This window comes from Sturnus vulgaris, chromosome 1, assembly GCF_052056855.1.
Source record: "Sturnus vulgaris isolate bStuVul1 chromosome 1, bStuVul1.hap1, whole genome shotgun sequence".
Classification (NCBI taxonomy): domain Eukaryota; kingdom Metazoa; phylum Chordata; class Aves; order Passeriformes; family Sturnidae; genus Sturnus; species Sturnus vulgaris.
Window position 1 is genome coordinate 30877720 of NC_142243.1, and position 487587 is coordinate 31365306.

General features: G+C 38.6%; 4 protein-coding genes and 1 long non-coding RNA gene across 11 annotated transcripts; 2 read left to right on the forward strand and 3 right to left on the reverse strand.

The window, feature by feature from the left end:
* Positions 1 to 26187: 26187 nt before the first annotated feature.
* On the reverse strand, positions 26188 to 28964 carry SP8 (Sp8 transcription factor). The gene is made up of 2 exons (XM_014893723.2): positions 28768 to 28964; positions 26188 to 27666 (listed from the first exon to the last, which is right to left on the reverse strand). The coding sequence occupies exons 1-2, from the start codon at positions 28786 to 28788 to the stop codon at positions 26188 to 26190; spliced, it is 1500 nt and encodes a 499-aa protein (XP_014749209.1). The 5' UTR covers positions 28789 to 28964.
* A 220619-nt stretch (positions 28965 to 249583) lies between these two features.
* LOC106864735 (uncharacterized) lies at positions 249584 to 277286 on the reverse strand. 6 transcript variants are annotated; one of them, XR_015802964.1, is made up of 5 exons: positions 276968 to 277286; positions 264836 to 264997; positions 258481 to 258604; positions 252283 to 253063; positions 249584 to 250641 (listed from the first exon to the last, which is right to left on the reverse strand). It is a non-coding gene; the product is annotated as an uncharacterized LOC106864735 (long non-coding RNA). The 6 variants fall into 6 exon arrangements; XR_015802962.1 differs by having other exon boundaries at positions 252781 to 253063; positions 276968 to 277280; XR_015802969.1 differs by lacking the exon at positions 249584 to 250641 and adding an exon at positions 250674 to 251529.
* SP4 (Sp4 transcription factor) lies at positions 276582 to 304794 on the forward strand. The gene is made up of 6 exons (XM_014894362.2): positions 276582 to 276833; positions 277508 to 277608; positions 278106 to 279654; positions 299414 to 299642; positions 299877 to 300076; positions 301162 to 304794. Exons 1-6 carry the CDS (start codon positions 276827 to 276829, stop codon positions 301407 to 301409), a joined length of 2334 nt encoding a protein of 777 aa, XP_014749848.1. The 5' UTR covers positions 276582 to 276826; the 3' UTR covers positions 301410 to 304794.
* A 6974-nt stretch (positions 304795 to 311768) lies between these two features.
* On the forward strand, positions 311769 to 449876 carry DNAH11 (dynein axonemal heavy chain 11). Its single transcript, XM_088162916.1, has 42 exons — positions 311769 to 311816; positions 317733 to 317914; positions 320361 to 320556; positions 325616 to 325830; positions 326383 to 326530; positions 335734 to 335817; positions 337374 to 337487; positions 337765 to 337876; positions 339456 to 339544; positions 346813 to 347379; positions 348389 to 350293; positions 350976 to 352245; positions 352489 to 352547; positions 353218 to 355247; positions 362143 to 362335; positions 364925 to 365306; positions 365629 to 365773; positions 370894 to 371017; positions 371775 to 371914; positions 384864 to 384968; positions 385077 to 385356; positions 386221 to 386318; positions 388272 to 388412; positions 389940 to 390006; positions 390779 to 390992; positions 393490 to 393591; positions 396729 to 396819; positions 397209 to 397352; positions 404321 to 404484; positions 408734 to 408861; positions 416083 to 416290; positions 418253 to 418393; positions 419117 to 419171; positions 425304 to 425442; positions 425987 to 426257; positions 427760 to 427890; positions 431273 to 431403; positions 433261 to 434811; positions 437038 to 437152; positions 437940 to 438009; positions 438952 to 439073; positions 443336 to 449876. The coding sequence occupies exons 22-24, from the start codon at positions 386253 to 386255 to the stop codon at positions 389982 to 389984; spliced, it is 252 nt and encodes an 83-aa protein (XP_088019042.1). The 5' UTR covers positions 311769 to 311816; positions 317733 to 317914; positions 320361 to 320556; positions 325616 to 325830; positions 326383 to 326530; positions 335734 to 335817; positions 337374 to 337487; positions 337765 to 337876; positions 339456 to 339544; positions 346813 to 347379; positions 348389 to 350293; positions 350976 to 352245; positions 352489 to 352547; positions 353218 to 355247; positions 362143 to 362335; positions 364925 to 365306; positions 365629 to 365773; positions 370894 to 371017; positions 371775 to 371914; positions 384864 to 384968; positions 385077 to 385356; positions 386221 to 386252; the 3' UTR covers positions 389985 to 390006; positions 390779 to 390992; positions 393490 to 393591; positions 396729 to 396819; positions 397209 to 397352; positions 404321 to 404484; positions 408734 to 408861; positions 416083 to 416290; positions 418253 to 418393; positions 419117 to 419171; positions 425304 to 425442; positions 425987 to 426257; positions 427760 to 427890; positions 431273 to 431403; positions 433261 to 434811; positions 437038 to 437152; positions 437940 to 438009; positions 438952 to 439073; positions 443336 to 449876.
* Positions 441271 to 474582, reverse strand: CDCA7L (cell division cycle associated 7 like). 2 transcript variants are annotated; one of them, XM_088162909.1, is made up of 10 exons: positions 474544 to 474582; positions 452747 to 452893; positions 449410 to 449541; positions 448588 to 448947; positions 446798 to 446872; positions 445826 to 446008; positions 444312 to 444446; positions 443355 to 443504; positions 442567 to 442703; positions 441271 to 442229 (listed from the first exon to the last, which is right to left on the reverse strand). In XM_088162909.1, the coding sequence occupies exons 1-10, from the start codon at positions 474565 to 474567 to the stop codon at positions 442196 to 442198; spliced, it is 1377 nt and encodes a 458-aa protein (XP_088019035.1). In that variant the 5' UTR covers positions 474568 to 474582; the 3' UTR covers positions 441271 to 442195. The 2 variants fall into 2 exon arrangements, with proteins under 2 accessions (XP_088019035.1, XP_088019028.1); XM_088162902.1 differs by lacking the exon at positions 474544 to 474582 and adding an exon at positions 459584 to 459664.
* Between the last annotated feature and the right edge of the window lie 13005 nt (positions 474583 to 487587).

Below are 487587 nucleotides of genomic sequence, written 5' to 3' on the forward strand. Positions count from 1 at the left end.
AAAATTGGAACTTAATTTAAGCACTGTAGTTAAAGAAACAAACAAACAAAAAAACCTTCTATAAATACACTGGCAACAGAAGGAGGGCTAAGGAGCAGCTCAATCCTTTGCTGCATGCAGAAGGTAGCATAGCATCCAGGGACAAGGAAAAGGCTGAGGCACTTAATGACTTCTTTGCCTCAGTCTTTAATACCAAAACCAGTTGTTCTCAGGCTACCCAGCTCCTAGAGCTGGAAGTTAGTGATGGGGAATGAAACCTGCATAATCCAGGAAGAAAGGATTATGCTTGTTCTTCCAATTAGACATCCACAAGTGTATGGGTCCAGATGGGATGCGAGAGTAATGAGGGAGCTGGCAAAAAAGCTTGTCATTCCATTTTCAATCATTTACCAACAGTGCTGGTAAACAGGAGAAGTGCCAGCTGACTGGAAATTAGCAAATGTAGTGTCCTTCTGTAAGAGAGATCAGAAGGATGATCCAGGGAGCTACAGGCCTGTCAGGCTGATCTGGGTACCAAGGAAGGTCATGGAGCAGGTCATCTGAGTGCCATCACACAACATGTGCAGGACAGCCAGGGAATCAGGCCCAGTCAGCACCAATTTACAAAGGCAGGTTCTTTTGACCAACCTGATCTCCTTCTATGATGGGGTGACCCACTCAGCAGATGAGGGAAAGACTGCAGATGTTGCCTGTCTGGACTTTGGTGAAGCCTTTGACACCAAGTCCCACAGCATTATCCTGGAAAAACTGGCTGCTCGTGGCTTAGATGGGTATAGTCTTTGCTGGGTGAAAAACTGGCTGGCCAGGCTCAGAGAGTGGTGGTGAATGGAGCTAAACACAGCTGGTGGCCAGCCACTCTTGGTGCTCCCCAGGTCTCAGTGTTGGGGTCAGTCCTGTTTAATATCTGTATGGATGGTTTGGCTGAGGGGTCAGCCACAGTCAGTTCACAAACATCAAGTTAGGTGGGAGAATTAATCTACTGGGGGGTAGGAAAGCTCTGCAGGGAGATCTTTGATGGGCTGAGCACAACTGCATGACTTTCAATAAGAAGTTGTTCGGGGTCCTGCACTCAGATCACAACCACCCCCAGGTGGCACTGCAGGCTGCGGGAAGAGTGGTTTGAGAGATGCTCAACAGGAAGCAGCTTCAGGATGCTGACTGACAGCTGGCTGGATTTAAGCCAAAAATGTGTCCAGGTGGCCAAGAAGGCCAATGTATGCTGGCTTGTATCAGCAATAGTGTGACCAGCAGGACCAGGGCAGTGACTGCCACCCTGTACACAGCACTGGTGAGGCCACACCTCAAATCCTGAGCTCAATTTTGGGCACTGCACTACAAGAAAGACATTGAGGTGCTGGAGTGTCCAGAGAAGGGCAGTGGAGCTGGGGAAGGGTCTGGAGCACAAGTCTTACAAGAAGTGGCTGAAATCAGGTGTTGCTTGATCTGGAGAAGAGGAGGCCTTGTTGATCTCAGATGTGACAGTACAACCTTTTAAATTTGCCACAGCCATGATCCCAGTATATTTGCACATCCAAAAGGCAAGACACACCTGAAATTGATCTAAAACCACATAGTGTGTCAAGCACACAAATAAATTGAGGCTGGAGAAAAAGATTTAAATGTAGATTTGAATGTTTTTTGGGAAAATATGAAAAGCACATTGCTAAGAATTTCAAGTTAAATTGAAACCACCTAAAATAATTTCCTCAGCTTGTCAGTGTTTATTTATTCCCTCTTCAGGCATCCCTTCTGTCCCCTTACCACTTTGCATTTTGTAGTAATTAGTAAAATATGTAGAAAGATAATTATTTTAAGCTGAAAAATTAAAAGTCTACACATTCTCTACATTTTTATCCAAAGCCTTGCAGTGGATGACACATTTTTGGATCCTGTCTGATTCTGGTGTCAAACTGCTGGCAGTAAAATGTATTTACTCTTGTTGTGTCTAATCATATATGCTAGTAATATCTGGGAAGATACTGGCAGTGTAGGTGAGACATCTGAAGGGCAGATGATCCAAAAATTTAAATAGCTTCTCAAGAGGAAGAGTGTCTGGAAAAGAAGTTTGCCATATTAGAAATGGTTAAGTGCTAAATAAAAACGTATCTTGTTCCAGACAGATATGTATATTGGTGTGATATGACCACCCAGAGCCAGGGAAGAGAATTGAATCAGTGGACAGAGCACAGCACAATGCAAGAGAGAGGCTACTGGTGTGCAGGAATGTGGTTTTGGTAGCAGATTATTAAAACGAAAGCTTATGAAATCAACTTTTCGTTCTCATTTGTCCTCTGGTGTTGACAACGTTGTTTTAAAAGGAGAATTAGGCTAAGCAATAATTTTGTTCCTCCTTTTTGCCACCAAAGGATGTGGCAGCCTTTCCAAGCCCCGTGCCAGCACCAGTGACCCTGAGCCTCGGGCACTTCACCATCTGCCACATTGGGCCAGTATCATAGAGGACCTCTCATCAGCACTGACCAAGGCAATCCAGTGACAAAAGTATTTTAATCTGGACTATTCTTTGGAAACAAAAATTCTGAAAAAATGATGGTTTATATGGCACTTGAATCTGTTTACACTTTGCCTGTGTCTTTTACTATCTTTCCACTTGCATATCAAGCTTTAAAATGTCCTCATAACAACTTAGGTTTTCAGATGGTAAAAAACTGTGGGAAGGATCAATATATCAGAAAATAGGGCTGTCATTCAGAGAGATCTAGATAGGTTGAAGAAATGGACTGACAGAGGCCTCACAAGGATGCCATAATTGGGGCAAAAGTAATGCCATGTAGCAGGAGAGTTTGGGAGCTGACTGGCTGGGGGTCAGCTATGCAGAGAAGGACCTGAGAGATCCTGGTGGATAGTAAATTGATTAGAAGACTAACCACATGCTGGGCATCAATTACAATACTGCACCAGCTGAAGAAAATCAATACAACACTTAGAAGGTCACTCCTTTGTGCAATGTTCAGTTTTGGGGTGTCCATCAAGAGTTAAACATAATCATAGAATCATAAAATTATAGAATGGTTTGGGGTAGAAGGAACCTTAAAGATAATCTAGTTCCAACTGCCCTGCTATGGGCAGGGATGTCTTCCAGAAGACCAGCTTTCTCAGAGCCTCATCCAGCCTGGCCTTGAAGACTGCCAGGGATGGGGCATCCATCACTTCTCTGGACAACCTGAACCAGTGCCTCACCACTGTCACAGCAAAGAGTTTCTTCCTACCATCTAATCTAAACCTGTACTCAGTTTGAAGCCATTATCCCATGTCCTATCACTACAGTCCCCAACCAAGAGTTTCTCTTCAGTTTCCCTGTAGGACCCTTCAGACACTGGAGATCTGAGATCTCTACACAACCTTCTCATATCCAGTCTGTAAAGCCCCAACTTTCTCAGCCCGTCTTCCTATCACCTTCATGGCCATCCTCTGGACTTGCTCCAACAGCTCCCTCTGCTTCTCATGTTGGGGCAACAGAACTGTATGCAATATGTTATGTTAAGCGTGTTCCAGGAAAATGATAAAATGTGCAAAAGCAGCATTCTAAAGCATAAATCTGACCTCTGTAGGGTGGTTTCTAAGACAGACATTCAAACTGCATTACATATAGGCCTCACAAACAGCACAGCATCCCGTGGTTGTTGGGAGGCAGAGTTCAGGCAACAGGTTGATTTGGCAGATATTTTGAATGAGCTTCACATAGCACAAAGCATACATGGAGAACAGCTATAGAGTAATGTTGCTTTCTTCTGTAGGAGGACAGCAGTATGTAATATCTCTAATATATTTAGGCCATTTAAGCCTACACACTGCCGACTTCCATAAATATCAGAGGCAAGCTTAGCTCTTTGATAAACTTACCTTTCTGTATGTTATTTGAAAAAGCAAAATAATCCCCTTGTCTCCTACAGCTTCGAAAACAAAAGCGACACAACGGAGCAAAGTAATTTTTAAAATTTCTGTTTTCTGAATTCTCTTTGAAGTCAGATTTTAGCAATGTAATTTCATGTTTCCTTTTTAAAAACATAGATGTGTTTTCCGTCAAAATATATTATTATGTCAAAATGTGTCGGTTTTCATTAAACTACAGGATATAAAAAATAAGTGGAAATAAGATAATTTCTTGGACTATAGAAGACTATAGACTTCTTTGCCTCATTTGAAGGATTTAGAGAGTAAAAATAAGTTTATTATTTATTTCTAGTCTTATCTGCTCATATATATTTTGGTGGAAGGGCTTGGTTTTGTTCTGTATGCAGTCTAAAAATTCAATTTATTCTGAAACGTTGATCACTAATCCAAAACAATGTATTTCTGCTGATCTATTTTAGAGCTTAGTGTCTCAAAGCCAATGCCTTGGTGCCTTCTTCCTTCATGTGGGGTTAATGCAGAAACAGGTGGTCTCTGTTGTTTCAGATGCTGCCAAGAGGCAGAATCTACAGAAAAGTTGTCTGAGCGAGAAATAAATACTTGATACACAGTCATAAACCATGCAGGAGAGCTCCTTTTATTTACTGTTTTTGCATTACTGTGAGACACCCTGCTTACTTCTCTACTTCCCTTTCTATCTATTTCCTCAAAGTAATTGCATTACAACTGATAATTTTTTTTAAGTAATACTGTGTTTTTCTCCCATTCCTGAAAACATCTGGTTTTCCCATCAATTATTTTACTATAGAAAATCACATTAAATAAAGTCCGCTCCAAGATCTGCTGTCAGGCAAGATTAAAAAAGAAAAAAAACCACAGTTTTCTAGACATGTCATGAACTTTGTTATTAAGAATCTGGTGATGAAGAAATGGTAATTTTCAAGAATTTTTTTTTGTGTGATGTAAAAATTTCTTCATGTCACAGAAATCAGCAACATAAAGCAGAAATGGCCTAGTGAAAAATGACTGCAACTGTTGTCTTCAATAGCCAGAAGGTGTGACCTTTTTCACAGTTGGTTTATAATCTCTAAAAATTAAGCTCAGATCAAACATGAGACTTAACTGAAGTAGGTGTTTTAACAGTTTTTAAAACACTTCCATACAGTGCAGTACAGTATACAGACAGTATTCATGCTGCAGTTTTGTTGGTGACAAGAACATCTGATAATATTACATTGTATTAAAAGATAGCAGAGTTGCCATGTCCTGGAACAATTTGGTGGCTGGTGTAATTATAGTATTGCATCTTATGTGACTGTTTTCAAATTGTTTAGTTTGGGAAGGACATCACACGTTCCCCTACATAAATGGTCGAGTTTGCCATTATTTTCCATGCAAACTCTGCGCAAATTCTTTTCCTGTAAGGGTTAAGAATACAGCTTCAGACCTAAAATTAAAGACTGATTATAGTAGAATGAAACTGAAGAACAGCTAAAAGGGTTACTCAGAATAGTTAGTCACCATTACACCCACATCAGCATTTCAGGGATATTGCAGAAATCTTTTGGTGAATGTGATAGTTCAGCACATCCGAGTATGACGGAGCTACCTAAAAACATATGTCTACAATAGATTCTTAATCCAGCATGAGCATTTTAAGACAAATGACTACATTAAATTATTAGTTTTCAGAACATAAGTAACACATAAGCATTGTTAATCACGTCTCAAAGGGCACATTTGATGGTAGTTTAGAGCTCTGTGGCATTTCTTTTGTGTATCTATCTCACTCATGTATCCTCATTCTGGAAGGGTTGTCCCTTCAAGTTGACATTGGACATCTGTTGACACCTGTGGATAAGGGAAAAGCACTTCTCTTCTGTTGCACTGTAGAAGACTGCAATTCTCTGTACTGATGATTTTATTGACTTATCTAACTAGTGCCACAGCTGTGCAAAATCTACTGTGCAGTCTCAAGGGCTTTACAGGGAGGGTGATTGCTACTGTTACTTATTACTAACATAGTGAAGTTTAATATCATAATCTGTAAGAAAACAGGTTTTATTTTTCCTTATCCATCTTAAAAATTACTACCAGCAAGTTGCAGATTAAGAGGGGGAAAACTGTTCTTTCATTCTGCTTCACTATGGCTCCATAAATGCCAATTAAGCTCTCCCTGTTTGCATGACATCAGACAGATAAACTGCCACCATGCCAGTGTGGGTCCAGTTTTACTGAGGAATAATTCCAGTTGATATAAGTGGAAATGAAATGCTGCTTTCATGCTCTGTGTCAGAGAGGATGATGAAGACCTAATAAAGGGTGGTTCGACTTCAGCAACTGCCATGGTTTTGGATTTTGGAGACTTCTTTTGCCCTCTTGGATTCATATCCTTTCATCCTTATAAGTGCTCCACTTCACCAGGGATATATATCCACGACTGTTCTTACATTTCCTATTGCTGATATCTTACATAGAAGATGATGTTATCGTGCCAGATTTGCTTGGCAGACACATAGACAGCTGTTTTACAATGTCTACCCTTCCCTGCCTTCTCTAAGGAAGAGCAAAAAAACACCAGTGATTTTTCTCCCAGGAAAGCCCTCAAAAAGCATAAATCTTCAGGTTTTGTATAAAAATGTACAGAGCTCCTTAGCAACGTACAAGAAAAGGGAAAAGATAAAGAGAGCAAGATGAATTTGATCCGGTGTGGGTACTCCAGGTGGAAACACTTATTTCTGCCCTTGCCACAGTGGAAGTACAGAATGGGTAACAACTGATCCTCAAGTTTCTTATGTCACCCCATTGTCACTCCACAGCCGTGTCTGGTTATTACTTTGTCTCCTTGTTCACATTCAGCTAATATTCATGCTAATGTTCAGCTAATACACTGCAGGGCAAATGCTGGGGCTTGGTGCAAGTTCCATGTTTACTTCTGTTTGAAAATCATTTTTCTGAGTTTGTTTGTTCTTCCCTTCTGGTTTTTAAATGCTTATGTTTCAAAATACTAGTACACTAGTATAGTTTCTACTTTATTGCAATTTTATGTTTTTAAGGTTGCCACATATCTAATTTTTCTTACACAACTAGGCAATATTTCCCAAATTGGTAATTCTTTACTCCCTTTTCACCCCTTTACCGATGTCCTTGAATGGAGAGAAATTACAGACATCCTCATAAAAGAAAACCAAAGCCCAAGATGTTGTTATGAACTGCTGAAACTAAGTGCTCAGGAATTTTTTGAAACCACTGTAGACCTTGTTGAAGCCTGTTAACAGCCATTTTCATACAAGTACATATTACACTGCCTCCTTTCACAGCAATATTCTTTTAGTTCATCCAGACACATCCACTCTCCAGTGACATTCCAATAGTTCAAATGAGTCATGCGTACAAATCATACTTTAAAAACTCCTTTTCTTTATTTTTTTTTTCCCCAGAATACATAGGGGTGGATTTCTGGGTAATTTGGGTTTTTTGTTTGAACTAAGACAGGTATTTAAATCTTAAAAATATGTTTTAACTGATACATGCCAAAAGCCTTTAAAATCCAGTAAAAGACAGGCAATCACCAGCTTGCATAGCATGAAGAAGCTGTAGAAGATGATTTTAGTAGTTCATAACTTGAGAGTCATTTCTCTGGCTCAAGAATTTCTGATCTTTTTATAAGCAGATGACAGAGATCAAGGTGTGTGTGGCTGGCCCAACTCTAACACGAGAATGATTTTCTTGGGTGGATACCCCCATTCTAGTTAAGACACTTAAGCCCTAAATTCACATAGAGAAGCACTTTATTCATAGTTTCTGATGACACATGGGCCTATGTGCACTTCTTTTACTTCATATTTCACAAGAGAGTCTAAACAAAAAAAAAATCCTGTGACTTTCAGTGACATAGGTTGAGATGGGTTGTTAGCCCTGAGAATATATTTAGAAGCATATTGGATACAAAAAATAATTCTAATGAAACTTCTGTTATTGGTCTAAAGTTACTCTATTAGTACATATGTAGCATAAAAAACCACAACTGTTTCTCCAGTATACATCTAAGCTGAAAAACAGGAGAATGAGATATCACTACCAGATTCTAGTCCTGCTTCTGAAGAAAAGATAGAATAACTCTCAGTAGATATTTACTCATACTTTAACCTGCACTTTTAACAACTTTACTGCACAGTTTAGACTTAGGTTTTCTGTGAGGGAAAAGATTTGCAGGTATTCCTCTAAGAGATTTTTGCTTCACAAAATTCGGGCCTGGGTCACAGAGTCATGCTGCTCAAAGCTGGGCTGAGGTTTGCAGGATGAATGATCATGACAGAATATGGCATGAAAAAAACATCCTTGTAACACAACTGCAGGTAGTTGTCTCTTAAACTTGTTTGTTGTGTGTGTATGTATAACCTAAACCTGATGAAAGTATGCATGTATCTGCTACTCCCCCAGGAGAAATATTTAATTTAGCAGTGTTTCTTGAGATGTCTGGGCCTGTCTAAATAGGAAAATTTACCAACTTAAGTATTCTGTTGTAATTCCCTATGGGGATGGAAGGAATAAGTGTATCTATGAAGACAGTTGTAGCTCTGGCAGTAAATTTCTCTGGGTAGACAAACCCTTCAGGTTTTGTCCATAACTTGAAAATTCAGACCTGATATTCATAAGACATAATTGATGAAGTTGCAACACAGACAACACAGCTGCTTAACCTTAGGGAGAAAAGAAAGGAGGCCTGTTTGTTACTTGACAATATAGCCCAGCATATAATATACTATCATAATCTAATTTGGTGTTGTTTTGTGCCCTCTCAATGTTCTCCAGATCTCCATTTTTTGGATTAGACATTGACTATTCGAATCAAACTCAACTGATTTGGGTCATGAGACTCAGCTTCATGCAGCTGAAGAGCCTGTGCTTTTCCCATCCCTGTGGTGGAAGGGTCAATAAAGTAACAGGTTTTTCCAGCAGTGGGTTATCAAGTGTGAGATTCATTACACTGGGATATACCTGAATTATACCTAATTATACCTAAATGTGTGCAACCTGTCCAGTGAAGCAGACCTACAAAAGCACACTCTTTCCTTAGCTACTCAGTGACAGACATTACACAGAGATGCTTTCCAGACTCATAGAAATAGATCCTATCCATCTTAACTTGCACGAATTTGCATATCCAGAGCTGCCTTCAGAGGCTTCCAAACCCTTTTCTCTTTTTGCCAGACCATGCAGACACATTATACCTTCTCTTATTTTTCCTCAGATGGTGGAACAAACTCCTGCCTGTGCCCAGAACAGAAGGACCTGCATTGCCATCACTTACCATCACCAGCACCAAGCACAGTTACTCTTCTAGTTGTTACCAATGAAAAAATAAAAATAACTCACCAGCAGTAATGGCAAGACATGAAGCATATTTTAATTTAGCAAATGCACAAACATTGCCATAAAACATCAGTAGCTTGAGGTCTTCTTTAGAAATGAGCTGTCAGAAGGGGAAGGGGAAGGGGAAAAAAAAAGAGCACTTAGTATCAAAAGGACGTTGTCTGACCTGCTGGATTTACAGGATGTTTTCCATAGTACATAGGTCCTATTTAGGACTGGGAGTCTTTCAACCTGAACAGTATTCTTGCCTTCAGAGAATAAATACACACTTTTTACATTGAGCTGAATATGAATGTGACTGCAGACAATATTTCACCTTTTCACTCAAGTGCTTACTCCCTCTTTTCCTCTTCCATAAAATATGCAACTGAGCAGACTCCCTTGGAACTAACAGTGACAGATATAATTAACTAGCTGCATAATCTTAAATTGTTGTTCTAGTTTTTATGTTAATTTTTCTAAGAGAGGTTTAAATCATTAAACCGAACTCTTGATGCTAAGGACTGTAGTGATGGACCTGATTTGGAAGCACAAATCAAACAAATTAAAATCTGTTAAATAGTTTTTTCTGGTTTCAGACAGCATCTCAGCTCAGTTCAAATTTAATTTATTTTTAGTGTTTCAACTATTTTCAGTCCCAATTTAAACTGCTACAGGTGGGTTTAGAGATTTGTGTTTTATCCCTGGACACCCCTAATGTTTGTGTCCCATGCTTCAGTTTATCTTTGTGTAAATCTATATTACTGCCAACTACTTCAAACTTTAAAGTACCTTAAGAACAAAGGGTACAGAAATCCTAATAAGGAGAAAATATGATAAAAAGTATTTGTTATGATAGTGACATTTTACAGAGAAACTTAAGGATTGTGACAAATCTTCATTCGCTGCCACAATCTCTTTTTTCTTGATCTGTATTTTCTATTACACATTCTTAGATAAATTATAAGTTAATTGACAATGTGGTTAGCATACATTGTGGTAATATGAAGTGAGTGTAGGTGCACAACCTCAAGACTACATTGAGCTTCTTTGAAGGACAATTGGAAAGGAAAAGAATTTTTTACTGGTTTTATCAGTCAATTTTCAGCACATAACAACATTAAAGTTTCACAGTTCCCTTATGAGTTTTCTTCTGCTTATTTCCTGGAAGAAATATCTGTTCTTTGATTCTGATGAAGTATCCTGCAGAGCTAAATGCCCAGAATAGGTAATCTAAACTCATAATAGAAAACTGTTTACTCTCGTAGAGATGCTCACAATGCCACAGCTGCCAAGCATATACCAAAATATCAAGAAGTGTTAATAAAATGTGTGTCCTTGGCAAACTGGAAAAATCATCTGAAAAATAGACTGTATAAGTGCTTGAGTTTCAATCTCTTGTGATGTTGAATCCTTCAGTGTGCCCAGTTCTATAAAGATCATTACTACAATTATTTGGAAAATGGTAGAGTTTTTGGTTTGCATGTATTGTGTGACCCATGGAATTATTGAAGTTACATGGAGAAGGAAATGGGAGTGGTAAATACTTTATTATTAATCTGTCATATTATGACTCAGTCATAATTAAGAAATTAGAAATGCATTTTCAGATTTGTTGAAAAGATCTTTAAAAATGTTGTGGCTAAATAATCTGTACATCTTCTTAAGGTAGAATAATCTTAGCCGAAATATGTAAGTATGGATACCTGAGGCACTTCTAAATGTCCTATGCCAGACACAGCCCACTTCTGAGTTTATGGTAGACTTACCTTCTAAAAACATATACTGAACCATAACTAATTCACACTGTGGTGTACAAAGCCTAGAATAAACACAGCTCAATCTCACTTAAAGGATTTATTAGACTTGCAGGTGGAGTATCTAAAGCAGACCTTCAACTTTCTCAGATACATGTAGGTATCCAGTGCTGACAATTCCTAACCATCAGCAACCTCTCCTTGTTGAAAGGACTGCTTTGCCCTGATATCTAACCTAAATCATCTTTCTGCTCATCATCGTTTTCTGCCGATTATTTTCCAGCTGGCACACACCCTTCATGAAGTCTTTTGCCCAAAGCCAGGTTGCCTACGCTAGCTAAGGCATTTGCAGTGCTGAGCAGAGCAGAAGGATTATTTGCCATGCTTTGTAACCTGTGTTCCTGCCTAGTGCATGTCAGGAGGGTGTTTTGCAACAGCATGACATTGCTGCAACTGGTGACTCCCTGCTGAGTTTAGTTCCTAGAACTTGTTCTTATTGAATATTGCCCTATTTTTTCAGACAATTTATCCAGTTAGTCAAGGTAATTTTGAATTCTAATCCTGTCCTCCGGCATCTAGTCTTTCTCAACTTGACATTTTCTGGAAATTTAATAAGCATGCTCTTCTTCCCATCTAGGTCATTAATGAAAATATTGAATATAACATCGCCAGGGCAAACTCTTGCAGAATTCCATTTATGCATCTGTTTTGCATGAGGAATTCATGGCAGAGCAATCAGTAAAAGTTAGTAGGCAGATGCATTTAACAGTTACAATTATCTCTTCTATGTCAGCACACTTTGACTTGAATGCAAACAATTCAGATTCAAGCTGTACAGTTTAAAAATCCAAATATGATTGCATCTGTTCCCATCTGAGCAGTGTTTCACAAGGGACCCATTTCAAAGCTCATTATAGCTAATGAATGGCTCCTATAAATTTCAGTGGGCCATGAATCAGGGTTGAAAAAAAGCTAAACATGATCCTTCACTGACACTGAAATAAAGTTTTGCAGAAGTCAGCATTTGATTTTTTTTAAATTTATTTTGATTAATTAAATTAATGAGTCAGCAAAACTGGTCAAAAATTGATTTTTCTCAAATTTTGTATTTTCACCAAATGATCAAGGAATAAATTAAACACATTTCAAATTTATTGTGCAAACATCTAAGATAAATGATAACCCACTCAAACCTAATTATCCAAAAAAATATATCTCAGCATGAGCTGATGGTAGGCCTCACTGGAACAGATCTGTGAGTTCAGAGTCAGCCTCTTCTACCTTTCACAGAGTTTGAAAGGTTAAATACAGATTAGAGTTTCCTATAGCCTCTGGCAGTCAAATAATTTTGCAGTTTTGTAGCTGATGGCTTATCTACATAGATTCAGAGATAGCAAACTCATTGTGGAGGACTGCTGTGATTACCCTCAAATTATGTACTAGGGAGTCCCTTAAACTAATTTCTGACTAGACTGCATTTTATTTCCTTTAAAAAAATAAAAGTGATTAAATAGTTAACAGTAGCAAGAATTCTACTGTAGACTTTGCTGATGATTCCAGAAAGTGGTTATTTTAATTCCAATGACTAGTTATCATCACAGTTAAAATTTTGCAGCCTGGAGTCTAAACTTGGCTCATTTCAGCTGAGTTCACACACAGTAACACTTGAAGGATCACAAGAGCCTTTCCCTTTTATATTTCTGTTTTCCATACAATTACTTCAGGTGTAACCCTTAATTCTCCTCTTTCACTAGATAAAAGTAAGTGTCCTTACAGTCTTTTTTATCCAGTCCCCAGTTGTGGATCTTCACTAAATACTCCTTATATTTCCCTGCATCATCCTTCAGTCTGGTTTCACCAGAAATATTTCACCAGATTCTAGTGCTATCACTAAATTACAAGCTGAGGAAATCACACAAGCTGTGTATCTTGAACAAGACAGGGTTTTTCAAATAGCTTAATTTCCAATTAAGGCAGTGAGACCCTGGAACATTTTGCCCAGATATGTTTTGGGTGCCCCATCCCTGGAGGTGTTCAAGGCCAGGTTGGAAGCATCTTTGCAGTACCTGGTCTAGTGAGATGTGCCCTTGCCAGAGGCAGGGAGTTGGAGCTAGAAGATCCTTAATGTCCATAGCAACACAAACCATTCTATGGTTCTGTGAATTAACACTAGATATCTGCAGCATTCAAATTCAAGTCCTCTGCCCTTACACACTGGAGGCAGTCATCACCACGGTTTCTCATCTCTACTGTTTGGACTATCTTTACAGATTTTTTCAGCTGTCCTTTTCTTTCCTGCCATGTTCCAGCATGCATTTCTGTACCTAACTTTCCACACTGCCCTCTATATGTGCACTGCTCTTGCATTTAATGGTGAAGACCTGTTGCTTTCTATTTGTGTGAACTTGTTCAAACCAGGGTAGCAGCCAGAGAGCAGTCGCTGATGAGTGTAGGACAGCCCACCAGACACTCTGGGCAGGAGACTGTCCTATAAAAAGGTGGAGTGACAAAACAAACTGCAAACCAGACTGTTCTTTCGGGGGGAAATGGGAGGGAGGATAGAATAGAGGAAAAGGAAGACTAGTGAGAGACAGGCTAGAGTCATATCTTCAAATAGACAGATTGTGTTTGTTAAATATAAGCTTATAATATTTCCCCTTTGTATTTTTTACATCAAAACTTATTCATATTTCATCTTACTGTATTTTTTTTTTTTTTTACTGTAAGAGAGTTATCTTTCTGTGAATTTCAATTACCTGCATTGTCCTCTTCAGGGTGCCTTATGTGTCAGGTCTTTGTTCATCCATCACTTTGCTGTGGGAAGTGTTCCTCTTCTATGGGTGCAAACTAACAACGTCAGAAGAGTTTTGCTGCTGTTTTGTTTGCATAATGCTGAATATTTTCCTTGTGTGACATAGTTTAGTAATTTGGTGGTCTAGCTGGAAATATCTGATTTGTAGTTTCAAATCTGGAAAATCTTAAGCCAGGTAACAGCTGTGAACCTCCATCTGGGACAGCCACTTATGTACCCTGCACTGAGATACTGCTGCTCACCTGGGCCCTCCGCCCTCTTGTCCTGCTCACTTGTTTTGACTTGTTTCAGGTGCTTTAGGAAACAAATTGTGAATATGCCTATAGGGAAGGTGGTTTTTTTTGCAAATCCTCAAGTAGACACTTGCTGTGATAGTGTTACTTCCCCATGAGCTTTGCCAGAGAGTCTAGCCTATCATCCTATGAAAACATACTATTTATCTTTCAGCAGACAGGACAAGTATTGACCTGAGCACACAGCACAAGACCTGCAATGCTCACTGAAATTTTCATGCTAATGCTAAATCTAATTAGCAATTAGTAAAAAGGGCATTTTTTGCATCAAAAAATATAGGGAGGAAAAAATCAATATATTCTTAAAGACTTCACTTGTGATTTATAGCTAGCTGCTTCAGCATCCGTTTTTTAGGTTTACTTTCAGGAAGAAAAATTTGGCACTTTTTTGTGGAAAGCGCTGTGAAAATGTGAAAATCTTCTCAAAATGATTTTGCAAATAAAGCAAAGTATGTCTTCTCATAAAAATTGCCAGGTTCATAACTTGATGAAGACCAAATTTGCCTAATTTAGATTTTATTTTCACTACAACACAGTGTGAAACAATCAATTGCAGTCAAAAGCCATCATTCCATGATACTTTTTCAGCTAAACCAGCTGAGATTTGATAGTTGTGATTCAGCCTAGGAAAGGACGGCTTCCCAAGGCAACCATGTGGAAGTGAAAATTGCCTCTGACAGAATTGTATTACAGACGTTTTTGATGTTTATGCAACATGCATGTCTGACTGAGACTTCTCTCCCTCCCTCATCATGTCACATATTTGGCTAAGAAAAGTATTTTATGCCTCGAGGCACAACTGCAGTTCCTGTTTTTGTGCCCAGCATCATGGCCCTCGTGAGAGCAAGCATGGTCATCCACCAGCACCCCTTCCTCCTGCAGGTTTAACCAAACCTCTGACCAGATTCATTCTGAAGGTCCTAGCTCCCTGTGTTGGTAGAGTTCCATAGACAGGTGGTTTTATATGCTTAGATATATAACTTTCCAGTTGAATTTTGAAAGAAGCCTGTGTATCCCAATAGTTCATTGGAACTGCAGTATACTTATGCACATCTCCACTTCTCTTCCACATAAATGTGTACTTCACGCTGCTGCATTAAGTCTTCCAGTCTTGGAAGAAGGATCAGAGCTGTTCCTTACAAAGTGGGAAACTGTTTCTTTTCACCAGTCCTGAATCTATCCTAAATGTACAGCTTTCCACAGCTACTCTAGTCCTATGATACAGAATGTCATCACAATGGAGGTTTTATACTCCCAGCTTCACACAGGGAGGAATGAAACTGGTTCTGGTGGCAGTGCAATATGTGAGGTGCCTTCACATTAGATAAAAGTGAAATCTTAGGTACTTATCCTCAGAGAAAATCGCTGACTTAACTTTACTAAACAAAAATATTCCAGAATTTTTCCACATACAAAAACAAGTTTTAAGGCAGTACCTCTTAAGAAAAGTAATCCGCAACTCAGTAACTTTAGTTTGCAAGACTTTTTGTACCAGATTCTGAATTGAATGGTCTTTTGTTAATTAATTTATTTATTAGTCTGAGTTAAGTGTGCTACAATTCCCTCCTGAATTTCCCTTATTACAACAATCCGTCCCACAGCCACTCTTACACAGATGAGCTTTACATAATGGGAAAGGTACTTGTCAAATATAAATACAACGTCAAGAAGCAGGCAGTCTCTAGTCGTACTAGGGACATATTCTTGTAAGAGTCAAAAAATGCAAAGGTTATTCTGAGTTTATTAAATACTGTTTGTCAGTGTGCACATGTGGAAATAAATTCATCTATAGTTTGAAGTGATTTCTTATGGAAGTAATTCTCATACAATCAAACCACCAGTCTGCCTCTGTACCTCTCCTCACTGGAACTCTTGTATCTGTTGGCTGGTTTGAGGTGCAATTAGCTTACTAAAAATGAAGAAAATGAGCATCTAAGTAGTGGAGCTTATTCCTGTATCCCAATTAAAGAGGAGGCCAACCTCATGCCTTGTTCCTATCTCTCCAGCCTGGCAGCTTTTGTTATTGCTCCCATTTCAGAGGAAGCTTTTACATCAGCATTTACATCTCTGTTGAGATAGAGATCTGTTTCTTCTTTGGCATGAATACAAGAGAAACCACACATCATTTGATCTCTGGAGCAAATGCTTAGTTTTGTCAGTGTGCATTTGGCAGTTAGACAGTGCCTGGGGACAAATGACTGAAATTCTGCTCACTTCTCAGCTTGGGCACCTCTGTTCTGACTACTTGGAAGTCCTGCCTTGCTGGGTCCCAGGCCAGTGGTGAGTCACAGGAAAGCGAGGCACATTGCTGTGGCCTTCCTCTCATCATCCATTAAAAGCAGTTTCCCGTACATCCTGTGGGGAGCTAAATCCTGGTAGTGTACAGAGGAAATCCTCTAAGAGTCTGAACAGGGTCAAGCTCATAAGGGATGAGCAGGATAAGACACCAAAGTGGCCGTACAGAGCCTGAGGGCATGTAGGGACATCCATAGCGAGGCATGTAGGAACCTGTAAGGTGCTTGCAGGTAAGCACTGTAAGGTGCTTGCAGGGTTTGGCGGCAGCCAAGTGCTCATGTTTTATTTCCTGTTCCTTTTCTCTTCACTGGGTTTCATTTTGCCACCCCCCTCCTTTTTTTTTTTTTTTTCCAGGAAGGAGAAAAACTTTTCCTACTTTCTCTACTGGTACTGTACTCTCTGGAAATGTAGATTATGCCTCAGAAAATGGAAATAATAACCTAGCGAAACCCATGCCATCAGGGGAAGACCACAATAAGATCAACCTTGAAACCCACCCATAACCAAGATTCTTCCTTGTCCCATGTGCTTGCGTCCTAAAGCACATCATCACCACATCATCACGAAGGCACAGCCTGATGTGTTACTGACTCTTCAGCTCAGTCTTCACCCAGGCAAAGCCCCAGTAAAAACAGTGTTTCATGAGAATGAAAATTTGTCGAACACAGACTAAACAGAGATTTTATCAGAGAAGTTATTGCAGTTGGGCTAGAAATCACAGCTGACAAAAAATAACATAAGGGAAGGATAGCAGGTTTAGTGAGATCATGATGACTATTACAAACAGGGGAGGAGTGGCTAAGTTATGTGCCAAAAATGTATCTAGTTGATGCAGGTATTCCCTTCTGATCTCTTCTGTGCCTGAAGAAGCACCATAAATTATATGAAAGTATTTTTAACAGAACTTTCTTGAATTAAGCCTGACTTCAGAAGTGCATTTTCATCTGCTATCAAATGGCAAAATCCGCACATGTAGTTTTAAATTTATTGCAGCAGATGAAATGTGTGTTTGGCCCACAATCAGTAAGTACAATTCACCAACTCTTTTACAAAAGGCTGAAATCTTTTCATTCATATTTAGCTGTTGAATGTCTCTCTCTCACTGCTTTACATGAAAAGAAGTGACGATGTGCATATTTTCTTGAGGTTTTGGGTTTCTTTTAAAACTTCTGTTAATTCTTACATGAGCATTTTGATAGCAGGTCAGCAATTTTATTACGAAACAAACATGTCCTTCTGCCTCCAAATGAAAAAATCAAAACAAAATAGATAAATACTACCAGATTAAAAGACTTGTTAATTAGGACCATTAACTATAGGGTTTTTTTTCATGGCTTTCATCTTTTATTACATTTTGATTAAAAGATATTGAAAGTAAGTAGTCTAACCTGTAAAATTTGTATTATCTGTAGAACTCAACACAGCTTCTCCTATTGTCCACAATCGTTCCACGTAGTGTTACTGACAGCAGGAAATCATTGCCTGCTGTATATTTAAGATCAAAAAATACTGCATCAAGAGGAGGAAAATCTTTTGTTCTGTGTATGTATATTTCAACTTGGATGTATATGTAATAGATTTTTTTTACAGTCCCTCTCTGACATGCCATGATGCTGAATGTGAAGTACCTTGGAATATTTACCTCACAATAGACTAGAGGATATGGGTGTGGAAACTTAGCACCTTAGAATTCCATCATCTTTCTTACCTGACGCATACAGTAAGAAAAACTTAATGTCTGCCACAGCAAGTGAAAATTAGCAGGACCTGACCTGAATGATAGCTAGGTTGTGATTTAATGTCTATAAAACATTATGAACTCTTACATGCTGTATTTTGTAACTGAACTCATGTTTGGGTACTCAGTAGCTCTCCAGAACAGAAACAGGATCCACAGAATGACTTTGACATCAATTAATCTTTCCTCATTTAGGAGCAGAAATGACCATAATGACCTTTATGCAGGCCAGACTGAATTTTTGGGTTTCTGTGTCATGAAGGGAGAAGGACTAGGCAGAACTAAAGACAAATATATTGCACTTATATTTTTAAGACTACCCTTGATGAGAGCAATTTTTTCAGGATCCAAGTCTTTCAGAATTCACAGAGTTATGAGAGCTCTTTTTAAATAAAGATATGCTGCTTGCATGTGTTTTCAATTTATTCATTCATTCATTCATTCATTCATTCATTCTTCTAAATATTCTGTAGTTGGCAAAAGGGGACATAAATTTAGTCTGCAGCTGTTCCCACAGGCTGTTGTGTTTAATTGAAAGTAGAAGTGATCCAGTGTCAAAGTGAGCATTAAAAGAGAAGTCTGGAAATCTTGGGCTTGCATGAGACTGATAAACCCCCTGGATGATGAGCCAGGGCTGTGTCACTGTACATGTGAGTGACACCAGCGCTCTGGAGGGAAGGAGTCCTGCCTCTGCACCCCTCTAAAAAGTGAGACCTGTGTTTGTCCTCACAGAGAAGATGGCTGTACAGAGCTAGCAGTGTGCCACTGCATTCAGCACAATTGAAAACTCTGTTTGGCAAGTGTTTTCTCCGTTGGGCTTTGTCCTTTCATATGTATATGGATAAGCAAATTAAACCCATTCTTAGTGTGGTAATGGCTGGACTATGCAAAGCAAAGCAAACACATAGAGCAGACAGTGATGCTGGCTCTTACTGACGTTTCAGGTACCAACTTATTACCAGATAGGGATTTCCTCCTTGGGACAGCCTGTTTGCATTGCCCACCTAAACTTCACATCAAATGTAGTACCCTTTGCTGTTCAGCAGTTCCACTTTATACGTTATTTATTTATCTGGAGAAACAAAAATCACTACTGGCAAATAATTGTGGCTTGCCTCCTTTACCCTGACAAAAGAGAGGTTCACAGGACTCACTTGGCAACTCTGAGAAGGCAGTTGAGTGAAGTGTGGTGGTAATGTCTTTGAAATAGGAAAGATTTGCAAGGATAGGCAGCATCCTCACAACAGGTTGATTGCTTTAATGGAGAGGAAAATCTTCATACCTGTTGCCAGGCATCCATGTCTGATCTTCGAGTATGAGCATGAAAACACCTAAAAACAAAAACCTCACACAAACAAACAAACAAACAAAAAACAAACAAACAAAAAACAAAAAAAAAGCCCCAAACCTCTGAAAAGGAAGAAGAGGAGAGAAGGCGACTAAGGAGTTGAAACTTTCGAGAGCTGAGTAAGAAGAGACAGCTGTGCAAAGTGTTAAAACTTCTTCCTCCGAGTAGTTAAAAATCTCACCGTCTGCTCCTTGCAATCGGAGGCAGGGAAGCAGGCGGCGACAGTTCTGAAACACTTTATTTGCAGCCTGAAGGGGTTTTCTTTGCCAGTGGCCTTTTTTGGAGAGGACACCTTTGCCCGCTGTGCCCATTCCGCTGCATTGTCACCGGAGCCGCCGCCAGTGCCTCCCGCGGGGCTGCCGGCTGTCCCCTTAGCCCTTCCCAAACTGGCTGCCAGCAGGGTTGTAAGAATTTAGTAACACCCTGCATATTTTGAAAAAAAAAAAAAAAAGTTTTCTAAAACTGAACCCGGGAGCAGCGTTAATTAACTGTGGAGCAATTTTAATTGTCGGGAACACACTTTGTGCCTTTCACACGCGCAAGTCGGTGAAGAGAACACCTGAGCTAACCTGCGAAAATATAGGAAAGTACTTTGGAGCGTCTCCTTGGGACAGAGTTTTCTGCAATAAATTCCAGGAAGAAAAAAAAAAGGCGTCTCCGAGCTAGCGTTAAACGGCATGAATGAGTTTAGCAACTCAGCTAAAAGCCCTTGTCACCCTGTCACCTCCCCCTTCCAGCAGCTTTCAAAGAATTCGGGGATGAAACATCTAAAATAAATCCCTAGTCCTTCCCTAGTGGCTGCTTCCGCATTTCCAGCGTCTCTTCATCAGAGACAAGGAGATCGGCGGGGATCCCCGGCCATCCCATTTCCAGCCGCCGTGCGAATGCTCGGCAGAGTCTGGGGGCCTGCAGGCACCTTCTCCATCTCACCTATTTCCAGGCGATTTCACGGAGATTCATTCTCCCATAAAGGCGCGGAGCTGCTCATCTGCCCGCAGAAACGAATTCTGGACCATTTGCTCTGCAGAAAAATAAGCCCACCGTCCTAAGGAGTGTCGCGTCGTGTCCCTTGGGGGAAAGCAGGGCACTTCGTGCAGAGGGAGAGAATTGGCTGTGATTTGGAGTAAAACACCCTGAGGCTGAAGGAGGTGCCGGCGCCCGGTGCCAGGACGCGTGGGACGCTGGCAGGGCCGGTCAGCCCCGCTCCTCCCCGCCGGCACCGCACGGGTCAGCCACTGCCAGAGCTCTGCCAGAGCTCCCCTCGGCCCGGCCCAGCCCAGCAGCCCCGCCGGGGCCACTCGGTCCCCTCGGGGGTCCCGCTGCCGACGGGGCGCACACGCCGGGTGGCGCTGCGAGCCCGCCGCAGCTCCGGCCGCTCTCCCGGTGCGCCAAGGTGTCCGTGTCCGCGTCGGGGCAGGAACGGGAGCAATGGAGGGCAGCTAATCGCTCTCGGAAGAAGCACCGGTGCGGCGACAGGGAGAAAGTCCGGGCGAGGTGCAGAGCCTTCTGCTCAGCAGCAACTGGGATGTGCGAGCGGCCGGCTTTATTGCCAGCGGAAGGAGAGCTGGGGAGGCGTGGGAGACACTGAGTGCACGGGCACACGCATGCACATCCTCCTGTCTCAAGGGATGAGGACAGGAGTAAAGCAAAGTATGTTGCCGCCAGCAGCAGCAGCAGCAGCAGCAGTAATAATAATAATAATAATAATAATAATAATAATAATAATAATAATAATAATAATAATAATAATAATAATAATAAAGTATTCTTTTCCTTGTCTCCGCAAAAAGAATTTACAGGGCTTTACATCGTCCCAGAAGCAAAAGCTGCTTCAAAGAAGCTGCCCAGCCACCTCTTTCCATAACAAGGGATGAGCACTCATAAGCCTTCTTTCTGCGTCCCTGACCCACAGGGCAGCCCCGAGGCTCCAGCCGAGAGCAGGGGCTGTTCCCAGCATCGCCTCCCTGGGGACATCAGCTTTGCGAAAGCGTCGGGGCTTCCTATCTGCTTTTTGCACTTTGCAGAGCAGTATCGCTCAGCCTGAAAAGCAGAATTCTCCGATTGCCAAGACCAAGATTACTCCATAAGAGACTGGTCCATTATTCAGCTACTCTCCGGGCCTTGCAGGCAATAAAAATATGCTTCTTGGAAAATTGTGCACTTCTCAAGAAGTAATACAGGATCCCAGTTTGTTTCGAAATCCACAAGTGTAAAACGGAATTACTCTGTATTTAGAGTGCCCCACTAAAGCTCCTATGCACTTGCCATTATCCCTTATTTCCCTAATCTCTCATTTTTTTTTTAAGTAATTCCGAGTGGCAGTTAGAAAACCATAGAACAGGAAACACAGTAATTGTCCTAAATAGCACAGTTTTTCTCAATACACACCTTCCTGATGCGTAACAATTTCTCTGTACACTTTAACAAAAGACAGCCAGTTTGCTTAAACATAACAAGAAGTGAAAAATAGATGTTCTACTTTTTAAAGCAGATATTGCAAAATCTGCTTTCCTCCATGGGATTGTTGAGGAATTTTTAATATATCTTTATGATTTTAAAAAGAAGTGTAATGGAGTGAGCTGAGAAAGCAGATCCTGATTTATTCTAAGAAGCAAAAGTTATTCTGATATAGGGAAAGAGTTTTGTCCTTTTATATTAAATCTGGCGAGAGCATGAGCAACTGCACACCTAATTTGCTCACACCTTTTCCTTCTTTGCAAAGCTAAACCAGAGGTCTCTTCACGGAATGTAATTGAAATGCAGCAGGTTTTGGCAAGTGCATACTTACTTTCAGCCACTTGTACTGAAAGATTTGTTGGACTGCATCAAATATCCTTACTCCATCACCTTTACAGCTGTGAACGTGTTGATGGCTGGATTAGCCATCACATCCACAAATAAAGCATTTGAGATTTCAATTCTTGTTTTCTGCTTTCACATTCCTGGACAGGAATCGAGGTGAAGTCGACACCTTTTGATTCCTTTTTAGTCTCGTCAGGCACAGGCCGAGGGTAGCAGGAAAGGCACTACCAGCAGGCAGAAATGAAGTGGTGTTTTAAATCGCTTCAGCTCCACACATCTCCCATCACTGCTCTATTGAAAATTTAAACTGGAAAATGACAATAAAAAGCCGGAATAATGGGTAAAGCAGGACACAAAATTCGATAGACATTGCTACGAGCTTGAAGGGAAGCGACTTAAAAGGTCAGAGAGCAAACGGGAATGGCCACAATCATCTGAAGGCAGTTGGAAGGTAAGTTGATGGACACCGGTTTGACCTGCAGGTCAGCAAACTAGTTTAACTCTACCTTGATCTGCACAACGCAGAGACAAGTTCCCGGCTCCTATCAAGCAACTCAATGCCCTTATCTGGAAGGGTTTAGTAAAAGTAAATCCACTACAAAAAGGAGCTATTCAGCCTTCAAGTGCTGGGTTTTGCTGGTAAAAGAAAGGAAAAATATGTGTGTTCTCACACAGCCCAGATCCAAACTGGCAGCTCCCAAACAGCAGCAGCACACACTCCTTCCTAGGCAAAGGATGAGTTTTGCTGCTGGCTCTATCCCACTGCCAGACATTCCCGAGATGGAGCAACCGGTGCCCTAAAGAAACCATCAAGCTCCAGGACAATAGCATTTTGATAGCGCTCGCTTTTCAGGTGGATATCAGGTGGAGAAGCAGTATTAGAAGTTATTCTCTGCTCCATTACCCTTTTTACTAGGTGCTCAGACCATTTCATCAGGACCAAAATTTCCAAGCAACATAACCACTGCCTCTCACTCCCACTGGAGAAATCAGGTGCTGCTATACCACTCCATTTACATGGCATTAAAAACAAAACAAACAAAAATGATCAGAGCAAACTGTTGCTTTGTTTCAGCAGCAAACTTTGCAGGCCTCTCCTGGTTGTTTGTAATGAAGAAAAATCCGAATGCAGCTCAGAAAAAGTCAACCAGAGCAGCTATTGTTTCTAGTGGCTGTTAAAAGTCCTATCTAACCCCTACACCATGCCAGGTAGAGGACCAAAATCTTGAATGCATCTGGAGTTGACTGGTCTCTGCATTTTTGCCCTGTGGTTTAATACCTGTTGTTTAAGGTACTACTAACAACCATGTGTTTTACATGTGTGCACAAAAGATCATTCTGCTATGCAGATTACATGCTTTAGCCTGGATTTTTCAGTACTCCAACAGTGAACATCACCTCCCTAGGTAACACAAGAGGCCAGATTTCCAAACAGAAACAACACGACCTCCATAGGCTTCTCCACCCCCATCCTGCCACCCCCTAAAGAAGGTGGTAAAAGAAAGTGTTAGGAGTTTGGGGGGGTTTGGTTTCGGTTTCGGTTTGGTGTTTTGGGGGTTTTTGCCAAAACGCTAAGCAAATGCCAAAGGCACAATTGTGTTTTTATTGATGTCTGGGGAGAGCTTGTGGGAAAGATTTAAAGGACACAACAAGAATGGCAGCGCTGGACCGGCTGGCTGACAGCACCCCGCAGCCCCTGAAATTGCCCAGATTCCCGGTCCTGTGGGGAAAACGCCCCCGAACAAGAAGGGAGTTTTCACAAACAACCGCGAAGTTTCCCAGCCCTGAGACCTGAAGAAGTTAGTGCTCGCTATGGCAATTAGCATCGCTCCCAGCCACAACCACCTTACCTCAAAACAAAAGTGGAGGACCACTTTTTATTTCGTCTTTTAAAGCAATAATGACCCTCAGCATTTCAATATTAAATCTCCTTTCACAATGGATCTGGCGTGATGTGAAAAATAATTCCAAGGAGGAGATATATGCAAAACAGCTTCTCAAACATACTCGGATTTGTGAGAGGCACTGTATTATTAGTCTGATAAAAATATATTTTTTAAAAAAGAGCTAATGTCTTTCATTTAGTTTCCTCTGATAGTACATCTTCAAAAGCATAAAACAGAACAACTCACCCATTTTAAACCCTCAAAGCTGCTCTCAATAGGTGCTAAAATTTACATTCAATGTATGTTCAGTTTTCTCTGAAACTCTAGAGAGCAACTTATGCCATATGAGTTCAAAGTAAATCATTGATTGCAATGATGGACTTGCAAAGAAGAAAAACAACTGGCTAACCTAAGGTAGAATGTTTTTCTGGAGTTTATTAATACCATTTAAAATATTACAGATAAAAATCAATTACATTTCATGCATTTAAAATGCAAATCTAAAATGTTCCAGCGAAGGGCTTTTCATTTCAATGTGAAATATCCAAATTATTTCAACATTACAATGAGACAATTAGTTTGCAGCATTGCAAACCGCTAATGTAGTGTCAGGAGTGTTTATTAACATTTATCAATATTATTTTCAGGAAATACACATAGGCCAACATTAGTTCAGTTTCACTTGGACAGTTTATTTAATACATGGGTCGTGGCAAACCCACTTTATGAAATATAGGAGAACTCTCACCGTAACTATACCTGAACTGCCAGCAAATGCAAATAAGTACATGCTCCATTAAATTAAATGTCATTCAACATTTATCAAATATTGTTTGCTTAATTACAGTTGTATGCCTAGCTAAATTAATATTCAAGCAAAACCTATATCCTGAAGTGTGATTTGATGCACACTTCAAGAAAGGAGTCCAGAAAAAAAAAATGCAGTGAACCAGGACTGCAACAAGAATGTTTTCTCGTGACAGGAAAAGAAATAAAAATTTCAAAGAAAAAAAAAAAGCTCAAGTGTACTTCAATATATTTTCAAATATTTACTGGAAGAAATTTACAAGAAAAATACTATACAAAATCGTCTCCTGGACAACTGCACCTCACACCGATACATTGGTGGAGTTTTATTTAATTGTTAGCTAATCTAGAACGATTCCCCAGTGGTACAAACCTATAGGTTCAGACGCATTTTACAAATATTTAATTTTCCTATTACCCCCCGGCCTCCCTTTTTTGGCATTGGAAATACATCTTCGCTTGAAACCCACGGTGCTTCTTCATTTGTCTGAAGTTAAAAGAAAAAAAATATACGGCTTTCAACCTAATTATATTCAATGTATTTCGCGATTCCTGCTCGAACGAGAATTATACAAATGTGCTGGCAAATGCAGTGAAATTTGGACTCGAGGAGGTAAACGATTAGTTAAAATTGGAAAAAAAAAATAAAGGGGGGAGGGAGGTAAACACACTCCCGCTCCGGTCCCGGGGAGCAGATGGGCTCTGAGCAGGTGCCGGGATGAGAGCAGGTCCGAGTGTCAGCTCGGCGCTGTGCGGGGCTCGGAGCGCGGCTGGAGGCGCTGCCGTCGGAGGAGCAGCCGGGGGCAGCCCAGCTCGCCCGCCCCGCCGGGGCTGCACCGCCGCCAGTGCCGGAGGCAGGGAGCACGGGCCCGTTTCCAGCAGCAAAGCGAGAGGGGACGTGGGTGTTTTTTCCACTCTAAAAGCAACACGAGGCGGGGGTCTCAAGGCGACGGGGGAAGGAGGCCGCCCCATGGGGGGTCGCGGCTCTCCGCCCTTGCCGAGCCGCTCCCCTGCCCCCGTGGCGGGGGTTGAGCGGCCCGGCCGCACCGCCAGCCCCGTGCGGGGCTCCGGGAGGGCAGCGGAGCGGCCGCGGGGATGAGCGCTGTTCTTGCGGAGCCGTGCCAGCTACTTACGTGTCCGCGTCCCCGCCGCAGGGCTGCGCGCTCGGAGGGGCGCAGGAGGGCGGCGGGACTGGGGGGCGCGGCGGCCCCGCGCCTCCGCCCGTCACTCCAGGCCGTTGCGGTGCCCGGGCTCGGGGGGCGGCAGCAGCTCCGGGGAGTGGCAGGGCGGACTGCCGGCCGCGCTGTGCTCGCTGTCGGTGTCGCTGCCCTTCTTGCCGCCGGGGCCGGGACCGCCGCCGGGGCCGCCGCCGCCGGGACCCCCGGCTCCTCCGGGGCCGCTGTGGGTCTTGACGTGCTTGCTGAGGTGGTCGCTGCGCATGAAACGCTTGTTGCAGACGGGGCAGGCGAAGCGCTTCTCGCCCGTGTGGGTCCGCAGGTGCCGCTGCAGCTCGTCGGAGCGGGTGAAGCGCTTGCCGCAGAAGAGCCAGTTGCAGACGAAGGGTCGCTCGCCCGTGTGCCAGCGCAGGTGCGCCTTCAGGTGCGAGGTTTTGCCGTACACCTTGCCGCAGCCGGGGATGTGGCAGCTGTGCAGCCCCTTGCGGCGCAGGCTGGCCCCCGCCGGCCCCAGCCGCTCGGCCTCCTGGCAGTTGGGGCAGTCGCAGGTGGCGCGCCCCGAGTAGCGGCGGGCGGAGGAGCGCGGCGAAGCGGCCAGCGGCGCGGCGGGGCCACCGCCCAGCATGGAGCCCCCGGCGCCGGCCAGCGGCGAGGGGGCCGAGTCCGGGTAGGAGCCGGGCAGCACCGGCTTAAATCCGTCCATGAGATGCTGCCCGGCGGGGCTGAGGAGGTGCGAGGAGGCGCCGCTGCTGAAGGCCGAGTGGCCCAGGCCCGAATAATCCGAGTTGTAGCCGCCCAGTGGCGAGTGGAGCGAGGTCTGGAGTCCGCCGGCCGCCGGGTGCAGCGAGCCGGGCAGCGCGGCCGCGCCGTTGGGGCTCTGCACGTCGATCCAGCCGGCGCCCACGTCCCACCAGCTGGAGGCGCCCGCTGAGCCTACCTCGCCGGCACCGAGCCCCGGGTGCGAGGGCTTGAACCAGGACTCGTAGGGGTGCGCCATGCCCACCCGCGGGTAGATGCCCTGCAGCCCCTCCACCGACGTGTGCACCTTGGAGATGAAGACGGGCTGGTGCGCCGCCGCCTCCTGTCCTGCCGCCCCGCCGCCGCCGCCTCCGCCGCCGCCGCCGCCACCGGCGCTGCCCGGCGCCTGGAAGACGGAGTAGTCGTTGGCGAAGGGCGAGCTGGCGGCCGCCGCGCTGCTGGAGGTGAGGGAGAAGGCGCTGGATCCCGGCGAGCCGCCGCAGCTGAACGAGTCCGAGACGAGGGCGGCCGCCGCCGCCGCCGCCGCTGCCGCCGCCGCCGAGGAGCCGTTCCGCGCCGCTCCCGCCACGCCGAAGCCCGGGAGGCCGGAGCCCACGGCGCCGCAGCTGCCCGCCGAAGCTGAGGAGGAGGAGCGTTTCCAGGGGTGGAAGCCTTTGCCGAAGGAGGACGTGCTGTCCGAAAGGGCGGACGGCGAAGGGCTGGGGCTGCCGATCTTGTTGCAGGTCGCGGCGAGCATGGCCAGCGGCGTGGAGCCTACCCGCGGTTCCTCCTGCGGGCACAGAGGGAAGAGGGCCGTCCCGCCAGCGTCAGGGATGGAGCGGCCCCGCGCCGCCGCCCCGCGCCCCGCGTTCCGCGCCCGGCACCGCTCCGCCGCCCGGCCCCGCTCCGCTCCGCTCCGGCCCCGGGCGCAAAGTTTCGGCACTCCCGCGGGAGGATGCCCTCGCTGGGGCCGGCACCGCGGTTCTGCTTCCAAACGCCTTCCGGGGCTTTTTTTTTTCACCATCCAACTCCCCTCCCCCGAAGGAGCTCAGGAAGGGTTAAAAAAGGGGGAGAAAAAAAGAGAAGGAAAAAAAGTTGCGTCTGTTACCGTAGCTTTAAAGATGCCCCCGGCACGGCGGCAGCTACGCTTCAGCCTGCTCCCTGTCCCCGGGACGTGGCCGGTCCCCGTCCCTCAGGCTAGTAAGGCTGTTTACTTAAATATAGAATCGCAGGACTATCAAATTACTACTTTTTTTGTTGTTGTTGTTTTTTGGGTTTTTTTAAGCGTCCTTTAAATCAGCCTAATTTACGTAGCAACGATAATGGAATACATATATAAATTTAACACATGTAAATATATATGCATACACGAGTTGAACGTACCTGCTAGACACGGTGGGTTGTGTTATGTTAAAGGGAAATAAAAAGCCACAATCTGTTGCAAATTTTTTTAAAAATTGCACACACAAAAAAAAACACCGATAGGTGCTGGGTTTGGGATTTTTTTTTTGTTTGTTGTTTTTTTTTCTTCCAGCAGTCACATGTAAAGAAGAAAAGCCACTTCTTCGGGGGCACAGGAACAGCACAGCCCAGGCGCTGTAGGTTGTTTCTACAAATGCCCTTAAAACCTTTTCTTGCTCACTGAAAAGTGACTCTGCCCCCTTTTCCCCCTCTCACTCTTTCTTTTCTCCTAAATTCACTTGTACTTAAGCTAAAAAAAAAAAAAAAAAAAAAAAAAAAAAAAAAAAAAAAAAGAAAAAGAAAAAAAAAACCCAGGCTGAATAGAGGAGACTGATAGCCCCGGTCAAGACAGGGGTTATTTTAACCCCCTCCAATCGACAATAAAAAGAAACCAATTAAACCAGCAAGAGAAAAAAATCCTTAGACTCACCCCTAGAAGTGAAGTTGCCATCACACAAAAGTGCCCTCCTCTCAGAGGATCTTTTTTATATTGATAAATCAGAGGCAGTGTTTTTTTTAGAGGTGTGCAATACAATGATCAGTTCCGCCCATTCCACCACAATTGTAGCTCCCTCGCCGGCTTTGAAGTGCCGCTGAGCCACCGCCAGCCAATCCCCGCCACCGCCGCCTCGCTCGCCGACGTGACTGCGTGAAGTCGAGCCCGGCCGTCGAGCCCCGCCGGCGCTGATGACCTCACGCACTCACGTCGGCGAGCGGCGCGAGCTGCGGTCCCGGTCCGCAGGGACCGCTCACCCCGGGCCGGGTTACTTCGTCCCGGCCACCCCTTGCCATCACCCTCCCCTTGTGCGTGATTTGACAACAGTTGGTTTTGGGGTTTTTTCCCGCGGGGCGGTTTATATTTGAATTTTTATATTATCATCATCATCTCAGTCTTACTATGGTTGTCGGCACGGACTGGCGAGAGCGGTAGCATCCCGTTTCTTGGCTAGCCCCCCCCCCCTTCCCCCCATCCCAGTCTCTTCTGGTCAGCCCTTCTCCCGCTGTCCCGACGAGTGGGGGGGGAACAGTTTAGGCCACTGCTCCCTGTCGTTCCCTCCCTTCTCGCCCTCGCCGACCGCGGTTTCAGGCGTGATTCTTGGTGGTGGGGTTGCACAAGCGGAGTCCACCCGGGCGGCACCGGCACAATCAGGGGCTGCCTTCCCGCCGCCCGTCCCCCTCGAAGGTGAGCGCTTCGCTCCCCTCGGCTCCTCGCCCGGCCCTGGGAGGCTGCGGGGAAGGGCAAAGCCCGCTCCCCCTGTTCCTGGGGGACCCCTCTCGGCCCGGCCCTGCTCGCCAAGGTGCTCTCACCCCGAGGGTTTTCCACGGCTTTGCTTAGCTTCCCCGGGGGATGTTTTTCCTCTTTCTCTCGGCTTCGGTTTTGACCCGTTTCCATGTCCTGGGGATATTGACTGTACATCATATCTATTGATCAAGGGGGTAATGTACATTATCATACTTTGAAGTAAGAGTGAAGTAAATTAATGAACTGCTTTCTTTCTCTGAAAGCTGACGCTTACCATAAATGTCGCGTTTCTCTCTGCGAGCTGCTCTGAATGATCTTAGCCTGTTGAGAAGGCGTGACAGGCCAGCCCAGAAGGAGGAAGGGGTGGGGGAAGGAGGGAACTCCGTTTAACAAATAAAAAAGAATTAACTTCATTGCTTTGGTCTCATTCTATAATGATATTCATTTTACAGACCTAACGCACACTTGTTTCAATTTCGGGTTTAATTTAATCAATACTATCACCCGCAAAGAGGGGAAGAACATTTCCCCGAGATACTCTCTTGTATGAATGCTTATTAACTTTTTATCTCCACTTTCTTTATCTGCTGGAGATGGGGAGGAACTATTAAGACATAGATCAGAAAGCGTAGGAGCAAAACAAGCATCGTGAGCACTACATTTTAGAGGAACACAAAATCGCATTTTGTGGTGTGCCAGGCTAGGTAAAAAGATCGACACGCATTCCTTTCAGCCCCACAAAGTCTGAGAGACTTTGCCATACACCGGGGAAGTAGAAGCCTTCAGTGATATATCTCTTTTTAGGACAGCCTCGCCGGGTGGGTCTTCCATTCGCATCCGTATTTTGTCTGCACTTGTCTGCCCAGAGGAAACGTGTCCTTTTTTGATCTTTTCGTGTTTGTTTGTTCCGATGCTTGCCCTGACTCTTTTGATTTGGGGTCGAAAATCTTTAATTTTCAGTGCGCTTTTCCTTTAAAAGTACCGTGTGGGAAATTATGAAAAAGTCGTTGTAAAAATAGTCGTGGGAGTCTTTACGAGGGAACTCAACTGAGAGGGAGGAATAAAAAAAGGCAAATACATCAGAACAGAAATCACAAAACTCCTGCTAGTGGGCATCCTCCTGCTACTCTGATAATTTCCCCGAAATTGGAAAAGCAGCAGCTTCTGAACTTTGAGAGCGGTGAGCTGATATTTTCTGAATTCGCCACGGAAACATCTGTAACCTTCCTCTTTTGTATACATTGCCTGCTGGGCAAAGGATTTAAGCAAGCTTACAATTTTGTTTGCATTTGCCTTATTGACCACTGCACTTAAGGGTGCAGTACATCAACATAATATGCAGGTGGGGGCGGGGGGGGGGGGGGAGCCAGCAAAGAGAGGTTTTCCAGAAATTAATTAAAACTTTTTTTTCCCCCCCATTTGAAGTTTAATGTACGGGAGGAGATAAATGTTCGTGCCGTTTCTTGAAAACCTGTGGGATCCACTCTCAATAAAGCTAAAATCTATTAGCATTCTGTATGCATCTGCAGCATAAATTTCATTTGAATTTCAAATTTAATAAACCAGGAGGTTTTTAATCATCCCTGGTTTTATTTGTTTGATATTAACATGCTTATTGACCGGGTCTGTTGACCAGTTTGATCATTACAGGACAGCAAAAAGTTAATTAAAACGACCACAGCTCCTTAATCATATCATCTGTCTCATCCATGTCGCTCCCTTTATTACAGTCTATGATGGATAGTCTCCCAGATTAATTTCTCTGTTTCTTCGATTTGGACAACAGCTTTTGGGACCTAATTTACATCCTGGGAACAACTTGCTCAAGTCTACCTAACATCTTGAGTCTACAATGTAGATTAGCAATCTCGGAACTTTAGCCACAAAGATAGCTGTCGCTAACCTTTCGGGAAGGGGGGTGGATTTTCTTGGAGCAAACCCCAGTTCTCCGCGCTGCGACCGGCAAGCGGACAGAGATGGATAGACTCTTGTACCAGAGGTCCTCGCCTGTCTACAGACAGCGCTACCGGGGTGTAGAGGGGGGATTTCTCTTTGAGGAAACAGAGGTCTGTGCTATTTGAAAAGGCGTAGCTGGAAAGATTACACTGCAGGCTGACCACGCCGTGTGCTGGATGTCCGTGTTAGCGAGGGAAAGCGTTTCACGCCACCCTTGGGCCAATTTAGGGACACACGGGTGGGAGCCAGACTCTCCGGTCGCCTTACTGGCGGTGCGGCTCCGCTCCGCCGTCTGTCAAGCGTCCAGCGAGGAGGAAGCCTCGCTCCACAGCGTCCAGCAGCTCCCAGCTCCGCTCCCGTGGTCACGGGGGAAAGCCTCTAGGCGGGGGCCTTGTCCTCGCCGTCCCTGGGCTCAGTGCTCTGGAAAACACTGCGTTGCCCCCGTGTTTGCCCCACCGTCCCATACCTGCTGCCCTGGGTATGTGGGGGCCAGGTAGTGTCCCCTTCGCCCGACACCTTCACCTAGAATCTGTCACCTGGGAGATTGACGGAGGGGTGACAGACAACTCTCCAGGCTCACGAGAGTTCGGCTTGTTCGGGGAGCGGAGAAAGGGGAATGGGACGTAAACGAGACAAAACGGCCACCAGTCAGAAAGGACCGTGCTGGCGGTCACTGAGCAAAGAGGGTGGTTAATGTCTTTCTTTAACCTCTACCTGCACCTCTGCATTGCTGTGCTTTACCTGGAACGTTTTTCTCACTGCCTCACTGGGCACTTTCGTTGACACCGGGCACCGGGTGCAGCGCGGCGGGAGCGGACGGTGCGTGTGCGCCGGTGCCTCCACCTACTGCTATGTGGGCTTTTTCTTCCGTCTGTGTAAACGTGTCCCAGGTACCCGCCAACCCCGCCGAGGTTCCCGTCCCGCTGCCCGCAAAGCGTTTCCCAGCCTTGAGCGGCCTGACTGCTCCACTGCGCAGACGGGGAGGCGCCCGGCAGAGACCGGACTTCGGAGACGGAGAGGGTTTGGAGTCGCCCAGAGCGACTTTGGAGATAGAGAGGGTACACGCCGACCTGGCTGCAGCCGGCGGAGGGGATTCACTATTCACTTCAATGTCTTTCGTCGTTTGTTTATTTATTTATTTATTTTATTTTAATTTTGTCTGGATCTGTGGGAAAAAAAAAAAAAAAAAAAAAAAAAAAAAAAAAAAAAAAAAAAAAAAAAAAAAAAGGCAGCTAGCTGAGTCTCCGAAAGGTCCCTGTAATTAAATTAGCCCGGGAAAACACCGTGCACATGCTGTTGTGTGCATGCCTGGGGAGGGAGAGGAAGAGGCAGCTTCACACCCACTCTGTTTACATCGCCGGTGCGCGCCTAGATCCGCATCCGCATCTCCTCCTTCTTCTCCCCGTTTTTTCCCCTGCCCTCTCCCCTCCACCACCCCCACCCCCCGCTCTCCCGGTACGTTATCGCTGTGCACGCTCCGGCTCCTGGGCGGTCATGTAAGTACCGGGAGGCGCCGGCGGGGAGAGCGAGCGCCCGGGCTGAGCGCGCCGGCACCGGGCGGGGCAGAGCGCGGAGCTCCCGCCGCCGGTCCTTCGGTCCTGCCTGTTTAAGCTGTTTTCTGTTTTTTTCCTATTATATATCACCTTCTCCCAGGCACCACTTACAGTTAAAAACTACTAAATTCTTCTCCTCAGCGGTATTGATTTCTTTTCATTCTGCTCCGTTAGGAGAGGAGGTAATGCTTCCAGATTACCCCGCGTCTCCTCCAGACGGTTGACAATTGCAATCGCAGTTTCGGGAAGATAAATGTTACTTTGGGAATTGTGCTTAATTACAAATAATCTGGGAGCTGCTCTGGGTCCGATGGTTTAACCACACGTGTTCAAATCATAGTACAAGCTTTTCAAGAAGATGCCAAGATATAGTAAACGTTTGGAAAATCGGTGTGTAAGACAAGACGTTCCCATTAAATATGCTGCCTGAAGCTGGGTCACGCCCCGAAATACATGCTATTTATATATAAACATACAAATACATAAATATATATACACATGGCCGCCTGAGGATATGTGCGACTATATAGACGTGTGTGACAGACATTCGCATATGCAAATCCTAAAACACCCAAAATCGTAGCCTGCAGAGAACACAGAAGAGAAGGAAAGCTTTCTAAGCATGTATGTATGTATGTATGTGTGTATTTCTTTGTTCTCCCAACTGCACAGAAGTGTCAATTTAGAATAAAAAAATTAAACATTTTTGCTTGCTGCAGTTTGTGGAGTGGAGAATTCCTGGTCTTAATGGAAAGATGTACCTTCGAAGCACCGTGCCAGGAAGGTTTTGCCCTCGTCCGTTCACGCTCTCAGCGTGCACCACAGCCGTCTCCTGAATGCAGAACTCCTACGATTTGACTTGAGAGACCCTAATATTGATATATTTACTGTTCCTCTTACAATGTAGCTGCCACCTTTCCCTGTCGTTATTTGCCTATATGGCAGAGCAATTAGGTCACCCCCTCGCTCCCTCCCCCCTTCCCCCCCCAGCAGCCTTATTAACTTCGGAGGAGGGGGGCAGACGAGCAGCGGGAGGGAGGCAAGGTGGTGAACAGGTTATTCTCTTAACCCGACCTGGCTGCAGGAGCGAGATGAGCAACACTGAACAGATGTCCCCATTTAAGCCATTCTTTTCCCACATGCCTGCTGGATGCTGCCAGGGCGCAGGAAGCTTGCTGCAGACCTGGCCCATTCCCGGCCATTATGGCCAAGTTATTCTGGACCAGTGAGCACGAACAAAATGGGCTTCAGATCGCGTGCTTGAGAATAATTCGACTCCGAGCCCTGGAAGAGCCCCCTCCCCCCATTTTTTTAAGTGTTGGGGGGTGGACAGGGACGTGTCTCAGCTCTGATCGTAGCAGAAGAACTTCTCAAAAGCCCCTTCCCCCTCCCTCTCTTCGGCAAATATGGTATAATTTACAGAGCAACTTAATAATCCGAGGGCCACCGCAAAAGCCCTTTACGTTGTAAACCGCTTCTAATTACCTGCCAGAGCAATTAGCTGACTATCACGAAGAAATTAGATCGCTCAATGTAGCATAAATAATGCGAATAATTTTGTAAGGAGAATGGAAAGCGAGACCTGGTGTTTCTTTATAAGGAAATAACACCTCGTACTGTACGAACCCTACATGAACACATATTAATGTCTAGGCATGCACGGAAATGAATCCGAACATGAACCCTCTGGCTTAGATTCAGCACTTTCTTCATTTACATATGCGGGGTGAAAGTCGGCTTCCAGGCGTTTAGATACAGAGCTCTTCCAGATCACAGTAATTAACACATAGAGACTTCAATAGGAAAACCTGTTTTCCAGATGATTTTTACAATGCAGCTTTATGTCTCATTTGGCAGTTTAAATAGCTGGAGTTGTTTTCTGGCTGCATCTCCACTATCATCTGTTGAGCATATTTTGCCTAGAATATTGACCAAAACTTCCGAACTCATTTTTTTTAAAACATAGATGACTAATATACTGGACATGCCTAGAGTTTTCGAGAGGGCTTTTTTTTTTTCCCCTCATATGGTTAGTTCATCGAGAAAATTTTATTAATCGCCTTAGAAGTTTATGCTATTTAGCAACTATTATTTTCTTCTTTCTGCATTTCACCTTGAAGGATCGCAAGCCTTTATTCTCACAGCTTTAATTTTTTGATCTCAAGAGGAAAACGCTTTTTTCCCAGTTTGAAATTTACAGGTATTAGACAGTTTGCAGGGAATTAAATATGCGTGTATAACAATTAGGTTTCTAAATTTAAATATTGGCGAAATATTTGTTCACGCTGCTAGATCTACAGCTGCGGAATTGAGGAAGGAGTTTGTGCCCACCAACGGCAGGAGCGTCGTGTAATGAAAGTGCTTTTACAGATGAATTCAGCTAAAGTGGATTGAATTTGTTTCTGTTGTGTTTCCCCCTGTACCCCGCCCCCGTACTGAGAAAAGCGCTAGTCATAAAGCTAGACGTGAGGGTGCCTGACCGTAGAGAGCATCATCCCAACCCAAACTACAGCTGCTCACTGCTGAGAGGCACTCCGAGATTTAGTGTAACTCGTTAGGAGTGCTCCGGGCTAAGGATAAACACAACTACTAGGGTTTATCTTTGATAAATAGGAGCAGCAGCGTATACTGTGATTTTTAAAATGCGTCTTCGATGGGGGACAAAAGCCGAGTGTATGACCAAATCTTTCATAACTTTTCAGAGAGTCTCTTTCCTCACGCTCGGACACTAACGCAGCCCATATGAAGTGACTCGTCAGACACCCTTGTCTCCAAGTTGTATCCGGAAAGTTGGAATTTTCGCTGAACACGGTTTCTAAGCTTCTCCAGATCTGAAGGGGACAGCTCAGCTGTTCTGTAGCCCCCACGTAGCACACTCGGAATTGTACAGCATGTTTAACGATTCTTGCTCGTCGGCTAATTAGAGAGGGCTTTGAAGCTCCATTACCGGCAACAAAATTATTGCGGTCAGTTTAGGCCAAATTCTGCGGTCCTTAATGGAGCGAAACTCCCATTGAAGTCAATGGGACAGAAGTCAATGGGCGTTGTGCTCTATTAAGGAACACAGAATGTGTCCCTTTGTGATTTAGAGATTAAAAATCGGTATCGGTAAAACGTGCGTTTAAGACAGTCACACTCCCGAGGCAGGATCTCACCCGCGCCCCTGGGAGGGCCCGAATCCTTTCCACCGGGCGGGCTGAGCTCCGCGGCTCCCCAGGGACGATGCCGAGGGCAGGATCGGTGCCGGGGGTTATTAATCATCAACCGGGGCCAGACAAAAGAGCTTTTCCGGCGATTCTGAAAGGACCAAAACTTCGATCTCCCGGGGGCTTCAGCCCCCCGGGGCAGGCGGGACTGTCAGTGCTGTGAGAGGAATTCGGTCCATCCCGTGGCCCCGGCGCTCCGCTGTCCCCTGGCGCGGAGGGGGCGTCCCGGGCGCGTCCCCTCCCTCCCCCTCCGCGGCGCTCTGTCCCTCCGCCCGCCGTGGCTGATGATGTCCCCAGTCACCGAGCGAAGAGGTTCGTTTCCCGAGCGAGGCTTTGGATGCCGAGAGTCCTGTGTGAGGACACAGGGAGCGGCCCCGTCAGAGCCCGCAAGCAGCGCATACAGCCTTTGGACGCCAGCACAGCAGGGCTTGGGAAGTCCCGGTCCTAACCCTGACCACCCACCCGCTGCTATCGACGTGATCTGACAGCTAAACTCTGAGCTCGGGTTTAAGGTGCGGCTTTGGGCTAACCCTTGATCTCTGAAATGGAGTTTGGTTGTGCATTATTAAAAATTTCCTTATTATAAGGGCGAAATAGCACTGGACAAGCGGAAAAGCCCGTTTTACAAAACTGATGGAAATTCTGCAGGTCACTGAAATATGACTATAGTTCAATATCCTTGCTCTTTGAGACAGAAGAAGGATGGGACATAGAGATCTTCCTTTCTTCTTGCTATTGCCCTAGTGGAAAGTAAAAGCTTTCAGGAAAACTTCACAGCGTTTTTCTCAGAAAGCAGAGGGGCACACACAGCTGATCCTCTAGGAAGCTGTGCACAATTAAGACTCATTTTCTTTCTGCTGGAACAATTAATTGTACAAATGAAAGGTCAGGCATGTGCTTTTCCCATGTTTATCAACCACAATAATGAGCCCCTTCTATTTTTTCCCCCCAGTGCATTATATTGCAATAAAGCGCTACTGCAATGCCGTCTCTCTGGGTAAACATCTTCAGAGGCGATGCGGCGGAGGCGAGCGGTACGTATATTTAAGAAGAAAGCAATATCCGAGGCGAACGCAGATACGAGAAGCGAAGGCTTCCCTAGCCCCGCTGTTCCCGCATACCGGCGACAGAAAGGCACCCTTTTCCCTGGAGCGCTCCCGGGGTGCCGCCAGCCGGGGCTGGCTGAGCTCGGAAGGAGAGTCCTACCTGCCGGTGCTCCTCCCGGCTTGGGTTACTTTTGTAGAGTATGGGACGGATCCTGCCCTACTTCTCCGAGGATCCAAATCACTTTGGCAAATTCTTCTCGTTTGCCTCCACATCATAAATCCACCCCTGAAGAGACAGGCTGGCAACACCTCCTTATCCAGGACAGGTTTCTCTTTCCATCACATGATTCTTCTCCTCACATCCTCAAGAATACACCAACACACGATTCTTCTCCTCACATCTTCAAGAATACACCAAGTACCTGCCAATTCTAAAAACTTGAAGGGGCTCCACTTTTTCATGCCAGCTTAGTACTGTGTGGATTCATTGACTACATATAGTAGCAACCTTTGGAACACAAGTATGATATTCTATATTTTCACCAGCAGGTTCACTTATTTTTCCTATTACTTGGGGAACAGGCAAGTCACCCACTGGGACTGTGCTTGGGGGAACACAACTAGAGTTGGCAAGGTGCTTTTCTCCCAGCTGGTACGTTATCCTACATGCCATGACATCTACCCCGTGCAACATTCTCCTTAACCTCAATCTGCCCACGCTCACAGTGGATAAGTTTTTCACCCCTGACACGTGTGAGATGATGGAGGAGAATAACACTACTGAAACGTCTAACATGTTGTATTGCATCTGTCCAGGTGACCAGCTCTTCTTTGATTTTTTTGTCATGTTGGCCTAAGATACCAGGAAGGTTTCTCAGAAGGGCCAGTCTGCATTAAGACCCAAAACACGTGTCTGTTTCTCTTTGGGTAGGAATCATTGCCCTATTTCTTAACATTTGTAAGGAGGTGCACTGTGTATACCTGAAACTCGTGGACAGGCAAGTTTGGTTTAAACCAGCAGGAGGCTCTGAATGCCTTAAGCTGGCATTTGGATTCAACATCACTACCATAACCAACCCAAGAAAAACATCCATCTGGAAAGGGAAGAGCTCTGCTGGACAAGATGCAGCCTGGCCTCTTGAAACAGCCGAAGTAGTGACAGCACTGCATTCCGTGAGACCGAGTCCAAAGAGAACTGCAGACAGATATTTTAGATGTGGTGGATGTAGAGCAGTGATGTCTGCATCAAGCCAACATCATTGCTCCTGGGGTGTGTAGCTAATTGTCTAGCAACTGCTCTGTATCAGAGCTGTATGGTAAAAGGCCAGAATGATTTCTGGTAGAAAAACTCATTGCTCTTCTGAAAGGATGCTCTTTTCTTGTGCAAATGTAAAATTGTTCTTCAAACACTGAGCAGACTCAGACCAAGTTTACTGCAGTGACCTGTTTCATAGCGGGAAGGAATAAGTGGTAACGATTCAAGTACTGCCTTTTCCCACTGTGGGATAGAGGGTTGTTCCCAAGCTGGAAACAGCACTGAGATAAACACTTGGGCCACGCCGAGACGGCCGGGCCAAAGCGTGGAGAAACACCCCTACCCCTGTCGGAGAGATTCCTGAGATCAGGCGGGGAGCCTGGGCTTCCCTGACAGACCGCAGCCGTGACCTGCGCGACCCGCAGACCCCTCTCCCAAATCACAGTGACGCACACAGACCCCTGCACCTGTATGTAAAGTTCTGACCCGCCAATGCGCCTAGAGAGAGCACAGCCGTGTCCGCCACAACCTGCTGCCTTGGCCCCCCGGGAGGGCAGCCCGAGCCCGCGGGCACAGCCCCGGCGCGCTGCCCCGAGCTCTCGCACGCTGCCTCCCCCTCAATCAGCGCCGCCCCGCTGACAGCCTGGGAGGGCGCCGCACAAAAGGCGCGGCCCTCCCCGGCCGGCCCCCGCCCGCCCCCCGCCCCAGCCCTCCGCCCGCTCCCGCCCCGCTCCGCCCCCGCCGCAGGAGCGGCGCCCGCACAGGCGGCCGCGCTCGGGGCCGCGCTCCGGGCAGGGCTCGGGGCCGCGCTCGGGGCCGCGCTCGGGGCCGCGCTCCGGGCAGGGCTCGGGGCCGCGCTCGGGGCCGCCGCCTGCAAACCCATACCTGGCTTTCCCAAAGCGACTCCAAAGCGGAGCTTGTACAGGTGGATTGCAGTAAAGCACACGCCTCCCCGTGCTCGGGTCTGGCCGCGGAGGGTTCAGTAGGATGATAGCTAATTAGAAGGAATTTGCGGTTTTAGTAACTATTAGTAGTGACACCTTCTCTGTGTGCAATCTGACCATAGTTTGTATGCGGACTCTATTTTTCAGACACTGCAATTCAAAATTGACTTTTATGGCGTAAACTACTTTTTTCCTTAGATGCTCTTAGCTAATGAAAAATTGAATAGTACCATAAGGAACGACCCTTTAAATATCAGTTTGTGTCATGCTATATTAAAAGTAGATAAAAGAGATATCGAGTACTAAATTGATTTTCTGAAATGGTTGAAGTCCATTCGTTGGTAATTAGAAATCTGTTTACACCAAAAAATTCTCTCATAGGCAGCAAGTTTAAAGTAATATTTTATTAGGATGCAGTTTTATACATGATAGCAGTAAGCATTAATTAGATCTTGCACAAATTTCAGGATGGCTTCAAGTACGAATTTAGGAACCTGCTATGTTCAGTCGTACAAACATTTTTCATTCCATGGGGAAAAGTGACATTAAGTCTATGCTGCATTTTTGTGGAATTACTGTTTCCACAGAATCATTCAACAGACATCATGTTAGTAGTTATTAATTTATTCATCTACTTTCGCTATGCTAGGAATACTGCCTTCAACTGTTAAAGAAGCAGCTGGCTTTTTTATACAAATAAACTGGGCTCTGAGACTGTCAATCTTCTTTGTTTGACAGAGAGGAGTTCCTGCCTGCACTGAAAGAATAGCTCAACATCTGTCATCCCATTCTCTGTGATGGCCCAAAATCAGGAAGACTACAGCTGTCCTCTTCCTTTCAGACACTTCTGGGAGAGAGAGGTAGGAGGACTGTGTATTTGGTCAGCGTGTTCATCATGCATTAAGCAAGTCTCTAGAAGCCCTTGCATGCAATTGTATTGTTCTTCCACTGCTTGAACAGAATTTGCAGTGCAGAAGGTCCTTGGAATTTTGATCCTACTATGAGTTTTTGGGGTTTTGTTGGCTTTAATTTAGTTTGTGTTTGCTAATAAAACAAATTTTAATTGTTATTAAAGTTTTAGCAATAATTTATACCTAGGCATGTGGCCCACAGGCTTGTAAATTGCAGATCTATACATGAGCATAAAGCAGAAAATATTCTTTCAGGTTAGGAATTACACTACAGTGCTGAGTGATGGAGGAAGATGAAAATGAGAGATGTAATTTAGCTTATTTCTTGCAAGCTCAAAAGTGGCATCTTTTGAAATAACTCTGTATGAAGCAGAGGAGAGAGGGAAGGGGTGGAGGAGGAAGAGAAGGGGATAGAAGAGGCTGGGAAGAATGTGTTATCATGTAAAAGAAATCTCATTATCTCTGGTTTAATATCCAGCAAATTCATCAAAAGCAAAGAGAAACAAATGAACAAAAATATCAAACAAACAAACAAATAGAAAAAACCCAACCCTCAAACTCAGAATAGAAATGAAAGTAATTTTTTAATTAATTGTAATGTCCTCTTCCAAACTAGACAAACTAGTAGTCAATAGTGAAATGTTCATTACATTTCTTGTTATCACAAGAGCTACTGTGATGAACCTCAGAGTCCCATCCAGCAGCAATTGAGTGAAACATACACCTCTGTGACCTACGATTCCAGCTTCACAGTCCTAAGTTTTGGAGAAAGCATGAAGTGCAAAATGCACAGAGGGATTTAGGCACTGTGAAATTCAGCTCTGCTGTCCAGAGAAATCCAGCCTCTGAAGTTAGCCTGTTAGGCTGCCTGCCTTGTGCCTGCAGACACTTAGGCAGTGGTTACATGGAGCTTTTGATTTGGATTACACCCATGCTGCCACTGAGAGAATGGATCAGCAGCTCAGTCACTCTGTTACCTGCTGCTTAGATTCTTAGAGCTCTAACCTCTGTTTATCTGCTCATCTTAAAAGAATGCAGAAACAAAGCCATTTCTTAGTAAGTCTGGTATTGATTAATTTAATATTTTCTAAATAAAAATAAATTAATTGCATTTTCCATAGAAATACCAGTATAATACCAGTATATTTACCTACAGGTAAATACCCAAGGTATTTACCCATATCAAGTCCTAGAATGAGGCTTTATTAGACTGTATCAGATTATACTTAAGGAAGATTTTAATGTGTCATCACCAATTGCAAACATGGTACCATGTTTGCATAAAAAGACAAAAAAAAGTTTATTATTATTATTATTTACAGATAGAAGAACCATCTTGGTTCCATAGCTGGACCAATCCAGAAAAAAAATCCCACAGAAACAGGAAAATCTCCTGCACTATGGAAGAGAATCATGAACAATGAGATCCTACTTTCCCTCCAGTCTTTCTGGTTCAGGAACTAAAATTACACCTTCCATTTCCTCTGTTTTTTTTCATGTACATACCAAATTTGTCTCTGCCCTATGTGGAGTGACATACTTATCTTCATCTAGGCCCCCAGATTTTTGGAGATAGAATTTGATTTGGTGCCTCCTCAGGTCTCTGTTTCCGTAGTGTTTCCATAGAATAGTGTTTCCATAGAATCTTAGAGCAGGAGTGAAGATTTTAGTCCAAGAGACAATAACTTAAAGGAAGGAAAGGGACTTGCTAGACTGCCCAGAGGTGAATATCTTCCTGCATGTGTCTGCTGGGGGAAACAGCACATAACTGAATTCATTGTTTGCCTTCTCTCATTGCTCTGAAAAGACAGTCCTGTCAGCTGTCTTATTTAGAAAATAAACTAAGCCAATCCTGGCCTGAAAATTCCATTTTCCAATAGAAATATTACAGTAAGTTTTCTCCTGATCACTGTGTATATGAGTTTTCCTGTGCTTTGTAACAGAAGGCAAACAAACCATCACCAATTCTGCATGGCCTTCTCATGAGACGATAGAGATTAAATATTTTGCATTTTCCTTCTGGTTTATGAGTTTGGGGTGTACACTCATTTTATGCCTTTTTGTGTGAAACAACACAGAATAGAATTTGATTTTGTTGTGTGCATTTTTAGTGAGAACTATGAATTTTGCTACAGTATTTTCTTCTGGTGTCTACAGCTTGGAAAAAACCACCAAAAATAGTGACACAATAAAGTTGCAAGAGTTATAAGCATTGTAAACTAGCCTTGGGACTGTTTTGACCGAGTCCCGCCTCCAAATCTTTTCGAGGAAGCAGATCCTGAAAGTTAATAAGCTTTGGAAGATTTTAATGAGTACATGGACACTGAAGCAACTCAGAGCATTTGCCCTTGTCTTATGAAAAGGAATCACACTTTAACTCCTTATTACTTATGACATGCAGTTTGTGCTTTGGATTGGTAGCCTTCAAAGCTATGTTATCATGGTTTGTTAAATTATGTGAAATAGGTAGACAAAAATTTGCAGCTATTAATGACCTGTTCAATACTGTCACTGTCAGCTTCAAGAAAATCACTCTTGAAGTAAGGAGCAACACTGCCATTTATTACATCAGAATCTGATAAAATAACATTCACATTCTCACATGACAGAATAAAAAATAACATAACAAAGAAAATGCTTCTTAATGTGATTAACCTGATCTGCATACAAGTCAACAGCATTCAAATATCTGACACTTGGATGGTTGTGTGCATCCATTTCTGGCTTGGATTGCAGAGTGGGTTCTGAGACCCTTTAGCATCCATACTATCCCACTGCCATGAGCTGTCCTCTTGCTGTCTCTGTGATCCCAGTGAGAGTCTAACACACTGAGGACTGTTACACTCACCCACTGGAATTGCTCCAACCCTAATCAAGTCTATTTTATTCTGTGCTAAAATGCAGACAGGAGTTGATTTTAGGAACTGATTCATTCTCTTCCCCCCTGTCTTTGCTTTATGAAGCAATTTTGCTGCCGTGGTGAGATTCCTCTCTCTCAGATGAAGAAGATGCTATTACCTCCAAGTTTAAGACTGCATTTGTGTGTGGGTTTTTTTGTTTGTTTGTTTGTTTTTAACCACATAATTTATCTAATAATTAAATTATGGTCTGAACCGTGTGAAAATAGATCTCTTACAAAAAGAGGAGCCTTTGATTCCAAAGATTATTTGGGGGTCTAGACCTTTTAAGGAAAAGAAAAGCAAAAGTGGAGTGCCAACTGTATTGTTAATCCCGAACTCTACAAAGAGAGTTTCTACATGAAATAGTGAACAGGCAGGGACCACCTTTAGGGACATGTGTCATGGGTGGTTGCACAGGTCACCACGACGCAGGGTCGCTATTCACACAAAGTGAGAATGTTGCAGTGTCATGCCTGTGCTGCTGATTCAGCTCCTTATCAGCTCCTGGCTTGGAGCTTTGATAGCTGATGTGACAAACCATAAATAATGGAAGGTCAAACTGAGCAATGTTGTTCACTCTGACCTTCTAATACTTCTGGCTTATTAGATCAGTCATTAGTGTTTCAACAGGCTGCTGAGAAACAGAGTACAGTGGCTATAGCTGCCAAATCCTTCCCTATTCACAGACAGCCTCTCTGTGTAGGTATTAAATGCATCCCAGGGAAAAAGTCATATGTTCCTTGAAAGGAAATCAATTTACAAAATAGGGTGAAAATAACAGAATAGCCAAATAGAGAATATAGCCATGTATAAAGAGAATATATCAGCAAAAAAACCTATTACCACCCCTAGAAACCCCTCCAAACAATGACCAAAAAAAGACCTCAATAGTTATCAGCACAAATCCCTTTTTTTTTTTAACCATAGGGATATGAGTAATAGTGTAAGAAAAGAATGCAATGAAGACAGTCAGAATCTGACAAGTAATAAATATACTGTCATTGTCCAACCCCTGCCTCCTCCAAAGTTCTGAAGTTGAGGAAGCTCAATAGTTTCCATTTTAAGACACTGTATTTATCCTTCTTATAATGTTGTGAATTTTTCCATTAAAACTGTGAAATTTTCCATACCAGTGGCCTGCCAAATTTTAAAACTTTAAAATAGGGAAAGATCATTCAAAATTTGAAATATAATAATTTCCAAAATTAATTTTAGAAGCAAGCATATTTTAGCTAATTTTAAGAATTATTTTACAATTATTTTCTTGAATACATCTAAAAAAGGAAGATGTAGGACCATAAGTGCTATACTAGAAGGAGAAAGACACACTATTAGCACAAACTCTTGTCAAGATTTGCCTCAAGATTTTATGGCTGCAAAGCAAACAGCTGTCAAATCTACAGGCAGGATGCCATGTACACTCCTGCCATGGGTTTATATGGAGCTCCATGACCACCACTGCTGTTGCCCGTATGTTATCTTGCCTTATAGGAGGTGATGTTGTGAATCACAAGCTGACAGCCATGCCAAAGAGCCACCCTGAGCAGCAGTGCTGCCCTACACAGCAAAAATCCTGTTTCGTTTTAAAAAGAAAGGGTTAAAAAACATGTATACTAAAAATTAGTATAAAAAAAATCTGAAGATTGTACATTCAACTGAGAGATTAGAAATGGACAGAATTAAGCTTTCCCTACCAGCCTTAAGTGTCCTCTTTCATTCTGTGCATCAATCTTAAAATGAACAGTCTTTTTGGTTTTCCTTTTTCTCTACAGCATTCACACTTCGTCAGGCACAGGGGCTTCCTGGGGTGCTGTAACATAAAAGGCTGTCATCTGCTCGAGTATCATGAAAAATTGAGAAGCTGCCATGAAAGAACCCAGAGCAGGGAGACAACAAGCTCTCATGTAAAGACAGTCCTACGTTATGATGGATAAAAGGATTCTCCTGGAACCACAGCTCCAGAAGTGAACGCTCATCTATCCTGATTTTGTCCCTTTTGTAGACTCAGATTCCTCATGTGATTCAAGTGAAAGTTTTATATGTGGAATGCACTTGTGTATTCCTTATTTCCTGAGCACACAACTTCATACACTCAGGACTGATTCACAGAAGTGCTGAGTACTCACATATGCTGCTGAAATCAATGGGACTTATGCTTTAGACATATAGAATACCATAAAAATGCCAAGCATTTTGGAAAATCTAACTATAAGCACATCATATTGAGGACCCCAACCTAGTAGACATTTTAATCGATCTTGGCCGTAACGGCTCAGCACTTCAGTTCCCCATCTATAAAGTGAGTCTATAGTACAGTCTCACTTCTCAGGTTTAAAGGTAAATTAATTAGAATTTGGGAAGCACTCAGAAACCCTAGTAGAGAATGCTACAGAAACACGCCTAAAGATATTAATAATTCAGTATTCTGCACGGGGTTTGAATGATGTGCAGTAAGGAAGGCATGGAGCTACATATTGAGTGATAAGAATAAAAAGAATATTGAACAGCTGCTCACTCCGAGAGCATCGTCCATCCTATGAACTGAATGATGTATGTGTCTCTGCAGTTAAAGACTTATTATCATGCATATGTGCAACGAGCTCAAATTAAAGTTGCAAAAGCAAGCTTAATTCTGATTTTTCTGAAGTTGAGGGGGCTTAATTTTGCAATACAAACATACTTTCAATGTAAATATTTTGTGCGACTATCTCTGTATTTTCGTGTTTTCCTCCTGAAGATATGAAAAGTTTCCTGTGTCAGTGAACCCAGTGACCACTTACATAAAGCATCCATGTGTCCTGGGTCACTCTGGGAACAAATGTATTGATTTTCTGGGGATCAACACCAGAGGCAGGTTTGGCTCAAACCATCTTCTTTGTCTGATTGTGTAGTTTTTTAGTGGCTACTGGGTAGAATGAGGCATAAAATGTGTTCAGGGACAGAGTAGCAGGCTTATCTTTTGGCTTTATTTTGTGTCAGGTTTTTTTGGTGTTTAATGTAGCATTGGGAGAATTGCATAAACTTCTATCTCAGAGATTAAGTTATTGCCAAAGCAAAAATTCCTATATTTACATATAAATATCCCCATTCAGCATGACTGAATAGCTTTCTCATTTGTAATGAAGTAGCAACATCCACGACAATCAAATTCTAAGACAGAGATGTTAGATTAAACTGACTGTACGTATCTTTGGATGTAAACCCAATCTTTCAGAAATTCTATCTGATACAAATGAATAATCCTTACTAAACACCTTCTGAATTATGACCAGATTTCTAGGTAAGATTACTTGATCTCAGCTGAAGACCTATGTAATACAGAAAAAGGACTGCTGGCTCCTTCTGTCTCATTTAAGGATGTAAGTCTATTTTTAGTATGTCATCTAAGTTTAGTTCAAAGGTTTGGATTTTCCTAGTGACCTGGAGCAGTCAGTGCACATTGTGACCTTCTGTTATCTGTGACCAGACCACAATCTAGTCATTTTAAACCCGTCATCTACTTTACACTCTGAGTTCTGGAAAGAACAAGAGTGATATTTTAAATTTTTGTTTCACTGGTCATGTCATGACAACTAAAAAATATCTGCTTCTCCTCTTTCTTTATTCTCACTTTACCCCAGATTTTGTAACAAATATATTGGGTTCCCAACTAGATGTAGTCCTGTTCCACATTATATTTTGTTGTTATGCTAACTCAAAGACTATTTCAGAGAAAACCATCATCCCTTGTCAAGAGAGGATTTAAAATATTAAATCATATTACTTTAAGCAAGCTCTTAATTTTGCTTGCACTTCTATATGCTTTTCTGGACATAGATACATTTCTGAAGAGAAAGCAGTATTGTTTGTTTACACAACTCTCTTTTCTCCCTTTTACTTTTTTTTTTTTTTTCCCAGAAACATAACTTATTATATACTCCAAGATTAAAAGCATTCTAAACCATATCAGGTGCGAGAAATAGCTATCTTGTTGATTTTCGGAAAGTCTACAATGCTCCATCTAATGTATTCAATGAATTATTTATTTCTTAAAGAGATACAATAAATCTTTACCTACTGTATTTGATTATTTTCATAGCAGGAATAATAAGTAATATGATTTGAGTGTGATTGGAACCAGGTACCAGGAGGGGGGAAGGGAGGTCAATTTAGACTATTTACCAAGCACATTGAAAGACAGTGCATCTGTAAAGACACTGGACATTGTTACCCACTTAAAATTTCCAGGGGAAGAAGATGTATTTCCATTGAAAATAAAGAGCAGTAATTACTCAAATACTGATATTTTAAAGGAGCAGCTTAGGTGCAAAAGCACAATGGTGATGTTCAGTGCCATTGTTCTCCGTCACATTGGAGTGAATCCGAGTAATTCCATTGATTTCAGTGGACTTTCATTGGGCTAACTGAGAATAGAATCTGACTCCATGTTAGCTGGGGGTGGGGAAAGTGACAAGAATATAAATAACTCCAGATAAGTATTTGAATTACAAATACTCTGCAACATAGTTTCTATCTGTTAAGACTGGTCATTTACCAAATCATGAAAGTTCTGGATACATTCTCTCCCATTCAGTTCTTGCACTTTAATAAAAGAGAAAAAAATTAAAGCACTGCTCAGTGGGCAGCTGTTTTTAATGCTGCTATTATATACTGTTGATGTCACGCTCTGAAACATCCATCAGAGGATCTCTAGACTACCTCTGAAGTGTGGTGTCCCTTTCAGACCCTGAATCAACCAAAAGTTACAGCTTAGTCTAACTTTTTCTTGACAGGTAGTGAGAGGAGTTGGTGAATCCCCTGTCCCACTGCTGTGTGTCGGCACAGTGACATACAGCTGAACAAACAGTTAGAAGCATGAACACCAAGCCTTTAAAATTCAATGTTTTCCAAGATATTCAAAGAAATCATGCAGAATATTTATGTGCATTATATAGGAATTTCAGGGATTAACAATTTCTTGCCTTGCCATGTTTTGCCTTATCTTGCCTTCCCTTCCAGTGTCTCTCCCCCCACAGACACTGCATTTTTCTCTAACTTTTATTGATGAAACGGAGACCCTAGTTCAAGCACAGCACAAGATTTTAATATAATGCCTTACTCCTACTGCCTTCTTCTGCAGGTATATTTCACATAGAATATCTGCAGTGGGATCTTGCTCTAGTTCTAGCTAGAATTAGCAGCAAAGCACAAACTGGTACCAGCTCTCTCTATATTTACCTGTATCCATAATCCATAATCCATTCATCTCTGAGGCCTCTTCACAGGTATGTTCAGACTTACACTCAGACTTTAAATCACCTTGAGGTCTGATTATTTCAGATCATTGGTGCTATATAAACGTATATGAATAAGATTTTAGTCATTAAAATATCTGACCTTCAGAGTATGCTGTTAAACAGCAAACAGACTGACTTAGGTAATTTTGCCTTATATACTTTTCTATTTACATCTCTCTTCTGTGAAAAGCTATTCTAAACATCTGTTTGCAAAAATATCTTAGTAATTTGTATCCCTTGACTGGATTGCAGATTCTGTTTTCAATTTTAGGAATATTTTGCTTTAATATTTGTGTTAGTCAATGACTTTCGGCTGGTAATAAGAGTGCTGGCATGCTAAATAGATGAATTCTTGTTTCACTTTTTTTCTTTAAAACATGTTGAGCTTTCTCCTCTCTTATACATTAGAAATTGGAGTAACTATCTAGTTAATACTTGTTCTGCTGATACTCTGGAAAGCTTTTCTTTAACAGCATGAATGAACTCAGCATAAACGTAGTTCTAAATTTTGGCTGACATAGCTCAATAAATCAAAACCTTCATATCCCAGTCATGCACTCAGTTTCATTAAGTACATAAGAGTAAAGCTAGCGAGAGCATTAATGTGGCAAAAAATTGGCATTTCTACCTGTTGGAAATTCCCCACAGATAGACCTAAATAGGTACAGATACCATGGAACCATCTTATTTCAGGTATGTGCATTCAGGTGGCAGGACATGCCCGATGTGGTGGGAAGGGGGAGTTTCCCACTATGGGATCTCTTGCAAATGTTTGAGGTTATTTCATATTTAGAAACATCTGGATGCAAATGTCTTCCAGCAGCTCCCTCAATGTTCCCACCAGTCCCCTCAGAGTAAAGAACTGGTGTCTATGGAGACCCCATAGGAAGGGCAAAAGGGTCAATGGAAACTGCCACTTTCCTACCCAGGTAGGCAGAGGGTTATAGACCACAGTAGGCAGCCTTTTACAAGATGCATTTGAAAGAAAATGGGGCAAGATAATCCAGGGATTTTGAATTTATAATCTTAGCCAAATAAATTGGAAGACTTGGACAAAGCCAAAGATCACAAAATCTGTCCCAAAAAAAAGCCCTTACCTCTGCGAAAGGAAACATGTTCATATTAGCCTTACAGTGGTCACAGCCAGCATTTATTGTAGTTCCTTAGATTTATCATGGGATATAGAATATATTTGCTGTTTGAAAAAGAAAATGGAAAAGCTCCCTTTTATTTAAAGGTTCCCTTTTCAGAGGATGTACAGCTTAACTGCAAGGCTCTTATTTTTATTAAACTGGAGTACACAGGGCATCATGACGAAATGAACTTTCCAAGTTTTCTTGTTCATTGCTCATTCTTTTGGCCTGATTCTCCATCTTGATTTGTCAGATGGTATAGGTCAGGGAACAGGGGTCTTACTTTTTCAATAAGTGTAAAATCTAACAGCATTAGTTACGCCATAGTTTTGTAGCCAACAGTATTTTCTAATGGCACCAAGGAAATGTTTTCCAACTTAACATCAGGTGATTGAGCTTGAAAGTATCTGTTAAATCAGCCTTCAAGCTTCATGCTGTTCTTTTTAAATTAAAACTTTCACATATTTATTCCTGGCTTTACTGTACTGTGATGGGATGTTAAATTGCCAGTAAAAAGATTTCTTTAGTAATAATTAAAAGCAACTCTTTCTAAGTCAGCTTCATATGCATTTTTCTATTAGTTTTAGTTATGTTTTTGATTTTAGAGAGGTACCTAGATTTGGTTATCACTAATAAGTAGTAATTGCTTGTCAGTGTTGCTACAAGAATGTTGCATCCCATTAAGTTATTAACGTTTTAAAGGGATGATGGAAAATTGGAGCAGGTTCAGTAGAAAGCTGCAGGAATGATTGGAGACTTGGAAAGTGCTCTTTACACTGGCAGGCCAAAGAATTTTTATCTATTTATATTATTTTAAAAATAAAGGTAAAGAAACAACCTGACTGTAGTCTATAACCCTCTGCATAGCAAGATATTAGCTGAGGTAAGAACATTCTTTTAAAAAAACAAAACAAAAGGCCACATATAATGTGATTTCATGGCAAAAATCAAAGTCAGCAGTTTTCAAACAGGAAATTTCTGAGGAGGGAGAACAATTAACTAGTGGGAAATCTTGACAAAGGATGCAGTCAATTTTATACACATTAAATCAAACCTGCATGTTTTTCTGAAGGAACATTACAGCTTTATCACAAGCTGTGGCTTGAGGCAGAAATGGTTGGGAGAACTCCTGTAGTGTGTGTTATGCAAGAAGACAGAGCACAGAATTGTAACTGTCTTGGCTGGGAATGTGTGAATCATGTTCTAGTGCAGTACGAGGCATTCTTTCATCAGAGTCTCTCAATTTATATTAAGTGCTGTCCAGGTCATTACAATCATTTAAACAGAGTATCAAGTCTCCAGGTAGTCACAGACTGCCCTTTTGTTTCAGCATATAGAGTACAGAATCACATTTTTCTTGGTGGGAGGGGTAAATTTTAAACTAGGCTCATGGAGGAGCTATGGGAAAAAGAAAAAGCCTAGGAAATCAAAATTGCTTTGTTCACATTTACACTGCCAATGCCCTTCTGTTTCTTTGGTGTGTTAAGTTCACCTCTTTGCCAGTGGGTAGCTCAGTGCACTTTCTGAGCACATAATGGGTTTGTGACTGCCCAGGGTTTTCCAGGCTCTCTTTAGCTACAGTCCATTTTGTGATGAAGATATTGAAAAAGTGCTTAATTAATTGACATCAATTGCCACTGTTACCTCATAGTTGTAACACTGTAAAAAACAATTCTCTCCTACCCTAGGCTGGGAGTTAGCTGTATGTATGGCTGGTGATTTAATATGGTTCAAAAGCAATGTGAGCTGGGATTCAGCCTGTTCATATTCTGCTTGAATTAGAACAAGTGCCTGACAACTTGTTCATATTCCAGGCACCAGCCCTGTAAACTATTTCCAGTGCTACCTTACTCTGTAGTTTTGCTCTGCCTTTAACTGGAAGCAGGATGTTTTTTCTATTTTTTACTTTTCCTCCTTAGTGAAGAATTTTTACATTTCTACCTGCAAATGAAGCATTTTGCACAAATGGGAATTCTCCAAGACAGCATTTTAGCCTGACAGTAACGATCCTTTTCTGAAGGTTTGGAAACGTTACCTTTACCTACCTTCACAGATGCAGTTTTTTAATATAAGCTGTGAAATCATATGCTTATGTTGACCCTGCTCACCCTATTCCTGTTTTTCCTTTCCATCTCTGATCTTAGCTTGTGAATCCTCATAGAATCATTCCCCTTGTCTGGTTTGCTTCCTACCCATTCCCTATTTTTTGTATTTTTTGTGCATTGCTGCTAAATGTCCCACATCAGTCAACACCAGGGAATTTTAGCTGGTCCTATTGCAAACAGTTTGCTACCAGTACTCTTAGCAGTGCTTTTCACTGGTACCAAAGCAATCTGGGAAAGTGTAGAATGTTTTAGGTTTTTTTTTTCCTTATTAGGATTATTCAGGTTTTGTAGAAAAAACAACACACAGAAAAAAAATTGCAAAAGTAACTGATGATGTCTAAGCACAGGCATTTGTAGTTTGGTTGTTCCTGTCATTTAGTCCATAACTATAATGAAGACTTTTGAGAATTAAAAATGACAAATTTCTCGGTCATTTGTGATCCAGTTTTGTTCTCTCATTGTCATCAGTGCAACAAATGAAAAGATCTTTTAAATGAAGGTAGTGAAAAACGAGTTCTTTGTAGAGCTCTATTAGAAGAGATTGCCTAGGAAAGGCACTGAATCTGTATTTGTCTTACTTTTTGTCCCCTTTGACTGCCTGGACTAGTAACCTTCAGACTGAGTGGATCTAGTCCACTCAGTAACTCTAGTAATTCTTTCTTCTATGGTGCCTCTGAGGCAGAGAGGTTGCACTCAGAAAGCAACAGGCATTGCTTTTAGAGAAAAAAAGCACCCAAAGGTGCCTGTAGAAACCACTGAAATTGAAGAACAAAGCCTTTCCCCACCTTTGCTAATCCTTTAGCCTCTACATAATGCCTTTGCTAAAGAAGCATGTAATGCCCACTGTCTGATGCATAATGAGCTAACTTAAGGAGACATTGTTAAGCCCTTCTTTGGATTATTGTCTTTTGTTGTCTTGTTTCCCAAACATAAGGTTATTTGAAGCTCTCAATATGTTGACTAATATGTTGTTAATTATTTTATTTTTAAAAAACCTTTGTCTTGGTGTGCTTCTAAGGATCATGCAAGCTTTTACATATTTCCATACTTTCAGAATATTTTATGCAAATGGTTGTTAAAAATGAAAATTCTAATTTCAAATGAAGAAAATTCATGACATGCATCTTGTGTTGCAGTTTAATCACTGTATACCCAGGAAAGTATTGACAGTTGTCCCGTGGAAGCTATTAAAGTTCCTGTCCAAGGTTAAATGAAATTGCAGTTTATCAGAGCAGCATTGAGAAAATAAGGGAATCTGTTCATGGCTCTTGATTAATGCCAAGCATGATCAACACAAGGGGGTTCATTAAGCTATACATCATGTGGGTAATTTAACATGTCATTGTGCCTGCTGTCTGCTTTAACTCTCTGCATAACCCAGTGTTCTGAACTTGTACCTGAAGGGTTGTCTCCCAGATTTTGTTATGCTTGGGTTGGCTTGGCATTTGCATTTATACCAATCCCTTTTTTATGACCATTCTGGTTTTTGTATAACATTTACAATTTATACTGGGAATGCTTCCTTCATTGTCTAGATTTTCCTTGACTTTTTAGATATTTCTTTGTTTTGGGAAGTTGGTTTTAAACAGGGCAGTCAGAATTAAAGGAATTAGGTCCTAACCCACAGAGAGAACAATCTCTTCAATTCCCAGTGAAGAACTGCATCTCCATACAAGATCAAGCCTGACAGCTTTTTCACACAACTGATAACTCTGAAGGATGGAGTGGACAAGACTTTTCCAAACAGCTACAGAAATCTTCTGATTTCAGGCATTCACCCTCCTTGGGATTTCAACCAGTGACATTTGTTGGGAAGGCAGCATAGCACTGTGCAAGGAATCCAGGAAGGTTTTAGACCATTGAGATGAATTTTCTAGTACAAATGCAGATAGGATTTGATCAGCCTGATTCCTTGATATAATGGAATGACTGGTTGTGTGAACAAGGGAGGACTGGTGGATATAAAATTAGACTTTAGGAAGGTTTTCATGCCATCTCTTCCGTATAAGAGACTGCTAAATGCATTAGTTTTTGTCTTGGCTATTGGACCCATAGGCATTTATCAATTACTTCATGTTTATAAACAACTGACAATAAAAAGACCACCATGATGTTGGAAGGGGACTGATTCAGTTCCATGTGTTCATCATCAACAACAGTGATATAACAGAAAGTGCTCTTAGCAAATTAGGAGGATTAGTTAACATGCTAAGCAGGACACTCAGTCCAGAGGGGCCTTTACAAATTTAGGGATGGAGCCAACATAAAATCTGTTAAATTCAGCAAGAGGTGCAGAGTCCTGAGTAACCTCATGCATCAGTTCAGGTGAGGAGAGCCAGTGTGGCTGAAGAGGACCCTGAACAGGGGTTGAGTGTGAGCCCTCACTAGACAACTCTAGAGACAACTCTATTGTGCTCACTGCAAATAAAACAAATCTGCTACTGAGCCATACTGCATACTGAGGCCAGTAGATTAAGGGAAGTTATTATCCCATTATGCTTGTTACTGAGGAAGCTGTACTGAGAATATCTGTATCCTTGGGTTCTCCAGTTCTGAAAGTGGAGAGGGGCCAGAAGAGGATTATGAAGGTCAGGGGCTTAGATCATTTGCCTTTCAAGGAGAGGTTGAGGAAGCTGGTCTTTAATCTGGAAAAGTAGAGGCAAAGGAAAAATATGATACCATCCTTACACTGCTTGCAGATTTGTAGAAATGATGGAATCAAGCTCAATTTTGACAGCTGATAAAAAAAAAAAAAAAAGATGCAAGGGCCTACTGATACCCCACTATGCTGTAACAAAAATTTCAAGAATATTCAGTTGTGCATCTGAATGCATGCTGTGCTCAAGACCATATTGGGACAGAAATGGTGAAGAATGCACAGTTCTTCTTCCCACTTTTCCTCCCTATAGTCAACCTTAGGCCCATATTCTCCAATCTCTGTGGGACAGAAATCTGAATTAAAAGAAGGAAAGGCAGCCACAGCATCTGGGCAATAAGTGGCCAGGATTGTGGGTCACGTACTAAAACTCAAAGGGCTGAGGTTTTAGTACTCTTTGATATACTCAGAAAGCCTCCAACAGTGCTAGAGCTGCTGAGGTACAGTGATGGTATAACATGCAGTGCCTGACCAAATAACCCTGTAACTTACCTCCTCACTGATACCAGTAGTATCGTGATTTAAAGGACAGTATGGACCAGCTATTACCATTTTGAAATTCACCTTGTTCCCAATGAATTTAGAAAATATCTACTGCACATTTATATTAGACGATGATCTTCAGTACATATTTATTTGCTGTACCATTGCTTGCATTAGGTATGGGAATCTATTCAAGGCAAAGGATGCTGCATTTATTTTTCCAAGTGTAACACAGATATCAAATAGAAGAATCAAAGGATCAAGTGATTTACAGGAGATGCATCTACAAATTCAAATAGCACAATTTAGGTTATGTATTATGTTTTATTTGAGCAACTGAAGTGATTTTCCATTCTCTTCATATTTACTTGTTTTCATGTGGTTCTGGGATTAGCTGAGATTCTTGTATCTAGAAAGGACTGACTGTGCTAGAACATTCAAAGCGTTGTCATTTTAATGAGGAGTTTATCTTAGCAATGAATTTATTTTGCAGAAATTGTATTTGCTGCCTACATCTGAAAATAATTAACTGTCTATTTTCGTATAGGGATTGAGAACTGAATATAAGTAAATAGATATTACAGTCTAAAGTCAGATTACAAAGGTACACTGGTTGTAGTAAGTAACACAGAATGGTTGTTTAATATAATTGTATATGTAGTTAATGTATTAATGTTTCTAGCAAGTTTGCCTTTAGTTATAACTATTGTGCCTCTTGCTACAGTATGAATCCTTTTACTCTGAAACCCAAAATAGTTTTCAAGTATTAATAGTTCCATATTGGAATAGTTTTAAAAAGATAGTGTATTGTTTTCTGCTACCATTAATTACCAAAGGTTTATTTACAAGACGATAATTAATTATACTTCTGGGATGCTCAAGAGTCTAACATAAATCAAAGCAGACTTGATAAGAAGCGATGAAAGTCTCACATAATTAAACAGGGCACTAGAGACCAATTGTTTATAGAATTATTTGCTTGGGCTAATTGACACTAATTATTTAATCTGATTTTCTTCTTCCCAGTAATGCTTCCACCAATTCTCTGTTCTCGGCTGATGGCACAAGCATATTTCACTTTATCAAGGTGTTCTCACTGTATCAATACAAAGGTTTCTCAGCCACTACCTTCACTAGAACTATTTTTGTAGCAATGCAAGAGGGAAGTATGGAAACTGATGATCATTAAGTTTTGGTAATAATTTCCTAACTACACAAGGTATTGAAGTGCTGCAAATGTTAAGCAAGGCAATGATAAAAGTTGATGATAAAAGTTAATTCTGCAGTAGAAACAGCCTTAGGAACACAAACATAAAGCATATTTGCAAGCCAACTGATAGTACAGCTTACTTGCTACAGCTCCCTAGCTACTATAAAAATTCTAATAACAAATTTATTTCTAGGTAAGATCAGTAACATTTCCCTGAAGATACATTATCTCATATTTTATAAATATCAACATGTGTTACAAGAAAATGTTCATGGAATTTTTAAATTTCTTGCCAGAAACTGAATTCAAGGCCTAGTGATGTTATTGAATCTCTGGTGCTATTTTATTAAATCATCCCTCATGTGCTGGAGCAGAGCATCAGCATTTCATGAAATTTTGCCATGTCCTTATAACCATGTAGAAATAGCAGCAAAACACAGAGATAACCAAATTAAACAGGCTGATCCTAATATATTATTGCATTCCATCTGGACATACCATTTAATTTAGACTTTAGTGTTACTTGGTTAGTAACATACTTGGAAAATATTGATGTGTATTTTTAACCTGCCTCCTTAAGGAAATGAGGCTAATGTGATACTTCTACCAGGATGCCCAGAGGCTCCCTTTACCAAAGTTTTAACTCACTGATCAATTTGAAATGGATGTAACAATGAAAGATGGCTCAATTATATGAATTTCCAGTGAAATTCATGAAAATAGGTGTTTGTGTAGTGGAAAAAAGATATGTATTAGAATCCCCACAGAGAAAATGACTGTAGTATAAATTCTATTATTAAACAACAGAGAATCCATGTGGGATACAGCCTATGACTCATTACAGAGCTAACATTTCTTTTGTGGTAGTGAAGTACACAAAGGTTTTGGTCAACAGTTTGCAAGTGTCTGATTCCAAGTAGATGCGTCCTTTTCTTCTCCTTAATGCTTGAAGTTAAACACTGGTGAGAATTTTCAGCATGTAGCAGAGTAATGCTCTAAGCTAAAGGGTGACCGAGGTACACACACAGCCCTTTCAACTGCAGCACTTCCAATTCACATGCAGCTTGAAAACTGCTTTTCTTCTGTCTCTGGAGCTACACATCTACCTTTTCCCCCCATCAAAATTTTAAATATTTTTTCTATTTGATATTTATTTATTTTAATATTTAGTATTTATATAATATTTAACTTAATAGCTTATAAAATTGTGAGTATGATCCAGTCCTCAAGAGCTCGTGTCCTGCTCTGTTCCTACACGTTGCAGAGCCAGAATTAGTTTTGCATTCTAACACTAGTAATTCAGATATCTTGATTATGATTGCTACAATTATTATTCTGGCAGGACAGATAACGTGCTCCTCCAAGGAACTCTGCATTTTGTATCTCCAAATTACTTTTCAGGCTCTACTTCTGATTATAGCAGGGGTTTCAACAAGTGATAGCAGGTCAGGGTTGTGAAATAATGCGTTCAATAGTTCAGTAAGTGACTCAGGGAATATCAGTTGCTAGTTGCTGCTGGAAGTAACTGCACAAGTCATGGATTATCCAGGGCATGGGTACTAGAAACAATATGCCACTTTGCTACGTTTTGACTAGGTCATTACAAATATCTATTGTTAATTGGTTTTTATTAAATTACTTCATAACCAAAATAATAACTTATCATTTGGTTTTCCCATCGAGACGTATGTGCAAGAACCCACATTCCACAAAATCTCTGCTCCAGGTTACCATTGTGATTTTTAATTTAAATTTATAAGTACCTTAGGATTCTTGGATAAAAAAAAGCTCTAGTGTATAAAGCTGTATTCATGGAAATATGAACAATAAACAAGAAGTTTTTAGGAAAAGTTATAAGTAGTGAATAGTGCTATAATAAGGAAGGCATGAAAACTGGCTATTTTCTTACATCATCTCAGAAGAAACCTGTTAAAGTTATTTTTAACAGAAGCCTTAAATGAAAAATATGCTGCATGAGATAGAAATGCTGGTAATTGATCAAGACAAAAGAGACCCTTCATGTCTCCCCAATGAGAGCTAAATATCTGTGCGTCTGTATGTCTGTACATAGATTCATAGATTTAGTGAATTTGCTTCTCACAGTAAGCTATAAGAATGCAACAGAAATAATTATTTTTTAAGTCCTTTTTTATCTTGGTGCTGGTTTTAAACTAACTTAAAACAATTTCATTTGAGTTTGTATGCATCTTGTAAGGGAGATATAATCAGTCTGTTATAAATTTACTTTGAATAGGCAAGGTAAAAGATGGTTTAGTGTTGGAATCTAATTATCAGTGTATAAATGGATCTTGTATAGAGAGGCAATAGAACAGTATGGTTTTGAGAATAGCTCAGAGCTGTGCTTCAAAATTGAGAGAAAGCTATTGCATTTTAAATAATTGCTGCTTTTTTAAGTGGAGAAACTGAAATTGTGAGGAAAAAGTATAAGAAGATGAAAACTCTAATACGAAAATATGCGTATGCAAGCATCTGAAAGTGAAAGAAGAGTTTAGGACTAAAATGTAAAACAGGATTATCAGAGAACATGTCTCTATATTTTATTATTTCAGTTATTAATATAATATAGAGAAAGGAGATTTTAGACGGTTTTCCAAAATAATCAGGCAAACTCATATTTAGGCATTTAAAACATGTCAGGACTTTTTGAAAGTACTGTGTCATCATTAGTCTAATTCTAAGACAAAGCACTGTATATATTCCCAGATTCAAGGGAATTCAAGGGATTTGAGGTGTTGTCTTTCATCTCCATCCCCCTAACTGGCTGGGGTGCATCTTTTCCATGCCCAGCACACACAGCTGCAGCTGGAGAACAGCTCAGCCTTCCAGGGACTGCTGTGTGTCCTGGGGGAGGCACAGAACAGACACAGCTTGCTCCAAGCCTGAGCAGAGACACATGTGCCCCACTCACCTCCTTTCTAAGGCTCATGAGGGAGGGATCTGTATGGACAGGTATTTATATTAGCTGAGGGTGGGTCCCACAAATACTGGAACTCAGTAGGAAGACACAGAATATTTAGTGTGAACATTATGTAAATGTTTGTAACCACACAGTCATTGTATTTCATCTAGAGCACAAGGTATTAATTTTGTTTCCAACATCTGGAAATAAATAACAAGGCTTTGCCCAGCCTAGGTATTTTATAGGTTTAAAAACCAGGTTCACCTGGGTTCAAACTTCTGTGTGTCCATAGGTAGGTTCAACAATGTGATTTAGACTTTGTTCAAAGCTGCTGTGGCAGCCAGCAAAGCTGGAATTGGACAGTGCAGCCAAGTTTTTCCTAGGAGCAATCCAACAAATTAGATACACCAAAAACAACCCGTAGGCTTAGGGGTTGCAAGGGGACTAAATTCACTGGTAACTGTTGTGTGTTTGCCAGTTCAATGGGAACATCAGGCTCAGAGCCTTTATTGGGTTCTTCCCATAACTGAAAGATCAAGTTCAGAGGTTTTTAAATTAAATGAGAATTTTCCTAGGCCCGAAACTCATCTGCTTATACCATCTCTAAAAAACCTGTATGAATTTCTCACTGACCATAACATACCTCACTGCATTGTCTTTGAAAAGCAACTGTTTTTTTGTGAACTTTTATGGTCTCTCATTTGCTTGTCTATTTGTCTTCCTGCATTAAAACAGGTTTCTGTTTTTGTTTTTGTTTTTTTTAAGGCAGTAGTTTTGTCAGAAAGGTGCAAGAACAAAAATCTGCTACTGAAAGGAGATGGGAATCTTGCTGTGTTTATTGCCATTGAAAAGGATGTTCACCATTCCCATCTTCCCTTCTTCCCATCTTCCCTTCTTTGTAGATAAGTTCAAATTATCCACAAAATAAAAATCATATCCCCTCAAATACCAGTCTTAGTACTCATGACTCACTGACTCCAGTATCTGATAGACTGATAACATTTTGTCAGCAATTTGTACTTCCTACAGCCATGGAGTTTTCTGTTCAAATATACCACTTCTGGTACATATAAAACGAAATATATTTTGTGGGGACTTTTTCAGTTCAATAAAAACTGTGATGAAGCAGTTACCAGACATTTTTTTGTGCTGATGTCAATAGGAATTTGTATTCTGTGTATATTTTTTGAAGAACAACCTACTGCTATATGCCGAGCTGCCACAACTATACCTCAGGATCAAGGATACAAGAGAACAATTTCTTTTTCCTCTCTTACATTGAGCCTGGTAATCAATGGGAAGCAAAGCAGAATCAATATTAATTGATCAGTTAGGTTTTTAAATAATTGGTATTCACTCCATTCACTAGACAAAATAACAACTGGCTTTTAGGGTTTGCCCCTTTCCAGCTCTTTTATCCAAGTTCGTGCAGTGGCTGCTGTGATGCAGGAGATGCCCCCAGGACACGGAGCACAGCCTCCACGGACATCCCTGGTGCTGCAGACAGAGCTCAGGCAGGTGAAATGGGGCAGTGCAGCACCAGAGAGTGTTTTCAGAGTTCTCTGCTCCTTGCAGGGCCGTGGCCAGGCTCACCTTCCTTTGATTTGCTCCTAGTAATTCCAGCACTGCAATGAAGCCAGCCTGGCAGCAGCACCAGGCCTGCCATGAGTGCAGGGGCCAAATACACCAGCAGTGACACTCTAGGCTATGTCATGCAATCTACATTTTTGTAGAATCCTTTGGAGCATACGAAAGGTTAAATGACAGCACCCATGACAGCAGTGAGATTATAACAGCAGAATATGGTTTATTGGTGTAAAAACGCGGAACAAATAGTGCTGGATGTACACATACATGTTCTGCAAGGAGCAGAGGAGGCATTGGTGGCCTTTTATACTCTATAAACCTATCTTCAGGCTTCTGGAGTTGGATTTGGACACAGGTACATCTGCCTGTAATCTATAATCCTCTCTCTGCCTATAATCCCTACAGAGACGTTCATTCAGCATTGAATTGGGTAAAATTACTGGTACACTTTTTCAAATATCTCCTTTTAGATGACCTTCAATCCCTCAGCTAATCAGGGTGAATTTGGATCTTCTGAGACTCAACCCTTTGGTTGTCAGTGCTGCATGCTTTCCATAGATATGTCTGTTTGGTTTCCCCTGGTCTTATGTGACAGACAGCCGTGATTTCTAAACTGATCTTCATAAGATCTTTCTAGCATCTGCTTCTTCATCTCTCACTCTTTCCAATTCCCAGCTCTGAGACAGTTAGAAAACCTCTGCTCTACAGAAGTGGTGTGACAAGCACATCACAGATTGTGTGGTGCTCAAGTTGATCAGTGTCTCTGATCTATTACTGGCAACATGAAGCTTTGGGGATTCTTCATGCCACTGCCTCTTAGCACACAGAAGAGTAGCTATGGAGGGCCTGAAGTCTGCCACTCTACTCAGCTCTGCTGTAAAGCTCAAATGGTTACTGGCTGCCTGCCTATTTACCCAAGACAGTGCAAAAACATAACTGAGACATGTAATATTGGTAAGAAAGCATTTCAGAACTTGTGTTGTGGAAAGTGGTTTTTAACTGGCTATTTGATACCTTGGCTGAATTTATGTTGTTTGGTATTTGCAGTGTGTCATTTTTTTATTCTGTAAATATGGCTCAAGCATTTTGATCACCTGTCCTAAGTGCTTAATCAAACTCTATTATCCTGCTAACCATAAACTAGCCAACAAAAAGTTACTGCCTCAAAATGTTACTACCTATGGGCCAGCCTTAAATAAGGCAAGTAATGGCCTTTCTCTTGGATGTGAAAGAAACCTCTCTTTCCTGGAACCAAAATATTTTTATACTTTGCTATTAAGTTTCATTGAAGCTTTGTCTACTTTTATGTAAAGTATACTGATTTATTAGAAAGCTCACTCCACAGTAAACTGATAATTGGATGCTGTTGAAAGAATGAGTTTCATTGATCTAGTCAATGACCACAGACATTACTGAAGTAAACCTCTTAACAGTGCTGGGGCGTATTTTGGCCACAATCAATTTTTGTGAATCTTCCCTTGTAGTATTTTGTTTTATTTGACACTATCTGCATTGATCTAAACCCAGAGCACATTTAATGTGTAAAATTTATCTTGACAGAAAGTTTCATTACTTTTCAGTCAACACAAACTTCTCATTCTTTATTATAGATTAAAAATCTGCTGTGACAATCTGTGCAAGTAACCTGTAGATACCTGTTGCATCAGTATGCATGTGCCACAGACAGAAAAAAGATTGTAGTTGGAGAGCTGGGGTTCAAATAAATGAGACATTGTATTTGCTGATGTTGAACAGAATTCTTTTTAATATCTGGTATGAGGAAGATGCCAAATATAAAGATTCATTCCTCTACTTGCTGCTGTTGTTCTAACTGTTGATTTTTTTAACAGAGCCTGATTTTCCCTCTCCTCACAGCACATTCATGGCTCAACACAAATGCAGCCATTTTAGTGTTAAACTCCATGAACACATCTCTTGCCTTTGAGTGAACCCAAAGGCAAGAGATGATTCACAGAAAGACAGGAACATCAGAAAATCCTTTCTGACATTTTTGAAGGTGTTTGAGTGCAAACTAAATAATTATAATTTAATTTTAAACTAGAACATCATTAATACTAATGTTTATAAAACAAGACAAACCTGTGTACTTCAGATGAGATGGTAAGTTACTATCACCTTCAGGGATGTTTGCCCTCAGTGTGGAAGCATCTGTTTGTAGTCAAGCTCTTAAGATTCTGTGTAAACACTATTTGAAATATTGTAATGACAAACTAGATATGCTTTCTGAGTTCCTTGATTTTCTTTATGTTACATAATTCAGTAAGTGAATTAATAAGAAGTAGTAAGTGGTGAATAAGGCTTAGTCATATCCTGATAGAGATTAAGTTCAGTTTTTTAACTGGGTGCACACTACCTAGTTTGTGTTTGTTTCACTTCGGTGGTAGCTGCTTCTCATCTTGTGACTCTGGGCTGGTGAAAAAACATGGGCTTTTTTTGTAAATAGTTTCATTTGCATGAAGTTCATTCCTGGAAAGAATCAATTGTCTTTAGGATTTATAAAGCTCTCTTTTTTATAAAATGCAAATTCAGGAATATTTTTTTATTAGACTGCCAGTGCTGTATTTTTCTATTTTTAAAATACCAGAGAGATGAAAAATTTCTGGCTTAGAAGTTCCAAGATTAAGGTATGTGCCTTATTATCTAAAGACAGTAACTCAGAGACATGAGAAGTTTTAAATGTCTTTCCTAGGTAGTCTGAATTACAATTATTTCTGGAGAGAATTGCTGCCATCTTGTTCTTGCTGATTTATGGGCTGACTCTGAAGGTGAACATCAGGCTGGCATGAGTTGTTTTGGTTTTTTTTTAAACCAAACTCAGTTGTTCAAAAAACCTAAAGCTTTGTAAATGGAGGCCTGAACATTGCAATGCACGTGAGAATTACTTTGACTGATGCTGAAAATCTGTATGAGAACCTGCATTATGTGTCTGGGAGGTTTCAGAGCAGGGGAAGTCTAGCCCTCCCTGACGAACAACAGTGCTTTGCATATGCAGGATCACTCTGAACCTCTTTGGGGCCTTTCTGGGACTCATTTGTCCGAGCAGAGCAGTTAGAGTTGCTGACTCTCAATTCCTAACCCTGCCTACATTGGCACAAAATGAGACCTATTTAATTCTCCATGGTTGGCAGTAGCGAAAGAAAATTTCTGAGAAAACCTAAAATATTTATAGGATTTAAAGTTCTTTTTCTGTGTAAAGGACAACTGAAAGAGAGCAGAATAAAGCAGTGCTCTAACTTTCTTACACTCCAAAAGCAAAATTAATGAGAAAGGTCATTGAGTGGACGGAAAGGAGATAGTCAAAGGAGGTACAAGTACCCATTCACTGGGAGTGGACTTAGCAGGAGATTTGACAGTGGAGAAGTTAATTTCCCTGGTGACTTAAGTGAGATAATAGTTTTATCTTTTTAAGAAAACGAAGGGTAAATGATCTGGTTCAATAATTCTCACTAACTACATTTAGATAAGCATTTTTTGTGTTTATTAAATTGTTTATTTGTTATAATACTACTAGTCATCTAATGCAGATAAGAATTTAGGTGGAAGTCAACGAATGTCCCTTTAAGCAGCTGGCTCATTTCAGGCACTGAGAATAAATTAAATGATAAAGCACACTCTCTTGTTTGATTAGACGATCAAACTTGGTTATTGTGGAAATGTTTCAAATTGTAGGAAGCAGCTTTCATTCTCTGTGTAAAGAGATAGACAGGTATGTGCAGTGAATGGTCTAACATTTCATTGCACTGTTGTGTTATCTATAAGGAAAGGGGCCGCTGAAAAGGCACATGTTTCACAAGCAAGACTGTACATGGTTTATAATGAAAGATACACAATTCATTTGTGGGAAAGAATACTAGATAGAATAGCTACAGTTATATAGGGCAACAATTTATCTTACTGCAGCAAGATATCTGAAATTTCACGCAGTAAAAATGGGAGATTTTTCCACTCTACTTTTGAATTCTGTATAGAATAAGTATCTGTTCATTATCTTGTATCTGTATGCACACACAGTGAACTCTGATGCCTGACTGTCAGAGAGGAAGAGATTAGTCTGTGTCTGTTTAACAGTGAAGTCCTCTAAGTGCTTTTATGCTCTTAAAAGCTCAATCTGCCCTTGTATATACAATCTGCAGTGTGGTATATCATCAAAAGAAAAGCTACTGAGTTTGTGCATGCATGTGTAGTAATTGATTTTTTCCAAGGTACTTGCCTGGGTGCAGTATTGCATATTTTGAGGGTAAGATCAAATCACAGTGTTGAGGAATAAGCCCCTGGAAATATGGTAGTGAAAACAGCAGCACAGTTGGCAATCAGATTTGGAATGCAGACATCTTAAATCAGTGCCCTTTGTGGGAAATCAAGATACATTTCAGTGATAGTAAGGTCTGGGAAAACAATTGTGCCAGGAAACAAAAAGTCCTGGGTGTCTTTTTGTCTTAACTGTATGATAGCTCTCAGAGTGAGCCCCTCACCTCACCAGAGAGAGGGTTTCTTAGGGCCTTGCCAGAATCTGATTGCTCACTGCATCTCTGTCAGGATTACCCACTGTGATACATCTACTAGGACCCATAATTTCAAACAGTGAAAATACTCCATTAAGATTTGACAGATTAGGAAAATGCAAACATTTGCATTGAGCAGATGACATATGAGAAGAATCTGAGAGAGCTGCATTTCTGCAGCCCGGAAAAGAGATGACTAAAGAGAGATCAATTTTCTGTCTTCATCTCTGTTATGGAAAAGATGAAGCCAGACTCTTTTTGCAGGTGCACAGCAGAACAAGAGGCAGTGGACCCAATTTGAAACAAGGAAAATTCCTCTGAAGAAAAGTTATTCTTTCTAGGGAGGATGATTTAACACTGGAAAGGCTGCCCTGTGCAATCTCCATCCTTTGAGGTATGAAAAACTCAGCTGGACAAGACCCTAGGAAAGCAAACCTAGCTTTGAAGTTAGCCCTGCTTTAAGCAGTGTTTGAATCCAATGGCTTTCTATGTCCCTTCTAACATAAAGTGCACTATCATTTAAAAAAAAAAAAAAAAGAAGAAGAAAAAATAAAAAGCAAATGTAGAACTCTGCTTCTCTGCTTGGGCAGTTGAATGTTCCCTGAAAACAGGGATACATTGACATCAACAATGTTTGCTCTTTGAGGAAGGAATTCACTTTTCAATTCTGTTTGGAGAGGATCAGTAGCAGTGGGATTTCTATCCTTGGCTAGTACTTTCCTAAGCTACAGCAATTGTTGTTTAAGCCCAGCTGGAAATTAAGCACCCTGCAGCTGCTCGCTCAAATCCCCAACTCTTTCCCCCCAAACCAGGTGGAATGGGGAGGAGAATCAAAGTAAAATATATAGGTTGAGATGAAAACCTTTAATAATTGAAAATGAAATAAAATACAGTAATAATGGTAAATGATAATAATAATAACGGATATACAATACAATTGATCACCACCTGCTGACTTTTTTAACCCAGATCAGCCCCTGCTCTTCCTCCTTAGTCCCCTCACTTTATGCACAGAGCATGGTGCCACATGATCTGGAATATTCCTCTGGTCAGTTTGGATCACTTGCCTCACCTGTGTCTCCTCCCAACCTCCCGTGTATCCCCAACTTCCTTTCCAGCGTGGCAGTATGAAAAGCAGGGCCTTGGCTCTGTGCAAGCCCTGCTCAGCAATGACCCAAAAATCTCTGTATTATCAACACTGTTCAAAACATAGTCCCATACTAGCCACCATGGAGAAAATTAATTCTACCCCAGACAAAGCCAGCTCATTATACAAATATCAGAAAAGAAGGCTAGCTACATAAGAAGAAAAAAATAATGAGGGTAAAGTGTAGCAAACATCTAAACTGTAGGAAATCTGATAATAAGAATGGAGATTCTACCAAAGCCATGCCCTTAGGTGGAGAAGGAAGTAAACTGACAAATCAAAAGATTGTGCTTTTTCAGACACAGGGCAAATCATGTGATGAGTCTGTGACTGTCTTGGATGGAGAACGGATGTGCTGACTGGACTGTGACAGGCAGTCTGGATGTCTAGTGATGTGCTTTGACATCTTCTTTGTGATCTTGGTAGTGTAGATGGCTTTGATCAAAGCATATGGCCCTCCCATGTATCATCAAAAGCAGTGGGATTGTCCCAGTTAAAATTTGGTTACTCTTGGAGTAAGGGAATGCTTGCTATGGAAACACAGCCAAGTGTTATCCATCTCACTACCAAACAAGTATCCCTGCCTGAGGAGAAGTGACAGATGGCTTACCATGCGTAACCCTGGAATTCACAACCTGCTTTATGTGGATCTCCTGTCTATTGCTTTCTTGTCTCCCTCATTTCCATTTCCATTCCCACTCCCATCATTCCTTGGGCTTTTGCCATCACCCTCCCACTCTCTCTCCATTCCTGTGTTGTTGCCTCTCTCCCACAGCTCTGCTTCTGCTCTGTCCCTGCACTTTTCTCGTAGACACAAACTGAGCTGCAGGTCTGACCTGCTGGATGTCTGCCAGCACGAGGCAGTAGGGAAAGCCACTGCGGTGCTGCTCTTCTTTATCCACGCTCTCATTAGTGTTACATAGCTCAGCTCCTGGAAAGTGCTCTTATAACTTGTTACGGTTTGATACGTGAACATGTTTCACCTCAAATCTTTTTAATTATTTTGTTTAAGTGACAAGGGAGACAGAATGTGTAAAGTGCTTACTTTGTTTCCACTGGACTATGGCAAGTTTCACTCCTTTCCTCAGCTGTGATTAATTTCGTTTGTTGCAATGCAAAGCTTAACTGGGTGTATGTGCAAGTTAGAGTGCTGGTGTACATTTCAGAGGAGAAATCAGGATTGGATACATACAGAATCCTCCCGAATCTAAATCCAAATGTTAAATTTTTCAAAGTTCATTAAAACTTGCTCAATTCTTGCATTATTTAGTTGTGGTGGATGTCAGAAGTGCTGAAGATGAAATGCCAGATAAACGAATTGTGTCACTTCTGGAGGGATAGGAAGGAGGAAGTCCAATCTCTCCCTGTGTTCTTGAACCTTCCCACCTAAGAGATATAGGTCACAAAGGTCACATAAAATTGAAACCATATTTGTCTAAACTGGATTTCTTGAGAGCAAATCACATTCAAATAGCACAATTCCCTGTTGGAGTGCTTTACACCTGTTTTCTTTAATCACTTCAGTACTGTCATTGTTGCTTCTGCTTGCTTGTGAATGTCCTGGGCAGGTTGGTGTGTGTGTGTTTCTGGACCAGCACTTTTCAACGGGTGCTGGCAGCAATGTTGCCACTCGGTTCAGTGGTAAATGTGAAATTCAGAGGGGGCTGTGGCCTGCTGCCATCTGAAGGTGTAAAGACAAGGGGTGTTGTTTCGTGCAGAGGCTGAGACTGTAAAATCAGTTTGGGAGAAAGTGCAGTTCCACTTTTACTTTCTGCTCCCATTGTGACACACAGTGAGCAGAAACCTTTGGTCTTTTGAAAGCATCCTGATTGTCTTTCTCCCTAAATGGTCCTGCAAGGAAATAGAAACAGATTGACTCTATTACAGTCTGGGAGATCTGTGCAGGTTTCCCTTAAACTGTTAGAAATTTCAATTTTATGAACTGAAGACATGCTCTGTTTGAAGACTTCAGGGTGTGAGAACATTTGAAAAATTAGCTGCCAATAATAAAATTTAAAAGTAAGGTTTGAACCAAAGCACTGCACTATTTTTTTGCTTTAAATAAAAGCAGATGATGCTCAAAACTTGCCCAATATGTGGTAAGTTTTGTATGTACCTTCCAGTCAGATATTTTACCAATAGTAAATGGTAAAAACATTAACAGAATTGCAAATAGAAAAGGTTGCTAATGATTTAAAGATACGTATGATTGCAATACAAATGGGGAGGGTGAAGGGTAAAAACCCCTCATTGTTTATGTTGCTCTAGTTCCCAAGATTTCTACATTTTTTTTGTATGAGGTCTGCAGATCAGGGATAAGTGCTCAAGATGTGTAAAAATTCTTAACAATTTAAATCAGGATAAACCCCAATCTTAATAAAATGAAGCCAATCTTAAGACAAACAAAGAAACAAAAATCCAAACAACCCTGACATAAGTAATTAGTTTTAATTTCGGCTATTTATTACTTATCTTCTCAAGGAAAACTCGATTTTGTTTAATAGATGAAGTGGAAACCTGTTGCTAAATAGAGAGAAAAGTTCTTAGAGTATTTGAGGTGTTGAGATAGTTTGCTTGGCTAATTATAAGGATGAATTAGAGATTTAGGAATCATCCCTGGAGAAAAGTTTATGCTAACATTTCAGAGAAGATATATTTTGGGGGAAAAATTCTTTTAGCTTTGCTGTGTGAAAAGATCTACTGATTCAGTTGGACTATCCATAAGAGAAAGACTCAAGAAGCTGAGTAAGACTTCCTAAATTACTTGAAACAACTTCTTTAAGTGTTTATGTAAAGTGGGATGGAGAAGGTCAGCCTGGGGCTAGAAGAAAGGAGGAAGCATTAAAAGGAAATTCTACTGAAGAATTAGATGAGAAGGAGCATTCTAAAGGAAAGAATTAAATAACATTTCATCGTGTGCTAATGCGGTAGAAGGCACCACTATCTGAATGCTTTTTGCTGGAAAAGCAAAATTTTGTTTTTAGGAAGATCACAGTTTCTGGTCAGTCACTGGCAACGCAAGATATAGCAATGCAGAAAGCAGTGATAAAAAGAATATTGTATCCAGTTTGGATAAATTGTTCCAGGTGAAATTTAATTCAAGTGATGCATACTCTGGCAGCCAGGTGCCATGAAGCAGGGTCAGGCTATCAAGGTTCTGGGCTCTCCAGGGAGAAGCAGGAGCTGAGATCATTAGCAAACTTTCAGGAACAATTTGTGGAAAATTTCTTCTTGATAATAAAAAGCCAGAGTTGTGCAACAGGTATTTTGGAAAAAGCCATATTTCAGGTTATGTGTTTGCAGCAAGAATTGGGGATTAGAAGCATTTAGTGCCACTATAGGGAAAGACATCTATACCAGATCTTGTAAAGTCACTAGCCACTGTTTGCTAAAGAAAAAGATACAAATTGTGACTGTGTTTTTGTGGTTTTCTGAAAATAAATTATGATTTACTTTACATTTTCAGTACTTGGCCCTAATACTTGTCATATGTAACACTGCCATAATAATGGGCTTCCCAGGCCATTCTTGTCTGCAACTTGGTCAGAGTGAACTGGCAAGAACTTTTAGTGTATGTAGACAAAGAAACTACATGTTTATTTCTCAGAAAATATTTTATTATGAGCAGCTTCCTTGTAAAGTAATTTTTGCATGTCATTTTAACTTCGAAACATCTTCATATTTGCCATCAGTTTTAAAATTGAAATAGTTCTAGTTTTAGATACTCTGTCAGAAAGCAACAAGTTCTTGTGGTTAAAAAAAATTTAAAAATCTTTCCTGACTCAAAGTTTGGAAGAATATAAATGTCAATTAAACTTTATACAGATATATTTAAGCAATAATAAAGGTAAGAATTTCAGCAGTAATTCTATTTAACTTATTAGTAGATGAATTCTTGCACAGCTTATTGAAAGTGATTCTATACCAGGAACCGTTTTTTGAAACATACTGCATAAAAATAATCCTCCTATTTGAACAGTAGGAAGGATTCATCTCCAGAAATGTTTGCCAGGACTGTGCATGTGTTGGAATTTGTCACAGAAGAGATCAATAAGTGGGCACTGCTTGAAAAGTAAATCACCTGGGGAGAGCCAGGGAATTGTCATTGTAGTGGAAGTATCTCAGTAGAAAGAGGTATCTGTCCCTGTTCATTAGAAAGGAAAATGAAGAGGGACGGAGGGAATGAGGAGGGTGGATTGACTAATATAAAGAATAACTGTGGGGGGTTAACTCTTCCTGTTTGTGCTGTCAGAACTCGTGCTTTGAGTTAATTGATGTCTTTGGGGACCCCAGAAGGAGGCAACAAATTGTCTCCTCGTTGTACCAAATTCACTGACTTGACAAAGTGGTCTGCTCAAATGCAGAGGCAGAACATTAAATGGATCTAAAAAAAGGTATCTGCATTTGTAGCAAATGCTCTGCATTAGAATTTGAGGAAATGTAGAGAGCAGTGAAAGGTAAAAATTGCTCATATTATTCCAAGGAATTATGTATGAATACAGCAAAGAAAAACAGAATAAATCCAGCCAATAAACAACCACTGAGATCCCCTACTCAAAGCCTATTTAAAAACAACAGGGCTCATTCCATTAATTTCAGTGGACTTGCACTGGGGAACTTTATTGATGGGAGGGGGAAGACCTCTTATATATCATGAATGAAGGCTTTCCATTCTGGGCAGTATTCAAGAAACTCACCAAATTTACTTTTTATCTTGTGACTCTATTTTGTTATCATTAAGGAAAGACAGAACAGCATATAAAGGTGGAAAGGAATGGAAATAACAACTGTGAAATCTAGTGGAGTTTAACTTATTGAAAGTAGCAGGGATTATCAATTTTATCTGGATTTTCAGAGAATTTAATTTTAAAAATGTTTGTTATTCATAACTTCTTTGGAGTTTGTGTGTGTGAAACTGCACATGCAGTAAAACATTTTATGACTGCTGGGCAATAAAATTCCACTAGTTCTATACAAATGTAGTGTTTGGTGAAATACAGCCTGTGGAGAGCAGGAAATCCCAAAGACATGCAACTTTACAGCCGTAGAACTGGCATAACAAAGGCTAATAAATGGAACTAATTCTCAGAGTCTCGAGACATTGTCCAAAATGGGAGTTTGATTTCTGAAACTGAACAACGTCACAGAAAGAATACTGCTCTTCAGCAGTAACTTTGTTAACCATGACTCTGCCCTTGTGTTTCCTACATTCTTTTTACTCTCCAGCTTCTTCAACATGCGAGACAAGACTCTGATTGACAACAGCTTTATTCACTGCACAGCCCCTGGAGAAGGTTCACCCTGCAAGTTTCATTCACACTCTGCATGATGAGAAAAGAGGAGTTTACTGTAATGTGATTATACTTAAATGCCTCCAAGATGTTTATGGAAAATAATGCTTTAAGATGATTTATGATTACTGAAGCCCATGGTCCAGCAGGTCTCTTGCAGCTCCTTCAAATCTTTAAGCCTACATCATAGTTCAGGAACGCTATGCTGTCTACTGTGCTACGTTTTGAGCATTTATTTTTTAGAATCTTGTTATGGAAGCATATCAACAACAAACAGTGCTTGTGTCTGCAACAAGAATTCCACATGGACACTCATTTTTGAATTCTATTTTGTTGAGCACTTAATGAACAGCTAGCTATGCTCTGCCTTAATGATTTTGTCATTAGTTAAGAATTTCTAATGAGAGTAGAAGGAGTACTTATTTCATTTTATATTTGACAACCTGAAGCCTTTCAGAGAATCAGGTAAAAAAGTGTTTTCTGGAAAATAGAGAGCAAATTCAGCAATCTTTTTTTCTCTTTCCTCACACACCTCCAGAGTAAAAGAAGCAGATATCCTGTGTGGGTTTTGTGCTACTGACACAGCCTGAGAATAAAGCTTTTGCATGAATTAATTTTGTAGAAGTCATTACAAAAGAAAGTGTCTGTGTATAGACTACTGGAGACAAGGACTTTATCTGAGCACTGCTGATATCTCTGCTGATAAACTCATATTGCATTTCTTGCTACCACTTTCTTTTAAGAGTCATAATAGACCTGTACAATCACTATGGAATAAAAGTATCAGATAACCAGTTCTTAAATCTCTCCCTAATTGACCAAATACATTTCAGTACTAGCTTAATTAGTTGTCTGTCCGAAGAGAATCAAATATCTATTCAAAGCCTCAAGCAGTTAAAATAGATCTAGAGGTTGGCAAACAGCAAATGCACATTCACAGAAGGTGGTGTGAGGTGTTGCCTGCTTTAAGTTTGCCTTTTCCAAACATTGGTACCCTCTGGCAAGCAGCAGCTATGTCTTCTCCCTTTCTATTGTGATCAGTCCCATATTTTATGTAAAGACAGGTATTACTGTGGTCTTTGTTCTATCAGTTCAGAAACCACTAACTAATATTTGCTTCACTGTTCAACATTTGGTGGCTTGCTCAGGGATGAGTACAGTGATAGAAGAAGAAAGACAGTGAATGGCTTCTTGGGAGAAGCAAAGTTGATTTAAAATGAGCTAAATCTGTTTTTGGTGGATTATACCTGGCATGGTGGAGAAATGAATAAGGCATGAGGCTCTGGTTCCAGAAGTTCCACAAAATAAAACTGACACCATGGTAAGGTGCAAGGGAAATGATTCTAGGTCATGTCTTTTGTTTGCCTCCCTGCACTGCTGTCAGAGGATGCTTGACTGTGGGGCTTGTCCCAACTTGTGGGCATTCTCACAAGCTTTCCCTCAAAACAAATGGCTCAACAAGGAAGCAGGAAATAAAGAAGATAAGCAAAAAGAAAATATATGTCTTTACCCTTTCAATGATAAGCCACGTTGTCCTGAAAGTTTACTTTGCAGCCCTGATTACTAATTGTATCTGTCTGAATGGTTGGCTGTGGGTCCATTATGCATTCTCTGCTTAATATTCTTCTGGATGTCTTTGTGAAACGATTATCCTGTAGCATTCAAGTGTGTTTCTTTCCAGCAGTGCATTAAGTAACATGACTGACGCCTGTCACATATTTGTTCTCTACTCTCTGAAAACATACCTATGCCTTGCTCTATAAACTCCCTTCAATCAAACAACTCGTATCAAAGTTATTGTAAAAGGGAATTCATCTCTCCTACACAAGGATATACTGATTATTAATGCAACCAGCAATGATAGTGTTTTAATATCTGGAGGCTGCTTGACCTGTGAGCAATTGTTGGCCTTGCTGAAGATGATGGGTGGGCTAGCTTTTAGAATGAGTGGAAATACCAAGCTATTTTGTGAAGTAAACTGTTTTAAGCAGGAGAAGCTTATTTATGTATGAGGTTCACACCAGTCACAGAAGTGCATGAGCTGCAATAGAGGAACCTCCTCTCAGGCAAGTTTACTGTTGCTCCCTACACTTAACATGGAGTGTGCACCATACAAAATTGTGATTTTTGAGACAGTCACTCTACACTTTATCTTCTTCTCTGGAACAGTGAGAAGGCTGTTGATTGGACTGATGGAACATGCAGGTGCTATGAATTTTATTCCTGGAGGTTTGCATAGAATTGAAATAGAAACCCAAGATAAGGTGAAGAAACACGAATGGTGTTACCATGTGAAGAAACAGGGTTCTGAGAAGGGAAACCGACTCAGAAAATGAAACTACAGGGGTGGTGAGGAAGAGTTTGCCTATTAGACAACAAAATACTTATGATGAAGCAGCTGAATGTGCCTCGGCTCAAGCTGAGCAGTAATGTTGTTAAATGGCAACAAATACCAGCCACCAGTTCTATTTGTTCATCACCCAGCTAACTCATCTTCTGGGCTACAAAAAAGAGTAGAAGTTCATAAGTTATTTAATACCTCTCTGGCAACCCTGTCATTCTATCCAAGTATCAGTATATTTTGCATGACTATGTGTCATGTCAAGGTCTCCAGTCTGTTGAGCTCCTCATTTTGTCCTTACTTTCACAGAAACATATCTAAGAATCAAGACATGCAACCAGCTGAAAAAGGTCTTACTGTTTTCTTATTTCAGCTTGTTTCCAACCACTTGTTTTCCATCCAGCCCCTGCCAACTGATATATATCATGACTAATGAGCTAAAAAGACACGTTTATGAACTTGAAGACTCCTATAATAAAAAATCAGTGGGATGAAAGGAATAGGCCACACCTCTGTCAGGTGAAATTCCAGCCTTTAATTCTGTGTAACTCCTTGATATATCAGGGATGGGTCTGAATTATCTTTTTGGGTGGGACTGTCCAGGAGACTGGATAGCATTTCTGAGCCTACCTGACAACAAGGGACAGTTCACTTTGGCAATAAAATGTGTAAGCACAAGAAATAACAAGAACTCTCTCTCAGACAAAAATATTGTTTGGTGAGTCTGTCTCTGAGAAGAATAATTTGTTAGCAAACTTGCTTACTGTGTTTTTAAATTTTAAAATTAGATTAATATTAAGCTAATGAAATATACATGCTCCTTGGACCTGAGGAAAAGCACTAAAGATGACTTAAAGGATAGTGTTTGATATAATTTAACGTAATCATTGCAATTCTTAAAAAAAAAAAAAAAAAAGAAAATTAAAAGGAACACAAACCCCCCACACCCCAGCATCCTAAATAGGAGGGAGAAATTTGTTGTGGGGATTTTTTTTTGTATACACACTGGTGACATGGCTGCAGGATGGTTTTAACAGGCCTTTCCCAGTGGTGGCCTCCAACTGGCAAACAACAATAGTTAGATACCTGTCTTCAGTGTGCTAGAGCCCTGTTTTAAAATCTCTACTTGCTCCCACCAGAAAAAAAGAGAGCAGATTTTTCTCTTCACAGCCTTAGAACTGTTGCAGCAGTTAAAGGAAAATATATTTCCTAGGAAGAGTGCTCTGTGGGCTGAAAGGTGAGGTACAGAATCTACTGCAGCCCCTAGCTCTGACTTTACACAGAGAGACCCACTGGGACACCTTCTCTCTGCTGTGACAAGCCACAGCCCAAGTCCTGGGCACTTTCAGCAACTTTGTGCTCAGCCTACTGCAAAAAGGGCAAGAACACCAGGATTTGCAGGAACTGTGGTACTTGTGCCCTGCATGTTCCCTTGCAGTTCAAAGCATGAATGAAATACTCTGCTTCTCTGACACAATTATTCATGGAACTACCTCAGGGGTGTGACAATCCTGTAGCACTTGAAAGTGGCCTGTGCATACAGGCTGTGTTTTGGGTCACAGATTTTATCACAGTACACCTAGTAGGCAGATTGTAGCTAAGACATTTATCCCTTTGAGGCACAGAATATGTCTTGTCTGCTGAGTGTGATACTGAGGTCCCTGTGACCTACAACCAGTCACCCATTAAATCTAATTTCTATTATATTAAACCAGGCCCTGAATATTGACTCAGTGCTAAAAAAATTTTCTCAAGTATTTTTATTCCTTAGTAATTGTTTGACTGTTGAAAAGTCTGATTCAAAATGATATAGACATCTTGCAGGATCTGCCCACAGGAATCTGATTAAATTCAACATCACTATGTGCATAGTCCTTCTTCTAAGACCTAGCAGGGTTCACCATAAGCTTAACTTTAGGCATAAAGCAGCTCTTGCCCCAAAGGGGCAAATTCTAAGTGAAATCCCTGCTGATTAACTAAGGACACAAAACATATAGATGAATATAAGTAGAGAAATCAAATGGACACCTACTGTAAAAACCGGCTGTTTGCATGATAAATAGTTCAATATATGAATAGCAGTAATTGCAGACTAATAGGCCTATCATAAGACTTTCAAAAAGGAGGAGATATTCTAACTCTAGCTCTACAAAAATAAAATAAATGCTATTAAGGAGAATTCTAATCTTGAAAAATTATTTAGACTGGAGAAAGAAAAAAAGCTTTTGGGTGAATTTTGGCTTCTTTGTAACTAAAAAATAATGCTGTATTCTGTAGCAGTACAGAAGTATTTATCAAGTAGATCATAGTCCCTGGAATTGCTAACCACTTCCAGTTGCCATTGATTTCAGTGGGCGTGCAGAATATTCAGAAGAAAAAATTGATTTAATATCTTTTAAAAACAAAATATGTCCTGGGGACGCTTTTCTGTTGTGCTTAGCCCAGTGATGCAGAAACATAACCAAGACCTGGCTATGATGTGCGAGAAGAATAAAATCATGTGGCTGGTTGGCAGTGCCTGTAGGGATTGAAAATCCAGCTTGTTAGCTTGCTCTAAAGGTCTATATGAAGAATTCTTGTTCTAGTTCTGTGACTGGAAAGATAAATTGTTTTTAAAACACCATCCATATTTTAAAAGCAACTCAGAGAGTACAGATATTGTATTGTATATATAATATATAATATATAATATATAATATATAATATATAATATATAATATATAATATATAATATATAATATATAATATATAATATAACATGTATTTCTATATATTTTTATATATAATTATATATTATATATAGATAGATATATTGTTCCAGTGTGTGTCTCTTAACAGTTACTGTAATTTTCATGCCAGCAAAAAACACATATTAATTACTCTTGAAACTAGTGATCTCACAGCTTTAATATCACTTTAAATGCTTCATAAATAGTAAGTACTGAAGTTTTTATAGAACTTCACATGAAAACAGGCTTTCAGTTGTTAATATGCATTTAAATGGACTCCTAATTCTGCATCAAAGCTTGGCCTGCTGGAGGGTGGGAATGCCAAGGGAACAATGGCAAACTTCAGAAGTCAAGAGAATGGAGATGGTGTCATGACTCAGCTGTTCAGCCAATTAGTACCATTTAAAAAAATAAAATCAGCATATGTCCCACCCCAAGCTTCCTAAAAATTCCATGTACTGTTGGAAGAGCAAATAAACAGAGCCACTTCTGTCGTAAACAAAGCACATAAAAGGACGAGGGGGAAGTTGACTTGCAAAAACAGAGAAAATTAAGTCAGTAAATGAACTCTTGCCTAAGAGCTGGAGGTTCTGATCAAGAGCATGAAGATCTCCCACTGAAATATTTACCAGTCTTGTGCCAGAAAATAAGGCTTTAACTGTGTTCTAAAAATAATTGTCATGAGGTTGAGATCTCCAAAATTAGTTAGTAAGTTTAAGTTGCTTAGAATCAAAATTCCTTATAATGTTTTGATTTCAGTAGAATGCAGAACATATTACAGCTGTGAATTAATGTTTGCTTTGTATTATATTTTGCATTAACCATTGACACATTTTAGAAATAATTGGGTAAAAATTGTCTATGTATGCAGAATTAGATGATTTTATAGTAAGCTGTAAGCTAAGAAAATATTGTCCCTTCCACATTTTAAAAGCTATGCTTGTGTTTACTCTTTCTGAAGTGCTCAAAGCTGAGCTGCAGAGGCAGATGGGAATTCCTAGGACAGTGGGGACTGCCAAGGGTGGTCTCCAATAGAGGAAAATATGCATCAGAGCATAGGGCTCGTATCTCTTTTCACCCTTACTGCCTGGCATAGTACAGCATGCTCTTGAGTGTAAGTAAATTGCATGAATAGTCAAAAGCATTCCTTAAAGTACAGACTGGCTGGCAGAAACCGTGCAAGAAAAGTTTACCCATTACAGCAGCTGCTTGCCAGTGTGTTAGAAAATCTTTCTGGGTAAATCTCATTTGCAGCTTTTGAGCCTTAAAAAATTAGTTCACTTTTTTCAGAATTTAAAAATAAGATACATCTATCAGACTTGGTTAATGGTTATCTAACTTACCCAGTTGATCCAGAATTTTTATTTCTTCTATATGTCTATGGATGAAAGTATCCTGCATATACTACTGGATGTTTCTCCATCATTCTCATTAGAAAAAATGCAATTTAAGAAAATCATCAAGCTTTTTAAAAGTAATTCTCCTTATCTGGTGTGCTTGGGCAAATAATGCACATTTTCTATTGATCAACTGGTACTTTAGAGTACCAGACAATTTCTTACTATTTTACTGACATTCAAGTTTCTTTATTCCTCAGATTTCTTGTTTATGTCTGTAATTTCTTTCACAGATTTATTGTGCTAAGGTTTTCTCCCTTTCATTAGAGTCACTTAGGCTGTTAAAGGGACACAAATTAAAGTAAAAATGTGAAGCTGATGAATATTGTTGCCAGGCATTACCCTTAATATTACTGTATATGAAAGTGGGGAGATGCGGTGAATAGGATACAGAGGTACTTCGAACTCGTTCAACTACTGTGCAAGACTTCAAGGGTGAAATAGTTGTAGCTTACAGCTGTTAATTTTTGTTCCTTTGCAAAGCTTTATGCACAAGCACACACTGTGGCCTTGGAGCACTGTAATTGCAGATCTATTGACAGTATTTTAAAAACCTCAAGGTTATTCATGCTGGTTTGCTCACCTGCAGTAAGTTCCAGAGTCTTGGAACAAACGGAGCTAAAGTATTAATCAAAGCAGGGTTTTGTATATGTGAAGCATTTAAATTCTCGGGAATAGCTCATTCAATAAGTCTTTCCAACCAGAGATTTTATTTACTGTGTGACTGGGATCTAAGCACCCAGGACAGAAGAGTGGCTTTGTAAGCAACACGATCTTCCTGCAGTCTACAGATTTCTGCTGGGCTGGTGAGGGGTTACAGTGATTCTGCAGTGTGAAAGTAGCAGCAAACTTAGCTTTAACATCACACTGGGTTTACACAGATTTAAGTCCTTTTGTTAGTTCATCCGTTGTGTGTTTCATGGTGGTGTTGTCACTGTGTTCCTACACCATAATTTGATTGAGCAGTGCTACTTTATCATAGAAGAAACTGTAAGGTTCAGCGATCCACTGCACCACCACTTCCATTTTCTCATTACAAAAATTGACCTTCTAGCTGTGGTTTGAAAGGGCTCAGACCACTGTCATTCAGGCTTCAAGACTGGTGAGCAGTAATAATAGTATAGGAAGTAGGAGCAATAGTTAAAGCAGCCTGGCATTGTGCTCCCTTCCTGGAATCCATTTTGAATTTCACAGTACAGGCAGCGGGTGTCCTTTGCTGCCTCCAGCATGCATTGTGTTTTCCTGTAATCCCCTACTTGTCATTAAATCATTTAAATGTATTAAGGCAACACACTGCAGGAACATTTTGCCGTGTTCCTTTTGCTTTGTGGGTGATTTTCCTCAACCTGCTTCAACAGCCCAGAAATAGCACAGCACTGTTTAAAAAAAAAAATAATAAAAATTTGATGGTACTTGTTTAAAACAAACTGACCTACTGAATCCCAAGCATGTTATACACGATGCTGCAAGACACTCCTGCATGTGAGTGCCTAAATTTGCAGACAAGAATATGGACCCTGCTACAAAAGGTCCAGCACCTCAGTAACCTTGGCCATGGATTTAAGCGAGTAACTTTGCATTCTCCAGTCTGGAAATTCTTCCTTCTGTCCTTTGCAAATGCACTTGGTAGACCGTGGATATGACTGCTGTGTTCTTGGGCCATACATGGCACCTCACTGAGTTTGCTCCCTTATATTTTACATTTTCCACTAAAGCGCTTCTGCAAGATTAGGGGAATGCGTACCCTGTCCACTGCAATACAGCTTTGGATCAAGTTTGGATTTTCTACACAGTATAACAGGTGCAGAGGCAACCCTGCAGATTGTAAAAGAAGGAGTTTGGTCAGAGTTTGGGTAACAAAAATCAAGGCCTTTCCACAGAATAATATATAAAATATTATTTGAGCAACTAGTGTCATTTCAATGGAAGCAGCTTTCCTTTTCCCTTTCCTTTTCCCTTTCCCTTTCCCTTTCCCTTTCCCTTTCCCTTTCCCTTTCCCTTTCCCCTTCATCTTCCCTCACTAACCCTTTAGCCATAACCCCCATAGCTAGCAGAAAATACAGCAGATATTTTTTTCATACACACTGAATGTGTTCCTGTTCATATATGCCAAATAGGAAAGCAAAATAAGTTTGGATGTTGTCATTTGTGTTAAGCCATTGGGGTTTTTTAAAAAACCTCTTTTTTTTTTTTTTTTTCCTTAAAATTACTTAATAATGCACAATGGTTAATAACAAACCAATTTTGCCATAGTATTTGTTTGGGCAAGCTTTTTACTGAAACCTCTGATTAAATACTGTAAAATATTGTACTGAAAATACTACATCAAATGTTCAATAAAATCAGAAACTATTATTTATTCATTTTTGTTCTATTTGGGGTTTGATGGGTTTCATTATATCTGAGACAACATGTTCATTGATGTTTTTCTAAAAATATTACTTTTACTGTATGAATCTTTTCTGCACATTATTGAAGTCCTACAGGGACAAACACCATACTAATACAGATGGATTCAAAACACGGCTCTGGTTCTACCAACTTTGGTGTTTCTATGACTTTAGGACCCAAACCTAGTTCAGATTTCAGTAAATTATTTCAGTAAATTATTTCTGTCTTACAATACAGCAAAACAAAGCAAACCACATCCAAAGCATTCAATAATTTTGTACTGGAAAGTCGCAGTGTCTGTCTGTAGACTCTGGGGTTGAGTCTGGTCACCAAACTGTAAAGTCTTCATTTTCTCAGCAGGATAGTAGCACTGTTTAAATATAGGAACTGTAAATTGAATTTAGGATGACATGAGTTCTCAGAAAACCCTTTCTGTTCAGGAAATATTTGCTAATTTTGTATTTATGATGAATTTAAGTGTGTGCTCCCATCGTTTCCCAAATGGAGACCCTTGCTGCGAGTCAAATGCGAGTTCTTGAAATATGGGAGGCTTGTAATAATTTCAATAAATTTTCAGATGTCTAAAATAATCCTAAACCTGTAACAAGACATGCCGTAGCACATAAAAATCTGCTTTTTCTAGGAAAATTTAAACAATGTGCTTAGTCTTTTACCCATTTATTTAAACTGTCACATGTCTTGCAGTGTGACTATAATCTAGCAGTTGTTATATATTCACATGTTTTAGACCACATCTTATCACTTCTGTCCCTTCCCAAGACAGAGGCCCCTGGCTGTGGGCCTTCAGCCACAGTGCTGGAAAGCTTGATAGGTTTTTTTTTTTAAACAAGATTTCTGTGAGGCAGCCTTAGGTGCAGCATAGAGCCACCTGAACTAGCTGTGTGTTCTTAAGGCTGGATTAGAATCTACTATTTTGCTTACGCTATAAAAAATAAAATTAATTGTATTCTTTAGAAAGGAGGTGGTAAATGTATCATGTAAGTGGATCAAGAATATAATTTTTCAAAACATGGAGTTATTTGAATATAAGTAATTAATTTTTAGTATCACTTAAGATGAACTACTGAAATCCTGCTGCATATTTGCAAAAGTAGAATAGATAATATTTGTTAAATGAAACTGATTGAAGAGGAAAAGAATATGATTTCCTGAAGATGAACCTGATAACATAGTCATCTTTTTGTAAGTTCTTTTACCTCTGGGATTATTAAAATTATCTCCAGAATTTAGAGAAAGAACTGATGAACAGAAGATGTCATACATTTCAACTTGATTAAATATTCACCCGGAACCCTTATCAGACACTAGTATTTCTTATTTATAGTTTTGTTGTTTGCCAGATTCAGATACTTAAAATCTGAAGTCAATCCTTCAAAACTTCGATAAAGTTAAAAAATATGAAAGAGCTTAGGTATGTTGAACTTGCTCTCTGGTTTAGAAGTTCATAGTTTGCAGTCTAATAATGTTTTCAAATTTTCTCCACAAATAAAAGTAGTAAAAATTACTTTCTGCTAGGAAAGCTTGTTTTCTTGAGAAATCATTTGGGTTTGAGAGCTGAAGTTTAAAGAATTGCTAGAGAAACTCGAGAGAGAAATACTTTTGGTGGAATTACTGTTATTCTGTTTAGAAATGTTGTCATCCAGGCAAGGAACAACACTAATTCTTTGTGATTATTTTACTGAGTCGTCATCTAAAACAGTCTGCAGTTGATGTAGTTGTTGAGAAACATTTGTGCAAATTGCTTGATGAATTCAGACTAATAAAGCACAAGATTTTCCTAATGTGTTGCTCTATAGTTAGTGGGTATTTGCAGTCTTTAAAGACAGCACTGTCACTTTTTCCATTGAAGGTTGCTCGGCTTAAAATACTCCTGACAGGAGCAACACTGGCAGAATTTGCAATTTGCCACTCGACAAGGTTGTCAGCATCAAAGGCCTTGTCTTGGGGCCTGACATGAATGTAAGAATATTATCCAGTAAGAACTGTGAACTTTGTTGAACTGATCTATCTCCATTATGTCTTGTTGAATCCCAAACTTGGCATGTTGTCTACTGAGAAAAGCAGCTAGCTTTTGCATGACTGACTGCATGTAGCATTTATCCACTTCTCCTGTCTTCACTGTGGGCTGATATATCAACAAACGAATAAAGAAGTAACAAAAAAAAACGGAAAAAAACACAATGGTCACTCTGATTAAAGAGTCCTTAATTAATTCATAGGTCTTGTGCTTTTCCTGCACCTACAACAAATGCTCGACTGGAACAGACTCAATATTTTATCTTCAGTTGAAAGTTTATGGAAGTCATCAGGAAGTCATCTACGGGTTTTATTGGGATTTATTGATCCTCTTCTAATAATTGTTAAGGAATCTGGAAACAGTGGGGCAAAATCAGAGTCTCATGATATATTCATAGCCAGATGTGAATCTGTGTGAGAAATCTTTTCTTGCTATTACTTCTCTTTATGTTGCCTGTTTCATCTGCTCCCCTTCAGGATAGCTACCAAAGAGTCACATTGAAGCTGAGAGTCTCTCCCTCTGATGATTTTGCAAACAAGAGGAAGAACATTTGAAAATGTCAACACCATTCACACCTACAAGTCAGGCTGACTGCTGACTGGTTGTTACAATTCCATGGAAGTCAGTGATGCTGAATGTAATTGCTTGAGGCCTGAATTTGGCTCACTTTGATATTGAGGTATTTTTTCCCCTTCCCTGAGAAATTTGTAATTTTCTCCCACCTGTAAGAAGGCTCCATTATACTTTACTCTGGAGAACTGTCTGAGTCCATGGCAAATACAGTAAGCAACAAATGTGTTCCCATTTCACTACAAAGAACATATGAACTCTTTGTACCCAACACTTTACTCCCTGGCTTTAAGAAAACATTGTTTCATGTTCTAACTCTAATCAGCCTTTTCTGCCCGCTCAGAGAACAGAGAAGTTCATTGTTATATGCTGCTGTCATTTGTTCCATCTCCTTGCTCTTCCTGACTTCAATATCTTTGTGGTATTTAGTGAAAGTAATTTCAGTTAGAAATCTTCTGCCCTTTCAGTAAGTGCAAGTATAGCACTTCATCAATGGCCAAAGAATTCCAAGCTATCTGGGATGTATCAGGACAGTTGATAAAACCTCACAGAGCAACCTATGATAGTACATCCCATCATAAATAAAAAAAACCCAGAAAGGGCCTTTGTCAGTGTTTATCTGTAGCGCTTTTATTCTTTGCCCTTGATTTCCTCTTCAGAAAATTGATGCAACCTTAAATTGAAGCAGGAGGCTTGACAGGTGATGGTTAGTGTGATAACTGCTCAGATTTCATCAGCCAGTGTTTTTCTGGTGGTGCAATTGTAGGAACTTTCAGCTAGATTACCTGTCATCCACTACATCAGATAAAAGAGGGAGAGTTGAAAGATGCGGTTTTGCCACTGTACCTTATAGGAAATGAAAAGTGTGGGTGAGGTAACAGTAGCTGAAAAGAAGTACAATTATTTTCTAATCAGGCTATTCCATCAAGAATGTCACTGTTGAAATTTGCAATCATTGGGCAGAATCCATTGTTAAATTTGCATTGTTAAATTCAAAGGGGGGAAAATCCAAAAAGACATAGTCATTCCTACTGTAGGTATTATCTCAAGCACCACTTTTGACTATGCATTTAATTCTTCTCTATATGAAAAGCAAGGTACAATCTATATTTAGACAGAAGAAAATGTTCCTATTTTGAGTATATGTCTATATTCTTATTTCATTCTACTTATTCTGATGCTAGGTTGTTGGTTGTTTTTTTTTCCCAAACTTCTGATAGCTCAATTGCTTTGCAAAAATCTTACTTATTTTGTGTTCATCCAGACTATATTTTTATTTAGCAACTAATGCACGTTACCACTACCTAATATTAAAAGTATATAGTTTTGTCAGTACATCTGTACCGTGAAAAAAATTGGACTGTTTTTTGACCACCTGAGACCACTGGATTTATAAAGGTGACCTGAGTTTAAATAAATTTAATTGCACTTAGTAAATTTGATATTTTAAATTTTCTATACTGACTTAATTCTGTGCATTAGCAATTACTTTCCAGTGCTGAATCTCCTAAATACAGAGCAACTTAAATATATTTTGTATTATCTATGTTCTGATTTATCTTACTTATTCTCCATAATCTATTCTTCTAGGTAGCTGAGGTCTGTTGTGAGTTTTATTTAAAATTATTACATATGCAAACTGTAAAAAAGAATAAAATAAAACATAACCACCAGTTTGTTAAATACCACTATTCCCAATACTGCAGTTGAAAGTCTGTCAGTAATTCTATTATAAATGTTTATTTTTCTGAGGATTATGCAGCTCAGCTATGAAAATTCTCTCTCGGGTGAGACTTGGCAGCTGAAAGTTCATCATGTGACTGCAGCAATTTGTTGCTATTGTTTTACCAAATATTCTCAATTTGTTAGAGATTTGTTGTCAAAGTTATAAGCAGAAAGCAATTTTGGAAAATGCAGATGACTAAATCTACAGTCTTGTAATATTTTGTTTGTGCCCTTGTTAATAATAATTTCACATATTAAAATGATTCTGAGAGAGTTGTATTTTTATTTCTCCCCCCCTTGGATAGCCAAGGAAACTAAAAGATCAAATCAATTGGAAAAAGCCATTGTTGGGAAGAAGTGGTGTTTTCTCTTAGGTTCTTTATCACTATTTCATCCTCCAAATTGTTTCTGTAAAGGAATGTTCACCCAATGTGCCATTGCTCATAGTAGAAACTGCTAAAATATTATTATTTTTTTTTTAAAAAAAGGTATTTTTTTACATATGCAGACTTGAAATATACACATTTGCACTTTGGGTGTGATGAAGTGCCACAGTGTCTTTTAATGCAGTGGTGAAGGAACTTCCTGAGAACTGTGGTTATCTCTGGCCATTGCAGAAAGCTTCCCATGCAATCCCTTTTCAGGCACATCCAGTTCAAAGGGGTGCTTTGTGTACACACGAGGAATTCTTTCTTGAAAAGTAATTGCAGCTCTCGGATCTCAGAGTAGGCAGTCAGCTGAACATAAGCTTGCACTGTAAAAAAATTATAATAGAAAATGGGAAGGACTTGCAGAAAAGATGAAAAAGATTAAAAGTGTGGAAAGTTTGCTTGGGAGAGACAAAGGAGATTCACAGAGCCAAGTCTGTCAATTGAGGAAAAAGTTGTCAGTTAGTCACTTGTAGGTTTCCATACAAAGAAGAGATTTTAATAACAGGATGTTATAAACAACATTGTAACAACTTGTTATAGAGATTTTGTCTTTCTTTTCTAAAAAAATTGTGGTGAGATATGTGATTTTGGAACATAAAAAATTGATTTATTGCCCTTCATTTTAAAAAAAGGCAAAAAATAGAGCTAAAACCAGACAAGATGTAGTCCACAATTCTTCTCTGTTTGCAGAGTGCTTCTGTACATAAAAGTTTTTTTTATAAATTTCTGCTGGCTTTTACTCCTTGAGGTAGTAGAGGCAGCAGTTGGGTCCATGTTTTTCTCACCTGTATGTAGAAGGTGAGATCTTTCATTTTCCATACACATCCTTAATATTGTTTAGACCAGATGTAGTCATGATCCAGAACTTCAGGTACAGCAGGTGTCAGACCAGACAGGAAAACCTATTTTCCCTATACTTCACAGTAATCTTCTGTTAATTTGAAAAAATAACAGATTGTCATTGTTTTATCTACTGGTCATCTGTATATCAAATCAGCACATCCCGATCTTTTGACTCAATATAAAAATGTCATCAATATAAGAATATTTGCCTAATTTTTCTTTTCAATTAAATCTATTTTCAGCTACTTGGAAATGTAAGGGGGAAATCAAAAAGGGATATAAATAATACAGGGACCTTGCTGCTCTGCAATAAGCACAGTTTCCAGAAGAATTTAAGTTCTAGAACTGAGAGTAATGTTGTCTCAGAGAAGGCAGTTTAGGTGAGACTGGATCTCAGAAGTATTTGAAGACACATTTGAAGTATTTTTGAGAGATAAAGTATCCAAATCTGAATTAGTCAAAAACTCCACTTAAAAAACAGTCCAAGAAGACTGCAGCTTCCAATTCATGTTCCAACAAATTCAGCCACTGGAAAGGACTGCTCATTTACTCCATGTTCTATTTGTATATAATTATTATTAATAATAATGATGCTTATAATAACAATGATGATGAGCAGTGTAAGAGAAATACATCAAAGATACAGTACAGCTGTAGTAGCACATCCCAGTTTTGGCAAGCTTCTTATTCAGGTGTCTAACTGAGTGCAGTGCAAGACCAAAAAGGCAAAAAGATGGCAGAGGGAGAAAAGCTGCTGGAGATAAAGTTGTTTAAGTTCATGGAGAGGGACAGTGGCTGACCTAAGTGTTTGACTCACAGTCTGTCACTGATCACATCCAGACATTGCACCTTCCTGTTGATAAAATACCTGCTGATTAAGCAAGATATATAGCATATAATTGATTAAAATTAATTAATTCAGAATGGTTTCTTTTCTTGTGACAGATTTTAAGTGAGATGCATGGTATAAAAAGAGAGATTTACACTGACAATATAAAACAACCTTTCATGAACAGAAGCAGCTAGGAAAAGGATAGCACACAATGAGTAGCTTGCAGGGATGCAAATAAAGCATTACTGTGCTGAGTAGCAGCATAGCAGACTTTTGGTGAAAGAACAGACTGGAATGACTCCTGTTTTGCATCATTGCAGTGCAGCAGTATGTACTTATACATGCCATTAATTTATACAAGCTTTTTGGCCCCCAAAAAGCCAAATGTTAGAATAAGCTATCTACTCACCCTGTCCATAAATTGAAAAGTGGCTGAAATGATTACACTTGATCTGCAGCCATATTCCACTGAAAGTCTATTGGCTTGCAAAGGCTGTCAGAGCACATTAACCACAGAGCTCTCTCCCAAGCTGGATATACTTAGCTGCCATTTTTGTGCCTCATATTTTTACTAGTTTGGTCTTAAAATAAAGTGTCATTAGGTAGAGAGTTGAGTAGCTGCATATTTTAACACTGATACTGAGGAAAAAAAATCAAACAACTGCAAACTCATTGTCTGCTGTATTGGGGGCAATTCAGGAGGAGTGAAGGGATAGCACAACATTTGCACTTTCATATAAAGCATTAGAGTCTAAAACGTAAAGTCTAGTTTTATGTTTTCTATCCTGAAAATATTTATATCTGGTGATTTCTGCAAAATTTTTGAACCAGAATATTGACTGGGCAATTTTTTTTGTACTGCATTAAAATGCAGGGTTGGATATGCTCAGTGGGAAAAAACCCAAATGTACTTGGTCAGTGTTTGAAGCAAGTGTGTCACTTCAGGCATTTAGAAAATAACAAACAAATTGGCAAAAGAAAGCATGGGACATCCCATAAAGTTTTTGGTTTAAAAATGGTTGCTGGTTGTTAGCTTCTTGTCAATATTTTACTTGATCTTGTCTTTCACTGATAATACTAATGTGATGTTCTCAGTCATATATTGATTGCTCTCCTCTACACATTGTTATATATAAAAAGTTACTCAGATGTTCCAAATTTCACAGAGAGCCTACAAGATCAAAGCTAAAGACTGAGACATCTGAATGGGCACAGAATCGGATATTGTCCTTTGGATAAATGCTGATGAATTTCAAGAACTTGACACCAACTGTTTTTAATGCAATAGACTGACTTCCCCAAACTGAGGTAAAATCTGTTTTAAAATGTTGGGTTACAACTGTAATATTTTTGAAATTTTGTATTTTAAGCTTTCTCTATTTTAATTACTGCAAAAATATTTTCACTGAAGTCTAGGAATCTCTGCAACTAGTGTATGGCTCAAATGGATTATTTTCTGTTTTTTTTAACAGCCAAGTCTTCATGAGTCATTTCCAAACAATCATGGACATGTATATTTTCTACACAAAAAATTGTCTTTTGTGTGTGGTTGACTGTCTTTTGTATGTGGTCATGGAAAAATTGCCACTCTCTCCACATGAGCACACCAGTATGGTTAGAAAAGCAGTACAGCACAGGAGTATGACCCTACCATATATTCATACTGAGAGAAGCAAACAGCTTTCACTTTTCTAGAACTCAGCTTTATATATAATGCTTTTGGTACTTCTAATTGTGGCCTAATTGGAGTTTGTGCCAGTAAGGTTGACATCTAAGTTTGGAGCCTTGATTAAAAATAGTTGAGGTGTGACCCTAAGCTGGTCCAATTGCTCCGTACATGAGGCTGATTCCATTTGTGGAAGAAAGAACATTGCCCTGTAGTTCAGTATAGGACATATATGTTTCCCATGCAGTTTGGAAACTTCTTTTACAATACTTTCCTACAATAATTTCCTTGTTATTAGAAATTTCATCAGTTACTAGGAAGACAGATACACAATTTTCAAAATTCTGCTCAGGGTTGTGCAACATTGGCTTGATAAACGACCACTCGAATAGTTTGTCAAATTTTTGTTTTTGCTAGCAGAGCTGTGTTTGTTTTGAGAAGTGAGAGAATTTTGCTACATAGCACTGTTAATTCTTGAGCTACTTTTTACAATTTTATTTTATTATGAAGTTGGTAGATTAGAATTCAAATGGTTTTATTTTAGGATTCTGAGTCTGTACAGATTCTACAAAGAAATGGCAGAGTATAGATAAGTAGTCAATGTTAACCATATGCATGTGTTTGTGTTCACAGTAATAATTTTAGCTAAAGAGTTTATGCAGTCATTGAGCAGGCATATGAGCTCTCCTGCGTGTTCACTGCCATTCTAGACTCTTAGATATCCTTTGCAAAAAACTTTATAATTCCTAAACCAGCGTTTGACAAGATGAGCTGTAACAGACTTGAAGATTTAACAGGGTTGCACATAAAAAATCCCTTAATTGGCCCTTATCCTATATGTTCCATTTACAGAGGAATGTCTTAGAGGCTGGACATGGAAAAATTGCCACTCTCTTCACAGAGGCACACCAATGTTGTTAGAAAAGCAGTATAGCACATGCCTACAGCCCTGCCACACATTTGTACTGAGAGGAGCAAACAGCTTTCACTTTTCCAGGTCTCCTCTGGCTCCCAGGGTGTCTCTGTCCCCACCAACTCCTCAGTGATTCTGTAGTGGGTGTGAGGCCAGCTTGGGTATCTCTGTACCCAGGCAGTAGGAACCCTAAATATAAGATGAGAAACAACAGATGGCTACAAACAGATGGGGGAACCTAAGTAACAATTAGATGCTATTGATCAGTATGACGACAGTTCTCACAACACAGTGATATTCTAGGGTTTTGTCCAATCTGCTTTAAATGTGGTTCAAACGTTCACTGCTTCTTTTAAGCTTCTATTCCAGTGGTGAATTTGCTGGGCTGATGGAAAGCATGATGGAAAGAAGAGCTAGATGTATTTTGGTCTTATCCTGATCACTGGAAGGAGTGCACCACATATTTTTACATCCTGGAATGGATTCACACAGGGTCCATTCATGGCTTCAGTGAAAGAGGGTATACGTGAGGCTGGCAAAAATGAACTGCAAAATGGGTGCTGCTGAGGAGTGGATCAGATATTACCATAAAATCAAATATGTTGTTGACTTGTATCTTGCTGGTACCTTTGCCATCCTTTAGTGGAAGTGAATGTACATATGTTTTTGTCCCTGAAACATAGTCTTCTCTGTGTCCAAATGATTTTATTGCTGCTCCATAGTTCATACCTCCCCATCACATGAATATTTTTCTGGTAACATAGTGCCTATAACATTATAAGGCCTCAGCTTGTTGTCCATTTCTAAGTTCTGGAAAGTTGGGGGGTTTTTAGTTGTTTTTTTTTTGTGTTTGATTTTTGTTTTCGTTGTTTTGGTTTTTGGTTTTGGTGGGTTTTTTTAGTTTGTTGTTTGTTTGTTTGTTTGTTTGTGGGGTTTTTTTTTGTTTTACACTTTTGGGGTTTTTTTTTTGTTTGTTTGTTTTTTGTTTTTAAAGTGCTCAAAAGTTTCTAATGAGTCAAGGGGACAATAAGAGCCACCTCCCCTGACTGCCTGCAGTTAGAAAAGAGAATCCATTATGTTCCTATTATTGTTGTGATAAAGGCCAAGTATTTCTTGAAAGGGATGTTACTATTCACAATCAGCTGTAGGATACTGCAGTGGCTGGCAGGCCTGGGCCAGGGTGATAATTCCTCCCTTATGTCCATCAGCAATGAAGAAAAGGCTGACTCCTGACTTCCCATGCTCTGAAGCTGTTGCATGGGCAGCATGAAATACGCTGTTGGGATATTTTTGGTTGTTTTTTTTTCTCTTCAGCCATTTTGCATTGCCAATTAGTGTCTGACTCTGTCATTGAATATTCATGCTTTGGATTGTTTTTCAACAAATGCATTGGGAATTGTGTCTTTCCAGTCCAAACCTCATTTTGTTACAGTATTTCTGCCTATGCTTTTAATCTCTCAGGGTGCCTTTGTATTATTTGTCTTTGTTCTTACTGGTATATTCAGCTCCTCCTAAATTACCATTGTTAGCTCATTATGATAGTGAATTCATTAAGATCATTACTTCTTTCAGATTATTACTGAAGATGTTAAGAAAGACAAAACTATTCTCTCTCCATGGGTAAACCTCCCACAACACCTCTCATCAATGCAATGCACTGCACTGCCTTTTCCTTGCAACTTCTTTCCAACCCACCAAATCCTCTTCTTCAGGATTATACTAATCCATTTTCAAACTCAAAGGTTGTGAGATGCAGCTTCAAGGCTATAACAAAATCCACATAGATTGCCTGCATTCTTTTTTCCCATTGCCAACAGCTTCATCCAATAAACATATATGTGTTAGTTTGAAGCTGAGGGGATTCCTTAAGAGTTAAACATATATATGTAGGATTAAAATCTTAGTCCTCTTTTCAAGTTCATTTATTTTATTTTTAAAGGACATCCAACGTCCAATAAATCCAGGATAAGATGCTCTCAATAAACCAAAGCCAAAGATTTCACATCCTTTCAATAGCTGGTAATTTTTATAACATTTCTCACTGTTGATCATTATTTTACTTAGGTTAGCCTTTTATTGGTCAGATCACTCTTCTCTGCACCAGTTTGGTGTTTTTGGTTCCTTATCCTGTAGATATCATTAAAACCCAAAACCACCAGCTCTTTATTAATAAGAAAATTCTCATTATAACAAAGGACATGTAGTGTCTTTTGGATGATTTAAAAGTTTCAGAATTTCACAAGTAATTTATTTCAAGCTCTTTATTGTTATTATTATTTATAAAAGGGTTTCCCTTTTTTTATTTTATATAGTGACTTTCCTTTTAAAAAAAATATTAACAATAGTCTTACTGAATCATCATTCATTTGGAGTTACTAATTTTGTATCCATGTTAATTTCTGTCTCTGTTTATGTTTGTGAAAGCTCTTAAAATTGTGCTTGATTCTTTGGATATTTCCTCTTCTCTAAATGTCTTAATCAATCCCAGTATTTTGCACAATCAATATCTGCGGCTTAGTTAAGGTTGCTTTTGTCTTTGACTCTTAGAAGTTCTTAACATCTCTTTTTTTTCAGCAACTTTCCTTATAAAATCCTTATAAATTATGTTTTTGGGGAGTTGTTTTGTTTGGTTTTTGTTCGGTTTTTTGTGGTTTTTTTGTTTTATTTTTTAAACAGAGAACTTGATACCTTTGGCCAAATTCTTTGCCCCAATTTCTGATTCTCCCAAAATACAGCCAGATTTACAGAGCAATGATGGTAAGAATGGCATCATTCTAACTTTGGACTTGACGACCCAGGAAAGCATGATCCTTTTCCTCAATCTTTTCTCTAAAGAACCAGACTCTGTTGTCTGTTGTTCATTTGTATTCTAACTCCATCTAGTCTGTAACACTTCTTAAAGTTTAGGTTGCAAGTGGAGCCCAGATTCATGAGAACAGGCTTCAGATTTTGTTTTTTATGAGGTGTTAAATGACAACAGTGCTGAGTTTTACACAGATATAGCCACGGGCATCTTAGCCAGGCTTGACACCTTTGGTATCTTACGACCTTCAAACCCAAGTGACTTCACTGGGAACTGCATTCGTGCAGTGTTTAGATGCCGTTATCACAAGCACAGTGAGTTCTTCCAGTTCTGTGCTCTATCTGATACTGCCAGAATTTACAGATTATGCAACATTTGTCCAAACTTTCCTAGCAGTCTATAAAATGTTGCCTCACTTGATTTTTCTCATGGTTAAAAAAATGTCAAAAAACTGTAAAGACCAGGACGTTAAAAGAAACAGTGTTAGTCAGATGATGTTATTGTCCTAAATTTAGACACAAAATGCAAGACCCTTAGCTTTCAGTAAACTGACTTAGAATCTCTCATTTACCTCGGGATCTGGTCTGTGAAATTCACATGCAAGAATAAAAATCTCATATATCCTTTCCTTGGTCTCCAAAGTAATGGTCTGTATGAAATCCACATAACCTGTGGATACTTTACATCTGACTTTTCTATCATGTGATTTATTTCTTATGAAGAGAAGAGAGACCATTCCCATCATTTTAGCACAGCATATTTTATATTTATGATTTTCTTGCAAATAAAATAAACTTGCAATACAGCTAAAAGATATTTCAGCTTTATTCCCTATTCAGAGGGTAAACTTGTATATTTTGTTATTGATGTAACTTGAAGGATACATGTTAAGCCTTTTGTTTAAAGTACATTTAGAATTAAACAGGCCACATTTGAAGAAATTTATCTAAATAGATTTTGGAAAGAGAAAGGAGTCTGTTCATTTTAATATACCTTCAGAAATATTTTACTTCTTGATGATGACAGCAGCTCTTACTGACAACTATTAATACATTATAAACACCCCATCAGAGTTATATAAAAACATGTCAGTTTTAAAGAGAACATCTTTGACAGCAAATTTTCTGATTGTGAAACAGCTGTGCCTCCAGTACAATGCATTAAGTAGTTTATTCCTTTTAGATAGTTAAATTGTGCATGAAATGTTGCTGGCGCAAGGGCTCCAAATCTGGCCTGATTAGCGAACATCTGTTACATTGGAAAAATTCATGTCTACCCTAATTAGCTGTCAGGCTGATGTACATCAGCCCTGATGGTGAGGGATCCTGTGCTGTTTAAGTCAAACAGGTTTCTCTCCTATCCCATCACCTGCCCTTTCAAATCTTTTCCTCTGGTGTGTTGCTGTAATTAGAGATTGTTGGAAATACAATAGAGCAGGTTATGGTCAGTTATAGTCCCATCTGTGCAATTTTTTTATTCCCACAAAACTTACAAACTGACATAAAGGAGTCCTAGTAGTCAGGCTGAGCTCTATGTATTTTTCTAATCCTAATCCACTCACTAAATATGGAGACGTTTCATTCTGCTAAAGCAAACACTTTGGGGTGACTGAAAGAAAATTAATAATAGGCTGACAAATTTATCTTTTTGAAAAATTATCATTTCCTAAATAAGGGTATTTTGGGTTGAGTATGAAATGTGGCAAAGGATTGAAGAAATCTCATTAAAACAGTGTTCCCTGCTATTGATATTCCAGTATCTGTTTGCTGGAACAAGTATGGACACCATACATCTCATGTAATGTAAATGCAGGCATATATTTAAAATTCCATATAGATGGACATCCCTAAGTTTGGGGTTCCAAGAATTTTTATTATATTTGTAAGGGTTTGTTAATTTGTTTTTAGTGATGCTTTATTATGTATAGATACAGAGATCTTATTACTATTAATGGTAGAAATATTCATTAAGGGTACTAAGTTTCTTTATTTTATACAGCAGTCCTAATACATAGATATCACCTAAATACAAAAAAGCAATTCCTCAGATGGATACATTTTTGTGACTCTATTAAAGAAGGTCCACAGGCTTAACATTGATTAAGAACCTAGTGCTATTCAATGAAAATAAATTGTGTTTTCATTACTGACTTTTCCCTGTGTCCCAACAGCAAGGATTAAAGCCAAGCTGAGAAACTCATATTTGTTAAATTAATTTCTTTGGCTTTTTCAGTTCACAATTTCTAAAACCTAGTTCAATCCTCAGTTGAAGATCGTGGTTTTCTTCATCTCCAGATGTTTTTAGGCATGAAAAACCAAAGTATTAAAATGTGCAATAGATTGATTAGTGGCAGAGTAATTAATTCTCATTTGTTTAATTTCAGATTAAGATGAACTCTTTTTGTGAATTTTTAGATTGTTACCTGACTAGCAAGTGGTCAAAAGGATCATTTTAAAATATTTTAAAAGAAATTATCTTCTTTATTATGTAGCCAAGGGATTGAAAAGTGAAAATTCAGAGTTGCATAATTTTTAATCTGCCATCCCTGTGGGGCAGAAATGTGTCATCACCTCTCACTCCGGTATCCTCTGGAAAGAAAAGAAATATCTCATTGTGGCTTTGCACCAAAAGAATTGGTGTGGAGCCCTTTGGCTTGATTCCTTAGTAGTACTAAGGAACTATCTATCTACTATCTACTCTTGTCTCTCCCTTCTTGCTTTGTCTCAGAGCCCCAGAGGAGACCAGATAGAATTATTATAATTATGAATGGAGGGCTGTAAAAGATGTGAGAACCACCTCTGTACTTCAGTTTATGTCAGTTTAAAATGGGCTCCGGGGATTTTTGTTTCATGTGTTGCTTCAACTATTGCCACAGTGGAATCTTACTGATCTTTAAATTATTACAGAACACTGACATTCACATTAAATGGTGTCTATAAGAACAGTTATTAAAGGAAGTTTCTAAGCATAACTGAGATGCAGTTAAAGTTGGTTGTAAGTGTTTCAACTTTTGAATTTGTAGCTAAAGAAAGAGCAGTTGCTCTGCAAAACTTGCAGTGAAAAATCCATCTCCAGCCATGGATATATATGTATGGATCTATGTATGTATATACGTGCACATGTATGTTTGAGGTGGTCAGTATTGCTGTCCTGTTGAAGCATTAAAAAAGAACACACTGTCATTCAAAAGGAGCAATCCAACTGATAAGTGTGATGTACGTTAGAAAGGCAGACAAATAAATATGAGAATGTTTGATAATATTCATGTGAACAAGTGCCAGCCAGCCAGAAGTGGTAAAGCAGCAGATGAAACAGGAATTAAGGTGCAATTTATGTTCAGGTAATAACTACAGTTAGAATTTCTCTCCTAGTAGCATTCTTTTAGCTGTAAATGACACTTTATTGCCCTTAGTGTAACAGATTTGGCAATGAGGTGAGTGGAACATTCACAAATTTTTTGAAGTTAGGATGCTGAGGTACATGAAAGATAAGGAATAGTGCAAAAAGGAAAGTGCTGAGATTGATTGTCCTATGCCGAGTTACTGTCACATTGTGTGCATGGGATTAAGCCAGTAAAGGAGAATATTGTAAAAGGTAAACAAATAAGAAATTAAAAGATTGAGAGCTGAAATGAATGTAGAGGAGTCTCACCCCAAAGTAGCAAAATATTAAAATTAAACTGCTTTAGAACTGCAATTGTATCTGTAGCCTTGATGAGAGATTGGCACTGAGGGAAGCCTGTTAAAAGAAGATTCAGCTTAAAGGCATTTGGAATAGCACTAGAACCCTTTGAGTAGTTGAGATACATATTTATTCTGTTGTCCTTATCTGTTACTTATTTGTCTGTAGAAATCAATGGGTTTGCATGCATTTCTGACTGCAGTACTTAATGTGCTTTCTTTTGGTCAAAATATTACTCAAATTGTAGTCAAAAAACTAGCAGATGTCTGCTGGGACGTTTGAAACACATCAAAGGAAAAGTAGGTATCTCTCACATTGCTTACCTAACGTTTGCACTCGTGTTACATTTAACCAAGTGTCTAATGCCATTCAGAACTGCACAGGGCACTCCTCTTCCTTTTGATAGAGACAACAAAAGATTGGTGACCATTGTTCACTGGAGGTGGTGCACCCTTGAAGATGCTGTGGAATGCTTTCTTATCAATTTTATAGTGCTATCAATCCTTATCAACTGTGTGGTGTTGTTCAAGACCAGTCATTTAAATGAATATAAACTGTATAGTCAATGGATCTACTGCAGCTCAGGATGAAGCATGGCAGTGGTCCCTTCACTGGAACAGCAATGCCCAGGTTAGTTCATAGGATCAGCCATTCCTGACTGCATGCATGATGTAAAAAACATGACTCCTGGAGCTAACAACACTTGACCCATCAGCATTTGTTGAATCCTAGGGAAAAAAAAAAGGGTTAAAGTGTTCAGATTCTCTGAATCTTGCTAATTTTCAGAATGACAAGGTCCTGGATGTCTGAACTTCCACTGACCTGACTATATTTTGAATTAGACCATAAATGGGTCTCTTAAAGTTTTGAGATAAAAAATCTGACAAAGGAGATGCACTTTTTTCAGGATGTGGTGTCACAGAAAAAGTTGTTACTCTCCTGTGTGATCTCAGATAGAAAACTGCTGTTTTATTTGGTTCTGCAGCCTGCTAAAAAAAGAATAAATCATTAAATATACACCATAAGTCAATTCGCCCTCACAAATTGACAAATTTATATCTGTCTTTAACATGGGAGCCATTACATGGGATATCAATTACTCCAAACATCATCTTTCACATTTGTTTGGCTTTCATTGACAGAGATGTGTAAAGGTATTCTGTGCTCTGCACCAAAACCTGAGGGAATACCTACACTTACCTTTTGGGGCACCCTCCCCTAAATATAAACCAAGCCCTAATCACAAATGCATCATCTCATGCAGAAAACACGTTCTGATATAAATCTTGAGTATAATTTGCATTGAAAAATAATGGATCGATATTTGAGTTTTATCAGTTTGGATCCAATTCCCTGATACATAAAGTTTTTTAGAACATCAAAACAAGTAAAGAGCACTGTCAAGTTCAAAACAGTTTTGCTGGAGGAAGAGTTGAAAAAAAAACCCTAAATATAACTTTTGGGTTGACATAATCCAGGTTAAATCTGAAAAAGAAAAATACTTACTTTTGTAAAACGAAAGGCTATTTTATCACTCAGAGAATGTCACATCAATTGTAAAGCCATCAGCCTCAAGGCTTGTTGGTGATTGCTTCATATTTACTGTTAGTCCAGCAACGGAGATGGTACTTTTACAGTCTTTGGACAGACTAGTGAGTGTGACATTTAAAGTGTTGATTTTTGCAGCACTTATGTTAATTGTTGTAATTTTCCTGATGAACCACCATTCTGGTTCCCTGATGCAGCCAAGATAGTTTTACATTTTCTATGCAGGCCTCTTTGCCATTTGGTCTGTGTAGTGTCAGCTTCGAGTGCTACTGAAAGCAGACAAAATTGCAAGCAAATTGCATCAGATTGCCAACATTGTGAAAAGGTAAATTGCTTGCAAATCTATTTAAACCACTGCCCTATTTTCATCAGCTTCAGTACTTGGTATTCATGATTGCTTAATTGGCGACCTTTCCTATTGTGTAGTGCTTTATGGTGTAATGGAAAGCGATCTTTACCAAACCAATTACCCTTTTTTTCTCAGCACTACATTATTGCTGTGATTGCAACTGCCAGTCCTTTGTAAATGAACTTTCTGATTTCAATGATGTTTTTAAAATGTAAGATAGAAAAAAGTGGCATTCATATTGTGTGATGTTCTATTTTGAAGCCTTTTTGTAGTCACCATTGTCTGGGAAAATGGACTGAAGGGTTACACAGTACCTACAAATATCCATGTAACTATTATTAATATTATCATAATGTCTCCCTTTGTACAGCAGCTCAATTAGGAAAGGATAGGAGAAATATTTTGTCACCCTGTCAAGTGCACAGGAAGTGCTTTTGATGCCTCTTTTTTGACACATACATTATCTTCACTAATAATATGAGATTCCTTTTTAAGACATGGAAATAAATATACAAAATCTTAGCTGCTATGATAATTCGAATCACCATAACTTTACAAAATGTATTTTTAAAGAGTCCTAGCTTTTTCAGACATTTAGGCATAAAATAGTTTGAAATATTGTGGAGAGAATAAATAAAGGTAAATGTTACCTTTTCCTTCCACTAGAACAGGGATTGCAGCTATTTCTCTAGTAAATACAGAGACAGTGAAAGAACACATTTCACAAGGTGCATATTATCTACTTTGGTTTTGGTTTCAGCAATAATAGGATGCAAATGTTTGAACGTATTCCTGCACTGACAAAAAAATTGGATTCTACAAAAATGACCATCCTCATTTATTTTTATAATACAGGATAAAGAAAATACAGAATTCCATGAGCTTACTTTGTGTATTTATTTATGTGATTTAGGAAATTATATCGTTACTCGTAAGTGGCGACACGGAATGGGCTCTACAAGTAATTTAGTCATTCCCTAATATGGTACTGTAAGTGCAAATGGATGCATCGTTGTACCCCCTACAGTTAAGAATTCTGTTGCAATGACAAAAAATTGAAAGGATTTCTTTTACTCTTTGTTCTTTATTCTTTTGCCAATTAAAAAAAAAAATTTCTGGTCAAGGTTTCTGATGATTTTAGTATTTTTGTTGTGGTTCAATGATTTATTTACAGCTAGCTCTTCAGGAAAGGAAGTCTTTCCCCAATTGCGTAGTCTTTTTTTTATTTGTAAGAAAAAAAGGTCCCTGAAATCTACTGTATGGCAGCGTGATTCTATTTCAAAGCAGTGAAAAACTTTATTTTCTCTACTTGAGAAAATGTCAGAAGTCACATGTTTGAGTTTGTGTTTTATATCTACAGCCTGTAAGCTGCATGAAATACTATTGATTTCAAGTATGTCATTGCATGTATGAACACAGTGTGTGTGCACATGCACAGATATTCTCCCAGCTCTAATTTAGTTATTGTTTTTGTGGGAAGAGAGAGAGGAAGGTATCCATATCCCCAGCTTTGAAGAGGGTAAGAATGTAGCAATGCAATTACCCCAATATAAAATTAAGGGTTTTTTTGTTTTGTTTTTTTAATCAGAAAAGCTTAGATGGGGGAAATGACTGAAAGAGAGAAATCCAGGAATAAAATTTTTGGAACTTCTTCCCATATATGTGTTTATAGAACACACAAATTGTCAAGCAGAGCTATTTATCCCTCAATTTACTGTGTGAGCATCATATGGAAGCCCTAAGTGCCAATAGCAGGGATGATGTCTTCACCTCAGAATGGAGTTTTGTTCTTCAGAAAGCAACTCCATAACGTGGCAGCAATGAATAAGTGGACATTCAAACCTGGTATTACTGATGCACAGAAGCAAATCAGTAGCTGAAGAAGGCTGGCATTGATGGAGCCCAAAGGTGAGGAGGGACTTTCAACTTGGCACAGTGAGAAGAGTGGAGCTGCAAAGGGGGGTCATGGCTTTGTGATGGGGCAGTGTAGGTTCAGTAAAGCAGCAAAATAACAAGAGTGGTGGCTAATTCAGTCGAAAGCACAGTGAGGAATGTGTTGAATGGTTTTGAGAGTTATAAAGGGCATATAAAAAATGACAGAAAATTCAAGGGGCTTGTTGTAGACATTTTGCATTGATTACAAAACACTATCTGTGTGGCTGAAAGTGTTTTATGATGCAAAATGAACTTTATGTCCATATCATAAAATGGAAAATTCCAGATAGTGTAAAGTAGACGAAGAGAAACAAGGAAGTACTGTGTTATGTCGTCCACAGTTCTCTGTTAGTTCTTTATTGAAAGTGTTCTTTAAGGTTTAGTTGTTGCTTTGATATCAGAGTTGGCTCTTTGCCTTCAGTGATATAAATGGGATGTTAACATAGTCACTGCAAGTTCATATTGTGAGCACTGTGGTCCTGAAAAATATTTGAAATTACTAATTTTAAATTAATTCAACTACGAGGAACCACTGCCCTGCTGCACCAGTATGTTGGAGAATTTTTAATCCTATAGACAAATATTTCTGTTTACTTAGTCTCCTTTATTGTATATAAATATCATAAAATAATTGTGAAATTAGGGGACAGAATTTTGCTTCTGGTTTGAAAGCTACAGAAATCCATGATGCTTGCAAAGTAAAAGCATATAAAGGCATTCAGAGAGGAATACATACCAATATCTCTTAAGCCATTCTTTGGTGGAATGTCATTAAGCCTTGATGAGCCTATAAATAAAGGCCTGATTAAAATAATAAATTTTTAAAGTACCTCTGTAGTGTGTGTATGTATATAATATGTATGTCCTGCTTTTCAGGTTACCTGACAATGAGCGGGAATTTGGCAGCATGGGCTCTATGATGAATGTTTCTAAGCTGACTTTAGCAGGAACATGTCTGGAAGTATCCCTGTCCTCAGTCATTCACCACTCAGAGAGGTAAGTTGGCACACCATTGAAGTTTGAACTGTGAGTGGGTGACAAGAGTCAAACAACACCTGCATTCAGAATTTTTCTTGCGTCTAAATAATGGCATTAGAACAAAATTCTTCACTGTGAAGGTGGTGAGGCAGTGGAACAGGTTGCCCCAAGAAGCTGTGAATGTCCCACTTCGGGAAGTTTCAAGAACATGTTGGTGGGGCTCTGAGCAACCTGGTCTTGTGAAAGGTGTCCCCTCCTTAGTAGGGGTGGGGTGGAGTTCTCTGGTCTTTAAGAGCCCTTCCAACCCAAACCAAAGCTATGATTCTATGATTATTGTATTCAGAGTAAGATTGTACCCCAAGATGGCAGAGAGTATCTATATGCTATTTTTTATACATGAATATGGGGTTTTTTTACATGGATATGTATTTACCACTTATTTCATGCAAATGGAAGCTTCTTCTAAATTTTGTTGATACAGTCTGGAGGGACTTTATTTCCTAAGAAAAGCTTAATTTTCAAAAAGACAACCACTCCATAAATTCTGTCATGCCATCAGCAACTGGGTAAAACTTTGGTTAATCAAAAACTTGGGGACTATTGGGAAGTCTATTCAAGTGTAGGTTAGAGGCTGATGATAAGCATAGAGACATTGCTTTGTATGTCTCTTTAAGTTTGCAAAGGTCTTTGATATCCCTGGGACTAAAATGGATATGTGGATATAAGATATCATTTGTATTAATTTACAATTCACACAGCAATATGTAATCTCTCCTGATCTTTATCAGTATGACACGACAGCAAACTCTACCACAAAATTTCCACATGTTTTTCTAAATGAAGAGGGTGTTTCTCTGTGACAATATTTGGTTTTATTCCCTCACATTTATGCCCTAGACTAAATTATAGTATTTTGTTTGCAATTTTTTTGTCATATCATGTTAGCCTAATATACCACTAATACCATTTTAATACAGAAATTTTAGTATTTCTACTCATTGGATGATACAGTAAGTTATCACATTAGCCTGCTATGACTTCTTCTTGTGGTATCTGTTACTACTCTGTAATTACATTCCTACCTTAAGTCTGATAGGTGCCACCATTACCCACACTTCTGCATTTGAGACTCTTCATAAACTCTATGTTACAAAGTTCTACAGGTGAAGAGATAACATTGATCTAGTCAACAATATTTAGTAGTGCATTTGCAGGTATCTGTGAGTTCAGCCTGCTATGGTACAACAGCTACACCTGAAAATTGAAGTTTTGTTTTCTAACTTAGAAAATAAGACAAAAGAAAAATATTATTATTGCAAAGCAAACAAATAAACAAAAAACCCAACCAAAACAGTGCTTACACAGAGTATCTGGAGTTTCTGCAGCAAATGAAAGAGGAAACCTTTCTCAAAAGCAGCATTAAAAACTCCTTTGTTTCACTACAGTTTATTTTTTCCTGTAATGTTCTATTCACCTATTCAAATAGATTTATAAAACCTTCAAAAGAAAGGGAAAGGCAAGGAAAATTCCCTGTATTGGTGCTGACAACTCAGTGCCTGCAGCTTCTCTGCAAGATGCTGTCTGGTGACATTCCCTTCTGTGGAAGGAAGCAGGAGAATTTTACTGTCCTGGACCAGGCAGCCTCTCATGCTCATTATGACCAAACTGATGGAAGCAATTGTTTCTCACCGCTTCTTTTTTTTCCCTTTTTACCTTACCTAAGGTAGAATTTTACTTCTTGGCTTAACCAGAATGGTAAGAGACCTGGTGTAGTAAATAGATGAAATGATGAACTGTGCAGTTGTCTGGACAAATCATGTACTTTGATTCTTTGACCTGAATTATTTCCCATCCCTGTGAGGCCAGATTTGCCTCAGATTTGCAACAGTGTCTTAGATTCACAGTATTGGAATACCGACTCATTCCAGTCTTGCAGTTATAGCAGTGAGAGTCAAGGAAGCAAATTTAATACCTAAATATATTGTGTTTTGCTCAGAAATAGAATCAGGTATATTTTAGAAATGCTTTAACAGTACAAGGTTGTCCTTAACAAGCCATCTTGAAACTAATTCTTACTCCTTTGTACATAGACTTCTGCAGGTGTCTTTTTGGGGTTGGCCTGCTTAAAGCAGCCACAGCCTGAGAGCTGATTCTAAGAGGTTTCCAATTAGATGTTGCTGCTGTTTGGGCCCCCCTCCCTCCCCTTTCCATTCCATCTAGGACTCCATTCCTGCTTGCATTCCCTTCCACCATGTCCTTACTGAGACACCACAGTTGTAATCCAAGGTCAGAAGCCAGCTGATTTTTTCTCCTGCTTTCAAATTTCCAAGAGTGGCATATTCCTATGTGTGATTTCTCCCAGGTTTAGTTTTCAAACTAGCTGATTTGCAGCCATTTCCCAAATATTTTCTTAAGGTTCCTCCCCTGTAAGATGTGACTGTATGCCTTTGAACCTCTTCACTAGCTGAGTAGGAAAGATGTATCTTTGATCAAAATAAAGTTGCAATAGCACATCCAGATGTGCACAGTTTAGCACAGTTGGAAGAAGACTGGAAGAAAATCTACCCATCTGAGTAAGACCTGAAATATCTATATGTTTTGGTCCTTGGTAACATTTTTTGAAAGGTGCTATCTGTACTCCAGATTCTTGTGTTATTGATTGTTCTTCAGGTTCTGTGCATAAATGAACAGATTGATGAACAGATTATGGCTGTTAGGTGAGCAGATTTACAAAGTTTCGGGAAACCAATAAATTAATTTTTGATTCTCTGCCTTTCTTACTTACTGGCCATAGTACTTTCCCTTTTGCTGCAGGGTGGGTCTACAGGAAAAAAATGTGGAAATTTCTCTTTGATGATGCAAACCACCACGGTCACTCCACCAGTGTCCCCAGTTACAAGAATATCTGTTCCTTGGAGTGGTATTCTGCAACGTCATAAATATTCTTTCAGTAAAGTCTTCTGACCTTATAGCACTCTTTGGGGAGCTGCCACAGGTTCTATCAATGCACATGTTTACCCTTGTAAAGGGGAAGTATCAAAGTATCATATAAGCTGGAGCAACCATGCTGGATAAAGCTTCCCAGCCTTTTCAGTGCATAAATTAGACATGGTAATGAAATGTCTCCTGTTGCATGAAAGTTTTTATTTCAAAATCATAAAACGCTGTGATTAACTTGACATCCACTGATTCCTCGAACTCCTGGAAGTTTGCTATTATTGTTTTTATGATTCAGTTTTAGTAGTGCTAAATTCATTGCCCATATTCAGGTTGTAAGTATTTTGCTCAGATTTATGGACTAAATATTCATGCTGATACACAGTTAGTTCAGTTAGTTTGCAGCCTACTACAGGTGAGTGGGCAACTTTGTCATGGCTCACAGCTTCAGAGGAGCAGGTCCAGGTCAGAGTAGATGAGTCTGACGGGACATATTCCCCTCCAAAATTTATCAGGAAATGTCTCTTCCTACCATTAATGCATATTAACATTTATACTACTAAGTGTTTAACCATAATAATTTCATTTTCTTAACCCACCTTCAGCATCTCTCTTCATAAGAGAGAGCTAAGGGTTTGTAGAGTATTAAATATCTTTATACAGAACTCTCAATTATTCATGAAGCTTGTAATGCACTTTAATTTCTTTGTGTTGCTGCATTGTGGTTTTATAGATTGACTGTAATTTTGCCTACACACGTCCTCAGGATTTCAGAAGCTGAGTTTCATTATTTCAATGAATTTTCATTAAATATATCTTGGTCACTTAAACTACATTTCAGCAACGGGATTATAAGAGGTCAACAGATGAAAGTATACATTTTTTAAACATGGTGTAATTTCCTTTTGATTATTTTCCTGGCTTTAGAATTGCTAAGGAGTGCACATGTTCCTTTATTTCTGGACCAAAAAAAAAATGAAGGAACAAGAATTCCTAGAATTTAATGGAAATTCTAGTGCAAATCTACATGATGTACTTAGCAAACAATCCCAGCAGTAGTGGTGATTAGCGCCCTGGTCTTAAAGTCTGGTGGTTTGAGGTCTCTTCCCCCTTGTTGAGTAGTTGCTGCAGGGCATGGCGAGCTCCTGACGAGCTGTGACCTTTCATGAAAGTACAACAGGCTTCATGGGAAACTACTCCAGTGCTTGTGTCTCTGACCTTGTGCTTTGGGGATGCTGTGATTTCTCCAGAATGAGCAAATACTGAGATACTTTTCAGAATTTTCTATATTTTGGTCTGGTTGATGTGGTGTATCTCGTGTGATGTGTTCTACAGCTAGTTCAGGTATGGAATAGGATATGAGTGATGCTGCACGTACTGCAACTCAGCCAGAAATATTCATTTTTTTTGCAGGTGGCAGGTGAAATTCACTGGAATATTAAGGAAAAGTTTTGATGAATAGCCACACATTCGCTCCACCTAAGGTCTGTTGTTGCATTTGAACTGTAAACAGAAATGACAGTGGTTTGCATGGCAGAACACCCAGGAGAGCACAGCAACAGCAATGCCACCTGTTACTCATATTGTGAATGGTGAAAAGACAAAAAGGGTTCCACCTGGTATGAGAAGATATGATCTTTTTCTTCCTTTACTAGTGAAGATTATGTGTACATTGAAAGGTAAACATTTCCATTGTGTGCTTTACATGCTGTAGCAGCAACTATTATTTCCCTCAGGACCTTGTCATATTTAGCAGTATTTAAATTTTATGAAATATTGAATTGCATTACATCTTTGTTATTCCTTCCTTGAGTACCATCGGTTTACAAAAAATGGTGAGATGTATTACCATGCGAGAAATTTTGGAAGATTCATAGAAGTTATAGTTTATTCTTGACCAAGTTGTATAGCATATATACTTTCCCAATAACACATTTCTTTAAATGCTAAGGTAAAAACTTTTTACTTTGGGAAATTAGGTCAGCTTGAAAAATATTTAAAAAAAATTAAAGAAAGTAGAAACAATTATCAAATATTATATCTGTAAAGGGAGAAGGGTACAGTAGGTTTTCTGCTTTGCTACTTAAGTATAGCTTTAAAACTTCATGAAGAATGTAATCTGCTGCTTAGGAGTATGTCACTAGAAATGCAAATCATTGTAAATTTTATAACTAGCTGTGAAAGTGAATCTTTCAGCAACAGATGAAATTTTTATAAGTTTCCTTTGCTGTCCCAGGTTGTACCTATGAATCTTAGATACAGGGATTTAAAAGATCCTGTGAGACTGGAATTCACTGAATACGTTTCCCTCACCTGACTCAAGCTGTAAGAGCACTGCATCACCAGAGAGCTCTGCTTCTTGTGTGTCTGCCAAGACAGACCTCTTGTCATTCCTATTGCACAGGCTGTGGGCTGAATAACTGCCTTTAGCAAGGGATGAGTTGGTCTAGAAGGCCAAAAATAAAGTTGGGATGAATCGCTTTCCTGAATCCAACATTCCTCTCTACAGGTTGCTGAAGGAGGTCAGCTAGATAATTTTTAGAGCTCAAAAGTTAAGCAATGAACTGTCTGTTGACATGCTAGCAAGTCCAAAGTAGAGCCAGAGGGAAGAAGTGAGCCCTGAGACTTGTGCTCTGGAAAATTTATAGTATCTTTAAATAGACCAGATTTTCTATGCTTTCATACTCAACATTGTCTGAGATTAGTCTCCTTGAAAAGATTTCAGATTAGTTTGGCAGAAGCAGACACATCCTAGATTGTTAGTTGCATTTGAAATGTTTAAGCTCAACCCAGACTTTGTTGGCAGAGTTATTCAGTAATTATTTTTCTGTACTAAAAACAGGCCCTTGGTTTTGGTCAGAGCTTGTGATCTCTTGGAAGACCAAGTTAGTTCAGTGTCCATTTCTACAAGGTAATCTGCTGGTCATGTCAAATGTCCATGTTGGTGTCTGTGAACACAGAGCTGAAAAAAATTATTTAATTTAGAACTTGTCTCTATCCTCATTCTGGGAGAAAATACTGATTTCTTTTCAAGCTTATGCTGAGAGCAGCCAGGTGCCCAGGTAGTCTAACACTACCCCATAAGAGCGGATAACCAGAGGCTAAAAGAGGCAGAGACAGTATCAGAGAAAAAGACACCTGCAGGGAAAATAAGTGCAATATCCCTCACAAGATGATATCTTTCTAATTTCTTGAGGGTTGTTCCCACTGTGTCAGACAATCACAAATGAAGAGAAAAGAGAAAATGTAAAATAAATCAGTGTTCGTCATACTGGTTTTTGAAACTGAAGTAATTTATTGTAGTACTTGAGGGCAAATCATACTGAGGTGTCATAAATAAACCATGTAACATTTGATTTTCTACATGTTGTCATATTTCTACATATCAGAATTTCGATTGCAAGTTGGCTTTCATTTAATCTTGCTAACAATTTTGTATCAGTTCTGTTTCTTAAACCTTGTTTCAAGTAAAAAAATTACCTGCTTTTACTTCCACTAGCATGAAGAATTAGGACATGGGGAAACAGCAGAATCCTCTGCTGCAACGAGTGTTTGTAAACCTTTGGCTACAGCTGTTCTGCTTGCACAAATAAGAAGAGTTTCTATTTTTTTTTGCTTATTAGTTTTTAGCCAAGTGAAATGTGAGCAGGACCCTTAATGAGCTAGGGTGTAATAAGAGCTGTTCAAAGTATTAAAATTGTAGGCTGTGACTTGGGCTTGTTCCAAAGAGAGGAGTGTTTTGTGCTAGACTGTCCAGCATCCCAGTTAATACCATTAATACTAAGTGGTTGAACCTTGTGATATGCTGAACTTCCCAAAAAGCAAAGGGAACACAGGATTCTGATATACATTGAAAATATGTAACATCTAAAGGGAACTGTCTTCCCCTCCACCCTGTATTTTGTCAGATGATCGAAAATTAAAAAGAAAACAACAAAGACCCAAAAAAATATGCTGGTTTTGGGGCATTTGCTAAACATTTTAGTTCTTGGTCCCTCAATGCTTCTTACAGGTACTGAAGTGACCAATAAATCACTGCCTGAAGGAGATGACAGACTTAAATTTAGAAAAACCTGCTGATCCTCAATCCTCCTCAGATACATCCTGTTTCTTCCTTAACTCTGGTCTTAATACTTTCCTTCAAGTGAAATGCAGCAAATATTTCCTAAAACAGGTCTCCTTTGAGCCCAGAAGGGACTGCCTGGTCTTGAGGCCTGTAGTGCAGAAGAGACCTCTCTTCCTTTAGTCTAAAAAGTCAGCTGGGAGGCAATCCCAAGGTTCATTACAAGATGAATTGTAGTGCAGGAATAAGTTACCTTAGCCAACTACTGCCTAAACATCCCAGCCTGTGTCTTTTCTGTAATTATTGCATTTAATCCAGCCAGTTACTTGCACAAAAGAGCTTCCGGATACAGCAATTTCCAGGGAGAGTTGTTTGGGAATGTAGAGGCCCATCATTTAGCTCTGATATTGTTGGGTTGTCAGAATTGATCATAGCTCTTGACGGAACACCTCTAGGTTTTTTTATGGAGTGCATCAGTGTGACATTTCACATTGTTTAAGTAGGAGTGATCTGTTAGTTTATATTTTATCTAAAACTGCAGAGCAGATGACCTCCCTCAGGGTCTAAATACATGAATCCTATGTGCATGTTATAATTAATAGTAGAGCTAGGAGAGAAATTCATAACAAGGGGCCGAAGAGCTGGGCAGAACAACTTGTCAAAAAGAAGGAAATTCCACTACAGATTAGCTTATTTTTAAGCATGTCAAGCTCTACATACAAACATGATATATTGCTTCCTTGTAATGTCTGTTTAGGCCCAGATGCTCGAGGCAGTGTCAGGGAGTGCTGTAAATTTTGTCTGAGTCAGGGCAATTCTGATTGATCTCTGAGTGTAAAATCGATAAGAAGACACTGTCATTTTCTTAAAGGATGAGCCAGAAAAGGAAAATAAATTAAGACTCCACTGAATGTCTATCTCCAGTGCTCATTAATTCAGTGTGGTCTGTACTTTGTTAATGTTATGTCCACAGCTTTAATCTTCCAGGTGCTCTTCCTGCAGATAGTCGACAGCAGCCCTTTATTATGTTATGTATATTTCATCCACACGTGGTGGAAATAAAATGTCTGCCCTCTTCTTTCCCCTAGGTCCTGATTAATCCATTTTATTATTTTTCAGAAATACATCACTTGGGTACTGATTAACTTAAAAATGGAAAGCCATTGTCTTTCTTGCATGTCCTTCATCAGAACTAACACACCGGCTGCTCATTTGTCTTGGGTTGTTACAGCAAATAACGACTACCAGGCATTTCCCCTTATGCAATATACTTCAGGAAGATTAATTTACTTCTGCTCTTTTTCTCTGCTTCTTTTTTGTCTACTAAGACTTTTTTGACATGTTTTGAACTCCCTCCCAGCTCCCACTCTCCTGCTTCCTCTTAAACCTTTTACAGCCTGCACTGGAGCAGCAGCGTTAAAACTGACCATTACAATCTTCAATTGAAGTCACCCAGTGCTGCTGCAGACGTGGCTCCATTCTGGGCTGGCTTGCCTTGCTCTGCACTGGTGAGTATAAGCTCAGGGGGTTGTCCCTAAAGAATAAAAACACATTGTCACTTTAGTCCGACAACCTTCTCATGCACAAGAAGTCATCTTGAAGTTAATAGGTCTGCTAAGTGGAGTATAGGCTGCTCTCAGGAGTATAGCTTGAGATGCTGTTACACTAAAATATAAAATTATTTTTATCACTAAGCAGTCATTTCCCTTTCTTCATATCTACTGTCATTGTAGAAATAGCTTCTAAACATAAATAACAGGTCATTTTATTCTTCGGTTTCTACTTCAGAATGTTAATATCAGGGCCCAAACAACTGTCACAAACAGTGACTATCAGTGATCAAGTTAAAAAAAATCCATGTAAATACTTTTTGGCAAGAAAAATCATGTTTTCCGTATTCCACCCCCCAGCTATTCCTAATAACTAAAATGCTATTTACTTACAACTTCATTATATACCTCTAGAGTATGTTGATTGGGAAAACAGAGGTAGTTGAAAAAGACCTCTTGACTTCAACAGCCATTTAATGCATATTCATGAAGCATCTTATTCCTAGTCCTTTAAAAAGTACAGTACATGCCAATTAATTAATTTTCATGGAGAGGCCCTTGGTGAGACTAGACTTTGTACCTGTTTCCTAGTTGAGCAGGCTTCACCTGAGCTAAAGGAGTGGTTGCAGTGATCTCATTAGGCAGATTGTAACATTTTATCTGAAAATCATCCTTCAGGGCTTTTCCCCTGTATTCACTGAATTTTGAATTTCAGAGAAGCTCAGAAAATCTTTTAAATATTGCATCCACTGTATCTAGAGCTGAGAGTATTCAGTTAAACTCTAAAATGCTATGTTCTTCTACGTTTATCCTTGAAAAGGGCATAAGTCAACTCCTAGGTATTCTCCTGGTTATATGTAAAAAAAAATTTTGCTTTGAGAATAACCCACCAGGGGTAGCAACACCTCAGAAGAGGCTGAGCTTTTGTCCAAATCTACTGCTCTTACCGCAAGGCTATGGCCAATAACATCCAAAGCATGAAAATCACTTCCCTGGCACAAACTATCAAAATGTCTTTTGTAGTATTTAGGTTAAATTGTGGATTGTATCATCCTTGTGTATTAGGAGACAACCAGATGCCTGATTTGCAGTTGACATGCATGGCCTGATCTCCAGGTTCCTGGGAAGTTTTGATTCTGTGATGTTACTAGAGATACTGACTTTGCTATATCTTAGAAAACAGGCAAAGGTGAGGTCATGGCCAAAAACCCTTCAGGGCAGAGACAGGATATGTGGTATTCTGCTGCATCTTCCAAGCCACCACCCATCAAGGTAATCTGGATTTTTAAACAGAAAATGCTGTAAACTTCCTTCAGACAATCACATTCCACATTAGGAGAAAAATTATGATGAACTAAATGCAGAGAGTAGCCCAGATACAGAATTGCCTCCGGGTTAGATAAACACTGATCTGATTGTTGTCTGAATTACAAATCTGTAAACCCTCTGACAGCCAGCTATTTGCAAAGGCAATAAGCATTTGTGATAGGAAGGATTTCATAGTGTTTATGCTGCCTAACCACATATCTAGATCAGCTGAATTTGGGAGTCAAGTTGGAAAATCTCCATCAAAATGGAATTGCTCAAACTAAACATTATTGAGCAAGTGTATTTTTCAAACACATTTTGAATGGGACAGAAATGCAGCAATAAGTTTATAAACTGTATCATAGTAGACATTTTTATACTGTCCTTGAAAAATGCACCTATAGTTGAGTGGATGGAATGGATTTAACAGTAATATATAATATAAATACATGTAGTAAATATATAAAGCTATGTATATAATGCACGTACCAAATGACAGTACATGTATATTTCAGATTGCCTGCTCTCCAGAGCTTCTGCTATGTGTATACTTCCAACAGTCAGACAATCAAACCTGTGCAAATTTATTTACCCACAGCAGGTTCAGAGTGTAGGATTTGACATCCTTTAACCAAGTTTCAAAAACCATGCCTGTATGTAGTTGAAGGACTTAGCATGAATTTTTGCGGCCTTATTTTGCTAGGGAGGATCTGTTCTAACTTTAGATCTAAAAAGATTTGAAACAGAAAAAAATCTATAAATTTTTTATGGAGAAAAAAACCTACCACAAATAACCACACTTATGCTACAAGAAAAAACAAAAGTCACCTTATCTAAATTAAAATTGTTCTGGCTTTATTATTTGAATTAGCATTCCCACTGATTTTGGTGGATGAAGGTAATAATTCCTGTTCTATTCTTCCATCATATGACTTAGATAAATAAACAGTAACTGATCCAAAAGCTGATACTGGAATGCTGAATGTGGCAAGTAGGGTGATAGTAACGTAGGCTTTCAGTCAAGACACTTAACCAATCTAGATTACTTCTGGGAATAGTAAGACGTTTATTAAAAATAAAATAAAAATGATGGCTAGCTGTTTTTCGATAAAAATTCTTGACAGGGTTAACTACATCCTTAAATACAAAAGAAGAGATGTTTTTACAGCTACACCAAGCATTTGTTTATGAGACCCTTAACTTTTTCTTCAGTCAGACTTCCATTGACTCCATGAAAACAGAAAATGAAGTTGGATCAAGCTAATTTAAGCACTACAAATGCAGGTTAGATGCACAGAGTGCATTGGTATGGATCTGTTTATAAACGGATAATAATTTAAGAGACCTAATGTGCTTAACATACAGCCATGTCTGTGGTTGCTTAAAGGTTTAGGATTTTTGTCAGTGCAGTCATGCCCTGGTGTTTTGAGCACAATTATTTAGATAGGGATCGCACTTGATTTTGAAAATAGAGTGGTATTGTACAACTTTAAAATGAGATATTAGTTATTGATAGAACGTAACACATTTCTTGAGGTTTTGTTTAACCATGTTTAGATTTCTATCAAATAGATTTGGGATCGGTATCTGAAAAGGAAGATGGCATACAAGTTGCTCTGGGATGGGGGAACAGACATCCAAAAGGAGAGCTACAAGAAATGGATAAGCAAACCATTTTAAACATTGGCAAAAGCTTAAAGAGAAATAAGAGAATTGGGAATGAACATTAAAATAGTAAGGTGAGTTTAGGAAAATCTGAACTTTGACACGGTTCATTCAACTGGGTCTGTCATATTGGTCTATGAGATTTATTGTCGCTGTTAAAAATCTGCATAGAAAGGGTTTGTGTATTTTAAGGTAGTATTAATAGTCTGCCTTGTTAGTGTACTGAAAAATCTAACATTTCTCAATCTAATTTTATACTTTGGTTATTAAACATCTGAGAATAAATTTTCAAAGCTGTGAAATTTATCCCCAGCTGTTCTCTGAACACTAGCGAAAATTTGTGTACCAATCCAAACATTTCATAACACTCAGCATATAGGTGTAAGGACTCACTGCTCTTTCTGAGTAGTAATTCATTGCTTCTTACAATGAATTCATGCCTTTTACATATAAATGTCTGCCAATTTATAAAAGGCTGGGTGCTATTGAAACCAACAGGTTAGTTTCCTTTGACTTCAGTGGGGGGCAGGATTGATCTGAGAATGTAACCAGATTGATGTTCTTTATGATTGTGCATACTGAGGAATATTAATGAGAACATGTTTTACAGTATGTGTGCTGCATGTGCTTCCCACCCCAAGAAACCTCAGAACTGCTGTGTGGTTATATATCTATGGTGTGGCTAGAACCTATATCCTTTTGGATATGAATAGCAGCATTAAATCAATGTATGTGTTTATACTGTATCATGAATCTCCTTTTCTACTAGAATATTTGCAACAGCAGCAGATGACTTGAATTTGTGAATTCAAAAGCAATGCTTGCTACAACAGTGGCTGCTATTGTGAGGGACTTGGTTTAGTGGCTTAGTGAAGGCATCATAACATCCTTGCCACCTTTGCAGGTTTATCTTAAACAACTTGCTTTCATTTTAGACTCTCCTTGGCAAACAGTTGAGTCCCTAGTCTACAGCAAATTTCACCTGCAATTTATCATTCAAATCAAGGTACCAAAAGAGAAAAAATGCTTCTTTGTAAATCAGCAGTATTAATATTTTACATGTTTCAATCACTTGTTCCTTCATATGGTACCCTTTTGAGATAGCACCTTTTTCTATAACGTTGTCAAAATGAATTGTAGTCATGCTTCATAATACAGGTGTTAAATATTCACTTCACATTTGCTGAGATAGCAACCACTGGAATTTTTCCATCTCTTCTGGGAATCCCAACATTTGAAAGCACAGCTGTTGCTTCAAGTACTTTTTCTGTCAGTCCTTAATAAAAATAGAAAATCACTAAGAAAAAGACAACGCTGAAAGAAAGTATGTAAGTTCCAGAATGTAAAGAGTCTTACAAAAAGTCTGGAGAGGAAGTTTTCACAAGGGCAGCATGCTGCAGTAGGGCAAGAGGGAATGGCCTAAAGCTGACAGAGAGTCAGTTTAGATTAAAAATTTCTTACACAGGGTGTGTTGAAGCACACAGGTTGCCCAGAGAAGTCGTGGATGCCTCATCCTTGGAGATGTTCAAGACCAGGTTGGATGGGGCTCTGAGTAACCTGGTCTAGTGAAACATATACCTGCCTGTGGCAGGGGGGTTGGAGCTGGAGGGTCTTTAAAGTCCCTTCCAAACCAAACCAGCCTCTGATTCTATGAAAATAAAAACAACTGGGTGGGGGAATAAATTCCTCTGTCAAGCACACTTCTTGAAGGGTGTATTATGTTATGGAGGAAAGGGACATGGGAGATTATTTTTACTCAGGCTGTTTCCTTGTTGCCTGGACCCTTTTCTGTGCATTATTGGTTGCTGCCAGAATGCTTGTCTGACATGTGCTTTCCAAAACATCTGACTCTTTCTCTGTTTTATGAAATACATGAAAAAGAGAGAGCAGCTGCACTGCTCTCCTTCAAATACATCTTCACAATCACTTTCTGATACTCATCTACTCTCTTGCCATCACTTAGGCACCCAACACTACTTCACCTAGAAACCATCAGGAGACCCTTATTAATCAACCAAGCCCAGAGAGGATTCTTATGTAATTTAATGATTGCAAGTCCATCTATGAAATATCCAAACAGGGATAAAAATGTGTTACTGAGAGATTTCATTGCCCTGTCCTCATTTTATCGCTTCTGTAATTTGTCTTGATGTTGCTGTTGGAGTCCTGAAAGATTTGTCTAGAAAATCTAGGCACTATAAAAACATATTGAAACCCTGCCAATGTCTTCTTTGACCCATGCATTCTGCTCTTCCTTGCTGACAGGAGCTCTTTTTTTCTAAGACTAGTGGCCTGAAATGGTGTCTGGAAATTAGCTCTTATCCTTCTTTCCACTCATGCACAAACCCAGAATTCTCCATCTTTGTAAAGCAGGACAGTAACCACAGGAGCAATCCTGCAACCCGCCTTCTTTCTCAGTTAGAGCTGCCTGTCCAAGAGACCACACAATGTGTGACACACTGCAGAGCCATTGCTGGGAGTATCAGGTCCTGTTTCACCCCTACCACAGCAAGGGCCCATTCATACTCCAGAAGCAGGACCTCTGTGGAGCTAGCACCATGCCATTTCTCATCTGACTGTTCAAGATGTCTGCCTTTGCAGGTACAGGAAAAGATTTTAGGTAGTAAAATGTTTAAATATATTAAAAGGCAAGAAAATCAGAAATGCATGCTTTAAGTGAGCTTAAACTAAATATCTTTTGAAAAAGCCTTTTCTATGACGCAGTAATAAAAATAAGCAGGGAAGAAATGGCATACCTGAAATATAATCAGTGACCCTTATGTCCTGTGGGGTTTTCATTACTTGTCTAGCTCCCACCTCACAGAAGTCATGTTCCTACACATCATCATTGCTAATTACATCTAGCCTTTTTTGGCATTCTGTACTCCATTAGAAAATATATTTTTAATTCTTCCACAGTCTACACAAAATTTATATTTTTTTCACATATTTTACTTTTTTGCTTTTATGACTAGAAAAACCTCTGTTCTATGCAGAATAATTGTTCTCTGGTTCCAAGAAACCGCCCTACATTTGCCTTTAAAGAAATCTTTAGATTCTCCATTTCCTACCTTCCTCCTGACTTATTTAGGCTGTATGTGATATCAGTGCAACTAAGATGCTTAATTTCCAGTTGATTTCAAATGCACATGGTAGTACAAATAAGTATTTTTGGCAAAAGGAGTGTGCCTTTTGTGACTTGTAAAGCCATTGCAGGACCCCTCCACACTTTGGAGAAATGAAGTCTTTCATCATAACTGAGGTACCCAAGCGACTTCACAGCAACTGCAGTTTTACATTGGTGCTCAATATGTGAGCAAACAGACTTCTCTGGTTGCTGCATTTATCAGTCTGGCTCCCACAGTCCTATTCCTACAGGCTAGTCCTACCTCTATAACATAATCCTGCCCCATGCTGGCAAAAAATAATATAAAACCTAGACCTACAATACTTTTATGTGATCAGAATCTTTTAATCAGGTCAAGGTGTATAATAAATCTCGCACATATCTAGAGCATTACTTCACCTTTGCCTTCTGTAGCATTGGCTCATGCATAATAGAGCACTGTGAAGAAATCTGGTAATGGTGGCCATTAAGTTAAGCCTGCTTCTTTTGATTGAAAAAGTCTTGATAGAACAGAGAGACCTAGAATCCACCTCATTTATGTATTTTGATTTATTTTGTTATTGGGAAATTACAAAAGTCTAAGAAGAATAAAGCTTCTCTTTAGCATGCTTACAGCCTTGTCCTGTGGACCATTTGCCTATTTTTGAGCTGGTGTGCTAGGTGTGTATTTCTAGCTCTGAAAGGTATTAGAAGTCACCTCAGGCACCTTTTAGCCTGCTCAGTTACATTCCTAGCAAGAAAGAGAGCTATTCTCATGGCAGATGTGATCCCATTTAACCCTTGCATGGGATAATAATGAAATTCGCTGTCTTTACCATTAATTTATGTTCTCCGTTTTTCCCAAGGTGTCTTTTCTGAAGTACTATTCAGAGAAGCTGGTGCTTTCAGCAAACTCACCTCAGGGATAGCTGCTGGGCATCATTCCATTACCATGATGACACTGGTGATTGTACTGCCTAGAAGCATGACCATATAGAAACTTATTGCAGCAATGTATGTAATGAAAACGTTTCATCCTCCCATGGGCTCTTCAACTGAAGGTGTCTGAAGCTATTCTTATCAGTTGAAAACATCTCTAACAAATTCATAGTTTGATTTGCAAGGTGAATGCGTCCTTGTAAATTCATTAAATTTTTGGTAGAGCTCTAGCTTCCAAGAAAACTGAGAAATCCTGTGCCTCAAGCACTTAAAGCAGCTGCAATATAAGGACAATTTAGGCACCTATATGAAAAAGATTTCCAGAAACCCTAGGACTCTCACAGAATCTGTAGAAGGAGATCTGTATACCTTAAATTACCTCGGTGCTCATCTCTTCTCTAAGCCTGTTTGTAACCCAATTATTTTGCTTCCTTTTCCAGTCCAAGCAGTAATGGTTCTTCTCTCCTGTTTTGCATTTCTCTTTCCTTTTTTCACCCCTCAATATTGACTGTCTTATCCTTGTCTCCTCAAAGAGTTCAGAAAGTATTTTGACTATCAGTTGGCTGCTTGGGCAGTTTCATTGCTGCAGGAAATGAATTTGAGCTGGCTGGGATCTAGGACTTGCTTCCCATGAATGTGCTCTAACCACTACAAAGCATGGCATTTGCTTGTGTCAACCACGTTGTCTTTTCCACGGCGATTACCTGGATGTCAGGAGGGCAGGGGACTGGTCCCTTGCTCCACTGTGCAACATTGCCTCTCAACAAGCGCAGCCTAGCCCCTCGATCTGTAGGAAAAGTAGATTTTTTTGCTAGTTGCCTGAGGTTGTGGTCTGTGCAGTGTTGTGGCATCTCATAGGTGCCCTCTTAAGAAACTGAGGCTCTGAAATATGTCTTGTGTTTTCTGCTCTGGCACGGAGCATTTTGAAGTGAAGAATAGTCAAGAGTCACCACATGTAAGTCTACATGTGAACCTGGCTCTAAGAGCTGGATGAAAGGCATCCTTTATCCAGAAGACTAATTTTTCCCTTTTCTATTTGAATACAAGGACTGATAATAACAATGCACCCCTTAACAAGGTTTGATATTTTCAAATGTCATCTCTTCTGGTTTCATGTGCACTTGTTGATTGTTCTATCATCTTAATTAAAAGTGTAACTCTTATAATGAACTTATTTTCAGCCTGCTCCTCTGAGTGGTGCATTGTATTAAAGGACAGGCAATTCAGAAAGCAGTTAGCTGTGGATCAACAGTGACACAGAGCACTTGTGTAGTCGCTGGGGGTCAGTCAGTACATTTCTTTCACACTGGTGAGAGTCAATCACTTTTGTTTTCCAGATTAATTATGTGGCCTTTCATTAAAAAAACAGGCACTCTGGTTTCTTGCCATTTTCATTTCACTTGTGTCTTTGCCTGGGTGAATTTTACACCAAGGCCTTCTCTATGTTGTGCTTTTCCTCTTTTGGCAGTGGAAGGGGTGGAAGTGGAAAGGGTTCAAATAATCTAAAAACCTAAGGGGGTGTAAAGGAGGCTCGTTCTTAATTTCTGCGTATCTATAAAGTAAGATAATATAAACTCCTCTTGCAGAGGTGAATATTTCACCCTGCTAATGTTATTGTCTCCTTTCTCTTCATGTTCTATAGTTTCCTGTAAAAGCTGAAGCAGTGACTATATTCAACACCTGCGTCTTTAACAGCCACTGCAGTATAATTACCTTTCTTGAATATTCTATAGAATTGTCAAACAGCAATTTTCTTTTTCAAGACAAGCTTTTGAATAATGCCGTTTACATACAGAGCTTAACTTCTCTTATGTTGAAAATCTAATTATAAGTATCCAAAATTTACTGCGTGTTTGCTGTTTTATAATTCAGTCTACATAAAATTGCTAAAACACATCACCTTTAACATTTATTCTGGAGCTGAATCAGCACAGTCTTTATTGGACACTTTTTCAGTCTTAAATGTAATTGATTCTGTAACAATATTTTTTTATTTTTCTTATTGTGTTTATCTTAAATTTCCATATAGAGGTACAGAGCAAGAGAAGGGGCTACTGGTAGAGATACCTAATGTTCTTTCACTCAGTGAATATTTATTTTGTATTGGAAGAAGAATATCTCAGCATTTCACTGCGAGAATCTAGGAAAAACACTCCAGCATGCTTTATTCTGTTTGGTTTATTATTCACTGGATATTTAATGCTGATGTTGATTGATTAGATCAGCCTCAGATAATTAGCCAGGAAATCTTAGAGCAAATCGTGGCTCGAATTGTGCAGCGTACCATCATCCTAGTCAGGCTACTTTTGCAGTCTCTGTGATACAAACATCAATTGGCAACCATCTCGACTGTCTCAAGCAGCACAACTTCAGTATTCTGTTAGGAAGGTGACATTAGAATAGAAAATTAACATAACATTGTATTATTTCCTACTGGTGGAAGCTATAAATTAATGTTATGAAATGTTATGAGCGTATCTGCAAAACTACCTCTTACAAAAATTAAAGAGTATCGTTGTAATCTTCCAATTGTCACTCTGGGAATTCCTGTGTTGTCACACATTATTTTCAGTGTATGGTAAGCTACATTTTCCTTCTCAGCCACTCTTCCGGATTTCAGCTTTCATTTCCAATTTCTGTCCAAGGTTTCTGTAAATCTTTTGTGTCCTTTTTCTAAACACGTCTTATTCTTAAAAAAAGAATCCCTCAGCTATTCACTCTGCAGCCTACAGAGAAACCTTCTTCAGCTTTTCTTTTCAAATACCATAATCTATGAATGCATATAATAAGCGAGGTGAAAAATAATTTTAAAGACTATTACACATTCTGCTGATATCAGTGTAATATGAGACAATTGCTCTGTTTATTATTCTTTTTTACTTTCTGCAGGGAAGTGTAGAAATAAACCTTTAATATTTTAGTCCTATTAGTTTCATTCGTTTGGTTTGGTTTAAAGATCTTAAGTATGCCAACATCATCACAAATTCTTAAGGCTTTTGAACATATCCCTTCATGTTGCATAGGATGATGTCCGGTTTAACTCTTCCCTGCCTCTTACAGGAATGAAAAAATTCTGTGTAGGGAAGAATACAAATGTGTGACAATACCACGCTTCTGTTAAAACATAAATCTAAGGTTCGCTACTGGGAATAAATTACATCAAATGAGTCAAATTTTACAGCAACTTTCTGAAACGGATTCTTTGAAGTGATCCATTTTGAGTAAAATCTGTATATGTGCTGGCAGTAAAAATATATATATTTGGAATCCATTTCTTAGGAGAACACTAGATTTTAAAACAAGTTCAAAACAAAGAAGTAACACTGTTTTCCTCAGCAACAGCTTAAATTTTTATGTAGTTTACCTCATAAGATCTTTCATGGATTAAAGAGTAAGAACAAGTTTTCTCCATTACAAAATTCTCATTTAATCCTTATCCACACTTAGTTTATCAAATTAAATTGGACAAGATTGATGCAGGGGCTTTTTAAGCCGGACATCATGTGTAAAATCGCTAGACAACAGATTTTAAAGGGTGCCCACCATGACTTGTCACATCATCTTTCCTCAGCCTCAGCTGCCCTTGCATAGTCTTATGCAGGGTCAGGATTCTTCTTGGTGTTACACTATGGACCACTGCAGAGAAACAGAGCTGCGACACAGTCTCCAGCAGAGTTACTTATTACATCCTCAGCCCCCTTCACCTGCCCCAGCCATTCAAAATAACATCACACCATAAAATATTCATGAACAGCCCAGTGCTCCGTCGAGGGCCTCGCTTCTGCAGGTGGCTGTTACATCAGTAATTGCCCGATACTTCCCTCCACAGCGTAAAATTGTTTTCATTATGTGTCATGCACACAGAGCCAAGCAAATCCCTCTTGAGTGGTTTCCCAAGGGCTGGAGGGAGGTGGTACTTAACTTAAACAGGCGCTTTTGGCTTAGATAAAAAAAAAAAAAGAGAAAGAAAAAGCCAGTGAAAGCTCATCATTAACTCTACTTCTAACTGCAACAAAAAGCAGAAGCTCATGCAAAACTCTCATAAAGATTATCCTAAATGTCTCAGTTACTAGGAAGAGCTTTAGTGGCTTTAGCTGTTCTTATGATACTTAAAGCTGCTTCAGCCAGAGAAGAGAATAACTTTCCACCTGACTGAAGTTCCCATGGTTTGCAGTGCAAGGCGATAAGCAGGTTTCAGCAATAAACTCCTGCATTGTGAGACAATAATGCACAGTCAGGTCCCCCCATTTTGATTCAAGGGTGTCTTTTTCTTTCCCCCCTGTGGTGGACTAATCACAGCTCCACTTTGTTTAATTGCAGCAAAGAGAGAAATGTGTTTAAGAAGTCATTCTGGCCCTCTTTAAATGAATGCTCAAGTTCTTCAAAGACAACAAACAGGATGCATAATAAATAAGATTTAATTTTCAGATCAAAATAGGCAGAGTTAAAGATTTTATTGACTGATGTGGGAGAGAGAGATGCTTCTGAAAAGGGGGAGGAAAAAAAAAGGAAGCAACAAGTGGGATTAAAGTCTTGGGTTTTATGCAGCACAAGCTGGTTTTGCATGGTGGGAGGATCAGTACAGGAATAAAATCTTTCCAGAATTAGTGGTCGGTAGCCTGCCGGGCACTTTGCTTCTGATAAAAATGCTTGTAAAACTATGTCAACCCCTTGATAATTGACACAGATGCACCCACTATGGTTTTCAAGCTAAGACCTAGAAAACCTTGGGCACGATGTATTGTAAATTATGGTTCGGGGTCATGAACTCCAGAGTGGTTCTTGGGGGGGAGAGGGTGGGACAGAAAAGTGTTTATCAATCAAAAGTTTTCTTTCTGAGTCTGACATGACTAAGCTACAGCCCAAGTGATTGGGAGAGAAAACCTCTTAATTCATTATTTTTAAACCCAGGTTGTTCTTTTTTTGTTGTCCTTCCATTCTGAGATTATGATCGCTCCTTAAAGGCAGGCATATACCAGTGGAAATTTAGTGAATTTCTCCAGTTCTCTTATTTTTCAAGAAAAAAAAATAAAAATCACAATTTATTGAATATGCTCTGTGAAACATATAGGTAAGCCATTTTAAATTTGCTTGAAGATACTTACTAAGGTCTCATATAGGAAGGAACACACACTACCAAATTTGATATATGCCAGTTAATAGTTATATCATCTATCTATACTCCATAATTTGTGGAATTAGTCTTTCAGACTGATTGTGAATTCTATCAGAAGACAAACTGACATATTTTTCCTTAACTTCTAGTGGTAAACTACTATGGCCATGGTTTGGTACTCTTTCATTGCTAAAATTCACAATTGCTGGTGACCATGATCTGTGAGGTCTCATAATTTTGAGCAGAAACTCAGTGTGCATGAAATGACCCTCAGGAGCATCTGCTGTGGGCTTTTTTCCCCCCTGTGTTAAATCGGATATGTGAGGTTATCTGGCATACTGAAAAGCTATGCTCAGAAAGAATTTTTTTTTTTTATAATGAATGATGGAGTTCTTTTTGCTTCTGGCAACTATAGGCCTTTTCTGAATACAGCAAATGACTGTTTCAAAATGAAAACCACTATGTGTTTGAATGTAGTATTATGCCTAGTTGCTTTTTGAGTGAAAGGCGGCTTTAAAAAGTTAGGTATATCATTGCCAAAAAGGGCTACATAGTATTGTCAGCATTTTGAGAAGGAATAGGTCCTTTTTTTCCTGAAACTCCATTCTGGACAGCTGTTAGTGACTTACCAAACTTTTCATATGGATATGTATGTTAATGACAGGCAATGAACTGGAGATGAAGAGACCCAAACACAGACCGATCTCTTCAGTGCACATCAAAAGCCTTTACAAAAGGAGCAGTAAAAGAGGCAGTGATGGTGGAGCCTTCACTTTTGTACACTGAATTAGTTCTGCAAGCAATGAAACTGATCTTTTCTCCTTGCCAGAAAAGTCTGGTGATTTTTGTGAGTGCTCATTAGCACAAGAGGCATTTGTGAAGATAATTGACTGACGCTGATACTGCTGGCTGTCACAACAGTGCCAGCAGTGTATGTGCGTTTTTAATAGTTGTATTTTTCTCCCTTTCTTAGATATAATGCTTTCTGAAAGATACTGGCTCTCTAAAGCTCTACAAGCCCATGGAAAGCAGGGAGTTTAAAGAACTCTTGCTCAGGGAATCTTTCTGCCTGCCCTGCTATCTCTCTGCTTGCAGGGTACACGGGATGGGTAAAGGGGGCTATGGGGGCAGAGATGACATGAATGTGGACAGCTAAGAGTCCCATAGCCTTCCCATATGGGGAAATATTTGAGCCTCACCTTATAAGAAAGTGTGCTGGCCAAAATAAAGGCAGAAAAATTAAACAAGCCAGATTCACGATCGGGAGGGAACAACTCATACAATGTTGGAGTTTAAGCAGACAAAGAGGAGGGAGAAGCAGGTTGGTTTTTTGAGTGTGTGCTTAGCTTTGTGCAGAGCAGCCCAACCACAGAACCCAGCCATGCACACGCACAATCAGCCTGCTGAAAAACACACATCTCGTGTGCATCCTCAGATGCATTCCAGAAATCTCCAATTTCAGAATTTTTCTGAGCCTGAGACTCTTTTTCACAGAGATTTTTCAGCAGAGGTAAATTGTTGAATGACTGCTAACATCTCTCAGCTTCCGCAGTACAACTTCATGGCATTAAGACAGTGTAAACAGAAACTGAATTTGGCCTGTTACTTCGTGTGTGTTCAGCATGAATTATGATCAGCAGTGCAAGCACATATTTTTATTTGGTGTTCCTGATGACAAAAAAACAAACTAAAGAAACGAACAAAAACAAACAAACAACCTCCCCTCCCCCCAAAAAAAACCTTACAACAGCAACAACAACAAAACAAAACCCAAGGAAAAAAAAGTTAAAAAAAAAAAAGAAAAAAGATTTTTCTGGTCTGGTAATTCAGTTACTAGAAGGTTCAGAAGTGAGGAAATTAACCCACTGAAGTGGTGTTTTCAGATTCTAAAACATTTTGAAAGGAGCACTTGAATTTTTCAAACCGTCCTTGTTAAGCATTTTGAAAATATAAACTTCCTGGGCTTTATTTGAAATATTAGCTGCTTTAATACTTTAAATCCCAATGTCCCCACATGAAAAGTCAAAATCAAAGTAAATTGTTTTGGGTTTCTTAATGTAGAGCATTGCATCCCAATGCACTTTAAGTCTTTATAATATTTTTTGAACATTTGAATATTTGTGGCTTTCTGTTTATGATGGGAAACTTGTTTGAAATCCAAAATTCTCACAGGACAGGACAATTGCTGTCCACAGTTAGAAATAGCTCCCTGGAGTTTATTGATGTCAGAAGAAACTAAAAATAAAAAGGCAGTTACTAGAAGTGCATTACTTTTAGCATAAAACTCTGTGTTAATGCTTAGCACAAACCAGAAAATTAAAGCTCTGATTTATGAGAAAATTAGATCCCCTGTTTGTCATCTTGAATTTCTATTCAATTTGATTTTCTAAATGCATTTCTCGTTAATATTTCACTAGAATACAAAATCTGAATATTTTGGAGTAAAGATTTGAAGAGTAAAGCAGCTGATCAAGAAGTTTTTAAAAAGGAATTTCAACAGTGAGCTCATGACCGGAAATAAATGTTACATAATACTGTCACCATTTTAGCAAGTAAGATTATGCTACAAAAGACTGTAATCTATATATTCATTAAAGTCTATCAAGAACATGAGTGAGTGTGTGTGTGTGTGTGTGTGTGTGTGTGTGTGTGGAGTACCCTCTGTGGTTTGACATATGGTTTTATTGACACGTTAGGGAATGCTGTGTTGCTTATGAGCAGAAAGAACTATGTAGTTCTTTTTTAGATAGTACCTAATGCACCTGCATCTCTTGATCTGTTGTCCAAAATATATTGGTTTATTTGACACTAACATTATGAAGGATATTTAAGGCATCTCTGAGGTCGGTTAGTCTCTAGTTACAACTTCAGTGCTCAGAAATGAAAATTAGAGCTTATTTTAAACCTTCCCTAAGGAATGTGAGCTACTTATTTCATAGCCAGCAATGGTAAAAACTGCAATTTTATCTCCGGAGCTTCTCCAAGCAGGAGCTGCTTATTGATGGGGAGATTTCTTATTGTGCTGTTTGAAAACATCTGACTGTAAACCTATGTTAGTACCAGCTTCACGAATATCCACCACATTATTATCAGTCTCCTGAGGATGTCAGGTTGTGAAGAGTTGCATGCATGGATTTGAAAGATGGCTCTCTAAAAGTGACAAATAGCAAAAAGTATGCAGAGATATTAGGTAAGATTGTTAAGGATGAGGGTGTCAGTGCAGTAGTTTGAGATCCATAGTAAATTCAAATGATGTCTCTATAGCGGGCATGTGGGTATTTCCTTTTAAGAAGAGATTTAAATAAGATTTTTGGTTATTTTTTAGAAGCATTTTAAAAGAAATAACAACAAGTGCAACAAGTGGGCATAGAGCACATCCACATTCTCGAAACTGATGTAATAGATGAGGGTTGAATTTCTGCTCAAGAGATGAAGTTAATAATGCACGTCACAGAAATTTTATCTGTGATATTAGCTTAGTCTTTAGACATATTTTATAGTACATTTCAACAACATTTTATGTCATCAAACAATACTCTGGAGGCAAAAGTTTCTAGATCTGGGCACTACTCAAAGGATACTTTACCAGGAGCTGTGTCTTGCTAGAAATTTTTAAGTAAAACACAGATACCAGTACAGTAGTCTGTGAAAAAAATCCTCCTGATTTTCTATTTATTATGTTTAAACATGCAAAAGACAAATGAAATAACAGACTTCCTGATAGAAAGCAGCATAGAGACAATTTTGGGTTTTATGCAATTCTTTTTAAACAGTCTATTTTCTTCAGCATCGAGTGACATTTAATGTCATCTTTTTAAGCCTCATGACTGAAAATCCATTAACATCCTCTGTTAAAATAAAAAAGGCACGGAAGCACAATTTGAGTTCACATTTCTCCTGAAAATTTGACATGTCAGCATTTCATAAAACATTATTTTCTTGAATTGTTATATTTAAGGAAATGTTATGCTGCAAATAGCAGTCAGTAAAACAGAGCTGGGGAAGGAATGGCAGGATTTGTAAGAAGTCAGTCAATTCAATAACTACAGGAATATCCCTGTTGAAAAAGTAGCCAAGGCTTTCCTCCTCTTTTTGTTTCTATCTGAGGAATCACAGTCAGGGAGTTTGCTGACACTGTAATTACAACATCCTGAAGTGACCAACCCTTCCACCCCTCCTCATAACACTGCCACCTCAACAACCCAGGCAGAAGTTAGGCAGACTTTAATTTCCATGACTCCTCCCTCATTTCTAGCCCATGTATTGATCATCCTAAGCTGTCATTGATCTGGTGGCAGCACACATCACTGTAATTTTTATTTGCCCTTTATTTGATGACAGTTCATGCATCTCTAGTACTTTCTTCAATGTGTTAGCTTCCAATATCCATTGATGATCTTGGCATAGCTTCTAAGGAAAGCTCTCACCCATCCCATAACCATGCTCTCATACAGCACTGCAGCACACAGCTGGGAAAATACCCATCACCCAAAATGTTCATTCGAGGTGTGCCTGAGTGACCCTTGTTCTTTTGAGCAGTGAGCTGGACAGTCACCTTTTTCCTCCCTTCCCACTCTTGCTGCAGAACAGTGACAGTAACCTGGGTTGTAATCCAAACACTTTTCAGGCATGAGGTGAAATATCAGGGGGAGGCAGCTGCAGGCAGACCTCAGGAGGGTGAGGAGTCAGGTAGCAAATAGCTGGGTGCCCACCTGCTGCATAGTAACAACTTCCTCTGCAAAGAGTTGAATTTTGGAGTACAGAAGGAAATAAAAATCAAAGCCCGAGCCTCTGAGGCATGCAGTCATTTGAATCTGGAATTATGTAGTTGCGGAAATCCATACCTCAGAGCTGGAAGTCCAGGTTAATTGCAGATTGATATGTGTTACATGCTAAAAGTCTAAGATTCTGACATAGAGATTTTCCTTGGGATATTCCATAATTGCATTCCAGATCATATAATTTTCATTAAATATATAGCATAAAATATTGGTAAGTAATTTCAAAGATATGTCTTTATTACATTATTTGAATAAATTACCACAGCAATATTCTGTGCTATTTACCACATGTGAAGTGAAGATAACATGAGCACTATTTTGGTAAGTATCATTACCTTACTGGGTATTTCTGGACTAATGCTCCTCCCTCTTAGGGTTGTGACATATTGGCATTGAGGACCTGGAAGCGGGACACTTGCTCTGAAAGTGAAGTGTTCTGAGACACATTCCCTGTGTGAGATACTATAGCCACAGGTGGAACAGGTGGTCCATCACCTTTTTTTGAATACTGATGAAACGAACTCCAGCTTCTTAGACAGGAAGTTAATTCTGTGATAAAATATCCATTATGAGAATGAAAAAACAAGTTTTATCTCTGGAAATACTTTTTGGTATTTGGGTGGCAGCTTTATATCAGATTTGTTGTTAATGGGTCAGCTCAAGACAGTTATTTGGCAGTCAGAATCACCAATACTGGAAAGTAGAGTCAATTTTTTTTTCTTAACAGGGTGACAGATCTTCTAGTCTTCTTTTTATATTCTACATGGGGACAACCCTAGACCATCTGAAACATGATCTATGTTACAAATGACATTTGCCCTTAAAGAGAAATTTTGGGGCTCAGTAAGACAGCCTATTTAACCAAGATGAGATACAGGACACACATTAGACATTGAAAGACCATGGGAGAAGTTGATGCAGGAAGATTATAGACACATAGCAGGGATCTGAGTGTGGCCTAGTTGAGGAACTTAGTTTATTTCAAACAGCATAAAAAATTTCTTCTATGGCTCCAAAGTATCCCCTAAAAGTCTTCATATAAACATAGACACTGTCTCACTTCACCTAATGAATGAATACGATAAGAAAAATGTTTGAGTAGGAATAGCCACAAGTAGATGACTCCTCGTGCAAGATTGGTTTTCTGTATATTCCAGCAAGTCTTGGTGAAAGCTGTGTTTGGAGGCCTGTAACTACCACCAGATCTCCTTAATGTGCAACACATTCTGTGTTTTTACTATTTTCAAAACTAGCCAAGAGGCCTGTGTTTGTTTCAATTAATGTCTTTCTTTTCATGAAATATTTCACAAATACCATTTATTGCTGTGTGCTTGATTCTTTGCAGGGTTTCAAGACTATGATTTAATATCTTAGATTGTCTAAACAAAGCCCTACTTAAAATTTGCTCAGGTTTGCTGAGAAACCCAGAAACCCTGTAATTATAGGGAGAATTTGAAGGAGAAAGCAGTTTCATTAACACCAGAAACTACTGTTTATGCCCATGAACTGTGTAAAACTGCAGTTTCAGAAATCCTGCTGAAATAATCCTTCAGTGTACTCAGTAAGCCAAAATGCTAAAGAATCAGTACTTCCATGTGACCTCAAGGACTGGACCCTTTGCTTTTACATGTGATTTTGTCCAACCCCATATTAGTTGATTTACAGGGCCTGAAGTACAGCTGAAGCACCACACCCTCCTCATTGCTGTCGTCTCCTCCAGCAAAGGAGCATAGATGTCAGAGCTCCTGCTGGTGCCATGAGGTGTCAGTGGGGGTTCAACCTGTAGATGTTGATGGGCTGTGCATGGCCTTCAGTTTGTATTTGTCTAAGCTATGGTTTTCCTTCTATTAGGGATATAAACTTATCTATCTAACTACAAACGTACCCTCTTTGGCACTGGCCTTTCTTCTTGCCAAGTGCAGTAATTAAGGATATGCTTTGTCTACTATGCTGTGTGGGGTTCTTACAGTGCCTTTGAAGGGTGCCAAACTGACAGTCGTGGGGCTTTGGTCCTCTCTTAACCCACAGAGCCATTTCAGCCATTTGGGTTCTGAGTAAGCATTATTTGCACATATTTAACTTCAATGAGACCAGTATCCCTGCGTGGCAGCTAATGTTAGGGAGAAACAATGAGCTGAATTCTCTGCTGTTTGTTTATTTGTGTTTGTGTTTATATTGAAGACGAGGAAAGTGCAACTTCATTAAATTAAATTAAATTTTGTAACAATCAAATGATTTAGGTAATAAAAGGGGGCAAAGAAAGAAAATGTTCCATTTTAATAGCTATAACCTGTAAGCAGTGCTTTTCTTGCCGCTGCTGTTGTAGGGACTAGTAATTGCAGCCGTCTAGACACAGGAACAGATGCAAAGTAGAGCTTTATTATATCAGACATTTGCCCTGCTACGATACAGTCTAATTGCCCAGAAAATATATTTCTACATGAATTATTTCTAATTTGATTTGAACTAGACCAACTGTTGTATTTTGCTGAACTTTATCAGATGATAAAATGGAGCACTACGTTTCAAAACACTTTCTCTTATCAATCTTTTTAAAGAAAAAGATTGAAACTTAAAATGGCATGTGGTTCTCTAGCAAATAAAATAGTTTTCTTTCTTGCTAGTTGCATTTTTGTGATTTCATTCACCTGCGTGGTTCAAAAAGAAAAGCAACATTAACACTAATTTGTGATTTAGGATGTTATGTCATTGCATAAATATATTTTAAAGTGCAAGTTTAAATTCTGATTAGTGATGATGTCATTGTGAGAGATGACATCGTGAGAACTTCAGTTTGGTTATCTGAAAATGTTGATAATTTTTTAGAAATGGGTTTTTCCCTCTAAATTTATTATTTTTTTCTTTTTGAGACTATTAGTACAAAATCCTGAATTTTCTAATAAAATCTAATAAACCTGATATTTCAAGACAATCTGGATCATCAGTCTACTGAAAATGGATAATCAATGTGAAATAAAGAAAAATGTTTGGATTCTCAGGTCCAGGGTTTAAAAAATATTAGATTTTGTTGCTATGCATTTCTGTTCATCTGCAGCTGGTACATATATATTTGTCCTATTTCTTTTCACATTTTAAGAACTATTTAGGAAATGCAGGGGAATCTCTCAACGGCTTTTGCATAAAATGATAATAGCAACTTGCTTCCTCCTTCTTCCCATCCCCCCAAAATAGAGCATACTACTGAAATTATTTAAATTGACTGAGCCTTTTAAGCAAGTAAACACATTTTAACTAGTTTTTTTTCCCAATCCTTCCTTTCATGCCTACTATAGAAATTAGCCTTCACTCTTCCTTCACTTACACATGGATACACACACTTGCATGGACACAAGAAAAATTTCTTTTCTCCTGTCAGCATTCCTACCCAACAATAGTTAGATTAGTGGAAATGAGGGCCTCCGCAGAGAAAGGACATTCAGCCACAGAAGGCTCCCTGCAGGAACAGCTGGTAGGGGTTAATGGCTGCTGAACCTCACAGCCAGGGCCTATTCTCTATTGTGTGTTCAACTCCTGGGAAGGAGGGAGACTTGTGACAGCTTCTGGGGTGCATGGGATCAGAGGTACAGCAGCTAGGTCAGAGAGGTAGTGTTCGGGGGGAAAAGGCTAGCCGGGAATTGCAATAAAAATGAACTCTGCGGCGGGGACAGCCGAGCCTTGAAATCTGCAAAAATTGGGCGCAAATTGCCACGGGGAAACAGTAAAGGATTATTCAGTAACGTGGCTTCTAACCTTTTAACAACTGCGATATGAATTAAAAGAACAATTGGAGGGAGATGGGGGATGAATAATTCATATCTGAAAGTGGATGAAATCCAAGTCCGAGCTAAACATGCGCGGCTAATGTATGTTATTTACGTTTGTACTCTAACCCCTCGGAGTCCAGCTCTCCGGATGGCGGAACCCAGCACTCCAGGCAGGAGGGATCGCTCCGTGTTCAGCACGCTCGGGTTTAAATAGAGAGTGATTAATAAGTGCATGTTTCCCCTCGATGTAGGTGTGTTTGGCACGGCACCGCGGCTGGCGTGTGGAAGGAGCCCTCGTCCCCCCGTGGCAGGGGATGCGCTGGAAGGCAGGGTCTGCTTTGGGGCTGCGCTCCTCTGCTGCCTGTGCCCTGTGCCCTGTGCCCTGTGCCCTGTGCCCTGTGCCCTGTGCCGGGCACACACCGGGAAAAAAAAAAATTCCGGCTCTCAAAAAAAGTCGGGAGGAAACGCCTTGATGGGTTGAAACAATCACCTCTGGGAAAACGCTAGGACCTTTCTGTCACCCCTGCCCCTCCTCGCTTTGGGATAGTTTGGCAGGATGCTGTGGTTTTAAAGGGACCTTAGAGGGAGCTGTATTTCCCTTCTGACAGAGGATTCCTCTCCTATCTGAAAAGTCTCAAAATTAAACAAAGTAGCATAATATTGCAAAAAACATATTAGATTGACCAATTCTATGCGAAAACCTCCTCTCCTTTCACCTACTATGGCAGCATCCTTTCTATTTTTTTTTTTTTTCTGCTCTTTTGGTATGGGAATTGCTTTCACTCAATTACATTAAATATTGGGAGTTGCTAGGTATGTTGCAAGCTATAGCTTAAGTAAAAGAATAGCAAGTTTGCTGGTGGTGCAGCTGTTTTGCTCTAAATTTACTAATTCCCTGTTCCCATTATGCTTCTAGACAAGATATGCAGGTCTTGGGAGACATCAGCACATATTTTATCCAGTGCAGTTTGGGTGAAAAAGTTCAGCTGTAATTATCATTCCTTAGTTTTGTTTGTTTAATCTCAAATTTTTCAAGCCACGTAAATCATTTTGCCTTATGGTTGGTTGTTTTTTTGTTTTTTTTTCTTCTCTACGTGAGTTTATTTGAAGGGGAAAAAAAGAGCAAGGGAAAAACACCATTCCATTGAAATCCTCACCTGCAGCAGAAGCATGAAAGATACTGTCAGTGAGCTCCCAGTGAGTCCTTTGTAAGCAATACAGATGCAATACACTCATTAAAGTTCTTTTATTTGGATTGTAATGGCTCAATGGAAGCGTATGAGCCAGAGCCTGAGGGCTTTTAAGAATATTTAAGATGCACTCAAGTGTGTCATGCCTTAGTACACCTTGACACAGTGTTGCAGACCCCAGAATGAGGATTGACAAGTACAGGTAGAAACAACAACAGAGACATAACAGAACAATAACAGAAATGCCTCCCTGAAGTACCGACACTGACAGCTTGATAGAATAAGCAAAAATATCACCAAAATGACTTGCAGGCAGGAATAAATGAGGCTTCCAAACACTCATGAGCGACCGCTCAGAACATTTATTGTGCTTTACATTGTGGTACTGAAACACTGAATGTGAGTGACTTCCTCAGAGGCAGGCAGCAGAGCAGAGCACCTGCCACCACAACCCTTAGTCATGCTTTCTGCTGGGCTCGGCAGGTGTCCCTCGAACACAAAACCCCTTCTCTGCACATTCTGTGTGTCCTCTGCCCAAATGAAGGCCCTGAGTCAACAAACAGCTCTGTGCACGAACAGATTTCACCATGTACCTAAGTGTCTTTTTTTTTGACTCCCAAAGGTCAATATCAACATTTAGAGAATGTGCTCATCTTCACGCTAAAGGTCGTCACTTGGACTGGTGGAAACACAGGTCTGCACTGAAATGTCCATGCTCTGGATGCCTGAATTCTTTGAAAACAGTGAGGATGGACAATAAATTTGGAAACAAAAATAGGTAAATAGGTTCACTTGGGCTAAGACTTCTGAATGCATGATTTCAGTTCATAGACAATTTTTCACACTGAGTATAAACATCCAAAAGCAAGACTGGCTTGACATAGATACAACTTAGAATACGAGTTAGCAGGTGTGTTTCTAGTAAGTTGCATTCAAATTCCCATTTGTTTTATTCAAGAAGAAAGTAAGAATAAGGGAGTTTGTTGACCTCTTGGCTATTCATATTGTCAGCATAGAGACGAAAGGGGTATGAAATTAAGAACTCAGGCGGGAATTATTGTGATGACAGACTCTCGCACTAAGGGTTTGGTACATTTGGTAAACTCTTAATCTCCTTGAAGTGCAGCAACTGATTCCAATAATTTGTTGACACATTTTTTAAGATATAGATAAATCAGTTTTATGAAAAAAAAATAAGAGAAGATGCTGTTTACAAAACTATGATGCTATTTCTAAAGCTGCCAGTTCAAACATTATGTGTGATATGCTCTGCAGGATGTGCTATTGAAAGGGTTAAGCTTTTCTGACTTTCAGATACAATGAAATTATGACAGGAAGAAAATTGTGCCATTTTAGCATGAAAATGCTTGTACAAATACTGTCGTTCCTTCCTTCTTACTTTCTTTATAATGCCTCAACGATAGCTAAGATGACAGACATTTGACAGGTATCTGTAAGCATACAACCCAGGCAGCTCATTAAAGTTTTTCTTTCTATGCATCAGCTTTCACAAAGGCAAAAACCCATTAGCATTGACTATTTTGCAGATTAGAAGAATTAAGGGCTTCAAACGTTGGCTTATACCAAGCAATGTCATTTGTGAAGTGATGTTTGCTTTATTATTTCCCTTTCTCTCCCTCTGAAACCAGACTGACATGACTTTAGCTCAACGTAGGGCGTAATGTGCAAACCAAAGGACTGGCTCACCGATGAAAAGAAACACATTCCCTTTTATACATGACTGGAATGGCAAAAAGGGGAGACTTTACATGTACTATTTAGGCTCATTAGAGTACTGATTATGATAGTTCTCCGGTGTAATCTTTAATCGACTTTGACACTAGATTTGCCCCGTTACAAATCCTGTCATGCAAATTAAGTCATTTGTGTTGTTTGATATGGAAAGATCTGCTATGAAATGAAAGATTAGTTCACAGATGAGGCACCAGAGACTGCTGCCCTTGTGCACCATGCAACTGATTACAAGGATGAGAGCATCCATTTTTATACTGCTGTTAACATTTAGGAAAGAAGATTAAATTATCGTAGTTTATTTCCTTCTTCCTGCATGCAGTTATTTTAAATAAGATTTCATAATCCTTATTTTAATGGTATGCAAAACTGGCAAAGCTGGTTAAATGCAATACCACCATTTTAAAAAGGGGAACATATTTTTGGAGGCAATGTGGATGCATTGGGCATTTTTTTGAATGCCCTTGAATGAGATCCTGGACTTCGTTCCTTTTTTTTTTATTAGTAATCAGATGGCAGAGATTTTACCGCCATGTACAAACTAGCAATGAAAAATTACTGTAAATTTTCATGTGCTGAAGACCTACCCTTTTGGCTCACAATGTATAGGATGCATTTTAATATTGCTGTTTTATTTTCTATGGGGTGTTCATGTCTTTCATTAATCATGTGGGCTTGATAGGAAAGGTCTGCTTAAAGAATAAGGGTTTTTCCTACCTAGAAACATAGATTAAGAAGAAAATGTTTCACCTAGGTCCGCTAAATATACATTTCAGTAAAATTTGTATTGCTGATGAATGAGCTGTTTTAAGATTTTAGGATCTCTCATGCCTAAGCCACAGTGATGGCTGGCCTTGATTCTGGTAGTCAATCCCTTCCTGTTCCTCTTGAACCAGAGTGTTTGAACTGCTTGAGGAATTTGAGGTGCTTAGTTACTCTTGACACTTCCCTCTTAAAAAAAAAAAAAAATAAAAATTACATTTTAAGCAGATCACCTAATTTCTCTGAGAGGGTGGGAACCATGGGTATCTGGATAAGTTCAGACTGATATAGCCAGAATCTAAACAGACCAAAATAGATAGCAAAATGTTCATCATTTTCCATTTTCATTAAGCATTGTCAGCAAAGAAACAGCTGTGCAATATTTTTGTATGCTGCTCTAGCTGTATGGGATGGACACACAGAACGTGCCTAATGTCATGACTAGGGATGGAACCCAAGAGATTAGTAAGTACCAATGCTACATATTTTTTAAGGCAATGGATTATTATCCTCTTGTCCTAACCATTCTTTCTGCTTCTCATTTATAATCTATTTACTTTGTCCTTTTTAAAACTGTATGTTAAAAGAAATTACCACTACATTTGGTCACTGTGTTTTGGCATAACACATGAATATTTCATATAATCTGAGTGTCCCCTTATTGTTTGGATGAGCATGAAAGTTGCCTGAAATTGTCTTAAATGAAGAGGGCACTGGAATGATCCTTGGAAAGTTTATTTCAATTTTAGGTAACTCAAAGGAATTTTAACCTTTATTTTCCACTTGAATATTTCATGATTCTGTGAGATCATTTATTTACAGATCAGTAGTGCTAAATATTTCTGAGTTACTGAAAAAAACTCTAAATATAAACCAATCATTTTTAGAAACCTTAAGAAAGAACCTATAATACACAGTTGAGAAAACATAGGTGTTACAAATTTCAGACCACCAATGACTTAAATAAACTATCAAATATTTAAATTCATCATTTTATGAATGAAATACCTGAAACTTATCAAAGATACATTTATTTTAATATGGTATGTTGAAATTTACAGGATGTCTTCATCCCCTTAGTGTCAGGTGACAGTTTTGAAGCCTGTAAAAAGTAAATAAGAAGAATTCATCTGAAAATCCTAGTTTTGGAATAATTTTTTTTCTCTTCATGTCAATGAAATAATAATAAAAAGGCCATTAAAAGGCTAGTTTTTTAACATGTTATATTTTTTAAAAAAGAAATCTCTAAGTTTTAACATATAAACTGTGACTGTAGAGCTTAAAAGTAAGGATTTCTAACCATTACATAATTTGGTTAACATTAGATAAGTGCAAACATGTGCTGTATTATTGCTGTGAAATTTTTCTATTGGCATAAAATAGGTTTGGACATGCTTTCATTAAGATGCATACTACAAGTGTACATGCTTTCCCAAAACAATCCTTGCAATTCAAAGGCATTAGGTGCCCATCAACGTATTTTAAGTATTGGATCTCTCTTAGACCTATTTCAGAGTAATGTGTTGTCTTCTATTAGACAAAATACCACAGCACCTACAGAAAGAATTCAAATATGTCATATACTCCTTCCCATGCTCATTTGCTCTCGCTGCTTGATGCTTCCTGCATTACAGTAATGGAGTGCAAAAAATGTAATAAGAAAATGTGTACTTTAATTAGCCAAGTCATGCTATGCAGAAACTGATATAAATCACTTCTCTTTATTTGCATGTATGAGTTGTGTGAAGTGAAATATTAAGTTTATTGAAGTGTCTTAAGGTGCTTTTATAGTATGTGTAAATACAGGCCCGGTCAGAAGAAACCTTGCAACACTAAAATATTCAACTATTGCACTGGTTGTATGGATATAAAAATTAAGGAGAAGACTACTAGCATGCAAGAATTTTTTAAACCCCAAGGTAGAAATCAGAGTACATTAGTTAGATGTATTAAATCGTGTAGTAATTCTCTGAGAAAAATGCTGGAATCTCTATCAATTAAGTCTATTTAGAAACAGTTTGGTTTAAATGGATTTCCCAGGTAGTGGAATAGGTTAGGTAATTTCCTAATTTTTTCTCCCCCTCTGTGAGTGTTACAAGTCTATTAATGGCATCCTAGGAATTACAGCTCACTTTTTTTCAAATTTATTCAGACTCTAAAGGACCAAATGATTTTCAAAGGCATCAAAATTGCATAGATGCTTAATTCCTTTAGTCTTGAGATAAGCTTTTGTGACTGTAAAATGTCTTTTTCTTGTTTATGCATGTTTGGATGTGTGAGCATATGTGTCCAGGACACCACTAACCCTGTGTGTGGGCAGGGAACCAGGCTGTATAATTCTCAAGAGATGTTCTGCTGTGTTGGTGTAAGAGCTCATATGCATGTTTTCAGTTCGACCCATTCCATACAAGCTGCCATACCCAGTGCACCAAACCTAACTCAGTTAATGATAGCAATACTTGTCTGCCATCATGGAGGTGTCTTGCCTGACCCATCCTGTGATTGTACCTGCATTACTCTTGGTGACTCTTGGCTTTCCTCAAAATTCCGTGTCCTCCTCTTAAACAGTCGTTCTCCATGTTGTTTTCCCCATCAAATAAAAACTTCAAGTAATATGCTCTCTCTTGAAACCTGAACGATTTCTTAAAACTTATTTCTTAAATGATGCTCAACTGATGAGCTGTTCTGGTATGAAAGTTACTCTAATGCTATTCCATTTTCTTCCTCTATCTCTCATCATTTCTAGCAACACAAACTGAGATGCTTGGATTTCAGTCACAATCACAGTTACAGTGTGAATTCTGTTTTGTGTTCTGTCTCTGGTTTTACTGGCCAGTTTCTAACTTGTACTTGTGCAGAATAAAAGGCCATGAATGCATGCTTGTTCTGCAACTGGTATCTAAATTGCAAGGGTTGTCTTATTATGTCAGAAAAAGAAGAATGCTGGTATAAAGAACAGAACAAGGGGAGCACATGGCTGTCTACTTGTCTTCTAACTTTTTTCACCCTCTGTCTCCGTAATGCAATTAGGAATCTGTATTTTTAAGGTGCTGTGAGTGTAACTGGTGTAATGCATTTGGAATTAGGAAAAAGTTTTTGTATTGTGGCAAAATCGGCAGGAATATGTGACTATTTTTTCCATCACACAGCCTTATAAAGGCACCACAGGAGTACTTAGTAAAGGTTAGGCAGTTTAAAACTCAGTAATTAATGGGAATGATCTATGTGTTTCAAATCACAACCACTGTCTGCTGTGAATAAGTAGACAATAGTTCATCTCCCAGAAAAAAAACAACATAGAGACCTATGATTTTGCTATTCAAGTATTATCTGCAGGGAATAATGTAAACACGTTGAAGCCATAGGTCTTGACTTACCAATCTCTCCATCTGCTTCCCTTTTCCCTTTATTCTACACATTTCCATAAATAGGGAGTTTTTCACATAAGCCCTGTAGCATTGCCACTGAGACCACTTCAAAAATGTTTGGTATATTAACCAGTATAATGCCAGCCTTCTGCCAGTCTCAGAAACCCATACATTGAGATAAAACATAGTGAGCCTCTGGCCAAAGTTTGAAGTAAACTTTCACATTAAGTACTCAGGAGTGAAATACTGACTCTATAAATATTCAGCTCAGTAGGAATTAAAAAACTGAAAGGGAAAAATTGCCTTTTCACTGACTTGTCAACCCTTGTCAATTAGTGGGAACAGACAGAAAACACACAAAATATTTTGTATCTCCCTGATTGTGTCTTCTATAATTAAAGGTCCTCCATGCATTTATAATGTAAAGAATATATAATAAAAAAAAATAAGAACTCTAGCTTTGTGTACACAAATATAAATGATAGTCTAAATAACATGGAAATTTTGACTTAAAAATTCAGAAAATTATGTTCTACCCCAAAGAAGGTCCTTAAAATTAGCAGGTCTAAGATTAAAATAAAATATCAAAACATTAGATTCCCAAATATGAAGTATTTTAAAACATCTAAAGACTATTATAATTGCAGGCTATCAAGGTGGAAGTGTGCCCCTGAATCAACAATGATTCCTTGAATTAATAAAACACAAGAAATATATTTAGCTATTGAAACATCTGTGTGACTCCCATTACCAGAGGTGCATGCCCAAAGTACAGCAAAGTGAACTCTGCTGTATATATACATATATCTTAGAGAGCAGAAATGGTACAAAAATTTAAAAAAAAAAAGTAAAACAGGATATACTGAAATGCTATGGAAAATTATGGCCCATGAGGGGTTTAGAAACCCCAGGCACAATGATATTTCAGTGCTTCTCTGGTCAATATGAGATATTTTGCTCACTGTGGCAGGAGGCAGGCTTATTCCCAGCTGGAGCCACCTTCCACCTTCTCTTCGTGTGTAACACTGCAGGGCTTTGTGCATCCATAGCCATCATTCACTTCAAAAGACACTTACGTGGCTTCTGTGTGAGGCAATTCAAGAGGTGCCTGTTCTATGAGTTACTGAAACCACTTGATTTAAGACAAGAATTTTACACCTAAGTATAACAGATAATAAATATTTAGGGCAGAGGTGACATCTTTTATTTAGAGTTACATTTTGTGTAAATGAAAGAAATGAAGCATAGAGCAGCAGGTCTTACTCCTGGAAAATCAACAAAGAGAATCAGTGAAGTGGGTTATCATCTAAGATGATAATCTTTGACCATCTGGGAGCTGAGCTGGTGAGCTGGCTTCATTAGGACTGGACCTGAAAAGCAGAATGGTTTTGTTTAGGATCTGCCCCTTAAAGAAAACTGTTGGGGCAGGTTCAGCTCTAGTGATTTGAATGTGAACAATACTTGCAAACTCATGGCAACCTAGATTAGACATTCCTGTTCAGGCCCACTGCTGTCCACGCTGAGATTGGAAGTCAGTATTCTGATGGCTTAGATATAGGTTTGATGAGGATCAGAGACAAATGGCACCACAGGATTAGACAGATGCTCAAATCAACCAGTAAGCAAGGGCTGTATTTAGAATCTTGTGCCCCATGGCAAGGGAAAGGCAGCAGACAAAGCCAAAGGTGTTGAAAAGAGAAAGTGCATGTACAGCCACAAAACAGAAATATGCAAATATATGTGCTTGATACTTAAGCAGAAATACAACGGTCTAAAAGTATGAGTGATAACATTGTTGAAATCTTAATGAAATATTTGAATGGATGTGATGTCTGCTGATGACTCAAGCTAAGATTTCTTATGGGATGAACACAGAGTCTCTCATATAGTGTTGAAAGTCTAAGCCTGAAATGATTTGTGCACAATATAGATGTGGGACTGTACACAACATAGACTGTGAGAACCACAGCAGAACAAATCAAGGGTATTATGTTGTACACTGCTTAATTGTCATAAAACGAGGAGCTCAATTCCCACTAATATCAAGGTCTGTTTTCTCTTTTCTAGGCCATTCATTAGATGATCTTGTCTTTTGCATATGAAATATTTTCTTTGACTATATAGTGACTTCTAAATGTGTAATTCCAATGCTGAAATATCAGAACTTTTGAGTGATTAGTGGTGTGCTCATAAAACTTTAATCAGCCCTCCATTTAATTATGCCACCTTGTTCAAAAACGCTTTTTGCCATTCTGAAAAATTTCTGATGCCCAGTGTATGGAAAATGAATTATTTCAGTTATGATGTCAAGAAAGCAATTTATTACCAAGTAGAAATTTCTTATTTGTATTTCTTATTTGTACTTAAGTTCTTGAAGACACTTTGCAGTGATTACTTTTTCATGTATAATTAGGCATAGCAATTGAAATATTTTTAGTATCACACTGTTCACTCCTTTAACTATGAATATGCTCACCTATAGATAATGTTACACTTTTCTTATATATGGTGAACAAATAACTATGGGTAAACAAACAATGATATGCCTAAACACTTTTTAATAACAAATATTAACATTCTCTTTAGGAACTGTGGAATCACTTATATTGTGGTTTCCAACTCTGTCTCTGGTATGGAAAGTAGGTAAAAGTGAAATGGTGGTAGATAACATAATCAAACTCCCTGATACCATGTGGAGCAGGAGACAGAGCAGTGTTTGAGGGCAAGACAGCATTCACACCCTAACAAACACGACAAAAACTCATGTCTGGCTTACCAGCCTGCAAACAGTTCACCTTGAATAAGGATGAGACAGAACTTTCCTGCTGTCAATTTGTGTTGCCTTTTTGTCACCTCTGTCCTCATTGGAGAATTCAAGGTTTTATTCTCATGATGTTTACTTAGGAGGCAATAGTGCTCTTTTCAATTGCAATGTTATCTTTACGTCAGGAATCTTAGAAATGCTGAACCAATAGCTACTTTTATCACTGCAGACAATTATTGAAAATATGTATTTTATGTAAAAGCATAATTTTCTGTAGGATTACGATTTTTGCACGTTGTAAGCAATACAGGAAAAAAAATCTTTGCAAGTAACATATTTGCACTATACATTATATATATACACCATGAAAGACAACTTGAGAGGAGGGTTTAATAAGGTAAATACCTAATACACAGAGCTGATGTGTGTGGACATTATAAAGAGAAGAGATTAATTAAAGTTTGAACAGGGAATGTATCTTTACAAGTCACTCCTTTCCTGCAAGTACAGTGTTTTGAGAACTGCTGCTAAGTCTCCAAGGAAACCAATGCTATTTGTGACTCTGTTTAGTGGTGGAAAACTAATTTTTACCTTCTCTTCTAAGACTGACAAGTCATGACAGCTCTTAGAAGTCTGCAAATCGATTATTAGTCAAGCCTTGCTGTATTTTTAGTTACCTTTTTGTGTACTTAGACTGAATCACTGAACTACACTACAGACCAGAGGTGAAAAAGTCAGTCATGATCTGAAAAAATGGTACAAATCCTAATTTTTGCAACAAAGCTTATAGCATAATGGTATCATATTAAAAAATTGTACCTCCTGTTTAAGTCATTTACCAGTATCCTGCACGATAATTTTTTTAACAGATTTTCTTGCAAGGCTGCTTATAGATATGTACAAGTGCACACCTCGAGGATGGACCGAGGACCTATCAGATTGCTGCTATCAGGCAGAATCTTACCCTCACTGCCAACCTGGAATAAACAAAAATCTTTCTTCTTAAATCAGATGCTGACAGCAAGAACCAGAACATTAGCAAGATATTTTAAGTATGTCATTTAGTGGATTGCTATGTCTTCTTTCTTTTCCCATGTTTTTCTGACAGCAAAAGGAAGATGTTGACATCCCTGAGTTTTGAAAGGCAGTTTGTTGTTTTCCCACATGACAGCAGATGTGAGGTCAGAGCACGAAATGTCTATAACCCAAAGCTAACCCACCTTGTCTCATCTTGACTCCAGCATCAGCTTAGGGCTGCTGTCCATGGAGCTGTACGAGAAAATCCCACAAGGAAACCTCCACAGAATATCCCCTCAGCATCTGAGGAGAGGAACTGTCTATCACAAGTAGTGTCCTTGTGTTCCATGGCATAGAATGGGCTTTTGCTCCATCAATTTTTAGGGGATTTTTCAGAAAAGGGAAAAACTTTACCATTTTCAAGTGTAATTCAGAGATGGAAAAGAGGACTTGCTATGTAGTGTTCAGGAGAGGCAGGGATGTGTAAGAGCAGTGACTAAACAATTAACATGTGGGTTTAACAGGAGACACTCATGAACACGATGAAAAAGCCATGACAGAGGATGATAGGGATTCTGATTTGGTCAGCTAGGCACATCTGTTGTAAACTGCATAAAATTGGAAGACAGATGTGAAGAAGAGGGAAGTGAGACGCTACAGGGCTATTGAGAAAAGAAACATTAAAAGAGATGGAGACATGGGAAGCTGTTAAGGATAAACTGCCTTCTAACTCCCTTCTGTATAACCTGAGCACAGAAAAATTATTTCTTTTCTTTCTTTCTTTCTTTCTTTCTTTCTTTCTTTCTTTCTTTCTTTCTTTCTTTCTTTCTTTCTTTCTTTCTTTCTTTCTTTCTTTCTTTCTTTCTTTCTTTCTTTCTTTCTCTTTCTTTCTTTCTTTCTTTCTTTCTTTCTTTCTTTCTTTCTTTCTTTCTTTCTTTCTTTCTTTCTTTCTTTCTTTCTTTCTTTCTTTCTTTCTTTCTTTCTTTCTTTCTTTCCCTTCCTTCCTTCCTTCCTTCCTTCCTTCCTTCCTTCCTTCCTTCCTTCCTTCCTTCCTTCCTTCCTTCCTTCCTTCCTTCCTTCCTTCCTTCCTTCCTTCCTTCCTTCCTTCCTTCCTTCCTTCCTTCCTTCCTTCCTTCCTTCCTTCCTTCCTTCCTTCCTTCTTTCTATTACAACCTTTGGATTATATATTTGAGACTGTGGTAATTTAGTCTTTCTCAATCCTGGCAAATGCATAAAGTGATATTCCTTGTGAGTTATTTTTTCATTTTTTTATGTAAGTGGGAAATCTAAAGTATATATTCTAGCCTGGTCAGATATTCATAATAATATCCCATAAAAACCTTTCAAATACAAAAATAAAACTTCACTTTTATCCAATTTGCTGTTTTCATCAATGACAATTACTTTAAATTTTTTCACAAATGTGCTCATGTTGCGTTCCAAAATCGTTAAAATCCAAATGTGTTTCAGTATACTTGAGTTTCTAAGACTTGCAGTTCTGATGATAAAATACTGGGAAAAAAAATAAGGCATACTTAAATCTCCAGAGCATCAAAGAACAATGAGAGATCTGCTGTCTACTCAAGGTTTGACTCATCTCTCTTCTGGTTTGCTCTTTCTCACTGTTCACACCACTCCCTCTGGACACTTTTTAAACAGTGTTTTAATCATTGAGTCCAGAAGACAAACATTGTTGATTTGAAAACTGATGACAGAAATCTGGACCTGGCATGACCTCATCCACTAGGTTTTGAAATAATCAAATGCCAGGTGAGTTTCTGAGTCAGGTGTTATGAAGGGGTCTGTGCTAGAGGGAAGTGACTCCATGAGTCTGTTTGAATGTTCAGATCACTGTCACTACGAGCCCCTGAGGACAGGCACCTTTTCTGCTGATGCTTTCTTTGGCAACAAAATGCCTCCTCTGGCTGAGCTCTTAGAAAAATAAGCCCTTGGGTGAGGTTCCAGGGATGCCTGAGTCTACCAAAGCGTTGTGTTCCAAGTGGGATAGGATTCCCTGGCCTAGCAATATATAGGATACAGATGATCCTCAGAAGCTGTACTGAATGATATGTAGGCAGATTTATATACTCGACTACATAAAGACATGAAAGAAATGACATCCAAAGTCTCAATAAAACCAGTGGCAAATGTTAGGTTTTTTCCCCCCACATCATACCTAGAAATCTAGGTCTTAGCTCTGAGATGTTTACTCAATAATTTTAGTTCCTAATTATGCTGGGGTTATGCCAGCCATAAATTCAGCCTGTCGACTTTAGTGTAAGTGCTTTTGTGAATATAGCCAGTAGCACTAGATGTTCCTCACGACACTGCTATCCACAGAGGTATTTCCACCACAAAAGATGCCAGAATACCTTGTTAAGACATTTAGTTCTGCCTCTCTGTTTCCTCCCTGTCTTAGTGTGTCCATCAATGCCAGTGCAATGCAGTGTAGACTGAAGTGTCAGAAGCAATGCAGCAATCTGTTCTTCCGTGGATGTTGACAAAAAATCCTCCTTAGTGCCTTAACCTTGTGACAATAAAGAAGTTGCAATTGAGTAGCCTTTCTGTCCTTTTTAATTCTTATTTATTTTTATTTAAAATATTTTTCTAGTATTTGCTTCAACAAAATATTTTGGTCACTTGAAAGAAGTAGCAATGAACAGGGAAAATGGTGAAGGTAGCCTTTCTAATATTCTGGGAAGAATAAAGCATTGCTTCTTGTTAGTCATTACTGACCTTGAATCTGATACAACCTTCTCAGACTTGTTAGGTGATGAGGAATCTTCTAGTCTGCAAGCTTCTGGAAAGCCATTTCTGGATTCTGAATGCCTTAACATGAATTACCCTCTGAGAGCACGTTTGTCCTAACAGGCCAAAGAATGCAGTGTCAAGAAGTTAAAAAATAAAATCAGGTTGATGTAATGTCTCCACTCATTAAGGTACACACACATTGGTTGTTATAAAAATTTGTTCTCTAAATTTTAAGCTCTGTAGGAGAAAGAAAAACAAAGAAGAATCTAATTACTTTTCTGTTTATGTCTGCTTCCAATACCTTTCTGAAATGATGGCTTTTTTTCAAAACCATAATAAAAAAAATCCAAATTAATATCTTGAATTATTTTTCAAAATAATATTCTTTGCCTTTATAACTCCCTTCTAACCCTAAGATTTCTCACCCTTCTGATTCACCCTGACCTGATGTGAATCACTGCATGGTTATATCTGTAAAGCTGTTTCAGAGCACAGAGCTGCAGTCTTGCTACATAACACTGAAGCAGATCTTGCTGGAAGTGTTCTCAAACATTGCTGCTTTGTAGATCCATAGGTACAGTTCCAGTGTGGTTGGGGAAGAATATTATTTAGAAATATTGTTTCTGCAGCCAGGTAGATCTTTTTGTCCTGTGAATACCTCTCTTTGGAAGCTGCAAACTCCACTACTTATCCATTTATCAGGCCCTTAACCCCTTCTAGGGGACAGACCTCTAGCTGCTTTCACATCCTTCTCATTGTGAGCCCCCGACTCCCAGTGTGCTGCTGTAAAACATCCTTGTTTTCACTTGCCTGACATCCCCTTAGGTATATTAGGAGGTATTCCCCTCCTTCCTCCCACGTCTCAACAATCATCAACTACTGAGGCATTCAGCATACCTTTTTGTGACTATTTTCTTCCTACATTTCATTCAGATATAGCCAGAAAGATCACAAGCAGAAAGCTTGTAAAGTGATTAAACTCATTTTCTTCGTTTGCTGTGGCGCCAGCTTTCCAGGTCCTTTATAGAAACTCGCTCAGTCATGCGGCAGGGTGAGCCTGAGATTCCTGGTGCACATCGTTATGCTCCCATAAATTATCTCATATGTACCTGAGCCAGGGCTTGAACCAGACACTGAGAGGAGAGGGGTTTTTTTTCCTTCTGCTCTTTACTTTTCTTTGCTGTCTTGCATCGCTTTTCTTTTGCCTGTAGAATGGAGAACAAATTCATTTTTCAAACAGTTGGTTCTGTTCAGTTTCACTGTCTTTGAAAGGTAATCTCCACTTTTCAGACAAAATTATCTTAAATAAAATTCGTGTGGTAGCCTAATCTCATAAAGAGAAGGAAAGATATGTTTTCCAGGTTTAATTATTAATTACATTAATCACAGTGTATTTTAATAAAAATTACAGTGGCTATACAAGGTAGTATTTACTTCTGATGAGCTTATGCCTGTGTGGGTGTACGATTTATTAGTAACTGTCAATGGAACTGATCACTGAAACTGAAGAAATTCTTTGGATAAATTTTCTACTGATATATTTAGTACTCAAGTTTTAAACTGCATTCTTTGATTAATTTGTCATGCAATCTGGCTGAAAATCTTAACGAAATTTCTGTTGCAAGAATTAATAATAATATATGGCAATGTTACACAATTTGTAAAAAACATACACAGTAGTAGATAAACATCCAGCTATTTCTGGATTTTCTAAAAAAAAATCAAACAAAAAACCCAAAACCAATTAAACCCTCACTTTCCAGACAAAAACCAAAAAGAGGGGAAAAAAAAAAAAGAAATTTTGAACACTAGGCTATTTTCACATATTCCAGTTTTCAATTTTCCAAAAACAAATTGCCCATCTTTCAGGGAAAACAGACATTTCCCAGGAATTTTGGAGTCCACAGTTTTGCTCCAACTTAACTTTTGGGTTATTTTAGTTTCTAAACATTTTCAATCCATATTTTTTTAAATAATATTTTAAAAGCTTTTCTACATAAATAAGACAAATGGCCAAAGGAGAATAAAGTGACTACAGTAATTCTAATGCTCTTGCAAGTTCACCAGCATTACTATGAGCAGGTTCAAAACTGTCTGTACCTTACATAAGTAAATAGCTCCCTATTATCCATGGAGATTAAAATACATCAAGGTGAGCTCAGCTCCTTGGGGAGGGTGAAGTGGACATGGCCTTATAGCTTCAATATGGATATGGGATCTGCTAACACTCCTGGAAACACACTTGCAGATATTTCAGGCCACAGTTGCTGCAGAGAAGTGAGTTGGATAAACTGAGGGACACTGATGAAGGATGTGCTGTTCTCACTGACATGGGGGAGGGCAGAATACCTGATCTGAGAAACAGATCTGAACCCAGAATGAATATGGTCCATTTGTAAAAACAATAAATTGAGCTCAATAGTTTCACAAACTGCACGTGCAGTAGCATGACAGCAAAGGGTTGATGGCCTACAATGCTTTGTCAGAAGATTTTCCTCTCAGAATTGTCAGAGTTGTTGCCTGTAGAGAAATAAGTGCCCTCTAGGACATGGTTCAAGTACAGGAGTAGTTTAGTCTGTCTTGCATCAGAGGACAGAGGAATTTATCAAGAAAATCACAAAGGTTTTTATGGCTGACTGAAAAATCCTAGAATTGAAGGTGGAAAGTTGATGTTTTGACTCATGCAAAAAAGAAAGGAGATGTTTTTGCTGTATTTTAGAGCTGTGAGGTGAGTTTTCTTTCATATAAACCAACATTAGTCATATATTTCTGAAAACAACATGCCTCGCTGTCATTTTAGCCTGGGATTATCCATGTGTCCTGGAGACAGGCAGACACCTGGGAGACAATTTCAGTGAGCAGAACATTCTCTAGTTGCAGGAGGTATTTATTACGCCAAATCATTGTTTCTCACTTCATTTCACATAATCATAACTTCTGTGGCATTTCCTTCTTTGACCTTCAGTATAGATCAGAGGACACAGCTGAAATCAAACACGCTGTTTACGTGGGATTGGCCCCTTCCAATTAAAGGATTTTTTTTTTTTGGTTGCATATTTCTCCACTCTTTTTTGCTTCAGTATTTTGGTATTACCATTGCTTAAGTTTCAGTGTCCAGTTTAGCCCTGTAGGTTTCCTGCATAGAATACATTCCTCTTTCACAGATGTTAAGAGAAAATCCTCTACAAATGTGGAAGAGACTGCAGTAACAATCTCTCACAGGTGCATGGCAGATATTTTATTTCACTTAGGCAGCAAATAAAAAAAGCAGCCAAGTATTGCAATGCTCAAATTATAAAATAAAATTTTAAAAAAGTCAAAATTGGCTGCATCCTTTGTCTAAAAATAGGAAAAACAATGTTTTGTTTCTACAGAAACAAAAGCTTAGAGAAGTATGTTTCATTAATATTTTTTTCTGTCATTCACTCTTCTCATACAATTTTTAGCCTCCTGTCTCTTACAATCATCATTATTCTTATTTTTCTGACATAATTTCTTTTTTCCAAAATCCCAAATGATCAGCTCTGACTGCAAAGAGTTCATTTGCCTGTTTTCATATCCTAGGTAAGGGCTTGCTTGCTTTTTCTGGGAAAGATGCTTGTGATATTTTATAGCTTGTTCAGGACTCAATAATTAAAGTGAGTCTTTAGGCTTAAACCAAATACCACAGCATATATGCTCTAGACAGAAGTTATACTTCATTCCCACTGTGGAGTAAAATTAAGCCAGATCCTGACCTTGAGCCTGTAGTTTGTAAGGAGCTTTAAATGCTGAGCTTGTGCACATTTAACCCCACTGTAACTGTTGTAGGGTCACAGGGAGGTGACAGATGCTATCAGACACTTCCTACTGTAGATGATTAATTATGAAGAGAGATCTTTGCATAGACTATGTTTGAAAATTTCAGCTGAGGTTCCTGGCAGAGCTACAGAAGCATCTTTGTTGATTCAAGCCAGCTAGTGCCTGTTGTGTTTATCACAGATTTCCTTACGGAAGATAACCATCCAGGCTGATAAAAGCAATGAAATTGCAGTACAACACAACACTGGAAATTTGGATCACAAATAAACAAATATTGCCATCAATATTCCTGGCATTATATAGCTGCTATTAATATCAGGCTTACATATTGTAATTTTGTTTCTTAAACCACACAGATAGAGCTTAGATGTATGGATTTATTATCACATTTGGCATATATTATTTATAGCATAAGAAAGGTGAAACATCTTGCAGCATGCATGTAAAGATTAGGATTTATTGTCCAGGAATCCTTGAACAATTTTATCAAAAGCCCATTTCTAGGTGGTGTTTTTCTGCAATAAATCATACAGCAGAAATCTATCAGTGGTCACCAGTAAGAGATAAATGAGAGCAGAGGAAAGAGGGTCATCAGAGAATTTTTTTCTGTATCATGACCTGTCATTGGCAGAAATCCATTTATTATCACACACAACTGATTTTTTTCTCTCATTCACTGGGTTTACTGTTCTGGGCACTGTTATAAAAAAAAATTAAAAACTTTGCAGAATGTAAGCTTTCAGGAATCATGAAAAAAGAGTTAACTTACAGACCACAGATGCAAAGACTAACACTACTTTTATTCCCTCGCCTCGCCTCCTTCCTCCCTCCTGCACTACACCTCTTTTTTTCTCCTTTCTCCACCCTCTGCATAAGAATAAACTCTTGAGGTTTTCATTTATGGAGAGAGGAGAGGAGAGGAGAGGAGAGGAGAGGAGAGGAGAGGAGAGGAGAGGAGAGGAGAGGAGAGGAGAGGAGAGGAGAGGAGAGGAGAGGAGAGGAGAGGAGAGGAGAGGAGAGGAGAGGAGAGGAGAGGAGAGGAGAGGAGAGGAGAGGAGAGGAGAGGAGAGGAGAGGAGAGGAGAGGAGAGGAGAGGAGAGGAGAGGAGAGGAGAGGAGAGGAGAGGAGAGGAGAGGAGAGGAGAGGAGAGGAGAGGAGAGGAGAGGAGAGGAGAGGAGAGGAGAGGAGAGGAGAGGAGAGGAGCATAAACCCGATGTCATGGCAGTACATAGAGAATCTCTAGATAGAAGCAACTCAGTCAGTTGGTATGTGCAGGAAGGAGGCAAAATGTGTATTTCCCCAGAAGAAGTGGGGAATCTCTTCTTGAGCTGCATTAACCTCAATTGTACTTCTCTAAGAACTTTTCTAAGTTCATTAATAAAATGAAACTACATTTTTTCTTTAAGTAAGAAGGAAGAGGGGGGAAGAGCAATAAGGAGGAGGGCTGAAGTGTGACCTTTTTTTGCAAGCTGAGATTAATCGAGGTAGGAAGGAGCAATACCATCTCACATATCTCAGTGAATATCACCACCTAGATTTCTATAAGATCCTCAAGAATGATCCACTCATGCTCCAGGCAGCTGATTTGGGTTTTGTTTAGGTAATGGAGCCTTCACCAAGGGCAAAATTATGCTCATAGCAGTCAGGTTTGTGGAAAACTAGAGAAGAGTGCATGGTGAAATTTTTATAATACAGCAGCAAAAGTTTTAAAACTGTTTGACAACTGGAGAGATTTATGCATACTTCCTTTGTACTAATGTATCACTGGGGCACACACGAGATACCTAGATTATGCTCCTTTTGGAAAGCCTTGGTTATTCCTGCTTTATTAATTCAGAATTTTATCACAGTGCAAGAGTTTTATTTGATTCTTCATGTCTCTGATATATTTATCCTTTGGACATATGCCAGAAGCATTTTATTTTTCCTGAGCTAGGTAAAGAAGCAGAAATGCAGGGTCTACATAGTCCTTTGAAAAGAAATGAAATAGTAAACCTATGGCCACTCATTTGTGAACTTCAACTGCTTCTTGTGAACAGAAACAAGGGTAGGACTGTGTAAGATGAGAACAGCTATGTAAGTTTATGTCACTGCTGGGAAGACCTAGATGTAATTGAGTCACTAAACTATGATCTCTCCTTCCCAATACTCGAGTGCTAGCTCTACACCACAGGCAATGAGGTGCCATCCTTGTGCAACACAAATCTCTTTGCCAGAATCATCTGTGTGCTGCCACAAAGCAAAGCTCTTTCTTCTGCTAATTAATCCACACTTTAAATATTTTTATTTCTTTCTTATGACTGAAATACTAGTTACTGAAGTAATTTGCCAAATGACCAGTAACTAGCATAATTGTTCTTCAATAATCTTATCACAAGAAAATACAAGATCTGATTGGAATGTATGGTTTATTAGGTTAATACTGTGTATTTAATTAATTATTAATATATTATATAAAATAATTATTAATTCGATAAACTGTTGCTATCTAATATTTATATATTATCATTTCCTTAATTTAAAGGATGGTCTTGATGATCAAAGGCTGCACTCAATAATCTCAGAGGTCTTTTCCAACCTAATTGAGTCTGATTCTATAATTTATGGGGAGAAAAAAGAGGAAAGGTTTGAAGTGAGCAATTCAGATTGCTGACAGGAATGATATTTAAAAGTCAGTAAAAAAAAATCTTTATATCTGTTCTAGCTAGTACAGAGATGCTACAAGTTTCAAATAAGTTTTAGCTGTAAATATATTTTACATCAAGTACACGCAAACCTTGTTTGTATGAAAATTACTCATTTGCTCTGTGTGATTAGTTATAATTCCACATGAAGGCTTGATTTTAACAAGTAGTTAAAGTGCCAGTTTTGGATCTTCGTGGATTAAATTTTATTAATTTTTTTTAATCTTTCAAACTCTTCTTCACATACTATAAGTTTAGATAATTTTCCTTGTTGCTAGCATAAGTCTTTTATGAAGACATTTCTTCACTCAAAGTAGGGAAACTGTGACCCAAATTCAGTAAAAAAAAAGTTTTAAAGTATTAAGATACTACAAGAATCTAAATAAAATATTAAGATATCACTTGACTTAATTGTTTACTTTAAACATACAAGGTAAACCTCTTCAGAATTCTGTTAAAAATTAAGTTGTACTTAAGAAAAGTTTTAAAAGTTCCCTTTTTTAGCTATAAGATCATTACCACTCTTTTTATTTGGCTGACATAATTTTCAACTAACTGGAAAATTTTATTCCTTGGAATCATGACAGGTACAGATATCAAAAATTTATGGCTACCACATTAAATGAATGGCTCAGCGTGGTAACTCACATTTCAACTTTATTGTAAGCTCAACTAAATAGCTTAACCTACATGCAAAGGAAGCTTCTCTAAATGGCTATTAATATTTTTAAGCCATTAATATGGTCAATATTGCACATAGCATATTAGGATATAATTTTACGCCTATGAACCAAGAAAAAAATAAAGATAGGCTACAGGGCAAATCACAAATTTTTAAGTTAAGACTTGAATTGATCATAAATCTATCAATTTCTTCTTCACTAAACAGCAAAATAAGCAGTAGTTTACACTCTGCAGTCTAGGTCTTTTGGGAAAAGACAGTTTGTATCTTTCTTTTTAGTATTTTGGTTGAAACCTTTAATTATAACCAATTGAATCTCCTTAAAGATTAGGGGGCCCACATAGACAGACTGTGCATACCCACTCATTATGTAGAGCTCAACCAGAGATTAATGTGGGTGAATATTCTATGATATCATGCACTTTTACCTATTATCAGAATTTAAGATATATGCCACATAACCTTTAATTTTAATATTCATGCTGGTTTTAAGTATCTTTTACTTATAAATGCTACAATGAAATCTTCCCTTAAGGCAATTTTTTTTCCACTGTCTGAAAGTTGGATGCAGCAGCACTGGGGATTTTATTAATGAGGGGAAAAAAGTGTCTGTGATTATAGGAGAGTCACAGGAATTATAGGAATTGCAAAACAATTGCATGAAACCAGTTTAGCAGGGCCTTACAGAAACCCCACTGTGGATGTCCCTGACAGTGGAGCAGGGATACTCTCGATGGGTTTTGGATGTATTCACCAAAATGTGGATCGCACTTTGATATCAAACCAAACACCATCTGCACTGAAATGGTGAGACCTTTTTGCCTGCTCTGTGTTGGACATGGACAAGCAGCAGAAGAGTGGAAATGAAGAGAGAAGGCGAATTAGAAGCAGAGATTTCATATAATGGCACAGGAAGTGGCCTCAGCTATCCCACCATTGTCTGTCTGGAGCTCGCACAGGGAGAGAAGGAATAAAAAGGTGCTTCATGCAGAGCAAATACTCCGTGTTCTTGCTGTGTGACAGGGATGAGATGGCAGAGGACTTTTCCCTCCGTTTGTGTAGGCAGACTGTGGTAAAAGCAGGTTCCTGGCCTTAGTCTAGCATAACACTTTTGCCTTTCCTTTACATTTTATCCTCTGAGCCTGATTGCACTCACTTTGTAAATAATTTTGGCAGACAGAAAAGGCAGAAGTAAGCACATCTGTGTTTTGGAGTTCAATAGTACTAGGTTGATAAAAGTCAGCCAAGTCAAAGAAATTCCTTGGCCTCTTGTCTATCACAGCCACAGAAATTTGCTCAGAGGAAAGATGCCTCATATATCATCCCAGTACAGCTCTGTTGGATCAGCTTTGCTCAGCCTCCTTCACATGTGCAGGATTTTGTAGTCCTTATTCCCCCTTATGACGTGAGTGCTTAAAACATCTGCAAGATTTCCACAAGTGAGGTGTGAATGTAGTCCAGGAGATTTAGGGCTCATGCGAAAGATTTAAAAATTAGTTGTGAACTAGAAAACTGTTTGCCCTTCAGATATCTGGGACTCATATACGAATCCTCTGCAGCAAAACAACTTGATGTACATGGGAATTGGAACACCGAGCAGCAAGTCCAAGGAAGTCTGTGGGGCTTCAGTCCCTTTCCTTTCTGCATCCATAGCATCTCAAACTGGAGAATTACTTTGTCTTTTGCTATTCACAAGCACCAAATTCTCCTGGGAAATTGTAGGGCCCAACAGCTAAATTATTGTTGTCCCTTCAGTGTCTATTGCTGAGACACCATGAGCAAGTTAGGAAGGATGCACGATGTCCAATTCACTTTGTTTTTCAAGTAGGCTTACAAAAGTGTTTAGGTCAGCGCATTTTTAATGGGAGAATAAAGGTGGAAATGTGAGTTTTAGCAACAAAAGTGTGAGATATGTAAATTATTTTGAATTTTAAGTTTTATTTTTCTTTAAAAATGAAAGGTAACTGGAACAGACAAAATACAGCAGTGAAGATCAGAATCTACTCTGGAAAGCTTAATACAATTTAGTCATTCCCTATAGCAGCATTAAAAAATAAAAATAAAAATAAAAATAATAATAAAAATAATTTAAAAATTAAAAAAAAAAAAAGGGAAGGAAATTTTCCAAGTCAAATTCCTCACAACACCCAATGTTCTAAATTTCTTATATTTTACTGTGAAGGGTTCCCCAGTTCTCTTGGCATTTCAGCAATAACTTAGTGGGGCAGATCTTTAAACATATCTCTTGAAATAGCCCACAAGGCTTCCAGTTAGAATTTTCTATAGTGAAGGGTAAAAAAAACCCCTTTGTTAAAAATGTATCAAGGAATCTTTAGGAAAAATGGTGATGGGATTGTGATTTTTATATGTGATCTTATGAAAGATAAAACGATAAATTTCCTAATAACCCAGACCTACATAAGAGGGCACTAAACTCAGTCCCCTCTAACCCACACTGGAAGCACTAATGCAGAATGATTTATAATATGAAAAAAATATTTTTTGCAGCTTTTACTGTTACAGTGCAAGAGATCAGAATACATATGCATGGTTAATCTATTCCTCAAAACTTCCTGCCTCTGAGTTCCAGAACAACACAACAGCGGTGTCTCATGTTTCCAGCATTTAGGGATCTAATTGGGATATTGTTCTGTACTTGCTGTTAGACAGTGTAGTGACAAGATGAATCTCAGCCAACACTGGCAGCCAGCCAGTGCATACCTTGCACAAACAAAGTGCAGGGCAATTAAAGTGTAAGTGCCAAAGGAGTGCTGCTGAGAGAGAGCACAAAAATAGCCATCCAAGAAAGCACTTGGAAAATACATTTCTTTGGCTTATTGGAGGACTGCTGTTCCATCCATTTATTTCTTTCCCTTGATGTCTTCCCCTGAAGGGAATCTGTTTTCCCCTCTTCAGTATTTTTACTCTTTAGAGAAGTTTGGGAAAGCCTCGGTGAGAAGGGGATTTTTTTCTAGCAGGGCAGGGGAGACAGGATTTCTATTTTGTGAATTGAGGCAAGAGGATATTAGGCAGGAAAGAGCTTTGGGAAGCATGTTATGAAATGGAGCTTTATACAAAGTACATGGATTGGGTGTGCTATGCACACATTATGTGCTGCAGAAATATGGAGCAATCATTCTGTACACAGCTATATATAAATATTGAAACAAGGCCTGCAATTCCACTCATCAAAATAAAAGCCCTTAAGGAGTCAGATGTTCCCCTCACTCCCTGCTATGTGAACAGGTCTGCATTACTAAAGTGAATTCACAGTCACTTTATTAGAAATTTGTGCAACCTGTGTTGAACATCTAGTATCCTAAATATTCTACAATGATTCCAACAGGGCATTTTGTGACGTTCAATGACAAAACCTAACAGAGGTGAAACATTTATTACTTGGAAGCCTGGTTGTTAATAGATGGGTACACTACACTGTAGGAGACGGAAGGGGAGAGCAGTCTGGGGGATTAGATAAAGGAGATAAAGGATACATAAATGTACAAACATAATTTTCATCCTCATTCCCAAACAAAGCAGCTGATCAAAATATGCATTTTTCTTTTCCTTCAAATCTGCTCCAGTGTTCTTGTGCAGCAGGTGTGTACTTGTAAAGACCAAAACAATGGGCTTTACTGAATTTCTGCCTACCCCGGATAGTCTTGTTGGTGGTTTTTTTTCTCTCAGAATGTATTTCTCTAATGAAGATTTTATGTCTACAAGATGATTTTCATTTCCCCTGTAGTTATATAGAGTACTTTTTTTCAATATTTTTGTTGTTTGTTTTTATTGTGTCTAGCAGCAGCAGCAGGAGTGACAGAAATTAACTCCTAAGCATATTGGCAGCTATGGATGTATTTATTAATCTGACCTTCTCTAAATACGACATCCAAATTCTTCCCTAAAATGTGTTTCTTTACATCATGTCTGTGTCAGATCAGAAGCAGCAGATACATGCGTTCTAACTTAAATTTGTTTTGAAAAACGGGTATTTATTCTGCGGGAAGAAAAGGTTATTTTGCAGAGGTCAGACTTTTATGATTTTCTTTTTATGGAGCGAGCCTTTGGGATATTATAATGGTATGTCAGCTAAGCACCTAGATGGCTCTACAAGGTCAAACAGAGTTACAACAGGCATATTTTATGTATGTATCTTGCAAGTGTTGTCCCAGTACACTCCAACCCCACCAATAAACCATTTTATTGCTTTACAATAACACAGCTTTGTGCTTCACAGGATTTTTTTTCCCCCTTTGAATCAATGCTAAATTCATACAAATGTCAATAACAGAAATTTGCCAAGTTCTTCCTGGGGTCACTTAATGACATTGTTAGGATTCTTAATGCAGCTACTAGGTGAAAGAGCTTCCACTACTGCATAAAGAATGAGTTGTTCTACTCCTGCCACAGCCTCAGCTGATTTACAACCACTTTGCGTTTGATGTTGGACAGGATAATTTCATCAGTCTCCAGCCCTTGTGATCATGTCCCAAAATGACTAGTCAGGTGAAGCCCTAGCCAAAGATTGCTTGTCACCTGTAGGAAGTAGCTGTCTGCTATGAGTAGTCTTTACTCATAAATGTAATCATCAGTTAGCTATTCATTGAGCTATACTTCATGGTCTAGATGTAGTAGTGAGGATAATATACCAACACCTCACAGGGAAAATGCTTTGAAACAACAGATGTGTCCATTAAAAAACTTGGGGTTTTACAGCGGGACAACATCTTAAATGGAAGTAGCTGGCTTCCAAGTTCATCTCCAAAGGTTTCTTCAGAATGTCTGTCAAAACCTCTCCCTCTCCCTGAGTGATTCACTGAAGCAAATGGCCTGTAGTTAAAAACAATGATTTCCTAAAAGTCCAACACTAGCCTCGTCGGGGTGATTTAAGGCAGCCAGAGCAGGGTAGGTATAAATATTTGGTGCACTATTGTCTTGAAAAAATATGGGATGTGGTGATAGAGATATCTGAGAGAACAGTATGCTAATCCAGCCACATCTCTGAGGTTAAATTCTTATTTATTTTGGTTAGATTCCTTGAAATTGTGGAGGATGTGCATATTTCTACTACAAGCGATGCATTTCCATCATCTCCAGACATATAATTTGGCATGAAGTAACTAACACTCATCCATTTTTTGCTATTCAGCTGGGCTTAACCTGAGGCATTTGTTCTATTTTAAATAAATAAAAATCTTGTTTCAGAAGAAGTGAAGCTAGTAAGAATTCTGCAAAAGCATTATAAAATTGCCCAAGAGAAAAGCAGTGCTGTTATTAGGCCAATGCTGCTGTAAATGATAAATTAAAAAGGCAACATGAAGAGGCTGAAAAGTGGTGACAGCTACAATGAGTACATTTTCTCTTTTCTCAGTGTGAGATCACAGTGCAGGAATATATGAACTTTGAATCCCTTTGTGAAATTTGTGCTCATTTTAGCTGTCACTGCTGCAGGTGATGAACACTCCCAACCTGTTGTTTCTCCTCTGTGCTTTTAAAAATGCAAGGGATAAGTTCTAGTAACAAAGGAGTAGGTATTCTGACAAATATGGTCACATAGCTAATGGGGAGATCTGGATAAAAACTTCAATCTATTTTGGAATTTATCCAGAGGCTTGTGAGATTAAGGTCAGACAGTTATTTAATTTCTAAAATTGTAGCTGGAAAAAAAGCATAACATTTGATATGTTTTAGTTATATGTGTTTTGCTGGGATACTTCCAAGGTCTGAATGCACACCATTTTTCCCCCTCAGGTTTGTTCCTCAAGGTCTGTTCTCTCTATTGATTTCACGAAAAAACTTATAGATCTAGTACCTGAAAAAAAAATTCTGAATTTAAACTACAGGTTCAAACAACTCAAAGTGCAGAAGGAAATGGACTGAGACTTCTAGTTTATCTTATTAAGAAGAAGGAGGTCTTTTGCAAATTTTGCATCTATAACTATATCTAACTTTGGATTTTGGAATCAGAGAATGTGCAGATGACATATGGTGTGAGATAAGATTTTTATTTAATTTTTTCTTTTCTTGAATAAGGAAGGAAAGAAATAAAAACATGCACAAAAGAACAATTCAACTTTTGTTCCACAGATTAATTTTTCAAACAGTATTCTGTTAGTACAGCTCTTTATGTTAAAAATTTTAACATCTCTCAAAAGTACCTGTATTTTGGAAATGTATATAGGGAAAGATTGTCTACTCGTTAAAATTCTCTTTATTTTATCTTTTGCACTCTGAATTTTACTCCCATTGCTTGACATTTCTATATTTTCTCTCAAGCCTGGAAGTCCCTGTGATTGGTATCATCATTTAACACACCTTAACATTTCTTAGAGAAAAGCTCTTTCTTACCGTGGCTGACTTTTAGACCCTCCATGCTGATGAACACACAACAGAGACTTACTGTGCAGGAATAAATGGGGTTTTTTTTTCATATTCTCTTGGCTTAAAAATGAAAATAAGATGCTATGCATGTTTTAATTACTAAGGGAATATTTCCTGTCTTGTGAGTTTGCATTGCTGTGGTCAGAACAGGGACAAGTTCTAATATCCAAAGGCAGAAATCCTTTTCAAAGAGGTAGCTTGCAGTAGACACCCAATGACTGATTCTTCCCTGAGTACTATAGCACTACTAGGCACATGGTAATAAAGGTGTTATATTTAATAATACTTTTCCATGTATGACAAAAGAAAGAGCCTTTGGCAATTGAACAGCACTTTCTAGCACCCAGTGTCATTTGTCTCCTGTAAGTTGTGTGCACGTACTGATCTGCAGCATGAATATTCTGTGTTTGCCCTTGCAAAGCATTGATTGACACAAGCCATACACAAGTATCAACACCTTTCCTTTACAGAGGCAGGGGAAATGATCCAAAAATGAGACAGCCAAGGCTTACAGAAATGTGACATCTTTACTTCTCTAAAGTAGGTAAAAGTAAAAATTGCTTAAGTTTAAAAAAAACACAACAAACACTGAACCCCCAGGTAACCTATAACTTTCTTTCACTATATCTTGAAATAACACGACTGTTATTGTATTGGCAGTGATGACTGCCACTGCCTTTGCAAGCACTGTTGTGGCTCTGTGACCATGGAAAGTGGCTGTTTGCCAATAGGGAGTCTCCAGAAAGGTGCTGTCATGCTGCAACAAGCATTGCTGGGACAGAATGGCTTTCTAGGGGAAGTTGTAACACCCAGTGTTATAACAGGGAGCAACACTGGTGTATGTTCAACAACCTCCACAAGCACTGGAGCTGAATCTTTTCCAGGAGCAGCACTGAAGGGTTAGGGCATCACTGCATCACTGGTGCAACTGAAAAGCCCCCTTCCCTTCCCACACATGGATTAACTTGCATTTACATTTAAGACAATGTACAGTTACAACTGTGGTTTTGGGTTTTTTTCCTGTGGTATTTCTTTTAAAAGTTTGTTTCTTTTCTAATTCTGGTATAAGCTATTTTATCTGCAATTCTTTCCCCTTTTTTCATTCTCTTCTTCACTCTCAGTGAAAAATTATGACGGCACAGACAACAATGTCCATCTTTCCAGGCTTTCACATGTGATTCCAGATGACTTCCTTTGATGTTTCAGACATTTTCTCTTAGATTCATAGTATCAGTGTAAGACAAAGAGCTAATTCTACCTCGAATCCGGAACTTCCAACTTGGCAGTACTACTTTGCTTTATCTTGTGATTTTTTTCTGGGTCCAGGAGCTAGTTTATTTTTTTAAAAAATATTGATTTAGATAATCCCAGGTGAAAGACAGGCATTATGTAAATAATATTATTTCTCTGACTATTCCAAATATCAGACAAAAAAAACTAGAAAAGAACAAAACATAGAGGAAGAGACACAAGTGGCCACCATAAAGAGCTTAAATGAACTAAGAAAAAACACTATTTGCATATATCATGAATCAGTACTGACTTAATTATTTTTTAAAATTAATGCTAAGGTAAATGTCATGTAATGTAATAATGTAATGTACAGTAGCCAGGACACTTTCCTTTCATTATCAAAATCTTTCTAAGGGAAACTCTTACTTTTCTTTACTCTCAAATCACAGTGTGGTTTCCCTGCAGAAAAAATGTTGAGAAAAAGAGAATGTTTCTAATTCTAAACCTTGCAGCGGTAATAAAACATCATCAGCAGACTTAAGAAATAAGAGATTTTGTATTCCTAATTTTTAAACACTAAAAAGATAGATATATTAGTAAAATTAGTAACCCTAGCCTCAGTTTATAGGTATCTATGAAGAGGAACTATAAATCAATATATGGTGATTCACCACATCCTAAAATAGTCCAGATGAGTCATATTTTGGAGGTGTGCACTGCTTTTGATGACTGTAGCAATAATGTAACATATTTAGCTCAGTCACAGCACCTGCCTTTGACACGATCAGGTGAGTGTGGCTGAATTCCGTCTTTTTGTGCCTGCTCCCTCCACTTCTTCCACATTTCCTGAGTGGACATGGAGAGAAGTGGATGTGGAGCTGAGCTCTCCTACATCAGCCTGTGTGCTACATCTACAAGTCTCAGATTCTGTTATAATACTTCTAGCAGATGAGCAAAAGGCAATGTCTTGTGTCATGTCAAAGGAGAATGTGCTCAATTCTTATCCATGACTTATGGCTCATAACCTCCCATTCGGTCAGTTTGTGAGCTTAAAACACATTTTATCACTGAGATTTTGAGGTGGCCTGAGTTATTTCAAATGCTGTTAGTATGCAAAGAAATCAACTTGTTTTGAATGTTTGGAATGATGTTTAAACTGAAAAAATATGACTGAAATGAAAAATTAGTCCCTTAATGTGTGATATTATACAGCTGATTAAAACACATTGAAAACATTGAAAAAAATAGTGGTATTAGTTTCTGCAGTGCGAATGTGTGTTTTTGCAGTAAAACCTGCCTAAGAATTTTTACTACTTCTTACAAAGAAAAAAGAAAAGAAAAAGAAAGACTTTAAAATTAGCTTACTGTATGTTTGCCTTGGCCTCTTCAGCAGCAGTACAATAAAGCAAGTGTTGGGTTCTGCATAATTTTTCTTTTTTTTAATTTCCAAGCTGCATGCAGTGCCAACCTTTTTTGGCTTGCTTTGAGCAACATAGGGTGTTCTATATAATAAAAAGTTAAAAATGCAAACCAAAAAGCTTTAAAATTAACACACTAACTTATGATGTAAAAACAGATTTGTGCATGATATTCATCTGTTTTGCATCAGTGGGACAACATGTGCCTCCATTAGGATGTGACTTCAGCACTTATTAACATGCTCTGATTTGAACCTGTACAAATGCCAGCCTTGAATGCCAGCTAATATCACTGAGATTGTTATTAAGATTTTTTCCAGGGCTGTGAAGGAGGTAAAAAAGCTGGACATAATGTGCTTTCTTGTCCAGGGAAGGCAAAAATGGGGGAAAAGTGGAGAGTCAGTCAGTTGCAGTGGACCAAAGTTGCATGCATCAAACAAAGACAATTACAACGCAACCCTTAAGACCAGATTTTATATTGGCAGATGAATGAACTTTTCTGAAAAGTTGTCTCTGAGCATAAGTGTTGAATGAATCATTTTTTCCCAGGAAACAAAACACTATCATTGCAGAAACTGCTTCCCAGCCCTCATAATACTGCGATTATAAGCAATTTTCATAGCCATTGACCTTACATTGTATTTCAGGGTGTAAAGACAGTAATTTTTAAGTATTCCTTCTGTGGAAATGTCATTACCCTGTCCCCGTCTCGATTTTGCTTTCTCCTCAAATTTCCATCACACCACCAGTATGAGCAGCTGTCCATGCTTTGTGTCTAGAGGAGGAACAGACAAGGTCAGGAGCAGGTTCTTCTCCAGACACCTTCCACTCGAGTAGGGAGAGCAGCACTGGTTGTGCTGCTTGGTGCTCCTGTGGGAAGCACTGGCAGTCAGCAGGCACCTCCACTTCCTTCCTAAAACACTTAAGGAGCCCTAGGTGGTGACTTCAAAGACTGCTTATTCACTGCTCAGAGGAATGGATATTTTGTAATACGAAATGAATCGAATTTCAAAGCCTGCAAAGGTCAAAAGCAGCCTCTGGCCAAACAAGAGGAAGAAGCCGATGGGAATTACACCTCTTCATGAGAGGCCACTTGAACACAAACAACCCTTGTGAAGTTGCATATGCAAAGAGTTAAACCACAAACCTCCACAGAGTCTGATGGATGAGAAGTGATCACTCATCCCTAGGACAGGCAGAGACCAGAAAGGCTGGGCCGATGCAGTTTCACTTTGCCTGCTTTTATTCTTTCAGGTTTGGTACTAACCTCTCTTGAGATGGGACTGTGAGCATCCATTTTCATCGCTGCATATGCCAGGTCAGACTCTGCAGGTGTGAAAAGCCCTGTGGTGACAGTACTCACTCTCCTTAAATAAATTCAGGAGATGGTGAGTCTGGGAGAGCTAACACAAGAACTTGTCACAGTTCGGAAGCCTCCCCCTCCTTTGCAAAATTAGTCTCTTTGAATTACAGCTAATACTAATTCTGTTTTCTGTATGGAACGGTACAGACCTATGTGATTTTCCAAAGGAATTGATTAAAAAGTGCCCTGCTGTCACTGGTTTAAGCTCTTGCCACCCTGAGTGGAATTCAATGGGTAAGAATAAGGACAATCATGCAAATATTCAGAATAAAGTGTTAAAGCAAGGCATTATGTTGGCTGTCTTACTAAAGACAAACATAGCACTAATGTGTATCCTATTGTATTCCTGACCTAATAATCAGATTTCTAGCCATTGCACATATTTCAGGGAAAAATCTTCTTTGATGACTTTTTCTGTTTTATGCGGCTTTTTGTATCTTGCTACCAGATGAAAAAAAACACTAAAACAAATAACAGCAAGCAAGCAAACAACCCTCAAACAAAACAAAAGAAAAAATAAACATCACAAGATGTGAGTACAGGCTTCAGAAGAGCGACAAAATGGACTCATAAAAATGTTCTTATGTATGTTGTCTGGAGTGAAAGGTGTGAATTTTAAAGCCTACTAACTTACAGTTTATCCAATATTTGATGCCTTTTGATTATGTAGTTCTTTGTCTTTAGATGCAGACTTCCCAGTTGTGGTAAGAACTACTAGATCCAGGGCCAATAAGCTTGTTTGGTGATTGGGAAGAATGAACTGGTGTCCCCGTTTTTCTGAGCACTGTAGTTCTGAAGCTGTGGGCCACAGAAGAAGACATCTCTTTCTCTGAGGTTGCTGCTGTTTGGTGGCAGGTGTTCAGGGCTCTGCCTGCAAGGAATGGAGCAGGAAGGGCAAATGCCAAGTCCTCCATCTGAGATGGACTAATCTCTTGTCTAATCCAGGCTGAGGTCTACCTTCCTGGGGAGGTTTACCAACTAGAAGATGTTGGTAAACTATGGGCTGAACATGAGCCAGGGTGTCTTATGTCATTAAGGAAGGTCAGGGTCTATTAAAAGAAGAAACGTCAGTAGATTATATTCTCCCTTTACTTTGCACTGTTTGACCATATGTACAGACCTGCATCGAGATTTGGGCCCCCACTACTCCTAAAACATGAATAACCTGCAGCAAGTTCAGTGGGGTGCCCCAAGACAGGCATGGCTGAAGCACTTGCCCAGTGAGAAGAGGCTGAGGGAGCTGGGCTTATTTGTCCAGGGAAGTGATGGCCCCAGGGGACCTGCCAGTGCCTATGGGGGGGCTACTGAATAGACAGCCATGCTCCTCATAGTCATGTGTGCTGAGAGGATGAGGGGGAATAAACTGAAAAAAACAGACATTCGGACTTTACATAAAGAACACTTTCACTGTGAGAGCTCTTCAGCAGTGGGTGAAGAGGGGGTTTGTAACCACATCCTTGGAGATTTCCAAGACCAGACTGTGTAAACCCCAAAGCAGGTATTCAAGCTTGACCCACATTGAGCAGAAGGTTGGCTGAGAGGCAACCTGCTATCCCTTTCATCCCTTGTCGTTCTGTGAGCATGTGATTTTTACTCAGCAGTGGACCTGCTTGATGGTGGAGTAATTTCAGTGGTCAGTAAAAGCAGCATACTCACTTCCTGGCTAAAACATCATCTGAAAACTTCTACACACAAAAGACTGACATCAAAACAGTGTTGAGGAATGGCTTACTGATCAGGGTCATGGGTCTTTGGAAGCATTGTTCGAACAATCCCCCTGTTGATCAGAATAAGACAGGCTGTACATCATTTTGCAAGTGTTGCAATGTGTTTTGATGTTACAAGGACACTGTAATCTTGTCATCCTGCTCTATGTAACTTTAGAGAAGTTTCTCATGATAACAAGGAAGAACCCTGGCAAGAAGATGCAGCAAGGCAGAAATCTCTATGCAACCAATCAAAATGTGACAGCTGTACCTGTTGCATATAAAAAGCCATTGTAACAGAGAATAAACGGAGCTTGCTTTATCAATCATATTGATTGTCTGCGTGCCTCCCCTCGCCGTCGCTCACGCCACCCTGTAAAACAGAATTTTAAAATATGAGATATGTAAATACTGAGGAAAAAAGTCATCATGTAGCTTGAAATTAGTTTGATGAAGAAAGCACTCATCTTCACTTGAAGACAGTGGGCAAGAGAGAGAACAACTGTCATCTGGATCAGGTTAAACAGAGGCAGAGTTGTTGCCCTGGCCCATGTCATGACCTCCTTTGTGAGCAGCATCAGCACCACCACGTTTGATCTGCCACCACATGGTGCCTGCAAAGAGAAGGGAGAAGCAGCACTTTGTGGCTGCCACCTGCAAATGCCTCATTATTGGCAGGTACTTTGCAATGGAGTACTAGGAGAGGATAATTGCTGGAGATAGAATTGGCAAGAGCAGTGTATGGGAGACACATTCAATTGCACATGAGTGTGGTAGGTGAACTATAAAAGAAGCAGCCCTGCCATTATCTGTTGAACAGCCGGCAACTCTGGGTCTTCCATTTTGTTTACAGCAGAAGGGACAAAAGGCTGGTAGTGTCAGCAGCAAATAGCCTGGGGACTGTGTGCCTTGCAAAGGTGTGATGGATGCCTCTGTGAGCCATAGCTCAAACTTTGGTGACAATAACAGTGAGGCATTGCAAGTTTATTTGCAAGATTAAGTCTAAATGTTGTCCCCAGAGTGCAGTATAAAAACTAATTAATTTTTTTATTCTTTATCATTGAGATCAACATTCATCCATAGGAATTTGCATTTCTATATGACCCTTGTGTAAGCCAGCTTGCATGGGAGGGGGACCAATTTTGAGATTCATCAGTAGTGCTGTCCATCCTACTCAAATATTCCATTTATACTAAATATTTCACAAGCAAGTACAGTTCTGCAGCCAGCCTTAGGAGGAAAACAAGTACTTATATGAGAAACACAATTACTACTTTTCATTACACAATATTTTACTATGCATTTGCATCTTACAGCTCCTCTGCCATATGGATTACTCAATATCTAGTTCATACAGTGAGTTTACACTGCAGTCTTCCACCTATTGAGAGCATTGGCTGGGCTTTTCAACCAGGTATTTTAACAGACTTCGGCTTCAAGTCGTATGCAGCTTTACACCTCAGCACTTCTTTGGTTTCCAGCAGGTTTATTCATTGGTTTGAGCACTCAGAATTATTACTTGAGAATGTTATTAGGTGAGCAGAGGTGAAAACAACTGTAGAGTGAAGACATAAGCCCCCAGGACATGAAAGTAAGAAAGAGGTTGAAAAAGTATTTTAGTGGAGAAAAATATCTTACCATGCCATCAAATCTGAAATTCAGAGCCTCCCGATACAAAAATTTTGCTGGACAAATCTCCTTTCAATCTCCACGTTCTTGTGTTAGCACTGAGAAATATTCCTTGTAGAAGAATGTTGTAGAAGGGAAATGTGCTACCCCCTGGTTTGCCTTCTCACACAAGGAATGCCTGATATGGAGCTGGGAGTGTACAGGCCACAGGTGTGTGAGATGGGAATGTGCTGGAACCACGGTGGGAGCAGAAGGAACTGGGAGAGAAAGTGCCCTGCAGTTGTTGGACTTAAGCAGGAGGCTGCAGTCATGCAGGAACATTTCCTCCATTCCAACTCATCCTGCATTGGTCTCTGGAAAATCGAGTCCTTACCTAAAAAGTCCACTTCTAATACTGTTAGTTCTTTTGGGTCACTGTAGCCTCAGGTGGTCCAATTACCTATCAAGCCAGCAACTTATTCCTGGAAAGAGCAAACTTGTCTTCATCCCTTCAACACACCGCACTGAGGGAAAATCTCTTTAAAAATTACATGTAACCTCCTATACTAGCCAAATCCACAGACATTTCACAGAGGTATGCAGAAACTCACTACTCCTGACCCACCAGTTTTTGTGGGCATTTTCTACTGACTACATATTTTCTGGCTAAAATTTGCTTTGGATACAGAGATTCTTTCAGTGGAAGTCAGAAATGTCTATGGGTCTTCCTGTGTAAAGACTGAGGGAAAAGTCAGCCTAAACGGAGCTTCCAAAGCTAACAGCTTTCCTTATTAACTCTTATTATCCAACATGCTGCATTTTATAGGGGGAAAAGAATCTAAAAGATGGGAGAGAGAGAGAGCAAAACTGAGACAAACAAAAAAAAAAATCACACTTTGAAATCCATTCCTTTGGCAGCTGTCCCTTTCTCATTTTGGCAGACAGAGAATTGCTGGCAGGACTAGTGAGGGAAGGGTAAAAGACAAATGGTTCATGATGAGTCCTTTAACTAAGCTGATATTTCAACACAGCACTTGCCAGCATTTTTCTTTGGCATACGCTTTATAGAACGTACATGACAACCACTTCAGCATTGTTAATATATTGGCATTACCTGGTTTATTATTCATCTCCCTCTGAATCAGACCCCAGACTTTCAGGAGACTATCACATGACAGAAGTCTTTTTTTTTTTTCCTAGCATTTATTTCCCTGGGTGCAAAAATGAAACTAAAACAATGAGACCGTGATTTACAAAATCCAACAAGTTAGCTTTGAAAAATTAGTGTATTAATTATCAGGATATTATCCTTTATAATACTGATAATGTTAACACCACCTTTCAATAATAAGATTTATCAAACAGCTCCACTGTTTGGGTGAATCAGTCCAGTAAGACAAAAATAAGTAAGATCAAAAATTCTTAAGTAAAATAAAAATATGAACTAGGAGGTAATTTTGAAGGTTCTATAATTTTTTTTGTCCTGGAAAAAAAGCCTCCAGGTTTCAGGAGAAAAAATGAATAGATAAGGATGTACTGATGAAAACAAAATATTTCAAATTCTACAAGGAAAACAAAACAAAACAAAAACAAACAACAAAAGCCCAAACTAACCTGCAAGCTGAATTAATTTTCATTACCTTTAATTGCAACATTTTCGTTGACTTGAATGAGTCCAACACTACACACTAGATATATGGCAATTCATTAAACCAATAAATTTAAAATAAAAAAAATTGCTTCAACAAATTAAAGAAGAGATTGGAACATCATATGGGGGGGGGGGTTGTTCATTAATTCATCCATTCATTCATTAATTTCTTCTTTGTTTTTTCCTTCATTTTTTTGCTAGATACTTAGCTCATTATCTTTTAGCAAATTTCATTTTGTGTTCCTAACGTTCCCACAGGTTGCATTCCACCACATCTATGTCTTTTGCAGAAGACACTGCATTTTCAAAGGGCCAGCCTATGAGGACTTACCAATCACAAAAAGTTATGTCTGCATGATGAGGTGTGTATGACCACAGCGGATGGTCAGGAAGACTTTGTCTGACATTTCTTAATTAAACTGTTGATATTCAATTGTATAAATTCCTTATAAATGCATCTTTCTCCAGTACAGCACAATACTGTAAAAATCACTGGTGAGGTAGCAACTGAAGGAAATGCAGTGAGACACACGCAATGCAGTGTACAATTTTCTGGCGAGAGAGCTCAATTAGTTCTTCTCCTTTCTACCAGCCTACTTTCATTTCCTATCCCTCCTAATAGAAGACTAAAACTAAAGAAAAAACATTACAAACTTTATCTTCTGAAATACTGATAATGACTTCAGGCTTTACAGCAGGAAATTTCAGGAGTCTTGTAAAAAAGAGACCAAAAAAAACGGTTTGGATATTTTTTCCTTATTTGAATTGACTCTAATATTAGGATTTATTAATAGAGGGAAACTGAAATGTGAGTACCTAAAAAGGCAATATGGATTAGCTCAACAAGCTATGGAGACCATGAATAACAAACCATATATTTTTCCTGCCGTGACAGGGCACTGCATAAAAACACTAGGGGATGGATGCAAACAATGTGCTGGTGAGAGTGACAATAAAACAGAAATGACAGAATAAAGAGAGAATGATGAATGTATTAACACTGGTAAGAGAGTTAGATAAAAGATCACAGAGAATAGCAGAAAATTCACTCTAAGCAGATCTTGAATAGTCTAACAGGAAATAGTACTGTTGTTAGATGTGGATTTGATAGAGAATGTGGTGACAACAGAGAGTGAAGAAATCTTTGAGTTTATATGGAGAGATTTATATTTATGCCTCTGGATATACATTTATAGATATTTATACTAAATATATATTTTGATATCCCTGTAATAAATTTCTATAACCAAATGATAAACTGTATTTATTGTAGTTAACACCCTTTGCCTGCCTTACCTGTGCTGCGTTCTTTTTTTCTTTTCAGCTGGTGATTTCTCTAAGCAACTCAGAACTGCTGTCAGAATTGTTGAAACCTGACAGAATTTTTTTTCTTCTTTTCTTCCCAAACACCTCCAGAGATGGGGAATTCTCCTCCTCTGCTGCATTCTGCTTTGAAGCACCTGTCTTGAATTATCCCATTTTGTATTAGTTTAGATTTAAAGGTCCAATTTCTCTTATCTATTAAAGATGAGAAAAGCAGGGGAATTGAGGCTGTTATTATAAGAAAAACTGGCATTAATATAATAGACAGATTTCTTGAAAATGTTATTCCTAAACAGTTAAAATAAAGATGTTAGTCTATAAAAGAAAGTTACAAAACCAACCATTTTTTTTAAGTCTTGATTTTAATTTCAAAAGATCCATAAATCTATTAAAGTTACATATTTTTGGCTAATGGCTACTTGCTTGGGATTAGTCTTTAAAACTGTTGCTTTTCAACAGTTGAACTAGAAAGAAGATGAAAAACCAATCGGCTTTAGTAGGTTTTATATTAGGTCCTTAGATGTAAATAGTTGAACATAATTTTATTTTATTGCTTGTTAGCACTCTCATGGTTTCACGCTTTATGGTCGCTCAATGACTGGTTCTTTTAAAAACCTTTCTCTTTATGTCATTATTTTCTATAAAGTAATATTAGAGATGTAGAGATCCCTGATTGCCTTTTTCAAAATGTGTGTCATGTACTTGGGGCATTTGTTTGATATTGAATGGAACACAGCAGCACTACCTAGGAATCGAGGAGAAGAACTGAAAGACACCAATTTCTTCTGATGCTTTAAGTAGCTTATAGACAGATTACTAAAAGAGAAAGAAAAAAATTACCACACTGAACCCCACAGCACATGCCCACGCACAAATTAGGCAAAATTTACTGTGACAGTTTCAGTATTGCCAAATGTTGTTCAGGGTTGCAGACTTATGTTTTCCTTCACACACAGGATTTTTCATATGATGGGTCAGAATTTCATCATTCAGTGGCATCTTTTTGTCAGCAGTGATTCAGTAGACAAACAAGACTTGATGAGTCGCCAGTGAGGGATATCACATTTACACAAAATCACAATTGAAACCATCACTCTGAGACAGATTAAAACCTGTAAGGCTAAGCATAAGCAAAAGGAGGTTGAAAACCTCCAGAATTTGTGTATTAGAGTTTGAATGGAAGTTTTAGAAGACTAGTCAGAAAGGATTACTCTAGAGAAGAAAATGTTTGTCTTGGAGACTTTTTTACTGACCTGTGATATGCTTTTGGTTTGAAAGACATGTTAAACAAAGAGAGCTCCAGGCTTTCAAAACTCTCACAGCTCTATAAATAACTCCACATAAAATGTACAGTATGTATAAACAGCATGACAAAGATTTTTTGACAGTATTTTCTCTACAGTAAAAGTAAAGTCAAAACATCCCATTGATGGCAGCTATTTTGAAGAATTCCTAAGAATAGGAGTGCTTATGAGCTGGCAAACTCTCCGTGAGTGAGAGTGAGTATAAACAATGAACTTTTATGAGGTTGTAGCCGTTCCATCAAGATCCAAATGCAGCTTGGATGGACCTTAGCCAAGAAGTGACTGCTCAGCATTTAGTAAAGCTCAGCTAAGGGAACCACAGAAAGAACCAAACTGTTCCAGCAGTAAAACTATCTGCCAGCAACATTTTTGAGAGTTCACCATCTGGGTCCTGCAGCCATCAATCAGACTCAATGTGTCACCCCAGCTGTCCTTCAAGGCTCCTCATAGTCAAGGTAGAGCAGTTGTGAGAAAATAAAACACAAAAATTGAGAGAGCACAGCTGTTGAAAGCTCGAGTAAGTCAGCAGGCAAATAACTCCCAAGTATTAAATAGCAAACAATTGCTTCTCTAAATCTAAAGATTGACCACTTGCATGTCTGAAATTGCCTGTTTTCTGTACTATGCACTGATATTTTATTTGACTATTCTGTTTTAGTGGATTTGGGGCTGTTTCATAAATGCACCCATAAATCTCTTTTACTTTTGTGGGAAATTAATCCACAAAGCCCAGGTCTAAAGTTTATTTTCTCTAGGTTAACGTGTGAGGGCTCTATTCATTGGCTTTTACTGTGACCTGTACTTGCCAAAATTAGACACTAATATTGGACATTTTGACTGGAGACAAAACTGAAAAACTCTGACATTGTGAATCTCCCACCTGCCAAGAATTAGGGCCTTTAAAACACGTGTGCATGTTGGAAAGATTCCCTTGGAAATGGAAATAAGTAAAGTAGCAGCTTGTACAGGAACTGAGGTTGTAAAGTAGAGATGTAGTAGGAATTTCAGAAGAAGCACTAGAACAGGTAAGACCAGTAATTAAATTAGAAATTCAATACCTATGACCAAAAAAAAAAGGCGGGGGGGAAAGGCAAAACCAGCGAGAGAAGCAGCTGATGGTTGAAAAAGCAAATCTGATATTCCAAATGGATTCAAGCACAGACAATCAGAGATAAAAGCCAGAGATATAAGCAGGGCTGTGAAAATTCAGGGAGAAAAGAAGTTGTTTAATTTAGTAAACCTGAGAAACAAGAGAAAAATTTCAGTGACCGAAGTGAGAAGTTGAACAGACAAGGAAATAAATAGATTTCTACTGCTTTTTAAAAATAGAGTGATAGGGAAATAAGTGGACTTTCTGTCTAAATATGGTTGATTGCTTTTTCTATCTATGTTACATTGAAAAATACCTCCAAAATTTCTTTCACACTTTTAGGATGTTTCAAATGCCTGTATAGTGAAGACAGTTTAATTTGTTTCTAGGTTTTCTTTTTTTATTTGACTTCACTTTATGAATGGTTTTAATAAAAAGATATGTGCTGGCATCCAAGGCTTGTTCTAGTATACAATTTAGATGCAATCACCTCCATATAATGGCTTTACTTAATATCCATCTATAAAAGTCTGGGTCTGGAGCAGGTAGAGTGTTCTGTAGAAATAAAAATAAAATTATGAGCAATGGGGAGAGGGGGTTGGTTTTTTTTTTTTTTCTTTTTTAGTGTTTAGAAAGATTTATTGTATTACAGTTAGTCAATACTCAATTTTTACAAAGCTGAGCTGCAGATGGTAAAAGTGTGCATAATACTAGAAATTTCTCTATTTCAGGTTTTTTGAACAAATGTTTCTGTTTCAGGTTTTTAAAGTGAATAATAATCACATAATCACTGAATCATTTGGCTTGGAAAGACCTCATGGTATCATCTACTCTTACTCTGGTACACAAGACTGTGCCATTTTTGTGTCATTCCACATATTCATTTTCTAATGTGTCATTCCACATATTGCAAAACAAACTTAGGGATGCTCAGATGCTTCAGAAGATCTAGACTGAGGAGGAGAATGAGAAATGGCAAAAGAGAAGTGTAGAAGAGGAGGATGAAAAGAGCAGATGTCTCATAGCCTGTCATAGGATTTCCATTGCAAACTTTCACAAAACCTTCAGAGGCCCGGGCACACTGAGGACATAATCTTGTATCTCGTGCCAAATGTGATTCTTATAGGTGAGATTTCTTGGCATTCATCTGAATTTTCAAGGAGGAGCTAATAAGAACACAGGAAGTTACGATTTTAATGACGTTTTTGGTAAAATGCAGTAAACCAACTGAAGTGCATATGGCTTTAAAACAATTACCAGGCCTCTGTTTAAAATACACTTCCAAAAGAATTATCATCATTCAAACTCGCCGGAAAAAGGATGTACTGCAAAAACACACATGACATTTCAAGCAGATTGGCTACTTTCATGAAGCTGTGATTTAATCTGTCATCACTGTTAACTGGTGTCTCACCTAGATATTTACTAGAGAGCAGAGGGATTCAATATCATTTAAAAGACAGTTCAGAACAGCAATAACTTTTGCACACACATCATTTAGCATCAGCCAAGAGCGTTTGTAATGTCCTTCCTACATCTGTGTAGTTTTTAGAATAAAAGTGGAAAATGCTTTTGGCAAAAACAAGTAATAAAAAACCTCCTTTGCTATATAGCAATAAACAGAAAAGGACTTTACATGAGGATGCATACCAACTACTGCTTTTCAACCAAGTAGCAGAGCTTTTGCCCTCTACAAATCTTGCATGACTTGTATTTTGATATCACAAATATTGACATCCTGATCAAAGTAATTGGACTATATTCTGCCCGGTTGTGGCTGTTATCAGAGACCAAGGCCTGCTTTTCATTGATTCCTGCTGATTTCATGCCAATATGAAGGCATGACAGAAATAATGACAATGCAGCGTATTTTTATTTTGAAAAGAACAATCTGTCCACTCTTGTTCCCTCTAGGCTGAAATAGCAACCAGTACGTCCAAATAGAGAGGAGAAGATGGCACCAAATGAGTTTACGTGTTAAATGGCATTTTATTTTGTCAGATTCCTCCATAAGTCATTAACTATTGTATTCTCTCTCACAGATAATAGCCGGTCCCTGCAAAGAAATTACATACCTATTCTCTGCAGGAAAATGAAGGCTGAGTTAGACACATATTCAAAAGTTGCATGAAATATTTAATTTTCATATTTTATATATATATATATATATATATATACACAGAACTGTGTATTTGTCCTACACATTAATACAGAAGTTAGAAGAATTACTGTAGTTAAATCCCAAATCAGATGTAATTCTTTTAAATACTACTCTTCCCTTTTAATTCTTTAAAATACTACTCTTTCCTTTTAATTTAATTAAATACAAGCTTTATCACTCCCCTATGAGTCAAGATAATTAAAGAAAGACCCATATTTGTCAGTGAATCTCAGAAATGTTCTAATGAGTGGATAAGAATCATTTGTAATTAACATGCTAATTGCTTGTATGCAAATGGCCTGTTGTTCAAGAGGTTTAAAAACTGCTTGAAAACAGTTTGTTTGCCTTCCCTCTTAAGCAGACTAAACATTCCCACTTGCAGTCTTATTTACATTATTAATTTGCTTAGCAAATATTTTTTTAATAGCTAGTGCCAATAGAAGGAGTGGAAGCCTTGTTTGGAGAGCTCTTGTGAAGAGTGCTATTTTCTCCAGTTCAAGCAGATGAGCAGACTGAAATGTGAGGTTTTCAGGCACATAATAGACCCTTGGCTTATCAAAGCCTCTTATCTGATTGGAAAAAAAATCAAAGGTAAACTTCACAGCTCATGGAATTAAAAGACAAATGAGATGTCATAATTATCAAAGTGGCTAATTTAGAAAATTAAGCCATTCACATAGGTGACATAATTGCTTGTCACAATCACTCTTTTTCTCATTAGCCCTCTCTTCAGAACCTACCATACAGTGGAACATTCTTTAGTCTTGGAAAATATTGCCTATACTGTAATCCCTTAATAGCATAGCCCCTGAAATTAGTGCAAAAATATACTTAATAGCTTCATTGATGTGATATATTTGTGTGATTCTCTGTTTGATTGTGTCTCACACTGTAAATTCTGGTATTTGAATTTTGAGTATTTTATTGGGTTTTTTCTATCTTCTTTTAAAATGATACAATTTAAAATTAATAATCTAATTATGATGGAGGACTTAATACGCCAACATGCCATACGGAAATGCTTTCGACAGGATTATGTTTCCATCTCATAAGGCAGCTTTAACAAATAAGTATTATGAGGTATTTACCCATTGTGGCCAGAGATTAAATTGTCCTCCTAAATTGTGGATGTATAGGAAAAAATATCCTCTATGGAGTAATGCATCTTTCTAACATTTTATGTTGCTCTCAGTCAGTTTAAAATAATACTCAAAATAATATTCTTTATAAGAAAGTAATTTTCAGGAAGTAGGTGCACTTCCCTGACAATCATATTGTTTATGAGTCAGCAAGTACAGAAATTATTAATGACAATTTCTAAGAAAGGAAATGAGTCTGGTTTGCTATGCGAGTTTCAAGGCATGACATTGTAAATGGGCAAGGTTAAACATTTTGGATTAAAAACATGACTGTGAGATTGATTAGGGTCCTACAGTCTTGTAAAGTTGGTAGAACATAGCTGACATGACTTATAGTTTGCTGAATTCAGAGAGATTACATTGATGTCATTCATTTGAAGAGATAGTTCATCCTGGATGCATACAGTGAAGCTGTCATCTGTGCATTTCACAAATATTCATGTGACTAACATGTTTTGATTAGACTAACACTGAACCACACCATTGAACGGGTCATGTGCCTGAAGCACTGTGACAAAGTCAAAGTGTGCGTTAAAAAACACGGAACAAAAACTGGAAATAAAATAAAGCCAAAAACCCAGCCTAATCTTGTAAAGCTTTCTGTGTGCCACTCCTTTGAATATTTGGCATACTTGACATATGGAGTACTGAAACTCGTATCTTATAGCAAGCAATTAGGCTTCTGACTGTAATAAAAGAACGTTAATATATCATTAGCTCAATTATAAACAGTATTGACTTTGGTCTGTATGAACAGACTCCTATAGAGTTTGCATGAATGTGCTTATTTAGAAATAAGGTCCATCCTGCACTTTATTCTCCACCCATGGCTGGGCAGGATTGCAACCCAGTATTCCCAGAAGGGAATTTGCTTCAGCTGTCAGTTCCTCAAAAATTAATAGAAAGCAAGAACTTCTATTTCCAAGAAAAAGACCTTCTTCAATGGACTGTGGTAGTCTTCAGAATATCTTGTTTTAGAAAAATATGTTAGGACTGATGCTTCTGGATTTATTGAGCCTGACAACACTCCAGTTATGCATCCTTGGCTCATTGCAGGGGTAGTCACTCCATTTCAGCCCTCCTGCCCAAAAGGCAGAGGAGGTGTTTCAGTCCCATATCTTCCGCAAAAAATTGTTGACGCCAATTCTTTTCCCCAATCTTCTCTGCAGTTTCCTACCTTCTCACTAGGATTGTTTCTTCCTGAGTACTTCAGTTTGTTCACAACAAAGAAGGCAAGCATTTTAACCAACATTTTAACTACATTGCCACTGTTCATATGCAAAAAGAGCTATTTACAGGTCCATACAAAAGTAGCAAAAAACATTTGCACATAAAAACATTTGGTTTCATTTCCTCTCCACTATAGAAAGGCTCTGACTTTCCCACCCTTTTTTCATCCCGCATCCTTTTGATCCCCATGGTCTCATCTCCTCCCTAACTTTAGGTCCTCTTTTCGTGTCCAGGGCACTCCCTCTTTAGTTTAGACACCTTGGCCTAGAGAACGAAGTGACCGCTCTGATTTTAAACAGCTCTATTTAAAGTACTTTTTCTTCTGCTTTTCTGCTTTACTTTGTTGGTTGCATCCAGCTGACAGACCAGCTCTGCTCTCAATCCCAAGGGCAGGCAGGACATGTAAAATCTCATGTTGGTTAATATCCACAGCTATCTCTGAACCATGACTTGCTCAGTCTTTTGTCATGCTCATTGTTTTCCAAGGCACTTATCCCACGTTAACAACTTTTTCTCTGTCCTCTGGCTGCTTCTGGTTAATATATGTGAGAGGTGACACAGACCCTGCCAGAAACTTTTAACATTCATAGTTATTGTTAAATGAAAGGTTCATAAAGACAAATTTTGTAAGTTATGCGTAAATTTCCTGACTGTCTCAGGGCAGAATAAATATTAAGAACCTGCTGTTTTTCTAGAAGACATTTTATTGCAATAAATATTTTCCATAAATATCAGTCTGGTTTGAGGGAGAAAGAAAGGAGGCTGAAGATATAAGGCTGTTCTGTTATTCTCCCATCACCTGTCATGAGGAGGGTCAGGTTCTGATCTCATTTATTGTGTTGGAAACTTCTGACACAATTTCCTTGGAGCAGCTCAGCCTCTACTGATTTAACAGATTGTGTACACTGGTCAGCTATTTTAGGTTTGAAAATATCAACACTGACCTTCAGAAGTGTCACAATGGACAGGAACAAAATGGTGATATGACAGACACAACTGGCAGTCAGCCACCCTAGGAAGCAAAAAACATCTAAACATGAATGAATAGCATTCAGTATTGGGAACAAGCTTTCTTGTTCAGCTTAAAAAGAAAACTGACTTGGAAAATCTGCAAATGTCTTACAAAGCAATCAGGCCTAAATAATCAGTAACAGCACCCTTTGTGATTTGGTGGCTTGTCTTGATCCCATTCCCATAATAATTTTGGATCAAAAAATTTCATTTAGATGGCACTGAAGTTGTGATTTCGGTAGAAAATTGATATTACCATCGTAAGGGTGCATGTAAACTGAAGATTAAATAAGTAAATTGTTATATATCTGTCTTTTCAGGGTAACAGCATACATGTGTTTTACAGGGAACACAGAATTATCACCTAAAAAAACAAAAACTAATGTAAAACAGCTGCAAATGGTGACTGATGATCACTATGCTAATACTAATAGTATTGTTCCCAAATATGCATTACTGTCTCTCAGAGGCCATGTTTAATGCTAAATAGCTCCCAGTTTATTAACACGTCAATTCTGGAACTCATCCTGTGAGAGAGCTGACTTTAAGAACTAGACTACCTCCATGTGTACCTGTAAGATAGTTTATATGGTGACAATATCAAAACAAAAGAATAAGTTGTCTCATGCCAGCTGTTGAGGAAAAAAATGTATTAATCTGTATGTGTTAATCTGTCTGACTTGGCTAACCCATACTTGCAATTCTATATTCCATGCTAAATGAGTCATGCCCAATATTTCTTGCAATAGTTTTGAAATAGAGCTGCCTAGAACTGAAAGCAAACCTTTCTCCCTTTTCCTTTCTTTGCTGAACTTCCCTATCAAAATATTTAGGGTGTTTGAAAGTTATGCCAAACACCTGACTCAGCAGCTGGCCTTTCAGAGCTCTCTCTGCTACCTTCTCCCTTCTCTTAATAAGTATTTTTAAAATACTGAGCCAAGTCCACTGCCATTTATTGTAGCATATATCTGAACTAACTTTACAATGCATTGCACTGGTTTGCTGTCCTTTGAATTACTGAAATTATTGAACATAAGCATAGCAACAGTATTTGGAGGGAATGATTACTCAGCCCCACAGCTGTCAATTTTATTAAAAAATATGACAAAAATATATTCCATTAAATTTTTGCTTGTAATCTCCTAAAAAAAAATCACAAAATAGGAATGAAAGATGGACTTAAATGAGCAGTGGAAGCAAAGGTGGAAAACAGAGGGTCTGTGGAATCCATTTAATGGAATTGAAGGCTTGTGCATGCTGAGGTACAGCTCATTAGTGTTGTGCTTGCTATGACTGAAATGGTCCTAAGGCTGGACAGAATTTGGAGGTCATTCATATTTCTCGAGAGACTGGAGCTTCAGGTAACGCTGAGGAACTCAAACGTCAGGTATTTCCCCATGAAGGGACATACCAAACAGTGGGGAGTGGTGATTAGAGCTTTATCTCTAAGTCAATCAAAGGAAACAAGGGAGAGATTTTAGCACAGACTGTTGCAGTAGCACAGGGAGTAAAGGTTTTAAACAAAGAGACTATCAATTTAAATTAAATTAGAAGAATTTATGTTATGATGAAGGTGGTAGAATATTGGAACTGATTGGCCAGAGTGGAGGTGGATGCCACATCTCTGAAAACATTCATCAGGTTGGATGGAGCTCTGAGCAATCTGATCTAATTGAAGATGTCCCTGCTCATTGCATTGGATTAGATGACCTTTGACCCTTCCAACCCAAACTGTTCTCTGGTTCTGTGATAATCAAAGTACTGAGGAGGAGAAGCTGGAGAGCCACATAGCTCTTAAAAGGTTGTAAGTGCATAAGGAAGCTGGAAGAAACAGAGGCGACATCTGGCAGGAGGACTGCTATATATTTGAACTGCTCTGCTGTTTTTCAGCTTTTTACCAGTCAATTGCTCAGGATATTTTGACTTTCCTTACTAAATAAATTTTCTTTGCATACAATTTTTATACCATTTTTCATTATGGGTAAAGTACAACACTCGTGCTAAAATGGTTCAGACTAGTAACAATCAAATTTCCCACAGGCTGCTGATCTAGATCTCCTGGCTTTTGATATTCTATTCTCTGTTGGCAAAATGTCTCAAACATCTCAGCAGTCAGCAAGAGTCTGGAAGCAGGTGTCGATTTTCACCTCTTCTAGTGTCAGAAATTATCGTCTAGATGGCATGTTGTCTATAGAGCTGAAGTTAAATCAAACGGAGAGTTGGCATTTTTCTCTTCCACTAGACCTGCAGCAAGACAAGGTCAGTTGGAGGAATACTTACACCACTCACACCAATTCTAGCTGAGAAAGCTTGGCTTCACAGACAGAACTGCTCAAACACCCAAAAAGTAAAAAGTAGCTATGGTTCGTAGTACTGTGGTTAAGGAAGGGAGGGAGGCAGGGAGGGAGGCTGGCTGAGTGCTCAGTGAGACAGACATGTGAAGTGTCTGTGGAGACACTGAAGCAGCTGATAAGCTAACTGAAAGTACAGTACCTCCTCTTCATCATTTCCCAGAGTCCAGAAGAGGGCACTGGACGAATTTCCTGATGAATAAGACAGCTTTTGGAACAGTGCAGAAATGTGTCCTTGGCACTGCATAAATGAGACGGACATGTCTTCTGTGTAAATACTGTTCTCCAGCCTTTATTTTGACATTTACTCCAGTTTAATCAACTAGGTTTTAAACACATTTGCTTTGATTAAAACTGGGATTGGCCTTGCAATAAAGATGGTCTCTCCAGTGGCTCATTTTGGAAACCCCCTGAACAGTGATCAGATATATTTATGATGCCCTTTAGCTGCATGTTTGATTTCCTTGACATAAAAAGAGGGGGAGGGAAAAAAAAAAGGAAAAGCTGCTGACTCTTTAAAGGTTTCTGGGGCTGTTTTTGCTGGCCTGCAGCCACGCATTCTCTTACATGGTGGATCAAAGATCCCAACACTGTAAGAGTCAGTCAGTACAACACAGGCACTACTTAAACATATTGCTCAAAACATAACATTCATTTTTGTTTCTTTAAAAGGTCACATTCTGAAAACAGTTCATCTTATTACTTAAGTGAAACAGTAATTTTATATTCTCTGACAGGTTGCATGTTTTTCCTGAGGGAAAAAAAGCAAGCTTTGATAGCATCCTAACCATTAGCTAATAAAATAGTTACGTATGTTATGTGTTATTAACTGTCTTTGTTGTAGTTACACAAATATATTTTTTAAATTCCCTTGTTCATTTTCAATGCTATGGTGTGGAAAGCTGGAGACAACAAAGAGTTAAATCATAGTCTATGCTTGGGTCCTTTTTTAGAAGGAAAAGGTAGTTGTTTTGATGTAGGTCTCTTAGCAACTAGAAATTTAGCTCTTTGTTTATTATAAAATACTTCAATTTTGAAGGAAAGAATTTACATTTCTCATTTAGTTGCTCTCCTTGTCTTCTCCATCTGCCTTGATGTAGTCTAAAACAAAATAAAAAAAGTTGTTTCCAAATATGAGTTGCAATATTCTTGGATGACAAGAAAATCTTACTTACTTACTATTCAGAGAGGGTAGTTTAAAGGAACACTGCCTCCAATGTCTAGCATTTTCCAAAAAAACACAAAACCCAAAAAACATAGGTTTTGTTGCTAAATAAATTTTACAATTTTGTAGTGATTTAGCTTTACTATAACATACTATTTAAAAGGATGATTGACAACAATGATAAAAGCAAAGCACTGTAGTGCACGGAATTATGCAGTTAAGACAATAAACTAAATATTTTCTTTTCCACCTTCAAACAGGTTAGAGTACTGGCATATTTAAACAATTGATGGAATCTTGTCCTAAATGGAATCCTGTGTCAGAGATAAAGTATCATCTTGATGCTGTAAAGACTGCTTTTGTGCTTGAATGTAGTGTTTTGATAGAAAATTAATATTTAATTTTGCATGAAAAGATCCACATATCAATTGAACAATAAAACCGAGAATGTAAGTTATATTTCCATTAAGCTGAGATGACCTAACAGTTTTTCCAGCTGGAGAAAGAAAATGAATGTGTGAATGAAGGTAGTTTATGAAAAAACCCCACCAAATATGAAGCCAAAATTTCACAGTCTTCATCAGTGTTTTCTGAGGACCCAGACAGGACATGGGGGTCTTAACTGAAGATGGGGACAGGAGCTGTACTCTGGAAATAACCAGTCCCAAATACACTCAGATGGTGGGGAAACTGAGGAAAGGAAGATCATGTGCAGGTATTCATTACCTTGTCTGCTATACAGTTGTCATTTATACAGAGAAGGGTGTCTGGGTACCTGCTTCAAGGGCCTTAAGTGGCAAAACTTATCTCAGGTAGATCTATTCACTTTGTGATTGGGGCCAAAGAAAAGCAGCCTGCTGCAGCCTCACTGAGAGGAGGATAGTTCAATCAGAAATAGAGGTGGTGAGGGCCATGTCTTAATTTTATAATCTACCTTTTCCTAAGTTGACAAAATGGAAGGAAAATTCCAGCTGACTGTATGGCATTTTTTTGAATTAGCAAGTCAAATATTTGTATACAATGTAACTTGGGGGTTTGCATCTTAATACTGAAAACATTATAATCTAGGCTTGATAAATTAATGATAAAAATAAAAATATGCAGCTGCCCCTGGTCATGTGTAAATTTATGGTGTCTGCATGCCTGATCATGTAAACATTTACCTGTGTGACTACAGTTAGTCCCAGTGGTCCATTAATTTCATGCCCTTGGAGAAGAAAAATTGACACAAGTAGAGTTTTAGGAACTGGGTGTAGTGTTGATGCTCACACTGACCTGCTATTGTTCAGAAATGTTAGGGCACAAAGATGGTCAGTGGGCTGAAGCACCTTTCTTATGAGGAAAGGCTGAGACAGCTGGGGTTGTACAGCACAGAGAAGAGCTCCAAGGAGGTCTTATAGCACCTTCCAGTACCTTAGGAGGGCTTATGTAAGAAGGAGGAAAGAGGGACTTTGTATATGGGCAGGTAGTGACAGGACAAGAGGCAATGATTTTAAACTGAAAGACGGTAAGATTAGATTAGTTGCAAGGAAGAAATTGTTTACTCAGAGGATGTTGAAGTACTGGAAATGTTGCATAGAGACGTGGTGGATTCCCATCCCTGGAAGTATTCAAGGCCAGGTTGGATGGGGCTCTGAGCAACCTGATCATGTACAAGGTGGTTTTGCCAATGAGCTGGTACTGGATAATTTTTGGATTGATTTCCAACCCAAAACATTCTATGGTTCTATGATTGCTTCTAAACATAAGCCAATAAGAATAATAATTCATGGACATATTACTGGAGTTTTTATTATTACAGTATCTGCTCTTTTTTATTGAAGAGTATTATGACTATGTTGTTGGATTTTTCCATTAATGAACACTTTTAATTGGTTTAAGACCTTCTTGGGATTAGAAAAGGAACACTTAGTTGTAATAGCACTTCTGAAATTTTCATATTACCTTTCTAGAAAACTTATTTCATAAGATTAAAACCAAATTGAAATTGGTTGAAGTATTTGAAGAATTGCACAATATTACAGAAATCAACAGATGCCATAATGACAGCTGCATGCTGCATTTCTCTCAACATACATTTACAGAGTGAGCTTGTGGAGATGCATTTCTTCCATTTTGGCATTCATTCACTCATTTGCATGAAAAATCAAGGCCTTCCAGAGTTTCCATCTTCCTTACCTTTTTTTTTTTTTTTTTTTTTTTTTTTTTGTGTGTATTAGTGATAATGGCTCTGAGTTTTATTCCTGAAAGAAGAAACATCTAATGGTAGCTTATTTTCTGAATGATATACTTTAATGAGATCAGGACACTATGAGTTGAGTTTGAAGGGTACAGGAAAGGCTGAAATTCCTAATAAAAAGGGAAAATCAAAAGAGGATTTCTCTTATGTAATGCTATTTTCTGCTCCAGTTGAAAGATTGTTTGTGGAATGTGGCAATACTCAGGTGATGTCTCCAAGTTTGAAAAGTCATCTTCAGGCTGTCAACACACAAGTGTAGTTGTGTGTATAGCCATTGATTTCCTTTGCAATGGAATCCAACATTTTATATTTCATAAGGATTAGTCTTCCCCAAGACAAGAAAGCAAAATCTGGTTTTCCCAATTGTTTGGTTTAGGAATGGTACTCTGCAATTTCATGATCCCACTGAGACTCTCCAAACCAACTTCCACTCTCTAGAGCTCCCATTTTCCATCCTCCTGCAGTGGGCTGGGTAGGTAAAGATCACAGGCTGACATAAGAATAATTTACTGCAAACAGCAATGAGATAAGAGAAGAAACAGTAATAGCCACAATATTAATAAGAATACATACAAAAGAGAGAGGCATTCACATGCATCTAGGCTTCTGTTACTGAAACATGATTTGAGCATCTTAGCATGGAGAAAAACAGTCTGGGAAACCTCACTCCAAATAGCACTGTGTTGGACTGCATTTAGAATTAATTAATTAGAAATTTGAAAGCCCAAAGCACTCTTACAATGCTAAATTTCATATAATGACTCTTTCTGATGGCTAAGCATGTATTGATTTTGGGGATTTCCTAGGTCAAAATGGATTCTCAGAGTTCTAATCCTTCACCTAAATCATGGAAATTTAGCTAATACTATAAAAATAGGAGATTCAGGTTGACTTTGGGTGCAGCATCAGCATGCTATTGCTTCCTCAGGAGAAAAACTAGAAAATACAACTGTCATATTTGTAAAGCTCCTTTCTTCTTGCTAATAGACTAAATTACTAGAGCTACGTGGTTGAAACCTGGGACATCTCTGTACCTTCCTATGTATTTGTTGGTTAATTTTACAAGGAAACACATTCAGTGTCTGATTAACTGGTCGTTAATCATTGATAAGTGTGAAACTCATTCTTCCAGTAGTGCATTACCTTCCCTATTTCATGTGTGATAATAATATTCTAAAACCTGAGACAGCTAAAGTATAGACAATTTGTACATGTCCGTTTAAGTGGAGATACACATGCTAAAGATGAGCCTGTTGTTTATATGGAAGAACTAGCAATGAGTTATGGCTCCTAAGAAACAGAATGTCATGTTTCTTTCTCCAAAGAATGGGATTGGCACAGACTTTTGTACTAAGGCAACCTATTTCTCATGAAATGAAAATGGATAATTTACAGCATTCCTAATCACACAGAAAATGCCTTGTGTGAAATGCCCCGTATGTGTTAAGAGATTATGGATTTGATAGTGTCAATCTATGAACAGGCACAAATAATATAGTGATGGTTCAAGGGCTTTACACAGAGAGAAATTTTTTTAAAAAGCACAAATGCTGTAAGATAAAACCTTGCTATGTGTCCAATTTGGAGTGAATAGAGTTTTACATGAAAGAAGCTTGAAAAGGTTTTCATTTAGAAATTTATGAAAGGTTTCAAGAAAAGACTAAGACATATTTTAGTACTACTGTACTAAATTGAAGTTGAAATTTAAGAAAAAATATGGAATTATGTTCTTTTAATTTTGATTTGCCTTTCTAAGTGGCAGGCTTCCTCTTACATGGAGGAAAGATTTCCCAGCATTTGATTCTGAGTGAACAAGATTTAATACTCAGTATAAAGACTGTGAGAATTTCTGACTATTTCTAGTTCAACAGCCACACTTCACTAATTTCAACAGAGATTTTTATTTTTGCCTGATCAATTTGTAACCTCTATGAAACCAGGAATGGGAAATATTTCATTCAGGCAAAAATAGATGTAGACACAAGCTCACACAAGACACAAGATCTCCCAAAGAAACCATGCCAGTTCTAAGCCCAACATATTTCTGACATTATGATAAATTCTGAAGTTATTCAGTTGTAGCCAGAATTTCCAAATTAATAAGAAATATTTTCTTCAAACCACCCACAGTGGTTTTATACACAGCCCTACTCACTGCAGGTACATTTCATAGCACAAGCAAGAATGGGTAGATTTGAAGACTATTTATGCTTTAAAAAATCTCAGTGAGTGCATTTGATTCATTTCATGAAGCCTTTTGTTTTACTGCCCTCCAGCTCAGAAAACAGCTGTGAAGCCAGTCAGCTGTGAATGGGTTAGCTATTAGCAAAAGCCTTCTAAAGGTAAGCATTAATATTGTACATAGTAATATTGGTACAAACATTGAGTAGAAAAGGAAGGAGAAGGGAAATAAATTAACTGACATCAAGATCAACTGGTTTTGATCTTGATGAGTTTATGAAATGAATTACAATTCTTCATTTGCAAGATTGTTTAAGATCAATCTTTTTGGACATAATTACCATGTGATTAATATGAATAAACTAACTAGAAAAACAGACATGATAATTTCTTTTCATTCTATTACATGGATGATCATTGTTTCAATGTCAAACAAAATTAAGCTTTAGCCTTAAAAAACTACATAGCAATCTTGGAATTCATTTAGGATGATAATTTTATGGGATTTGTTTGGCTGATGGTTCATTTTAAACAATGTCATGTGCATCTTTAATATCTTCTGAAAACCTTGATGACAAATATCGACACTAGGCTGTGCTTTAATACTGTCAGATTTTTAATTTCAGAAAGTGTAAACATTGCCAAGTTTTGAAGGTCTGAACCAAGGATACTGACATAATTTTCAAAGGCATGGGTAATACCTCAGCACCTCCCTTCAACATAAAACCCAGAGGTCTGACACAAGCAAACCTCTCTATAATCCCTGCATAATATTTCTGTCCCACATCCTTCCTGATTATTTGTGAATCCACACAGCAAGTTGTGTTTTGCATATGAGGTTCAGGTGATGTATTTTATTGCTGATACTGTTTCACCTGTATTTAGTTCCAGTGACATGGAAAACACTGCAGCCAATTGTCCTTATTACAGTCCCTGTGTATTTCTCCCCAGTGCACTTGCACAGGGGAAAGATGTGAGCATGGAGTGTACTTAACTGCCAGGCTGAATGGCTCTGTAATGTAGCTTCAGCATGGCATAAATTAAGCTGTCATTTTTTTGGCAGCAAGTGCAGAGAGGCGATTTTCCTGTACTGTAACATTTGAAACAACAATTTTCTGGCTCCAGTAGTAACTGACAGTTCTGTGTGATACATGCTCAACATTTGTGCTTCAGGGGCTGCAGCTGGAAAAAACCTTTGGGGTAAGGTATTGTCTTTATTAGCAAATCAAGCTTGCAGTCACAGAGCACTAATATTTCCTAACTCTTTTCAAGTACCTTGTCGCACCCAAAAATATTGTACTTAAAATTTACTAGATTCCATCGAGGTATTTAACTGTGTTGCTTATATGCAAAAAGGTATTTTTGATAATTACTTCAGACCTATTTTCATTAGGAAAATTGCTTACCCAGAAGGAGCTGGCCACCGGCATTTTATTGGCAACCTGTACCAAGATGTCGGCTTGAAGGACAGCCAGGTTTGGAAATTATCTTGAAATGCTTGGCCAGATTCAGGCTGGTGAGGAAGAAGGGAAGCATCCCTTTTCCAGCTTGTCACTGCCACAGGCTCTGAACATGCCCTGCCACAAACAGTGAGGGAAGCCTCGTTTTGCTGGCAAGGTGTAAGGGTATACAGAGTCATTTCACAGAGATGAGAGAGACCAGGAAATTGTCACCTGCATTAGTGAGAAGTTGCTGTATTGAAAGTATGAATTTTGCAGTGCTGTTTCAGAAGGGTGGTCACTTTTGACATCATTTTATAAAGGTTCCAGAGACACATTCTTCTTTTCTGGTACAATGGTGAAATCAAGAGAATGCATTAGTTGCATAAGTCAAGGTAGGAATCAGCTCAGCATAGTACACGTCACTTATTGCTAAAAAATATTTGCAGCGCTCCTTAAGCATTCGGATATTTTGACACCTGTGTATTCCTTCACTGCTTCCAAACTGATTTATGGTTGTGGCTGCTGGCAGGGGTTCTGGCAGCCCCTGGAGCAGACTTCACTACATATTGCCACTCACTCATTGCTGTCCATCTTCAATATTTGAGCCATGAAACTCATACTTTTAAGTCATTTCTTCAACGTCTAAGTTCATGCTGGTGTTGATTTTGAGATCTGGCTCTTTAAAGCACTACCAAATCTAGAGATAAAAACTGCATAAAAATCCACATTTTCTTTGTGCCTCCTGTTCCCACATTGTTTCCACACTTCAGTGAGTTTCTCAAAACTACAAGATTTGAATGGCCAGTTTCCACAGTAAATCAGCGTTCTAGTGATGCTTTGGAAAAGATGAGCCTCAGCACCTCTATGCACAGGAGTATTTGATCTTTGCTTGTTTGGGTCGAAAGAGGAGGAAAAAGGAGAAAATATGTTTCAAAACATTAATCAATGAGCTCAATTTATGGGAAAGAGAAGTTACCTCCACTGATTTTTAGGTAAGATCTAAATACACTGCCACCTTGTCATGCTTGCTGTAGTTCACTTTTGTGTTTGTGTTGTTTAAGATGTAGCAATATGAATTGGTACCTGACTTTTATTGTAGAGACACTCGGTTTTATTGACATAATTAAAAGTCTGTAAGTTCTTTCACTACAGAGCCAGATTTTAGAAGTTTAAAACTCAGCCATAGAAATAATTTTGGTAAAGGCTTTGCAGTCACATTGCTTTAAAAATCCTATGTTTTCCTTTGTTCCCCAAAACCCAAATTTTGCTTTATCAGATGTATTCTATATCCAGTAAATCATGTGAGTGGTACAAAACTGAGCAGGGAGCACCTCTACCTCCTGGAGCCTGGAGAAGGCTCAGGCTGCTTAAACTTACAAAAGGCTTAATGAATCAAGGCAGCATGATGCGCCCACTAGTGTTCCCTTTTTCATGTATGGACAGTTTGTTTTCTTTTAGGAGATAATCTGATTTGGGATCTTTGGTCCTCTAAATTATGATAAATTCTGATTCTGTCTATGAATGGTTATATATTCTGTGCCTTAAATGATGAAAAACATATTTTTCCATCAAGGTGTAAGACCTACCAGAGCACTTCCAAATTTGAGGTTCTGGAATGAGCTGCACAAATAAGAATAATAGAATTCCAAGATTAACTGGGTTTTAGGTTGATCAAATAGTCTTGAACTGGAATAAATTTAATGCGTGAGAGGTGCTTTACTCTAAATGCACTGAGGGAATAGCCAAGCATGTACATTCTATGCATTCATACATATAAATACCTCTTCCAAAAGAAAAGTATGGATGATGCCCTCAGAAATAAAATCAACATGGGAACTTAGACTCCAGCAATATAAGCTTTGTATTCCAATGCGTTAACTCCAGCTTTACTTAAACTTATTTCACTAATTAATATTTGTTCTTGCCTCTGAAATATGAACAAAATCTGTGTGTCCAGTCTAGAATATCAGATATGAAGCTGCTGTTTTTATGGGAAGTTTTAATATAAATCTGTTTAATGCACAATCTTTTATATCATTAAATAGATAGACCTTTTTATAGCTCTGATTCTCAGGAATAATATTTCCCAAATTCCTGTTGTGCATCAATTTCATTATTCCATTTTCTTTTAACTGGTATCTCTAACCTGGGAGTCAGTGTGTGTTGGTTTAAGCTGAATTGCCAAGTATCTGCTATTTTCCTCCATATGATCAGCACTGCTGGGCTCTAGTATTACCATGCTTTGTCAATGTTAATGTCATGGCAAATGACGAAGATGCCCTTTGGCAGGAAACACTGCTAGCCCTTAATAATAAACAATTTTTGCACCTCAAATGGCTTCTATACATAAGCAAGTTTAGTCAATCCCTGAACAGAACCTGTACCTTCTCATTACAGGGCAGCAGTAGTGAGAAAGCAATTCACCAAGCTGTAGGGTTTGCAATCACCCATATTTTCTGCTATGAGTAAATAACCTCAATTGATTTAATCATAAAAGAATAACAGGAAAACTACATTGATTTCCAAATCCCTAATGTGAACATCAGAATATATTGACTAAGTAGCATGTAAAAAGGTTTTATCCATTTGTATGAACTGAAGAAATATCAATATTTGATCATTACTCTAACAAAAAAATACGACAATTTGCAGTCATCTCAAAATGGACTGAAGTTGCATTATGCAGTGCTATGGTTCAGTCTACAGGGTAAAAGTGATAATGCTCCATTGTATTCACATGCCAAGGAGAGAAAAAATCCATATTTCAGGCAAATGCACCTCCTATTTATTGTTATAGACTACTTATATAACCCTATAGAACTGGTAAATAATATAGAATTGTTTTTATTAAAGAAACCAGGTAGCAATAGGAGATGTTAGTCCTATAAATGTGCTCACCACAACAAATGATCAGTGCTACTCAAACCAGGCTATGTCAAAATAGCAAAATAAGAATGTAACTGTTTTTTAAAAAATATGATGCTTTCCTTGTAGAGATACCAAAAATATTTTGGCTCATATAATAACCTTAAATTGATCTTAATTAGCAGTGAAAATCTAAGGATCAAAATTTGCTTAAAAGTTCTAATAAAGTGATATTGCCTTGACAAAGCTAACTAATCCATTTGATTTGTTCTGTTGGCTTTTCTTTGGTTTGGTTTTATTTTTACATCTATGCTGGATGTCAGGGTTGTAGTGCTCTTTAGTGCAGGTAGTCACCTGGAAATGAGAGCAAAAAGAGCTCTGTGGCCAGCCAGTTCTTTGCAAACAACTGCTAGAGAAGGAAAAATCCTAAACTGCACAGACTGTGACGCCCTGTCCCATTGAAATTTTCTTCAAAATCAAAGACGAGTTTCACATGGACTGAAAATCAATTTAGCACCAGCTTTTTTACTGGAAGATCTAGTGGGCACAGCTATATCAGTGAGCTGGCAAAGGACCTCTTTGGTGGAAATTTGCTTTATATCTACAGGAATCATTAGTGACACTAATGATGAATGTGCCACTAATGATTTCTCCCTTGGTGGAAGTGGGGTTGAAGTCACACACGAGGGCACCACGCAGAGGAACCTCCCTGTGGGGCAGAGCCAGTGTCCTCCAGCAGCAAGCACTGTACACAGGCACAGGGCACGCCTGGGACCCGTGCCCAAAGCAAACTTCATTGCCACTAGAACTACGAGACAGTCACAACAGACTCGAGGTGGCCTGTAGCAAATCAAACTCCTTCCCTATCTGCACTTCACCAGTTATTAGTGTAGGCATTCCTACATCCCGTCCCCATGATCAATTACAGCTTCACCAGGGAATTCTGATGATCACTTAAGAGCCCAAGAAGATTCAGGTATAGCTAGAGCAAGCAAAAAGACATAACAGCTCACAAAATAGACAGTAGAGGCTATTTCTTGAGGACACAAAATAGCCAGTAGAAGTCATTCCAAACCCCAAAGTTTCTGTCCTTTAGGAGCCATCAGAGAACGTGCTCCTCTACTAACACAATGAGCAGCTTGTTCTGCAAGACAAAATCTGATGAAAATAGACAAATTTCAGGAGCAGGTTGACAATGCAGCTAATCTAAGATGAAAACCCCTTGGAAGAAGTTTGTGAAATAGGAAAAAAGCAAATGGGGAAGAGTCATTCAGCCTATTTGGCACATCAAATCAAAAACAGAGAGGTAAGAAGAGAAACTGAGAAATGAAGTAAACAAAGTCCTGTGAAGTGGCTGAATATGTACATGAGTTGAAACATCTGGAAAAATTGCAAGTTCAGTTAGAACTCAGATTTGAAGCCCTCGAAGTCACAGGAAAGATTATAATTATTTTCATTGACTTTGAATTCATTTTTAAAACCTCTGCTCAACAGAAAAAGCATTGCTGCATTAATTAGGAACTTCAGGATCTAACATGGTTGGTACCTTTTAGCTGGACCATTGAAAGTACTGGTCATATGCTCTGTCACTTGTGAAACAGCATGGCTTTTCACAGAGATGTGCAGATTGTCAGGACTCTATAAACTTTTTCAAGTATAAGGCTATAGGTCTATTCATGAACAGGAGAAGGTTTTTTATCATGGTTCTGTTAGGACAAAAAATTATCATTACTTCAGTCAGCAATATTCAAACCACAGTTTTGTTTGTGATGTGGGTGCATATGCAGTGGGGCTAGAAAAAGGTCAATTGATTACACTTCAATAGTGAGATACTTTCAATGCACTAGACACTTAAGGGGCTGTGAAAACAAGAAATCTCTGTTATTCTGTCTAGGTAAGAAAAAAAATCTTGTTTTGGTGCTGCTTAATATTCCACACGTAGTTAATCTAGACCAATACATAGTTATTATATTAATTTTTGATGGCAAAATAGTAGCTTGAAAGAAACACTGTATATGCTAACCTGTCATCTTTAGATATAGTAACTAAATGGAGTATATAATTGATGGTTGATACGCATTGAAAGTTAAATAATAATAACCTTAATAATTCTTTGTCGTTTGGCTATATAGATCTTAGCAAGCCAAAGTCTTTGCTGCTTTAACTAATTGCTTGAGAGGAGCCATTCATGCCACATCCAGTTTTGGTTCTTCATCCCTGAAATTCATCTCAGTTTGGAGCAGAGTTTTATGATGGGCAAGTCATGACAATTCTCCATTAGTGATTTGAAAAGTAACAGCTTTCTATGTTAATTTCTCTGTGACATCAAATATATCTTTGTTTATTATGGGTTAAGATGGCTACATGCTCAATTGCATGTAGAAAGCAAAGATTACAGAATTTAATTGCTACAGATGGTATAAATTTCATCTCTCATTTAAATATTTTGTTTTAAAAGGATAATAAACCCAGATTTCTGAAAAGTACAGAATGAAGGAAACTTTTCAATCTCCAATAGTGAAACTAAAAAGTTGTATATTGGAGCTACTTTCTGAGTTCTCTCTAGTAAATCAAGTGGCAGAGACGGAAAATTTAGAATGCAAAAGACCGCTGACCAATTATTTCTTGTCTTGAAAGCAGGCCTCTCCAGAAGAGCAGCAAAGTGCTTTTTCCAGCTGGGATCCACACTGGGATGAGGTGCAAAAATTACAGATAAATGTGGTGCAGTTAACAGGTCTGTTATATTTTGGGAACCGCAGTAACTATAGTATACCCTTAACATAATTGTGCAGTTGAACAATTTGGAGATGGCTGTGCAGTTACTTACTCTCCATATGTCCTAATGTACTTCTGCCTGGAAGTACAGTAGTTTCTCTGCATGCATCACTGCAGAGGAGCACTAGTCCAGCTGAAATCACTTAGACAGGGTGATTTCAGAGGGAGGCATGGCAGACAGTTTTCACAGCCAACATATGGATTGAACATTGGGCCCACAAGAGCAAATCAGGGATGTTTCCATGGTCAATGCCATAGTGAGAAGGAATGCCATTTCAGATGCCCCGTGACAAAAAACATGAAGTCACGCTGTAGATTAATTATCCACTGAAGGGGAAAATGCTCTCCATTGAAGCAGAAATATTTTTTTCTTTTTAAATCCCTTGCAAAGAAACCCGGAATAAATAAATAAAAAAAATCTGATGTAATTTCTGACCTCCACCACTAAACTACCTCTGATTTAATATTATAGTCTTACCTGAGAAAAAATGAAGCATTGAGAAAGAATTTATCATGTCCCTGTTTTAACTGGTCCATTATACACTGTATCAATTGGTATGTTATCACATATGAACTTTTGGAACTTGTGTTTTTGTAGCTCAGTTCCTAATCTATTGAATATTAAGTAACAGATACTCTGGAGTTCTTTGAGATTTGTATATTAAAAATTCTTGGCAATGAAGTTTGATTGATCCATTACCAGATCCAAATTAAAATTCTTGGAAGAAAAGTCCCTACTTAGGTAAATTTAGGTGTTACAAAGCTATTATACTTTTTGTTAGATAAGAGTAATAAAGCATGCTAAAAGACTCTTACACTAATTTCCATGTTTGCTGCACTGTTTTAGTACTGTCATAAACCTGTTATAGCTTTAACAGAAATACAATCTGCTGCAGCATATTTTATTTCAAGCGTTAAAATAGAAAAGGCAAAGCAGGAAGAACAGGGTAAGTTTCAGGGTTTTTTTCTCATTAGATATTCTGAAATACCTGATCATTAATGCATTTCACTTTTCTTTTTTCTTTTTTTTTCCCCAGAAACTGTTTTGGCAGCTGGAACATCTCACATTTATTCTTGGACCCTGGCTGTGGGAGCTAGAGAGAGCAGCAGACTGCCGACAGGACTCATTGCTGTGTCTGAGCCAGTCTTTCCCACATCCTGATGTTCAGCTTTTTCCAAGTGAGAATTTGCTTTTTAATTAACAGGCAAACAAACAAAGAAGGGGGCTGTTTGTTCTAGGACAAGGAGTGCCTGTTTGTCAGCATCCTAGAACAGCTGGTGCAGGGTGGAGAAGAAAGAATTCAATATGGAATTGAGTTTGTTTGCAGATACTGATCTCGTGGTGAGAACCTCGGCAGAGCCTGTGGTCTGGCCTGGGGGAGCCTTTGGATTACAGGCTTTGGGCAGCATTTCCCACAGTGACATGGAAACTGCGAGGTCTCCAGTGGACTCTGCCCAACAGGGCAGGACACTTTCCTTCTGCCCTGCTGAAGGGGGGCATCTTCCCTGGTGAAGTGGGCCCAGCAGGTTCTGCTCTACAGCAGCGATTTGCATTCCAGCTTGGGAGCAGCAGAGCTTCTAGGAAGACTGTCAGCAGACATAATTCTGCACGTGGTTACAGATCCACACAAGACCTGCAGCACTGAAGCAATGTGGAGCCCCCCCACCCCACCCCAGGGACTGCAATATGCAAAAAGATGAACAAAACAGTGGAGTTAAATTACCTCTCTCATCAGCTGACAACAGAGATGTGCCGATAGCAGAAATCTTCCCAGGATCATTACACTGCCTTATACTGTGTCAGCGGAGAATTGTGGGTTTCATCCAATTCAGAACTTCAGTATTCTGTGCTCTATCAGCGAAAAATTCACTCTAGAACCTCCACCTTCAATTTAGGATTTTTCCTCTGAGGTGTAGCTCAAACTCTCTTTTGGAAAGAGTAATTTATGTGAAGTAAAACACCAGTTTACCTGAAGAAACACACCATGTCTTAATTATATTTGAACATGACTCACTATGCACAAATTTGAAACAGTTAAACTGACCAACAGTTATCTTCAGTATTCATTCCTCAGTGCAATCTTGTGCTTCTGCTGTCTCTCTGAGAACATTATATTGTCCAGAGACCTGGGGTGTAATTTTCACCAAATTTGTTTAAAGCTTCTGTAGTTTGCACACATGTGATAAATGGGCCATGTGTTCTACAGGAGCATGTCGTCTCTGAAGCAGCACATCACCAACCCGATCCAGTGACAAAACACCCGCTAAGAATGCACCAGTTCAAACTGGAAAGGACTATACAGGGTTTTTCTCAGCTCTGACCCCCTCTCACCTCCATCACAGCCATGTCAGCAGAGGTGATGCAATGTAACCTCGAGGTTTAAAATTTTAAACACAGTGTCACACTTACATTTATAGTGTTACATATTAAGTGCTAAAGCTAAAGCACTCACATTGCCATAAAAACTGTTAGCCTAGAATAAATGCTCCCACAAGTCAAATAAACGAAACCAATAGAAAATATCTCGCCTTTAGGATAACTGCATCTGCATTACTAGTCTTGATATAAAACTTCCAAACAAATTGTTTATGTTGGCACAATGTCCTACACCTTATTTTTCTTGAATTCATGACTTTGAGGGCAGGATGCTCTTTGGAAAACTGCAATGCACTGGGAAAAAAAGGCAAGCTCAAAACAGGGGAGTGGAGACAAATAAACAAAAAATATGTGTGTTTCTTCCATAAGTGGTAGCAGTCCGGAGAATCAATCTTCAGCAGACTTATTATTAGCTGGTACACTGTTGAATAGAATCCCGTTATGCAAGCCATTTCAATGACACTTTAAGTGAAAAACCAAAAAAGAGTGAAGAAATCCTCCTTTCACAAGGCTTCTAGGGGCAGATTTTCAGTTTACTAGTCATAATCATATGTAACTGTAAATTTAAGAAAATTCATACAGATAATCTTCCTTTGGGAAGAAAAAATGCTGGTCTGAGTAAAAGCAATTTCAAAATGTTTTCCCTCACTTTGCTTCTAACCTTCATTCTATCCTGTTATAGGGAATGCAACGCAAAATCTTGTCTAGCAGCATTATTTATTTTAAAATAATGTAGATCAAATAGGATCTCTTTAATTTGAGAGACAAGTGACAGGATCCCTTGTTGCTTACTTGATGTGTGCTGCTTTTCCTTCTACCTGCTGTTTTCACTGGTTGTAAAAATTCATTCACAGCAGGGAATCCATTGGCCTTACCTGTCTTTAATTTATGCGGCATTTCAAATTGTGCCATCATTGCAGGTGTGGTCAGGCTTTGTTGAGGCTTCTTAAAAAAAAAAAAAATTAAAAATTCTGATCTACCTGCTTGAGTCTGTCAAGAGCCCATTTGTATGCATGCAGCTAATGTGCTAGAAATAAAAGCCACAACCTGTCAAATAAACTCCTGCACCTGTATGAAGCAGTTAAATTGTTCCATCTACCATTATTCTCAGAGATCAAAGGGCCCTCACTGTGAGGGGCTCTGAAGAAATAAAGAAAATGATAGACCTACTTGTCCTTGAGCTAAAAAAGAAGGGGTGGGGGAAAGAAAGAAAAGTGGACCAGTTCAACTACCTGAAGGAGCTTTTGTTTGGCATGGGCACAACATGAACGCATTCTTTCACATTAAGACCCAAGAGGAAGAAATTCATTCACCCTTATTATAGTGACGTAGCTCTGGCATTGATGTGTTTTTAACCTTGAATAATTGTTGTCTCTAAAGCTCCAAACAAGTTTTATCCTGTCCACAGGTCAGTTTTGTTACAAAGGCCAATTAGTGGTGCTACCTTAGCCTGCAGCAAAAAGCCAAGTAATGGTGGGGCATGCCCCATCCAGAGGTGATGAATAGCCTGTAGAGCTATAATTTGAGAAGGGGGGGGGGGGGGGACTTTGAAGCATTTACCTTACATGGAACTCCATTGTCACTGCAGGCTGTTTGATCTTTAAATAATTTACTTAATGATCTCACCATGGGAGCAATTGGCAGAGCAAGATTAGGTTGTAAGGGCCTAATGGACATGGGAAAACTTAAAATTACTAGAAGAGAGGTATGTACAGAACAGATTTTTTTTTTTCTGTGTGGATTCATGATTTATAAGGGGGGTAAGCTATAAATTATAGTATTTGCTTGATGTGTTCTGGCAGAGGAAACAGGAAGAAAATCTGTGTTTGGTGAATGTTTCAGGGAGTTTTAATCCTTATTCTTTTAATCTTTGTGGTTTTGTTTTTCTTCTCCTGGAAAAAAAAGGCAACCCAGGGAAATTATTGTTTTATAATAGGTTAATAGGTCAGCAATAAAAACCTTTGGCCACTGTGAATAGGCTGTTGTTAAAAGGTCATGGTTAGCATAATATTTCATTTTTGATAAATAAAGGGTTGGAAAGTCTGGGTCCAGAGCTTGTGAATGGGAAAAGTGTAGCATGACCCCTTTTATGCAGTAAATATTGTAAAATATGAATTATTAACTTATTTTGTGATCACACTTGAAAAGTATGTACCATTTTGTGGATACAGGATTTAGGATATTCTACAGTATCCTGAAAATAAAGCATTAGTCACCAAAAGACCCCCTTTAATTACTTGCAGATAACAATTGTTCATTCTTGTGATATTACACTCATTTACGCACAGAATACTAAAAATGCAAAAGGAAAGTTAATTAGACATATGGAAGAACTGTAGAAATTTTAATATTGATAACTGTTTGATCATTTAATATCTGCCTTTGTAGACGGACAGCTTTATGTGAAACTAAAAAATAGCCCTATGAAGTGTACTTGCCTATTATATGCAATTTTTTTATTTTAAGTAATCAAGAGTAAGGATTTAAAATGTCTGCATAAATACAGCTAAAATATCTATATAAATGCAACTAAAAAGGGCAACAATCTAATCTGAATTGTACATATTGGTATATTTTTGAAAACTTCTTATAAGAGGAGCAGTTCCTGACCCCGAGTAGTCAGGAAGCAAATGACAGTGTCTCTTATTGGCTGGGATTTCTGTGTGACTTTACTACTAAAGCTGATCTCACATCCTTTGGGAAAATTTGAATCTTCATTTCTTCAAAGTTCCTGCATTTTTAAGTGTTCTTTCTCTCTCTTTCCCCTTCCAAGCCATACACTGAAAATAGAGAGAATTATGGCTCAGTAAATTTCACTGGACTATATGGAAAAAAGATTACCTGTGAGGAGGGTTGAAAATAGAAAAAAAAACCATCACCCTGCAGTTTAACAAAAATATTTCACAAAAGCATAATTGTCTGCAATATGTTCTGCAATAGAAGAGGTCTACTGGGACAGAGTTAGAGTGTTTAAAGCTGTTGTTTGACACAGTTCACTGACAAGTGCTTTCACTGAAGATCTAAGCTCTGCTCTTACCAGTGTTTGATTAAAATTGGAATCTTTGTGGCAGCAACACTGGAAGCATGTTATTGAAAAAATGTTAAAAGCTCAAGATGTCAAATGCCAATGACAACTGTGCAAGTTCCTGTCCATCTGCTTCTAGCATGAGAGCTTTGACCTCATGGACTTCTTGTAGGTTGTCTTATAGGTTGATCCTTCTTTTTTGTTGAATTTTGGATGAAGAACAGTCTGATAAAGAGTTTGATGCTGTTGAGAACACCTTGATGACAATAAAAGTATAGGAACTAGTAGAGGTCCTGAAAGAGGTCTGTCATTATTGTCCTGTCTCCAAACTTGACACATTCCAGGTGGGTTTGGAAGAAAAGAAAGAAACATCAGAATTGGTACCACAGCTGTGTAAGTGAGAAAATACTCCTGATTACTTAAAAAATAATGACTTTACAGCATTGGTGGAAATGTAGTGTAGACTGTTAACTTCGTTCATTTACATTCAAAAAGTTTTTTTCATTGCAGACACAGATGGTAATATAAACATGTGAGTTTTACAGTCCCCTCTTCTATTTAATTCATTGCCTATTTGATAAAAGATACACCTCAACCTAGGGGCAAAACCTCAGGGGATATTTAGTTTGGATATCAGAAAAATGTTTTGCCTGCAGAGGGTGTTTGGGCACCAGAGCCAGGTCCCCAGGGAAGTGGTCACTGCACCAACCTGACAGAGTCCAAGTAGTGTTTGGTCAACACACTCAGGTACCTGGTGTGACTCTTGGGGTGTCCTGTGCAGGGACCAGAGCTGGACTTGATGATCATTGTAGGTCCCTTTCAACTCAGATTGTGCTATAATTCCATAAAAAATAAAGCCATAATTAAAAAATATTTAGAAATAATATTTAATGGTTAGTATTGTTCTAAAACTGAATTTATGTGTTTATCAAGTACAATCATGTATTTTTAGACTTTTTACATACATTTCTAACATATTTCAATTATGTATGGTGTTATGTTCCACTCTCCCTAGTACACTACCAAACTTCTTCTTGCCAAATAGACTAAATAAATATTAAATAATTAAGAATTTTTTTGAGCAGTAATGGGTAGGTGAACTGAATCGAAACCAATGTGAGGGAGAAAAAAGGATCTGTAACTTAAAAAAGGTAATAGTTTAAGAAATAATATTCCTACCTCATATGAGGGCATGAGACTGGTTATCATTTATATTGGCAGAAAGTGATAAAGATATTACCATTTAGTGCTTTACACATAAACATAAAGCCATAGATATAAACCCAATATGTTCTTGCATTACCAGAAATAAAAGCAGAAAGAGGATAAATGGGAGAGAGCAAATGGGTACCATGCCCAAAGCACAAACACTGAACAAGAGTGAGTGAAGGGAGTAGAGGAAGATGGAGGCCAGCTGCTGTGTTTGGAAGAGGGAGAAGGCTGCACACAGCAAAGCAAATATGATATCCAGCCCTCAATGCTGGCACAGTTCACCTGCAGATTAATACCTTGGAAACAGCTGCAGCAAACAGAAATCTGCTCCAAACAGACTCTTTGTGTTGCCTGACTAATAAAACATAAGAGCTGCTTGGGAAGAGCTGATACCTTCCAGCAGAGTGCACCATAGAATTGCCCATGAAGTGTCCCAGCTCGGGGGAGATATCCAAAAACATGGTACATCAGGAAACGTGTGCATCTAAAGTTCTCTGTGCTTCACTGGCAACATGACTGATTTCTGGTGGTAAATCTCTCCCTGAAATCTTCCCTGAAAAAGGCAGAAAAGGCTGGTAAGCCTGGTTTAAACAGCCCCTCAGATGTCTCTCTTCCATGTTAGTCTGTCATCCTTCCATCTGGTTGTTTCAGTTACTTTATGACAGTAATGGAGAGGGAAAAAAAGATTAAAAGGATGAGAAGCAAAAAGATTCTTTTCAAAAACATGCTTTTTACCTGTTCATTCACTGACATACCAAGAATTTCCAATTAATATGTGTAGAGATTGTTGTTTTTTTCGTCCAAGAAGAAATATTGAATGTACTGATATTATCTACCTACAGATATAAAATATAAAATATAAAATAAATACAAAATATAAAATATAAAATATAAAATATAAAATATATAAAATATAAAATATAAAATATAAAATATAAAATATAAAATATAAAATATAAAATATAAAATATAAAATATAAAATATAAAATATAAAATATAAAATATAAAATATAAAATATAAAATATAAAATATAAAATATAAAATATAGATACACATCCTGGAATGTACAAATGAAAGACTGGAGGATTACAATATAAGGGAACTCTGGGTAAACACAAACACTTGTTGATACAAGACTGGGACACAAACTTAGACATGCATAAACTGATAGGCTCTCTTTGAAGAAAGTAGGAGTTTTGCAGACTTATGTAGCTGCCAAGCTTTGTATAACAGTGGGTGAAATTTTATTCAGTTGAGCTAATGAAATGTTTGCCTATGTGCAAAAAATGTATTCATGGCAACTTTAAAAAGCTGTGTGGCTTTAGCAATAATGAGAGGCATCACCAGACATTCTTCATGACGGATATCCTCTGGATTTGGAAAAAAGGCAGTCTGGTAAGCTTAACAAACACTAACAAACCATGACAGCATACCTGAGGTGGAAGATTTCCTCCAGGGGAAAAAAGGGTAGATCAGACTCAATAGATCAGCCAACATTTGGCCTCTTCACTGAATCTGCCAATTAGTGCAGAGCATTATGGCATGTTTGTGTTGTGGCAGCTAGAGAAAGAGACCTGCCAAACTCATTCTATACAGAACCCCAAACATCCATTAGATGCAAGATGCTTTTCATCCTGATGAGTTGGCTTCAGTTCAAACTAGTGGCCAACTGATGAGAAAGTTCATTAACTCTGAAGCATTCAGTCCCTCAGGAGGTGTAAACTAAAAAGTGGGGTCCTACAGATATACACAACATAACAAAAATGATGTTAAAATATTGAAATTACAAAGCCAAACACTTTAATGGTTGGGAATGGGGGAATTAAATTCACTCCTCAAATTTTCATGTTGTCTGCTTTTCCACATGCACTGATGCAGTCTTTAATTACAGTCTGTCATTTCTATTTTTCCCCATGTGTATTGGAAGGCCACAAATCCTCAGTAACAACCTCTTCCATTGAATGTGATAAGTGAATGAGATGTTGCTCTTTCTCATTCAAGATCCATGCTCTTTCATTGCTGCATATCTGGTCTATGATATCAGTCCAAGAGACACTGTTTGAAAGCTGAAGATGTGAAGAAGTGTGACTCCACTAAAACTAGCTACATTTACTGAAGACAATCACACAGAGAAAAAGAAACACCATGATGTTTTCTCCTTCCCTTCACATCTTCTAGCTGTATATTATCAGATACTTAGGAGCACTTGCCTAAGTCCACTTGCTTTTCAACTGTGTTTCTCCGGAGCTGTATGCCCACTTATTTTGCAGTACAGCTGTTAGATGGGTTCCAGAAAATACAGGGAAACCAGAATCCTGAAATCCATATCTTTTGGAAATCCTTCTCTTTAACTGCTGTGTGTCAGTAGTCAAGAGTCTAAAACTCAGGGATGTTGTCTTCTTGCACACAGACTCTAGTGGTGATTGAAAAATCTCTGAAGTTAATGCCATAGCCAGCAGAGTTAAAACAGTAAGGGTAAAAACTTGTGGAAATTAATTCCTTGGGACACACAGAGGTATAGAAATAAACATTTGGCTAATCTGGAAAAAAACTTGGGTTGTGCAAAAATTTATCATTTATATTTACATTTTTTCTTCACCTTAGAAGTGCATTTGTGTGATCACAGGTGTGCATATAGAGGGATGTGCAGGAGTACAATGTAGAGAAAGACAGGCCTATGTAAAGGTAACACAACTCTTGGAAATTCATGGCACCTGTGCTGTTTCTTCTTAAAATGTCAGAAGTAACATGGCATATGTGGAATTATCCATCCATAGCTGCTATGTGTAATGTAGCAACAAGAAAAGTTTGTAAATAAACCAATCTTTACAGACAGCAAATTCTGTGATTTTGTGCCTAGCCTCTGCCTTGTCTCTGCTTTGCCTTATCTAAGGTTTGAATAAAGCATCACAGAGCTAGCACAATCTCTTTGGTCAAGACATGCTACCCAGCCTTAATGAACTGGTCCTTTAAGGGCATAGGCAGCATTGCAGACAGCATCCATGCATTCAACCGACAGGAAAGGACAGAAGAAAAGGAGATGGAAATGAAAACAAGAGGAGCAGATCATCAATACTTGGTCGTAACAGGCTACCCTGTAGCTCCTATCCCAGGTTAAGCTCACCCACCAGATCACTCTTCTGCCTGAGGCAATGTAAACTGTGGGTGCATTTCTAAACTCCTACACATAACTGAAATACAGATTTGACTGCTCCCTTCATAAACCTTCTCTGCCATGCAAATATATAATTCCCTGATCTTTGGGCTCTCTTCATCTCTATTTTCATATGTATATATTTTATGCCTTATCAGTGAACTATATTTTCATGTTATTTGACCAAACACAAAGTACCTGAAAGTCACCAGACACGACAGCTTTGTCTGTAAGCTTTAAGTGATATTTTTAGAATTTGTAAAAGAAAGCTAAAATTTCTTAGAAATCAAAGACAAATATCTCTTTCTGTTGCAAAGGTTTAGTAAAACATAAGGATTTTACCAAGTGTGAAATACAATGGTTTTAAATTCAGGCTTATTTATGTTTTCCAATTGTCTGCAAGGTAGTTAGTAATTTCCAGAGTTAAGTTCCCAAAATTATATTTTTTAAAATTAAAAATAAATTCTAAAGATGATGATCATCTGTTTTATTCTTTGTATCCTGATCCAATTTAAGTCCATATGAATGTAATTTTGTTCAGCTCAGCATTTTTTATATCTTCCTGTCTTTTTCTTGTCTCTAGAAATGCCACACGATGATTTTTTGCCTTATATCTTGTCCAGTGTAAGAGAAAGTTTCTGAAATGTGACCAGTTTTGCATCACATTCAATGACTGTTTAAACTAAATTTTTATCCTGACTTAACAAGTGTCACAGTGTGGGATGTACCCTCTTGTGGGCAAAGAGAATTTTACAGTCATCCCTGTCTTGTGTAGATTCCAGCTTGGTTTCATTTGGTCTCTCTTCATTATAAAAACATCACACCAATATTGAGGACTTAGGACAGCATTTTCAAACTGGTTTCTAAAACTGCTCCCATTGAGCCACATTGAAGGAATCCATATAAGATCTGAAGAACCGTAATGCAGTGCAAGAGCTTATGGATCTTGTAGGTTCCTGGCCAAAAGCTTTTAGAGAGTTCTTTGATGGGATAGCATAATAAGTATTTTATATATGAAATAGTATAGTATAGTATAGTATAGTATAGTATAGTATAGTATAGTATAGTATAGTATAGTATAGTATAGTATAGTAAAGGGTGTTTTGCTGGGCATTAGCCAGAGAGATGAAGCTACTGAGGGATCTTCAGCTTCCCTGATAGTCCTGTCTTCCAACTGCAATGCCCAGCTTGGGCTCTAGCTCCACATCCCATCATGTCCACATCCCACCATTGCACAGAGCTCCCATCTCACTGTGTGGAGCCTCCACCCCTTTTCATGGAGCCCTGATCCCACAGGTAGTACTGAGCAGGAAGGTGCTTTTTGTCCTGTGATCCAGCACTGCAAGATGCTCCCCTGTCCCTCAGTGGGTGAGAGGTGATGCTGTTCCCATGTAGGTCCTACTGGGTCTCTCCCATCACCTGGACAGTGAGAGGATAGGCAAGTCCTCCTGTATCATACCTGTTAGTGGAGATATCTGCCTTGACCTACAGAATCTTCAATTGTTCTGCATCATGCCCCAACGTATACTTACTGTAAGATACATTGTATTGAAAAGCAATTTGCATTTTTCATTCTTCTACATTACAAAAAGAGGTAGTTTGAACATAGATAGTTAAGCATGTTTTCCAAATTCTAATAATCTGCTTCCCTAGATTAAATCATGCAGTTAATACTGTTTCCATAAATCTTCTTTAATTTATGCTGCAACTGCTTAAAATTTTATTTTTAAGCTGCTAAATTTCATGATCTTAAACGAGTCATCTCTCCTTCATTGAAGGTACCTTTAAAAATATGAAAATATTTAGATTCATTTCACAATATTTGTTATGAATCTAAGAAAAATAGATATGGACTGTTAATCAAATTTGATTAAACACAGCTATATATTTTTTCATTAATTTAAATTTATGCTGACATTATCCTGGTTGAAACATCAGACTAAATAAAAACAACTCCAGTGTAAGATTTTAATGAATTTGAGATAAGTATAAATATGGTCTGTATTTTTCAGCTCCTTCTTTATTATAAATGTTTTCAGCTGACCTAGCTAAAATCTCACAGAAGCCCAAAATCACAGAGTAAATGAGGCTGGAAGGCACATCTGGGGATTGTCTAGTCCAATACCCTGCTCAGAGTAGGGTCATCCAACGAACATTACTCAGGATCTTGCTCAGTTGGGTTTTAAATATCACATTTGAAGGACAAAAAAAGCACAACCACTCTGGAAGTTTCAGTGTTCAACCACACTAGCAGTAAAAATTTTTTATCTTGTGATTAAGTCTAATATTAATTAATTTTACTTGTAAACAATGGGAATAAAACCTTAACATCACTTTTAGAAAGTGTTGACAATACCCTAATATTAATGTGTTAGGAAATACATGCAGTTAAATAATGCACACTTGTTCAAAATTATAAAGTAAGAAACTTTGTGAAAAATCAGACTATGAAGATCTTTGATTGGGCTCTTAATATCAAAGCCTTTTTCTTGCATAAATACTTATTTCTTGTTTGTAATACACAAAAAAGTTAATTTGCTTCACAGGAGCTCTGAGATAAATTCAGTCATTTGTGATGCAGTCAAATATTGCAGTGAGGAGCACAACAAAAGGAGAAAAACAAGAGAGTATTAACAGTTTGGTATTCAAAACAAGGAATACAATAAACATGTCATAAGGCCACATGCTGAATAGAGATGAAATTTAATGCTGAATAGAGATGAAATGTAATACTGAATAGTGCTTTGTTAAGTAAGCATTGTCCATCCTGTGTCTTGAAAGAGACAGAAGGTTGGTGACAGATACAGTGTATGATCATATAATTAATGATTGGTTTTTTTAGCAGAGATATTAAAATGATCCAAATAAGGATTCCACGGGAACTGCCTAACTTCAATTGTTTAAGTTTATGGTCTTAACATATAGACAATTATTTATTCTGTGTACATTAGCACATTTAGGTATAACATCATTCTCAAAAAGACTGCCATTAATAAAAAAACCCCACAACAGGATCATGTTAATAAACCCTAATCTCTCTATGTGTCTGTGATTTTTAGGAAATGTTAGGTTTAGAGGCGTTTTATTTTCTGCTCTACATTGTGAATCTGATGTCATTTAAATACATAAGAGCCCTATTGTTCTGTCATTTATGCCCCGTGCACTTCTGCTTTTAGCATGATTAAACAAAAGAGACACATACCAAAGCTTTCTCGTTTGAATAATGCAACATCAATATTTTACATCTTGGGCTGCATTTCAATTTTTTCTTTAGCAAGGTGAACACTTGAAAAGGAAGCAACCATTGCTTGCAAAAGTGTCAATTAAGTTACATTCTCTTCCAAAAGAGATTTGTGTCTCAAAAAATACACATTATTGAGTAGTTGTCATTCTGTTGTAAACCAGTTCTCCAACTGATGGGTTTTTATTCTCCAGTAGCATAAGGAAAGCAATAATGTATTTACATGGCAGTCCCATTCTTAACATTTCCAGTATGTTTATTCAATGGATAGATTATTCTTTCACCTGCAGTAAGGAAAAGCAACACTTATGATAGATGCACCTGAGCAGACCTAGTGCACTGCACAACATAAAGAATGGAGGGGCTCAGACCCATCTTGTGCAAATCACAGATGTTCATGTTAAGGTTAGATTCAGCTGTGGAGGTTTTAATTTTGGTTCTTCAGTCTAGAGGAGTTAACACACTTTAGATCTTCAATAACAGGACCATTTGGGTACCTTCTCTTGGGATTGGCTCCTCTGTTTGTAGAAGTGGTGTTATTGTAAAGGTCCATCCTACAGTCGTTTCACTAGGTGACCAAGCCCTACTCTTTAGCAGGAGATATCTTCTTCTGAGGTGCACACAGCCCCACTGTGCCCTGTTACTAGCCTTTGGAGGAGCTGCTTCCATGAATTTGTCTGGCTTTCCCCAAAGAAGGCATCTCCATCTGAGTCAGTAGCAGCAGCTTCACCATTTCCATGAGGTGCACCCTTGATTATCATAATGGCTTCTCTGCCCCCAGACATAGTGTTGAGAGCTGCATATTTCTGTTTTGTATTGCAATTATTGCATTGTTATATTCAAATTATTGGGTTTGTGGATATTTACCAGTAAGCCAAAAGGGAGTTTTAGGGACATCAAACATGCAGAGATATACTTCCTAAATACTGGCCCAAACTCGAGCATGCAAGGAGACACAATTGTTTCCTTTTGAGAAAATCCATTAATTCCCACCAGATACATAATTTTATGCACACATAACAGTAGCTGACAAGACAAGCCCTATAATATAACAACATTCTGCCACTGTTTTGCCTCAAAAGCCTGCAAACCCACAGATTAAGGTTCTCACACATTAAGTGACTTCTCACATTTTTGTAGTTTGACTTGAAAATAAGTATTTGCTTTGTTAAGTTTCCCCTTCATCAGCATAACATTTTTATATGACAATTTTATAGTTCTTTAGCAGAATAATGAAATAATGCTTGCTCTATATGTTCATTTCTTCAAATAATTTCTTCAAATTCCTTTAGTACTTTTTGCAGAAAGTTCCTTGTGTTTTCTAATACTGTCTGAAAAGTACAGGCTATGACAAGCCACCTGAGTGATAAGTTGGTGCTTGTTTGTCAAAGCTGAAAAACAATAAAACAAAAGCTGTAAAATGCCAATATAGTTTATACGGACAAAAACTGGATAAGATCTAACTTTGTAATAAGCAATTTAGTCCATTTCATTAATAACATGGTATTTGCAATGACTCATTCCTACCTCTGTCATAAAGCAGCTAAAATGTTGGAACTGAGCAGGCTCATTATGCAGTATCTAATATTTCATACTTAGCATCCAATCTTAAATTTTGGTTTTGTTATTCAGGCACACTTGTTCTTTGTGCTGGAGATGATAAAACTGATTTCTGATTTATATATATATACATATATATATATGTGTGTGTGTGTGTGAATAAATATAAACCAGCTCTCATTTACTTCAGCAGAGTTCACTTTTACAAGAATCCATGGGCATAACTTAGTGAAAAGTGCAAAGAATCTAAAAGAAAAAGAAATTACACTGCAAGTTTTACACATTCAAAGCATTTCAGTTTATCTCAGGACCATCCAGCTGGTTCTGTAGGGTTATAAAATACATATGATAACTTCTTAGGTTCATGGGATACCATCAAGACCCATGAAATTCTGAAATTCCCTTTCATTGTCCACGGTCAGCACTCTTTTATTTTTGCCCTCTCACCTCTTTCTTATTGTGTGCAGTTAACAGTAAAACAGAAACACAGCATATATGTAACTATAACTTGTCAAACATGGCTGTCTCTTACTGCCTAGCTGTCACAAGGCATTATCTTGATAAATATGTATATATACTAGAGACTATACTTTATTGCAGTTGGTTCTATTGTCAGTCTTTCGAATTACAGAGCCAGGAATCCTTGAAGTTAAATGTCCAGTCTTTTGAAACATAGAATAAAAGATGTTTAAATACTTTTCCTTTTATTGAAGTGTTTTAGCACCTCTCATATTACTCAGAGAAATGAATTGCCTGGGAATGAGGTTAATGCTTTACAAAAACCTGCTTTTAAGAACCCTATAAGAGGGGTCAAAGACCAGGAAATGCTCTCACTATAATTCTCATTTTCAGCTGAATTGGCCATGGCAACTGCACTAAGAATGCAAGTTTGAATTTCATTATGTTCCAGAAACCTGTAACTTTGCATTAGAATGATTCATGCAATAACAGAAGGGAATTGCGAGCATTTTTGATGCAGCATACATTAATTTATAATTTAATAAATTAGTATTTTAAGTTAAGTAGCTACTTTCAAGTACAACAAAAAAACGTTCATTTGATAGCTACTAAATGCATCCCTTTGCATTTTACCTGTAAAATTCTCTGTGTTAGGTGACAGGTTAAATGTATTTTATACACTATACACAGGGAGCCAACATGTGTCTTTGTAATACCACAGCAGCCATAGCAATTTTAGCAGCTTTCTTATTATTTTAAGCCATTCCCATTGTCTTCTGAAGAACATAAGTAGAAGTTGAAATCTTAAGGCAACCAAACTCAATAAGCTCTCATTAAGAACAAAATATTGTATTGTTGCTTAACAAGTGACCAACATGATAATGTCTTTTTCCTTAATTATGTCTTTGTAGATCCAATAGTAAGTAATTTCGCAAACAAAACTTTCGTTAATTGAAATAGAAGTTTCCCTGAATGATGTTGCAGTACTGGCCTTTTAGGTATTTCCTTTTGTTTAACTATAACAATTCTCTAAATCAGCAAGTATTTTTTTATTATGAGAGTTTTCAAGAATACACTTGATTTTTTGAGAAATGCAAGGATACACCTGTAGTTAACATTGTTGCCTTACAAGCAGCTTAAGGAACTCACTGCAAAGCAGTAAGGCGATGCTCAGGAGTGGGAGGATAAGAATAAGAAGATATCTTACAATTTGGGAAGCAAAATTATGTAGTTCTGCAATGCTTGAAATGTTGATACTTCTCAAGCACGTCGGTAGTATTGCTAGTATTATGGGTGGATCCATGTGCATAGCTACTTTCAGCAAAATTGTAGTTTACCATACCTTACAAGTTTCTAAGTACACTGCAGGGAATTTCAAAGGCTGAGTTTTTATCCCAAGAAAGCTGTGAAATCACTGCCGCACAGCTGCTCCTCTGCCTGCAAGCTTGGAATAGCCTTCCACTTTTTCCAGCTCAGTGTGATGATCAGAAGACTTCCTCCTGCTGGAATACACCCAGGTTTTTGCAGCTGGTCTGCAGCAACCTATTATCTCAGCCAGACAAATGACAGTGAGAGAAACAGAACTTAATATCACCTGGAAATTCTGCAAACAAATTATGTGTTTGCAGAGGTTAACTGGGATTTGTAGCAGTCGTATTGTGTAAGCAGTAGAAAGCAGCTTGGGCTGGATCTGCAGAGGTCAGATGGGATGTAGAGATATACCAAACCATGATCTCCATCCCACATGACCAGGAGTGATTTTAGTCTCCAGCCATATCACCACAAGTTTTACTGAGAACATATATCCTATTAATACTTGTGCCCTCTAATATTCTGTTCCCAGACTAATGTTATACCAACTGTTTGCATGGATAGAGCTGGAGAAAAATGTGATTGATTTCCCTGTCAAAGGTGGTCTCTATCAGGGACACACCAGGTAGAAGTGGCAAATTTGGCTGGGTCTGACACTCCTGGCCAAATGCACTCTGTTAGGTCCCCATTATTCCTTGGAGATGTGGGCCCCGAACAATTCCTGATGCTAAGGTAGCAAAAATGGCCCATTTAAATCAGGGATATGCAGCCTGTTTTCCTGGTGAGAGTCAGTGAGATTTATAGGCAAAAGTCAGATCAGACAGTATCCTTTATCTCCTAGGTACACATCACATACACTACGATAATAATAAAGAGCCAACCTTGCTGCTCCTTTTTGAATTTGTTACAACATCCTGGAGTACATGATTAGAGCCACTGAACCGTGTCCAAAAGCAGCTACAGGTAAAGAGAAGCATGGATCGTGTGAGAAATACTTCCTTTCAGGGAGTCTAGTTTATACAGTTTGTGGCTGTTTAGCAGAAACTCTGTCTAGGGAATCAAGTGGTCTGAAACCAACCTTCTCTCTCCCCAAGGGGCATTTATGCAGTCCAAGAGATGTTTTCTTGGGAGAGATGATTTCATGCTAGATGTTCTTCAGAAGAGCCTTGCTTCACTGGAACAGGCTTCTGCTGTGGCACAACACTTTCTCTCTTGTGCTCAAGGTACACTGGCAGCAGCATTTATTTGTTAACCTCTGAGGCCATTAGCCTAATGGCCAATGCAGGGCAAAACTTATTTGTATAGAGAATAGTGCCGGGTACAGAGAATTAGCTAAACTTTCTATGTGGTCTGATAACACTGAAAATGAGTTAGAGATTTTGAATGGTATTTTTATTAGGATAAATTAAGGCTATAAATATCAATATTATTTAGAATTATATTAACACAGCATACAAATTCTTAGGGATTTGTAGAAAAAGGACAAAATTGTTCTCATTTATGGAAAAACATTCAACTCCTCTGCTTTCAATTTCTCATTGTGATGATTTTGCACAAGATCAAACAATATCTTTCTTCAGATTTTTCTTACAGACTATTATTTGGAAACAGAACAGAAAGAGAAGTAATAACACTGATGTTAGTGCTTTTCTCTTATACCTGATCTCTGCAAAAGTCAGAAAGGACGATAAAGAATTATGAATGTACATGTAACATTGAGAGGCTCCAAGCATGGTCACTTAGCAGTTTTCATGGAAATTCTAGGCAGATGTATCTAGTGGATTTCTGATTTGCAGCCATTCTCTGCTCTTGTTGTGTTTGATGAAAGCTGGGGAAAAAAATAGCTGAAAAATCAAAGGCAGAAAGATATTCTGTAAAGTGGCAATATCTAAAAGCCTGGCGTTGTAAATGTTCTGTTTGGAGCGTCCTTTGAAGTGGCATGGAATGCACAGGATACCTGCCTATTCATTTAGCCACTGATAAGGTCCTAATTAGCACAGCACTCAGAACCTCCCAAATAGTGAAGTATAGAAGTAACTATGGCTTTTACTTCCTTCCTTTGTGGCTGTAAGTGGAACAGCTTTTAGGGGTTTTGCTTTTTTACCAATATGTGTGTTTGGTGTACTTGTAAATACCTCACTAAGAGAAAAAAAAAAAATAGATCAACAGTCACAGAAGGAAAACCTGTTTTTATTGCTGGGAAGTCATGGATTCAGCACTCGTCTGAGTCATGCATGGGAATTTCTGTGGGTTTAGGCCAAGCTTCACTTACAAACTCTGGCCTGCAGACTAACACTCTCTTCAGTTCCGTGCAACACAGCAGGCAGAGTAATGATTGCTTCTCTGTCCAGGACTGGGCCATCAGACCCTTAAATCCTAAAGTTTATTCCAATGGAAATATTCCAGTGCACGGATGTGCCTCCTGAAAGCAGAACTGCAGGATCAGGCCCTTCAATTTTAAAAAATGACATTTAATATGGACAGACAAAGGCACTGGAGAAGAACACAGTGACTCTCTGTATACCTGGAGGAGGGATAGTAGAACAAAACAAGCTTTTCTTTAACCACAACAGCAATCTTCTAACAGCAGCACCCACTCAAAAGCATAGAACTCAGAGGTTGATAATCATCTTTCAGTTCAGGTTATTGCATGCAATTTTTCACATTCATTCAGTTTTCTTCATACAGCTCTTAGTAAAGTAACTCCTTTAACAATAAAAGCTTTTATGGCAGCCCATTACACAGGAGAACTAACCACTCCTAGTTTTTTTATTGGCTTCTTGGAATATTTATAGCAGTCTTTGTTCTCTTTGCAAGCTTATGCATTTGGGTGTGTACGAAGATTTTTTTTTTTTTTTACTTTGGCAATTGGTTTTGACAGCGAAGTACATATATTTCTACATCTGTAAGGCTTTAAAGTTTTATATTTGTTTTCCTTTATATATTATTATTGGCATCAAAGCCAACATTTCGTCTGCTTCTTGCAGTTTAACACTTGTACTGTAGAATTTTCAAGTTGCCACCATGCTACTTCTTCTTGAAAAACTGGTTACACTCTGCACACAAAGAAATTATGAAATTTGACTCCATACTAACAAATCAAATAATTAGCTTGGTGTCTAAAGAGACAGATTAAATTTCTACCTCAGTAATTTGAGAGAAAAACCTCACGTTAAAACAATAGATTGGCATTCTTGAAGATATCACCTCAGCAGTAACTCCAACTGCCCCATGATTTATTTCTGCATACCATTTTGGACTCATCATGATCCCACAACTTTTGATAAAGCTTACACAGAACAAAAAATGGTCCCAAATAGAATCTGGCTTTGAATATCTCTATCCCGGTTTTCAAAGTTTTTAATTCAATTTTATCTTCTTTTTTTTCACAAACAACAATATTTTATTGTTTACATCATCTTCATGAAAATCACATTGAATATTGTAATCAATGGAGGAATTCAAGATATATATATATATATTACATATATATATATATGGCTATTCTTTCTTTTCCAATATAATGAAAGAAGAAATTGTACTAACCAGACTCATGGAACTGTTGAAATTAGAAGGAGAATTATTTTCTCATCTGTCACGTCCAGTTCAGAAAATAATCATTGTACTAAAAACAAAAGCAATGCAGATAATAAATAGTAATATTAATCATCTAGTAAATACCTTCTTGAATTTATTCTGCACATATTTATGGAATAGATAATAAACAATAGAATGGATCCCTTTCTTTTTGATCCTTAAATTATTAAATAAATTATTGTTGAAGAAAAATAAAGATTCAAATTCCTGATGTGAAGTGACGTTTTTATAGTGTTCTTAATAAACAAAAGAATGTTATAATAAACACATTTTCTATTGTATCTTTCACAAAGACTTATTTCCCTGGAGCTTTGCTGTTGCTGGAATGCTACTAGGTAGACGGGATCTTAATTTTCATAATATTATCTTTTTAGCTTGTTATTGGATTATCACTGGCCTATTTCAGCTACAAGCAAGTCACAGCTCCAGTGGAAAGCTTTTTGTCTCTGTGTTGAAACATGTCTCTTAGGCTTCAACCAAACCTGGTCATCACAAGACAGTGGCTACCCCTGAGCTGTAAGAAAGGGTGCAGAGTGGAAGAAACTTTGGTGATGTAAGTCAAATCTGTGGTGATCTACCTCATCACATCAGGTTTTGCTTGAAAACTACTGTTGGGTTTTCCTGGGATATTTTTTCTCTTATTTTCTATTTACAGATATCTTTGTACACAAACAATGGGACAGGATTCTGGAGCAGCTGACTTGAAGCTTTATTCCATCACAATCATCAGTCTCATTTTACAGAACCAAGCAAGGCAGATGGAAAGGCTTCAGCTGCTAGCACAGCAGACGAAGTTCTCTTTGTTACAAAGTCCTTTAACAACTTTCTAGCCAATAGCATAAGCTATTGACTAACGCTGACAAGCATTTGCTCAGGCCAATTAATAAAGCTTCAGGTACATCTTGCTTAGAACAATGCTTGCTGGTAATAGCTTAAAACAATGGATAAAGCTTCATTATTAAGCTTACATATTTCTACCATCTTGCTTAACATATTGTCCTGAGGCCTATCTCTACACAGCTCACAGACCTATCGTTTCTTGTGTTGGCATCTTCAGCATTCTTGCATTTCTCCATCCTGTGATTTGCTTACACACAGCTTTTCTGAGACTTTTTTACCTTTTCTATTTCCCACGAACCACTACTGGCTTTTGTCTTCAAGACCATTGGAGTACCTGACACGCCACATCTGTTTCACCACGTCTAAATGGAGAGAAAAAGTGCAATGTGGGAAAAAAAGCCCTGAAAACTCCGTGGGAACTTCTATAGGCATGAATCTCATCCCTGCCCTGCTCCAGTGAACATGGGAGACCACACACCATTGTACAGAGAGGTGACAGACCTCACTGACAGCAATCTGCCACTTAGGTGTGACAGGAGCCTGGCACAGAGACACCCTGTGTGTGAGGAGCCAGCACCCATGTGAGCACATAGGAGAGGCATCTGCAAGACGCAGCTGATACTGGGGAAAGCTGAGAGTATGGCAAGTTGTTTCTTCTCTGCATAGAATACCATGCCAGGTCCTCAGTCCTATGGTTTAAGGTCTTTAACCAGTCAGACTCCAGCTGTGCTTGTTCAGGAAAAATGTAGCTCAGAGCGCAGAGATGAAACCAACAGGACAAAATGTTGCAAGTTACAGCGTGACTTTTGGGGAAAATGAAACACTGGAGACTTACCACCGTGCCTGAGAGGGGGAGTGATAGTGAAAAACAAAATGAAAAATAAAGAAATGTCTTATTCAGGTTTTCCTATTAGCAGAAGTCTGTGATAATGACCTTTGTGAAGGACTCCCAGGGACTCTATGAAGTGCCTCAGCATCACTCATTTTATGATGCAGTTTATGCAGAAAGTATCTGTATCCTATGATAATAATAGTTGTAAAGAATAGCTGTGATGCCCACGCCAGACAGCAGATCAGACAAATTGGCTTTGGAAGGAATAATCAGCGTCCCTTAACTCAACACATCTTTCAGCAGTCTGAAAGAAGCATATAAACAAAACCTTAGCTTGGATATCAGTATACAGATTAACTAGAGGCATTTTCATTCTGCCATTGCACTAAGCTTTATGTATTCAGCCAAACAATTCTAAAAGGATTGTAACTCCTCCTTGTTTGAATTCAAATTCGTAGAAATTCAAACTGCTAATGCAGGGTAAGATTCAATAAGCTTTGCAAACTGCTTAAAATTATACTATAAATATTATTTAGACATATTTGTAGGCTTATGCATGATAAGTCTATGAAAACAATAGCAAAACACTATTTTATTCCTTCAAACATTTTTAATTTTCATCATGCCATTACATTTTTTCAATTGAAGTGAAACATAGAGGCATGTTAAAAGAAAGCATAATTGGGCTTGTTTGAAATTATTCCTCTGAGACTTGAAAGAACGAAAAGTCAAAAAATGCATTAGAAATCAGAGTTAGAAAGAAGTCAGGGAATGTATAACCTTTCAAGATTTTTAAAATGTAAGGCATAAATAATGTTTGTTTCTTGGTAAATAGCAATCATATGCATAAAATGAGAATGAGCTGTAGAAAGAAATAAATCAGAGAAAGTCTGTGCAACTGAAATCCTAGGAACTTTAATGTTGTGGAACACTGTTGGACTGCTTCAGTTTTGCAAGTGCTTTATCTCAGCTGAAAGGTGAAATTAGCAGCTTTCTCAAAACCCTGGGAAGCTATTGTGTCAATGCTACACACTGGAGACCACTGTTTGATGCCAGTGCCACTAGTTTAGACGAGCACTGCAATCAGGAGCATTAGAAGTGAGTTGGTGAATTGCGTTGCATGAAGCAATGGAGCTGCTTACAGACAAAAGAGCTGAATGGGTTTTATACAAGTCTGTAAGAATATAATGAAGTCAAACATACCAAGCACGCAGCCGAATTCAGCAACGTTAAAGTAACCAACCTAGAAAAGAAGTTGACGAGAGAGGTGAGATGAGGGGAGGACACCTGAATAAAAGAAATTGTTAATAAAATGAATTATAAATTCAGACATGGCTAGACCACTCCCTGAAATTTTAATGCTCTGAGGAATGATGCATTGAACTTGTCTCTCAGAAGATACTTCTCATAGTTTTCTGCACTTTAAGAAGTCACATAGCTTGGGCACTTTAGTTTGAGGAGGACATTACTTCATTCTACCTGCAATTTACTCAGTAAATTTCTCTTTCTTTCTTTCTTTCTTTCTTTCTTTCTTTCTTTCTTTCTTTCTTTCTTTCTTTCTTTCTTTCTTTCTTTCTTTCTTTCTTTCTTTCTTTCTTTCTTTCTTTCTTTCTTTCTTTCTTTCTTTCTTTCTTTCTTTCTTTCTTTCTTTCTTTCTTTCTTTCTTTCTTTCTTTCTTTCTTTCTTTCTTTCTTTCTTTCTTTCTTTCTTTCTTTCTTTCCTCTCTCTCCCTTCCTTCCTTCCTTCCTTCCTTCCTTCCTTCCTTCCTTCCTTCCTTCCTTCCTTCCTTCCTTCCTTCCTTCCTTCCTTCCTTCCTTCCTTCCTTCCTTCCTTCCTTCCTTCCTTCCTTCCTTCCTTCCTTCCTGTCAGCAAAGCATATTTAGAAAATTTATAACTTTGAACCAACCTGTGGTCTTTGTTTCATTCGTGTCAGGCTAAAAGAGCTACTCACAGGTATTTGGGTTTTTTTTTTCATATAACCTATAACTTCGTTTGTTTGTTTGTTTCATGGATGCAGAAAAACTGAAAATATTCTGTGAAAAAAAAAGATTAAAAACTTGAATATATTTACTCATGTGTGAAAGCATAGAGGTATCATATTCTGAAGATCATTATCAGAAATGATGTGAAATAAAACAATCTTTCTGTTAGGTGATGAGGTTTATGAGAATATCCTTAGACAATTCATTAGTTTTAAACTGACATGAAAATCAATTAATTTTAATAGGGAATAACAGATTATGTGGTTAATAATTCATCTAATTTCACGAGGCAAAGTGAATTAGACAATGCAATGTAAATCTAATAGCAGTTGTAACCACATAATTTGACTGTTTGTCAAGAGCAAAGCATAGTGAAATGATTGAGAATTACACAGAGTGAAAAACATTAATTGTGTGTAAACTGAGTGACAGTTTCTTGTAACCCTGAAAGCCTGTGAGTTCAGTGTAATTATTTCTATTAGGTCTTTCTCTAAAATTGTTCTGTATCATTAATTATGTATTCATATTAAGCAGGCAAATTAATAAATAATACAAAATAACTTTTCCATGAATTTTTTTCAATTCAGAGATGCTATGCAATTGACAGAGATTTTATAGACTGAAACTACATGAAAATTGTTTTATAGTCTGCATTAATTAATCAATAATGGCCCTGAGAGCTGGCATTTCTCCTGTTAATGACCAGCTGAAAGAGTTGAGGACCCGACGTGGAGCAGGGGGCCCTTAACCCATGCGGTCATTCACGCTGGAGAAATGCCCGACCCCCAGGTCACTCTTGCTGTTAATCGAAGCCATAATAATTGTTATGGTTATTTTTCCATGCACACAGAGCAGTCACGTGCTTTGCATCTGAGTGGCATTTATTTCAGGTTGAGGGAAAAAAACAAAACGGGAAAGAACAAGCATGGGGCCTTGACAAGCAAAATGGCAGCTTGGGGCGGCTGTGGCGACAGACGGAGCGCGGAGCACGGGCAGGGAGACCACGGCCATCCCAGCTGATGTCTCAGGACACACGACTGTGTTGAAGCACAGATGTTATGTAAAGAGGTTGTCCTTTTGTATGTTTGAAAATATACATGTTGAAATACATGTTGCCATGGATACGGGTCTGCCTTTGGAGCAATAGTCTCTTTCACTTGGTAGTGACACTGCAGTAACCTATGGAATCGAGGAACATCGCACCTCCCCGTGTTAATATGAGACAAAAATGTAAAAAACACTTCGGAAACACTCAAAGTGCTTTTCTTTTTGCAACAAAATACAAAGGAATTGAGGCCAGGTTAAAGGAGGCTTTAGCAAACTGGTCTAGTGGAAGGAAGGTATCCCTGCCTATGGCAGGAGGGATGGGACAAGATAATCTTTAAGGTCCCTTCCAACCCAAACCATTCTATGATCCTATGAATCATAACTTCGAGGGTGCTTTTTCTTATTTATAATCTGAAGAAAAAGTCTTGTTAGTGTAATTTAAGCCAGAAGATGTGGTGTGGCCTATAGCACATGGGTTCCCATCCCTCTCTCCTTTACCAGCATTTGGGATTTGAGGTACACAGGCCAGCACTGGACATGAAGAAGCTGACAGGGCAGGGTGTGAAAATCCACCAGCCATCTACGCCAAAGGGATGGAAGACACCAATTCTCCACACATTCTACCAAAAGCAGAAAAAAAGTTACCTCCCAGTTGAAGAGTAAAGAGCAGTTTTGGCACACTGAACAGAAAGATGGAAGAAGCAGGTTGTGGACATCCTCCTGAAGCTGCAGATCTGGATAGAAGAGAACAGTATTCACATTCTGGGCTGAAAGGACTTCTAGCAGTCCTAGTCACCATATTTTGTGAGTCCTTTCCTCTACACCCACTTTTGTCATCCAAGCAACACTGCCTACTGCGTGTGAAGGAAAGAGACATTTACACTGTAGTTGGGTCTTGGAGACACGCAGTCATAAAATCTTATTTTTATTACCTTGAATTAAGGTGAAGAAAGAAAACCTGAAGTTCCCAGCCTTCTCCTTGTTCTTTCAGATTTGGAGAAAGGAGAGGAGAAAAAAGTGGAGCTTCCTTGGCTGCACATTTACTGCTCCACAGTATGCTCTTTTTGGGGGTCCCAACTCTATCAGTTATGCAGGAGGAAGCACAACAGAAAAGTCAAAATAGGAAAGAGATAGATATATAGGCTGAGCAAAGAAGAAAAGACAAACAGATATCACAAAAAGAAAACAGATCATCCCAAACTGGATAATGCACTGGTCTTCTCCAGAACACCTGACTGTTTTCCATCCATCTGCCAGAGAGCCTAAAGGAACTAATTGCTTCTGAACTTCATTCAAGCCTCATCAGCGTGTGTATGAGATAAGGTGCAGTTTCTTGTAGGTTACTGCTTTAAACAGTGCATGTAAATGCAGTAACCTAAGGCTGGTCAGAGAATTTCCACGAGAGCTGTAATGAAGTCTAAGTTTCACCAAAACTTTTGGATGTGGTTGTTAAAAAGTAGCTTGATATTCCTGGTGCACTCATTACCTCCAATATCCTTACCAACTGGCAGTTTTGGTCCCTTCACTCTATGACCACAACCATGAAGACTTTCAGATTTTGTAGGACCTTCAGCACAAAAAACCTTTTCTGGCTGATCACACTTCTGTCAGCTTCTAGTCTTAATCCACTCCATGCCAGGAATAAAGCATCCTGGTTGATACAAAGAACAAATTTTCTATTTCTATAACTAGGAATTCTGGGAGATTTCAATAAAAAATAACATTGGCAAAAAAACCACAGAAATATGTGTTATTTTAAAAGTTTCTCTGTCTAATCACTCCTACTGTTTTTGAAATTAAATGCTGTTTATTAATCTGTCGTGTAATGCAATGAGCCAACCAAAAATACAACTATGCCTGGCACTCTCTCAGAAACAATTTTTCTTAGCTAACTGAGTGCACCTAAGCAATTTAACTGTTAAGTGCTTGTCATTTGCATGCTTAAAGCATGATTTCCCACATCTGTTAATAAAAACAAATTTGCTAAAAAGAAAACTGTTAATATTTAGGCTAACAGTGTTAAAAGCAGACATAGAAAATATGAAAAATAGAAATACTTTACATTTTAAGAAGCCATAAATTCAAGCCCAAATATTTTCATTTAAACGGCAAAAAAATTGGTAATTAGTGTAATGATTCAGTCTTTGCAACTCTTATGCCTTTAATTGTTCTAAAACCTGGTACTAGAGTATACACAGAAAATCTGAGCAAATTGTCTGAAAGTCCTCAAGGAATTTTTAAAAAAATGCTTAAATGAATCTTTCACTATTGGCACAAAACAAATGCTCAGATGTATTCACAGTGATGCGCCCAATTAAGTTTAGAAGAATTGCATGAGTTCAGTTTCAGCAGGTTCCTATTGATTCTCCTAGTTAATAAACAGTTAAAGGATGAAGTGAGTTTTTAAAAAATATAAGTGCTTTAAAGGTGCTAGAGAGGAAAAGCATAGTACTAAGTGGTCATGTGGCTAGTGCCATTCATCTTGGTAGTGACTATCTGTCAAAAGTGGCAAGAGCCCTGTTAACAGCCATGACCTGTGCTGTAATGAAGGGAGAGTGCACAGCAAAGTGTCCATTATCAGGCAGTTGGGAGCAGTAAATTGGTGCAGTTTGCCTCAATCTTGCAGCAAGTTGAGATGTAAGATAGGTGGGGATCAGCAAGCAGCAATTTTATCCTATGATCATTTTTGTCAGATCGCATCAGAGTAGGAACTTACTCAGATTCATTATTTCAATTAAATAAGTTTCCTCATTAAGTGACCACTGCCAGGAACGTTTTCTGTGGTCCTGTATTTATAATTGCGTAAACACACCTGCTAACATTTGGACAGGGAGCAGTGATGGAGAAGCAGCAAGGTAAACGACACATTAAGATGATGGTCAGGTACAATCAAACAAATCTTGCACCTCTCAATGGGGCTAACAGCTTGCAATAAAATAGGCAACCTCTGTTACCTATACACTAACCTAAGGCGCTTACATCCAATTCTAACTATTAAAATTCATTTCAGACTCTTTGCAAAACAACAAAACACTCAAGTAAAATTCCACCTCCGTTCAATCCCATGCAAATGAATTGATGCTATTACCACTTCCCTGGGGAATAAGCTCAAAACTCCGGGTGACGCCCAATGTCTGCTCTTGGGTGCATGGGGATGAAGAATTCTGGATGAACTCTTAAACTATCAGGCAGACTTAACCCTTAGGGACCCTCCAGTAGACTAGACAGCAAACAGAAGACAAATGTACCACCACTCATGCACTGCTTTGCAGCAGCAAAAGCCTTTCAGATCAGCCCATCTGCTTTCCAGACAGCGATGGTTAGGGATGTATTTCCCTAATCACATGTTGTCCCTATTCCTACCTCATAACCTAAATGAGGAATACTAAAACTTCTGTAATTCTTTAATTCCTGTAATTCTGTACAGCCCTTCATTATACGTCTCTGCCAAATTCTTCCCCTATTGTGAGAGACGTGTGCTTTCCCTGGCAGCTCCCAGCCACACAAGTAGTTGGGATGATGGGCAGAGAGGTAAAGCTCGTGTCCAAACAGCATTATATGGCAAATGGTCACAGCTTTACCTTGTTCCCAAAGACCCCACAGCAGCACCTTCACCATGTGAGTCAGTGCTATAAAACTGAATAGCAAATGTGGGGTTTTTTCTTTCCTTAGGTGTATTAAATCAACAAATGGATGCCTTTTTCACTCTTAGTCTCTATATCAGCAGTGCAACATCTGACTCTAAAAGAAGGACTAAGTTTCTGTCATATGTTAATAGAGACCAACAAGAAAAAAAATAAAAAAGCTTTTGCAACCTTTAAGTTGCACTTTTGCCTTGCCTACCTCAGCAGGTTTTTAAATTGGATAAGGGACCAGGGAAAATGTGTCTCGGCTCTCCTTTGTTGACAGTTTTGTATTTTTCATTTCAGTGCCAGAGGAAGATTTCAGAACTGGGAAGAAGGGGAATATTTTGGCCCTTAGAAGTTTTCACCAGCAAGTGAGCTGTGAGGACCAGCTACAAGGATGGGCAAGCTGCAGCCACCTGAGCTGGTAAATGCAGGCATGAGTTTGGGTAATGGTAACAAATTGAGATGATGGCAGTAGATTAAAAATGTACTGCTGAGATAGAGGTTGGGGTATATTGTAGAATGTGGATCTCTCTCACAGCCCTGAAATGTCCCTCCCAGTTCACCTCTGTACTCAGGGCACAAGTTAAAAACACTGCTGATAGCCTTAATACAAATAGAAGATCTATAGTAATGAATTCAGAAGAGGCTTACTAACAGTTCTCTGGATATTTTGATAGATTTTAGAATACCTGATAGGAACAGGGTCTGTTTATCCATTTCAGACCTTTGCTTCAAGTTAAGGGAAAAAGAATATTTAAAAAAAGAACAAAACCAGAACCCAACAAAACAAGGATGGTCAGTGACAGTGCTGAACTATCCCAGGGCACAATACAGATAACAGCAGGATGAAAAAAATAGACTGAAATGCAGTTCTAATCTGTCCAAAAGTAGAGTGAAAATTAATTTCCCTTCACATATTACCACAAGCATAACTATGCACTGAACTGATGTTGATGCTGGGATCCCCACCTGCAGGCACTCTGAGATTGCTTCTTCATTTTTACTTTGCTGTAAAACTGTCAGCATTTCTTACACAACTTACATGTGCTGATTATTAGGGCTACCCAAGCAATACCCAGGATTTTTATGTCATAAGTATTTGGGTTGTATAAGACCTGCAGAAGAGGAGTTTTTGCTTGTAAAGTGGGGCTGGTCTTTCTCACAGGTTGCAGTGTACTACCAGAAACACAGAGCTAGAGGCACAGTGTTGAAACACAAGTGATGAAATCACCACTGTTCATAGAGCAGGAAAATATTCATTTTGGAGGGGCTGGAACCATCTGTTACTACCTGTATAATGGCACTTCTTACAACTTGGCAGCTAAAAACAGGCTGTAAAGGGGGAGTAGAAGCTGCAACTTTCTCTCCGTGTCTTTGCAGGGTGGTGAGAAATGAAGGGAAATAAAATTGTCCAAATTAGTTGATACACAGGCAAAACTGTAATTTTTGAGGGGGGGATTGTTTACCTTAAAAGCTGTGTAAATCAGCTTGAAACTGAATTAAACAGGTGGCTGACCACCTGTACATAATGATTAACTGTGCTTACACAATAATTTATGTGAAAATACTGTCAAACCCTGATAACATCACATCTGCTGCTACTGTACTATTGTGCAGAATGTTTGTATTTATTATTTCTTTGAAAATAGGTGTTGCCGATCTTTCTTCCCTGTGTTTTGCCTTGAGGTAAAGTGTCTGCACCAGAAAGTTTACTATTCTTCCTACAGTTATACATTTTGAAGTATCATCTTGGAGCATATTTGGCCATTTGAACAAAAATTCTGTAATTTTAACTGAAAAGTACCTGAATTAGTCTGATAAACCATTACATTTTTAGCATTAAAATTGTTAATGAACACCTTGCTACTTATTAGATATTTAAAATTGCTGCTCTGAATATGTTTAGACATGCTGGAGTTTTCTTTACCTTTGAGAATATAATAAACAAAATGCCTTGGTCTTTATTCAAATTCTAATTTATGCAAGTAGACTCTTACCCTTGCCAGACATTATTTAAATGAGGAGTACCTTTAGGTCTGTGAATTTACACTGTCAGAAGCAAAATCAGAATGTGACTACATGGCCTGTGTTCCCATTGAAGGAAGTTAAATCTGCATATGAAAGTACAGTGTTAACCCAACACAACACAACATAAAAATGAATTTTGGCTGTGCCATTACCACACCATTCATCCATCCAACACTCAAGTGAATGGCTATGAAAGAGCTCCAGAGTCTATGCAGGTTTACAAAGGAGAAGGTAAAATTCATATCAGTTTGTTATACATAGAGCTGAAGACAAATGATTTAGGACTTGTTTCATGAGTTTTTATCCAGCCTTCTTTTGAAAAAGCTTCAGGTTCCCTCAGTGAGATGTGGCAGTTCCCAGCTTATTGTCACTTCAGCCATTCACTGGCAGGATCCAGTTGTATCCAATCTCCATCACAGTGGGAGAATTCAAGCTTGGTGATGTTCTTATATCGAACACTTGGGTTCCTGCACAACTGGGGGTATTATAAAATGCTTGGGAATGGAAAATCAGATTAAATGGATTAGAAAAAATAGTAACAACCATATTTAAAAAAAAAATGTTAATATTATTCTGCTTATATCAGAGAAGCATGTTCAATTCATTGTACATTTACATGTCTGAAGGAAATCAGTAATACAGGAGTTTTCAAATTCTTTGTTAGTTAAAATAAATTCAAACCCTGAAGGTACATACAAAACTGCTTTTACTTATTTCATGTCTTCATTGTAAAAAAAGTCTCCAATTGCAGCCACATTTCTCTTCCTAGAAAAATATAAAAGAAAGTAATAAAGTTCTTCTGCTATATCATAACGTATTATGTCATTTTCCTAAATTCGTCCTAGTAATTAATATTAGAATGCCAACAGACAGATTCTTATCTGCCTGTACCCCTGGAGAGACCTCTCAGGGCAATGATAAAAGGAAATTTAAGGTTTATGAGAATGCTGATTGCAAACTCTAAGTTATCAGAACTTAGGTCCAGGATTCCCCTTGACACCAGAACTCACAAAAAGAGGACCCATATGTACCACTTCAGCAGGAGCAGTACACTGCTCACAGAGCTGCCTGTGTGCTGCTGTGCCTGTCCTGTTATCCCCAGCTCCTGTTTCTATGTTGCTGGTTCTCTGCATTCACAGTAGAACAAATAGCATAACTATCAGTTAGGAGAGCTTCAAACACCAATTGCAGTGGCAACATTTCTAGTACGATTAAAATTCTAGCCTAACTCACATTTGATTTGGGGAGTCACTACTTCTTAACAGGATAAATGGAAGAATCCATTGAAAAAATACATAACATGTATTTTCTGTCTCCAGCTGAGTCTATATAGTCAGTTGGCCTCTAGACCCTTGGATTTTATATCTATCCCATCACTTTCCAAGCTATAATTCACTCCTTGTCTTTCAGCACTATGCTAACATGAACAGGCTTTTTTTTTTACCACACAAAATCCTCTGACAAATACATTTGATGACTCATAATTGTTCTGCTTTGTTTCTTGCAGGGATGCCAAGAGCATTATGTCCGTTGCACAGGAGTTGACTGAATTTATTAGCACTTACCATTAATATTAACCATATATTTTCATTTAAAAAAAATATCACCACCACCATTTTGAAGGATTTCTTTTTTATAAAAATATAGAACAGATGTAAATCTAAAATAATCCACTCAAACAAGTGTTCAGAAAAAGACTAGAGGAAGAGGCCTATCATCCTTAATAAAACACTGGTTTGAAAGCTATGTTTACCAAAAATCACAGCTCTGTCCCTTCTCTTTTTGGATGCCTCCACCTGTTTAAATTTTGGAGCAAAGATTCCCTGAGCATGGATTGCTTCAGTCTCTTCTGAGGTAATTTCTTTCTGTTACACAAAAGGTAGAAAAGGTCCTGCTACCCTGGCACTCCATTGTAGTTTCTACTTCACGCACATTGGATGAATTTTCCTCTTTCCTATTTAAAGAAGAGGTTAATGTCTGGAGCACCCAGCACACGTGTCATACTCCCTGCTCTCCCATAGAGACCCCCTTTTTCTCTTGAAACTAGCACGGCAAATCATTAATGGGCTGCAACACAAAAAGTACAGAAAAATAAATGTGCTGGTAGTGTAGCAGCTCTGCTTGGCTTGAAAAATATCCCCTTCTTTAAACCTCCCCAACTCTAGTACACTGTCCTTTACAAAAAAAGTTCTTGCTATTTTCTCTGTATCTGTGTTGTTATTGTCCCACTTGATGTCAGACATCGTGCCAACAGGGAATATTGGCAATTCTGTTTTTCAGTAATATAGATATATATGTTATTGCTTTTTAACACAAAGAAGTAATTACAGTGCTTGTTTTGGTAATGTAACTAATAACAAACACTCATAATTAGCATACAGTCACTCAATATTTAAAATTAGGTATTGAATGATGTTAAAATATAATAGCACTTTTTTCTGGCTCTTCATATATAAAAATTTTGGGACTATTGGCCTCACAAGCCTCTTGAACCAAAGACATTAGTCTTTAAGTTTTTTGTTACTGTGTTCTGGTAAGCAGTGGATTTATTAAATCAGTGAGAAACTGAAAAATGTTGCAATATACTGGTTAGGACAGACATAAAATCCTTGAATCTATGACTCTTTATATTTTGATCAAGTTCTGCATTTCCAAAAATATTTTAAATTTAGTTTTTCTGTATGGAATAGGTCTTGGTGTTGCATGGTGAAGCTGACAGACTGGAGAACAACATTGCCATAAAGTGGTTTGTTTCTGGTACACTTACCAGGGTCACCCAGTTAGTTATTCTACATTTTGTGTCTGTTATTTCTGATTTGGATCCCACTGCCCAAGGCTATACTGAGGAGCAAGGACATGGTCCTGAGGATCTTTCCCATTACTGTATACTTTATTTACAATAAATGGTTGTATGCATGCTGAATACATCCACTTCATACTATCTTCAGTCACCCTAAACAGGAGTTTATTGTCCCACACTCCTTTGATGTGAATATTAGACTTGAGTTAATGCCACTTGAATCTGCCAGCATTGCCAACAAGACATACCTTAAAAGAAAATATTTGATGCAGACATCATGCCTCCCTTTATAAATGCCTCCTTTACATCCTCAAACCAATGTTATTTTCTACATGACCTTTTAAGCAGAAGTTCTGTCCTTTGTGTGCAAGGTAGGACTGATTCTTGCAACCACATTTGCTCTAAGAAGAAACACCTCATTTGTGCTTTTCTTCCTCCTTTGTTAGAGATAGGACAATAAATCAGCAACACACGTTTCTCACCTATACTTTTTGGCATCTTTAACATGGGAATTCAAACAGGTAGTGATCACCCTTGTCTTTTGTATGGGAAAGAATATTTGTCCAGCTAATTATTGGCTACAGGGGAGATTGTCTTCAAAAAGTTAGACTGTTTTGTGAAAAAGACTGGAAATCATTGCTTTATGACAGTGTAGCCACAAAACATGCTTTAGCTATTTGAAAGACTAGCAAATGTCTACAGGAGGTTGCTCACTAATGCAATAACATCTTTAAGTGTTAAGAGTCTGCTTTGTTATCTCATAATTTTACCTCCTAAGGAGGTTTTAATTGTGTTAGAGATATCAAGGTCCCATACTTTCAGAAGATGAGTTTTTAAAACATTTCTTTGGAGGCTGGCTTCAGCCTTTCCATTTTGAAGACCAAGCTCCTGGAGAGGTCTTCATTGGGCTTTTGTTTAAAAAATGCATGGCTCTGGATTATTGAGACAGGTCTGCCCAATGCAAGGATGTGTGGTGCACAGATCCCCATGAAAGCACTGGCCAGGCTGCCTCAACCCCTGAAGGCTGTTTGTGGAGACCTGTGCTTAGAGTTGATGGGTTCTGTTGCAGGCAGGTTTTAGTAAATCAAGGGATCACAGACAAGTCAAGCAGGCCATTGCTGTATTGAGAGTTACTCTGCTGCCTACTCTGCTTATGCCAGAGACCAAAAAAAAGCAAGTTGTCTGATGCTTCTGAGAAAGACATCAAAGATGTGCCTCATCCTTGTAGCCTCCCTCACTCCTGCCATGCCTTTGCTCCTCCAGCAGCAACAGCAGGTTCCCATGCAGGTCTCCCATAATTCAGAGCTCTCCTCTTCCCAGGCCAGGAGCAGTCTGGCTCCCAGCCCCTGGCTGCAGGTTTTGGTGAAATGATCTGAGCCAACCTTTCCAGAGTGAATATCTCCACACAGTGTAACTCTGAGCTGTGTACATGGCACACATCTGTCTGAAAGAAGCTTTACAGTGCAATGCAGAGACGTGCCCTCAAAGACACAAAGAGTTAATGCAGTGTAATTTTCTGAATAAAACTAAAGGCAGTGCATCATCTTTTTTATAAGCTGTGGCAGGCTGTGTGACACCATGTAATTTTTGAGGAATTTTATACTTTGCAAGAAAACAACAATAGCCTGTGTCTTTTTAAGACTGTTTTTTTCCTGCCAAAAGCACCCATTTGCTTTGTTCTGATTGCAGTATAAATATTGTGGTGAAGGCATTTAATGATTGCTACAAAGATTCTTTTATTTTACCTTGCAAATGGACGTTTCAGAAGCCTACCAGGCATATTCATCTCAAGTGAATGAAAAATACTATGCACTGTAGATTTGCTGAAGTAGACCTTATAGGAATAAATGCAACAGTAAGACATTAGTCAGCATTAACACAGGCAAAGTATCCCAAACCTTTCTGCAGCCTATTTGGTAGATCAGTAACTGTGTGGCACAGATAGACAAAGGTAGGGACTCTTAGTGTCATCATTCTACCAATGAGAGAGAGTATGAGCAGCTCAAGCCCAGCTCTCCCTTGCTGGCTGGCTGCATGTGTGGAGAACCACAGGCAACATCACTGAGTCTGATACAGGAGAGACACCTGCCTTGCAGACACTCATGAAAGGGATCCCTCCAAAAAAATCCCATATCTGCTTGGAAGTACGATCCCCCTTTGACATCCCAGGTGGAATAATGTGCTTGCACATTGCACTTGCACATGTAAAATTAGGCCCAATATGATAAAAAGACAAAGTCAGGGCTGAAATGCACAGTGATTGACCAAAACCAGCTTCCCTTCAGGTTTCCTCTTGCAAATGTAGCATAACTCAGTCCCTGCTGCTTAGGTCAAGAAAGTTGAAACAAATTACCTTTTTAGTAAGTCAGTTTTCCTTATTTGGTTTAAATAAGAAAACTGATCCCAGGTGTAGGGTCCCCTTCAGCAGTGAGAGGACTAGGAGTAATATCTGGTGTTGATTTATGTGGGAGGAGGTGTTGACCTTAGTCTGAGCAATGAATGGGTTTGAGAGCCATTATCCTGTGCTCTGATGGGTTTGGAGGCAGAAGTTTATTGCTGCTGAGCTGGCTGCTCCCAGTGAACTGGAGGTCTCTGAGAACTTCAGCCTGCTTTTCCCAGCCAGGAGAATTATGGAAACCTGCTGGCACCTCTAGCTTCATCTCCCTGCCCAATGCAGGAGCTCACAGACGTAGAAAGCAGCTGTCATACAGGAGGCTGGAGAACAATGTTCACCACCAATGGATTCCAGGCAGTTATGAAACAACCTGAAACTGGTCATCAGTCCCAGAGCTGGCTCAGTCCCAGGTCCAGGGGCTATGGCCTGACAGCTCCTTTAGGCCAAATGCTGCAGCTTATTCTCTAGCCATGGTTTCTCCACATGCTAGGAATGACTTGTTTGAAGATTCACTCCATGACCACCTCCCCCTTTGAAGGACCACCACAGTCCTGTTGTTCTGTAGCCCTTGCATAACCTTCCTATGACGGGAGAACATCTTACTCTGGTTTATTTTCAGCTCATCATCTCATTAATCATTCTGAATTATTCTCTTATCAAATCTATTTATTTTTTTCACTACTGTCTCAGAAGCATAAACCTATTTTCTGTCTCTGTGTAACTGATTTAAATGCTTGCTTTTCTGAAGCACCATACACCAATTTAGTGGAATCCTTGACTACCGAATCTGCTAGTTATTGTTATTGCTATATTGTACTTAACTAGATTTTTAAACTATTTTCTTATTGATGGCTATTTCAACCCATTCTTTCACATCTATAAAAGAGGCAGTCCTTGCTTGTTATAGTAGTAATGTAAGATGTTTCATAATTTTGAAGAACAAGACAAGAAAGCACATTGCAATATACGCTCAGATTTTGAAATTGCAGAATATAAAAATTGAAGTCTCATGAACCTTAAAATTACTAACAGAAAGACTGCTTGGTTTTTAATGTCGTATTTTTCAAGCTGATATTGAAAGGGCAGTAAGCAGAAGGCATAGCCAGTGCTAGACACTTGGGAGCAATGTGTAAGTGTACACAAAGCTGCTTTGATGGTTAAACAGAGATATATGTTGCATGCGATTTAAAAAAAATCTGAAATAGATTAAACATGTGATTTCCTTACATTTTGGTGGCACTGAGTCATGTCTATAGATCCCAATGGATACCTAATAACATCTGTAAACATCTAAAGACATTTGGACAGCTATGATGGAGGAGTCTTGCTATATAGCAACCGAGAACTTTCAAGCCCCTGCTCACCCTTTGCTGGGAGATACCAAAAGGCTGAATTAATAATGGAGAGTTTGAAATGACATAGAAAGGAAAATAAGGAATATAATAAAGATGAAGAATTCACGCTTGTGTATATGTATATCTTGTAGATATGTATATCTATGCACACACATATTCAGACCTAAAGTCGGGGCAGTATTTAAGTTTGTATGAAACTAGAATAGGAACAGGAGGTGTTTTATCTGACTTCATGCTTGACTGCCAGAATTATTATAAATGAACCCTCAGGAGCTCACAGCTGAAAGGATGATCCATTTGCTAAGTGCCATGTTATCTCTGCTAAGAGGTGTAAATGAATATGAAATTCACTTCTGCATGACTCCTGAAAATGACAAAGCATTTCTTATCCAACCATGGAATAAGAAAGATGATCCAGAGTTACTAATGGTACTGATGTGTAATCTTGTCTGACATTCCTCCTACAAGCATTTATGAGTAATTTGCTGAAGAGAGGACATATGACTAACAGGGGTCAGTTAGTCATTGAGTTTGGCTGAATTTCATATTTGGATTCTGTGAAAGTCTGATCTCTGACTATCTTTGAAACATTTAAATATAAAGCAATTCCCAATGGCAACATACAGGAAGAACCAGCTCTTGTTGATCACATTTATTTTCTAGTGTGCATAAACACTGCTTCAGCCCAGCCCCAAAATGAATTTGTTTTCAAAACTTCTTTCAAACTTGTTCTATAGTTTTGATTTTGGTTTTTTTTTTGGGGGGGTAGGGAGGTGGGGAACGTAGGGGGAATAATGACTGATGGGGCACTTGACCATCCATTTCCTTTTCTCCTTTTTAAATTCCATATTAATTATCAGAGAGAAAAAAAAAAAAAGAAAAAGCACATTTCCCTCTTGGTCTCTTAAATGCACAAAGATTAAATAGATACTAAGTATTTTTCAAAAACAAATCCCCAGAATAAATGGCATCTGAAACACTGTGCTATCTCTAAGCTTTCTCACCCACTGGGGTGACAGCTGAAGTGGTGGAAAAAGTAGGAAGACTACCTACAAGGACTTTAACTCCATTCCCATTCTGATTCTTTGCAGCAGCTCAAAGAGGAGATGCAAGAAATCATTGTAACATAAATGGACTTAATTCGTTCCCTCTTAGAGTTAATAGAGATAGTTCCAGTGAGCTGTACCCACAATGAGGAGTGTGGGGACAAGAAGAGTGGCTACTCAAAGTGAAGTGGTTGGTGCAGGAGATGTGAAGATCTCCTTTTTTATAGTTCAGGGTTTTTTCCACTTCTGACGTGCTCTAGTCTGATGCTGTGGTCTGCATGCTCTCTCCAAAGGCATTTGCTGTGGGCAGACGAGCAAGTAAAGGCTCACTAATGAAGACAGCAAGGAAATCTGCTATGGAAGCACAAACCCAAGCTGAAGTGGGGCTTGACTGCACAGCCTTGCAAAGTTCTCATGTTTATTACCCCAATTCTGAGAACTTTTATAGAGGGTGGCATTTGAAACACTAGGATTTTTTCTTTGTTGGTCTTGCATACCCTGGGACCCGAAACTTAAACACTGATATTAGATGTCTGAAGTCTCTTCTGGAGGTATGTAAACTTAAATGGGGGGTTTTTGTGTTAGTTTTGTTTTTGTTCTTAAGATTTGGGTTGGGGTTTAAGTTTTTGGTTTTTTAAATTCGTTTCAGTGTAAATTAAGGCATGTTCTTCTCAGACAGAGACCATATTGGAAGTGCTTAATGGGAATTATCTCCCATTACTTTTTGCATGGTACTTAAATGGGTAATTACTGTGGGTTCATAATGAACATTGGTTGACAGCACTGCTTTTCAAGTGCTACTCACAGCATCCATTAAAAAAGTCCATTTCTTTCAGATTATCTGCTTCCCTATTCTCAACTGGTTGCAGGGAGTCAGCAGGATGTGTTCAGATCTCCTCCAATAGAGATGGATGGCTGGATATATTTATGTTGACACACTCTGAAGACAGGAGTTACAACAGTGTTGAAGTGTAGAATGGAAGTGTTTTAGGTAGCCTTAAAGTCTTTAAACAGCTTTTTAAATAACCCTAGAATAATCTCACACCCCTATTAGAAATGAGCTTTTCTAGAAAGTATGGGAAATTTTAGGAAATGTGCTAGATGGGATCTCTGAGATAGAGAGAATCTATTGAGTAGCCTGATATTGTAAAGCAGCTGAGGGGAAGGTCATGGAAACCTGCTACCCTTATGCTCAGAACTGCTGTTTTTTCTTCCTAAAAGAGCCTGTTGGAGCTGCCTCTGCTCTGAGCAGGAGATTGGCCCAGATGATCTTCAGAGACCTCTTCCAGCATCAACTACTTCATGATTCTCTCACAGTTCCACCATTTTTCTCCATTTCACTCACTGGCTTTATAATTTTGAAATAAAATGTGATAAAGATCTAACAACATTTCATTTGGGGTTTTTTTTAAGTTAAAAACACCATGCAACACTTCTCAGTGATGTGCTGAGGCTATAGAGTTTGGCTCTTGAAAGTCACACACACAGAAAGAATTCATCTTCCTGTTGAAATATGTGTGCTTATGAATGCAAAGCAACACACAAATGTTGCAGTGCCAAGACATCCTTCCTAATCTGCCAAGATCTGAGATCTGAGACATGCTTCTACTGATATGGATGAGGAGACCAGATGCTAAAGCAGGCAGGAGAAATAGAGGCTTTGCTTATATATGTCACCATCCTGAACTCAGCATCATGTGGTTGAGTCAAAAGGAAGCGAGAAAGCATTAAGACTGCTAAAGGATATCCATGAAATAGAGAATGTAGTGTACATTCAGGTATTAGCTTGGTTTCTTCAAAGAATATTTTATTTAGTATTTTCCTTTTGGTTTAGAGAGCATTCAAAATTTAAATTGTGCATAGAAGTAAGGTATGCAAAAAGACTTTTTTTGGTCTACATTTTATTACTTCATAATCTGATTTAAATCTACTATAACTTATTAATATCTGTTACATCCTATATGTTATTGACAATTTGTACAATCTAATTGATGCATTTCTCAATGATAAAAAACTTCTGAGATACCATTTACATGATGTGGTAGCTCATTCTCTGGATAAGTCTGCGTTCTAGTCTGAATCATCTTTTTTATTATTATCAATATTTTAATTATTGTTACAATAAAAACTATACATACTTGGAAGAAAAATGAATCCTTTCAACTAATGAGGAGAAACTAAGTAAATCAGAAATTAAGTAAAAATACGTGACAATGTTGTATTCATGTTCCTTCCATTTATTTGAAAGAAAGTCCCTTTTGTGTTGATCCTGAGGTTTACAACCAACATAATTAAGTGTTTCATTAACATGGGACTATCCCACTATAGTAAACACTACCCTGGTAGGACATTTTTGCAGGGTTAATCAGTTCTCTGGTATTAATTCTAATTCTATTTCTTCTTTCATACCAGTTATTGTATGCTTTCACTTATTTATCTATTTCAGAGTATTAAGAGAAAATACAATTTTTGGATTTCATTATCTGCCTCTGTCTCAACTATATGTTTGTTTGGTTTTTTTTAAATTGGCAGCAGTACCTCTGCCATGTTTTTCAAAATACATAGTCTAACTAATTATTGTTGCATCTTACTTTTTGTAAGCATGAAGCAAAAGGAGAGATACCTAATGCCCCTCTGCTCCTTTTTGCTATATCACTACATAACAGTAGAAAACACATGGAGAAGGAGTATGTGGATCACTGCTGTGTTCTTTGAATCTTTTTGAGACCGACAAAATACTTCACATTTTTTCATGTTAGAGAACTTTGAGTGAAATAAAATTAATTTTATCATCAAAAGAATAAGACACCAAAAAAAACCCCTAAAAAACCCAAAACCAACAGAAATTTCACCTGGAGCATTTGCAAGGCAATGACTAGATTGAGCTCCATGTGATGAAGCTACAAATGGCCCTTGGTCAAACTGAGAGCTGAGCTGCATTACTCAGGATCCACCTCTCCTTCCACATAAGAAACTCCACAGAAATTCAAGACTAAATTAAATAACTGTACCTGTGTCTCAATCAAATGAGTTTTCAAAGCTCTTGCTCTCTCACTTAAGAGGTGACAGTTGCTAGACATGGTAAAACATGTCTATTGCAACAACAAGGCACTCAAAATTAATTTGCCTCTTAGGAGGTTGTTGCCTAAACAAATTCAGACAAGATAATTCAGCAAGATTATGAGGCATGAATTTTTGTGCTTCTAGCAAATGAAGACCCCAAACTCCAGAAACAGAGAACACAGAGTGAAAGGTACACTTGTTCAGGTTAGGAAACTGCATTCAGGGCTTGCTTGCCCGTAACCTTTCTGAAAAACTCCCCCATGGGCACCTTTGGCTGCACTCCCTGAAGCATGATGTCACCCTACAAAGTAGTCATTGTGACAGATCTACAACCCGAGAAGTTGTAAATCAAATATTGGCAGGTTTTTTCTAAAGTAAGATCTTATTTCCTCAGCCTTTCTGTATTCAAAAATAAAATGTCTTTCATACTGGAATTTAAAAGATACTGTGAGTTCTAAGAAGCAATCTTGAACCTCAGTATGCTCCGTCTAAATATTACGTATTTGCTGTCTCACTAATTAATATACTATAAATATTGGGATTCTTCTTCTACTTAGTATATAACACATTTTTACTAATGAGAATCATAGTTATTAAAGAACAGTAGACCACTGTTCTAGCTGCAGTTTGCAGTGCAGTGAGTTAAAAAATAAAGAACAGCTTCAATCTTAAATTTCATAGATGGTTCTGTGGAAGTCAATTAAAATCTTGCCATTGATTTCCAATGGTGAGAGTGTTCCACAATACATGTTTGGACTGTAAAAGAAATCAATATTATTTTGAGACATTCACTGGCTGAATTCTGTTTATTTTTAGTTCCCTTGATTCCTTCATGTAGACCAAGAGAAATTCATTCAGAGGACTTTGTGGACCGATAGCTTAATGAATATGATTTAAACATGAGGCAACAGCCTAAATCATATGACACTGCTTTCAGTTTTCAAAGTTCCCTTTTATTATCAAGGTGGGGTTTAACACAGCAAAATGAAAAATTGACACACAAGTCGAGGAATATCAAACAAGATAAAACACACATCCCAAATATTTTGTTGTTAACGATCTGGTTTTATGTGAGCACATAGCGTATAGATATGCTTTTCATAAATCTGCCCTCTCCATCATTTGAAAATGAGCAAAAGTGAGTAATTTTGAAAGAATTTTTCAAGAAATTGTAGCAGAGAAAATCAGCTTGCAAGCTGAGCCCTTGCCTGCCCGGTTTTTGCCTAGAATCATTTTCTCCAACAAAGTAAATCATCCCTGAAAATATAAGTTTAAAGGATACATCGAAATCATGTATCTGTATCTGCACTTTACCAAGTTGCTGTGAAATGGAGCTTGCATTTTGACTTTAGTGTTCTAATATTCTGATTTACAATGTACTTTAAAAAAGCATAACAATTTTATGCTTATTTTCAATTAAAGGTGATTATTTAGTTCACAATATCTTTGCAGCAAGAAAGTTGGTTAAACTAATATGTGGCATTTGACAGGATTGCTTCAGCTGCTGGATATTAATATGTATATATGGGCTACAGTTTAATAAAATTAAAAGGAGAGCATTTGTAAAATTTAAAGATATTAATTTTACAGCTTTTCTTTTAAGTTATTGAAAAGCAGCTTGGCTCTTTTCACATTTTATAAAGTAGAAAATTGTTTATCAGTATTAAATGCAGTGTAATGTACTCTACATAGTGACATACAGAATAGGCAGCTCTGTATTGCATGTTAGATAATATTGTTCTTTCATAATTTATCTACAAGGTATCTACAATTTTCCTCAGAGGGAATATACACAACATGGTCATGAGATCCATACACTCCATCTGAGATGTTAAGGGAGTTACCTCACCAGACAGATCACACGCTCTTGTTTCTCTGCAAAAATTAGGTGGTACCTTAATTAATCCTGAATTGCAGCAGAATTCCATGTGAGCACTTAAAACACTCAGAAGGCTACAGAATGAGTTAATTATGATCAGTGTTATTACAGTGAATACCAAATGAATTAATAATGCTGGCACACTTAAAATGAAGTGTTAGCCAGGACTGCGGCAGAACGCGTAAGGTTAAACATTATGTGATGAAAGGCATTACGTGCTCAGCGGGAAGAAGCAAACTCGGTCCCTGCAGCTCCACATCTCAAGCACATTGCCTGCCAGCATCACACACACTTCATATTTGAAGAAGTCAAATGCACATTTTCCAGCAGGAGCAAGTGTTCAGCAATGCCAGCACAGTTTAAATTTCCAGAGGGAGAAAACACACCCAGTAGAGAAGCAGCATTTTGTAACAGCACTCTGAAGATCTTCTTCTCCAATAGACAGACGTTTTCTAGCTGTGTATAACATTAAAAGAGTTCATTTAAAAGAAGCTGAGCACAGAAGGAACACCTGAATCTCCTGGAGCACACTGCTGCTCTGAGTTGTGCTGTCACTTAGCAGATACTGTGTACTCTAGCTGAAATGAAACTGTGAAATACCATGACCTTACTGTACCTAATAAATTATTGCTTCATAACCCTCTGAAGGTAACCTGCCTTGAAGTCTTCATCAAATTTTTGTTTAGATATAATATATTGCAACAATTCATACCTACTATACATTTGAAAGGTGTGAAAGCATAAATGGATTTAATCAGATGTAATTATTTTTATGCCTAGTACTAAAAAATATGCAGAAATGAATTTATGGTAATTTGGCAGCCAGTGGGAATTGTGTTTATAAATGTTGAAACAGCTGTTGGCAAATGTAAGTGTTAAAGCAAGGAAAACAGCTTTTAACTTCTACGCGTCAGGTTTGCGATAAAGGAATCCTCGTTCCTTGCGAGAGCTGGGCTCTGATTTGATGCACGCTTCCAGCTGCTGCCCTCAATTCATTCCACACCCAAAGGCACAGAAAAGATATAAGAATTTGCTCTCTAAACTTTGACTAGTTCTTCACTGGCTCTCCTGCTGTCTGTTACTACAAGCACGTGTTACTCAGTAATTCCCGGGGGGGTAACTACGGGAGGAATGGATAACACGAGGACTTACTGCACTTCTCTCTGCTTTAACTTTTGGCATCTTCTCTCTAGCTGGAGATCCCTCTACTGCCCCACCCTCACACATAGATCACATGCTTGAAGGTTTGTTAACAGGAAATATGCACCTACTTAAAGCTGTGTCAGTGCTTAACTCCTGTGTTCTCCAGGGTGGGCTCCTGGCATTGCTTTCTCTATTTTAGTTTTAGGGTTTTAAGCAGAAAGAGTCCATTTTATAGAAATACATGCGTGCTACCATAATGTATGATGGTTCTGCATGCAGTACTCCTGGTAAATTCTCATAGCTTGGCTTCTGTATAAAAATCTCAGCTAAAGTAATTTCTGAAGTTTTACATGAGTCATTGATACTCATTTTGTTCTATATCTTTATTGCTTTATTTCCATGAATTCTAGCAGACAGGCTAAAAATACCTAGTTTACTCTAACAAAATTCCCCTTCAGGTTTTAATTCTAAATGCAATTATTTTATTTGAAAATAAGCGAACAACAGAACTAAAGTGGTCAGTAAAGCTGACATCACAAGGTAGGCTGGTGTCAGGACAGTAACCTATTTATGAACTGGAAGAAATGTCCTGTACAAACAGCAGTGGGGACTGACCTGTCAACACTTATGATATTCAAAGTCATAATTTTTAAACAAATAGCAAGGGTAAAACACATCATTACTGCATTTCTGGATAAGTACACTTCTGACTCAGAATATGTTACAACTTTTACACATTATTTCCAATTTTGAAGATGTAACTAAGGCTGTGTACGTCACAGCCTTAATCCTAGTATCTGACTTTATCAAATGATGGGGTTCTCTTTCATTCCTGTACTCTATGTTATTGTGGAAATCAGTAGCATTTCCAATAAATTATAGATTGACCAGTACTAAACACTCTTTGAAAACCACACTCAGTCATCTCCTACTGAACCCTTTTAAGCTTCTATTAGGCTCCTTCGAAAACCATAGAGTGCCCTCTGTTGACCAAAACATATTCCTTTAACATATTAAATATTTAATATAGAAAATGTTAGTTTCATCTTTTCCAATGATTCACCTTAAAAAATGCTAATTTTGAAAAGTGAATGTATTCCCTTAAAGACTGCTTTTAGAATGCAGAAGTATAAAAAAAAAAACATACCAAACCAAAACTACAACTGACTGCATTACTAAATATTTACACATAATAGTAATGATTCGAAAAATACATACCTGGCAATGCTAGCTGAGAGCAATTTCTGTCCCTGTGTAGGCACAGGTGTGCACATGTCTGTTCATTGGTGTCTACAGTCCTGAACATGCACATTTCTATTCATACAATGAAAAAAATAGACTTTGTAAAAACTCAGAGCAAACACAGATACTGCACGACAGAGCACACAGTGAGCAACAGAAAATGTGTGGTAAACGGTGATTGCTTAATCCCACCATTTTCTCCCAAAAAGCAAAACAGCTGAGGGCAGATTTCAGCTCCCATGTTGTCTCCATATGACACAGAAAAATTGATGGCTTGGCTTGCTGGTGACTCTTCGAAAATAATTTCCAGCAAGCCTTGATAAAACAGTAAATTTTATTTGCAATTTCTGAGCAGGAATTTATAGGAGGATAAGAATAGTTCTATTTTTTCCCATCATTTTTCCTTTCTCATCTGTTGGTCGAGTGAAAGCATTGTAATACTTAGGACTATTTCACATGTTAATTGATTGAGGATGTCAACACTGAAAGTGATTGACTTGCCTTAAATTATCTTCTAAAATAATATATAAAATAACATCTGATATACTTTATTGGAATGTTGATAAAAGACTCACACGTCATGATGAACATTGAGATAAATATTAGTTTATATTTAATCAAACCAGTTAATGAAATAGTTCCATCTATCCTATGTCATTGTACAGATAATGATTCATTTTTGGAAGTGATTGTTCTGTGGTATTTTGTAATAAAGGAAGAAGAATTTCTATTATTTTGTGTCCATTTGAATGTGTAGGGGCAAAAAAAAAACCTGTTGTGTAGTTTGATTTTTTTTTTACTGCGTAAGGACTTTGGTTCCAGCTGTTGAAGAAATGGATCCTAATGCTGAATGTCTGTGTATTCAGAAATATGGTGGCAATTACAAAAACACATGGTCAATTCACCTGTTGAGTCACATTAAATCACTAGTAAATATAGTAAATTTGCATTTACTTCCTAATGTAAAATATACAGACTTAACCAGATGTCTAGAAATTAAAGAGGAAACATACAGAAACATAGTCTTTCACTGATCTTGGCTCTTTCTTGCACTGTCTTTTCCTGCAAATTTAATTTTTTCCCTAATCTATAAATAGATCATATATTCATGAAATCAAGGTTTTAATAAGTTGGGAATATGGCAAATTTTTTTGAAGTATATTCATAGTTATACTTTTTGCATAATATCTTCATTTTGTTAGGTTCACAGATTAAATTGATTTGTGAAATGAAACATGTCAAATACATTTTTTGTGGAGATGAAAAAAAGAGAGTAAATGTCAAAAGGAAAACACAAGAGTATTTTGGAAATTTTGCAATATATTTAACTAAATTTACAAAATAAAGTTTAGTAGCAAGCAGAAAGAAGAAAAAAAATTAAACAAGAGTAACTAGACTAATAGTAGTCCTTGCATTTTTTAAAGGAAATTCTCACAGTCACGAAAAATAATGTAGTGTATTACAGCCAAACTGGAAGGAAGTAAAACGCTTTGGAGTGTGTGCATTTAAAATAATCTTTCTCGGGCTCATGCGAACAGCTTTTACAAATTCACCCCGAAATGCTGGGATTAGTGAGCGGAGATCTCTTCCCGTGCCGAATATTCCCATGACAACGCGCGATCCTCGCCCTGCGCGCTTCCCGCCCCTCCCAGCGCCACACGGGGGCGCTCTGCTTTTGTCTGTCCCGCGCTCCGGCTCCGCCGCAGCTCCGGGATGCGCCGTCCTACCGGGAACGCTTTTCCCACCCTTTTTTCACCTCATTTCAAAGATTGTATATTTTACCGCTTTATTTAACGGGGTGATGAAATGATGGAGCCAAAAATCCTTGGTGTGTCACTACATTTCTACCTCCCTATTGCCATTGCACTACTCGTGTGCTCACAAACTGTTTTGTTCTTTTGAGTATATGGGATACACCCAAAATCATCACTGAAGAGATTTGTTTTATGGACTGTTGGAATCCAACAGTGTTTAACATATTGTGTTGCATATTTTTTAATATATTATATTATATTAAACATACATTCAATATATTAAATATTGTGTTTAATAGACAACCAAGTCTGAACAAGAAAATCTGTCTGTCGAGTTTCAATCCTGACTCTGAGTAAAGGCAGAAGAAAAAAGAAGCCAACCACTAACAGCCGTTGTGGCTGTTTGTGCAGCCACAAACAAGGGACAAATCGAATTCCTGGGCAGAATTAAAGAGAAGCAGAACTCACTCTCTTGAGTCACCCCAGAAGTGGGTGCAGGGTAGCACCTGAGAAGAGGGACTACACAGAAGGAACATACTGTGGGTGTGAACACACCTCCATGAAATCTGTTTTTCTATCAGGCTGTGCCTTGAATGCAACGTATTATACAGCCAGCAGATAGTTGTAAGTTGTACTCCTTGTACCTGACCCTGAAATATCTACTCTATTCGTCGCTTTAAATGTGATACACAGCTGCATGAACATAGACTTTTTTCCAATATGTATTTTCTAGTGGAATAAATAATACTTTCCTCTATACACAATAAGTAAGAAACATTTTTTTTAAAGTTTACAAGTATATTTATAACTAGACACAGAAGACTACCTTGTTTTTTTCAGTACCCTAGGCCATATATAGCTTTAGACCACACAAGGCTAATCTTCTAAGTAGATTTCCAAGTAAGCTTTCCAAGAAGAAAGCTGTCCAGGAAAGGCACGGGACAATCCTTTTTGTGCCCATGCACCACTCCTTTATAGAAGCACAGGGTGCTTTTCCTTGACAGCTGCATCACAGCAAGAGGAGGGATGCTGATGTTTAACAGCCTTTTAGACTTGTGACAGTCAATCTCCATCTGGAAGGCCATTCTCTGCATGTCCTCATTAGCAAACAACAAGCAAGCTTGGTCCTTTATCTGGGCCTTTATCAGGCCCATACAGGATGTTGGTATACAGTGACATACAGAAAGATGGACAAATAGTTGTGGATTGTCTGTGGCATGTTTTGGAAATTAACCACCTTTCCACATGCAAGTTTTAGTCTCCTTTCTTTATTTCCCTGACCTTGACCACAGAAAACACAAAAACTGGAGGGAAGTTTGATTTCCTTCACAGCAATGCTCATCCCCTGCACTCTTTGAACAAAGAGGAATTTCCCCTGCTCTACTACCACTGCATGTTTTTGTATAATGGTGCATTCTTTGATAAAATTATCAGGAAAGGGCACACTCTCAGCAGCAGCTACTGCATTGGTGGCAACTGCTAGAAGTGTGCTGAATTAGACGGGCCAATCTGTTATTGTCACAGATAAATCTTTTCTCTTGTTTGAAACTGGGAAAACACACAGTTGAAAATTGCTCCTGGCTCTAAGTAATGAAAACACAATATATTCTCTTCATGCTGAATCCATCATAAGGTAAAAGTATACTAAGTCTCAAGTCAAATGACTTCCCAATTAGCCAGCCAGGTTTGTATCCATGAAAAATGCAAATTATAGATGAGTGATGAGATCTTGTATGTGTTACTATTTTGCAGTCTCAGACTTTTTAGCTGGAACAGTAGTAATAAATAATGTTTCTGAGTGCTCATGCTGTGAAATTGCTTGCTGTTGTGAATACATCTCTTCACTACCTGCAGGTGCAGCAGTGAAAGTACAGGCACCGTTAATCACCCTCAAAGCAATGAAAGGGGAAAAAGGAAAGATCCTTCCTGGTAATGTCTTTCATGTAAATCCAATGAATCTAGATAATACGTTATCTTCAGGAACTCAGCAGTGCACCTGGTTAGAGGATGGATTTGTCAGATATCCTTTCCTCTGCTCTAATCCCTTCCCTCTCCTCCTGCCTCTTAGAAAAGTCCTTATTTCATGCAGGAAAGAGCTCTGACCACTTTAGCGTGAGCAGGCAAAGATGTTCTCACACAGTTACCTATGAAAGGACCAGCTCTGCAAGTTCTAGACAGCCCTTCCCTGCAGGCAGATGCTGTTGGTGGTCACTACCTGCCTCATCAGTAACTCCTTTCCTCAAGGGTGCTGAAATGGCATCTTTGAAATGCCAGGCAGCTTGCTCTCCCCTTCAAGGTGAGGGCATCATGCAGAAGTTAGAGTTAATATAATTTATGATGCAAGTATTTCTTGTGTGGCACATAAAATATTTCAAATACATCTCATGTATTACAGAGAACAGTTTTACATTAAAAATTTCCATCTTTAATCCCTTCTGATGATGATCTCTGACTGTCCAGCTAATTTTATGCCATTGTTTAACCCATGCTCTCCTACCTTCTGCCTACTTTCAAAGGTGTCAAATGGAACGTTGTACTATGTCAGAATAATGGGGGCAAAGATTGGGGTTTGTCAGAACAAGTCTGGCATTTTTTGTGAAAGGACAATACAACTTATAAAATGTCTGAGAGTGGCAATCTGAACATTTCCCTCTCTATTTTCCAGTTTTGCAAGGAAAACTTGTGTATTCTTTGCACAACTGAGGAAACTGCCTGAAAAACACAGGGCAGTTGGTAAAATGCACATTTAAGTTGAAACAGATGTTGGTCCTTCGGGGCTTCACATGTTCTACGTGGTAGCTTTTTTCCATAGTTTCCCTAGCTGTAATACAGGAGTGAAAATATTATGATCTTAACACATTGGTCTGATAAGTTTTATTTCACTCAGCCTTGCAAAGTGCTTTAAAAACCTAGCTAATGTCAGCAAAATACAGGATAGGCTTTTTGTCCTCTCTCTTTCATTTTTATTGTGCCTGGAAATCATAATGTTGTAAAAAAAATTATATTCATGTTTTCTTTGAAAATAAAGAAAGGGATGGAATATTTTACAATTAAGATCATTCCCATTTTTGAAATTCACCAGCAATTGATCCTCACACACAGAAAAAAAAAATCGTGTGATGTATCTATGACAGTTACACAAAGAAAAATAATTTAATTTATCTTGCACATAGTTATTGTTCTCCATTTGAAACACTTCTGTCATCTGTATGTGATAACATCTGCTGTCTGTGTATATTGTGATAAAAGAAAAATTAAACTAGAACATCTACATTTCTATTACCTCAAGAACTGATTTTTTCATCTTTTCCATTAAAAAGAACTTAGCTAAAGGATTAGGTAGCTCCATCTAAACATTTGTTGCTGCAGTAGCACAAGTTCTGCTGTGCACTGCATGCTCTTTACTTTTTTATTTTTCAAGTAGCACCACGATAGTGCTACCTAGATTACGTACTTGAGGTGCACTTTTTTGGCAAACTGCAGAACTGAAATATTAGCATCACTTTTGGGCATTCATAAACATCTAGAGAATTCCTAAAATTTTAAAAATACACTGAACATTAGAAGTGTTTGAAACTAGAAGTGGGATTGGCATGAAATATTTGTAAGGAAGCATGAAGCTACTAACAGGTTGCTGTTATCCCAAAAGCAGAAACATCAAATCTTACAAAAAATAATGAAATTCAGTTATTGATGGTTCAGTTCAAAAGAAATCCAAGCTTATTGAATTAGGAGGTATGAGATCGAAGCACCCAAGTGGCTTGGGGTCTGCTCTACTGTAGCTTATAGAGGAAGATTTTCATAGCCTGGAAAAGTTTTCTGCTGCCATTTCTGCCAGATCACATCTATATTGTTATATTAAGGCTACACTTCATTAAAAATAGTCTCTTGACCACATCCACTCTACTTTCAAAGGTGTTTTTTTAGGAGGTATGTGGCCAGCAACACTAAGTTACTGAGGAAAGCAAAGTTGGAAAGAGGTTAAAAGCTATTTTAGAAGTATTTCTTTGGCTAATTTTAAAAATGTCTGAAGAAAAGTAAAAGATTTCAGTGATTTATTTCAACAAAACTGTTTCCACACTTAGATAAACCATTTGGAAGCAAGAGAAATAAGACAAGAAATCTAAAGATATTGCCAAAATTCTGTTCTAAAGATGTGAAGAAACGAAAAGGAAAAAATGATGTCTTCTGTCAGACGATTTTTTTAAACATTAATTACAAGTTTCACCACCATGAAGAACTTCAGGAGATTTAGCTCATTACCTACGCTTCAAAGGTACCAAAAGTTTTAGGAGGACATGTAAAAGAGAGGGTTCTGCCAGTTTTATCAGGAAGAGGTGGAGGCTGAAAAGATGTGTGTTGTAGATGTGACTGTGCTCCCTTTGATACATAAATCAAAGCCTTTTACTCTGATCTTTCAGAATTTCTCTTCTTGGCATGCAGGTAAGGAAATACCAGTGGCAGAGAGAGCAGGGGAAGAAGGAATACAAGGAAAGGCTGGTAATTATCAGCCAAACTCCCTCTTTCCTCAGAGGCTGTGCATAGGGCACTTGGGTGTATCATTAGAGGAAAAGCAAAGCCCTACAAAGGGCTGTCTTCAGAAAGGAGGATGACCTTACCTTTCCATCATCATGTATGTAGCTGTATAAGCAGAGAATGATGGTGGGAAACAGCTGACAGTAGGGTTTATATTCCTTCAGGTGGCTGCCGTCTGTATCTCACCTAGTGCCTCAATACTGCTGCTGAGGAGGCAAGTCTCAGTCAATGTTTGAATAAATTTTATTTTTAAGAATTATTTTAATTCATCTTGCTTAAGGCCTGTCTGGATGGCAAGGTTAAGAAGAAACACGTAGGGCTTGGTTTTTCAACTGAAATCTATAGTCTGCTTGTAGCAGCTCTCATTTGTCTTTGATATTATTTTTTCACCACATTCAAAATATATTTCTTGGAACTAGGTCATGCTGAACTTTGAAATATCAGTGAGGCTATATCAAAATTTTATCAAATGCAAGACACAAACCTTCCCTGATCACTCTCTAAACTGACCCAAAATCAGATGGCTGTGGTGAAGTAGTGTTGAATCAAAATGAATACAGCCTGTTGCTCTTCCCCACACGGGGTACGACTGCAGGATGTTATGTTTAGACTCTGCATGCTGTGAATGAAGTGCCATAGTCAGTCTCATTATTTAAAGGTTATCTGCAGTTTGTGAGTGGCAGCTGGATTAGATGATCATTGAAGGTCCCTTCCAGTTGGAACATTTCTCTTCTCTTCTCTTCTCTTCTCTTCTCTTCTCTTCTCTTCTCTTCTCTTCTCTTCTCTTCTCTTCTCTTCTCTTCTCTTCTCTCTCAGTAGATTACCCAGAACGTACATCACAGAACACATTCTCCTCTATCTTTAGATCAATCATTTCTAAGATAGGGATCTTCTTCGGAATCACTGTTAACTCTTCAAATGTATAAAATCATGAAAAAACATTACATTTCCAGAAACTGATGATGAAAATTCAGGCGTATAGTAGAACCAGTAACTAAATGAACTGCAGTTCTTAATAAGGAAATTTCATTTCACTGAAATACCTGTCAACGTTTTTTCCATCATTTAAAACATACGTTCAGTGCCTATGAAAGGTTAAGCATGGTGGATTCTTATGTCTTCTAAGTTCTTGCTTTCTGGAGAGAAATAGATTCAAAATATCTGGATGGGAGAAATATACAGGAAGCAAAACATGTGAACTAATCATGACACAGAGCAAAATTTGCTATCCAGATGCTGAAAAAAAGATACATCCTTTTGCATCTTGAAAATTGAAACATTAACTCATCAACCACTTATTGGAAATACAAATAAAGAAGTCTGAGTCTTTAACTGTCTAGAATCAACCTCTTCAGTTCATATTTTTCTCCGTTTAAGTTTAGACCATATATTTCAGCATCAATAAACTGATTCATATAAAAATCACTCACATCACAGTATTGCTCATATTTGCTGTCAAGAACTTGAAAAACTCCTGCTTGAGCAACTGCTCTCCTTCTATGACAAGGGGATTCACTTAGTGGATGAGGGGAAGGTTGTAAATGTGCCTACCTGGACTTCAGTAACAGCTTTGCCAATATTTCCCATGTTATTCTGCTGGAGATACTACTGCTCATACAAAGAATTCCAGGGGATTCAAATGAGGTTTTACAGTTTTAAAATCTACCACAGCTTTCTTTCTAGAATCAAAGATTTGAATTGCAATCTGTGTAAGGCATAAAATGCTTAATACCTGCTCTGTTCTCTTTTTTAAATAATTTTTTAAGGCACCTCATAAATTTATTGCAGTCTTATGGCATACCGTTCAGATCGATTTATGGGACACAGCTCAGATTTCTTATAGCTGAATTACCGAGTACAAACTAGGTACACCATCCCATTAAAAATGAATTTGCTATGGGAACTGCACATTGAAAGTTAAATAATGGCTTGATTTTCAAGCTGAAACTGAAATATTTCCTTTTCTGCCAACTAATCCAAAACAGTCTATGAATAATTGCATTACCTTTGCTTTCAAAATGTTGTTTATTTTCACTGAAGGTCATAGTCTTTGGGGAAAAATTTCAGAATAATGAGCATTACTTTACATACTCTGACCTGTAGTGTCACCACTGTCACACCTGTGCACTGAAGGGTATGTTTATTTTGGCAAAAGAAATTAGTTATGCTGAAGGGTATTTTACAGATATTTTCATTTTATTTTAAGGGAAATTTTGCGTATGTATACGTACACATAAATAGCTTCAATTCTTATGAACTGCAAAATCATTTACGAGTTCCAGATCAACAAAATCTGGAAGAAAGAAAGTTCTTAATCCCAGAAAGCATGTCATTACAAGTTAATTCACATTTCGTAGGAAGTAATATTTAAGCTAATGTCCTAAAGAGCAAGCAAAAAAAAAAAGTTTGAAGTTCTCCTTTTTAATCCTTTCTTCCACCAAACTGATCATAACAGAATGTATGATGTTAGAAGAATGATTCAGGGTAGTTATTTCTTAATGTTCCCATTCTACACTCTCTAAAGACAACAGTGAAAATACAGGGTCTCAGCTTGAGCTACAGACAAACTCATTTTCATTTCTAAAATTTTCGGAATGTTAATTTTATTATGTTCTTAGGATTGAAGAGAAGATTCATTTTGAAAAGAAGTCCTCTATAAAATCTTCCATCAGATGGTTTGGAAACCTTGCCTAACATAACAGAAGTGATGAAATAAGAAACCGTCAGATTTTTATGTATAATGGCTCCTAAAAGAAATTAAAATTAAAGAGGAAAAAAAGAGAGAAAAGGGGAAAAATAAAGGAAAAAAAACAGGGGAAAGAAAGGATGAAAATAAGAAGAAAAGAGAAAAGGAAAAAAATTAAAAACATTTTAAAAGAGAATGAGAAAGAGAGTAAAAGTAAATAATTTCTTCTCCTTGTCATTTGCAGTTTTATTTGCTTGGGAAGCCATTTCAACTTGTAAGCAAGTTATGACAGTAACTAAGAATTTGAACTATGCTGCTAGGTGAGATGAGCAGTTTACTCAGGTCAGCTGAGTTAAATCTTGCCCAGCATACTTATTCATCATGAAATCTCTGGTGAGCTGAAAAGGTCTTTAGAGTCTCCATCTAGAACCTCATTCTGTTCATGGTCATGAAGGCTTGGGAGACCAGAGGAAATCGTTATGTGATTATACATAAACACACAGGGAGTATATGCTTAATTTTGGATTTCCCTGGTAGACTGCCTCATCTATGCTGTTTCTTAAGCACAGAGGTTCATTTATCCACGTGTGACCTGCAGTCCCCTCCCATTTCCTCCTCCCTACACCATTGTCAAGTACACAGTGCCCACTGACAGCACACAAAGTGAACCAGGTGCTGACTGAATGAATAAAAAGAAGTTGCCTTCCCAGCTGGGCACAATAGAACTGAACTAAAACAGTGCCTTACCCATAACCAGGTGAGTGGCATCTTTACCCTCGCTGTGTACTGCTGACCTTTGGAGGAAGTGCTTGTGTGTCACAGAAGTACTGATTTAATCCCATTTTTCCTCCATCTGGCATACACCCATGGAAGATTTAAGTTAACTGTTCAAGAATATCCTTTGTGCAGGGAGTAATCAGCATATTATATGCAGAAAGAACAATTAATTGATGTGGGGTTTGTAAGAATAACAGTGAAAAAACGCAGAATCTGAATTACCTGATCAATATATGGCTCCTTCATCCAGGTTTTCCTTACTGTTGGTGTAGAGTGGGACCATTCAGCTGTGCATTTGGAAAGCATGATGGAATACCCCATGTTTATGGCAAATGATCTGCAGTCCCTTTGCCAGGCACTGTATCGCCAGAAAGAAATTCACTCCAAACTTCCTAATGCAGGGCATGGAATAGAATTTGTGCTAGGCAACCTACATGTTATGTTGAAAGGAGACCATAAGAGCAAAGGTCAAAAGCTGAGATATTTTTGTGATAAAAGACTAAGACCAAGGCAGCCACTAGAAAATAAACTGCATAAAGAGACACATCATTATCTACAAATTTTACAATATACAAAAGAACATTTATAAAATATGCAAGTGTGATGTGATGCAGAGTACTGAGTGCTTCTAACACATTGATTTATTATATAATTTGACAATAGTTTCCCAGTAATGGATCCTAACTGTTAGTAATGATTTTAGAATTCAGTTGGAGTGAAAATAGGACTTTGTCTCTTTATTCTCTTATGAGTTACACACTGTGTTAGAAGTGATCACCTGTTGTGGTATTCTGCAATTGGCCAGTGGCACAGCAAGTTCTATACAAAGAAGGCACAGACCAGAGTTATTTCATACTCTCCAGCTTTCCAGCTGTGTTCACAAGTCTTACATTTATGTGTACATATTCTTTTTAGGGGTACCAATTGTTTGATGTTTATTTCCTGAGCAATTAATGAAGTAAATGCACAGAAAAAAAAGGCTTTATCCAGCACGTTTATAATTTATGACAGTTTAGGTTACTTTAAAAATATTGCCCCACATTTTATCTAGTTAAAAGCTACTTCACACAGACAGAAATTGCAAATGAGTCTTTCATAATGCTTAACAACCGGCATCTGAATCATCTACTCAGTGAACGGGGTGCAGTCCTTAGGAAATTTGGGGCTCTCAGGCTCAGGTGTACTGAAGGCACTGTCCAAGTCGTTAGCCTCAAGCAAGCGATGTTGGATAATCAGAGACAAAGGTCAAGAACCAGTTTCTGTGCAAACAGAGGATTAGTTCTGTTTTCTCAAATTCTATCTCCAAATCTTGCATAAATGCTGAGGAGGAAATCATGGAATCATTAAGTCCAGCCATTAATCCATCATGGCCAATCCAACATTGCCAAGCCTGACATTAACTTGAACCTCTGAACACCTCATATACACATTTTTTAAAAACCTTCAGGGGCAGTCACTTCACCAGTTCCCTGGGCAGTCTGTTCCACTGCTTGGCAGCCTTTTCAGTGAAGAATTTTTTCCTAATATCCAGTTTAAACCTACCTTGGTGCAAATCCTCTTCTCTGGTCTCTTGTTACATGGGAGAAGACATTGAGTCCTGCCTGGCTACAACCTCCTCCCACACAGTTGTAGAGAGCAGTAAGGTGTCCCCTAAGTGTCCTTTGCTCCAGGCTAAAAACTCCCAGCTCCCTCAGCTGCCCCTCATTACACTTTTGCTCCAGACGCTTCCCCAGTCTCCATTGCCCTTCTCTGGACTCATTCTAGCACCTCAATGTCTTTTTTGAAGTGAGGGGCCCAAAACTGAACACGAGATTAAAGTGTGGTCTCACCAGTGCCAAACACAGGGGGTCAATCACTGCTCTGGTCCTGCTGACCACACCATTGCTGATACAGGCCAGACTAGCATTGGCCTTCTTGATCACATGGACACACTGCGATCTCATATTGCTCAAAGAACTACTGGTGGGGGAGAAGAGATTATAATGTTATTGGGAAAACTAGATTCCAAGTTCAAAGCTCCTTGGAATAGCATTTTTTTTTTTTTCCAATGCTAGAAAGGGCTTTCAGACATTTAAATTTGTCTTTCTACCATTGTTGTCATAAGCCTAGAAGAAGCTGGAGAATTCACCTGGTATACACAAAAAAAGGTAGTAAGATCTATAAAAAAGTAGATAGATATAGATATAGATATAGATATAGATATAGATATTAGATATAGATATAGATATAGATATAGATATAGATAATTAGATATAGATATATAGATGTATTCACCCCAAAACTCAGTTTCACCTTCTATTTTCCATCATCAACCTATAACATTCATACTTTTTAAGTATTCCTTACCATGAAAACATAGATCAACTTAAGCAAAGTTGATGGGAGTAGAGACCAGCAGAAGAGGAGATGGGGCACAGTATACTGGACACAGAATTTTATCCAGAAAACGAGAAAAGATATTGCCTTTGGGAACTAACATGACACATAACCAAGTTACAATATAAAGAGAGCATCTCATCCACTCACTTTCTTTCCTGGCATCATTTTAGTAGCTATTTTCTCAAATAAGTCCAACTCTTTTTTTGCATGTTTCTGCTCATTTCAGAGCAGAAACCAATGATTTCTCTGCAACTCAATTTTACATCTACAATCACCAGTCACATGAGAAAGAGCTCGTCTGCCTTGAGATATGCCAGGTATTAGTTCTTCTAGTTATATTATTTTGTTGAATAAAGAAGAAATACAGTAAAAGTCATATGATGTGCAGGGGTGAACATTAGTGCATTATGCCCAAATCTCTGCTCATTTCCTCAGTCCAAAAGAGAGGGTGACCTTCTTTTCTTTGTTAAATAATCCAATTGCATTTTGAACTCCCATTTCACACATTTGCAGAGCAGATCCACTGCTTTGTCTGTCCTCATTTGTTTCAGTTTCTTTAGCTAGTTTTCCTTATATGCAATTCATATCTCATAAAGCATTTTTTTTTTGTGCAGAGAGAATCCGTTCCCAAGTGCTAATGTACACCCGACTAGAAATGAGCCATATGCTCCCCTAAATTACTAATTCTGCTTATTAATGAGAAAAGCAGAAACAGTGTTGAGGACCCTGGGTGAAAGCCTCTTACTTATTGCTATGGTCTCTTTAGAAGTCAGAGCAATGGTTTTGTTGCACCATCCTGACCCAGTCAGGAGCGCGGCCGAGCCTTCGGTCCAGGACCCTGGAGAGTGCTTCCCCCATCCCTGCGGGACCGCCCGCTACTCCCAGGGCTTTGGGGGAAATGATTCCAAGGTAACACGTCCTTTCAGAGGAGGGGGAAAGTGTATGGGTTCGGCTACCCGTCCTGCTAAGGAGAGACAAGGCAGATAAGTATGCTGGTGATTTATGTGAGAAATTTCCCTCAGGGAATGTTTTCTTTGTTCACCAAATGCCACACTTCCTGCCTGTTCTTTGCCTGCAATGGGAAAACAGCTTGTTTAAAGAGATTTTTTATTGAGAGTCCTTAATTTTTTTTAAAGTTGTATCCTGCAATAAGACTTTTAAATCTTTTGATAGCACAGAGATGTCTCTGAGTCCTTCCTTCCTCCTTTTGAGGACTGCATAGAGACACTACCTGTTATTTACCTTTGCCTGCATTGTTTACATCCCTCAATCACAACTTTCTTGTGACAGCGATAACAACGGCACACATGGGCAGAGTTTTACAGAAAGTACAATGTGCTTTTACCTGGCAGCTACACTGGAGAACGCTCCTCTCCAAGGATTGTTTGCAGCACCCTGCAGATCACAGGGTGAAAACCTTTAAGTAGCAGTAGAGTTTGAGTATAATTGTCTCTGAAGATGGACTCTAGATCTTGTTTTGGTTTTGGAATTTCATTCCCCAAACGATTTTCCTGATAAGGATTTTACTAAAAATCTCATCATTGGAACGGCTTGATAGAATCCTAAAAACAGATCACTGAGTGGATGTTAGCATACGTATTTGGAAGTATGTGCTCAGTTTAAAATTAAAAAATATAATTTAGATCACTTTTCATCTCACAGTTCCACTGTGATGATCACATGGGAGAACTGAAGTGTCTCCTGCTTTTTAATGACTTAGGAGAATAAACTATGCAGAGAAAAGAATGCACAATGGGATTACTTTTAATACTTAATCAGAAAACAAACCCACAATATTCCTTAACAGAGGTGTTATTCCTCACAACACAAAGTGTAGAAATTGCTTTAGGCATTCTCATAAAAGCAATTTCATTTATAAAGAGAAACACAAGGTAAGGAGGAAATGTTCAAGAGCTGATGTTTTCTCTTATTTAACTGACAAGTTTCTTGATTACTTGGCTGGCTTTTTATTTCATATCTGTCAGAAAATTTATATTCCAGCAGGTAAGATTCCTGAACAAAAAGAGCTCTGAGCAGAATGTTTGTTTACTAATTAGGCATCAAATTGCTGACTACTTATTGTTGCATACACCAATACATTGCACATGAAAACACATATATTATACATATCAATAAGCATGTGGGTGGAGAATCAGATGATCACCTTACATCAGTTCCAGCAATCCTTTTTGGTGACTCTGTCTGTGAGAGTGCACACATCCATACATAAAACCTCCTTGTCAATGAAGGATAGGACATGACAAGCATTTAGTTACAGGTTATTACTGATTTGAAAGAGTAGGTGTAAAATGGGGCTGTAAGAACAGCTGCAGAAAAGATTTTTTATTTTTGTAGAGAGAAAAGAGAATGCTTCATAGTACTAGAAAACAACAGATTTGAAAAAAGTCCAAAAGAATATCTGAAATTCCAGATCCTTTTCTAAGACCTTGAGCAAAAACCTCTTTGTTGTTGCTGGCATTAAAGACATGCTATACAGCTTGAGTAAACCTAATGCTTCTATTCAAGACTGTCTCAAAGGAATGAAGCCAACTAAAAGATTAGATGGAATCTGAGTTTTAGACCAGAGATTCATTTGTAACAGGATTCCCTTTAATAGCAAATGCTATTTAATATTATTGATGTGGGCGTTACGGTCCCCAGAAGCATGTCATCTCCTTGAAGAGCTCTGTAATTCCTTTAGTAAGATGACTGTACAGAAGTCTCCTTCCCTTTTGATAAATGACCCAGAGGGCATTTACTGAGTTCAAAGAAAAGGCATATTTTTTTCCTTGCAAAGGCAATCTATATAGGAGAGAGAACACAAAGAATTTCATTTTTTTCCCCCTCCTATAGACACTTTATTTAATATGTATATTCATGAATAATGTTTCTTTTTCTAAACTGTTGACTCATCTTTACTTAGGTGCATATTATCATATAGCATCCTGAACAAATGATGGCATTACCTTATATGTTATATAGGCTTATCCCAAGCAACATTATTGAGTCAACTGCCCAAGAGAACAAAAGTAATTACATAATAAAAGATACAAACAATATGGGTGTTGACTTGCAGGTAAAAATAACTGTACAAGTTAATACAACAGTGCATGAAACTCAGTACAGCCATTTTTGGTGAATCGGTGATTTTAGCCCCAAGAAAAACACAGGACTGCACCCTTGAAAATAAGAATCCGTGATTTATTTCTTTTTCTTGATTCCTGAATATTGGTTAAATCTCTGATACCTTCCGATGTCCTGCTTTCCACGGGAATAAAGCTGATTTTCTTCCTAGTAACTGGTACAGTGCTGTGTTTTTGATTTAGCATGAGAATAATGTTGATAATACAGATGTTTAGCTGTTTCTGGATTTAGCGTGAGAGTAATGTCGACACATGGATGTTTAGCTGTTTCTCAGCAGTGCTCATATTTTTTCAAACTTTTCAGTTTCCAGTGCTCTCCTGAGAGGAGGTGCAAAAGAAGCTGGGAGGGAACACAGCCAGGACAGCTGGACCAAACTGGCTGAAGGAATATTCCACACCATGCCCAGGATATAAACTGGGCTGGAGCTGGGCTGGAGCTGGGTCTAATGAATGCTTAGGGCTGGGTTGGGAAGCAAGTGGTGAGCAATTGTCTTGTGCATCACTTCTCTTCCTTGAGTTTTATTCCTGTCTCTCTTTTTGTTGTCTTCTGATCACAAAAAAATTAATTTTGTATTTTATTTCATTTCAAATATCACACTGTTTTAAAACTTTTATTTAATTCAAAATTTTAAAATAATTTTAAATTAATGAAAAGTCTATTGTGATTATGTCTTTTTTAAAGGAAATATAATTTTTTTCCCTTAGTTATAATCCCCCCATATCTAGAGTTTTACAGCAAATTTAACGTTGTGTGGCAAGAACTGCAGTATGTGTAAATCCACTTACTTTTTATTAATGCTATCCTGTGACACATTCATCATAGATGCACACAGAGTTTGAATGGAATTAATTAAATGTAAAGATACAAAATTTCTATATACAATTCAAGAACAGTAGTCAGATTCAGATTATTAATCTTATATTTCAGGTTTTCGTGTTGAAATTTCCATAGTTCTCATTCCAGATTTACGCCAGAGATTAATTGCAAAAAGGCAGCGTAAGTAATTTTCAGTTACTTATTAATATATTTTGTTTCTTATCCTCATCATAAATACTCAACATATGTAACTCGTGAAGGTACACAGCCAGTAAATTTTCCTGTTTTAACGCAAACTGCATTAAAACTCTTTCAGTATACCTTTCTTTTACAGGCAAATTAATAAGACTTTTTACTACAAGATTGTCCTATAGTGCAAGAAGGACTAAAGCCACTTCAGGAAAGAAGATACTATTTCAAAATGTCATATTTGCCATTTTTGCTAAATACTACAGATTATATTAACTTCATGTTACAATTTACCATTCATCTGCTTTAAGAGGGACAATTCTCAGCTGAGAGATCTCGACTGCCACTGTGGTTGTGTCAGATTTAATGGAAACTTGTAGTGATCATCACCATCCTGGGGTAAGATTTGAAGGGAACAAAACACAAATCACTGCATTTTGCTATAAACTCTGAAACCTGGCTGGGTTTTGAATCAGATCCCATGTAATTTAAGGTAGGAAAATATCTCAATTACTTTTAAAAAGTAGGTTCTAAACAAACAACCAAGCAAAAAAGCCACAGGAGTCTCAGTTGCTAAAAGGAGTCTTGACACTCAGGTCCTGATCTGTGCTTAGGCACGTTGTGAAATGGATCAGCATGTTCCTAGTGTAGAATTTCCTGGAGTAAAATAATCACCTTCTAGAAGTGTTAAATTAGTCTGTACAAGTCTATAGCAGCACTTTCCCTAATGCATTCAGAAACATCAAGTACTAAAGACCAGAGAGCCGTACACTTTACGTAGTTACTTATCACCTGTCTATCCATAGGTGGAGACATAGATCTTCCAGGGATCCCTAGGGCTGTGGTGCTGTAACTCGTTTTTGTAAGGCAGAGGTGACACGTACTCTCAGTGAAGCTCATCCTCTCCCCTGCTGCTCCTTTCCCTGAAGCAATGACTGATCAGGTAAAATGGGTAGCATTGACCAACTCCCTGCTTCTTCACAGAACTCACTGCACAGGCTGGTAAGGAAAGTGCTGGTGCTCAGACATGTCTATCATTGTCCTGGTCCTGTTTCCCATCCACTCTGTGAATTTTCTAGAAAAGAAAAAGGTAATAGATTTTTATCATATCCCTTTCATATCTTCTTCATCTTTTCAAGCCTTTCTATGTTTTCCTCAGCCTTGATTCATGCTCCTACCCCTTTTCTGCAGTCCCACACAGTCAGGGGTTCACAGCTCACCCTGACATCAACAAAGTATTTTATCAGCAAGATAATGATATTTACTTCAATATTGGAAGCAAATTCTTTAATAACAAATTAAGCAGTAAGAATAGAATTAAAGATGCATGCTGAAGACACGGAAAGATTTAGATTACTAAAGTGAAGCTAAGGCATGTGGGCTGTTAATGAGTGATATGACCCCTAAGACTGTGTGGGACAGTTGTTGGAAAGAACTGTCATTCTCTCCTGCTACAGCCTGGAGGAAGCCAGCTCATTCTCTTGCCTTCAGAGCTTGATAATGACTGCTAGGTTGCAGAAAAAGCAAAGAGCTTGGGATTCAATGAGGAAACCAATAGTTTATATTTCCCCAGTTTTACAGTCAAATGTAGACTCTTTGATCTAGGCTAGTGGAAGATAGTAGCCCTTTGAAGAAGACATTAGAAATTTATAAAGTATCTCAGAGATATGATGTCAAATAACAGATAGCATTTATGCAGCAATTGTAAAACAAATAATCTTTCATTTTCTCACAAGATTCCTATAGAAATTAACCCCATTGCTACTAAATTTTTAAAGCACATTAGAGTAGCATGTGTACTTCCTTGTACATCTATTTTTTCACATTAGTCAAATATGTAGGATAAATATCACATAGTAAATACTAGCAAAAAAAGACTTAAGTAATCTTTTAGTCTTATGTATCTTGTTTCTTATATTCATCATAAATACTTCAATCCTTTAGCTTTATATACAGTTGTGCTCTGCTAAGATTAGCACAGACATGAAGCTTATAAAAATCATCATCTTTATAATTAATTTTAGCCAAGCTTGCTCTATTAGGAATAAAATAATGAAGGTAACTGTTAAAAAGGAAATGGTTAAAAGACAAATCATTCTTTCTCTAACTAGAATAAATGGAATATTTTTGTATTTTGAAGGGTAAAAAGTGAGATGAAACCGAGTGAAATTTATACAAAGGTGTCTGTGATGGACTGTCAGCTATAACACAGCATGCAAACCAAGACAATTAATTCTAATAATTTTAGAATAAAATTCTTGCAACGTTTATGCTGCTAATACAGGTGAAAAATACAGAACATGACAAGATTGCTTCTGCAGAAGCAACAAATATATGCAGTAATGTTGTCCATAATTTTTCATGTGTACATCACCTATTTGTGACATATAGTTTTCCAGGTGGCATCCATGTTAAAATATACATTTTTGAAGACCAAATGTTTTGTGATTTTCCATGATCTCTTTAGCTCCTTTCTCAGCTGAGACAATGCTGTTGCAAAATTTGTTTGGGAAGGAGTTGTTTTTATCTGTGGCCTCATTGTGCCTGTGACCATGGACATTCCAAAGAGTTTCTGATACTCTATGCTACCAAATGATTAAAGAAGAATAATGTATTGTTTACCTGTCTTCAACATATTTCCTCGTCTGCCTAGACTTTCCTGCAGAAGACACTTGTTTTATTTCTCTGAAATAGATGGGAATATTCGGGCACATCCTTCCAAGGGAATGCTGTCCTGGTTCTAGGTACTTAAAGTGGTAGGTTTAGGTTTTCTTTCACAGAAACATAGAATCACATAATGGGAAAGGTTGGAAGAGCTCATCCTAGAGCAGCGTGCATCCAGCTCATCCTAGAGCACACTGCACAGAACTGCATCCAGACAGCTCTTGAATATCTCCAGTGAGGGAGACTCCACATCCCCTCTGGGCAACCTGTTCCAGTGTGGGGTCACTCTCACAGTAAAGAAGTTCTTCCTCATGTTCAGGTGGAATTTCCTGAGCAGCAGTTTCTGCCCATTGCCTCTTGTCCTGTTGCTGGGCACTGAGAACAGCCTGGCTCCATCCTCTTGGCACCCTCCCTTCAGATACTGGCAGACATTCGTGAGGGTCCCTCTCAGTCATCTCTTCTCGAGGCTGAACAAGCCCAGCTCCCTCAGTCTTTCCTCATAAGAGAGATGCTCCAGTTCCTTAATGATCCTTGTGGCCCTCTGCTGGACCTGCTCCAGGAGCTCCATGTGTCTCTTGTGCTGAAAAGCCCAGAGCTGGGTACATTACTACAGATGCAGCCTCACCAGGGCCAAGGAGAAGGGCAGGATCACCTCTCTCAACCTGCTGAAAATCCTCTTTCTGGTGCTCTCCAGGATTTCTTCAGCCTTCTGGGCCACAAGGGCACACTGCTGTCCTTACAGTAGTAACAAATACAGAGCTGTGGCTAAGGAAAGGCCGGATAGACCACCTTGCTGGAGGAAAGCTGGAGAGCCCAAGGGCAGACTGTGCTTACTAGGAGTCCTGTGATGCATTTGCATCAATGTGAGTCTTGCAGAGCCACATCACTACATGCCTCATTCTCTCCTGACCACTTCCTCGTCTTTCAGCCTCTGCCACTTCCATCTCCTCACTCAAGACTACAATTACAACAAATGACTATGGCTTCTGATGCTGCTTTGCATTTGGCCTGCCCAGTATAGACAGGTTATTAAAGGAAGCTACAAGAAAGCTGTACACGCCTACTGACTCTGAACAGGTTTTCACTTATGCAGCAAATCAGAGCCTATCCCAACACCCAGGCTGTGATCAGAACTAGTTTAAGCCTAGGCTACTTTGGAGACTATATTCTAGCTTGAAAAAACAGGGAAGCACTAAAAAAATTAAGAATTATTCTAAGTAAAAAGTCTTCATATGTGCCTTATGTAAAGAGTAAAATCTGAAACTAAGCACTGCTCAAGTTTGTGGGTTTTTTAACATGGTTAGCTCAATCTCTCTGTGATTAGATGTTGCTTTTATAGCCACTGAAGAAGTAACTGAAAGTGTTTTTGATATTCTCTAGAAGCATTTGCCACATAAAACTAAAAAATAATGTTTCCAGAAAACATTGGTAAGTTGGTATCTGTCTTTAGAGAATAATCTTTCGTGTTGTTTGCAATCTGATATACTTGTAACTTTCCTTTTCTTCATAATAATTATTCTTTTTTCCACTTGAGTAAGCCAACAGAAAGATCCGAGGTTTGAGCTTGTCATTCCCCCTTCATTCACTATTTCTTTCAACCAGGCATACAGAAAAAAAGCTCTTGTTCAATGCCAAAGTACTGGATCCTATCTTTTCAGCACTGAAAAGAAAAACCACTGACTTTTCTTTTTAAAAGCCACACTTGTCATTCCTCCTGTTCAAGCCTAATCACAGGTATTTAAGGTGTGACAGCCACAAGTGACATTGCTTACAGTCTCTTGAAACATGCACTTCTTAGCTTTAGTATCCTTTCAAAAAACTGTTACTTGTTACTTTCATGTAAAAGAGAAACCTGCTCATTTTTCAACAACATTTCATTAATGCAAAGTATTTTTGGATCTGAATGAGATATCTATTTATAAACGCAGCCCCTTCTTGTGCCTTCTGCTCAGTTGGCAGGGAAGCTAGCTGGAAGGGGCCAAGGGGCTGACCAGAGCAGCTCACCTTTCCACATCCCATTGTGCAAGGGTCCAGACAGACACATGAGACTCAGATGACCAGCTGTTCTAAACTGGTGATTTGTCTCATTTCTTTTCTACTTCAATTGGAATGGATATACAAAGATCAACCAGCCCAACTGCCTGACCACTTCAGGGCTGACCAAAACTTAGAGTATATCATTAACAGCATTGTTCAAATGCCTCCTAAACACTGATGGGGATGGGTGATCCACCATGATCTACCACCTCCCTCAGAGGGAATAGAATAGAATAGAATAGAATAGAATAGAATAGAATAGAATAGAATAGAATAGAATAGAATAGGTTTGTATTGGAAGGGACCTAAAGGATCATCTAATTCCAACCACTCTGCCAAGGGCAGAGACACTTTTCACCTGATCAGATTGCTCAGAGCTCCATCCAACCTGGCCTTAAACACTTCCAAAGATGGGGCCTCCTTAACTATTCTGGGCAACATATTCCTGTGTTTCATCACCCTTATAGGAAGGAATTTTTTTCTCATTTGTAATTTAACCTACTCTCTTTCAGTTTGAATCCATTCTCCCTTGTCCTGTCATTACATGTTTTAGTAAATAGTCCCTCTCCATTTCTCGAAGCTGTAATTAGGTCACTGTGAAACCTCTTTTCCAGGCTGAAAGAGAACTTTGGCTCTGCTTTAATTGTTTTCATGCCTTCACTGATGTATACCTGACATTTATCACTGCCTGAAGTTATGACCACCTTATTCTGAGCAGTGATGAGAGGCTAGTTTGAGAGGAGATGAAGGAGCTGCAGTTTCTAGCATATGGGTTGGAAGGAACAAGCCATGTCATTCTATGTGGAATGGAAGCTAAAGACACTGAAAAATATCTATGCCTTCTTACAATTTCAATTTCCCAGTTGCTTTGAACACCAGCTATGTAATGATCTCAATATTATCCAAGGGACTAGGGATACAATCTGTTCTTTCAACCCTACCCTCAGTAGGTAGTGAGACTGCTGGGAGAAGACTTGCTTAGTCTTCAAAACTTTGTTAGGCTGCTGTGAAGAGCTGATGCTGTTAGTGTGTACATTAACAGAATCTTAGAGAGCTAAAAATCACTTCTGTTAGGAAAAGTGGGACAGTCTCATTAAAAAAAAAAAAATATAGAAAAAGGGCAATGCTTGTTGTAAAAAATTCTTCAGAGTATCTCCTCTAAATCATTTCAGAATAAAGCTGATCAAACAACTTCTGAAACTTCTTGGCTAATTCAGTACATATTAAAAGCCATATCAACACAATGCCTTCATGATTATTTAATCATGGTCGTTATTCCACTAGGAGTTACTCAGAGGCTATAGTCCCTCTAGAGGTTTCCCTATCTGTCTTCACAATAATTGACCTAGTAAAAAAAAAAAATTCATTTTTCACTAAATGAACTTGAAGTTACATTAAGCAGGGTGAGCTGATAAAACCACTCCTCACCACAGAAAAGGGAAAAACACTCCTTGTGTTTCCCCCTCTCTCTGTCACCTAGCACCTGCTCCCACCATGTAGGTAGCACCAGGCACCTCTTTGTCACCTGTTCAGCTCAGTGACACAGCACACGAGCACAGGAAAAGAGAACATTCTCTATGAGCAGTGAGCTTCTTGAGCAGTGAGCTCATTTGGCTTGAGGAGGGGGCTGATGGATATCAGAGCAGGCAGAGTAGGAGAAAGGGCTCTGTGGGAGCCAACAGTTCTTGCAACGAGGCACTGTGAGAACAGGAGGAGCAAAACCTGCCCTTCTTGAGGGACAGTGAAATGTTAGAAAAGGTGATTAGGGAGATACATCCCAGAAAATTTTACCCTCTGTTTCTTTCTCAAATGTGTCAGTGTTCACTTGTGTGAGTCTTATCAGGAATGCTGCTCAGAGGAAGGAAGGAAGATGATGAAAGATGGTTATTTGCAAAATCACTGGAACAGTATTAACCTGGAAAACATAAAAATAAAACACTCACCACACAATTACAACATTTTTTCCTTTTTTATAGTTTTTCCTTTTTAAAAATATATTTCTGCTTTCTGACAATTTTCATGTATTTAATAATTTTGTTCTTTCAAGATAACCCAATAATATGTCTTTAATTCTAGCATTTAAAACTAGTTTCCATTATTAAATCAAATACTCTTAACATCCTGAAGAGAATAATTTATTATTATAACACATATAAATAGCGCATTTATATAGATTATAGAAAAAAATATTCTTATCAGAAAATGCATTTCTCATGGAACTGGTAAAATAACAACACTTGAATACTCATTTTTCAATATACAATGCATTATATAAAATCTGTTTTATTAATAAAATGTCATAATAAAAATTAAAACAAAATTAGAGGTTGAAAACCACATTATAGAAATATAAAAAGTTTATAGTTAAAGTTAAACCATTATTCTGGAAAGTAAGACTAGTCACACAACGCCATGCACAGACCCTAAGTCCAGTTCTGTTACCAATGATACCTAAAACTCTCAGAACAAAGCAGGTCATAATAAAGTATATTCTGTCTATGTCACCTGTTCAGAATTCACCTTTTTTCTTCCTTTAGGCTGGTCTCCTATATCAAGCATAGGAGATTAGAGATCCTCATGAATTTCTTTCATGTCAGGGCAAACTCCTTTGGAAAACGTTTGTTCCTCTTTTTTTTTTTTTTTTTTAATTAGCTTTCTTAGCCATAAAAATTGCATTCAGGTCCGCTATAAATATCTAAACCAAACTTACTTCATATAAAGTAGAGGTACAAAATTTAGACCCATGGTTATACTCATAAATAATCTTAAACACTGAGAACTATTTTAACATCAATACACCAAAGCAAGCCCATAACACAAATATAGCATTTTATTTCTTCACATTTAAAACATAACCTTAAAATGGATTATTTTGTAATTTTTTCCATGCTATACATTCCGAGTGCACAGGCTGTCAGTACACTGCCTTTCTAAGTAACAACATCTTGTTCTAGAGCAATGCTAGTTTAATCTATGGAGTACTTCCTTTATTTTTCCAGTGGAATAACTATTCTCTACTGACTTCAATCCCTTAGGGCTTCAGTATAACCCAGTATTCCTTAATTTAAGCTTGTTTTTCATGTCATCGATAATGTTGTTTTTTTTCCCCAAAACATTACAGCTTTCATTTCCCTTGCCCAAAAAAGCCATCATGTGCATCAGCAGCTATTTTATATCCTTTCTGCCCTCTGGTGACCTACATTCAAAACTTCCCTTAGAAGAAAATCTTTCTTCACACTGAACAAAGTACTCTAAACCCAGCTTTAAAGAACTCGTTATTGCAATCTTAGTGAGACAGCAAAGTCCAGTAATATGGAAGATGTAAGTTCAGTGGTTGTTCCACAAAAGGTTTTCTTAGCACTCTAGGCAAGTCATGCAGTTGGATCCATGACCTTAAATAACCTTTTTGAGTACATACAGACTTTAACACTTCTGTGCTTTGATATTGCAGCTGTAGTGGGAGAAATAAAACTCCCTGTTTTGACCTGAGTGTTGTAAACATAAGAAGGTAAAAATTAGAGGGCTCTTACACACCCTGGAATAAACATATAGTGATAAGATCCTCTCTATGAGCCTTGCACAAAACTCATAGATGACAGATTCAAGCAATTTTTCAGAATGTGTGTATACCGGAATGCGCTTTTTTTTTACAAACAACAGGAAGATCTTTATTCAATTCAATGGTGCAAAATGGGAACTGCACAAAAAGAGGTGCTACAGAAAAAATACACTCTTGTATTATTAATTAAGAAATAGAAGTAATAATTAAATTAAATAGAAAAATGAATACTACCACAATCAGTGCACTCTGTACTATTAAATTATTAAATACCATAAATAGCTCAAGCTTTCCATAGTGTTCCAATTAAGTTTTAACTGCATATTACTCTATTATCAGTGATCTACCTGCAACAAAGAGAGGCTTGAAGAGCATTACTTTCCAGTTTTTGGCTTCATTAATAACTGTAGCAACACTGTTTACCAGAGTTTATAGAACCTTATTGATCAGTATTTTCACTGTCATTGGTTGCAAGACAGACTATTCATCTTCGAGGGATGGTTCCACAGCTCTAGGCAGCTGACTCAACACCCCTCCACAGCTGATGCATACACTGCTCCCTGCCCTTCCCACCCTTCCTGACCACTCACTCCTGATGCTTGCACCATGCCAGCTCCACAGCTTATGAGGTCTTTTTGGGAACCACTTTTAGTCAGCAGTGGGTCATGTCAATTCACACCAAAGCCTGTTATAACTAGAATACGGAAGGATGGGTGCTTGAGGAGACAGAAACATGTGGATCAGAAAGAAAGGGAGCAAGGGCATGGGAAGTAAGGCTTTCTTGGCCACTGAGATCATTTACAGTCAATAATGACTCTTGCCTTTAATGTGTTCCTTCATTAACCATAAATATAGGCTAAAAAGGTCAGCAGGCAGAGCCGGTTCATTCATACTAAAGTATTAATACTTTCATACATACATATATACTTTCAGTGCTTCTTTTCTGGAGTGCATTTAGTATCTGCTGAAGGGTCACATCCCAGACACATTCTTCAGATGTTTGGGTCTTCTGATGAAATTAGAAGATCAGACACTTGGGCTAACACCAACAAGTCTTCCCAAACTATGGTACAGCCACACAGCTATTTGCATAAGCATCCTCTCCTCAGAAGCCAAAAAGCAGAATTGGCAAAAACTGTCATTGACTTGTGACTGGGAGATACTGGGATGGTCAAGAACCATTTGTTGGTGGCTTTTTTTGGAAAACAAGTAAAAAATGCCTGCAATAAATAATAATGTAAAAAAATAATAACAATAATTTTAAAAAGAGCTGACATACTTTAGACCTGAAATTCTTTAAGAATATGAAATATCCAGCCAAGGAGCTCCTCCAAATTATAGAATACTGTGAGACTAGTAAACCCAGTGAAATGATAATGCCTGATATCACTCAGTTCAGCTTTTGGCTTAAGAGAAATGACTAGAAGCAAGGCCACAGAGGATACTAGACCAACATGTCCAACATGCCATGGTAGCTCTCCAGAAAGTGTAACTGTATTGCACCAATTAAAGCAGCATTAGCTTCTCTTTGTAAATATCTGCATCGGCAGCATGATAGACAGGGGATCAGCTTCCACAAATATTTTGAGAATGGTAACTGTTTCGTCCTTTCTGCTTATTTTTAGGGTCATTCACATATTCTATGAAACTTTAATTTAGCTTTAAAATCGCTATGAGGCCACCACATGTCCCAGTGCTGCTCATATACCACGTCTCATGCTGAGTCTTTGTGAGACATTCCTCATTCTGGGCTTATTTGTTCACTAGGTATAACTTAAGCTAACTCTGCCCCATGTATCTTAAGGTCAGACTAGTTTCTCCTGTTTGCATTTCCTACTTAGGTTTTCCCTCCTGATACATCAGTCAACTTGTCCCTGTACACAGGTTGAAGCTGAAAACCACTGTGGATAACCAGAGTCTGGGCTTGAAACCTGAGCTGAAGTAACAGCTATAAGGTGTTCATGTGGGTCATGCTGCCAGCAAAGGCAGCTCAGGAGTCCAAACAGCATGTCTCTCTTTCCAGCTATGATACAAGCACAGTCTCACAGCAAGGCTGAGCCTCTTACAAAGGAGAGAAAGAAGAAGAGGCCTCGTGAAAGCAAAGGGAATAGGTGTAGAGATGTTCTGCTAACCTCACAGTGAAGAAATAGTGTCACACATCTTGTAGCTGATCTCCACTGCTGCTGAAAGATGCCATTCTAGTCTGTGCCTGGCCTCATCTTCTCACCCTCCCTCTGTGCTGCTTCATCACCACAGGCAGCTGAAATAGCTTAGTTGAGAAAATATATTTTGTGTGACTGTTTTTTCCAGTTATGTTAAGTGAGTTTCTCTGAGTTGCTGCATGGCCACACTGATACAACCACAGGGAGATCAATGGTGATGCACACCTGGGCAAGAAGAAGAATCATTCTTTTTAGAAGAGTACCTTCTGAAATTGGCTAAAGGCAGTTGTGAAGCCACACAGCTGCATATGAACCTGGCACAAGTAAGAGCATTGCTGTGAATCAGCAAGTAAAATTAAGGCCAAGCCCAGAAGACTTCAATTAGTTAGTGAAGCACTACATTTGCTAATGACTTGTGCTGCAATGACCAGTGAGATCAGCATAGGCCACCATGATTTGAAAGATCGTGGCTTTTCTGAGACAGGCATTGTCAAGAACAAGCAAACTCAGAGAAAGCACAGATGTTAAATGTTTCTGAAGTTTCTGTAACTAAAAATGGGAGATTACAAGGTCTGTCAAAACAGAGAAAATAAAAATCCACAATATGGGTTAGAAAATAAAGAATCCACATTATTCTCTGATACAGAATAGCAGAAGGGATCAAACTGGCATAAGTTCCAGTGTGCCAGTTTTCTGCTTCTAAAGCAGAACCTGCTTTGCTGTGCCAGCTATCTCAGTTTTACACAGAGACCACAGGAACTTTGCACAAAGTATTTACTTATCACATGAAACAGGTGTCAAGTTTGACTTTGGTTATCCCAGTTGCTCTCCTTCTCACTCTCTGTTTGAACCAGGAAAAATAGCTAGTGTCAGCATAGGGATGTGGACCACGGAATTCTACTTAGAATAAAATTTGTTGCCAAACTGACAAAAAGGTTTAGCTGCTTACAGCCAAACATTTCACCTGCATCACTGTGTGGTTTCAGCAGCCACTGTCTGGCTGTTCTCTGCTCCTTCCTCTCCCTAGAGGTTGAATGCATACATTCCCAAGGAGGGAGACTTAATGGTATCCAAGGAATTTGGCACTCTATTCATGCACTTTAGTCATCTCAGCTAAGCACCAGAGCAGAGCTTACTCTAGAGCTGTGAGGTGTCCTGCTGAAGCTTCAGGACAGATGTCACTTCAGTGAGAATATCTTCCATTTTTTAATATGCAAAATATACACATAAAACCAGAAAGTTTCTCTCTTTCTCTCTCTCTCTCTCCCTCTCTCTCTTAACTATGTTTTAATTATTATTTTTTCAGGTAAGTTACGAGAGAAACAATTTCCATATTATATTTTATGTTGACCTTTCATCATTTTTTTTGCAAGTTTAATGTTTCATTGTAGGGGGGGGAAAAACAAACAACAAAACTCAAAAGATATCTTTCACTATCTGGCAACTGAATTTAGCAGCCTTCATACATTTGTCATTGCCAGTACGTATTTCATCAGGAAACCACATGAGATAAATTAGATTTCCTGTTCAGCTTAGAGAGCAGCAGAAGGCATCTAGCCAGTGCAGAGTTGTTATTCACTGTTACAAGAGACATAACTCTGACATTAGGACTCTCTAGTAGTTCATCTGAAGACTAACATGAATGGGCTGCATGATGTCAGATTGGTTCTGTCCACTTCTGTGAGCTGCTTATTTCAATGTACAATAAATTCACTGTCTAGGAAAGCTGTCATTCATGCCAGGCAACTGTGCCTGTGCTCTAAAACATAAATTTAAATATATAGCTATAAATTAAGGTGTTCTTCTAAGGCAGATGGAGAACTGTTCATGGCCACATTCTTCTGCTAAGAAGAAAAACTTGAACCCTGCAATTTCTTAGCAACGGCTTCTTTGAGCACCACGTAATTCCAAGCAGCATCCAAAAGCAACTTCCTTTTTTTTCCTCACATAACAACTGAAACTTGATGAAAAGAGAAGAATTTTGTTATGATTTATAATATGACTTTTAACTCTTTGTGAGTCTTGGCAATATACATGAAGCTCTTTACAAAAAAGAAATCACTTGTATTTCCGTCATAATTTAACTCAAAAACAAGGTAAAAAGGAAACCACTTAAGTGGTTAAGTATGACCAATGTAAAATGGCATATTTTCTTCACAGTTTTTCTGATATTTTTTTCCTTATAAGAGAAGAAAGAAGAGATTCCAGTAACCACTTCTCACAAACAATAGCATCAAACACCTGTATTTACAAAGCCAACACTAACCTTCAGAGAGGTTTAAATTTCACTAATAAATCAGTTACAATTGAAAGGTTACAACTATTTGGTGGAAGAGGGTGGTTTATGTTTTTTGTTGGATTTCTTATTGTTATCTGACGTGCCATCTGTGGTAGAAGAGCTATTCAGTTGTGTGATACAGCTCACCTGCACATCCACAAAGATGCTCAGAGAGACAGTGGGAGGATGGGGAACCCAAATTATACCGTCAGGCCACCCTCAGACCCATCACAGAAGCCATCAGACCACTGAGGACCAATCTCCACAAGTCCAGAGGAGTGCAGGGAAGGCAGAGTAGCAGGCAGAGACCTGGAATCATACAATCAAAGAATCATTTACATTGGAAAAAAAGCCTGTAAATGATTGAGTCCAATTGTTAATCCAGCACTGACAAGTCCACCATTAAACTGTCCCTGAGTGTCACATCTATACATCTTTTAAATATCTCCACAGATAGTGATCCACTACTTTCCTGGGCAGCCTGTTTAAAGGCTTGGCAACCCTTTCAGCAAAGAAATTTTTCTTCATATTCAATCTAAACCTTCCCTGGTGCAATTTGAGGCCTTTTCATGATGTCCTATCCCAGGTTAGCTGGGAAAAGAGGCTGAACTCCACCTGGCTACAGCCTCCTCTCAGGCAGTTGTAGAGAGCAGTAAGGTTCCTCTTGAACCACGAAGATTTTCCCCAGGATAAACCCCAGTTCCCTCATAGGACACGCACTCCAGACCTTTCTCCAGTTCTGTTGTCCTTCTCTGGACACTCTCCAGCACCTCAATGTCTTTCTTGTAGTGAGGAGCAGTGTATTTCAATATTTCTATATCTCACTACCTCTATTCTTTCTTTGTTCACGTTTTAATTCTTTCACCACCGACTTATTCCAGACGAGCAATTTGGAAACCAGTAATTTAATATAATGTAGTTTGGATAGAGAAAACTAGTAAGTATCTAACTAGCTTCTTCTAATAAGCTTCAGTAATACTTAGAAGGAAAAATCTCTTAAAGCTAGGAAGACTACTAATAAACTAGTTACACAACTTTCCTTCTGAAAAGTTATTTTACTTTATTTTCTGTCTTGCAAGTTTTGTCTTTATTAAAATGTATACTTAATTTTCCCCTTTTGAAGCAAGTGTCAAATATTAATATTGAGAACAGAGACATGATTTTTATGTTCACATTGTATCTAAATATTTACTTCAGATATTTTCTGTGAAGTGGTCCTAGAATTAAAACATTTATAACACTACATTGCCATCACTGTTTTCAAGAATTCTTGAACAACGGGTAGTCTAAATAGAGGAGAATAAAATATCATCTTCAGAAAGGAAAAATCAGCAGTCAACATTATTTCAACATCAAGAACAATACTCTAATAAATTATTAAATTGACACTTTTAAAGCACCTGGAGGGTCAGTGAAAAAGAAACAGGCAGGAAAGATTTGTTGCAAAAAAAGCCTGATAAGCTGCTGTGTTTTCTTTAACAGATTATCTGGCTCATAGCAAAAAAAAAAGCAGTAGAAGAGATGTGCATTGACTTATGGGAATCTTTGGGCACTATCTCACTTGACATTCTCATTAACAGGGCACTGAAACATTTTGTTCTGGGCTAGCTTGCTGCACACAATAGGTGCATAATTGCTTGTAGAAAATACTCCTGCACTTATTTATATTTTGTTTTCAAATAAAAAGGATATATAACATAGAATTCTGTTAGGGTCTGACCAAAATTTGATCCAACGCAAAGTCTTCACTTATGACTTGGTTGATGGAATGGAGAACACACTCAAAAAATGCCAAAGAAAAGGGGTGCAAGGGAGCTGAAGGATTAGAATTCAAAATTACTTTGATAAATGGGAGAAGTGGTCTGTAATCAATAAGACGAAACTCAGTAAATATAAGGACCAAGTACTAGGGTAGGAAAAAATCAAATGCATAAATACAAAATTGAGAATACTAACAGCACTGTAGAAAGACACCTGGCTGTTACAATAAACCACATATTGAATAGAATCAATGATACCATCCTGATGGAAAAACAGAACTCGTCCTGGGACATTCTAATAGATATGTCATATGTAAGGCAGGATTAGGAATTGTTTTTCTTAACTCACCTTTCAGAAGCCCCTGTTTGGGGTAGTTGAATACAATAGTACGAAAAGAAGAGTACTTTTAAAAATGGTTTAAAATATGGAAATTTATTGAAAAAGGGAGAGGTAATATTTGCTATAAAAAATAAAGGCTGATGGCAGGTGTGGAGGTGATATCTCAACCTTCCAATATGTTGCAAATCCTGAAAAGCAGAGATCCCACTTTGTGATTGTGCTTCTTGACACTGAAGACATGACAGAACCTTGCTGGCTTTAATTGCAGCTGGAAAGGTTTAGGATAAAACAGGAAAACCTTCTGACTCTAAGGATAGCTACAGACAGAAATAGGTCACCAAAAGCTGTGGTATAATCTCCACCATTCAACTTTCTAAGAACAGGTTAGAAAAATACTAATCAGAGTTTCTCTATTCCTTTGAGGGAGCGGCAAACAGTGGATCCTGCTGGATTTTCATTCCTGTTACTTTTGTTACACTCTCAAAGAAACAGAAAGTTATAACTTAAATTAGCTATTTTTTTAGTACTAAATGTTTTCATGACAGTTTCTGACAGTGACTTGTCTTTCAGAATTCATGCCCTGGTGGTCTGCTCATTTCAAACAGTAGCATCTGCAGAGGTTAGATCTCTTGCTGACTTTGATCCATTCTCTCAAGGCAGCTTAATTCATCTCTTGATGCCTGCAGGTCTTTGATTCCAAATATTTATCTTCTTTCGGATTTATTTCTGACCACTTGAATTTTACATTTCCTCGCAGAACCTCTCTGACACATTCATCAGCTACAGAGTTCAGATGACATTGTTCTTGATGCTTCCCCCTGGCGTCATGGGGGCTGCTTTTAACTCTTCATAGGCTTATTTATTACTCAAACTATCTAATGCAGCGTGTTTGTTCTTTTAATCATTGTACTATAATGTAGTTAAATATTTACCAAGCTGATTTTAAGGATTTTACTTTCTAAAATACTTTGCCTTAGATTTCATGTTTTTATGCCATTCTGCAGTTAAGATCACTACACTAATCTTCACTATCTTGCAGCTACTGTGACAGAGAGAGTCAGTTGTAATTACTTCTTAAATCAGATCTCATTTGTTACTTAGGACTAAATCTCTTGGGCACCAGCAAAGCCACCGTCTTAAAGCAGTCCTTTGTGGTAACAAGAATTTGCTACTCTTAGCTATATCCTTCAGTGGTATTTGAGCCATTAATCCTGGGTACTTGAAATTATCTATTACTACAAGTTTACTTCTATCTGGACCCTTGTTAGAGCACTTCTCTCACAAGAGTTATTCTTCTACAATAAAATGCACTTCGGAGCTAGGTAAAAATTGAGTCTATGGTTCATGTTATTGCTTCCCTCTCCTCAGAAATTTCATGAAAGTAAAACTCTATCCTATTGAAGAGTCAATATTAGAAAATATATTTGAGACCACAGAATGTGCTTATTCCATCTGTTTTCTTTTCTATTAGAGTTCAAGGAGGAAAAAATCTACCTCCCATTCTCCCCTCCATCTGCTGTACATGAAGACTTGAATTTCCAGGTACATTCATTGATTTTCTCAAACAAGAACCAGCATTGTAACTGGCATGCCCCTCATGAAGATTTCATCTACATTTATTAATACAAGACCTATGTAGAACTAGGTCACTGGTATCAAGTACAAAATTTGGATTACAAATTGCAAGTAACATAGGCATAGAGTATCCCGTTTATGGCTATATGTATTACAGGCATGTTAACTAGTATCCTGGCTGAGCATCATCCCACTTTCCCATCCTCTGGTACTTTGTAAACTGCCAGCCTGATTTCACTGCAATAAATAGCTGAGAGAGATCATGAGTCCACAATCTGGAGTCAATGATCTTGATAGGTCCCTTCTAACTCAGCCTATTCTGTGGTTCTGTCTTTGAACCGTTTAAGTTGAACAACTTTAAAAAACTCATATAAAATGCCCTGGACCTATCACCACACCTGACATCACAGTGTCTCCATTTTTGGAAGATGAGCTGATCAAAAAGCATGTATGTGGGCAGGGCAGCAGTGCTTTCGGTGGCAGCACAGATGCAGGCAGACTTCCAGAGCCAGAAGCGTTTCCTGCACACAACGGGCCACAAATATGAGACTGCAAAGTTGGTTACATCAGACACGACTTTCTGTGTAGTCATATATTGTCAATGATGACAAGGACAGGATACTTTTGAGCATCACATCTGGCTCTATGAGAAGAGTTCTGCAAATGCAGGTGGGGCAGCTCGGCAGCAAAGAGATTTCTAGAATGAGAAGTACAGTATTCATGATAATAAGTTCAATGCTTTTTTTGGTGAGAAGACTCAACACACTTAGTATGTAAGCATGTTGTTAAGCAAGTGGAGGAAATAACTAGTCATGCAGAGACCCAAAGCACAGCTCCCTTATCTCAGTGCCCTGGCAGCATTTTGAGACTGGAAAATCAACAGCAAGCAAGGAAATTAAATTATTTAGGATATTAAATAATGTATTATAATTAACATAATTATTTAGGAAATTAAAACAACCATTTTGATAGGAAGTGGTAGTATACTTGGATATATCCTCAGCTGCATCAGGGTTAGTGATGGGGAAAGAATTCTTTCTGTTATCCTGGCTGCTGATAAGATAGAGTTAATTTTTTTTTCCTAGCAGCTGGTACTGTGAGGTTTGCATTTAGTATGAGAATAATGTTGATAACACACTGCTGTTTTAGGTGCTGCTGAGAAATAATTACTCTAAATTAAGGGCTTTCCAGTCCCCCAAGCTTTGCTAGTGAGCAGGTACACAAGAAGTCAGAAAGGAGCACAGCCAGGACAGCTGACCCAAACTAGACAAAGGGATATTCCATACCACAGAATACCACGCCCAGTACAATAAACGGGTGGAGTTGACAGGAGGAGACAATTGCTGCTCAGGGTTGGACTGAATGTTGATCAACAGGTAGTAAGCAATTGTACTGTGCATAATTTGTCTTTCTTGGGTTTTATTTTTATTTCTCTCTCTCTTTGTTGTCAACCTTTATTATTATTATATTGTATTGCATTATGTTATGTTTGTTATGTTATGTTATGTTAATTATATTATAATTTGATTGATGTTTAGCATTTTATGTTTTATTTTAATTATTAAACTGTTCTTATGCAAACCTGTAATTCTCTCCTCCCCACCAGGACCAGGGGGCAGTGATGAGTAGCTCTATGTTACTTAGGTGCTGGCTGGGGTCAAACCACCACATCCACGAGTTCAGATCTCAGTGGCTCTAGACCAAAAGGAAGGAGTCACTGTGTTGCAAGCTTTTGTGACTAACCATGGAAGACAAATCCAGGGTTAGGTGATACATGGAGGTGCACTGTATCTGAGTGTCCCACAGCACTCTCCTGACCATGATGACACAAGAAGATGATGATCCTTCAAGCTCCCAGCACACTGAGACCAACAGACTGACCCATCAGAGCCACTGGGGACTGTGCCTGCACCCTGGCAATCAAGCTCATGAGCTCATCCATTGGCATTAAGACCTTTTCAGTGACTGATTTAATTACTTCCATGTGGTTGCTGGCTGTGTGGCTTGTCCACCTCAAAAAAATTTTTTATTTTCTGTCAAACTTTATTCTACTCATAGCTTTCCTGATTTTTGCTTTTTTTTTATTTTTTTTTTTTTTTTACATATTTAATAGTATCTATCTCTTAATCAGAAGGAACTATATCTCAAGGTTTTTCCTTCCCTACTTAATCTAACACTGATGATGGTAGGGCATGTCACATACTAAGCCAAAGGGGCTCTCTGGCTTGGGAGAAATAAGAAGGCAATATGTCTGCAGAGAATTACACCTGACAGAAGATTGGGACAGGAGGAGAGAAGCCAAAAATACTTCATACCAATGACAAATATAATCAAGTAACTCCTTGAGCTCAAATATACTTCAGGCAAGACTTGATTTTAGTTTTCAAACTTGTGATAGATTGGGCATAGAAAACTGTACAGAAGAGCATTATCTCTCCCTTGAGGTGGATCATCTCTATGCAGGATGACATGATTCTGGGTGTTGGAAAAAACACATTTTTGACCTAGTAGGGGAACCTCATTGGTAAATGTCCTGAAGTCAGTTTCCACACTGTGTCCGTGGATATGCTGAAGTCCTGGATTGCAGCTGTCACCTGTTACTGTGACAAGAAATAAAGTCTGATGTTTTGAGTAATGTGAGGTAGATTTCACTTTCCCTTCCTAAGCTAAAAGCTCACCTTCGCAATGTCTGATACAATGTCATACAGTAGACAGAGCTGATACAGTAGCAGGGTGTGGAGTGCATGGGCCCTGTCTAGAGCCTCATAAATCCTGTTCAGAATAAGTGATTCAGTGCCTGAGACATACCTGCTTTCTCATAGTAACTGCAACACAGTAATGACATGAGAAGATCCTAGGAGAACATCAGGTGACTGAGAAGCAGGTGCAATGGAATGCAGTACAAGAAAGGGAAGCTTTGTGTTTCAGACCTGGAGAAGTTAGGACTATGGCAATCAAAACTGAAGCATTCATTTATAACACTGGTCTTCCTGAAGGCAGGATTCTTAATCCAGTTCTGTGCTGTCTGAGGTTCCCCAGGATGATGCATTTGCAAAGAGTGGATACTACAGAAGAAATCATTGCTTGAGTTCTTATGGTGCTGTCAATAGATGTTTTCCACAGAATCCAAGTAGGTCAAATACCTCTTGCTTGGTTCACTCGGGATCATGTGGAGCAATGCCGAAGGGGCTTGCTTGCCAAGTACATGATTTCCACTGTGGCTCTGGTCCAGGCTCTTTCTGATCAGTAACACTACGCCTTCACCAAATTCTTCAAAGTTGCTGTTGATGGAGTTGGGACAGTTTACAATAAAACCACCAGGAGTATAAGAGTAAATATCCACCCAAGCCTGCATATATTTCTTGGGAAACGTTTGAGTTCCATGGCAAAGCAGCACCAAAAGCACAAAGGGAGAATGAAAGAACTGGCAAAAGAGCCTTTGGGCTGGCAAATAAGCTTCATTCAGAAATATGGTTATCTGATACTTGATCTTATGCAATCCTGGCAGACAAAAATTACTCCTTCATTTGTTTATATAAATATTCTCACCCCTACCCCCAGCTTCAGTCAAACAGTGTGGTCTTATAGTAGTTCAGCACGTTATGTCTAAGGGCTGAAGAATTTTTAATCTAATACAAGCTACCCTACCACTGTTCTTACAGTTTAGTGAAGCCACCATGTCATTACTGTCTGCTGCTTGCAGCTGCTGGCCTCTCGTCTCTCTGTCCAAATGCAACCTGTGTAAGTGCTGGCAGAGAGTAGAGAAGGGAACCAATGAAACTGGAGCACACAGACAGCTGTCTTTCCCTCCCCCTTCACGCCCTCTCTTTTTTTTCCCCCTTTGTAAAGATATTCGGATGTTGTTCTGTTCTGCATTACATGCCCCACTGTGCTCTAGAGAGTCAGCTTAAATACACTCAAAAATATTTGTCAGTGTGTTAGGTGAAAAATCAATGAATGCTAAAGACAGCTTAAAGAGAAAACCAGAAATGATAAAGAAGAAGAGAGTTTGGGAGCTTAAAAAGGAAGAGAAAACAGGAAAAAATGCAACATACAGGTAGGGATTTGGGGTGAGAGAATATTTTTGAAGTGGAGAAATGAGTGACTATTAGGACAAGGAAAGAAAGTAGCAAAAAATAATGGGAAAAGCAAGACCCAGGGAATTAAATTCACAGAGGAAGAAGCTGGAGAAAAAGAAAATGAAAAGATTAGGAAAACAGAAACAAAGCATAGAAGAACTGACAAACAAGAGAGACAGAAAACTGCACATATGGATAGAGAGAGGATAATTAAAGTATCAAAACCAAGGAGATAAGCTCTTTGTAGTTAAAATATATACACACTGTGAGAGACACAAAGCAATAGAGATTCAGCATTAAGTGGATTTTCTTAGTTTGGGCTGTTGTGCAAACCAGCCACCCTCATGTGATACTATGCCTGAGCTACATCTTGCCAGGAACCTCATATTTCAGTGGGTCTCTGCTCACCCACACATTTCCATGCTGTGCTCTTCTCCTGGGTGACAACACACTTCTAAAGTTCTGAGCCTGAAAGAAAGTGGTGATGAAAGCCTTTTGTTTATTCTTTTTTCTGCTTCTGATATTTCAGTTTCATGGATCTCCATTAGCAGTTGGGACTCCTGTGCCAACAGACATACATCCGCAGACCTGATTTTTCTTTCATATAACTCAACAGGTGAGTGCTGCTGACTTCTATCAAAGCCCACAGAGAACAACCAGCGTCAGGATGCAAAGGGAAGGTATTGGTTCATGTGGGAACAATGCTGAAAGGTGCAGACTCAGAAAGCTTAAGCTGGCAGAAAGAATTTGAGCAAGAGTAACATTTGGAATTTGGGAAAGAGTAGGTGGTATAGGAGTAACTATGGATGGTAAAAATAAAAAATGAAAATCATGGTGACCCTACTAAAACCACCTATATCACCATCATCTTTCATCTGTTGCTTCAATCACTTGCTGAGTTGAGACAGATTTTACTCTTTGCACCCTAGAGGATATTTTTCAAAAGCACTGTACCTACAGCCTCAGATGGAAATCCAGTAAAAGTTTCCATAGGACTTTAAACCTCCATCTCTCACTAAAAAAAAAAAAAAATACTCTGCTTCCCAAAGCTGAGTACACAGAAAAATGCTGCTCTGAACAGCCGGACCCTACACTCACATACACTGTCCAGGGACTGGAGCTCCAATAGAGCTCAGCCCTGGCCCTGTGGTGGAGGTGGCCCAGTTTCCTGCTCATCTGATGACCACTGGATCGCCAGCAGGTCACCTGCTTGGATGTGAGGGATGGTGCCCTGTCCACCTGCCTTGGCAGTGGACTCTCTAAGGGGGAAGCCCTACTCTTGCTGCTCCCTGGCACTGACTAGGAGGTACTGGCTGAGCTGTAAACTGTGAGCTACTACCACTTGCTTGTCTGAACACAAATAATTCAGCGTTTGTAAGGTCATGATCCCTTCTCAACTGTTGTTGCTGTGAAACAAAAGAAAATTTGCCATGTAGATAGAGCAGGAATTCAAGAAGTTTCGGGGAATTTATAGATGAAAGAAGGAAGCTTTAATTACATTCTCTGAAAGCACAATAGTGAGATGTACTTAGAATCCCAGTTCACAACAACTAGGCTGGACAGTTTGGGGGAGCAAGAAGTGAAAATACATTTACAGTGTAGAAAACACAGAACAAGCAATCTTAACTATGTTATGTGTGATACCTTTTCCGTGTACCTTTGGAATGTTGTTTGGAAATGGGCCCACCTCAGGAGCATAGTTTTTAACTTTCACTACTACAGTGGCTAAACTGATAGCCTTTCAAAAGTATGGAGCAGTGCTCTGGGGATAAAATCACAACACAGTGACTGACACACAAGAAAATTGTCTCTTTAGAAAACAGAAACCTTTAGAACTACAGAATTGTGATGGAGTTCAGAAAATTACTGTCTACCCCTGCACTGATGTGGAATCAAATACTCCTAGACTAGGCTGGCACATGAACATCCTAACTTCTCAAAAACTTCCTGTGAAGGAAGCTCCTTTGGTCCAACAGTTGGTGTATTCTGGTGTCTCACTATTACAATATAACATTACAGAGCAGAGATTAAGAGCTTGGCTGTGTTATGTTCATAGTAGGGACAAATATCATTCATTCACTGCCACAACAATTGAATTGGATTTGATGATCCTTATGGGTCCCTCCAACCCAGACTATTCTGTACTGTAATTTTCTACTTGTGACCTGTGTTTTCTGTCTGGATAATGTCTGGAAATATCCTGTACCATGCTTACGTCTATCACTTTCTTACTCTACAATGGTATTTCGACATTTCCTCTCTTCCAGAGAGTTTGTTGGAAGCCTGGAGTAGAGATTAAGGGGAGAGTGGCCTCCTCCTTTTGAAGGATGAAACTGTTGAATAGCTGGTAAAGAACTGCTTTGGCACTTTCGTCTTTGACTTATCATAGAATCATAGAATGGCCTGCAAAGGGAAGGAACTCAAAGATCGTCTAGTTCCAACCCTTCTGCCATGTGAGACTCATTCCACTAGACCAGGTTGCTCAGAACTCCATCCAGCCTAGCCTTGAACACTTCCAGGGATGGAGCATCCACAAGTCCTCTGGGCAACCTGTTCCAGTGTCTCATCCCCTCCACAGTAAAGAATTTTTTCCTAGTATCTAATCTAAACCTACTCTCAGACTGAAGCCATTCCCCTGTGGTCCCATCACTACAAATAGTTCTTGCAAACAATCTCTCTACATCTTTCTTGTAGGGTCCATTTAGGTACTGGAAAGCTGCAAAAAATTTAACTCTATAAATTTAATATAAAATATAAAATTTAACTCTTTTCCAGGCTGAAAAAACCCAAATGTCTCAGCTTTCCCTTGTAGGAGAGGTGCTTCATGCCACTAATCTTCATGGAGGCTGGTGATTTTGCACTTGACAAACAACTTGGGCACATAGCACACAAAATTTAAACTAACAAAATTTGCATACGTAAACCAATTTTTTTTTCTAAATCTGAATAAGGCTTTGCCTTGGAGGTGGTTATTGTAGATCTACCATATCTTGCACCACATAGCTGCCACGACCAGTTTCGGCTTGCCCAGCTATCGCTTCACACCCTTCAGGCTGAGCGGGGCCGAAGCCGCAGGGAACAGCGGCACAAGCATCGGCAGGAAACAACAGCAGCACGGTAATTCATCTGGTTTTAATTTAACAACAACCAGCTTAGGGGAGCACAGCGCGCCGGCGACCGAGTCCCGCTTTGTGACTCTGCAGCAAGACCGAGCGCTGACGGGCAGAGCTAACCCGCCCCGAACCGCGCCGGAGGCACCTGCCGGGCACCGCCGCCACGCATGCGCGCTCATCGCCACCGCCAGCCCGCAACTACATATCCCGGCGTGCCGCGCGTGCCCGCCGCTGCGGCCGAGCCAATGGGGAGGGAGGAAGCAGTCCCCGCCTCCACGCAGCAGGTGTGGACGCCATCCCCGAGCCACCCTTCCCCCGCCCGCAGGCAGAGGGCTGGCGCGAGAGGCTCTTACAAAGGGGTACAGCGGCGGCAGAGCGAATAGGCCCTGGCTCCCCAATGGAAGCCGCAGGAATGCCTCCCTCCCGCTCCCTGGACAGCCGGGAAAGCGGGCGCGGCGGCCGCACCTCAGGGGAAGCGGCGGCTCGGGGGGCTTCCCGCGCGCTGTCAGTTACGAGCGCGCCAGGCGGGCGGGCGCCACCGGGTTGGCCGGCGGCCGCGCGCGGCCCCGCCCGCTCCCTCGCCGGATTCGCTGGCGACCGGGGCGCGCTCGCCGTCCATCATCGGCCCGAGCCGCGGCGGGACCCGGAGCTGAGGGCTCGGCCGGACCCCGCCCCGCCCCGGCCGAGGCTCCGCCCCCCGCCCGCCCCTCCGCCCAGCGCTGTCAAGCGAGCGGCGCGAGCGCGGAAGCCCGGGCCGCCCGCACGTCCCCGCCCCCGCGGAGCGCGCGCGGCTCGGCGGCCACGCCCCCTCCCGCTCGGAGCGGCGGGGCAGAGGACCGGAGGAGGAGAAGGAGGAGGCGGAGGAGGCAGAGGGCTCTGGGCCGCGGCCCGCCCCCGGCCCGCCCCCTGTGCCTGCGGCGTGGGGAGCCGCGCTGAGGCGGAGCGGGGCGACCGAGGGGCCGGCGGCTGGGCTCGGTTTCCTGCTCAGTGGGCGTCGTTGGGGCCCCGGCGGGCCCCGCCCCCGCGCCGCCCACCCCGGGCCCCGGCTGTCACTCAAGGCGGCGGGCTGAGGCCGGCGGCAGCGGCGGGCGGAGAGAGAGGCAGCTACGCCACAGCCCAGCGGCGGCCATTCGTGGAAAAATAGGCCGTCCCGCTCCTCCCAGCTCCGGCTGCGACCGGCCTTCTCCCCGCTACCCCCACCCCACCCTCCGCCTCCTCCTCCTCCTTCTCCTCCCCCCTAGAGCGGCGCCTCAGCGGGGCATTAATGCGGGATGAGCGGTATGTAACCCCCTCCCTCTCTCCCTCCTGTGCACACCCCTCCCTCCCTCCGCTCCTCCCTCCACCCTTCATCCCCCCTCTATCCCGCCCTCCTGAGTTCCCCCTTTTCTTCCCTCTGTTCTCCCCCTTCTTACCCCGTTCTTCTCTCGCTGCCCCTCCGCCCATCCGTGCTGCTTCCTCTTATGCCCCCTTTCTTCTCTTCCTCTCCTGCCTGCCCCTCCGGCTTGCCTCCTCCGTACCTCCCTCCTCCATTCCCCCTTTCTTCGCTAACCCTCCCTCCTGTGCACATCATTCCCTCCTTCATTCCTCTTTTCCTCCCTCTTTCCCTCCCATGCACAACCCTCCTCCTGCCCCCTAAAGCATCGGCGGCCACTCAGTGGCCGTCGATGCTTTAGGGGGCAGGAGGAGGAGGAGGGTTGTGGGTGGTTTTTTCCTGCTGTCTCTGGGAGAGGAAACCAAACCTCCCCTTTCTGGGTGTTAACTCTCCAGCCCCCATGGGTTGGGTTTCAAACCACGTTTCTTAGGACTCGTTCTTTTGTAATAATGATTTGTGCTGTTGTTTTTATGAAGAGGCAAAAGCGACAAGCTGGGAACCAAAAAGGATATGCTCGTAGGTTTTGTTATTGTATAAATGAAGGTGAATAATTAACCTGTTACACTTGATATTTTTGCAGATCAAAAGAAGGAGGAAACTATGCCCACAGAGGGAGAGAAATCTCCCGAGGCAGAGAATAACAACAATAATAATAAAAAAGGGAAAACTGGAGGCTCACAGGTAAAGAACACACACCCGAATAGGGAAATGCCCAAACTATTAGCATTTAAAATGAAATGTTCAGCTAACAGCATTTCCTGCTCAGGGCATCTTTCTTTGGGTTGGATGAAACACAGTTGGTTGGGTGCAATGTTTTTACTGCCTGGACATGTTTGTTTGATTGCATTTTGCAGTGATCAGCTGCTTTCCGTGTAATAGAAGCACTTTGACATTTTTTTCTTTATTTTTTTGGGGGGGAAAGACTGAATTGATGATGCAGTTGAGGTCTTAGCTGTCATATAATTATTGATAATTAGGGACTTTTAGGAACACTATATTTAAAGATTATTTACAGTAATTCATACTTCCTTATTCAGAGCTGTATCATTGGTCTCTATGCAGAAGCACCTTTTTTTTTCCCCTTTGGCTTCCTGTGCAAACCTTAATGCTGACTTCTGATGGTTCATACTTGCACTCTTTTCCTGAATCCTTTCTGTTTTCTCTCTTTTTATGGATAGGATTCTCAGCCTTCACCTCTTGCTTTGCTAGCAGCCACTTGCAGCAAAATAGGAACTCCTGGTGAGAATCAAGGAGCTGGACAGCAGCAGATTATTATAGACCCAAATCAAGGTTTGGTGCAGCTTCAGAATCAGCCACAGCAGTTGGAATTGGTAACAACTCAGCTTGCTGGAAACGCTTGGCAGCTCGTTGCTGCTACTCCTTCTGCTTCAAAAGAAAATAATGTTCCTCAACAAGGATCTTCTGTTGCCTCAAGTGCAGCAAGTCCCTCCAGCAGTAACAATGGAAGTACATCTCCCTCAAAAACCAAATCGGGCAATTCTTCTACAACGACCCCTGGACAATTCCAAGTCATTCAAGTACAGAATCCAAGCGGTAGTGTCCAGTACCAAGTGATTCCACAGATTCAGACAACGGAAGGTCAAATCAATCCATCCAGTGCTACTGGTCTACAAGACATACAGGGTCAAATTCAGCTTATTCCTGCAGGGAATAATCAGGCTATCCTCACAACTGCAAATAGGACAGCTTCGGGAAATGTTATTGCTCAAAATCTAGCAAATCAGACAGTTCCAGTCCAAATTAGGCCTGGTGTTTCCATACCACTACAACTGCAAACTATTCCTGGTACTCAGGCGCAAGTTGTAACAACGTTACCTATAAACATTGGTGGGGTAACCCTGGCTTTGCCTGTGATTAACAACGTTGCCACTGGAGGAAGTTCAGGACAAGTTGGGCAGTCTACTGAGAGTGGCGTTTCCAATGGAAATCAGCTGGCGTCTACACCTGTCACTTCTGCCTCTGGTAGTACCATGCCAGAGTCTCCTTCCTCATCTTCCACAGCTACAACCACTGCCTCGACATCTCTGACTAGCAGTGACACACTGGTAAGCTCTGCAGAAACAGGCCAATACACAAGCACAGCAGGCAGCAGTTCAGAGCAGGCGACTGAAGAACCTCAAACAACTGCTACAGACTCCGAAGCCCAGAGCTCCAGTCAGCTTCAGTCCAATGGACTACAGAACGTTCAGGATCAGTCAGGTTCCCTTCAACAGGTCCAGATCGTAGGTCAGCCTATTCTGCAGCAGATACAGATCCAGCAGCCTCAACAGCAGATTATTCAGGCCATTCCTCCACAGTCATTTCAGCTCCAGTCAGGGCAGACCATACAGACCATCCAGCAGCAGCCTTTGCAGAATGTTCAACTACAGGCAGTGAGCCCAACTCAGGTGCTCATCAGGGCTCCAACTTTAACACCATCAGGACAGATCAGCTGGCAAACTGTGCAGGTTCAGAATCTGCAAAGCCTTTCAAACCTGCAAGTTCAAAATGCTGGGTTACCCCAACAACTAACCATTACCCCTGTGTCTTCAAGTGGTGGCACAACCATTGCCCAGATTGCTCCGGTGGCTGTTGCTGGTACCCCCATCACTCTGAATGCTGCCCAGCTTGCTTCAGTACCTAATCTTCAAACAGTAAGTGTTGCCAACCTGAGTGCTGCAGGTGTTCAAGTTCAAGGAGTTCCTGTTACCATTACCAGCGTTGCGGGTGAGTGATCTGTCAAAGTTTTGGGGGTTTGCTTGTTTGTAGGGTTTTTTCTTTTGTTTGTGGTGGTTGTTTGTGGCTTTAGTTCAGTTGGTTTTTTTTTTTTACTATTACAAGAATACCAGATGATTTTAGACTAACGCTCTGTCTTCAGAATTTTCTGTAATGAATGTCAAACCCTTAACTGTGAGGAAATATCTTACACTTATCACTAAAATTCAGATTTTAAAGTAACTGACATTTTTGCTAAACATTGAATTAATATTACCAGTTGCATCAGTTGAAATGGAATTGTTTTGTATTTGATAAACTATAGTTAAATATTTCTATCCTCCGTCTTACTAAAGACATGTAGGCTCTAGAAGTAAACATGAGATTTTACTGTTAGAACTTTGATGTGTTTGAAATACAGCACGAAAAAGCTTCTTCCAACCAGGCAGTGTTCCTTGTCTCTTTTTGGCGGATGTAGAATGAGGAGTGACAGTATATGAGCTAGGATACCTTGTGTCCTGGCATGCATTCATATGGAGCTACCCATTGCATTCTGCACTAATTCATAAAGTTGTTCCCTTAGAAGTTTGAGTTCTGCAAAGAGATTGAGTGGAATAAGGTGTGCTTGCACATAGTTTCTGTGGCTTGCTTTAAAATAAAAAGATAAAAGCAACTGGTGACTGTACTTCAGTACTTGCTGCTGAACTTTTGATATGTACTATGAAATGTCTGTTTGGTTATGCTGGTCTAATAGCTGGGAAATGAGCTTTAAAAGGTTCTAGGCTGGATAATTGAGCTTCGTTTTACAGTAAACTCTGCAATGTCTCTGCAGTGTCCCATAACGACAACTCTTAATGTAAAATTTGCCAACTTCTAATGTTTCAGATAAAACTTGATTTAGGTAAGAGTTAGCTTTGTCAGCTTGATAACTACTTACCTAAGCTTGGGTTTATGTCATAGAAGTAAAAGTCTTCTATTGTGGTAGTTACAATAAGCTTCTCAAAAACAGCCTAGCTATAGGCACAGTTTTTTACTATAAAACTGTTAGAAAAGACACATCGTGTTTAACTGCTGTCCAGTCTGCATAAGCAAGTATTAGTATCATATTGACTCTTAAATGGTTTGTCTTTTTATCATCGTATGCTGAGATGACAAAAGTTTAACTGATCAAAAGATTGTTCTCTTTAATTGAAATGCTTTTGAGGAGACATAACTATGTCAGTAACTAACTATTAGTAGTAAGAAATTTGCTATTGGGAGAATTTTGTCTGCTATGGTACTTCTCAGCATGGAATGGCATATTGAAATACTAAGAGCTGAGTTAGATGTGCTAAACCTGGCTTGTTTAAGGAGTGTCACACAAGCATTAATCTGGGTAATCAGAATTAAAATCTTGACCTTGTGTTTAGCTGTAGCGGTTCAAGAGAAGTTTTGGTTACCTGTAGCTGAGCAACTGCAGTCCTGTTTACCTTGGAACACTTTTTTCTTGATAGAAATATGCTGGTTGAAGGTTTTCTTAGAAGTCTCTACTTTGGTTGGGGACTCTGTAGGAAGCCTGTTTTGGGAACAGCTTAGATTTGGTGGTGCTGAAGAAACCTTTCTGTATGTAGGTTTTTTCTCTGGTTACTAATGGTGTACTACTATTCAGTACACACTAGCAGGTATTAGAGCAAGAGATTCTGAATATCATCTTTGTTGGTTATATTTACCCTACCTGTGCTTGTATATGATGTCTTTTGGAAAATAAAGAGAATTGAGATTGGTAACTTGAGGATGAAAAAAGAGCAATGAATCACAAGTATGGTCCTGGACAAGCCAAGCCTTAGTCATAGTGTTTATATGTTAAGTAGACTACATTTCGTGACCATTGAATTCCCCTTCATTGTGCCCACTCTCTCCCGCCCTGCTCCTGGTAGGCTTACATCTGTTTTCAGAATTTTTTGGCAACAGTGAATCATAAAAACATAGAAAAGGAACCTTTAGAGGTCATGTAGTTCAACCCCTCTGCAATGATCAGATCTTCAACTAGATCAGGTTGCTCAGAGTCCCATCCAACCTGGCCTTGAATGCTTCCTGGGATGGGGTGTCTACCACCTCTCTGGGCAATCTGTTCCAGTATTTTGCCACCCTCATTGTAAAAAAACCTTTTTCTTATGTCTAATCTATACCTATTCTCTTTCATATTAAGGCTATTCCCCACTGTCCTATCACTACGTGCCCTTGTAGAAAGTCCTTCTTCAAGTCTCTTATAACCCCTTTAGGTATTGGCAGGTGCTATAAGGTCTACCCAGAGCCTTCTTTTCTTCTGACTGAACAACCCCCATTTTTGTCAGCCTTTCCCCATAGAAGAGGTGTTCCACCTCTTTAAGTATTCTGACACTTTTTCCTTTCCTTTGTCAATAAGACACTATTTCTCACCCAGGACTTGATCTTATGGAGAAAGAATAATCTTTGTGAATGCAAGAGATTAGTTGTAATTTCCTTCTCCTAACTTATCTCTCCTTCTGTCTGATGAAACTTTCTGATTCTACAGTGTGGGAATGGGAGACATGGTAAAATGTAAAGGAAAGTGAAGAACATGATGTGCCGTCCTTAATGCTGTATTAAGATTTTAAGGAAAGAATGGTTATGAAATAGAAAATTGCAAACATGCTAAGATCTAAATTTTGCTTGCCACCTAAATAGAATAAGCTGAGTTGGTCAGGACTAATTTCGTCAGGTTTGCTGGTTTTTATTTGAATTTCTTTTTTTCTTTTTTTTTTTTTTTCATTCCCAGGCGTCATTACAGGAAACCTTTTGAAAAACAAACAGCTCAGCTACCTCAATATCTGCAGACTGGTATTTCTTTTCTGCAGTACCTGAGCTTGCCAGTATGAAGTGTCTTGAAAATAAGCTGAACTCTCCACGTGTAGATAATTTGCCACAAATGAGCAGTAGACGTAGGTGTTAGAAATGAGCTGGAGGGAGGATGTCCAGAAAATTGTAAGGAGAAGGCTGAGTGCAGAACTCATCCCATACATTGATTCAGGTGCTCTAACTTTGTTAGAGAAGTTACTTTGTCCTTCAATCAAACCTCTTCAATCAAGCCAATTGAGTTTCTAGGAAAAAAACTTTAAAAATCACAATAAAAAATAACAATAAATAACTGTTTTTGTATTTTGTCATATTTCTGTTCCATGAAGAGTGGTTTTCCTAGTTATTTCCACTGTGAGATATTTAAGCACTTTTTTCTTTAGTTTTTGAGTAGTAAATGAAATCATAAAGCAGAAAAATACTTAGTTTAGAATTATAACAAATTGTTAATTTATAGAAAATTTTGAGAAATGGGGGAGTTGTGTTTTTTGTTGGGTTTTTGTTGTTGTTGTTTTGTCAAATGGATTCTAAATTCCAAAAGAGAAAAATTTCACATTGAGAAGAAAAACATTAAAATCATCTGGTAAATACTATATTTTGGTCTATCTTTCATAACCTTTGTTCCTGAGAATCTACTGTAAACCTAGCAAGATATATAAGTCTGTTTGGGTTTTTTTGTTGTGTTTTTAGTTGAAAGTTAAAAAACTGATCCTACTAAGTACCATACTTAGGCTTATATGTTGCATGTGGTCAAAAAGCCAGGCAAAGCAGAGAAGTTCTCACATTCTTTCCTTTTCTGTCCTGAGGAAAAACTTCAGTGTCAATGATGAAAATAATTTTTTTACTGTGAGAGCGACTGAATACTGTCACAGGTTGCCCAGAGAAGCTGCAGACTCTTTCTCTTTGGAGATATTCAGAAGCTGTCTGGACATGGTCCTGGACAACTTTCTGTAGGTGGCCCTGCCTGAGCACGATGATGGGACCAGATGCTCTCAAGAGGTCTCTTAAAGTCTACACCAATCTGTGATTCCATAAAATTTCATTAAGGTGTACAAAGTGTCAGTCAAAGGCATAATTAAATGTGCAGAAGGAAGTTTTAATCTTCTCATCCAGTTGTTTCTGGTCGTTAAAACCAGGTCTTTAAACAGTTGTTTAATTAAGAGGTAGACAAACAACAGGCTGCATAAAAACCACTGTGGTTGCTTGAACATTCAGGGTTCTACTAATACCTGCCTTGCTATGAGATCAGTACCTGTCATAGCCTTTTACCAAGCTAGTTGTGCACTGAGTATTTCTTCTCTGCTCTCTCAGTTGTTTTGCACATGGTTCCCTGTGGAAGGGGATAGACTGGAGTGTTACAGGTGGCAACTTCCTGAATTTAGCCCTTGTGGCCTTGGGGAAAAGCAGATACTGCAGATACTTGCCTTTTTTCAAGGCTTCTGCTGTGAGAGTTACAGATGCAAGTTCAAAGGATTCAAAGTCCCCAGCCCCTTTTTAAAATAAGGTATCTTTTGCCTTTTTGAGGCTTACTTTCAGGTCCTTCGATTTGTCTAGATGCATTAATTGACAATATAAGGGACTATGTGAAAGGAACTGATTTTACTGCTACTTGATTCTAAGAAAAATATACAGTTTGCAAAATTGTTTCCTTTTGGTAGGCTAAATTGTTTTGTCTGGTTGGTTGGTTTTGGTGCTTTTCTTTTGTTTTCGTGGGGTTTTCTGTTTTTTGGTTGGTTGGTTGGGTTTTTGTCCCTCAGAAAAATTCATATGAGAAAACAAAATAATAGGTCAAACTCATATCTTCTTTATACATCTTAGACTAATTTTGTTACATGATGATGGAGGTGTTTGCCCCATACAAAAGTGAATCAGATGATTTTGTTTTAGAACAGCGAAAAATATTTTTTGTATATTTTGTATACTTGTTCCAAGATTTTTTTACTTGTTTTAAGCAAAAGTCATCAGATTTCATCACCTTGCTGCACAAGTCTTTTTCTTGAAGATGAGTGGTGACATGGCCTGAATTATGGGGAATTTGGAGTTCATCCACCCAAAATAACCTGGAGCAATGACTTCTGTTCAGTGGAATGGTCTGTTGCCTGGCAATAGTAAAACTGGAGAGTTTTAAGTCGTTTGTAGGGGTGTGCGATGGGCTCCAAAATAGTTGTTAATGACAATGAAATCCAGTGTTCTTATTGGGGTACTTAAAAAACATGATGAGCCTTGCCATTCTATTTCATACTCTTTAGTAATGTGAGCTACTAAGGCATTGCTCTCTTTGCCCAGATACTTTCACATCACTGTGACTAGTAATTATGCAATTTGTCAGTACCTTGAGGTCTCCTGATTTCTTGTGCATTTTCCCACTTGTCTGCATCCAGCTTCAGCCTGTCTTCAAGGCTTTCTCTTCCCTTTCCCTCTGTATTAACTGCTCTTGTGTGACAGTCACTAGTTTTCGGACTTGCAGTTCAAAGACTCAATATATTGTTTAGATGTGACTGTCATTCTAGGTCAAAGTTTGATGAGGACTTTGAAGCATTCTACCCAATTATTTAACCAAAAAAAAAATGGATTAGATTGCCTGTATGTCACTCAGTGACTGGAAAAAGGTAAATATCACACCGATTTTAGAAAAAGTAGTAAGTAGGCCCCTGAGAACTACCAGCCAGTCAACCTCATTTTTGTGTCTGGTGCAATTATGGAACAGCCTCCTGCCAGCTATGTCCAGGCATATGGTTACAGAGGTGGTTAGAGACAGCAAACATGTTGTCCCAAATGTACACCAAACATGGCTTCACAGAGGGCAAATCATGTCTGACTTATCCAGTAGCCTTCTGTGATGGAGTGACTGTATCAGTGGGTAAAGGAAGAGCTGCTAATGTAATCTACTTCATCTGCCATGACTTACTGTAAGGAGTTTTGACATAGTCCTTCACAGTAGCCTTGGAGAGATATAGATTTTATGGATAATAGGCAAGTGGCTGGATGGCCACATTCAGAGTTGCCATCAATGATTCAATCTCCAAATGTAGATCAGTAATCAATGATGTCCCTCAGGAGTCTGTACTGGGACCAGTACTGTCAGTATCTTTACTAAGGATGTTGTGGGATTGTGTACACCCTTGTCAGATTTGCAGATGGCACCAAAATGAGTGGTGCAGTTGATGTGCTTGAGGGAAAGGATGCCATCCAGAGAGTCTTGGCAGGCTTGAGAAGTGGGCCAATGTGAGCCTCACTTTACTTCAGCAAGGCTGAATGAAAGGTTCCACACCTGTGGCAGGGCAATCCTTAGTCTCAGGGTAGATTGTGTGTTGAAAAAATGGATTGAGAGCAGCTCTGTGGAGAAAGACTTGGGGATTATTAGTCGATGAAAAATGGGATATGCACTGACAATGTACACTTGCAGCCCAGGAAGCCTATTGTATCCTGAGCTACATAAAAACAAATAAGGCCAGATGTTCAAGGGATGTGATTCTCTCCCTCTTTGTCACTGTTGTGAGACCCCATCCATAATAACGTGTCCTTTGCTGGGATCCCCACTAGAAGACAGGCATGGATCTATTAGAGCTGGTACAGAAGAGGGCCATGAAAATGATCAGAGAGCTGAAAAACATCTTGTATGAAGGCAGGTTGAGACACTTGGGATTATTCAAACTGGTGAAGAGAAGGCTCTGGGAGCCTTCCAAATATACAGTGGGATCTTGTCAGAAAGACAGACTTTTTACCAAGATCTGCCTGCAGTAACAGCACAAGGGGCAGCAGTTTTAAGCTGAAAAAGGGTAGGTTTAGGCTGAGGAAGATAGGTTTTACTCTGAGGGTGATGAGACACTGGAACAAGTTTTCCAGAGAGGTTGTAGATGCCCCATCCCTGGAAGTTCACGGTGATGTTGGGTAGGTCTTTGAGCAACGTGATCTAGCTGAAGATGTCCCTGCCCATGGCAAGGGGATCAGAACTACATGATTTTTAAAGGTGCCTTGTGACCCAAAACATTCTATGATTTTATGAATGTAAGAATCAAAAGTGACCCTGTCTCATGCTGACAGCAGGTGATGCATACAAGAGCAGTGCTCAGATTCTCTTCCTTCATTCAGTCATCTCCATATTGCTGAGCCAAAACTGGGAATTTTTTTTAAAACATATTTAATAGTTCTTGATAGATTTATTTTATCTGAATTTGTCTTTTTTGAGTCTCCCTAATTTTTTATGCATTCAGTATTTGGCTGCAATATATTGTGTTTTAATTGTTGCATAAGATATGTTTTTATTTAAAGTTCTTAAGTTCCTCTGTTATGAAAACTTAAAATACCTGATTCATCTTCATACTATTCACAGTCTTCTATTACTCTCTATTATGTATGCTAGATTTTGAGGGAAGGTGTTTAGTCTAAAGTCCTGGAATATTACACTTACATTGGTGAATGAAAGAAAATGCATTTTTGTGATAACATCCTGTGAGGCTCCCCTTGTGTTAATGTAATAGTGAGTATTTCTAGAAACAGAACTCAGTGAGTGGTGTAGCTAAGCAAGAAGGGATTCCTGTAGGTAGTAAGAAGGTGAAAAAAGTTTAAATAGCCACATTACATACAGGAGAACTGGCAAATATAAACATCAAAGTTGGGAGTCAAAGGAGCTGAAGGATAGGGGTTGCAATATTTATTTTTTTAAAAATAACATGCAGTGTTTTCCTGAATGTTCATTGACAAGCAAGATGCAGCAAACATCTTGAAAGAAACAAGCTGCAAGCTGTGGAATCTGTAGTAAAAAGATAAGTACAAAGTATTGAGCTGTATTTAAAAAGCAAACAAGCAAAAAAAGGGGTCTGTCTTGGTTTTTTACTTAGTATGTGTCTTGGCATTCTAAGGGCGTAGATGGGAGGAGTATAGAAATGTAGCATACTTTTTCCAAAGTCATGAAAGGTCACAACTGTTCTCAGGCTGCCTTGAGCTGACAATTGTTGCAAAACCACAGTTTTAAATATTATAGTACTGGCATCCTTTTCAAATGTTTCAAAGTAATTACAGGAGAAGCATTTAGTCTCTTAATGACAAAATTGCTTTGGCTATGGGATTTTCTTAAACTGGAATTCAATACAGTGGCAAAAACAGTTTGACAACAAACTGCAGTTGAAAACAAACATTTGCCATGGTGATGGTAGCATGAAATAAAGGTGTCAGTGTTCTGGTTCTGAACTTGATGCCTAAGGAATGTGTAATCTGCCTGTTCAGATAAATTGCCAATGGATAGTAACCTGGTAAATATGCCTCAGTAAAATGAGTCTTTTTTTGTCTGACTTGTGAGTAGCAAGGCACGATTTCATCATTAGGTCTAAAATAAAGTGGGAAGGGGAAGCATTTCAAGTACTAGCTTTGCTCATAATTGCCGTGTGAAATAGGTTTACAATGAGCTATTTTTATGCTATAAACTTCAAGAACAAAATATAAGTCTTAAAGTCTTCAAAGAAGAATGTTACTAAAGCTATATTTCCATATTACATTATGTGTGTCATCAATACAGATGCACTCTCTTGAGAATATTGGGGTTTGCCATACCCTCTCTCAATCTCTGTGGTCAGAAATCGGAGCATATAGAACACAAAAAGAATTGGCTGAGCTTTCTTGTTCATAAAATGCCAAGCAAGTGAATTGAGTGATACAGAACATCTTCACTAGCTTGTTAGTATTTTTTTTTCCTTTTTTAAAGCATACTTAGATCTGCACTAAATCAACCTTTTTGTTCTTCCATTACCACCTGGTGCAAGGAAAAGACAAGAAGCATATTCAAAATTTCATTTCAACAACTTCCTCACTGTAACTTAAATTTTGGAGTTCTAAGTCTCGTATTATTTTGGAGCTGGTAGATGAAATAAATAATTTCTTACTGCTTTAATATATAAAAACAATTTTACTAGCAGTGGTGATTATTGGAAAGGCTAACTATATATGGAATTGGATGTTGTGTTCTAAGAGGATTATAAATTTCAAGTGAAACAATGTTATTGGGAGAGCCAGGAGTTGGACTCGATGATACTTGTGGGTCCATTCCAACTCAGGATGTTCTATGATTATTAAAAAATAATTTTTTTTTTTTTTTAGTGGTCATTGATTTTTAATGGCTAATTTAGTTAATAAAAATAGCTTGATTTACATGCTATAGCATAATAGCTTTAGAAGTAGTCAGGACAGCATAATGAAGTATAATTTTTAAAATTAATATTTTACTCTATATAGATATGACATTTTCATCAAAACAGTAGCTCTGGACATCTGTAGTCTCTTGAGAAATGTAGCATCAGAGCACATGCTTAGTTTAGTTTGGAGTATGGTTATAGCTATAGTGATTTCTGTATGCATCTGTTCCTATCACTGGAGTTTCCACTGATGTCGAATGCTGCTGAGAGTTGATAACAGTCATATACCTTGATCAGTTGGTCATTGGAAAAACTGGATCACCCCAACATGCATATCTAATCTTCATAGATTGGCAGACTAGTATTACTTTGTAAAGAGAGAATTATCAGTTAATATCTTCCTGCCAGAAAACCCCATGGGATACATGTGAAGTAGAAGCCTGAGTTTCCTTAATTATAGTTTCAAGTGATGATGTGACCACTTTTCCCTTGAGAAAAATACTGAAGTTTAAGAAACATGGGCCTTGATTTTTATTGTTTCTTTGGTCATCAGGAAGTAACTGACAAAAGCGTGAAGCTTTTAAGTTTGTTCTGCTCATAAAAACAAGACTCAGTAAACAGTTTTGTAGGGTTAACAGTGTTACAGAAAACGTCAGAACTTTTATGGGTTTGGATCTTACAGATTTATGTGGCCCTTCTTTTGTGATTCTATAATACGTAGTTTTGTTGGTCCTTGCCTGATAAAGGCTATAACAAAGTTTCAGGTTTTACATCTTTAATAAACAAGTTACTTTTAATATTGCCCAGCCTATTCATCCATAGGATGTTAATAACGCCAAAGCTTTTGGCTGATGTTTAGTCTTCCTGTGTAAGATCTTGAAAAATATTTTATGAATCTTGTTTTTTTTTCTTTATAATATCCTTTAAATTCCTTTTAATCACCTTGCTTTTGTTTTTTCATATTTACTTTTATCTTGATCGACATAACATTTCGTATAGCCAAAATATTTACTTCAAAGAAATTAATGAACTTTCTAGTCAAGTGTAAAATATTTAAGCTAGCTAAAGCAAAGTAAAAATCCTGTAGTACCCACCCAGAAAAGTGCCCAGCCTTACGTCCCAAAATCTCAATAAAGTATTGAAATCTTAGCTTATATTTTTTCATGTTAGCCCACTTCTGTCCTTTCAAGATTCGGTAATTACCACTTCATGGCAATACTCATAAATTGAATGGAGGTGCAGAAAATGACACCTTCTAAGTGTATGTTTTTGTTGCCATATTGAGCTCCTCTAGTCAGACTGTGGACACTGACAGTCCACAGGTTTCTTTCTAGTCCGACCTCTGTTTAAGAGTTAGGGGAAAGAGTTGAAGGAATGAACTGGGCCACATTCTATTGTGCCTATAAGCTGTAGAATAATCTGAGAATTGAGACAAGGGGATGGGAGAAAGGAAGATGTTCCATGAAAGTAAATCTGAGAATCTCAATTTCTTACATCTTCTACTAGTTTCCATGCAATGTGTCTGATACTTTGCAGCACAGCTGGTGCTTGAGTTTTCAGCTGTTGCTCTAAGTTTCAGCATGCAGGAAATTACTAATGTTCTTCTGCAGAGAAGTGTTCTTGGATACTTACCCTAAATATACTTTTCTTTTTGACTATTCATTCAATAATGATGAAAACCAAGGTTTTTTTGGAAGGATCTCTTTTCATTAGTATAACAAGTTACTTTTCTAATTCTATCTCCTTCTTTAGAATACTTAATAAATAGACCATATTTTCATTTGAATAGATAGTATCCAGAACAACCAGAGACGTTGCCTTGCTTTAACTGAAACCACCAGTTGGTTGTTCAAGACTAAATTTTGTGAAATTGTACTTCTCTGCTTGATTTTTATATTGGTTTTGTATGGGTCTTTCTGTGTTGTATTTGTCATAGCTCTTTCCTGTGTTTAATAAAGTAATAAAAAGTAAACTAGCTTTCACTTTAATAAAAGGTCCTACCAGCTGGGACAACTTTTTTTCTGGCTCAAAGTGCTGAAGTGACCTCAGGTTGTCCTAAAACACTCGGGTAAAGCCTTACATTTTTGAAAAATCATTGAAGTAATGTGGTGAAACTTCTGGGGCATTGGTTTAATTTTATATTACCAATATGATTTTTGCACTAAAGGAAACAAACTTTTTTTTTTTTAAAGATGCTTAAGCCCTTCATACTTTATTGCCTTAAATTTCACTCTTGAAGCAGTAGTTTCAACAGAAATTAAGCAGAGTTATGCTGTTCAGTAATTTTTTTAATATGATGAGACTTTAAAAGCTTTTGAAGAAGAATATAACAAGTTCTCACAAATCTTGACAAAGTTAGCCATGGACAAAAGATAGAAACTTGCTCCTCTCTCCCTGCAGGAGGTAGAAATGACAGATGTTTATTTGATGCTGCAGTTTGCACTGGAAACTTTCTGCTTGTTTTAGCATCTGGACACAATGTTGTGATTTGTGATGACCCTTGTAGTAGCCGGGTGAATCCAATTCCTCTCCTTACTCTGAACTGATCTTCTCTACAGGATGTGTGGCTCCCTTGTATCAGTGCTTGCAGTTTCTATTCTGGGGAATTCTTGTTACATATTGTTTCTTCATAAATCTTTATTCATTTAACCACTGCTTAGAAGAGAGAGCAGAATTCTCAGCATACTGCATCATCTTCTGTGTAAATATTTATATTCAGCGTTGTCTTTACATATATGTAATTTTTAAATATGATTCGTGCTTCTTTTTTCAGCATGAAACCTCCTTTATAGTAGATTTTTTTTAAAAAAAGAGGATCTCTATATTGACACATACCTTTAAACAATATTTAAATCTTGGCTATATCTTAATCAAAGTATTATGTTCTATTATATTATATAGACATGTTATTGTAAGTATATTGTGATATAAATAAATATATAAAATAGATAGATATTATCTTAGTATAAATTATGTGTATGTCTCTGTGGAAAAATAATATGAAAGGATATTTTCAAGCTTACAGTACCTGGTATATGCAGGGCAAGGGCAGATGAGAAACTTTTTTCCCTTTGCTTTGTATCAGTGAGTTGTTAATGGGTGAGTTGCTGCATCAGCTCTGATGCCTGTAGAGCTTTGGAACTCTGCAGGTTGTCTTGTAGTAATATGCATTGAATAATGGATTCTAACTGCAACCTTTTCTTCGCTTTTTAGAATTCACAGTTGAACAAGTTTTCTTTTTTGCAGCATTAGCCACTGTGGCTCTAGGTACATTTTGCAAAGTGTTTCTCAGATTTTGAAGTAAGGTGCACACTACTACTCTGTCACCAATAACTCTGGCATTGATGCTCTCATCTTTTGGCTGCTAAACATTGGTTGCACAACAGCAACAGAAAATATATAATTTTTTTTCTGAGGAACTATGTACCAGAACTCAGAAATATTATTTTCTTAGTCTTAAATTCCTCTGCTTTCCAAGATCTGATTTTCTAATGCTTTACTCTCATGATTTCTGCAGATCAATAAAGTCAAGTCCTTTTCTTTCCCTTCTGGCCTCTTTGCCTCAGAGAGTCATCTTTTGTGCCTGCTACTTCAGGTGAACAAGAGGAGGAAAGCAGGTGTAGTGTGTGTGGTAAAAGGAAGCTTGGTTTGACTTATAATGGATGGCCAAGCCTAATAACCAGTGGTTGATCACTCTGTAGAAAAATACTTTTTTAGGTACCATGCATTTAGCTTTCTTAAATCATTCAAGTGCTGTTAAGGTTTTGCAAAGTAATTTTTAACTGAAAAAGTGATTGATGTGTGTGTATTATTTGGTTTCATGGTAATTACTTAAAGTTGTTGAATTTTCTTGCATGAATGTGTTACAAACTCATCTATGGGAAAGTATATGCGAGTTTTACCTGCTAAGATGCAATTTTACTGTAAAATTGGAAAGCTGAGCAAGTGATGCTGAAGAATAAAGGTTGTGCAGTAATTTATCTTGATAATCCTGTATCTTGTGTTAATAAGTAATGCATTTACTTAATGGCTTAAATGGGAAAGATTAGTGACTAAGTTCATGCAGGTTTTTTTATTTGAGAAACTTTAAAAATTTCTGTTCAGTCACAATCATATTTTTAATATTGCAGTCAGTGAGACTTCTGTTGTACTTGATTTGTACAGTAAGTGCTATATCAGGTTTCCCTGCTATATGCATTTTGTCCTATGGTCAAATAAGTGGTTACTGTCCAATAGCAGGAGAGAACTTAGGCCTGAGAGGAAATGAAATGCAACTGAGTATCAATATTATCTTGTATCAGTGTTATTTTGTACCATTTGGTTGTAACTTAACTTTATATCCTGACAGTGTGTACAATAAAGCTCAGACATACGCAAGTTCAGCCATGATTTTTTTTAATCAAGATATCTTACTATTTCAGAAATCATTATTAGAGAAATCATGGGAACTTGAGAAAACTCTGTGTGTTCCAAAAGCAGGTGTCAGTGTCCAGTGACTGCTTTCACAGCTCATAGAGAATAACATAGCTGAACTGAAGTGTGACTTTGTTTCCTCACACAGTTATTTGTTTAGATCTCTTTTTGAAACCTGTGCTGAAACATGAGAGCTGTTGTTACTGAAGGGTTTGATTATGAATGGTGAAGTGTAGTGATATCAGGTCTTGTGGTGTGGAGTGTGTCAGGAAGAAGCAATTTCAAGTGGTCTGATTGTAGCAGCATTTCTGGAAGGCTTTAAATAGAACTTAATGCCCTAGTAAGGCATTCAAAGGAATATTTTTAATAAGCCTTTTTTTTCTCCATCTAGAAAGTGTCAAGAGATCATTCTGTTCCTGTATGGATAACATTATCTCAACCACCTGTTTTTAGAGTAAGCAGGTTTGTTTGTTGAGTTTGGGTTTGCTTTTTTTTCAAATAAGAAGCCAATTTAGACCTATATCCTCTCAACTGAAAAATCCTCTCTGTTTTAAACTTTTAGAAGTTGCATTCATTTAATTTAGTAGGCTGCTGATAAACTCATATCAATATTACGTTTTCTCAGTGTTTTTTCTATGGTCAAGGTGCTTTAAGAAATAATTAAAATCTCTTATCTTCCCTTTATGGTCCCTTTATTTTTCTTCCTCTTTAATAACTACAAGTGGTGTAAAAGTTAAATCCCCTAGTGATCCATAGAATTCTAGTATACAGTTTAAAAAACATCCCATACAACTCAAGACTGTAGCAGATTCACTTTGAGATTTTGGGCATGTTCTGTTAGTTGTTTTGTGAAATTTTTCTGGTTTTTCTTTAGGAGAAAGTGTATTTTAGACCACTTGAAATATATTCTTATTCTCAAAGAACAAAGACTTTTATATTTAACAGCTTAAAAATGAGAATAGATACATTTCTACTAATGTGCTAGTTTGTTGGAGTGCTCTCTCAGGAGTTCAAAACAAAAACTACGTCCAGTAATTACATTATTGAATTTCCCAATCTTTTCCCATGGCTGCATAAATCTCTGACAATGAATATTTATCTTGTATGTGTGTTTTCTTCAGTAACTTTCTTACCTCGAAAAACTAGATTTGCTTATTGAATGTTGTGGCCTGGTTCTTGAAATAAGGCAATCTGTAAATTTTAAGAGCTTTAGAACCTTTTTGTTCTGAATTTAGTAAGTGGAATTCAAGGGAGGGGGGTTTAAAATAGTGACTACATGAGATTAATTTAAAGAAGAAAAATCAACATGCATATTAGAAAATGTCATAACTAGTTAATGCTTTCTAAAGAGCAGTCATCTAATTACTGTTTAACTGAAACCATATGGGGCATATTATTGTCTGCCTGAGCAACCTGACTTAGCATTGTCCCCTTTGTATTTTTATTGTCATTTTTATGGTTATTGTGAAGAACTTCTACGCAAATGTGTCACTGTATTATGTTTAATGAATAGATTAAGGCTGTAGCTCAGTAGTGTGCATCCTGTATTCCAAAATATGCCCTGTCCTCACATGGGAGAAGGAAAGTCCAGAAAGATATAGTGTGTGTCAGCGGTGGTACTTGATATTCTGAAGAAGTGTCAGAACAGCCTTGTGTAGTTGCTCATTATTAATGGCTGGCTTCTTTTTTCCTCTGCCTTCACTCAGAGTCAAGATTGGAACACGAGAGACAGGATTTTCGTGTTCGCACTCAGTTGTTTATTATTTTTTATCTAAAGTACAGTGAGTTCTACAGCACCTCTAGCTAACAAGCTAAAAGCAAGAAAATGGAGCTGTAACTTGCTTGTTACAAGGTCTTTTAAGGCCTAACTGTCCAATTAAAAACTAACATCTATATTATTTATACTTTTGACCCAATGACCAAACACCTGTGGCTCGCACTGTGGTACTTTCTATCAAACTAATACCTAAAATCAAGAAGAAGAAGGAACAAGAAGGAAGAAGCCACCGCCCAAGAATCTCTATCTTGTCCCATACCTATTACTACTATATTCTAAAACCCCAAATTCCAAACCCTTTACCATGTGATATTACACACTTCTATTCAAACTACATACCAGGGATTCCAACTCTATCAGTCAAATTTGGAAGCCTTCTCTAAGGCCTCAAGTCAAAAGCGGTGTTCTCCTGAGGGGCCAGTGCTAGAAAGCACAGAAAGTTCAAAACTCCCAGGCCTTAGGGTTCCAACAGCTCATCTCATTACTTGGACAGTGAAGGTTGGAATCAGCAAAATACATTGGATTTTTAGAGATGCTGAACAGGCTTCTCTATAAATGTGGATTGGTCATATTCTAGAATTATATCCTGAATTTTAACCAGTAATCATGGGATGAGTAAAGGAGTCACCCTTCTCTGGGTTCAAGTGTCTCAATTCACATCTTTCTTGAAGAGCCTTAGTTTGGCAGCTGTCTCAATTTACAGTAAATTTAGGGAGGAAACTTTTGAATGGTCTCTTTAGAAAGTAGATTTAAGCGATCCCTCCCCTAACCAGTTCAGGTGGTAAATTTTCTTCAAGAGAAGTGGAAAAAGCTGTTTATTTAATGAGCAAAGTATTCACAAACATGAAAAAAATGAATATTATTAAACAATAAAACTTCTTGTTGCTCTGAAGAGATGAGACATTCAGAATCTAAAGTCTTTTTTGTAGGTATGGCTTTTGTCAGGTTAAGAGCTGGCAAGGTAGCATCCAAGGGGTGGAGGGGGGTGCCTCTCCAAGCTGAGGTTTGCTGGCATGGGTTCTAGGTGCTGGTCTTCTGGACTGGACCAGAGTTGAACAGTTCCTCTGAAGAAGCCACAGCCTAGAGAAAAACTTTTTGTCTTGGCTAATGAACTAGAAGCTAGTTTAAAAGTAAAGAAATACTCTCCATTTTCTCTTCCGGCTACAGGGCTGCAAACTCCAAGAGCACTCTGAGAATTTTATTTTTCTTTTACTGCCGGTGCTAAGCAGCACAGTCTGTGAGGAAAGGACTTTCAGGGGAGTAAAAATGAAGCTTCTGCAGATAAACAGTGTGCATCTTCTACTCCCTCTTCACTTTCTCTGTCTCTCTGGGCCTAGTTTAGAGCTACAGGGCCCACTTCTGAGTAAAAATACAGATGATGGGGATACCAGGATACCACATCATAAAGTCACATCAGGCCACCAGCCTAGGGAAAGGTTGCATCAAAACTTCAATATCAATTCAAGAAAATCAGAGAGAAAGAGATAATCATCCTCTTCAACTGAGTTCTGACCACAGAGACTGTTTAGGTCTCAGGACTTCTTTGTTCCAATTGGACTTTGTGGTATAGATGGAGTCATCCTTCTAACAGACTGTAATAAAAAAGTGTAATTCTTAACAATGTACTCAAAAATGTGACTGATAAAGAAAATAGAACAGGAGGCTGCAGTAGGCCATAATATCTATTATATCCTTAACTTCTGTAGTGACCATTCACAGACCCTTCATTTATAGTGCTGCTCTGTGAATTAAAGGAGTTTGCATCTTGGGTATGTTTAACAGATGGAGAGTGGATTGTGCTCTGCAAAAGACTGCACGCTGAGCAAGTTCCTCCTTTTCAGTTACCTTTGGCTCACCAGAAAGTGCAACTGTTTTTTATCACAAGCAATCATATTGTCATATTAATATTATGTTAGGATAAGCATAGATATATAAAAAAAATTAGTCTTTTTTTTTTCTCTGGCTGTTTATAGAACTCAGTCAGTGTTCCAACAGCTTAACAGCCAGACAAGAAGTTGCCCGAGGACTAGTACTTTCTTTGGAAGCTCTGGTATCCTCTTCACCCACTGTTAGACCACAGTGCTTGATATTACTATTTGCATTTATACCATGATGTTCTTCTTACCCTATCATATTCTCCCTCAAGGATTATCATGAGTGCTTTTCTTTCCCATTAAAGTGTGAGAAATATATATATTTCCAGTACATTACTATTCTGAAAAGAAAGACTTGGTTTTGTCCTAAACATATGGGGCCTCTGCACTCAAGGTTAAGCCTGTAATTATTTTTACTTTGCTGCTGATACCAGAAGCCTTTTAGATTTTTTGTTTGTTTTTTTTTAGTGTCTGACCAACAGTAAGTGGGGTTCAGACACTCTCTTACGGGCTTGTCCTTGTTCTTTTCAGAGAACTGAAAACACTTTGTGTCTGTCAGTACTTATGGCCTTCTAAAGAGGACAAGGAATTAATGTTTATTCATATCTAGGCAGATTAGATACAATTTCCAGTCAAAAACTAAGGGAGATAACTGGGAAAATTTGGTCAGTGCTTCAGGTGAAAATAACCTGGTAGTCACCTAGGCAGAAACCAGATTTTTTTCTATTTCCTGTAACCAGCAGTGGCCTTTAGATGACAAATCACTTTGGGAGGTTCTCTGTATATGATGTTCTTCAGTCCTAACTTATGTGCATGTACGTGGTGGTGTTAGGTGGTGTGTGTTAGGTTTCATCTCTGGCTCAGAGCATGGTGTTATGCAAGATAGTCTGTCCAAGCACCTATTGCCCTTCAGCAATCATGTGAATGAAGTAGTCATCGTCCCATGTTGGGCTGTGTGTCAACTCACTCAGTAGCTGGGCACTTTAGGCTTCAGAGAGAGCATTCTTCTTATCCCCATTGTTGGTGTCTGTTATGGATGCTACAGAAGTCATTAAAACCCATTTCAATGTCTCTGAATCCTGTTATCTCCAAGGAATTTCTACATTTTATATTAATTTCTCAATACTGAGGACTTTCATGTCTTATACTATTTTATTCTGCTCTAAAGAATTCTGGTTGCCTGTTACACTCTCCAAATAAGGAGATAGTATTTCCTTTAATTGCACAGTTGTATGAAGGCAGTGAATTTTTGAAAATGGCAGTATCTAATTATATTTTGTCACATTCCTGTTACTAGGAGGGCTGGCATTCAGTGTTGTTATATTATGACTGGAAGTCATATCTCTGTGTCAGATTTAGTTTGTTACATGTAATTCCTAAGATTGTATAGTACTAACTTTTAAAACAAACATAATATTACTTTGTTGTTCAAGAAACTACCCTTCTTAGCTGTATTGGAATAGTTTATTTTGCTTTAATATCAAGCCAGTAATCCAAATTTTAATCTAAATTTCCTTAGCTCAAGAAAGCAATGAGATAATGGACTTATACAATGAAGCTGAATTCTTTGTTCATCAAGTCAGTCTTGGAATTTCATTTGGTCCCTTCCCTGGGGAGGCTGTTCTGGTGATCGACCACCCTCTCAGTGAAGAGCCTTTTCTTAATGGCCCACCTGAACTTCCCCTGGTGCAGATTCATGCCATTCCCTCATGTCCTATCACTAGTCACCAGAAAGAAGAGAGAGGAGATCAGCACCTCTTCCTCCACTGCCTCCCTTGAGGAAGGTGCAGACTGTGTGGAGGTCACCTCTCAGCCTTCTCTTCTCCCAGCTGAGCAAACCAAATGACCTCAGCCACTCCTTTTAAGTCTTGCCCTCGAGATCTTTTGTCCTCTTAGTCCCCTCCTCTGGACACACTCTAACAGTTTATTATTCTTCTTACATTAAGGCACCCAAACCAGCACAGAGTGCTCGAGGTGGGGCTGCACCAGTGCAGAGAAGAGGGACAGTCACTTCCTCACTTGGCTGGATGCACCTCAGGGTACAGGTGGCCCTTTTGGCTGCCAGGGCACACTGTTGACTCATCTACAGCTTGCCATCAACCCAAACGCCAGATCTCTTTCCCCAGGGCTGCTCTTGCTTCTTGTCCCCCCATTTATACATCTAACCAGGATTACCCCATCCTGTGATAGAGAATCCTGCAAAACAACAGTCTCAAGCTTTGGTATGTTAGCTTGTTCAAATCTAGTCACAAGTTTCTTTTTCATTCAGAAGTTCCTTTCTGGCTCGGTGTTGATTCAAGACAGATTGTAAAGAGAAGTGACAATTCTGTAAGTGCCATAAAGCAACTTCTTAATTAGCTAATTGTAGTTTTCTGAATGCAGATGTAGTTCAAAGGTTCTTAGAGAGACATTAATTGGCAATTGACTGAACGATATTTCTGTGTAAGATTTTGCCTATCTCAGCTTTTAAGAAAAGAATACATTTGTTAAACTAGTTAATTTTTCTTAGTATCAGTCAGTGATTTGCAGTCTTGTGCTGTTTTAATAACAAGTTACATTAAACTAGCAAGTAGGTAGTGCTTCAGGAAAATGGCTGGATTCAATATTTTGTCTGTGGCTTCCTTTAAGTGGATTTTTGTCCAGCTAATGTAAATGTATAAAGTTTATTGTGCATTTCACTTAACTGAAATTACTAATGAAAAGTACAAACAATTTTTATTTTACAGGTCAACAGCAAGGACAGGATGGAGTAAAAGTACAGCAAGCCACAATAGCTCCTGTAACCGTAGCAGTAGGTGGCATTGCTAATGCAGCAATTGGTGCTGTTAGTCCCGATCAGATAACACAAGTGCAGCTTCAACAAGCTCAACAAGCTTCTGACCAGGAAGTGCAGCCTGGCAAGAGACTGAGAAGAGTTGCCTGCTCATGTCCTAATTGCAGAGAGGGAGAAGGAAGGTAAATGTAACTTTTATCAGTATATATTTAAGCATCTTACCACAGCTTGCCTCATTTGGGAATGAGATTGTCCTATATTGCCTAGATTTTTAATGCTTTCTATTAGAAAGTACATTTGTGTGGGCTTTTTTAGACGGGGTTTAAAATTGCCTCTATTAGCATGAAATGTTTCTCCTAATAGCTGGTAATGTTTTAGAATATAACTACTTAGCTGTTTAAATATGATCTTTTTAGAGGCAGCAATGAGCCAGGAAAAAAGAAACAGCATATCTGCCATATTGAAGGGTGTGGAAAAGTTTATGGCAAGACATCTCATCTTCGGGCACATCTGCGCTGGCATACTGGTGAAAGACCGTTTGTCTGCAACTGGATTTTTTGTGGCAAGCGATTCACAAGGAGTGATGAGTTACAAAGGCATAGAAGAACCCACACAGGTTGGTCATCTCTCTCTGTAGCCATAGTACAGCAAGTCTGAATTGAAGTGGCCATAGTTAAACAATGGTATCAAGGTTCTCACTTACTAAGTCAGCTGAAAATTGCCCTTAAATGTAAATAAAGTCACTTTAAAACAAGGAAGTGATAGATTCCAGTTTTCATTAATTTAGGCTGACTGTGAAGTCATGTAAATAAAAAGGGATCTGTTCCAACTGTTCTTTTGTGTGTAGGCTAGAAAAATATGACCATTTCATCATAGGTAGCTGGTGTACATTGGCTAGTGCCTGATCTAAATGTAATAAATTTAGGTCAGACATGTAGGACTGGCCACGGACCAGGGTTATTGTTTCCTCCCTTGGATTAGCTCAGTCCTTAAGAAATTTATTAACCTAGTCCATACACTAGATTTGGTCTTCTTGGGAAATTTCCTAGAGTTTCAAATGGGAACTGATAAAGCAAATTCTCTTAACAGTTCAGAATGGAAAAGTTGGCCTTTTAAAAGCTTAAAATTTTATCAGCATTCATCTTTTTAGCCCCAGGAGACTGTCTCCTCCTCCCTGTCCCTCCTCCCCCAAATTACAGCACCTGATGTCTAAGCACTAATTGCATTTGAACAGTGGTGGGACCTTTTGGTAAATTGAATTTGTCTCCCTTAATGTAGATTCCATACATCTTCATGGAGCATTGGAATTAATATTTCTGAATTTGCTTCCCATCACTTTAATCTAAATTAAAGAAGTATTCTTAAAAAATGCTACCAAGTTGTTCTTTGAGTGCTTTTACCTCCCTCACTCTGATAGGTTTATGGAAGTTTATGAAAATACTCTGATGTCCTTAAAATTCAGACTTCTCATCAGATAATCACAGTGTAGCAAATACTTGTTGAGAACATTCTAGTAGTGAAGAGTAGGTGGCCAAAAGCCTGTGAGTGAACAGAACACAACTGGAAATGAGATGGAAAATAAAATGGGTCCTTTTAAAAACACGCTGAATGTTGATTAGAATAGGGTGATATTCAGATGACCAAGCAGTGTTCAGTGCTCTCTTTTAATAACATTTTGGTTTTCTTTTTCTTTTTTAAAAGGTGAAAAGAGATTTGAGTGCCCAGAATGTTCTAAAAGGTTTATGCGAAGTGACCATCTCTCGAAACATGTCAAAACTCATCAGAACAAGAAGGGTGGTGGAACAGCCCTTGCTATTGTTACCTCAGGAGAACTGGACTCTTCAGTTACTGAGGTTCTTGGTTCTCCAAGAATTGTCACTGTTGCTGCCATTTCTCAAGATTCAAACCCAGCAACCCCTAATGTTTCAACAAACATGGAAGAATTCTGAAAGGATCGTTTATGTGGACACCTAGTGCTGCACTTAAGTTTACATACCTTTCAGGATATGGAAGTGGGCTGGTAAAGTGGATTACAGAGCAGGAAATCTTTTTTTCAGTCATGACTTCTGTAAGTTCCAGGTTGGAGGGTCAGCATGGGAAGTGTACACCGGTGCAACAAGACAAAAATTTCAAAAATACAAACAGCGCAAATTGATGACTGGATAAACAGATAGAGGAATAATATTTCCATACTGTACTTTTTTAGTTTATATATCTGTATATTCTGTAATGATTTTAAGTGAACTTTACCCCCCTATTTTAGCACTGTATGTTAATGTGTTTATAAAATCAGATAGTATCAATGTAAAACTGGGTGGGCCTTGACTAGGATTAATACCATTTGATGAAGGCACTTTGTTTTTAACATAAATTTGTAATAATCTCGTGAGAGCACCCTTTTCCCATAAGGCACAGCAAAACAGAACACAGGATGAACAACAGTGGATATATTTTGGGATTTTGCTCACTCCATACAACACATTGGTTAATTTTGGCCATCTTTTCTCAAGTTTTGGAATTACTCAAATAGCAGCTGAATGATGCATGCTGCAAAGTGATTCTGAGGTGGGCCTCAGATTAGTTTTGACTACTACATTATAGTAGTGTGTATAAATGACAATCAGTGAGTTCTAATTCCTCTCTTTGTGTGGAGAGCTAGGTTACATAGAATTAGTGTAAACAGTAGGAAAGATAAAACCATAGAAAGATATTAACATAAGTTTTACAAAAGTAATGGTATCTTCATGTAGAATGAAAAAAAATTGTGTCAATTTTTGGTAATTCATTTCATTTTATGTTTCCCTGCCCATGGCAAGGAGGTTGGAACTAGATGATCTTTAAGGTCCATTCCAACCCAAACCATTCTGTGGTTCTATGATTCTGTATTTTAAAACATCTGTGGCCCATTTCTAACTCATAGATAACTTGAATCTTAAAAACTCGACCTTAGGTGTTTGACTGTTTTGTTAGAATCATGGAAATCAATCAGACAACTGACTGTTGTCCAGTATCTCCTCGCTGTAAATACTAGTTTATCATGTTGTGGTTAATGTGCTGAGTTCTTTGTGCTTTGACTTAATAGCCAAAGAAAAAAAATAATTTTCACATTTTAATGAGAAAAGAAGTAAGTAAACATTTTCTCTTTCCCCTTAAATATTACCATTTCTTCTTCCTCTTCGAGGATAATACATAGGCTGGTAATAAATACCTGTTACCTATCAAGTCTTATACTGACCCTCCAACCACAAAAACTGGGAAAAGAGAAATATTATCTTTTTGGGACATGAATTTTGGTTCCAACGGTTTGGTTACATTTTCAGATGTGACAGTGAATATAGAGGAAATGTATAAAAAAACAAAAAAAAAAAAAAAAAGAAAAAAGGAAAAAAACAACAACAAAAATTTCATTTTCTATGTGAAAATTCCAGTAGGTACAAGGAGGAAAGATGGCCAAATATTTCATACTCAGGATTTTTAATTACTTCCCCTAGTCATAAGTATAACCTTTTACATCTACAGTCACTTATTAATAAATTCTCATTACCACTTTTTAAGGAGATTTATATACCAAAATGTTTTTAATGTAACTGAAGGAAGTACAGTGCAAGAAGAACAAGATGTTTTTCTTTCCCCAGCAAATTATGAAAGAAGAATGTGTGTGGTAGCTGTTGGTTTGAGAGACATAACAGGTACCCTGTGCATTCCCTAAAGAGCATATACTTCTCATCTGAACAATTTATCAATCTTGTGGTGTTTTCTGTATTTTTGAAGCAAAAGAAATATCATTGTTTACACTGTGTACACTTTAGGCCAGCCCTTTGTAGCAAAATACTAAGCTGAGGGTATTTTATACTTTCAGTTTACATAGAAAGCTTTGAGATTAAAGAAAAACAATTTTACACTGTGGTTATGAATTTCAAGTTTCTTAAAGCTTTTTTAGACTTGTAACAGAGTCTTTAAATTTTAGTTGGGTTTTGTACATTATTTTGTATATTTTATTTAAAGTACTCTTAACTGATGTATCTGGATTTAAAACGTCAGAAGCAATTAGGTGTTACATTTAATACAGATGAACATTAGGTAGTATTAACTGTTAATTTTATTATAAAGGAAATGAAATGTCAAAGATATATTTTATCATTATGCTTCACAATCAGTGCTCTACATTACTTTATGCAAAGAAGAACTTTCCTAATGTTAATATTTCCTAAAAGTTAACAGTTTTGTAAACTGAAGTTACAAGCATTCTGCACAACCATTTCATATGTAATTTTTTCATGCATACTTATGTATGCAGATAGGAAACTGAAGTAATTTTTAGTCTGCAATGAATCCCTATTATAGATGTATCCAAATCTAAATCTGGTTGGCTTCATAGCATCTCAAGTACATTAACTTGTGTTAGCAGGTGCACATTTTACCGCTGGAATTAGAAACATTCTGCCAGTCTGTTCTGCATACCATTCTGAATCCACTTTTCTGTCTTAAAAGGATCGTAAATTTCAATGTCCTTTATTTGACTCAGTGGGATATAGCTGTTGTAAGTAATAGGGCACAGATGTGCTGTAGTATCTTGTTTAATGGCATTTCACTGTTCATTCCCTTTGCCACCATTAAAAATTTTGCTTTATTGTAATTATCAGTGCAAAGTGTATTTACCATGGTAGAACTCCAGTGTTAGAATAGTTTTTTTCTTACAATATACTTTCTTTGGTTAGGTTTGTGTATGTGTTGCCGATTACATTAGCAATTGGTGTTAAGTCATTATTTATCACATTCTTTCACGAGAGCAGTAATAAAAGTGTGTAATCTAGGAGAAAAAGTTAATTTGTCAAAGTTAAGTAAGCATGATGTTTAGGTCCTATTTTTCAATTTTATAACTGTTTTATTGCAACAATATTTGTATTTAAGTCCTCATTTTAATGCCTTGTGGTGTTTTTTTATGCATGTCACTGAATTGTCATCCCGCAAGAATTGATGTGCAGCATAGGGTATTAAATCTACATAATGATTTTGAAACAGAAAAATAGTTGATGGTAAAAATGTAAATGTTTTGCAAAAATTCCTTATAAAAAAAAAAGTTTTGTAGTAATATTTCACTTGTAAATTTTTCTAAAAAAAAAAATGGAAAAGGAAAAAAATGAGAGTAACGTTTCCCCACATCTAGAATTTAGAAATTAATTCTGCCAGCAAAGCCTGTAAGGCATTAATCTGACACTTTTACAATGCTGATTTGTATAATTTTTTGGTGGGTTTGGAACTAAAATCATGTACAAGTTGTTGCCTGCAATAACATTTTGCAAGTAACCTATTAAAATTCCCTTGAGTTTAAAAGGTTTCTTCGTTTAATTGCTTACAATATAAAGCAGCAATAAATAATGTTTGTATGATAATCTGTTCATCAAGAAGAACACTAGAAAACAAATGCTTCTCAATGGGGAAAGGTTGGCAGCAGCTTCTGGATTTGTGTAATTAAGAGCTGTACTTGCTGGTCAGCGTTTCCTAACTGGCAGACTCCCAGCAGGGAATTAAACCAGCAGATTCTAGCTCAGCATGAATTCTGTGGGGTTTGTTCAGCTCTTGCGAATGGAAGCTACAGTTGTTCCTGAACACACCAAAGGGAAAAATTTCCTAAGGTAAGGAATATGTACACACACACACAGAGATAAAATACAAATTTAGAAAACGGAAGATAATTCAGTTTGACAGATAAATAATAGAAGTGTCACTGTATTGCACACAGGGAATGAATGTAACAAATAAAGGGAAACCTGAAAGTACTGACTTCAATTCATAGAAAATATATTGAGCTTTTCTTAGTGAAATGTCGACAGGCTCCTACATTGTGTTATACTAAAATAGCTTCCATGATATGCCAAATTGCTAATGATAAAGTTATACAATTTTTTTTTAAATGCTAAAAGTTTTTATGGTATAGTTTACCATACTTTTGCAGTGAATAAATAATGCTGTTTCACAAAGGACGAAATACACAGAGAATCACAAGATCATTTCGGTTGGAAGAGACCTTAAACATCATTGAGCTCCACTGAAAAGCTAACACTGTAAATACCACCACTAAAACATGTCCCTAACCACCACATATACATATAAGAAGGCCACTTAATTCCATTTTCCAAAAGAAGATGAATTAATAATTTGGGACTTCTAACCTTGTACTGCAAAGCAGAATCATTTTTCGTAACTGAGATATAAATTACATTATCTTCGTTATATGTTTGATTAAATACCTGTTAAAGTCTCAGTAAACTCTATTTGAATGTCAAACTTCTGAAGTCAATCTATGTCATAATGCAAAGTAAATGGGCATCTGACCAACTAATATGTCTTTATTGACCAATTTTTTTAGTATTGTGGCACTGGTGTGTTTTGAAGCAAATTCTACATTATTGGTAAGAGACTAGTCCTCTGCTTACACCATTTCAAATATACAATATCAGAAAATAACATTCTTACATAAGGACGAATGTGCACATTATGTTTTACCCTTTTAGTCCTTCAGATGTGATTGTTCTACTCTGGGAAGCATGAAGCATGACACCAAATTGAATATTTCTGTCCACAACCATTAATTCACTACCATTGCTAAAATTATCAAAAGTTACATTTTCTATTTATTCCATTAGCTTTATTTTCTGTCCGGCTAGGTAGCAAATATCAGGATTAATTCATACTGAACTTCCTAATGCCTTCCATGCCCCTGTTTCCCATTCCTTTTCCTTTCTCCAAAGCTACTTGCATAATTTCCTGATATCTTGAGATTTGTCGATGGAAATGGAAGTGCTGTGGAGACCTAGAGCTGGCATGTGCTATCTTTGCTTGCTAGAATGCCTTCCATGGAAAGAGGAGAGTGAGATACCTTTTCTAGAAGAGCCTCACTAAAAATGACCAGAGGTTATCACAAGTGGGTAGAGTGGTGCTTTCCCCAACTACCGTGGGTGTAGTGATGGGCATTTTTCTGTTCAGTTTATTATGGTTTGTTGGATGGTTTTCTTAGCAAGTATCAAAATTCTGTTAAGCCTTTATTTTTATGTTGTTTTTAGTTGAATGCATTGCTTTGTGTCACCTGCATGTATTTTAAAGGAAAGTCTTGGACCAAATTCCAGGAAGAGCCCAATCTCAAAGCTGGCTGACCTTTTGATGTTGACACATTTGTCAAAGTTCTGAAAGATTTTTAAAACTACTGAAAGCAAGTAGCAAGAGAAACATTCTCTGCATAGACCTAGACACGTTCAGATTTTTTAAAAAAAGCCAGTTAATGAGGCATTGATTTACTTTCACAGCTCAATTTCCTAACTTAAACTGATGCTGATAGGTAATATGTTGGTCTGCTAAGTGGGCATATACATCTTTCAGGACTTAAAGGTTCTTGAGTTTGTACATCAACAAGTATATAAAACACTATCCTATTGCTAACTCCTTTTTATCAGTTCTTCAGTCTTGCAAATATAGATTCTGCTGCTTACATTTTAAAAATCTCAGGGATTAATATGCAAAATTACACAGGTGACTGGAAAAAAAGCTGAGAAAGTGAAAGCTAAACCAAGTGAAGTAATTTTTTCCAGTCACATATTTAACTTTTGTATTGTTTTAATTTTTGCTTAGACATGCCAGATTTTCATCATTTTGTGTCAGTTCCTAAGAGGAAACTTCTGTAACTTCCAAAACTTCTTCCATAGGTGCAGAAGAAGTGTTTATTTAAAGGAGAAAAAAAATGTAGCTGGAGCATAAACGGGATTCTGGTTGTGTACCTTTTCTCCCTAAAGTCTTCAACTTTTATTGACATCATCACTAAAGTTTACTGCTGCTCATAAAGGGAAAAGAAGTCAAGATAGTTGAAGGAGGCAAGAATTACCTGAGAGGGGGATGAGAAGGATGATAAAACACTTAATTAGGGGAAAGAAAAAAAAGATTACATTACAAAATAGGAAACTGAAGAACTAAAAGGATCCCAAATGGAGTCTAAAATGATACTATGCAGTCAGGAAAAGCAGTAGTTACCATTAGTAGTTACCATGTTGAGCTAGAAGGAAGTGAAGAATAGGTAGGATTTTCCTTTTACAAATATACTTTATATTTTACACTTTTGACTTTTGACACAACACTGGTCTTGCACGTGGTACTGGCAGCTTCTTTATGTTGAGCAGAAGACACAGAGTACTCAGTAGATTCACTATTGAAAGGTGTTTGAAAGTGGAAATCCTTTTCAGTGTTTATTTCTCTAAACGGCTGGTCTTGCAGACAGATTAGAATATGGTTAAAAGTAGAGTCCCTTGGGAGCTGTGCATGGACACAGTAAATGTCAATCATCCTGGATGTTACCATCTGTTTATATTAAGAGAAGCAACCGATTTTTACAGATTGTCATAAACCAGAGAGATTTTTCTACTTACATAGAAAAAATTCAATTTCCCTCAGCTTTTTTTCACTTCCTCTTTTATAGCAGCATGAAACTACACAGAAATAAAGTTGGTAGCCTTGATGGAATAAAAATACTCTGGTTTAATGGTAAGAGCTTAAGACATGAAATAGTCATACATTTAAGCTCCTGCTCTTAAATATGAGCAGAACTGATTTCATTGGCATCCAACATCAATTTACTGAAAACATTCACTGGCATCCAATGTCAATTTACTGAAAACATTCAAGTGGTGTAATTCACATGTATTGTAGTAAATATGACTTTTGCATTAAACACAATCCACACTTCTACATTGGCATCTCTAAATTTCACTTTTGTTGAAATAAATGCCTGAAGCCTCTTCTGGAACTAAGATTGAAACCTTTGGGTAGTCTTCTATTTTTACACTTGCAGCTTGGCACTGAGGAAAAGAAATCATCCTCTGTGGTCTTGAGGAGATATCTAGCAAACTCATAGGAACACATGCAGTGAAAAGAAGCTGACTGAAACAAATATTTATTACAACAAACCCCTACCAGTTGGACAGCAATGATACATGGAGGAAAATCAATAATGAAAATTATTGTGGAAGAGGATAACAGATTTCAAATGTGTCACAGGTTCAGAAAAAGAATTTGGAGATGACCATTTTGCCACACTGAAGAAATAAAAATACATGTGCCACAATAATTTGTATGAATCCCTTCATTTGAATGACTTGACAGAATGTACCATGTGACCCTCAGGTGAACTAACTAAATAAAGCTTTCCACAAAAAATCTACAAGCAGTTTTTAATAAGGATCAGGAAAGTATTTTTTGAAGGTGCCAACCTTTTTCATTTCAGAGAACAAAAGCATCTATTACACTACTTCACTGAGATCTTACAGATCAATATATTTTCAATAAAATGTCTTATAAATCAATATATTTTACATGTATATCTAGTAAACTGTCACCTTATATCCCTCAAAATGTATTATCACGATCTCAAATTACTGTTGAATTTGTCTGTTAATAATCTGTTAATTGTCCTTCTGACTGGCCAACTAAGAGATTCAAATATCCACTCTATATATTATGTTGAATATTTCTATTCATTGTGCTACAGCTGCAGTAGCTGACTAGATAATTTGCATTGAAGCTTTTATCCATGCTCTTGCTGAAGTGCACTCCTAGGAGATTTTCTGCTGAATATTTGAGATAAGATTTAAAGAAACAAAAATATTATCAGGAAAGAATAAAGCAAATAAAGCTTGAGCACAAATTATGAGGACAGTCACTGAGGTTACATAAGTCAGGAAGAGACTTTGGGTCAACTTTTAGGATTTTTCATCCTTGTTTAATTACAGGTCTTTTGAGTTTTCTTTAAAGCATGTTTTATTTGATTTCATTACAGGAAATTGGGAAATTACTTGCCTTCAATAGATGGATGGATTAGATAGATAGATAGATAGATAGACAGACAGACAGACAGACAGACAGATAGATAGATAGATAGATAGATAGATAGATAGATAGATAGATAGATAGATGAAATTTTTTCATCAGTGCCCATTTAAGTTTGTAGACTCTTCTGGCTGTGACCCAAGAGGCAGGTTCATACAGATAGGGGAAGCCTGGAAAAACTCCTGCACTTACACCAGGACAGGTGTTTTCTCTGCCACTCTGTGATTCCAGAAAAGAGATGTAGTTCAAGGTTAGCTGTGAGGAGCTTTACTGCACAGATCGATGTCTCCAAAGAGGAAGAGATTAAAAAAAAAAAAAATCTGTTTCCTTGAGAAAGGTGGAAAGTGCTCTGAAAGTTGGTTACTTGCTAAATGTTGACCAAGTGAAGCATGAAAAGCAAACGGATGGCAATGGTGAGAGAGCCAAGCTCCCAAGCCCTAGCAACACTGCTGAATTCTGGCTGACCCCTGCAGAGGGGAAAGTAATCGCCTTCTCTTAGAATATAACAACAAAGGTGCTCACAGAAAAGAAATCAGCTGAAGAAATGTATGTCCCCTGTGCTGGAAAATGAGGAGAGTAAAATTCATCAAGCAGCACTACAGTTTTCTGCACAAAGAAAGCAAGCCAGCTCCAAAGGTCTGTGGGGCAGCAGCCTGGCACAAGGTGGATGGCTGAGCATTGCCTCACTGTTTGTGCTCAGCTGCTGAGAGAGTGCACATGCGGCAGCACAGAGCTCTGTGCTCAGAAGTACTGCTTTATAAGGTACATTGGTAACAGAACTCAACTCATAGTTCCATCCCAGATGTTTTCTTGACAACAACTCCATGATCACAGAGATCTCCAGATGCCCATGCTAAGAGCCGGCACATATTTTATAAGGGTGTTTTTGCATTAGTTACGTGGCAGAAATCAACTTTTTCGGGGATGAGTGGCTGTCTACAGAGATGCTCTACAGCTTGGCAGATCACCATGGGCTGGTAGAGACATGAGCAGCCTGTAAGTGCCAAACTGAAGAAACCTCGGAGAGAAACCTGTCACATGCCAAGTGAAGATGGCTTTCCTTGCAGTTGACATAATGGGTGTTTTTCCCAGACATTCACAGATACTTTGCTTTCACTGGGTTGAAAACATGCGTTATGAAAATATCTGTGTTTTGTTTGTGCTGAATCAGATACAGTTAGGTAGCTTTAGCAGCTGTGAATTTGGGAGGGCAAACGCTAGTGACCTGTTCTTTTTTGTTCTGCAAAAAGCAAGCCGAGGAGCAGTTTTAGATCTCGGTAGGAAATGTTTGTTGCACAGTGAGCATAACTTCAGAAAGCAGCTGTCCTCTCACCGCCGTGGAAGAGGCGGTTGCTACTCTCATGGCCTGAAGTTTAACTAAGAGCTGCCCAAATAAAACTGCTCTCGGGGCATTGCTGCCTCCTGACCCCTCGTCCTTGTGTCCCCGCGGGAGCGGGATTCGGCGGGATCTGTCCCGGTGGTTGTTCTGGAGCCCTGGGTGGGAGCCCGACATTTGTGGTCTTGTTTGTGTCTAACAGCTCCCACCGGACGCGCTGTCTTGGCACCCCCAGGGCGCGCTGGGGAGCAGGTCCGGGCAGGCAACAAACAGTTAATTTATGGCACTTTTGTACACATTTGCGGAGAGGGATACTGAGATAAGGATTCGTATTTCACACGTTCCTGGGAGCGCGGGGGAGAATGCACCAGTGTTGCTCCATAGAGTCTCGCCGCCGTAAACGATCCCGAATTCCCTGAAATCCCGCCGCGCTGCCGTGCCCTCCGCCTCCGGCTCCTCCCGCACGGGCTCCGCCGCCCGCCCCCGGGGCCGTCCCGGCGGAGGGACCGGGCCGCCTCCGCTCCGCCGGCCGAGGGAGCAGCGCCGTGCCCTGGCTGCAGCAGCGGGAAGGGGCCGGGCACAGCCATCCCCAGGGAGACGGGAACGCGGTGAGCGGGGAGACGGGACGGGGCAGAGAGGGGATCATGAATGTTTGAGCCGGCGGCAGCGGAGCTGAGCCCCGTGCCCCCAGCGCGGCTCCCGAGGCGGCCCCGGCAGCGGCAGGTGAGCGGGGCCGGGCCCGAGCCCCCTTTCCCTGACGAGCCTCCTGTGTCCTGCCAAGCCCCCCTTTCCTCTGCCGAGCCTCCTGTGTCCTGCCAAACCCCCTTTTCCTCTGCCGAGCCCCCTGTCCCCGGCCGAGCCCCCTGTCCCTAGCCGAGCCTCCTCTCCCCTGCCGAGCCCTCGTTCTCCTGCCGAGCCCCCTTGTGCCCTTGTCGAGCCCCCCGTTCCCGGCCGAGCCCCCTTTCCCCTTTACCTGGCGCCGCGGGTGCCTCCTGCCGGCCCATGGGGAGCTTTCCGCAGGGAATTTCAGAGGATGCTCTTTCTCCCTCTCCCGGGGTGGGTAGTGGGAAAATACAGCGGGGTTGTGTTTCTTATTTTCAGTTCCGGAGGTTTTGTTATTTTGAAAACCTGAAGAGCGACCAACAACCAAGTAAGTGAGGTTGTCGTCTCTCGGTGGAATTTAGTGTCAATCTGAAACAAAAAATTGGTTGGCTTTTTTTGAAGGAACAGGGGCTGGACAAAATCTCAGACTGATTTCACAGCCTTGGTTTGACCAGCACAGCAAGTTCAAAAATTAATTCTTTGTGCAGCTTTTCTTTTCATCACCGTATCTCTCATCCAGTGAGCTGCATGCGTTTTAAGAATAGTTTAACTCTGATAGAAACCAAGAGGTAGAAATACTGGTGCTTTAGAGTATCAGTTTTCTTCCTGACCTCTCCTCCCTCAACCATGTATGGTTTTGAAGATCTTCTGCACCATTTACTTTGACAAAGGTAATTGATTTCTCTGCTGTACTGACTCTGTGACATCTGGGTTGAGAACTAGAAACACAAAATCTGGTCCCAGTGAAAATCTTTGTAGTAAATGAGTTGTTTTCATTATTATAGTGTGCAACAGGAAAATCTGGGAACACTTTAGCTGTGCAAAGCACACCTCCCCTACTCCCTCCCATCCTTCTCCCAAAGGAGTCATGCTTATGCTATGGCAGGGATTCCTGCAATTTCTTACCTCCACTTGCTGCCCTGTGCCATAAGTAGGGTGATCTTCTCCAAGGGCATTATTCCTCTCCTGGGAAGCTGTCTCTGTCCCTCTTAGTCCCCTGCCCCATACCATTCAGTGGGCTACAACCTCACTTTAGGAGTCACTTAATGCTGTATATGCTTGTTGGTGTGACAGAATTAACCAATTTCTTGTTGGTATGGTCCCAGAGAGCACTCAGTTTAGCCTGTGCTCAGTAATAGCTGTTACCTCTTTCAGGTAGGCTAAAAGCATTTTTCTTCAATGGAAATTTCAGTTCTGCATTTCTGAGCAAGCAGAGAAATTACGGTAACTTGCAGAGCTGCCAAGCCATGAAATAAAGAGCCCTGGCAAAGACGATTCTGAAGAGTTAGTTTATTTTTGGACATGAAGACACAATTTATGATGAAATTATGCTATTGGAAATAGTTTTCTAGTTCCCACTAACTCAATTTATAGTTAAGTTATACTTGAGTCAAGTATATAGAGTTCAACAGAGTTAGGTCTGTGAGAATCTTGTCTCATCTCCTAAATGCAACTTGCTGGTAACTGGAAGGAAGACCCTGATTCTGTACCTGATACCTACCAATTAGGCTCTCTGGAAGATAAGACTATATGGTCAGTGAATATCCATAGGGAAGGTGGAAAAGCAAGTTTAGAAGGAAGAAAAATGAGTATGTATGTTTGTGTAATATAGGTTCTGGAAAACATTTATTAGATTTGAAACTTACCTATTCATATATGATGTTTTCTTCACTCTGTCCAAACAAAACATGCTGAGGTTCTGGCTGCTATTATGCATCAGTTGTTGGAGAGCTCTGATAGGCAGCTGAAGCTCTCCTCATCTTTTGTCTGTCTAAAGAGAAATGTGGCAGTGGTATTGTCAAACCAATAACCCACATCTCCCTTGATTTGGGTGCCACATGAGGTGGTGCAGAAAGCTGGCTGTGCTATAAGGAGCATCATGGAATGCCTTTGAATGAGAACAACAGGAAGGACCTTCAGTCTGGGGAGCTGGCTCAAACACTGCTCCAGCACACAGTGGCCTTCATAGGAGAGGTTTTTATATCTGAATACTTGTGATAAAGCAGGAAAGAAAAAGAAAATAAAAAGAATGATATTTTAACTGGCACGAGAGACAACTGATGCAAAATAACTCTTATGAAAGTACTTTAAAAAAAAGTAGCTACCCTAATATAATCATCAGAAGTGGTTTGTTTCTGGAAGCTTAGTTCTGTGCAGCATGTCACTCTTCCTTTCTTTTTGTTGCTTTTTGTATAATGGATGTGACTGCTGTCATCCAAATTGTTTACTGCATGAAAGATATATTCTTGCTTGTGTTGAAGTCTGCAGAGCCATCCCCAGTGCAGTGCAAGGTGATGCACTTCTTGTCCAGTGTATGTCACTGTGAAAGATGAGGCATGAGTCACTTTCCTGGTGGGCACTGATGACTAACTGCCTCTCCTTCGGGAGCAAGTGTGGGGCTGCCACACCAGCAACTGGGCACACAGGGAATCATCACCTCAAATCATCTCTCTGATGATTACATGATGTAAAAGCAGTTTATTAAGTTGCAAGATTAAAGATTATTTGCGACTCATAAAGGAAGAAAACTCATAAGAAGGTAATAATAGAAGGAATACTTAATTTTGCAAGAGTCTTCCTAAAATTGTGCTGCTTCTGAAATGTAAATCATAAGAGATTTGTACACAAGATTTGACAGCGTGTCATGTAAGGCTTATTAGGATTAAATATAAAAACAATTACTTGTATAAGATTTTCTTAAAGAAAAGCACCTTCTTATAGAGTACATGTCATAAAGCTCTTTAGAAATCTCTTGCTTTATTAACAATATATAGAAGACTCTTAGAATTAGGTATAGGTACAAAATGTCCAGGGTATTTTTTGTGTTGTAAATGTCCTGGGATTAACTTGAAGTATTTAGTTTCCAGGTTTTCAACTGAGTCTATCTCCTACCCTTGCAATAAGATTTCCCTTAAAATTCCTTTAGAAATTCTGCCTTATACCAACAGTGGATTTAAACTTGGTACAAAAAGGCAACATCATAGATTAAAGATTTTGTACTGTTCTTTCTAGCTCCCAAATCATGCCTGTGGTCCTTATCTTGACTATTGGGGTCTCTTTTCCAAAATTTTGAGAAAGTTTGGCTCATCAAAATAACATGTTTTTAAGTGCAAATACTCCAGTTCTGTGGAAAATTTTCTGATGTACAGATGCAGGTCCAAATGTTGGTTGGGGGGAGAAGAATGTGGTGGTTCATGTGCATAGCTCAGACTTGGGGAAACCCAAATTTAAGACTAGGAAAGCCAATCAGGTTTCACAGAACAGTTTTTAATTATTACCCAGCATTTTTATGGAAGAAAATGAAGTTTCAAAGAGGAGATAAATGTGTGCCATTTATGCTGCAGTATTTCAGATATTGTGTAAAAATGCCAATAGCGATGACAGGAAGATGAAAAGTATTCTTTTTGTCTGCTAGCACTTTGTTAGTAGTGTTCAGATTTCAGGCTGGTCATTATGTTTTCAGTTTGATCTTGAGAGGCAGCGGTCATGAATAGGGGCAGGGGTAGAACCACAACTCCCCTGCCGGGACAGAAATCTCTTCCTGATTGAAGCCCATGACAAAACTCCCATCAACATCAAAGCAGAAAAATTTCAAGCACAGCAACCTGAATGCATCTCAAATCCACTGTTGGGCAGCTTGGAAAGGTCAAGGTTTTTTTTTTCAAAGATTAGTAGGGAAAAGAAAACGACTGAGAGCAAATCATGACTAGCATAAAGAGGAAGTTGGCAAGTAAGTTCATTGCTAAATCTGTGTTTATTAAGGAGGCTAACTTTTTGTGAAAACTGATGCAGGCATTCATCTCCCTTAGGTGTTTCTTTTTCAAATGAGAATGGGATTTGTTTTTTTCCTTGATTTGATGTTAGGGAAAAGAATATGTTAGATTTGGTGGTATCTCTAGCACTGTGGCTGTTTACTTAACCAGCATATTCTGCAAAGAAAAGACAGAATTTCCCAGATTACCTGCTAAAGTTTGTATTTTAGGTATCTTGTAACTTTCGATTTCCATGTGTTTGTGTTATAACAAAACCAAACCAAAGCAACAAAATATTTGTCAACACAAAGTGCTTAAAAATTTATTTAAAAATATTTTAAAACCTTTTGCAAAGGAGATACTGAAAGGGAAATAAAAGGTTTTGACATGAATTTACTGCTCGCTCAGTATGTACTGAAGGACTATAATTTATAACTTTGATATTTAAATCTAGTTGTGACATCTTATAACATGGCTTTAGTGTTCAAAAATAGAAAAATAACCTCCCACAATGATATTTTTGCTCCTTTTTTCCATACTGGAGCAAATCCAAACCCTATCAGATTTACGAAGTCCATGAACTTTAAGGAGTTTATTGTGTTAAGGAGGCATAAATTACTTCATAAAGCCACAAATGAACTCGTTAAATTACTGTCTGCCTTCTGAGTCCCTCGGGAGCACAGAACAGTGTGAGGCATGCCCTGCTCATGGATGAGATGGGGACTGACCAGCGTGGCAGACGTCAGGAGCTTTTAGGAGAGGAGGATGGGCTGCTGGGAGAGCAGATCCTGCTGCCCTGGAGCAGCTGGTGGTGCTCAGGGCAGGCTGGGATGGAGCCTGAGCCTCAAGATACTGGAGAAACTGTTACTCTATCAGGCCCTAGTAAATTAGATTTTGGGAGAAGGATGGTGGTTAAAACAGATAAATAGAAGTGCTATGGTTTTCATCCTAGCTACTCCAGCTTTTTTGTGCCCTCTTGGTTACCTGTTGCTTTGCAATTTTTACTCAATTATTTGTATGCTGAGGTTGCTCTTGTGCTGTTCATGTCTTCACTGTCAAAACAAGCTAAAGGCACCATGAGTTTGTAACCACTTATGCAAAAGCAGACTTGCATCACTATTTTCCTTGTTGCTTCCTTTTGTGTTATTTTTCAGTTTCTTGTTTGTAAGTCACTGGCACAGAAAGGAATCAGGGGAATAATTATGGATATAGCAGCATATCTTAAGCTGCACAGGGCTCTAAAACTGAGTTCATAGCAAGTATTCATCTCCCTGAATTCTGTAAGTCAAAGGTTACTTGTCAATTTTGATGTTTGGTACTCAAAGATGTTTTAAAGTATATTTTAAACTGTAATCGTTTTTTCATATTGAAATATGAATTTTCAGGAATTTTTATTTTGGGTTTGATAATTTCAAATTTCACTTTAGCAGGATGTAGAGTCATCAGAATTTGGAATCAGTTGAAGCTACGATTCGAGAGTACAAAATAGGCTTATTCTCTTGAATTATCTTTTAAATGTGTTTCCAATAGATTGCACTTCTGTGTTGCCTTGAGCATTTAATGTGAAGTGAGCTGATATAATAAAAGGCATCTTACTGTTTTTGATGAGACTAACACTAATATCAAAGGGTGGCATCAAAAAGGAGAGTGTCAGTAATTATTCAGGTGTGCCTCTCTTACCTTAGAGACAGCAATAGTATGAGCTGTGTTCCAGAGAGCTCACAGCTTAAGCAAACCTAAGTTTGGGACTGACTGTGTCCAGAGATGATTGATAATCAGTTGTTGGGTGAATGAAGGTTTATAATCCTGTCAATAACAAATGGTCTGAAGGCTTTGGCCAGGGTCAGCTCCCTGCTCTGTGTCATGGCAGTGAAGCAGCTGTGCCAGGCAGAACAGTGGAAGCACTAAAAACTCAGCTGAAACTGAGGCAGAACTGATGAATTGGCTTAAGTGAAAGGAAAAAATAGAACGTGGAACAGAATGTAAGCTTTAATGTTCCATAAATATTTTATTAAAATGCTTTGCTGTGTATTTTTAGTTTCTCTTTTTGTAAACACTGGCAAAATGTAATAAAATATATTAAATAAGATCTATTTCATATTTTATGCTTATGTTAACTCTCATGTTTATTCAAAAAAACAAATTACCATATAACATTAGGAAATTAAATAGTAAAATTTAGATTTTTCACTTCTGGAATAACTGTAAGGAACCATTCAAGGAATCTGCAGCCAATAATTTTTGAGAGGGTGTTTGGGCATGGTGTTGTTTAATATATACAGCTGAAATGTGATCTGTGTCTTTCTAAACAGTCTTTTAGCTCTGTCTTCATGTTTTTTTCTTTTTAAAAATCTTATTCTAGTCAGAACTAAATTCCAAATTTCAGTGTTGTTCATCCTTAAAGTGCAAATAGGAATGGGGAGTGAAGAGCTCTGTACTATCATGAGGCAGTATTTGCTTTGAAATTCAGGGGCTGCTTTTGTATTTTGCAGACAAGATTCTAATTCCAGGACACTGCTACATGCAGTTGAATCAGTGGTGGTCTCAGCAGATTCATGACACTGTGAGAAGGGATCCTGCTGATCTTCTTCTGCATGGTCTTCATAGGGGCCTCCAAACTGAGCTGAACTTCTGGAAAGCAAGAAAAGACAAAATTTTATTTAAAAATAAACAGGTAAGAGATTTCAGGTATCATTGCAAACATCAAGTAGAACTTTCATTTGGATTGCTTTTCTCTATGCACTTTGAAAAACGAGGCACCAAAACAATGACTTTATGTTGTTTTGTTTCCCAAAGTAATCAGGATTTGCATAAATTACAAAAGAAAAACTAAGCTTAACATATGATGAAGTTGAAGATAATGTTAAGGGGTTAAATAGCTGTAAGGGATTCTGTTGTTCTTGTCCATCTCTTTTAAATTTCTTCCCATGACATTTCTCACACTGTGGAGAAAATTAGTTTGAGAACAAAGTTTATATTCGGGAAATTGTTGCCAAATTTGGCCATGAATCAGACAATGTTGATTAATGATAATAACAATAGCTTGTAAGAAGCAAAATAGCTCTCTTTAATTGACAAATATAGGTAAGGTTACTTAGTTTCCAAATGCAAAAATTGTTGGGAGCTGTGTTTAATTTTCTTCTTTTTGCTTGTTACTCACAATGTTTCCATGCCATGGTGCCAGGTGAGTGAGAACTGTGAAGAATCCAGTTCATTCCCACTTTTTGACCTTTCCAAGGATTTCAGTCAGCATGTATCAGTCTTTATTTGCTAGTAGGCTTGGGACATATTTATTCATTAATTCTCTGAGTGTACTTGTAAGTTCTATATTTTTGACAAGCAACTATGATCTTCAACTGTTTTCTTTCTCTTTTGTAAAATTATAGCTTCAGTATTGTTTGGATAAAAAAAAATGTTAAGTTCTTAAAAGCCAAAGAAAACAGCAGTTATCCTGCTTTTCAGGACATTTTCAAGGAAGTAGAAGATTGTAAGGGTAGAGTGAGTGAGATGTATAATTTGTGTTTATGTGTGTAAGTGTAATAAAGTAATCCATAATTTGTCTTAATGTGAGAGTTTAAGTCATGGTGCTAAGTTATATAAGAGATGCAGGAGCTTTTTATGTACTGTGATGACTCAGATGATTATTTGTTTGTTTGTTTGTTTGTTTCAAACTTTATGTGCATACTTTTCCCATCATAAAAATGGGTGAGAGAGATAGAAGTAGCAAAATCAATTAGTATGTTCGCTTTTTCAGCATTGTTTTTGATACTTTAGTTGCAGTAAATCTGTAGATAGATAAATTCTACTGCTAAAAAAATTAAGGCAGTTAGCAATAAAGAAATAATTAGCTAATATAATACTTTGTATTTAAAAATTAAACTTTAATGAAATATAATGAGATACCCGCTTCTTCTATAATGTTATTCAGTCTAGGAGACAATAGTTCTGCAAAAAGCTTACACTTACAAATATTTTTGTACCTATATTTGTCCTGGCTAAAGATCACTGATAAAGGTTTGTAACAAAACCCGAAATAGTCACATGTTTACAATTTTTTTTAATGCCTGTGTTAAAATTTTGGGGTTTTGATGGAGGTCATAATTTTGTATTAATGAATTGAAATATAGTGAAACATTTTTTTTGTTGACATATGACTAGAAAAAAAAGACTAAAACTTCTATATTTCATCAGGTGTCTTTAATTAGCCAGTAGTCTACAGTGAGAGAATGAAAAAAATTCAAGTCTCTTCTAAAGTTTTGAAGCCAGAGATATGTGGAACACCTACAAGGTGATGGAAAGGAAGCACTGCTCACCAGGACATTGCCACCTGTACAGGCTGGCATTGCTCTACATCTCTCACTTTAATTAATTTTTGAGCAGGAAAAGAACAGGCCTATGTTGAACAGAGATCAAAACAAACTGCTTGTGTGAGTCTGAATTTTTCCCAGGTCCTCCTATGCCAGCAGGAGCCTAGAGCTGGTGTGTCATGCCTCCTGCTGAAGGGCAAAACAGCAGAAACTTCTGCAGTCTGCGAGAAAAAGCTGTCAAGTTTGTTAAACTTCCAGCTTGAAGAAAGTGTGGAGTCCTTTTCCCCTTTGATGAAAAAGCCCAAGACATCGAACATAACACCAGAGGTTGGAACACAGCTCTTTTTCAGAATGTCAGGATGCACTTGGTGCCAGATTGGTCAGGAGTATTAACTGATACATAATTAGACCCCAGGTGACCAGACCTGGCCTGTTTAACCCTGTTTAAAATGCCTGCAGACTTCAGACTTATTTTCCTTTCATTCAAGGTAGAAATTCCACATTTCCATGACCTAGGCATCTGTGGTGATTCCTGCTTCTCCTTGGTGTGGTTGGCATCATTGAGAGGAACTACAAACATTCTAGAAAGGTGTTGAGCAGCCTTGGCTACCAGAAGTGGAATGGAAACCATCACAGCCACTTGATGAGCATTCGTGCAATTTCTCAAACAATTCTTAACTGTAACATGCCCCTAAAACCTGCATGTCTTTTATATTTTAAGTAAATAATTACCTTGCATTCCTTGAGTCTTGGTTAGCTTGGAAAGGATCCTCTTTTAAGCTGAAGTGCTTTTTCCCTTTTATATTTTTACAGCAGTTATAAAGGCCCAAGACATTGATCTCTATCTGACACCACTGGAAAAATACATTCAGCTCTTTTGGAAGATGAAATTCCCAAAGATCTGTAATTTATTCCCAGCTTTATTTTACACCATCTGCCTGATATGGAGCCACTGTGAGTTCTACAGCACGCCTGCATGAGTCGTAGCCACAACCTACATATTGCTCAGGTAACTTCAAGTAAGGGTTGTGAACCACCTAAATACCTAATAAATAAATGTTACTTGATACACAGGACACTATTAAAAAAGACATGGATTTAATCTGTCTTTTAGCTGCCTAATAAATGCCAGAATTACATTATAGATACTTTCAACCGGTTTTAGATTATTAGATTTCAAGATGAGATGAATAAATAGTTGTCAGATAGTCATCAGCCCTACAGGCACTTTGTACTTAAGAATAAAATATGTTTCTTGTCTAATGAAACAAATTCTCTAGAAGTCATATAACCTTTTCAGGATGAGCTGCTGCTCCTTACTCTCCTTTGTTGGTATAAGTTTGCTGCCTCTTATCACATTTCTTAGTAAGTATTTCTGTCTGTAAATTTCAAAATGCTGGTTAGAGCTGCACAAGCCAAGAAAATATGGGCTTTGCAAACAAGCTGTGAGTGCCCTGCCTTGAGGCATTTTTTGTGGTCAATAATCTTTCCCCGTGCCTCCACTGAAACCGAGTGTACTGCTGGGGGTGTGAGCACTTTTAAATGTTGGCAAGCAAAGCCATTCTGTAGGGTTCACTGTTCTGGAGTGTTTTGTTGGTCAGGAAGTAGGAGAATTATACATTATATATGCATGTGTGCTAGGTGTGATTCCAGGGTTGGGAAAGCCCCCTTCTGCAAGATGATAAAGTCTAAATGATAGGATCTAAGAGGACTCATATTACCATTTCTGTATTTGTTTGCACAATATATGCTACTGGAGAATTAGTACCCAAAAGCTATGGCAGTGTTATGTCAAACAGGTGAATAAATTTCCAAAATCACTTTTTCTGAGAGGAAGAAACTCCCTTTACTGTGTCATTTTCTGAATGTTCAGAAGATGATAGGTAAGAATCAGTCTAGCTGGGCATGTTGAGGATGCTCTGGGAGCACCTCAAATGTGAGCATTGCATTATGAGATAATTATAAAACTAGAATCATTAGAGACAGAAATTTTAAAATATGATACATGTTGTGTTTATATATAAATTGAAAAGTAGCTTTTTGACGATGTCATGACTACATTTTGAAAAGTAACTTTTAATTTTTTTTTTCCTGTGGTTCATTTATTTACATTCTAGTTTAGATTTTATCTTTCACCAAAAATCTTTTCAAAGAAGAAACTGAAGAAGCGTTGGAGCATGTGAAAACAGCTAAAACGACCTTAAAAAGCTTTAAGGATTTATTCTTTAATCACAGAAACATGTTGGAGAGTTACTTCGCCTGTGCCAAGGAATCTAAATAATGGGATTTCACATCTGAGATGTTGTTTTCCAGATTTGATATGTTCCCTAAAAGCTCACTGAAGATTGATGTATTACTTATTATCTATGCTGTTGGCTAAATACAGTATGTGAGAAATAGGAGCTGTTCTCAGTCATGCAGACAGCAAGGCCCAGGTTTCTAATATCCAGAACACAAAATCACAGTGCAGAGAGGAGAGTTTAGAGTGTTGAACAACATGAGAATGTCACATGCTGTGCAAGGAGCAGACTAGTAATAGCATTATGAGACATTGCAAAGGTGATTCCTAAATCCACTCCTTCTTAGTGCTTTGGAAGTTGCTTTAGGAAAGTGCTGGTCTCCACATGCAGCCCATGGCTAGAACTTTCTCCTGAGCACGGCACCTGCCTCTTAGAACTGAGGACTCATCTATTTATAGCTGTAAAAAATGTAGTATTTTAGACAGATTATGCTGTCTCATCTCTTGGATAAGACAGAACACCCTTCATCTTCCTTTTTAAATCTCTGCCTTTAAGCAAGGGAAAAATGAAAAATCTGAGGTCAGGAAAGAAGTGCAGAATATTTGTCTAATATTGTGGTTAGTCAGCTGTGTAGGATGGGACCAGCCATAGCTTTTGGTTCCTGCCCATGGGGCCTGTTTATTGTTCTGTATTGAAACTGGAAGCAGGTGTAGTAGGAGTTAGGACTGGCAGCTGATTAGAATTACAGAATCATAGAATATTTGAGTTTGAAGGGAACTTTGAAGGTCACCTGGTCCAATTCCCCTGCGATGAGCAGGGACATCTTCAACCAGAGCAGGTTGTGCATTTCAAGGGATGGGGCATCCTCAACTTCTTTGGGCAATTAGTTCCTGTGTCTGACCACCCTCATACTGAAAAAACTTCATCCTAATAGTCGAAATCTACCCTCTTTTAGTGTTAAACTATTATCCCTTGTCCTATAACAACAAGCCCTGCTAAAAGTTTGTCCCCATCTTTCTTATAAATCCCCATTAAGTACTGAAAGGCTGCAATAACGTGTCCTCAGAGCCTTCTCTTCTCCAGCCTGAACAATCTCCATTCTCATAGCCTTGTGATAAATGAGAAACAAAAGTCTTGATATTCAGCAAAATTTAGGTTGCTTTATTTGATATAGACAGAGCAAGCACTGCTGGGGAACGTGAGGGGTCACTGCCCACTCCACGCTCCATCAAACCTTGGTTTGCAGCCTCTTCTTATAGTATGGTCTCTCGTTGTAATCAATAATTTTTGGTTTTTTGCTGTCATAATTTTGCCAGGTAAGCAGTGGTGGTCGAATAAACATCCTTACACAAATTCACAAAGTCTCTGGGTGATAATCAGTCACAGATAACCATCTGATCCTTGTAGATAACCACCAGAGAAGTTCTGGAAGTCTGGTCCTTGAGACAGGCAGCACTGATCAGACAAAGGCAGGAAGGACTATTGGGAAGTCTGATTTTGCACGCTGGTAATAGACACAACTTATTTGGAAAACATAATATTCATAACAAGGGGATTTAAAACAGAATGATTTAATCATATATTTTCCTTTTTCTAATGTCCGTGCTTCACTTCAGACCTTAGTATTTTGGTTTGTACAAGCTCCAATACTTTTGTGATTAACACGAATCTTTTATCAATTATCACAGTTTCTTCTCAGAGGAGAGGTGCTCCATCCCTCTAAGCATCTTTGTGACCCTCCTCTGGACCCATGCCCTTCCAGGAATTGTGAGGCTCACTTTGGGGATCTGAGCTGGAAAACTGTACTTTAACTCTGCAATTATTGAGACAGTGTGCTGCTCCATCCCACCCCTTAAAATACTATCTGAGAGAATGAGATCCAATCTTACAGTGTCTGACACTGCCCACCAGCACGATCTGTGAAAGGGATTTGGGGTGAATATGTTGGATTTTGGCTGTCTGTCGTCAGAAAGACAGGTTGAGGTGCTTTTGGTGGGAGGGAGCTGTAGGTACTTGGGAAGAGCATCCTGTGACAGCAGTTTTACAGAGGTGCCAGCTTGTGCCCATGAGAGAGGTCGTGCACAGCCATTGCACGTGAAGGAGCTCCTGCTGGCAGTCCTGGCTCTTCATAATCAGCTGGGGCCACAGAGAGCCCTGCCCTGTGCCAGGGGTGAGGGAAGGCTGTAATGACAATGGTGAGACCAGGGGTCTGCAATGACCAGGGAACTCATGCTCCTAGGGAGAATAGCTGTTGCTGATTTCTAAACATACAAGGAAAAAGTTATTTTCAGCCCTTTGGGGCATAAAACAATTATTTCATTCGAGTGAAATCAGAGACCATAGAAATTAATTTGGCACATATTATGAAAGAGGTTAAAGTGTATTCAATTTTATTACTCTGGGAAAGATTTAAGGTTAATTTTCATAGCAACATTTTCTGTTATTATAATAAATCATGTGTTTATACGTGAGAGTATGTGTTTAGGAGTGCTTGCTCTTTTTCATCTAGGTTTTTTTTAACTTAATCTACTGAAATTGAAATGGAGTTAAATGTGTATGCTCTATGGGACAATTCATTTCCACCTGTGTTTTAATCCTGGAAATGAATCAACCAGGATAAAGCCTTGCTGGAAATATCTGTTGCTGCTCCAACTTTTCTTTCATAGTAATTAATTAAGATAACACAGACTTAAATGCTCATTCTGCCAAGCCAGAAGGGAAAAGGTCAAGTGGCAAAAGCCATTTCAAACATAGGTTTGTTACTGACTTTTTTGTAGAGGTTAATTATTTTTATTCATTTGATCGAGAAAATTTCCATTGTTATGTTGCAATTTCAAAAGCTGGAAAAACTGTTTTATAGTGGACTCGAGAGACATAGTTAAAGAATGGCTGAATAGTTTCTGGAAAACTCTTCCAAAAGATCATATAAAATCCTTTAGATTACAATAATATGTTAACATTGCATCCTGTGCACATGGTATTATTATTTCCTTTTATTCAAAAGTATCTGTAAACTTGGAGTTTTAGTTATAGTGCTGAATGTTATAGTGCTGAATTGAACTAGATAGGCATGAGGGAGGCTTCCAACACAGCTGGGTACAGTGTCTACCATTTGTTCTCTGAAACAGAAATTACTGTTCATAAGGATAGATTTCTAGATGCATTTTCCTAATCAGGTGAATTATTTAGAAGTGTCACATGTAGAGACGCATTCAAATGGGTCTCGCTAAAGATTTTTAGTGGATAAACTAAATGTAAGTAAACAAAATAAATTCAGGTAAAGTGAAACAAAGTACCCCAGCAAAATTGCCCAAAATAAAATAAAATAATTAAAAAAAAAAAGTTTATTTTTCACATATAATTTACAGAACTGTCAGTTCTGTAAGCTTTTTTTCCTGAGTGTTAGGATGCAATTTACATGCAGTTCTGATGCAGATACAAAATCAGTTGATTCTACTCAAAATATAGAGAATGTTTTTAAAATGTTGGCTTATAGAAGTGCCTTGCAATAAAAGCTAAAATAATTCCTAACACTATGCTCACCAGCTGTCATGGTATGTCTTTATGATAAAGCAGAATATTTATTACTTAACTTTTTTTAGACACTTTTTTTTGGTAATTTTCAAAATGTTGGTGTTAACTCATTGCTATAAATATCTATGAACTTGGAAAATTAGGTTATTGGAAGGATTTCATCCTCTTCTAACATAAATTCAAATAAAGAAGTACTCATATTATGTAGTTGGCTTTGCTGCCTGCTGGCTAGAGCACTTAGCTGGTAGGAGGGCAGCCAAATTCTGTCTCTTCTCCTTCATTTCTACCCTGCAGCTTTGTGGAGCAGGGAGATATTGATTAAATTCCACTTGAAGTGAGGGGGCTGGCGAAGCCCAGGTGTGTCCAGCTCCAGGTGCAGATGTAATGGGTGCCCTGGGATGACTCTCTTCTTCAGTCTCCTGATCCAGAAGGGGATTCTCCTGGCTGTGTCCCTGCCATTTCGCTGTGCTCCTGGCACCTGGGTTTGCCCAGATGCAGACCATTAGAAGGTAGGCTATAAGCTTTGCTGGTCTCTGAGAGCTTGGATTTGCTGTATGGTAATTTTGGCAGAGTGCTCAGGAGAGAGATTGCTGCATGTGAGAGGAATGTTTTGGTGGTTTTTTTTTCTTTGTAAGGTATTAATTAAACAGGCAAATTTTTGAAAACAGACACAAATATTAAAGTAGTTAAAAAATAATTTGATAAAATATATATTGATGATACTTATAAGAAAATGATTAGCAGAATATAGAGATTTACTGTTTCTTTAGGTGGGGAAGGAATTATATTCTATGTGTGCATACACTGATTTTTCTTACAAGTATGTATCTAGGTAATTAAAAACCGAGAGAAATGGTTATAAACAAGGTCTAAACTAAATGGATGGCACATGCTTATTTCTTGCAGAAGCCTTATTAAAAAAAGTGAAGTTATTAATACCTTTGGACTAAAATCCTGGTACTGTTTTCAAATCCATGGCAAAGCTTTTCATGTCTCAGGGTCAGGACTCTATTGTACTTCTGAGTTTCATTGCTCCTGATAAAATCCCTTACGAGTCACAGTAAATTCCTGCTGATCCCTGCACAAAGCTGGCTCAGAAAGGAGAAGTGAATGGCACCAGTGACCTTCTGCTGCCTTTTTTCTTCCTGCTGGAGCACCAGGAACCAGCCTTGTCTGTGGGAGATGTGGATTCAAGACAGCCCTTCTGAGGTCTGTGTGTAGCTTCCCTGGTCTTGCCTTTACCTCTGGAGGATCCCTGCATACTCAGTACATAAACATAAATTTGGTGACGTGTTTGAATAACAGATTTAAGCTGCTAGGTAGAGTACAGCAATTTTCACATTTGGTCAGATGTGGACTGTAAGAGGGTTTGAATTGATGCATTTTTCGGGGGCAGTGAGTGCTTCCTGAGTGACTTGACTGACTGAGGACAAAAGCAGTCTTTCTAGCACAGTTCTGAATGAGAATTCTGCCTTGTAAATTTGCTGACTTTCCAGCTTATTGCCAGGTAAAGCACAGTCAATGAGTATCAGTTTTCAAGTTTGGGCCATTCTTCCTCATGCATGCAGTCTTAGTGTTGACAGCAGAAGTACAGGTGAAATACCAAGCACCAATTACTGCACTGGTTTTACTGTCACCATTAAAATATTTATTTTCCAGGTTCTCAGAAACTATTTGCCTTTGGGTTTTACAATCCAAATCATGAGCTTTATCAAACAATAGCTGTCATCTTACAGCTAATTTATTTGTCAGAAACTTCAAGGTTCACCCTGTTAAGTGCATGATATATGAATAGTGTCTACATATTTCCAGGAACAAACCTTACATGCTTCTGGATAAGCAGGAATGTGTTTGGCTAAAATGTGAATGGAATTGCCTGAAAACCAGAACAGAGCAATGATTTGTTGATCACTGTGACTGGGGGTGGAGGTCTGATCCCAAACTTAGCTTTCAGGACACAAATTTGGGCTCCTCAGACTTACTGTCTTAAATGGATTATTGATGAGTTAAATATGTGTATCCTTAAAAGCAAATATATTCTAATTTAGTCACAGAACTATATCTAAGTTCCTTTATTTGCATTGGAGAAGTGCAGTAGTTCATCCTGTCATGGGTCTTATGTATATATGAGTGTGTATTTAAAAAAAAAAAAAAAAAAACAAAAACAAAAAACACAAACAAAACCCATGTTAGTTGAGGGATGGAGGGAGTTAGAAAGGAAGAAGATTCATAAATAAACAAGTTAATTTGATATGCCTATTCAAAGATGCTGGTTTTTATTTCAATGTCCGCCTTGGCTACTGATACTTCTATTCGTTTCTTTATTTTTCAAGAGGCTTGTAATAGAAAAGAGATACAGACAAGCTGCAAAGAAAAAAATTCTCAGGGATGATTAATGTTTAATATATTTGGCAAAGTAGCAAGCGTAGTTTTACTTGTACATGCTGCATGTTGGTGTTTGTGTTGCTAATGGAACAAAGCAAAAGGTGCTGGAGCTCTCCCTTTAGAGCCAACATGCACTTGCATTAATATGCGCCTCTATTTTCTGCCCTAATATTTTTCCAAAAGTCGTCATCTGTGAACATGGTTACTTACCTTGAGTATTACTAGAGTACATCTGTGCAATAGAGAATGACTGTTGTTCTGTTGCCTGATACATGTAGCTGTGGATTAAGACAACCTAATTAAATGTAACAATGATTCAGAGTCAAAAGATACTGTTTACTCAGTGAGTCGACTTCAAGTATTTGAGTAGCTGAAGTCTGATGTGCATAATAGCCTTCTTAATGATAATACATACAGATAATTTGGCCTTATAAAAACTTGTCAAGAAGATCTTTATTTAACAGGAGGATTAACATTAAGAAACAGCATAGAAGTAAGGGGCAATATAGATGGCTATCCCTCTGACTATGCTTCTTAAACAAAGGTGTCTCTACTACACACATATTGATTTTTGCAGTCGGATACTTGCATTATATCTTAAACTGTTGTTCAAAATTAATCTGTATATTTGAGAAAATGCTTCAGTTACTAACTCAGTTTCCGCTAAAAAAACCAAAACAACTATCACTGTTATTAGTATCAGTCATTGCTTGCTGGTTAAAACAGTACTGAAAAATCTCAGGAGTGTGTTCAGTTATAGAGGTGAGCTGTGTGTTTAGCTCTACCATATGCCATCCATCAGATTTTTCTGCCATTGGAAAAACATGGATTTTATACTTTCTTTTTTTTTTTTTTTTTTTTTTAACATTACAGGAGTTTGAAGATGATTATACTGATTTAAAAGCCAAAACACTGGATCTTGACAGATGTGTTGTCTCAGTTTTGTATAGGATTTCATGACTGTTCTAGTTTAGCATCTGTGTTCAAAGCCAGTACCCATATACATGAAAATCTTTTCTTATTATTAGCAAGACAGTTTTGTGTATTGCTAAAATTACAGCTTTAGTTAAGATATTTGTGAATTGAATGGCTTGAAATACTGACATATATATTTCAGCTGGGAATCAAACTGTGTTCTGTGATTCTGTTCTTGCTTTAGTGATGTTCTGACTGCAGGCTCCTTCCAGTGTTAACCCATAGCTAAAGCCAGATCTAAAAAGCAATTCAAAGAAACGGGGAGACTTTCAGCTCACTATCATTCTTTATTTTGCATTTGTCTGCACAGAGATTCCATGGATGGCAGGTGTGTCCAGGCTCTCCATCCAGTGTAGCACAGTTAACCTGGATAGCTGGAGCATGTATCATTCTTACACAGGAATAATGAAAACTTAAGATGGGAAAGAACTGATTAGAAACATTAGTTACATTAGAAACTGGTTAGTTCCTCAAAATATGATTTAGGAGTTGTCATATGTCAAACATGAGTAAGTGAAATCATGCTATTATGAAAGAGTCAAGTATGTGTTAAATGAGTGATTGTCCTGAAAGGCACAAAGATGTGAAATCTGACCTTTCTATCAGCCTTGATGAAGCCTCTAGTGGAGTATTGTGCTCAGGCATTACACTTCAGGAAAAAGGGATCTGTTGATGATCACTGAGGCTGAAGAAGAGAGAGGACAGGCATAAATCTCCAAATACAATAAAGATTTCTGCATACAGGAAGGAAATTGTCTATTCTTTACACCCAGAATATACTGAACTTAATTTCAAGTGTATAAGGTTCAAGTCTGATTGAGAAAACCACTTTATTGCAAGAATTAATGAATTGCTAGAACAGTTTGCTAGAGGAGGTGACAGGCTTTTCATTACTGAAAAATCTTCCAGGAAGAGCTAGGAAAACCTCTTTTGCAAATTGCATAGGTGTAGCAAACCTCTTCTTGGAGCAGGAACATGGACTAATTACACTTGAAGTCACTTTTAGACATACATTTCTATGACATTGTATTATACTCAAACAGTGGCAGAGTATTGCAAATTAGTTGTGGGTATAAGGCAGTAATAATGAATATTTAGCTACTAATTTTGAATAAATTAATTTTCCTTAAGTTGACACTTTTGACATTGTTAATTATTATCAAATAATGATAAATATATCAATTAAATTATTGTTTAATGTTTACCCTGTTTGTTTCCAAACTTGTTTTCTCACTGATTTCAGATAATACATACATTATTACATCTCCTCTTTCAAAAGGCAGATAGCTTGTCTTAACTTTACACTTACCAATGAGAATGGAAGGCAGCTTCAAGAAATCATAACTGCTTGCCACTTATTTGGTAAACTTTTGCAGGAATAGGTGCTTTTTTCCCTCTAGAAAATTTATAAGTTTTATAAGTTTATTAGTTTATAAGTAAGACTTGGAATTTTTATGAGACTCAGGAGGAAAAGCCTAGTGGCTTATGAGGGAGAATATATCTGAGGGAAAAAAATGGGAGAAAACAAACAAGTTAGAAAAATACAGGATAGAATTTCACTTAAGAGGTGGACTCAATCCTTATGTTTCTCTTCCTACTCAGAATATTCTGTGATTTAGAAAGTATCAAGAGTGCAGGGTATATCTCTAGATCTGGAAAGCCTAGTTCCATACTTTATAGGATCTGAGCTAATCTGTCACTCTTTAGCATTCTAGAATTCTTCTGTTGGGGACAATTCAAGAACATATTTAGAAATATGTTTTTTGTCGGTAAGCACATGACACATACCAACAGTATAGCTTGGTACAGTGCCAATGTCTGTACTTCAGAAATATTTTGGATGAGAATTCATGTTGAGGGTGGTACAGAAAGAGAACTCTACTGCTTTCTCTGCTGTTTGGGTTTTTTCTCTTTATTTTCATTTCAAGCTTCAACCATCTTGGAAGCTTTCTAAAAAAAAAACCTATCTGTGGAGATAATTAGCCCAAATTTCAATGTTTCATTGCAATTACTTAGTGAAGAACTAGATAACTGCAGACAAAACTGATGAGCACGTTAAAAAGGTATTGAGCAATACAAAAACAAAACCACATTTTTTCTGCTGGTTCATAATACCTGAATTTATATCTAATAAGTGAGGGGATGAGAAGAAGGTTACAAATAAATCATTACCAAAAAAGCTGGTTACTTTGGGAAAGCTTAAATGTTCTAAAGAACAGAAGGAAACAAGTACAGATATTTTGGCCTTACTTTTCATAGGAGTCCATAAAAAGTTTTATTGTTCTATGGGGACAAGACCTTCAAAGATACTTATGGGGACCTAGACATCCAAGTTATTTGAAAACTGTGCTCTGTCCCTCCCTCTTGTCCTGATGTTAAGCAAACATGCTTTCAGGTGGGAGCAGAGAGGATGGAAGCTCCTGTGAGAGTTTTAGACACACATAAATTAAATTATTGAGTTATAATGAGTCCAACGTTGAAAACTGACATAGCTAATAGCATGCAAGAAGTGGAAAACTAAAACTTTCCACCAGAATTTGTTCATGAGGTTCTATCAGTAGAAGAAAAAAAAAAAAACAAACTGATTAGGTGTGTGTTTTTGCCTTGCAGATTCTTAGAAAGTCCAGAAAATACCTTTATTTCTCAGAAATATGTGAAGAAGTTGAAATCTCTTGACCAGTACTTGACCATGCAGTAAATGGAATGTTCAGGTGGACTAAATTTGTCAATTTAATTTAAACCAAACTAATTGAGCATAATTCTCAAAACCAACTCCTGATGGTAAATTTTGATCCTAAGGTGTGTACTTAGAACTGTAACTAAATATGTAACTGAGGTTTGCCTTTGGCTTCATAGTCAAAAAATGACAGTAATATTCTAGGGTATGAATGAATCTTAGAATCTTAAGCCTTACATGTTTTTATAGAACCATGCAATCATTCAGGTTGGAGAAGACCCCTAAAATCATCAAATGCAACTTCAAACCCAGCACTTCCAAGTCCACCACTAAACCATGTCCCTAAGTGCCACATCTATGTGCCTTTTGGATATTCCAGGGATGGTGACTCAACAACTTCCCTGGGCAGGGTGTTCTGATGCTTGACAGCCCTTTCAGTGAGGAAATTTTTCCCTAATATCCAATCTTTTCTCCAGGCTAAACAGCCCCAGCTCCCTCAGCTGCTACTCATCAGGCTTTTTGCCTTTTCCAGTCAGGAAATCTAGTTGCCCTATACCTGCTCAGGGAAGAGTTCTTTATTTAAACAGTAGAGAAGGTCATTACTGTAGTAAATGGCTTTTCCAGAGACACAGGCAGGAATGTGATAATAACAGTCAGCTCTTACCCTGTAAAATACAATGCTTCTTTTAATTTTTCAAACTTCAAAAAGCCCTTAAATCCTTACTCCTAGATTGCTGAATACTAATTAAATGATGTCTCCTGTATAATTTTTCATACTTCAGTCATTAAAATGGAATTTTAATGCCTTCGTGTCTGAGGTTAAATGCAAAGTAAACAAAAAGTCATTGTGTTGAGGCTTCTGAAAGGATAAGATGAACTGTTTCTTCCTTCCCTTTAGACAGAGGCTATCCCTTTATTGAGAGGTAAATATTTGCAGATTGAGAGAGGTAAATATTTGCTGATGTTGAACCAACCCAACATTCCAGATTCTGCTTTAGCTATATATTAGAAAAGGAACAATTTTACAAAACTTCCTGATTGTGGGATATGTAAGGTGTGTGTACCTTTTCTTTTGTTCTTTAAAGACTTGTTTTATGTAAATGATGGAAAAACAGCTCAAAAACAGGTGTTGTATTTTGTTCTAATGGGGCCCATAGTAATTTTTTGCTGATTTTTTTTTTCCTTAATAATGACCAAATCATGTTCACTTCCATGAACCTCCTCCCAGACCCATATAGAAACTGCAGTGAGTGTCTGTGTTACTTTGCCTTCCATTTCACAGGTAGCAGTAGTTTGGGACTGTTTAAATATGGATTCAAAAGGTAGAATTTGATGGCTGTCAGGTGGTGCTGTCTTACAGACATCCTCAGCCACCTTTTTCCCTATATATTCTGCCACACATCCAATTATAATTTTTGTGAGTGGCAAGTGAATTTGGGGGAATTACCTGAATTAAGAAAATCAGATTAGAAGAATAGATGGGAAAGCACAACAGCTGTACTGTTTCCTACTGACACTGAAAGAAAAACTTATTAAACTATTGTTTTAAGAGCAGCATCTGCATATGAGAGAGCTTTATTTGTCTTTTTTGGGATATGCACTGCACTGTAAATTCTGTTAAATAGAGTAGGCTTAAACTAATGTTTTTCATCAATTAATTAGAACTTCTCTCCAGTATCAGTGAGGTTTCCAGTCCATGGTGGAATTTCTGTTTCTGTGCCAAACTGGTCTAGTATTTTTTGTAGGATTTTTGATGTGTACCTTTAGCTCAGTTACTCTGAAGTGACTCAGATTCAAGCTTCCCTTTCTTGTTCTTTTGATACAGACATAAACCCCCTTTCTGATACAGACATAAACCCCAAAAAGAAGGTACCTTTTTGATCCTGATAGAATTTTTTTTTCAAGTAGTTTACTGAATATTTTTTTCTTGGGGAGATATTGGGGAGGTCTGGAGACCGAGAAAGCTATTTCCAGGTCATTTTTATGTATTTGTAAGTGTGTTAAAGCAGCAGGAATAGAACTCACTGTTTTACTATGTCGAAAATTCCCGGCTTAATTAAAATGAAGTTTTATGTGATTGCACATAAAATAACGGAGTTTATTGAGTTCAAATAGTTTATAATTACCAATGATCCGTATAATGAATTTTTTTCCAGTTGACAAAAATTTTAATAGAAGCTATGGCATATAGTATAGTTTTGATTAATAATTCATCCACTCTAATTTCTTATTCATAAACATTCATAAGTATATGCTGGAATATTTTCACTGTTAATACACAGATCTTACTGGTATTTCTACCATGTGTGATATATTTTGTTTAAAGAAAATGTTACTCTGTTAAATAGGAACTGCCCAAAGAATGGAATATCACTAAGAACAGAGCTCTGTCAGTGTAGCACAGAGTAATTCCTCTTCAGGCATCTGACATTGCAGTTAATCAGAAAAAAATGCACTTTACTTGACATATGTTGAATTTTGAGATCAGTCCTTTTTATTTCTGTTTTTCTTAATAAGAACATAATCAGTGACAAGTGACATTACCTGTTCTTCATGGGTAAGCAGATGGAATTCAGAGAAAGATTTAAAATGAAACTCCCTTTCAGTTTGCTGTAGAAAACCCATATGTTCATCTCAATAAGGTGATGAGGATTCTCAGAAAAACATATTTGCTTGTAATATTTCAGCACAAAAGTTAGTGATATTTCAATGTAGACATTAAAATGTTTGTGAGTTGGGTCTTTTGGGGTTTTTATTCGTTTTTACTGTTTGGTTGTTTTTTGGTTTTTTTTGAGAGAGATTATTTTGGAGAGTTTTTGTTTTTTACTGGTGTTTTGGGGGGGTTTTGTTGTTTGTTGGTTATGAAGAATTTTTTTTTTTCCATGATGCTGGTACAGTTCTAATGCCACCAAATTCAGGTTTCTTGTTTCTCTTCAAGTGTTATATATGCTCACAAAAAAAAAAAATTAAAAATTCAGAATACTTTCTCATGTTCCTTTCACAGTCAGCAAAATGTGCTCTTGAGTAGAGTAGCCTAAAGTGGACTATTAAGTGGCTCTTTTTCAAAACATCATGAGAGGACTTTGTTAACATTTATACGACTTTAAGAAGTGGTTTAATAAGTTAAAAAATACAAGAATATAAGCTAACTTCTTTCTGTGCATCTTTTCTTTTGTGGTTTCAATAAAGAGTCCTTTGTGTCCTTTAGGGTGCTTTCAGAGGCAATGCAAATGCAGCTTTGTATCCTCTTTGCCATAATTCTCTCAGCTTTTCTTATCTGGAATCATATATGCAGGACCTATAGATTTCACTGACAGCTAAGCTCAATATACCCTACAATTGTCCTTTGAGAGTTCCTTCCCTCTTCCAGGCAAATCAAGAGCTTGAGATGCTGGAAAAATAAATGTTTCTAATGCAGGAATCTATCTACAGAACTATTTGAAGTATCTATTCTAGGCTATAAGCACGTGAAACAATGTTGACAAGAAGTGCAGTTGCTCAAGAAAATGTGAGATATTCATGTTTATATTAATGTAAGATTTTTCTTAAAATTACATATAAATTTAGAATATATTTGAATGTTATATTTTTGATCCTAGAAGTGCTATCATTTTTATTAAAAAAAATTAAATGCTGAAGATTTTACTATTCCTTTTGTTTTTGAAATAGTAATTGCTATGTTTTAGGATACCCAGAATAAAAATATCTCTGTTCCCAAGTGAACCAATTTCAAGATAATCCCAAAGCAAAACAAACTTTGTAGTTTCCTTTAGAGCTTTCTTAATACCCAGAACTTGCTTGATTAATTAAAGTAACAGTAAAAATTCAGAAATCCATAAAATCTAATTCAGAACTCAGGTCTGTATATTAGAAATTTCTACAAATCTAGAAGTAAGAGTCCAGAAAAGCCAGTGTACAGACCTGTATGGGGAATTAGTCCTGCAAAGTTTTGTTTCCCTCAAGATGCTGCTTTTCACAGGCAAGTTTAAGAATACATATACCAGATCTTCCTTCTGTAATTTTGTTTGTAGCACCCTCAGGAGGAGTTGCAGGGCATATTCCCAAAATCTCCCAGGTACACCTGTATGTTACCTGTTGATACAGCTGGGCATTTAATAGCACAAGAAAGTTGTGCATGTATGTTTTTATCAGATACTGAAACATGAAACTGTTAAAATGCTTGGCCTTTGAGTCAAATTTAGAGAAGCTGGATTATTATGTGTGCTTGCTAAGTAATGGTGGTGTAGGAAAAAATTAAGGTCTGTGAGCTATTGCTGTAGGATGAGCTTTCCCCTGCATCCATTTATCTGTTCTGCAGCAGAAACTTGTCTTTACCAAATGTTGTTGATGCTTTTATCTGTTCTTTCTGTTTCAGGGCAGCATTGATGATTGGACTAAAACCCAGTGGAGGGAGATTAATGTGGAACAGATGGATGTGCAGCTCAGAAGGTTTGCCAAGGCAGGTTCCACAGCCGTCTATTTCTGCAATTTATCTGTCTCAGTGCCACCCCTTCCTCACTCTTCCCACCCACTTGGATGTTTTGCTGGGTTTATTGCTCATGTCCAAGCTGAATGTTCTGGAACATGCTTTGTTTTGGGGGCTTTCCTTTAAAACTTTGTTTTTCTGAATGAATTTCCAGCCCCTGTGGAGTTATATGTAAAATCATACTGTCACCTCTCTGAGTTGAGGCAGTATGAGAAATAAAAGAAGAGAGTGGGGGTTTATGACAGACCCCTCCAGACCACAATCACTTTCACAGGTGGAATTTGCAGAGGTTCATCTGCTCTGCTCATAGACATAGCTCCAGAGTGTTGGGAGCTGCAGGGAAAGTGCTCATTTTAAAGGGAGGGCACTTCTTTTGCTTGAAGTTTTTCAATGTTTTGTAGACAGTAGCCCTGCAGAAGAAAATTCCAATGAGACAAGAGAACTATGAAGTAAAAATAACAACAAAGACTCCCCAGACTATTTGCAGGACACTACAGCTGTGCCTTACAGACAGTACAATGGTTGAATACAAAGTCTTGAACCTAGCAGGTTTGAGAAACAGAAACTTAAAGTTTCTTCTTGATTATGTATTTTTTTCATTTAGATGTAAAGTATCTGTATTGCATGCCCATTTATTAGTCTTTTAAGAAAAAAAAATCAGCCTTCATCGTAGATGTCTTCTCCTAAATTGCTTCAAAGTGTAAACTCCACCTACCCAGCTCTGATATTCTTTTTTTTAATTAAAAAAAATCCTAGTGGTTTTAGTTCATAGGCTAGAATATGGAACACTTGTTGGTTTTCAAAATTTGAATAAAATTCTTTTACAGCATTAAAAAAAAATTGAAGATGAATTTCCAATTTTTTTTTCATTTTTAAAATAAAAAAACTGAGAAGCTGAAAGCATAGAAGAGTGTGTAACAGAATTTTTCTATTTTTCTTCAATAGACCAATGATTTGTCACATACAGTTTTAATAAAAGCACATTTAAACTTCTTGGTAGTGCAGGAAGCTCCTAAAGAGGATTAGCACAAAATTGTGATTTTTTTTTTTTTTTATCAAAGAGAAAATGAAAAACTAATTGACTGTCATCTTTTCAAATCGTAGATAAAAATTTTAAAGTTGTTTTAAATTGAATTTAATTAATCCTACCAAGTAGCAACAGAATACTGCAAATATCCCATCACTCCCCAAGGTTTCTAGTCTGCAGATACTGAGTCTGTATCTTACATCAGCTTCAATGGCAGCTGTGCAAATAAACTTTCCTTTAGTGTTACAATGTACAAAGTGCACCAGAGCACAACACAAAACAAAGAAAACCCTGTAATAGCATCAAGAAATATTTCTGTTAGGCTGATTAAGGCCACACTTTGGTGGCATATCTGAAAGTATATCTGGTATCTAGAGTGCATTTAACTTTTTTTTTTTTGTTGTTAGATTCCATTTGAACACTCTGTTATGTGCTTCTGTCGGACGTTTTCTTTTTCATTGGCTTAATTTGCTCCCTGCTGTCTCTTTTCTTTACAAGTCAGGCTTTTAGTAGCAGAAGAACTCTTCAGACTTTCTGGGGCTCCAGTTTCATAAAGGTAGAAGATTAAGTCCAAAATGTAGTTGTCAATTTTGTGCAAGAGTTGAGTACTGAAAAGGTGAGAGATGTACTTTTTTTTTTCTTCTGTTTTTGCAGAATAATATGTAACAAACTATTTGTTTGTTTAGATTTTGTTGTAAGAAATTAATCATAGAACTGAAAATTTTCATGTGACTTACTTAGGCATCAAAATTCACAGCCTAGCAAAATGAACTTCTTGTCTGTGGTGCAGTTTACCATCACTGTGAATTATATAATTTAAATAAACTCTTCAATTCCAAATATGAAATATGATATATATAGACAGATGTTATTATTACTCTTATTATTCCCAGATTTTGGAAGAAATCAGCCAAACATAGAATGCCATGGAATTTCCTTACCAAGAGCATAAAAGAATAGAGATTCCTTTATTAAAGTCCAATGAACGACTGCTTGAAACTTAAGGTAGCAAACAAATAAGATTTTAATTATTAGAAATGTTATTATTGTATCAATTTATATACTTTGTATACTTTATATACTTGGCAAGTTAAAACTTTTTTTGCCTAAATCTTTATTGCAGATTTCTATTTTCTCCACATGTTAGTACTAGGAATTTACATGTATGCTGCATAACTATATATATTCTAAAAACATTCCTCTCTCCATGTAGGAGTTAAAAAACCCCCAGCTTTCTAAGCTTTTAATTCTTTCACATTTTTAAGAACCCTTTATTAATATGCTGTCCATTTTCCATGTTTAAAGATATATTCTCTTATAATACACACTAATAACAATTGCAGGAGAATTTGTTGATTTGTCTTGTTAGCTTTTCCTCTGCTTGAGAAATTATTTTGATTAGTGGAGTTTCTTCTGGCTTTTTTTTTTGTTTTGTTTGCTTGTCTAGTTTCAGACACAAGTGATTCTGAAAAGTAAAAATGTGGTATAGTTCTTGAACAAGTGAAAGGCTGGAAAAGCAGATTAAACATGGCAGATTCCATTTCCATTTGGATGGAATTTCAACACGTGTGGTATCTTCGTCAAAGCAATTATCTGCCTTATTTTCCTTTCACACGGATTGGTAGTTGCTGGTGTCACAATTTGAGACAAAGATCTGCAGGTCATTTCTTCACGTGTCTTTAATATCTCCTTTTATTTATTCTTTGTGAGCTTTTTAACCTCCTGGAGGCACATAGTGATGCAATACTGCTGAGGTGCAAAAATCTTTTCTGCACGCTCCATATAATTTAGGAAAGTGATGGTTGAAATACAAATTTATGGTCTGTTATTTATTAATGGCTAAAGGTAACTACAACAATCAACATAAACACTTGAACTGACACAAAGCATTATGCCTTAATTGTTCATTCTGACCAAAAAAAGTCACTGAATCCTTTCATAGCAAAGATCATAATTTTCTTTTGCCAATACACCTGTAACTCAATCCACAGATGCCAGGGAAAGTTCTCATCATGTACAGTTCTGAAAAGCTAATATAAGATAATGTTCTATAGGGAGCTCATGTGCTTGAAATTTCAAATATACTTCTAATTGTTTAAATCTGTAATTCAGAAACATTGACAGCAACATCTCTCACTATATGCCAAAAAAGTATATTTTTTGTACAAGAACATCTTAAGAGCAATGAAATGATTAGTGGTGTTTAACGTGCATAAGTTTCTTCATGGCGCATATTGAAAAAGGCATTGAGCTTGCATAAGCACAACTACTCTAAATTAGTAATTCTGCTAAAATCTGTCATTTTTATCTTTTTGAAAAGTTTTATTGGTATCATCAGTGATATTTGCAGTCCTCTCTGTTCATTTTGCTTTTCCTTCATATTCAATCTAAACACTGTCAAAATAGGTGCTTATGGCTTTATTTTTCTTTTTCCATCTAAGAAATAGAACTTAAAACAAGCTGATTAGGCATATTCTTCCAGCTCTTTTTCCATGCTTTTCTTGTCCCAGTTTAGTAAACCATGTGAAGTAAAAAAAAAAAAAATTTGAAAGTTGAAATAGCTCCCTTTCTTTCTGTTCAACAGTTGGTGACTAATATAGCAAATAAAGAAAATGTGATGGAAGCTACAAGAAAGCCCAAGGTGTATGAAAGCTTTGAAGCTGTCTAGCAGAAGTAAAATTTCCAGTATGATTGCAAAATGTTCTAAAGTGCAGTTCTGCAATAAGCAGGAAATGAAAGCTGTCCGATTGTTTCCTTTTTGTGCAGGTGTGAGATGTTCTGATGACATTTTTGTCATTTGTTTCTATTTGACATACTGAATTTCTCCTGCTTTTTACATGACCAACTGAACTTGAGGCATGGCTGGTTATTTAGGGGTGGAATGATGTCAAAATTGTCAAAGGTCTTAAAAATACGTTCTGTTTGGATGAAATTCACTTTTTCCCTACCCACTCTCTGGGAGCTGGGAGTGCTGCTTTCACACTTGCAGCAGGAGGTGGTGGATTCATGCAGCCAAGGTCCTCCTTCCACACACTTGAAGGAATGCCTTGAACTTCCCACCTGCACTCACTCTTCCTGGCTTCAGAGGCAGCCATGTATAGAGTCACAGTCTGTTTCTTCTTGCAGGAAGGTGTTGCAATAGGAAGTTTAAAAAACCCAACACAAACCTCTTTCTTGAGATGTCACTTTTTTTCTGAAAGAAAAATACCAAGCTAATAGCTAGAGTGCATCAGTCAAAAATAAATATGGCTTCTTTTTCTTTCCAGATAGGCATATAATTGAATATTTTGATCTTTTTGTGTCAATACCAACATGTCTTTTCATGTTTTTAACTCTTCATACATCAAAAATAATGTGTATCTTTTTAAAAAGTGGTTTATTTTCTCCCCCACTCAGCTGATTCTTATCTACTTTTTTATTTGTTGCTTTGGTGGTTTTTCTTTTAAAATTTATCTGCACATAACTGCCTGTTGGGTGAGAAATTTTTTTCCTCGTCCCTAACTTGCTAAGGCTGGACCCTTTGGAAGGCTGAACAGGAGTTTTCCCTGGTCAGATTTACCTTTTGGGGGACTTTTCTGGGACAGATCCATTCCCTTGGTTTCCTTGGGCTGAATGAAATTCCCTTTCTTTTTCTTGAAAGGAAACATTTAAGGCTTGCCACCTTCTCTGTTCCTTACAGCTGTGTTCACCATAATTTTATATCAATAGGGGATTATTATTGCTCTGGTTTAATGTTTGGTCTGATTTATACCTTAACTGGGAGGGAATTCCTGGCTTTGAGGTGATTTAAGGCACGTGTCCTTAAAATCTGTCACTTTTTCAGATGCTCTTTTTGTGAAAAAGCTTTGGGGGTATACTTAGAAAGCAAGCACATACCTTTTCCTCTCTTCTATTTTGGTTTCTCAGAAGGCTTGCTAGACATCCTTCAAAGAGGAACAGACCCAAAACAGCTGAGCTTCTTTGTGTATTAATGTACTTCATTTTCTCTACAGAAAGGAAAGTTTTCCTGCTAACCTTATGAGCTGATAATATCATTGAACTGCACCTTTGTTCTGAGCAAATTTCTAATTTACTTTGAAAATAGGAATATTTTGTCTAAGGAAGGTAGTAAATATTTTCTTTTCCCTCAGCTAAGACAAGTACAAGGTGTTCAGGAAGAAGAGATGAGAGATGTTACAAATCCCGATCTGTCTTTGCTGGAAATTTAGCCACATGGAAGTTGCATTTATTTGGATTTTGGGGTTGTAGGTTTGCAGGAATTAGAAATGGAAAAGGTCAATGAGATCATCAAATCTATTCTTCTAGCATGGATTGATCAGATTTCAGGCAAGCAGTGCACAGTGATGATAAGTAAGACTAAAATATCTATGGTGTCTGGTAGGCTATTACTGGCTGAGCTGCTGAATCTTGCACAAGGAATGTTTTTGCAGCTATCCTTCTGTGTTCCTCCCTTGAACAATGATCTGCTAGGTGTTGTGACACCAGTCTGTACAAAAGCGCAGGCACTTTGATGTATTTCAGAAGCTTCACACTATGTTATCTACCAGCCAGATGATACTCCTGGCCTTGGTTACTATCCAGCCACAGCCATCAATTCTCTGAGTGCTACAGTTCTCAGTATGCTTCAGGCAAAACCTTTTTTTTTTAAGGGCTGTGAGTTGTAACAGAACTGATGCTTTCAGAAATGATGAAGGCTTGAACATGGGACCTCTTCAAACATGATGGTAGGCTCCCATAGATTCTTCACAGAACTAAATCTCAGTGATTTCTTCCATACACATATAGGGCAAGCAAACAAGTCTTCTGTTTTAGGTATCAGGGATAGAGCATGCTGCTGTGTAGACAGTGATTTCCAAATTCTATGGTCTTTGGAGAGATGTGTAGCTACAAAAGGCATTTAGACCTTAATAGGCAATTTGTAAAATTAGCATTAACCATAAGTAATAACAGTTCCAAGATTTTTCAGTTTTTTATTGAGCTTTGCCTTCAGCCTCTTCTGACAACTGACAGAAGTGTAATTAACCCTATTCACTGATTTATCATTCTGGCCCAGATTTTCTCCATAAAAACCTTGTGTGTTGTAATCATGCAACAGTCAGAGTCATTCACTTGAACAGAGGCATGCATAAGTGTGATTGGCACAAATCTATTGTAAGTGGTTTCCTTATACATCTAGTGTTTTTGGATGCAAATAGCCCATCATCTTACCAAACTTTTGGACAATATTGCTCATCTTAAATTTCAAGATAATACAGAGGAATATATAAATGCAGCCCTTGGGACACAGAGGACAGAAAAGGAGCATGTTCTGTTCCATGACAAATGTAGATCTAATGATCAGATATGTTGAGTTATGTGAAATCTCCTTCATTAATTTTGCCCTCTTTGGGATGTAGATTAAATAGACACTTTCAATTGCATGAACTGCTACTTTTAATTAGATTAATTTAGAAAAAGTAATAGATTATAATAAACCCAGAACATTTTGTTCCCTAGTATTGTGTAATTTACTAATAATTTAATAAATTGTCCGTCTTCCTCTTGTTGCATTTCTCATACTTTCTCTCTTCTTCTGCTCTTTTTAATTTGTCTTCTGTTACAGTTTCAGATCCCCTCCTGTCTTACCCTTTAGCACACACCTCTCCAAACCTTCAGTGCTCTCACACATCCCCTGTCAGCTGAATGGGGTTTCAGCTGGTTCTGAGCCTCATATTTGCCAACTGGCCAGGCAGTATGTGTGCTAACTGGGTAGTGGCAGGTCAGGGAGAACAGATCAGCAACTTCTGGGACAATAACTTATTGTTCTCGGAACAGTGCTGAATGCATAAGCGTTCACATTGCATAAAATCAATGTTGCTTGTGGTTCTGATGATTGATTGTCACAGCAGGGAGGCCCCAGACTGAATGGACATGCAGCTTGCCTCTTGGGAATAGAGAGTTTCTCCAAGATACAGCTATGTTTTGAGTGCATAAAGACAGAAAATACTGCGTTGTCTATGCTTCCTCTAGGGCTCCACACTTTCATATTTGGAGCTCTAAGACACTATGTCTGTGTTCAAGTGGACATGTGAAAAACCAATATCTGGTATCTCACCTAAATCCTACTGAAGTTACAGTGACAGAGAAAATGGAGGGAAAACCCACTCTCATTTCAAGTTTGTAAAAAGTGTGCTGATGTAAAGAAAATCCTTTGTGAAGATTAATGATATGAACTTCCTTTCTTTTTAGCACAAAATATACCATTTATATTATGCATAAATTTATGCATGCTTGGGGGTTTTTTTGCTTCAAAGGGTGTAGTCTTGGTTGCTACACCTTGAGGAAACTGTACACAATGCAGTACATCTCTGCTCCATGGAGCCTATACTGGCCTATGAAGAGAGGCAGAGAGAACAGTGAGCTTTTGATCACCCAGCCAAGGCTGAACTTAGTGCTTCAAAAACCTGATGGGTTTCAGGTGTAGAAATGGCATCTGGTAGGCTGAAAGAGAGCTTGGCAACAGCCCTGAAGGATTGCCACAAGAAGGAGGTATGGACATCTCCTTTCTTGTTTAATTCAGAGAAAATAAATACAGTGTGAAAATAGTCATATTAGTATAGTTTACATATTAAATAAGTAAACATATTAATATATTACTATAACACATAAAACAATGCTTTGCAGCACCTACTGAGAAAAGAAACATTACTTTTTCTTCAATTTCTGCTACTTCATGGGCATTTTTATCACATCCTAATTCCTGGGATTTTGTGGGATTATTCTGAACTGAGGCAAAAGCTAAAAGCACATATACTGCCACAATGGTGTGCTAAGAACAGAGTACACATCCAGTATGTATACCAATATTACACCTATATATTTGTGTAAGGAAGCCAAAACTATTGGGTTTATGTCAAACCAAACAGTGTACATCTATGTTTAGTTTTAGTCCCATTTCAGAAGGATACCTTGTACCATTTGATTTCTTTGCTTTACCCTTTTTTTATCTCAAACTTCTCCTGAATGTTTTTCTCCTGCTGTGAGTATTCTTTCTATTTGTGAAAACTTTCAGTAGTTTGGTTTTGTTTTCCAAACTAGAATATCTGCTGAAAGGAAATACAGAATAGGAGAGAGACTTTAAAGGGGTCATGAATATCTGACAGAAGTGTCTCAATTTTCCCTATAATAGAAAAGGCATTATATCTTTCTATTGATATTTCCATGAATTTTTATATTTTCCTCCTTAGAATTGCATACAGTAGCTGAGATTGGGCTTTTCCCCCCATTAATATGAAACCTGAATAATTCCACAGTCACTTCATATTACATAATGACTCTGTATAGTCATTTATAGCCTATGTTGTAATCATCCCTTTATTGCTTTGTCTATTTTTAAAATGTCTCTGATCTTTCCTAAGGACTATTTTTAGTTTGCCAATAAATGTTCTTGTACAATTAGTACAATTTTGCAAAGTCTGGTACATATCTCTATGGAGGTTATAACCACAGAATTTTCAATTCCATTTCATGTACAACTTCTTATCCATCCAGTTCTCCTATCCTGCCTAGCTGACCATCTGCAGCATTTGTGCTCACCTGGATTGTTGTTGTTTTGGAGATGGTTCAAATTTATGTTAAAACTAGGATTTCTTCTGGCATCTCATATTGAATATCAGAAAATTTGTACGTACAGGCCAGTTTTTATGGTGAATTAGTTCATGATGTAGGCAGAGGTAATTTCTAGTAGTAATAATGGTAGACAGTACTGGAAGCCATCTGGTTTTAGAGGGTTACTTAAATCTTTTCAGGTCACTGAGCTAAATGCTCTTTATTACCATGCTGCTTGGAGGAATTTCCTCCGATGCTCATGAAAAAATCATGGCCATTTGCACCAAAGATGTTCATGGCAGGGATGTAGCAGCAAGCCTTCAAGCCCAGAAGATGCATGTTTGCATCACCTATATTTTGCATTCACACTTTGTTCTGCCTTCAGTAATTCAGCAGGGTGTTTTGCTCTCCTTTCAGAGGCAGAACATCTCCTCTTCCTGTGGTGACTTTTTATAAGTGCAGACAACTGAAATTTTGCATGTTTATTTAAAACAAAGTGTTTACTCTATATATAAATTTAGTTCAGGTAAAACTAATGCTGTTGGCTTGAAATTGAAATAGAAAAGAATTCTTATTTTCCCCTGAGCCTCAGAAATAAAACTGTAGCATTCAGATTAGAAGAAACAAGACTTGAGGAGTGAAATGAAACTCATTGTGGTCAAAGAAATGTCAGCTCCCTTGCAGAGACTGCATTGTAGGCCTTGCATTCTGCTGTAATAGCTCTATTAAAATTATCTTCTATTACACTGGCATCTGTATAAAAGCACAAATGCCTCGAGCTGCATCTAATCCTTTATAATAGATCGTAGTAGTTATTAGTCATAAGTGGCTAGGAATGAGGTGTGAGACCTGCTGATGACAGCTGCAGCTTTGTGATGGGTGGCATTTGTACCACCTGAATAGCTCCTAGTGGCATCATGAACCTTTGATGGCTCTTAGGTCTCCAGCTCCAGAGCTTTTGCTTGGCTGTCACAGGTATGCCATAGATGGGATGATGTCCAGAAGCACTGTTTTGCCAATATTTGTGATGCTTGGTTTCAGTGCTTTTATGAGTACTTGGGAAACGCCCCTTGGCAAGTTACTACACCTTTGACTGACAGGTAATGACTGCTACAAATAACAGTGCCTGCTTTATCTGTTTCAGTGAATGGAAAGTTAAATGATTCTTGGAAGTTGAGTTCTTTCCTACCTCGTATGTATATGCTGAGGTTATCAAGACAATATATTTGAGAGTGTATGTGCATGTAGATGCACATACTTAAGAAATGGTATCATTTTAATGGCCATTACATTTATAATAACTGAAGTCTTTTTTGCACAACTTAAGCCAGATATTCATTGTCTCATCTGAAGTGGAATATGAGCAGGTCTTTGCCAAGGTTATTCAGGAGTTTTCAGCAACATTTTTTTTTGTTCATTTGTGGAAGTCCAAACCAGTTGGTTTTTTCTCACACCACATACAGTGAAACTTTTTTCTTCTGGGCATGTTTTGACTCCCATATGGGATTTCTTGTTAAAAAAGATACACTCAGGCAGTCTGGCTGGCTTAATGCTTGCAACCATCACCTGGGAAGCCAAATTCTGGGGCTCAAGTCTTTGAAATCGGCAAAGCAGCAGCTACAGCCTCCTGTTTCCTGTCCTATGTGATCACTGATAGGATCTTCCTCCTTGATAAAAAATGTTGATGTCGTTTGCTTTCTTTCCTAAAAAAAGCACTTTCCAAGTAGTACCACACCATGATTTTACATGAATATGGAAGGGATGAATTTGTGGTTTAGGACATTAAACTATAACGAGAAAGTAGACTTGGAATAAATCATCCATGAAACTTAAGAGTTATGAAAAAACTTCTGATGTTGTAGAAGTTCACTGCAATGCAAACAATCCCTTTTCATATGTTAAGGTGTTATATTACTCTGGCCCAGGCTCTCCACCTAGCAGTGAGTGATGCTCCTGCAGGACCAGCTGGCACAGGTGAGACAGAGACCATGGAAGATTTAGGCTGTGCCCTTGGTATGATGGTGACAATTTTCAACTCTTCAGAACACATGGATGACGAGCTGAGATGTTCTGTTAAGCAGTGTGGACACTTGTTTAGCTCCTTTTTTGTGTGGATTTTGTGTGGATTGGAAACTGTTGCTTTCAAGAAAAAGATGTTAAATCTTTTAATTTTAGTCTGTAGGAAATATCTATAAAGGTTTGGTCCAGACAGGAGTTTGAGGGTGTTTTGAGGAATTCAATCATCTCTTGGTAGAAGTCTAGTCAGTAGTGGCAGTACAATTAAAGACTGTCCACAATAAAATTAGGAAGAAAAAGAAGTGAGTATGTTAGGTGTGCTTCTTTGTCTTTTGCAGGCTATAAATACTGAACCAGTAATATCTTCCTCCAAAATTCCTCTGAAACTATTTGTAAAAGAAGGACTAACACAAATTCATCCATGTAACATACTACCCAAAAATATCTTTCTCTTCAAGCTGTAGGAATAAATGTAAGTAAATCTTGGTCCTACCCGATTACCATTAAAGGTTTGCTATTGAAACTGATTCAGGTCCTACCGTGTGAGATCATGGCACCCTGTGGGTGAGAAGTTTGGGTGAATTCAACTTTGCAAGAAGTCACAGTGGTTCCAGGACATTCCAGTGCTTTTGAGACATGCCTGGTTTTTCTACTGTCCTATGTTCACCTTTTCTCTTTTTTTTTTGTTTTATTTACTCAATATTATCTCCAGGCCATTTCCAACCCTCTGCAACCCTACTAGTCTCCTTTATTTTATGTTTCAAAAGATGATTCTTCCTGTAGACATGCTTCAGCCACATGCACTCTCCGGGATTCTAATAGTCCAGTGTTTTCCTTCTGAATTCAATGCCAGATTACTAAAAGCTGATGCCTACCAGTGAAATACCTCTGCTTACTAAGGTCTAGTAAGTTTTCTTGTTTTATTAGTAGTATCTCTCTTTTAACACTTCTTTGTGTTATCTTTCGTTTAATAGATTTGTATTTCTTGGTGAAAACATTACATGAAATCCAGAGTTGTAACATTTATTACTATGACCCCTGGGTATGCAGGTCAGACAGAACTACATGAGAACCTCAGGTTCCCCATTCATATTTAAATATGACAAAATTAAAATTGGTCATTCAGTTCAGCAGTGTATTTCTGTATAGGGAAAAAAGTAATCTTTGGTTTTTTTCAGTAGTAAGAAAGATCTCTGAGGGACAAATTTGCTGGTTTGTAGCTGCCTTGAACACAGAATTCAAGATCTCCTCTTTGCTAATATGTAACTAAAGAAATGACTTTTAATGAGGAAATTGTGGAATTTTTTAGCAAAATAACATTTTTACTTTTTGTTCCGTTAAAACTGAGATTTAATGAGGGTTTTTTTCATTTGTGTCATTAAAATTTCTGGGCTTTTGTTCTAAAAGTTTGAGCAGTTATATTTAGAAAAGAAACAGTAAAACATTGAAAGACAACCAAGCCTTCATATAAAAGCACTAAAACTCTCTCTCAAAAAAAAAAAAAAAAAAAAAAAAGCTTTTTTACAAAAAGGATGGCATTTTTAGCAGTGGTTGTGCTGCTCTTGGCTTCCAGACCCTGTACAGCTGCTGGCTGTGCCCCCAGAGGTCAGTGGCAAGTGCCACCACTGCAGCCTGTGCCTGCTCCGAGTTTGGGCAGTACCTGTGTGTGTTACTCAGCTGCCTCTTTTGGGCTGCAATGTTATGGAATGCTAACAATTGCCAGTGCCTAATTAACTATTTTTGCTTTGAGCTAAGGTCCTTGTCAGCTTTGATTGACACTCTTAATTGTGACCCTCTTGAGCTCTGTTTTTAAAAATGTTTGCACACATCAGACATTTGGTTTAAATGACTAATTCTTGCCATGTTTAAATACTGATCTGTGTGTTTGGATTATGGTGGTTTTTTCTTCCCTAGAACCTGTGCCATGGTTGTCCCTGACACTGAACTGGTCTCTGAAATGATGTTGGCTGCTGAAGGGTTTATTGATGCCTCTGTTAGCCAGGAAATTCATCACCTTGTAACCTCTCTGCAGGGAGCTGCTCCCTGAACAGGGGAGGGTTCTTTGGGCTTCTGGATTTAATACATATCCATTAACACACACTCCATACCAGTGCAGCTGAATATTGTATAAAAGGAGGGATTTATGCATATTGTCTCATCTTGTGTTTTAAAGACACTTTAAATCATGTCCATCCTTAATAAATTGTCAGACATGAATTTGGAAAAAAGTGTCTTTTCTTTTTACCTTTGGATGTTTCTAATGTGTTAGTTTTACATTAAATAATTGTATATCAAAATGTCATACCTGGGGTGACTGACTGCATTGTGCTGCTGTGTAACACTCATGTAAATAACTCTCTTTTGGAGAAGAGAATAACAGAGTAGAAATTATTTTGAAAAACAGCATATTGTAGTTGTAATTGAGTGAACATGTCTTTAAACTTTCCCCAGTAAAAATAGTGACAACTGTTGGAAAAAAAGAGGGTGGAGAAGCATTTCTAAATAATTTATTATATTAGAAAGAATCCGTATTCAGAAATATTACCTTAAAAATGCAAACCTAGGAACTGTATGATCTCTTCCCTGTATATGTGCTGTTTTAATCACTTCCAGCTGTATAATTTTTCACAGGATATTCCTAATATTCATTTTTATCAATGGAATAAGAACTTGAAGAACCCTTCAACCTTAAGCCATAAACTCAAATAGCAAGCAGGGCCTTTATGAAATAAAAAACAACTTTGTTTTCAAGCCTGCATAATTTTGAAATTATGTCCAAATATCCTGAAGATTTCCTGACACATTCTTGCAATTTTCTAGAGATAATGAAATTAAACCATGCATATCTAAAGATAATTAATATTGTTTGCTTCCCTAGAACAAGGATTCCTTGAGTCTAATGATTACTTTGTCCTGAAGGCACACTCTGAATTGAGAAAAGATAATTTATACCGTTGTTTGCCACTTCAGTATTAATCATTGTTACAACAATAATATTAACACTAATGTTTGAGGCAAAATCTAGAATGTTCTTTGTTTACTTTTTAACTCTCATTTGTTTTACTTTTAATGGAAATGGGAGAAATCAAATCCCTCTGAGAAAAAAAAATTCTAGACTTGTATATATAGCAGTTCAGAGAGTTCTGAGAGTATTGCTCCAGTGTTGGGACTTTTAGAACATTAAATATACCTTTGGGGCACTAGGATCCTAGCCTGTGGAAACTGCTGCAGAACAGGGTTATCAGGGCTTTCAGTGCATATGTTGTGAAGGGGCTTCTGGTCCTGTCATACCATGACAAACAAAGTCCTTGTACACTGGACAAGCCACACACCAAGCCACACACCAGGCTGCTTTTTTTGAGATGCATATCCTGCTCTTTAACACCCTTTCAGACAGCAAAACAACAACCAAAAAAAATTCTGGGAAAAAAAAAAAGACAAACCCCAAAAAACCCCCCACAACCAACCAAATCAAAGAACACCAAAAAAACCACAAACAAACAAAAAATCCCTTGCCTAAATCTCACGAAAATATTATTAAGCACAGTATAAATTTCCGAGTTTCATTATCAACTTTGCTTAACTTCTTTGCCCAGATGCACCATTTCTAAAATCTGGTGGCTCCTTTTCAGTGCAGATAATTGGCATCTTTTTTATCTCAAAATTTTTTTCTTACTGATCATGAACTATCGTGAGTTTGAAAGTTACTTTTATTTATTTATTATTGTTTATGATGTATTTAGTTTATTTGATTTACACTTATAGAGTTACCACTGTCATGGAAGAGGATAGAGGCATGGCATCTGTCAACTTAAAATGGTATATTTTTAAGTTGTGAATTTGCTTCTAGTTTTGTTGTTGTTTTGTTGGTTTGTTTTTTGGGGGGGCGGGGTTGTTTGTTTGTTCCTTTTTGGAGAGAGGGTGAGGGTGGAATTGATAATACTAATGGGCTGTATTTCTTTTGAATTCTTAAGTGTGGTTGCAGAATGTTTTCACAATTTACCCAGCTGGTAGCCAGTTATGAATAGGGAACCAAATGGTGGAATACAGAAAATTAAATAGATATGCATATAAATGTTTTTCAGCCTTTTATATTTTAACTGACCAAAAGCCACTAAAAGACTACAAGTGAATAAAAATATCTTGTGTTACTCTGTGTGTAAAATAATTGTTTTCTTCATAAGTATTACCACTTAGTTTTGTTTCGTGTGCTAACATGACTAGTAAAAATGTTTTTATAGGGCTGTTATGGCTGGGAACTTCATGCTGTCAAGTCAGTTTTGGTAATTGCAGGGTCCCTGAAACAAGGAGACAAGAACAGACCTGAAGATTGGGAAAATACGTTTCTGCTGTTTTGCCTTTGAATGAAAGCAGAATCCTAAAAAAAATATTTAATGCTCTTGTGATACACTGTTTACTTTCCTTTTCTATGTGCTTATGTGAGTCTTAAGAGACTTCAATTTGCATTAAATAGTGACAGATGATATCCCAATTTTCACAGGCGTGATCAGTGACCTGTTTCCAGCTCTGGATGTTCTGAGGATGAGGAACCTACAGTTTGAGCAGATGGTTAAACAATCTACCCTGGAGCTGTAGTTGCAGCCAGAAGAGAACTTTATTCTCAAAGTAAAAGAATTCATTGTCTCTAATTACTCCCCTTAAGATTTTTGATCAAAATAATTGCCAAGTAATTGATTGTATTAGACACAAAGATTGTTTTTGAGTGTGTTAAAGCATTGATAAAGTGTCTCTCAATGACTGAGTATTTCAAAGGCATTTCATCACAGCAGCAAAGTTCCTCAGTATGATAAATATGTCCATAAGGAAATGTGTGTCCTGTTTGGAAAAGCTGTGTACAGTGACAATCTAATGTGTCAAAAACTTGTTTGTGCACAGTAAGAAGAATTTGTATTTGGTGGCGAATTCATTGTTGGTCAGATATTTATAGTGAGGTAAGAGAACAAAAATATATAAATAAGAGGGTGTGGATTTGGAATGTGCATGGCTACATGTGACTTTTGTGTCCTCTAGCTTTAATACAGAATATAATGCACGTGCATACATGTATGTGTATGCAACAATTAGTTGCCCATAAGCTAAATTTAAGCACTAATTTAGTTTAATTACAGATAGGATGAAAAAGTGAAACATAGAAACAGTGGTAAGTACACAGACCAAATAAAAAGTGCATATATTCCCACTTCTCTTCAAGGAGCATCCACATCTGCTGTATGTGACAGCACACTCCTTATCTTTATTGGGGTGTATTGGAAATAACCAAGCTGGTTGAACGTGACTGATCAGAAGATTTAAAAAGGATTTTGTGCTCTTCTCTCTCTTGTTTCATTATCCTGAAGGGTGAAAGACAATAAGGTATGCCTTGGGGTATTATGAACTTTACAATCAGCCTTCTACAGAGTATTTTGTTTCCTGCTAACTGGGTAAATCAGAAGACAAGCACTGAGGATCATGAACTTGTTCCTGTTAGGCTTTGGAAAATCAGAGTGGCTACTCTTCACGAAAACAGAAATCCACAAGCAGCCAAGCTATTTCTATTTTGTGACTCATACAACTATTTCTTTGGAAGCAATGTATTACTTTAGGAGACTGACTTTGTATTTTTATGAATTACAGCTGTCAACTGATTGCAGAGTCCACTTTGCCAAAGCAATGGCAAAATTGTGATAACAGTTCTGTATCCTTGGATTTTCACAGTCCTGCTGGACTGTGTGGCTGTCTGTGCAAAATAGGATTTGTTCTCACTCACTGAGGTAACTACTTTAACTTATTTGCACTAACTCTCTTATTATTTTCTGAGAGCCCATGTTGCTTGATGCAACATTAGCTTTGCTGAGGCAAATCTGCCAAGAAAGTGCAAACATATTGTTTTCCTATTAAAGGGAATAAAAGCATGGGGGGGGGGGGGGGGGAATCTTGTGAATAATTGTGTCTCTGTGATAAGAAGTACAACAGGAGTGGAAAGATGCTCACTGTGTGTCCCTTCTGTGTGGTAGGATGTTCAGCTGGAATGCGTCCCTCTGTGTTTGTCGTTGGAATTGCAGGAATGGAAAGGGTAAGGTACCTGCCTGCCTAGGTAGCATGTTTTCCATCTCACATTGTAAAGAAACTGCCATGGCCCTTGCATAAAAAATCCTTCATGTTGCCTTTGCCTGAGGCTTCAGGGTAATAACCTGCTGCTGAGGTTACTCGGTCAGCCACATGATGAGCAATGATGAAAGCTCAAATGTTGCAAGCAAATTCTACATTTTATGTGTTGTTTGCATGTCCCAAAGGACAGTTAATCATGGCATGAAGTAATGAACATTCAATTTGACAGATAGACTAAGTAATACTTTGTTCTGGAAGGAGGAGCAGGATGTTTTAATTAGGCTTCTAGAGAGACATCGTGGAATTTCTTGCCAAAACACTAGACGAGTATTCTAATACTTAATGATTGCCTATTTCTGCTACTAAATGTTGGCAGCTGCATAGATTTTCTTCTCCACTTAACACTTTATATTAGAACTGAGTGCAGAATACAGTTATTTCAGACTGGGAGTCTCCTTTCCTATCCTTAGGCTTAATAGAAATTTGGGACTAAACTAGCAGGGAGACAGGAGTAATTTAATGTAAACTGTTGGCTGAGTGCGGGGATTCAGACAGAGATTCTGTACAGGAAAAAGAAAAAATCCCTACAATATGAAAATGGTGCCACCAGCATTCACCCTGTTCCTTCTCTTCAGGTTCTGAAAGTTATTCACCACATGTATGTAAACAGAAAAGAAATGCCAGTTTGGGATGAACTTAATGCAGAAGTTCTGACAGCTGCTGAACACTGGTTTTATGCACCAGGAAATCTGAGGGTGGACAGATGTCAAGAAACACATGTGTTCCTGCTAGGACGTCATTCTCCATCCAAAATGGACAATAGCAGAATTCAGAGACCGTGTAAGAAAATTCTTTTGCTGAGTTTTGATGCAATGAGACATGGGTGCAGAGCACTGGTGGGTCTGGAAAGGCTGGAGGGCAGGGCAGGATGCTGGTAGACAGAAAGTATTAGCCTGAACAGTGCTGATCCAGCTGCCCTGAATGGCCTGTTATTTTCCCCCCAGACCCATGGAACCTCCCTTATCTCACCCATATCATTAAAACTAATGACAGACTCTCCTGTAATCAAAACAGAATTAGGTCACTATTAGATAAAATAATTATACTTTATATATTATAATAATACAGCAGTCATTTTGCTGTATTGAGTCTTCACTGAATTTTTTATTATTTTAAATAACCACCTAATAAACAAACGAAGAAAAAATGGGTTTGATGTTACAAAAGCTTCTTGTTTCAGTGATGTGTCATCTGAAGTTTTAATTGCAGTGCAACGTTGTTGAAGCACTTAAGTGATAAGATTCTATTGAAATATAATTTGCAGGTCTCCTGTCATCTTCTCTGAGACAACAAGCCAATATTACCCATGAGGGGCCATAAAAGTTTGTTTTAAATAGGGCTATAGATCCTATGTAGACTGAGTCCCTCAACACTGTTATGGATGCTAACAAAGTGAGCCATTGAGACACAATTATAGTGGGCTTCTCCTGTTTTCCTGTTTTCCCATTTTCTTCTTCATCAATTTTTCTGGAGACAGTTTTGCAGTGTACATTTATTTTTTCTTGTATTCTTATAATTTCTTTGGTTTTCACTATTTCTAACTAATATTTTAGTACCTAAATAACACTTTGTCTTGCCTATTTGGCACAAGAAAAAGCCTTAAATTATCCTATAAATACTAAAATTGTTTGATTTGTATGATTGTTCCTCCTAGATGTGAGCTGATGTAATTTGAGATATCAATGATAAGATTATTGAAACTGGTATTTGGAAAGCCTCTCAGTAAAATAGATTTAAGATTTCATTATTGAAGTCGTTGTATCACTGTATGATGAAAGGCTACTGTAGGAAATCTAAATCAGTCAAAGCACAGTAGCATACAGACTTTTCTTTCCTTCTTATTAGTTATGCAGCTAAACCAATTTTGTGGGCTCTCTGAAATGCTGTCATGTTATGAAATCCAAATCTAAGATCTGAATGCAACCTTTGGAAAGTGACTGGAGTTTTATGCTTTCCTGCCTTAGAAACCTAAACCCTAGTAACCCTCTGGTTATTCAGCAAGGTGCCTGGTGAGGTGAGCCACATAATCTGACTTTATCTGAGAAACGTAAAGTGGCTTTTTCAAGAAACATTTTTGAGCACCTAAATTTAAAGTCCTGCTCTGAATCATGTTTTGATTATTTCCATTGACCTTGAGAGATTTTTTTCCCTCCTCTCCTTTTATCTGTTTTCAGGAGAATTCACATCAGTGAAGCAGTTTCATCACCTTTTAATTTAAACTCCAACAAACTCATCCAAGGTCAAGTAAAACCTTTTGAATTTGTCATCTTCTGTGATTCTGGTAAAAAATTCTAGGCATGCTCAAACAGAGTTTGTTTAGCTTGTTCAAGGAATAGTGTATGCATTGTGTTGCAGATAACCCTCTGTGGGGCTGTAATAAAATAAACATGATTGCCATGACCAAGTTCTTGTTAAACAGCATATCTTAACTTTCTTTTGCTGAAAAGTTTATTGATGGCTTCTGGGTTCTGACCCTTATAAGCAATGCCTATGACTCTGTGAGTGTGGCTGCTGTTTGTGGTACACATTTAAGAGCTGCTGCCCCATCTACAGTATCCAGAGCTGGTATTCATCCCCTGAAACCCCAGGACCTGGAGCAGAACCTGTGAGTATCTGATGACATTAGCTGACATTTTTAACACCCAGTTTGAAGAGTAATTGGAGCAAACATCATCATTTATACTAAATCTTCCTTCTAAATTTTATTCTGGTAATTTATTATTTATTCGGTGGCCACATATATCCTCAAAGAGGCATTTCAGAGAATTTTGCCATCAATGGGGTTTTTTTTGTCATTAAATGGGGTTTTCTGCTCTCTTACATGTACTGCTAAATCAGTGCAGTAGTGTGGAGGGCTGACTCTGGTTGAATGCCAGGTGCCCACCAAGTTATTATTACTCCCCCTCAACTGCTGGACAGTGGAGAGAAAAATATAATGAAAGACTCTTGGGTCAAGATAAGGACAAGGAAATCAAATACCGGGCACACTGTCATGGGCACAACAGACTCAACTTGGGAAAATTAATTTTATTTATTACCAATCAAAACAGAGTAGGGTAGTGGCAAAAAAAAAATCTTGCAAATACCTTCCTTTCACTCTTCCCTCCTTCTCAGTTCAACTTCGCTCCCAATTTTCTCTACCTGTTCACCCCATTAGCACTGGGGGATGGGAAAATGGGTTGCAGTCAGCTCTTTGTTGTCTCCTTTCCTTCCCTCTCAGAGGAAGTATTCCTCACACTCTTCCCCTGCTCCATCACGAGGTCCCTCCCATGGCAGACAGGCCTCCGTGAACTTCTCCAGCTTGAGTCCTTCCCTCAGGCTGCAGTTCTCCATGAACTGCTCCAGCATGGGTCCCCCATGGGGTTACAAGTCGTGCCAGCAAACCTGCTCCAGCCTGGGCTCCTCTCTATGCAGGTTCACAGCTCCTCCCAGAAACCTGCCCTAGCACAGACTTCCCAAAGGATTCCAGCCTTTTTGGGGAGTCTACCTACTTCTGTATGGGGCACCTTCTATCCATAGTAAGAGAAATTCAGGCTCTAAGTCCATTTAAATCATTGAAAATAATTTCCACAGCAACTGTACACCACAAATTGAAGCCTTAACATTTTCCTATGGCCACATTTGTGCCAGCTAATTTAGCTTCACATAAACAAAGTGTATGAGATCTAGAGGAAGCAAATCACTTCATCACCTTTCCACTATGCTTTTGAACAACTTATAAAGTTAGAGGTATATATGTGGAAGACAAATTGTAGAAGATATGATAATATGATATATTCTTGTCAGTGGAGGAATAGAAAGCATGAGCATAGTTGTAATTGCCTCAGTTTGAAGGTATGGTTATTTTTTTGCACTTTTTTTAATGTGTTCTGCACAGGATATTCTCAAGTGATTCATGGTTTTGATTGCATTAACTTGTATTGTACAGCTTTTTAATGCTTAGATGAGTAGGAATTTTCCTGGGGAGATGAGAAGTCTATGGACTTGGAAACATGGATCTGATGATCAAAAGATATAATCCATTATCAACTCTCCTGTCGTCTTTGAGGGTTAATATTTGATAGGAAAATACAGAGCTTGGAAAAGAAATATTTATCAGGCAAGGAAGCTTTTAGGTGCTCACAGTAAGCAAAGCTGTTTATTGCCAAATGTCTGTCCAAACTATTTTAGGTAAGGTGAAAGCCAGGCCAAAAATTAAATTGAAATAATTGAGAAATTAAACCATCTACGTCTTTCACCAGTCTTTGCTTCTTTGACAGTTATAGGGAGACTGGTATTCTGTAAAGCCTGAGGTGGAACAAATGCATTTCAGCTACAATCAGATTTCAAAAGCTTCCTATTAGAAGAAGTTGAATAAAAATTTTCAAGTAGAGATACTGAGCAAAAAATAATACAGTAAAAATATTTATTTTAGTAATTCTTTGAGAATAAAAGAATGGTGTATCCTGTTTCATCACTTTTTAGAATTTAGTCCTAGCCAGAGAGAGAGACAGAAATTGCAGTTTGCTTTTAAAAGCAAACTGTGATGTGTGCAAGGGTTTGATAGGGTTTTTCCTTTTCAATTTTAGTCAGTCTTTGTTCACACATTTTAGATTGTACATCTCCAGTACTTTATTGATTTACTCATAATAAAAGACATAGCAATTGGAAATGCTTGTTGGAAATTCTGGAAAAAGTGTTTATATGCAATCGGCTTAGTGCTGTCTCTGAAGACAACCTCCAGACCAACAATTCATTCAACTACTGCACATCAGCAGTGCTCCAGAGTGAGTTCCATACAGATGTGAGAAACTTATCTTCCCTTACCAGCAGTGATAAAATATATTCCACAGTTATTACAGTCTTACCACATCCCTTTGCTACTGCCCTTCTCTGGGCCTTGGCAAAGCTCATTGCTTTGCAGACTGGAAGACTCTGAAAGTTGTGGCAGGCAAGGGGAAAGGAGGGGGATGAAACTGCTTGGTGCAAAGTAGAACTGACACACGTGCTCCCACAAGTCACTGTCTGATTAGAGATGAGAAAATTTGGCTTTGTCTCTGTTCACAAGAAGCCTTGGGCCAGCTTTGGCCTAGCCTGGCTGTCTCTGCATGGTGCCTGTAGGTGTACCAAAATGGACAGTCAGAAACTGAGTTTACTTTTTCTAGGTACCATAAAACGTCCAAGGAGGGTCAACCCCTGTCTGGTGGAGTTGGGAGTCTCTGTAGATGAGATGGATGCAGATCAAAGGAAATGCTGATATAACACACAGATGAAGAGGGCTGTATGTTGGCCAAAAACGTTATACTGGTGGTAGATTTTGGAACAGGAGAAGTCAGACAGTCAAAGCAAAATAGGCTCTTCAAAGCTGTCTGTTTTACTCTTCATGAAGAACACAACCAAGGGAGAGCCCAGCTGTTGGTGGATATGCTCTCTTTCCCATCCCTTTTTTTATCCTTCCTTGATAATTGAAATTGAACAGGAAACAACTATACAGAAAAAACTATGTGCCCTCTTTGCTGCACAACTTTTCATGCCATGAAAAGCATTAGAGAAGTAAGTTAATAGACTGGCTTGCCCTTTTAAATAGGGGGGGAGAAAATTTTTTTTAATCGGTTTTAAAAACTTTATACTATTTTAGAAATATTCAGATAAAATTTTAAAAGCATTTAAGTGTGTTTGATGTGTAATTTAATTGCTTTGGAGATCAGTTGTCTAATTTTCCAGCCAATCTGCATTGCTGCTGATGGGTTACATTTTTACCAGGTTTAAAAGAGTAGGTATAAATCCACAAATCTTAACTGAATAAGCTTTTACCCTGTTTTTTCTTTCATTTCTTGTGTTAATTTCTTCTGTATTCACATCAGATAAGCAAAGACCATTTTGTCTTCTTTATACCTTAGTTAATTCTTTGAAGTGTTTCCAAATTCACGTTAACATAGAATCCTGCATTAACAGAACTTAATCGCCTTTTTGCCCATCAAAATGAATGGAAAGATTAGGAGACAAGAAATTTGCTGTGCGTCAGAGTGAAATCATGAGCTGTTGTAAACTGTCATAGCTCCTTTAATGGGGAGTCAGCCTTAAAAGGCTTTCAGAAATTCCTCTGATCAGGAAGGGATTTTTCAGCTAATGACTGCCATTCCAGTAGCAACCATGGCCATAGCTCTAGAGTACAAAAGCATGACACTTTCCATTGCAAAGAGCAGCTGTTGAAAGGAGTTTCTGGGCAGCAAAGGCTGTGTATTCTTGCAGGAAACTTCTTAAATAATCCAAAGATGTGAAGTCAACATCACAGGGGCTTGTTCTCCAAGCATGTTACACCCACCAACAGACTTGTGGAATAAAATTTGAGAGTTTATGAACCTTTATAGATTTGTTGTGAAATTTTAGTGGTATTTCTTCACATTTTAAGTCAGTGCTGTACCCCATCCACTGCTCCTTCTAAGAAAAATTGAGACATGTACAAAGCATTGGACTCACCTCATTGTCTGCAGCTCTTCCTTCTTTCCACTTCAGCAAAGTTTCTCTTTTTAAATGCTTTTCTACCAACTCCCTCTGCTAATCACAGCAGGTGAAGAACTGCTCGACAATCCAGAAGCAAGTATATTGTGTTCCCTTTCCATTTTGTTTACAGCATTGTCTCTGTGAGCTGTGATGGAATGATTTTGTACTGTCATGTGTAGATCAAAATGACGGCCTCTTACGTTATTTTTGTGTATGTATGTACAAATATTTCTTCCTGGAAAATGCATTCAAGTGATGCCTTGAAATGCCTTCATGTGTCTTAAGCCATCACTCTAAGCAATTATTTGGAACAGTCAAGTTGTGGATCGTTTTCATAATGGAAAGAGTCATTCACAGCAAATTGCACAAATGAGCAATTTAAATCAAGTCTTAGTTCATAAAAAAGAGCTTAAGAGATGAACTTGTTAAAGTACAGTGATTCATTACTGTTCATTGCTATGTTCTTTCCATAGTTCAGAGGTTAAAAGATTTTTCTTACAGATCATATCACTTTTAATCTGCAGTATTTTCTGTCAGTTCTCATCTTATCTGTAGCCACATAACATTTTTTGAGGTATCTGCTAGAGTGGGTGAGATTAGCATGTAGTGTAGGGTTTTATTTAGCATTCCCCAAGGCTTATGACTCACCCCCTCTGCCTCTAGAACAGCAGAAAATTTCAAAATGTTGCTTGATGGAGGCATGTTCTGATGCAAACTAATATTGGTATATTAATTCTGGGGTCCTCAATGATATTTGTCTGGAACACTGCCACAGAGAACAAAAAAGTGCAAGTGTTTATAATTGTGGACATAATTTAAAATTTAGATAAGGTTAAGGATCAAGATGATTCCTAATTTGGGGTTTATAATTATGGGTACCTATTGAGCTAAGAGAATAAAATTGTCTTTTATATAATTAAGAGACTTTAGGCCTTTCATATGCCCATAATTCCTGCAAAAATTTTTTTCCCTTCTGTGGTAGGGAGGCAGGGTAAGTGCAACCACAGCTTTTGCCTCCAAAATTTATAATCATCCAGCTGCAAATATGTTGAGGTTCTCTATTTCTGTCCTGTCTTGCAACACACCTTTACTCTTTACCTGATTGTCTTATTTCTTCAGTCAATAACCATCCTTTCAGATGACTGTGACTAGACAGAAATGGCCTTGGAAGCATTTGTTGCCTTTGTTGGGTTTGCCAGTCAAAATCACTGTTGAGGTTTGCAGACGATTCATTTCACTGAAAAATCTGTGACAATGCTTCTGTAGTCCTACTGGAAACTGCTTGCAGTGATGTATTTATTTATTCTGCTTTGCCCAAGGAGCTAACAAGTCTGCTGCTAGCCAGGACTGTGGCAGTGCTGTGCTGTCCAGGCTTCAGCTGTCCCTGTGCAAGTGCAGTTTCCATTTCCTACAAGTTCTCATGAACATTTTGCCCAGTTTTTAAATAAGCAATACAGGTTCAAAACCATATACTTACGTTTCACTCTTTTTATTTTTTTGCCCAACCCAAAGTATTTTAACACAGTGCAATAGAAAAAAAAAATTAAAAGTCCGTAGTCTGAATTTTTTCCTCTTCTACTTGTTATACATGGAACTGATAATTCTTTGTTTTTAATACATATAGGCATTTCTTACTGACAAATATTAAAGTCTTATTAAATTCTGGCTTTCATCATCTCAAAATCAATAGCAGGTATATCAACAATTCATTACATTATTGACTGGGCAAAAAAAAAATCTGGGTTAGTTGTACAAAACTTTTGAGAAATCTTTTTCCTCTTGCAGAACAGTATTGAGTTTGCTGCTGTGCTGTGAGGATTTTAAACACTGTATTCCCTAAATGTTTTATAACCACCTTTGGTTCAAATCCCAGCTCTGAGACAGAGAGGATTTAGGCTGCTTGTTGAAGATGAGAGCCTCAGTCACTGTGACATACTGAAGTTTTCCTTGAAGTCCACCTATTACTGTGGTTTTATTTTGTGCAAAATACTTTCCGTGATAATTTGAAGAACAAAAATATATGACCTAGGAAGGAAGATTGTTTATTAGTTTTCCAGTTCGGCTTTAATAAATTCTTGGTGATTTCTGCAGGTTTCTCTTTCCATGCATAAAATTGAAAGAGTGCAATTAGAAATCAAACTTCTGCAGATGATGAATCCGATCTTATGTGTCTGTGGAATACTTCACTAAGTGACAAAAGTTGAGGATCACATTGTACCAGAGTTCAGCATTATAATAATGCTTAATAAAATTTTCTTCTGTATTTTCAACATGACTTTTCAGCTTTCTGTAGCTTTTTGTCCCCTTACACATCTAAGGGCAGTAGTGCAGTTGGATAAAAATTGTATCAACACAAAGTTTATGTCTCAATATTTTACATTTCTGATGAATACATAAGGGTTTTTGAGTTAATTTGTTCACTGTTGTAGTAAATTTTTAACCTGATGATCTGCATTAACTATTGCATAAGCACCTCATTTGGGGGAATAGGCTGAAATTTAGTACAATCATCTTGATATGCCTTTGTCTGGGAGATGATATTGCATTAGATTCTTGATTAAATGTCCTGATTAAATTATATCTATCATTCATATTTTTGCACTTTACTTATTTCGGTAAAGACCTTATTTAATCCTTCCCAGGAGAAGGAGAAAATAATCTACTCACTGATTAATTTTCTGAGTGTCAGGATACCTGGGGATTTCACACGTTCAAAGCATTTCAGTTTCAAAGGATGCAGATGGATATGCTGTGAAATTTTCAAAAGCTGTGAAGTAGTCAATCAACTAAATCAGCAAGACTTTTATGGAATTCAGAATTCCAGGGTGATATAGTCTCAAAGATTATCTGTGAGTTTCACTGATTACTAAGGACTTCAATAGTTAAGAAAACCTTGAGCTTGTACATGGTGAAATGTTCCATAAATTTTATCCAGCACGATTTTGAATTCTTGATTTTGTTTAATTTCAGTGTTGCTTTGTATGGTAATATTTTTTATGACTTGTGTTATATTTCAGGAATGTTTGGAAAAAAACTGGAGAGAGAACATGGTCATACCTATGTTCCAGTAAAAGAAGGAGAAACTCTTCCATTTTATTGGTGATTTGAATATGCCTGAAGCGGAGAGATATGGGATGATTTGGCCTCATGCATTGATTTGGCAGCATATTGATTTTGGATCAATCATTGGTTGATTGGACCAAATTACTGGTGAGCATTTGCTTCCTAACTAATGTTATGATATCATTTTTGTCTTGTGGTCCATGATGGCAACCCTAAACCACAGAAAAAACAGCAAACTTCAAAATTAATTGATTAAAGAGAAAAGCATATGCTCCTGGGAGCTTATAAACCGTTTTAGAAAAGAGAAGCAGAAAGTGAAGGGGCTATGGAGTCTTGGAAGGGAAGTGTCCTTCATCTGCTTTTGATGGAGCTCTGGATGTTGGCCCTGCTGGTTGACAACAGAGAGCAGGGAGGGCTGAGATACAAGAACAGATTCCCTAAATTGCAGGCGTTTAGCCTCTAACACCCTCTATGTTTTCTTCACCTGTAAAGGCAACAGACAAAATCCATAGAAACTTTATTATACTGGTTCAAATGAACAATCTTTTTCTTCCATAAGAATAAAAACATAGAAGATGGCCACTGAAGGATAATTCAGTTGATTTGGGCAATTAAGTTAAATACAGAATCACAGAATATCAGAACTGTTAGGGTTGGAAGGGACCTCTGGGGATCATCTAGTCCAAGATGCCAAGGCAGTGCCACCTAGAGTAGGTGACAACCTTCTTACTTTCCAAATGACAATTTAATTTTTTGGCAATTAAAATATATTGTATTCCTTAACCAGAACCTGTGTAAATATAAAGTTTCCAGTCCAAAGTCAACAGATTCGTGTTTTAGTTCATTCTGTTACAGGAAGAACAATATTCTGTGTAATAAATACACATTAGATACACATTAGATTCTTGTTCAGATACAAGCATGTCATGAAAGAAAATATTTTGAATGATCTGTACTGTTCTTGCATCTTTTAATGCAGATGAATTGAATAAATTTTTTCACTAGGTCATACTTCATCCCATGAAGGAATGACGGCAGGCATCAGCTGAATATCTTGTTAAGGAATGAGATGTAAAGAGAGAACAAAAAAAACGGAAGTGACTACTCAAATCTGAAACATCTCTGGCTTGGAGAAATTGGTCAGGTCTAATTCAGTGACATGCAAAGCTATCGTCTTAATGCTCTCCTGTTTTCTTCACAAAACTATAATATTTTTGAGACAGGAAACCTTTTGTTATTTCACAAAGATTTCGGAGTTAAGATCTCAAAATCTTTAGTGCTTAAAAGGGTTGATGTATCTTTCTTTTGAATGGTTTTGAATTCTCTTAAAACAAAACCTTGCCAAAATTTAAAAATGTACAGTTTTACAAAACAGATCAAATCAAGAAAAATGCTGACTATGCAGTTCAGGAATTTATTATAACTACTTAAAAATTCTAAAATAGAGTACAATTCATTGCAAACAATGGAAAGAAAGAGAATGCATTATTTTATGAAGTTTTTGGAAGGAAGGATTTGTTGATGTGAGCAGGGAATAACTACATTTTTCATGAGTTTTACTTTTACAGTATTTCTTTTAAAGACCTGCTTGTCCTAGTTGAGAAGTATGCTAACATCTAAAGAAACAAGATTCTCTTCCCATTTGGACAACAAGAATACAAATTGCCGGCAACTCAGAGCCCTTTTTATAATTTTTATTCTATTTTATTTCACCTTTTAGGTGGCCTCTTTTTAATTCACCAGAGGCTGTGTCATCTGGAGAGCCAGAAAGAGTATTGGATAATGCAGCAAATAGAGGAGCACGCCCTTCATACTCCATGATGATCTTTGCTGGTTTTTTTCTTATTGAGATCAGCTCATTTTCCTCTTATCTGTGATGAGTGATGATTGTGTGCATTCTCAAACTGATTTGTATTTTTTTTGACCATGCTTTACTCATCTCCTTTATTACCAGAAGCTTTGTAAAAATGTAGCATCTTAATTGCAACAGAAATTTTGAACAAAATACTATGTGATAGAAAGTGTGTGTTTATTCTTAATTTTAAAATGTCAATCCCAATTCAATACTTCTGTGGATATTTGCATCTCAGATTTCCTGTACGACAGAACTGTTGATTCTTCAGCTGAGGTTAAGCCTGGAAATGTGCAGTGCTTCAGTGTTTTGTTACTGATATTAATCAAATTATATTTTCTTTCTCAACTATGATAGGCAGAAGCTAAGTATTAAAGAAATTCATAATTTTCAGTATGTTGCCTATATGAATCCAGCTGCTGGAAGCTTCATTATCAAGCCTAAGTTCCAGCTAGGGTTTGAAGTGTCATATTATAGCAATCCTACACTTAATACATTAAATAATTACTATTTAGCTTTCCACTACAATAGGTAGCAGATGAAAGGAAATAAGAGAAAATATAATGTTTGAAAATTTAGTAGAGGTTGAAAATCTTGCTGTTCTTACAGCTAAACCGAAAGAGACACACTAGATTTATTATGAGTGTTCCCTGAATTGCAGTCTCATGTGGTCATTCATCTGTCAGATGTGCCCTTGGGGCTCATAACCAGACATGCAACTGCTGTGGAACTGCATCAAGAATGAGGCAAGAAATGAAGAATTTTCTGTGACACACAAGTAGCTGGATACTCACCAGGCTGTATTGTCATTTAACACTTCATTGACTCTTATCTGCTATCTGATGGTAGAGAATCTTCATCTCCTTTTCCCTTTTTATTTTCAGGGACATTTTGCAGAATTTGCCTCCAACTTTATTTCTTCAGATTCCCTGATTACCATCTACAGAAAGATGGTTTGCTTCCACTTCCAGCAATAAGCCTTTATTCCACCAATAATCAAGAATATTTGAGCCATAGGACATATGTCTTCCCCAGGCAGGGATTCAAAACTTCCCACCAACTGATATGAAGTTCCACTACATCCTTAATATGAGAGACCTCTCCAATGGCTTTCAGGTCTATATCATGGGCTAATGTACCTGACAACACTCCATTATTGCTGATCTTTACAGTCTAATGATGGATGTTGAATTGTGGACTGATAAAGAACAAATACTTTTTGTACAAAGCAGAAGATAGTCCCTGCCCTAAAGTGACCATGGTCAGGTAGGTCAGATGGGTAGAAAGCTGAGACAGAAAATATATTTAGTGGAAACAGAGCACTGGTTTGCAAAGTTTGCTGCGTTTACTTTTTTTGGTTTTTGAGAAGAGAAAGTCAAAATTTCAAAGGATAAAACAAATTTTGGAAGACTAGGTAGAACAAAATAGAGATTGAAGAAGCTCTGAAACAATCATGAAATCACAAAATCATTTAGGTGGCAAAAGACCTCTAAGATCAATGGCACCAGCCATTAGTCTAGCACTGCCATGTCCGCCCTTAAACCATGTACCTAAGTGCCACATCTACACGTCTTTTAAATACCTCCAGGGATGGGGACTCAGCCACATGCTTGACAACCCTTCCCATGAAGCATGGTCTTCAAAGAGCAGCTGAACACCAGAACAGAGATTAAAGACAGAGGAGGGAAGGATATAATACGGTCAGCAAATCCTGGCCTCTCTTGTAAAATCAGGTGAGTCTGATCCTGGTTTGTTTTCATCTGCTTTCCAATTTCTTGGAGTGCAACTCTATTCTTTTACAGAATATTTTTTTTTGTCTACCCACCCCATGGATCACTGTGAAGGCATGGAGGCAAAGATTTGTCAGGTCCTCCTGTACACCACACACTTTGTTGTGGTGGGGTTGCACTGGCCCATCACACATTTTTACACCCATCCTGGCATGGAAGTTGAGAAAGAGGGAAGTTTGAGGTGACAGTTGAGAAAGTGCTGGTTTTGTAATGATGACCTCTGTCTTGTTTTCTTGAGTAGTATCAAAAAACAGGGCACGTGACCATGGAAGGTGCTGGCAGTGCTGATGTTTCCATGTGTCCTGTACTGCCCTGGAGCCTCAAGCCATAATGGCTCACCTAAGAGTGCCAGTCAGTGGAAAGCAGACATTTGTTTTAACTATGTTTTACATTTTCAACTGGCTGGAGAACTTGCTAATTTTAGAGACATCCTGGTTCATGTTCAAGAATATGTAGATTCAAGCACAACGTCTATTGGATATCTATTAAGTATAACTAATATCTTTGCAGAATATATCAGTTAGTCTTCCTTAAGACATGCTGCTTTGATGCCAGATGACAACATTACAAAAGAAAAAAAAATTATCTTTAAGGGCGTTTTGTTTGCTACACCCAAGTGCTTACAGCAACCAAATGATCTTCATTATCTCTGGATCATGAGTCAGCACATGTTTATGGGGATAAGCAAAGACTGTAATTTCTGTTACAAAATAGTGATGGACACTATGGACAAGTATTTTGAGGTATGTTAGTGGCTGGAAAGTATTTTTCCTAGTGCAAGTTAAAAACTGAGTGACAACAGGTCTTATTTTTTGAAATTCTACATAGCAGTGGGGAGCTACTTGAGGAATTCCTAGGGAGCTACAATGACGTGTGTGTTTCTGTGAATCCAGTCTTGTCTGAGGGTGCCATGCAGGGAGTGTAACTGAAATATCTGTAAAGGGAACATACAACCCATCAGGATGCTAACAATGCACATGAAGTCATTGCTTTTTGCTGTTCAGGGGCTGTTGCAGTGCAAACTCGTAACCCTGCTAATGGAAGGTTTGTACAGGGGACCATGCAGCAATAGAACTGATACAGAGACTTCGTTGGTGCCCTTATGGAAGAGCAGATTGTGGCTCAGTGTTAAAAATGAGCTCCATTTTGTTTGTTTGAACAGAGATCCACTGTTTGGTTTTTTGGTTGGTTTTTTCTTTTCACTCCACAGAAATTAACACAGCTTATTTTCGGAGACTGGAGAGATAATCTATAATGCTGTAGATAGTTTGCCGTGTCTTTTAATTAGTTAGTGATGCATCAGGCCTTTATAAGAAAAGCAATATTTGTCTTTTGTTTCCAAGAAAGGGAAAATGCTTTTAAAATTAGATTAGTTCAAAGCAAGGACAATACCTTTAAGCATATAATAAATAATGCCACTGCATGGCCGACCTGGAGTTTCTTTGCTGCCCAGCCTTGTACTTTTTAATATCTAAACCAGCCAAGACTTTTAAGTGTCATCATAGATTTATTTTAATTATCCATAACTTTTTTTCATATGTATGCTTACCTCACCTCAGTTTGATGTGATTTTTTTTTCATGTCAGGTAATATCTTAGTACCCATCATGGCTCCGAATCTCAGCTTCTGTTTCTAAAATCTGATTTACTGCATTTGCTTTATTTTCCTGCCCAGAAAGAAACCCAGCCAGTTTTCAGAAGATGAAGATTTTGCTGAGGAAGTGAGGCACAGTCATCATTGTTGCACCTTGTCATTATTTGTAATCCTTCTTCAACAGATACCATCACTCTGGTCATGTGTAATATCAGTGATTTCCAGAAAGAGACAGAGGCCCCTGCTGGCAGAGATTAGTTTTGTTGAAGCAGTGTCAAATGGTTTAACACACAAACTTTTCTTCTCAGTGAGTTGCACTAGGATTTCAATGTCATTGTTTTTCACTTTGCACGTAATCAGAGAGGAGCTATATAAGAGAAGGCACTCTTGACAAAGCAATCTATTGTAGGAGTTTCACTCCAAGAGGATTAAAGAAATGCTTAAATTTCAAAGATAATCATGTGGGCCTTTCAAAAGGACTATAGATTTTTTTTTAGGCTGATTTAGAGGTTGATGTGATAATCATCAGACCTGCAGACAGAAGTCTTCTCAGGTATCACTAGTTTTGCTTGAAAATGTTGGCAAGCCATTATGTTCTCTCTGAAGTCTCCTGACCGAGAGTGGTATCTCAGTTTGGCAAAGTGGCAGGGTGTCCTAGGCTTACAGTTTGGCAGTCCTGGAAAAGTGGTTGTGAAATTAAATCCTGTAAGTCTTTTTCTGCACCTTTTATGGGTTTTTCTTTATGGATCCATTGTGAAATCATGAATAAGGCTGTCAAAGTTCTACAGTGAAGTCAAAGAGAATTGGCTTCCAGTAATGTTTTGGTTGGACAAGTTTTTAGCTCTTTATTAGATGCAACCAGATTAGACACATTATACCTTTATTTCAGAAGGTTCTCATCAATGTTTTTTTCAAGGCTTTTTTCAATAAATTTTTTCAGTGGCATGAGACATAAAGAGAATGAAGGGGATATTTCAGTGCTAAATGTAGCAAAAATTAAGCAAAAGGTCCCACCTGCTATCTCTAAGCTCTGGTCTTTCATCCCTTAGAATCTGCATCCGATTTTTAAAAAGGAAATTTTGAAAATAGGTGTTAGATGTTTATATAAATTATTAGAATATAAACTACATGAGGTTTCTTTCAACGTCTCAAACATTTAGGTTTCTTTGGGATGAATTACCTCAATATATACATTTCAAAATTTTAGCAATTAGAGCTCGTCTAATTTTAGAGCAAGTCCTCATCTGGCCTCATTCCTCCTACGGTATTCTATGATCAGCAAATAACAGCATGCATTAATTAGTCTGGGAGAGATATTCCAAGAGTTAATTAAAGTTTGATGAAAATTTTTCATTAAGTGATTCCTTGTCCTTTAACCTTTGTGGTGCAAATTGCCAGGTGCGAAATCCTCATGTGCTCCTACAGCCTAATCCACCTCCCTTCAAGTTCACTAGGTCTCTGTTCTGAGTTCAGCCAGGGCCCACCAGAATCCTGGTGGGATGCTTTGGAGCAATTCAACGTAAAGAATGTGTAATCAGGCAGCTCTGGTCATTGGCAGATATTTCTTCAATATTTGACAAGGAAAAGAGTGTTTCTTTCCACTTGCTCGAACATTGCAAGCAATAGCAAATGCTGAGATGAAGATAATGTACCTTCAGGTGTCAGGAGAACATTATCTCAAAACTGAGAAAAATCGGGAAAGGTGAGGGAGGGGAAGCAGGCTTGGCGCAATAAAATTGCAGAATTGAGAAACTTGGCTAAGAAGGTTGTTGAATTTTCTTTATGTTACTGTTACTTTAATGATGTTTTGTCATCAGGTCCTGAATCAGTCCTATCCTATAAGTTTCTAGGGGTTATGAACTTCTGATTGGAATAGGTGGTAAACAGAGCTTGTCGGGACTGGCAGGATATATCTGCTCCCTGGAGCTTTTCCAAATTAAACAGAAGAAACTGGGGCCTCAGGGTAAACTAATAGACATTACTTGAGTCTGTTGAGTTCACGACTTCAAGAATGTGTTTTTGCACAGACTTGATAAAATCACAGGCAAAACAGTGGAATTTACACTAACAACTGTGGTTCCTGTGGTTTCCAGCTGTACCTCTTTTCTTTATTTTTGAAAACTGTGTGGTGAAAATATATTTTAGTCCACTTATATGCTTCACAGAATTTTAGTAGTTTCTCCACTTTTTCCAAGGCAGCTGCTTTACATGTTACAAAGATGTGGTTGGAGTTCTGGTATTTATAGTTAGTGATTTAGTACAAATTTTTGTGTGTCATTGAACATTTGTTGGTTTAGGGGTGAAAAGTTGAAGCGGATGAACGTAAGAAAAAATTTTGTCCTTGTTGCATGTGAGTCCTTTAGTCACCTAAACTGTCTGTATTCACAGATTAGGAATATAATTGAGTGAGATGCTCTTCTCAGGTTTACAGACCTTGCAAGGCTTGCTATGTGGGCAAACAGCAAAGGAGGGAATATTTTTCTCTTCACTCCATGTGGACAAGAAATATTTCTGAATCTCAGATATGGCTGAATAAGGATCTGATTGTGGCCAAGTTTGGTGGATGCCAGACCCCAAAAAGCCCTTATGTTACCTTGGTCCACAGCCAAACACAGCATGTGTGGCTCAAGGTTCTCTCAGTCTCTGGTGTTCAGAGGGAGGTAGATGCTGTTCTGCTTTGAAAATTGCAGTGTGTTCCTCAGTGTGTTCATGGTGTCTGACTTCTTGTGCCCTCCTTCCCTGGTCAAATGAGGTGCAGTGTAAGATGTAGACTTAAGTGGTCATTTCCTCCCTGCTGTTTCCAAGCAGGAAAATTTCTAAGCCTCTGTTAACAAGCCTGAAGATTTGCTTTGCTAGGTTTTGTGTCAGCTTGGTCATAACAGCCAGCATTGACCTTATTCTGTATTTCAAATGTGGTCACACTCAAATGCATCTGAAGTGGGTTGTTTTCTTTCTGGAAACCCAAGCCAAAAAGCATTCCACTTTTAAACCACATGGTCTCACACCATGTCTCCTTCAGGGCAACAATGCACACCTCCGTTTTTTGGGGTTTTTTTTTGCAGCTAAGAAAGCTTTCCTAAAGAAATTCACTAACAAAAAAAATGTCTTTCAGAAACAACAGAATTTAAAATGGATCTGATTCTTCAATACCGTTCTCCCACATTCTTGGTATGGCAATGGCTGTTCTTGATGGGAGCTTTCATGGCTACAGTATCCCTTTTTAGTTCATTCATGGGGAGATTTCTTCAATCTTTACCACTAGGTCATGTCAAAACTTCAGTGTTTGATATAGGGGAAAAAAGGCAAACTGCATTTCACTTTGGATGTTATACAGCAAATTAGTGATATGTAAATAAACTGAAAAAAGTAAGGAGAAGTCACCAATGCGTTGCCAACAGGAACATGTTTTTCACACTTTTTCTGTACCAACATTTTAACAGAATATGAGTGATTGCCTCCTTTCCTTACAGGTAGATCTTGCCAGTTTGTACATCAAGATGGGTGCCAAGAACATGCCCACAGTGTTTTTGCTGACAGATGCCCAAGTTCCAGATGAATGCTTTCTTGTGCTGATTAATGACTTGTTGGCATCAGGTGATTAAACCAACAAATTTCTTGAAAGATCTTTTCCAATGACAAATGATCTGCATTTTCATTGAACTTTAAAGAGATTATTTCTCTTTCAGGTATTTGTAGGGGAAGATTTTAGAGAGGCCATATCAAGCCATCCAACTTGAGCATTGAGTCAAATTTGGTTAAGAAAGAATGGCCCATTGAGGAGACAAATTGCTAAGGCTTAAGTGTATTGATCTGGGGGAAATGAGAATGTCCCTTTGACTTAATGTTGTGTTTTCTTTGGTGTGGTTTCATTAATTTCAGGCAATGTCCCCATGACTGCACAAGCATAGCATGTAGCAGTGAAGCTTCAGCTGTGTTTTGAAGATTAGAGAATCTGGATGTGGGGGTAGGATGGCAGAAAAAAATGCACATCTGGACAGCTGAGTACATCTTGAAATATTTTTTTTTTTAGTTATATTTACTTTTGCAACCAGGCTAGTAAACAATTTCCCAACAACCTGTGAAAAAAGAACCACCATTCTGAGGGGAACATAATTTATAAGTGAACTTCCTATCAAAGCAAATTCAAAACAAAATTGTTTCCTATCCCTTAAAACAAACAAACAAAAAAAACCAAACCTGAAAAGGCATAGAGAGCAGTAGGAGACTGTTGTGTTACTAGATATATGTAGCATTATACTATAACTCTGGTTATGTGCTTAAACCCCATTGGGCTAAATACCATGTAGATGATTATTTGTCATGTGTTAATTACCCCTTTGTCTTTTCATAGGAGAGGTTCCAGATCTGTCCAGTGATGAAGAATTGAAGGTCATAGTTGCAGGAGTTAGAAAAAAAGTCTGAGCCCTGGGCCTGATGAACATCAGAGAACACTTCTGGAGGTGATTCCTGAGACTGTGACTGCAGTGGAAAGTAAGGCATATTTCAGGGTCAAGAAACACTGATGAGCTGATCAAAATAGCAACATATTTCAGTTATCTCATAACCCAGCATATGTTGGCATACTTCTCTTGAAAGCTGACATGTGGCACTGAATTTGCCTCTCTTGTGTTGCTCCTGTAATACCCTGCCTGTGCGGAGCCTTGGTGTGCACCAAGCTTTGCTCCTTAGGTCTGGCTTTTGACTTCCTGCCTGTTCACGGGAAAGTCTCATAGCTGCTCTGTGTCTCAGTTTCACTCTTGGACACACTCCAAGGCACTTGAGAGACAAGATGCTCATGAGGAGCTTGTGGTGTTGTTAGTGCAATTGTAAATACTCTTTCTCATTATGCATATAGTAATTCTAGATGCGTACTCAACTCTTAAACTTTTGCACAAATGATTGAAATTTCACAGAAAATGTTAATTCTTCCTACTTTTCCTATGCCGTATAAAACTGGAAAAATTAAAGTATCCGTGTAGGTGTTTTCAGATTTAAAACTGTTCAGCAATGCACATAATATGATACCTTAATTGCAACAAGTGTCTCTCCTAACCTCTATTTTAGAGATATTGTTTTGGAGGAAAACTGTAGTTCTCTCCTGAGAGCTGGAAAGCAGTAGCTGGGAAAACTGTTTTTGCAGTGGCATCTTTAGGAAGTTTCAGGTTATGTAGGCTTCAATTCACACATCATCTGAAACATCTGTGTAACCGATAAGAAAATGAGAAGTCTGAAAACCATTAACCCTTAAGAATGAGAATGTTTTGAAAGGGATATATGCCTCATACTTTCTGTATTAAAATAATCTGCTTGATTGGAGACTAGAAGAGTCTTCCTAGCAGATTATTCCACAGTGATCCTCTGTGCAGGCTCTCTGAATTTTCTGAGGTGTTTAACCACTACTGTTCTAAAAAGCATTCTGATTTGACTATGAGTTTTTATCAAGTTCTTACACTTTATAACATAGCTTTTCCCTCTCCCTCTCCCTTCTTCCAATCTTACTTAAGTTTTGCTGAAGTTACCTCCTAACTCTAATTCTGTTGCCATTACTTCTTCATTCCACAAATTTATTCTGCAGCTTAAAGGCCAATAGAGACTTGTATACAATCTAGTGTGACATATTCTGTATAATTTTCAATTTACAGACTTCAGTGACATGGTCAATAATGGTGCTTACCTTCTGCATTTTTCTTTGTGACAATGCTATTTGTCTCTGTTTCATTACTATTGCTTTTGTATACTTTTTTTAAGAAAGGACGGGGAAAAAAATTATTTCTAATATCTCTCTTCATTTTCTCCTTTCACATTTTTACCCTTTATGTTTTCCTTATTCCCACAGTAATTTCTTCTTTTCTTTTCTTTCTGTTACTTTTTTTTTCTTCTCTTTTTAAGGGCTTTTTGAAAGCCAGCTTTCAAACTCCTTTTACTTTGCAACAATTTCACCAGTCCCCTACTGTGCAAATTAGCACTTCTGGAGGCAAGAACAGGAGATACGTATTCATGTTGCAGGGAAGCAAAGTAGTGACATTATAGCACTGAAGGAGACATAAATTTCGTGAGTTAACACACTGGTAGATATCTATATGAACTTTTAGTTAGTGCAGGGTGACCTATCAACTCCTCATTTCTCTAGATTTTAAAAATGAAATCATAATGTGAAAATATAATGTGAAAAAGAACAAAAGGGTGAATTTAGACATTTTCATAATGTTAAAGCTCAGTCAAGTGATATAGTCTCATTTTTCCATTTCATTTTAGAAAAATCAACATCCTACATAAAGCCACATTTTCCCTTGAGCTCATTTATAATCTTACATCCTGCAGTTCTGTTTATGCTGAGGGATCTGTAGCTCAGGACCAAAACTACACAGTGCTGCTCTTTGAATCTCTTTGGGTTTGTGTTGGTTTTGTTTTGCTTGTTTTCAATCTGGACATTGCAATCAATTCTGCTGTCAATGTACTGAGAACACGCCATGTGTGTAGGTGCAAATTTGAGTTGAAAGCATGTCAGGTGAAGACAATGGGGTTGCACCCATTATAAAATATGGGTCCACAACTGAAGGGTATCTGAGGACAGATAAGCACCTGAGAATTTCAAAAACTTTCATAACGAATGATGAAATAAATTATAAAGGAAGAATGATGCTCAAGCAGAGTTGATGAACACTGTAAATATTAATATGCTGATGGGTCAAAGGCATACACAATTTACTTGGGTTCCAGAATTCTTTCAATATCCCAAATGTCTGTGCAGTAATCCCTCTTAAATACTCAGCACATCACCAAAATTTCTTGGAAAAGTAAAGTCCAGAAGAAGCAATTATTTCTCAAAAGCACAAATATGATGAGATCAGTCAGTCTTGCTGTCTCTGGAGCTCCATCTGATTTCACTTTACTGTGCTGTACTTTATTGTACTTTGCTGTACTGTACTTGTCATGGTAATCCTTCAGTTTTTCCCCAAAGATATGAACACCCTGCCTAAATGCCTCACAGCCCTCATGCCCTACACAAGCATATCCTCAAATGAACTCTTTCCAATAAGTATGCTCTTTGCAGCATTTCATCTTTGCATGTTTTCCAGGTTCTCACTTCAGTCTCCTCTGTGCTCTTAAGCGTTACTGTATATTACAAAGTCAGACATGTTAAATGATTTTTCTTTTAACTAAATCTCTGTTATTCAGTCCATGTACAGCCAGTTTTCTTCATGAGCTGGTAATGGGTACTTCAAATGCTTGCTCCTCCACCCTTGAGCAAGTTTCTTCATAGTGTGTTTTCCTCATGTAAAGTTTACAGTCCCTCAGTGGCTGTTGTGCAGTTCCAGCATTAAGAACTAAATTTTCTAGTTTTAGGGGAATGATATTTCCCCAATTTCCTTCCAGCTTGTCATGACTACTTTACCCATCACATCCTTATAATGGTCTCCTCTTTCTATAGTCTTGTCAGGATTTAGCTGGCTCCCCATTTTCTATGGAATTTAGTAGTACAGTAATTTCATGCTTCAACCAGAATTAAAGTCAAATATCAGCAGAGTAGGTGTCCTGCATTGCCACAGGCAATCTTGTCCATATTTTTATGATTTCTTTTAAATTACTGTGTTTCATTTCCAAATCCTCTTTCATTAGGACATATTAGCCTTTTTCTTGTGGTTTGTCTTGCTACTGACAGAACATATATTTTTATCTGTGAATCTGAGAGGAACTTGTGAAGCCCCATCAGAGCTCAGTTTTGGCCAGCTCTCATGGCTTTTCCTTTCAGGGCATAAATATACATCTCTCTGCTTGAATGCCTAAATCCCAGGCAAAAAGATCTTTGTTTTTAGGGTTTATGGTTCTATGTTAAACTAATACTGACCCCAGATTTGCTTTGGATTTTGGGTTTATCTTTCGTTGTTTGTTTTGTTTGATTCAGTGGGGAGTAGCTATCAAGGATTTCGAAGTTCTGTAGCACAGAAAACATCTGTTTCTTCTGTTGGCAGGCTCTTACAGAGTTCCTCTTTCTGTATGAAACCTCCAGGCTTTTCTGATTTGGATGTCAGCCATATCTTCTTGAGCACTCAGCTGACTTTTAAGGATACATCTGTATTAATAAAATTATGAAGGGCATTTTGTGGTCCTGAGGACTAGTAGCATGAAAAGGCTGATATCCATATGGCTTAGCTTTTCCTGTGCTCTGCTCACAAAGTGGTGGTGGTGGCATAGAGCTGGTTGGGGCTAATTCCTGGTCTGTGCAGCACCTCACTCCTGCTTAGTTTCATATGGAAGAAACTATGAGAGAGCCAACACTTAAATAAGATGGGCCCTGTCAGACCTGTGGCCAAGTATATGACAAGGTGCTCTTTAGTTTTTGGTCTTGCTCTGTTGAAAGCACTTAGTGAACCTAGAGGACTTGCATGTTTGAGATGAGCAGGAGGAGGCTGAGGCAAGAAATATCTGCACATCTGTAGTGAGAGTGATGTGTGAGGCTCAAATGGGCATTTGAGAAAACAGGGGGTTTGTGTTCTTAGGAGTGGTGAATTCTACATGGAAGTTGATACTGATTTCATAAGATAATAGTTTGGTTTTTTTTCCACAATGATTGTCTTCATTATTCCATTGCATGTGTTTAAATCTCAAAAATCCTCAAAGAAAGGGTTGTGTCTACCTTCAAGAACTTTTACTACATTTTTGTATTTCTAATGAAATACCGTCACTGTAATATTTATATTCTGGTTGTCTTGCAAGACATTCTCCATTTTTTTACATGGAGAATTTCATGTTCTTTGGGTTTTTCCCTCTGTCAAATTAAACTGTAATGTATAGCTTGGACAAAAGATAAATGTTTTCAAAATAAGACCTTCTTGCTTATGCAAAGATTGTTCAAAATGTAGTCAGTAATAATTACTCAATTTTCCTCACAGCTCTCTTGCTAGCAGATCACATGGCATCTTCATTATTCTGTGTGCAAAGCAAGCAGTGCACAAGGTCCTTTGTAGTATAGGGAATTCACTGGGGAGAATGCAAATGAACCCTGAAAACATGCCGTTTCAAATCTATGCCTGGTGTGAATTTACCGAACTTCACTAAAGCTAAAGGAGAAAGAAGGGTTATGCTGTGGTCAGGATTTGGTTGCATTCTTTTTATTACTACCTTTTCAAGTGTATGCTGTATCCTATATTTGTGTTTGCAGAAAGTGATTAACAAATAGATAGTGATCTAATCAAGGTATTATATTATATCCACAGCTGTGCTGGAATTTCCTGCCTAACAATACAGCATAATAAAAATCTCTTAGCTATGTGTTTTAAGGAAAAATAATGGAAATTATGAATAGTATGTCACAGTTTGAGCTCTAGGAACAGATATTCCAAGAAGTAATTTATTAAATGATTGAGAAATTGTTCTTTTATGCTTCATCATGTCATAATAATCTACAAAGTTTTGTGTAAGTAACTCATTTTACCTATCACTACATTTTTATTGGATTTGATAATTTCTCTTCATACCCTGTAAGGTTTCTAGAATTCAATTTTGCAGAAATCATCTACTTTCTCTCTTCTTGGCCTTCATAACAGTTTAATTCAGTTGTTACCTACTACTTTGTAAGCCTGTACTTGTAAAATTGTACTTATTTGAATACATCTGCCAAGGGCAAGGAAAGAACAGAGGAGTGCTGGGTATCACTTAGTAAATCTAGAATTCAGATGCTAGAGTAAGGCTTAAAGTAAACAATCCTAAAAGCCCAATATTGCCTTCTCAGGTATTTGCAGTTCATATAAACTAATGCAGCTCCTTATATATGTAAGTAATTCTTCTAAATCACTCCAAATTACAAATTACATTGGATAAGGAAAGCATCCTCTCCCCTAAAGTTCAATGTAGGATTGATATAAATAGTAATCATCCCATACAAACAATTTTTCAATATTTGGGGAGATTAAAATATTACTTAGGATATAAGACTAAAGAAAACATTAAATTCTGATTTTTTTTTTTCTGGCAAATGGCCCAAGACTTTGATTTGAGCTCTTCTTGCAGTCCAGTACTTAGAGAGTTAAATCCAAATATGAGCAATATGAGGAGCGTAGGAGGGTGCAGGAGGTGAAACTTCAATCAAGTCTGTGTATGGTTTGCAGCTTTGGAGGTGTGATGCATTCAGTTTGGCACCACTGCGATAGCAAGGGCACTTGTGAGCAGCACATCACAGCAGGGACAGATCTCTCCAGGCTCTCCATTGCTGCTGCTACCATAGCAGGGATGGTGTGCAGGTCTGAGAAGGTGGCCACTAGAGAAATAAAGAAGAGAGAATTAGATGCCCTGGGCTTCAGCATTGCTCACTGTAAGTCTTGGTATTACAACTGAGCATAGAATGTTTTCAGAAAATGAGGTGATGTGAGGGAAAAACATCTAATTCAAGGATACACAGTGTAACCAAGAACCAAATTCAGAAAACTCAACGATGTTCAAGAGTTGTGAAATAGACTTAGCAGATTCTTCCCCTGCATTTTTTCTTCTCTGATTCAGAGTTTTGTGGTCGAGACCATTTATTCTTGCATCTTTTTTATTATTTCTTCTCTGTGTGTCCGTCTTTATCATCAGCAGTAAATTCCAAGATTTTTCTGTGTCTTTGTACCATTTCAGTATAATTTTCACCACTTGGGTGGAATTCTACATGAGCCCTTTCTGCCATTTGCCTCTTCAAGCATTCAAAGTAGATGATTTCTTCTGTACCTAAAACCAACTTGCTGATTGACCCATCTTTGTAACATTCCTGGGTATTCTTTATTTGACTTAGTTCTACTATCTAGGTTATTTGCATAAATTTCTGTCTTGGGTTTTCTGGTGCAGAGATGTATTTTTAGAATAGATGAGATAGTGGCATTTCTTTTCCATCTTCCATTTTCTTTCTAGATGCCATTGAACAGTTTTCCATTGTTACTATCTCCTCATCACTTTATCTCTTCTATCTGACTGCTTTAAAACTCAGTGAAGTATTGAGCCAGGTCAACTTCTTCCTCTCATTGCTTCTTTTTTACTTCTTTTCTTTCAATTTTCTGCTCTTCTTCCTTTTTTGTCCAGTTTTCTCATATAGGAATGTCAATCCCCAATTAGCCTAAAGGAAGAATAAACTTGTCACTTCCCTGGCATGCCTGACTGGGCTCTTTCCTGGCTCTTGTGGCTGTTGGACAAGTTATAAACTCTTCTGAAACCTTTTGGATGTTTTCTATTGGAAATAACAACATCAGTGACATATGCCTTGAGAGGCCCTGTACAATAAAAATAGCTTCTTTAGTAAGAAGTTCCCATCTTAACAGCCTGATGTCTGTCATTTTAACAATTAACCAAGAGTGTATACAACGGCCAAAGCGTTTGCTAACTGCAGTAAGCAGGTTCACAAAATCAGCCGAGGACAAGAATAATCCTTCCTTCTCAAATGCAAGCTGCTGTGTGCAGACCTGGTGATATTAACCCAGTCACAGTTTTATTTTCCTTTGAATATTTTGGCCTAATCTTTTTGTACATCTCTTTCTACTTTTATTAAGAATGATCCTTTAAAATTCCCATGCAAGCTAAGATCCAAATCTTCTTTTCTTCCTACTCTTTCAGAGGGGTTGCACTGCACATAAACAGGCTTGAATAGATTTAGAAACCAGTAGCAGGATTTCTGTCACCATGACCAGGTGAATGTGCACCTTCTGGCTGTCTGCATGCCAGCCAGTCCCTGTGCCTGCCTTATCTTCTAAAGTTATCAAACTGAGTAACTGATACCGACGTGGAGAGAGTGGAAGGAAGCTGCAAAATGCCGTGTTTGTACAAGGGAAAATGAGCAAATTTGCCCAAGGTTGCTGACAAAGTTTATTAGCTGCCAAATTTGGCTTGCAGCCTCGGCTGTGTACTGGCTGGTGCTGGACCATGGTTCACTGCACGCCTCTCTCCGAGGGCCTCAACTTACCCTGTGATTCTTTTCTCTCACTGTTCCCTCCCTCCTCTCTGCAGATTGTCTCGTGTTTGTGTCCCTTCAGTGCCATGCTGTGAATATGGGCCAGGAATTTCCCAGCCATAGTTACTGCCCTTCTAATGGCTGGCTTCATGAGTGGCCATGGGAAGCCCTTCCCTCCAGCAGCAGCAGGTTCCTTGAGGAAGCTGAGGGGGTCGAGGTACAGTCCCATCAGTTTGCTAAGAAAGCAGTGGAGATCACTGGAAGATCTGTAACTGAATAAGCTGGGAAAAAACAGCACATTTTTTACTCCTTGCTGCATACTTATTGCCTTTGGTGTTGTTCAAGTTCACCACTGCTAAAAATTGAATTTTAATGGTATGTCACTGCCTGATTCCTTCAGGAGATTTCAGAGAGCTGTCTAGCCCGAGCAGAGAAGTGAGGGAAAGAGAAGCACATAATTCATAACACTGTCTTTGCAGAATCCTTCAAGTCAAGACTTTTTAGGATCTTACAGATACAGAGTTTATTTAGCCCTTTCCAATGCAGGTAAATATATCCACTAGAGCTGTAGCAAGTAAGGCTGAAACATTGCTGTGCACAGTCCAGGTGAACCAAAGAGTTCTTCATCTATTCAGCAATTAGACAGGCAGAAATTTCCACTGGAAATGTAATCCATGGAACCACATGGCAAATACATTTAGCATTTTAATATCTGGGCAATTATTCCCTTCTTGTTGCTGGTTGATGCAGAATGTGATGTGTTTGTTTCCAGAGAAAACAAACAAACAAACCACATGCATTAGTGAGTTTCTCTTCGGGGGAAAGGAATATTCTCATATTTTTGTAAGAGTTTTGGCAAGCTGCCTCTGATGTCCTTCCTAGCATGGGATAACTTCCCATGCAGCAACTTCCATGCTGACAATGAGACTGGTGCAGTTATTAATGTAGATTGGAAAAACGCTTATTCTCCTCTAAAAATTCCCATTGAAGAAGTTTCATTCTGCAGTGTTGTTATATTTGGGGTCATTTATTTGCATGGGGCGGTTTTAATCAGGTAAGACTGAGGATTTCAGGAATTCCCAAGGAAGTGCCGTCTGGTTTGAGTGTAGCACCAGGCAGCTCAGCATTTGCAGTGTTTACCCTCCGTCCAGACCCGTACAAAATACATCAGCAGCCGTGAAATGAAGGTGAAGGAGAGGGCAGGGGTGTGTGTGTGTGGCTGTGGTTCCAGGGAGCTGCGGGCGCTCGCCGTGCCCGGGGCCGTGCGGGGCTGCGGGACCCGCCCGCTCCCGGCTCCCCGGCAGCCGCTCCGGCGGAGCACGGATGCCTCCTGTAGGACTGCGGGAGGGAGAGATGGCTGCGAGCGAACCTGGCGTTTGAATGTTCCATCAGATGCTCCTGCTTTATTTTAACAGACTTACCGTGTCATCAGGATAGTTATTTGTTGTCTTTATTTGTTGTCTGGTGAGCTGGGGGCGATATCCACTTGCATTAATTGTTAGTGTGATACCAACTTTTTAATTGAAAGAAACAGATATGACTGCATGGAGAGAAGAGATTTTTTTTTTATTTAAACATTATGTTCCTCAATGATTCTTTTCCTTTTAGATAATTAATAAAGATTTCTCTGATCTTAGCAACTGTTAATAAGTTTCTTTTTTCACATTGGTGTTAACTGCTCCTGGTAAGTATCTTTCTTGTTTGGTTCCCAGCAAGTGAAATAAATGTCAACTAATAAAATAACATGACATTTTATTGACAGGAAATTAAGGGGTTTGTGTCATCAATGTACGTAAAGCAGTACTGGGTGCATGAGTCATGTGCAGCCGATGGGAAGACCGAAAAACAAGGAGCAGAATGCAGAAAATAATAGGATGAGGCAGGGGAAAAGTTTTTAAGTGATGAGGAAAGGGTATTCAGAGTGAAGCCAGTGAAATAACAGAGAAGTTATGTCAGTGTTATGGGTGGGGAGAGAAGAGAAGACAGGAAGAGAAAGCAAAACTGAACCAGAATGGTAGGAGAGGTGTAAAGCAAAGGGTCTGAGAAGAAGTAAGAGGAAAGTCAAGGGAGAATGACCAAGTTAGGAAAGGGAGGGGCAACAGGACAATTGCGGAGATGTGTTAGGATATCAAAAGGATGAGAGGGGCTGGGTGGAAAAGGACCACCCTGAAGAAGAGGGAATCTTAGAGTCTGCCATCCCCCCTCCATCGAAGATTTATAGGAGGTGGTGTCCTCTCCTCTCTAGTGCCTGGTGTGTTAATGTGTCACTTTGCTTGCTCCATTTTAGATCAGGAAAGTCCTTTGTTTGTTCTTAGCACAGAAGTCTTGTTAGTGAGTGCTCACCTGTGTCTGGCTTGTGCAGTTCCTTATCATTGAATGTAAGGTCTGCTACTGAGTCATTATTTTGGCATAATTGACGCTTAACTCCTAATTGTCTTTTTCACGCTTTCAAAAAGTTGAGCAGTAGTAGTTGATAAAGGATTTTTTGTTTAATGCTATATAACAATACTACAGATTACTTTTAGTTAGCATAGCTTGAAGTTAAGCTAATGTGGTTTTTTCTCTTAAAAGTTCAATACAAATACGGCATCATATTTATATTGCTTTATTAAAAACGGAAAAAAAATCTGAGTTTAAATGGTGAAGGAAAACCATAAAAAGCTCCCGGTGATTATGGAAACCGAGAAGAAAATTTTGGGGAGTTTAGTTTGGGGGTTTCTTTTCTCTATATGTTTGTTTTCACAATTACCCTTCTGGAAGATACGGTTTATCCAGGCGGAGAGGTGGGTCAGGTTGAGCTCAGCAGGGAGCTGCACGGTCAGTATGTTCTATGAAGAGTGCTGCTGTGAACATCCCTTTTACCCTGTGTAAAAGCATCTGAATAGAAAGAACAGTGCTCCCCACTAATCGTGGTGCCTGTTGGAAGCAGGCATTGCAAGACCCTTTTCACCTGGCCAATATGTGGGTTAAAGACAAGAAACAGTGAGTTCAGGGTATTTGAAAGAAATGGAAAGAATCAGAAATTTAATCAATTCTGATGTCTTTGATTTCTTGGGAGAGAGGAGAGGAAAAGAGCCCTCTTCTGTTTCAGTACTGAAATTGCTAAACCTCCTTTTAAAAGAGCACAGGAAAAGAACAAGGTATAGCAGTTCTGAAATGCATGTACTGAGCTTCATGAACTTACAAAGATGCTTTTATACCTCATTTGATATAAGACACGATCTACAGAATTTTAAAATAATCTCTGTCCAAATTCAGCATGACAGGCACCCCCTTTTCTTACTTTCATCTGGTGCCATATATCACTCAGTGCAGAATAAAAGGATCAGGATTCTTTAATTCACCTCTTTGAAAATAGCAACTATGATCTTCAAGTATTTTATTGTTGCTGTCTCTTATGCTGCTTTTCTGCTGCTTAGCACCAAACAGCATACACTGTTAAGCATACCAAGGATAAATTCATTATGCTCTTAGTTCATCATACTCCAAGGTATTTTACAATATTCAGTGTGGTAAAGAAGCCACCTGGAGTAATATTTTGCTTTCTCTCCTTGCCTCTTAAACTTTTCCTTGTCCACCCACTCAAGCTTTCCAGTTACTTTTTCCTTCTAGCAAACACTGACTTAGCTTTTTTTCTCAGTTTTGATAGTTGCCTGCAACATGTGTTAATTTTCAGTGATATTGGTCTTTTTTGTTCTTTGCTTGGCATGTTTCAGCTAGCTTAACCGAACTGCAAAGAATTAAGATTTATATATTTTATAGTAATGACTATTTTACATCCTGAGAAAAGATAGAGGGAGGATGCAGGCAAAATTCCTGTATAAACTGCTCGTAACTTGTTTTGGGACGTTTTTCATGTTTAAAGTCAATCAGCCAAGGCCTAGAGCAGAGAGATTGTATAAGAATGATCCTACTTCATCCTCATATTTTCTTTCAAAATATATATAGGTTTAATGCTCAGTTGTCTTTAGCACTAATGAACAGTTTTGATTTGAACCAGCCTAATCTTCATTATTGGCTTCAAGCTACTTTATGTTTTCTAGTGAGCGGCTGTTAAATCAGATTTTGTTACTGTATCAACTCTTTTTTGTTTGCTTTCCCTCCCCCCCATAAAGAAGGCTAAATTAGCAATAATAATTTCCTTTGCCTACAACCCTGAATGGACATATATTGAAAAGTACAATGTAGTATTAAAAAAAAAAAATCCTGGAGATAAATGAATGGCAGAATAAATAATTTATGCTAATGAAATTACTGCAATTAGTAGTTCCACAATGACCCTTTTAAAAGCCACAGCTGTTAATGTCAGGAAGTGCTGTCACCGCTGACCTTATCATAAGAGAAAGTGACAAATTGAAAATGCAGGGAAGACCAATCCTCAAAGAGGTCTGTTCGGGAACGATTAGTGTTTTCTGAAAACCAGTGTGAATTACAACCAGCTGCTCTCTGGCTCGGCGTGTCTCCCATGCTGTGCCATTTTGTTAAGCTCCATAACAATAGTTATTTTGCCCCATTGAGACAAGTTGTCTCGGGCCACTTCCAGCTCTACCGGAACCCACTCCGTCCCTCACTGATTTACAAATGAAACTGTTGTTAGAGGGCTTTTCAGGGCTGCTGAGTAGAGACCTCTCATAAGGATCATGTGTAAGGAGGTTGTCTTTCACTGGGAAGAGCTACTGCAGGGTGCGTATGTGTCACAAACAATGAAAAAAAAAGGAGAAAAGGGCTGAAATACATTTCAGTTGGAAGCTAAATGCTGCTCAAATCTGCATAAAATGTCTATTCCTGCTGACTAGCCTTGCTTTTACAAACGATTTTTTAGAAGATGAATTTATGCTATTTTGCTTCCGCTAATGATGTTCTGGTTTTTCCTATTTGTAAAGCAATTTGCCTCTGCTTTCCCTAAATGCAAATCATTCTTTATTTAGTTCTTGTTTTTATTTCTGTTTTTCTGATTATAGGTGAAATAAGTATTCTTCTAAACTAGCTCTGAAAAGGCACAAGAAATAATTAGTTTTTTCTACTGAGAAAAATGGCAAGTCTTTCTGCATCAACCTGATTGTAATATTAATGATGTAGGCTTAAAACATTTGACTGCATCAACAGCCACTCATGAGCAATTTTCCCAAAGTTCCCTGAGTATTATTGACAATGCTTTGGTAAATTATGTGTGACTTTCCTAAGAGTTGGTGTAGCTCATTTAATTCATATTAATTGATTTTTAGGCTTCCCTTGATTAATTGAACTGGGTTCGTCTTGTACAGAATGCAATAAATAATCATTAAAATGAGGGAGATGTGACTCCACAAATGATAAAATTTAAGTGTGCTAGAAGTCATAGAGGACAAAATGAAAGTTAGTTACAGTGATGGAGTTAAATGGGTTTTCTTAGTTTCCCTTTTAATTTTCCATACAGTACTCTTGCTTAGACATGTATATGAATTTATTCTATTAATATATGTGGATAGGATCCTTTAAAATGAACAAAAATTAATTCTGGAGATTTCCTATTTCTGTTTGTCCTAGGAAAGCTAATTCAATGGACTGGAGTGGTATCTTGTATTTGCTCATTCAGTTTTCAAAAAAGGACCTTTGAACTTTGATCCTGAAACCCTCTTCTTGCTGTCAGAGGTAAATAAAGACAGGCATTTTATCTCTGCATTTTGCTCAGAAACACATGACTTAATGACCATCTGGAGCTCTTTTAAATGTGCCTGGCCTGTTTTGATTTTCATGTAGCATGTGAAGAGAAATTTCCGCTCTCCAGCTGCATTTTGGTCTCTGTGATGAGAGAGAAACCCCACGTGGTGCTGTGTGGGACCCAGCACAGGGCCACAGCAGTGCTCTGGGCTCCCTTCTGCAGTGTGCTGAGATTTGCTTGCAGCTGGAGTTATAGTTGGTGGTTTTGGTGCCTGGCTGGCACATCGGGAAGAGCCTCCAGTGTCACAGCTTGGAGTGAATCTGAACTCCATGAAGTCATAGCTACTTCTCTGGCTATACCCCTTGAAGCTGATAGAAGGTAATTTTAGCACAGAAATGTTGCTGATTTTCTGACATTTTTATGGCGTCTAGAGGCTCAGCTTTTGGGAGCACTCCACAGGTCTAAATTCTGCCCTTGTGAGTTTGATGGCCTGTCTTTCAGAAGCAGAGATGAGCAGGGATGGTACAACATTGGAAACTTAAGTTGTGGTGTCCAGTTCTGTTCAAACTGAAGTTGGTGGCCAAAATGCACTTCACTCCAAACAGTAATTTGGTGATATGTGAAGTTTGTGAGTGTGATTAGAGAAACCACTCTACTGTGTTTCTTTAACACAGAGAAGATTTCCCTTCGACAAGAGTTCCAGAGGTGAAGTAGAAAATCCATAGAATATTAATGCTGCATAGCAGTACAGTGAACTGGTTTAATCTCTTTTCCTAGCTTTTAGGAGTGTTTATCAAAAAATATTAAAGCATATTGCAGCACTGAGGTTCTGTGGTGGTGAAGGCTTGATGAATGCCAGTGCAAAATTAATTAATTTATATGCAAAACAATTGAGGAAGGCTCATTTTGCTTTAATGTTTTTTACATGCTGACAACATTATATTTAGGGTAGATTGAAGAAGAGTTTTGTGCATGAGCCATCCTGAGAAACATACATGGATATACTGAACTTATATAGATATGCTTAATTTTGGAAGCATTTCTTTGTGTTTCCATTTGTTCTATTTCCTTGGGTATGTACAGCCACTCATCAGGACTCCATGGTTTATGGGGATTTCATGGCTTCTGCCCACACCAGTGTGAATGTCCTGAGTGCCAAGTACAACCATAACAAGAGGCAATACAATTACACCACTCCAAACAGTTTTCTGGAACAAATCATGCTTTATAATATCCTCCTAGAAAAAAAAAAAAGCAAGAGGCTGTCATAACACATGGAGCACTTGGTAAATGGCATGCAGAAGCTTTCTTCAGAAAGAAGGAAGGCAGCAGCTTTCCAGGTAAACTGTGTAAGTCACAACCTTTTCTTTCATTCTTTTTAAATAATCCTTGTTTTATTGCAAATCATCATCACCTTTTCATTAGACGGATTAGTTGTGGAATGGCACATTTTTGTTTCATTGAAACTACCTGATTTTTGAAACTGGGGTTTGGCTTGTTTTGGTTTTATGCATAGAAGCTCTTTGAGCTCTTTAGCTGCCTTTGGAAAGGGGACAATCCATTTAAGCAAGGACAGAGTCTAGAGGGAGGGGGAGTGTAGTGGGGCTGCTGTAAAATGGTGGGAGAGAAGCAAGAGCCACAGTAAAAGCTAAGCCCAGGGAGAGAGAAGAGGCAGCTCCATAGGTGTGGATGTTGTGCATGGCCAGTGACCAGCTGAGGGTTCGTGAATGCAAAAGGAACATGTGTGAAGCCTTTCCACGAGGTGTTGCCACCTGCTTGTGAGACCAGTGCCACTTAGTACCCAGTCAGTGCTTCTGCTTCCAGTTCATTGGTGATTGATCAGCCCACAAAGACAGAAAGGAAGGGAAACTGCTTGGAAGCCTTTACCCCATCCCACCCACACAGTGTTCCCTAATCCCCTTTGCAAATGCTGAAGACAAACCATAATCCAACGATTTCTTTAATAAAAACTAAACTTCTGTATGCTTTTATGCAAATGAAATGCTCAGCTGCAGTCTTTGCATAACATTGCATCTTGATGCTGCTGCATGAGGTCTATAATGGGAGCTGGCTGGCTCATTCCCATTTTGTCAGCTGAAGAACTTAAAAAAAAATGGTCAACAGAAAAGAGTGGCCGAGTTTTTAAAGTCTGTTTTTAATAAAGTAGCCCCTGCTAGTAAATTATTAAAATGCTCTTTTTCTCTAATTTCTAATTTGATGAAGACCAAATGGTAATTGGACAATTTCATGTTCTGCATGCTGTGCTGGCTGACAGACCCACAGCTCCAGGCACTATCTAGCCAGACACTTGAACACTGAGCCATTTTCACCCTGCACTCTGCAACTTTACAGAAGAATATCAAATGAAGCACTGTTTAGTATTTTTCTTAAAGAAAAAACCACAAAGTCAGCTCAAACAAATTGAAAAATAAAGTGACCGGAGAGATTTGGGATCTCTACAGTCATCTGTTAAAATTCAGTATTACAGCTTTTTCAAATCAAATGGTCAAATTTTGAAAAGGTAAATTCAGTAGGTTTTTTAAGATTTCAGGAGCCCACCAAATCAGGAGAGGCCTCAAGACCTTCCGTGTAATTAAATATTAAGCCCTTTAATATTAGTCTTCCACTTTGTCTTATCAACCCTATCCAGATCAGATTAACAAGACCCCTCTGGTTAAAATATATCTTGATTAGCTGCCAGACAAAATGATTGGTAGGTTAGCTTAACAGAAAAACAACCCCAAACCATGCCAAACTCATGGTTATTTGAAACAATTCCTTTATATGTGAAAAGAGATTGTTGCTGGATATTTTTATGAGAGTTTATCAACTGGCAGGCAATGAATTGCTATTTCAGCAAACTAACAGGTAGTTTTTGTCCAGCAGTCTCTGTGTGCCTCAGCCTTTCAGCAGAGCTCTGCTGAATTATCTGCTCAGAGTGAACACCAAGCATTTTTCATAACATCCTTTATGTCGGCGTCCTTGCCACGTGCAGCAGCTGCGCCTCTTGCACCACGGAGACACCTGATTGCAGCCCCAACCTCAGCAGTAAATGCACACCTGAACACCTCAGGTGAGCTGTGGGGTCTGCTGTAGGTGCACTTAGGCTGCCACTATTAAATTATTTGTATCAACAAAGTTCTGTCAGGTACAAATGAAAAAAAGCTAAAAAAATGAAAAGACAATGCTTCGTGTTAGAGACCCACAAAACATGAATTTTGTTTTCAGTTCAGCTTTTGGGTCTCAGAACCATGCCTAATGACCTGAATAATGCATTACATTTTGCCCTGTAGGTAGAAGATCTAAAATTAAAACTTGCTACTCAAGAGGCAGACTGGCAACTGAAAAATCAAGATACTTTGATTGCCCAGATGGGGTTTCAGACTGAGAAACTGAGCCAAGAAAAGGCCATTGCAGATGCAGAGGAGCTAAAGGTCAGTCTAATTCTCCTATTTACTTATGTTGAGCTATACTTAACACAAAATAAACCTTTTTAGGTGAACAGTTTTGAACAATTTCCTCCCCAGGGAGCATAAAGTCTAAAGAATTATCGTACTTACACGTGTAACAGCATTTCACACCATGATTACCACTTGACCTTTCTTTACATTATGCCTTTTCCTAACCTTTTAGCTGTTTTAATGAGATGAAAGAACAATAAATACTGAGCTCATTCAAGCATTTAATGGATGTGGATGTTGAGAATCAGACCTATTTGTAATACAGTAAAGGTCAAAGAGTCATCTCTTAGAACTCCAGATTTCTAAAGGCTTTGAGACTCTGGGTAAATTGAACAACTCAATTGATGCAGAAGTTCATTCCACCATCTCACAAGGTACAAACCTTGAATCTCAAGATTATAATAGCATTCCTTATAATATATGTCTGCAGTGTTGGCTCTCCCTTCTGCTCTCAGTTCAGCCTATTAACACTAGTTATCAACATCTGTGTTGGAAATGCAGAGGCTCACATGCTTTACTGTTCACCAAAGAATGAACAGGAATGCATAATTTCATCAGGAGTCTAAAATTTCCATCTACAGTTGCAAGTATGGCTTTTGAAATAAAGCAGCAGCAGTATGCAGTGCTGTAAAGTAAAGTTCCTCCACTTTTAGTCTGGAAGTCTCATTTAAGTCTAGGATTTTGCTACAAAATCTCATCTACGTTGTGTCATTGACAGTGCAGAGAGAAGTTCTTAATTGACTCATATTAGTTGTTAATGCCTGATTTTGAGATATGGAAACTTAAAGTTTCCAAAGACTTTGTAGTTTCCAGATACCGACCAGCAGGGAAGACTGTCCTATTTAAACATCCAAAATGGTCTCTCATTTACTTCTATTTTGTTTCTTAAATACTTACCACCAAATTATATTTTATACCTTTCCAAAAACCCTGTGTCTAATCCTAATTTTATTGAGAGAAAAGTAATTTTTCATACTGAGATAAATGAAGACATGATCAGGACCTTTTTGTTTCTCTGGTTTATGCTAACTACAGACTTCAGCCTTTTGCTGATCCATGTCTCGCGCAGGACTTAAAAATGGCCATGAAGTTTCAAGTGCAATTAATTAAACTTGTACAAATGGGATCCAACAGCTCAACAACCTATCAAACCCTTTTCAGTGGTGCTTTTCCTGCATTGGTTCCATATGCTTCTGATAAACTTGGATGTTCAAAATACACCCTTAACACAATTTTAATTACTTCATTAAGCAGCTAGGTGAAACACATAGAGTGATTATTGTGAGATAATCACATCTTTGGGCCACTTTGTTTCAGGGCTGAAGTTCAGCGCCTGACACTAATGATTACTGTACTCCACTGTTCATTGCTTTATTGCACTTCTGAAATGTTTTCATTGGAAATGAAGGCATCATTTTTTGCTACATTAATCTAAAACTGTTTCATAAGGCTAACGATAGTTTCTAAACACTAATCTTCTCTCATTTTTTGTTACTGAAGAAAGCCCAGCAAACGAGAATACATCTTCAGCTCAATAACTTGTGAAGACTCTTCCTAATTGATTCAAGTAAGTCACCCTGTAAAAAATTATTTTTGTTTTCCTGTTCTATAGATTTCAAATTGGAGCTTACAAGAGTTTCTAGAGTTTTACAACTTTAAGCAAGTAAATACCTTGGAGGTATTGACTTTGAGTGAAGTATTACTTAAGAAAGAATAGGTGAAGGATAGAAATCACTTTAGATCAGACTTATTAGGAAAAATGAGGTCAGTCTGGATTCCACATAACTGTGGCAGGGCTACACACCTGTATAGTAATAAACAAGGGTTTTACCATTAACATGACACTAGTAAGGTTTCAAAATAGTGGGCAGTAACACTGCTGTCATTTTGCCATTATTGTGCTCTGAATGTTGTCAGCCAGAGCAGCTTACACATGAAGGTGTATATAACATTGCCTTTTAAAATAGGACCCACTTCTTTAAAGACAGAAAACGTGCAGATCATGGTGTAGGTATATGTGTGATAGTGACACTAGCTGAGGATTAGGAACAAATAAAAGCTACATAGCAGGAGATGAGGGACATGTTTACCTTGATTAGTAACTTGTCATTTACAATGTAATGCATATTGATTTTTAATATTTGCTATTTCCACAGATAGTAGCTGCATGTGTTCTATCTAATAAATGTGTATGTGGAAATGTCCCCGACAATTGCAGAAACAGGTTTTGTAAGGATATTAAATTCTTACAGAGGCTTGTTACTGCCAATGCAGAGTGCTTGATCCAAGTATTAACATCTTGATCACTGTAATATCTTCTTTCTCTATAATTAAACTAGGTTTAAGCAAGACCTGACAGGAAATGAGCCTGTGAGATGAGCATGATGTAGAAGGATAAGGATGAACCAAGTTTAACTGTCTTCAGCCTCAGGCAATGTATCTTTGTGTATAGTAATCTTCCAAATACACAATTGCTGATGATACAGAATGCCTTCCAGGTTTACTCTCCCAGATAAATTTGCACCAATGAAATCATAATCTGCTTTTAAACAGGTAATTAAATTGTTGCAGAAAGCTGTGGAGGCACTCAGATTTCATGTAAGACTGATGGTAACTGATGTAAAGTCACTGATCTAAGCCAATGTTAAGCCAAAATAGGTGTCTTGGCAAAGCTGCTTGAACTGATGATTGTTTAATTTCCAAGCCTGAAATTAAGTACAGTGTTTTCATATAGAATATATCCATTTCTCCCAATCCCTCCCTTGTTGTGACCTGTGGTTTCAGACCTGAATAAAAAGGCAAATTTGGCAAAAGATGGAGGTTGTTTGACAAAATTTGTGTTTTCCTATACCTCGAAGCTGGAGTGAATATTTCGCTACTTAGGGAAAGCAACACTGAACCAGTTATTGCCTTCTTGGTATTCCTTCTAATTATTTAAAAGAAAACCCTTTGAAGAGGAAGAAGGGGGAGTGAGGGGAAGTGAGGGAAAAATGTTCACAGGTCTCAAAATCTTAGCAGAAAGTCATCACTCTCTTGTTTAGCTCCAGCTTTTGCATGTGAACCTAGATCGTGAAAGGATTGCAGCTTGCCTGCTGTAATGGCATAGGCTACTGAGTTCCTCCCTGTGTTCAGTAACTCCCCAGGAGTAACAGAGTGCCCTAATATCCCCCAGCTCTTTTATACAGACACCTTACCAGGTCTCCTGCCCTGCATTACTGGATAACTCCCCATCCCTCAGGCATGTCAGTCACACCACTCACTTTGGTATCATCTGCAAATCCGCTGATGGTGAACTTGAACCCACTGTCTGTGTCACTGATTAAGATATGAAACTCTTCTGGCTGTGTCTCCTCCCAGCCTCTTGTGCATCCCAGCCTCACCAGCATGCCAGTACAAAGAGCAGAAAAGGCTTTGGCTCTGTGCAAGTTCTGCTCAGCAGTAACAAAAACATCTCTCTATTATCAACACTGTGCTCAGCACAAATCCAAAACACAGCCCCATACCAGCCACTGTGAAGAAAATTAACTCTACCCCAGCCAAAACCAACATCCTGTCACATAAAGGGATAGGGCCCAAGGATGGAAGCTGGAAAACCACAAAACTCTTCACAGGACAGGTAATTATCAAAGGGACACCAGATAATATCTGAAATGAAGGAAGAAAATAATAGTTAAAAAAGAGAGTCAGGGAAAAATAAAATAAATCACAACTTCATTTTCTTGCAGCTGCTATTTAGGGGGAGAAGGTATGACCCTGTATTGCTCTTTTCTGTGTACCTTTGGGGAAAAACTCAAGCCAGGCTGAGCACCACTGGGATTTACTGAATGCAAAACCAGGAGAAAATGAAAGAGGGAGTGTTTGATTATATTTATCCCATTCTCTCCTAATTTATCAATCAAGACATAAATCACAAATTGTGTTTGTGACAGTGAATACTTCTGTGTTTTGGGGGAAATATGTTTGCTTTGTACTGAATAACATTTCTAAACCAATTAGTTAGTGCAAGATTCCAGTGTTACCTTTGAGATGAAAGTAGGATTTAGCTTCTGCTTCTCAAAAAATTGAACATTATATAGACTGAAAGTTCTCACAGGTTGATGACTCTTTGCAAGATTTAATTGACTATGATAAGGAGCATATTTCTCAGAATTGTCTGAAGGTCATCAAGGAACATTATTTGAAGGATCCAGATTTCAACCCAAATTATGCTCATGTGAAATTCTTTGCAGCAGCTGGTCTCTGTGCTTGGGCCATCAATATAGTAAAATACAGTGAGGCATGTATATATCAGCTCTTGAACGAGTCCTGATGGGGGAATTTCAGTTAATGAATTTTTTATTATTGTAGTAGGCTCAGCTTAGTGTTCTGGGGAGCTTGTAACAACCACCAGAGATAAAGTGAGAAGTGTTCAGTACTTGGCAGTATGTATGCATGTATTTATTTTTAGTAGGAAGTGGTAAAAAAGATGTTGCTGTCCAGGTCTTTTCAATTGTCATTACGATGCAACAGTTGGGAAATATTCTCCAGATGTACATGTTTCACTTGAGACATCCATCCTGGGTCTGGCTGTCTGCAATATAAGACAGAGCTTATCACTTGTGATTCCCTGGAGCACCTGGCAGCAGGATTTCTCCATTCATCCTAGCATTATAGCATGTTCATTTAATTACAGAATAGTAAAAAACTTATCAATTGTAGATGATGAGTACACTTATCAAGTGTAATGCCTGTCTGATTTCCACCTGTATTCTAAAATCGTGAAAGTGATACATATAAATTAATTCTAATTGGAGAGTAGACCCACTAAGGTTGTATTAAGTTCTGCTTAAGAGATCTTTCTGTAAACTATCATAAAATCTGCTGTAGTCGGTAATGAAAAAATCTTTGCCTGACTCACTGTTGTGTAGAAAGATGGGTCTAAAGCAAAGATATGTAATGAAAGATTACTAGGATTATCTTAAAGTCTTTCAGCAGAAGTAAATTGTAATTTTTGCAATAAAGTGAGACCAATTTCTTCTCTAATGTACCAATGTGGTATGTCTTTTTCAAGGTGTATTTTGAGAGAGAACCAAAATGCTATGTGCTGGCTCAGGCTAACACTGAATTAGCAACAGCTACAGGAAAACTAGAAGCCATCAGGAAAAAGCTTCTTGTAAGTACTGCTTGGTTAATTACCTTCATTCTCTAACAGTTTGAGCCCACTTAATTTCATTTTTAAAATTATTTATTTATTTTAATGTGTTTTATTTTTATTGATTTTATTACTATCTAGTTCAAAGGCATTCTCTCATTTTATCACTATTTTCCCCACAAATGTACTGAAGAACATTCTGCAGTTTGGGTGGCAGCACATGAAGCTGTTTCCCAAAACAACTGAACTTCCTCAAAACCATCTAGGCACATTATAGCCATTATAACATTATTATTATAACCAATAGATTAATAATTGAAATGATGGCTTGATAGAAGTAAGTGACTGTGAGTTTTACAAGGAATATATGCCGAGTTTTTATACAAGTAAAGACCTACTGCAGTATAGCAATAACATCCAGAAAGGGCTTTAGAAGCTCATTTGTGTTAACATTTGTCATTAAACATACAATTAAAAAGAGCATCACATCTCCTCTGATTTTTTTTGTGACACCCACAAGCAGGCACACGTGTGCAGACGTGCACATACACGAGGAAACTTTGATTAGTCTTTTACTGACAAGTGTCTTGTGAGTTAATGATGTAATTGAAGACCACACTTGTCATCAAGTATCTATTGAACTCTTGAGAGGGATTATTTGTTGTTTAAGTATGCATTTAATGGAGCAACTGCAGCACAAAGCATTCTTGATACAAAGACATCTTATGGTATCTTGGGAGGTGGTGGGTGGAAGGACTTTCTGCTGCAAGCTAATCAACCTTACTTAGCAAAGAGAGCTTCAAATGCCTCAAAAGATGTGACATTAATTAGGTTTAAAAGACTTTGACCTAGATTAGGAGTTTTTTGCTGGTAGCATTTAGATCTGTAACCTCACAATTTAAGATATCAAGCAATAAACAAAGGCTGAAGATATCTTTAATGTGGAGTTTATTCTCACTATTTTCTGGTGAAGTAGCATTTTGAAAGAATGACAAACATTCACTTTTTTATGGAAACTCTTGGAAGCCTGTGGGTTATCATATTTTAGAATTTAATTCTATATTTCAGGAATTTCCTGGTTTTCTTCCTGCTATTTTAATATCCAGCTTTTTCTTGTTCTGAAGGAGATATAGTTTTAATGGGTAAACAAAGATAGCTTTTGCCATCTGACTTTCTCTTCTGACCCCCATCCCAAAAATCCCATCGGCTGCTACAGCAGGTATTTTTCTTCCATGGGAAACAGCCTTAGCCTTATGACCTTGGAGTTTCCCATTTAGATCAAAATCTACCCTAATGAAGCTTGTATCTGCACTAAAAGACAGCTTTATGGAAGCATCATGCTTTTTATTTGACACATCTATACTGATGTGTATATATTAAGTACAAACACTTTTGGACAAAAATAGCCTTCTAGTGTTGTTTTGGGGAGATTTGATATTTTTTTGCTTTTTTTAAATACACAGCAGTCACCCCTAAAACTCATGGAATCTTTTATTGTTTTAATGTGTTCCTCTGAAAAAGGCTGTTCCTTGCCTGACAGTATCTCAAATAACCTTTTCCTGGTTTAGGTGACCTTGCATTCAATCAGCCTCCAACTCTGATTCATCCTTTTTCAACATTTGTTTACTTCCCATTTTTTTACATTTATTTACTTCCCCTTTCCTCTCCTCATGCATTTATTCTGAGGGTTGTTTGCAGCAGTCTTTTTCTCAGCTATGCTTAGTTCCTAATAGGAAGAATTCTACACTACAGGCAAAGTTGCAATTCCTTTGCATTTGTCTGTTGCCTGTGTTAGGCCAACACTTGTCATACTGTCATTTATTATGAATATTTTTACTAACCACTTTTTAAAACCCATACTGCATATTCAACCAGTATTTCCTTTACATAGTGGGAGGATCTCATTAAAACTATTATTTTTATAACTGCTTCAATACCCTAGCTGATCCGCTTGATGAACTTTTCTAAGGAGCTCTAGCTTTAATTTTTAATTCTCTAGCCGTTATTATTCATAACAAAAATAAACTCCAAAGCTCATGGGGTTGTTGAATGGCTAACTCTATAGTTGGTCAAATTCACTGTTGACAAATGCAAAATAAAACATAATAAATGGATGAATATAATAAATGAACTTCCTATGAATACTTTTTGATTGCAGTTTATTTGTTAGTATCTTAGGGAAGAGGACGTTGGAGCTGATCATAAAGAATTCAAAGACAACTTTGAAGTTGTCTTTGTATTAGTCCTGTATTGAGTTGTGAGTAGGACTGGATTATCCCCAAAGATCTAAGCTATACCATTTTCTGATTCCAAAAGTAAACAGAAATTTAGTTCATCCAGTAATATCTTACCAGATGAACTTCATCTGAAGAATAAAAAGGAATAAAATAAAAACACCTGTCTGTGCAGTGTGCATACTATATATGCTAAGATGTATTTGTAGAAGAATGTAGTCACTGTTTTTAGGTGCTCCACTATAAAGCTTCCAATCACTTCACTTCAAAAGCTTCAGTTGCAGTGCAATCCTTTGCACAGACCAGTGCAAAATACTGTTCATTCTAATGTCTTGCAAATTCCAGATGGGAATAGGATTCTCATCTAATGTGTTATCCTTTTTTTTTTCATTTGTGAGGTGATTGAAGTTACTGAATTCCACAAATTGCTTATCTATATATGTATATATGCTATATCCAAACAGCTTCCATACACTTGCACTAACAATGATTTCTGTATCTATTGTACTCAAACCATATAATTTCTCATGAATGGAGAGAAAATGTTAAAATGTTATTTAACATATTTTAAAATAAAATACTTGAAAGTGATTGAAGTAACCTAGTTTTAATTACATGTCTAATTTTATCTAATAGCTGTGTGGCAGACTGGAAATTTTCAAAATGTCTGTAAGTAGTGCATAACATTAAGACACATATGAAAGACATTGATGTCTTCCCCAGGACTGGCAAGTAGAAAGAAAGAAAAATGAATTCTAAGTTAGCAGGCACCAGAACTTCAAACAATCTATGAAGCTTAGAAGGAAATTTTTTACCAGAATTATAACAAGTTGGGAATGTGACAGCCACTTTATAAAATGTTACTTTAGAAAGTTTCACCTATAGGAAATTATATGTCTGAGATGCATTTCCTCTGATGGTTAGTTCCTGGTTTCCTACCTGTGAAGTGTTAGAGGATGATGAGAGGCTGAGTCCATTAGAAAAGTTCAGTAGATGGAATGAATTCTGCAGACTGGTGAGTACAGGATCCCTTCCTATCTTTGCACTTTGATCTCTGGGATCATCCTTTTTCTCCATCTAACATGCACAACATGGTCAACAGTGAATAAATTTTTCTGCAGATTTTCATCCCTATTCAGTGATCTTGAATTTCACTGTTCAATGTTACATTTAAAATCAGCTTGGCTTCCTCAGGTGGAAACTTGTATTAAGCCATACAAAGGACATGGTGTGCAACGTGCTGTTCATGGGGATGACTGTTATGTACAGCTGTAGCATTACCCAGAATTATCTGATAGAAAGATGCAAATTCAGCATGAAACATTGACATTTTATTGTCATCCATCTTTAGAGTTTGAATAAAATGCTGTACACATATTCAGCAGTTTTCTTTGTCTTTTCTAGAAAGTTTTACATCTAGCAAAGTTTCAGTGCTTCAGTTTTTCCAACCATGGTGCTTCTTGATCTGCTGGACTTAATTCTTCATTCAATATTTTGTAATTTCGACCCCTGGCCTATGCAAATTGGTTCATGTCAGGCTTTTTACAGGTAAGGAAATCTTTGAAATCAGTATAAAGGGAAGACAAACTTGTATTTTTCTCTGTGTAAAGAAAAATGAACCAGGCAGGCAGCTCTTAGCAACAGGTACTTAGTTTTTATTTGCCTTAGCAGCTGATAACCCCGTGTAGCCCATCAGCCTGCAGAAAGCTTTTAGTGCTTATCTAAGTTGTGTGAGTAAACAACTCAGAGTTGCGTCCGTAAAAACAAGAATTCTTCTAATGTTAAAGGAAGGTCACTCTCTGTATATGGACATTTTTCTGTACCTGTCTCTCTGGGCTATCAGCTGACTGTATCCAGTCAGTGGGATTGCCCCTTATTCTTCGGGTCATTTCTTGCTCTCTTCCCTTTCAGTCATTTATTTGCCTGTCTCTTTTCCATCTTCCTCTATCAATTTTCTGAAGAATAAACTGAAGGCAGGGCATCAGATGCTAGTGATCTCTGCTTCTGCATTCATGGATATTCTGTACTCCCTGACTCATAATTCAGCTTCTTTCTGTAGGCAGAGAGAGAGGGAAGGAGAGTTGTACATATTTTTCATATGGAAGTTTTTGTGGCCAGCAATTCTCAGTGATGATAACCAGTGCAGCTGTTAGCAGTCAATAGCACACCTTCAGTCTAGGCAGCACAGTTTCACTGACCTCCTTTCACTTTTCATGGCCTTCAGAATACATCTTTAGATGAGAAATGATGAGGAGAGTGGCTGTCCCTGCAGTCAGTTCACAGGCTACACCAAGCTGGGCAGGAGTATTGTTCTGCTGGAGGGTAGGGAGGCTCTGCAGAGTGAACTGGACGGGCTCTCCCCCCAGGCAGCAAGGACAAGAGAAAACGGGCTCAGGCTGTGTCAGAGAAAGATTAGATTGCAAATTAGGAAAAATTCTTCACCAAAAAGGTTGCAGGTAGAATCACCATCCCTGAAGGTATTTAAAAGATGTGTAGGTGTGGCATTTAGTGACATGGCTTAGTGGTGGGCTTGGCAATGCTGGGCCAACAGTTGGACTCAATGATCTTAAAGCTAATTGCTGGCCAAAATTATCTTATGATCTATGGGCAACATTGTAATAAACATTGTTAGAGTAATCTTTTTTGATGATAAATATACACAGGCTGGTATTAATAGAAATACACTATGTAATTCAAACATTTTTAATGTTCTGAAAATGATAAAAAAACATTTTTGTGGAAGATGATGGTTATGAATCCTTACTTGTATGTTAAATTTTTAATATCCCATCAAGTCAAACAATTGCTATATAGTAAATTAATTACAGTAAATTGAATGAAAATGTAGTTAGGAAATATGAAAAAGGATTATTTATTCAAAAGCAAAATTATTTTAGAAGTATTTTGAGTGGAAATAAATCAGATTTCCATCCTTCATGAGACTAATTATCTGCTAAAAATATTTATGAAAATTATTATTTTTAAATTAATATATATTTCACAATAAGTATGCCTATACTATGCAAGAAAAAAAAAAGAGAGGTAAAGTTTAGTAGTGCTAAGACTAAAAAGGTGGGCCAAGCTGATCCTTTTTGCAGAAGTGGTGCAATTTGTATTATTTATCATTACAATCTTTGTTATTAATACATGAGAGCACTTAAGATATACTCTGTACCTGACAGGGATTATACAAGGGCACAGTCCAGCAGGCTTACTATGGAGAATAATGGCTCTCTGCTGTGATTTGTGGAACAGTATCCTGGCACTAGCTTCCTTGAAAACAAGTGTATTTAAAATACATGGTTTATCCCATAGAATTTAGGGGGCTGAGGTATAAAATGCAATATGTAATTCTGCTGTTGCTAGACTTTATTTATGTAGCATGCTATGAAAAGATGACAAAAGGGAATGGTGTGTTTTGCAGTGACAGCTTTCCTATTCAGAAATCATAGGATAAGAACTGCTGTGATAAAGAAGACTATTATGTATCCAAAAAAATCAAATCCCACGGGTATTGAGGCATTGCTTACTGTTTGTCTCACTCTCATCTTTACTACCTGAGCCTTTGATGGATGAGTGCACTTGAACTCTAGGCAAGTATATTGTCTCTGTTACCATGCAGGAAAACTTGAGGAGTCTAGAAATAAGTCTCTCCTATAAAAGAGTAGAGAACTGCTACTGTGCTCGTTCTTCTTATGCCTTGAATTCTAGATTGATGAAATTTTACTTATAGCCCATCTCTGTTAGATGCTCTTATTGAGGGGAAGTCCTCATACTTAGTATAAGTCCTCATTAGTCTCTCAATTTAAGATTCATCACCATAAAAAGTGTATTGGCTGCCTCATTATCCCTAAAAAAATCAAGTCAACTTCCTTTATTAATCTATAAGATGTATCTTTCCCCTTTTGTCAATCAATTTCTTATTTTAAATTTATAAATAATTACTAAATTTCCTGGTTGCACACCACCAATTCAAGCATCAAACCTGACGGAAGAGAGCCAAATCTTTGATCCTGCAAAAATGTTAAAAACAGCTTTTGTGAAGGTGTGCACAACTTGCGCCTGCTGCTGTTCTTTAATTAAACCCCACACAGGAAAATTTTGCCCTCCAAATAACAACTTACTGTTGTTAGCTCTGTATGTTACTCGATGGAAACAAATCTGTTTGAGGTAACTTGTTTTGAGGCATGTGCAGGATGAAACCCCTGAAAGCAAAGCCAGGGATGTTGCTGCCTTCTGAGCAGAGGGCAGAGAATGTGGTTGAAGGTGCAGATCAGCGTGCAGAAAATGTGAATGAATCCATGAGAAAATTACTGAATGTTTTTGCATCTCCAGGCTCATATGAAAAATGAAAGTAATAATTCTGTCTTGCAATTTTTTATTTCAATTGTTGTTAGCTAATGTACTTATGGTGGTCCAGGAGCTGCAGGAAAAAAACAGAATTTAGCAAAACATTTTCTCTGAAGTTTGTACCCCCACAAAGTTAAAGGTACTGCCTACAGTTATTGTCATTAAAATATATTATTTGAAATAAAAATAATACTTTTAAAAAACAGACAAAACTCCCAAGCAACAAATCTTAGCTACACTATTTACCCATCCCTTTTCTGCATAAGCTCACATCTTTACTTGAGAAAGCAGTTGAAGAAACAGCCCTATGTCCAGATGATGTAAACGGAATAAACAAAATTACTGGGCTAGCCAACAGGTTGATTAAGTGACCTGAGGTGAGAAGATTTTGCCTGAATGTTCACCTTAGTGTAAATTTTTAAATAGTTGACATTTTTTGTTCAATAGGGGGTTAAGCCTAAATTTTTGAAGGTTATGTGGGGAAAATAGGCAGGAGGAGTGCAGGGGAGGACAAAAGTGACAAGATGACCATTATTAGAAAGCCTTTTAATAAAAAAAAAGACCCATCCAAACAACCTCAAATCACAAACAAACTCTCAATAAAATTGTATGAAGTAAAATGTGCTGCACCACAATTGTATTTCTTAAAAAATCAAGTATTGCTGAGAAACTGATATTGGCATGATTGCTAGAGAGAAATCTCAATAACGAAGTCACCACATTTATACACAACTGTGAATACATTGTGACAGCGTGGGCAGCCTCTGGTTAATGAGCAGAAAGACTGAATAATCCTCTAGGTCAGGATGGAGCCACCCTGCATCTGCCCTTGTTGCACTTTAGATTGCAAATAAGTGGAAGGCACCCATCAGATATTTGCTATTTGCTTTTGGTTTTTTACAGAAACTAATAATTTTTAAATAAGAATGAAATGTATTTATGGCAAAATTATATATATTTCAGTGTGATTATTAGCTTTATTTGCAGACAAACATCATTAAAGCTACTGCATGCCTATTTAACAGAACCACTGGAGTCAGCTGCAGCCTTGCTGAGCAGTCTCTCCTAGGTCTTTACAGAAATTGTTCCATCTCAATTCATCATCTAGAATTTTAACAACTCCTTTTTTGACAAATATGTGCATATGATAGGAAATAGAAGTTACAAGGAATATTTGCACTATGACATGAGTTCCCAAGGTAGTCTGAATAAATATTTTACGTTGGATTTCTTAAAATCCCTGTGACCTTGCTTTCTAAGATCAGTGTGGATACTTTTGTTTCTGCAAATATCTCAGCAGAGCATAGCAATCAATATTAAATCAGTTTGTGAAAAAAATATTGTGAGAGCATGAAACTAATTAAAAACCCCGGTGCACTTAAAACAGAATATATTTTTTTACCTGATCTTGAAATTACTATGCTAGAAATGTAAAGAATGTAAATAATCTTTCCATTGGTAGAAAAACAGTGAAGTTGATGTTACTGTGTGCATATGAAAAACTTCTTTTGCCCCAAGACACCTGAGATGGCCCAGCCTTACAGCACTCCAAAGCTTTTGGAAGCTCTGTGCAAATCCATGGCCTTAGCCCATAGTCAGTCTCCAGCTCTTGAAGATTTACACATAGTTAAAAGAAGTTTATCTCCAAAATTTGAGGTTTTATTAGTGATCTTGTTGTGTAAGTTGAGGGGGAAAATATTGGAAAGGATTAATTGAGAATGTCAAGCCTTTTCCTTTGAGAATAAATTCTTTTTGACTAGAACAGGAGACAGTTAACTTCTGAAAAGCATCAAGACTGATGATTTTGTCTATATAGCATTGACCTGGAAGCTCAGCCATTCAGACTAATAAATCAGGCAATTTATATTTAATCATTAACTAACTCCCGAGCTGAACAGCTGTTCAAAATTAGAAATGGGTCACCCCGGCCAGGATGACATTACAGGCAATCTATAATGCATTAGAATAAAATTATAGTGATTTTTAACTGTCTGGAAATTTATTACACTGCATGTTCCAACTCTTAAACCCTTGTTAACCAATGTCACTAGTGATTTATGGTGCTTGGCTAGTATGGTAAAATTACTGAAGATTTAAATAGACAATCATTCTATGTTTAGCAAATCTTCAAATTTCAAAGCTATTTTGGAGAATGAGGTGGGTACTCTTTATTGTTTATGACTTACCCATCAGTGACAAGAAGAAGAGAGAATGGATAAATCAAAAAGCCCTCTTGTGAATTAATGGATTTATTGTCTTGTTGCCCTCAGTTAATGATTTAAAGAAAAATCCAATGACTTTTGTGGGCAAAAATGGATGTCTAAAACACTTCAAAGCAAAACTGCTGCATTGCAAAGATTGCTGTTAGAACCTGAACAGGAATGGTCCTTTACTTGTCAGCTGTTGGGCATCTCTTATGGATGGAACTGGGGCTTAGGAGGCCTTCACACACCAAATTCCTGTGTTTGTGAAACATGTACATGCTAGGTCTTTTAAGCAGCATACTTTGATGAAAGATACTTCTATTTTCTTAGCGGATCTTCTATATTCCTTTTTTATAACAAAAGACTTTGAGTCTTCTGTTATCATTGAATTCTGTATCTGTCTTTACAAGATTGAATGTTTAACCATTTCAGTAAGTATTTCTGATTTTTCTGAGAAATATAAGTGGAAAATACTTCATGAATATAAAATTTAACAATTATTTTATTACTTTGGTTTTGTACACTTGGAAAATTATTTTTTAAATGAGAGTGAGTTGAGATTTATTTTATAATCTGTACAGCTTTCAAAAATGAGCACATTTAAGAGTTTTCTTTTAAGCTCTTAAGCAGATGATACCAGCAAAAAACAAGCATTTTAATATCAAATTCCATGAAGTATAGAGGATGCTTTACATTCAGAGATTTCCACTGATTTTGCATCATGTAAAGGACTGGAAAAATATTGTTCGATTACTTCATTGCTCTGAAAAACAAATGTCTGTATGGGCAGAGCATAAATGGCTGTCCTTATAAGTAGTTCTAGGGTGCTTCCCTTCTTTCATCCTGGCCCTTTCTCTGCTTCAGTGATGATCCATACCTTGAATGTTAATTTTCTTTGAAGAATATGCTTCCATTTTCTGAAATTCTTTAGTAACCAGTTTAAATTTCAGATAGATGGTGGGCTGTTTGTATCACATGACTGGAATAAAATAACAGCTTTCCACATAGCTGCTAATAATAAATAATCAAGATCTGAGACTATTCCTGACTATTCATCCTAAATATCCCAGGGTTAGCATGGTTAAAATGAACCCTGCAAAAGAACAAGGGAAACCAGGGCTCTCTGTAGGGAGCAAAAATGTATTAAGAAAGTGTTTCTAGAGTTAAACTTTGACAGAATCATTGCAGCTGGAGGGAACCTTCTGAGATACTCTAATCCATCCTCATTGATCAAACAGGATTGGTTAGACCAGAGTGCCCAGGACCATGGAAACTTCACAGCCTCTATGGGCAGCCTGTGTGTTTGGCCACCCTCATCTTTTCTCCTGTCAAAATTCCAAATCATTGCAGCCTTAGCTGAGTAAGATGTCTGTAGCTAGTAGATAAAAGAAGAAAGATAAATAAAAGCAAAAGACCCTGTAGGTCTTCACAGAATTATAGAATGTTTTGAAAGACCATCTAAGTTTTAAACCCCCTTCCATGGGCAGTGATATCAACTCTGCTGCCTTTCTCCTCCCCTTGGAAAAAAAAGTAAAAGTGACATCTTTATTGAGGTTGAAAAGTTTTTCTTCTTTTTTGTCTTCTAATATTCTTGTTTACTTCCCTTTTCTGAATGTTGCTGGAAACTCTGCACTGGCAGTAGGACACCAGATGCTGCCAATATTAAAGTATGTCCACCATGCTGCATCTGATCTAGACAAAAGCACCAATTACTGAAAAAATCAGTAGATAGAATGTTTGACAATGAGTTCTATCCTATTGTTTTCAGCTTCAAAAGTTTGAAATCAACATCAGAAATTCTGGATTGTTCCCAGCCTTTGCAGTCTTTGGAAGTGTATCTCTTGCTGATGGAGTACTTCTCCTGTTGTGCTTTGGTGTGCTTCTGGTTAATAAGATGGAGATTTAACATTCTGTCACTTCCATGGTGCTCAGGAGATAATATTTTCTAGTTTTGCTTTGCAGTCCAAAAACATGTTGGAGCCACTCCATTGAAAACCTCAAAGCACAGAAGAAAACTTTTACGTGGTGACATCTTATTGACAGCAGCATTTGTGTCTTACTTTGGAACCTTCATAAAACATTATCACCAGGAGCCAAAGGGACATTTCTGGATTCCTCCTCTAAAGGTACAAAAAGTAAAATTTGAAGTACAGATTTGTATATACATGTGCCTCATTGAAGGTATTTGTTTTCCAGAATATACATATATGTGCACTTATATAGAGAGTGTGTATACATAGGCATACTTTCCTCAGATTACAGATATCTTTTGAGTGAAATGAAAGATGTTCTCTAGCAGAAGAATATCCCTTCCCTTTCCAAATCTCAATGCCATAGTCTGTCCTTTGTGACACCTTTGTAACAGCAAATGCTGTAAAAATGAAAGAATTGTATGGAGAGACCTATTCTGCTTTGCTTCTCAGTTCCAGGAAGAGCATGTAGTCGTGATAATTCCCATTTTTCTGCACATGGAGTTCTCAGTAAATGCATATAAGTTCCAATTCTTGCAGTTGTCTCTGCAAAGCTTTCTCCCTCCTTACTTTTGAAGCTTTGGACCATTCTTTTCTTCATTAGTGCAAATGCTCCTCACCCCTTCCTACCTGTTTGCTATTTCTTCTGTGCATTATATCACAATTAATGTTGCTTATTCTCAGAAATATGTGAAATGGGCAGCACTTACCTCATTTTCAATCACAGATCTATGTCACAGCTGGTGAGCTGAATTATGAGGACCCTCTGGAAACACAGATAAATCCAAATTTGAGTTTCCAAGGTCAGCACTCAGAACTGTGGGGACATCTCTTTGCAGATATTTGCTTTGTGCCAGAGTTTAACAGTCACCAATTTGTCTAGAGCTTTGCTTTACCTGGAACCTCTCCCTGTCCTTTTCCACCAAAAACTTGCTTGCAGATAAAATTCTCTCTCAGAAACCTCCTTCTACCTAGCAGCCTAGATAGTAAAAATTGCCCTGTATATTTTCAATAGTAGGATTCTGGAAATAAATGTAATTCTTAACTCTTAAGACTTTTTTAAAATGGATTGAACATTTTTATGAATAAAAATAAACCATACTGTGATGTTTTAATTTTTAAGATGCTTTCACTGAACAGCAGTGAGACAAAATACCTCATTTCAGTTTTTATTGTTTTCATCCAAGTGAGGAAGAATGGAAGAGACAAATACACTTGAAAAGTTATGTTAAAAGAGATGTTTATTAATAATCCTCTACAGAAGGAACAGCAAGTAGTTCTATGTCATTAAGTATCAGCTTTTTGCAGATACAGTAACAATAGATGTACCTATATATACAGATAGTTTTTGTGAATTGTGTGAAAATTAGTATTAGGAACACTGATAATACCCCAGTGCAATGTTTTGCACAAGCAAGTATTTCAGCTCATGGAAATTATTGTATTGGTTGTCTTACAGTCCAGAGATTAAAAAAAAATTCATGTTTTCAGTCTTTTTGCTATATTTAGATGAGTGTGTTACACATGGGAAATAGATATGTTGCATGCTTGCAGAGGAGAGTGTAGGCCTGCTGGGGCCTTTGTGCTTGTATTTTCAGCACATTCATCAAAAGCTAGGTTTATTTTGGGCTCAGAGATTAGAACCAATGGTTAGACAATTTAAGGTGATATGTGTTCTGTAATACTACACTAACTAAGACATTGTGCCACAGAAGCAGCACTAGAGGTATGGTGCCATTCTTATTATTAATAATTGTGCAGATTTGGCTCAACTTATATATATATAATGCTTTACATTATAAATTACTGTCATATATCCATGGGGCTGTTTTGTTTGGGGTTTTTTTTTTGTTTCAGTGTGCATTTTTAAAAGAAACTTTAGTTTAAAAGCCAGCAATGAGGACTAGACACTTCCAGGGAGAGGGAAAAGTTTGATGGAAGAGTTTTTAAGATACTTCTGGCTGGGGGAGAAGATAGTTCAGGCTTAATACTAATGATGCAGTGCTTTCCTTTATTTATGACTTTTGAATTCAATCAAAAAATCACTAATAAGGAAGCCTGGAACACCATGAAGGAATTGATGGGGGTTTGCCCTTTGCTTCAGTAAGGAAAAAAATTAATTCCAGACATCTGTTATTGGTCTTCTATGATGCTTCCACCAGCTCCTCTTGTTTGTTCCAAACAACTTATTCATGCACTCTCTTATTCTGTTGTGCTGAGTTAGGCATTTCTCTTCCCACCCATACCTGTTTGGTGAGCACTGATTTCAGACTTCCACTTGTATTTTATTTCATTTCATCTCCTTGCAAGTGGGGGGTTGGCATCCAGGGAGTGTGGCTGTGAGGTGGCTGCTCTGTGACAGCCCCTCCTGAGTGAAGGGACACTCACAGGAGAGCTCTGCTGCAGCTGGTGCCCCACAGGGAGCTCCATGGCTGCCTCTGCCCCCAGAGATGGCCCCATTCTCTGGCTTTTCAGGGTAGCTGAGCTGTATTAATAAGATGCCACGGGAATCCTGCTTTTATGATTATTTTTTTTTTGTAGATAAATACTGATTTATGTCCCAGAAATAGGAGTTCAAGAGCCTACATGAGCATTGAATTTGCAATATCAGAATATACTGAATTTATAATATATTATGCCTTTTTAACTTTATTGATCTAGAAATATTTTTTATGAAGCAAATGTCTTAAGAGAAAATACGTCTTTAAAATCTGCTATAAATATGATAAACTGCTTCTCGGCACTTTCTTTTCATCTGAAACTCCACAGGGATCCTCCTAACTTTTATGCCTTACTTTAATTTACATCCCTCCAGTTATCCTGTGCATTGCACTGAGTCATGTCTTGCTACTTGGTAACCTTGCTGGGTGCTTCTATTCCACTCTGATTGTAAGGCTCCTTTTCCTGTGACGGAGGGCCTGGACCCAATTGCCACGCTGACAGATGATGTGGCATGGAGGAACAAGGGTGATGGGATGTCAACAGAAAATGCCACTGTTCTAACAAACTGTGAGTGCTGACCTCTGATGATAGATCCCCAGCAACAGGGAATTAAATGGATAAAGAATAAATATGGAGCTGACCTTAAAGTCGTACGTCTAGGACAGAAAGGATATGTGCGCTCTGAAGAATTGGCTTTCACCTTTACTGCCTTCGAGTTCCCCTAATTTTTGTGAGGGATTTTTGTTGAGATGCACTTGCTTAAAGAATTGAAATATTACAACAGTTCTGCTCATTTATCCACAGCATCATTTTCCTTTTAAAATGGTGCTTGAAAAGGCACCCTTCTTATGTTGTTTTCAAGTGATGAGGAGGAAATGGAGGTTGAGGTGCACTTCTTGTGAGGGTCAAATCATTTTTTCAACAGATAAGCTGCAAAGCCTGATGATAAGCCCTTACTTATACTCTACAGTTTAGTCAGCAGAACACAGCATGTGCAGCATTCAAGACAAAAGCCAATATTGGGTCACTTCCTGGTAAACAAACATGTTTTAATTCTTATTACTGAATTACATGTTAGCTGGGAGCACTAGCATGTAATTGATCTCTTAATATATTTTCTTATCTTTACTTAGATTTAGGGAGATAATGTTCCATTTCAAAGGGCTTTCAGAGGTTTTTTTTACTAAATTCCAGATATAACACATAATTACTCAACACAGTAGATGGTCATAGTAATGCCTGATTTTTAAAATAGGTCTTAATCATCTAGCCTGTCTGCTCATTTGAATCAATTCTTTTCCTTCATCTGTCCTGGTTTGTTTTTCATTCTTTTTCCAACCCTCACAAATTATCATGATTTTTCATTCACACTCAGTAGTACCCTGCTTTGTGAAGCTATATCATCTGATTGCTTATCTTTCCATTATTATCTGTTCCTTTTTCCATGCTCGTTGCAACAGATTTCTCCCAAGTCACTCAGATTCTAAGTGTTTTTGAAGTCCTTCAAGAAACTGTTTATAATTTAAATGAGGATATACCAAAATCTGTAACACAAGAATTTAGATAGATAGATATAGATTATATAGAGATATATAAATATAGGTATAGATTATATAGATGATATAGATATTTGCTTCCCCGACATTTCTATGTCAATTCCAATGTCTTCCATGTGGGGCTGTACCCTCATATTTGCTTATAAGAAAAGCCCCAGCTACATATATATATATATATATATATATATATATATATATATATAATATGAGGAATCGTAAGAGCATAGGTAGAAAGATATTGGACTCAAAACTGTCAAGCTCTTAAACACTGGGCAATTCTTTGTGAACAGTTTTCTATGGTTTAACCACGTGCTTTTAGAAAAACTTCACCATTTATATTATATAAAGGAAATCTTTCTATAACCAGCATTTATCTAATATTGGAGGGGGGAAAATTTATTTTTCAGGTAAAGTTTTCTGAAGACCATTGAAAGAGCTTTAGCTTTTGATGAGATTGTACTATTTGAAGCATGTGTGACTCTATTGATCCCATATTTGATCTTCTGCTTGGAAGACACACAGTTAAAAAGGGAAGGTATGTATGCTTGAGTAATCAGAATTTTTCCATGACAGCTGGATCTATATTGCTTTGATTGCCACATTTTGCTTAGTGCTTCAACTCCTCATGTAACAAATTATTTCTTTTTAAAATGCAATGGCTAAAATCTGGAGATGAGTGAATATTAAAATGTTAGTATCTGCATCTGATTAGATGGCAAAATTATATTCTCGGTTTCCAAACTGGACTCAAAATACTATATAGATGTGTGCTTCTCAAACTCAAGTGGAATTCTATGTTTTTTTACTTTAAAAAAAAAGAGTAAAACCAGGAGTAGCATATATTATAATTCAGCTCAAGAGAAAGGAAAGTATTTCCACATTAAGCATCCATAGCAAGGGGGAAGGCATTGGAAATGACAGGCTAGATTTGGACTTAACAAGAAAGGGTTTTCCAGCTGCAATTTCAGCTTAAGGAAACTATGCTTTCACTATGCCATAATTGTATTTTTGGCCACCTCATGAAATTATGAAGCAATATAAAAAGAAAAAACAAACAAAAAACCCAAACAAACAAAAACCCTGGAAAGTAATACAAATGAGAAAAAACTGATATGGTAGGACACAGGGCAGAAATAAGTAAGCCAGAGATGGGGGCTGCTTACATGGTTATTGGTCCAACCTCCCTTGCATCAAACCAGTCCAGCTGATCCTGGCCATGAATTTATGGAGGCAGATGTCACACTGGTGTTAATGCCTGCTCACTTTCCCCCCTAAACCTGGTCTGCTAGCACCAAAACTCACATGCTCCATTTTTCATGTGAGTGCTCCGAATACTCAAATTCAGGGCTGTTCTGGGCTCTCCCTCTGAAGAAAAGGGCTTCAGCTGGGTATTCCAGTAGGAGACTCAAACTGGGTGACACAAGGCTGAGTTAATGAGTTTCCTCTGTTCTGACACAGCAGCAGCAGGAGTGGTAGATGGTACAAGGGAAGGTAACCTCATGTTCTGACCTTTTTGGGATGATGTCTGTGACTCCCATCTTTCATTCTCATGCCCCCCTTCTCCTCTATATTTTGAAAAATTGTCGAACTTAGATCTTAAGAAATCTTTTTTATGGTATTTTTTACTTAGATACCTTTTAGATAGACATTTTCGGGATGATAATAGGGAAAATAAAGAACTTGTACTTGGTGTAAGGGGATTTCAGTCTGTAATGTCTTCCAAAACTTTTCATAAAGCCTTTGGATTAAATTGTTGAGTCCTCAATGCAGATGTCAGCCTAAAGAATAATGTTGATTTCTGGTTGTTTGAGAGTAAACTTCTTATTAAACCTCATTAAATATTTCATCTGAGGACCTGAAATGCCATGTCATTGTTTCTGCTCAAATGTGAATTTATTTTTAAGTCTGAAAGTGTTCTTCTCTTCTGTTCTTGTTTGCAAGCAATGTACCAAGAAGCTAGATTTTTCATGCTGGAGAATGTGATATTTATTCTGATATAAAGCCAGACATACTCTTGGGGCGTTTCTGGATGGATCTCAAATGTTAGTCAAAGAGTGGTTAGAGTGCTTGCACAGCTTCACATTGTCGAAAGTGAAAATATGAAAGAAATTATGAATAAAGAAATTATCATCTTTTGGACAGATTACCCAAGATTTTTCTCTCTCCTTCCCACCCTATATTTCTGGCATTGGTGCCTGCACAGCAAATCTAAGTAAAAAATAGCTCAAATCTCCTTGTATACATGAAGATGGAAGATGCACTCTTGCCCTGCACTGTGAGACCTTGAAATGACCCCCTTTGTTGAATTTTTCTAAAGCTGTATTTGAAGTGCTTCATAGTAAGAGCATACAGCTTGCTTTTCAGAATCCATAGTGAAGAAACTTTACTGAAAATTAGTATTATACTGGTCTAAAAGAGAGATCAAAATTTTCACAAAGTAACAGACTTCTAAAGAATGGGAGGATGTGAAGGGATGTGAAACAACAGAAAGAAGTTGGATTGAAAAGGACAAGGGTGACAGCAATATAGTTTTGCATTTATTTAACAAAGGCTTCCATGTAGCATGATGAAGCTGTGTACATGGAGACAAAAGCAAATATATGAAGCTATTCAAAATGAGGTTCTTCTACCAAATATTTTAAGAAGTGTTGCATGACTTGGCATTCTGTGCCTGATTGAAGATGCACAAGACACCTTTGAGGGGCACGTGTGTATGTGTGTGTATAATTATATATGTATGTATATATACATATATACACAACACAATGTATATATACACCACGATATATATATATATATAGCCACCCAGTATATACCCCATTTATTACCAAATAAGCAGAGTTTGCCTCATTCTTGATTAATTTCTGTTATTTTTTTATTTTAGTAGTTCTGTCAGGTACTTTGAATTTTTTTTTCCTAATAAAGAAAGACTAGAATGGTATTTGTGATAGATATGATGCAGTCCAGCAGTTGAAGTTCATTAATAATTGGAATGTTGCAGAGTATGAAGTAATGAATACTAATTACTCCTTTCATATCTGACAGCACCCCATGGACCAATACATCAGCCCAGACTTTAATTTGGTTCTAGTAATGGTTTCATCAATAGTACATTAATTCTGTGTTTGAAAAGATGTACAGTTGAACCTGACCCACACAGTAGATACCACTGTCATAAAATGGCCACATACTGACAACAACTGGATAATTACAAAGAATTAAATCCACTGAGCTTCAGACAATCCTAATTTTAAGTAAAATATATCTTATCATATCAATCGACAGAAAGCATAGCAAGGGAGATTTATCAACTTGTACTTCCAAAGCAAATTTACTAGCCTGTTTATGAGAGAACTTGCTGATCTGTGAACCACTTCATAAAAGTTCCTCTCCCTTTCCTTCTTTGTAAGGTGGTTCTTATTTTGCACCCCTGGATATTCTGCAACTCTTGGTATTGTTTCTGAATGAAGCCTGCAAAAGAAATTCTCAGCCTTGGAGAACTTCAAGTGAATAAATTTATATTTTCCTCAAAACCAGGTCACAACAGGGTGAACTAAAGGTGTTTGTTATCTCTGAAAAGAAGACTTCATGCTTAAGTGCCTTAGTCTATATTTAGAAGCCTATCAAACTTTGGGTATTCAAATTTGGATACATTTTCATTCTTTATTTTGGAACCGCAAAACTGCTCAGCTATTTCTCATGCACTTTAGACCGTGGCCTTATGCTCAAAATGGCTTTAAAATGCTGAGATTTTTGTTAAAATATTTCAAGATATTTGCTTCGAGAAGGAGGAGAAAAGAAAAAATAATAAAATAGTTTTAAGAAAATATCAGTTGTAGTACGTAGTTTTATGTAAGCATGGAAGCCACAAGACAAAAAGAAAGTAAAATTTGGGTGCAATGTATTTGCAATGTACACAGAAATTATTCAAGATGCAAATATTTAGATTTTTTTTTTGGAACAGACAAACCAAGGCATAAAAGTAAAAAGGTACCAGCTTTGTATGGTGTTGGGTTTTGCCTTTCACCTGCCATAAAAGAAAGTGTGTCATTGAGTAAGTTTGGCATGGATGGCCCTTAATACTTGAATTGTTTCCTGTGTGTGTCCTATCCTGTTTCCCCAGCACCTCTCCTTTGGAAATCACTGGCTGTGAGCATTAACTATAACAGATCAGTGTTATTTTGGCTCACAGGAGAGAAGACAGAGGAATAAATTCGTTGTTCATAAGGTTCCCATTTGCATTTGCATGAGCTGTTACACTTGCTGAACTCCTTTGCACAGTCACAGAGGTAGCCATGTTTCTTCAGCTCCAAGATTAGGTAATTAAGAGATTTTTTAAGATGTCTTGAAATTTGATTTATGTGAAAATGTAGCTTGTATGAACAAGTTTCCATTCTTATGAAGCATGACTATTATTCATGAAACAGTAAGAAAATTTGCTCAGTTTCTCCACAGGGAGAAGCTTTCCTTGCCTTGAACGTCTCATCAGCTGTGCAGCTTCAAGGCAGTGCTTTTCCCACTGAACTAGTTTGACCAACTTGCACAGTTTGCCCACTGAGATTGCCTAGTAACAGCTCCATTCTGTGCTTGTTTTCACCTGATTTATTCAACTTTGTTCTCTACATTACTTGTTGGGGTTTGCAGGTCGGTTCCAGAAGCTTTTAATTTTAACCAGCAGGAACTGAATGAACAAATTTTCATTTCCTCTGGAAAATCTGTTTATCCCTCTTTCTTCCCACTGAAAAATATCGTTTCTCTTTACTTTTCCCATCCAAAAATTTATCACTTATTTCATTCTTGCTGAGCTGATCCAAAACACCTCGCTACAGGAAGCTATCCTACCATTCTGCCATTTACAGTTATGGTGTGTTTTGGAGAACATCTGCCCTGAAAGGTACACTTTAATTTTGTGTTGCATGAAAATGTCCGATAAGAAAAGATGTTGCATAAACTCTTGAGCCATTTCATTATATGAAGTCATGCTCCTACATTCAAAATTCCTCACCTTCATGAGTTCCTGTCTTTGAAATACCTAGGCATTGTTTCCTCAGGCAGAACATACACAAGGGAATAGCAGGTCTTTGTGTCAATCAATCAAGTTTGACAGATCAGACAAGGTGTTACACAAGTCCTAGTCTTCTCATAGCTGAGTGCTCATGTTACCTCCTGGAATTTATTTGTTTTTATATTTGCTTTGGCTAAAAATAATTTCTTCTCAAGCCATATACAGATGATTTTTTTTAAGCTTTTTAAATCCTTTTTGAATCCCTTAATCTACTTTATTTCAAAATCTATGAGAATTTCAACAGGAATAAAAACTAGTGGGGAACAATCTCTCTTCAATTTACTTTGTTCTTAAACACCAGGGAGCTGGGACTCACATGAAAGATGCTATGTCTGTTCCTGGGTAGAGTGGTGCCTTAGTTCCATCCATTCTATCTGCCTCAGCTGAGGGAATAGGACATTATGAAGAAAACATTGCCAAAAGTAGAAGTTGTCTATAGAAATTTATTTGGTGACTATTTTTTGATATTCCTTCTATCATGGACTTCCATTATTCATGCCTATTTTGCTGCATTTCTTCATAATTCATAATTTCTTCATAATTTCTTCATAATTCTTCATAATTCTAAACAGATATATTTTACTGAAAAAAAATTAAGTCATCCTACTAAGTTCCCCACCTCTCTGTTTATTGTTGTTGCTTATACTCTTGAACCATGCGAGAGCAATAGCAAAACATTTCTTTTTTCCAAATCTGTAATTAACAGAAAATCTACAACAGCTGCAGTAATAAAACCCACCAAGTCATTATGTAGATTTTGCCTTTCATAGGTGATAATCACAGAAATTGGTTATTTATTGCTTCTGTGAATTGAGAACTCCTAAAGGAAATATTTTAATCCAGAACTCTAAAACTTGTTATATTGCCTCATAGATGTTCTGAAACATAGTGTGACTCCCTTAGCAAAGGTTTTTCAATTCTGACAAAGCAAACTGAAGGACTTGTCTTTTGTCAGATCTCTTGTTTCCTCTGTGTGTGTGTCTTGAAAGCAAAGCAAGGTTGCTTTCTCTGTGTCAAGCTCTACGGTTTTGTTCCCTCCAGCTCCAGCCAGTTTTGAAGGCTGTGGAGAGACCATGTTGCAGAACTGGACAGTGAATTCATGTCCTGAGAGAGGCTGTATAATCTGAAGGACATGACCACGTGGCTAAATAATGGCAGTATTATACAGGCATAAGCCTGGAACACCCATCTCCAGTAGTTTGTGGGGCAGTATGACACAATACACGTCTGATGTTGAGTTTAGTAGAATCATGGGTTTCCCAGCACTAGACATAGTAGGTTTCCTGAAGGAATTCACTTAAACTGTACCATAGGCATCTCTCTTTTCTTCCTTCTCCCTGGTGAAATGCAGAAGGGTCTCAGCACACCATTTCATTTAGGCTATGTCTTATAGCTAAGGGCATGTCAGAAGCAGAGAAGGGTCTTAAGAGCTGAAACTTATGTTCCTGGTCCTGGCAATGCCCTGTGATAGCCTAGAAAGTAAGCAACGTTACAATTTCTACAGAAGGTACTTGTTTTATTCCTGCTCTGATGTGACTTTCATAAATCTAGTAAATTTAGAATCTTTTAGTATCTTTGCTAATGCAATCACTTTGAAAATCGAGTTAACATGCCAATTTGAATTTTATGAAAAGAGTTCGTGTCTATGTATGTTCCATGTTATAAATGTTCTATTGGCCATTTTTTAACAGAGTTTTATTACTTTATTTGAATCTTGTTTCTTGACAGAGAACATTCAAAACCATTGCTGTACAGAAAATACTGTTTTTGTGTGTGGCAAGTGAATCCTGAAAACTGACACACTGTTCACTGGGCAAATCAATGACAAGAAGTTGTGTCAGTGGGTGACACCAGGCCAGACACATGGCACACACTGTAGTGTACAAGTAATCTTTCAATTTTTTTTTTTTTTTTTTTTTTTTTTTTTTTTTTTTTTTTTTTTTTTTTTTTTTTTTTTTGTGCTATGCCACAGAAGTAGGAAGGTGAACTCACATTGCCTCACTGCTGGGCTCCAAAATGGTACTTCAGCAGTATCAGAGTGGCTGTACAGGACAGGTTTCACCCCTCACTGCAGATAAGGGATCAGGAAATGACAGCTCTTCAGTAAGGGATTTCAGGAAATAAAAGGAGAACCTAAGATAACTCATTCTTTCATCCAACAAATAATTAAATTGGAATTAAACATTTAGTAAATTACCTTAAAAAAATTATTTTTGTTGTTTCAGTTGCCAGCTTCTAGTTCCCTCATTCTCTCTCCTCTAGTCTATCCACTTGTTGTAAATACATGTCCCTGCTTAGTTTTTTAGGCTACATATATTTAAGGAAATTATTGTAAAAATTAACAACTATCTCATTGACATTTATTTGAAAACTTTCCTAAGTTTCTGGTAAGTAATGATGATAGACATCCCTAAGCCACCGACTCTTCCATACAGCAGTGAATAATCTCTCAGTGTCTGTTGTATACGTAAATGAAACTACAATTAAAAAATACTCTGTGCATTCTTCATATACTTTTGGTGTATTCAATCATCTTCATTTTGTTTCTTAAGTTGCAGGCACCTAAAGTTTGGGTTCTATAGGTTTCTTGTGCTGCTAAAATCATAGAGTACCCATTGTGTGCAATCTGAGATACCTATGAGGTTTTAATTTAGTGAGATCCACATTCCTGTGCATTTTATTCTTTCCCAGATGTACCAAGACTGAAGATAAAAAAATGTGATTTCAACAAGAATTTTCATCTCATCCTTCACACTAAACTGGCTAACCCTCACTTACAAGCCAGAACTGCAGGCTCAGACCACCCTCATTAATTTCACTGTCACCAGGGACAGGCTTGAAGACCAGCTGTTGGCTGAGGTTGTTAATGCTGAAAGGCAAGACTCACAAAACACGTAAGGTAAGGACTATATTTTGATTTCTCTGTTACCTGTTCTGAAATTTTAAGTCTAGAATTAATATGCCTGTTTGAATCTACTGTACTGTAATTGTTAGTAGCCCATATTAAGAGTCTGGAAAGTGTAGAAAGTTCTTTTACTTATTTGTTCAGATCTGTGCTCCCAAAGGGCTTGTCTTGACCTAAAGCTCTGCTAGAAATAAAATTTATTATTCCCACACTTCTCTCTACCACTTGGTTTGCTCTGTGCATTGCATTTAATTTACAGCACAGGATTAAAGCCCTCTGCAGTGCTTTATGCTTCAGCAGTCTTGAGCCAATAAGTGTAAATAAAATTCCATGCCAGTCTGTACAAGGATATAATGGCACTGTTAGGAGCTAGGCCATTTGGTTAATAAATCACAATTTATTCCTGCAAGGATGCAGTTCTGTGACTGCTGTAGTCATACCAATATGTAGTATGAGGAAGGTTTTTATAAGTGTTTATAGGAAGGACTTTGGGCTGACTGTAATCTATGAGATAAAACTGAAAAGAAAATACTTAGGGGTGTGAAATCAATAACAAGAATACCTCATATTTCTCTTGTGTGTCTTTCCAGTTATCTATGTAATTAACTAACTTCATCCACAAAGATTTGCTCCACCTGTTTGAGGTACTCCTGCTTCATGCAAGGGCAAACTGGGTCAGGGAGTTTAATTACCCCTTCAAGAATGAAAGCCATATACTTGGGAATGAGATCTGAAAACAGCTGTCCATTTACCTCTGCATCTGCACATTGTTCCACCTGGGGCTGCATGCTTACAAGGCTTGTATCACCTGGGGTTCTGGTGTGAGTCAGAGTCTGACTGAGAGCTCCCCATAGGACTAGTCAAGCTCTTGCACTGGCAGAAGGTCAGTCCAGCAGAGCAGACTATGACAATGTTTTCCCACTCTGTTTGCTGCCAAAGTGAGTTCTTCAGCCCTGTACTATTCTCTGGTTTTCTTAGCTGCCACATAGATTACCACTTGCCATCCTTGGCAAGATCACAGACCTTTTATATAGTCTCAGGAGGAAGGGCACTAGGAAAGAAATAAAATCCATAACGACCTAAACCTTCCCACTCTGAGTGTCCAGAACCTTAGATCTGGTATACTGGAACAGAAAGTAAACTGGCCTTTCAGAAATTAAATCAAATCAACTGATGTAATTAAGCAGAAAATGTTGCTCTCAAATGCTATAGAGTATTATTTCTTTCTGTGGTTGTTTAAACACAGTGGTTTTGTTCCCTCTGCTAGTCAGTCCTCACCAAGAAGCAGAACAGTTTCATGGCTGAGCTCAGGTGGAGTAGCTGGAGGATGGCAGTCTGCTCAGCCTGTCAGCTGCCCAGGGCAGTCTCCTGGATGACAGTGAACTTGTAAAGAAAATCAAATCAGCAAAGCCAACTGCAGAAAAAATACAACACAAGGCAGTGACAATTGAACTGTTTCTAATAACTTAAAGTCACCTGTAAAATGTCTATTTTTATTATTCGATTATTATTTTTATTACTATTATTTCAAGTGTAACGTTTCTATGAGCTAGAATAGAAGTAGTCAAATTGCTGTTTTTCCAGAAAGGGCTGTCCTCTCCATATTCACATTTTCATATCTATAATATGTAGTTGTCAAATGCTGGATTTTTTTTTTAGGTGCTTGAATTAATACTCATAAAATTAATAAATACCAACATGAAATTTGAACAAATCTATTAATATAGGATTGACATGTTTTCACAGGTAAACAGGCATATTTCTGCAGAGGACAGTTGTTCCCTGGTTGTCTAAGATAAGAAGCTTGCTTACTTTAAATACTTGCTACTGTCTGAAATAATATCAGTTTTCTAGAGTATATCCGTATTCTTTTCTGTATGGATAAGAATATTTTGGTAATTGTGTGAGATAATCATGGCACATTAAAAAATAAACGGGACAACTGTCATCATTCAGGTAGCTGAAGCCAAAGAAAATGCAGCTCAGGATAACACGACAAGAGAGCCTCACACACTGACAGCCAGAAGAGCATCCATTCCTTACTCTGGGAGTATCAGCCTGGGCAGTGTCAACCCCATCTACCAGCTTTCACTGAAGGTAAAATTGACTCTTGCTGGCTTTTTTTTCAAAGTGCAAGAAACAGAATTCTGCCTCCAGCAGTGATGCCTGATGCATTAGTTATTACTTGTACCAGATGTTTACATTGGCAGGGCTGCGTGTCTGAGGAAAGAGAACACGATGTGATCTCCTGCTGCTCTGTAACACGGCTCATCCCCACGGGTCTCTCTGTTGGCTGACAGGGCTTGCTGACTGTGCTTGCAAAAGTTTGCCTTCCTTCTGTTAAGCCATCCCACAGGGCCAGGAAGGAAGAGTTTGGAGGAATTCTGTATAAACAATTCCCCGTCGTAAATCTACCAAATGATCTAATGCTGTGAGTAAGGGAGATCACCCACTCTAAAATTACCAGTTTGCCCAAGTGAGAGTCTCCATGCTGAGTTAAATAAGGAAGCAGAAGAGTGTTGCTGTTTGCAGCCCTCACCCCTGGTTTGCTGAAAGTTTCCTTTAAAAGCCTCTTTTCAGCTTCTTGCATTTTATACTGCTTAGGTCAGCTCTTTATAGGAGCCTACAGTAGGAAATCAATTATCTTATGAGTAGTAAAGCAAAAAAAAGCAAAATTCAAATAAAAATAACTGTACTAACTTTCAGGCCTTCAGTGCATCTTCCACAAAGCAATTAAACAGGTTGAAAAATCAGGCGATATTCAGTGTTGTATCTCTAACCTGAAAGAAGCTGTCACATATGCAACCTTTCTTTTCACAGGACAAGGAATTTTGAAAATTATAAGCTCATTTTCCTGGCCCAAACGGCTTTTCAGGTGAGGAAAAATTTTCGTATTGGTGATGATGTCATTTACTCGATTTACTGTTTCTTCTCTGGAAGGTCATGAATGTGCCCAAACCCCGTGGTTGTGCAGTTTCTCACACAGGGTGACTGCTACTTCAGTATCAGTAATAATTACAGAAATTCCAGGGATGCCATTATGCAATTCTTTTCATTTAAAATGCTGCAATGTCTTCATGAAGCCAGGTTTAGGATAAACAGCGTGACTTAGTTGTTTGCAATTGGATAATTAGGGTTGAAATTGATCTGGTACATAAGTAAGAAGTAAATAATACATACCCAAATAATATTCAGGCTGTTGCTTTTCCTTTTAATATTAGCAACTGTATGCCCTGGAAAAAGTCAGGGCTCAGGTGTACTGGGAGTCAGAGATGTCTCTGAAGTAACTCTGATGACCTTTTTCAATTTTGTGTGCTGTCATGGTTCTTCTAAGTAGTAAAGAGATAGAACTCCTTGAATTGGATTTCCTTTTTCAGTTCAGAGTTGAACACAAAAGAGTCCTGTTGACTTTTTAATACACAGCCAAGAAGTATCATTAGAGTAGTTTGGGAAAATAGCTTTTCAGTTCTAAATCTTTTTTTGTTATTATGTCTGGACACATGCCTCAACTAGACAATTTCAGATAAAACCCTGCATTCTACTATAATTTTTTTAGTAGAACTAGTGATGTTCTTAAAGTGGAGCTCTCTTTACTATCTGAGTGCCTTTTTCCTTAGGCATCACATACTGTATCTTGTGAGGAAATTCTATTTTACCATAATTTGTCCACTCCCCTAAAAATAGAAATTTAACTCCCTGACACTCCTTACTGTAATAAATGTCTCATACAGGGTTTCCAGTTTGGCATATCTGGATGTTTAACAGTAAGCAGACAATGGCAATACTAACCAAAGTAAACTTTTACCAATAATTCTATTTTTATGTGTGTGTGCTTGTATGTATATATATGTAATTTAGTATTTTAAGGCAAGTCCCTTGATTCAGGAGTCCCTTGATTGCACTAGGGTTTTTTACATACCCCCAAAATTATCAGTGTCATCCTGTTTCAGTCATCATGCAAAAGGTACATCTGTATTTGGCATGCTTCCAGGCTATGGCAGTGATGGATGTGTTCAGAGGGGTAGATAAAGATATTTAAAGATCCACCAAAAAATGCAAGAAATGGGTGGACTCAACATATCCAGAAAAGGAGAAAAAAAAAAGCTCTCTTCAGAAACTAATAATACTGTTCAGAACAGTATGTTGTATGCTCTGAGGTACGAACTCTGAGGGTTCATTTGTCAGGGCAAGTGTGTATGAGGGCAGTGCCCTTCATGACGAATTCAAATCTCAAGAAGCAAGGAAATAACCTTTAGTACTGGGTGGTGAACCAGAATTTGAGATCAATTACTGTGGTCCTTCAATGCCTGTTCTCCTGTTGAAAAGTTTTTGAAAAGGTGGTGTGGTAAAACATGAGTCACAGCATATTTAGAGAGCGTGACTGTGATTTTTTTAGATGGAATATAGGTACCCAAGGGGAGCAGTCATTGATAAACAGGCCTACAGTAAGCTATCCTTTTAATGGCTATAAAGGTATTATTCAGTGTTAGTTCTCATTATGGTATTAGAGCTCATAGGTAACCCCACAGCATGACAATCTTTCAGGTCTCCCTTTTGAAAATTCTATGATACCAAGAAAGTTTCTGTATGTCTTCAGTGGTGGATATGGACGCATTTGTTTTCCAGTTGTACTTTCTTGTCTTTTGATCCCAAGTCATGGTCCTATAGACCTGTTGCTCCACACCCCACAATCACAATTTTTACATGACTTCTGAGAACACAGGCTTGATCCTGGGTATTTATTTTGCCCAGCTGCCCCAGATTTATGTGACAGTATTGCCTGAATGAAATGAAGTCCCTTTCATGCAGAAGTTGCTGCTTTCTGTCACGTGACCACTCTCCTGGGAAACATCATCTTCTCTTTTGCTTCCCCACCTGTTTCCCTTCCTGCCTTCAGTTCACTGTCCTGATTTCTCTGATGAAATGGTCATTGGTGTCAGATGCTCAAGTCTGAGAATGGTGCAGACCTGAAGTACTTATCAAGACACGTGTTTAGCAGATGTTATGTCATGTATAGGAACTCTATGGAGAAAAATCTCAGCTCAAGGTATGCGAAAAGCACAAGGATGCACTTAGCAAAATGCTAAGAAGAGAGCAGTCCAGCCACTCCTGAGTTTTTCATCCTGTCTTCATGACTAGACCCACTTGAAGATCATGAGACAATACATAAGCCTCTTATCTGCTTCTGGTTCAAGGACCACTTAACTGTCCTTCCATTAAAGAATGAACAATTGAGCTCGAAAGTGAAATGGGGCATGCTGAGCTAGAAATGTGGAAAAATCAATGTATGGTTATATGCTTGTGTATATGTGCTTCTACACGTGTGTATAGACGTATTTTCTTTACTGAACAGAGCAAAGTGTTCTGGATTCATCTATCACTAGGATGGAATATGCATTACTGTGGGAAAATTGAGCACAGTTTATTTTCAGCAGAAGATTTGAGTTCCAAAGTTTCTTCCACCCCCACCATATTCATGGCAATGGGGTGGATGAAAAGTGTAAGGCCATAAGCACTACGCTATGAAGAAATTTTTAGAGCATTCCTGTGCTTGGCATAATGCAGGTTTCCTTTGTACAGTTTTCTACCTTTTGACTAGATGAGGGCCAGAGGGCAATTTTCTCCATGCTCGTGTAATCTTGTGCCCCCTGTGAATAAATAATGGTCATTATACAAACTATATTCAATTGTATAGGGCTCTGTGGCTTTATACTAAGGATTACTATTCCCCACAGGCAATAGTGAGAATACCAGGTTAATACAGCTGTGACCTCACCGTGCTCAATTTAAGCTCAGGGCCCACAAGGTGAGAGGCTTGTACATTTACCCACTGAACCAATCAGTTAAAAAACTGAGGTGATATCTACCACATGTTGCTCCCTTTTTCATGAGGGAATTGCTCTGTACCCCCCATAAGAGTTTCTAAAGCTCAGTAACAATGCTGAGCATCTATCAAAATGTCAAAAGGTTCATTATCTTAAAACCAAGGGAACAGATTTCTGCAGGCTTTTTCTAATACCAGCAATAAGGCCACCGTTGAGAGCTCGCAATTTTGCTTGTTGAAATTGTAAGGGTTTAGTGAAGTGCTTCAGAGGAAGTAATATGCCTTGCACAAGTGATAGTGAAATTAATGGGGGCATTATCATTCTTTTTACTTTCTGCTCTGCTAATTTTCCCATCTCCTCCCCCTCCATCACTCACTCTTCTCCAATTATTCCTATTGCAGGCAAAAAGCTTGGGTTTCCTATAGTCTCTGGAAGATTTCATAACATCTCTCTAGGACAAAAGCAGGAGATAGCTGCAAAGGAGGCACTTAAGAAAGCTGCCCCACATGGCCATTGGCTTCTTTTCCAAGAGAGTGTCAAACTGCCTCTCTGATGGAGAATACCTCCTCAGCTGGAGGGACATTCCCAGAACACAAAATATGTGGTGGATTACAGCAAAATTCTAAACAGCGAATAATCTTGTTCCATTTGCTTCTGGTTGTAAGAGGATAAACATCATATTAAGAGGGCGTATGTCACGTTTTGCTGAACAGGGCACTCTCCCAGGAGGAGCAGGAGAGATAAAACAGAAAGCCCCTGGTGGGTGGGTAGGATTTGCCTCAGGCACAGCCTTCCCCCGCCTAATTAACAGCTCCTCTTCCATTCAGCGGGCCATAATGGAGACTTTAATGAAATGGGTCTGGCTGTCCCTGGGGGAGCTGGATAATTAGTCCCGGAGTGCTGCTTTTCTGAGATAGCAGCCACGGCTTTGGCCAGCTTTGTATGGACCAAGAAGCCACTCTGCAGTGGACAAAGAGATCTGTGAGATGCCCTGGGAAGCCGTGGTTTCCCAGCACAGCAACAGAATGAACTGTTGAACGTAAATGCCACTGAAAAAAGATGCTCCCTCCCCAGTGTTGTGTGCTAAATAGCCAATGTTTATATGTCAGCCCTGAAGCCAAACGACAAGGTCATGTTCCAGGCCTTGACATTAAGGTGGTTTTGGGAATAGTGTGGTTCTCTCCTCTCCTGGTTTTAACCACAGCAGCCTGCTTTGTCTGCCAAGCAGGCTGCCTGCAACAAACGAAGAGATGGCTTAGAGTCAGTGTTTTCTATCAGCTGAAACAAAACACCACGGGATTAATGAGGGGCCCTGGTGTGCTAGGCACTGTGAGAGCATGCACAAACTGCCCCCTTCGCCAGCAATGAAACTGCAAGTGTGCTTAACCATATTTCATGTGAGTGAGCTAATCATGCCAGTCTGAAAACAACCCTGCACAGAAATGTTGTGAAGAGTCAATTTGGTTTTCAGGGGAACTTCAGGGTTCTCAATTGTTCTGAGGGCAGAGTGAAAATAATGGGAGACAGCAGAGGCAGTATTGTTTGTCTGAAGCCACAGGGATGGATGGGGAAATATCTGAGAAGCTTCTGGTGTTACAGACCTGCTCAGTTTTCCAGCCTGTTATGCCTGGCTTTTGAGGGAGGAGAGAGGAAACAATTTTGCTGGAAAGGTTTTTGATAGTGAAGGATTTTGGGAAGTCTGAAAGGAAACTTCATGAAGATGTTGGACCAAATCCCAAATGGCACTAAGATAGCTAGAACTGTTGGGATTTGGATGCACTCAGTGCTTCTCAAGCTTTAGTCATCTGCATTTGGGCCTAAAAGCTCTATAAGCTTATATTTAAAAAAAAAATTTGGAGCAAAAATTGAAGTATTTTACTATGGATTTTATTGGATGTTAAATGGTATATAATAAGATATTAAAAAGAAAAAAAACAAACCAACCTACACCTACTATTCTGACTGACTTGGGAAATACTTTAAAAATTACTTTGGCTTCAGATTTAGGAAAAACAGTTGGCACAGTGGCAAACTGATGGAAGAAAGACCGACTTCAATTCTTTTGGTGTCAGGTTTAATTCTTCTGTCACTCATAATTAATATCTCAGATTCAGATATCTGATATACTGAATGTTTGTTTTGCTATTAAGGCTTGAATAATTTCCACTTTGCATAGAATGGGTGCAGCCTATATGAAAATTCAGATGCTGCCAGGCTGCACTCATGTAATGTGATATGAAATTCTCACTCTCTTTCCATTCCCCTATTCCTTTTTCCACATGATGAGGGGCAGCTTGGGAATATCCCCCCAGCAGACCTCATAATAAAGTGATGCAGAAGCTAGGGTGTGACTGGTGTTACATTCTTTGGCTGTAATTCCTCCTGAGCTGCATGGAGATTAGCCTTTCATTGTTGTGCCAGAAGCTCCTGATTGCACTGGCAAAGAAAATCTTGTGGATGAGCTGCAGTTTGAGTTGAACTGTTAGTACAGTAACAAAGAAACATGGAGTGTGGGCTAATGGTGTGGTTAAATCATCTTTAGCCCAGCCACATTTTAAACTTTTCTCAATATTCCTGGTTTTCACCAGGAGGTGCTTTGGAGGCAGATGTTTTTTCCATTATAACTCTCTTCTTTGATCTATCAGTGTCTTTCCACTGTCTTTGTGCATTTAGAATTTTAAAGGCAATAACACTCTAAAGTAGTCTGAGATAGGTTTCCTAAGCAGGAAGATAGCTGGACCTATTTTTCTGTCTAGCCTTCTGTCTTGTTCCTGGTATGTCTTGGAAATGTTTTGTTTTTTCCCAGTTCTACAGGGAACTTAAAGAGAGTCCAGGTGTCTTCTGAGCTATGCTTGTCTTTGTATGTGGTAACACCCACAATCACAGATCACTTAACCCTGAGTTTATAATATTTTCATTATCTTCAGAATCAAGGCCTTAAATTTTAGAAGCTAATGGTGAAACCTCAATCCATACCAAGAAATGACAATGACTTAACTATTAGCCCATTAAAAAGTCACAATGGCAATGTCTTAAGGACAACAAATTTATTTGGTTTTGTACAAGAACCATATTGACTGTTTTTCAATGGAATATTCATCTAAGTAGCTGAGTGGTTCAGAACCTTGGAGAAACTCCTTGAGCAATACAATATGTCATCCTGATTTCTGTGTCTTTATCAGTGCTAAGCCAGCTCCAACCACAGAAGAGCACATCATTCCCCAAGGAATACTAGAAAATTCAATTAAAATTACTGGTGAACCTCCTACAAGGATGCTGGCTAATTTCCATGCTGCTCTCTATGGTTTTGACGAGATAAAAGTAAGCTTTTTTTTTGTTTGTTTGCTTTAATTACTCCTTCCCCTGTGGGGACAAGTGGTAGCATTGATGATCATTCTGTGGGAGACCAGGACTTCAGACTCTTGTGATTCCAAACTAACCCAACAGGATGGCAGCCCTCAGTGCCCTGCCCTACCTCTGTGTTTCCCATGAGCGTTGGGCTGCAGGAAAGGTGTGGCAATAACACAAACATTTGTACTATTCAATATAGACATGCATAGGTATGTTTACAAAGACAGAGCATTTATTGCACCAGCTTTAGCCAGTGGTGCACTTATGATAAAAACCTGTAGTTTTAAAAAGTCAGAGCTCTTTCATTCAATGGTACTCGTATATTTTGCTCTGCTCTAAATTTGGGTTGACCAAATGTATGGTCATGATCATTCTCCTACAGAGTGGATTTACATACCTGTGTGTTCAGGCTCAGGTATGCAATGGCTCAGTGTATGGGTGCCTGCAGTCGGGCATAAAGAAAGGAATTAAAGAGCAAGTGTTTTGTGCTGTTTGTTTTTTTCCCTGTTGTAAGATTCTGCTTGGTGGCTAGAAAGAAGAAGGAGGAGAAAGGAGACGTGAGAATGTGGAGAACAGGCACATCACGGATTGTGCACAGCCCCCTCCCCTCCAGATCCCTGCTTATCCCTGTGTGCTACCCCAGGAACGTGTGGGAAGATCTCCAAGGCCAGTGTGAGTCAGCTTCCCTGCAGCAGTGGCAGTGCTGGAGCAGTCAGCTTGTTCACATCAGCAAAGCAGACCATGATGAAGGCAGCTGTAACTGCACACTGTCACCTCCCAGCAAGGTATTCACACTGAGCACAGCACACACGGGGGCAGAGCTGGGTTGTGAAAAGGGTAAGAGTTCCTTTAAAAAGGAATACTAGCCAATGCCAGGGGGAAGATAAAAGGAAAGAAAAGAAGTTGTGTCAGAGCTACAAATGGATTGATTTTGATGGTGTGGGATGATTTGTAAAGATATTTGTGAGAAAGGAAGAATAGCTGCAGTTTTGTAGCTGAGCAGCTGGTGATTAGTACAGCATTTCGTTTTTTTCAGTTTTTTTTGTAACTTACTATTGTAATACTTTTAATGGAAAGCTGAAAAATTTAGACAAAGATTTTAATAAAGGTGGTTCATATACATTGTTGTTCTGCTTCAGTCTGTGTTTAATAAAATAATATATATGTATATATTCGAATTAACCAATTTCTAAGCTTCATATTTTAGACAACTCTATTTTCTCACCCACTATTCTGAGCCACGGGTCTTTGTGGCTTACCACAAATTCCTGTGCAGACACTGTCTTTAATATATTTCTGCTTAAGGTATTTATTTTTTTTTAAATTACAATACAAAAATCAAGGTACACCTAATTCAGATGGAATACATTTCATGGGTTTGTGGTTTTATTCAGGGTAGAAACTTGTGTCGTATTTTTCATGGTTGAACTCAGCATTCTGATTTAAGGAGGTTTTTTGTCAGACATAAAATGCTTCACGTGGGCCCGGATTCTGCTACATGTTGTTCAGCTCAGGATGATCTATTTCCTTTAGAAAGACTAGAGTTTATACCTCTGATATTCCCTCCATGCATCATTATTTTCAAGGGTATTGAAATTAATTTTGTTATGCTTATTACTTCTTAATCTAAAGGATAAAATATAGAAAAATGTCAGAGACATAAGGATTAATTTCCGCAGGTTTTACAGGCAAATGCCAAATAATTTAAAAACCAGCTGAAGCCCAGTGCTGAATATCATCCTGCTGAAATTCTCTACTAACACAATAAATAATGGAGGCAAAAAGAAAAGTATTAAACTTAAATTTCAAAGTCTCATGACTCTTTGGGAAATGGTGTAAAATTTCAATGAGTTTGAAGGCTTTTTAATAAATGTTAAACTAGTAAATTTTCTTCTCGGGATAAAGTCTATGGATGATTTAGCTAAGAAACTTTAGTGGTTATCTGAGTAATATTTATAGATTTCTAGGTAAGTAATCCGTTTTTGTTGGTTTCAGTAGCACAACAGTTCTCCTTTCCTAATGGACATTTGGGAATAAAATGTCACTATCAACAATTTTGCATCTGGGAATTACTGCAAAAAATACTGCCCAATATCCTCTGATTATTTAGAAACCTGTTTCTCACTCTCCTTCCAACTCCAGCCTTGTGAGTGGTCCTTTTTGGCACAGTTCTGGGCAATGCTCACTATTGTTAGTGTGTAAGTTACTCCTTTTTTCTTTGACAGCATAAACTTGGTCTGTGTGCCAGAGAAGGGGAATTTAAAAGCATTCTTTTCCCTCTGTGCAGTTTTCACTCTTGTGTTCCTGGGAGAGTGAAGTTTGGCCCTCGGGGCTGGAATGGAAGATACCTGATCGATCAGTACCTGAGATCTCCATCTGTGTCACTGTCCTCAGCAACAGCTCAGAGCCCACAAGGAGGTAAGAAGTGGCCAGGTAACCACACATCAAGGTCATGTCCACTCAATCACATGTTTATACTGAGTAAGGGGGACACAGCTCTTTCCCTGAAGCTGTTATTTAAGTAGCTGGTGTTACATGATGCTGTTGGTGAGTATGAAAATAAATCAGATCAAAGGGAGTGGGGGGGGTTGTGGGTTTTTTTCTGGCACTGGATGCTTGAACTTTGTAATATAGGTCAAACCAGTTCCACATCAGTAGCTAAGGGGGAAAAAAATGCCCTTCATTACGTTAACAAAAACAGGGGTTTACATGTGCATATATGCCAAATTCATTAGGCAGGTAATGAAGCATTTGCACAAATGTAATTACAAACAGCAATTCTGACAGTTCATAACACTGCATTAATAATCACTACAATTAGTTCTGATGATGGAAGCAATTTACAGCACGTCACATGTATAAATAATGGTGCATTTCCTGAATGTGTCATTATTATGTATTAAGGATGCCACCTTGTTGTGACTTTCTCAGTAATGTTCCCCTTGAGTCAAAGTTAAGGATACGAGAGTGATTTTTCTCTGAGCTACAGCATATTTCATACTTGTGCAGTTTAAATACTGAGTTGAGGTCATTTGTGCAAGTTCTGTACGTGGAAATGTGAAATGCTTATATAAAAGGCAGTAATTAGTTGTTACTAAATGATATAGGATATTATTGAATAAATAGATCCAGTTTAGTAATTTAAATTAATTTCAGAGATATTTTTACAGAAAAAAAAGAGACAGAAGCCTCACCCCTTGGTTTTCTCCATATCTTCCAGCTTGTATTTACTCTGAGAAATTAATTTTCTTTTTGTCTTCATACCCCTACTAACCTTTGTTTAGTTAGTAGGACATCAAGCTGTTTCTCCTTTTTGTGGTACTTGGTGTCATAGTGAAATAATTGCTTAATTTTATTATGATGATTTAATAATGCTTCCCATTTAGAAAACAAGTCTATGAAATCAGCCTATTCTAACCCTTCGTTTTCTTTGCTAATAAATCTTGCTGCTTTAAGCTGTTCTTTTCAAACCACAATTCATAAGCTGGATAATTCATTTTGCTAATTAATGAGAGGGAGGATTCTGATAGCAGGGAATGCTAGAAAGGTCTGTAAGAGCAAGAATTATTTCTTCTCTCCTCCTGGTAATATTGCTTATTGGCCTTTCTCATTGTACTGCTTAGTGATTCATTACCCTGTGGTTTCATAAGGATTTTTTTAACGTAGAGAGAGAGAAATATATAGAGAGAAATAAGTGTAATAAGAGAGAAGGTATAATAAGAGAGATAAGTGTAAGAAGAGAGAAATATATATATGTATAGATATATATAGTATATAATATATACTAGTATAGAATATATATATACACTACTATAATATCTATATTATTCTATATATAATAGTATAGTATATATAGTATAGTGTATATATATAGTATATAACATATAATAGTATATATAGAGAGAAATAAGACAATAGTTTTTTAAAATGTATGTTCCTATATATGTATGCATGTCTATGACCTTGTTCATATATACATACATATATATGTATATATAAATCATATATATATAATCTTCCAATTTATTGTCCTTTGGGAACAACTTCCTGAAGACAATTAAGCATTGACCAGAAAGCATAAACTGGGCGACTTGAGCTAGCCCATCAGCTAGTGGAAATTGCCACCACTCTGTTATAGCTTCCACCAGTTAATAGTGTTTTCCCAAGAATGTTTAATCTTGTATCTCAGTTTTTTTCTGCTGCTAAGTCAAACTCCAGCACACCAACGTGCAATAGTTTTCTTCACATGAAGTACAGGATGCCTGATCCTGCCTCATTGTCCCACTCTTGCTCTCCACCTTCTGATCCCCACACACATGTTCAAGGAGTTGTCACTGAATGTTGTTGTGGGGGAAGTGGATTCTGTCCTCTCCATTATCCACCCACCCAGAAACAGCTCTGTGGGGTTTTTGGGTACAACAGACCAGTTTTGTATAGAGCACAATGGCAATTATGTGAACCTGACAGCCCAAAATATTTCTAATGCAAACTCCGCAGTTTTCTCACACTCACAAAAATGTCCCTTTTATATCACCAGCTTTGATTATCCCAGTATAATCAATGTCCCACAAGTGTGCAGCTGAATGAGCTTGTACTGCATTAGAATATTGATATACTCTTCCAAAAGACAAAGGAAAAAGCAATTTCTTGAGATAAATATATATGAAATTAGAAAAATGTTAAATGAGTTTTTGTTGCCGACAAAGAGAAAAGCAGGTTTATTTATTCTGACTGCAAGAACGTTTTGTTCTAAATCCAAGTTGCTGGCATTTTTCACAGGGATTCTCTGTCCAGCCTTCTCATCACAAGCATGCAGCACTGCATATTATATTCCAGTGGTTTGGGGTTTTTTAATTTTTTTTTTCATTTTCTTTGAACTAGTTTAAAATAAAGATGGATTAGCATTTCACATAATCAGATTGCTGCGTACAAGTTTATGTAGCAAGCAGGCTGGAATAGCTGCAGCTATTTTACTTGTTCTGTTCTGTCACATCATGCAATATTTAAAGCCTATAATTAAGTTTTTACTCGAACTGTTGGGAGGCAAATACTGCCCCCAAGGGCTTAAAGGTTCCTGTCTGCGAAGGTTTCATCACAAACTGGCATATTTTGCAAACCAAAGGGGAGCAAAAAGAAGCTTCAAATGCTGTGAAGCCAAATAAAAGAGAAAGACAGTGGTTCCTTGAATAAAATGTTTTACCACCCTTAACCACATGCTTTCACTGTGGCATTATGACTAGAATTCTACAATAAAATTAATGCTTATATGATGTAGCAGTAATGGGATTAATATTAATTCTATTTTTACTAAAGTTCTTGAATACTTCCCAATTTCAAATAATGTAGAATTTCAGTAACTAAATGTTCCCTAGTGAGGAGATATAAAAGACTGCAATCAGATACAAGTTTTTTATTTCTCCTTCAAGAAAGGCACAGTAGGTTACCTTCCTGTCACACATGAGGATTATGTTTTTAAAGATCTGTATGGGAAAAATGTATGCACTTGTTCACGAAGTTATGTTCTCTCATATCATGTGGTGTTTTGAAAATGTGGTTTTCTCTAAAGTTTTTTTATAAGGGCTAAGGTAGAAAACATAAAGCTTGGATAATACATTTTACACTGTTACTGAATTTTAGTCACAGATTTGCTATTTTTGCACAGATACCTCTCACTGGATTGAAATAAAAGAAATCTGGTTTTAATGTTATTTGCTGAACAAACCAAACCCATCAATGCAAATGTATAACCATGAAGTTTTCTGAAAGGAACTCGCTGGATTTCTCTTATGTCTCCTAACAGCATTTATTCTGAACAGCCTTAGTTTGTCCTTTAAGCAGCTGACTTGTTTTATTCAGTGATCTGTCTGCAAGAATTCCTCAGCCTGAAAATCCTGGTGAGGACTTTCATATGTGCCTAAAGCTCTTGAACAGGTACACAGTACGTTTAACCTAAGGGAAAGAGACCACCACACATTTTCTCATCCAGGTGGCCCCACCTGTGGCAAGGTCTTGTCTGGCTGTGGGGGAATAAATTTGTCGATGGTTTATCATGAGCAGATTGTCATTGAAAGAGTTTGAGTTGGCATCCTGCTTGTCTACTTTTGCAAGTACCATTAATTTGTAACTTGAATTCAGTGCTTTATAACACTGCTTGTATAGTGAGCTTAAGTGGATACAGTTAGGTTTCCATTTTCCCAAGAAAACTATTTTAAGGTGCTTCCATTTAGAAGGTTTTGGGTAGGCATGAGAAAGTCTCTCTTATGGAACTGCACTTTAATCAGGGTAACTGATAGACTCATCAGTTTCAGCAGTCCAGAATGGCACTATCCTCAGAATTTACACTTACTCTTTGCACATTTTCTTCCTCAAAAAAATAATGGAAATGTTATACATTTCCTCGCATCTCACTCTTTCTAAAATAGGGAAAATAGCTTGTAAGACTGCTTTTAATTTTCCACTACCCTCTCACACATCTGTTTCTGCAGCTTTGCCAGGTTATCACCAGCTGACATATTGAATTATTCAAATTTCATTATTGAGTTTTAATTCTGGACAGAAGTGTATGTGGAGCATCCATGACTCCAAAGGGCCAGATTGCCAAAATTGCTTCCAATCAGCAGCAAATGCTACAAGTTTTGAGGCTACAAAAACAAAATATTGCTTTAACTTTAGTTCTAAGAAGTTTCGCATGGAAACTGCTTTAATCGATTTTCATATACACAGTTATAACAAATGTGAATGTTTATACAGAGGTGTGTGTATATATGTACACACATACATAATACAGAGGTATAATATATTATTATATATATGTATTATATGTATTTTTATATATATGTAAATATTTTAAACCCCTGTATGCTTCTCCTTAGCTGCAGAAGAAGCCACTTTAGAGAACCAGTTGTACACAATTTGCTAAAAACTGCCAAGAGATTTTTTTCAAGCACCCTTTCCAGATTTGTTATTTTTCATTGTCCAAAGGTAAAAAGCTCATTTATGAGGAAATGAAAAATAAAAATTATCATGTTATGGGTGAGCAAGCCATTTGTGGAGCTGGGCTAAGCTGGGAAAAGTGCCCCTTTCACCCCTGGCAGTGGGTTGAAGCTCACAGCTTTTGGCTGTGAGCGAGAGGAGCAGGCTGGTGTCTCCTTGGTCCCGAAGAACCAGGATTTCATATGTCAAAGAGCCACCCTCAGATGAAGGCAATTGGAAGTAACTGCTCAGAAGAAGATGCCCAAGAGTAAGTTGCCATGGAGATGGAAAGGCTAAACACCACTGTACTCCTGACCTCAAAAGAGGCTGATTTCTCCACATGACAGCTGAGGTCATGGGGGCATGGTGGGAAGCTCATCCTGCCAGCTCCAGCTCTGCCTCTAGCCTATGGATAAGTAAAGAATTACTGCTTTACTACTTTAGGTAGTCCATTAACCTTCACAAGCCTGAACTTTCATTCAAATAATTGCAAAATAAGTATAGGTGGTGAAACCTGAACAGAATCACTGCTATTTGTATGGCCTTTGGAAAGTTTAGGGACCCAACCCTTAGCGTGGATCCACTGGTATTTTAAACAGTGAGGTATCTTTCTTAGCTTCTTGCTGTAATTGGGAAAAATTAAAGCCCAGAATTACAGCAAAACCAGAAAATCATTCAGTGACTGGCAGCCAAATGAATGCAAATAGGATGGTCCTTCATCAGTGGTGGGGCTTTGTATTCACTGGGGAGATTACCTTGTCTTTTTAACTTCTTGCCTTATGATAAGGTTTCTTTAGCTACAAATTCATTCCGCAGGGTCCATTAGAATAATTCACTATACCTCAGCTTTGATAGACCTCACCAGTCATAAAGACAGAAGGGCGGCAAGTTCCTGCTACATACCCCAGTAACCCACAGCCTCCCTCTGTGCACACAACTCCCACAGATGCAGTAAAACGTGATTTAAGTGCCAGCAGAGACTGGTAAGTACAGATTGTCTGACAGAATTGATCTTCCACTCGAGGTAAATAACAGGGCTTTTTCAAAGCCTCAGCACTACTTCAAAGTGGCGTCTTAAGATACAGCTTATTGTGGGTGAGGTTAGTGGTGCAAGTTCAGGCACAGGTAAATGGCTGGTTGCAGAACCAAAATGACTTCAGAAATAAGTGCTTACTGGTGTTATTTTGAGCAGTAGCTTGTTGTAGACTGTTCTAAATGCCAGAAGCTGTTAAATGTTATTGTGATTTTGTGGAGTGGACCCTGCATTAGGAAGAAATAGCTTTTGTGAAAAGTACCACTTAGAGGTAGAAATATTTTTCAGCAAAAACAACTTCAAGCCTCTTTTAAATTGCAGACAGCTCTATGACAATAAGTTCAGAGAAATTCTTTGAATTCAGTGAAGTTCTTACAGCACAGGCGATGGGGAAGTCTAGAAAATAAATGTGACAGCTACAGCTTTTATTCTTATTTACTGCTTTTTATTTTATTTAGGAGGTCAGCCCACTGAGAGTACATCTCGCCAAAGTCCTGTCTACATAAATTTTGATCTGCTCCAAAGTCCCATGCCTTATCTTAAATATTCTGACAGTTAGGGTCTTCCAGCTCTATAGGAACAGTGCAGTTAATAGTATTTAGCTCAATATTGAGTTGATTGAGGCCTTAATTATTTCTCCTGTCAAAATTATTACCACTGTCTATCTCACTGAGGCCACAGAAGCAGTACAAAAACTCCATGCAAGACTCTTACACTTGGAGAGATGGAGTAGCAAAATGGCATAAGAATCCTTGCTTGGCTGCTGAGGTGATGCAGACTTTCAGTACTTAAAATTCACTTGCTTCAGTAGTGACAGTCCTTAAAATAAATGCAAAGCATCCTCATGAAATTAGAAACAACCCCGTAGAAAATGGAAGTGTCCGGAAATTATGCAAATAGTAACTATGCTGGGAATACTGTGGTAACCCTGTTCCATTGTATCAGAACATGCAGCTGTAGTGTCCACAGACTTCAAATAAATTTCTGAAACTTTGTAGATACAGAAGAATGTTTCCTGGTGTCAGCATTACCACTAACATTATTGATCCTTTTCCTACAGCTTGAAGGGCAACTTGGCACCATGTTCCTTAGCCCCACCAAATCTGATTATGATGGATACCAGCAGTACATAGCTGAAATGCTTCCATCTGAAAGCCCTGTACTGTATGGACTGCACCCTGATGCTGAGATGGGATTCTTGACAACATCAGATAATAGCTTCAAAACTCCTTTGGAAAAGCAACCCAAGGATACACGGGAGAGGGATCAGACCAGTCTGCAGAGAAAGAGGCGAAGTTCTTCATCCAGTGTGTTGTCAGTGCTGTTAATGACAGGTGGAATACACATCTTACTGTGCTATTTCAGCAATAGGCTTAATTTCTGGAGGAGGGGAAAAAGCCATCAAATTAGAAAAGATCAGATGAGTGTTAATGGTTGTGATAATGCACCAGCCTGGCCAAGGGGTAATGCACTAGGAAGACATTTGGACCAATTTCTTCTTCACATTGAGTTTATTGTGGCACAGGAAACAAGATATGGATCTCACTATTTTTTTCTTGGTATACTTTTATAGGCAAGTACAGCAACAATAACTTACTAGAAAAAAGATGTGTTGGTTGAATTGGCGGGTCTAGTCTTGACTTCTGCCTTTTGTTCCCATCTCCTGCATGATAAAACTCCTTAGGCTAGCTTTCCTACACCTTCTCACTTGTGCCAAGCATAGGAAGTCCCTCCTAGCCTGTAGTGCTGACTTTTTCTGCTGCATTCACAGCACAGCCTAGCAGTGGTGTGCAGGCTTTCCATGCCAGGAAGAGCAGCCCAAGCACAGGCTCTCCCACTGCTTCCCTTCCTGGGCACTTGATCTGAGCAGGAGCCTTGTGGCTGGTCCAAGACTTCCCTTGCAAGCAGTAGAGGAAGAGGAGGTTTTCAGGGAGTTGCAGATTTTGGTTAGTCCAAAGAGGTGAATCCTGGCCAAGGAGGGTGTCTGACCATCTCCTAGCCTCAGCACCTCAACAGAGAACCTGGAGTCTAGCAGAACAATAACATTAATACTGATAAACTATCAGATGCTGGGTTAAAGGAACCAACCCTAATACAAGGATAAGCTTTGTCACTTAATATGGAGTTGACTGGGACACTGTAGTTCTGTTCATAGTCAATATATGTCAGACACACAAATACATAGCCAAACTCATTCCAGAAAAATTTAAAAGGATGGGTTTTAAGCATGGAATATCACTAGTGCTATGCTTAAGAGATAAATGAATAAAGGAGCAGGGAAGGAAAATGTAATCACAAATCTCAGCTAGTTCTGTTTTCAGATCCTTCCATCTTCTCCATCTTTCTGAGTGTAAATCTGAAAAATTATGTCCAAATGCCCAAAAGCCTGGCATATCATGAGACTGAGCCTTCAGCTCCTTATCCTTACCAGAGTTAATTAAAAAGTCCCCTGTGACTGCCACTCCGGTTCTGCATTTCTCCATCCCTTTCTTTACTCTCATTTTCCTCTGAAAACTCTTTTTTTCCCCCTTTTATCCCGATCATAGAGGTTTTGCAGGAGGAAATGTGACAACTCTGCATGCAAGTAGCCAAACATTGCTTCATCTCCTGGGGGGAGCTTGTGCTTTTCACACTCAGTTCCCATCCACTTTAGGGAGTCTGGACTATAACATAAGGCAGTCATCATTAAGTCTGCCAAACCTAGGGCTGAGACAGAGGCTGAGCTGCAGTAATGCTGTGATTTAGTTCCTGCTCATTAGTACTGTTATGAATTGTTCTTCATTTATGTTCTGTCTCAGTTCCAGAGCAGGCCTGCAGGGAGAGAGACCCTTTTTGGGGGTGAGACCTGTGTGTGCCTGTGCTATGTTTTGGCTAATGCCTGAGACAGCAAGGACTGTGGGAGGTGGAGGGGGTGATGGAAGCTATTAGGTACTAGAGAAATACAAACTACTGATCACACTTGACTGAAAATCAAGACAATTCCAGGGTGTATCCTAGTAAAAACAGTCATCCCAAGTCCAGGGACAATGTGTTAGTAGGCTTCAAGGGTCAATGTTACCTCAAATTGTAAAGCTAAATAGAAGCTACTAAGTGTTAATTGGTTTGCAGTCATTCCTCTCAATACTGTAGTCAAGAAGAAAGCAAAGGTGATGGAGGGAGCATCTCTGGTTTTTATCTAAGAAAATGAGATATTTGTGCTCTTCTGAAGAAATCAGACTTGAAAGTAGATGAGTCAGAAAAGAGTTGATTGCTGGGATTTCTATTGGCTCTGTTGTATTGTCCTGGTCAGGTTAAGAATGTCCTGGATTATATTCTGGAAGTGCTTCCTGAGAAGCTTAACATAGCAGAAATCATGCAGGAAGACTATTGCCTGGAGACTTTATGCTTTTGTTTGACTTGAAGAGTAAAGTGATGAACCTTTTCCTTTCAGAGATCCACAGGTCTTTTAAACAGCTGGACCTCCATCTGAATGCAAATTACTTATTTCAGGGCTTTTTGTGGCTTTTTTGGAAATGAAAGAATAGTTATTCTTTATGTATGCTTCTTATTTTTCTCCAAAGGCAGAGCTGATGTTTTCTGCTCACATGGAAGTGCTGCAGTACACACTCTTCTGTGATGTTGTGCCAGACACATGGACTAACCAGCATGTCCATACACACACAGCTTTGCTCACTGGTAAGTACCCCACAGTGACAGGGTTTAGCTACTATACAGAGCTGTTCCAGTGATTTAAGCCCAGCAGCCTTGCTCCATTCATATTTCTCCCAAATTTTGTCCTAATGAAAGTCAGTTTTCCTTTGAAGTGGGTTTTGTAGAAACGCCAAGCACTTTGCTAAAGCAAAGGCTCCTCACCTCCCTTTGTCCCAAGAACTAGGCTTGAGTGTTCAGCATTTTGTGGGATTCCTTTCCCTTAGCCTGAAACCAGCAGTGGTTAGACATGGATGAAACAGGCATTGTTTGGAACAGGAAATTCTTCTGATACCTCATGCTGCATTATGCCATAATTCAGGGTCTCTGTCAGAATCCCTTATGTTCCTGATGTGCACTTTGCTCTGGCGTATTGGAATTTTAAATATGAAGTTTAAATACCAAAGATGGTATCAGACAATTTGCATTTAAGAAACCATCAGCTGTTGGCAAATTCTGCTAATTTCTGATGGTGAAGTTCAGGTTTCTCCCCAAGGCAGCAGATTTAACAGGACTGAGCACACTCACATTCTCTGCTACCAGCAGCCCATCCCATGCTGATCACCTTCTACAATTGATTTCAGACATGAGGGAAACAAATTCCATTGAAACTATCACCTTATACTTACATGAGCTTACACTTTCTGGTGACTTCAGCCATGTACTTTCTCTGTAGACAAAAGGACTCTTTACATTTGAAATCTGTAGTTTTGTCTAAAAGAAAGCAGTTCACATACAGTTAAGGCAGGAGCTTCTCTTGATGCTTCTCTTTTAGGGTTACTGATTTTCTCATGAGGTGCTCAGAACTTGACATCTGGACACAGGACCTTGTGCTGCCAGCAATGGTGAGGCTTTCTGGCTTGTTCCATCCTCAGTGCTTTCTGACAGGTCAGCCGTGATGTGTGTAAGGCACCAAGCATATGGTTTCCATGCCAGACATTTTCCTTTAACTATTGGTGTTAGCTATGTTTGTGATGCTGTTTGGAGAGTTAATCACAGCTTAAATAAAAAGATAAAAATCACCTTATCATCAGAATAATCCTTTCCTGAAAGCAGGGGGAACAATCCAAACTTGTCTTCAGGCTACTCAGAAGTGTGAAGACAAAGCAGCTAAGGAAATAAATCTTGGATTTTATAGTTTAAAAAAGGTTTAAGAGTGCAAATTTTTCTACCATTGTTATTTAACTAATTCAGTGCATATCCCGTGGTACTATTCTATTTTCTTCTATAAAAGAGTTATGAGGCTAAGGAGAAAAATAAATCAAGTCTCCCAATCCTCTTTGTGTAGTTGTTGCCACAGTAGGAGACGGAAAGCTTTCAGCAGCATAGCAAATAAGCAGAACATCTCATTTCTTGTCACTATCACAGCATATTAGCTGAGTTGGTTAGAGCATGGTGCTAGTAACACTGAGGTTTGTGGGCTCAATCTCCATATGGTTCATTTAGGAGTTGGACTCAATGATTCTTGTTGGTTCCTTCCCACTCATAATATTCAGTGAATCTGTGAATGTATGTTTGCATTTATCCTGAACACCACAGGAGTAACAGTAACAGGAGCAACAGTGTAGCTCAAATTCTGCATGGTCACCAATGGCACTGAGCTAAATGCTTCACTTGGCTAGCAGAAAGGTGGCCAGGAGCTCCTCGCAGGACACTGGCTGGGCTGCCATCACTCTCTGGAGAAGGGCAGACCCCACACAGTCTCAGACTTGACAGTTCTGACATTAAAATTACTATCTGGATCTTGAATTATTGAAAGCACTTCTTGTTTTTGTTTTTTTTTAAAGCTGTTAATGCACAGCAGTAACAACAGCCCTTTGGATAAGGTGTGCAGATGTGACCAAAAAGACCAAGGAGGAGTATGACCCAGCAAGGGAAGGAGTCTGTATCTGTGTGCCTTCCATGCAAGGTAAGAAATAAACTTAAATTGCTTTATTTCCTAGTTCAGGGACTCTATTAGGCATTCAAATTGCATCAAGAGTTGCACTAAAGCACTGTGGCCCTATGAACAGCACCAAGAAGCTTAGGCATGGTGCTAGATTGATGGAATTTGTCACTGGGACTTTAAATTTCATACCAGCTTGGTGTTCTAATCATTAAATATACTTCCTGCATTTAAATAACTGTTAAGTGTATCTGAACAAGGTCTGCATTGTAGGAAAGCAGCAGCTCTAATCCCAGTGAGGTTCAGAAGCTTAAAGACTATTCCAGCAACTATAAATTTCACCAAGATTAACTTCAAGAATTTTTTTGCAGCTCTCAGAGGTGCAGAATAGTTAGTAGTTACCACATGTTGGCAACCTGGATCAAGTAATCTACACAACTGCAATTTGGAAAAAAACCCAAAAAACCCCACAACCCAACCCTCACAAAAAACCACCAACCAACCTACCAACAAAACCCATAAACCAACAAACAAACAAAAAACCCCACAAAAATAATCTTTATCCTGTTTTTTATCTTCTACCTCGACTGAAAGTTGCCAGTTCTAAATAAACAGAGATAAAGAATTATGAATGTTTTATTTGGTGGGTCATAATGCTTATAAAACTTTTGGGGAGACATACCAAGAATAAAGGAAGTATTGAAAACACCTGTATTGTGGGTCCCTTCCAACTCAGAATACTCAGTGATGCTGTGATTAGCATGAGGTATAATGAGGTATAATTAGGTGGGCAAAGGGTAAGAATTAAGAGATTTTTTTCATCTGGATTTTCAAGCAGTCAGTTGTTGCAGTAGCTGTAATACAGTTGTAGGCTGTCCCTGAATGGAAACCATGTTCACCTGTTGAGCTGCAACCCCTCTTTTAACAACCTTCACGTGACAAACATTGTATTTTGTTCTTTTGAATCTGTATTTTCCTGAGACTGAAGCATCTAGTTCAGGAAGGACAATTCAGACCTGCTGTCAAAATGAGATTTTAGTTTTAACTGAGAAAAGCTGTCAACAAAGCTACAGCTCATTAGAGAAAGGTGAGTGACTCCCAGTGGCAGTAAGAGAAACACCATCGTTACCCATACTCCTCACCAGACCCAAATATAATAAAAAGGAAAGCCACTCTTTGGAAAGGAGTTGCTACTACAGCAGGTAAATCCCAAGGGGAAAGTTGAGATGGGGGAATGGAGCAGTGGCAAGGATGTTATTTGAATGTTGCTTTTTGAAATGGGGGCATCAACGATTCAGGGATTTTTTTTAGACATCTGTCATTCCAAGGGCAATACAGATCATTCCTCCTCTGGAGATGAGGAAAGTATCAAGGAACCTTGTGACTGCAGTTTGGGCTTGTGTTGGTGTTTGCATATATAAAATATCTATCCATCTATCCATCTATCACTACAGTCTCTGCTTTTAGTAAAAGGGCATGTTGATAAATCCACAAGTACAGTCCAGACAGATACTATGTACTCATCTCTGCATCCATACAAAGAGATGATGCACAGCAGGCCAACACAATGTAAAGCTAAACCAACCAAATCTAAAGTCGTATGTTCAAATGTAGCATTAACTATTCAGCAATTGTTTAAACACAAATAATTCTGATCTTGAACTACAGAACATCATGTAAAGCAGGTGCTACTATTACTGTGGGCACCACACAGGACATCCAGTGGGGCCCATAGCAGAAGCATGGATCAGGAACTGACTTCTGCAATGCCATTTTTTAAAAGCTATTCCAGTGGATCAGCTAAGGGAAACTAAGAATGTTCATGAATGTCCAGCTAATAAAAGCAAAAGCAGGAGGACAACTTATGTTTTGACTTTCAAGCTGAAAATCGAGAAGTCAGATAAATGGGTTCTGGCAGGAATAGCTTTACTCCTGGCAGTTTTGTACTAAGCTTTCAATAAAGTGTGCTGCTTTCTCAATCTGCCTGATAGGAAAAGGAGATAAGATTTTTCAGACTCAGCTGGAGCCAGGAGATTTGTCCCACAAAACCCACAATCCTTAATGTAGCACTTATGTGGGCTATGTTATTTCCTCATCCGTCAATGTTGTGTTCACGTGTTTCTTCACATAATGATTATTGATCTCCAAGCACCATTACACCTGCTATGGGAAAGTAAACGGGAAACATCAGCATCAGGGTGTAGTTAGAATCACAAAATACTCCTCATTAGATCAGTCTTTATTCTCTCTACATAAAATGAAATGTGTATCTTACACAAATTTTAACATACTTTAACATGCAATACAAATATGTTGCATTTAAACAAAGTTGTTTGAAAGCCTGGTTGTACAAATGAAAAAATATCTAAGGGTGAGCTGTAAGTAAAAAAATTAATCCTGAACTCTGATATAGACCAGTTACAACAGCTGGGTAGATGCTTCAGGCAGCAGGTGCACTACACAAAAACTGCTGGTGAGAAGTATTGTTGGTTTTTTTTACTGGGATATTTTAAAACTTTTCTTTTTTAAACACTCTTCTACTTTCATGTTTTGGTGAATAATTGCACTTTGGAATAAAATTTTCAAAAACCATCCTCCCACTGGTCGATTGCATCAGCTTTGGCTGGAATATAATGGCATTCAGAGGAAAGTACCTTTTCCTTCTTTGCAAGGATAAATTCTGTAAACTACAGGTGGTGGAACAGGTTCAAAAAGCAGAGCTGGAAAAATGGATCTTTATGATTGAGCTGGTAGACAAGAGTGTTTTGTTTCTTTGAAGACGGGATGCTTTGAAGGTAGTTGTTAAACACCCTTTCTGCAAACGTGCACAATTATATAAATAAAAATATTGCTCATTTTGACCAAGCTCTCCATCACGTGGCTGTGCAGCTCTATTAAAAATTAACCACTCAAGGTTCAAGAGTGCCATTTCACTTAACATATAGGTCTGTGCATGTAGATTTCTCTACCAAAACATTTTCCTGAGAGACCTTTTGCATAAGACCATATCAATCAAAAAGCTCCCAATACAGAAATGAATATGCTATACACTACAATTCTATTTTATGTAAAACATAGTAATAAACCTCTGAAGTCAAACTGTTAACATATTAAGCAGTTGCAGACACCGCTTGAGTTCAGTGTTCTCAATTGTCATCCGCCGCCAGTTGTTTTTGTAAACTAGAAGACATGAGAAAACAGTGTTAGTGCTTTTTAGGAAACAGCCTCCCCAAAAATTTCCATTGCTGAAGCTGGTAACTTCCAAAACAGCACTTCTATGCACTTCAGCCAACCAACAGGGATTTCAAAATAGGCAAAAGTCTTTCAATTTTTTAATCAAATTAGTTGTTTACACAGAAAATATACCTCACTTTAAATAAGCTGATTTCAGCCACGGAAAAAATCTGAAATCCAAGAAACTTCTTTTGTAGGCTTTGCCCCAGGGCACAAGAAGTCAAATGTTATTTAAAGGGCTGTAACAGTTTAAAAAGGAATGACCAGAGGGCAGAACTCTCACCTTTCCAGGTACTCCTTGACATTGTTGTAGCCGTAGAACTTGGCCAGGTGGATGAGCATGCCGGTGGCACAGCGCCCGTCCCGCCGGCGGCAGTAGCTGCAGTTGCACACCCCGCGACAAGGAGGACAGATCCAGGCCTGCAGGGGCGTGAATGTGAGAGGGGGGGTTAAAGCAAGTTATGAAAAATGTTAGATTTGCCTTCCTGTTGCTCAGAGACACGAGTATGGATTCCCCACCATGTGACTGATCAGAGCAAGGTTTTACAAGCCTGTATCAGCCAGCCAGCCAACCTTATTAACATTTTCCAAATTTTGCAGGATTAGACAAATTATTCAGTGCTTGAATACTTCCTACTCTGAAGCCTCAGGTTCTCTGATGTGCCCAGTATTGATTTTTAAATAGACTGAAGTCATCTGTAATGCCTAACATTCATTCTATGTTAGGCTGACAATAGTCAACTCCCTAGAAAGAGATGGGTACCCACTGTGACAAGTTCCTTTGCCTCTCTCTGCCTGCTGGTACAGGACAATTCCTGGGACTGAATTAACCAGCTAGTACATGAAGTCAGGCATCTCCAAGCTGCTCAGCAACTGCACATAAAAGCACATGTACTAACAGAGCAGCCACTGCCACACTGGGCCAGCACATCAGAGCTATTAGTACTACAGATCTGCTCTTGACAAAAAAGTTTGAACACCCTGTTACCATGAGCATATTCTTAACATCACAGATTACTATCAAAACTCTGTTCATTACCCTTTCATTCCAGGCTCAAGAATGATACTTACTGGATCAAGCAGAGCTGATTTCACATCTTCACCATATCGATTTCGAAGACAAGGCCCACAGAACTGCCCCCTCACTCCCCCACAGCCCTGGTTGCGACAGATTGTCTTTGTATCAGTTGTCTTCTGCCGACACTGGTGGCAAGTACTACCCTAAAGGCAGAATGGAAGAGAAAAACATTTATATGAAGGACATCTTAAACACCCATTGATGATCTTTCCTAATAATAATAAGCACAAACTTCAAACCGAAGTCAAATTAAACAATGAAGAGCAAGTTCTGTTACTATGATAAATCATATAACAATGCTAGGACTTTTACAGAGACAGTGCCAAGTTTCAGTTGCATTGGAAGTCTCAAATTACATGAACTTCATCATCACAGCTCTGGTGCTTTCTTCTCCCTAGGAAAAACCTAAAACTATTGAGAAAATGATCTTGTGGCTCATCCCTGCCAATACCATGAAGCATGACATACATGGTAAGATGATCTTTATGATAATCAATAATAGCCAAATCCAGTGAAAGCAAGGAAGGAGGAGTTCCATTAAGAACACTGGACACTACACAACCTGTACAGAAATCTCATTTCTAGGTGTACAAAGAACAGCAGGGATGACTACTATTTAATGATACAACACATTTTTATTAGAGTGAGGGACAAAAAGGATGCCAACTCTTACCAGTGGCAAGTAATAGCTACAGTAAACTTAACTTAATAGCTCTGTGGCACAAAAACACTTTTTAGAGGCAAAAAGCCAGTGGGGAGTATCAACCACAACAGCCAAGCCCAGAGAAATCAGGCAAAGCTTTCAAAGCCATACTTGTGTGACATAATAATGATGAACCGAACTCCCCAGAGCCTCAGGAAAGGACACCTTTTAGCAAACACCACTGAAATAGTGAGAGATTTTTCTTTTCAAGCACAGAGACACACTGAATAATATGGCAACCACTTACTAGAACTTTGTCATAGATTTTGTCTCTAACAGTGATTGCAATGTTGTCCAAGTCCTCCTCAGTTATGTCTTCTACCGGACGATGAGATGAATACTTGGATGATCTCCTCCTTTTGCGTACTCCACAATCCCCCTGCTAAATAAACTCATCTCAATACCTTTTGTCTGATGTCATGAAGCCTCTGTCACCATACTTGGTGACAAATTCCTTCATTCCACTGCATACTGGCAAACTACAGGCTCATGCACCACTGGAAGAACAGGGAATAGTTTCCAAATCATCCCTGCCTCTTTCTCTCCCTCTCCTCCATAATATTTTTTCTACTACTTTTTACTTGTTTTATTTAATTCCTTTCCATCATTACTACTTCTATTTGCACAAATCCCTGACATATTTTACTGCTAACATTTCTTTGCATTTCCTGTCCTCCTCCATTACAACTCTTCATACTCCATTTCTTCCCTCTCAAAATTAAGAACTGTGAACATCTGCCTTCCCATGCTTTCCTCCTTCAATCTCCTTGTATGTTCTCTAGTTGCTTTCTCCAATGACAATCTCTAATATCCTCCAAAAAAAACCTCTACTGAAGTTTTAGCATACCCAGCCCTTTCTTATTGACCTGATATTTGGAAGAGAGTATTCTACTCACAATTGGGTTGTTTTTCCCTCTACATACCATTCTCTTTGACCCCTATTCATGAATAAATCTCATCTGATTCTTAACCTTCCCTATACCTGTCCCTGAAGACCTCATTTGTCCTTTACTCAAGATCAGTTCTGTTCTGTCCAAAACAGTCATTTACCAGCCCAGTTTGTCATTTGGTGCTACTCCTCTCCTTCTAATAGCCAAGTTCCCTCTATAATGCTTTAACTATGCCCAGCACTTGTTCCAACAAGCACAACTGGGATCCAGCTGTAAGGATTCAAACCTAAAAGGTCTTTCTTGTAAGGGCTATACAGAAAATATAAGCAAGACCAGCATAAGCTAGAGGAGGTAAAAACCAGATTTCTAAAAATAGGAAAGAGTAAAACCTACAACTTTTCAATTACTAGCCTATGCATTAGTTTGCTGGTGCAGATTCCCTTAATTCATTCTCAGTTCAGCCATATAAACTCACATCTTCCCTCTGCTATTTCCAGAGAAGTATTTTTGCCTTTCTTTTTTCCTGAGTCTGGTAACAGAGAAGATTTGCTTTGCCAACTCCACCACCCCACTGCCTTGCCACTCCAAGACCTCGTACATTACAGGCTCTAGCAATTTCCAGATGAAGAATTATTAGCAGACCATAAGTTAACTGCCTTGTTATGTATGAATAACACTGGTCACAAGTAAAGCCCACTTAACAGGTGAAAGATGAGACAGAAAGGCCTGCCGATAACTTCTTCTGTACTTAATCCCAACCAAAGACTTTCAGTAACTTTACGTAGGATGTGACATCTGGTTTAAGTGCTGGCCAACCATTTAAATGTTTCCTAGTTCCTGACTACCAGGGATATCAAAATCTGGCAAATACCACACTGAGTCTCTTCAAGAGGTTTTGTTGTCTGTAGCTACGAATGTGTTCTGCGAATTTGACAGCCGACATAGTAAATTTTTCCAAGGCAAATTTTTCTGGTGGACGAGCATTTCTGGTTGGGTTCATTCGACGTGTTATCTGGCCTTCAGAAAATGTCCTCCTTGGGGTTTTCTTCTGTTTCTACAAAGAAGAAAATTCCAGTAATTGTCTTTTCAGTTATGTTTGTAGTGTTAAACACTAGAAACAACCTGAAAATGTCTGTACCACACTTGTACTATCATGAATTGATCTACGGTTCTCCTACTCCTTATTTATTAAGCCAAACCCCACCAAATAAACTCCCTATACACTTTTGCTACTTTTAAAACATCACACCTTCACATCAAATTCCATTCCAATTAACATCACAGAACTCCACCAAAGACACGGTCCTTCAAGGCTTCCTCAAATCTTTTAATCTTTTGTTATAATACACATGGAAAAATGCTACACTACAGAGAAAGAAGAGCTGACACCCCTCTGCTTAAAGCTGAGAAAAGTCAATTGAAATAACTACTGTGTCATTTCTGTTTGTGTTGAATGGTTCAACTTCATGAGCATAGCTCTACTGGATTTTAGAAGAAAACCCTACAAGAGGAAAATTAACAGGATCTGAACCCAAAGGAAAGCAACTACTCTTCCTTATTCCCACATACACAGACATTTGTCTAAGATCTCAACAGTATTTCTGGAGCAAAAATTATGAAGTAGCATCTCATCTTGTTCTTTGTGTTTCTTCAAAAATTATCTTATAAAATTCCATTTCCTCACATAATCTCTGGCACTTTCAGACCAATAACAAATCTATACAAATGAAGTGACCAAACCCAAAGGAAACCAGAACAAACTTGCTGAAAGTTTCTGGTAAAACACATTAATCTTAAGTCTAACAAAAATTACTGTCACCATCAACCAGTACTGGGAACTTACTGAAGGAGTTGAGCTGGGCGTTTTCACTGGGAACAGGTCCGGTATGGAATTCAGTTCTGCCAGCAGCTGGGCAAGCTGGAATCAAGTGATATCACATTGAAAACTCACTGCAACTTGCAAAAAAAGCAACAACACCTACCATCCATTCTTCATGTGCACTTCAAATTACAGCTAAACATGAGCAAGGAACTTTTATGGAAGCACTTAAATAAAGTGGGGCTCATAAAAGGGGGTCACTTACTCTGCCACGAGCAAAAACTCTGCCAACAATACTAACTTCATAGTTCCCACTAATTCTTACTGGGAATTAGAACTGGTCAGATTTACATAGTATCTTGTCAAAAAAACACCAAAGGAGTGCATTACAGCATGGTAATGATTGATAACGAGAAATTAAGTTTATTTGATAGGAGGGAGAAAAGAAAGACAGGGTGCCAGAAGACAGTAAGATGTTCCCAGTGAGCTTTTACTGACTGCAGATACATCTGTGCTCTTTGCCAGGGAGCTCAGCGTCCCCTTAATCAGTGCAGACACTGGATACACATTCATTACAAAGTCAGAGAGCAACTAAGCCCCACTGGCAGCTCCCCCAGTGCATGCATGTTCTGATCATGTATAGCATCAGAAGTACTTCAGCAGCATGATGATTTACTGCACCTTGTACAAGATGTCTTGGAGGTACATTTCCACAGAAGCAGTGGCTGATAGGTACAAAAAAAACACTGACCTGTTCTGGAATTCCAGAAGAATGAGGCTAACTTCTGAAAAGCCAGTGGTAGTGGGGATGAGCCAAGCTGCTAGCTCTCTGAGACTGCCACAGCCATCAAGAGATTAAAAGCTGAATACAGTATTTCTCAGTAAGTACTTCAGTGTGGCATTTATTAAGAGCTATTTAAAGCCATTACAGTACTGCTCCTAGGATGCCAGTGAATTTCACAGAGGTTGAACTGCAAGGAAGAGTGGAAGGTGAGAAGGACCAAGGAGCAGCAAGACCAACACAACAGCAGTGGGGACACACGACAGATTAGAAGCACACGTACAAAGCTGAAGCAAGTTTTTACACAGGAGCTGCAGGCCCACACTAAGAGGTATTGCTTGATCCCCTACACTGCTTGGAAGCTGCAACTTTCCCTGAAACACAGAAAAACTGAAGGAGTTACTAAAGACTGAACATCAGTTCGGATTACATAGCAGCATGATAATTAAAGAGAGCTGGTGGCATGTTGGATAATAGAGGAAAAAAATCAGGAAATGATCAGTTGCTCTTTTCCGCACCTACACACACATACACACACGTTCAGCAGTTATATAGTAAAGCATTACTGTAAAAATCACATCCCACACAACTGAAAAATTACATTTATCATCCTCAGCAGTTTTTAGTTGGCTTTCTAATCAGTAACTGCAGCAGATCTGTCACACACAAACAAAAAGTAGAAACATTATTGTGCAAACAACACCATAAACCACCTAGAAGGACCAGCTGGTTTTCTAACATGTTCTGAAGGCTACAAAACTTGCTTATTTGTAACTTCGTTTACAGCCACATTAAACATTCTTAGTTCTACTCTGGTTTTAAACTTTACCAGGCTAATCCCTACTTGAGGTTATTTTAGGGGTAAACGTCTGAGTGCTGAGTATCCTCTAGGGTTTTCCCAGGTAGAAAAATTCACAGTAAGATTTATCCCAAAGTTCCAGCACAGCACCAGCAGGGACCCTAAAATTCTACTATGCTAAGGCCAAGCAATTGCATGTAAATATCAGAACAAAACACTCCTCTTAAGTCTTACCATGGCTTTATTTTCCTTAATATTTATGGCTCTCTTAAGCAGTGCACTGGAACTTTCCTCCTGTGTTTCTTTAATGTCTTCTTCAGACTCTGAAGCAGAGCCCTCTACTTTGTCCGACCGCTTGAGGCTTATCTCTTTTGAAACAGGTGTGAGGGATTCACTGTCCTTTAGAGGTAAATCAGACAAAGCCTGTTCAGGCACTTTTTTCTCAGATGACTTCCTGGTGGGAAACTGTAAAGCAACACGAAGGCCAAAGGTTCTCCTCTTGGGGGAAACCACCTTCTTCACCTCTTCCTCCTCTTCTTTCTCATTATCCAGCAAATTATCGCATTCTTCATCACTCAAGTCTGTCTTCACCATCTAGAGGCAGGAAAAGTCCCACGTTACATTATTGGCTCTGACACAAGGGAGGTCATTTTTAAATCACTAGTTCTAGACAGCAGTCTTTCCACCCAAAGGCACCACCATAAATTCACCTTAATTTACATCTTTTTACAAGTTCACAGTATGTAACTCCTGCCTGTGCAGAGATCAACAAAACATCCACATATTAGTATTGTCTGGGATACAGACATGGCTGTCTCCAGAAGAATAATCTTGCCCAGTAAAATCTACAAGCAGTGGAAGTAGTTCTCATTTCTAATGTGATGCTACATTAAATAAAGCATTCTTTCTCTTTCAAGACAATGCCTTTTAATTCAGCATGAAAAAAGAACGTCACAGTATATCATAAAAATTCCTACAAGAACATGAGGTTTACACAGAAGAGACCAAAAAAAGAAGTCAACATATACATTCACATGTAGGTGTGACTGCCTTTACCAGAACTTCTTTCTTGTTCACATGCACCTCGTTTGCAGCAAAGCCCTCAAACACTTCAGCTTCAGAGTCCGTGTCCTCGGTGAAAATCCTCTGCAGCTCTTCAGTGAGGTATCTGGACTGAAACCGGAGCCCCTGCAAAAACACCACTCAGTACTGGGAGAGACTGCCACATACAGAGTATTCACACAGCCACAATACACAGGTTTTGCGGGTGAGACAGTGCCAACTACACAGCATACTGTGAAAGCACTTTGCAGGCAAAGCCTGTCAAAAGAAACAAACAACAGGAAGACAACATTCAGAGTTTCAATATTGAGTTATTTTAACTTTGCAACATTTTTTTCTACATTTTGAGGATAGGGCTTTAACTGAGCTGCTTCTGACGGGGGAAACTTTCTTCTTCACCTATTCCCTTCTTCATTACTACCCAATAAAAATAAACTACCAGTTTCCTTGTATGTAAACTATCATGTCGTTTAATGTATTTTCTTCTGGATGAAAACAACAGGCATTGAATAGAAGAAAATATAAATGAGAGATGGGGTCTGCTCCACATGCTGTCACACCATCACTGATGATGTGATGTGATGACTGATACCAACACAAATGATCAGAGCTTTGAACAGCCTGACTACTATCCCTCCACCTTTCAACTTCTCAACTCTCTGTTTTTTTGGTGCAGTTCATCATTCACATGTGTTCTAGGGTAAAGAATTCCTCAATTTCAGCCTATAGACCAGTAAAGTCTATAGTAAATAATCTCATTAAAACACGCTTCATGATATGTACACAGGGCTTTTACTAAACAGAAAGGAATTTCCATACTTACAACAAGAACTAATAGAAAACCATTTAGTCAACTTCTTCCTGGTAATCTCTTGAACGACTTGCTCCTGGTAGGACTATAATCTATGCTCCTATCACACCTACCTCTTGAAAGTCAGCAACATATAAGTTTGTTTCCCCTATTTCCCTCTGTTACTTCTTCCTCCCACACAAGAAACAAAAATTACCTTTAATACAATGCATTTGCTAAATATCTTTATTCTTCCTTTCAATTCCCTCCCTTTCCTGACTTTAATTACACATTTCTTTATTTTAAGATAATATCTGGGGGAAAAAAGATACAATAGATGAGTGAAAAAAACTTAAGAAGGGAATGGGAGAGGGGAGCCACTGCATATGCTGTTTCTTTACACTTAAACATGTACAAATTATTATGGGTAATTGTAATGAGCTTTCTCTGAAGAAAATTACTTTATTCTTTTGTTGATAGCTGCAGTGCAGCTGCTTGAGAAAGGAGCAAACACAATAGGGAAGTTACTTTAAAGTTAAATTGCATTTCTTGGAGGAAACTGAAGTTTTTATGTATTCTATGTTTTCATGAAATTCCACAATGAAGGCTGTTGTGAGTAAATATGCTATTTGTTAGCTAAAGTAACTAAAAATAACACACCTAGATAACACATAGATGCAGTTCATATATGAAGAACAGTCTAAACCAGGTAAAATACATCAGGGATACCTATTGTGGGAGAAATTGTGGGAACTTGGCAGAAGCACAGAGATTATCTGAGCAGGACTGCAGAAAGCCCTGAGGATAAGCAGGCACACAGAGGTCTACTTGTTAATTCATTTGCACCTCAGCATCCAAGGGAACACCTGATGCATTAACAGCCCATTTACCACCCCAGCAGGGCAGCTACTTTGCCTCCTTTCTCAAGAACTGCTGAATTTTTTCTGAACTTCCCATCATTTTGCCTTTCGCACCAAAACGTTTTGTTTCCTGCACAGTGGGCTTTTGCAGCAGTAGTGGTGTTTGGCATCATGAACACAAGATGCTCATCCTGATGCAGGGCCGTGATATGCAAGGACTGCAGATTATGCTGCAGTTGGATGGAACTCAGGGTATTTTTATTATACCATTTAGTGGTAAGGAAATTAAATTCAATACTGATCAAGATTTAAAATAATTCTTATCCCAAGGGAAACACAGGAATGGTAAGGAAGGCTGCAGTGCCAGCTGTAAATCTGGAACAATTCTCTCTGGGATTCTCAGCAATGCATCTTAAACTAACAGTATCTATCTCTTCCACAGCATTATTCATCAGAGGAATTTAAAACGCTTTGCAGAAGAGATCATTATCATAAACTCGTTTCACAAGTTGGGAAATCAAGGGAGAAAAAAGTACAGTCGGGTGTCTGCAGCGCCCAAGCAGGGAGAAGCAGAAGCTCTCACACAAGGCTTCCCCTTCACCACCACCTATCCCCACTGACCCTTTGTGATGCTCCCCACAAAAACACAAATGCAAGAGCAAGCTACCTCCTGGTTTTCTTAAGTTGACAGTACTGCTGTCTAGCAACAAGATTACAAACCAATTTAAGAGCCCAGTACATTTAATTACATTTTTGACACTATCTTTGTCCACAGCGCAGACTGTGGCCCTACCCACAAAAGGTTTCTGCATTCTCCTGAGGTCACTTGCTTATAAAGGCTCAGAAATAGTACAAACTTGTACGAGCCTTATTCTGTCTCTTTCTTTGGCTAACACTAATCATCTTATCACCAGCACCTCTTAACCAGGTGCTAACCTGACGGACTAGGAAAATACAAGAAAAAAAATTCAATTATCCTATTAATGAAACAGAAGGACCTTTGCAAGAGCACAAATGACAAAGGAATCTTATAACACATTAGCCCATGGCTATCAAGCATATAACTGTATTTCTAAAAGACTGAAAACTAAAATTTTTACCACCCAAGACAGCACAACAGTTCTACTGGGGTTTTTTTGTGAATTCAGGTATCTCCAGCTACCAAATCAGAGAATAAAAAGTATCAAATCATTGTGCTGATCCAAGCCACTTCATCATCATGAGAGCAAAGAACCCACAAACTGCACTACCGTGGCAGGAGCTGCTGGTTTCTCTGGGTTAAAACACAATTTTAGTTCAGAGGCACACGGAGATATTTCTGGAAAAAATACTCTGAAGTTTACATATTCACAAATGCCCACCTAATATCATGAATTTGCTCTGTCTTATGTATCCAGCAACATCTTTACAGGATGGTAATTCCCTTTTTTCTGTTTGCTACACCTACCTGTTTCACTTAAACTCATCTTCCAATGAAACACATCTTTTTTATATTATGAAGAAGTTTTCAAAAGCAACTACTAAACCCTAAAAAGGATACTAAGTTTGTTTACATTTATGTTTAATATGGGGATTGCAATTTATGGGTTAAGGTGGGAGTTATAATTCACATACTTTTGACACAGGCTCAGATGTTACTGCTTCCCAAGAGCATCACTGGACTATGGCAATCTGTTCCTACCTCTTTTCCAGACTCCAGGGAATCAAAACTAGCAGACTTGTTCTCTGATAAGAAGCTCTGTTTGGAAGTATCATCTTGGAATCCTGGAAAATCTTCATTGTCACTGGGGGCATTAATAATGTTGGCCACATTCTTGGGTACCTGTTTCTGATTCAAAACAAGACAGAAAATATGAGTCACACACACCAACTTAACAGGAAAATTCAAACTGGCAACAGTACAACTTATTTTTATATTCCTATGCAAGTACAAGTCTGTAGCACAAAATATGCTATGTGTAAATTGTACCTTATTTAGCTAAACTCCAGGAAAATTCTGTATAGACTGTTTTAATCCCTGAATACAGACTCAGGATTTGGGATTAGGGAGGGATGTGATAACAGGGTGTTCAACTCCACAGGAAAGTACTTCAGAGACATAAAAATACATATGTGCCTCATCTTTGCAAGCAGGAGCTCAGGGCATCTTTATCCATGAGGAAACCCACCATCCCTCCTGCTCTTTCAGAGCAATGATGGCTCAGAGGTGAGGAACACAATTTAGAACGAAATACAAAGAAACCTGACCTTTAGATCCCACAGTACCATTATGGATTTTAGCAGACACTTCGCTAACTCCAAAAATAAAACCAATGCAACTCGTTCTCCTTGGTCAGTACTGTCACAGAGCTTCTCCTGTGATACTTGGTAAAGACACTGACAATGTGCTAACCAACAACACTTCTCCTTTGCTAAAAGCCCATGATGTGGCCCACCAGGAGAGGAGGAAGCACAGCCAAGGGCAGGCAGCAGCCTTCCCAAGGTGACCAAGGTCACAGCTTCAGAGTTCAAGAAGTCCAATCTCAGCCTAGGAGACTCGTAACACCACATCCAACCATTGCAACTGGGCCATACACTTCACAGCAAACACTTTGGATAAGGCTCTGCATGTACCAGGATAGTAAGGAAGCCTTCAGATAGTTCCCATGTGGGCTGCTTTAGGATCTGGTGTGTGTAAGGATGGGATGAACAGATCAAGCCTTAAAAAGCAAGGAAGAAGGCATTTTGCCAAGTTTCAGAACACATTTTTGCACATCCATGTATCACCTGCAAAACCATTCTGCCAGTCATACAAATGCTCCGGGAGAAAAGTGTCTGTATTCCTCAGCAGCATCCAGACAAACATCTCCTACATTCCCTGGACCACATACACACCTCACACACACACACCACTCTAACATGAAACAAGCCTCTCTGCTGTTTGCCAAAGCCATACTCTCATTAACTCTCAGGAACATGAGATCAATGATTGCCTGGTCAGAGGCCAATTCCTCATCTGAAAGTGTGTTTTCCTGTCCTGAAATTCACCAGTACATCTCAGAGATGAGGCTCAGAAGTGAGAGTGCAGACTGCCCTTTTCCACTGTCACAGAAAACCAAGGTTGCTCATACAGGGCATATAATGATTTTTTTTTTTTTTACGTTTACTTGTGGCAAGGCAAGTGACCCAAAGGAAGCTCATTCTCCAAAAGTAATGCTGCTGAAAGAGTTCCACTTCCATTAAAAGAGCAAGCAGTACCTTCACCAAAGCATTGCTCTCTGAAATAAGCTACAGTAAAGGGTGAACACGAGCCTAATTTTATTCTTGCTCTGCTCTTACAAAACTGATGCAGGCTGATGCAAAACCAACTTACTGTTGCTGGAGCAAGAGGAGGATTCACCTCTGAAAAACTGACCCTCTCAGGCCTATAATGGCATGATCCAAAGCACAGCTGCTGAAGTCAGGCTGTCCATATCCAAACCCTTTAGAGGATATTCCCTCACTCCCACCTCCTACAGTGAACATCCAGAATCCACTTCCATCACTGTGATGGAATTCACTCAGTACAGAGGAGGGTTAAAAATGAAGCATTTTGCATTTTAATGGAAAAACATACAAGGAGCTAAGAGCCTCACTGCTATGAATAAATTGCTTCCAGGAGCCACTGTACTAGTTCTTGTGCTAATGTACAGCTAAGTTAGCCACTGCTGAGATTACTGTATGCCTGATTTCTTCATCTATTGCTTCTGCATCTTCACCAGAGGTGTCTTTACGAGGCTGTAATTACTGATTTTGAACAACAACAACAAAAAAATTATTTTCCAGTAGGAGACTTAATTTTTTCGCATTCCCAAATTCTAAAGTACTGGTACTGATTTAAGCAACTTGCTGCAGAGCTTCAAGGATTTTTAGTTTGTGACTTTCTCCCCATAGCCTGACTACCAAAAATCTCAATTTGGTCACTGATGAGTCCCCATTTTACCAGAAAGGCTTACATTAATAACAGACAACATCTGACACGTACAAGGTGGACATACTACAGAAGTTTAGAAAGTGAAGCCTCATGATGAATCTCGATTAGCAACACTATTTCTGCACCTGAAATTGTAAGCCAAGTTTATTTCCAAGAAAACTCCACTGATATAAAACACAAGCTTGCAGCAAACATCTCTGTCGTGACAGGTTCATTCACTGTCATTTATTGTGGAGTCCTGGAAGCTACAGACATTTCCATCCTTAACTTTTAATTAAAATACGTTCTGAAATACATTTACAATCAGCATCAGAGCCTAGGATTTCAACTCTTGTCAACAAATTATTATACACCAAGAAAGAAAATACTTTGTCTAAACAAAATAATTTGTCTAAACAGAAATGTCAAAATGTAATCTATTCAAAATACCTGTAAAACACAAGCACTCCATAAGAGAATCTTTTGCCACTAAATCCCTAAAACATTCATGAAGGCAGGGATGTGATGAACATTCCAAGCTTGCTCAGGGAAAATATTTCAACATGAATAGACCACAACGGATTGCTGAAATGCTGCAGGTTTGAGAAATACTGTCTTTTAAAGATACCTGTTACAAAGGCTAAATACCAAAAGTCTAGTAAAAGCTGGAAATAATTCACAGCTGCTGAAAAAGTCAATCTTATTAGTAGGAAATTTTGAATTGAACTGATTTATTTTTGCACATAAGACACACTTAGTTGTTTAAAACCCCTACAAGGTACATTCAAAAGCATCAGCAAACCTTCCCTGCTACAGATGGCACACAATCCAACAACTGCCAGAGTGACAATCCTGTTTCTCCAGAAGTAGTCCAAAGCTCAAGACATCTCAGAAGACATTTCCTTCTCTAGACAAAATACCACCAGTACACCCCAGAGCATACTCGGATGTGTTGGGCTGCATGGAGATCCTACTCCCACAGAGCCAGGGGCAAGCAGCTCACGTGTGCCTGTGGAGGCTGGCAGGTGTGTCACAGAGGGTGACAGAGCCTGGTAGGGTTGTCAAAACTCTTTCAGTCACATGAGCTGTTGAAAAGTAAAACACCCAAGGTCCCCAGCAGTCACAAGAACATTTTTCCAAGCACTATCCCCATGAATTCTACCTTGTTAGGCAAGGAAAAAGAGAAAAGCCTAAAGTGAGCTGTTTTGCTATCCACATCAACGGGAAGAATTTTCATGTTTCAATTGAAAAAGCAACTTTCCCGACATCAAACCCAGAAAAGATGCAACTTTCCCTATAGGCTGTGAGAACACTTGCATGCATGCAAACCCGTGGATTTGGTGGGAAGCATTTTTACACCACTGACTACCATATTTAATTTTTTTAAGTTATTTGCACCCATCACTTTCCCTGCCAATTGTCACACTAGTGCATTCTTCTCCAACAGTGATGTATCAGAACCTATAGCATGAGAAAGCAGGGTTAGATGTAATTCTTTTTTTGCTCCTACCATGGGGGAAAAATCAATTGGGCTGTGTTCCCTTAAGTCAATGTATGGGCATTCCTACTCAAAGCAGAGGATAGACAAGTTCAGTCACGTTCAAACACAGTAAAACTGAAATAATCGAAGTTTAATCCCAAGCAGATACTCACACAAACCAAACCTGTGCAAAGTCACACCTTCACCACATTCTACAAAGCCTCTTGACTTGTCCCAGGCTGAGTCCAGAAGCCAGCCTAAGGCATGCCACCCAAGGGTTACAGGCACTGCATTTGTCTCCTACCTCAAAGGAATAACGAACAGGGAAGCACTCCAAGGTTGACAATTGTGGGCAACTACAAGAATAAAGGAGCCCAGCCAGAATGTCAATAGGTGCCAGACCAATAAACCAGAACTATTCAGAAGTCAATATCCTGGTTTTTCCACTGGAATCACAAAGGCAAACAGCACTCCAAAAGCTTAATTTTAAGCATCATACAAATGTGTGAAAGACATGGAAAGCACAGAGATGCAAGCCCCACACTGCAGTGCAAAAGAATCACAAAGACTGGATGCATGGTCAAAAAGACTGTCAACCACACAGCCTGAGACTCGTGGGCATCAACAAAATCTAGAAAAGCAAGGAAGATCACAGATAACCTCCAGAATTTCTCAACATCGTTAAAGTACAAGAAGCTGAAATCCCCTGGACAGTGAAGTGTATTCCTGACATAAGCAGCAGGAGATTGAAAGGCAAGTGAGTGTTCTGAAAGAACAAGGAACAACTGATAGAACAAGCAGTGATCACCCACTTTTATAGTCTTTGCAGGAATAATTTGATTCTAAAGTGAAGACGGATTATGCCTGACCCTTTAATCTGTGACAGCAACAACTCCTGGGACTTAGAGGGTGGCCCCTCAAAAGGTTCTGGCAATTTTCACACCAGTAAACCTATTGCTCCATGAAATTTTGGTAAATTCTGCTATTTTCAGAACAGCACAATATGGTTACTATATTGCCTTATTTAGACTGATAGTAAGCTAATGCCCATAAAGCTAATTTATCCTAAAATAAGGAATGCCCAAGGATCATAATAACATGGCACATCATTTAAAATGTCACCTTCCACAGCCAGTACCTTCCTGGAAACTATTTCCCACTCTTCAAAAATGCTGGTAGTACTGGGAATATCAGCATGCCAGCGTATGAACGCAATCCAAACACTGTCAACTACTACTATTTCTTCCTGTGTACCATCTAATCTCTCAACAATCCAAACAGTTGCAACAACTATTTCTGAATTAATTCTGCATAATTCACGAGCATTCATTTCATTTATGGCGATGTTCCAATTACTGTCCAAGCCCCGGCGTTCCAAGGAAAACACTTTTGTACAATACCACAGGCATGTGACGCACCCTCGCTTTGTGCCTGGACTGCTCGAGTCCAGGACTCAAGTTCAGGCCTCCTGGATGCAAGCACTTTGTCACAGCCAGCTCTCCTTCAACAAGCTCTGTGTACTGAAACTGCTGTGCCAGGACCTGGTAAATCAGACCTCAGGACAGGAAATGGAACTGCAGGTCTTGCAATTCAAAACAGTTTTGTACTGCTGACTTCTTTGGCAATTGTTTTCAAATGGGGGCACCTACTCACAAGCCAATCTGTCTGTCACCAGTGATGAGCTGTGATTTCAGAGGCAAAGAAACTTTTGCCACCACATCTTTCTGTCCCAGCCAAGACTGAATCCACTGCTCACCAACGTATCACAAATACAAGGCAGAGCCAGCAGAAGGCTGTGCTCAGAGAAAAACAAACTCCCGTGAGAAACAGGAAAGCACCAAGAGCAGACCATATCCTTCTCCCCTTTGCTGAGCCTTAAAAGAAACATGATGTACTGCCTTTTAGCTGTGTACCAGAAAGGGAACTAGTAGATGGTAAGAGTCTTGTGTTCCAGCACTAGAGGTGAGAATCAAGTACCATTTGTGTCTACTGCCAAACAGGGTTCTTCCAAACTGTTTTATAGCGCCCTTATCTTCACATTGCCAATGGAGGGCCTGAGGTCACACAGAGGTGAAAAGTTTACAAAGTCTCCGAGAGGACAGAGGTTCTAATAAATATTCCAGTAGCTCTATTACACTCCAGTTCCACAGAAACTCCTGTAAAGCTCTAACTTTCCATCAGCAAGAGCTGAATGAGATGCTGAATTTCTCCTCACTCCTTCCCATCACCTGGGAAGCTCACCATGACTTAGTCGATTTAGACTACATATAAGGAGAAGTAAAACACTGGAACAGGTTGTGAAAAGAGCTGGTGGACGCTCCATCCCTGAAAATATCCAAGGTCAGGTTGGGTGGTATGGGTGGTACTCTGAGTAACTTGATCTAGTTTAAGACGGCACTGCTCATTCAAGGAGGCTGACTAGATGAGGTCCCTTCCAATCCTAAGTGTTCTACCATTCTACCTCCCCATATTTGAGCCACATAATCAGCCTGATGCATCCAAGAATGCACCACCAGGGCTGGACCAGACCACAGCCGATGGAAGCATGTTGCCATTTAGGTGGCTCAAATGCGTCTGTGTTGGCATCGTGGCGTTTCACCAAAAAAAAAAAAAAAAAAAACACAAACAAACAAAAAAAAACACCCCACCAACAAAAAACCACAACAAAAAAATCCACCCACACCTAAAGGTGGCCAGAATTAAAAATAAATAAATAAATAAATAAATAAATAAGCTATTTCTGAAGTGGCATCCCCAGGCTCACAACTAATTATGCCCCAGGCCGTGCTGAATGTCCCAGGGCCGCCCCGAGGGCGGTTTCCACCCTATTCCCGGCCTTTTACAACCGCGGAGCCACCGCGCCACGTGGATGGCTCCCGGCCGGACCGCGGGCCGCCCGGTGCCGCGCACGGCGTGCTGCGGGCGGGGCCGGGGCAGCCGCGCCGCCGCTGGCGGGCACTGGCCGGCGCCGGCGGGCAGCTGCTCCGACCCCTCACGCCGCGGGCAGCGGACAAAGGCCGCCGCTGCCCCGGGCAGGCGGAAAGCTGCGGGCCGGCTCCCTGTCCCCGCCGCCCGGCCCCGCTCCGCCGGCCCGCGGGCCGCCTCACCTTGCCGCGGGTCGCCGCCGCCGCTGCCCCCCGCCGCCGCCGCCGGCCGCGCCGCGCCATGGCCGCCCGCGCTGCTGCGGGATGAGGAGGAGGAGGAAGGAGCAGGGAGGAGGGGCGCGGGGCGGTGGCGGGGTGGAGCCACCCGGCAGCGGCGGGAAAGCGGATGGAGGGACGGGGCACCCCGCGTGGCCTGCCTGGGGATGGGCCGGATCCCCTGGGCACCCAGCATCGTACGTCCTTTCCTGCACACTTCTCGCTGGGCGGCTGCTGTTCGTCTGGAAGGAGCAGGCTTTGCCTTGGGGAAATAGGCTTTCATCCTCCAAATAACTTAAAATGTTTATTTACGCAATACAGGCGAGAAGTGTAAGCCTTGAAAACCTCTGGGAAAAAAATGGGGGGGTGAGGGTGGAGGGGGAATACAGATAATGCCACTTTCGAATCATAAAATGGTCAAGTCCAACCATTAATTCAGCGCTGCATGTTCACCGCTAAGTCAAGTGCCACATCCATATGATTTCTGAGCATTTTGAGGGATGGTGATTCCACCACTTCCCCTGGGTAGCCTGTTCCAATGCCTGACCACCCTTTAAGGGAAGAAACCTTCCCTGGCAGAATTTCAGGCCATTTCCTCTTGTCCTATTACTTCTCCCTTGGGAGAAGAGACTGAGCCCTATCTCCTTACACCCTCCTTTCAGGCTGTTTTACAGAATAATGTGTCCCCTAAGCCATCTTTTCTCCAGGTTAAGCAACACCAGCTCCCTCAGCTGCTCCTCATCAGACTTGTGCTCCAGGTACTTCACCAGACCCTTCACCAGCTCAGCTGCCCATCCCTGGACACTCTCCAGCACCTCAATGTCTTTCTTGTAGTGAGGAGCCCAAAACTGAAAACAGGACTCGAGGTGCAACCTCATCAGTGCCACATACAGGAGGACTTTAAATGCATTCCCCAGCTTCCCAGGTCAACAGCCTTTAACTTCACTGTGAAAGTGAAATCTAAAAGTGAAAGGGATGGGAAGCAGAACTGGTTCCTTGAAACAGCAAGTCAACAGTTCAAATTTCAAAATATCACAAATGCTGGAAAATAAATCTAATCAGATAAATTTTATTGTAAAAAAAAAGGACTATATCAAATTTTAAAGCACTTTCCCTCCATACAAATTTCTATTTCATCACATTTTCCATTGTGCAGCTAGTAGAAAGACGAACACAAAAGCAGGCAAACTATTTTTTCTGGTTTCCTCTGAATAACCTATATTACTCAATTAAGAGGTTTAATTTTTATTTAAAACTCAACAGCGTTTTATGTGTCCCATTTTAATGAAGGGGATTGTTACTAGGTTAGGTACTTTGTGCTATGGTTACGTCATAATTCAGTGAGGAAGGCTACCCTTTGAGCAGAGAGGAGCTCTCAAAATTGCGTGACTGGGTGGAGTGAGGTCCATAATCAGCTTCCCCCGTCCCACTGACACTGTGAATATTCCCAATTGCCCAATGTAATGTGAAGCAGGTCCAGCATAAAACTGCTGAGATGGTGTTTTCCTGATGCAGCTTTGGTAATAGAAGGGTACACTTGCTAATATGGTTGCAATTACATTAACTCCCCTGATTAGGGCACATTTTATGAAGTTCTCTTCCCTTGTCCCATCCTTACATCGGAGTATTTCTTCCTTGAAGGGCTCCCTGAGAAGGGTTGTCTATCTTGCACGGCACCCTCACACGTTCTTTGAAGGGGCAGACTATTGCCAGCTGTTCATCATCCATCTCAAAAGGATGGCCTCTGTAGATGGCTCAGAGGGAAAAAGGTCTATTGGGATCAGCAGTGAAGTACCTCAGTATTTGCAGTACTGTAAAATAAAAGTGTGTCTTTGCCATTCTCCTTATGGGATTTGAGAAAATAGAATAATTGATGACTATGTCTGAACTGCGGCATCTCAGTATAAGGTCTCAGGGTATGTTTCACACCCAGGTTTCTGTCCAGTGTCTTCCACAAGCCCTCTAGTCTGGATAGCTGGAGTAGAACAGCAAGAAATTCACTTGCCCATGTAATCTGGCTGAAATAAGATCATAATAACTATCTTTATAGTTTTTGAATTGTTAAATCAGAGGAACCAATTGTGTTACTCTGTAGCTTACCTTCAAACACAATTGTGAATTGCAACTCTAAAAATAAATTCAAATTGTTTTGACTGTTTCAGTACCTTCTGGGTGACAGAGACTTAAAAGCATTATGTATTTTTTCATTTAGGGGAGCACTTCAAAATGTGCTGTGCAGTCTGCCTACTATGATGAGTTCCCAGGTCTGACTAGGTATTTTAAACACTCCACTGTAAATAGTGACTTAAAATAAGAGAAAAGTAACATCTTTTTGGAAAGTGAAGGACAGATGAGATGAGTTTTTGCCCTGTCTCTGAGGGGAAGAGCCTCGCTGTGTACCATTGCATCTGATTGTCAGTGTAACACATGGAGACTACCCATTTAAGTACTTCCACGCCTTTACATTCCAACAATATGGAAGGTATTTGTTAAGAGAGAATGTGAGAGAAGTCGTTACATGCAAACAAAGAAGCATTTAGCCAAAGCAGGCCAATTTAAACACTGGTTTGCATTGCAATATCCACTATTGAGGCACCTGCAGGTTGTCACTCAGGGTGTGGAAATAAGCTTGGAAATGAGGTGGGAAGGAGGGAATTCAGCAGAAGACAAAATGTAGGAATTATGTATAATATCAGCAAAATTGAAATGCAAACTTCTTAAAATACAAAAGAATAAAGATCTCTTGTGCAATACATTCCTGAAAGGCTTGTGTATTATGTGTTCCAGTGCTGACCCTGGGCTTGGTTCTTTCCCTTGTTCCCAACAGTCTACATTATGAAGCACTTCGTTTGTTAAAAAGCTGTCAAGATGCTATCTTGGATTTCGAACAACAGATTTGAAATGGCTATGTTGACTGTCTGTGCTAAATTAGAGTGAATAAAATTGAATTCTCTTACAATAGAGATGTGCAGCTATTATGCTGTTACAAATACATTATGAACTGTCTCATATCTTCAGCTATTTTATGCAATTTGTTGCTTTGGCTTTGTTTCTCTTTTTTTCCTCCTAACTTTCCACTCCATTTTGAATTTTCATAATCATTCTCCTTCTCAGCATTTCAAGCCCTTCTTGTCAGTTATCGTTCTTTATGTTTCCTTATTAGAAGTGTGGTGAGTTTTAAAAATTTTTGTTAGTTTAATTCTTCTCTGGCTGTAACTCAAATACTTCTCAGTATTGGATTTTCCATCACTGAATTCCTGCCCATTTGCTTTACCTCATGTCATATTATTTCAAAGTTCTTTTTTCTAAACCACAATAGTTTTTGTGTTATTGCCTTGTCAGTAGGATCTCATCATCTGCTCAGATAAGGTTTAGCTGAATTCCGGGTACTCTTCAACTTCAGCCTTATTAAGCCTGAATTATTTTGCAATGACTGGATCCAGAATAGTTTCTGACCTTGCTTATCATCTCATGAGAGCATTGCTGATAATGTCTCAGTCCAACTCTTCAGACTCAGAACTATACAATGAAGCTCATAACAATTAGCTGTGTCTTGGGCTCAGTATGACTATTATAATCAGACTAAAATTTCTAAACAGAACAAATGTGTACTGAAGTATTTATGAGCTAGTCAAAATATGCATCAGGTATAGCAGATCCATGACTTTATGGGATACTCAGTAACAACATGATGCACTGCAAAATTACAGGACAGCACCACTACCTCTCTAAAGCGGCCAGGTAAACAGAAAATTTGTTTCCCATTAGTTTCAAGTTAACAAATACCACTCTAGCTTATAATTTTGGATTTTACTCTTGTGAATTTACCAAACTGGATAAACATTAAAATCAATCCTTGCTCCTGAATTCTGCCTTCACTGCTCCCTCTAACAGTCTCTAATTTGGGGGCCATTGTAATCACAACTGGGGGCTTTGCTCCCATCTTCCTGCCACCACGCTTCTCTGAGACCTGTCAAGCATTTTAAGTAGCATGCACTTTCCCACACTTCTCAATGAATGCTGACATACCTACCTTAAAAGGATTACTTTCTGCTGAGAGGAATTGTAATCTTCTTTTCCTGCTCTGCAAATCCTCTAGTAAGTGAAAAAGAAAGGCCAAGATCTGTTCTGCTGTGCAGGGCAAATCACCATCGCAGAAGGTATAGAATAAAACAACAAATCTAAGATTTACTTGTGGTCACGCTTGTCCAGGAGCTGTGTCCCTGACTATTAACTCATTGACATCTTCCATCACAATTTCTGGTGCTTTGGTGTTTTCTGCGTTGGTTTCTAACAGCTGTATGAATACACACACACAATTGCTACCATGAATGGTGTTCAGGACAAAACACTTCCCTCAAAGATGTCTACAGAAAGGTAGAGACACAGACTTGCCTTAACTTGAACCCAGTTTTTAATATTACGTATTCTATTAACAAAACCCAGAAACATACTTTAACTTATATACAGAAACTACTGTTTTTTCAAACTGCCTAATGTAAATTTGCAGAATATTTTCAAAAGCTGGCACGGAGGATTGTGGCGGTGGTGGTGGTGAAGGTTTGTACTCCAACAGTGGGTTGTGGGTGGTATCTGACAGAACAACAAAAGCACAAATGTTCCTGCTACCTTGATTTCCACCCACTCATCTCAAAACCTTTCCTCACATACGGTGATTGTTGCAACAAATTGGCTTGTGGGTGAGGCTGAGGGCTTGGGCAATCTTACGCTACCAACTAAAAACGAAGCCACAGATTATTATTTTGCAGTAGTCACCTTCCCCATGCTCTCCCATCATTCCCTTCAAATTCCTGCAAAGCAAGGGGGAGGGGGGGAAGTTTGCCGATAAAACTTGTATTGCTGAAGATTTAATTTTGTTGTTTCATACTGCAAAATATATTTTGTTGCCAGTCATTCACAAAGTAGATGAGCCACGATTAGAGTCCACTCCCCCTTTCCATTCCCTTATTAGACAGCCAGCTATACTCACAAGGTAGATGAACACCAGCTTCAGGCCTCCTCCCATGAGTTTTCCTTTCCATTATTATACCGCTGCAGCAAAAAATTCAGACTCTAAATTTCTGAGAAAATATTTGACATACTTTTCTTGATCTAATCCTGCAAATCATAGGTCCAGGTGAACAGACATATCCTTTGCTAATTCATCCTAAAATTCTTCGTTAATATTTGGAGGTATCTGTCATGTGTTTTAATTAATTCTTAGTTGTATTTCAGCCCACTCTGATGGATGGCTGCTTCCAAACTGCCAGTGAGGGGGCTGTGTTAGTTGTAGCTAATTTCTCCTTGGGTAAATTCTGCAGTGTCAGCAGGGCTGGAATATTTCAGTTGGACATAAGAAATGTCCTTCTCTCCCCTACCTTCCCAGCCATTCACATGGGACAAATGAGTCTTATTGCTGCAGAGAAATGAGCTTTGGATTTTTCCTTCAGAGGAAATAGGAGTTTTTTGTATCCTGTGAGCTAGGATTATCTGACCTTTCTCCTCTTGCTTTCTGTGGTTTTAGAAAAAGACTAGGAACATATGACAAAGCCCCATTTAATCCACATTCTCCAGTCATTCACTTCCCATTTTTTTCTCCTTAGTCATCTTTTAATTTCTTTCTGATGCTTATTTGTCAGTTTCATAAATCCTGCTGAAGATCACCATCATTAAGAAACGCCAGGCTCACCAAAGTTTGCCTAGGACAAAATTCCTCAAAAAATTGTCCAATTGCCAATTCACTTTGACATCAGAGACTGGGAGAGCTGACTTCTCATACCCAAAAAAGTCTTTGCATTACAGCAATCCTTTTGCATGAAAGGTCATTTTTTAGGACTTCTCACAGTCCTCCAGGCTGCTATTTTCATTACCTTTGCAAAGTTCCGTTTTAATTTCAAATATATTAGTCAGTATTTGAGTTTTGCAAGTATTGCTATACCTTACATAAGAATTTATTCAACTCAGTTACATCCTGACTCAATGGATTTTTCTCCTGGACTTCTGGATGGCCCTTGGAAATCACCTGCATGGTTCAAACCATGAGTTGAAAGCACAGGAAAATACAGCTTGTCTCATTTAGAAGCAGAAAATTAAAATAATGGAATAGGTATTTCTTCGGCTCGTTCCAATTTACTTAAGCACCTTTTCTGCAATAAAACAGGAAAAAGAAAAGCCAGACTGTTTTATTCTGCATGTTTCTACTTCATACATCCCATCTAGTGGTTAATCCAGAGTTAACTTTTTTTTAGCTCGCAGAAGGCCTCACTGCCTTCTGCCTCTGAAACCACTTGAGTCCTGCGTTTGTATTCAAATTCCTGGGAAAGTCTTCCCTTCTTTCCTCTAGGATAATTTTTGCACTGGTGTTTCATATGGCAAACACTTTGGCAGGTGGCCTCTATTGTGTTAGCTCATTTAATCCATAAAAGGCTTAATCACTTCTTTTGCATAGCATGCTCAGAATCTGGCTAGTGCACCCAGTGGCTTCAACCTGTATTAGACACACTTATTAGCAGCAACAAGTATGTTTCAGTATCACATATGGTGTCACTCACCATGTGGGTTTGACTATGAATACCCCATCTCTAATACTGAAAATATAGTGAAAGGAGAAAGGAAGAATTTATTTGCTGTCTACATAGTTTCAATTTCAGGTGAAGGAAGCTGTCTCTCCATTCTGTAATCCACCCCTTTCTTTTGCCTAACTGCCTTTTGGGAGTTCACACACGAAAAATATGTAAAGTTTGCAAGCAGTAATGTACTATTATTAATGGCACTGCAAATTAAACAACATAATGAACAGGTGTATCATTCATGTCTGGAGCCACAAAGGTAGAGGATGCAAAGACAAAGCACAATGCTCTATGAGGTAAAAGTGTCAGGATTTGCCTTTCTGTGACCTAGAGTGTTCTGCCACCTGAGTCCTCCCAGACAAATTATAAGTGTCTTACTTCTTTCCACAGCCACTAAACTGGAAGTGGAATTAACTTATTACCAAGACTTGTTAATAGTACTAAATCCTTGCAACAGAAGGACAAGGAGCCAAGACAACATGCCAGAGTGGATTGGATAAAAAGCAAACAGAAGCCAGCAACTGAGCCAAAGCAGCATGGATCTGAAGGTGGAGAGAATTGGGAGACAAAAACACAGACGCAGAGAATAAGCTCCTTCTGCTTTTGCCTCTTGTCCTCTCTGGTAGCCAAAACAAACATCTCTTGGGATAGCTAAACAGGATTCAAGCCTAGTCCTGACCATGCTATCACCATTCTGCCTTGCTGTGACCACCAGACAGAAACTCACAGTAGAGGCTGCGCTGTCCTGTCCTGTCCCAGATGGGGTAATGTGAGACAAGAGGTTTCCAGGATTCCCATTCCCCCGCCAGAGGGACAAAAGGATGACCCTACTGACAGTCATGACACTCTACTGTCTCAGGTCTGAGATGATTTAGGTTTTGCATTTGCTCTTGCCTATTTGCCTGTGCTTTATTTTCTGGTAGCTGGGCTATGCTTTGATAAATACCTCTGTGTGTGAGAGATAGTCTCTTAGAGAAATTGTTTTATTTCTGGCTCACATTCAATTCTAGCAACTGGGAATAAGATGGCAATCCTTAGTATTAAGGACTTCTGTCCCCCACCCCACTTTTTTTCAAAAAGCTCCTGAATTAATTTACACAGAGCACAAAGTGGTACTTAATGCTGAGGCACCCTCTCGCCATAGCCCAGTCTAGTGGTAACAGCTTTGTTTTTCCAGTTCTTCTGGACATAGTCTAATATCTCAATGTGCCCTCACAGCCTGCTGGCATTGATCTAGAAGAAAGCAGTATCACTAACACTTTCCTCTTTTTGTCTTATAGATTGGACAGAATTGCCAATGATAATCTGCCATCACCACACACCTGCTGAGGGCATCATAAAACCTTCAGCCAGATGTGGCTTCACTTCCAAACTGAATAGCCAAGAACCTGTAGCAATCTGCCCAGGCATTTTTTACTTCGTCCCTTTCTACCTGAGTCTGTTAGAACTGTGTGTGCCAAAACAACCTCCTCACACAGCTCCAGAAGTTCCACATACTCATGCAAAATGTCTAAGGTCATTGCCAGGCATCCCGTGTCTGGCTGAGGGTGCAATGTGTGAGTGTGGTGTGATGGGCTTTCCCATCAATAAGGAGTGTTGCCAATGTCTCCAGCTCAGCAAGGAACCATACTCACTCCCTCAGGAAGAGCCATCTGGAGCCACACCCCTGAAAAAGTATTTGCTACCATCTCTTGTGCCTTATCACTGGAGAGAATGAGACTTGTGCCAGTGCTCAGACTCTGGCAGACAGGACTGCCTGTGCTGGATCTGTCTATGTCTTGTCACCAGCTGGAGCACAAATTGCAAATACGGAGATGGACACTGCCCCAGTGGAGTTGCCTTATTTGAATTAACTTTTTATCTGTCCTTCATCTTCTAAAGGAGCAGAAAACCCTTCTCACAACGGATGGGAGACATTATCAAGAAATAGTGTATTTCATTAGAAATGCATTGTTTGGGAAGTAGAATTTCTGTTCCCTGGTTTATAGTCAATTGTGTCATATTCCTTCTTGTTTTATGCTGAGTGAACTCCACCATAAAAGGATTTTCAACATTGTCTTCCTAGAATAATTTCAAAACCTCACAGCTTTCATGAGGACTGTCTGCCTCCCAGAAGCAAGTTAGAGAATTTTATCCTTTGCATTTAAAAGTTGCACAAGTCAAGAGAACTTATATTCTACTACAGAAAACTTGGAAAACAATGTCTACTATGCAAATTAACTTAAATGCAGCTTAAATTCAGTCCACAGGACTGTTAATGCTTCTTGCAATCACTTCAAATCACTTTAAAGTGAAATCAAAAAGCTCTTTTAAAAATACATCAAAGTTTTTTGTGACTCTAACGTTTCAGGAGTAAGTTTTAAAAGGTACTAACAGCACTGAGTACAATAAGCTCAAACCCTTGCAAAAGCCTTCATGGTAACTTATCAGTACCTGGTGCTGGATTCCAGGGGAATATGTAGATGCAATACTCACTACGTTGGAAACCTAGGAAGAGTCACAGTTTCAAGAGCTGTCCTGATGCACCTGTGCTCCCAAACCACCATGATTTCCTTTTTGGGGCAAGGAAAGGATATGTGGCCCAAAGGGAATAATTTGATGAGCCTATCATATTGCATCTGACTTTCTTTCAGTCTTGAGCCCTAGGTACCTAACGTGAGACATAGCTGCTGTTCATGCTGCTGACTTTACTGGCAGGCAGAATCTTATTGAAAAATTTGTGTGTGCATTCTTTGACCAAAACAATGGAGCAAAGTAGAATTCTGCACCTGGTCTTACAAAGCACAAAACTGAATTCACTGTAATTAGTTCTGCTTAAAAAACATTTTCCTAGTCAGTTGTGTTGCACTGTGGCTCAAGCAAGTCAGGAATGTAAAAATAGAATCTAGTGCAGGAATAGCCCCTCTTCTTTCCTTTCATTTTTTGGTATTGATAACTAGAACTATCCTCTTCATTGTATCAGTGCAGAGACTCTCCAGATCAGACCCTACCTTTAATAAAGGTAATCTATTACTCCAAAGATTTATGGGCATATCTATTACAGAGAATTGGGTTTATGCTACCACACAATTAGGAGAGTACTCTATATTTAAGGTCTTTCTGTCATTTGTTAAGATAGATCTCCTTTTTTTTTTGTTGATGTTATTGTTGCAGGAGTGAACTCATTACAAATAAAGCTTGCTGGATGCTTCCAAGGAGGGCAAGGTAGTAATTAAGTGAATTGCACACACCCTTACCTGTCCTTACCAAAAGCAGAGCTTAAACGCATTGGTCAGGGAAAGATCATATTTCCCACAAACATACAGAAGCTTCTGCATTCTCCCGAGGGACAAAATCTCAGTCCTAGGGACTCCCTTTGCATGTTCTAGCACCCTCCCTTCCTTGTGCCTCCTGCTAAGTAGCTATCACCCACTCAGTTTTCAAAAGGAACACATCCCCTTCTCCAGCAGAGATGTAGTAAGGGCTGCAATCTGCAAGACTTGCAGGTTCATGACAGCTCATGACCTCTGTTATGCTCCTAAAGTTGCCCCCTGTACGAACAAAGGCTGGTTGGTCAGAACAGGAGAAGTCTTTTCATCCTGCCTATTGTTTTGCAACATTAATAATGCTCAGCTGTCCCTAGTAATCACTCTCCTGTCCTGTATGCACAGACTGACTATTTCTGAGCAATTCATAAGGCAACAGGTACTGGTGGAATCTAGTATAGAGAAGAATGGACTGAAAGTTCAAACAGACAGTTTGAGAGAGGTTAAAACACAAACAAAAACCCGAAGAGAACAGTTATGTAGCATATAGACGGCATATTCTGTCATTACATATTTCAGGTTAGTTACAGAGCTTTGCCTGATGATGACAAAACCTCCTACATGTTTAAACAGAGCTTCACAAAATATGGCCTGAAGGCAACTGGCAACACTGTTAAAAGCCATATATCCAGATTAAATGACAGAACCTGGAGAGATGATCACTGCACTCGGATTTCTTTTGGGAAGCTCCTGTTACAAAGTGGCAAATCAGTCACCAAATTCACTAAATCCCTCAGGACAGCAGATGAGCCCTTTGCTCACATGCCACAGCAAACAGCAAGGAGAGCCTAAAATTTTTCCATGAGGAAACACACCACTGAAGGGTGGTAATACCTGGTTTGGCTGATTTCCAGGACAGGCTCAGTACCTAGACTGCTCCAAGAAAGCAAGGATCCAGGCTGAGGAATAAACTCTTAACTGCCTTTGTGGAATTCAAACTCTTGGCTGACATTAAATATTTATTCTCAAATGCTACCTTCCTTGGAAACAGGCAAGAACACAAAGACTATTTCCCAGTCGCCACATACAGAATGGAAGAATGCAAGTGTAGGCACAGGTTTGTATGAGCACCAGCTCTCTGCCTTACCCTTCTTTCCTTATGCAGTTTTGGTCTGATTCCAGATTGGCTTGCTTTCTTTGCACAGCTGGCAGGACACTAACTCTCTCCCTTGGTAGAATGTGAAGGAAGTGGTGGCTGGCTTTTTTTACCCTCCTCTCTTCACTAATCACCTTCTTTCCTGCTGTAACTCATCAGCCCAGTTCCCCTTTCCCTTCTTCCCTCATGGGTTGTTGGCAGCTTCCTTCCATTAACTGAAATGTAACAGCTGGACTGGGAAGGTAGGACTTTGTGAGAAGTGTTCTCACATCCCAGCAAAGACAAGGTGGTGACAGCCACAGCAGAAGTCTGTATCTCCTCAAAATGGCTTGGCATCAGCAAAACTGTGATTTGAGGTTGTCAGTGCTCACAGGATAGCCTGTTAGAAAGGAAGATCTCTTCAAGATAACTCAGGTGATGGAGCAACATCACTACTGCATACATTTTCCATCTGGCCTCTGCAGAGCTAAAGTTCTTCTACTACTAAACCTGCTGATTTTTTACAGCAAAACTTGTTGAGCAATGAGGGCACAAGGTGATCTCAAATGGCAAAGAATGTCATGGCTGCCTAAGATGTTTGGCACAGTACAAAGTAGCCATAGCAGAGGAACTGGGTTGTGTGTGTTCACCTAACAAATGAAGGAAAGCAAAAGATCTTGTAGCAGGATATTGAACAGACTAGGAGGAATTAAAATCTGATTTGGCCTAAACATACATGTGTTGTCAAAAGTGAAGTTCAAGTGTTTTGACAGAGATTCTTCAAGAGTCTATCTGACTCACCATCTCTTGAGTTCCTATATTCTAGCCACTATCTTCTTCCTCCAGCACATTTCCCGTTGAGTTTCATTAGTCTGTTGAAGGGTACAACCTCTTTCCAGGAATTATGATGCTTTATATGGTTTTGAGATCCAGAAGAAGGGATGGTGCATTGCAGTCACAGCCACCAGTTGTGTTGTATTCCAAGAGTTAAACATTTTGTAAGCTGCTTTCCTTACTGGAGGCTAGGTAGGAAGAATACCTTCAGGGCACTTATTAGCTGTATCTCCAGCACTATTAACCACACATGTTTTACTGTGAAAAAACAGACCAGTTGCCCTGAAACCAGTTCTGTACCTGCATTTTAATGCCTGTACTTTGTACTGAAACACACATTATAGAGAAATATGAATAAAATGTATTTGCTTGTTCAGTCTAGCAGGCAACCTTGAGCCAAGCCAATAAACTACATTTTTAAAAAAGCCTTTTGCTTCCTGTGCTGCTTTGTTTGCCATCATTGTTAGGCAAATAGGAAAGGGCTTATCTCTTCTTCCCAGAAACTAGTGTGGCTACAGAAGAGCTCCAGAAACTTGTCAGTCTCTACTAAGAAAAAAATATTGGTTTCACAGCCCTTGCCAGGAAATTATCTGAATCTGTGGAAAGAGAGAAGGTGTAAAAATTAGTTCACTGGGCTATGCCATTCTTTTTTGATTATTAGTTCAGTTCCAATTCGAGGCTCTTATCAGGTACACTTTCAAAGGCAAACTAGAGTAACCTTTAACATTAGAGCCTTCCAATATTAGATATTTCATGGTTAGCTGCAAAATTAGCATTTAGCCCTCCAGTGCAAAATGTACCATATTTTTGTTTTATTAATTTGTAATTAAAATTTAAGCAACTGTTCCTGGTTTCTAGCAGATGGAGGCAAAGGCATAGCTTTGACCCTAGTTACAGTTTTGTTTAACCCCCTCCAGAGAAACATAGTTACTGTGCATTAATATACAGCCTTTCACTGCTAGACCTGTTAGTGTACATTATGGACTAATAATAATAATTATATTGTCAAACAATTCAAACTGTGCAACAATACAAGCTCCTCTGAAATGTGAAGCACTATAGGTAATAAACCTACTTTTCTTTATACAGTCAGCTCAAACCTCTTTTTGAGCAATATGGTGTTAAATAAATAATGGGCCTCGTTGTCCCCTCCTCCAGGAGGAACCATAGGAGGGAGCAGAGTGGGAGGAAATCTCCAGGAGATTTTGCCTTGAGACTTAGCTTTTGTAAAGGGTGGAGTTGCTAATGCCCTCTCCTCCTATGCATTTGAATGGAGGTGTAAAAAGACACTTCACCTGGAGATTTTGGTGAACATCTCCAGCTGGCTGAAATCGGGGCTCTTCTTGCCATGCCAAGTTTGTCGTTCACTGGGTGTGCAGAAAGGACAGTCCAGAAGCACAGCATCACTACCACAGCAATATCTTTTTCCTTTTTAGGGGGGCTATGGAGGTTGATAGCTGTGCAGTACATTCTTTTGAGCCATGACTAAAGCTCTGTAGTAGGACGGGGACCTGCTTTGACTTAATTGTTTAGTAACTGCCCATTCCTAGAACATAATTTTCCTGTTCTGTATGCCATAGATTGACTAAGTGTATCTAGGTCACTTTTCCTGACAAAGTTAATTTAGTCTCTCACTGTAAACTAGAGCTATGAGAGCATGTAAAGCTCAAAGTCTTCTGCAGTTTCAGTGTGGTAGAAACTGAAGGAATCTGGCAGATATTTTCCTAAATCTGACCATATGCTTGTGCAGAGTTAGTGCTAGAAGCAGAAGTCAGCAGGTGCAGTGCAGCACAGGCATGCAGGTGAGTGCTTTGAGAGGCTTCGTTGGTGGCTCTTCATTTCCCACCTTTGGCCCAAAAGTTGTTTCCCCACAGATGAGACGCTGCAGTGGCTACAGCTCCCTACAGCTCCTGTGGGTCACCGCAGCCGATGGGACGGCTCTGGCCTGGGCCGACACACACAGGCTCTGTGGCCGTGGCTGAGGGATGACAACCTCCAGCAGCAAGGCAGCAACAAGCAGGCAGGGACAGTGGAACAGCTGCTGCCTCGGACACTGATACCTTAAGTTTTAAGTTTTTCTGTTCTGCTTGGGTGGTGAAAACAAAACAGTCCTATTCCAGATAAGGACTCAAAGACAATTTCTTCAAACTTCAGGCCCTAAGCATAAACAACATGAAAAGAGGAGGGAGGGCAAGCAGCCAAGCAAGGAGGATGAAACTTCACGATTTAAGACTATCAATTGGACAGTTAACTTCTGCATGCAAATGGACTAAAACCTATAAAGATGTGAGATCTCGTGACCAAGCCCTCTTTTGCTTCCATCCTAGAGTCATTCAGGCAGGGGCCACGATTGGTATTACCAGGGTGTGGCCTTTGAAGCCTCTTAATAAATATCCATTTTATTCCCCTTAACTCTGTCTAGCCTCAAGCTAGCTCCTCAAGGCATCAGCATCACTGTGGGATTGAGGATGCTATGGAAAGTTGACACCGGCAGCAGATAAAGCTGGGGGTTATCGGGAAGGTAACAGGGCTGGAGATAATCCTCCTCACACTTTTTCCGAGTGACCTATGCCAAATGCAAACCTGCTCTTCCAGGTCACAAATCTCAATCACGTTTTCCCTATAAACCGTCCGTCTCCGGTACAGCCAAATAAAGGAGCCCTCACCCATTTCTTGGCTCCTGCCGCTGGTTTATGCTTCACCGCTCACGTCCTCAGACCCACCCGGACAAAACGTCCCGGGAGCAGGGACAGGACGAGGCAGACCCACGGCGGCGCTCCCGCCCTCGGCTGAGGCCGCCCGGGCCGGGCCGGGGCCGCGGCAATGGCGACACCTGATGGACGCGGAGCGCGCTGCAGGAATCGCCCTGGGCCGCCGAGGGGAGCGGGAGCCGCCATGTCCCCTCCATGTCCCATCCCTGTCCCCTCCATGTCCCATCCGTGTCCCATCCCTGTCCCCTCCATGTCCCCTCCATGTCCCCTCCATATCCCATCCATGTCCCCTCCATGTCCCCTCCGTGTCCGCACCACGTCCCCGCCACAGCGCCCGGCCTGAGGGACCGGCCTGCGAGGGGCCCGGCCACCGCCCGGCCCAGGGTACAGCACAAATGTCAGCCGAGGCAGGTCCTAAGGGTGCGAACCGAACCTGACTCCTCAGTGGAATTTCCATGGGGAAGCCTGGGATCCCAGGTGAAAGGCGCACGGATCTGGACGCCTCCGCAGCGTGCTGGTGCAGCTTCCTGCGCTTTGCTAGAAGAGCAAAGTGAAGCTGAGAGTGGACCTGGAGCCCGATTGATCACGGTGAAAACCTGGCTGAACCATTGCAGTGGGACTGAGCGCTTTGGTGACCGACAGAAGCGTCCCTTGTACCTGGGCTCTGTCCCCTGTGCTGCCTCTCCCTCCTCTCCGAGCTACCTGCTGCCATGGCAATGCTGCTCAGAAGGGACAGGAAACCTTCCGGGCTGCTCAAACTGGGCAAACTTTCACTCTGCTCTTCCCTGCACTAACCAGATGGAACAATGATTAATAGTAAGGCAAGAAAATAACCGGGATCTAAAGCATTTCCAAGCACCACCCCCACCCCCCCCCCAAAAAAAAAAAAAAAAAAGAAAAGAAAAAACGAATAGACCAATTAGTTAATTCTATTTGCTCCCCAGCAGTCAGAAAAACAACAGTGAAAAACAATTTGTCCTGTAGCACACTGTACTGTACTGTGTGCATCCAGATTCTCCTCCTACTTAGATTGGTATAAATCAAGAAGCCAGTGGAGTTACACAGATATAAAAGTGGCATTATCAGTTCCTGGGTTTCTTTAAACATTACCGAACCCTACTGCTGATTCTTCTTTGTTTCCCTGTTAGAAATGATTGTTTAAAAAGCACATGCATTTATCCATAGCACACTGTATCATGCAAAGGGGTTCTTTTATTTATTCTGGTCTTTCTTTTTACTTTTATTATTTCTTTGAAGAAAATGTGGGATTATTACTTCAATCTAGGCAGCTGGCCTGCTGAGGCTCCCTTTGCTACATCAGGGGTTTCTCTTTTTCCTAATCCTCTCTTTATGGATAATCTTTCTCTACCTTCTAATGACTCTCAGCTGAGGAATGTATTTTGTTATTACTACCTGTTGTTTAGAAATTCATTTTATTTGGTGTGGGTGTTGCTAATTGTTTGCTAATGAAAACCTTCCAACAATCAATATGGTCAGGATTGTGCTGGTCTTCATGTCAATTAACCCTTTCTTCCTCTCTGTTCTGATTTAGATTTTCCTCATGCACTTTTCAGATTTTAAATATTAAGATTGCTTTTATTTTTTGAGGTCCAAGGCATAAGACTTTGTGCACTGATAAGTAGCATAGGGAACTTTTATTTCCCGTGAGAGATTTTTAAAAGACAGAAGTTGTCATTTTGTAATCTGCAAAATGTTTGTACATGCAAATGCAGGGATGTCAAAGGTGAATGCTGGAACAAAATGTGGAGGAAAATCTGCATTTTAAGATAAGAAATGGAGATGATTCCGTTTTACATAAATGTGGATAATCTCAAGGCAGGGAAGAGTGTACACTCTTGAAGACTCTTCATGTTCTGCTATCATACATACTATTTAGATATTATATGTATCCCCTTTACACACAAAGACTGAAAATAATTCCTGCTTATCAAAGACTTTACAGTTTAAAAATATCAACAGCATTAGGAAGACAAAGAGAACAGCTGTGCAACATAACAAAAATACAAAGCTTGTTGGTTACCATTCCCTGCTTTCCCTTCATTTCATTCCCTCAGCCTGACCTTTTGTCTTCTTACATGCCTTACAGCTGCCTTATGAAGAGGAATAATGGGTTCAGGGTAGCGATGCCCCAGCCCATACACTGCCAAAACCACAGGATCCCCGAATCTAAGGTGTATACCAAGACTGGGGCTTTTAGGAAGCAAGTGAAATGCAGGATGCATCTCCTTGGGCAGAGGTGCCAGAGAAGCTCGCTCACACACACACACACATACTTTGGGAAAAAGATGAAGCTTCAGTGGCATAAATAGAACCCACCAGTGTCACCATCCCTCTCTTCCCTAGGAAGGGAGAGGTAACCAGCAGCTAACATGGGTCCAGATACAAGTAGTGCCCTGTTTGGGGAAAGTAGCAGCTGAAGCCCTGACCCTTCAACTTAGAAAACCCAAGAGACTCTTCCTGATGAGGGATTCATAAATCTGACTCTTGACTCTGCTGAGGGTAATTGCAGCTCATCTGAGACTACATCATTCTACTCCAAGAAGCCTTGGAGTGGCTTTTAAAATTAATTTTACCTCAAACGAGAATTGTTTTAAAACACCTGATCCAGAATGCTCTGAATACCCCCAGTTAGAAAACCATGGCTCAGAACTGTCCTTAGCTTTGTGCTTGTGTGCTGTATTCTTCATTAGATATTGGAATGTGATGAAGAATTCAGCACTGTAAGTGACCAAAGGAAAACAAGGAATACTACACTATTGTTGCAGGTAGCATCTGGGACAAACAAGGAAGACATATTGAAAAAAGAGGGAGAGAGATAAAGGGCCATATCATAAAGGTTTTTGTTTCCTTGCTTCAGTATCATCACAGCTGCTGAATGTTAATGTGCTTTAACCCTTTTTCATTACAGTCTAGACCTTTCTGAGTTACTCTGACAGTCAAGGCATTGTGTTGAATCACCAGGATGTTATTTAGCTAATCTTTCCTTAATAAAAATATAAATGTCTTCATTATTTTTTCCAGTCACCATTGCCAGTTCTGCAGAGTGCCAGACAACCATGCTACTGTGTGTGACTAATGGCACCCAGCCAGTCTTAAGTAATTATATTATACATTTATTCATTAATGCTCAAAGCAAAAACTGTTTGGCACTAACTTTTGAAACCTGGCTTTAGCAAACACCCAGTTCTTTGAGCAAACAATGAGCAGAAGAAGGAAGAAGAATGGTAGGAGGACTGGGGCTAATCAGGAATCAATCTAAACATCTCAGAGAGCAGCATGTCAGCTAGCATGGGTATAGATACTGCAACCTCTCTGGGAAAGTGTGGGAGGGGGAAAAACCAGGTAACGTGGATAATAGAACAGAATTGAGGCACTGCAGTGGCAGCTTGGGTGATGCCCCTCATCCTTTGCTATACAGCTCATGCTTTTTGGCTCAGGTAGAGGCACAGCATGAGCACCAGTCCAGAACCTGCTGAGGTGCGTGCTGTCTGTGCTGACCCCAGGCTAAAGGCCATTCTCAGAAGCAGGACTGAAGAGTGGTGACAGACATGTGGCTTCAGCCCAGCTGGTGCTGAGGCTACATTGAGGTGCCCTGCCAGGCTCAGGCACTGCCAAAGCTTCTTACTTTGGGCTTGATGCCACACAGCTGCAGGTGAGTACTGGCTTCAGCAGCAGCACTGTGGCATTTGCACAGCAGTTTCAGAGATAAGCTGACGGGTCTGGTTGGACCTAGGCTGGATTTCCATAAAGTTATCATGAGCATTTCTGCATCCACAAGTAAGCTATTGTCAACTAAAAGGAATAAAAAATGTAGGTCAGGCATGCACTAGTTAGAGTCACATGCACATTTGGAGTCAGAAGGGCTTTTAAAATCAGGGTAGAATTTTCTTTCATCCTTCTCTCCTCTCCATGGAAAGCATCTCGAATTTCTGCCATTTAGCTCTTCATTACTGGGGACAGAGTTTTCTCCTGCCTTTGGCTCAGCATCTCAGCACAGTTTTAGGGTAAGCTTTGAAAACCAGACAGCAATCAGTACTGCTGGCATGCTCTGAGACCAGACATCCTGTTTCAGTTGAACTGCTTCAAAGAGCAGAGGGCTTCAAAGGTCTCTTGGGGTTTTTTTCTTAAGCTTGGGCCTCTTTACCCTGCTCAGATGCAGGGTAAAGATGTCTGACAGACACCTGGAGCTACAAAAACTCAGTGAAGGGTAATCAGCTCATCTTTTTGATGCATAGCAGTGTTGTGGTACAAGGGAAAGGCAGCTCATTGTAATGGCAAGGGAGAAAACAGTAGTGTAGAAAGCTAAAGGTTTGGGGTTTGGTTTTGTCCAGCAAAATCATTAGTTCAGTCAGTTCAGGACTAGCTTGCATATACTTGTGTATTACCAAAACTGTTTGCTTGGATGGGAATTCTGGCTTGTGAAACTTCTTTCCTTGCATCAGAAAAGCTGTGGACATTTATGGTTACTTCACCTCACCAGCTATAGATATGTGCATACATCAGTGTTCTTACATTAGAAATGACTTGTTGATTTTTACCAGGGCAGGATCTTTCTGGCAAAAGCTTAACTAGTTTATAGGTATGATATATTCTCCTCAAATCACATTACCACAAATTGCATAACTCCTCAAACATAAACTCCTCAAATCACATCACATTACCACAAATTTTCTTTTAGCTTAAGACAGTTCTGTGTCCCTTATCATAATCCAAGCTGCTGCTTTAGCAGAAGTTGGTTTGATATCCTTCTAGCTCAGAGAATATGACCAAAATATTTTCTTTGGATGCTCTCACAGTGCAGTTGCCTGGATTTAACTTACATTCTTTCTCATGATTGATGGTACAGAGCAGATTGTACCATAGTGTACCTGATTTTACCTGAATTCTCACTGAAGTTCTGCAAGTCCACAAATGTCCCAAAAAGTATAATCCATTTCTTTAAGCATTAATTACCTGAGACATGTAATTAGTGAATTTCATGGTGCTTCAGCCCATGCAAGCGCCCAAAGTCTGTGCTTTGCAGGTTCTTACAAAGATCCATTAATCCCTTACTCAAGGACAATTCTATGAAGTTTGAAAACCCAGTGTGACAAATGGCTGTTATACGCCTTTACTTGTTGTTTTTTAACCTCACTCAACAACTTCACAGTTCAACATTTTGTGTTGGTCCTTAGGAGGTCCTTACATGGTGGTACACTTGATGCTGAGAAAGATTTGCCCTGCTCTCTGTTTGTACAAACTTCAGCCTTATAGAAAAACTGTCATTTGGATCTCAAGAGTTGCCAAAGGGAGTCTTGAACTTTAGAGTGACATTCGAGATAAAAAGGGCCTTGAAGATGAAACACCATGACCTTGAATTCGACTTGGGCAGAGCACTTCAGAATGGGAGGATACAGGGGCACTTATTATACTGGCAAGGGGGTGCTGGCAGTGCTCTGTGTTAGGACAACATTTCGTATGGATTGATTCACTGGTCTAGAAAAGCAGGCAGCATCATTGAGTTGTCTGCTGTGAGGATCACCTATTTTTTAAAGTGCCTTTTCTTAATATTTTTCTCATGTAGAAATTATATGGCAGAGGGCTCTCTATATTTTGGGATCTATTGCTGTAGCCAGCATAGTACTGTGTACTCTACAGGAACTATCCTAATTCATGAAGGATTGTATTATTTCATGAGGTCATTTGGTTTCAATTTTGCTGACTTGTCGCTATTTACTTGTTGTCAAGAAGTTTTGAAAACAAGCATTAGTGAAGCTTTGTTTTACAAAGCAAGACTTTTAATATACTACATATTTTGTTTCAGCGTGAGTACCCTGAATAGCCAGTGGGCCCCAAAATGTATAAATAACAAATATATTTTACAAGTTAAATTTAAAAAATAAATACAGAAAAAGACAAATTCATCCTGATGTCATCTGTGATTCCTTTTTTTTTCTCATTACATGAGGGTAAAATGCATAATTAAGTAATTCTCAAATTCTAAAAGGCTATATATAGGAGAAATTCTTATCAATGTGTAGTTGCCTAGGCTGGGTTGCTGTTTCATGTCTCTTTTGGTTTGCCTTGGAAGCATCAAATCCCCACTAGCATTGGTGGAGTTGATCTTTTATGACACTACGTGCTTTTCTTCCTGTCAACAATGGATTGATATTTTTAGAGGTCTAGTTAGTGTGGTAGTACAAAATCAGAGATCCAGCCTAAGAAGTAAGAGGTGTGGTTTAAGCTCCAGTTTTGTCTAATGAGAATCAGCTCTGACATTGAAAACAGGGACCATGTTACTACTCCCCTGCCTTATCCATTAAGCCTGAAAACACTTTGGGGCAAGTCCTGCAGTACTGGGCATCTCTGTGTCCCAAGGCTAGCTGGAACAGAAAGCACAGTTGTGGGAGGAAAAGTCAGCCTAAGCAGCCATTTCATGAAACCTGTTAGGAGATTCATACACGCAGCATTAAGCTTGTATATGCATCCACAATATAAAGGTGAAATTAAATACAGATCTCAGTGTGTTTTTCACCCTGAGTACAAAATCAGTACAAAAGCAGTAACAGAAAGAAGGTGGAAATGCATCCATAAAATGGGGTTTCCAGCAACTTTGGCTACATATATGGAGACAAAAAAGCTGACATTGGAGGTGCAGGAAATAAAACGTAGCTAAATTAAAATACTTTTTAAACAGCATTTCTGGCTTTCATACATTAACACAAGGGCATCTGAATGAGGAGATTGTGTTTCCCATAATAGTATTTTTTTTTTTTGGTCATAAAATGCTTCTTTTATCCTTCTCCACTCCTGGAATAAATGAGTAATGTAGAGACACATGACTGGCTTGTTGAAATCAGCCATTTAGCAACACTAGGACCAGATGCCCATGCAATAGAGTGCCAAATCAGAGTGCTGGCATCCTTCACAGCTTGGACAAATGTCCAGGTCTAATGACTCCATGGCAGCCCTGTCTGCAGAGAGTTCAGAGGCACAGTCATGGTAGACAGAGAGTAGACAGAGAGCTGCACCCAGAAGTAAAAACCTCAGGTGGCAAATTTGGGTGGCTGCTCTATATTATGCAACCATTTTTCTGGTAAAAGTATTGGAAACTTTGTAAGTGTCCTGGCAAAAAGCAGAGTTTTGTTGTGCCTGACCCTCTCACTAATGGTGAAAATCATTCCACAAAAGAAAAGAAATCAAAAGTAGCAGTATGCCTACAGTTGTAGTGGTGACAGCAAAGAAGTTATGTGACTTGTGCATGTTCCATTAATTTGTATGTTGTCTTTGTGGGGATTTCAGTGTTTACTCCAGAAAACTGCTTCATGTGGTATCTCAATAGCTTAATGTGACTGCACTGCAAAACCATTATTTAAACAAAAAAGTAAACCTTCAGCCCTCCTTTCTGGGTAGAAAAGATTGAAGCTGTGAGTAAATGAATCACACATTTTTCAAGCAGAAAGAAAATACAAGAGCTCAAAAGATTCTTTGTTTCTAAATTCATGGCTTTTAAGCCAAGTACATGATTTTTAGTGTCTGTGAAATATTTTTTAACGTTTGATGACAAAACTTATATTCAGAGTCAGGAAGAAATAGAGTTTAAAATCTCTGTTGATAAGAGGAAAAGTGACAGCAAACCCTCAACTGTGGACATGAGGAGAGCTGACTTCAGGCTGCTCAAGGAATTAGTAAGTGAGGTCCCCGGAGGTGCTGGGGTCCATCAGTGCTGTCACTTTTTAAACATTACTTCCTAAGGGCACAGGAGCAGGCAATTCCCAAATGTCAGAAGTCAAGCAGGTGAGGCAAAAGGCTGGCTTGGCTGAACAGGAATATTCTGCCTTAGGAAAAAGGTAAGAAAGGAAGGTGTATGCCCAATGGAAGCAAGGTCAGGTGACATGAAAAGAATACAGAAACGTTGCTTGCCATTGTAGGGAGAAAATTCATATGGCCAAAGCTCAACTGGATTTGAAGCTGTACAGAACTGTGAGGGCCAATAAAAAGATTTATATATATATATATATATATATATTAATGGCAATAGGCAATGTAAATAATGCATTACAGGACAAGGATGGTCACCTCACAAACAGGGACATGAACAAGGCAGAGATGCTTAACGTATTCTTTTCCTCTGTCTTCAACATTCTTGGTTTCTCAATTCCATGAGAAGATGTACCTGGGTGGCTAAACTGTGGAGGACCATAGGGGCTCAGGACAAGAAGGACTGAATTGCAGCAGGCAGAAAAGAATGGGAAAAGAGGTGAAAGCAGCAACTCTGTCTTTCTAATGTATTGAAAAGACCTGCATGCTGAAGGTCAGGCCTCAGACAAGTAGGAAAGACCATGAAGACTATGAAGATGAACATTGCTGGAAGGCCTCTTTGGCACAAACACTTGTCTGTAATTTATAAACTGCAAGAAGAAAACTAAATTGCAGCTGAGATCAGTTACAATGACTGATTATAATACAGAGCAAAGTATTTCTAGCAACAAAAGCCCTAGGCATATTAATTCATTCAGCTCATTGCATTGTGTGTAATTCTTGCTTACACTTGCTGTCATGAAATAGAGTTAAGATTTACAATCTTATTGCTGTGAGAAGATGTTTTTATATATGCTACTTGGTTAGCCATTTTACTTCCTAATTATTATTAGGAATAATAATTGACTCCCCAAAGAAGTATGATGTTGAGGAGTGTGGATCTGTGTTATTAAGCTATTCTAGCCGAGTATTTCTGTGTGGTAGCAGCTCTGTTATAATGCACTTGTTTTATGACAAGTTACAATTTTCTTGTAATGTTAGCTGCAATTCATCTCAATAATTATGCCAAATTAAGTACTCATGCACATATAGAAATAAACATTAAATACATTAAAATAAAGTGAGAAACATAATTTAATCTCTCTGAAGCTAAATAGAGTGAGGATTGCTTAGCAATCCTTAACTCAGCCATCTAAACTTGGCTGAAGAGTGGCAGGGCTCTCAGCTTTTTTTTGGGGGGTGGAGGGAGGGGAGCACACACTGTGGGTCACTGACTTGCTGGGTCACTGATTTTTGCCACCTTCTAGCAAACCTGCAGCCCTTCTGGCTTTCAGTGGGTTCAAGCTCTGCCCTTATCCAGGCCTGGCTGTGCAGCATCACAGCCCCTTCGAGAGCTGCCTTGGAGCATTGTTCACATGGCTGAAGGTCTTCCTGATCTTCAAATCCAGGAACCAGGAGGTTTTATGATCATGCCTCTGCCTGGGGGAGCTGCCTCTCCATTGCTGATGAGGCAGGTCTGGGGAGAGCCTTGTGCTGAAGCCTAGGATTTGCTGCAATTCCTGTCCAGCACAGCTCAACTGAGCACTTGAAATAGAACTTGTGAAAAATAATCAGAGAAGCAGTGGAATTGCTAGGGACTAACCTCAGCTTCTTGGTAGACTCGACTTTCTCAGCCACAATCTATCACAATCCATCCTCATCTACTGTTTCCTCTCGGTAGTAAAAGCTCCTGAGGAAGGCTGTTGGTACCATGTGGGCAGGAGAAGATGTAACAGGGGCTGTATATTTATTTGCCCAACATACAGACTACATCACTGCTGCAAAAAATAGATTGCAGAGAGAAGACAGTGCTCTGCTTACTTTTAGCCAGCAGAGTTTTGGACAGAGTCCTGTTGCCTTCCCTTGGTGACACAGTGATACATAGTGAAAGCTATTTGACTGGGGAAAAGGGTGGCGAGTAACCTGGGAAAGAAGCAGGAAGGAAAATTTTGTCCTATTGCTTTGAATAGTTGCTTACCCTTTCAAACAGGAGCTAATAAAAAACTCTGAAGTTGGTTACTGAATGCATTGTCAAATCCTTTGTAAATGGGGTGCATGTTCTATCCGTTTTTCTATTTCATAACTGTTGAAAAGACCTGTATTAAAAATCTTTCAGAGAGGATTATGTTCATGATGGCATCTCTTTAAACATCCTTCATAAAGCATGACTCGGCTGAGGGTTAGACCCTCAAACCATGCACAGTCTTTGGAAAGGCTTCCTCTTACCCCCAGAGGGAGGAAGTTGGTAAGGGAAATGCACAAGAGACCCTCACCTTCTGCAGGTATACTGTGAACCTAATGTATGTTTTTGTTCTCTCCTTTGAACAGGCGTTTCCCTAGAAACCATTTTTCTAGTCATTAAAATCACTGATCATAGGTAGATTTACCTGGTACTGCTGAAAATGCTTTAATGGCCTCAAAACATAATGACAGGTTGTGTGCCTCTGACTGTTACTGGAAAGAAAACAGTGGCAGAAAGGAAATAAGATAAAGACCACTGGAAAAGCAAAATCCTCGTAGATAGAGATTTTCGAAGATCTCTTGCTTTATGCAGGCTTCTATTGTCAGAATTATCTAGCTAGCCAGTGCTGCTCCTGTCCCCAGCATTAGTTGGAGTCACAAAGCCACGTGTACACATGGCCACCAGTCACAGCAAAGCTGCATTGTCCCATAGCTATGACTGGGACCACACTATTGTCCCAAGAGCTGGAAAGCAGACAGAGGACATGGCACAATGCTCTTTCCATGATACAGCACTTTTTTCTACCTGTAACTACAGACTATCATTCCAAATAGAGTAGGGACTTCAAGATAAAAAAGAGTATTTTTTAGTCACTCACTTTTCCAAAAAAAACCCAACAATCTAGCCAAGTGTCTCTTTGCAGTATCTTTTCATCATTGCCCACCAAGTTAAACAAATATTGGCTTCCTCTATTTCCTTGCCTGGAAACTAAACCACCTACTCAGATACAGAGTAGCCTATACTGCACCACCAATTAAATAAAATCATTTGCTTGACCATGTACTAGGTATTTTTTCCCCCCTAATGTGGAAGAGCTGGGGCGGTAAAAGACCTATCTTCTTTTCTTTCTAAGTAATCATATAATTTGGATATATTTTGTCATTTAAGAACAGAAACAGCATCCAAGGTAAAGGCTTGTTTGACTTCAGGGCCATGAATGAATGTGACATTTGAGATTGCTCCAGCTTGTCAGTTGGAATCTGTGCTGCCTTACTTGATTTATTCATTGTCACCTACCAGGAAGAGATCAGAAGGTATGTTCAATGTCTGTGAATTCTTCACTACCTGATATTTTTCTGTAAATTCATTTTCTGTATAATCTGAAAAATTAGTAGTAGCATCTTTAAGAAATAGCCAATTGCTTGGAGTGAGACTTGGTCATAAGACACCAAAAGGTCCATGCACTCAAACCTTTGCCTATCCATGCTCTGTTTTCATAAGCATTAGTTTAATTAAGCTGAGAGTCAGACTGATTCAACACTATACCCAGAGCAAACTCCTAATAAATTCAATTTTCTCTCACTGCTATTCAAAACTTTTAGATGCAGGAAGGAGTTTGACTGATATTAGTTGAAGAAATGGCTTAATGTACTGTGTTACTTATTTATTCCACCCACCCTTCTCAACTTTTTTTGGCTGTTTACCCAGACAAAGGCATAATCTTAATAAAGACTGAATTAGGGGCAGAATGAATTCCTGCAGGCTATTACACAGTGTGTGATATAAAGCAGCAAATAAACATGCTGCACACCATGTCTCTAATTACTGTGCTCAGCTGTATGGTGTAGGTGAACTGGCATTGTCTTCCCCATGTCTGTTCTCTGCAGCATCCTGCCTTCCTCTGCTGCACTGTAGGATCTGGAAATCCTTCCTGAGATGGGTAATTCATTTCAGAAGACTTTGGTGAACATCACTTGAAAGATCTTTGTCTCTCATGACTACTGGGTGAGAGCTGGGTATTGGTCTGGAGCCAACCACCAGCCTAGTCTGGCCAGCAGGGACAGCAGTGGGCAGGAGAACATACGGCACTGGTACATCTCTGAACCACATATCAGGGCTCAGGGTGTCTCTTAGGAGGGCAGGCTCACCTACAGGTGCAACTGGTGTAACTGGTTTTGCTCCTGACAGATGGCAACTGCTTCACTTTTGCAGTTTGTGCACTCATCCAGAGATGCTATGAGACCAATAATACCCCTCTGGATGAGAATATTTTTCCATTTCACATTACTGTGGGAAGCAATGCAATTGTTCATTTGGTCTTGAGCTGTTTTTGGTGCAGCATATGCAGCACACATTTCAGTTGTAGAAGTGTCTTGTGTCCCGTTTCATATACTGCATTGAAAAGAACTCTGGGATGTGTTGCTATACACATACTGAAATATGTAATTATAGCACCTTGTTGTCTTTGAGCAGTCAAGTGGTTTTGAGCCCTGAATTCTATTTTCAAGATTGACCTTATTAACCGTTGTGTCTCCAAATTTAAGAATTCCTAACAAAGTTCTCAGATCACTCATTTTTGTTTACTAAATTTGATTATTTTGTTTGCCAAACTGAATTTGACTTAAAATTGCACATATCAATATCTCGTAGGTGTACAGTAGAAAGGAGCTGTGAAATGTTTTGAATCAATTGTGTTTAGATTTGCAGTAAAATAGATTATTTGCTTTCAAAAATAATTAAATATACTCTAAAAAGCTGGGTTAAAAAATCTATTATCTTTTGAAATTTATATTTTTAATGTTAACACTATCATGGAATACTCCATGCTTCTTAAATGCCATCGGGTGTTGGAAAGTACATCTGTTCCCAGAAATCCATATTTCCTGAGGAAATTCAGAATGTATTTCGAATCCAAACCAAAATAAACAAAACCATTAGGTCACAATGAGCCAGTTGTGAATTATTCTGGTCTTTGGAGGCCACATGCAAACTCTCCTTCTCCTTACAGTAGATGACAAATCAAGCTACCCACCAGTAGCTAAACAGCCATATATTGTTATGCTTCACCAATCAGAACAAACTGATTATTTCCAACATATTTGGAAATTATGGTTGCTCAGGGCACGAGATATTGAAGTTTACTATTTTTGTTGCAATTTTCTCATTTCTTCAAGCTTTGCTCAATTTTTTTCATCCTTGGTGTTTGTTGATGCCCATCATATTGGATTACCAAAAAATGAGTGTCCAAATGCTTTTTCAAATGCTGTAATTAATCCTACATTCACATCAAATACAGTTGGCCACCCATCTGTTACAACACACATAGTATTTTGATGCAACAATATCAATTTTGAATTATCGCTTGCACTATTACTTCACAGGCATTTTTTTCCCTTTGCTGTCCTCAGAAATTTTAGCAGCTTTACTAGTTATTCTTTCAGTTCAGTGTAATTTTCAGGTGTTTTCATCTAGTCAAATGGAAGACAACTTACTTTTCATTGATATAATTCATCAGTCATGTCTCATTCTTTATATTTCTGCTGTATACATTTGTGTAACTAAAGTCTCTGGGTAAGGACTCTGCACATTGTTTCTTTCATGTAATTACTGTCAGATTTGTTTTTCCATTGTAAGCCACAAGTGCTGCCTGTTGACAGCAAGCTGAAACAGCACTGATTTTTGCAGAGCTCCATCAGTGAGGTAGTGTAGTGATAG

Coding starts and splice junctions, on each gene's coding strand:
- DNAH11 (XM_088162916.1), top strand. CDS start 386,253: ATGGAGCACTTGGTAAATGGCATGCAGAAGCTTTCTTCAGAAAGAAGG. Junction 386,319..388,271: donor GGAAGGCAGCAGCTTTCCAG/GTAAACTGTGTA, acceptor TTTGCCCTGTAG/GTAGAAGATCTAAAATTAAA. Junction 388,413..389,939: donor CAGATGCAGAGGAGCTAAAG/GTCAGTCTAATT, acceptor TTGTTACTGAAG/AAAGCCCAGCAAACGAGAAT.
- CDCA7L (XM_088162902.1), bottom strand. CDS start 459,643: ATGGCGCGGCGCGGCCGGCGGCGGCGGCGGGGGGCAGCGGCGGCGGCG. Junction 452,894..459,583: donor CGGCGGCGACCCGCGGCAAG/GTGAGGCGGCCC, acceptor GTTTTGAATCAG/AAACAGGTACCCAAGAATGT. Junction 449,542..452,746: donor CCCTGGAGTCTGGAAAAGAG/GTAGGAACAGAT, acceptor GTGTTTTTGCAG/GGGCTCCGGTTTCAGTCCAG.
- SP8 (XM_014893723.2), bottom strand. CDS start 28,788: ATGGCAACTTCACTTCTAGGG. Junction 27,667..28,767: donor TGGCAACTTCACTTCTAGGG/GTGAGTCTAAGG, acceptor CTGTGCCCGCAG/GAGGAACCGCGGGTAGGCTC.
- SP4 (XM_014894362.2), top strand. Junction 299,643..299,876: donor TGCAGAGAGGGAGAAGGAAG/GTAAATGTAACT, acceptor TGATCTTTTTAG/AGGCAGCAATGAGCCAGGAA. Junction 300,077..301,161: donor GCATAGAAGAACCCACACAG/GTTGGTCATCTC, acceptor CTTTTTTAAAAG/GTGAAAAGAGATTTGAGTGC.